At 41.4% G+C, this 500,267-nt stretch overlaps 49 protein-coding genes and 3 long non-coding RNA genes across 137 annotated transcripts in view; 26 read left to right on the top strand and 26 right to left on the bottom strand.

Moving 5' to 3' along the window:
• Positions 1–8,861: 8,861 nt before the first annotated feature.
• On the bottom strand, positions 8,862–11,334 carry LOC124425714 (beta-1,4-glucuronyltransferase 1-like). 2 transcript variants are annotated; one of them, XM_046966447.1, is made up of 4 exons: positions 10,615–11,334; positions 9,838–10,226; positions 9,500–9,677; positions 8,862–9,410 (listed from the first exon to the last, which is right to left on the bottom strand). In XM_046966447.1, the coding sequence occupies exons 1-4, from the start codon at positions 11,188–11,190 to the stop codon at positions 9,198–9,200; spliced, it is 1,356 nt and encodes a 451-aa protein (XP_046822403.1). In that variant the 5' UTR covers positions 11,191–11,334; the 3' UTR covers positions 8,862–9,197. The 2 variants fall into 2 exon arrangements, with proteins under 2 accessions (XP_046822403.1, XP_046822402.1); XM_046966446.1 differs by having other exon boundaries at positions 9,500–9,701.
• Positions 11,335–12,361: 1,027 nt separating this feature from the next.
• Positions 12,362–16,282, top strand: LOC124425712 (potassium channel subfamily K member 10-like). 2 transcript variants are annotated; one of them, XM_046966444.1, is made up of 5 exons: positions 12,362–12,877; positions 13,744–13,974; positions 14,297–14,629; positions 14,927–15,172; positions 15,347–16,282. In XM_046966444.1, exons 1-5 carry the CDS (start codon positions 12,496–12,498, stop codon positions 15,601–15,603), a joined length of 1,449 nt encoding a protein of 482 aa, XP_046822400.1. In that variant the 5' UTR covers positions 12,362–12,495; the 3' UTR covers positions 15,604–16,282. The 2 variants fall into 2 exon arrangements, with proteins under 2 accessions (XP_046822400.1, XP_046822401.1); XM_046966445.1 differs by lacking the exon at positions 13,744–13,974.
• Positions 16,283–16,518: 236 nt separating this feature from the next.
• Positions 16,519–20,203, bottom strand: LOC124425710 (protein tumorous imaginal discs, mitochondrial). Of its 4 annotated transcripts, XM_046966441.1 has the most exons (6): positions 19,993–20,203; positions 19,190–19,653; positions 18,794–19,057; positions 18,225–18,669; positions 17,576–17,687; positions 17,034–17,172 (listed from the first exon to the last, which is right to left on the bottom strand). In XM_046966441.1, exons 1-5 carry the CDS (start codon positions 20,186–20,188, stop codon positions 17,587–17,589), a joined length of 1,470 nt encoding a protein of 489 aa, XP_046822397.1. In that variant the 5' UTR covers positions 20,189–20,203; the 3' UTR covers positions 17,034–17,172; positions 17,576–17,586. The 4 variants fall into 4 exon arrangements, with proteins under 4 accessions (XP_046822396.1, XP_046822395.1, XP_046822397.1 ...); XM_046966440.1 differs by lacking the exon at positions 17,576–17,687 and having other exon boundaries at positions 16,519–17,151; XM_046966439.1 differs by lacking the exon at positions 17,576–17,687 and having other exon boundaries at positions 16,519–17,172.
• Positions 20,204–20,480: 277 nt separating this feature from the next.
• Positions 20,481–23,859, top strand: LOC124425715 (ceramide phosphoethanolamine synthase). Of its 2 annotated transcripts, XM_046966449.1 has the most exons (7): positions 20,481–20,995; positions 21,060–21,202; positions 21,327–21,671; positions 21,775–22,103; positions 22,187–22,330; positions 22,409–22,563; positions 22,737–23,859. In XM_046966449.1, exons 3-7 carry the CDS (start codon positions 21,366–21,368, stop codon positions 23,135–23,137), a joined length of 1,335 nt encoding a protein of 444 aa, XP_046822405.1. In that variant the 5' UTR covers positions 20,481–20,995; positions 21,060–21,202; positions 21,327–21,365; the 3' UTR covers positions 23,138–23,859. The 2 variants fall into 2 exon arrangements, with proteins under 2 accessions (XP_046822405.1, XP_046822404.1); XM_046966448.1 differs by lacking the exon at positions 21,060–21,202 and having other exon boundaries at positions 20,483–20,995.
• A 172-nt stretch (positions 23,860–24,031) lies between these two features.
• Positions 24,032–28,098, top strand: LOC124425711 (SET domain-containing protein SmydA-8-like). Its single transcript, XM_046966443.1, has 4 exons — positions 24,032–26,470; positions 26,674–27,051; positions 27,135–27,473; positions 27,609–28,098. Exons 1-4 carry the CDS (start codon positions 26,046–26,048, stop codon positions 27,922–27,924), a joined length of 1,458 nt encoding a protein of 485 aa, XP_046822399.1. The 5' UTR covers positions 24,032–26,045; the 3' UTR covers positions 27,925–28,098.
• Positions 28,099–28,189: 91 nt separating this feature from the next.
• LOC124425709 lies at positions 28,190–52,090 on the bottom strand. Of its 6 annotated transcripts, XM_046966435.1 has the most exons (11): positions 51,237–52,090; positions 47,684–49,938; positions 47,025–47,428; positions 44,339–46,209; positions 32,020–32,302; positions 30,020–30,150; positions 29,637–29,940; positions 29,273–29,519; positions 28,957–29,190; positions 28,650–28,805; positions 28,190–28,581 (listed from the first exon to the last, which is right to left on the bottom strand). In XM_046966435.1, exons 3-11 carry the CDS (start codon positions 47,213–47,215, stop codon positions 28,210–28,212), a joined length of 3,789 nt encoding a protein of 1,262 aa, XP_046822391.1. In that variant the 5' UTR covers positions 47,216–47,428; positions 47,684–49,938; positions 51,237–52,090; the 3' UTR covers positions 28,190–28,209. The 6 variants fall into 6 exon arrangements, with proteins under 6 accessions (XP_046822391.1, XP_046822393.1, XP_046822394.1 ...); XM_046966437.1 differs by lacking the exon at positions 47,684–49,938; XM_046966438.1 differs by lacking the exons at positions 47,684–49,938; positions 51,237–52,090 and adding an exon at positions 50,368–50,473.
• A 56,709-nt stretch (positions 52,091–108,799) lies between these two features.
• On the bottom strand, positions 108,800–110,630 carry LOC124425699 (programmed cell death protein 6). 2 transcript variants are annotated; one of them, XM_046966408.1, is made up of 4 exons: positions 110,321–110,630; positions 110,020–110,126; positions 109,426–109,733; positions 108,800–109,337 (listed from the first exon to the last, which is right to left on the bottom strand). In XM_046966408.1, the coding sequence occupies exons 1-4, from the start codon at positions 110,374–110,376 to the stop codon at positions 109,236–109,238; spliced, it is 573 nt and encodes a 190-aa protein (XP_046822364.1). In that variant the 5' UTR covers positions 110,377–110,630; the 3' UTR covers positions 108,800–109,235. The 2 variants fall into 2 exon arrangements, with proteins under 2 accessions (XP_046822364.1, XP_046822365.1); XM_046966409.1 differs by having other exon boundaries at positions 109,426–109,694; positions 110,321–110,629.
• A 301-nt stretch (positions 110,631–110,931) lies between these two features.
• On the bottom strand, positions 110,932–113,165 carry LOC124425698 (dolichyl-phosphate beta-glucosyltransferase). Of its 2 annotated transcripts, none has more exons than XM_046966406.1 (5): positions 112,465–113,165; positions 112,150–112,342; positions 111,852–112,048; positions 111,650–111,758; positions 110,932–111,535 (listed from the first exon to the last, which is right to left on the bottom strand). In XM_046966406.1, exons 1-5 carry the CDS (start codon positions 112,525–112,527, stop codon positions 111,093–111,095), a joined length of 1,005 nt encoding a protein of 334 aa, XP_046822362.1. In that variant the 5' UTR covers positions 112,528–113,165; the 3' UTR covers positions 110,932–111,092. The 2 variants fall into 2 exon arrangements, with proteins under 2 accessions (XP_046822362.1, XP_046822363.1); XM_046966407.1 differs by having other exon boundaries at positions 112,168–112,342; positions 112,465–113,160.
• A 283-nt stretch (positions 113,166–113,448) lies between these two features.
• LOC124425697 (integrin-linked protein kinase homolog pat-4) lies at positions 113,449–116,357 on the top strand. Of its 3 annotated transcripts, XM_046966405.1 has the most exons (8): positions 113,449–113,759; positions 113,843–113,900; positions 114,283–114,448; positions 114,534–114,726; positions 114,790–114,870; positions 114,949–115,409; positions 115,475–115,705; positions 115,772–116,357. In XM_046966405.1, the coding sequence occupies exons 2-8, from the start codon at positions 113,851–113,853 to the stop codon at positions 115,916–115,918; spliced, it is 1,329 nt and encodes a 442-aa protein (XP_046822361.1). In that variant the 5' UTR covers positions 113,449–113,759; positions 113,843–113,850; the 3' UTR covers positions 115,919–116,357. The 3 variants fall into 3 exon arrangements, with proteins under 3 accessions (XP_046822361.1, XP_046822358.1, XP_046822359.1); XM_046966402.1 differs by having other exon boundaries at positions 113,449–113,900; XM_046966403.1 differs by having other exon boundaries at positions 113,451–113,900; positions 114,967–115,409.
• Positions 116,358–116,648: 291 nt separating this feature from the next.
• On the top strand, positions 116,649–119,487 carry LOC124425696 (esterase FE4-like). The gene is made up of 8 exons (XM_046966401.1): positions 116,649–116,969; positions 117,324–117,612; positions 117,731–117,916; positions 118,034–118,236; positions 118,318–118,474; positions 118,587–118,937; positions 119,064–119,208; positions 119,306–119,487. The coding sequence occupies exons 1-8, from the start codon at positions 116,838–116,840 to the stop codon at positions 119,451–119,453; spliced, it is 1,611 nt and encodes a 536-aa protein (XP_046822357.1). The 5' UTR covers positions 116,649–116,837; the 3' UTR covers positions 119,454–119,487.
• On the bottom strand, positions 119,285–163,196 carry LOC124425695 (titin homolog). Of its 5 annotated transcripts, XM_046966396.1 has the most exons (47): positions 163,065–163,191; positions 162,159–162,300; positions 158,265–158,565; positions 157,560–157,740; positions 157,233–157,483; positions 157,031–157,175; positions 156,742–156,954; positions 156,451–156,633; positions 156,163–156,363; positions 155,908–156,044; positions 155,485–155,821; positions 155,061–155,351; positions 139,240–154,919; positions 138,796–139,150; positions 138,450–138,698; positions 138,225–138,365; positions 137,762–138,091; positions 137,481–137,653; positions 137,281–137,380; positions 135,290–135,453; positions 134,996–135,217; positions 134,653–134,906; positions 134,389–134,552; positions 134,028–134,298; positions 133,655–133,915; positions 133,423–133,555; positions 129,945–130,113; positions 129,750–129,798; positions 129,486–129,621; positions 129,232–129,388; positions 128,719–128,847; positions 128,217–128,564; positions 127,846–128,011; positions 127,623–127,776; positions 127,435–127,561; positions 127,132–127,332; positions 126,854–127,026; positions 126,032–126,742; positions 124,978–125,140; positions 123,026–123,373; positions 122,613–122,907; positions 122,390–122,531; positions 122,014–122,213; positions 121,775–121,927; positions 121,550–121,673; positions 120,372–121,119; positions 119,498–120,236 (listed from the first exon to the last, which is right to left on the bottom strand). In XM_046966396.1, the coding sequence occupies exons 1-47, from the start codon at positions 163,075–163,077 to the stop codon at positions 119,998–120,000; spliced, it is 25,824 nt and encodes an 8,607-aa protein (XP_046822352.1). In that variant the 5' UTR covers positions 163,078–163,191; the 3' UTR covers positions 119,498–119,997. The 5 variants fall into 5 exon arrangements, with proteins under 5 accessions (XP_046822354.1, XP_046822352.1, XP_046822353.1 ...); XM_046966398.1 differs by lacking the exons at positions 119,498–120,236; positions 120,372–121,119 and adding an exon at positions 119,285–119,352 and having other exon boundaries at positions 163,065–163,196; XM_046966397.1 differs by lacking the exons at positions 162,159–162,300; positions 163,065–163,191 and adding an exon at positions 160,451–160,587.
• An 897-nt stretch (positions 163,197–164,093) lies between these two features.
• Positions 164,094–171,368, bottom strand: LOC124425739 (titin homolog). The gene is made up of 10 exons (XM_046966530.1): positions 170,811–171,368; positions 169,426–169,805; positions 169,111–169,333; positions 168,727–169,014; positions 168,520–168,647; positions 168,250–168,422; positions 167,759–168,131; positions 167,235–167,661; positions 166,426–167,105; positions 164,094–166,179 (listed from the first exon to the last, which is right to left on the bottom strand). Exons 1-10 carry the CDS (start codon positions 170,893–170,895, stop codon positions 164,650–164,652), a joined length of 4,287 nt encoding a protein of 1,428 aa, XP_046822486.1. The 5' UTR covers positions 170,896–171,368; the 3' UTR covers positions 164,094–164,649.
• Positions 171,369–171,501: 133 nt separating this feature from the next.
• LOC124425746 (annexin B11-like) lies at positions 171,502–175,286 on the bottom strand. 9 transcript variants are annotated; one of them, XM_046966559.1, is made up of 10 exons: positions 174,657–175,137; positions 174,496–174,573; positions 174,176–174,239; positions 173,580–173,707; positions 173,244–173,420; positions 172,976–173,180; positions 172,739–172,891; positions 172,465–172,638; positions 172,166–172,347; positions 171,502–172,085 (listed from the first exon to the last, which is right to left on the bottom strand). In XM_046966559.1, exons 2-10 carry the CDS (start codon positions 174,511–174,513, stop codon positions 172,035–172,037), a joined length of 1,152 nt encoding a protein of 383 aa, XP_046822515.1. In that variant the 5' UTR covers positions 174,514–174,573; positions 174,657–175,137; the 3' UTR covers positions 171,502–172,034. The 9 variants fall into 9 exon arrangements, with proteins under 9 accessions (XP_046822515.1, XP_046822513.1, XP_046822514.1 ...); XM_046966557.1 differs by lacking the exon at positions 174,657–175,137 and adding an exon at positions 175,158–175,286 and having other exon boundaries at positions 173,580–174,239; XM_046966558.1 differs by having other exon boundaries at positions 173,580–174,239; positions 174,972–175,146.
• Positions 175,287–175,585: 299 nt separating this feature from the next.
• LOC124425741 lies at positions 175,586–228,922 on the bottom strand. 6 transcript variants are annotated; one of them, XM_046966540.1, is made up of 18 exons: positions 228,810–228,922; positions 227,229–227,568; positions 226,312–226,528; positions 215,396–215,558; positions 211,052–211,196; positions 198,862–199,026; positions 187,941–188,077; positions 187,247–187,535; positions 186,657–187,000; positions 186,062–186,214; positions 185,367–185,561; positions 184,832–185,220; positions 184,458–184,694; positions 184,038–184,217; positions 183,245–183,392; positions 182,321–182,590; positions 181,903–182,237; positions 175,586–181,794 (listed from the first exon to the last, which is right to left on the bottom strand). In XM_046966540.1, exons 5-18 carry the CDS (start codon positions 211,137–211,139, stop codon positions 181,455–181,457), a joined length of 3,270 nt encoding a protein of 1,089 aa, XP_046822496.1. In that variant the 5' UTR covers positions 211,140–211,196; positions 215,396–215,558; positions 226,312–226,528; positions 227,229–227,568; positions 228,810–228,922; the 3' UTR covers positions 175,586–181,454. The 6 variants fall into 6 exon arrangements, with proteins under 6 accessions (XP_046822496.1, XP_046822495.1, XP_046822494.1 ...); XM_046966539.1 differs by lacking the exon at positions 228,810–228,922 and adding an exon at positions 228,410–228,792; XM_046966538.1 differs by lacking the exon at positions 228,810–228,922 and adding an exon at positions 228,236–228,792.
• On the top strand, positions 188,084–246,117 carry LOC124425744 (spindle pole body component 110-like). Of its 3 annotated transcripts, none has more exons than XM_046966549.1 (10): positions 188,084–192,614; positions 192,684–192,795; positions 192,908–193,034; positions 193,131–193,275; positions 193,351–193,626; positions 193,710–193,872; positions 193,960–194,610; positions 194,703–194,891; positions 194,993–195,063; positions 242,121–246,117. In XM_046966549.1, exons 1-9 carry the CDS (start codon positions 192,570–192,572, stop codon positions 195,049–195,051), a joined length of 1,767 nt encoding a protein of 588 aa, XP_046822505.1. In that variant the 5' UTR covers positions 188,084–192,569; the 3' UTR covers positions 195,052–195,063; positions 242,121–246,117. The 3 variants fall into 3 exon arrangements, with proteins under 3 accessions (XP_046822505.1, XP_046822506.1, XP_046822504.1); XM_046966550.1 differs by having other exon boundaries at positions 194,993–195,059; XM_046966548.1 differs by lacking the exon at positions 242,121–246,117 and having other exon boundaries at positions 194,993–195,195.
• Positions 232,631–262,398, bottom strand: LOC124425748 (fringe glycosyltransferase). Its single transcript, XM_046966566.1, has 9 exons — positions 260,923–262,398; positions 260,471–260,719; positions 258,495–258,543; positions 257,475–257,577; positions 246,128–246,287; positions 238,426–238,511; positions 234,818–234,983; positions 234,357–234,442; positions 232,631–233,895 (listed from the first exon to the last, which is right to left on the bottom strand). The coding sequence occupies exons 1-9, from the start codon at positions 261,349–261,351 to the stop codon at positions 233,838–233,840; spliced, it is 1,386 nt and encodes a 461-aa protein (XP_046822522.1). The 5' UTR covers positions 261,352–262,398; the 3' UTR covers positions 232,631–233,837.
• A 134-nt stretch (positions 262,399–262,532) lies between these two features.
• LOC124425740 (lethal(3)malignant brain tumor-like protein 3) lies at positions 262,533–273,511 on the bottom strand. Of its 5 annotated transcripts, XM_046966532.1 has the most exons (18): positions 269,467–270,742; positions 269,154–269,352; positions 268,716–268,920; positions 267,834–268,128; positions 267,460–267,699; positions 266,757–267,370; positions 266,353–266,515; positions 266,111–266,282; positions 265,826–266,009; positions 265,544–265,742; positions 265,226–265,443; positions 264,900–265,128; positions 264,613–264,802; positions 264,430–264,551; positions 263,959–264,346; positions 263,770–263,844; positions 263,292–263,604; positions 262,533–263,117 (listed from the first exon to the last, which is right to left on the bottom strand). In XM_046966532.1, exons 2-18 carry the CDS (start codon positions 269,165–269,167, stop codon positions 262,992–262,994), a joined length of 3,747 nt encoding a protein of 1,248 aa, XP_046822488.1. In that variant the 5' UTR covers positions 269,168–269,352; positions 269,467–270,742; the 3' UTR covers positions 262,533–262,991. The 5 variants fall into 5 exon arrangements, with proteins under 5 accessions (XP_046822488.1, XP_046822487.1, XP_046822489.1 ...); XM_046966531.1 differs by lacking the exons at positions 269,154–269,352; positions 269,467–270,742 and adding an exon at positions 272,326–273,511; XM_046966533.1 differs by lacking the exons at positions 269,154–269,352; positions 269,467–270,742 and adding an exon at positions 272,142–273,511.
• LOC124425745 (protein-L-isoaspartate O-methyltransferase domain-containing protein 1-like) lies at positions 270,929–277,409 on the top strand. 3 transcript variants are annotated; one of them, XM_046966553.1, is made up of 5 exons: positions 270,929–271,349; positions 274,515–274,842; positions 274,911–275,045; positions 275,116–275,367; positions 275,452–277,409. In XM_046966553.1, exons 2-5 carry the CDS (start codon positions 274,536–274,538, stop codon positions 276,417–276,419), a joined length of 1,662 nt encoding a protein of 553 aa, XP_046822509.1. In that variant the 5' UTR covers positions 270,929–271,349; positions 274,515–274,535; the 3' UTR covers positions 276,420–277,409. The 3 variants fall into 3 exon arrangements, with proteins under 3 accessions (XP_046822509.1, XP_046822508.1, XP_046822507.1); XM_046966552.1 differs by lacking the exon at positions 270,929–271,349 and adding an exon at positions 273,709–273,975; XM_046966551.1 differs by lacking the exon at positions 270,929–271,349 and adding an exon at positions 273,709–273,948.
• Positions 277,410–277,459: 50 nt separating this feature from the next.
• LOC124425738 lies at positions 277,460–290,064 on the top strand. Of its 6 annotated transcripts, XM_046966525.1 has the most exons (22): positions 277,465–278,132; positions 278,270–278,901; positions 278,994–279,104; positions 279,227–279,318; positions 279,391–279,483; positions 279,590–279,693; positions 284,334–284,398; positions 284,643–284,802; positions 284,884–285,026; positions 285,112–285,316; positions 285,496–285,657; positions 285,734–286,015; positions 286,099–286,347; positions 286,469–286,644; positions 286,726–286,875; positions 286,987–287,269; positions 287,360–287,569; positions 287,665–287,815; positions 287,886–288,108; positions 288,385–288,514; positions 288,618–288,738; positions 288,851–290,064. In XM_046966525.1, exons 2-22 carry the CDS (start codon positions 278,357–278,359, stop codon positions 289,522–289,524), a joined length of 4,329 nt encoding a protein of 1,442 aa, XP_046822481.1. In that variant the 5' UTR covers positions 277,465–278,132; positions 278,270–278,356; the 3' UTR covers positions 289,525–290,064. The 6 variants fall into 6 exon arrangements, with proteins under 6 accessions (XP_046822485.1, XP_046822479.1, XP_046822480.1 ...); XM_046966523.1 differs by having other exon boundaries at positions 277,462–278,132; positions 286,469–286,875; XM_046966529.1 differs by lacking the exon at positions 288,851–290,064 and having other exon boundaries at positions 277,460–278,132; positions 286,469–286,875; positions 288,590–288,731.
• Positions 278,748–283,897, bottom strand: LOC124425754 (electron transfer flavoprotein beta subunit lysine methyltransferase-like). 3 transcript variants are annotated; one of them, XM_046966576.1, is made up of 5 exons: positions 283,767–283,897; positions 281,167–281,660; positions 279,855–280,082; positions 279,220–279,306; positions 278,834–278,888 (listed from the first exon to the last, which is right to left on the bottom strand). In XM_046966576.1, exons 1-4 carry the CDS (start codon positions 283,778–283,780, stop codon positions 279,293–279,295), a joined length of 750 nt encoding a protein of 249 aa, XP_046822532.1. In that variant the 5' UTR covers positions 283,781–283,897; the 3' UTR covers positions 278,834–278,888; positions 279,220–279,292. The 3 variants fall into 3 exon arrangements, 2 of the variants coding, with proteins under 2 accessions (XP_046822532.1, XP_046822531.1); XR_006942565.1 differs by lacking the exons at positions 281,167–281,660; positions 283,767–283,897 and adding an exon at positions 280,290–280,674 and having other exon boundaries at positions 278,748–278,888; XM_046966575.1 differs by lacking the exons at positions 278,834–278,888; positions 279,220–279,306 and having other exon boundaries at positions 279,558–280,082.
• LOC124425756 lies at positions 282,931–284,244 on the top strand. The gene is made up of 2 exons (XM_046966579.1): positions 282,931–283,309; positions 283,513–284,244. Exons 1-2 carry the CDS (start codon positions 283,233–283,235, stop codon positions 283,835–283,837), a joined length of 402 nt encoding a protein of 133 aa, XP_046822535.1. The 5' UTR covers positions 282,931–283,232; the 3' UTR covers positions 283,838–284,244.
• A 164-nt stretch (positions 290,065–290,228) lies between the features above and the next one.
• On the bottom strand, positions 290,229–298,584 carry LOC124425743 (nuclear receptor-binding protein homolog). 2 transcript variants are annotated; one of them, XM_046966547.1, is made up of 12 exons: positions 298,313–298,451; positions 298,068–298,249; positions 297,174–297,260; positions 296,318–296,542; positions 296,105–296,235; positions 295,897–295,991; positions 293,718–293,801; positions 293,311–293,598; positions 292,958–293,117; positions 292,685–292,871; positions 292,429–292,548; positions 290,229–292,208 (listed from the first exon to the last, which is right to left on the bottom strand). In XM_046966547.1, the coding sequence occupies exons 2-12, from the start codon at positions 298,119–298,121 to the stop codon at positions 291,903–291,905; spliced, it is 1,737 nt and encodes a 578-aa protein (XP_046822503.1). In that variant the 5' UTR covers positions 298,122–298,249; positions 298,313–298,451; the 3' UTR covers positions 290,229–291,902. The 2 variants fall into 2 exon arrangements, with proteins under 2 accessions (XP_046822503.1, XP_046822502.1); XM_046966546.1 differs by lacking the exon at positions 298,068–298,249 and having other exon boundaries at positions 298,313–298,584.
• A 1,081-nt stretch (positions 298,585–299,665) lies between these two features.
• LOC124425747 (TBC1 domain family member 20) lies at positions 299,666–302,199 on the top strand. The gene is made up of 5 exons (XM_046966564.1): positions 299,666–300,274; positions 300,607–300,850; positions 300,976–301,179; positions 301,384–301,603; positions 301,708–302,199. Exons 1-5 carry the CDS (start codon positions 299,839–299,841, stop codon positions 302,011–302,013), a joined length of 1,410 nt encoding a protein of 469 aa, XP_046822520.1. The 5' UTR covers positions 299,666–299,838; the 3' UTR covers positions 302,014–302,199.
• A 205-nt stretch (positions 302,200–302,404) lies between these two features.
• On the bottom strand, positions 302,405–306,131 carry LOC124425749 (phospholipase A2 group XV-like). 2 transcript variants are annotated; one of them, XM_046966567.1, is made up of 8 exons: positions 306,003–306,131; positions 305,110–305,671; positions 304,818–304,960; positions 304,501–304,735; positions 304,179–304,406; positions 303,883–304,054; positions 303,666–303,788; positions 302,405–303,579 (listed from the first exon to the last, which is right to left on the bottom strand). In XM_046966567.1, exons 2-8 carry the CDS (start codon positions 305,210–305,212, stop codon positions 303,360–303,362), a joined length of 1,224 nt encoding a protein of 407 aa, XP_046822523.1. In that variant the 5' UTR covers positions 305,213–305,671; positions 306,003–306,131; the 3' UTR covers positions 302,405–303,359. The 2 variants fall into 2 exon arrangements, with proteins under 2 accessions (XP_046822523.1, XP_046822524.1); XM_046966568.1 differs by lacking the exon at positions 304,179–304,406 and having other exon boundaries at positions 305,110–306,015.
• Positions 306,132–306,292: 161 nt separating this feature from the next.
• On the top strand, positions 306,293–307,144 carry LOC124425758 (heat shock factor-binding protein 1). Its single transcript, XM_046966581.1, has 3 exons — positions 306,293–306,434; positions 306,514–306,580; positions 306,884–307,144. The coding sequence occupies exons 1-3, from the start codon at positions 306,333–306,335 to the stop codon at positions 306,970–306,972; spliced, it is 258 nt and encodes an 85-aa protein (XP_046822537.1). The 5' UTR covers positions 306,293–306,332; the 3' UTR covers positions 306,973–307,144.
• Positions 307,145–307,460: 316 nt separating this feature from the next.
• On the bottom strand, positions 307,461–309,550 carry LOC124425751 (protein FAM92A-B). 2 transcript variants are annotated; one of them, XM_046966572.1, is made up of 8 exons: positions 309,160–309,550; positions 308,960–309,061; positions 308,714–308,842; positions 308,466–308,646; positions 308,145–308,381; positions 308,030–308,062; positions 307,745–307,909; positions 307,461–307,680 (listed from the first exon to the last, which is right to left on the bottom strand). In XM_046966572.1, exons 1-8 carry the CDS (start codon positions 309,189–309,191, stop codon positions 307,549–307,551), a joined length of 1,011 nt encoding a protein of 336 aa, XP_046822528.1. In that variant the 5' UTR covers positions 309,192–309,550; the 3' UTR covers positions 307,461–307,548. The 2 variants fall into 2 exon arrangements, with proteins under 2 accessions (XP_046822528.1, XP_046822529.1); XM_046966573.1 differs by having other exon boundaries at positions 308,145–308,369; positions 309,160–309,546.
• On the bottom strand, positions 309,189–311,540 carry LOC124425750 (secretion-regulating guanine nucleotide exchange factor). Of its 3 annotated transcripts, XM_046966571.1 has the most exons (6): positions 311,403–311,540; positions 310,412–310,991; positions 310,083–310,307; positions 309,847–309,993; positions 309,590–309,789; positions 309,189–309,444 (listed from the first exon to the last, which is right to left on the bottom strand). In XM_046966571.1, the coding sequence occupies exons 1-5, from the start codon at positions 311,427–311,429 to the stop codon at positions 309,617–309,619; spliced, it is 1,152 nt and encodes a 383-aa protein (XP_046822527.1). In that variant the 5' UTR covers positions 311,430–311,540; the 3' UTR covers positions 309,189–309,444; positions 309,590–309,616. The 3 variants fall into 3 exon arrangements, with proteins under 3 accessions (XP_046822527.1, XP_046822525.1, XP_046822526.1); XM_046966569.1 differs by having other exon boundaries at positions 309,590–309,993; XM_046966570.1 differs by lacking the exon at positions 311,403–311,540 and adding an exon at positions 311,072–311,212 and having other exon boundaries at positions 309,590–309,993.
• LOC124425757 (ubiquitin-fold modifier 1) lies at positions 311,487–313,923 on the top strand. The gene is made up of 4 exons (XM_046966580.1): positions 311,487–311,761; positions 311,943–311,999; positions 313,261–313,391; positions 313,461–313,923. Exons 1-4 carry the CDS (start codon positions 311,757–311,759, stop codon positions 313,529–313,531), a joined length of 264 nt encoding a protein of 87 aa, XP_046822536.1. The 5' UTR covers positions 311,487–311,756; the 3' UTR covers positions 313,532–313,923.
• LOC124425753 lies at positions 312,006–313,089 on the top strand. The gene has a single exon (XM_046966574.1). The coding sequence runs from the start codon at positions 312,082–312,084 to the stop codon at positions 313,036–313,038; it is 957 nt and encodes a 318-aa protein (XP_046822530.1). The 5' UTR covers positions 312,006–312,081; the 3' UTR covers positions 313,039–313,089.
• Positions 313,924–315,003: 1,080 nt separating the features above from the next.
• Positions 315,004–316,439, top strand: LOC124425755 (proteasome subunit beta type-7). The gene is made up of 4 exons (XM_046966578.1): positions 315,004–315,165; positions 315,385–315,564; positions 315,678–315,993; positions 316,083–316,439. The coding sequence occupies exons 1-4, from the start codon at positions 315,104–315,106 to the stop codon at positions 316,356–316,358; spliced, it is 834 nt and encodes a 277-aa protein (XP_046822534.1). The 5' UTR covers positions 315,004–315,103; the 3' UTR covers positions 316,359–316,439.
• Positions 316,440–316,540: 101 nt separating this feature from the next.
• LOC124425742 (villin-1) lies at positions 316,541–322,242 on the bottom strand. 2 transcript variants are annotated; one of them, XM_046966544.1, is made up of 9 exons: positions 322,110–322,242; positions 319,560–319,652; positions 319,253–319,372; positions 318,834–319,174; positions 318,004–318,769; positions 317,725–317,911; positions 317,406–317,654; positions 317,049–317,345; positions 316,541–316,950 (listed from the first exon to the last, which is right to left on the bottom strand). In XM_046966544.1, the coding sequence occupies exons 1-9, from the start codon at positions 322,164–322,166 to the stop codon at positions 316,625–316,627; spliced, it is 2,436 nt and encodes an 811-aa protein (XP_046822500.1). In that variant the 5' UTR covers positions 322,167–322,242; the 3' UTR covers positions 316,541–316,624. The 2 variants fall into 2 exon arrangements, with proteins under 2 accessions (XP_046822500.1, XP_046822499.1); XM_046966543.1 differs by having other exon boundaries at positions 316,541–316,974.
• On the top strand, positions 319,712–323,466 carry LOC124425759. Its single transcript, XR_006942566.1, has 3 exons — positions 319,712–320,394; positions 321,983–323,062; positions 323,367–323,466. It is a non-coding gene; the product is annotated as an uncharacterized LOC124425759 (long non-coding RNA).
• Positions 323,286–324,987, bottom strand: LOC124425760. Its single transcript, XR_006942567.1, has 2 exons — positions 324,721–324,987; positions 323,286–324,573 (listed from the first exon to the last, which is right to left on the bottom strand). It is a non-coding gene; the product is annotated as an uncharacterized LOC124425760 (long non-coding RNA).
• Positions 324,988–325,247: 260 nt separating this feature from the next.
• On the bottom strand, positions 325,248–326,950 carry LOC124425762 (elongation factor Ts, mitochondrial). Of its 3 annotated transcripts, none has more exons than XM_046966583.1 (4): positions 326,821–326,950; positions 326,241–326,396; positions 325,622–326,150; positions 325,248–325,530 (listed from the first exon to the last, which is right to left on the bottom strand). In XM_046966583.1, exons 1-4 carry the CDS (start codon positions 326,923–326,925, stop codon positions 325,307–325,309), a joined length of 1,014 nt encoding a protein of 337 aa, XP_046822539.1. In that variant the 5' UTR covers positions 326,926–326,950; the 3' UTR covers positions 325,248–325,306. The 3 variants fall into 3 exon arrangements, with proteins under 3 accessions (XP_046822539.1, XP_046822542.1, XP_046822541.1); XM_046966586.1 differs by lacking the exon at positions 326,821–326,950 and adding an exon at positions 326,654–326,799; XM_046966585.1 differs by lacking the exon at positions 326,821–326,950 and adding an exon at positions 326,598–326,774.
• A 1,644-nt stretch (positions 326,951–328,594) lies between these two features.
• LOC124425761 (dynein axonemal heavy chain 7) lies at positions 328,595–342,200 on the top strand. The gene is made up of 26 exons (XM_046966582.1): positions 328,595–329,468; positions 329,626–330,454; positions 330,557–330,937; positions 331,008–331,444; positions 331,541–331,656; positions 331,856–333,241; positions 333,326–333,523; positions 333,599–333,730; positions 333,826–334,881; positions 334,947–335,120; positions 335,186–335,358; positions 335,438–336,443; positions 336,562–336,750; positions 336,852–337,930; positions 338,095–338,286; positions 338,353–338,579; positions 338,647–339,017; positions 339,209–339,389; positions 339,499–339,797; positions 339,876–340,040; positions 340,141–340,381; positions 340,458–340,747; positions 341,036–341,273; positions 341,337–341,488; positions 341,564–341,845; positions 341,914–342,200. The coding sequence occupies exons 1-26, from the start codon at positions 329,231–329,233 to the stop codon at positions 342,118–342,120; spliced, it is 10,239 nt and encodes a 3,412-aa protein (XP_046822538.1). The 5' UTR covers positions 328,595–329,230; the 3' UTR covers positions 342,121–342,200.
• A 3,749-nt stretch (positions 342,201–345,949) lies between these two features.
• On the bottom strand, positions 345,950–353,795 carry LOC124425499. The gene is made up of 2 exons (XR_006942521.1): positions 352,300–353,795; positions 345,950–350,730 (listed from the first exon to the last, which is right to left on the bottom strand). It is a non-coding gene; the product is annotated as an uncharacterized LOC124425499 (long non-coding RNA).
• An 8,884-nt stretch (positions 353,796–362,679) lies between these two features.
• LOC124425360 (class E basic helix-loop-helix protein 23) lies at positions 362,680–366,287 on the top strand. 3 transcript variants are annotated; one of them, XM_046965614.1, is made up of 5 exons: positions 362,680–363,284; positions 363,396–363,567; positions 363,643–363,932; positions 364,001–364,224; positions 364,374–366,287. In XM_046965614.1, the coding sequence occupies exons 2-5, from the start codon at positions 363,427–363,429 to the stop codon at positions 364,601–364,603; spliced, it is 885 nt and encodes a 294-aa protein (XP_046821570.1). In that variant the 5' UTR covers positions 362,680–363,284; positions 363,396–363,426; the 3' UTR covers positions 364,604–366,287. The 3 variants fall into 3 exon arrangements, with proteins under 3 accessions (XP_046821570.1, XP_046821571.1, XP_046821569.1); XM_046965613.1 differs by having other exon boundaries at positions 362,681–363,284; positions 363,373–363,567; XM_046965615.1 differs by having other exon boundaries at positions 363,373–363,567; positions 364,001–364,516.
• On the top strand, positions 366,134–376,106 carry LOC124425357. The gene is made up of 9 exons (XM_046965607.1): positions 366,134–366,285; positions 371,526–371,852; positions 371,978–372,324; positions 372,468–373,051; positions 373,182–373,524; positions 373,586–373,951; positions 374,051–374,224; positions 374,320–374,533; positions 374,895–376,106. The coding sequence occupies exons 2-9, from the start codon at positions 371,541–371,543 to the stop codon at positions 375,291–375,293; spliced, it is 2,739 nt and encodes a 912-aa protein (XP_046821563.1). The 5' UTR covers positions 366,134–366,285; positions 371,526–371,540; the 3' UTR covers positions 375,294–376,106.
• A 262-nt stretch (positions 376,107–376,368) lies between these two features.
• Positions 376,369–379,327, top strand: LOC124425358 (probable hydroxyacid-oxoacid transhydrogenase, mitochondrial). 3 transcript variants are annotated; one of them, XM_046965610.1, is made up of 9 exons: positions 376,723–376,740; positions 376,856–376,967; positions 377,137–377,273; positions 377,360–377,623; positions 377,704–377,936; positions 378,011–378,244; positions 378,325–378,487; positions 378,612–378,893; positions 379,151–379,327. In XM_046965610.1, the coding sequence occupies exons 4-9, from the start codon at positions 377,360–377,362 to the stop codon at positions 379,232–379,234; spliced, it is 1,260 nt and encodes a 419-aa protein (XP_046821566.1). In that variant the 5' UTR covers positions 376,723–376,740; positions 376,856–376,967; positions 377,137–377,273; the 3' UTR covers positions 379,235–379,327. The 3 variants fall into 3 exon arrangements, with proteins under 3 accessions (XP_046821564.1, XP_046821565.1, XP_046821566.1); XM_046965608.1 differs by lacking the exon at positions 377,137–377,273 and having other exon boundaries at positions 376,369–376,740; XM_046965609.1 differs by lacking the exon at positions 377,137–377,273 and having other exon boundaries at positions 376,370–376,740; positions 376,856–376,887.
• LOC124425359 lies at positions 378,967–382,516 on the bottom strand. Its single transcript, XM_046965612.1, has 7 exons — positions 382,317–382,516; positions 382,007–382,209; positions 381,729–381,921; positions 381,558–381,652; positions 381,359–381,464; positions 381,080–381,210; positions 378,967–381,000 (listed from the first exon to the last, which is right to left on the bottom strand). The coding sequence occupies exons 1-7, from the start codon at positions 382,390–382,392 to the stop codon at positions 380,599–380,601; spliced, it is 1,206 nt and encodes a 401-aa protein (XP_046821568.1). The 5' UTR covers positions 382,393–382,516; the 3' UTR covers positions 378,967–380,598.
• Positions 382,517–383,257: 741 nt separating this feature from the next.
• Positions 383,258–385,151, top strand: LOC124425344 (glyceraldehyde-3-phosphate dehydrogenase 1-like). The gene is made up of 7 exons (XM_046965574.1): positions 383,258–383,374; positions 383,457–383,580; positions 383,742–383,857; positions 384,058–384,315; positions 384,410–384,570; positions 384,654–384,848; positions 384,953–385,151. The coding sequence occupies exons 1-7, from the start codon at positions 383,297–383,299 to the stop codon at positions 385,065–385,067; spliced, it is 1,047 nt and encodes a 348-aa protein (XP_046821530.1). The 5' UTR covers positions 383,258–383,296; the 3' UTR covers positions 385,068–385,151.
• Positions 385,152–385,307: 156 nt separating this feature from the next.
• LOC124425343 (glyceraldehyde-3-phosphate dehydrogenase 2-like) lies at positions 385,308–388,675 on the top strand. The gene is made up of 5 exons (XM_046965573.1): positions 385,308–385,443; positions 386,832–386,928; positions 386,998–387,237; positions 387,343–387,597; positions 387,692–388,675. The coding sequence occupies exons 2-5, from the start codon at positions 386,851–386,853 to the stop codon at positions 388,118–388,120; spliced, it is 1,002 nt and encodes a 333-aa protein (XP_046821529.1). The 5' UTR covers positions 385,308–385,443; positions 386,832–386,850; the 3' UTR covers positions 388,121–388,675.
• A 482-nt stretch (positions 388,676–389,157) lies between these two features.
• LOC124425342 (ralBP1-associated Eps domain-containing protein 1) lies at positions 389,158–393,400 on the bottom strand. The gene is made up of 5 exons (XM_046965572.1): positions 393,121–393,400; positions 391,498–392,776; positions 391,341–391,405; positions 390,838–391,045; positions 389,158–390,746 (listed from the first exon to the last, which is right to left on the bottom strand). Exons 1-5 carry the CDS (start codon positions 393,367–393,369, stop codon positions 390,562–390,564), a joined length of 1,986 nt encoding a protein of 661 aa, XP_046821528.1. The 5' UTR covers positions 393,370–393,400; the 3' UTR covers positions 389,158–390,561.
• On the bottom strand, positions 393,370–395,600 carry LOC124425607 (protein lethal(2)essential for life-like). Its single transcript, XM_046966160.1, has 2 exons — positions 394,004–395,600; positions 393,370–393,433 (listed from the first exon to the last, which is right to left on the bottom strand). The coding sequence occupies exons 1-2, from the start codon at positions 394,678–394,680 to the stop codon at positions 393,370–393,372; spliced, it is 741 nt and encodes a 246-aa protein (XP_046822116.1). The 5' UTR covers positions 394,681–395,600.
• A 2,080-nt stretch (positions 395,601–397,680) lies between these two features.
• On the top strand, positions 397,681–400,635 carry LOC124425680 (baculoviral IAP repeat-containing protein 3-like). 2 transcript variants are annotated; one of them, XM_046966352.1, is made up of 3 exons: positions 397,681–397,905; positions 399,176–400,079; positions 400,189–400,635. In XM_046966352.1, exons 2-3 carry the CDS (start codon positions 399,222–399,224, stop codon positions 400,516–400,518), a joined length of 1,188 nt encoding a protein of 395 aa, XP_046822308.1. In that variant the 5' UTR covers positions 397,681–397,905; positions 399,176–399,221; the 3' UTR covers positions 400,519–400,635. The 2 variants fall into 2 exon arrangements, with proteins under 2 accessions (XP_046822308.1, XP_046822309.1); XM_046966353.1 differs by lacking the exon at positions 397,681–397,905 and adding an exon at positions 398,466–398,663.
• An 829-nt stretch (positions 400,636–401,464) lies between these two features.
• LOC124425677 (protein Son) lies at positions 401,465–406,543 on the top strand. Of its 3 annotated transcripts, XM_046966341.1 has the most exons (12): positions 401,469–402,174; positions 402,299–402,640; positions 402,730–403,369; positions 403,448–403,494; positions 403,589–403,734; positions 403,836–403,944; positions 404,045–404,202; positions 404,318–404,428; positions 404,533–404,646; positions 405,829–406,057; positions 406,132–406,247; positions 406,346–406,543. In XM_046966341.1, exons 1-12 carry the CDS (start codon positions 401,841–401,843, stop codon positions 406,457–406,459), a joined length of 2,460 nt encoding a protein of 819 aa, XP_046822297.1. In that variant the 5' UTR covers positions 401,469–401,840; the 3' UTR covers positions 406,460–406,543. The 3 variants fall into 3 exon arrangements, with proteins under 3 accessions (XP_046822298.1, XP_046822299.1, XP_046822297.1); XM_046966343.1 differs by lacking the exons at positions 406,132–406,247; positions 406,346–406,543 and adding an exon at positions 405,416–405,479 and having other exon boundaries at positions 401,466–402,174; positions 405,829–405,962; XM_046966342.1 differs by lacking the exons at positions 406,132–406,247; positions 406,346–406,543 and having other exon boundaries at positions 401,465–402,174; positions 405,416–405,968.
• A 129-nt stretch (positions 406,544–406,672) lies between these two features.
• LOC124425678 (cell division cycle protein 23 homolog) lies at positions 406,673–413,091 on the top strand. Of its 6 annotated transcripts, XR_006942557.1 has the most exons (9): positions 406,673–407,537; positions 407,614–408,278; positions 408,391–408,570; positions 408,655–408,819; positions 408,903–409,149; positions 409,246–409,510; positions 409,601–409,710; positions 412,412–412,482; positions 412,800–413,091. XR_006942557.1 is itself a non-coding variant. In XM_046966346.1 (8 exons), coding segments are annotated over exons 1-8 (1,734 nt in total). In that variant the 5' UTR covers positions 406,673–407,436; the 3' UTR covers positions 412,413–413,091. The 6 variants fall into 6 exon arrangements, 3 of the variants coding, with proteins under 3 accessions (XP_046822302.1, XP_046822301.1, XP_046822300.1); XR_006942556.1 differs by lacking the exons at positions 412,412–412,482; positions 412,800–413,091 and adding an exon at positions 410,458–411,716 and having other exon boundaries at positions 409,601–410,053; XM_046966346.1 differs by having other exon boundaries at positions 412,412–413,091.
• Position 413,092: 1 nt separating this feature from the next.
• Positions 413,093–418,342, top strand: LOC124425609 (protein abrupt-like). The gene is made up of 6 exons (XM_046966161.1): positions 413,093–413,272; positions 413,695–414,033; positions 414,120–414,222; positions 415,588–415,962; positions 417,521–417,993; positions 418,139–418,342. Exons 1-6 carry the CDS (start codon positions 413,093–413,095, stop codon positions 418,340–418,342), a joined length of 1,674 nt encoding a protein of 557 aa, XP_046822117.1.
• A 2-nt stretch (positions 418,343–418,344) lies between these two features.
• On the top strand, positions 418,345–484,542 carry LOC124425681 (protein Wnt-6-like). Of its 3 annotated transcripts, none has more exons than XM_046966356.1 (5): positions 418,345–418,503; positions 471,795–472,015; positions 482,381–482,500; positions 482,735–482,934; positions 483,066–484,542. In XM_046966356.1, the coding sequence occupies exons 2-5, from the start codon at positions 471,811–471,813 to the stop codon at positions 483,525–483,527; spliced, it is 987 nt and encodes a 328-aa protein (XP_046822312.1). In that variant the 5' UTR covers positions 418,345–418,503; positions 471,795–471,810; the 3' UTR covers positions 483,528–484,542. The 3 variants fall into 3 exon arrangements, with proteins under 3 accessions (XP_046822312.1, XP_046822311.1, XP_046822310.1); XM_046966355.1 differs by lacking the exon at positions 418,345–418,503 and adding an exon at positions 453,916–462,616; XM_046966354.1 differs by lacking the exon at positions 418,345–418,503 and adding an exon at positions 471,614–471,705.
• On the bottom strand, positions 418,661–434,372 carry LOC124425675 (neither inactivation nor afterpotential protein C). 13 transcript variants are annotated; one of them, XM_046966331.1, is made up of 25 exons: positions 434,153–434,369; positions 429,923–430,188; positions 429,603–429,784; positions 428,276–428,380; positions 426,373–426,764; positions 426,196–426,286; positions 426,016–426,111; positions 425,753–425,938; positions 425,504–425,692; positions 425,239–425,438; positions 424,580–424,920; positions 424,256–424,466; positions 424,022–424,163; positions 423,489–423,953; positions 423,115–423,404; positions 422,757–423,016; positions 422,612–422,689; positions 422,357–422,535; positions 422,016–422,230; positions 421,479–421,579; positions 420,533–420,759; positions 420,248–420,459; positions 420,090–420,174; positions 419,669–420,008; positions 418,661–419,622 (listed from the first exon to the last, which is right to left on the bottom strand). In XM_046966331.1, the coding sequence occupies exons 2-24, from the start codon at positions 430,158–430,160 to the stop codon at positions 419,682–419,684; spliced, it is 4,812 nt and encodes a 1,603-aa protein (XP_046822287.1). In that variant the 5' UTR covers positions 430,161–430,188; positions 434,153–434,369; the 3' UTR covers positions 418,661–419,622; positions 419,669–419,681. The 13 variants fall into 13 exon arrangements, 11 of the variants coding, with proteins under 11 accessions (XP_046822287.1, XP_046822288.1, XP_046822285.1 ...); XM_046966332.1 differs by having other exon boundaries at positions 418,661–419,591; positions 419,634–420,008; XM_046966329.1 differs by having other exon boundaries at positions 418,661–420,008.
• Positions 434,629–480,924, bottom strand: LOC124425679 (protein Wnt-10b). Of its 4 annotated transcripts, XM_046966350.1 has the most exons (6): positions 480,367–480,924; positions 463,204–463,386; positions 444,555–445,159; positions 441,041–441,294; positions 437,882–438,165; positions 434,629–437,313 (listed from the first exon to the last, which is right to left on the bottom strand). In XM_046966350.1, the coding sequence occupies exons 3-6, from the start codon at positions 444,692–444,694 to the stop codon at positions 436,780–436,782; spliced, it is 1,212 nt and encodes a 403-aa protein (XP_046822306.1). In that variant the 5' UTR covers positions 444,695–445,159; positions 463,204–463,386; positions 480,367–480,924; the 3' UTR covers positions 434,629–436,779. The 4 variants fall into 4 exon arrangements, with proteins under 4 accessions (XP_046822306.1, XP_046822305.1, XP_046822304.1 ...); XM_046966349.1 differs by lacking the exons at positions 463,204–463,386; positions 480,367–480,924 and adding an exon at positions 445,344–445,900; XM_046966348.1 differs by lacking the exons at positions 463,204–463,386; positions 480,367–480,924 and having other exon boundaries at positions 444,555–445,900.
• Positions 484,543–494,184: 9,642 nt separating the features above from the next.
• Positions 494,185–500,267, bottom strand: part of LOC124425403 (protein wingless) — a 20,582-nt gene continuing 14,499 nt past the window's right edge. For both annotated transcript variants that reach the window (XM_046965692.1, XM_046965691.1), the window contains exons 3-4: positions 496,069–496,343; positions 494,185–495,626 (exon numbers count right to left, since the gene is read on the bottom strand). In XM_046965692.1, the coding sequence (XP_046821648.1) occupies positions 495,069–495,626; positions 496,069–496,343 (833 nt within the window). In that variant the 3' untranslated portion in view covers positions 494,185–495,068. The remainder of the gene's footprint in view (positions 495,627–496,068; positions 496,344–500,267) is intronic.

The following is a 500,267-nucleotide window of genomic DNA, read 5'->3' on the forward strand; positions in this document are numbered from 1 at the left end:
AATATGAGATACAAGAGAAAGCTGCAGAAAGACAAGAATATAGAAGCATCTCTACACGATGCTGAGACAACAACCCGCACAGAGGCCCACACCCATGTCCCCATCCCATGGGTCCCACCCGAGACTTATAAATCATAATTGATAATAGTAAATCAGTATGAAAAATATGAAATAGAAAAGAGAGCCCCAGAAAGAGAAGAAAAGAGAAGCAGCTATATAAGATGCTGAGACAGTAACCCGCACAGAGGCCCACACCCATGGGCCCCTTCCATGGGTCCCACCCGAGACTTATAAATCATAATTAATAATAGTAAATAAGAATGCAAAATATGAAATAGAAAGGAGAACTTCAGAAAGAGAATAAAAGAGAAGCAGCTCTATAAGATGCTGAGACAGCAACCCACACAGAGGCACACACCCATGGCTTCCAGCCGAGATATATATAGAGGATAATTAATGATAGTAAATAAGAAAAAATAGAAATGACAGTAATTATTCGAACGATAAAATGCTGAATTTAATTTAATTAAACATAAGAAAAATAAAGGATTAATTAAAAAGAAATGAAATATTCTGAACACAGATATAAATAAATATTATTCTCTCTGAAAGAAATATTATATTTATTAATCGATAATATATAATAATATATGTACGTGTTCTCTATAACGTTGCTAAGAATATCCTATAATTTAAATATTAATTAATTATTCCCTCACGTGTTCGCGATCCCACGACCTAGACCTAGCTGAAAAGAAATAAGGAAAGAAAAAAGAATTAATATATATGTAAATTAATTATACGGACGATAAAATGCTAAATTTAATTTGATTAAACTTAAGAAAAATAAACGATTAATATAAATAAATATTATTCTCTCTGAAAAAAATATTATTATATCTATTAATCGATAGTAAATGACAATACATGTATATGATTTTTATAACGTTGCTAAGAATATCTTATTGTTTAAATATTAATTAATTATACTTTACGTATATCGTACATTGTTTAAATGTTAAGATAATCCTATTTATTAATTATTCCTTCCCGTGTTCGCGTTCCCACAACTTAGAGCTAGCTGAAAAGAAATAAGGAAAACGAAAGAATAAGTATATATGTATATTAATTATACGAACGATAAAATTCTGAATTTAATTTAATTAAAGTTAATAGCTAAGAAAAAAAATATTAATGAAAAACTGATCTAAAGAAATATTATATTACTTTTACATTTCATAGATATGTGATTTTAATATAGAACTCGATTTTATTAAAATAAAATTATGAATTTAATTGAACTTTAGAAAAGAAAAAATGTGCTAAATTTATCAATCGACTTTAACGTAAAATTTGATTTTATTAAACTAGAATCATAAATTCAATCAAGTTTTAAAAAACAGTTTAATATTAAAAAGGCATAAAATATGAAATAATCCTATTCGCGTACGCGTGGCAATGTCGGAATATTATTTACGGAAAGTTACTTCGTCTCAGTTTTTTAAATTTACACCCCTACACCCATCACCATAAGAGCATTTTGAGTGACAACATGGTAAAATTAAAATATTAACATAGTAAAACTAAGAGCCATTCTCAAAAGTTCCTAGTGAACCTTTGAAAATAACTCAATAGCCTAATAATTGTCCACATGTTGTCTTCGGCATATAGCCTCTTCTTTGCTTCGTTCCTCAACCTAATCGATTATCACTCTAAAACTGTAACGACAAAATTTGATTCCAAATTCTAAGATATGAAAGAAAACCCTAATACAACCATAACGAATCTGAAAACTTATTATTATCCTTTCGAAAGATACTTTTTCGCAGAGTGGGAGAAAATAGATATTAATTATAAAAAAATTAGAAATTAGATAATAGTATATTAATTGCTGAAAATCCTGAGCTAAAAAATAATTAATTTATCATCTAGGCTTACGGACTACGTCTCTTTGTTTTTTAGCAATCATTCTACTCGATTTTTCTCTTTCAAAACCAATGACTCTATCGAGACTTTTTTGTATCAATTTAAATCGATTAAATATTTAATTAATAATTATTTAAAAATATAAAGCAAACCCTTGGACGTTCCTTCTTACAAACGAATATTTTAATTATTGTAATAAAATCATCCATAGTTTCGTTTGTAATCCAGAGACTATCCATCGCGAGTGTCTTCTTACTCGTTCTTTATTAGAACGTATGAATATCGATTCTTTACATATTTCCGCACGAGTAAAATATTTAAAAATGTATTAAAATATTCAAAATCTCAAATAATTATAAACGCGTTTGAGCAAGAAGACCCTATCCTAATCTAATAAATAAATGAAAAACTAAGAAACCATTCACGAGTAAATCTCCGAAGAAATTTACTCGTGGTCACTCAATGCTCTTCTACTAATTAATTACAACCAATCACCCGTGCCGATTCGGACCTTTCGTCCTCGACATGATTGAGTGATTGGAGGGACTTAAAAATTCACTCACTACTTAAGAAGTTCTGCGATGGCTCCAAAACACTCGTTCAGGTCGAAATTGAGAAGGGACGATCCGTATGTGGTTGAAAACTAGGTAGGTCGACATCAAAGTTCATCAAGAATATCTTCAATGATGCACTGACTCTACATCGCGATAGTTATTTTTTAACGAACGGTCACTGAATTTAATTCGCGAAACTCTACTGACTTTATAAATACAGCCTATGCGACTGTTAAAAAATTAATAAAGTTGCGAACAAACACTGACTCTAACGACTGCATTGCACGCAGACGTTGCAAAAACTTTTGTTTTTTAAATCGCGGAACACGAACGAACAAACACTGCTTCTACTTTGAAATATTCATATTTAAGCAAAACAAGATAACATCGTTGGTTCCCGAGCGATTGCAATGACGTACTGAAAAACAAAATAAAAACAAAATTAATAATATCATGGTTATAATAAGAAACAGTATAAATTATTGAAGAAATGTAAGATATAAAAATATATTTACCTTAAGATTCGTTGACACTTGCAGCGAAGGCACACTGAGACATTTTAGATGCTTAATCCTCAAAAGACAAAGGAGAAATGATTCGGTAATCGGGATTTCGAAATTTCAATGTTTAAATAAATATACAATTGTTTAAATATTAGGCAACTACTCCGAAATTAAAATTTTTAAGTACTAGAAGTTTAAATAAAAATTATTTTAAGTCCCGCGCGCGATTCAGACTTTTTAATGTTTAAATAAATGAACTATTGTTTAAATATTACTTTATTCTATCCCGCGTGCTATAAAAATCGTTTAGATAATTATAAAATTACCGAAAATATTAATTTATAAGTTTTAGCGTTTAGAAAAGAGAATCACGAAGTGCACACGTCGGAGTGCAAGAGCAAACTAATTCGCGAACTGTCAAAGTCGTGAAAAAGTGCGTTTATGTTTATCTTACCAGAGATAACCGCTCCGAAATTAAAATTTTTAAGTACAAGAAGTATATATTAGAATTATTTTAACTCACCCGCGCGATTCAGAATTTTTATTGTTTAAATAAACGAACTATTGTTTAAATATTACTCTATTCTATCCCGCGTGGTATAAAAACCGTATTAATAATTATAAAATTACCGAAAATATTAATTTATAAGTTTTAGCGTTTAGAAAAGAGAATCACGAAGTGCACACGTCGGAGTGCAAGAGCAAACTAAGTCGCGAACTGTCAAAGTCGTGAAAAAGTGCGTTTATGTTTATCTTACCAGAGAAAACCGCTACGAAATTAAAATTTTTAAGTACAAGAAGTTTATATTCAAATTACTTTAAGTCCAACGCGCGATTCAGAATTTTTATTGTTTAAATAAACGAACTATTGTTTAAATATTACTCTATTCTATCCCGCGTGCTATGTAAACCGTATAAATAATTATAAAATTATGGAAAATATTAATTTATAAGTTTTAGCGTTTAGAAAATGGAATCTCGAAGTGCACACGTCGGAGTGCAAGAGCAAACTAAGTCGCGAGCTGTCAAAGTCGTGTAAAAGTGCGTTTATGTTTATGTCACAAGAGAAAACCGCTCCGAAATTAAAATTTTTAAGTACTAGAAGTTTTTATTATTATTATTTTAACTCACCCGCGCGATTCAGACTTTTTATTGTTTAAATAAATGAACTGTTGTTTAAACATTACTCTATTCTATCCCGCGTGCTATGAAAACCGTATAAATAATAATAAAATTATCGAAAATATTAATTTATAAGTTTTAGAGTTTAGAAAAGAGAATCACGAAGTGCACACGTCGGAGTGCAAGAGCAAACTAAGTCGCGAGCTGTCAAAGTCGTGTAAAAGTGCGTTTATGTTTATAATACCAGAGATAACCGCTCCGAAATTAAAATTTTTAATTACAAGAAGATTATGTTAAAATTATTTTAAGTCTCGCGCGCGATTCAGACTTTTTATTGTTTAAATAAATGAACTATTGTTTAAATAATACCCTATTCTATCCCGCGTGCTATGAAAACCTTATAAATAATTATAAAATTATCGAAAATATTAATTTATAAGTTTCAGCGTTTAGAAAAGAGAATCACGAAGTAAACACGTCGGAGTGCAAAAGCAAACTAAGTCGCGAACGGTCAAAGTCGTGATAAAGTGCGTTTATGTTTATATTACCAAAGAAAACCGCTCCGAAATTAAAATTTATAAGTACTAGAATTTTCTATTAAAATTATTTTAAGTCCCAAGCGCGACTCAGACTTTTTATTGTTTAAATAAATGAACTATTGTTCAAATATTACTCTATTCTATCCCGCGTGATATAAAAACCGTATAAATAATTATAAAATATCGAAAATATTAATTTATAAGTTTTAGCGTTTAGAAATGAGAATCACGAAGTACACATGTCGGAGTGCAAGAGAAAACTAAGTCGCGAACGGTCAAAGTCGGTAATAAAGTGCGTTTATGTTTATAATACTAGAGATAACCGCTCCGAAATTAAAATTTTTAAGTACTAGAAGTTTATATCAGAATTATTTTAAGTCACGCGCGCGCTTCAGACTTTTTATTGTTTAAATAAATGAACTATTGTTTAAATATTACTCTATTCTATCCCGCGAGCTATAAAAACCGTGTAGATAATTATAAAATTACCGAAAATATTAATTTACAATCTTTAGCGTTTAGAAAATGGAATCTCGAAGTGCACACGTCGGAGTGCAAGAGCAAACTAAGTCGCAAGCTGTCAAAGTCGTGTAAAAGTGCGTTTATGTTTATGTCACAAGAGAAATCCGCTCCGAAAATAAAATTTTTAAGTACTAGAAGTTTATATTAGAATTATTTTAATTCACCCGCGCGATTCAGACTTTTTATTGTTTAAATAAATGAACTATTGTTTAAACATTACTCTATTCTATCCCGCGTGCTATGAAAACCGTATAAATTATTATAAAATTACCGAAATTATTAATTTATAAGTTTTAGCGTTTAGAAAAGAGAATCACGAAGTGCACACGTCGGAGTGCAAGAGCAAACTAAGTCGCGAGCTGTCAAAGTCGTGAAAAAGTGCGTTTATGTTTATCTTACCAGAGAAAACCGCTACGAAATTAAAATTTTTAAGTACAAGAAGTTTATATTCAAATTACTTTAAGTCCCACGCGCGATTCAGAATTTTTATTGTTTAAATAAACGAACTATTGTTTAAATATTACTCTATTCTATCCCGCGTGCTATAAAAACCGTATAAATAATTATAAAATTATCGAAAATATTAATATAATAATTTTAGCGTTTAGAAAAGAGAATCACGAAGTGCACACGTCGGAGTGCAAGAGCAAACTAATTCGCGAACTGTCAAAGTCGTGAAAAAGTGCGTTTATGTTTATGTCACAAGAGAAAACCGCTCCGAAATAAAATTTTTAAAATAATAGAAATTTATATTAAAATTATTTTAAGTCCCGCGCGCGATTCAGACTTTTTATTGTTTAAATAAATGAACTATTGTTTAAACATTACTCTATTCTATCCCGCGTGTTATAAAAACCGTATAAATAATTATAAAATTATCGAAAATATTAATTTATAAGTTTTAGCGTTTAGAAAAGAGAATCACGAAGTGCACACGTCGGAGTGCAAGAGCTAACTAAGTCGCGAACTGTCAATGTCGTGAATAAGTGCGTTTATGTTTATGTCACAAGAGAAAACCGCTCCGAAATTAAAATATTTAAGTACTCAAAGTTTATATTAAAATTATTTTAAGTCCCGCGCGCGATTCAGACTTTTCAATGTTTAAATAAATAAACTATTGTTTAAATCATACTCTATTCTATCCCGCGTGCTATAAAAACCGTATAAATAATTATAAAATTACCGAAAATATTAATTTATAAGTTCTAACGTTTAGAAAAGAGAATCACGATGTGCACAGGTCAGATTACAAGAGAAAACTAACCGTGTAACGCTTCAAATTTAAGAAAAAGCACGTTTATTTTTATATTGCGCTAGCTTAACTATCACTAGATGAAAATTGTTAATATTGTCATTTTAAATTAAAATTGTTTTTAATTTTTCCCGCAATTCCTTCTTTATAATGTTTAGTCGAATCTACTATTGTTTAAATATTAATTTATTCTCTTCCGCGTACATTGTAGATTGTTTAAATATATGAACAATTATTGAAAATATTAATTAAAAATTTTTTGTGTTTACAATGGGACTAAAATTATTATTTATTAAAGTAGGAGAGTTTTATATTAAAATTATTATAAGTTTCTTGCTCTTTCCCGTCTTTTTAATATTTAAACTAATGTACTATTGTTAAATATTAGGTTGTTCTATTCTATATATTCCATTATGGACGGTTCTTAAGAGCTATACGATCTTTAAATATGATGTACAATCACTTAAATTTTTCATTATCGCATTTCACGTTAATTGTACATTGTACATTGTTTAGATAATGATCCTATCTGTAAAATGATTAAATGTAGCCGTACGGAGATAGTGCATTTCAACATTTACTCCTCGGTGTACGAAAAGATACTGACGTGGTAACTCCCATTGTCCTGCCAAAGGTCCTTCTTGTTGACATTAAACGATCGACGCATCCTGAAAGAAAACTATTCCAAATCCAACGCGTCAGAAGAAGAGCATATAATATTATATCGAATATTTACCATTGTTTAAATATTCATTTAGATTTCTTTTTACAATATTTATGTTTCGAGCTACGTAATGTTTAAATTCTAATTAGTTATAATCCGCGTATGTTTCAAATTGTTTAAAAAATTCTAAAATTAACGAAATAATGATTTATTTAAGTTTAACTATAACTGGGGAAAGAGAAAATTTCGATGATTATCCTTCGGAAGTCAAAAGAAAACTGTTTCGATATTCGTCAATGTTCGTTAGTTTTTATCGATATCACGTGGAGCCAACAACTCCGAGATCATTAATTGAAATGAATTTAATATTAATTCAAAATTATTTTATATTTTATGCGTGTTAGGAGCAATATAATATTAATGCGAATGCACTATCATTTAAATACTAATCCATTGTATCCCTTATATTCATTATATCGTATTATTTAAATAATTATAAAATTATAGAAAGTATGAATTATTTAAATTTCTTTTCGTATTTTTGGAGTTATATCTCCATAGCTGTCCAATTTGTAATTGATTAAATTTCTTAGTTTGAGCTAACATAGTATAATAGTTTAGATCATTTTTAAATTCTTCATAGCATGGCTTTTGATGTTACTATATTTTCGTATGATAGATCGAAAAATTGCATACTTCGCAGGGTGGGATTTGCAAAGGCGCTTGCGCGTATTTAGTCTTCCCGCTATTGGTGATCCCGCCATTTGGAATTATTTCGTTGTATCAGTCGCAACAGATCTTCCTCTTCTCGTTAATTAGTACATTCTTTTTTAACGTACATCTTTATATCAATCGATTTCCACGCATGTATGTTTACAAGTCGTTGCACCGTCTTGTTTAAAAGATATCCACGTTAATAATATCGGCGTTTTGGCTTCTCCTTTGAAAGTACGACGTATATACTTATTCTTCGAATTTTCCACCTTTATTTTCGCTCGAATGTCGATACTTTTCTCGTCTTTTAACCATGCTCATATTAATAATTCTTCGTTAATTACTCGTGTACTATTTTATTTCGTCGTATATACTTGACGATTGTAAAACCACCGAAAGTTTTTTTAACTATTTATAAGTTTTTTATAACTTTACGAAAGAGAGAGTTTCAATGTCGCAGTACAAAAGGAAACTTTAGTCGGTAATGGCGCCATAGTTATCGAAAGGGCAATTATAAAAACAAAAAGCTATCGCGATTCGTGCGTCGTTTATACATATACATGCATGCATATATATATAATTCGAAGAATTTATGATATTATGATTATAAAAAAGCAAATGTAAAGGATGAAAGGACGATCGAGAACCTTGACACGATTCCTTCCTGTTCTATCTTACTGAAGCGTTATGCAATAGTCTTCGTTCGCACATACACTTTTCCAGACGTGTGCAGACATGTTCTCGCTTCGTTAATTACGGTCCGTCCAACTTCCCCTTTATATTATATTATAAATATAATATAAAGATAAGTATAGGATAAAGATAAATTTTTATTGAGCGCGCCATTGGAAATATAAGAGGAGTCGAATGCGAAACTAATGTGGATTAGGCATACGTAAGACTAAGTATACGATGCAAGGACACTAACGCGTGATTCGATGTTTCATTTCGTTTCCCAATTCCCGCAACAAGTTTCTGTTTCTTTCAGATAAAAATAGGAAAGAAAAAAAGTTAAAAAAGAAAAATACCGCGCGTCCACTAATCGTGTATAGGAAAGTTTGTTTCTTACATTTTTAAATACGTTTTATCCCTGTACGGGCAATAATCGAATGATACAAAGGATATTTTATTGGATAGAATTTATGATCTTATCATGATGCAGATACACATAACGTTTTATTTATCAGCTATTGTTAATGTATTCTTAATAGTTGTTCATTATTTCAGGATATCATTGATTTATTGCGTATATTATTCCTATCTAATTGATCCGAGATAAAATACTTTTCAACGCGCGCTATATAAAGACAGATGTAACGTTATGATCGACGATGTATCGCAAACGTTAAAAAATATCTCATTGTTAAATATTTCATTTGTAAAATGAATATCTCGATGCAATCACTGGGTGCATTTACGATTCGTTGGATATTGCGCGAGCAATCTCTTAACGACTCGTTGATAAAGTTTTGCATTTTTTTTTTCATGAGGACGCAAAAATTCCTGTCTCGCTGCACTAATAATCTGTGGTTTGCGCTTAATTCCAGGTGTATGTACTAAAAAGGCACCGTCGAGTACGACTAGGCGATAATTTAAGAGACACATCTCGAACATCTGAAAGGGAAAGAAAAAAGAAAGAAAAATAATATCGTTTATTATACGTCAGGATTAATCCACATCATTGGAATACATTTAATAAATACCTGAGCCATTTTGTCCTGTTTACCTTCCCAAGACATATTTTCTGTATAAAGCGGATCTTCTCGCATGCCTATGAAAACGGGCTCCCATCTATGATGCGGATACTCTCTACGGGTTATGATGAGAGGCCTGACCTTCCCTGGATCTGTCCTTACCATCCATCTGGTTAAGCCCGGAAATCTTTGGCAATGCGGGCACAGGAATCTAATGTAGATGATATTATAATAACGCGATACGCGCAGGATATACGGGAAAATTAAAATAACTAGATATTTATTGCGAGTATATCGTATTTACAATGCGATATGATATCAGCGATAACAATTATTCGCTTTCGTACCTATGAAAGTAAACAGCCAAGCCAGCTTTAGCCGCAGAGAGGAGTTCCCTTTTATTCGATGGGGGCTGCTCATTCGCATCGATTTCGAAAACTGGTAGAACAAAGACGACACCAAGTTTAGGCGGTCTACCATGGACCATAGATAAAAAGCCAGAGGCTAATCTCTCGCTAGGTAGCAGTTCAATGTCGGACACGAGAACGCGAGCGGTATTAGCCGACGTTCTAGCCACGTTTCTGGCAACATTAATAGGATACGTCATGCCGCTCTTCCATCTTTCGGTCTCCGTTTCTCGCCATTGTAAATCCGACGCTGTACAATCGGCTTGCTCTTGATACGGTCGACCGAGCGAGGGTACTCTTCCCGCAGGAAATATTAAATGGACGGATACCTATTGAAAAATGAAATTGACATGATTTCATTAAATATTCGCTTTATAGGCTGATTAATGGCCGCAGCCGGGCCTAAAATTGCATGCTAATTGACACCACCTGCGTGCATTCGTTCGGGTTGCGTCTGATTGAATTGTTAAAGCACGATTCGATTGGTATAGAGATACACCTGGATCGTCTAGCATGTACCGCGATAGTTGGTACAGTTTCTAACGAAGGAAAGTGCCACACGTCACGATATTATTTTCTCGATAGCTGCGTCTACTTTGGGAGTATAATCTATGGGAGTCGTGCTTGTGACAACTAGAAATGGGACATGGTCGGAGGCGTAAAAATGGAGTAATGGGAAACTAGGCGACGAGGCGGATAGGCAGGACCAAAGGAAACCTTGGACATGGCTGTTTCACATCGACAAGCACGATCGAGCAGAGCGACGGCCAGGCCGGCGTCGAGGCCGGGCGCGAAAACGGCCAGGCTCAATGGTCCCTCCCACCTGCGGGCGAGTTCGACGATGCCGTAAACTTGGTCGGCCGTCGCGTGAGTGCATAGAGTTATCGGCGGTGCATCCTCTCTGTCGACGTCTCTGCCACGTAAAACGTAGGGCAGTACTCTATACGGACTCTTCTCGCCGATCTCCGGTGTCCAGCTTATCTTGGAGGAAGGATATGAGAGGGAATGCGGTAAGCCATAATACCAGATGCAAGAACTTCCATTTCCAGATGACCGGTCGGCCATGTATGCGCCAGCGATATACGCGGACGTTCCGCCTTGAACATTTTCTCGATAATTCAATGATTGCGCCCGATTTTTCCTAACGGACAATGAATAGGATTGCTCTTTCGAGTTCTCGATTGAGAGTAAATGAAGACGATAACCGCGATCGAGCAATAATCGACAAACGAAAAGTAAAAAGAACGCTAGAGTCAGCCACACGACAATTGACCTTCGTGGAGGACCGCGCATGACTCTCTACAATCCTCCGCGCGTCTTCTTTTGACTCACGGTCAGAAAAATCGCGATGGAAAGCGCAACATCTCATATTACGAGAAGGATGTGTCCATAGAGCCTCCGTTGCGTTCACTACTCTACGTTAACCGTAAAGGTCAGAGCCACTCTATTGCGGATCGATCGATTCCGACGGGCGCAGCCGTATTATTCGTTTTGCGCCGCCGCCGCCGCCGCCGCCGCCGCCGCCGCCGCCGCCGCTGCTGTTACTACTGCTTTATTTTGGAAAAGTTCATCGTACGATTGTTACATCTTTTATAAAGATATTTCGCGCCTCAATGCGAATGAGAATCGCATAGCCTAGTACGAGAACGTGCAACCTATTTGTTGACAGAGAACTATACCTGTTATTGCGTCTGTGACAATAATTACATCCTAAAAATTATCATTCTAATGTCATTTACATGCGGATCAGGTTTCTTTCTCGAAGTCGCTTAATTCCGTAAAATTAATGACGACCGTTATAAGTGTTAGGTACGGTCGACGTTGTTTAACGCAGTCGACATCGATCCAAGGTTGTACTCTAATTTTAGTGGGCCAACCAGCGGGAGAGTCGACACGCTATCGCCCCTTTCACGGACGCGAAATGCTACGCGCCAAATTGCATAGAAATTCAATTTTATTGACTATCAAGCAGATAGTCAATTTGAAGACAGTAGTTAACGCGAATCGTTCGTAGCCGCGAACGAAAGCTTCCTCCGTTGATCTTATTATATATATATATATATAGATACGATATTGGAGTATATAATTAATCCGACTTAGTGCTCGGCCAGAAAGTTAAACTGCTCTATTTAAAACAAGTTTATCAGTGTAGCGTATAAACTAGGATGAAGCTAAATAGACGTTAGAATTCCCTATGCGTTTGCTAATCCATCCGTCGGCGTTGCTTCGGCGATTGGTGATTGTATTAGCGAATAGGGAGTATCACGAGCAGGTAATTACCTTATAGTTCAATTAATGCTTGCCAAACCTAGATCGATATCATAAAGATTCAGAGGTTTACTCTGTCTATCGTACGTATGTGTATCGTCAAAGAGAGGACGAAAGAGAGAGTGAGACAAGGAACAGATAATAACGAATTTCCTACGAAAGACGTTTCCGCGTGCGTTTAATCGATCGAAAAAAAAAGTAAGGGCGCCTCTTCGTCCCATTAATGGGATTAATTGATCCGAAAGATTAGCGCGAAAGTTTCGTTCGACAGGTGGTCGAAAGAGCTGGATCACGATCGCGGCGCGTCTATCGCTTTTCATACTCTTTCCGATGGACGTTCCCCTTTTCCCGGCACCGCCGGTCTTTGGTGGCGCCGCGACGTCCATCAATGACGTCTGTGAAGTCGCCTCGTCCGACGTGGTGACGCACCGGAAAGGAGAACGACATGCAGCAGCCGTCACAGGGAATGCTGCTTCATCTTTGGAATTTGGAAAAACTCCCGTTGTTCGCGGGAAAGGACATCGTCGTAACCTTGTTCATCCGAAAAGAACAACGATTACGAAGAAGGAGGCAAGTCGACGTCACGTTATCACAGAATTTCGCGTAAGAATGACCGAGCCTCGAGGTAAGAACGAAGACGAAGAGGACGATGACGATGACGACGACGACAACGAAGACGACGACGACGACGACGTTATTACTTGCGCCGATGGTAAGTATCTCGATTGATTTATATATAGCTTTTTTTATATTTTCCAAGCTATTCATAAGCTAAATCGAAAATAAAACAAAATTCTGATGGTTGGATTTAAAATTAATCGCTATTATGAGACAAGAAGAATGATTATTCTCGTTACTACTTCGTCAGGTGCTATTAACGGAGACGTCAATATTGCAAACTATAAGGAGATATGCGTGCATTTATATTATTTTATAAGATAAAAAGAAAAAAAGGAAAAAAGAAAAGAAACGCTTCCTTCAAGATAATTCCCATCGTATCTGACAATATTGCGTCCGGATTGTGTCCATTAATTTTTGCAATTTCGTCAAATTTCGTTAAAATAATTCTATTCAACTAAGAATTTATTTTATCCGACAAACTGCAATAATACTTATCACATAGCTCTCCTACGTCGAAAGAATCGATAAAGTATGTCAGCGTAACTAATCGCGTAAACTATACCAGCATGTATACGCATATGTTACATAGATGTATGCAAATATATGGGAAATTATCTCTTTAAAAAAATATTTCTCCTCGATACGCGCATAATTGTGTAGATAGATATATTCTTTCTAAGCTTTGCAATAGTTTAGTTTTACAAGCTCAAAGCGTAAATTTGATTTCATTTGAATCCCGTGCGTTACTTTATAATATCTAAATGCGACGTAACATTTAATGTAAACATTTGCAAATTCAGAAAATCTAACAATCCTATATAGGATTAACTCGTAAACCAGGTTATTCGATCGTTATAAGAACGTTCGTTATAACGAACGAGCGTAATAATTACTCTTTGAAAGGTTCTTTCTTACATCTTTACATGTACACGCATAACATTTTCTTTGTGAATATAGCTTCGACCGTAACATCGGAAGTTCCGTCTTGGTTACAAAACAGCGTGCATCGCAATAAAGCAACGAGATCTGTAGCGCTACAAACGGCAATAAGGATACCTTTACGGCTAAGATTCTTACCGTCTCTCGCGGATATCATCGAGGAAAATGATCCTGCGTCTGCCAGTTCCAAATCATCCATCATTTGGAAGCATATAAGATTTCTGGGACGCCTGTCGCTCTCTCAATTCGGTAGGATAAGCAATTGTTCCCAATTTTATGGATTCGAATTTGATGAAAAAAAGAGCACAATCATGTCAACTATAACTACTGAATAGTACTATTTTACAATTGTTTTCGCGTATCGATCGCTTTGGGGGAGGGAGGGAGGGGGGGAGGGAGAGAGAGAGAGAGAGAGAGAGAGAGAGAGAGAGAGAGAGAGAGAGGAGGTTGCAAAAGTCAGAAATAAAATATAAACTACTCGTCTAGTAGTAAGGCGCGTGTCCACGCGTAAAATAAAAAAGTTCAATTTTCTTTTATCGAAATAAACGATAAGCATTGAAATCGTCTTTAGGACTCGTCTGGTTATTGAGCATATGGACAATAGCAGGAGCCGCAGCCTTTTGCGCAACGGAAGGACCGCGCGAGCGTGAACAGGTCGTAGAATTGAAGGATATGCAGAAGGATCTGGCGGTCGGCTTAGCCACCGAATTACGCCAGCTACGTACGAAGAAAGAGGAAGATATGGAGCCCGTATGGAGTAACAAGGTGCGTCAGTATGTTGCAAAACACGAGCAACTTCTTCTCGCAGCTGTAAACTCTGGATATGGCGAAGCCAACGACGGTGGTCAACTTTGGACCTTCCCCGGTTGCGTGCTCTTCGCTGTATCGCTTATCACCACTCTGGGTGAGCTGTCAGCTTCTCTTAAATCTTGTCCGGTGCTCTCGTTAGATGCTCGCATAACGGCAATGATAACGTTCTATAGCATTCATTTTTCATTACCCATTCGCAACTACGTTTAAATACATGCTTCTAATTGATTCTCCTACCGCCCAAACAAATATCTCCCACCAAAGACAATAAGGACACGTAAGTAATATAAAACATTAATTTTTCATCGATTTTAACGAGACTTACCGTTTAACTTAACGTTTAAATCGAGACGTAGGATGCACTTCTTTTGAGGCATCGATTTTCTCATAGGTTTTGGAGCACCGGTACCTCGGACGAATGCTGGCCGTACCGTAGCGATTGTATTTGCAGCCATTGGCATACCAGCACATTTTCTTCTAATAATAAACGTCGGTATTTTGCTAGCAGTCCGATTGCAAAAGTATGCCATTAGGAAAACGTCCAATAAGAAGGACTTACAACAGGATCCCGCGGATATTTGTTGTTCACCGGCAACAGTACCTAAGTGGGTCAAACTCGTTCCCTTTGTTTGTATCGGTAAGTGCACAAGTAGAAACTTTAAAATCTAACTAATGCCAATCGATCCTTATAATATGCCCATCGAGAAATATCAAGCATACATATACATACCTATATCTATATATAATCGTTAACGTATAAGAGCCCTTTAAAGCGGCTTCCTTTTTCTTTTTCCATATAACGAACGCACAGGTGGTTATTACATCCTCGGGATTTTATGTTTCGGCATAGCCAGATCAAGACCATTAGCGACGAGCGTCTTATTCCCTTTAGATTTCACAGCGGCAGGTGGTCTTTCGACGACGCACGGTTATGTGCGTGTATTTTATGCCATATACTTGGAAGGTGCCGTCATTATAGCAGCCGTAGCAGTTGCCGTTCTTAGAGTATCGGCCACTCAAAGTTTGACCAATATCGGTGTAAGATATGGTTTACTAACTGAGGCCTGATCAATGGAAAAGTATATTCCCTTTGATCGAATATATTTGCGCGTATCAGACACGAAATATATCCTTGACGATTCTATAAGAATTCCTTTTGATTGTCTCTATTTCTCGAGAACCAAAGGATGGATACACATCATTAGACTCGTACACGATGACTCGTTGATCCTTAATTTATTAACAAAAACGAACATATTTAATTTATTTGTACTTTGCAAGTATAATCCAAGTTAATAAAATCTTCATTTCTACGTCATTACTTTTGAGAATAGCTCCATATGATTCAAAAATTTTATTGCTAATTTTCTTATGAAAAATGTTCATTGGTTCTACGTAGAAATGTTAATCGAAACAAACGCGCGCATCAATTTCGCGAATCCTTTCCTTTCACATCGCAAGTTTCTATTGATTTCTATTTGATATTGGTTGACAGTACGACGGACTAAAATTATATTCCTTGACATGGACTATCTATCTATCTATCTATCTATGTATACATACACACACACACATATGTATATATGCATGCATGCATGTACGTGTAGATAAAATCGTACGATCGTTGAAAGAAAAAGAGAGTACAAAAAAGAGATTATATAGTATACAATTATTATAGTATATCTTTTGTACAATTTTTATTGCACAAGTTCGTGTGACAATAAAGTAGTACTGAAATCCAATGAAATTAACCTCGACTTTATCGCTGCACCCAGAAAATCCAAAGTTTCCACGTAAATTTCCTATTCTCGAATAATCCAATATAATGCTTCCATTCCATATGACGTATGAATACGTTTACATTCTACTTGATACCCTATCACAATTGAAATCTATCCCTCTCAAAACGGAAGGATATTAATCGGATTCGAGGAGGAACAGTGGATCAATTTCAAAGGACTCGACCACTCAACACGGACATGCTTACTCATTCATATGTAGCGCCAACTTGCCATATTTATTATATCAATAATACACGTACATGACTGTGAACAGCCAACGATTCTTATGCCGCCACGCTCATTGTATCACATAATCAATTGAAAATTAATCATTTTGATAAAACATAATTAAGAATTCAAAATATATTCAATCTAACGAATGTAACGTTTAATGTGAAACATTCTATGGTAGGTATTCACAGCGTGAGTGTAATATCAGATACTCGTTAATTATAAAAAAAAAAAAAAAAAAAAAAAAAAGAAAAGAAAACAAAAATGTACTACAAATGTAGATATAATGTTGCAATTCGCTATTACGTGAATATCGATAATGTATTAAGTCGACAACTCTTTTATTAATTGATAACATTTATAAGAAACTTATCACCTTACATAGCACTACCATTACGAGCCTCTTGTTTCCTTATATCGTTACTATCTTCGTTTCTTCTATCGTTATTTTCGGCATTAACGTCTGAATTAATATTAACTGACATCACGTTCCCTTGCTCTTTATCACCCGGGTGTTGAGGCACAGAAGCTGAAGATTTATTGTTGCAAATAGATTCGTCCCCATCTAAAGCCACTCGTATGGATTCTACCAGATCTAGTGGCCCTACAAAAGATTGTTTTGTTCCTGTGGAAAAAAAAAACACACACACACACACACATACACGCATATACCTTTTTAATTTGTACATACACTTTGTTAACTTATTATTCATGCAATAATTAAAAAGTCACGATGTCAAAATAAAAAAAAAAAAAAAAAAAAAAAAGTGCAACTTAAAGTATAATAAGTAGATCTTTTCTTAACGCCGATTTACTAAACGCGAGATATCTATGAATGTGACCAATACGACATCCTCGAAACGTTCCATGTATGTCATATGTTTTTCTCAAGAATAATTATAATATTAAGTTGATAAAAAATTGCGCAATTATCTATATTACAAATGCAATTAAGATTGTTTCTCAAATATGCGTTATACGATGTACAATGCTCCAGGGTATTCGTTTTTGATACACAATTAACTTACCCAAAATGATTTTATCCAAAGATAGCTTTTTTAATTTTGTTAAGTAGGCCATTGCTTTGATCATTTTCTATGTTCTGCCACGCTTGAGTTTGCTTCTTTGGACCTGTAGAGCCTAGAGAAGAAATAGTTTTAAATGGAGGCTACGATTGTTCATGTCGAAACCAACATTTCGAAAAAGAAAGAAAAGAAAAATAATCTCAATGTGAATACCTGATCTCGATGTTTGAAAAACAAAAAAAAAAAAAAAAGAAAAAAAGTTGAGAAAATTTCAAACCGCAAAACGTCAATGAAACGCATATGTCACATTTATCATAGAATTTATTCGATTAGCAAAGACAGGTACAATTAAAAAGAAAACTCAAGCGATGCACAGGTCTAACTGGTCCTACGTGACACTCAAACGTTCTATAGTCAGAATATTTGAGCCAGAATATGAGATTACGTGAAAGATCAATAAGCAAAGTGATTATTATTATTATTATTATTATTATTATTATTATTATAATTCAAGAGCGAATTAATTATTTCATAATCATAATCTATGTATCATCGAAACATGAAATAGATGGAAACGTTCGAATAATTAGGAATTAAATTTTGTCGCTTAATCTTTTTTTAGGATATCATGATTTTTTATATCTATCCTTACCGTCTGTTTTATAAGTTATGCCATATATACTGCCTGGTGTGTCGGATTCAAGTTCTGCGTATGCTTGAAGTAAAGCTTTTTGTTTTTTCGTTAAATTTGTTGGTACGGTTATCTTAATATTTACGTAATGATCGCCATAACCATATCCGTTTACTTTCCTCAAACCTTTGCCTGTTAGGCGTATTTTGGTATGCGAATTGGTAGCCGGACGGATCTGTACTGTTTGATCCTCATAGACACCTTCTATCCTTATTGTACCACCCAGTACAGCTTGTGACAATGATATTTCGGCGTCGGTATGCACATCGGGTCCGTCTCTGCGAAAGTACTTAGATTTTTCCACGCGGAATGTTATAAATACTTCTTTATTACCAACAGCCAAGCGTACTGTTTGACCATCCTCTACACCAGCCGGTACTGGTACAGTTACTTTTTTGGATTGCACCTTTAGCAAAAGATCGCACAATTACAACAAGATCTTTCTCTCGCGTGTAAACATGCAAAGAATGCGTTATATTGAAATATTATAAAATGTTAGAAGATAAGTTTGAAGGACAAGTATACGCTACCGTTTGTCCTTTCCCTTCGCACTCTATGCAAGGATATTTTATGTATATCCTGGTACCATTGCAATAGCGACAAGTTGAGCGCATTACGAAAGGCCCTGTGCTAATTGTTTCCATTCCAGTGCCATTACATGGTTGACACCTGGTAGCCTTCGTTCCTGGCTCACACCGGGAACCAGCACATTTTGTACATGTATCTATCACGTTTAATTCAATATCTTTATTTACGCCTCTGGCAGCTTGCGAGAATGTTAGATTCATTATTACCTATATATATGTGTGTGTGTGTGTGTGTGCGTGCGTGCGTGTAAGAAAGAAAAATATTAGTTATTTCGAAATAAAATAACATTTACTTTTTACAAGTAGAATGTTACGATGAAATATAGAAGAAATTGGTACCTCCTGTGACGCTCCAAAACCATATTTTGATTCTGCAAAATCTTCAAAATCGCCAAACATGCCACTTTGGAAGCCAGCATCTCCAAAAATTTTTCTAAATAATTCCTCTGGATTAACCGTCGACCTAAAGTGCCACTGCTGTTGAAAATCCTTAGCGCTTTGCCCGCCTCCTTGACCCATTCCCATCTGTTCCGAGGTTGCACCCCACGTATCATATTCTTTTCTTTTAGCATCGTCGCTCAATACCTCATAAGCTTCAGAAACTTCTTGAAACTTTCTACTCGAATCCGGATCGCCCTTATTCGTATCAGGATGATACTTTTTTGCAAGCTGGTAATAAGCTTTCTTTATATCCTTTCCAGAGGCATTCCTCGATACGCCCAAAATTTCGTAATAGTTACGTTTTAAAACTTTATGCGTCGTATGTATTGTTCTGCACTGCTGTACAAGATGCTCTATATTACCTACATATAGAAAATGCATTGAAAGTTAAGAGAGTAATTAATGTTATTATTATTAAATAAATGTTATTATTAAGAGGTTAATGGGCGACGGGTAGTCATGATATTTAGACAGTGCGCGAGGTTATGTTCGACTTTTGCCGCACAGGATGTTAATTCTCAAAAATTGATCTCAAAAATTGATCGAATAGAAAAGGATATGTGCGCTAGCATCTTGAATAACTTAATGTTAATTCGTTCGTTTATCCAGAAACAATGATAAGTGATAATATTCGAGAGGATAAAAAATGATGTAATCCTAGGATCCTTCGTAGGACGGATATAATTGTACATATACGTTACGTTTTCCCATTTTCTTATTATTCCAAGTATCGACATCGATTGCCAAGGTCGCAGCATATCGCTGACATCCATTGCATCGTTGTAAAGTGCTGCACGATAATTTATGAAGTTTATTACAACTAATTAAACTGATATATTTTGGCCTAAAAATTATCGCGAGTCCTTTGCCGGCCGCCATGTTGTATGAAAGACGCATGGCTCCCTTTTCGTATCACGTGAGATACGTGTTTTACAGGCGTTAAGCAGACGACGTCGTCGATATTTAGATTTTATACGTTGCTTTTATACGTTCTAACTATTTTTTGCTTTCTCGACGTTTGCACCACTGAATTGATGAGAGGACCCCATCGTTAGGCATTCGTATTCGTCCTCTCTACTCTGGGGAGTTTCTCGTCGCGCACTCTGTTATCGCGCCGCATTAATGTAATAGGAGATAGGTCCATCTATGAGCATAATAATGTCCATGGTGGTACTTACGACACCAACAGAGTTCAAATCAGGAAGTATAATATAACGAAATAGATAATATAGAGATATCATGATATCGGGATTCGACATAAACGATTTGATTGTAGGAAGAAACGTTTTAACGTTCGTATTCCGATGTCAAAATTTTCCATCAAAAATTTTTTCCAATATTAAGTACTAAATATGTCCTTTTAACGAGTTATGTTGATTTATGTCGATCAAGAGCATCGCTTTACCATAGGGATATACGTTTAAATTATTATATTCGTAATTTATGAGCGTCTAGAGATAGAGATAGGTTATGATAAAACATTTCCCCGCTATGTATTCGCTAAGATACGAAGATACGATAAATGAATCTTCAAATCGAATTCGGAGCACTCGATTACATTCGAATCGATGGTATTCCTTTGTATAAATTGTTTACAAATAAAATGTCACCGTATGAACACTTCTGACAATATGTACGTTAAGGCATACACGAAAACATTGTGATAACGAGACCGAGAAGTTCCAAGGCAACAGTAGTTACATGGTGAGTGATTGTTCCACAAAATAGGTTAGTTGTTAATTCTCTGAATTAAGTTTTTTGTGTACAGGCGTAACGTGTACGTACAGAGAATTATCTGATTAATGCACAAGTATATAACTACATCGATACATGCGTATAGAATTCCTTATTTATGATTCGTAATTCAAAGTTCAATATTATAAGTGCAGATAGATCAATCTGTCGTTTCAGGTATTAGTTTTTCTTTATTGGACCACCATGTAACTGAATGCGCGATGCATATAATTACTCTTTAATAAGCAAATACGCTTTTTTCGCGATAATATCAAATAACGCAATATTCCCTTCTCCGTAGAGAAAAGAAACTTTTAAAGGACATTCGATGTGATAAACGATGCCTACGAAGAATGTGGTAGTTGATTGGACAACCAACGACGTTGGTGTTTGGCTTGCAGAAAATGGACATTTAAGTTTTTCCTCATTATTTAAGAAGCACGACATAGACGGAAAGGTACTTCTAACGTTAAAAGAGGAAGATTTAAAATCCGTAGCCATACAGGCGAATAAAACTATAGGAGACTTAAAAAGATTGTGTATCAGTATTAAACAATTACAAAGAGACAACGTCGCGATGCTGTTCGAGTTGGGATGCGTCGATTTGTTCACCGCGCCGCACTTTTACGGCCATAACAAACACGAAGTCAGTAATATAGTTTTACTCTAATTCTAATCCAAGACTTAAAAATTAATTATTATTAACGAACCTGTCGTATATTATAAATATTATATTTGATTAATTACAGATGCCCAGCGCTGGTACAAATAACGAAGGTTCCATAGAGAATGAATTTTATTCAGCTTCTGTGTCGGAAGACGGGCACGCGTCTCACTTGCCGCCTGAAATATGGAAAACCTTTATTAGTTTGGCATATTTATTTATTGTTACTTGGATTACTGCCTTTGTGATGGTAATAGTGCACGATCGAGTGCCAGATATGAAAAAGTATCCACCTTTGCCTGATATATTTTTGGACAACGTTCCTCATATACCCTGGGCATTCGACATGTGCGAAGTTACTGGCACTATACTTTTTGCCATTTGGCTCATTGTTCTTATTTTCCATAAGTATAGGTAATGATATAAGGCGTAAGAATTTTGTCGATATTTGTCCAATTCAATTTCTCATCAATTTTTACTCTCTATCACCTTCGTAGATTTATCTTATTACGGAGATTTTTCGCCCTCTTTGGTACAGTCTTCTTATTGCGATGCGTTACAATGCTGATTACATCTCTCTCTGTACCTGGCGCACATTTGCAATGTCAACCGCGTAAGATGCCAGACGAAGGTTGGACTAGGTGCGAAGTGTTATTATAAACTAGACGATCAAACTAGACGATCTTAATTAATGCATTTCAATAATGTTCCTTATCCAGTTCTGCATATGTGGAATTATATAATAAGATCGCAATGGCTTACGTTATCTGGCGTGGTGCCGGTATGTCAATACAAGGTGTTAGAACTTGCGGCGACTACATGTTTAGCGGCCACACGGTCACATTGACCATGCTGAATTTTTTTATCACTGAATGTGAGTATGAATTCGAATTTGAAATCGGCTATAATAAGAGAAAAAGAAATGAGAGATTTAGAAAAGGATTCGTTTTCTTTTTTAATGTTTCTTTTCCTTTTTTCTCTTTTTCTTTTCTTCTTTTCTTTTCTTTTCTTTTCTTTTCTTTTCTTTTCTTTTCTTTTCTTTTCCAGATACCCCAAGACAGCTCTACTTCCTTCACACCTTTACATGGATGCTTAATATGTTCGGTATCTTTTTTATATTGGCCGCCCACGAACATTATTCCATCGATGTGTTTGTAGCGTTTTATATAACTTCTCGATTATTTTTATATTATCATACCTTGGCCAATAATCAAGCACTGATGCAACGTGACTCAAACAGAACTAGAATTTGGTTTCCACTTTTTAGTTTTTTCGAATCGTCCGTCGATGGGATCGTACCGAACGAATATGAGTCCCCGTCGTTAATCATTTATAATCTAGTATGTAGAGGGAAAGATGTTTGCAACTTTCTACGATCGTTTATCTACTTTCGTAAGCCGCGGAGCAACGTAAATGGTAATATAAACAGCACAAGGAAGGAACGCTAATATAAATATTTCAATGTTTTACAAATTGGTTATTGTCGTTTTCGAAATTTGTCAATATGAAATCAAATGGAAATGTTTAATTTCGATGATATTAATAACTGAAGGATGTTTTATATTTTATCAAATTGATAAAGTTGAATGCACCGATTTTTCTAAACTTGTAAATATTCTTAAAGTGCTAATCACATCTAAAAGGCATTCCTTTTAATTAATACTATTAACGTGTTACCTTATATTATTTCGAAATTTAGAATGGAGCATTCGCTATTCTATCACTTATATATTGAATAATGCTTTTTATTTGATAGCTTTGTTTATTTTTTCATCAAATAAGAGTACAATTTATGGGAAAAATGCTTCATTTTAGAAGCTCCTAATTTTACAAATAAATTCTATGAAAATATTGTAGTACAGAAGAAGGCTTAGTAAGAATGAGTGCACAATTTGATATTAATGAACTAACAATTCTTCCCTATATTAATTAATTCGATAAGTTTTTCCTGTAATGAAAGCCAAAAAATTCATATGGGCGACTAACCCATTCGTTTGTCTCATTATCTGTTGGAAAAGAAAGAATGAAAAGCAAAAAAAGAAAATAACGTAATTAACATAAGGACAATGTATTAGTGTGAAATGCGGAGTGGGGATAAATAACGGGATTGTACAAAGTACCGATACTATAATAGAGTTTATACGCATAGATTGTTTTATACGAAAGGAGAGAATTGTGCGATAGTGACAATTATATATGTATATATGTATGTATGTACGTGTCTCTACGTATGTATATGTATACTTTTATTCCGTAACGTAAATCGGTATCAAGAATGGTAATATATGTATATATATATATATATATATATATATATATATATATATATATATATATATATATATATATATAATTGATTAATTATCATTTATAGGAAATTTAGGATATAAAGGTAGAACCGGTAGTAAATCGAACGAAACTGGTGTTAGCTATCCTGATCTATTGATAGATAAAAAGAATAAAACTTGAACTAAATGATATCGCGTCGATATATTTTTTTACGTTTTAAAGAGAAAAAAGAAAAATAAACCAATTTTGTTGTTTAATTAAAGCAAATAACGTCTGCTCGTTAAATAATTTGACCACTTTCTATCCGTTTTAGAAAGTAATCGGAATGGCAGGCTGTCTTATTTGGGCCTAATCGTAGCTTTTGTACCGATACAGATTCATTACGATATGCGAGTTACGATAGTTGACCAATCTTATTAAAAACTCATTTGTATAAACGTGACATACAAGGCATACAAGTACACACACAGAGAGAGAGAGAGAGAGAGATTTGTACGCAATTATGCGATAATCCGAATATAGGGGTTAATCAAAGAGGCTATTCGCAAAGGAAAATAACATTGTATATTTAAGTTTTGCTATCGAATCACGCACGAAACGGAGGAACATGCTTGTACATTAATATAAACATATATGTAGATATTTAATATATCGTTAATTACGTATATATGTATTAATAGGATTAAAGGTATAGTAAATGGCGCATCAGAAATAGGAGCGCGAGTTTTGACGGATGTAATGCCAACTTTTTTATTTATTAAATAGCTCGTTATTTTTTGTATAAAAGTTATATCGATACAAAAAGGACTGAAATAATTCATCGTATATATTATTCATCGTTATCATCGTTGATCTGAGCTTTATTTAAACTTACATACATGCAACGTTAAATTCATATTAATAAAAAATGTATACTTATATGTCCCACGATCAGTTTTGTATGGGTATATACATATATATGTATATATATATATATATATTCGTGAAAGCGAAGGGAACGTAAATACCAAAGTACTTTGTTAAACTATTATTTTATCGTTTCGAAAAAGAAAGAGAAATATATCAACGACGCGTAGTACGTGTGTCGCCGCAAACATTATAAAATAGGATTGGTTCGTGGGAAATATAGCAATATCTATGTATAATGTACGTATATAGCTATCAGCCGTGAAAATGCATTATTCGAATTTCACAGGGTGCGCCTGCGAACCATGGATATTTTCTTTCTTCCTTTCTTCTTCTCTTTCTTTTTCTTTTTTCAAATGAAAAATGCGTGTATATACGTACTAAACATAGATACATAATTTTCTATAAATAATTTCAATGCAAGATCATAGAGAATTGAAGTGAGATTTTCTTGTTCTTATAATAACGATATTTTAACAACAACAACAGCAACAACCACAGCAGCAACAACAACAACAATAACGGTTTTAACGATATTATAATAACAACATTTTCACGATATCGGCGAGTTAGATTTTATAACGTTGTCGAATGTTGGAATAAAGACTACTTTTCAAGAATCTTCTCCCGATCTTATTCCATTGCAATCCGGAATTGGAATTATTCGAGAAGCCATTGAGGAAGAAAGGATGGACGCTTTGTAAATCCTATATTACCTATGATATTAATAAGTACATCTCGGATAAATCGACGTTTATACGACGAATATTAGATACGACTACGATAGCTAAATGGTAATATTATATCGGTTTAGTAGTTACAACTAAAATAGTTCGCGCTCGTAGATATCTATAATTAAACGTTGGAGGTGACGTTATAGGACGGTGCTATTCACAGTGGGTCTAGTTTGATATTTCTTACCGAGCATGTTGGTTTCATACGCGCGCTTCTCTATAAACGTTTCGCCGGGGAAAAAGTGAAAAGATAAATTGAAGGGTATATTATAGATAGGTGTATTAGATAGGTATATTAGATCGGCGATAGTTAGAGATAGAACTGGGAGTAAATCCATCATTTGCATCGCGTGTGTACGCGTGCGTATGCGATTCCTTTAAGATCGTTCCTTTAATTATCGCCAATTCGTCGATTCGGAGTAACCCTATGGGGGAAAATCTGGATATGGGAGAATGTCCGGTGTGCGGTAAGCAGGCTCGGCTGAAGTGCAGCGGCTGCAAGAGGAGCTTTTATTGCGGGAAGGAACACCAAAGGGAAGATTGGCCGTTGCACAAATCAATCTGCCATGCCTGGGAGATCGAGGAAAGCAAAGAATTGGGAAGATACTTGATCGCAAGGAGGGATTTAAAGAGCGGTGAGCCGATCATTTCGGAAGTGCCACTCGTTTGGGGAGCCGCACCTCATACGTCTTACAGGGTGTGCGTCGGTTGCGGTCAACGTTGCGAGGACGTCGAAACGAGATGTGCCAAGTGCTTCTGGCCTTCCTGTTCTACGGACTGCAAGGCTCTCCTGGCTAAGGACGGCCACGAGTTGGAATGTGCCCTTCTTGCAAAAACCAGAATCTTTCCCAGGTGAAGAAAAACGGCTTTGACGTGGCTACCGGTAACGTTATCCGTTAAGAATACAACCGCGTATATAACCGCCTATAACGTATATTATATACCAGCTATATATACGATAGTATATTAAAGTACCGTTAGTATCGGTCGATCGATCTTCCTCTTCTTTCGTTTCTCTTTTTCCGTCGCCGTATTTCCCCGTCGTCTTTTTCTAGATGCGACGTTTTGCTAGCGATAAGGATGCTGATACTTTGGAAGACAAACTCGAAGCGTTGGAAATTATTGGAAAAGCTACAGAGTCACGAGGATTCTCGCGGTCCTGGGACCGATGCTTACGAGGAGGTGGAAGAGATAACGAATCATCTTAGAGCCCTTATCGCGGTCGATCCTTCTTGCGCTAAGATATTGCCTAAAATTTGTGGGCTAATCGACGTGAACGGGCTCGAAACATTACCGCCGGAAGGTTCCGTCGCCATTTATCGCACGACATGCCTTTTGGAACACCGTTGCTTACCAAACACTCGGCATTTCTTCGCATTGGACGAGAATGGTAGACCGATCGTAAACGTGCTGGCCGTTACCTCGATTAAAAAGTAGGTAAAAAGTAGGTTGATGGGATTTAATGAAAGATCCGATATAGATTCCTTATACGACCGCGATTACATCATTTTTCAAGGGGCGAACATTTGAGTACGTGCTATACTCACGCACTTTGGTCTACGAGAGCGAGGAGGCGACATTTGCTCGCGACCAAATATTTTTCTTGTTCCTGCGAACGATGCGCCGATCCAACGGAACTCGGAACGCATCTTGGCACTCTGAGATGTCCTTACAACGACGGCGGATTCATTCTTCCGAGGGATCCGTTGGACTTTGAAACGGAATGGTCCTGCGATACGTGTAAAAATACTCTTCGGTCCTCGGAGGTCGGTCAATTAATGGACAGGCTCGAGGAAGAAGTCGAAGAGGCAATGAGGACCCCAAACAAGGCCGTACTTTCCGATCTTCTTTCTCGGTGAGTGCTTCTTCCTCGCTTCCTGTTTAACACCAGGAGTAGGAGGAGGAGACAGCGGAGAAACCAAAAGAATTCTCCTTTTTCTTCCTCTACAATCACGTAATACGTGACGTACGATCATATCCATATTTTCAGACTTCGCGCTCTTCTACATCCGGGCCATCAACATTGCATATCTATCGGGCATTCTTTGATACAATTATTACCGTCGAACGATCGACAAAAATTCGACCTTTGCAATCTTATAATGAATACCGTCGCCGTCGTAGATCCATACTGCGAACGATTGACACTCTACGCGGCAATTACTTTACGAGAACTCGCCGACTGTCCAGGACAAGACAAGAAAGGACATTTGTCGAAAGCCATGACTTTGTTGATGTCAGAGCCTGCGAAAAGTCCTGGCGGTAAATTATTACGACTGATAAAGTCCGAATTAGAATATCTTTGATCCTATTGTATTGATGTAATTGTCCCCTACGTGCGTAGGGTCCTAAAATATTATATTAGATTGGAAGGAAAACGCAAAGAAAAAAGTGAAAGAGATCAGGCGGAATATTATGAATCAATATGAATTTTACATTATATTTTATTTTATGGATAAACTTACATATATACGTTCAAATAGAATCCCTCAAATTAAATCCAAAATCGTTATCCTAAAGCTCTGAATGTGAGAATGATTTAATAATCGTTAAACGTATCAAAAACGGCAAGTAGACGACTATTAGAATTGTCATGGACGCAGACAGGTACGTTTCGTGCGTACCCCTAACAGAGGATACGACAAGGATCGACCTTTGAGCTGGGCCGTGATTTGCAAAAGATATGCCTTCCCGGGTTGCAATCTTTTGAGGGTAAACGGAAGGGCTCTGTCTTTCGGCGTGCTCCCTCTTTCTTCGCAGACCTCGAACGTATACTCGGATCGACGACGACGATGGAGACCGCACTGATCGGGTACGCTAGTAAAGCTGGCCAATGACGTAGAATCTTTCAATTCTCTCACGAGAATGCAATATTTCGCGGCACCGGCAGGCTCTACACCTATTGTCACCTCGTCGCAACTTCTCAATGAGCGATACTCGCGCGGCGTACTTCTCGACGGTACCTAACGGAATAATGTAAACTATTAAATTTTGTACATATCTATGTTGGATGGGAAATCGTATCGTCTACCTGCGGATAAATCGTCGAAGATTCCTGCGTAACGAGTACTTTGATTGCCGAGACTCTCGCTAATTCCTGCGGTGTAGCCGATATCCGTAGAATATAAGCTTTCCCCGTGGGCAGTAGAGGTACTCGCAGAGACGCATATCCCACCACTTCTTTTTCCTATAAATTTCCTATAAATTGTAAAATCGAACGCACATAGAGAGGGGGGGGAGGGGGAGAGAGAGAGAGAGAGAGAGAGAGAGAGAGAGAGACGCATCACCCAGAAGGAAAGAGAGAAAAAGATGCATCGATACATATTCGGATGGATTACCCGCAGTATTCCTGGAGCACTTAGTTTGGCCTTGACTATTCCACCGCCGCAAGGAAGAATGTGGAAGACACTCGATGCGTTTTCCGCTGGGCGATAACGGAAATTGACGAAACCATCGGTTTTTCTCAAACTCACCGTGGCGTAACGTCCCGTATGTAACATCAACTCCGGCGTTTTTCGAAATCGTATGGCATCGGTGGCGAGTTTATTCGAAACGTTGTTACGCATGTTAACCTGCAAACGAAAAAAAGTAATAATAATATCGTAAGTATCAACTAGTTATCTTCGGTATTATCGTCGCTTTCCCCGAACCAACCACATATAGAGTAAAGTTGTACGTAGTGTCGAACTTCATTCTGTGAAGAGTCAACTTGGTCTGTCGTACGCAATGAACCCCTTCCGGGACACCCCGATATTGATGCTCTCTGTTGCTCGAGGAACTTCCCTTGCCGGTATACGAATGAACGATGAGAAAGTTTTGCGCGGCGCAAAGCGTCGAAGGATGTGCTTGAGTTCCCGACGTAACGGCCAAACAATAGTTGGATAGGTGCGGATCTACGTGGCTACGAGGAAATAAAGACTAAACTCAATGCTCTAAAGTAAAGGTAAACGATCCTACGGTCGTTTGTCCATCTCTAACGATTCTCTCTTTGGGGTTAAGTCTATCGAAGTTCTCTTACCTTTTGTTCCAAGATATGGTTAGCCGACGTTTGCTTCTTCTCTGTTGAAATCTTAAGGAACGCTGACGATTCTCCTTTTCATTCGCATAAAATCCTGACAGATGATTCAAGGCGTTGGACGTTGCGTACAAGAGTACGGTGCTCGGATCTGATTTTTCGATTTTCTTACCCCGCAATGATTTGATTTCGAACCAATATAAACCAGCGCGCGTTCGCGCTATCGTAAAGTTCTGATCCTCTGCTCCTTCGTACGTAAACAAAGGCGATCCTGGTTTTAGTGTCTTCACCGGCCATCGAGACTGATCTACTTGTCAATGTAGTGACGCGTGTAAATGAAGGAAAAAAATTATGAATGACTATACTTTTAACTAATTCGAACTCACATTTTGCTCCTTCCAGTTCTCGATCATTTTCAGGTGGCTCCACGTAACTGACCGTCCATGATATCGGACCGCTGCAGGGACTGACGAGCAAGGTGAGAGGTGGACCTTCTCGCGGGTTCAGATAATAAAACCTACAATAATATTATCTAGATACAGTATAAACTAATCTTGTTCCAGGTAGAAGTTAGTATCGAACATGTAGGTATCGAAGGAAAATGAGAAGGATCGTAAAAAAAAAAAAGGATAGACACACGTGCGTTCAGCTGCGGTCGATACTGCGAAGCACGTAACGTATATAAAATAGGTAAAACGCGAATGTTGCTATATTTAGTCAGTTCGTTTGATCACGTAGTTCGTACGGTCAACGGCAACGGCAACGGCACCGGCACCGGCAACGGCAACGGCACGCTCGGATCACATCGGTTAAGTTTACGGCTCGACGATGCCAGCCTTCTCTTTCACCCTTTCCATCCTCCGGCCTGCACGCGCGTCGGATGGGCGTCGGGACGTTGTCGCCACCGCACGTGCTCGCACGCGCTCGCACGCGCTCGCAAGCTCTCTCTCTCTCTCTCTCTCTCTCTCTCTCTCTCTCTCTCTCTCTCTCTCTCTCTCTCTCTCTCTCTCCCTCCCTCCCTCCCTCCCCCCACGGCCCCTCCCCCGCCTCTTCCACGCATTCCCCTCGCTTGCTAAGCGGAGTTGCCTCTGCCGTTGCCAGTGAGACGGCTATTGTAAAATTAGCGTCGGGACACAATGCCGGCGTCGCGGCGTCTGGGGTCGCGGCAGCCACGACCCCCGTGATCTAAATTCGGCCACCGTAGCCGCGGGACCTTCCAATTGATTCTGTCATTCGACTTCGTTCAAGGACCGCGAACGTCTCACGTCTTTCCTATCCACGTCTGATCAACAGATCAACGAGAGAGATCGAACCGATACAATTTGTAATCCCTTCGAAATTTTACTTCCCTTGTAGAAAAATATAATATACACATATTATATATTATTGCTTTCTTCGAAAAATTTATTTCGTATGTAGGTTTACGTTTTGCCGAGAAGTCTTGGAAAAAATCCTTAGATATATACCAGCGCGGCAGTGCCGTCGTAGCCGCTTTTCGTGGAAACCATCCGATAGTAGAACTTTTATGGTGCGTATCGTCGCGACGCGAACATAACTACTTCTCCCTTCACGGATCGCGACAATTTGCTCTCCTCGAATAGGGCCTCTACCCGAGAGAAGAGACTAACCGCTGTCGTTTAAACAGACACACCCTCTTAAGAATCTGATTGCTAAATCGATCCTTCCTTTTTACGTGCTTTCGTTTACGCGTGAACAAATAATTACACTCCAAGATCCGTCCTCTCTCTCCTCTCTCTCTCTCTCTCTCTCTCTCTCTCTCGTGATCTCTCTGATCGAGTAACATGCGCAAAGAATAATATTACCACGAAGAACGTGGAAAGGATTTATTTCCCTAAGATACGTGCGATCATATTCCAAAACCACCTGATATCGAGCCAGGCTTCTTTCCGTTCGCGGTTAAAAGTCCATTAGTTGAATTAAACGCAACCCTCGCGTATGTTAAAGAGAATAAACAAAGATAGATACTTTATGTCGGCAATAATGAAACGAACAACAAATTATATTATATGTATTTATGGTAATTCTGTTCTTGTATGTGAAATATATTACTAACTGATTCGTGAGACGAAGGAGTAAACGTTGGAAAGTTTATGCGCGTGCCAACGTGCTACGTAAGTGCAGAAAGTTCGATTATAACGAATATTAATTTTTTTGCTTTTTTCGTTCCGCACGGGAGAAAAATAATCGCAATCCGTTCTATCGTTCTCCTTGCTTCCTCCTCTCTTTGTTTCGCAAGAAAAACAAAGGCAAGACGATATAATAAGGAGAATGAATTCGATCACCGAAGCTAAATCAAAATATTCGTATTCGAAAATGGGCCTTATTTCTAATCTACCATTGTATGTATAAAACGTGAAATGCTCACTGCGACACATTGCCCGGTCGAAGGGTAGCAGGTATCTGGTACTCGGGGTGCAACACGCCGGTCCTGTTGAATTCTTGCGCGCGCGTCGGTCTCTCGGCGCCAAAGGGTCTCGGACTGCCTACTGTTCTGCGAGTCTGGTAGAACTGCTCCTCTTGTTCCTGCTCCTGCTCCTGCTGCTGCTGCTGCTGCTGCTGCTGCTGCTGCTGCTGTTGCTGTTGCTGTGGTTGAAAGAATTTCTCGCAAAAGGCGCATCCGGTGCAATAAGACGCACAAAGCGACGCGACTAAGAGAAGAAAGAGGAGTCGCGGACGGTAAGACGACATCGTGACTATTGAGAACAGGACGGTGTCAAAGGATTTTATAAAAGGAAGGAGGAAGATCGGGGAGAAGTAGGAATAGTGTCGCGAAGATAGGAGAAGAGGATGGGGAGTCAAAGGGAGAATAGCGTCGGCGTCGACGACGACGACGACGACGACGACGACGACGACGACGACGACGACGACGACGACGGCGACGACGACGACGACGACGACGACGACGACGACGACGACGACGACGACGACGACGACGACGGCGGCGGCGGCGACGACGACGACGACGACGACGACGACGACGACGACGACATCCGTCGTCCAGTGGCGAACGAGTTCGACTGTGTGTCGAGCGGTAGACGGCAGAGACGACAGCAGGCTGCCAGCAGAGCTGCCACTGGAGCTGCCGCTTAGGAAAGCACGCCGAGACGAAACGAAATAACCCCTCTTCGTTTCCTATACAGTCGACGACTTCATGTTCGCCCCATCTTCTAGAAGGAACCCTCATCCTCCTCTCCCCACTCTTTACCGCCACCACCAGTACGTCCCTCATTCGACTCCCTTCTCCCATCCCGCCCTTATGCTTTCTTCCTTCGTTTTTTCCTCCCCCAACTGACCTTTGCAACAAGCTTCATGGCCTTTTTTACCTTTCGTGTACTAAAGTCCTTCTTTTCTGATACTTTTAACAAAACAATGCTGTCGTTATCATCTTTGACATCCTTTGACGTTGCCCTGAATATTATTTCTTTCGTCATGCAAATCGAATATATCTCGATATATTCGATAGGCGATCCTTTAATATAAATTCAAGGTTAATATTTGATGAAATACTTGTGGAAAATGTTAAAAGTATCGCGATTCTCGGTACAACGATAGCACACACGCGTATACTGTATATGCCACGCGATAGCCCTTTCGAGATAGAAAAAAGCTAATTATTGGCACGTAAGGTAGTCAGTAACGTCCGCTGCATAAGGTAAAGCAAGGCGGATGGACGTCACCACGGACGTCAAACGGCCTTCCTGTTTCATGCGGCGCGAGGAAAGAAGAAGCCGATATGGCGCGAAGATCGCGTAGAAAGGGAAGTTAGTATACGGTAAGGCGCGTTGTATCATGGACCAACGATGGGACGATGATGACAGCAGGTCTGGCGGGTGGCAGGCCAATAAATCATGGCCTGCAGTGTGGGAACCTCCGACTATATGCTCCACGTGTGCAGGATACACCATCGGTAAAACCATACTCCCGAAGCGAATCTCGCTACGCGCCCATCCGTCTGCGCACACCCGAGACGCGGCTTCGATGTGTGCGCATCACGCGCGCGCGATTTTACTTCTCCGATTCTCTTATCCGTATTCTTCTACATCTTCTTTATTGAGACGGTTATATATGAGAAACTAAATAGAAATATTATTACGGTTTTCGATTCGAAACCATGGGCGGACGATAAAGAACGTTTTTCTTCTTTGTTCGTCGCTTTGTTGTCCAAGGTGCAAAGATATAAAATGGGAACATAGGGTAGGGAAAGCGCATGTTTTCGGAACGGATGACTGCAGAAAGAGCGTTTGTTTCTTCCCTCGGTTGAACGTCGGCGCCTCGAATGTCGGCTCCGATGATCCATCGGGTATCGAGTTTACACCCGTCTCTCTCTCTCTCTCTCTCTCTCTCTCTCGAATAGCCTCGTCTTTCTCTCTCCCTCTTTAGTTCACGTCACGCGAAGACCTACTCCGTTTTACCTCTTTGCCACCTTGCGATACTGACCCTGCCTTCTTCGAGAGCGACACCTTCCAAGTGTTACGCGGTCCAAGTGTCACCGTATAGCCGAAAGCAAGAAATTTTCAGCCGTCCACGAAAGCGAGCTGTCCCTCTCGGCTACTCCGATGTCGCGCCGGCAACTTGAGATCTTCTTCGAAGAGTGTAGATCGAGCGCGTACACGTACTTACTCCAAGTAAATCGTCGCGAGCTTTCATCTTCTTCCTCGTTATGCGCGATGTCGGTGCCCTGCGAAAGCAAGAAAATTCGTCGAGAATTCGTAAATTTAATATCGCGACCGGATATTATGTACCTATTTTCGATACTTTACCTATCACATTTTTGGAGAAAAGACTTTTTGTAGATATGTCCGCAAGTTAAAAATAATAAAATCGATACATAGATACGTAGCTACGAACGTACACGATGAATCTTCGTCGTTGGCTCTCTTCTCCCCCCTCCTGGAATTCTGATCTTTTGGTTGAACCGGCATATTACTTATTTATTAGGACCGTACCCGGGTGGTCCGCGACATGACGGAATCGATTACGCGAGTTCGCGGAACTGGCCTTCCGCTCGAACCCCTTTGGAATTATGCTTCCACTCCTTCGAATTCGGCGTTCCTCAACCTCCTTCTATGTTGTCGCTCTTCTTCGTTTCCCCGTCTCTCCCCTTTCCCCTTTCGCTCCCTCCCCGCCCCAATCTCTCCCTCCTCCCTCCTCCTCCTCCTCTCTCTCTCTCTCTCCCTCTCCCCTTTCTTTCCTCGCTTCTTCTTCCAAATCGCTCCTTCTTTTTTGTTTGCACGCTTTTCGTCTCTCCCTCTCCCTCTCCCTCTCTCTCTCTCTCTCTCTTTACCGTTCTAGCTCTATCCCTTGCATCGTCCATCTTCTTCTCCTTACCTTTCTGCTTATTATGTAATCAGAATAACAATAATTGCTTCGGAACTGCTTCGACTGCTCATCAATCCGTGTGACAGCTGGTTGCCCGCGGCTACGTATAGGCTACGATCATTTGCCGCTTTCCCAAGATCTCTCTGCGAGTACGATTTTAGGGATGAGAACAAAGAATATGTTTGTGTTGCTATCGATTTCGATATTATCACTTCAATTCTCGATAATTGTCTCATTTTTCGGATAATTTTCTCGTCTATTCTTTGACTATTAAATCTAAGTAATCGATCGGTCATTCTAACCAGAGTGAGACCGGCTAACTATATATAATATCGATATACGATATACGTATATTGCTAGACGTATATACACGTATTTCGATGCGTCGATCAAAGCATTGGCTTTTATCGCGAGTTACGATGGCGGCCCCTTCGAAACGGGCGGCGATCCTTTCAGTCGCGAGAAAGATGCATCAAGGCACACAATAAGAAGGTTCAGGAAATAATAAATATCATTAGTTGCAATTGTATGTACAGTTTTTATTTGGGTTAATATAGTAATTCTCCATATCAGGGCAGGCAAATACGATTGGGTCATCTTATGCGTTAACGTTCCGATGCCTCGTACGAGAGCGTACGTCAGTTCAAAGAGCGAACATGGGGGGTACAAAGGTAGCTAGCCTCGTCCTAGCCTCGTGATTGCGCATTCACACTCTTCTAAGATAAGTACTGCATTTGTTTCTTCTTTAATCTCCCCGTAAATACTCTTGTCTAATTTAATTACGTACGTAATAATTCGATTAATTAATAAATCCGTAATAAATCCGTATAAACGTTTGAATCGTGTGCGTGAGTGAACTAGTGGCGCCGATGTCTGTCGTAGACATCGACTAGGAAGTCTCTGTAGTAACCAGCGGTAAACGTATCACAAGTTATGTAGCAAGTTTATTTATTCGTCATCGGAATGCGAACGTTCGATGCTCGAGGTAAGTGCCTTTTCCTTTTCCTCCTCTTTTTCTCTCTCTCTCTCTCTCTCTCTCTCTCTCATTCTCTCGCGCGCTCTCTCTCTCTCTCTCTCTCTCTCGCTCTCGCTCTCGCTCTCTCTGCCTTTCTATGCTGACGACTTTAAATTTTGCAGATGAGAAAGACGAATTGGACGACGGCATTTTTTACTACAATGTTCTTCTCTTTCTCTCGAGCTCGCAAGTTCAAAAGTGCGAGGATAATGTTAATAAAACGCACGCACATACGTCGAACCTCGAACGCTCGTCTTTATTGTATGTAGTATATAGCATAACACAACGTCGCGACGCTTGTCGTCTCTTCTTCGTTCATTAATGACTCGTTGATGGGACGACGCACATTCCCTACGTTCGCTGTGATCGCTTAGATAATCGTTATTGTATATCAAACTTTATAAACTGTAATATAATGTAAACCTGTAAAAAATATACTGGGTGGCGGCGGCTCTGTATAATATAATAAGTAGTATTATAGTTGTTATGGTACAATTGTAATTAGTATAAATATATCATTATGTTATATATTGCGACGTATGTTTTCATTTCTTCGGTTTTTTTCTTTTTCCTTCGTCGACCGATTCTCTCTTTTCCACCTTTTTCGTTCGCTCTCTCTCCCCCTTCCCACCCACCCACCCACCCACCCACCAACCCCCCCCCCCATCCCTCTCTCTCTCTCTCTCTCTCTCTCTTCATTTCACACATGCGCGCACTTACACACACAATCTCTCTCTTTCTCTCCAATTTTCTTTAACTTCCTTTCCTATCCTTTGAAAATTTCTGGTAAACGTTGTTAAGCTATGCCCATCTCTTAGTCAATCTCCCTCACATCGAAGAGTACGATAGATTCCCGTTAGTACAGCAAAGACGCTCGTATACGATTTACAAAAACTGATTCTCTATTCCGTACATCGTCATTGGAAAAAAAGTTTCGTTGATTAGAAAAAATTGAAATTCATTGAAATATTTATTTAAAAAGTAAAAAAATGCGCGCGTACTCGTAACAACATTATAATAATCATACAATATTACATTATAATAATATTACAATCCAGACGCAACCTAATCGTTTCCCATGAAAATGTAAAGACATTGAAAGAAACGCGCGATCTTTACTATACCATACGATTAAAACTATAACGTCTCTTCGTTATTAAATTATCGTGCGCTCAAGGCGAGGCTAGGGCGATTTAGGAACTACATGACAGCACAACCGATGCAAGTAACTATTTCATCTGTATGTTTTCTCTCTTTCATAAATGAATCGAAAGTGAAGAAAGTACGGACCCGAAGATTTCTATATCTTGGCGCGGACAATTATTGATGGTTATAGATCGATAGATTCGAGTTTCATTTTATACAGTCCATTTTCTACGTTCCTTTAATTTGTCTCAAATTCTTTGGTAAATTTAAAAAGATCTTTGGTAAATGTAAAATATGATAATTATTAAATATAAAAATAAATGACATTATCAAAAGTAATAAGAATAGATTTCAAAACGATTCGCTTTGATGGCTCATAGCGTATGTTTTAAGAAGATGCGATCGATAATGTAGAACAAACTCCCGACGTATACCGACGGTCGGTACGTGTTATCGATTAGAAGGATATGGGAGGAACTGTTTTCTGCCATCTTCCGATTGCATCGCGTACATGCTGGCGCGTGAACAAATGTAACATTGATAACAAATATTCATCATTTATTTCGCTCGCTTGAACGTGTCACGCCGCAATGGAGAAACCTCGTGTCTGCAAATTCTACACTTTTTTCAATTTCTTACTGTTCCAAGGTTGTATCCGAAGAAGAATGCTCGTAATGCACAATTATCGATATATATATATATATATATATATATATATATTACATATATATAACGTATATATGTATGTATACATGTATATATCTGTGTGTGTATATATATTATATATATGTATGTATATATCTGTGTATATATATATATATATACATGTATATATTTACATATGTATGTATTTATATATTCGTATATATGCATTTATGTGTGTCTATATATATAAATATACATATATATATATATATATATATATATATATATATATATATGTGTATGTGTGTGTATATATATCTATATATATGTGCATATATAAACATGTATATATATCCATATATATATACATATTATATACAACATATATACCTATACATACATATATATATGTACATATACATATATGTACATATATAAACATGTATATATATCCATATATATATACATATTATATACAACATATATACCTATACATACATATATATATATATGTACATATATAAACATGTATATATATCCATATATATATACACATTATATACAACATATATACCTATACATACATATATATATATGTACATTTATAAACATGTATATATATCCATATATATATACATATTATATACAACATACATACCTATACATATATATATATATATATATATATATGTACATATATAAACATGTATATATATCCATATATATATACATGTTATATACAACATACATACCTATACATACATATAGATATATATATAAATGTACATATATCCATATATATATACACATTATATATAACATACAAATTTATATGTATATATGTATATATATATGTGTATATATATCCATATATATATACACATAAGTATATATACACACTTCATATATATCATACAAATCTATATATACGTATATATATGTATATACATATGTATATATACCTATATATATACACATTATATATAAGATACAAATCTATATATACGTATATATATGCATATACATATGTATATATATATACCTATATATATATACATATTATATATAACATACAAATCTATATATACGTATATATATATATATGTATATATACTTATATATACACATATTTATATATATATATGCGTATATATATATATATATATATACACATATGTATATATTACGCATAAATAATCGATTGCGCATTTTTCGGTCCTATTTACACGTGTAATATTACATAAATTGAAAATAATGTCTTCAGAGGCATCTCATCCTTTCTTTCTTCTTTCGGTTCTTGCTATCTCTCTTTCTCTCTCTTTCTCTCTTTCTCTCTCTTTCTCTCTCTCTCTTTCTTTCTCTCTCTCTCTCTCTCTCTCTCCTTCTCTCATACACACTCACTTTCATTCCTTCTTTTTCTTTAATCTTCTCTCTTACAATCGCTCGTTCGTTCGCGCTAATGCTTTCAACAAGAAAGAAAATACTTTCTCAGTTTTACTTCATATTTATCGAATAATCATACTATTTCACCCCTCATACTGTAGGAACTTAAAGACGGTGACTTCGTGTTGCGCGGAGTCCCAGAGAAAATAAAACCTTTTTATCTGTCGTTTTATATCTGTCAATAATAACGGCCGGCTTACATACATGTAAACATACACGTGTATCGCTTTCTATAAATACACGTATGTGTATACATATATAGATATCTAATTGGTAATGATCGTGTAATTAATAATAACGCGTATATAATTACGCGTGTCGACGAGACCGTCGCTTGGCAATATCATGGGTGCGCGTAGACCTTGCGATAATGACCATAAGAGAACGATAATAGCGACGATAACATACATTTTTAGCGTTACTAAATGCTAGTAAAAAAGGTGTTTTTCGTTCGCACGATGGACAAATAGAGATGATTTAAAAAGTCGATATTATCGATCCAACATTGGCTCTTTCCCAAAACGGATGATTCTTAATGGACTCTTTACGTAGGTATCTTTTTTTTCTAGCGATTCGCACCACTTCTTATTTTTTATAATTTTTTTCTTATTTTTTTTTTTTTTTGTTTTTTTAATTCTTTATATGTTTATTATTTTTTTTTTACTTTTTTTTTTTTTTTTTTTTTTTTTTTTTTTTTTTTTTTTCTAATATTAATGCACGCTCGCTTGGTCCATCGTGTGATCGTTTTTAACAAAATAGCAAATGATCGATGATCGCTCGATCTCGCTAATTAAACCAACTGGAATTGGTGCATGCGTAAGCTATAGAATTATAAGAAAATCAACTATGCGACAGTAGCAACGAAAAGATATGTCGTGGTAGTTTCGTTTCTTTCTTTCTACAAGATAGACGACGGTCCTATTTGCCGATCCGTTATGATAGCAAAGGTGCTAATTGTATACAAAAATTGTATAATACGAACAATGATAATCCTTGGCATCGATAGCCGATATTTAATTAGTTATAGATACGAACAATGACAGTGGCGGAGACAATAGTGATAATGACGGTGATGATAAAAATGATGAAGATAATAATGAAAATAATAGTAATAGTAATGTGATAATAATAATAATAATAATAATAATAATAATAATAATAATAATAATAATAATAATAATGATAATGATAATAATGATAATAATGATAATAATAATAAATTGAAATAAAAAGGATTAAGAATCGAAAAAGATTAAAAAAGGAAAAAATATAATAATAATGGTAATAATATAGTAATACCGAATAATCGTGTGACCACGATGGTGAAGAGATAACAAGGATGAATAAAAATAACGATAGCGATAAAAGTAATAATGATAATAGCGTGGTATAAACGCTGAAATGATATTAATAACGAGCCATTAAGATCCGTGTTTTTAACATTCGAATACGATCTTTCATAATCATCTATATTAGGTTTTATACACGTTCAAATTATTCGTCTCTCTCTCTCTCTCTCTCTCTCTCTCTCTCTCTCTCTCTCTCTCTCTCTCTCTCTCTCTCTCTCTCTTTCTTTCTCTCTCTCTTTCTCCCTTCTTTTCGTTTTTAATACCTTTCCTTCAATAATCGATTGTAATAGAAATTATTAACACAACCAAGTGCTTCCCACTCGCATCGTGTCAATATTTACGAATACGCATAAATGTATAGAGTTAATTAACATTTGACCAACATTTCTCTCTATATGAGAGAATGCATCTCTTATATTAAATTAAATAACCGATTGGTATGAATGTAACATGCAAAATTCACAGTGACACGATAACGACGAAGATAATCCATGATCTATAGGTTTCCTCGTACTTTGTCTAGCACCGTCACTTATTTTCGTCTAATTGTGACTTCCGCTTTTCGTTTAATTGTAATGATATTTTGGAACAGAGAGAGAGAGAGAGAGAGAGAGAGAGAGAGAGAGCGAGAGAGGGAGAGAGAGAGAGAGGGAGAGAGGGAGAGAGAGAGAGGGAGAGAGAAAGAGAAGGAGAGAGAACTGCGACGAGACGTGTGTATCTTATGATCGGCGAATGGCCGGAACTCGTTCTTATTTCTTTCTCTAGAAGACTTATAACGAAATAGGCAAAAGTTTCAAAGATTATCTACCTTATATACTGATATTTCATTAATTGCAAAATAATACTGAAGTCTGCACAAGGTGCCTATCACATATGTCTATTTAGTAAATGAAATGCATTTACATGCATTTTCGTCGATCGCACGGCTAATTTGATCGCTTTTTATATCATACGTAAAATCCTCTCTCTCTCTCCCTCTCTCTCTCTCTCGCTCTCTCGTTCATTCACTCATTAGCTCTCTCTCTCTCTCTCCCTCTCTCTCTCTCTTTTTCTCTCTCGCTCTCTCGTTCATTCACTCATTAGTTCTCTCTCGTTCATTCACTCGCTAGCTCTCTCTCTCTCTCTCTCTCTCTCTCTCGCTCACACTCTCTCGCTCTTTCCCCCTTCTATCTGTTCGCTCTTACCAGCCCGTTGAGTGTCCTTTTTATTAACAGAGTGAATAAAAAATCGTTAAAACCATTTTCGTCAAGACTGTACCGTCATGGTTCGTTTTGTATCAAAAAAGAGGAAAAATGTTTGTTAAATTGTCGTTCGAAGAAGTCAAATTCGTCCAGGATTAACGAAGTTTATGTCAAAATAGACAAAGGATACGATCGATCGTGAAGCATTCGACGACGACTCGTTAAATAATAACGCGTATACAGAAATTACGATGTTGGAAAATATGCGGAAGTAACATATCGAACCCACGGTACAGGTCGTCGAACTAGTTGTAATCTCTTTTGACACACCCTGTGTATATATATATATATATATATATATAATATATATATCATTAATAATCAATAATATCAGTTTGTCGTGTACAGGCTATTTGGAGCTGATAGCCTGTGGTCTCTAATTGTATTTATTCGAACCCTTCTTGTCGTATTCGAATATATTTCCTTCCTTATTACCTTCTACTTAAGATATTTCTTTTTTTTTGGTTTTTTTTTTTTAATAATATATGCATCTTGCCCTCGCTTCGCGTAGCAAGGTTTGACGTAACGAATTTTTATCATTCTTTCCTGTCGCTCTCGAGCAATTTTTTTGTGTATTTCTCTTTCTTTAGTACTTTAATGAAATAATCGTATGTATTATAGCTTTATGTAATTATTTTTAACCTTTACACTTTAATATGTAAGTTCTTTTTTATCTATCGTAGATTTGTCAGTGGCTATCCCTGATGCGTTAGTTACCCTGCGCTTCCGTCTGGTTGTCGAAATATTGTTGCGAGATTGTGGTCTACGATTAAAATTCGTCGTTTCTTTCGTCGAAATTCGCACCATTCGAAAAATGAGCTTGGCGCTTCTAACGGCCACATAAAATTTTCTCATTTTATCATTGTATCAGCGAGAGAAGAGTTGTGAGTTACGCATCTTTTCTCTTCCGTTCGTCGAACTTACTTCCCGAACGACGCCTTGATCAATCTTAAACCGCTCAAATCGAATTTTCTGTGGAACGTTTATCGCGATAAAACAACGAAACGATAACATCATTAGGTCGATTTAATATCGGAATAATAACGATTAATGGAAAAACTAGATAGAAAAGGAATGATCAGCGTGTCAAAGCGCACATAAATATCTGTATAAGTATCTGTTCATTGGACCGATCCCTGAACGTTATGCTCGTTGAAAGAATAGGTGTAAAAGTAGCGTGATTGAAGTTAAAAGTTGTAGAAAATTTACTTTTTCGTCCCGACTTGTCGGAATCAAAATTCACATCGTACGGATGTTGTATTATTGAAGCAGCGAACGCGAAAGCGGAGAAAACCTATTATTTTAAGGAACGTATCGATGTTAATAATTTTTGTTGTTTTTGTCTTTTTTAACGAGAAAACGAGAAAAGATTTGATAATAGTGATATTTCCTTTCGCATTGAAATTTAATTGAAAAAGCACACTTCGAACTTTCCTTGACGATTATCATGATCGATCGAATTAAATGAAATTATATCAGATATGCTAATGCGAGTTTAATTTACAAAAAGGATAGCGTAGATGTGGAGTTTAAACGTCGAATGAACGGGCAAAGATGGCCGATGTAAAAGACACGAGAAACGAGAATATGATTCGAGCAGGGAGAACGTTCGGTCGAATCAATGATTCGGGGGTTCGCGAGCATCGGTCGTCGGTCCATTCAGTCTTGCAGAAGATATAACTTTCGTCTCGGATAAACTCGAATGTTTCACGTATAAATATATGATCGCGCGAAAACGTAGATGTCTTAAAGAACGAGGCAACGAAGGAAGGGCATCGAAATCCTTTCTCGGATGATCAAACGTCCGTGATTCTTAAAGGAAGATAACAATTACGATCGATATAAGGTATGTGTCCAGTCTTTTTCAGCATTTTCCTTCCTCCCTTCTGCTCGCTCGCACGCGCTTTCTCTCTCTCGCTCCCTCCCTCTGACCCCCCCTCGCTCCCTCCCTCTCCCTCTCTCTCTCTCTCTCTCTCTCTCTCTCTCTCTTTGTCTGTCTGTCTGTCTGTCTGTTTGTCTTCCTCTCCCTTCCCCCCCTCCCCGCCCTCCTCATTTTCTCCTACCGTTTTCATCTCCACTAATCCGAGCCATTTTGTTGAAGCAACGCCGGTGCCGACTGCGAAGGCTGCGGTTGCAGCGACTCGTGATGATAATGATGATGGTGATGATGACGGTGACGATGGTGATGATGGTCTACCGGCGAGGGCGTCCGACTACTATGAGACGAGCCGTGTTCCGGAGCGTTCGAAGCCGTGGCAACGGCAGCAGCTGCAGCGGCGGCAGCAGCGGCGGCGGCGGCTGCGGCAGCCGCTGCTGCGGTACCAGAACTTCCCGCGGTGGTACCATTTCCAGTGGTACCGGTACCACCGCTGTTGCTTCCGCTGGCATTGCTGTTACCACCACCGGGATTCGGAGGAGGCTCGAAAGCTTTTTGTTCGCTCGGGGTTAGAAGATGTATCATATTAACTGGCACGGGGAACGGAGAGGTGGTAAAATCCGGGAAAAAACTTTGAGAAAGGTTCGTACCGAGGAGCGAGTGATGAGGAAAGCCACTGTCGTCGGCCGGATGGGGTGGAAGACCGGCGAGAGGATGGCTCAGCTGCGCCGGTGGTTGTTGAACGGCTTTGACATTGTTGTTTAAAGAATTCATGACTACGTCGCCGGTCGTAGCGCCGGTGCAATCTCTTCTCAATTGCTCCAACTTCAAGCTCTTTCCGTATTTACCGCGCACGTACATCAACAAACTGTTGTATGGTATGCCGAATATTCGGCTTGCCTGAGACGTCGTCATCTTCTTGTTCCAAACGTGTTGTAGCGCTTCGGTAAGTTCGGCATTAGTCCAAGATCTCGGTGGGCCGCCCCGGGGTGCGCTGTGTTGACCCTTTGGTCTTCCAACCGGCAGACCACGTCCTCCTTGATCCGACCATCTTCTCGGTGCGTCGCCGTCGGTTCTATGCTTTTTCTTCTTACCGGAAGGATGAGTCGTCAAGGTGGCCGGTCCGAACAATCCGTGTAACTGTTCCGGTTTAAAACTTTCGTGGAGATCCGCTAAGAGGGATCCCCTATCGATGGCGGTACCGTGAGGAAAGAGTCCACCGCTCAAAGACGCAACGCTGTCGAGGGGAAACATCGCCGCGATCGAGCCACGTCTAGACGTCAGCGATGATTCTTGTTGTTGTTGTTGCTGTTGCTGCTGCTGCTGTTGTTGTTGATAGGCGTGCGTGTTTCTAGCGGAACCAAGAGGACTGTCGTCCCGCGAATGATGAGTTTGCGTTGGCGGCGGTGGCAGCTGACTTTGCGGGTGATTCTGAGGAAGCCACTGGGCCGCCAATTGACCCAAACTCGTCAGATACTCGCTGTGATGATGCGGCGGTGTCAACGACAACGCCGACATACCAGGTATACTGACAACGGCAGCGGCTGCCGCCGATGGGATGTCTTGGGGTGAACCATCGAGATGGAGAAGACTCGTACCGGTAAGGGGAGACCCTCGCGGACTACTCGCTGCCTCGCTACTTTCTGTCTTCACTTGATGCAGCTGCTGGCTGTGATGTTGTTGTTGTTGTTGTTGTTGTTGTTGTTGTTGCTGTTGCTGCTGCTGCTGCTGCTGCTCTTGGGCTATCGGCGAGACTGTTCTCTTTATCGACAAATTCTCAGCCATTTCCTCCTGTTGTTGTTGTTGCTGCTGGTGCTGGTGCTGCTGCAGCTGATTCGTAGCATTCGACGATGCCTGTGGATGGTGTTGACTCTGTTGCTGATTATTGGTCAGATTCAAAGAGGAAAACGGTGGGCTCAGACTCGGCGGTGGATGCGGCCTGCTCAAGTCTTGCGGTACCAATTCCCCGGATCTTCGGCGTGGTCTTGCCTGTTTCCGACGCGGCATAAGAGGGGAACTGCAGGCTTCCCTTAGCTCCCGTATGCCAAAGCTCAGATGAGCCATGTGCGGTAATCTATCGCGATGGTCCCTCGAAGAATGGAAGATCGTTCTTATAGGCGTCGTGATCGTTTCTCTGATCGATGCCCGTGCTGCCGCCGCCGCAGCCGCCGCCGCTGTCGCGGCCGCTGCCGCGGCTGCTGCTGCTGCGATCTCCGACGCATTATCGTCGTCCTCCTGAGTATCCTGCCTAGTTTCCTCGGGCGTGGATGGCTCGCCGAGAAGAAGATCGGCCACTGGTGTGTCCGGCGGTGATGCCGGCCTCGGTTCCGACGAAGCCAGTCCCCGGACCTGCAGACTCTCGGCCGCTCTCATCAGTCCTGCCAATTCTTCTCGACCGACTCGCACTTCCCCGCGATACATAAAGTCGATTAATGCCGCGACTTCGTGACCGGGGAAATCCTTCAGTACGATCACCGGATGCTTGCACGGATGTTCCGCAAATATTCTCTCGAAGAAGGGGCTAAAACGTTAACGCTTTCTTCGATATAGAGGTAATAAAAAAAAAAAAAAAAAAGAAAAAAAAATGGGAGTCGGATAGGAGGCTTAGTTATTTTAATCAAAGATAATGCTACGTAAAGAAACTACGAGACCTATCTCGATATAGAAAATGTAATTTTTGTCAAAAATCTGTTTTTCTCTCTCCATCCTTACCTCTCTCTCTTTCTCTCTCTCTCTCTCTCTCTCTCTCTGCCCCCTCCCTTCCTCTTTCGGCCCCCACGGTAACTTTATCGCTTATTTTTCTTTTCTTGAGGTTATCTTAGCGGTAACGCGACTACGCGGGCGAGCGCAGACGAGTAAGTAAAATATATCGAGAGGTAAATTTTGTCAAAAAAAATATAAGAGAAAGGGTAAGGTAAAAGACAAGCAAAAAGCCGTAAAATACGTATATAATACGAGGAAAGAGAGAAAGAAGCGAGTTTCGCACTTTTCTCTCTGCAAGAAACGCTCTTTTCTCGTCGCACGCTCGAAGGCGCGCGACGAGACGCGCTTTTTCGGCCCTCCGATAAAATCGATCGAAGCCGTTTAATCGATTACCTAAGGAAATGTACGAGGTAAGAAAATCGCGATCCTCGTAAAAAGGAATGATGTAACGGTCGAACGTAGATGCAAGGTTAAATAAGATTGGTAAGTTTCGCCGTATCGCGTCCGAGGTTGAGAGGGAGGGGGGGATGGAGGGTAACGCAAGGAAATAATAATAATAATAATAATAATAATAATAATAATAATAATAATAATAATAATAATAATAATAATGGGTAATTGAAAAATTCTGACCTGCAAGCACTGAGAACGACCTTGTGCGCCCTGAGACTAGTTTCGGCGCAAACCAGCGTCACGTCGACGAGTATCTCCGCGTGCAAAAGCGCCTCGAAGGACTGTAATATGTGATTTTGATGATTATTCCATCGAAGGGAATAGTGCGACTGCAAAGCCATCCCATCGGGACTCGCCGCGGTGCTCGACATTTTCTCAACGGCCTCCCTGCCGTTAGCGGAGCCACCCTGGCCCGCCGCCTCGTTCTCCTTCGTTCCTTCCGATGACAGGATCGTTTCCTTCTTCCATGCACCCACGTACGCCCCGCGGCCGCGAACTACACGTAAACGAGCACCCCGTATTTGTTTTCTTCTTTACTTCCTCCTTCTGCGTTTAGCGGTACGTTCTGCCACCGACTCCGGCAACTGCGAAAGAAAGTCAAAGCACACATCAAGCACCGCCGTCCTGGTTGGACAATCGATTGGATCGAACGACCGAACATTTTACGAAATGTTCCGGACCGAATTAATCCGAGGGAACATTCGACGTGTAACTACGTTCGCGGCTCACAAATTTTCATCCCTCTTTGTTCGTTGTCGTTGTGGGGATATTCATCGTCGATCTCTCTTTCTCGCGTACGAGATTATCGGAATGGTAATAAAGAAATAATAGGTACCTACGTATAATTATACGTATCTTCGTTTCGACTATTCTTGCGATTCTTGCCGCATTAATCTCGGATATTCTCAGGTAGTCGGGTAGCGCACGACGAAAGTGAAAAGGAAGAAGAAGAAGAAGAAGAAGAAGAAGAAGAAGAAGAAGAAGAAGAAGAAGTAAATGAAAGAAAATGGGAGAAAAAGCGTTACACCGTCGAGCATACGGGTCTTAATATATTTACGCTTTCTAATATTTCGATAAACTGTTAAATGTTTTACCTAAAATCTCGTGCCGCAAGAGTACGCGTACGAATAGAAAAGTCGTCGTCAACGAATCGTCATGCTTTATCTGCGATCGTGAACGAGAGAGGATATCGCGATTCGTGCGACGCATCTGATAAGAAGTTTGATATTACGAGGACCGCGTCGAATAGGAATCGCGATAACGAAACGTTTCAATATGCGTAAACGCTTCTACGTGGGAAAGTGGGTGTTCCTTTAACTTTGTTTTTTTTTTTCTTTATTTTTTCAAACAACTTCCAAAGGACAACAGCGAAAGATCTTTCCGCCTATGTCAGGATGAACGAATAAATATAAATACGCGTGATAGAATCAATGCGATCAATGTATTTCTATAGGCATGTTTATATACACGCGCTTCTTCTAACGCGAGGTATCGAGGAGGCAAGAAAATTAAAAATAACATAGAGAGACAATGTAAAAGCTATAATTGATCGACGTTAAAAGAAATATGTATCGTCGATTAGTAGTGTACAGTGGATTTCTCGTTTGGCGAGTTTCTTCGAACGTTCTTTATCGTACTTTACGCGTTAAAAACCTTTCCGTATCGACGGATTTTTAGATAGTTTTAATTTTTTCCTAAAATTGTGACTTTCGTCGCGAAAGAAACGATCGATATTTCCAATTGGATTTCTTCACAAGAAAAAAAAAAAAAAAAAGAAAGAAAAAACGTACAAAAGTATACCGGTCCGATCATCGCGGGAGACGCTCTTCTCCGTAGACAGATTAACAAATCAATTTTCAAAGTCTGCTTAACGGAACCGTTTAAACGACCATTAGTCGAACCGATTACTCCTTTTCCAATTTCGACACGATACCACAGACACTTGCTTTTTTGTTGTTTTTTTCTTTTTACGCAAAGGAAGAACACTGCTTTTCGACACTGTTCGCGTTTAACGACGTTTAACTGCGAATCCTTATGGGATTATTAATTGCATTTTATCTTCTGTAATCGTTGAATTCCCACAAACGTCCTCTGTTGTCCTCTCGATCTAACAGTTTCCATATTCGAAGGATTTTTCCTACGTTGTTGCGGCACGAGCTGGACAATCCGCTCTTACGGACTTACGAATGCATTCGAACGAAATTCTATTGTACTTTACGTCTGTTTTCTCGCGGTCAAACTCAAAGATGTTCGGAGAAGAGAAAGAAATGTCGATCGCCTCGACTAGGATAATAGAAACGATCTAAGGCACTGCCGCGTGATTCGACGAACGATCGTGTGTCGTATGTTAGGGCCGATGGTACGCGATTTGAACCAGTGAGAGGGGGAGAGAGAGAGAGAGAGAGAGAGAGAGAGAGAGAGGTACGAGGCAGAGAGACGAAGAGAGAACGAGAGATCACCGATCGATCTTCTTCGCGCGTGACTCCGTGGATCATATCGCATTCGATGTAAACACACGCGTAAACACATAAAGATCGAAACAATTCTCGAACGAACTATCGATTCTTCCTCTCCATGAATTTTTTCCACCGAAAATCATTTTGCACTCCTTTACCTCTTCTTTCGGCGTAACTCGCGTTTGTTTGTCAATCGTATTATCAAACACTGATCAAGATTATCGGGAGACACGTTGGCGGGAAAACCAAAAGCGTCGCGGTGGGCCACCCGCGTGGTTCGTCTTTTCTCCTCGTGCTTTCTCTCGGGATATAGTACAGGGGGTGCAGGTGGAACAGAGAAAACGAGAGAGCGAGAGAGAGAGAGAGAGAGAGAGAGAACGCGCGACTAGGGATGGAAAGAGGGGAGCGAGATGGTGAGCGAGTGAGCGAGCGAGCGCGCGCCCAAGAGATAGATAGATAGATGGATAGATAGATAGATAGATAGAGAGAGAGAGAGATAGAGAGAGAGAGAGAGAGAGAGAGAGAGAGAGAGAGAGAGAGAGAGTGGAGGGCAGGCTGGGAAGATGGGTACCGCGCGGCGCCCGAAACGATCAGCTGATTCTTCGATGTCACCCCGCACAACTCTAAATTTATTTCCGCTGGAGGATGAAAACACAAAACAGCGAAGGAAAATTAGTCGTATCCTTAATTTTCACTTGGCAATGGAGTTGAGGCGAGATGCGTCGAAGTCGTCGATTTTCACTTCTTGCGAAAGGAGGATCAACACACAGGGCGAAATCGCGCGCGTAGTCCGAGTATATTCGCGACGAAATATAAGAAATCGAGGGTTAAAAGTGTAGGAATAGGTTAAAGAATATGGTCGAACGTTCGTTCGAAAGAATGGACACGAGCGAGTAGCGGCAAACTCGAAACGGTAGGCCAAGGCGTACCGTTATCGAAGAAAGCTCGCTCAGCGATTTCTCAGCCGTAGGACGGTGGGGCTGGTCAGATATACGGATGAGGATCTGCTGGGATGAGGAGGGGTAGGGGTTACCGAGAGAGGTTGTAACGTTTAAGAGAAAACTGACCGTATCGTGTGGAACGCGTGTGCGGCACAGCGGCGTCGGCGACGGCCGGTGAGTGAATGCGCCGTGACGTTAAGCGCCCCTCCTAAGATTCCCCCCTCCCCCGTTCCCCCCCTTTCTTCCCTACCCACACGCTCCTTAAACCTCTGCTCTGCCCCTTCCCGCGATCCGTCCTCTCCTTTCGAAGCACACTCGCTTTCTCTCGTTCCTGCTCTCGTGCTCATGCTCGTGCTCTCCCTCTTCGCGTCTACCACTACTTCTCGCTCTCTCGCGAGAAGCGCGTCTTTCCCGCGCGTCTCGCGATACTCGGCCCCCCCCCTCCTCCTCCTACTCCTCCTCCTCCTCCTCCTTAGGCCACCCCCGCCCCTCTGGCCCCGCACTACCCCGCCCTCTGCTCTTTCGCCCTCGTGCTTTTCTTCCTCTTTCCCCTATCGCGGCCTTTCCCCTCGGCCCCCTACCGAGCTTCTCCGTTCGTTCGTTCTCTTCTACCACCGCGCGGAGGCTTTACCGCCCTCCGCGCAAACTTACCCACCACTACCAATCTCGACTGGTATTATCATTAGGAGGACCGCGTCCACCGCTACCTACCACCTTCGTGTACCTTCCCTCGCGGCCCTCTTTCTTATCGCGATCGCGATCGCGATCGACTCTCTCTTCCGATCGACGACCCCCAAGCAAGTATTATTGCCTCCTGGCAAGGGGCCAAGTATTACGTACGAACGAAACTCCCGCGTATACGCGGCTAATCCTCCGCGCGCTCGGAATCGGATTCCGGTATCGGTTCTATCGCGGTAAACATTTTTCTCGGTGATAACTTAACGGAGAGTTAAATGGCCGAGAGTCGTTGGCCGAGAGCCGCCAAAGATACGTACGTTCAGAGGGATGCGTTCCCCGTCCCCCACTTCTTCGCTTCGCTTCGCTTCGTTTCGCTTTCCTTTCCTTTCCCGTTGTTTCTTTCGACGCACACCGTATATATTTTTCCTCTTATTCTTTTTTTCTTCCTTTATCCTTTTCTTCCAACTACACACAATGCACTAAACGAAGAAATCCGATTGATCGATACCGGCGACGTTCGCGTTTAACGCGTTATCGATCTTGGTAATACGCGTCGATGTGGAAAGGGATAACGAGTAAGAACTAGAAATAAGTGTGAACGGTAAGAAGAATGAAAGGATATCGGATCGATGGGAAGAGGATGCCAAGGCGGAGAAGAGAAGCAATACGATCGAAAACATAAGGATCGTTCGAAGCTGTCAGATGGACCGTAACGTTGTTCTTTCCTGGTTCTCATCGTACGACCTCGGTATACGAACAAGGTAAAACTCATACATGGATGAAACGTTTTTTCTCTCGCTATATCACACGTGCAGACGCGAGCGCGCGCGCGCGCGCGCTTTGCTGCACCGTCGCTTTATAACCGCGCGGACTTTAGGCGAAAAAGCGCGCGCCAACGATCCGTGGCTCAAAGGCGACCCGCTGCCGAGCAGGGGGGGCCTCCTTCTCGGTAAATAGAGTTAGCATTTGCGAACTCTCGTCGCGTGGAACTCTCGTACGCGTGAGCCCGTGCGCGCGTGATCCGTGCGTTAACACTCGTGCGTGCGCGGCCTGCGCGACACACGGCGTGCGTAGTCCACCTTTCGACAGGCGGCCCGACTCTTCGAGCAGTCGCGTTGTGACTGCCTCTTCGGACTTGCCACTGAAAGTGGAGAACGGGACGAAGAGTCCCACCTCCTCGTGCCACCTCCAACCGGGTGGGTACCAGCCCATCGGACCCTCCTTCTCCTTTCCTGTCCGACGTATCGCTCCTTCTACGCGCCACCATTCTTCCGTCTCTACCTCGATTCTCGAACCGTACCACCGAACCTTAGCCGTGCGTTAGACCGACGTCCCCACCGGCTGAACCCCCATGCCCTCTCCCCCTCCTCTCTCTCTCTCTCTCTCTCTCTCTCTCTCTCTCTCTCTCTCTCTCTCTCTCTCTATTCTCCTTCCCTTTGCTGCTCCATCCAAGATCTCGCTCTTTATCCCTCGGCTCGAGAGTACTGGCACGGAGTCATTGTCGTTTACGTACTACCTGGGAGGATATTTACCTGTCCGGTTTGACCCTAGGATGGTCTCGGTACTTTCACCTCGACTTGGAAATATCCTTGTCTTTAGGTTCCTAATGTAGGTAGAGAGAGAGAGAGAGAGAGAGGGAGAGAGAGAGAGAGAGTTGTAGGACGGTCGACACCTGCTCGAAACCTATGCACCGAAATGCATACATATATAAATACTTTTTCGACATAATAGCTAAGATTTTCCTTACTTTTACCGTATCCGCTCCGAACCATTTATCATCTTACTTTTACCGAGAAACACACGTTGTCGCGTTGTCAAAGTTTCTACGTCGTAAATCTTTTTTACTTTACTGCTGTACAAATAACAAAAAGTTTTTCGTTGCATATGGTATAACGTGCACGGAGACCCACATCGGTTATTCCATAGCAGAGAGAGAGAGAGAGGGAGTCGATGGTCAGTCCGACGTTAGGATAGAGAGATATAGATAATTACGCAAAGAGATTTTTCGTTAAGGATTCCTTTAAGAAGCCTTAAGAAGAGAAAGTCTATACTATCCAATTGGGTAGTCGCATATGTATAGAGTGTGCTTGGTCGAAATCTATAGGAAGGTACCATGAGGTAAAATCACCAATGACTTTTTCAGGAATTCTCTCGTGGAAGCTCTCGTTCGCGGGTAAGAGGTTTCCGCGCACGAGGATCGGAGAGTAAATGGATGGCGCCGTCGCCGTCGCCGTCGCCGGCGCCACCACGGAGCAACGACGGCGACGGCGACGGCAACGGCGACGCCGCTACTTGCGCGCCGTGACGCTCGGGTGGCGCCCGAGCACGCGTCACGAGGCGCTAGAAAAGCGAAGGTGCCCACGGATGTATTTTTTAATTATTGATTTTAATGACGAGGAGAGCCGCGCCAACGCCATCTTGGATGCTGGGCGGAGTAAGGAGCGCCGCGGCGGTTCCCCCGTCCCTCCCTATCCTCTCCTCTCCTCACCTCTTCCCCTCGTACCGTCATTCTCGTTCTTCTCGAGCTGATTCTCCCTCCCTCCCTCCCTCCCTCTCTCTCTCTCCTCCTCCTCCACCTTTCGCTCTTTTCTCTTTACGCGCGGGGCTCTTTCGTTCGCGCTCTTGCCCTCTGTCCCTCTCCCTTCCCTGCTCTGGCCCTACTCCTTCCAACGCCACCTTCTTTTACTCCTTCTCTCACTACTACCATTAATACTACTACTACTTTTACATACTTCTATTCCCCTACCCCGTTCTCCTTCGACTCTGGGTAACCCCCTTGTGTTCGTCCAACCCTCCTTTCCTCTTCTCTAATATCGAAAGATAGACGAATGATGATTAAGAAAACGTTGCTGGGTGAGAGTTACGAAGATGACTCGAAACACCCTCATCTTCCTTTCTTCCTTGAGATCTTCGTATTGCCGGCGAAAATAAAACCACTATGTGGAAGTGACGACGGTGCGTAATAATTACGTACACTGATAAAGAATGAACTCGTGCTGACGGATAGGAGGGCGAGCGAGCGAGCGAGTGAGCGAGAGAGAGAGAGAGAGAGAGAGAGAGGAATCGCGGCAAAACTTATATCATACGTATTATTGTTGACGCGAAGCGTTTTCCATAGACCTTTACCTAAATGTAATAGATATTCTTTTTCAAACTTGTCTTTCTCATATACACGCTCGACCGTATTTAATTACTTTCTTTCAAGAGAAAATATCTATGTACGTACACTTGGACGACTCGACGACTTGACCGCTAAGTTGCTTTATCTTATCGTACGACTCTTTCCTCGAACCTTCGTCCGAGCTTCGTCCAAGCTTCGTCCCACTTCAAACTCGAGCCGCACACGATTGTGCGTGTTTCGCTACCTCCTGGAAAGTTCATTCCGAGTATGTAGAAATAGTGCATGCCCGCTTAGCGAGAATGCTAAATATAAAGGGCAGAAGCGCTTTTTCTCGAGTCTCAACATTTTTCTAATTAAGATAATGTATTTACATAAGCTCGGATAAACAAAACCGAATTCGAAAGCGAGCTGCACATCTTTTACGTTAAACGCAATGACCGGATGGAAGGGCGATAGAAAAGCCGAGCAAGGAAAAGTGTACGTAGGTGTAGGTAGAAACGCAAAGGGAAGTACGAGATGTTGCAATGAATAGCAAAGACGAGAGAGAGAGAGAGAGAGAGAGAGAGAGAGAGAGAGAGAGAGAAGAAAGAGTATGTTGGGATGAAACGAAACAAAGAAACGGTACCAAAAGGAATACGGTAGGTAAGGTATTCTCGAAACACAGCCCAATTCCTCCTCGGTTCCTTGCGAACCGAGGCTGCCTTGCTCGCTTTCTTCCCTTTTACGATCAGGATAACGAATCAACCAACTTTCTTCCTTGTATCATCCATGCGGTATCCGACTGCGTGCTCTTATAGGCGTCGAGCCTTGATAAGCGTCGAGACAGGAAAACGCGGAGAGAAAACGATGGCGTACGACGACGTAAAGAAAAGAGAGGATGGTCGTCGATGGGACGGAGTCGGTGGAAGAGAATGAGTACCCAAGTACGAAAAGAAGACAAAGAAAGGCGGAGAGCGAGAGAGAGAGAGAGAGAGAGAAACAGTCGAGAAGCAAAGAAGCAGAAGAAGGAGAGCGGAAGAAGGAGAGAAGGAAGCGCGAGCAGGAGGAGACGAAGAAGAAGCAAGAAGAAGGAGAAAAGACGAAGCAGGGTGGTTTTAGCACTGTGTGCTGCTAGAGAGAGGGACAATGAGAGTGGGAGAGAGAGAGAGAGAGGTGGCGGAGGTGGAATTAATGCACGCACCGGGCCACGTACCCAAACCCTTACAGAGCTGCCAGCCTACTTCGTTATACGACAAGTATAAGAGGAGAGCACAGAGACTTTTATTGATCGCCTGGCAAAAACTCAGGAACCCTCATTTCGTCCTCCGTACCCCCGACTCCCTTTTACCAAGCGACTTTCTACCCCCTTTTCTCACCAACCCCGCGCGAGCCCTTCGACCAAAACGTAACGTCAACTGGCAGCATAGTCAAGGTCGCTTTTGTTATCGACATCGACGTCGACGTCGACGTCGACGTCGAAAGGCATACATAATGTCTAATATTTTTCGAATATCTTTATTTCGAGTCAAAGTCGAGAAAGTTTTTACTATCTGACGGCCGGCAATCCCGTAGATCCCCGATTGACACCGGTACGAATCTAAAGTATCGTTGAACCCGATCGATTAGCTCGTTCAAAATCGAGTGGATGAAAAGAATGATTTTGATTTTGGGGAATATCGAGGATCGAGTATCGATAACGACCATGGTACGATCCACCGTCAAAATATTATTCCTAGGATTCGCTATTAAGCCAAAGTGAAAAAGAAGAAACGTAGTAGAAACTTTTGTAGTCTTTCAAAAATATATCATGACAAAAAGTTCACTACCCCGTTGAACCTACGTATACCTACGTTAATACGTACCAGCGTACGTATGTATGCATTTTATGCACGTCTTATTATAGTATCTCAGCAGAATAAATCTTTTGAAAGATTTTCAGGTTGCGAAGCGTCGCGGTGGTACCTTTGGTCTGGTTCTCTTTATACTCTTCAACAATTAAGTCTTTGTTTAACATAGAAAAATCAAGTCGCATTGTATGACGAACTCATTTCTTTTTCGACAACGGTTTGCTCCTCTAAGCCGTATCTATGGACGCATCTACGGACGTATCTACGGAGCGTATCCATGCTTTCGTATCGGTACTTTTGCAGCTTAAAAACATACAAGTACCGTCGAGTCCAGAGGAAAATGTACTCTCACGATGGTGCGGCTTGTGTGCGCAAGGGACAGGGTAGCGTACCGGCTCGGAGGATAGAGAGGGTGAGAAACGGTGAACGGGTGAGATGTGTTTGTTCCACACGAGCTATTGTCCGCCAAGACTACCTTTCCATTGTTTGTTACAGTCTCGCCCTCTCTCTCTCTCTCTCTCTCTCTCTCTCTCTCTCTCTCTCTCTCTCTCTCTCTCTCTCTCTCTCTTTCAACAACAGCCTCCCCCTATCATTCGGTATCTTACATCGCGCTCCGTACTATGTATCGCCTTAGAGGCGAATATTCGAATATTCTTCCTCTTTTTTCCTTCTTCTTCTTCTTTCTTCCTTCCTTCCTTCCTTCCTTCCTTCCTTTTTATTTTCACGTCTTTCTTACGAAAATATCTCCTCTTTTTTCAAGTCTTCGACGGACCGATGTTTCTCGGAACTATAGTAAATCTCACGCGGGCGAATCGAATTTGTTCGGGTTCGAGAATATTACGATGGGGAAAAACTTTCTGTCGGAAGGTTAATCGAGACGGTACAGGGATTTGACGTTATTTCATCGTCCTTTAAGAAAAATATCGGATACCATTTATCAGAGCATCTAACGCGCCGGAATCGTTTTCTCATTTTCCATCGAATAGTACGAATACCTACACGTGAGAAAATGAATAATTTAGATTGTCTCGGAGGAAACGAAAGATTAGACTCGTCATTTTCAACGTCTTATAATATCTAATGATTAAAGTCTCCTGCAGGGAAATATAGTCGAGCGGTCAACGCGACGATATTAGAAGATATTCGGTGTCTACGAGGAGAAGAGAGATGAACGATATATCAGGAACGAAAGGAACAAAAAAAAAGCGAGAGGAAGGTGGATGAGAGTATGAGGATGGTGCAGAAGCACAGGGTGGCACAACCTCCTGGAAATATTCTAATAAGCAAAATTTTCGCTTTTGTATTTAAGAAAAGGGAAAGAAGTGGTACGGCGCGCGAGTGAGAAGGAACGACAAGGGGCTCGCGACGGAAGAAAGAAATGCGGCGCAGCAACCCTACCCGTACTTGGTGTTAGTCGCGATGGTAATGGTGGTAGCTAGCGATGCCGCTTTTCAAGGGGTTGGAGCGAGATGAACAAGTGGAAGGTGGTTGAAGGAGGAAGCAAAAGTAGAAGAAGCAGAAGAAGAAGAAGAAGAAGGAGAGGTGGAGGAAAAGTAGTAGTAGTAGTAGTAGTAGTAGTAGTAGTAGTAGTAGTAGTAGTAGTAGTAGTAGTAGGTGGGGAAGGAGGAAGAGGTAGATGAGAAGGAGGTGGTCGTATTGTCTCAAGGGGATGGTTGCTCGTGGTGCGGTGCGGATTGAGGGGACACCGTGTGCGCGGGAAGAAGACAACCGTTCGTAGGGTGGTTTCCTATACTCGGCACTGTCCTGGTGGTGGAAGGAACGAAACGGCAGAAGAAGCGGAAGAAGGAGACGAAGAAACGCTGGCGGAAGAAAGAGAAAAGAAGGGATAGGTGAGAGGAGAGTAGGGGTGGTAGAGGGTGGTCGAGGAGAGGGCAGAAACGTAAAGGGGGTAAGACGCTGCATGAAGGGTTGGAAATGTAGATAGAATTTCTTCATTTCGCGTCCTTCGCGCCCCTCTCTTCAGCCCCGCGTCGACCACCGCGCGATCTCACCCCTTCTCTCTTCCTCGTACTCTTCCTCCCCCTCCTCCTACTCGTCGTTCTCATCCTCATCCTCGTTGTCGTCGTCGTCGTCGTCGTCGTAGTCGTCGTCGTCGTAGTCGTCGTCGTAGTCGTCGTCGTCGTAGTCGTCGTCGTCGTCGTAGTCGTCGTCGTCGTAGTCGTCGTCCTTCTCCTCGTCCACGTCGTCCTCGTCGTCTTTTCCTCCGTTTTCCCCAACCTTCTCGAGCTTCTTTCCACGCCGTCCTCTGCCCACCCACACAGCAAGCCGAACACCCTCGCCAACCCCCGACCCTGCCCTCTCATTTCACCCATCCCCGCCATTCTTTCTCTTAAGACTCCGCGGCAGAGGAATCGTTAAAATCTGGCCGTACCCTCGGTACCCACTCCACCCTTCACCGTCAAGCCCGCTCGCGCGCAACTCCTCTTCATCTTTTTTCTCTCCCACCCTTTTTCTCTCTCTCTTCTCTCTCTCTCTCTCTCGCTCGTTCACTCGTTCGTTCGTTCTCTCGCTCGCTCGCTCGCTCGCGCGTTCGTTCGTTCGTTCGTTCGTTCGTTCGTTCGCTCGCTCAACGTCCCCCGACTCCTTTTGCTTCCTTTGCCTCTCGTTGGAACAACCACCGGCAGCACTCCTTTCCCCCTTCTGCATCCCCCGACGTACAGTCACCAACCCTTGAATGCCGCTCACTCACTACTTACTTTCGCGGGTGGGTGGGAGGAGGTGGGCCACCCGGTAGGCCCCGCGCGCGCGGGAGGGTAGCGTTTGGCTATTAATCGAATGGGTAAGCGCGCTCGAGGGCCCCACCGCGCTCGAGTCCTTCGTTTTTTCCCCATTCGTTTCTGCTCGAGTAGTATTACGTCGATTAATTAATATTACATGATAGCCTACACTTTCTCAATCTCTCATCTATCGTTAGTGTTTTCGGAATGAAACCTTTCGTAGATATGGAAAAATTTCTTTTAAAGCGTAGAATTAACGTTATCGAAGAGAAAAATCGATATAATCTCAATCTCATCTTGTTGGTCGTTTATGATACATTTTCTTTACGTTAGTGAAGTATCAGTAGGTCAGGATTAAATTATGTTCATTGTCGATCGCGTTTTATTAAATATATATATATATGTGTATAAATATATATATATATATATATGTGTATATATATATATATATATATATATATATATGTTCGCGATGATTGTAAATCTTATCAAAACTGTCGTCCGCTGATAAAGGCTTCTAGAAAGTTTTCGAACAAGTATAAGTTTCGTTACGAAGGGAAATATTATTGCGCGCACAAACGCGCGCTAATTCATGCATCGCTATTAATTACTCGTCTTCTGTTAATTGACCTAACGATTATACTTTGAGTACACTTTTAATATTTTCTAAGAGATCATTCATTAATATATACTTGTTATAATCGTTCTTGAAAACGCGACGATAATAATACCGAATGCGTGATCGGCGAACGTAGGGAAAGAAATTGGTCCAAATTCGAAGATGGTTTTAAGGTCAAAGATAATCGTGTCGCAGATACCCTTATTTTCGGTTTCTCTATTCTACCATCCTCGCCTTACACACCTTTGAATTGTTCTACTCGCTCATCGCGTTCCTTCCCCTTTCTCTCTCTCTCTCTCTCTCTCTCTCTCTCTCTCGCGCCCGCGTTCGCTCTCTCTTCCTTCTCCCCTACCCGGTCTCACTCTCACTCTCACTCTATCCCTTGGTGCGAGCACCTAGAAAGTTTCCAACCAATATTCTAGGGTTAGCGTTTCGAGTATCGATAATCTTTGTCACTTAAATGTCGATGAAAAGATTTAAGAAGAGACAGATATCGAAGGACGAGAAAAAAATTAATTACAATTTATTTCTCTTATCGTACGTCGTTGGATTTTCTTTATCATTTACTTACATTTCTTTATATTACGCTGTGTGCGGGCGTGTAGAGAATCTTCTCCTACCTACGGATGCGCGTCCTGATCTTCTTTTGTTTAAGTTTTAACAAAGGCAATTTTACATCGAAAAAATTTCAGAACGCTCGTCATCGTTTGCATTCGCGAATGTTCGCTACGTCTACCCCATCTGTCGCGTTTATCGCGAGAGAAAGGAGGCTGGAAAAAAAGTTGTAGGGGATCGAGGATGGTAAACCTCCGGCTTGCGCGAAAAATATGTAAAGTATTGATTGCATTTTATAATTACTTGGAGACGGTCGTCTTAGCTACCCTACCTACTCTCGCGCCACCCTCCATTTCCGTCCACCCTCATCCACGACGTTCTCTCACCCTCCGAAAGGAGCCTTCGCCGGCGAAGGTTGTCTTTTTTTCTTTCCTTTCCTCCTTTGGCTAACCTTCGATCTTCCTTTTCCTTTCCTTCTCTTTTTTACTTTCTTCTTTCTTCCTTCATTTTTCCTTTTTCCTTTTACTTTTGCCGTATCTTAAGGGCCTCTCGCATACGACGTCTCTTCACGTGGGTTTCGAGTCTTCGACTCGAAGAACAGTAGACTTTAATTACCAATAGTAAAATATGTCGATGAGATATCTAAAGCGGGATAACAGGCGAAGGTGTTTGCGCCGGCGAAAAGAGTAATAGAGAGTAATAGAGAGAATAGATATGAGTTCTTTTTTTACCGGTCGTTGCATCATTTAATCCTGCCAAAAGAACGTTAAGGGGGACGTTAATTAGAGGAAAGGAGGGAAGTGGATTAAGGAAAAAAGTCGAATGGAAAAGTCTTTCCTCTTACGATTCGATCGCGGAGGATGCGGTAGGCGCGTGCACGCGTTCAGTGCCGGCAGTGCCGGCAGTGCCAGCAGTGCCGACCGGCACCATCGCTCGCTCGTTCGCTCGCTCGCTCGCTCGCTCGTTCGCTCGCCGTTTGCTATCTTTAGCTATCTTTTGGCTATCGTCTTGTGTAGCGAGACCGGCACCACCGGCACCACCGGCATCGACGGCACTATCAGCGGCAAAGAGTAGTAGCCCGCTCGGCTGGCGGAGGTAGGTGGTGAAGCGGCTGGTAGAAACGCACGTAAGGGTTTTCTCGGTTTCTTACGGCAAAGGAGTGGGAGTTTGTGTCGGAAGAGGGTTGAGGAGACCGGTGGGCGGGAGGGAGGGAGGGAGGGGGTCGGAAGGGAAGAAGCGATGGTCGGGGGTAGAGCGGTTCTGCCTAGAAGTTGCGCCCAGCATTTTAATCGATTTCATTTGCGCGCATGTGAGCGAGTGAGCTCGACCGAGAGCAAGAGAGAGAGAGGAACGGCGAGGGGGAGAGAGAGACAGAGAGAGAGCGAGAGAGAGAGAGAGAAAAAGACGGGTTCGCGCGGTGGTGCCTCGCGCGCGCGAGAGAGAGAAAGAGCCGCGCGGCTGAAACGGGGAGGGGAGGGGGGACGAGCGGGCCGGTAAAGCGGGAAAGACGGAGATCGAGAAAGAGAACCGAAAGGGAGAGCGAGAGGTACCCGCTGCTGCCGAAGAAGGCGAGAGCACGAGAGGCCGAGAGGGACGGAAGAAGCGCGGCTCCTCCGGTATATAAACCTTTCTTTGTTTTGCTTTGCTTGCGTCATTAGGGGTTGGGGATGGATGAGAAAGCGGAGGAGGTGGAGGAGGTAGAGCTCGAGGAAGAAGTGGAAATGGTAGTGGAGGCAACAGCGACGTCGAGGGACGGAGGAAAACTCTGTGAGAGAGGGCGTGGTTCTTCTGCAATCTACATATAGGCATCCGTGCAGACGACCTTAGTTACGTGTACTATATACCTACCTACCTACGTACGTGCGTGTCTGCGGGGACATGCACGAGAAGGCTGCCAGAGGGGTGAAAGAGACGGAGATAGCAAAAGAGAACGCGTGCTTTCCGTACGTGCATGCTCTAACTCTCTTCGTTCTCGAGTTTCGAGTTCGTCACTGGCGTCTCCGTCGGTGCAGGCGTCGGCATCGAGTCGCCTCGTCTCGCCTCGCCTCGCCTCGCCTCGCCTCGCCTCGCCTCGCCTCGCTTCGCCTAGACTAGCCTAGCCTAGCTTTGCCTTACCTTACCTCGCTTCTCTCTACTAATAATTCTCACGATGGGCCGACACACGTTCGAGTTAAAACTTTGCGATATGTCTTGCAGTAACGGGAGCCCGCGTCAAGCGGTCTCAAACACAACGACGACCACCACAGTCGTCATAGTCGCAAAGACCGATCCGATCATATCTTATTTTCTAAAAATTAAATACGCACAATCTATTCGCACTCTATTTGAAAGATTTATCTCTTCGTACTTTAGAAGTTGAGATATTTCATTGAAACTTTCACCTTCATCAAAGACGAATGGACGTTATAACTTTGTATCCATCGTGTCGATGATAGTACGAAATAAAAGGAATAATAGTTATTAACGGTAATCTCGAGTCGAAAATCGAATCGAAGAGTAGCAATCAGCTGACGCAAAAGTTCGCCACGTGTCCCTTTGGAAGATCAGACGGTAGCTTCGTCCACGTGGTGACCGGTGGTCGCAACGTGGATCTCCCTCGAAGCAGAGAGAGAGAGAGAGAGAGAGAGAGAGAGAGAGAGAGAGAGAGAGAGAGAGAGAGAGGGAGAGATAGGAAAAAGTAGGAAGGGGGAAAGAAAGTTAGCGAGAGAGAGAGAGAGAGAGAGAAAGAGAGGGAGGAAGTAGTGGGGGTGGACAAGCAACTCGGAGATTTTATTGGCGTGGTATGGTCCACTACGTGGTCAGCTGGCGTCGGCGCGCGATGAACGGCGGCGGCGGCGGCGGCGGCGGCAGCAGCGACGGTAAGCGGAGGCTTAACGCGCGCGATTTTCCTCGGGGCCGAGGTGCAGGTGCCGGCGCGCGTTGGCGGCGTCGGAGGTGGCGTCGGAGGTGGCGTCGGAGGTGGCGTCGTATGGTAGAGAGGGGTCGAGGCGAGGCGAGGCGAGGCGAGGCGAGACGAGGCTTTCTCGAGAGGGTGCCTCGACCACCACGTGGCTGAGCACGTGGTCTTTACACTCCACCGAGAGTACCATTCTCTTCTCGCGCTTTCTCTTTCCACGTCACGACTCACGACCTCCTCTCCTTTCGCGACGATTTTGCTTCCTACGCTCGATGAGAGACACATGTTGCCGCGCGTGCAAACGTCTACGCGACCAGAGTACTTTCTGCGTTTCGAGGAAATCGAATCCTTTTCCCTTACCACAAAATATTATCGATTGAAACCTCTCGATATCGAAATCCTTGAAGGAAGTGTTACTTTCTCTCGAAGAAAGAAGCACGTATATCGATTGAATTTAAACGGATAAAAGGAGAAAAATATAAATGAACGTAGAAGAAAGTCCTCTTTAGATTTTGACTTTCGATATTAGGACTCTTCGCAGGAAGCTCGCGTGTTGGGAGACACGCGTACGTGCTACGTACGGAACCGATTTCGTATAAGAACGAGATCATGACAGTCACGAGAGGGTGGAGAGGGTGATAAAGACGAGGGGTGAGTTGGTACACGATATGTCATGCCGTGCCTGGTTCGCCTCCACCTTCCTCGAGGCAGCCTTCGTTCCCTCGATGGTCGGCAAACTCCTCACCCCTCCTCGCCCTCGTCGCATCCACCGTCGCACATCGATCCGCCTTAATGAGTGGAAAGAATAAGACAGCTTCCCCTCCTGCCGAGAGCCGAGTTTCGCCCTCCCTTACGACGACGACGACGACGACGACGACGACGACGACGACGACGACGACGTCGTCGTCGTTGCCGCCGCCGCCGTCACTACCGTTGTCGTGTATACGAAAAGAAGGGGTCGCTGAAATCGGAAACAAGAAAGAAAGAGAGAGAGAGAGAGAGAGAAAGAGAGAGAATCGGGGGGAAGGGGAGAAAGAGAAAGAAGTAATGGGTGAAGAGGAGATGGATAGAGACGGAGAGCGTATACGTATAATACGCGCGTCTACTTGGACCTGTGTTGTGCATGCTTTGTCTGTATGGGAGTCTCTTCGTGGGCGCGCGCATTCGAACGTGTAGGAGGAGGAGGAGGAGGAGGAGGAGGAGACCGAAGAAGACGAAGAAGAACGAGAAGAAGAGAGAAAGGGGAAACGAGAAGAGTTTCGAGAGGTGAGGAGGTGATGGAGATAAAGGAGGGGTGGTAATGCTCCCGTTGTTTCGCTCGCAAGGATGGCATGCACGCACCTCCGATACCCTCTCTCTCCGACCGATTCCGACTCTCCCCCTTAGAGTCGGAACCACCTTCTTCTCCGTACCTTGCTTCCCTCTTAACTCCGAAGGAATGTTAATTCCCGGCGCTTTAATTCTTACGAATATTTCCCTCGTGCCCGAGGACGATCGGGGTGGAAAAGACGAGAGGCGAAGAAGGAATAGGGGACGAGAATTGGAAGAAGCAAGAGGAGGAGAAGTGAAAAGAGTAGGAGAAGAAGAAACGTATTCTCCCTCTCTTTTCGACCGTACCACTCGTATTTCCCTCTCTTTTTTCCTTTCTTCCTTTCTTCGATCTCGATATCAGCGGTAGAAGAACGCCCGCGTGATCCTATGAGATCGCTGCGTATTATTCAATACGATTTTGCTTCGGACGATGACGAAATACGTCATGCATCTCGTTTAAAGATCTATCTATAACGACGATCGTTTCCTTTTCAAACAGGAAACAAAAGTTTTAGTCGCCGTGCGATTCATAAACGAGCATAAAATAAATTTTATTTTATGCCCGTCCACGTTCAGAAAGATTTTAATATTAAATTTTGTATCTTGCACGATCTCGAATACTACGAATGCACGACTCCCGAAAGGGGGGGGGGGGCTGTCATGCGGCAGTGAGCGAGCGAACGTGCGAAGGATAGAGAGAGAGAGAGAGAGAGAGAGAGAGAGAGAGAGAGAGAGAGAGAGAGAGAGAGCAAGGGAAAACTTTGTTGGCTTGATCCAAAGTCTAACTACGTTCGATAAATTCGTTCGAGGCCGTAAAATAAAACGGATCGATTTCGACTAATTGCAAGAGATACGCGATTAACTTAGTCGTACGTTCGCACATTTAGTTCACTTCTTCTCTCCCTTCGCCATTGAAATAGACCTATCCGAGCAGTTAGTTCGCATTGAAATCATGGAGGTAAAGGTTTCTACAATATGGACGAGACGATACGCAGACGTAGATCTACGTATGGCGTCAGGTGAATCGCGACGATACGCCGCGACTTTTAGACATAAACAAACGGAAAAGAAACAATCGAGAGCAACGATAGGATAGGGTCGGGGCTATAATATCTCGATCGAAAAGATATCCTGCAATGATGTTCGTGGGTCTACGCTAACCGCGCGAGGAAGGAGAGATGGCAAGCACGAGCGCAAAGATCAAGCAGGATCGTGCGACCCGGACCCCTTCGACCTGCCTCGCGAACGAACGAGAGAAAAGGAAGATGCGAAGAAACGACCGAGTGGCCCCGAGTCGCCCTCGACTCTTTGCATCCGGCGCGCATCTGCTCTCCTCGTCTCTTACACCCTCCCGTCCGTCGCACCGAGCCGCGAGCGCTCTTCCCCCCCGTACCCGCCGTGCTCACGTGGCAGAGATGCGATCCACGCCTGTGATGCAACTTGGATCGTGTTACCTCACCGCTGTGCCCCGCTGCTGCTGCCGTCGAATCATCTTGGCATAGGCTCGCGCCACCTCGGCCGACAACACATCGGCCGATGCCTCCACCTCCTCTCTACGTCCAACCCTATCGACTTGTACGATTGAGGAACGAAAACTCAATATACTCAATAGTCGCTTAAAACATTTCGATCGTTCCCGTTTTTGTTTTTGTTTTTTGTTTTTTCTTTTTTTTTCTTACTACTTCTTTGATCTCACTCAAGTTAGGGGTATTACAATATGTTGATGCGTCTCAAGAGGGAGTCGGCGATACGCTTCCTCTCATTCTCTCGATGCCATAACACTCGATCTTATTCCTAGCTTTTCCTCGAGTACAGAGATTAGGGAGCGCGCGCGCGCGCGCGCAGGTGTATTTTACTTAGCGTCCATCTGGAGAGAGGGATAGCCTGAATTAAGATGGCGTCGTGTTTACTTCGTTAAGGAGTTAATTACTCCTAGAGTCTCCGAGTCCTACCGCTCTCGAAGGAGACGATGGACGTGGGAGAGACGGTAGAATTTGATGTACATAGATGAATGCGGAGAAACGCAGGACTAAAGAAGGAAAATCTTTCTCCCTCGTTACCCCTATTCGCTCACTTCCCCGTTACATCTTTCCTCCTTCCTCTCGCCTTCTTAGATATCCGCCGTTCTTTCTAGTTTTTACCTTATTTCGAGCGAGCGAGCGAGCGAGCGAGCGCACGACGTTGCCTTGACGTTACCGGGCGTCGTCGCGGAAGAAGGTCGCGAGACTTAAGTGCCTTGCCGCTCGGTAAATCCGATCGAGGCCTTTCCGCGAAATCTATTTATCTATTTACCCTGGCCTAGAGGTAATAAGGTGATATTAAAATAAGTAGGTAGGCACCGACGGAGAGTTAACTTTCGTAGCGAACCTCGGAGCGGAGTGATTTGCGACTCTAGCTCGCAACGAGATTAACTGACTCGAACGAACGACGATTTTGAATTTTAAAGTAACATTGAAGTTTTCTATAAGCCGGTAGGTACAATCTTTCTCTTACGATCGAGAGGGAGAGAGAGAGACAGTACCGTCGACTGCAATTTCAAAAAATGCGCTCCTATTCCGAACGCTACAAACAAGGAAGTACTTACCTAGGAACGTATTCGAGATAAAGAGAAATAACGCGGCATCTTTTCCGTTTGAACGGGGAAACGCGCGGGGAATTAAGAAAAGTGGCGAGCTAGAGGCGCCGCGCCGAGAAGGAAACGTCGATCCGGCTCCGGTTCTGGCTCCGGCTCTGTGAGAGAGGGCGTAGACGCGCACTAGGCACTTCTAGCTTCCATCAGCAAAGTAATTAATTTTTAATGTACTTTGCCTGCTTATTTCTTTCGTATCATGGCTTTTTTCCCCCGTCCGCCTCCGAGAAGCGGGTACAGGGGGTCGACGGTTATGAATTTCTAATGAGATTCCGCGGGAGATCTGCGAGAGATTAGCGTAGCTGGAAGGTGCGGTGAAGGTGCGCCGGAGGTAAAAGTGTGTACATTGCATGTCTAAGGTAAGCAGAGGTCGCTAAGAGGACGAAGCGAGTCACGGATAAAGAGGAGATGATATCGTCCAAGCGCCTCGCTATTTTCAGTCTTTTCTCGGATTTTCGTGCTACGCGCAGGTACGAAGGACGCGCGTTCAAACCACGCTTGGTTGACAGCTATCCGCCGTATATATATATATATACATAGGTATATATGTGTGTGTGTGTGTGTATACATATACGTGCTCCTAGACGTACATATGCATATACACACACACATATATATATATATATATATATATATAGAGAGAGAGAGAGAGAGATGGCTTTACGCTCTTAGTTACTAAGGTATATCGCAGCTGGACGCTTTAAGTACGTGAGAGGTAATACCGTATGACCATAATGGACAAGAATTCTCAGACTACACGAGTTCTACCCAAAAAGACGAAGGAATGGTCAGGTGTTTGTCTCTCGTACGTCGCACCACACGTTGTCTCACGGACACCCCTCGAAGACGGACTTTAGCCGACGGATGGCCGGCGAATACAGGACGGATGAGCGACGGACACGTCGGACTGGCTTTGCTCCTTTCCTTTTCTTTCAACATTTTTTGCTTTACCTGCTTGCCACTCTAATCTTTGACCGACACCCTTTGCAATCCCAGCCACATTAGAAGACTGAATTTTAGAAAGGAAACACGCCTCTTACCTTCCTTCCTTCCTTCTTCCTTCCGTCCTTCCTCTCATATCTTGTACCTTTACGAGTACTTTTCTATCCTCGCATTGTCCTCTCCAAACTTTTCTCTTTTATCGGCTAATTTTCGTTCTTCCAACGTGCAACGTCGTCGCAGCGGTCAGCTGCACGAACGCGAAATGACCATGACCACGGCTACGACCGTTCCTAAGTATCGCCGAACCTTTTTTTCTTTACCTGTCTTTACCTGTTCCATTGTAACGCCGTCCTTCAACCGTATACCATAAATCGTCGTCATAGTCCTCTTTTTGGCTATCTTTCGATCTCATACCTGGCTGCATACATATGTATGCATTCATATGTACCGTGCATGCATATGCGCGTACGTAGTCCGTAGGATATTTTCCCGTCGACTTCGTTTCGATAGCGTCGAACGCTCGCAAAGCAAAAGTCTCGAAAAGCAACGATCCCTATTTTCTTCGTGATCTCCGCTTTCTTTTTTATTCGACCTTTTACGAGCTGTACTATTCGGCGGCGCGTCCTGCTTCGAGAGACTGACCTTTGGAAGTTTGCCAAGGAACTTTGAGTCTACGATTTCGTTCGAACTACGTTCGAACGTAGAAAATTTCCTAGACGATGTCGAGTCAATTATTCAAGAATGTATAAACCGTTGAACCAATTTTCAAAGATACTACGGATAAGAAACGAAAGGCACGCGTGCGAGCGAGTACTTGCGTAAAATTAGTGCGTTAAAATCTAATGGAAAAAAGTGTCAGTAGAGAGGAAACAAGTAAAAACGGAAAGAGAGAGGGGAGAGGGGAAAGATGAGAGGAGAGAATAAGGAAAGGAAATAATGAGTTTCCAACGGCAAGAATCGATTTCTCATCGAGAGCATGTCGCAATACATTATTCAAATATTTACCAAATACTCGTCAGTATTACGGACGCAATTACCGCGATCGAGAATAAAGGCGGCAGGTAGGTAGCGTCTTGGCGCGTCATCGCTCCTTCCTCCTCGGTTGCGTCCTTTTGCGCTCCCTCCAACTTCCGTGCGCCAATACGCGCGCCTTTTTCACGATTCAGCAATTCCATTTTGCCGTTCGGCCTTGCCGATCGGTTCGCCTTCGAGGAACGCGTAAACCCTTGCTTTCGTGCGCTTATGCGTTTATCCTGCTTTATCTACAATTTCTTTTCTTTCCTTTTCTTTTCTTTTCTCTCCGTCCTCTTGCCCCTTTCTCTCCCCCCCCCCTCTCTCTCTCTCTCTTACTCTTTGCCTCGGCAGTTCATCCCACGTAGAAGCAGGTAGCCGCTAACTATGTCTCGTAGGTGTAGCCCGCAGGTGCACCTACACGACGGCGAGTAACTATGTACTCGCGTCCCTTCCTTCTCTCGGTGTAACCGTTGCGAGACAAAAGCGTAACCACGATGTTCTAAACTCTTTGTCCTTCGTCCGTTGTCGTCCCTTGGCACAACCAAGCATTCTAATACCCATGATCTTACGCTGTTGCGCTCCTTTGCCAGCACCGCTAGCGATAGCGGCTCGTGCATATGCGAACGCAACGAAGAAGATGCGAAACGAGGAAAGGGAAGGGGAGAAGAGCTCTCTCTCTCTCTCTCTCTCTCTCCCTGTCTGTCTGTCTATCTCTCGGGATGCAGGATAGGTAGCGTAAAATAGGTGCGGAGGGGCAATAATTATGAGACATAAAGTGACGAGAAGAGCGCGCGATGATCGTTCGAAGAATCGGCCGAGGCGTGCGAGAGAGAAAAGACGACGAACGTGCACGCACAATTCCGAGAAGAGGAGAGGAGAGGAGAGGAGACCCTAACTAAAACTATGGTACTTTTCTCCGAAGGTCCGAGGGCCAGCTGCCAGTTAATTCTAATTACGGACACTACGACGACCAAGTGTAGGTGGACGAGTCGCGAAAAGACCTTTTCGATTACGGCAGGGTCAAAGGTTATGACGTAGGACAATAAGAGGGAATAATAACTCGCGAAAAATCGAAACGACGAGAGAGAGAGAGAGAGAGAGAGAGAGAGAGAGGTTAACTGTTGCTCTTTAAAGTTTCGTAGAAAGTTAGCTCGATCGGTAGAATTTTAAAACGGACCTTTTTTTCGACATCCTCCCAAAGAAGAGACTCGTGCGTGTTCACAAAACTTAATCCGCTTTAGGTACTTACTTAGCTAGAAGGACTCGCAAGGTCCTTCGCAAGGTGCGTATTTTTGGCTAGAAGAAGAGATAAGATGACAGGTAACGCTGTAAAACGACGTACCGTTTCTCGGAAGAATGCCCTTCGATACAATAGAGTTTTGTACTGGCGGATTTAAACGAGCAACGGCCTGTCGATAACTAGGTACGCCGACGAAAGTGTACTAGGTGAAAGTGCCTATATACATATGTATGCCTATGTACCTCCTACACATACATGTACCCCCTATATTTACATACTTCCTCTACGTACGTAATATATTTACTAACGTTCCTAGGCTTGCGTCATAATTGCGTTTAAGCGTTACGTAACCGGAATACGTTATCGTTTCCAACTATGTATTCGAGCGGTTCGAGCTCTTTCGATCGGCCTAAAGCATCATATAGCGATCGACCTGTCGTCGCGATGCTTAAACGACACGTCATTGCGTGGCTCCTCGAACTTTACTATCCTTCGAAGAATATAGTATAATATCCCTAGGAGGATCATGAATGAGACGAGCTCGCGCGCACCCCAACGCGCGTCGAACCGCGTTGAATGAGTTTAACTATTCCTACGTAGCGCGTTTCGCGAAGGAAACTGATTCCGCCGCTAGAGAGACTCCAGGTATCTATGAATGAAGACTAAAATAGCTGATGCCAGGAAGCGATGCTATAATAAATATCTCGTCTACCGAATCCCGCCAGTTCCCCTCTTATCCGCGCTGCTCCCATCATCCTCCCCTTCCCGCCCTCCTGTGTTCTTCTATTCTCTCTTACGTTAGATTCGCTCTTCCTCGGTCACCGCTCCCCCTTTTCTCCGCTTCCCGCTCCACGTTTACCCGTCGCTCCGATCTGTGCGGCTGCCTTCTTACAACCCAGAACCTTCTTAATAATGCAGTCCAGTCGCTTCCGCGGTTAACTCGGATAAGCTAATCGCTCATTTTCAGTCTGGGGCTCTTTCGCGATATTCCCGTACGCGACGTATCTAAGCACGACGCTTACGTACGTTTACGAGAATGGACCGATACGTTTGCAAGCGACTCGTCCCCGAACGCAACGACCGTTTCTCCTCAAATGTCCAACGATGAAGTTTTTCATTTTATTCTCGTTATCGTAGAGATGTGTGTGTGTATATATATATATATATATATATATACATATATATATATATATACATATATATATATATATGTGTCTTTATGAAAAACCTTTTACCGACGAAATCATCGACGAGCTCTCTTTTCCTGAAATTTTGCAATTTTTCTCACTCGCAAGGAAAGCAAGCGCTTGCGAGTTCTTCCAAGCGATATCGAGGAAGGAATCTAACGAGGAATCGAACTAACCGATTGCTCTCGTTTTAACGTCGTTCGAGTTACGACGAGCGACGCGACCGACAACAACGTGTACTTTCAAACTCGCGAGAAAGACGGACTTGGAATCGTTCGATGATTCGAGTCAGCATACTGCCAGTTGCCAAGCGAATTTACCGGGCGGCTCGGGTCGCGGGACGGCGAAGATCCGGGGCTATAGTTCCATCGTTAAGGAGTAGTCGGGGTGGTCGTGGGCTGGATAGGGAGATGGTTTACGGTCCATACACAGAAGGAGCTAGGCACTAGCACGTATAAGCATGGAACGTGTGGGGTATTGACTAGCCGGCTGGTCCCGGCAAGGGTTGCGGCTAAGGCAAGGAGCGAGCGGTACGACAGAAGGAGGTGAGAGAGGGAGAGAGAAAGACGGACACAAAGACAGAGAAAGACGGAGAGAGAGAGACAGACAGACAGAGAGAGAGAGAGAGAGAGAGAGAGAGAGAGAGAGAGGGAGAACGCGAAGGAGAACGGGATAGTTAAGGAAGGAAGGAAGGAAGGAAGGAAGGAAGGAAGGGAAGAGGAGGGAGGGAACGGCGAGCTCTCATTGCCAAAGGTGGTTCTAGGACGTGGAAGGAGTGCGAGGGGATAGGGTGGACTACCTAAGACTGATATGGATTGTAGATTATTCTGGACCTCGGGGTGCGGCTTGGCCAAGGGTTAGTATCTCAGAACCCTTGGCGTTCACCTCCACCTCCGGCGCTCTCGCTTCTCTCCGTCTTCTTCTTCGTACTCTATCTTCTCCTTCGCGTACGGCGTTACCAAACCTCTCTCTCTCTCTCTCTCCCTCTCTCTCTCTCTCTCTCTCTCTCTCTTCCTCTCACTCACCTCCTTTCTGCATCCATCGTGCGCTTTCTGGTCACTGCCTCTCCTCCTAGTCCGTTCTATAAAGTTGGTCCGTTCCAACGCGTCTAGGCCTGCGGCCGATTACATGCCTTACTCCGTAATCCAATGTTTCGTGAATTTCGCGTTTCGTGTTTCGCGATTCACCCTTCGTTCGCGTTTCGAGCCGTATTACTTGTCGACGATCCACCGACAGATCGTTTGCCTCGACTACCTAGCGAGCTAGCATCCTTCTCTTTCAAACTCTCCTCTAAGTTTTGCTCTCGAGTTTAGAACAAAACGAATAGCTCTCTGTGTTGCGTTATGCACTACCACGGAGCCGAAATAAACGTTTCCGATCTCTTTTACTCTTTACGGTATTTAGCGGCCGAAAAAGCATATGGGGAATATTAGCGTAGACGCGAATGTATAAGAAAAGGCGAAACGGCCGTTTACCTCGGAGTTGACTTTCCCTTACCAATCGGACGACTTTCCGTATCCTTTTTCCGTGGGTTTTGAGAGGTAGCCGTGCGTTGTTAATGACTGTTAATGACAGTTGTTACGGCTCGGTCGGCGACTATTAGTTTCTCGTGTACCTGGTACGCCGCGGCACACGCTCCGTAATTACGCGTACCTTACATCGACCGTCGTGAGTTCTGCAACGTAAAACAGGCACGTTGTTGTTCAATGTTATCTTCGAAGAGACAAAACCGTTTCGACACTCGTAACGCGCAACTCTCTTCCACACGGTTCAAAGACGCTTTTAAAAAGCTCGCACGATGGATGAATACGTGTAAACGTAGAGGATACCTATGCGCGATAATCGTTCGTAACCGTTGAAATTGCGTCTGTTTTTTCCTTTTCTTTCTTTTCTCTTTTCTTTTCTTTTCTTTTCTTTTCTTTTCTTTTCTTTTTTCCTTTCGTTCTTTCGGTTATTCTTTCTCTTTTTCGCAAACGAGAGAAAGAATCCGAGACGCGTGGAAACGTCGAAGGAGAGGAAAGGACGAGGAGAAACAGAGATGGAAATTGTCGTTGCTTTAACCATCGGTCGAGAACTCCGGCGCTTCTCGCGCCGTTCTCACTCTCACGGGGCAATCTTTCACATTCTACGCATACTTGCGCCCACCCGAGCCATTCTGCCGGATAGGTAGTATAACCGAGTCTCGCGTTGCCGTAGGAGAGCCTTGGCAGTTTCGCGGAAGCAACAAGCTGTTTATGGCTGCACCTTGCACTCCCTTCCTTCCCCCCTGCTGCCGTTGATCCTCGCGCGGTGCGCTACCAACCGTGCCATCTCCTTTCCTCTTTAAAAGGGACGGCCGAACGAGATGGGACGAAGTATGAAAGAGTGAGCGAGACCGAGAGTTGGTTGGTAGGGAAGCGACGAGCAGAGAACTATTCTCCAGGGAGAAACCTTCGCTAGGAGCGAAGAGCGTGCCAAGTGCCTGTTTACATCAATTTTATCGACGATTTCTGAACACCGACAAAAACGACGGGACAGATTTCGGCGTATTCATTTTCTAAAATACGACTACAATTAGTAGCTCGATGGATATTCTCCATTTGTAGAGTTTTCTTTCTATTCTATACGAGATGAAAAACAAAAAAAAAAGCGTAAGACGGAAGAGTTTGATAGGTGCATGCAAACTCTTGCCGTCTCTCTTCGGGCATGTCCGCGCTCCGCGCGCTAAGGAAGGACGTGTCCACGGCATACGGAAGAAGAATGGGAGGAGAATGAGAGTGTGCCAGAGAGAGAGAGAGAGAGAGAGAGAGAGAGAGAGAGAGAGAGAGAGAGAGACGGAGGTGGCGAGAGGGTGATCGTGCGCATACACAAAGACGTTGCATCCCTCTATCCGACGAGAGCCCCTCTGTCGCTTTCTCGCTGCAGTATAGATGGAGAAAGACTCGGTTGCTGGACGTGTGTTGGGCAGGCGAACGCGAAGATGGTCGTGCCACGTAACGTTGCCGGGGTGGTAAAGACAGCCTGAGAAAGAGAGGGTGGCCGCCGAATCGAAAGGAGAAGACGGGAGAAGCCGTGTAGTAGACTCGCGTACACGCGCCTTCCTTCGTTGAGCGGGATAGAGAGAGAGCGTGCGCGCGCGCGCGCCTCTACAATAGAGAAACGGAGAAGGAGACGGCCTTCGGAAGACGGCAGGGGGCCAAGGGAGTAACATGCTAAGAGAGAACAGAAAGGAAGAGCGAAAGTACGAGAGAGACGGAGAGCACGGAGGGAGTACCGTTAATTCCCCGATACAATGCTCATATCACCTTCCCCTCTCCCTGACCACCCCACCGCACCGCAATCTTCTCCGCGCACCCTTCGCTCTTCTCGCCCTCGACGACCCCTCGCACCACTCCGCATCCCTCGAACCTCTACCCCGACGACCCCCGCCTTCCTCCAACGAGCCTTCGCCTCGCGGACGTTCCTTGTCTTACTGGCAAACTTAATCGATATTTCACAGTTTCTTACCCCCTCTCCACAACCGCCACCCCCTCTCTCTCTCTCTCTCTCTCCCTCACTCTCCGCTCATTCCCTATCTCTCTTTCCTTCTTACTCTCCTTCGCAACCCGACCATACGATCCTTCTCCCTCCCCCTCCTTCCCTCTCTCTCCCTCGCTCTCTGTCTTTCACCGATCTTCGTGTCCGGCCGCAGAAGGTGGAAATACAGAAGGAGGAAAGAGAGAGAGAGAGAGAGGGAGAGAGGGAGAGAGGGAGAGAGAGAGAGAGAGAGAACGAGCGAGTAGCATCTTCCTTCCCTCCAATCGCACTTCCGAGAGCAACATGGGGCAGCGGAACATCGCGCTGCCGGTGGAAGGAACTAGGTGCGCGGCTTGCAAATATCTATCTGCATATTGTATTACACGTCACAATAATGTAAATTTGTCCTTTAAAAATCTCTTTGTTAATAAATTATTATCGGAAATTGACATCTACATACGTATACTCTTTATACTTTATTCCAATGTTTTATCAACGTTGGGATATGTTTGAAAATATCTTCGTTTAAACTTTTGATCGTTATTTTAGAGACGATAAAAAACAAATGCATGATCGATTAGATAACGTTTCGTCGAATAAATGATATAATGAAATGAAACAAGAAGCTAACATGGATAAATAGTCGGGAAAAGGTAGTCATTTGAACCGGATTAAAATAGGGCAAAGAACATTATTCCGAAAGATCGAAAAAAGAGTTTAACGTTAAAAGTCGAGTCGTAACTGCGTAACAGTCGATTCGCGGAACTATCGCACGAATTGCGGCAAGGCAAAGTCGTCGAAACGTTAAGAAGCTGGGACGGAATGGAAAGTAAGAAGAACCGAGCTGATAGATAGCCGCATACGGTATCCCGTAACAGAGGAGAGAGATCCGTTACTGTCAAACAGTGGCGGACGTCGTTGCTACCTCTTCCTCCGAGCACCTCGTACACGTGAATCAATAGCATTAACCCATTCCACCCTATCAAAGGAGGAGGCGTTAGAAGGAGAAGGATGAGGAAGACGGGGGACGAGGGGCAAGATCGATTGGGAGGTAAAAGGGGGTTGAAAAGGGGTGGTGAAGCGGTCGGTCGATCGGTCGGTCGGTCGGTCGGTCGGTCGGTCGGTCGGTCGGTCGGTCGTTCGACCGTCTGGATGGGTAGCAATAGTAACAATCCTGAGGTATTTAGCCGCTCGCCCCCAGGACACCGAGGGAGCCAAGATACCGCCAAGACCGTCCACCTACTCTGCGCCATCCATCCCATCCCGCGCTATCCCTTTCTTCTCTCCTCTGCCATCTCTCTTCGTCTTCTCCACATCCACCCCTTCGCCGCGAACGTATTCTAGTGTTTCTCATACGTATTCTAGTGTTTCTCATACGTATTCGCTCGGCTACTATGTATAATCAGACGCGAATATACGCTCGTAAACGCGTCCACGCTGGCTGATCGGACCAAGAAAGCTAGGCCAGGGGATATATACGATCGGTACTTTCGAATTCGATTAATATTTTCTTTATCGATCCTTTTCTCTTATACTTACCGCCTCCTTTTCGTTAAAAGTGGCAAGAAAAAACATGGTTTGCTATTAAAAAATTCCACCTCCTTGCATTATTTCGATATTGGCACTCCTACCAGTCGGAGATGAGAGCGAATCGAGAGATTCCTACCCTGCGCGTTTAATTCTATGATTTAAAGATGGAAACCATATTGAGTTAAATAATTCGACCGCAATCTCGTTTATCCGCAGACAAATTTCATTTTCAGAAATGACCTCAAAATATGTTACGCGGACCTAATGCTATTAAAGATAATTACGACAGATTTCTCAAACAATTACACGATTATGCATCGAGTCGAGCGTCAAATCAAATTTCTCGATCCACGTCAAAACGTTCGTCGAAAAGTAAATCGTTGGATTTAATAAGTCTATAATAAAAATTTGTCGACGATTAAGGTATCTTAGTAGATATGTATTATCGAGATTCGGATGGTCGTTCGACGTATTATTCGCCTATATTCGAAAATATTCGAGAATTGATCTGATCCGATCCGATACGTGCCCTTTCTCGCTTTGGTCTTATGCCAGGAAAGGATCGATTTAGGATCGATTGATGCGATCGATAAATAACGTTGTCGTCGTCGTCGTTATTATCATCCAATCGCCTGGTCCAACGGGTGTTTCGTTCGGCGGGTGTGCGATACGAAAAATTCGATGAATATAATGTGAAATCGAAAAGTAGGCATCATCGATATCCAGACGATAATAGTCGTCGAGCGACGTGAATTGCTGATGCATGACACAGACCGCAGTCCACATCCGGCATCGTTCACCGGCATCTACCACGTACAATAGTTACTACGAATACGGTATACGGTAAGCAGAGTTCTCTCATCTTTCGATGATCATCGCAGGTGGACTCGGGCTAAGACCCGTTATGTTAGGAAACTCGTTGCTGGCGCGATGTCATTCGAAATATTGATCGGTCGTTAATTATACCGTACGTTTTCGTATGGATTATATGATATGGATGGATCCGCGTTAGCAGTTAGATTGGTTGTCCTCGAATGGACAGATCCGAATGGAGGATCCATTCGAGAAGGGAAAAGAGGGAAAAGTTTTTCGATCGTTTCTCGGAAGCGAGAATGGAGATACCCATCTCTCTCCCCCCCCCTCTCTCTCTCTCTCTCTCTCTCTCTCTCTCTCTCTCTCTGTTGAGAGAACGGTAGGATAGTTTTGGAAGACGTGGTATATAAGCACTATATACCCTATAATCGCGCAAGGAGGAGAAGCGAAAAAACGATTCGTGTCATACTCGAGTGGCTTGCTCGAGCTAAATGTTCGGTGCGCATTACTGCGCTCTAGTGAGTTCCGGCTTGGCTCCACTTCCTCGGAACAACTAACGCCGCGGTTAAATCTAAAAGCGACAGGCCGCTCCTACGGACTCGTTCGTCTCCGTCGCATCGTTTCGCTCGACGATTTTCTCCGAGCGGACCGTGCACTTCCACAGATCGCTGCTCGCGTTAATGCCATTCTTCTCTCGAAATATGTTTCTTATATTTTCATATCAGTCAAACCAGCGAGAAGGAAAACTCGCGGAAACTCCCGAAAACTTTCGGATCGATTCGCGGTCGATCACACAGACAGTCGATTGCCTGCGATCCTCTCTTACGATTTCCAAAATCCTTTTCTCGCGTTTCTCTCTAAGTTCACATCTTACGTTTGCCTGGAGAAGACAATGCCTCTGACGTACGACGAGCTTGAGAAGAAAGAAAAAAAGAAAAAAAAAACAAGAGAAAAGCATCGATTAACTATCAACTGAATCGTCTCGATAGTACCGCGTTTTCGCGTAAGCGTCGTCTATTTAACTGTTTCTCCAACTCGGCAAGTAAGTACTTACCTGTCTTAAAAAAGAAAAGGGAAGAAGAGAAAAAGTAGGTATTTTCGAGGACGCCTGAGTTGATTCACGAAGAGAGAAACGAAGACGACAGAGCGAAGCTTAAACCGCTTTTAAGTGGAGTCTACTTGCCACGATCGACCAGAATTCTGTCTTTCCCTCCTTTTCCACCTGATATTCGATTTACCTCACCCTCGTCGACGAGTCACCCTTTCGAGAGCGAGACTCGGATTCCACGAGTATGGGACTACGAGTTAATGTCGAGTAGCGTATAGGTCTAAATTCTTAACGGATCTTTTCGACGATAGAAGCATAAGTCCTTTCTTTCTTTCATCTTAATACTTCATTTTTTTCTTATTCTCTATATAGCGATACATAGCGATAAATAGCGATAAACACCATTGATCTTCGATCAATCTTGGAAGGGCCGTCGTCCGATCGACCCTTCAAAGATTGATCGATAAGAATATCTACGAGTTGCGTCGAAGCTTCGCCAAGGTGTATCTTGTTTTTCGTTTACGTAACTCTCACGTGTATCGCGACGTAAGTGACCGAGAACGAGATGCGAGGCGAGGGTGACATTGTGCTCGAAGTAAGTTTGCGATACTTTGCGTACTTTGGAAGGCGACGAAGCTCTCCTCGGGCTACGTCGGTACTCGTTGCGTGTGCTCGTTGCGAGGGCTTAGAGACCAAAGGGGGGGGGGGGTTGGCGAGGGACGAGGGATAAAGGCTAGGACGAGGGCGAGAGCGAGGGCGAGGGCGAGGGCGAGGGCGAGGGCGAGGGCGAGGGCGATGGCGATGGCGAGCGCGAGCGCACGTGCTGTAGACGTATGCGTGCGCGAGCTTCCGGGGGTGAGTTGGAAATGTAGAGTAGGAACAGTGGGAGGAGAGAGCTCGACGAGGGCCGCTCGAGGGGCGCTCGAGGGAGGTAGTAGCTTGGCATGAGAAGCGTTCATCAGCCCCGAGGTTTTAAATAGAAGGCGAGGAAGGGAACTAAGGAAGAAACCACCCCGTCTCTACCCTACCAGTGACGGATTGATTAAAAATCTAAGGGGCGAAAATAACATCGGGCTCTTCTTTCTCCGCTAACATAGGAATCGCAATGCGGATCGCGAGTCGCGTTTCGATGCTCTCTTCTTTTTTCCTCTACACGGAGGGATGACGAATAATCGAATTAACTCGGAGAAGGAAGATACCTCTCCCGATTGGGAGCAGATAGTTTATAAAAATGGTATTGGCGATCGATCGAAGGATCGAACTTGGATCTCGTCGAATTTCACTTACCTACTTAGCCGCTAGGTAACTAGAACTATTGTCGCTACGGCGAACTTTGATCTTCGTCGTTTGGATTGCATTCAAACTTCGATCGTCACTAAAAACGCTACTACTTTTGCGATTATAATAATTATCGATATGGGGAATATTTCCTTTAGGAAATAAACGATGCCAATGGTACGATGTAAATACATCGAAAGGAAGAAAGTAAGGCGGGCGCAATTCTTAAGTCGGCCCTGAGTTCGAGCGTAGCGTCGCCTTACGCATCAGCTATGTGTAGTTTTAAATAGTCCTCCTCGTCGGCGGAGGCACTCGGGGATGGGATGGCTCTTCTCTTTCCCACGTTCGCGTTGGAAGGAGCGCTTGATGCGGAGGCGAGCTAGGCAAAGACCGCGCGCGCGAGCGAGCGAGCGAGCGAGCGAACGAACGAGCGAGCGAAAGAAGGAGACAGGACTCTGGCGAGAGACACGGAAAAAGGACGGAAGAAGATAGATAGACGAGTGTGACGGAGCGAGTCGGAGGTGGAGTAAGGAGATGGTAGGGGGCGGGAGAAAAAGAGAAAGAGAGAAACGGGAAGACGGAGATAGATAGATGGATGGATAGAGAGAGAGAGAGAGAGAGAGAGAGAGAGAGAGAGAGAGAGAGAGAGAGAGAGCAGACGACGGGGGCCGTCGGAGATAAGACGCAAACGAACCCCCCTTTCGCGTGTCTCGATCGATAGCTCCACGCGGAAAATTCGAAAGTAAGATGCAATTAAACAGCGAGCGAGGGTAAGCAAGAAAAGGGGTGAGTTTTCCAACCCCGTAGGCTCTCTCCCTCCCCCCACGACCCCGCTTCTCCGTTAGCCCTCTCGACTCCGCTCTCTTCTTCTCCTCCGTACCGCGGCACCTTTCTCTTTCTCCTTTCTCCACTTCTTCCGCTTCTTCTTTTTCTTCTTCTTCTTCTTCTTCTTCCTCTACTTCTTCTTCTTCTTCTTCTTCTTCTTCTTCTTCCTCCTACTCGTCTTCTTCCTCGTCTTCTTCCAGCGGTACTTCTTCAGCTTCTCCTCTTCTGTTCCACTACTACCTCTTTATTTCTTCTCTTCCTCTTAACAGCGCGCGCGCCTCTTTCCTCTTTCATTGGGAGCGCGTTCCTCCCGTTTCGTCGCGTCCCTCTCATTTTCCCTCGCTCTCCACGTCCATGCACGCTTCGGTCGGCGTCGTCGGGCCGAAGGGAAGCAACCCTTTTTCTCAACCCCCTCTAGTATTTATATTGAGCGTCTTAAAGCATCTCCTCCTCCAGCTCCAGCCGCTCCTCCTCCCGCTTTTCTTCCTTTACCACCTCGCCATCAGCCTTCCGCTCTCCTCCCCGCTGGAGCCGTCGACTCGCGCTCACCCCCCTCCCCCCGCGTCCCACACCCCCTGTTACCTCTCGCTACCATGCTCTCGCTCTGCTATTCCATCGGCTCGCCTCTTGCCTCGATTCGCTTCGCTTCGCTTCCTACCCTCGGCCCCGTACCTCGACCACCCACCCACCGTCATACCCCTTCCTCTTCCTCTTCCTCTATGCTCCTTCGTTACTTCTTCTTTTTCCTCTTCGTCCTCCGCGCATACCCGCGTGACGTCATTTTAAATACTCTTTTAGAGGAAGGGCGGCTACCGCTGGTCGTTGGATATAAGGGTATTGGTATTCGCACTGCCTCTCCTCTCGGAGAGGTAGGCACGGCCATCTCCTTTTATCCTCCTCCCTCCTTCCTTCTAACGCTTTTCCGACTTTCTTATCCGAGACGAGTTGCGTCTTGTATAAGTCTTTCGCCTTATCCTACGTTTCAACGCGAAATACGAATTAACGTACTAACGTCGTTGTTCGTTAGGATAGGACTATATGCCGGATCCGAGTCTATGTCCGCTATGCGTCAGGAACGTCTCTCGCATACGAAATTCACAGCTTACCTTACCTTTTCATTTTGTCTTCCTTTTCGAAGACATCTCTTTCCATGCCGCCCGAGAATTATAAATCCGAGAATTGTGACACAAATTATCCCCTTTTTCCCCTCTTTTCGCATCTTTTCCTAAACTAAATCTAGAACATGAATTTATGATGGATACAACTCGTTCGCCATCTTTCGAAACAAGGAAAGAATTCTCCCGAGATCCGATAGAAATAACGATCGATGAGAACGTTAAAGAGCCGTTACGTTTTACGACGTTTCGCTTTGCGGTCGATCTTTTTCAACTGTAAAGTAAGAAGAGTGAAAGAAAAAAAAAAAAAGAGTAAAAGCTACACCTAACACTTAGCTTAGTAGAGAGAAATTTTAGAGGATGTACCGGTATGGCGCGAGGAGGGTAAGGGAAGAAGGAAACGTTGTCGCGTAAAGAAAAAGAAGAGCAGGGAGGGCGGGGGCGGGATAAAAAGATCGATACGAAGGGAGCACCGGTATCGAATAAACGTAAAAGAAAGGGGGAAAAAAATAAAATGTAGATCGTCCGAGAGACCGCTCCCACATCAATCATCTTTCACAGTTTCATAGTAGAAAGTATCGGTTAGAGCGCAAATCGTTCCATCGGACCGGGTCAGTCGCGCTTGTGCAACGAGTCAACGAGTCGAGAGACCTCGTGAATCGGGATCTTTGGGTGCATATCGATCCTCGACTAGAGTCGGGTCGATGCTAAGCCGGTGTCGTGTTCGTGCTCGACTTGTGCTCGTGCTCGTGCTCCCGCTCGTGCTCGTGCTCGTGCTAGGGCCGTCGTCCTAGGAGCATGCTAGGCCCGTATACGACCATAAGTCGGTACTAGGCTGATGCTGTCGACGAAGCTCTCTACGTACGTAAGAGCGCTTACGAGCGCCTAAGATCGAGCACAACAGCGTATAACCGCTCTCGTTGACTCAACGGATCAATTTGATGCAAATCACTCGTTTGCGATATACGCTTGCCCCCGCTAGGCGCACTCCACCTTCTCCTCCTACTTCTCCTCCATCCTCCTTCTCCTCCTCCATCTCCTCTCTTTCTCTTTCTTATTCTTCCGTCCATTGGCTTTTCTAATGCCAGGGACCACGCGGCACGATGATTTCGTCGTCGTCGTCGTCGTCGTCGTCGTCGTCGTCGTCGCCGTCGTCGTCGCCGCCGCCGCCGCCGCCGCCACTATCCGCTATCCAGCAACGTTTCGTCCCGCGCCTATTCTCATGCAGAAACGTTTGAAAATTAGCGAATGAGACGATTAGCGAGGATTGCGCAAACTCAAAGAGTAGTAGAATCACGAGGTGAGTGTGGGAATCCTGTCGGACGTCTCGAGCACGATCGTCATTTCCATTTTTTATTATCGTCTTTCCCCGATAACGGCTGCATACGATTGTCGAGGTATCACGTTTTCTCGTAATAACAGGACACAAAGAGAAACGTTGAGGAATACTCTTTGTTAATTCGTCGATCAACGGCGCATCGATCCTTGTCTACTTCTCGGACAAGAGTTTAGAAATGGAAGCTCGGAAAAAGGAATGTATATCTCTCCTCTCGATGAAACCGAGCGGCCTCCTCTATATCGGCGGAACGAGTCTCGAGAGCGAAGGTAATTCTCACCTGCTCGGACGTGTTCGCGAGCGGTCGCGAGAAAAAGCAGAAAGCAGCGTCCTGACGGAAGAAATGAGTCCGCGGATAGGATGCCGATCGAAAGTCGGTCGCGTACGATGCGAATCCAAACAGAGCCACGACTACACGCGAGGAGTCGATCTTCGGTGGTCATGGCGCGGAACAGCGCTCGATGGAGCGGAACTACCAGTCACCTGCTCGCTTCCGGCACGCCGCTATGCTCCTTCTTCTCTCCCTCCTCTCCTCGCTCCTCTGACCTCCTCCTCGACGGCGAACCACGAGAGCCCGACGATTTCATGGATATTCTTTACCGTTCTTATCCTTCTTCCTCTCCTCTAGCTCGTCGAGGGTTCCCCCGCGCGTCCTTCCGTCTCTTTCCCAGCTAATATATAGATACGCGTATTCGTATACACTCGTACAATCTACGATCTTAACTTACGGAAGAATTATTCGCGAGGGACCGCTACGTTTCCCTTTCCTACAGGGTGTACCTTCTTTAAACTGAAACGAAACTGGAAATGGCCAAACGGATATTATAGTTTTGGTATATTTGTTCTACGTCGCGAAACGTTTCGTTTGCGACGTTCGTCAAGGAAGGAAGTCAAGGATCGGACCCCTTCAAGGACTCACGTTTCCCGATCATACGTTATCGTGCCGTTCGTAGCCCTAGCTTCTATACTTCTTTGTCCATCGATAATCAAAACGCGTCTCGTCACGGTACTCTCCCTCCCAAGCTATTCTCGCCGTTTGCTCCTCCGATCACAAGATTCGTTCCTGCGTATATCCTACATTCGACAGAGTATCGACATAGTTTGAAAGAGACACCCAGTAGATGTGTACACGTCCATCGGTGGTCACACCGCTTCGAGCGCTCCACGCCTGGGAACGCCGAGCATGACTAAGCGCTCCGGTTGCTTCGAATCTCGTACTGGACGACCAGATCGGCCGATCGGCCGATCGGCCGTGAATGTGGCTCGATCGGTGTGCACGGCGCGGCGCGGTGAGGTAAGCTGAATCGCGACCGACGCGATCGCTCGCCCGTCCGCCGGTCGATCGCGTCGGTCGGGCGATCGCGTCGGTCGGTCGGCCGGCCGGTTAATCGGAACACACACACTCTCGGAACAAACTCTGTTCGCCCGTGCGCGAACCAAGAAAAGCGCAAGGAGGAAACAAAGAGAGAGAGAGAGAGAGAGAGAGAGAGAGAGAGAGAGAGAGAGAGAGAGAGAGAGGGAACAAACGTTGATACTTTGGCCATGGATACCGTGATGACCGCGAATGTGGTGCCCGCGATGATGGCTTCGCAGGGTATCCAGAACACTTGGACAGCTTTTTATGCACCTGCAACTCTATTTGATCGATCGTTCGAACTTACGTTCTCGCACAAATTCTCTTATCTTTAGATGGGTCGATAGGAAAAGAAAAAAGCCCATTTGATATCTTCCTTTTCCAATAATAAATAGGTTTTACACGTAGTTTACTGATATATACCAACATAATAAATAGGTATTCCTCGAGTTTTTCCTTGTTTCACGCATTATCGCGATAACGTTTGAGAGCGCTTCTAAGACGTAGTCGATTCATCTTTCTGATTCACGCGCATCCGTGACCTCCTCGTTTAACGCGATAATAACGACGTTACAAGAACACGGTTATCGTTAGCCGTGCGAAACGTTATATTATTTTTATGCGCCGAGCTCTAGTCGTTCATTCAGAAAGTCTCGTTTAAGAATATCCTAGATCCGCGGTGCGGAATTTCAAAAATAAGCATTTGCATTATGGAACGCGTTTAATGAGATTAACATCGATTCGGAGTCATCTATAGTTACGAAACTGGGGATTAACGTTATGACATTATGGACATCCTGCGAATAAGTAATATTCTCAGGCAGGATCTTTCTCTCAGGAGATTTTAAGAGTAAATAAAATTCGATGCGATCGCGCGGTTTCGCCTCGATAAAAAAACTTTTGAATATTATGGCTAGCGTTAAACTACATCGTCGAATTAAAACTGAAGGAATAATGCTGTCGAATCCTTGATAAAATTTGAAAGAAAGAGAATTTTCGTCGAACATATTCCGCCTAGGAGAACATTATAATTCCGTTCACTTCGCAAACGTGCGTAGAGCTTATTGTTGTTAGTCAGAGAAGTGCGAGAGTCGATCGAGTCCTCGCTCCTGTCGTTCCCTCCCTCCGTAGGTATACTTCCTTCGAACCGATGCCCTGGGTTCGAGAGGCTAAGGGGCCTATTACGCGGCCATAAAACCCATAGGCCAGCCTTCGAGCACTGCCATCCCGTACACATCCCGTGTGGAAGCGAAGGCTCGCAAAAAACACGACATTGTTCTTCGACTGGCCAACGACATTCGACCGTCTTCGCGCATTCACCTTTCTCCTGCATTGAAATATATACCAAATAGATATCTGAAATGTGAAAAACATTTTCCATAGTATCGTCCTTTAGTTCGGACGTCTACGTAAAAGTAGTTTGCTAAATTTGCTTCTTTATTTCTTTTTCGTTCCCTTTCGTAGAGAAACGAAGTAGGTGGGACTAAGAAGAAATCGGAGCTACTCGAACGCGTGAGCCTCGAGGACGAATCTTTCCTCGAGGAGCGGAAGAAGAGAGAAAAAGAAAGAAGATAGGCCGAGTAGAAGGAGGAGAACGTTCGAGGATAACAATGCGAGCGATGGAGAAGTCGGCCGAAGCTCAACCGGAAACGGAGTCAATGACTTCGGAGTCGAGCCTCCGTCGGCGGTCCATACGATAGGTGACAAGGGTGGGGGAGTTCTCGCGGCCGACCGACCGACGAGCACGAGAGAGATAGAGACGACTCAATTACCTATGTGGCCAAAGCGAGCGCTAGCACTTTACCTCGAAATCAGCCCCAAAAAGGTCAAAGGAAATGAAACTTCAAAGCTGCGATCTCGAAGGAATCCGAATCGAAAGATGGAAATAATCTTTTCTTACCGCGATTCGGAGCGTTCTAATCGTTCACCGTGCTTCCCGCGCCCTCCGCGCAACCGATATAGATATTCGATACGTAGGTACTTCTATCTTCTATCTAGTATAGACTGCTTTTTTACTCTTCACGCTTTTTTTACTTAGATTCCCCTGGTAGTCGAAGGAGAGAAGAAGCTAACGCGATAGTATCCATCCTGCTTCCCACACTCGGCTCGCACGACCCTGCATTAACTTTGTTCGTAGCCTGGACCGGACCAAGATGCGAGACTGATGCGTGTCCGACAAAGAGAGAAGCGCGGGAGGAGAATGAGATCGAGACAGGAGCTCTCCCTCCCTCCCTCCCTCCCTCCCTCTCTCTCTCTCTATCTCTCTCTCTCTCTCTCCCTCTCTCGCAGTAGCGAGCCCGAGTGTATTACTACGAGAATCGATCGACTTCCTTTTTCTTATCGCGCCTTCTCTTCTTCTCCTTCTTTCTTTTTTGCTTTTTGTCCAAGTTTCATTTTCGCAACCGAGAACTTTTCTGTTCTCATCCACTGGATGTCATTGTACTTACTCCTCGACTAGCTCGATTAACATATTTCGTGAGAGACGTCATCGATGAATTTCAAGCATCTTTTTCGATTATTTGCACGCTTCGTGCATCGTAATCGTAATTACGAGTAATTTCCAAGGTGCTTTCCCGAGAGCTACGCCGATTCTTTTCACTTTGTAAGGCGTTCCGGCAATGCGAGTCTTCTCTATCGCGACTTGCGGACGGCACGACTCAAATTTTCCGACCCTTTAACTCCTTAATGCGGAAAGCTTCGATTTCCTTCTTCCTTTGATCTTCACGCGGGTACTTACTTGACCCCGAGGATCGGCTCGATCGAACACTAACATCTATGGTACCGATAACCGCGAAAGCCTGGTTAGGTCGAGACGTTCCTATGCCAAGTTGGAAAGATTGCCACTAGCTTAATGATGATTTTTTTTTATCTACCTATAGCTGTACAAGAAAGCTAAGGGAAACCTTAGGAGATAAGAAATTAACTCGAACCACCCTTACTTCGGCTTTCCTCGAGACATCTTTCGAGTTTCAACGAATGCGAACAAGTACGTGTAGGTGTATCGTCTTGGAATATATCCCTTTTAAAAGAAAAAAAGGAAAAAAGAAGACGACGAAGGCCTTTCCTTCGGCGCTTACATTTCTCTCACCCACCCTCCGCCGCCCCCATTGATCTTGCTCGACGAAGAAAAGTGAAAAAGGATAAAAACGTTGAAGAAGGGAAAGTAGAGGGCATCGGTACGATTCTGAGTCAAGGAGCAAAGAGAACGAAGGTAGAAGAAAAGGGACGGACGAGGACCAAAGCGTACGCGGTTAAATTGTTATGACATAATTAGAGACGATCCAAGTGGTGTTGGCGGTGATGGTGGCGTTGATGGAGAGACAAGGGCTAGGGCTAAGGCGCGGGCGGGAGCGAGGGCGAGGACGAGGGCGAGACCGAGGGCGCGGACGAGGGAAGGGGAAGAACAGGGACGAGGCAAAGTATAGACGGAGAAAGAAGAGGAGAAATAGCGAGAAGCGAAGAACTCAAACTGGAACCGGCTGAAACTGCCGCCGCGGCTTCCACAAACCATTCATTCTTGGCTCGGCCGTGGTTACCATTTGACCGGTTCATTCAAGGATTTAAGACTTTTCCTAGAGCTCGGCCCGTGTACCCTTTGCTTCCTTCTCTCTTTTTTCTTCATCCTCGAGATCTGCTGTGCCCCCAGCGTTTCTCCCCTCTCCGCTCTTCCAATTCTTTTCTTTCTCCCATTGCCGAGACTCATTTTCTTTTACGCGAAATCCCTTCGAGCGAACGCCTTCAGAGATATCGCGTTGCTTCGATCGTTGAAAAATTTGCGAATCGAGTTTTGGACAACTATCGACAAAAGATTGGAAAGAAAAAAAAAAAGAAAAACGATAAATGCCATCGTAAGCGATTATATCGTAACAGTGCGTAAACAATTTTTTGACGCGTTTAACAAACTTTCTGATATGCAGTAATCGCATAGCGAGTGGCAATGTACGACAAATCGAATCAGATCCGAGAAAGCGTATGCGTAGAATAGCTAGATATAGGTAGGCGGATAGGTAGATAGTTAGGGGCGAGAGGCAAACGAAAAGGAGATGCCGAAGGGAAAAGAGGATCTCGAAGGGAGAAAGGAGGGGAACGATGAAAGGAGCGCGTGTAGTTACGCGTCACGCACTCACACATAACTGCTCACGCATTTATTAGCCCTCCTCCTCGTAGAACATACGCGAGTCCCTGGACGAAACAACCTTTGTCAGAGTCCTTATCGTTGTAATTCGTTTAAAAGAAGAAGAACTACATGGGCGACCGTGATGTTCTCTCTCTCTCTCTCTCTCTCTCTCTCTCTCTCTCCCCCACTCCCTCATATCTCTTTCTCCTGCTATCCAAAGTCATGCTACATGGGCACAAATGTGTTGTTGTTGCTTCGTATGGACAGCTTATAGAGTAGACGCAGGCAGCACCTCGATACGATTCCAACGGCTTACAGGCGCTTCGTGACGCGCTTTATATATTTTTTCCTCGAATGATCGATCAAGGCCGATAAGCCTGTTCAATTAGCGTGGTGCCTTTGTACGCAAAGCCGTCCATCTGAATTTCTTTATCGCGATGAGGTCAAATCGAGCGAAAGTTGTTCGGACTGTGTAAAGTTTCGTTCGTTATAAAAGGAAAGGGAAAAAAAAGAAAAGAGGGAAAGAAAAAAAAAGAAAAAAACGCGTGGACACATTCTTTTTCTCTAGTCGTAGACGCGAATAGAAAAAGAAAGATCGTGCAAAGGTGTATAGTGTTTCTACGAGATGGTAGAACGCGTACAGAGATGAAAGAAGATGAACGAAAGGAACTCCGTTGTCTCTGATGCGTTAAATTAAAGTTTAACTCGGAAGCAGCTGATGTTAGCGTCGGCGATGGCTTCGAAATGAAATTCGTGATTCCCTATTTCTCCATCCGCGCGCTCGCTTCTTTCAAAGTAATCGTTTGATGGAACAGCAGTAGCAGCAGCAGCAGCAGCAGCAGCAGCAGCAGCAGATGCAAAGAAACGTTCCTACTTTCTTCGACGAGCGATAGAAAGGTGAGCGAAATGTTTCGACTATCGTTAGGAGCGTTAAATGACATTCGTTAAGGATCGCATCGCAAGCTATTAGAGACACAACGCAACCGTTGTCATTTCGGTCTCAACGTAGATGAGTAGATACGTAGATCGTCGTTGTAAAATACTGGCGTTCCGATCGCGGCACGATTTTCTCGACACCGCAAACGGATTCCTCGAGCTGTAACCACGGGGCGGCATTGCTTCCGCATTAATCTGCTACTTTAATAATAAAATTTACATTCTAGCGGGCAAAGAACGTTTCTTTCCTATGTGTTAGGCGCCCTCGGAAAACGTCGGCAGCCCTAGTCAAGCACGAACGCACTTACAACCCTTTCTTAACTTGAATCTAAATAAAGGTTGAGATTCTCTCATTCTCTCTCTCTCTCTCTCCCACCCTCCCACTCTCTCTCCCTCTCCTCCCTCTCTCTCTCTCTCTCTCTCTCTCTCTCTCTCTCTCTCTCTCTCTCTCTCTCTCTCTCTCTCTGTCCGTTTCTCACTGCGACGATCTGTCTCCGTCTATCCAGCAGAGACGCGAGGCAACGTAGGCGGCGTTTCTCTCTTACCGGATTGGAAACTACATCTCTCGTCTCTCTTCGGCGCGTTTGCTTTACAAGCTTTTTTCTTCTGGCTCCCTTGTCGCCTCTCTCGCTCCGCCAACCGAGTTCGGTTTACTCCTTCTCCTCCGACTCTGCGCATCGCCCTCTTCTTCATCCCCCGTTTCCTCGCCGCGCACCCCTTCGTCATCCTCCTTTAGCTCGTTCTCGCTTCAGCTCACGCTAGCTCTCCGGTAACGAGAGGAGAAACACCCTCGCTACTTTTAATCGACCCGCGCTTTCTTCTGCTTATACATACCTACTCGACCCTCCCTTCCTCTACTTCCACCTCTGTCTCCACCACCGCCTTTACCTTCGCCACCACCTCTTACCACCCTCCTCATCTCCATCCTCCTTCTTGCAGCTTCGACCATCGGCGGACCACCCCCTCGACTCCGCGTCCTCTTACTTCTCATCTTTACCACCAACATCGTATATAAGTACCCAAGGGCGTTGTCTTTCGCTGGACCGCGCGCTATTTCGACTCGTCTTTGCTACCTTTGAATCTTGTCTCTCGACAAGATCGTATATATATATCTATAAGATACGTCTTTCGACTCGTAAATCTCGAATATTTAAGCAATTAGAGACAACGTTATTTCGATGTAGACAAAGAAGATCGAGAACGCAGGTGCGGGACAATACGGAGCTTGCTGCGGAGCTTGCTACGTAGTCGGTCCTGTACGTAAGAATAGTTGCACGGTTTATGACCGATTACCATGGAAGTCGTAACGTCTCGTATGCCTGCTCGCTCGCTCGCTCTCCCTCTCCCACCCTCCCCGCCTCCCATCTCTCTCTCTCTCTCTCTCTCTCTCTCTCTCTCTCTCTCTCTCTCTCTCTCTCTCTGTTCGGTCTCTCTTTCGCTAGCGAAGAAACGAGAGAGAGCGAGCGCGCGTGCCTCGGGATCGTGAGGATACATCGGCTTGCGCACCGTGCGGCTTCGTACACTTCAAATACACTGCGAGTCAGTCAGTTAACTCCAAGTCAGACCTTTCACTTCGTGGTCCAGAGAGCACGGTATGGTGCACACGATGGTTCCCACAAGTGGGGGCCTTTGCCGACCGATGCTACAGTTTCTTTCTTCTTTCCGTGGAAGCGACCGGTCCAAGGGAGAGGGTAAAGGAAGTTCTCCTCGGGCATCTTTCATGGATTCACCTCGTCTACGGAGAATCGTTCGCATGCCTTCCAACTAGCTAACTTTACCCTCGAAATTTCCCTGTATAATAGCGTTAGACAAAAAAATATATCTCAGACGCCTGAAGAGGAGACGCGCATACACAGGTTATCTAGATCCTAAAGTATCCTAGAGTATATTAATACGTCGATCCATTGTTAGAAATTGACACCGAGCTTCGATAGAAATAATAAAAATTGCATTCGCGATATACTCTAGGTTTAACGCTTGTTGTTTTGTAACGAAGATATACGCGCACGCCTTGCCGTTTGTACGGTTCTCGCAAAAACGTAATTGGTAGGCACCGAAGCTGTGATTATTCGAGTAGAATTTCACGGAATGGAGTTAAATGGGTTTGAGGAACAAACAATTTGCACGAGGCAACACCGACTGATTGCTCATAAACTCGTGTAAGCGCAAAGTATCGGTGGATGTTTGTTCTCGACCGTACACGGTACTACGATCCTCGCGATACGTTCGTCCTTTATTCTTCGAACGCGGTATGTCCGAACTATTCTATGTATAATACTCGATGTACGTCGTCGAATTAAAATATAAAGAATATTATTTCGGCGGAAGCGACGAGAATCGAATGGACGGGACGAATTTTTCTCGAGTGAGAAAAAAGGACATTGGTATCTATTTATCCGTTGCGCGAGAAACGAGGACGAAGATGCGAGGATGAGGGAGACAGAGAGGGAACGAAGAAGAGATGAACGAAGAGAGGTGAAGAGAGGAGAAAAGAGGTCTGTCGCGCATTGAAGTCTCCGAAACGGGAGGATGCTATCTGGAAGAGTAACACGAACGAAAGGAGGAACGAACGAACTAACGTAGCAGGTCGAAGGAACGTACAGGTCGGACGAGTATGAAGCTGAGAATGAGCAGAAGAAGAAGAAGAAAAGAGGAGGAGGAGGAGGAGGAGGAGGAGGAGGAGGAGGAAGAAGAAGAAGAAGAAGAAGAAGAAGAAGATAAAGGAGTCGGTGGTACGAAGGGAGCAGAACGGTGTAGAACGGAGCAAAGTCGAGTGCACAAAGCCATTGACCCGTAGCACGAAGGGGTAAGCTGTGGGTTCGAGTCCATGCAAGATCCTATGTAGGATCCATGTAGGATATAACGCCAACACGCATATTTTCCTCCATCTATGTACGTATACACGCCCACATTAGCATGTAGGATACGTACCACATATCCGAGTATCTATAATATATAGATATTTCTATATGAGTATAACGTACATACGTAATGTTCACATACCTGTAGAGATATTACGGTACAGATAGATAGAGTGCGATTAAGAAATCCGTGACGGGCATTGTGTTTGCTCGCTCTCATGACGCCAACGTCTGACCCGTTAGACTGAACGTAGCTGACTCCGTGTTCTCCGAGTCGAGCGAACTTGGCCAAGTTGTCGGGCCAAGATCGTAGAAAATACAAGGATGTACGTGTAACGTCTTTGAAAAGGGACACCATCGACAGACAACTATCTATCCTGCCTCCGACAAAAGTGGGATCCTCCAATTTTCGCTTTCCAAGAATACTTGACGTTGGTCGGACGATATTTTGAAAAACGTCCTCTGTTATCTTGTCTTGCTAAGTTGTAAACGTGTAAAATGAATGAACTAAAATGGAGGCGCGACTATCGGAGAGACGGGGCAAGTGGAGGAGCAAGAGCAAAAAGAGTTGGAATAAGCGTAACGTCGAGCGAGGTAACTCGTTGAAAGAATGGAAGGAGAAGAGAAGTCGTTCGAGGTAGAAATACCAGAGCACATACGAGAAGGAAGATTATTGTGTAGCGGGCGAGGGCAGGGCATGACCCTGGGCAGCCACGGAGATCGGCCACCACGGGTACCATCGTCCGTGCGTGTACACACATACACACACACACACACACACACACGCACGCACACACAAGTGCGCCGATGCGCCCGTACGCTCGTTCTCAGTCCGACACAACACATCGGCCGATCGCGATGTAACGCTATGACGCTATAAGACGAACGCGCACGTTTTACCGAACGAGTGAGCGAGCTCTTGCAACGAAATAAAATACGATCTTGACCTCTGCCGATTCGCTCGCGTACGTACGTACGTACGTACGTACGTACGTACGTACGATCGCAAACATCCTTTTTTTTTTTCCTTTACCTTAACTACTACTTTGCCAAGTAGTTTTTTCGATCGTAGAAAAAGAAGCAGGAAAGAAGCGCGAAGTAAGCCAGTTAGAAGGAAGAGACAAAGAAGAAGGGGATGGAGAAGGAGAAGAAGAAGAAGAAAATGAAGAAGAATAAAAGGCAGAAAGAAAGAAAAAGGAGAAGAGGAAGTTTTGCGGATCGAGCTAAATGGCACCGCCAAGAGCGAGGAAGAAGGGACTCGAGAAAGATACTCGAGGATTCGCTCTAAGGTTTCAAACGAAAAGCAGTTAGACCGTCACGCGTTGTGGTTTCGCAGATTCGCGATGCCGCGCGTTCGCGATGCCACGCTGAAATTGAGGAGATTCGAGGTGTACCCTCTAGTCGCTTCGCGTACCTTAGCCGCAGTGGCAGATATTCTTCTCTCCTCTCTCTCTCTCTCTCTCTCTCTCTCTCGCTCTCTCTCGAGACGAGATGAAGCGCATTGAAGAAAAGAGAAAGGTGTAGAGAGTAGAGTACGCGCAGGTAAAGTAGGAGGAATAGTTGAAGCATCGCGAGGCGAGAGGAGACACGGGCGCCAGTTCGAGAGACACACAGGTGGGCGTGGCGCCTATCCCTACGCCGCACACCGGGTCGCCACGATATGAAATTATATACGTCGCTCGGTTAACTCTCTCTCTCTCTCTTTCTGCCTCTCTCTCATTCTCTCGTCACTTTTCTCTGGTTCGTCCTTTGTCTACCTTTTCGCGGTGTTCGCGTACGGCCGCATTCATGGAACATGGACGGACAAGTCCGTCCATAGTAGCGTAGGGCCAAACTCAGAGGACTGCAGTCGGCACCGCTACGAATACGAATAAATAAGAAAAGCCCCCTTGCACGCTTGTTCCGTCACGAGCTGCGGTCGACAGGATGAACGCCGCCGTCTCATCTCGCGGCGGCCAATCAGCCTCGTAATCACTGAGCTCTCCCGAACGCTTCGTCTCCCGAACGCCGCTGACTCGAGCCGCCTTTCCTGATACCAAGCGTCGACGCGATTTATGCGACTTGACGCGACTCGACCCGTCCACCTCAAAGAGGCTAACATTTTAAGAGAGTAAATCCTTTATCGAACGAGCGATCTTACCTAATTGCGACGGACTCGTTCGATAATGGAAACTTTTCAATTATCCGTAGGTGCCTCAACGACGAAACCTTCGTATCTTTACCCGGACATGACTTTCTTTGAATTTTATCACGGATTTATTTTTCCTTCCAAGGATAATTATCAATTAACCACCAACCGTACGCACATGCGTTACTCGGATATACGACGATATCCGTGAAGGAGCGAGCATCCTCCTCGTACTCGGAATGCCATACGATCTTTAAGAGGAAGACGACAATTAACTCACCGCGCCCCTATATTTATCGGTCTCTTCGTTGTGGGTGTTTAGACCGCAACTATCGGTTGTATGCCATGTTACCTTTGTTATACTGACGGCTACTCGTGTGACAAGAGGTGTAGTTCGAAAGCGGAAAAAGCGACAGAAAGAAGAAAAAGAAGAAAGTGGAAGAAGGCCGTCAAAGTGTGCGATTTACGATACATTTGACGATGGATTTAGGGGAAAAACGGCGACATGCATACTTCTACACGGTAGGATACATGGACATTAAGAAGCACAGGTGAAAGGATATTGAAATAGAATCACGCCCTCGAGACAGATCGTACTACGTTCCATCTAGGGATTCTTTCACGGTACGGAGGTAGTACTCGTACGTGCCGGCCAGCTCTCCGAGCTTGACTTTTCTCTCTCTCTCTCTCTCTCTCTCTCTCTCTCTCTCTCTCTCTCTCACGATCGCGTTCTTCCATGGCATCGCATGATTCGCTTTGCTTAGCACCTATCGCTACGTTCCATCCTTTGCATATCATGTTGCACGCACGCACACACCCCGGCTACGTGTATTATATGAATACGTATGGCCGTTAGTAAAGGATCATTCGTCAAATTATTGTCCCCTATTATTTCTCATACCGAGCATAATAATGAAAACAAATGAGAAAAAGTAGAAGAAATTGGTAAAAGTTGGATTTTCATCGTCGAGTCATCGTTTTATTATCCTTCGACGGATTCTTCAGGTGGAACGGAAGCTGCGAACCGCTGCAGATTCGAGGATACCTCGAGTAATTTGAATCGGAGGATACGCGTAGGTACCTACCATCGGTACGGTGCAGATGTGCATCGAGATACGCATTTACTTGCGGTTGAACGCAGTGGTCGCTACAAATTCTCCTTCAATTTGTGATGTTACAGATGAAGATCTCGTGTTACCCCTTGTATCCCATCTTGCTCGTCTTTCGTCTTTCACGGAAGGCTCGGAGATACGTCTTCTCTTTTCATTCTTCTTCCATAGATAATCTCATTGCCGCGCGATAAGATTCTTCTTATTCTTCTCTTTGTCTCGAGACTCTTATTTAATTTCAATAGACGTACGTTCACCGAGATATCGAAAGTAAAAGAAACGAAGGAAAGAAAAGGAATTGGAAGATGGGAATTGGATTGATCGAATCGGACGAACCGTGTCCGAGTATTTCAGTATGCCACCATGTGGTCGTTTAACAGGTACCTCTGCGTGAACGTTTTAACCGTATATATTCGGGCATAGACACGCGGCTATTGGCGCGGAACTGTCGTCGTAGCGTCGCGTGCGCACTCGAGAAACGAGTAGGAAGAATCGTCGCAAGTGCTCGTCGGTTCGTTTTCAAAACTGTTAAGAAGGGATTAATGACAAATCGTTTAGGACGCATCCTTCGCGCGAACCTAAAGGTGTAAAGTTACTCGAGCCGACTCTCCTCTATAACAGATAAGAGGATCGTTTAGCTAAGCCGCTCCTTCTTGCCGTTGGTTCTCCTCGTAGCATCGCGACGCCCGCATACGCGAGCGAGAGCGGGAGCGCGAGCACGTGGTATCCGAATGAAATCAGTGGTGAGCTTATGCGAAATAAATATTAGGGGTAGACGATCCGTCCGGATAAGACGGAGGAAGGAAGAAAGGGAAGAACGACGGGGAGCGAGCTCGGAGGAGTCGAGTGAGAGCGACCGAGCGAGCGAGCGAGAGAGAGAGAGAGAGAGGCCCTTAGGTCGTGCCCGCGAGAGATACAAATGATATCAAGTCGAAAACCTGCTCCGAGCCACCTTGCCTTCTAGTTATAAGCGGCGCGCATGCTTCGTATGCGGTCTCCACGCGGAGGTGCTATGGTACGAGCATTCTCGCTCGTAAAAGGAAATGATACTTTGACGAAGGATAGGATGAATCTAGTCGCGGGGGAGTCGAGTTTGTCTTCCCTCTTTGATTTTTATCTCTTCGATGTGGACGGATTTAAGTTAATGGAATGAACGAAGATGCCTACTTCTAAACGTCTGCCTATGTCCCGTCGTCTATTATACATTCCCTTTCTGGTTTCTATTCTCTTTCAAAGACGGAAGTAGCGATGGAAGCTTTCCCGCGTCAATCCGATTCGACGCGAAATATTGCCTACGGACAAATAATGGATATATTGCTTCGAAATAATAGATTACCGAGTACAACCGACGGTAATTCCTTTCGCGGTTATACCAGCTAGCTACTACGTACAGTTTGCTCGGCACATTAGCCGATTCGTACTTAATTTATTTCTCTCTCTCTCTCTATATATATATATATATATAACTATATATATATATATTTATATATATATTTATATATATATATATATATATATATATATTTGTCTTCCTTTTAGAAGCGCGATACCTGCCCGCTTATGTAGCCTAACCAACTAATACCAAATAATCGTTTGTCCGTGGAAACTCTTGTGATTTGATCCAAAGTATTCGGATTGTTAGAGTACACGCTCGCGCGCGCGCGCGCAAATCTGGACCCCACGCTGATCCGGCATCAGAATTTTTTTGCCCCGTCCAAGGGAAGGCTATGCCGCGCCGTACCGCGCGGCGCACAACGGTAATGATGGATTCGAACGAGCATCCACCTACTAAGATCAAACCACTAAAAGTTCTTCAAAGTTTTCTTTTTCCCCGTATTGGTTTTTCAATCCTATCAAAGAGTTGACTCGCCATTTTTGTAATGGTTAAACTTGGGGTCTTGGAAAATTAAGGATAAAAAAGCAAAAAAAAAAAAAAAGAAAAAAAGAAAGAAAAATCTAAATCTAACTACTGGGAGGCTCGCACAAACTGTAAATGGTTCCACTTTATGAAATTCCATTTTATGGTATCTCGACGGAGCCGAGGTCTTCGATCTGATGCTACGAGCCGAAGCAACAGGTGTGACGCTTTAGCCTTGACGTCACAACCTTTGGAAGCTGCGGTAATACGTTCCTTGCTGGGATAAATCTTTCCAAGATCCATCTTTTATTCGCTTTGCTTCTAACATATCTTCTTTTATATTACGTACAACGTACGTTGGCATTAGTTGTGTGTGCGCATTTCAAATACGTAAGAATACGTCGAACGATGTCGTTGATGATGCACGGAAAAAAATGATTGTTAACTAAAATCGATTATTTATGACAACTTTATTATCATAATATCGGTGAAGATTTGAATGAATTTGCGAGATATCGGGAACCCATCGCTATGACCACGGCTGGGGATCGTTTAAACGGCAGACAAACCACTCACGCGGTGCAGCGGACCGCGAAATCGACGCTCACATATGAACTGGGAACGAAGAATTCTCTCTCTCTCTCTCTCTCTCTCTCCCTCCCTCCTTTCTTCTCTTTTCACTTCTTTATCTCGTCGTTTAAAGGAAGAAAGACAGAGAGAGAGAGAGAGAGAGAGAGAGAGGGAGAGGGAGAGCGATCTTTCTCCGGCTTCCTTTTCTTTCCGCCACTTTCGTAGGCAGTTTCTTGCGTTTCTCGCGCGTCTCCTTAGCACTCTGCACTCATCTTCCACGGCGTAATTCTTAGTCGTCAAGGTCGAGGACTAAAGTAAATTCCTTGCCCTTAGAACGCGTCGCGTTCGTAGTTCGTACCTGATCGGGAAAATAGAAGCCCGAGGATAGAGAGATAAGCAGTGCGCCTTCGAATTAACCCTCGATGGTTCTGCCCCGAACAGAAGGGATCGGTGAGTAAGAGAAGGAAAAGGAGAAGGAAAAAGAGGAAGAAGAAGAAGAAGAAGAAATGAAAGGAGAAACAATAAGAGACGGGAGACAAAGAGAGGAGATCTTAATGTATGCCTACCGAGAGAAACTATAAAAATCAATACCTCAAATTACTGTAGGCAGTACTTAATTTTCTTGAAGCAAGCGCAGACCAGCCACGGAGACTACTAGTAGCACTCCTCTCTCTCTCTCTCTCTCTCTTTCTCTCTCTCGCTCTCTCTCTCTCTCGGTCTCTCTCTCTCTCGCTCGCTCTCGGCTCCCCGCTTTCCTCTGCCTACCCTCTCTCGTTACGAAACTCTTCCATCGGTATGGAATCGACCAACGAGACGAATTTCGCCTCTGCATTCACGTGCATTTACTTCCACCGGGTCCTGCAATTACCCGCTGGAAGCATTTATAAATTTTAAAGGGGAAAAGTCCGGGATTAAAAACGCTCGACGGACCTCGAGCTCCACTACTTTTTTTTATCCCCCTTCTTCTTTCTTCTTCTGTGTGTATTTTTTTCTTCTTCTTTTTTTTTTCTCTTTTTCTCCTTATTTTTTGTATTTTTTATTTTTCCTTGTAATTTCAACTCACTGTAATTCCTTTCGGCTATGAGGTAAACAACGGTACTGACGGAAGTCGTGACGGAATTATTTAAAAAGCGACAGAAAGGAAGGGGCTTTCCGTCGACCTTCGTAAACTATTATCGCGAGACCCGTAGACCGGTAATTAAGATACTCCCAGCACCTCCACTATACTTTTTCCTTTTAGGAGAAAGCTTTTCTCGTCTATGAATTGCACGATAACGAAGAAAGGTTGTCGCTCCGCGAACCGATCTAAGCTGCGTACCAAGCCGCGACTATTTTCTCTTCGTTGCTTCTCAAAAAGAGATTTAATAATTTTCGTCGTTTCGATTATTGTGCCTCACGAGAGAAGAAAATATTATCCTCCCGTTCTTTCCTCGCTCGACTATCCTCGATGTGACCTCGACTCTACGCTCGCGAAAGTGCTATGGAACGTTCGATTGATCGAATCGATGCTCTCCTCCTTCGATACTTGTGCCCGTTTTTACGTCGCGCCGTCGTCGTCGTCGTCGTCTGAAACGTAATATTTAACGTACGACTTTCGCGACTCGACACCTTAATGCTAATTAATTACACCGATGAAAAAGAAAATGAGATCTCGTATGCCTTTACCCTCCGGCAGCAAGCAAGATTACGACTCGACTCCGGCGGAAGGGTTGTAGCCTCGACGCTTGATTTTATTGCCCAACCCCCTCTTAATCCCCTCCCTCCCTCCGTCTATCGGTCTCTCTCTCTCTCCCGCTGTGCGTTCATTCCCTGTCTGGAGAATCCCCTCCACTCTCTTCCTCCCCCTTTCCTTTTCGCCGTGGCGATCTCAACCACCGGCAGTAGAAAAGTTTTCTCTTGGTATCCGGTTATGTCCTGCGTTTTATATGTGTTTAAGGTCAACTGACCCGCGCAAGTATCGCCGAGAGGGAAAGGTCCTTCCTTTAGGTTACTGCTAGGTCAACGCCGCTTGACCCTGAACTTTTTCGCATCACCACGAACTCTTTCATTGTTTCCGTTCTACGAGAGACGTATACATCGATGCATCGACCTTTTATCAAATTTTCCAAAGTTAAGGGATCCTCCATAAGGGTAGAACCTTCCATAAGGGTAATTAGAATAAATGAAAATATCCCCGACGTACGTATGTACCTACCTATAGCCCAGAGACTTTGATACAAGACGAGCAAGCGAGCCTCGCTCTTTAATGAGTTTCCTTGATCAAGGCTACGTCAAGCGCACATAGAGGCGCCCTATTGTTGGACAAGACAAGTTTCTTCCCGATGTAATCCCAATGGTAATTCGCGCGACTCCGCGGACCGTAAAAGCGGTCCTTTTCAAATTGCAATCCTTTTCGAGCTTCGACTTTGCCGATTAATATCGACGAATCAAGGATGATATATATCTCTTGGCATCGTTTGATTCGAGTCGTCGGAATTTTTTACTACTTCTAAGACTTTTTCCACTGCCTCTCTCTCTCTCTCTCTCTCTCCCTCTCCCTCTTGTACACAACGGCATAATAAAAGTACTTACGCGCTATTTTAGCCATTCGGGTTTGCGTCCGGGTTTCCACCGGGATGGATAGATTGCAGAATAACAGGAGGATGGGAGACGAGAGTAGGAGACGAGGGTAGGTGACGAGGGTCGAGACGATGGTCTCAAGAGAAAAGAGAGAAGAAGGAGGAGGAAGCGTGTCGGCCTGGCCGGCTGATAAATTGATAGTGGACGCGCGGCACGCGTCTTCCACGGAACAACCAATGTAGAACCTTGCTTTGTTTTTTTTTTTTTTTTTTCTTTTTTTTTTATCATCTTCCCGATTCATCCGCGCAAACTAAAAATCGCTATGTCGCCGTCGCCGGCGTTATTAGCGTTCGCAGTTTTTTCTCAATCAACGGTCGAAACGCGCGAGCGTGTAAAACGCTTTGGTTCGGTCCGACCCAAGTGGGATAAATGGTCGCGAAAAGATAAGTCAAGCACAAACGAGGGACACGAGTTCCGTTTTAATCACCACGAATCCAAGTTTATTAAAATTCCTGAGGAATTTTCATGGTTGAATGAAGACGGTGGCGACTGCGATGGACCGAGTAAGCTCGAACGGCGCAAGTAATGGCGAAAAAGGGGAACGAGTTTCATTCATTTCGATAGGCGAGAGGAGAGGAGAGAATATGGGAGGCGATCCCTCGCCGTCGGATAGAATATTGGCAAAACTAAAAACGTTAATTTATTCGATGGTAGTACGATGGGAGGCACGGTAGGCAGCGCGCGCGCGTTTCACCCCATCTAGAAGAGGACGAACTAAAACTACGGAGGACGAAGTAGAAGACGAAAAGAAGAAGGAAAGGACGATGAGGATATAAGAAGGAGTAACGGAAAAGAGAGGAAGAAGCAAAGGAAGAAAGGGAGCGGGAGGGAGTCGCCCTCTCTCGAGCTTGAACGGCTGAGCCTCGAGGAAAAGGGGTCCTTCGGGGGTGGTAGCCTCTTCGAAGGGATAGACGAGTCAAACGAAAGCCGCCGGCAGTTTTTCCAACGGTGGCCGAACTCTTGAGTTTCGCAAGTTTTTTCTCTGATTTTTCTAATTAATTATCGGTATTGATTGGCTCTCGATTTGACTCCAGAACTCCTTTAGCCATGGACCAGACGAAGCGGGGAGAGATGGAAAATGGCTGCCCGGTGTGGAATAGCGAGCTTGAAATAAAAAAGAAGGGAGACGAATCCCGAGCGAATTATCCGTCTTCGATCTACCTCCAGTCGTGATTAAAGAGTGGTTTTATTTTAACGAATAAAACCGAGATTTGAATATCCAACCGACGGGCGATTATACCTACACGTTTGCTCCTGCACCAAGAATGCTAGGTCACAAAGCAAATTAAGTCGGCAGCATTTATTCCTTTGGTGCGTTTTATATATTCCTTTTTATCCTCGATCCCTACCCCTCTTCTCATAATTACTTCCACAATTCTATAGCGTTATGAAAGCGTTCAAATGCCGATCAAGTTTAGTCTCATTTTCCATTCGCACCGACATCATTATACCCCAAACGGACTCCCATCCTGGCACACGTCTATTTACGATAATAAATTTCGCATAGAACAAAAATAGAATTGAACACTTTGCGCTTCGACTTGGTCACTCTTTCCCTCAGTTTTTCTACTTTTTTTTCTTTTTTTTTTTTCCCCCCCCCCCAAAAAGACGGGTTGCGTAAGGAGGAAAGAAAGAACGAGAGCCTGTCTTCCGTAATGCCTCTCTCTCTCTCTCTCTCTCTCTCTCTCTCCCATCGGGTTCGAGCGAGTGGCTGAATCAAGGGTGAAGCGCGCGCTAGTCATAGGAACGAGAATGTGATCGAAGCACACGAAGGGGAAACGACTTGTGGTCGCGTGTCTCGAGATAGAGTTAGCAGGCCGTAGGTAGAGTACGGTCGTTTGGTCGTTCGGTCGGTCGGTCGGTCGGTCGGTCGGTCGGTCGGTCGGTCGGTCGGTCGGTCGGTCGGTCGGTCGGTCGGTCGGTCGTGCCATCTAATCGTAGCGTCTAACCGCTTCTCTCTCATCGCCACCCACCTTAAAGCTCCGTTTCAAAGGGTAAGTCGACTTGGCGAACGCGAGCTTTCTTCGAAGGAGTAACGAAGGAAAGCTCTCGCGTTTTCTTACTTCCGTCGCTTAGATCGACGTTGCTACGCGTCTATGTGTTGCAGGTAAGTACGTGTGGAATAGTAAAGTTACGCGCTCGCGCAACCCATAGAAACGTCTCTCTACCGGGATAAGAAAGACAAAGAGGAGGCGCGCCAACGGAGTTACAAGCATCGCTCGCATCCTCCCCTCGTTCCTTTTACCAACGCGCCTGGCAGTTCCTTTATTTCGAGCGCGTCTCTCGATCGCGACTTTGCCTTTATCAGCTATGTTCGTGGTGTTTCGTCCTATGTCCCGTTGCGCCTTTCGTCGCGTATCTTGAAAAATATCTTGAAAATAAGTCGATCCTCCTTTCGGTACTCGTATCCACCGTAGACTTACCACCGTAGTCCATTCGCGGATCAAAGACCTAGCAGTAATTTTATTCCAATAATATTATTCGATTCGAGATTCGTGTTCCTACTTATATATCCGGACGACGAGAAATAGAGGGAGGTATACATCGCAGATATTATCTCATCGTAGATAAATGTATGATCGATAATATATATATAATGTTTATCGCTAAGCGAGAAAGACCCTTCGAAGAATGACACCCGTTAAATGATGTAGCCAGAGCCATAGCAAGGGCTGTGGTAGAAGTACCGTGGGAGGAGAATATCGTGTAGTAGGAGTCTCTCTATCGGACAAGGCACGTAAGGAACTCGGATACAGGCGTGCGAGTGTACGCTCACGTACGCTCACGTACGATCTAGCACGTAGACGCGTACTCGTCCACGCGCGCTCGACTCGAAACGCATACTCTCCTCGGCAAAATCTCACGACGAATACACACATGTGCGAGAAGCACAATAATTACTATGGATAGTAAGGAACGGTTCCCCGCGGGGTAGCTTGGCCGGCAATCGATACGCACACACGCGCGTTCTCGTCGTAAACGTGAAACGCGAGCACGCACACGCGATCGCTCTCGCACACCATTGCAAGGTTTACATAAGTGAAGTTCCTTGGCCACCACCACCATCACCACCACCACCACTACCACCACCCTCGGTCGGCACCTCTTATATAGTCCCCCCTTTACCCGCCGTTCTATCGCGGCCGCGCACAACCTCCTACTCTCTTCCTCCTGCTTTCTGCCCAAGCGTTTCTAATTTGCATTCCCCTCCGTTGGCACTCCTCGCCAGCGACGATCTCAGTCCTCCGCCGTTCACCCTCCCGCGCACGTCCACCCTCTGTTCTCGTCCTCCTCCTCCTCCTCCTCCTTACCCTACCCTAGCCGCTGCTTCTCCACTTGCCACGCCACCCACCCCAACGGCCAGCAAGTCCGTTGTCCGTCTTGCGAGATTTCACGCACACGCACACGCACACGCGTGCATCCTTCCCGTCCCAAAAAGCAGAGATGGCGGAGGTGGCAGGAGACAGAGACAAAGAGACCACCCTTAACTTTGGCCCACGGACGACGAGTAAGGACGGCTAGCCTGACGAGTAGGACGAAAGAAGAGAAACCTCGAGAGGAGCGACGAGGATGGGGCTCCTGGGCTGCCAAGGCAGTTAGCTCGGGGAACTAGCTCTACCTTCTTAATACCTTTCCGTCGGGTTCTATCCATACGTCCGTCCGTTCGTTCCTGTTTCTCTTCTCTACTTCCCTCGTTCGCTCCTTCCAAAGACGTTCGCTCTCTAGCCGGCCAACCCAGCTCTTCCTAACCGCTCTCGCCTTAGCTCCTTCACCGTCCTAACCCACCCACAGCACAGTTGTCTTCGCTCCCTTACCCCTTCGTTACATCCCTCGTTATCGTTAAAGCCGCCGGACCTTCCGAGTCTCCGCGATGTCTTCGCGAGGTTCGGAATATTCATAAATATCTCTATATTTACGAACGTTTACCTCTAACATCTATATCTACGAGATAAAGCGTAAATATAGACATTAGTTTTAAAAACTCCTTAAAGGGGCTGGATCGACGACGAGCGAATAATACCGCGATCGAAAGCACGTGTCTTATTGCGAACGTCTTATTTCAAACGCGTTAGTACCTTGTACATACACTTGGCCCTCTTCTATCATGAAAACTAAATGAAAACTAAATGAAAACTAAATGAAGTCTCGATTAATAATGTATAATATTTAACGCTCGTTATAGGAACTAATTGGACGTTATTAACATCTCGAAAACATCTAAAGCTTTTTCTTTATTCCCATTAAAGGAATGCTAAATCTCTGTACAAAAGTAATGTCCCTCTAAAGGGAAATCGTTAAGCGATCTATGTATCTCTAGGTATCGAAACTGTTTCGGAACGCATTTCGTACAAATGTTTATTATCGTAGAAAATTATACATATATGTGTATATATATATATATATATATATATATATATATATATATATATATTAAAGAAAAGTTGAAAATGTGCCCAATAGGTGTTACTTGCGCATTGATATATAACGTTATAACGTATACGATAATATGCGCGATTCACGACGGATTGCGTCGTTTCTTCTACGTTATGCTAAATCGTTGTTAAAATCGATCAAGAAAACAGAGTGCATCGGCGTCGAAAAGACGCATATCGTATCGGGGAAAAGAAATGTAAGGAGGACGAGGTGGAAAAGAAGAAGAGGAAGAAGAAAAAAAAGTCTTTTCCATTGATTAAAGCCGAACGTCGCACACGAGCGTAGTCGACGATACGACAGGCAATGCTTCGGCGAGGACAATGGCGGCAATGAAGATAAAGAAAGGGTCGGAGCAGGCATAATTCCGAGTACGTTAAGAGATTCGACCGACTGACGGATCTGTCAGGGATGGATGGCAGTAAGGGTTACGAGCATCGCTCATCAGTAGCGGCCATATTGCCTCCCGGTACCCCATCCCATACTGAGGAGTGCGAGCCCTGATAATTCCCCAACCCCTTCTGTATGTGTGTCTGTCTCTCTCTCTCTCTCTCTCTCTCTCTCTCTCTCTCTCTCTCTCTTTTTCTCTTTCCTTTTCTCTTTCTCTTTCTTATTCTCCCTCGGTCCATTCCTTTCCTTCTCGTAAAGCCGGTCTTCTCGCTCGCACTTCGTGCATCCCCTAACTCACCTCCTCCGCTTTTTCCTCCTCCTCCTCCTCCTCCTCTTACCCTGTGTCTTAGTCTTACTGCTTTCTTCTCCTTTTCTCCCTTCTTCCAGCAACGCTTCTTCTTCTTATTTGAACCCCCAGCGCGCAGTGCCCGGGCTGCTTAATGAGAACCTCCACCTCCTCGTACCGCCACTACCACCACCATCGCCACCAACGCCGCCGCCGCCGCCGCCGCCGCCACCACCACCACCACCACCACCACCACTACCACCACTACCACCTTAGACGACGCCGTTCACTCTCTTCTCCTTCGTATCACCCCCGCAAACCCTTGAGTATCCTCGCGACGACCCCTCCAACCCTCTCGCGCTTTCCTTGCTTGCCTGCCTGCCTGCCTGCTTGCCTGCCTGCCTGCCTGCTTGCCTGCCTGCCTGCCTGCCTGCCTGCCTGCCTTCCTGCCTGCCTGCCTGCCTGCCCGTTCTCTAACTGTTCCATCTCTTTCTCTCTCCCTCTCTCTCTCTCTCTCTCTCTTACTCGTTCGAAGCAGTAACGCGGGGTTCAACTCCCGACGTCGAGCTACGACCCCTACACGCGCGGCCAAGCTGCCACACACGCGAGACGTTTTAGACTTTTAATATTGATTACGCTGGAAGATGAACGCTTCGTCTTTCCTGGGGGTAGAAATCTTGAAATTCGGCTAAACTCCTTCGATTCTGACCGTCGCATCGAAAGTTTTTCTCTTCGATCCTTTCGATTTATCCAAAACTAGAGATAATAACCAACATCGGGCTTATTTACTTCGGTATTGTTATTGAATGAGAAAAGAGTATTTATTTTGTTCGAATGGATGACGCATACGTCAACTTTGCGACAACTAAATAAAAGGGATTAAAGCGGGATAACCGAGTTTCAGGACTTTCCTCTTTCGAATTTTATTAATCTTTATTCTTTTTAGAATTATATCGCGTTAAAGGGCTTTTGCGGGTAGTTGAACCACCAATCAGGGCTTCGATCTTATTCGTATATTTTGACCATTGATTTGATCAGAAAGAAAGGGCGAATTGGGTCACATGTAAATGAAAGTTATATATCTTCGAGCACCCCACGAGTTTGATTCTTTTTATATGGTATCCCCCACGAATACACTTTCGCCGCACGAAAGAGTATTCGGACGATCGTTACTCGCGTAAAACGATTATTTCGACGAATTTATACCTATGTGCATCGTGACGACCGTAAACTTTCTTTAACAACGTCTCATTGGCAAAACAAAAAGTAGACGTACAAAAGTCCAAACTTTTTGATATATCCTTTTTTCCTGGGCTCTCCCCGTTACAAAGCTATTATCTGAAAATAGACTAACGAAATCTCTGCTCATTACGCATTTACCGTGCTTGGTCTTTAATGGGTTAATGCACTGGCACATTCTGTTACGATCGATTTTCTATATAGAGTTATAACGATTCGCTTCATCGTTATTCGACGAATTTACTTGCTTACAAAATGTCTGTACTAAGAAAAACATCGTTGTACGTAAAACTTTGGGAGAATGATTTAAAAGCTTAGTCCATCCGATCGGAATGTTTTAGGATCGGTTGGACGTGGCACAAAAGAAATTGTGCATTTGCAGAATATTTTTAAGAAGGAATTTTTAACGATTGAAAGCGTAATTGTTGAAGCGTTAATAACGAATAAGGGAATTGGATCGAGACGCGTATCCCAGTAAGTCTGACTCTTGTCGAATACACTTGAAAAAGCGAGTCTAATGTCTAACGTTTTTTGGCGAGAATAGGAGGATCGAAAGTAAGAGAAAGGCAACATGGTAAGAAAGGGGAGCAGAGGGGGAGGGGTGGGGGTGGGGGGTTAGTCGAGCTTAAAGGGCGTCAGGAAAGAAAGAAGGAGAGTGAATGAGCGAGCGGATGGGAGAAGGAAAGAAAGAAAGAAAGAAAGAAAGAGAGTAGACGAAGGAAGAAGGTGGAGAAGGTGGGAGAGGAGGATGGGGCGAAGGGAAAGTGTGGAGAAGAAGGGAGCGCGAGAGGGCGGTGGGTCGTTATTTTTGTGCCTGCTTCGTCTTTAATTTCTCCCCTCCCCTCGGCAGGCGCGGATGGCCGCGGCGCGAAAGAGCCAAGCAGAGCCGAGCCGCGCGGCTGGATGGTTGGATGGTCGGGTGGGTGGCTGGATGGTGGTGTGCGCGGTTGTCTTAGTTCGTATGCATATCTCAGTGGCTCACATATTGATTCAGGGCGTCATTACGCGTCTTAGCTCGGCCCACTCCCACTACCGCCTGCCTGCCTGCCTGCCTGCCTAAACCACCCCCGAGAGCTCCTCCACCTCCGGCAGCCTCCCGCGTGGTGGTTCGGACCACCGAGCAACTATCCACCCCGCGCGCAAACCTTTGCTACCCTTCGCTTGGAAGAATCTTCTTGCGGACCGCTCCTCTTCCCCTTCTTCTCCTCTACGACCCTCTCTCTCTCTCCTCCTTAAGGAATAAGACACGCGAGCTTCTCTCTCCTCTCTTCTTTTTCCTTTCCTTTTCGCTGTTGGATTCGAGGCCACGCAGAGTCTATCTAAGCTAGTGAGCTAGTCGCGGCTTCCAGGCACCCTTCTCGACTCACGTGCGGCTGCACATGAGCTACATATATAACTTTCCTCCATTCTGTCGGACCTTCCTTTCTTTTCAAAGTTCATACAGAGTCGAGAGAAAGTTATTTAAGAAGATCAATTTACCTATCCTACATCTTGTCATCGTAGATTCGCCAAATCTTACTTCGAGTCGAAAAAAAAGGTTTGATCGTTCCGATCGTTAGAAACTCGATTTATTTGCTTACCTCGCTGCGAACTAATCGTCGAGTGTATCTATATACATATACGCGTTTTAAAACTAAAACCAATAACGCTCGAAAAAGTTTTCTTTTTCTTCCAACTTACAAGTAAAAGGAACATACCATGTCCGTTTATCGAGTTTGCGATATGAAACAACGAGTAAGACAAAAATATCAGAGGATCATGTCTCATGACTGTTACAATCTGCTTGCTCCGCTAACGTAATGACAATAGAAATTAAATAACAATGAAAGAAATTTATTTGGAATATGCCGAAGGTGGCGCGAAATCACTTTTGGCTCACGTTATTTGCCACCTTGTATCGTCTATGTTTTTTTTTTTTTGCTTTTTTTTAACATCTACGCATTCTTGCAATATCTATGTTTTGTATTATTTACGTAGAATCTAAATAACATTTTGTCACATAATGCTCCCTATCAATGGCCCTTTTAGCACTTATTTTGTTAAAAACGCATTCAACGGTGAGCGATTTGAACAGGTACTCTCTTCTTTACATTTTATGTTTCTAAGATAAATTATACACCTACAGTGCCATCTTACGATCGACCATCTAAAACCAATAGACAATATCTCTGAGATAATTTTATCGACCCAGGCCATAACTAGTATCCTACTATGAAAGCGTTATGATGGAAAGATTACGACACGGGGCAGTAATAAATTATTTATTCCCCCAAAGAAATATCAAAATTAGCAGTTTCGCTGAAATTACTGCATTCTAGCAACGAGCGTTCTAGTTTATCGGCAAATTGTTAAGGACAATAATGTATTACCAACGATCGGTACTGTCTGATCGGGTCCCCTTTCTCCAATATAACTTTAGGACTGACTTTTAGGAATTAGTCATGAAATGAATTATAACGGAATATATTTTTAAAGAAATATATATTTCATAATTACTTATCACATATAAGTAAGCAATTATTTTGAGTAATAGAAAAGTATGGAAATATATCTTCTATTGTGTTTTATCGTTTAACCATAAACATAATAAAAAGATTTGTGGGATGGCTCATTAAGACATCATAATGATTATACAACGTATTAAAAATAATAAATAATAATAATAATAATAATAATAAATGAATATAACGGCCCCAAATACATAAGCCGTGTATTATAGGATTATATAGATACAGAATATGCAATCTTTAGACTAACCTAAGAATGTCGATAGCTTGGACGTCTCCTTAAAACACGTGGAAATAGAATTTTATTTATTTGGCAAAAAATTTAATATTATTATATTATACTTATAACCATTGAACGGTAAGATGCGTAATCTCTACGACATTTGCATCCGTTCATATCTTCAAATTAAATACCATACCCAAAAATTGTTCGTAATGAATTGTAATGATGCCGTCAAAATCGGTATCTAATTGCCGAAAGGCTGCAGTTAAGGTCTGTAATGAGACGATGATAAATCGTTATTGAACTTATCCAAGGCGAATTGATAAAATTCGTCATTTTATTAATAAATTGAACTCTTACGTGTAAGACGACGCAGCACTGTATAAAATCATCAAAGTATATAGTACCTCTGCCTGCTCTGTCGTATTTACGTATAAGATTATTAATCGTTTGATCCGACAAGCGATATCCAAAGTGCGTAAGAGCAATCTTTAATTCATTGTGATCTATGTTACCGCTGTTATCGCGATCAAACGATTTAAAGCAATTTTGCCAATCGGTGACATATTTCCAAAGAGCACCGAATTCCTCGAAGCTGACCGTTCCTGTCTGATTTTTATCGAACATACCTGAAGAAGTAGGACCATTTTTGTCAATGTCAAACATACCTGTGTCAACAGAACAAATGAAAAGCTATAACGCTCTTATGACAAAGGATCATGCAAAGAGACACAACAATGTAAAAGATTGCATTATCGTGAGGGTCTTGGGGGACGTGAGGGAACTCTCAAATTACGTTTTCTACGATGCTTGAGAAATGAACTTTTCTTTGTACAAATGTACAAAATGTGAATAATTAGAGAAGAGATAGTACGTGCCAGGAGGTTACATCTAAGTCTACATTGCTTGCATGATCGTTTGTTGTAAATACGTGCGCGTATAACAAGCTCTCACCGATCATCAACCGGACGGTTTCTGGATTAAATGGAGTCCAGGTACCGTTTGAGAGCGCCTGTTGCAATTCATCGGTAGTAATTGAACCAGAACCATCCTTGTCCACCCTGTAAATGAATTTGTTCGACCGTTAAATCGAAAGATACGTCAGATTGATACTCATCTATCACGAGGCCAAATTTCAAACAAATTTCCAACCTATAAAAATGAGAGCTTAGGTCTTAATTATTTCTTAAAGAGTATTATCACTTTTATTGACTATGATATTTTCGTTGCATACGTGACACAAGTTCATAACTACCTATTAAAGACATCCCACAAAAATTCTCTACTGGGCATCGGCGATATGAAAGACATAACTGGCTTGTATTAGTATACAAGCTTGTCAAAAAGTTGATAATAACAAGTAATGATAATAGATCCTTAATCGCGAGATCCTTAACCGAGACGAGAGATAGATAGTCGTCGACAATTCTTCTCGTAGAGAATATTAAGAAAGAAATGAAATTCAACGGAATCGTTGAATTGTCGTCTACGTTGTTTCTTCGCGCACGCAATGTTACGGCAAGTTTTTAATATCACACTTCTCTCTTTCCACGTCATTCATTTTACCCGATTACTCACTGGGCGTGCGTAACAATTATCCAATCGGGAGAGATTTGACAAAAGTATATGTCTCTTGCGATTGGACGATTACTATTGCCATATTTTATCACGATATATCTCTAGGACGAAAATATATTTCATTTTCAAATTCCTCATACGTTGTGACGCACTCGTTTACTTCGATTTTCTTCGCCATTGTTTACAAGATTATATACACGTAATATCAATGAATCCCTTATCAAAGTAAATATCATGAATAGCATTATCGTTAGGAAGGATAAGAGGACCTTTATACGTACGAAACAATACATTTTACAATTATTTATTAGTACACTCTCTTGTAAAAAAAATCGCAATGAATTAAAAGTTTCCAGTTGGAGGGCATTGTAAATGCACGCGCACGAATATTAGGGGCCACTCATAACCTCAAACCATTCCTTTTGTCAGCTTGAAAATAGTGCTTTCCGTTAATTTTCCTTAATATCGTCAATTTTCCATGCACCGATTTTATACCTGAGCCAAATTAAAACTAAATCTTTGCCCATTTGTAGCCAACTCCAAAATGGTACTATCTTTGATCCTTCTATTTCTGTCCAATTTACTGCAACTTCGGTCACAGGGATATTAAAATGTTTTGCGATATAAAGCATTTCGACGTCGAATGCCCAACGTTCGACGTGTAAACTTTGAAAAATGCTCCTTGCAGACTCTCTTGTTAGTAATTTGAAACCGCATTGCGTATCTCTAATACCTCTTACGCACAAGAGCCAAACTAAAAAATGAAATGCGTGCATAAGAAATAGTCGAAAGAAAGAGCGTTTGGCGGTTTCCTCCTTCTCTAAGTGAGCTCTCGATCCACAAATTACGGCATGCGATAATGCTACCTCCTCTGGCTTAGACAAATAATCAACTGTAAGTTAGATTAGAAATAAGGTTTTAATGCTGCCAATGTTGATGTGAGAAAGGACTCTTTTAATTTTTCCTCTGAGTTAGATGAAAAATTTTCTAAATCCGTTCAACTTACATCCCAATGTGTTTCTTAAACTGTCGTTTAACTTTTCTAGATCAGCAAATCTAGTAGCCCCGTCGGCATCTGCGAACAACAACGCGCTACCTCTTGAGCTCAGCATACCCTGAGAGTAACGAAATGACGTTTATGCGCTATACAAGTAATACAAGCTTATGGAGTAATACGTGCTCGCTAAAAGGAACTACTTTATACTGACCAGCCTAACGGCACCACCCTTACCCCTATTTTTAACAAGAGCCAGTACTCTGACAGTATCGTATTTGGAAGCATAACCTTGAGCAACTTCTACAGTTCTGTCTGTACTTCCGTCGCTAACTATTATTACCTCGTAACTGTGGCCGGATCTTTTCAATTGTTCCAAATATTTTAAACATTCGTCCAACATTGGCGACACTAAAACAATACAAATAATATGTCAATTACTAATCATAATCTCTCATTACAACCATGTTCAATATGAACAACCATGTCGTTGAGCCATTCCTTATTATTACAAATATTATAATCTTTACGTCTTTCCTCCTCGTTGTAAGCAGGTACAATAACACTTAGATTTATGCTCCAGTCATTGTATAACGAAGGAAAATCTTGATACTCCTTCCTTTTGTGATCGAAAAAGACCTTTTCCTTTTTGTCTCGCCATAATTTTGGATAAGGTTGCGTTGTTATATGCAATATTATACAGAACTACGGCATATACGATACGACATAATTTAAGGTAATTTAGTTTGGTTCTTATTTCCTAATAATAATTACATCAACAATTTGTAACGATTACAAAGGACGAGGGTTATAACCTCTAAACGTACCACGACGACGACGAATGCTGCTATTAAGAAAATATATAAAAATAAGTTTTCAATTAATCCCATAGCAGCATCGAGGAATGACTCAAATCTACGATATAAAACTATAGAAAATAATATATTCGATTTAAACTCTAAAGTGTCACACTGTGAACGATCAAGTGCGAAAAGCCTAGATAAGAGAACAGCCGATCATCATCGGTTGGGTATACAGTAAGGTTTCCTTTTTCTAACGACATCTAGACACGTCTAGACGAATCACAGTGCTAATGCCATGCTAACCAATCGCCGAGCAGCGACTAAATAAATATAACCCATTTCAAGCAGCCATTGGCTAGATATTATTATCGAAATTTCTCCAAATATATAATGAAAATGTTTTCTTCGTTTTCACATATACATGATATCTTGTTGTTCCCCACGTGGAAGTTCCTGCTTCTGGAGGCCCAAAGTTAAATTAATATAAACGTATCTATTAAAATTCTCTTACTAGTAAAGAATCAACGATATTGATACGATAATTGCCCCGATCGTTTTTATTTACGTTCCCATTTGCAACTTGGTGTGTTTACATTGTGACGGAACTCTACGCTCGATGTTTACCGTTTCATCGCTCAATGCTCTCTGTCGATTGGTCCGCGATTAAGAAAGAACAGCGTGCAACAACGGTCTTGCGAACTTCTTATATTTCTTTTCATCCATCGAAATATTAGTTTAAAAGATTACTTGGTAATTATTATCAGCAAATTAATAATCGCTAACCCGTTTATAGATCAAAAATAAAACTTTAGCAGGAAGATTTAGAGTATAATAATAATACACACACAAATATATATATATATATCGCCGGATTCGTAGCCGCGTATTTACATCGTTGGCGTAACAATGTTAAATAAAATCTGAGTGACGTAAAGGGAAACCGATACAAGAAAACCCCCACCACCATAGATGAATGTACGTATATAAATAAAGTATATTATACAATATATGGTTAGCGTATATGGTCCTACGGTCTAATACGCTGGGTGCGTTCTCAGAGAAATGTTAAGGGCTTTAGATCGTCACAATTTTCAAAGAAAATATCGTCCTAAAGAAAATCAAAGTGTCAAATTAATTAATTACTGACTGTGGGCATTGATCTTGTAAATATTTTCTCATAAATACGGTGCACAGTGCGAACTCTGAATACACACACACATATTATATGTAGATGTGTGTGTCAGTGAAGTAAACATGATTATATATAGTATATGAGACGGTTATGAGTTTGTAACACACAACTGGAGGCTGCCACTCCCGTACGGTATTATTTATAGAATTTCTTTGCTTTTTATCGATAAAGAGAATAAAATGGAAGATATATTTCAATGGTGTCGCGAAGGAAATGCCATGCAAGTTCGCGTTTGGTTGGACGACACTGAACATGACATGAATCAAGGGTAAATATCTACTTCCATTTTTGGAAAAATCTTCACCACTGTCGCGAGCGTTGTGTCGTTTCCGTATGTAATTTCGACTTTTTATCGCTAATTTCTCTGCTTCAACTTTTATTATATTAACGCTTTCAATGGCATTCGTCGTGCGCGCGCGCGCGCGCGCGCGCGTGTGTGTGTGTATATACACACAGCAGACTCAGCACACACGCACACGTTGGGATCTTTAACAGTCGTCTATATTAAACGATAGGAATTATACGTGTATATGGATATATATTATTCGCAATAAGAACAGTACTAGATTATTTATTATATGATACGAATGATGATAATTAATTACCGCCAGTAGCATTACCATAAATATGATTCATCGTTCTATGTATAGAGATGACCATGGATTTAGCCCGCTTCACTGGTGCTGTAAAGAAGGCCACCTCAAATTGGCAGAGCTGCTAGTTAGTAGAGGAGCACGCATCAATGCTACTAACAGAGGAGACGACACGCCGCTTCACCTTGCCTCCGCTCATGGACATAAGGAAATTGTTCAGTTGGTAAAATAGATGGATTATAATAATAAAAACTCTTGAAAGGTATAACAGTTGCGTAGTGGCAATAATACATTCCTCCTTTTAACAGTTGTTGCGAAATAAGGCGGATGTAAATGTTACCAACGAGCATGGAAATACCGCCCTTCATTATGCGTGCTTTTGGGGGGACCAAGCTGTCTCGGAAGAGTTAGTGGCTGCCGGTGCCTTGGTATCAATAGCTAATAAAGATGGCGATACTCCTCTTGATAAAGCCAGAGGACATTTGGCAAAAAGATTACACGGTAAGCCGTTTTATTATATGTGCACTTGTAGTAAATTTCTATTTAAAGTTCTCTTTCCATTAGACATGGCGGTGGAGCACGGGCAAGACTTAAAAAAAATTCAATTTAAGGATCAAAGTTGGCTGGGATTAAAAACTAGGAGTAGTAAGATTCTTCTTCTTCTTCTTCTTCTTCTTCTTATTATTATTATTATTATTATTACTTTTGAAAGGACAGACGCAGAAAATATTACTCTTGCAGGAGATGCCACTCTATCCAGACACAAAGGTATCAACATGGCGGATCTTGCCTTGCATACTCATTTGGCGAGTACTCCAAGCGGAGAAACTTGGAGAGGACGTTGGCAAAATAACGATATCGTAGCAAAAATTTTAAATGTGCGCGAGTGTACAGCGCGTATATCCAGGGATTTCAATGAAGAGTTTCCTAAACTTCGAATATTTTCTCATCCAAATGTTCTTCCCGTTCTCGGATGTGTCAATCAGCCACCACAATTAGCGACGGTTTCACAGTACATGGCTAGAGGAAGTTTGCATAGGCTTTTACATGGAGGTACTGGCGTCGTCGTTGACACGGCGCGTGCTCTTAGATTAGCTCTCGACGTAGCAAGAGCTATGGCCTTTCTTCATGGATTAGAAAGACAAAATAGATGCAGGTTTCAGCTGAACAGCAAACACATTATGGTAAACGATAAATGACCCAATGCGCCATTTACATTAGCATTTCAATCTACGCGCCCTTTTTCTAGATCGACGAAGATTTAACCGCTCGAGTTAATATGGCAGATTCGAAATTCTCTTTCCAAGAGGTTGGACGCATATATGAACCAGCGTGGATGTCTCCGGAAGCTCTTAGCAAAAGACCCTCTGATATCAATTTGGAAGCTAGCGATATGTGGAGCTTCGCTGTTCTTTTGTGGGAACTTGCTACGAGAGAAGTGCCCTTTGCCGACCTCTCACCCATGGAATGTGGAATGAAGGTGAATGCCTTAATATTATCCATTTATCCATAAATTGTTATATTGACGTTTATATATTATTTGCAGATAGCGTTGGAAGAACTGCGCGTTAGCATACCACCGGGAATCTCTCCGCATCTTGCCAAATTAATAAGAATTTGCATGAACGAAGATCCAGGGAAACGTCCGTCGTTCGACATGGTCGTACCAATTCTTGATAAAATGAAACGTTAACGATGAAGAACATTGAACCTTCGAAAAAATATCATTTCTATTGTCAAATCATTCCTGATAAAAGCCTATGGAATTAAAACAATTGAAGAATTTCTCTTGCTATTCTTTAAAATACTTGCAATATTGTTTCGAATAATTACAAGGATATAACATATTTTATATTACTTTATAGAAATTAAAATGCTACACGTGTCTCGAAAATGTAAACTATCTTAAGTGTCTTGGTTTTATAGCCGTATTGTTATCGAATGTATAATATGATATGTGCCACACACACATGTAATTAAGATCTTTACGAACGTTGAGAAGACTACTAGCCGATATTTTAATACTTAATTACTAACATCTGATGATATTTTTCTAAAACAATATTATATTCAGTTCAAGTTTGTCCTACGCATTAAACGATTAAACAACGATTAAAAACTTTTGCATGTTCTATTGGTAAATATTCATTTACCTTGCTTATACGTAACCGTAATGGATAATAAACTGCGTCCATTATTTTACACGACTTATGCGTACCGTGCGAAGAAAAGGTCGTGTAAGAAATTGAAAAAAGAAAAAAAAACAAACAAACAAACAAACAAACAAAATAAAGTTTGATATATTCAATCTAGGCATGACTTGCATTAATATCTTCTTGTAATTATTTTTTATCAATTTGTGTGCCTTCTTACAAACGCATAAACATAATAAAATTGAAAAAAAACGTATTTAATGCGATTAGATATATTATAAATTACGTAATATATTCCTATTCGGAGTTGCGTAGTTATCTCAGATAAGATAATATTCATACACAAATAACTATATAGATACAAACGTATATAAAAGATTATTTCCAGTTACTTGTAACATCAGTTGGATGAAAATCGGGCTTATTTAACAGGTGTGCGGTCGAACGCGATTGAAAAATATGTCGGTTGTAGTAAGCGTTAAGCAGGGTAAATTGGAAGGTTCCTTGTGCGAAAGCGTTTTAGGAACGTCTTATTTTAGTTTCAAGGGAATACCTTTTGCCGCACCTCCTCTTGGACCGTTACGATTTAAGGTATTTAACGAACGAAACGAGAAAATTTCTCTCTCTGTGTAAGCTATCATAAGAACGCAATCGCATCATTTTTACAAGTCATTATCGAAACCAAGGTCGATAACGTTCGTGCACGTATTAAAATTAATTAGAGATTAGAATATGATTATTAGTAATGATATTATTATATGATTATTGTTATTAGTTCTGTAGATTGCCATTTGGACATTTTTCCTTTTTCGAGTATTCTTCAACGACGCGAATAATTATTATCGCGTTATTATAAAGTTATGCTCGATTCATTTTCGACAGCATCGTTCGCAAGCGCCCAATGTTTCTTCATTTGCGAATTTCATTCTTGATTTTGGGTTAAAGGATCCTGAACCACCTGCTTCATGGACCGGGCTGAGAGATGCTCGGAATATCAAGGTGAATTGTTGCGTGCAGCCGAACGAACTGTCCCGTACCGATATTATCGGTAATGAGGATTCACTTTATCTTAATGTTTACACAAATTCATTGATGGGAAGTAAAGCTGTTATGGTTTATATTCATGGGGGCGGATTTATATTCGGTTCTGGCATCGAACAAGTCATTAGACCGGATTACTTTATGAACAAGGACATCGTTCTCGTTACTACCAATTATAGACTAGGGGTTCTAGGTGAGGAACATTTTTACGAATATCTTTCTGGATTTTATTGAAAAATAATCGGAATAGAGACAAGTTTTTCTAAGAGAAGTTAGTCTTTCTAAGACTTGTGTTTGCCCATTTTCAAAAGGATTTTTAAATTTGGACGACGAGGTCGCGCCTGGTAATCAAGGGTTAAAGGACCAAGTGGCAGCATTAAAGTGGGTTCAGGAAAACATAGAGAATTTCGGAGGAAATGCCAAAAATGTAACGATATTTGGGATTAGCGCCGGTGGTGCGTCCGTTCATTGTTTAACACTGTCGCCCATGGCGAAAGGTACCAAAGATACACATTTAATGATAATAAAGATATAAATATGGACATAGACGAGTACTTAAAGAATAATTTGCATTTTCGCTTTGAAGGTAAACTTTTTTTATTATTCAATTTTAGGTCTTTTTCACAAGGCGATATATCAAAGCGGAGCGGTAACGTGTCCTTGGGCCATAGGAATGAGTAAGCCAGAAAATTGCTTTAAACTCGCATCGATCCTTGGCTTCGAGGATTCGAGGGATCCTAAAGAAGTCGTTGAATTTCTCCGAACAGTTCCGGCCTCGCAACTTATAGAGGCACAGTTCAAAATTCTTACATCCTCGGTATGTCTTAAGCGTCTCGTTTCTTCTCCACTTACTTCGAATTAATTTAATGAATTTAACTTAATAAAATCATCTTCCCAGGAAACGATTATCGAAAATTTGCCGGTTGGACCTGTCATTGACGTCAAATCGAAAAATCCATTTCTACCACGTCCGATAAAGGAATGCTTGAAAGACGACGCTGATATACCAATTATGCTCGGTTATACGAGTAATGAATTTATAATGTTCTTAAAAAGTAAGAAAATTTGCAAATTCTCACCTAACTTTCTTTATCCACATTCCTTTCTCGTCGTCTTACGAAGATTTGGAACGATGACGAAATCTATCTCAATTCTTACGATTTTTAGATACCAACGAGGAAGGCTTGAAAATAATTGACAAAATGCTGAAGAATTATATTGGGAAATTGGCCATATCAAAGGAGCCCGAAAAGGTTGATCGGTTGTTGAAAGACGTGAAAAATTATTACTTCGGTAGCGACGAACCGTTAACCAAGGAATCTATTCCGTCTTTGATAAGTCTTTTGAGCGATATATATTTTTGTTGTCCGATCAATATGATAGCCAACGATCGAAGAAAGAGAGAGTGTGCGCCAACTTATTTATATAAATTTTCCTATATCGGCGATGAAATCACCATTACTCGTTTGTTACAAGCAATTCTACCCAAGTCAGATAATTTGGATTACTATCCAAAGGGTATGTAAGGCTATCATTGCTCCAAATCATTGCTCCTTTCCATCCTCATTTCTACGTAGAAAGGCAAACTTGTCAGTATCGTATTGCAGTAAGTATTCGAGTAATATGGAAATATTTTATCTTCAGGAGCTTCTCACGCCGACGAAGAATGTTATCTCTTTTATCTGCCATTATGTAAAGCTAAGAATCCTTTACCTCCGGCGGTAGGAACCAAGGATAGGAATATGATCGAACGACTTACATACTTGTGGACCAATTTTGCGAAAACTGGGTAAAATTTTTTCATCCATGATTCTTAACCGCCACATCTTACCTCGGATATCTTCCATTTGATATTATTTATTTTCTTCTTTTTTTTTTTTTTTTAGCGATCCAACATCATCATTGAACGAATATGTCGATACTCCCTGGACACCTGTAAGCAAGGATAACTTTACTTGCTTTGACATAAACGATCGTCTTACAAATTGTCCAGTCAAGGATGATTTAACAAACATTTATCAAAAAAATGCTTAAAGAATGAAAAATAAACTAACGATATGAGTACGTACTTTGACGTCTTTTCTTTCCCATAACGTGTTGTAATTGTATTTCTGTCTTACTCTTTTATTTCATATTTTATCATTTTATCGTCGGATCGTTGTAAAATTATAATATATTTAGGTATCTCTAATTCTCTTTATACAAGAAGGCGATATATGTATATGTGTGTGCGTGTGCGTGTGCGCGTGTGTGTGTGCATATACACACACACCGATTATAACAACACTTGAATCAATTTTATTTCTCGCTAAAAGTATCTACACTAATATTAGAGACACGATAGCTCTTCCATTGTTCCCTCTTCTCGAAGAAACTGGACTAATATCTTAAGAAAATTCTTATTCGCATAACACTTGTATTCGATTATAATTGTGTGTTTGTGCGTGCGTGTGTAAGTAGACGATGAAATGAAAAAATTAAATACAGTGCCGTCAATTGTCGAAAAAAGTTCATATATCTCATCGATAAAAAAAAAAAAAAAAGAAAGAAAAAAAAGGAGACAACTACAAAAGTCTTCTTATTTATTCCAAAAGGCAAAAACTCTTTGTATCCTCTCGTTGTGCGGTTTACCACCAGTGGCCATCGTTGTTGCCGGATAGGCGCGATGTACAATATGAATTTGAGAGGGTGCCGATGATTTTAAGGATTCTGCCTCCTGTTCAAACATCTTTGCTGTACGACTGACGTTCCCCGTAGGAACGAATTTTTCTCGATTCCGAGCAACGATCATCCTTGCATCCTGATTTTTATTGGCATCTAACGAACGAAATAGTAAATATTATAGATATTTGGTTAAAATTGAAATTCGCTTTATATCGCGTATAAATAATGTGAAGAAAAGAAAGGCGATAAAACGAAGAAAGCAATATAATTGTTAGAATAATTACACACCTTCTTGGACGGGATTAGTCTCACGCGAAGCTTTAATTTTTAGGTTTTTACTTTGCGAGGTAGCTTCGGTACTCCCTGTATCGTCTCTCGAAGATTTCGAACTAGTCTCGTTGTCCGTTTCCTCCTCGATGATCGAAACGATTCCCAACTCGTCTAATTGCAATGACGAAGTAGCTAAATTCGAACTGCAATCGGCGATTCCGGAATCACGTGAGTCACCTCGAAACACTCGTCGTTGATTTTGAAATCTACTAGATACGGAATCTATGTCGATTCCCGATGATTTCCTTTCTACATTCGTCAAGTCTTGTTCCCCGATATTCTCATGATTTTCTTCCACCGCCAGTTCGCTTTCTCTCGTACTTTCCAAATATATGTTATCGATCGCAGATGACATTTCCTCGTCCTCGTCCTCGTCTTTATACACTTTACCGTCCGATTCTTCTTCCAATGAAATATTTACTTCCGTTTTGTAACAAAACGAGTACAGGCTAGTTTTTCGTCTGGAACTCCCCTCGAGTTCGAACGAACAATTCGAATTATCATCTTCTAGATCGGTCATCGTATCATTCTTATCGTTTCCTTCCGTACACGCCGAAGACTCGAAAAATTTGTCTCCTTCATTAATAACGCACTTATCCGTATTGTTGGTCGAATCGTACGTCTCCGTCGTCCTCGTTGGACTTTTCCTACTGTTCGCCGAAAGAATCGCCATTCTTCCTAGCGCACGAATGGCATTTCCTGTTTTCTATTCGAACAAACGAAAGCGTGCACACACAGGCGCGCGCCCGCGCATACATATACGCACACTCGTTCAATTAAATAAAAAAGCGCGAGAGGAAGAAATCGAGATATATTATGTAGCTCGCTATTTTAAATCGCAACATTCAGCTTGCCTTTATGCACGCTATCATCCGTCAAATTTATTTCTCTCTACGACAATGAATCGTCAACAATCGTGTGTGCAGAAAAACAAGCTTCTTCGATTTTCAATAGAGCATGCACATGCTGGCAAATCTTTCAATATTTAACATTAATCGATCTTCAAAGTGAAGATGTCACATAAGATCGATCGTATTATCCGTGATAGTTGGAGGGTTGCGTGGTGGGGGCGGGCGGGAGAGAAAGAAGAAAGAATTAGCAAAAGTCGAATGTCGAATATAAAAAATAATATTTACCTGCCACTTTCTACGTACGATAAATTTCTTTAACTTGTCCGTTGGTAATGCCACTCTGCTCATACTTTCAGCATGTTGTGCCATCCACGGGTGTTCCAGACATTGCCTTGACGACATGCGCGATCTAAGAGAGGAAAAATATCAATATTATTAGTATTACTTTTCCAATCTAAACTTTTTACATGACAGATGGTATTGTACTTTACGATAGACATCGTTACTTACTCTTTTCGTTTAACGAGTAAACCAGTGATAAAGTCTTTAGCGTTATTCGAAATAGCATCGAAAGCTTCATCGTCCAAATCATAATCGGCTCTCGTTATATTCGCGAACGTCTCGGCATCGTTGTCACCCATAAAAGGCGATAGTCCCGTTAATCTGAATTTCCAAAGATATATTTGACGGAGCACGCTCCATTATTCCAAATATTACGTACGTCGCTCATATCTTTCGTAGAAACTTACAGTACATAACAGATAACGCCGACGCTCCACATATCCGACTCGGTCCCAATTGGTTCGTAACTTATGATCTCAGGTGGTATGAACTCTGGCGTACCGAACAAAACTCTTATCGGTGTGTCCGGTTTAAGGGTTTGGGCTAATCCAAAATCGATGAGCTTGATTTTATGGGAAGTACGCGTTCGGCACATTATGTTTTCTGGCTGTAAAGGCAGCAAAGAAACTTTTGACAGCTAACGTTTGTTCTTCTCCCTTAAGATCGAACTCGACGAAATCATCAACGATAGAATAGTTCCATGTAATAATAATAGGAGAGTGTAAGAAAGAGAAATATTCTCTTTTCTTTTTTTCTTTTTTTTTTTTCTTTTTTTTTCCTTACCTTCAGGTCTAAATGGACGACATTATTTTGATGCATGTACTCGACGCCCTCGCAAATTTGTCTCATAAAAAGCATGCTGTCCCGTTCGGTCAGAGTAAAATCATCCGCCACAACTCGTTCGAAAAGCTCGCCACCGGAAATGCTGTTTTGAGACGGGCAACAGATGGCGGAATGAGGAAAGATAAATGCGAAGAGAAAAACTCGATTAAAAGCAAATACATACTATTCAGTGATCATTATAATTTCTCGGGGGCCTTCGAAGGCGGCTGCTAGAAGTAGAAGCTTCGGATGTCTGAGCATATTCATAATATTTATTTCCTCGCGAACTTGTTCGCGATCCTTGCTCTTGATCGTTCTAACGAATTTCGCGGCGAAACTTTCATTCGATGACTTTTCGACGACCCTTTTAACGACGCCATAGCGGCCTTTACCGAGCTCCTCGAAGACGTCGTATCTATCGACGAATAATTGCGAGTCCTCCGCATGAACCGTGCGAGCTTCGAAAGCTGCTACAAATTCTACGATGGCCAGACCAGATAAATAATAAATCCCAAATAAATGATTGGACATACGTATGTTACGAATGAGAGAGAAAAAATGAAGAAAACGTTCCATTTGTGTAATACTTTTAATTACCTTCCTCTTCCTCGTTCTGTAAAATCGTTTCTCCTTCCCGAGGTATCCTAACGAGTTCCGATTGGGCACTGGGTTCACCGACCCCATGAATATTTTCCCCCCTGACCCTGAAACGGTAACTTTCACCAGGGACGATTTCAGAATTCTTTGACGATGCGAGCACCGTATGACTAAGAGAATGACAGGATTCAGCGATGACCGTCCAGGAGTTTTCTTCTCGTCTATTCATCTCGATCGTATAACCGGTTATCGTACAACCACCGTCGTAAGCCGGTGATCTCCAAGCAATCGTTACCGAATTCTTCGAACGCGTTACACTTGGAATACCCGTCGGTGGATCCGGTGGTCCTGTCGTTAAAATAATACAAATAATACAAATTATTTTCAAATAGATTAAATCGCGTCGTGTCGTCTGACTTAGCACTCGCGACGTTTCAAACTTCATGCAATTTAGTCGGGCGCATAAAAGATTGCGATAACAGGAGCGACAGTTTCACTTCGTACGCTACACATTTACTTGACAAACTTTCTATTTCGGTGCTATGTCATAACAAGAGAGAGCATCTACGTCGTATATTACCCAATTCCATGGTGGTGTCTTCGTAGATCAAAGCGATCGAACTTGAAATAACGTCGACGTGCCATTTAGCCAAAGTAAAGTAAGAAAAATCGAGAAATGCGTCTCATTGTGTCAATGCGATAACTATCGACTGGCCTAGCAGATAGCGTTATAGAAGTGTTCGATGTGAATGGGTGGTATACGACGTTTCTCTCGAGGAAAAAAGAAGGACGATGGAGTGGGGATAGGGGAAGGGAGAACGAATGAAACCACGAGAGAGAGAGAGAGAGAGAGAGAGAGAGAGAGAGAGGAAGAAGCGGACTGGTGCGACTTCGTCTTGAAAATGGTAGAGAAATAATTGCGCGAGCCGTCATGTGAGATTGTCGTCCGCTTTGTACGCGAGAAAAGGAACTAGACCGTGTAAAGCAAAGCAAAGCGAAGCAAAAAAAAATTGTTCACACACGCGAAACAATGCTCGCGAGTTACACGTCTCGGAACATCTAATCTTTTTCCTAATTCTCGAATCATATCGATTCTCCACGCTCTAACGAGCTACATCTTTCTTATCTCGTCACTTACATATGTTACTTTGATCCAACTCGTTTTTTCATTTTTATCTCAAGAAGAGAAGTACATAGAGATATTCGCAATGCGTGTCTGTTTTATGATAAACAAAATCTCTCGATCGAAGAAAAATTATAAAACACATCGCATCAAAAAATCTTCTCGTAGATACGTTAAAAATACGTAGAACGTAAACGCAGAGATAAATATTTTTCTCGGGAATTAATTTAGAAAAATCTCTGACGTAATATTTGCGAGAATATTTGTAAGAAAAAGGAATCGGAGCACGTATCATCTTTAACGCGCAAACGATCGATTCTTGCGACTTGAAATCATAGTTTGCCCCGCATGACCTCTAAATACGATTGCTTTAAATAAACACACACGAACTTTCCGATAATGTGTGCGTTATGTTATATCGTTACGGCAGGGCAATTAGATAGGAATGATGTAAGATCCGTTTCTTTCGAATTTCTGTAAACATTCGCGAGCGCGAGTGCTTACGGAGAGCTCCATATAGAGAACGAACGCCTCGCTCGATAACATTCATTGTCAAATTTCTCTGTAATATTTATACATGCGATCGAGATTATTCTATATATTTAATATGAATTGCGATCGGCAATTATTGGAAATATTTGAAAGTCTTAAGATAAGTTCGTTTGATCGGCCATTTGAAAGCCGAAAGATCGACAGCGCAGGAAAGTTTCTCGTTAATCGTTAGAAACAATTTTATTTTCCCATATCTACGGGCATACGTATACGTATAATGTAGCTACGTATGTATCCTACATTATGCGTGAGAAAATGCAATAAAAGTTAAAATTACCTTCAACGGCGAGACTAAAAAATTGTCGATCCCGTGCTAATAAATTTTCCACCGACACTTCGTACTTTCCAGCATTATCCGCCGTTATATTGTCCAACGTTAAATGAGAGACACCAGCACCGTAGGTAATTCCAATTTTTTCCTCGGACGTTAACTCTCGACCCTTGAACGATATAGAAACATTAGTTTATTGAATATATTGACAGCAATCGATACTTGCTTTCTAATATATTGCCGTTAGAGTATGGGAATGGCTCATTTTACAGAGATTGTAATAGGTGCGATAAAGATCTAAAAGAATGCGTGCTCAAGGTTTAAGAGAAGACGCATGTTTTGTCAACGATCGCGAGAATACTGCTTCGTACAGTTTCGTACGTTGCGACGCGATGCGACGGAGCGAGTCAACGCGTCGCATTGGTTTCTATAACAAAATAGAGAAAGAGGGGAGATCTCTCGAATATCGCTCGTCGTAAGGTGACCGGACCTTTAATATTCATTTCGAGCACACATATAAGGCCACTGACATAGTTCCTCATAAATTCCAATTAAAATTAATAAGCCGCATTAAACGTAACGAAACTTTCTACGTATCTATTATGTATGTGTAGGTAGACATGTGGAGTAGAAGCATTTATTTGTGCAAAATACGTAATGCGTACGTACTTGCACAAGAAATATGAAAAGAAAGTATTTGGGGATTCGACGTTCTCTCATTTATCGCGTTAAAGATTCCATCGGAATTCTTCGACCGAAGAATATCTTCGACCGAACGTCGAAGATAAGACCAGTGGAATGGACAATTGATCCAACGCCAGCAAATTACATTTACAGAAATATTCATTGTGATGAATTCGGGGCATAAATGGACGTATGTTTCTAAGCGTCGTCGATAAGCTACCTGTTACCTAAGCGGCGACAATGTCATAGCGACTCAAGGAAATTGCAAATATATTCAAACGTCATACCAATTCATTCCTATTAACGATTACAGATATATTAGCTAGTAATGTTACTTTGAACAACGTTCTTAAGAGCGTAGCGAATTCTTACTTACCGCGCGAAACCATTTGACCAATGGCTCGGGATGGCCACGATAGGTAATCCTGAGAACGAGCTTGTTACCTCTGAAGACTTTTACGTCGTTGGGGGCTTTAACGATCATAGCCGCTACAAATTTGTCCAATTTGTTGGACGATTCGTCATCGGGCTCTTTAGATTCGTTATCCGTTCTCGATGTTAATAGAGATCGTTCTGTGCACGTAAATGGTATTATATCTGTCTCATTCGATTTGTCTTTCTTCGTCTTCGAGATATGCAGATCCGTCGGAGGAACGGCATTTTTCTTCTTCGGCAATGGAGAGAGCCGTTGGGGGCTCGACGATTTCTTTCTTAAAGGAAGCGAGGACGATCTCGTGCGTTTGAATTTTTCTTCCTTTTGACAGGAGCCATTCGTCGAAACTAAATGCTGTTCCTTCTTGGATCTTCTAAATGAGCTCGAAAGAGTCTGAAAGAGTTTGGAATCGGGCGTACGATTAAATAACGATGGAGACGGTGATTTTTCACGGTTATAAGATATCTTTTGTTCTTTCTTCGAATTCGAAGTGCGGCCCTCGGAGATACACGAAATTCGGTTCAATTGCAGTTCCGTCGTACAGCAGATCGATGGACCATTTCCAAGGACAGAAGCTGTACAACGAATTTCACCCGCGTCTCGCGAGGAGACGTCGCGTATCTTCAAAATGCTGACATTTTCGTCTACCTCGATCTGCGCAATATAATAATACTCTTGTTTAAAATCTCTTGGGCAGCTCTCTCTCTCTCTCTCTCTCTCTCCCTCTCTCTTGTCGTTAATTATTCCATAAAGTTCGGTACGTACCTTGCATCTAGCGTTATCCCTGACGTCTTTTCCATTAACGGTCCAAAAAAAGTCCATTGACTTTTCGCACTGTACTCGTGCACAGAAACACGCGGTCTCGCCCTTCGAGACGATTTGAGTTAGCGGCGTTTTGGTAAACCGTGGCGCGAGATTAGGATATATAGCCTTATAATCTGTTCAACGAATAAACATCGAATCATTACGCTTCCCCTATCTTGGGGAATTTTTATACTCGATACGATGGATAGGTATATAGGTATATGAAAGATAACGAATACCTTGAACAGCAAGGAGACCGCTACAGGACGTTTCTCCGAATTCGTTTCGAACGACGCAAGCGTAATCTCCGGCGTCTCGTGGATGGACATCGCAGAGTCTTAGGGCGATTCCTCCATCGCTATGCGAAACGTAATTATGACGATCGTCGTCGGGTATCTCGCGTTTATCTTTCGACCAATTGATCGAGAACGGGGGAGTACCTGTGAGAATAAATCCACGCGAGTCTTATCCATCCGGAGAGAAAAAGCAGCATAAAGTAGAAGAAGAAGAAGAAGAAGAAGAAGAAAGATATCAAGTTTTACCAGCTAGTCTGGCACGAAGTTCATATGAATTTCCTTCCATAACGATGGACTCTTTGGGAAGCGATTGCAAGAATGTCGGTGGTTCTTTGTCCAAAGTTGAAGAATCGTGTGGATCGAGTACGGTTATCTGTGAAAGGCGAAGGAGAGAAAGAACGAGAAGCTAATCTTTTGAGGTCATAAATATTTACCTGACAAGTGTTCCTCGCTGAGCCAAGGACGTTCGTTGCCACGCAGGCATATTCGCCCGAGTCGCTCGCTTTTACTTTCGTAATTTCGATTTTCGCGGTTTTACCGTCAAAGTGTCTCTTTATTCTATTCGAACGAGGCAAAGGTCGTCCATTCCTAAAACGCAAACAGACGTTTCGTCTCGATTCGCATAGTCACTCGTACGTGACGTATTAAAGATATTACCTATACCAGGTTGGCGTTGGACTAGGGATCCCTCTTAGGCCACATTGCAGGCGCAAACGGCCGTCCGTTCTCGTAGTCGTATCGAGAAGACTTCGAGAAAAGGAAGGATGAATCCTCGGAGAGGCACTTCTAGTTCTTATAGTTCGCCCGTAAGATCCATGCCGATCTATTCAAAATAATTGTCTTATTTATTAAATATTTTTCTTTACCTCCTTTGTTTTTTTTTCTCTCTTTTTCTTCTTTTACGTCCACGCTAATCAATATTATGAATATTTGAGAAGATAAATATAATTATGTAAGAAGCTTTTAGAAACGGTTATCTAATCGTGGTATTACAAACGTAGCCGGGAATGCGTCAGAGTTACGCTTACTTATCACTTCGAGTCGAGCACTAGCCTCGATTCTACCAAAATCGTTTTCCAAGGTAACTCTGTAAAGGCCAGCATCCTCTTGCGTAACCTCCCCGATCTCTAGGACCTTCACGTCGTCCTTTTCTACGATGGAAATTCTCGTGGTCGGCGTGACAACGATTCCATTTTTGTCCCACTTCAGCCAGGGCGTTGGATGACCGACGACGGCACATTGGAAACGCACGGTTTCACCTTCTTCGACCACTCGATTGTGCGGTACGGAGTAAAATTTCGGTGGACTGATCTTTGGTCGTTTTATCGTTGAACCGCGTCGTGCCGGAAATTGAGGAGACCTGAGTTCGCGGCCGTCTAATCGGGAGAAAATTATTGCCATTCGATTAAATATCACCGAATGAAATCTTCGAAAGAGTCTCATGCACTTAATATTTTCAATTTCTTTTTGCTGAATCGCGCGGTTAATGTTAGATTGAAGGGGGGAAAAAGTTCAGTCTTGAAAACTCACGGGAAACTGCAGGAGACAAACTTCTTATAGGCGTAGATCGTGGAGTTGATCGAGGCGTTGATCCTGCCGATAGTAGGCCGACCGGTCGTGTTAATCTTTCGCTCAGTACGTTTTCTTTGCCCTCGGGAACTGCGGGGATTGACCAATTGCCAAAGAAGAAAGATTTAACGTAAACGTATATTCAACTCTTCAACTCTTTGATCGAACAAAGGATTGATTATTATTTTGAACGCGCACGTTTCTAATATAAGTAACTTGATATTCGCGCAATTTATTAGCAAATGCACGTGAGCAAATGCAAGGGGGAGAATGCTCGGACCACGGAGGCGCGTTTTGATTACGCTTTATAACTCAACGTTACCTATAACAACTTTTTTGACGTTTCAACTTCTCTCGAAAGGAATCGTTCCTCTTTCTATTTATATTTTGATTTACATTAACGATTGCGAAAATTCGTAAGGATAAAAATGTGATGTAAAACGAAGGTAAACTTTTTTTTTAACGTTAAATTACCATCAACGACGAGACAAGCCGACGTGAATGCCTTCCCAAGTTCGTTGTAAGCGACACACGTGTACTCTCCCTCGTCCTCGGGATATACGTGTTGGATGCTTAGCCGTGCTACTTCGCCATCGAATTCACTCGTAAAATCGTTACCCATCGTTATTATCTAAAAATGACCATTATTAACTTTGCCATTTCTACGTTTATACGATATTTCGAGAAACGCTATATTGTAGGTAGAAGAATTACACGCGTTGCGTTACCTTTCCACCCTTCTCCCAACGAACGTTGGGTTGTTCGGGCGTGGCAAGAAATTTACACTCCAAAGTGACAGCGTCACCGTCGCAACATCTTATATCTCTGAGTTCCCTCGTTACCATAGGCAAGGTGAGCACCTTCCTGCGAATAATCCGATAAAGACGTAAGCGAGATGTAACTTGGAGTACATTTTCAAAACTACGAGCTGTGCGAGTAGAAAGAAAAAAAGAAAGAAAAATTGGAAATTCGTCTAACGATAGAATACCAACCCGTGCGTAATCGGCGACTTCTTCATCTTCGTCGTTTCCTTACCTTGACCTGCAAAAGGATATGTGAATTCATATAATTATAAATTATGATAAATAGGTAACATAACGGGTTAATCCATTTAGTTGATCTTAAACATTGATAATAAATATGATGTATGTAGGTGTATATAAATCAATATATAGAATTTCTCTCACCTTTAGCATATATTTGCAAAGAAATTATGGCTTTCGCTTCTCCATGACAATTTCGAGCGATCACCGAATACGTTCCGGTAAAGTCGAGCTTCGCGTGAGGTATTTCCAGTCTGTATTGAGGACCGTTATCCACCAATCGAAAATGAGGCGCGTCCCTATAATAATCGGGCTGCAAATGCGACATAGCTATTATAGTATATTAGAACGTTGTATGTATCTCCTCGTTGTGTTAGGTAATATTATTTCACAATCCATTACAATAATATACATACTTAAGAGAAGAAGTAATGAATCGTTGTAAAAAATTATCCCCAAAGAAAAGATCGGTCGTACGTATGTGTATGTATTTCGCTCGTAGATACGTATGCGCGCACGTCGTTCGAACGTTAACGAAAAAGAGAAGCGTTACGTCGAAAGACGAATACTCGCCTGACCTCGAGCATCGACCTCGACCTAGATACCAACGCGTTTCCGCGATTCCCACGCCTACGCTCGAAAATAAAAAAAAAAAGAAAAATGTTTTAATAAAGTTACTCCATTCGTATTATATAAAACATACGAGTACGTATAATTCGACGACCTTTAATTGTCAAAGGTACACGGGGTTAAAACTCAGCGTGAGATGTTTAAAGAGAGAAAAAAAAAAAAAAAAAAAAGAAAAAGAGACGACAGTAGTCCTCTCGTTGGAACTCTAGTCCATATAGGGAGCGAAAGTCGATCGGATCGTTCGAGACTGATCTTGTTATGCCTATGACACAGACACAAGTGCCAACAAGTGAATATTTATTTCTTTCCCATTGCTAATCGCCTTTCTCTTAGTTTTATCCAGGGTTCATATAAATCCTCACAATTGTAATCGTAATACGTGTATAAACGCATAAAGTTGTTATACCCATAACTATCTAGATAAACTCACCCTTATGACATTATAAATATAATTTGTTGAAATACGAAATGGAGATAGAATGGAAAAATATCGATGGATTACGCGATAATGCTCCTTCGGTACGAAAAGTGTATCGATCGATCCGTATCTCATTGCGATAAATGAAGTTTTCAAGTTTTCTAAGGCGAGCTGTTTCTTGACATAATGGACCTTCCGAGACCCATCCGTCTTTCACCTGTCTATCGTGCACCAACGTGACGCGCTTCGCCTACGATGAAATTTATGCGTACGACACTTCCCGTTACGGAAGAGAGACGCCGTAAACTGGTTGGTGCAAGGACTCTCTATAGGGTATTACATGTATATCGGTGCGAGATCGGTGCAAGAAACTTGACTTTGTGCCCTTCCATCGGATCAAATCAATTTTTCCGGATATTCTCTGCCATATATCGTACAATTCGTCAGGATAGTATATTTTAATACTATATCGATTAAGAGGAGCCCTCCTTTCGTCTTATCCCTAACAGAAACAATTCAATCTTGAACGTTACAATTTGACGATCTTAATATAAATAATTATAAGTAATTTATAATAGTTGTTAAGAGTGGCGATTAAAAAACGAGTCGATCTTTTTCTTTTAACGTTCGCAGCGTTAACGTAGTCGTTAGCTAAAAAGGAATGCTCGCTGAACCTATGTATGTATTTGGTGGCTTGGCTCGATGCGTCGCACGTTCTTGCAGTTACTACGCGAGAGATTAACTCGCGAGACTCGGCCAAGTTTTCCTCGAAGTATATAGATTCGTTCTCGAGGAATTTCCTTAAGAGAGACGATGAAAAGGCCTGAGAATGAGAATGACTCATTACGACTGGAAACTCGTACGTTAGGACGAGTTTCCTAAACGTTCAGTGCTCTTCTTTTTAATCGTCACCGTTCTTGTAATAATTACATTATTTCTATAAAAAAAGAGTTAACAATGACAAAATTATCAACAAATTGCCTGCGGATTTTCAGATCAGATTTTAAGTATCTTTTAGAGAAAATTTTCTTATCCATCGATAATACCTATGGATATTATTATATATAGTATTATATTTATTTATGTACCTACGTGCTTTGGAAATAGGATACTTTGTCATTTTGAAGCCGCACATGCACATCAACTTGAGATTTATAGCTCACATTTCTTTTCACGAAATTCCATATGGAAAAGAATCATCCTTCCGAATAAAGAAGACGATAACGTACGATAAATTTCTACTCACTTTTCTCACTTTTTCAATGACAAAGAATACGTTTTTATAATCGAGACAAATGTCAATTCGCTAAAATATTTACGAGAGAGAGAGAGAGAGAGGGACAGGGGGATAGAGGAAGAGAGAGAGAGAGAGAGAAAGAGAGCGACGTACATATGCGCTCGTCGTACGACGACGATCGACAGTAGGCTATTCATTGGCCAAAGTTAAACACCGACTGTTTTACCGTTCGTACTTCGCGGTACCGATCCATCGGCGAAGAAAGCCAACTTGGATGACGAAAAGTGGGGACGATGCCTTCTAGGTAACTAACTAAGTATTTACACTCTTCTCGATTATGCAGATATTCGTTTGACGTAAATACTTTGATGCTTCGACGTTTCCTTCCTTCCTTCCTTCCTTCCTTTCCCTTCGTGCCTTTTCCTTCCGGTCTTTCTCTCGAGGATGAGGATAATCGTATATCATACGACACGATTCTCGATACTTCGATCGTGTCGAAAGAATCGTCAGAACGCAACGCAACGAAGGAGAGTTCGCGTAACAAAGGGAACGACGAAAGCGCACAAACGTTAGAATGAAATTTATTGTAACCAAGTCCTACGTCACGGATAATACTTTCGATATGCCTGATTTGTATTCTCCTTGACTTTTTATTAACGTTAACGCCCACGTACGCCTATCCATTTCTGTATCTCTTCGTTGAAGAAGAAATAAAAATCATTGTGGAAGGCTTTCCAATGAAAAAAAAAAAAAAGAAAAGAAAAAAGAAAAGAAAAAAGAAAGAAAAATCTTGGACGGAACATTAGGATTACATTGAAATTCCATTACCCATTTCATATTTCTAGACGAGGAACAAGAGGAGGAGAAATCCTTTATAATTGTCAAGGGAGCACTTTTCGGCTTCTCGGAGTTTGCATCGAGCTTGCTTCCTCTTTCGTTGAATAATAAATTTCTCTTCTTCTTCGTTCCATCTTTGGGCTCCTCGTTTAACCTAACGTAGCACGTACTGTTACCTTTTAAAGAGGCGACGCGAAATAAATGCCGTTTTCCCCAACGCGACGCATATAATACCTGACCCACTATGGGCATAATGCGGTATGTAACACTATCATTTCTTTCTTGCTGTCACCTTGACCTACATCCGTGATCGATGCAGCATTAGGGACACGTCATTTTCTGGGATTGCAAAATGAATTTTGCAATTACTCCCCGTACTTGCATATCCAACTTGTAAATCCAGCTCCTTCAATTAGCTATCTTGTAACGCTTTCATTGTAAAGACATTCTAATTGCAAGCACGGATCCCTTTATTTACGAAGTGTAAATGAAATAATTACCTTGAGAAAATCGCGCAACCAGATAACTTCCGGTTTAGGATCACCAACGACCTCGCAAAGTATAATGACCGTATCTCCTTCGAGGGCCTCGGTTGATAAAGGTTTCGTAACGAATAGCGGCTCCTTCGAATATCTGCGAAACGAAAGGACAGAGAGATAAGTAAGTTAAGTTTTCTCAGTGATCAAACGTAGAGACGCAAAGATATTAAAATTAAATATATTCTTTACGTACGGCACATCGGGAGAAGCAATGGTCACCGTTGGCAATCCTTCGATAAGAGATTCAATTTGCTTGTCGTTCGCTTCGTCGCTTCCGACGATAACGTTGACTCTCGTTGATGTCTCAGCACGGCCAACTTCGTTGACGGCTGTACAACTGTAAACACCAGCGTCCCTGCTCGTAACTTTGGCCAAAGATAATTCGACTGTACCGTCGTGGCTCAAGGTCATGATAGTTCTTCTACTAGGTCGAAGACGCAATCCATCGCGGTGCCTGATAAGAGGAAACACGAAAAAAAGAAAGCAAACTCGAGAGTTTCTTAATAAATTCGAATTTTTCTTTGTTTTTCTAAATAAAGTGCGGTAATCGATTTTTGTTCGCTCACCATACTACACCCACGCTAGGATAAGCCTCGATCTGAGCTGACATTCGTAATTCGTCATTTAATCTTACAGCATAGACTGCATCCAGGCCATAAAGAAATTCAGGGGCAACGTAAGCACGAATTCCTTTATCGACTACGAGGATGGATCGACAGGACACCGAACCGTGGATATTTTTTGCCGTCACCATGTAACATCCGGAGTCCTCGAGCGTCGAATGAATTATCTCTAGAGTATGAAAGTTGGAATCGTCGTCCCAAAAGACGTGACGTTCTGGAAAGAAAGAAGAAAAAGAAAAAAAAAAAAAAGAAAAAATGATTATATCTATTAGTCGTTATTCAATTTTCCAGCTTAGTCTCTTACCGTCTTGAATAATTTCAACGGCGTTTTTAAACCAAGTTATCTCGGGAGCAGGATAACCCATAATTTGGCACGTTAAGCGTACGGGATAGGTAACCTGAACCCGTCTATCTCGTAATCTCATGGCGAACTGCGGTGGCCTTTCTTCTCGCTCATCTCCCAAAATTCTAACGTAAGAGAAAATAATTGCCTTTCTCGCTATTCTCTTTTTCCTTATTCTAATACGGAAATTGTTTATTAAATAAAACGAACTTGTATTAATAATACCTAGATCTAAGTTTTTCATCCGCTTCGATGATCTTCGGATCGGTAACGACGAGTACTCTAGCGAAAGATGACACTTTACCAACTTTATTCGATGCCTCGCAAATATATCTGCCTGAATCATCTTCCTTTATCGTATCTATGGTAAGAGAGGACCTTAAACCTCTCCTACCGATGGAATATCGCGAATCGTTGTTAGGATCAATCTCGGCCGTTTCGCGATACCATTTGATATTTATATTTGGTTCTCCACGAATCTATAATTTTTAATAACGATCGATATGACAATGAAATGAAACGAAAGAACGTATAGTAGATATTTTATATTTCTTAAGATAAGTCCCACCTCGCATTCCAATTTGATGGTCGAGCCCTCAAGAGCCTTCAATTGGCCAGGGAGAATTTTGATGAATTCTGGAAGATCAACGACTTGGCTGACCGTGAAGGAATTCGACGTCGTCACGGATTCGCCCCATCCATATCGATTTCGCGGGGTTACGCGAAATCTGTATTCTCCGCCTGGACGAAGATTGAACGCATCTATGGCGTTTATCGGTGTGATGCCCAGCTGATATGCAAAGTGAGAAATAATAAAATAAGAGGCATCGACTAAAGTAAATTATTTGACATTAAACTATACCTCGACCCAACGAGCACCACCGTCCCCACCCATCAACCATGCGTCAACCTTATAGGCGATGACCGGAGCTGGTCCTCTCCTCTCGGCCTTGCCCCAACTCAAGGACAACCAATTTCTTCCACCATCGACGACAACTGGCTCGCTGCTGATTGGTCCAGGGACATCTGGTGGCGTGAAAATATTTGTAAATCAGCGTGCTTTTTCGAAGAACAATTTCTCTCTCTCTCTCTCTCGATCTACCTCGTTGTCCGAATAAATATTCTATAAAATCGCTGATCAAACTATCCTCGCTAGTCAAAGATCGTTTCAAACGAGAGCTCGGTAATTCGAGGTCATCGTTCAACGCGATTTCTTTATCTTGATTCCTCATTCTTCTTACTTTAATATCATCTCTAAATTTCTACGTTAAACGTAAAAATATGGTTTTATTTCTTTTCAACTAAATACTTCGATATTTTTCTGGGTGAAGTACACGATTTATACGTATTCTTTGGGAAAAAAAGTAGGGCAGAGACGAGACGATCCGCGTCTCGATGCCGACTGAATTTCGAATTTGTGGAGATACAGAGAAGTAGGAGGTGGTAAGGAAATAGGTAAGGGAGGTAAACGAAAATAACCCAACGGGAGGTGTTCCTCAAATTGTGTATGTAGGTGGTCGTATCAGTTTAATATTTCTCAAAAACATTTAGTAACATCCTGAAACGTCTTCCTAAAGATTTACATTCCTGTCGTAATTTCCCTTTATCGTTGTAAAATTTTAATAACGGCATCGTTCCTGTAAATTATTTTTTAGTCAGTAACAGCCCGTTTAATCGACAGCCATGATATATATTACATCTACACTTGAGCTGCCTGTGGTTGCTTAATCGCTGGCCTTTGCTACTCAAAGCTTATATAGCTTCTCAAAAGAGATATGTACTTTATAAAAGACTTTTCTCCCGCCGAATGTATCGAGACAACAAATGTACAATTATATTTATAAAGGTAATCCTTAATCAACATTCGGATATTTTCAAAGCGTACCGTAAATGGACCACCTCCTGATCAAAGATTCTGAAGTCATTCCAACATCCAATGTCAGTAATTCTGCTCGTCCTTCGTGATAAATCAGTCACGCCGCCGTTATTTGTCGGTGCTAGAGATATATGTAAACGCGCGTATGTAGGTACATATTTACGATATTTAATAGTTTTTATATAGTTAAAGATTTGAACAGTCGTTGCACTTGGCATCGGTCCAGTGTCGTATGGAAGTATATAATAGATCTGGCCTGGTCTCTACTTTTCTATTAAACACTTCTTTTCTCATTTTTTAATAGACAAACTTTAAACTCGTATATCATTATAGTACTCGTATATTATTCGATCGATAATCTCCGGGAAAATATATTCTTCCCTTGTAGATACCGATAATGGTATTATGCGCGTGAAGATTGTAGAGCGTAAATAAAATCTCGATCTTTGTTCGTGAAACTGTAATTAGTTAGTTGCTTTTAAGGTAGCGTTTAGTTCCCTTTTACTTCTTACTTCTTTTTCTAATCAGTTCAAAGACTGATAGTACAATATGTTGTATATATAAGCAGTCAACTTAAATATCTACGTCATTTTGCAAAACACTTTAGCCCAGGGACTACTTGGAATAAAGCCAAACGACCCTGGGCCAAGTGTACTAACAAGTGTACACGCTGTAATCGCTGTTAGCGTCGTCGCATCGCTCTACTCTAATTATAATTACTCGATTATTCATCGGTTTGATCATTGTTATTATCAGCCATTTTACTTTTACTGTATATGCTTTTAGCGTCCGTGGTTAAAGAAGTTAACGCAATAAAACGTATCGTATTAGCATAAAGTCATCATCAGTGTTATTAAATTATTTTGATTTGACGGAAGTGTATATATATATATATATATATATATATATATATATATATATATATATATATATATATTAGAAATGAGTATTTTGTAGTAAAAATATATAGAACTTACCTTTAACGTAAGACAATTCATCCTCGTTTTGAATGCTTCCTGCGTCAGAGCGACCCCAGTCGCCGGGTAACGGTGTTAGAGATCTCGCTCTTTGCTTAATCTAATCATCAAGAATTTCTTAATCGTCGATCATTTCTTTTATCGCCTATTTATCGTCTATTTAATTTTATTCGTAATTAAATCGCGCACGATTTACCCACCCAGATCGAGAAGAAACTCCTATCGCATCCATATCGATTCTTCACCAAAATGCAATAAGTACCTTCGTCGGATGGTATCGCTCTTTTCAAAGTCAATCTAACGTAGTCATCGATACCTTCTTTGTACGATCGCGGACCATCCGTAATATCTTTTATACCTTTCATCCATGTTACTAAGATAAGAGAACATTTATATTAGAATTTATATCATTATGATGTAAAAATAAGGAAGGGACTTTGGAATTAGTTGGGTAACGTCTAATGCCATTTGTTATTGTTACCTCGAGGTTTCGGAACACCGGTGATCCTGAAAGATACACTGACGTCTTCCCCGATAGCCACAGCGATTGATTTTTCCGAAGGTCTAGAGACGAACATTGCCGGTTTTCCACCATCGATCGCCCCAGGTGATATTATTTCGATCGTAGCAGCTGTATCAACGTATCCGTAAGCGTTCACCGCTCTGCAGATGTAGGTACCTCTTTCAGATTCGGTCGCTTCAGGGACAATCAGAGTATGTACGCCAGATTCTGCGAAGGTCTTTGCTTTTGATATTGAAATCGGTTCTTTTCGTTCTCCGTGCAACCATCTAACTTCCGGCGCTGGCATTCCTGTTAGCAAGGAAGGAGATTCAGAAAATGAAAGTCTCTTTTCCTCCCATCAACTCTACACCTTGCTATCCCATACATTAGCATCGCAACGACTAGACGTTAAGACGTTAAAAATGTCTTTTAATAATTCTACCTTTGACTTCGACTTGAAGAGCAATAGTACCACCGGTAGGTACACTGTGGTCGCTTAAGAAATTCGAAAAGCGTGGCCTCCTCGACACTTCGACGACGTCGTCGATCCGGCCACGTTTACGAGCAGATCTCTGATCTCGTCCTTAAAAAGTGATAAATTGTCTTTGCGTTAATATTTCTGATTTGCCAACGTAGATCAATAAAATAGATTCTACAAAATGCCAACCTTCAAAGTGTACAATATGCGACATTTCAGTGGATTGCATTTCGTTCGTTGCCCTGCAAACGTAACGTCCACTGTCCGAAGTATCGGGATTCGATATTTCCAATCGATGAATACCATCGTCCAAATACTTTCGAGTATATCTACCATCGTCGAGAACTTTTCCATCCTTCAACCAGGAAATCGTAGGGCATGGATATCCACGGACTCGACATTCTAACACCAATTCGTGATTAGAATGCCGATATGTGTCTGAAGCGAATTAGAATACAATATTTATATATTTCTTTCGCTGGCATATGACAAAACGGCTATTATTATTCGAAGGAAAAGGGATCGTTTGTTGTACCTTTGATGGATTTCGTAAATGTCGGCGGTGATAATGGTTGCACAAAGTCTCTGTAGACTTTTAAAGTTGACTCGGTCGACGCGGATCCGTGAATATTTTCAGCGATACAGGTATATACGCCGGAGTCCTCAACGTGAGCTTCCTTCAATTCAAAATAAGCCATGCCATTGTCGAATCGTGTTTGATATTTATTCGACGTAGGAGATAATTCTTGGCCATCCTTTCTCCAGTAAACGCGTGGTTCGGGGTTTCCCAAAACGGTGCACGTTAATCTCGTTCTCATACCTTCGCCCACCGTTCTGTTTGTAAGTCGTGTACAGAACGACGGTTTCTTTCCTTTATCTCGCATGATACTCTGTCCGTAACGAAATATATTATTATTATTAAAGTAAACAAGTAAATATTTGAAATAAAACGAATAGGTACGTATATGATAATACTTACATCAAAACTAATCGTATCGAGATCATCATACTCGATGTGAGAAGGAATCTTTATTCTACCACATCTAGGAGGCTTACTCGATGAGCTATAAGAAATGGTAGAATCGGTGTCGCCCATGTAATACTCGTCGTATTTTAACAAGCTGATCGACCTTGCTCTGTTGATGCGTTCTTCTCTTCGTCTTCTTGTTCCATAATAAGACCCAATGTCGTACAGAGATCTGTTTAACGAGCTCTCGTGTAATTTGTAGTCCATGTAATCGTCGATGCTTCTTCTACCAGAGGAAGCAAGAGATTCTCGCCAACTGTACGATCTGGATGAGTCCGAAAGAGTCGAGTCTAATTGTAACTCAGAATCAACGCGATAAGATCTGCTTCTTCGATCGGGAGAGATTCTCGATAATCTGCTACTCCTACTTCTTACGTCGTCTAAGCTTTTCAAAAATCTATCAGATTCGTTCTCCCTTAGTCTCGACCAATTCTCATCCCTCGCCCTATCTCGTCGTCTTTTATTTATCGCGGATAATTCCTCCTCGTGTCTCCGTCTCAATCGATTCTCTTCCTCCTTGAGCAATCTCGCACTTTCCTCGCGTCTAGCTTGTCTCTCCTTATCCCTTCTATTCGTTCTTTCTTCCTCTTCCTTTCTCATACGTCCAAAATCTTCCTTTCTCTGTCGTTCTTCGGCTCTTTTACGTTCCAAACGTTCCATCTCTTGCATCTTTAATCTTTCTTCTCGATCCTTTCTACTTTGCTCCGCTTCTTCCTTCCTTTTCCTTCGCTCCTCTTCCGATCTTAATCTTTCAGCTTCTTCTCTTCGTAACATCTCTTCCTCTTCGGCCATTCTACGTTCCTTACGTTTCCGCCTTCTCTCATCTTCTCCACTTTCCATTATTTTTTCTTCCTCATCATTCATTCCGTGTTCCAATCTCATCCGTTCATCCTTCGACTTCATCTTACCTTCGCCCTCTATTTGCCTTTCTATCTGCTTCATTTCCACCTTCTTTCTCTCTTCCTCCCCATGAATCAGCTCATTTTCATCATCTTTCTTTTTACGTTCTACCTCCTCGTTATTCAGTTTTTCACCTTCCTCCTTCTTTCCACGCTCCTTCTCCTTGAGCTTCAGTTTCTCAGCTTCTTCCTTCTTTTTCCGTTTCTCTTCTGCGAGTTTCAATTTCTCATCATCTTCTTTCTTTTTACGTTCTTCTTCTTCTTCAAGTTTCTGTTTCTCAACTTCCTCCTTCTTCTTACGCTCTTCCTCTTCGAGTTTCAGCTTCTCAGCTTCTTCCTTCTTCTTACGTTCCACATCCTCGAGTTTCAGCTTCTCAGCATCCTCCTTCTTCTTACGCTCTTCCTCTTCGAGTTTCAGTTTTTCAGCTTCTTCCTTCTTTCTACGTTCCTCCTCCTCGAGTTTCAGTTTCTCCACTTCCTCCTTCTTCTTACGCTCTTCCTCTTCGAATTTCAGCTTCTCAGCTTCCTCCTTCTTCTTACGCTCTTCCTCTTCGAGTTTCAGCTTCTCAGCTTCCTCCTTCTTCTTACGTTCCACATCCTCGAGTTTCAGCTTCTCAGCATCCTCCTTCTTCTTACGCTCTTCCTCTTCGAGTTTCAGTTTTTCAGCTTCTTCCTTCTTTCTACGTTCCTCCTCCTCGAGTTTCAGTTTCTCCACTTCCTCCTTCTTCTTACGCTCTTCCTCTTCGAATTTCAGCTTCTCAGCTTCCTCCTTCTTCTTACGCTCTTCCTCTTCGAGTTTCAGCTTCTCAGCATCCTCCTTCTTCTTACGTTCCTCTTCCTCGAGTTTCAGCTTCTCAGCTTCCTCCTTCTTCTTACGTTCCTCATCCTCGAGTTTCAGCTTCTCAGCTTCCTCCTTCTTCTTACGCTCTTCCTCTTCGAGTTTCAGTTTTTCAGCTTCTTCCTTCTTTCTACGTTCCTCCTCCTCGAGTTTCAGTTTCTCAACTTCCTCCTTCTTCTTACGTTCCTCTTCCTCGAGTTTAAGCTTCTCAGCTTCCTCCTTCTTCTTACGTTCCTCTTCCTCGAGTTTCAGCTTCTCAGCTTCCTCCTTCTTCTTACGCTCTTCCTCTTCGAGTTTCAGCTTCTCAGCTTCCTCCTTCTTCTTACGCTCTTCCTCTTCGAGTTTCAGTTTTTCAGCTTCCTCCTTCTTCTTACGCTCTTCCTCTTCGAGTTTCAGCTTCTCAGCTTCCTCTTTCTTCTTACGCTCTTCCTCTTCGAGTTTCAGTTTTTCAGCTTCCTCCTTCTTCTTACGTTCCTCTTCCTCGAGTTTCAGCTTCTCAGCTTCCTCCTTCTTCTTACGCTCTTCCTCTTCGAATTTCAGCTTCTCAGCTTCCTCCTTCTTCTTACGATCTTCCTCTTCGAGTTTCAGCTTCTCAGCTTCCTCCTTCTTCTTCCGTTCCTCTTCCTCGAGTTTCAGCTTCTCAGCTTCCTCCTTCTTCTTACGTTCCTCATCCTCGAGTTTCAGTTTCTCAGCTTCCTCCTTCTTCTTACGCTCTTCCTCTTCGAGTTTCAGCTTCTCAGCTTTCTCCTTCTTCTTACGTTCCTCTTCCTCGAGTTTCAGTTTTTCAGCTTCTTCCTTCTTTCTACGTTCCTCCTCCTCGAGTTTTAGTTTCTCCACTTCCTCCTTCTTCTTACGTTCCTCTTCCTCGAGTTTCAGCTTCTCAGCTTCCTCCTTCTTCTTACGTTCCTCTTCCTCGAGTTTCAGCTTCTCAGCTTCCTCCTTCTTCTTACTCTCTTCTTTTACGAGTTTCAGTTTTTCAGATTCTTCCTTATTTTTACGCTCTTCTTCCTCGAGTTTCAGCTTCTCAGCTTCTTCCTTCTTCTTACGCTCTTCTTCTACGAGTTTCAGCTTCTCAGATTCTTCCTTCTTTTTACGCTCTTCTTCCTCGAGTTTCAGTTTTTCAGCTTCTTCCTTCTTCTTACGTTCCTCATCCTCGAGTTTCAGCTTCTCAGCTTCCTCCTTCTTTTTACGCTCTTCTTCTTCGAGTTTCACTTTTTCAGCCTCTTCGTTCTTTTTACGTTCCTCCTCCTCGTGTTTCAGTTTCTCAGCTTCTTCCATCTTTCTACGTTCCTCCTCCTCCTCCACGAGTTTCAGTTTCTCAGCTTCCTCTTTCTTTTTACGTTCCTCATCCTCGAGTTTCAGCTTCTCAGCCTCCTCCTTCTTCTTACGCTCTTCTTCTGCGAGTTTCAATTTTTCAGCCTCCTCGTTCTTTTTACGTTCCTCCTCCTCAAGTTTCAGTTTCTCAGCTTCCTCTTTCTTTTTACGTTCCTCATCCTCGAGTTTCAGTTTTTCAGCTTCCTCCTTCTTCTTACGTTCCTCCTCCTCGAGTTTCAGTTTCTCAGCTTCGTCCTCCTCCTTCTTACGTTCCTCATCCTCGAGTTTCTGCTTCTCAGCTTCCTCCTTCTTTTTACGCTCTTCTTCTTCGAGTTTCAATTTTTCAGCCTCCTCGTTCTTTTTACGTTCCTCCTCCTCGAGTTTCAGTTTTTCAGCTTCTTCCTTCTTTCTACGTTTCTCCTCCTCCTTCTCGAGTTTCAGTTTCTCAGCTTCCTCTTTCTGTTTACGGTCTTTTTCTTCGAGTTTCAATTTCTCAGCTTCCTCTTTCTTTTTACGGTCTTCTTCTTCGAGTTTCTGCTTCTCAGCTTCCTCCTTCTTCTTACTCTCTTCCTCTTCGAGTTTCAGTTTCTCAGCTTCTTCCTTTTTCTTACGCTCTTCTTCTTCGAGTTTCAGCTTCTCAGCTTCCTCTTTCTGTATACGGTCTTTTTCTTCGAGTTTCAATTTCTCAGCTTCCTCTTTCTTTTTACGGTCTTCTTCTTCGAGTTTCTGCTTCTCAGCTTCCTCCTTCTTCTTACTCTCTTCCTCTTCGAGTTTCAGTTTCTCAGCTTCTTCCTTTTTCTTACGCTCTTCTTCTTCGAGTTTTAGCTTCTCAGCTTCTTCCTTCTTTCTACGTTTCTCCTCCTCCTCCTCGAGTTTCAGTTTCTCAGCTTCCTCTTTCTTTTTACGTTCCTCCTCCTCGAGTTTCAGTTTCTCAGCTTCCTCTTTCTTTTTACGTTCCTCATCCTCGAGTTTCAGTTTCTCAGCTTCCTCCTTCTTCTTACGTTCCTCCTCCTCGAGTTTCAGTTTCTCAGCTTCCTCTTTCTTTTTACGGTCTTCTTCATCGAGTTTCAATTTCTCAGTCTCCTCTTTCTTCTTACGCTCTTCTTCTTCGAGTTTCAGTTTCTCTGCTTCTTCCTTTTTCTTACGTTCTTCTTCTTCGAGTTTCAGTTTCTCAGCTTCTTCCTTCTTCTTACGTTCCTCCTCCTCGTGCTTCAATTTCTCAGCCTCCTCTTTCTTCTTACGTTCCTCCTCCTCGAGTTTCAGTTTCTCAGTTTCTTCCTTCTTCTTGCGTTCCTCCTCCTGGAGTTTCAATTTTTCAGCCTCCTCGTTCTTCTTACGTTCTTCTTCTTCAAGTTTCAGTTTCTCAGCTTCCTCTTTCTTTAATCGTTCCTCTTCTTGGAGTTTCTGTTCCTCACCTTCCTCCTTCTTCTTACGTTCAACTTCCTGGAGTTTCAGTTTGTCAGCTTCCTCCTTTTTCTTACGTTCCTCTTCCTCGAGTTGTAGTTTCTCATCATCTTCCTTCTTTTTACGTTCTTCTTCTTCAAGTATCCGTTTCTCAGCTTCCTCTTTCTTTAATAGTTCCTCCTTTTGGAGTTTCAGTTTTTCAGCTTCTTCCCTCTTTTTACCATCCTCTTCCGCGAGTTTCAGTTTTTCGTTCTCCTCTTTTCTTTTACGCTCATCTTCCGCGACTTTCACTTTCTCAGTTTCTTCTTTGTTCGCGCGTTCTTCTTCCTCGCACTTCTGTTTCTCAATTTCCTGCCTTTGTTCACGTTCTTCCTTTTGACGTTCGCATTTCTCAGTTTCGTCTTTTTTTAGATTGTCTTCCGGCTCCTCTTTTTCCCGTGGTTGTTCCTCACTTTCGGTATCTTTTATTTTATCGTCTTTTTGTTCGTCCGTGTCATTTTGCTGACTCGATTCTATCCCAAGGTCAATCATCCAAAGAATTTCTCCGGATAATAATTTATCACGCAAATCGTTGATACTATTATGCAGATTACGGAGGGGCTTTTCTAGTGTCTCTAAATGTTCGCTCGTCACATCCTCTTTCTTCATTCCTTTTATGGACGTAATAGTATCGTTCAACGTATCGAAATGTTGAGATAACGGTTGAAGGATCGTCTGATGCTCGCGATTATCTGTAAATTGTGGATCTGATTGATACTGCTTTCTAACGAAAGCAATGGATTCATGGATTTTACTTAGAGAAGCCATTATCGGTCCCTTTTCGAGCATACCTTCTTCTTGTATTTTCACCATATATTTTTTCAAATCTTGAAGAGTCTCGTTGAACACTTTTAATTTTTCGCATTCAGTGCTTCTGTCGATATTAGCTCGTCCAATTTGATCTCGTATCTTATGCTCTACGCTCTCAACGGACTCGTTAATACCTACGATGGCGTCTATTAGCTTGATCGATAGTTTTGTCATTTCTATAGATGGTAACGTATGCCGATGAACTTCCGTTGGATTTTCTTGATCCGTTGATATCGTTTCTAAAGTTGCACGAAGATTTATTAATGGTTTTTCCAAGTTTCGAAGATACTCGGTCGGGCTATCCTCCACCTTTAAAATGGACCGTTTTAATTCGACTAACGGCAATCTCAAGGCACATATGACGGTTTTATCAACTTCCGAGCCATATAATGGATCGGCAAGTGGTTTATCAATCGCCTGTTCCTCCACGATAGAGATGCATCTCTCCAAATTTGAAAGAGACTCGACGATTACTTCGATGTTTGCTTCCTCTTGGCCGATATTTATGTTGGGTTCGTCTCGTAGAAGAGAAAAGCTGACGGAAACGGCTTTGAGCGGCTCGAGGAGCGTCTTCAATGCTTGATATTCGATCCGACGTTCAAGGGGCATCATTTCCTCTCGAACGTTCGATATCATAGATATAATACCTTCGACCGGTTCTATCAACTTATCAATGATAATTCGGTCCTGCGTGGTAATTTTACTCGGTTCGTTCACTTTGACCGTGTCCGCTTGAATGGCGGTGACACGTTCACAAATTTCGCCTATCGACTTTTCCATTTCTTGCAACGTCGCGACCGCCACGCATTCCTTCGTCGTCCAGTTGGCTTTAGACAATTCTTGAGGCAAGGGCTCAACGTCCGGCGATATAACTCGTTCTTCCAGGACCATAATGCACCTTTGAAGATCGAGCAAAGGTTCGGCCAATACACTCAACAATGCCAATTCATTCTCAAAGGGACGTTCCTCCTGCAAGGTTTCAATGGGCACTTGATCCTGAATGATCGCGATCGAATTGCAAACTTCTTCGAGAGGCTGTATGAGAGGATCGATCGACATCGTCGGACCTCCATCTTCGCCGAATGCTTTCTCTCTCGCCGATTCAATAGCCAGTTTTTCCTCGATTATCATAGCGGCGACGTTTCTCAGTTCCAACAATGGCTTCGCGATGGACTTCATCAAGGTAGGATCCTCTTTCGGGATCATAGGCGACGTCGTCTCGGTCGTCCTTCGTTCTTCGACGATCAATGCCAAGAATTCTCGCAATTCCTCGAGCGGCTTCGCAAGAGTCCTCAGGATCGCGTCCTCTTCCTCGGAAAAGGGAGAAACAGCCTCGGTGGGACTTTCAACGGTGCCTTGGTCTATCGTCATCGCTCGCGTTACCTTCACAGGAGGAGACTCGTCTTCCGCTACGACCGCCCATGTTTTCAACGAAGATGCACCTTCGGACATCGTGTCGGCCGCAGTCTCGAAGATCGCTCGTTGTTCATCAATCACGGCGATTCTTTCTGCCAATTCGTACAAGGACTTCGCAAATGTCTCCAACGCATTTAGGTTTTCCATATCCGATAGTTCGTGCAAATTGTGCTCGGACGCCATCTCTTCAACTTTCTGTATGGCCGCTATGGAGGCCCTTAATTCGACCAACGGCTTGGCCATCGTTCGCACCAACTGCGATATATTTTCATCGCTCTTAGGCGCGCTCTCTGTTCCTCCTTCTAACGTTACTTGCTCTTGTATAGTCGCCAAACTTTTGTCCATTTCTTCGAGTATCGGTGAAAGGGACAATATTTCCGCGCTTTCCTCGCTTTCCGGGAGATCGGCCGTTTCCTCAATGATCGCTCGTTCTCTCTGCGTAGCAGCAACGAATATCTTTTCCAATCGTTGCAACGGATCGACGAGTGTACTCAACAGACTTACGGGCTTCGTCTCTTCCGTGCCTTTTAATTCCTCGGCTTCGTAAATTTTACCTTGTTCGATCGTTGCTATAGATTCTTGCAGAAGGCGAACCGGTGTTATAACATCCTCGAGCATCGCTACGTTTTCCTTTAACGGCGTCGTTTTACCGGATACTGCATCAAGCGCTACTAAGACTTTCGGTTCGAGAAATATAACGGTACAGTCTCTCTTAACTTCCTCTACGGCCTTTGCCAAATTTTGCAGAACCGAGATCGGGACGTTTTCGATGTACGAAAGCCGTTCGTTGGCATCTTTTACGCCGATCGACGAACGACGAACTATCGCTATGTACGTTTCGAGATCTTCCAGAGATTCGACAGCCTTTCGCATTAACGAGAGACTTTTGCTATCCTCGATCGAAGACAATTTCTTCTGACCGATCGCAAGGCATTCTTGGGTACAATGTACGAACGTTTTCAAGTCTTCTAATGTCGTCGTTACGGACGATGATTCTTTAAACGGAACGTCTAATCGTTCATCAAGAATGGAGAAAAATGTATTTTCCAATTGTTCCAACGGTTCGATCCATTTCGTTAATGCGAATGCAATTCCAGTCTCCTCCAAAGTACCCGTATCTTCGATCTCTGACTTTGCTAAATCCATGATTGCTTCTCGCAACTCCTGAACGGGTGGCGTCGTCCGCACGTATTTCGCACATTCGACGTCCTCATTATCTTTCGACGGAACATGACTTTGATCCTCTTCGATCACTTTTTGCGATTCGACGTTCCTATCTAAGAGCTGTCGCAACGTCGCAGTTGAAGTTTGTAATTTTTTCAGAGATAACTCCACCGGGATCGCAATCTCCAAAGGGATCGAGGCGCACGTTATTCCTTCTTCGATCGTGGCTATTGATTTTTCTAATTCCTCGAAAACCGATGTGACGTTTGCTCGTTGCGACGGCCCTTCTTCTGCGCTTTCATCCCGCGCAATTGTGGTCTCCAACTGTCGCAGTGACTCTTCCAACTCTTCCAAAGGATGGACCAACAACGCCACTTGTCCTTCCTTCATTCGAGAAAGAGATCCTCGTAATTCCTGGATCGGTCCGATGACATTCTCGATGTATTTAACGTATATACTTTGGATCGAGATCGAGAGAGGTTCTTTTTGCTCGATCGTAACGGCTGCGCGTTGTTCCTGAATATCTTGTTTAGCTTCTAGAAACATTGTTCTTTCGTTGCCTACGTCTTTCGCTTCGACGATCACCGGTCGTTGCACGGTCACGATCGTAGCAAGCGTCGACGATTTTTCTACCTCGTCGATTGGCGTACGAGCATCTTCGTCTTCTCTGACTTTCTCCAGAGTTTCTACAGTTTCGCGTATTATCTCTTCCTTCGTTGGGGCATCATTTCGTTGGGCCTCCTCCTCCTTCGGACTTGGTTGTATATTGCCAAAGAGCATTTCCGCGGATGGTTCCGTTTCGTTTGCTCCTTCGATTTCGGCCGGTTTCGCGATCGTTACCAATTTCGCATCGTTATCGATAGAGCAAACGGTTTCTTTAAGAATGGAAATGATCCCGACGAGATCCCCCATTGCCATTGATAATCCCTTCCTTTCCTCCGTCGTTAATCTCGATATTCCTTCGACTTGCAGTACCGCCGAAAATGATTTCTCTATCGACTCCAAAGGGTTCGCGAGATTTCTCAGGGCTAGGAGCGATTTTTCTTTGAGTTCGGGTACAAGATGTTCCTGCGTCAAAATAAGAATACTAGCCGTAGCTCGTTCCATAGTATCCACGGAATTGATTATATTTGAAAATAGATCTTCGGAGTTGGAGTATGCGGAAAATGCGGGCGAGCAACGTATGGAAACGCTCGTCGCTCGTAAATCATTCAGTATCTGTATCAAAGCCGTTAACTCTCGTATTTTTCTATTTTCTTCCTCGGACTTAACGGTCAGCGGTTCCTTCTTCGCCGAATTTATAAATTTGGTCAACTCTTTCATCGGCGTTTCTAGCGTTCTCATGGTCGTGACTATTCGTTTGATTATTTCCGCATTTCTATCGACTTGTACGCTCTCAGGCATTTCTGCGAATTCCTTTTCTACACGTTCAATAGCTTTCGTCGTTTCGGCGCCAGCGTTTATCACGTTACTCGTTCGTTCGTCCGGCTTAACGTCCTTTCGCGTTAACGCATTTTCCCCTAAAGATCGTGATTCGCTCGAATTTCGAGAAATCGATTCCTTCGTCGGCATTTCTCCGTTCGACGTATCTCGTCGGGGCGTATCCAAGCCGGCCGGTAAAGTTTCTTCAACGACCTTCATTGCACTTTCTACTTCCTCTTTAGTTATTTGAACGATCTCGTCGACAACGACAGTTTTCGGTTTCGGACTCTTCGATATTGACTCTTGTCCGTTCTTCGACCGATGTTCGACCGATTTCTCGGATATTTCCGAAGAAATTTCTTTAGCCTCTTCGCTCGGAACTTTCTCAAACGTCCGAATTTCACCGGAATCATCTGCTTCGACTATCTCTTTAGTTTTTCGTTCCAATTTCATTTCATGACTCTCCCCTTCCCTCGGTCCTGCCGCCAATCGATTTTCATCCTTTACTTCTACCGTAATCGCTCCGTCGCGTCCTTTTTCAAACTTTTCATCTATCCGCTCTTCGAGCGTCAACTTTGTCCCCGATTCATCGTTCTCCTTAATAACGCTTTTGTCGACATTAATCCCACTTGTCTCTTCTTGTTTCTCCGGTTGAAGTAATTGCTGAGATTTTGCTCCTCGCTCGATTCCTTCGTCAGGCAAACTCATACGGGATACCGTCCCCGACTGCGATTCGTTTCCAACATCTTCCTCCTGCTTAGATCTCTCGATATCTTTGACCTTATTATCTCCTACCCTCTTTTTCCCTTCGCCCTTCTCAGGCCGATCTTCCGTCTTCGCTGGAATTCTTTCCCCCTCTGGCGCGCTCTCGTCCGCTTCCGCAATCGTCGTTCCGACAATTTCTTCCTCGTATTCCTTGTCCATCGTCGATTCTATCATCGGGTCCGTCTCTTTTCTACCAACCGTCATATCGCGTATGCCCTTTATGGAAGTTTTAACGTTCTCTAAAACCTCCAAGGCAGCGGAAAAAGTCTCTACGATGGAGGAACCTTCCGACGCGCCCTCGCCGATCAAGTCCGCTCGATGAGAGGACAATGAACGTGCCAGATCGGCGATCGAATCGGCCAAATTTTCAAGCAATCCTAAGGAGGCGCTTGTAAATGGCGGCATTAGGCCGTTCTCTATGCTCTCCTTCAGAGCACCGAGCGCCGATCGGAGCTGATTCGTCGGATATAAAAATCCTTCGACGATGACTTCTTCGTCGACGTACTGATCGGAAGTCTGAGAAAATTGAGATCGGGACAAAGATATTTGTTTCTTAAGAGGCTCCAATGATTTCGCGATAATCCCCTGAGGCGATTTTTCCGTTCCTTCCTCCAGAGCATCGATCGTATCTCCCAATCGATTCAACGATCCGATGAAACAATTCTGAAAATGTATGCTCGTGGTGCTCGGTCTTGGCGCGTAATCTGCCCTTTCCACCTGACTTCGAACGGACAGAATGGCATCGTTCAACGATATCAACGATACCTCGAAAAAGGCATCGTCCTCGATGGTTTTTATTTTTTCAAGAATATCGCATATTTCGAGCCGAAGTTCCTCGAGGGCTTTCAAAATGACGTTTTTCCTTTCATCGAGCAACGCTGCCACCGGAACTAAACTTTTTCGGCTACTTTTAACCACCGAGAGACAACTGAGAAACTCTACCAACGGGCCGGTCATCTTGCCGCTCATCTCCTTTATTACCTCCTTACGTTGATCGGGGATTCGAGTTTGGTGGGAGCTCGTATTAACGGCTCGTAGTAACGAATCTATCGGTTCTACGAGAATTTTCGCAACGTCTTTTTCCAATGTCTCCTCGGGTATCGTTTCGAGGCCTCTCATTTGTTCCTGAATACTTTCCAGCGGTTTCGATATGTCCCGGAGATATCCCAAAATCTCTTTCCTCGAGCTTACTTCTTTCATAGCAATGGGTATCCTAGCTTTCGTCTCTTCCAATACGCGAATAAGTTGCTCGAACTTCTCCCTCGAACGATCGTTACCACTTATTTCCATACTTGGTTGCAAAATATATAACTCTGTGTCTTCTAATGGCCGTTTAAGACGATTCAAAATCGAAAGCTCCGCGACATCTAATTCCTCGGACGTATTAAGAGCTTCCTCGATCATAATCAAAGGTTTTAATAAATGATTGATCATCGAAAGTGGTTCGCCCGTAACAATCTCGTCGCACCTGGGAAGACCTTGTTCATCGTAATCGGACAAGGCCATTCGTACCGTCGAGATCATCTTGCAAAATTCTTCAAGGGCAGTGCTCAATTTTGTTTGCGGAATCGTCATTATTCCTGTCGTAGGCTCCTCCAAATCCTCGATAATACCGGTAACTTCCAATTGAACGTTTTCAAGCATCTTAGATAGCGAAGATATAAAGTTCTTCGTAATTATGTCGTCCTTCGGTCGCACTTCCCAGGCCGCACTTCGATCACTTTTCTCTTCATCGGGCTCGGTCCTAGCCTTATTAGCCGACTCTTCCATCTCGACGATACCATCGGTTTCCCGAGTCACGTTCAACGTTTCCTCCTCGTTATTATTATCTTCCAACGTCTGGACAACCTGCCGTAGCTCCCTTTTATAAAGGGCTTCCTTGATGGAAATAGGTATCTGATTCTCTATCTCTTCGACGATATCAAAAATCAAACGAAGCGATTCCTCGGCCGCGTGATCCTCCAAAACGCGCGTTACGGTCTTCAAAAGGTACTTCATTGGTCGACTCAACGTTTCCAGAGCAGAAAGATCTTCAGGCTCGTGGTACATTGCGATCGCATTTTTCAATCGCAACAAAGGTTCCCGTAGTTCGGCCAGCGCCTCGATCAGGCTCCGATCGCTCGGTGGCTCCGAATAAGACGTTTCTATGGCGATTCTCGTAACGTCTCGTTTAAGTTCGTCGACCGATGAGCTTAAACCGGACGCTTCTGTACTGTCCTGCTCGTAGGACGTAGACGACAGCCAACCTCTTATGGGATCTAACGAACGACTTATGGTATCGGCCAGTAACCTCGACGATGCCTTATCCTCGCGGCTTATCGTCGATTTACCCTTTCTCTTTGAAGTTTCTTTGGCAATTAAGGTTACGTCTTTTTCTATTTCCTCCAACAGCTCTAACAAGGGAATAATTTCTATCGACGACTTGGCAGCCTTCGCGATATCTTCCATCAGTCTTTTCAATCTACCGATGGGACTTATCAAATCGTTCAATATCACTTCTTCCTCGGGCTTGTGATCTTCGGTCAACAATGCCCGTTGCAAAATCAACAAAGGCTTTCCCAATCTCGTCACCTCCTTCGCTATCTTCTCGTTGTCCTTTGGTGTTGCCATGGTAGCGATTGCTACGGCAGAACCCGCGACATTCTCCCGCAATGCCTCGATGGAATCGGCCAATAACGACGAAACCGTGATTTCTCTTTGCTTCTCGAGGACCGACGTCAGAGAATAATTAATGCTACCCAATTTTTCGTCAACATTGAGATCTTCCAATTGGCGATCGTAAATAGTTCCCATTGCGATTTCCTCGGGCACCTTCGGTATTATCACCTGAATTCCCTTCAATATCTCCAAGATATTTTTCGCTTTCGTTTTTATCGATTTGACGGTGACGTTCGACGGCGAAGGAGCAATTAAAATCATCGTAATAGCGTCTTGCAATCTTACAATCGACGTCGATAATCTTTCCTTCAACATGCCCATTCCCGCCAAAGCGCTTTCGTCCTTCGACGCTAGCATAACTCGAAGATCCAACAGTGGCTCCTTGACGTCCGCCAGACTATGAAACATTTCGCTTTCCTTCGAGGACATAGCCGCGTGCGCCGCATCGGATATACATTGTCTTAGATCTGTCAAGATCGACGAAAAATCATGCGTCATGAGTATTCGTTCTTGAACGGTGCCACCGTTTACGGCCGACCTGATATCCTCCAAGTCCTGAATGGCTGCGCTCAGAGACGTCTGTATCTCTATCAACGGATCAAGAAGTTTTTCCGACAACGTTGCCGCCTCCCGAGCCGACGACGATCGCGTCTTTTCGCTTTCTCGATTTATATCGTGTCCTTGAACAATGTCGTCGATATTCGAGCATATCGATAGGATCGGTTGCACGACGGACGAGAGACTTAATAGCGATCTCGCGGCGACGGTCAATCGACTTACGGACGGAGCTAAAAGTTTCAAGACGTTGGCCGAATCTTTGATGGTCGACGCGTCCGTTAAGGCATCTCGCAGAACATTCAATTGTTCTTCCATACCGAGCAACGTTTCGACGGCATTTACTTCCTTTCCCTTTAGACATAACTTTTCATACGTACCCTTAATTTCATCGAAAACGGCCGCGAATCGAGGATCCAACGAGCCGGATATCGTCTCGTAAATTTCAAGAGCTTCCCGAAGAGCCAATCGCGCATCCCCAAATACGTACTCGCTTTCTTCGAGATAGCTATTGTCCGATCTTAACGCATCGTATTCCTCTGTTTTCTCTTCTATCCTTACTTTCTCTTGAAGATCGAGAATTTCCGCGAGTGCATCGTTCACGGACTCTCTTAAAGAGATTATTACGTCGGCACGACGTTCCATAATAACGTCACCCTTACTTTCATAAGTTTCTAACGCGACAGTCAACGTATCCAGCTTGGCCTTTAATTCCTGAGTAGGCTGCAATAGCCGATTGGTTAGCCGAGAAACTCCGTCGTTTGAACGTCGTTCGAGGCTCGATTCCGTCCAATTAATCGCTCCGACAGTCTCCTCGATGGATCTCGACAGAGACTCTACGAGGACCGTATCCACCGTCTCTATCGTACCCGTCATTGGATTTATCGAAACATCCTGCAAGAATAAGTTCAACGTGTTTACGAGCTTATCTAAAAACGATAGCAACTTGACCGGTTCTCTTTTCTCCTTGGAAAGGCTCTTCAAGCTTTCGTCCAGTCGTGAAACGGCACGGGACATTCGAAGAAAAGACACCGGTTTTTCGCCTTTCGCTTTGCCAGTCAATTCGTACTCGATCTTGGTGAGACCCATCAGAATCTCGTCGACCGGATCTGTCAAGGACTCTAGAATCGCTATTACGTCCTGTCTTTGGTCTTTGAAGCTTCGCTGACGATCTATCAATTCGATTCCACGAAGAAGTTCTTCGGTTGGTCCACCGATACCTTCCAACAGAGATATCCTTATCGTTTGATCCAACGACCTGTCCTCCGTATTTTTCAAAGCTTTAGCTTCTATCGAAGATACTTCCTCGCAAAGGGTCTGAATTGGCTTTACGATTCCCTCCGAAACGACGTCTCTCGATCGTTCCTCGCTTTCGAGCTCTAAAAATTTATCGTAACGATCTATGTCGACTAAAGAATCGCGAATCGCGAGGACGGGTTCTGTCAATCTTTTAATTTTATTTAAAATACGTTCTTTATTGTTTTTCGACAGCGACTTGTCCTCGGATTCTATCGTTGAGACTTTTTCGGTGTCGTTTATCTTGCCAAACGAATCCTCGATCGATTCGATACGCCGACAAACTTCATCCTTTTTATCCAATACCTTCTCCTCCTCCTCCTCCTCCTCCTTCCTCTTCTTCTTCTTCCTCTTCTTCTTCTGCTCCCCCTCGCCCTCCTTGCCACCGTCGAGATCGGCCATAATCGATGACGCGGACTCTTCCGACATACTTTTTTCCTTCTTTACTTTTCTCTTTAGCGAATGCCTCTTCTCCTTTGCCTCGAGATCGTCACTGCTGAAAGGCGTTTTATCGCCGCCAATGATCTCCTCGTTTTCTCGAATCGCTGATTTATTTTGTTTATTTTGTTCGGAAATAGAAAGTCGCGCGGACGACAGGGCGTCGGCGAAGGTGGTACTGTGATCGCTGTCGTCCAATCTTTCCGAGGAGAGCGGTGATATCGGTCGATCGTCGTCTTTTCGTGCGCTGTGAAAACTCTCCGATTCGTATCTCTGACTTCTCTCCTCGCTCTTCTCTTCGCTTTTAGACGAGGACCGGCTCGTAGATTTCTTTCTTGGCGGTCTCATCGGCGGCTTCTCTTCGCCTTCCCAGGTATATCTGGCCGATCTCTTCAACGACAAAGATTCCTCGTCCGGAGAAGAAAAGACCCGAGTCTGATCGTCCATGATCGAGACATCCTCGAAATCCGCTTCCGTCCTTAGATCGTCGCCATCCTCGGCGCTGACGAAATAATCCGGTGAAACGTCGATCACTACAGCCTCCATTAAAAGATTACCGGAGGTCGAGCTCTCCTTAACGAATCTCATTGGTGGCAATTCGATAACGTTGTGCTCTAAAAATTATTCCAATCTTATCTTTTACTTTCCAACGGTTTACCGTTTGGCTTATTGTCTTTCATTCTTTCTTTAGGTTTACATCGCGCTAAAAAATGTGAGATAACCATTGTTATGGCATTATCATAAAAATTGCTTACCCGTGACGTGCTCGGACAATTGATCGGCATACATCTCGACGATCTGGAGGGCTTCTTCCTCCGTAAGATCGGGAGTTTCGTAAAGGCTCACCGAGACCTCTTTACCGTCGAAACTGAAAGAAACTTCGCCTCTGTCGTCGAAAGTGATGGAACGATCGGTTTGCGGGGTATCGTACAATTGAGACGTCCTCTCTTCGTGAATCGTCGAGAGTGACAAATTTCTTGCCAGTTCGTGACCGTTCGCCGACAATTGCACGTCTTCCTTCGTATCCTTCCGAGCACTGATTTTGTCTGAAAAAGTTACAAGCATGGCGATACTACTAGCTACTGTAATAAATCAGCTATTACTGCGATACCGCATTAATTAATAGTGTAATACGGGCATTCGGATTGTGGACAATGATCTTGAAGATTTTAGGATTACCTTCGAAACCTAAAAGGGAGGCAGAACTGCTGACTTTACCCATACAATTGATAGCTTCGCACGTGTAAGTACCCAGACAGCAGGTGCCATCCTGGCCCGTAATTATTCTATGTATATCGCCTGGCTTCAATTCCATGCCATCTTTGTACCACTTTAGAATCGGTTGGGGCACGCCGATCACTTTGCACTCCAAATTAACGGCGCCCTCTTCGGACAGTATTGCCCGCAAACTTTCCAAGAATTTGGGCTTTTTGTAATGCTTAGGAATGATTAATTTCAGAAAACAGGAAGTAACGCTGTGCCCATAATCGTTGGCAGCCACGCATTTCCATTCGGCCTAAAGAGATTACGGCGATTGATCAAAGGGTATCGTATAAATCGTATAAGATCATCGTAAAATTAATGAGATCGATTAAAAATTACTTGATCGGAAATTTCAAGTTGGCGAACTTCGAGATGGCACGTGCCAAGATTCTCCTTAATAGTACGGAATTTGTCACCTTCGATCACCTCCACGTCGTCTCTGTACCACGATAGAATTGGTTCCGGCGAAATGCTCACTGAAATATTACAAGTAATTTTACGCAGAGAAATCACACGTTCGATCGTTTAATCGTACGATCGACGGTACGATAACGTTTAATAACACGTTAATAAAATGAAAAAAAATTGTCCAACCCTGCACCGTAAATCGAAATAATTCTTCGTTGATCTTTGCCTCGCAACTCCTTAAACCTCTGACGAACTTTGGTGGCTTATCGGAAGTCAAAAGTTGAAGACGTTCTTCCTCGTTCAGCTGATTTTGAATGTCTTCGATCGTCAACTCCGCGGTACTCTTTGCCTCGCCCATGCAATTCCTTGCGATGCAGCAATAAGAACCTGTCGCGAACAAGTACACATCGTTTCCGCTTATCGTCTACGTTCGATAATCTTTGTAAGTACGAAGTATGTAATATCAATCGAAACCTAAAGAGTTGGTCCCTGTTAATTGGTAAACGTCTCCTGGTTTTAATTCCTGTCCGTCCTTGAACCACCTCAACAAGGGAGTTGGAAAACCCACGACCTTGCATTCGAAGGACACCAATCCTTCCTCCGTAAGAACCGCCTTCAAGCTTTCCATGAAACGCGGTTTCCTGTAGTTCTTTGGAACTTTATCACGAGGAAAAGTAAGAGAAGAAAAGTAATTTAAACGATAGAAATCGTTCTGGCCTTCGACAGATACATCATTCCAAGTATATATCATTTCGAGTTACTCACTGATCACAGCGACATGACACGTCGTAAATTGTTTAACATTTTCTGCGCTCGTTGCGACGCACTTCCATTCGCCCTCGTCCATGGCTTCGATCAATTTCACTTCTATCGAATAACCACCCAGACCGTCCTCCATCACGTGATACTTTTCGTTTGGTTCTATGCGACCTTCTTGATTGTACCACGTTATCGATTTTGGCCATGGCGGTACGTGAACTGCGTATTCGTTGAGAAACCCGTACGTAATCGTCAAGTCGCAAGTGGATATCTAAAGTAAGTGGTCTAATCTTACCTTGACAGGAGAGTGTTACGGAATCGCCGATTCTACAACATTCGTCCCGAAGTATTCGTTTGAATACCGGCGGAGGACCTGTACTCGTTAACGTGTCCGCTGGCTTTAACGAACCCTCTCGGCTACCTTTACCAACGACGTGTACCTGGATCGAAAAATAGCATACGTTTTATCGTACATTTATATTAGAAATATATTTCACCTTTGAAGAGGAATATGCCGTGCCCATGCAATTGTCAGCCTCGCAGGTGTAAATTCCCAATGAAGTAGGATCGTCAGGGTTTGCCGTTAAAGCGAAAACATCGCCGGCCTTGATCTCCTTGTTGTCTTTGAACCATCTCAATACCGGGGTTGGTACGCCAACGACTTTGCATTCCAGCGATACGGTTCCCGTTTCCGTTAACAGAGCCCGAAGTTCTTCCACGAATTCTGGCCTCTTGTAGGCTTTCGGCACTGCACGAGAATACATGAACGAACGGTAACGAATTGTTTTGCGAATTTTATATAATGCTTATCGCTGACGCATTACCAATGACGCTGAGATGCGACGTGCACGATGATCTGCCACTTTGATTTTCCGCCATGCAAGTCCAATTACCTTGATCTTCGACTTTTACCGGTGCAACATCGACGCAGTAAAAGTTACCCTCGTGTACAAAGGAAAATCTCGATCCAGCTTGAATAGGTAGATCGTTTCTGTGCCAAGTTACCTAAAGTTATCGCGTTAAACGCTATCAAACATATCTTTTCTTTCGTTCTGTTATGTTTTTAATGCAAAAGGAAAAAAGAAAAAAAAAAGAAAAAGGAATCTTTGTAATATAAAAAAGTAGAAAAGTAAGTTATAAAATAGAGAGGCAGGAAGGAATGCGCGTCGGTCTTTGGCGTGGTGCAAGTACGTGCGCGTAATAATATACGGTAGCGGCCGAGTGGTAGTAATACGAGGCGCTCAAGAATACGTAACAATTTTCGTCCCCTCGTCTTCTGTCGTCACTAGCTCGGGTCATGGACCTCTGCTATCCCATTCGATTCGTGTTTCCCGTTTCGTCTGCTAGTAAAAGACTAAGAAGTACGAGCCGAAATCTCGGAAACCAATGATAATTCGGTCACGTGTCAATTGCTTTAATTCCCTCCTTCCGGGTTGAATGTCCGGATTTTTAAAACAATTGCGGATTTGAAATGATGACACGAAAAAAATCGTCTTTGTCCGATAAGATAAGTCCGATAGTCAATTTACCTTCGGATTCGTCGAGCTTCGAATTTCTACGAGGAATCTCGTTCTGGTGCCAACTTTGACCGCGAGGTCCGTCAATCTTCGAAGAAAAATCGGTGGTTCGCCTTCCTCGTAACTGGGCTCGTCAACGCGCAGATGAATTCTCCGGGTTGATCCTTTCTCAAAGGGTTGTCCGATTCTCGTCGCTACCAAAGCATATTGGCCAGTGTCATCCTTTTGCGACTGTTTCAACGTTAGTTGCACGATATTGCCTCTCATTTGCAGCTTATACCGATTCGGTGGCATCGGTCGATCGCCGCGGATTCTACGAAATAGGGAAGAAAAAAAGAAGCGTAAGTAAATAAAATCAAGTATATATATATATATATATATATATATATATATATATATATATATATATATAAATAAGCAATCGTAAAGAATTCCTTGAGAGTTCATTCATCGGGCCATCAGAAGAACTTTGCGCAAGATACGCAAACTCGTCTCTTTTCGTATTATTGAACATTTTCATTCGTTGCAATGATAAATCGGCCGTTAGCGAGTCGCGTCATTAGCGGATATTTAAAAATCATGAGAATCCGCCTTCCCTAACGAAGAAAAAAAGAAAAAAAAGAAGAGATAGATTGGCATAGCATAGGTAAGACACGTGGTTTCTTATATCAGCGATGAAAATACTGCGGCACACTAACGTAATATTGTATCTGGTATTTAAACTTCCGCTCTGGTGCAAATGAATAAACAGTTTGGAAATGTTATGGTTCGGCTCATTCCATTGGCAATGGTTCTAATTCGAAAGCATCTCAATGCTCATACCTCAAATTCAGGCGAAAGAAAGAGATCGATTAAAAATACTCACGAGATAAATTTAAATTCGTCAATTACGTTCGAGAGGAAATATTTCTTAATTAGTCAACCGACTAAAGTTTCTCGACGGAGAGTTCGATGATCTCTGAATCGACGAAGGGTAGTAACGCATACGACCTTGACATTGCAAATGAAAGCAATGGAATTTTGACGTCTTGTCAGGGAGAAAGAAAGAAAAAGAATGGTCCCGAAATTACGATCCTTTGCGAATAAATAACTCGTTCGATGCGTTACTCGCCGATAATCCTTGAACGGCCCTTGTTATTGAAATCTTATAATTAGCAGCTGTCTAAAGGAGAACGGTAAATAAAGTGCATCGGTATTCGATCGAAGCAAAGCGTGCCTTTGACACGTTTCAAACGACGCCGGCCTCGAAACCGGTCGTTATTTTAAGATTAACGAATTAGTCTTGTCATCGAGCTCTTCGAAAGGAAGGATTGACGAAAGAGCTAGAAGAGATAAAAAACGAAAGAAAAGAAAATCGTTTATCGCTCGAAGAATCGTATAACTGCGTGCGATAAATGCTCAATAATCTTTTGCGTCAGGATTGCGAACTATTGCACCACATATTTTCAACGATGGTATTTCTAAATCACCGATGGATTTTATTCGGGCAAAATTATCTCGCCTCGATAAATTTGAGAAAATCGATCGATACGAGTTATCGGCGATAGGTAGCAATAATCGATGATAATAATGATCGAGTTGAAGTGTTTTAAATGTACGCGTGGTTCGATCATTTTTCGTTGTTGCTCGCTTAAAGAGATGACAAAAATAGGGCAGTAGAGCAATGCCAAGACGAGGTGCGTTGGACCGTTTATATGTTTGTAATACGTTACTCTGATGTAGACCGCTAGGGAATTTTTATTTAAAAACGAATAGAATAGCGTTCGAACGATTTTATTCGATGAAAATGAACGATCAGTTCGGTATCGTATCATATGCGCGATCGTTTAAGAATCATTACGAGACAATACCTAATCTAGTGACCAAACTCTAAACGTCTACCCGACGTCATAGTCATATCATATACTTCTCTAGAGTGAAAGAATTCCGATATTCGATCGTATAATACTTAATAGGTAAGAAGAAATATATTCCCCGTGCCGTTTGACGTGCATTTTGCGCGGGCGTGTATTTATGTAAGTACTTGGCAGAACGCAAACTCAGAACGCAAAAACGATTTTACACTCGTGATCGCGTTTCGATCATAGCCGTAATCTTTGAGTGGTAAACAACGACATAATTAAATATTTAATCTCGTGTGATTTATTAGGTGTTTATTTTGTGTCTCGTTCATGCAATAAGTCATGCGATTATCATACCGGTATCCCGAGCCATCGGAGGAAGTTCCTCTGACAGGTTTGCCATTACCATCGGCGCACTTACAACAATCGCTTCCCATTATCGAACATAGATTCGATCAGTTTTTAAATGAAAGCGCACCAAATTCATCCATCGAATTTAATATATTCACGGTTTCAACTCGTAAGACGCGCGAGAAACACTAATTGACAATATAACATCGTCGAAAGGATAGCTCTTCCTCGAGACATCTCTATAGACATCCTTTTCTATTTAAAACGCGATTTCGATGATAGTCTCTAGAAAGCCTACGGGCATTCATCGATATTTCGATCGACACGACTACACTCTGCTCCGCGAGTGTCATCGACATTTATATGGAGATCGTATGTTTTCGAAAAATTTAAGATCGAACGCGTCGAAATTTACAAATTCACAAATTTATGAGCGTAATGTTACGCGTAGATCGAATAAAGAGGGGAAGAGGAGGATAATCGAAGTAAAGTTGGGAGAAGGGTGAAATCGAGCGGAGGAGGGTGGCGCCGATCGCCGAGCGATCGAGCTATCGAGATATTTGTCGACGTAAGTCGTTAAATATCGACGACAACGTTAATTTAGATTATCGAAGGGTGTATTAACGATTTTCCTTATTCCGCTCGACGCTCGTCGATCGTCGCGACGCTCCCTCGAAAGACTGATAGCGAGTTGGCAGCCGCGGATAGTCTCTACCCGATTTTCCACCTCCACGATTGCTTCCTTTTTGATTATATAGACTAGAGTAGGAGACTAGACGAATAGGTTTAGAGCGCCTCTTCCGTCATTTCGCGAAAATCTCGAGCTCGGTCGAATTTAGCTCGTGCCAAGTCGAAAGCGACATAATGGTGGGACGGTTACAATTAGAAAGGAAGAAAGAAATACAGACAAACGGATAGAAAGGGAAAAGCGAACGAATGAAGTAACAAAAATAGACGGTCAGAATGAATAGAGGGGGAGACTAAATAAAAAGAAAAACAAAGAAAAAAATTAGGAAAAGAAACATAAAATGACATCATCGAATCACCATTAAATTTTCCCTCCACGGAGACGCGATGCTCCGATCACGATGAGAGAGTGAGAGAGAGAAAGACGCACAGCGAGATCGCGTGCGAATGGTCAGGGACCAAGATTCTTTTCATTCAACTTTTCCGATCGTCGCCACCTAATCTTCGATGGCCAAATCGAAGGCACGCGATGCGGCGATCGTTCATCCGGTCACCCTTCTCGTCTTATTTAAGCTACGAGGCTGGATGAGATCATAACTCTGTGTTCTAGAAATAGGCGAAACGAAAAGTGAATACCGGAGTGAAATTCTTTGCCGTCTCGCAATTAGACAAAACTAGGATTTAGCGCAATTAGAGGAAAACTCGATACCCCCGGTGTCGGAGCAAGGAGATACCGCCGAGATCTACGACCCTGGCATTGGAACGCTACCGCGAATATACGAGTATGTATAGTATATATGCAAAAGTATATAGTATATATATGCAAAAGTGTCGTTTCTAGGATCGTACGACGAATATAATTCCGTTCTTTGCGAAAATTAAACACGCGACGGACAAAAATAAACCGCGTTTGATCCTTGGCACGTTTCAAGGTTTTACATTAGAAATTAGGGCCAATAGTCCAGAATGAACGATAACGCGTAATCGCAGGAGATACCATTGGAATATAATAGACATTGGCTCTTACAACTCCAGTTGCAAATCGTCCGTATCGTCCGTAGATCTCAGTTTCAATTGAACGACGATATCCTCGCCGGCGCGACCTTGCACCGCCAGGATTCGATCTTCCTCCTCCCATCGTGGTGCTATTTGGATTTTAGATGTACCATCTGAAAAGGAAAAAAAGAAAGAATGCCAATTATTGAAAAACATTTTACGCAAGAATCTTCTTGATATTTCTTGCGTTTGTCGTACGATCGGATGAATCGACCAAAGATAATGCGCTCTCGGTATTGCTTTGAGGAAATTCATTATTCGAGAACTACCTGATATTTTAAGACTCACGTGGTCCGCAAAATAGTCTACGTGTGGCAGTATCTACGTGCAAAACTGTAGCATAAATATAGATACGTAGAGAGAAAGCACGATAAAAAGAGGAAGAGGGGGGGGGGGAGAGAGAGAGAGAGAGAGAAGGGGAGAGAGAGAGAATAAAGCGAGACGTTCTCCAAATTTTACGGCCGTATCTTTCGCGAGAAGATGATTTTCTTTCCCGAAATTTCACGGCTGCGCGATCCTCTGCCGCGGAATTTTAGTCGTGAACACCGACGGCACGCAAACCGAGCCTGTAAATAAATACATCGAACTTTCGATAGCGATCGTCGTTCACGATTATTCGTCTTTCTCGCAAATTTTCATTGGCTACCGGTATACTGTATGATTTAACGGAAAAAGCTCGCATTTATTTACAATCAGATATTCGTCTATAGATCATTGCCGGGTAAAATTAGATATGCTTGTGTTTTGTAAATTATTCCAAGCATTCCGGCGAAGCGTGACATCCAAGTGAATTTTTCCGACTATCTTGGCGCAAGAAGCGTCAATATTCTTGTCGCGCAATGTCAGAAAGATCAGAAAGAACTTTTACAGATCTTACCTGTTAGAGTCATTACGTTGAGCGTTACGAGGACCGGCTCGTCCTCGCATTGACATCACTCGTTTATCGCGGAGGAACTACCTGTCCTCGGTCTCTCGGTCGAGTCGAACCACCGGCGCACCACCACCGCCACTAGCAGCATCGGCAACGGCAGAGCAACAGCAACAGCAGTAGTCTCTCTTCTTCTCCTCTTGCACCGAACGTCTGCTGACCCGAGACACGCAGCACGCCACGAAATTCAACGGCAGGAGACCCTGCTCCGATCTAAAATCGGAGACAGTACTCTCGGCTTCGTCGTTTTAACGAAACGCGCACATGCGCCGTACGTGGATCCCGCATTTCTCTGATGTAACTTGCCAGTGGCGGCGCGGTCGCGGCCTTTCCTCCTTTCCCTAATATCAACGCAACATTTTCCTTCTTTTTCTCTTTAAACTTTGCCTATATCCGTATCGCTTCGCTCTCCTACTCTCCGGGCTTTAGCACTTTCCCCGTTCGAAAATGCATATCACGGGACGGCCCGTTTACGTAGACGTCCTTTCAAAAATCCTTTCCATGTCGCCCATAGCTGCTACATAATTATTACACGCCAATCGCTTGAAATATTTATTATCCTTTATTTCTAACCAATTATAATATATAAATTATTCGGTTCCGACCGAGAGATCGTTTTGGTAGCAAAAAAAAAAAAAGAAAAAAAAGAAAAAGAAACAACTCTCGTCGCGACGCAACCCAATGGCAACGTAGGAGTATTATTTCGGATCCCCAAATGTCCATAACAATTTTAGAATGTTCAGACATGCCGCTATTGGAGTTCGTTCTCAACGCGAATGACCGGGCGAATTATTGGATACCCAAAAGGAAGAAGTTAAGAAGACGTGAGATTTTTATAGACTCTTGCTCGGCACAATTTTCTATCTGCTCGGCAGATAGAAAAGAGAAAAGAAAAAGTAATTACATCGTATCAAAGATTTTCCTTCCAGGAACATTCGTTTGATCGAAAAGATTGGCGCTGGTTGAAAATAACGAAAGTAACGTACGTACACGTTTATTGAAATTTTAAATAGACAATAAGAATATTAAGAATGAACAACGATGATCGTGGCATCGGCGAAAGATAAAGATATAATGTCGTAATAATAAAACGACTTTTTGTTTTATAAATTACATATATTTTCTTAGGTAGTAATAATTTTTATATACTCTTACCTAGGTATTTCCTCATAAAGCATACAAATAAGATATAATTTCGTGACAAAATGACGCGTTCGTCTCTTCCGTCTGTTCCTTTAAACGACCGCAAAGTCGAAAGTTGGACTAGAGAGCGAAATAGGACCGATTAACGCGTATAAAATAGAGACTATCGTTCGCGCGATGTAAACTGAAAGATAATAAAGATTTGTTAGACGGACATATTAGAGAAAGAGAGAAACAATGATTAATACGAAGGAGCTCTCCATTAGGTACGTAAAAAATACTCTTCTACCGCGCCACCTTTCATTCGATTTATAGGATAAACAATCCATCCCCTACCAAGAAATAAACGAAATGATCCTACGATCCGCGATATCGCGAACATTCTAATTGGTCAGTGCTTGCGTTTGGAGGACCACCAACGTCCCGATATACGCTCGCGAATGCCTTCTTGGATACGCCTGTAAAGAAGAAGGGCGATAAAGGGTATCGCCATAGTCTCCTTCTTGAAGAGATAAACGTAAACGGCGGCCATCAGAAGCGTCAGGTCGGTTATATAATTGACCGTAGACTTTACCGTCTTCCGAGCTTGAAGCGCAAGACGTTTGTCATTGGCACGATCGGTCGAAGACGAGTCCGGATAATATTTATCGATATCCGATCGAGTTCTATTCTGAGCTCTGTATTTTTTGCTCTCCAATGCCCTTTGCAAACGTTCGATCTTAAGTTCGGCCGGTGTAGTTGCCCTTTGCCTGTCTCGCGAGCTCGATCTCGAGGTACCTTTTGTATTTCGTGAGCTTCGATCGACGGATCTCTCTCTAGCGAATGCTCGTTCCTCCGACGTTGTCCTCGATCCTGCTCGATCGCTTCTTTCTCGTGACGGATCGCGTACTCGGCTTTTCGAAGACGATCTCGAATTAGTGCCTCTTTCGACGGAAACGTTCCTCGATCTAGAACTTGGCGATCTTGTTCTCGAAGAAGCTCTGCTCTCTCTCCTCTCTTTGACCAGCCTCGTGTCTCTAGAAGGGGTCGTGCCACGCGATCCAACGCTATTCTTTCTTCTACCGATCGCTTCGCCACCGGACGATGCTTCTTCGTTCCCTCGAATCTGTTTGCTCGTCACAATATCGGATACTTTGTTCTTACTCGGTCCTTCGTTTCTTCGATACTCCGAGAAGGAGCCTCGTCTCGAGGTACTCTCCTCCTGAATCCTCGTACTATGGCTCGACGAATGTTCACGTACGATCTCGGTGTAATGACTGACGACTGCCATTCTTGCTTCGACGTCGGCTTCGTTCGAAGTCTCCTCTTCGGGCGTTGCCGAACGCATTTTAGCTTGTATTCTGCGATTCTTAGCCGCTTCTCCGGCCGATAAAACGCTATCGGTATCTGATTCCGACATGACGCCGGGTTTCATCGTATCGTAATACTCGCTAGTATCAGCCAAATTAAGTTCCCTCGGATTCGACGCTTCCTCTTGTCTAACGGGTGGTACTTTTCTTATCGGTTTGTCAGGTGGTACGGCTTTGCCAAATTCGTTCGTTCGTAGATTACCATCTTCCTTGGGTTTCTTCAGGATCGACTTCGGTTGAACGTTCGTAGGTGACAAGGGTGGTTGAATCCAAATCGATGGAACCGTCGAATCATTCGCGATCGAAGCCTCGAAGCCGTATTCGGTAAAATGTGGCTTGTCAAAGCTATCGAAGTGCGGGATTGGTCTACCTCTCGGATGATACGTATCTTCCTCTTCCATAACTTGTCTCGACAAAATTCTTTGCTTCAAATTTTTCAAATCTTCGCTATCGGCGCTGCTCATTTCTTCGGACGATTCTTCCGACGTCTCGACACTTTCCTCCTCCTCCTCCTCCTCCTCTTTCTCTTCCTGCACTCGCTCGTCCTTTTGATCTTGCTTATCCGACGCGACCTATATATATATATATATATATATATATATATATATATATATATATATATACATATATATGGACACACACAGATGTTACATTAGATTAATAAAAATACCTTGTTACTTTTTATACTATGGATGACTTTGAAAAAGCACGACGACTTTGCGAAAAGCATTCGTTCGAAAGTTCGTCGATTCGTTTCAAAGTCACGCCGTATTGTTTTATCGACATTAGCGATAAAACAGACTCTGAAATCGACACACCTCTTGAAACGGAGAAATCGTCCGATTGGTGGAATCAACTCCCGAGTCGACTCCCAAGCCTATCGATTTCTCTACCAAAGTTTCCTCGAGCAAAGGCACGTTGGTTTCGTGCCATCTGCGCAGACGTTCAGCTCCCTCCTCGTCGCTGCTCCTCCTCCAAGGTCTTGCAGTTATGGTCTCTTCGACGGTAGGTAGATTAGGATCGGATCTAGCCTCGACGTCCGGTAACAGCAACGGCGAAAGAAGCTTCATAGGTTTGTAAACCCCCTCGACCTGACCCTCGCTTAATCTTCTGCGAGTTTTCTTAGCTTGCCAAGAGGAGATCAGACTTTGTACTGCTCCATCACCAGAATTGGATAGCTTTCTTCGAAGAGCCGAGGACGTTTTCACGGTTTTCCAAGCTCCTCCCATTTCCAAGTCCTGTCTCACGATGGAAGCCAGTTCTCCGGTTTTTCTCTCCAATGCTTCCTTTCTCTTCGCGCTTTCCGACTCTTTCGCAGCTTCCATGGCTTTATAGAAACGTTCCATGGCACGTTCGTGTAACATTTCCGTAGAGCTTACCGCCTCGCGCATTATCTCTATCACTTCGTGTTCTCTACTGAACAATTCGGGAAGAGACAGAGACATTGGCGGCGGTACCAAATCCTTCTCGTCTTCTAACACCTCCGTCGTACCTCCTCCTAAAAGAACACATCAATGTATATCCAATGTATATACGGGGATAACCGTTAAATCAAGTTAAACGGTTCAATAGATTAAGATTTCGATGTTATTCGAATTAACAGGTTTATTCCGTTAAAAATGTTAACCTGTCAAATCCAATCCTTTATTATCATCCTTGTTCTCGGCTTCATCCTTCGGATATAGGACCAACATGAATTCTGAACTATCGTGCAATATGTCGTTGTTCTCTCTAGGCGATGCCGCCAATTGCATCGCATCGGCGTCATCGGTCAAACCATTTTGCTTCTTCAAAATTGATATAGGCCGGAGAAGCGGGGAGCGCGACCCATTACTCTTTTCCTCGAGATTCTCTCGAGTTAGAGACAACGAAAGGGGGGACAAACTTCTTTCTCTCGACAGTGACGAAGGACGACCGATCGAATCGATCCTAGGCGATGCTGAGATCGTCGTCGCTATGTTGTCGTAGGACGTCGGTGACGTTGGTCTTTTCTTCGTTTCAACGGCAACTGAAACTGTCGGGGACGTTGCTCTTTTTTTAATCTCCGAGCCTTCCTAAATAATAATCAATAATGCGATGACACGTACTACGAGTAATCAGACGCGATCAAATATATTTATTTATCTTGATAACAATCGTAATCGACGATACCTGCAATTCGTTGTTAATTTTCCCAGAGGTAACATCCTGTCGTATCGTACGACTCTCCGATCGATTTTCGTATTTGGAATGATCTCTCGATCTAGCCGGTGGTACAGGCGGTACGGTTCTTTCAACGTGTATCGTGGTGTCTGGACCGAAGGTGACTCTACTGTCGACTCTCGATGATCTTTCCATCGACAATCTTTGTGCCGACGAGGATCGTCCTCCGAAAGGAGATTGCCCGTTTGTCCCTGCTTCTTCTCTCGTAAGGCTTCTGCTCCTCGGAGCTGGCTCGATGAAACTAACCTCGCGTTTATCGCCACGCGACCGACTGATCTCTCTTTGGCTCTGAGACTTTCCAGTTAATTGCGGCGACGTTGCCCTAATTCGCACCCGACAATTTCGTTATTTCAATTGTTTTTCGTTAAACGATCCCGAACGATGATCGATTTAACGCTGATCGACCATCCTATCGGACATTCGATTCGTTCGGTTCCTACCCTTTATTTAAATCTGGAATGAAGATGATGTCGCTTTCTTCGCTCGGATCGCTCACCCCATATGGATTCTCGGCTTTTACCCGAAATCTGTATTCCGAGCCTTCGAGCAATTCGGTCAGCGTTGCTGCGGTCTGACGGCTCGTGGTTGCTTTCAACCATACCTCCCAACCGATCTAAGATCGCACGTATGTGTGTCATTGTTGAATTATTTCAAAAACGAGGAAACAGAGAATGAGTAAATACTAAACGAGTCGCAGGCCGTTTCCTTACTCTATAATATTCGACGATGTAAGTACCGATCTTACAACCACCATCGTCCTCCGGTTCTTTCCAAGATAGCGTGACGGATCTGCCCAAAGTCATCGTGACGTTTACCTTTCCAGGTGCAGCTGGTCGATCTATGAGGAAAACAATAGGAAAACTTTGAGAAAAGTCCTGAGAGAAGATCCAGCAACTTTTTTCATAGCGTAAACCAACCTGTAACGGTAACGAGAAAGGAGGATGAATCCTCGCCAAGTTTGTTTCTAGCCTTTACCGTGTACTCCCCTCTGTCGAATCGCTTTGCGTCTGGTATTTTTAAAACCGATTCTCCGTCCATAGTTTCGAATATATGCCGCGTGTCCTGAGAAAGAGGTTCTCCATCGTGAAACCAAGCGACCGTAGGTGGTGGTCTTCCAGCTAAAGATACCTTCAATCTGATAGTTTCGTCCTGTTCGAAAAGGAGACCGTCCTCGTACTGCCTCGGTAGTCGTATCTTTGGAAACGCTGAGAGTATGCGAGATAAATCACGATGCGTCCCATTTTTAATCATAAAGCGCGTCTTACAAAAGCTTGATTCGTCACCTTCGATAACCCACTAACCTTCGAGAATCAGTCTGGCCTTGGTACTAACGTGGCCAGCTCTATTCGTTGCGGTACACTTGATTTCACCCTCGTCGTTGAGAGCTGTCTGATGAATAAGTAATACACTTTTTCCATTTTCCGTTAAGATCCTCGTTCGTCTACTGCTAAAAATTTCAAAGCCGTCCTTGAACCAAGAAATCTTCGGCAAGGGAGTTCCCGTAAATCTCACTACGAATTCCGCCTAAAAATATATTTTACTTTCCATGGGGAGAAGTTCGTGGACATTTGTATGCCTCCAAAGGACGGAGTTACTTTTAACAGAATGCAACACACCTGTTCGTTCTCCAAGGCGATCAAATCGCCGAGTTCGAGGTCGAACAGGGGGGCTGACGCAGCGGCTCGTTGCAACGTTACCGTCAAGGGATCCGACAGTTCGCTAGGAGCCGACAGACCCACCGCGTTCTGTGCTCTGACCCTGAACTGGTAACGCCATCCTGGCTCAAGACCGCTCAACGTTAGTTCCGGAAAAGTGCAGAGCCCGGGCTTGCTACGCACCCAATGAGCCGAACCCATTCGCCGATGTTCAACCAAATAACCTACGATGGCCGATCCGCCGTTACTGGGCGATCGTTCCCAACGTATTCCAACGACGTCCGGTTGCGTATCGTCCGTTCCTGGTATAAGAATTGGCTTGCCCGGAGGTGCTGGCAATCCTGACAATAAATCGTACGTGCGTTTATTCTATAATTTTCAACTGACAACTATCAAGTAATAATAAATTAACGATTAACGAACAGAAATTTTTCATGGGATCTAAACGTGCGATCCCTAAACGTGGTCGAACCCAACGCTTCATTAATGAAAAGTATGAAAATGTTTGAAAATTAATGCAAAGTTTCGGAGAGAAAAGGAGGATCGTCCGCGCATGCCAGAACGATGCTTACGTGCTTGTCGCGTAGAATAGCCGATCTCTAACACAGGTTTGCACGTGGCGTTCCTAAAATAAAATGTGAAACGTTTGGCAAGCCGAGGGTCGCTAGACCACCGCCTAGCTTATGCGAGAGGAGCTAAACCGACATCGAACACCAACACGTTCCGTCTACGATCCTCTCCTACAGCATAGTTCTCGCGTATCGATTTCTATACTGATCTAATGCTATTCTCGTTACGATTATCTGACCTCAATCGTTTGCCTCGTTATAGCGACCTTGTGTAAATCGATTCTTTTATTTCTTTCTTATCGTTTCCTGAGAATATTCCAAATTGGCATTAAATCTTGGAATTTCTAGTATGTGCTTGATGGCTCTTCAAAAGCTACGATTGCACAATAATCGAATACGAAGCGATACGTCAAGTCGACCTTATATATTCGTACTCGCCCCATGCGTTAGACGGATAGCTACCCATCGTTAAAATAAACATCCTCGAATCACGCTAGTTAATTTTAGATCCTCGAAAGATTTCATGATAAATAAATAGACAATAGCCGATCGAATCTTGAGGCCCACGAATGGGAAATTTACTTGCACGGGCACAAAAAAGAAAAAAAAAAAAGAAAGAAAGAAAAAAAGAAAGAAAAGATAAAGAAGAGAAAACAACTTTCTTTATAACTTTCCACTCTAGTCCTGTTATATCAATTGACACGAGCAATCAGCCAGTTTGAAAAGTTGATGGAACGAACGAGTCCGTTGATCGCTTGCTGAAATGTACGGGTCTACCTGGTCCATCCCAACGTGGTCTTTTGGACGAGCTCGCTAGAGAGATGCTCTTGGAATAGTGTCTCTTTGTAGTTGCGTTCCCCATGATCGTACTTCCTCTTCTTTTTCCGCGTCGAGCGTGGCTCGACGAGCGCGCTTTTTCTGGCCAGGGTTTCGAACTTTTCCCGGCGTTATCGGTGCTAAAAGCTCGATGCTCAAAGATCACGATCGGAAGAGACGATAGAATTAACGCTCGCTTCCGCGTTCATCGAACGGCGAAGGAAGGAAGATAAGAGGGCGCCTACCGGAGGATTCGAAAGATGAAAAAAAAAATAAGGAGCCCGCTCCGTCCTTCGATCTTGACCGAATCGAAGATAGATAGATAGATGGAGAAAGAAAGAGACATGGAGTGAGGGACAGTCACAGAGGGAGGGGGAGAGAGAGAGAGAGAGAGAGAGAGAGAGAATGGGTGAAAGAGACTCAGCTCGATATAGCTTGAGGCTCGGTGCGGCACTGCCGGACCTCCTCGTAATCGACGATCGTGGCGACGCCAGAATCTTTCGACTTCTTCCACGTCTATCTTTATTCCGTTCCTACACCTCCCCTTCTTTTCTCTCTTTCCCTTTAATTCTTCTTTCTCCCCGATTTTCCACGACTTTTCTCGCATCTAATACACTTGTTGATATATTTTCATCGATTGAAACTTTCATCGTATATTAAGGCCATTTTTATTTGTTATAATATATGTCTTCTTTTACAATTCATTTACATAATAAACGTACATATTATGTAAATGCTATATGTATATATATATATATATATATATAAAACAGAGAATATACCTGCACGTATTATGTAAATATAAAATATATGCATACGTATATGTATAAGTATATATAAAATAATAATGTTCGTAGGATATTTCTTTCTTCTTCTTCGCACGAGTAGTTTTATAAAAATAAAATATTAATAATCAATATTACAGATCCAATTCGACAAACAAGCAAGATCTATGACTTTTTGTAAAGATTCATTAGGAAAATTGGCATAGCTTGTAACTTTAACGTATAAGAATATTATCACTTTTCGTATTCTTTTATAGATTAATGCGCATAGGAACATCACGTTCATTTCAATTTTGTACAAATATTATAAATATTTGGAGAAAGCCGAAATATATTTGTGAAACTTTGTAATTGGTAAATACGAAAAGTTTAACTAATCTATTTCCATGGAATTGGAGATTTAGGACACAAGAGCTAAGAGACATTTCTTGTAATGTCCAGAACAATCACCCTGCAACAGTAATAAAAATTAAACATTTTTATGTAAGATACGTAAAAAAAAAAAAGAAAAAAATTAAAAAGATTACTAACGGATATGAAATCCTCTAGTGATTCATTATACTCTTCCTTAAAGGCTTCTTTTATTTCTCCCATGTCAACCTCGGAACGCGTGACGACCAATCTGATGAGACGAGTGTCGTCCGTTCCCAATCCTTTCATACTTTTGTACAGTTGTTCGGCAAAAAAGGCAGCTCTGTTGTTCACACATTTTACTATTTCGAATAATAATAATAATACATAGGTTGTCATTAAAAATATAAAGAAATATAAAGAAAAAAAGAAAAGAATATTTAAGAATGATGAAATAAATGGTTATTAAAAATACGTACCAATAGCAAGGAGACCTTTTTTAATGTCCCCTGAAAATTCATTTTCTATAGCAGTTTCTATAGTATGACCAGTTATACCTTCATACTCTCGGAAAATTTGTTTCAGTTGTGGTACATTTCTCTGAACGAGGATCGCGTTAAACATCGATTCGTCAGTTCCAAATCGGAGTTCGCCTATATGCAACGAAGGCACGTTTAAACTCTAGTTTGATCATTTCAAGAAGAAAAAACAATGTTTACTCTAATCCATTGATATTGGCAAAAGTTCACATACCAGCTTGTAGAAGAACTTTTGCATCTTCCATTGCACTAGCTGGGTCTACGTCGAATGATTCATCTCTATTGGCACAGCACAATGAGACCATTAAACGTTTGAAATTTCCAGACGTATCCGATCTTAAATCATCTTCTAAATTTCTACAGTACACTAGAAATTAATATTAATATTCGATGAATACTCAAAGGAATAACACAATTGAAGGTATGAAGATGACTATAAGAAATAACTTACTAGCTTCGTAAGCTTCTTTGATAACACGTATTTCATGATTCGACATTGTACATAATATTTCAATAAGCACGCATTCGTCCGTACCGATACCAGACATGGCATCGTGTAGTTCTTTGGCATAGAATTGCGGTAGTGGCATCATCATAGCAAGAATTAATTTCTCAAAGTTTCCAGACAATTCCGATTTCAAATCCTTTATCATATCCTAAGAAATAAGGCACGTTAAATCACCATAAATTATATTCAGATTATTTATATATTAACTTACTTTTCCATAAAGCGTTTTAAATTGAGATGCAATTTCTTGTCGCTGCAAGTTACTTCGATTGGCAAGAACATTGATAATGGCCTTTTCATCCGTACCAAATCCTTTCATAGCCTTTCTTATAACTTCCGCGTCAGCTCTGGCGTCAAAGCCATTATAAGGTACCACCGTGGGTGACAACTGAAATACAAAGATACGCATGGATAAGAGAACTTTGTACCATGCAACGATAAATGAAATGAGAAAGAAGAAAGAGCAAAAGCCGTTGCATTCAATGTCATTTGATCCATTATACCCTATATTTGTCACGCATATCCTGATAAACAATATCAATCTCACCTTACTCGCATTGCAGCTCCGGGGGGCTGGGGCAACACGACCGGAAGCCAAATGCGAATTAGCGCCATAAGGGGAGTATGAATTTCCTAACCCCTGCCCCCCGTGATAGCTGCCACCAGGGTATGGTGCTGAATTAGATGACAATGGCATATTAGGATTCGACAAAGAAGACGAATTTCTATCTCCGAAGCAATGTGCATTTTGTTCACGCGGAAGATTAGGGTAAACAGAATTTCGTTGTTGTTGCCGATAAGAAGAAGATTCGGGCATAGAAGAAGACGGCGGATAAGACGTTGCCTGAGAAGGATATACATTCGGTTGCTGCTGAGGAGGATAGGGCATTTGTTGGTGCTGAGAAGAAGGATAGGGCATTTGTTGGTGCTGAGAAGAAGGATAGGGCATCTGTTGCGGGAACTGAGAGGAACTCATAGCGCTTGATACATTAGCCGGACTCGAATGACTTGGTTGCACTGGATAAGGTGAAGAAGCGTATGGAGAATAGGGTTGAGGCATGCCAAATGAAATTGGAGCTGCGTTTGGAAAGCCTATGTTAGTGGTTTGCGAATATGGCGGAGCACCGGGGGCAGAGGGTGTACCAGGTGGAGCCCCAAACGACGTCGGCGGTGGTCCACGTCCTGGAAACTGGATCACTGGTGGTCCCTTCGATAACGGTTACAGATATATTTTATATAACTGCTGGATATATTTTATAATAACAATGTCATGCATAAAATCAAGAATTATAAAGGCAGAGTGAAATGTTTTATTCTTCATCTATGTAAAACTGTATAATTCTTGCCCATTGACGGAGCTGATCCGTGTTGATTAATTTCAAAGAAAAAGAAACAAATGATACGTCTGGTGCAAAAACGCAAGAGAAAATTAATTGGAAAATCCAACGAACGAATACACTCACTTGATATCCGTAGCTCATCTTGTTCTGTTTCTTTTTGTCCGACTTTCCTCGATTCAAGCGGTCGGTTCAGCGGATGATCTGTCGGGTAAAGGACAAAAAAAAAAGATAACGGTAAATGAACGGTTAAACGGATGATCCTGTCGAAACGAACGGTATTGTACACTTGTCAGAATAATCCTGATAAGAGGCAGAAAGGGAGACGAGTCGGTCTTTCCACTAAAGTCCCCTTCCTTTGGAGAAAAACGCAGCTATGTTTGGTAACGCCCAACGATTAACCGTCACGTTTCTCTCAATGATGTTATTAAACACTCTCTAGCAAAGTAAATTTCTTCAATATACATTTATACTACGCGTAAATCACTTTTGGAGGGTCTACTGCGTTACTTCCATTGAATCGCTTTGGCACGTAAATCACAAATATGAAGGAAAATCGATTCATACGGGAAGAAAATACCTCGAAATAATGACTAACCTACCGCGTCGAAGCAAGAAGACAACCGTTATACAATCCTACGTCAGAGGAATTCTCGGAAGGAAATGTAGTAGCTAGCGTGGAGTGGGGGGAAAAGCGGAATTGCTCACAGTTGTGCAATTACTATTTCAAATTATTATTTCTAATCGTAAGTAAACGAGATACAATAAAAATCCTCTTGTTTATTTACATAGGAACGAAACCCTGAACGTTGTTGTTACTCGTATCGATCGTCGATACGTCGATGTACCGACGCGACGTCGTGAAAGTCAATTTCACATATCGATTCTACCATTCAGGTACTTAACCTTGAATGAACTGTCTTAACTGAAAACATTGCTCTCTGACGCATTCGATGTATCTCGTTGGATTAACATTATAACAAAAATGAGGAGAAGGTTATGTAGCAAACGTTTGTAAATGTTTTAATTAACTTGATTCAATATTTTAGACTAGATCGAAAGAGGGAGGTTATATTTTTCTTTTTTTTTCCTTTTTTCTTTCCTTTTTTTTCCTTTTTTTTTCCTTTTCTTTTCCATGGAAAAATTGAAGATGAAACGAGAACGGACGGCAGGGCGGTCGGGACATGAGCGTTTGGCGAGTGAGAGACGATAGACGCAATCTTCAAAATAATTTATTAAAAATGTCGCATATTCGATATACGAATTGGTAATTAGTAACGGTATAATTAATAACTGTGTATGCACATTGTACGTATATGCATATACGAGCATGTCTTTGGTGTATTTACTAATTTCATTATATATAACTGCTCAGTGATTGCTCGGTTAGAATTCTTTGTTATCGATAGAAGGAATGATCGTGGTACAATATGTCGTATGTAGAGTACGTCGAGATCAGGTGGTACGATGTCGCTTCTTTGAACGAGAAAGTCCAAGAAATATTCCTATCTTTTGGGATCATGGGGAAAATTAAATTTGTGAATCATTCGTAGGATCGAGACGGTGGCGTCATCGTCGCTGTACGATGACGATCGAACAGCGCGAATCGTGTCACCTGATCCTCGAGCCCGTTTCTAGGTTATACATACATATGCTAAGAAACATTCGTGTGTGTGGTGTGTGTGTGTGTGTGTGCATACGAGGAGTGCTGCTCTCTCTCTCTCTCTCTCTGTGTGTGCTTGCGTGTGGCTTAGTATCGCAAATGTATGTGTGTGTGTGTGTGTGTGTATATATATGCGTGTCAGTTTATTGTCAGGTTTCTTGCTGACCTTGATTTTCGCCGTACTAATCGAGCGTCCATCGAAAGAGACCTTCATGCTTGAGTGTTTTTATTTCGTTTTATTTTCTTTTTTGTTTTCTTTTCTTGTTTTTCTCTTTTTTTTTGTTTTTTCCTTTTTCGTTTTACTTTTTTACTTTTCTAATTTTCCCTTACTGTCAGTGCACAAGCATGCACTAAAAACAATACGTTTCGCTGCTAAGAGATAATAATATAAATTACTGCTGCGAAAGTTTCGAGAGTATAATTTGGTCTTTCTTAGAATAATATTTAATAATTGTCTTCGTGCCATACCGAAGAAGTTCAAGAATACGATCGAATACGCCCGTCGATTATTTTCTTACTTACACTCACATGCTTTTCATTCTTTCCTTTTCTTTATTAAATGGGCATTTATATAATCGATCAAATGATTTCATTATTTTGCGATACATGCAAGTATTTATCAAACGAGACGACAAATCGTTGGATTTGGAATGGCGAGGTCATTCGCCTTCGAATCTTTTCCAAAGTATCTCGTCCTAGCACGAATAGTTTATAGGATTAACATAAGCATAAACGCTCGATAACATATATATACAAACGTAGAAGGCGAGTTCGGTTAACGTGAAAATTGAAGTTCTTGGTAAAAAGAAAAAAAAAAAAAAGATAGGAAAAAAAACAAAAACGATTGGACTAATCGAATTTGTGCCAAATCGTGTGTTTTGTACATCGTCGCTAACGTCGATAGAGAAATTCATAATTACGATAAGCGGACACGAAGATTCGCGTAAGATCGATGATTCGAAATAATAAGCGTTTTTCGGCAGTCTTTGAGAGACGATCTTTGAACCCATAAAAGTTCTGTGCGACTATATAAACCTTTAATAGAGAGTCAGTCGGTGAGCTCTAAACTGAATTTACGAAATTAAATTAAGGTAGAGAGAGACGATAATATAAATCAATTTATAATTGTGAAACGCGCGCATTACTATTCGTCTCGGTAGCACGATGTCCATTTTTTCATCCTCTATACATATGTACACGCTCGTACGTATATACATACATACATATACATGCATATGTATGTGTACATATAATTTCCTACTTTTGTCTTCAAAAACGAAACGAACTTGCGCTAATCGTATAGCTACTCGTTCATCTTTTATTCGATTTTCTCAGGAGAGAATATCGAGTAAGACATTTTATTTCAGACCTGAAACATCAACGACCTAAGTGCGATCGATTATTTCCAAAAACGTGACGTTTCATTTATATCGTTGCAAAAATCTTCTAAAACAATATCTCATTCGATTCCACTCGGCCAGTTTACCGATATTACCGTAACATTCGTCGATACGCGAGACAAAAGAACATTTTCCTTCGCTGCCACATTTAAACGATCCAACAATAAACGCGTTTCTGGATATGGTTCACATCGTGATAATAACGACTATTCGTCTACGTGATTATTATTATTATTATTATTATTATTATTATTATTATTATTAGTATTATTAGTATTATCATTATTTAATATTATTATTTTTATTTCATTTTTATTTGTATTTTATTGTTGTTATTATTATTATAATAATTTAATATTTGTATTATGCGGCTTACACTCGGCTTTTCTAGAGCATTTAAAATTCTTACGGACTAGAAGAAAACTATTTACAACAGAGGAGCTTCGTGAAATCCCGAATCCTTCCGAATCCTCCCGGGATCGGGGGGCGAATAGTTCGTCGAGGAGCAATGAAAAAGCGAGAGGACAGGATTACAAAAGTGATAATAGAATTGAAATTGGAAAAAATGATTATCGAGTGTCGTACGTGGCATCGTTCGCGCTCGATAAGGTATAATCGAAATGCATTGCAATGTGCGTTGCAGTGCATCGAAAAAGGAAGAGGGACCGAAGGCGAAAGGGTAAAAAGAACGTCCTAACGAAGTTTCCCTTGTTACCGAGTGACGAGAGCGCTCGTCGCATCAAGTTTTGCGCTCGAATGACCGTTGTTCCTCGTTGTTTCGGGTTGCTGTGCGCTCGTGTACGATCGATACACGCGAGGTTCTTCAGCGAGTTCGCGAACGACCCTCCACTTACAAGTTGACGCGTTTTCGCCTCTCTCTCCCACCCTCTATTTTTTTTTTCTTCTTTTGTTCCACTTCAAAGAACGTTACGTTCTCGAATGAACTCGATATTATCGTTTTCGAAAAATTATCCTCCTCAACTATAATGCTTATCTTTGATCAAATCATAATCTAAATATCGTTATTCGCGTCTGTCTCGGATGATAATTTGACAAAAAAGCGAAATATCTTTCCGACAATGCGATGCTTATTCTAAAATTATTTTGTGCCTTCTGTAAGTATTAACGAGTATGTAAATCATATCTCCCGTTGCAATTGTCGCGAATAAGAACACAAGAAGGCCGATGTTGGAATACGGTATTGGAATACCTCATCATACTCGTATATCGAACGGTTTGTGCTGCTTTCTTCGGCCGATGCGGAGCTTTCAAGCTCCTAAGTACGATAGAAAGAACAAAGGCATAATAACGCGCGCGTGCACGCAAATTATCGTGCTCGAGCGACCCTGTTTTTTCGTTAGTTAATTATGCTCGTTCGTCGCGACGTCTCGAAAAGAACATGTAAACAACGTTGGTATGCGAGTACATCGTCGGCGCACGACACACGTTTCACCGTTTGAAATAAAAAATCTTTTTTTTCTTTTTGAACGATTTAAAAACATTTTCTTTTGTTCTTCTTCCTACCGAGCAAATTTTTCGCACTCTTCGTAGGTTCGTCGTTCGGACCGGAAGAACACGTATCGCTGATTATTACAAAAATGGACTCCATTGATTTTTCTCGGTTTGAATATCGATGGATTTTTACTAAAAAAATTTCTCTGTACGTACATACATACGTGTTGAGTACGAATGGCAGTTTGGAGGATCACATTTTCGTTGATATTTCACGATAGAAAAAAAAAGAAAAAAAAAAAACAAAAATGCACATTGACGTTGAAGTAAATGTCTCGAAATACCATCAGTCTTATGTTCTCTGAATTGTTATTGATAAAATAAATAGATAGATCTGCGTAAGTTTCGTTAATTAATCTTTAGCGGGTTTAACGAATTTAGCTTAACCAAACGAAGAAGAAGAAGAAGAAGCTATAAGTATAAGATTTAAAAAATAATAGGCGCGCGCGTACCGATTTCTTTTGGCCGAAAACGATACTTACTACCCGACCAGTAGTAATGATCAATATCGTAGGATTGTCCTCTTTCAACGTGTCGTGGAGGGTCGTTTTTTTTTCTTTTTTCTTTCTTAGCGTCGTAACGCGACCCTTCGCCAATTAACTTTTACTTATAGTTAATCAAGAAAAGAATGGCGGTGATTTTGGCTAGCTGAAAATACGTATAATATATGTTGTATATTTGACGGATAATTTCGAATCGATCGCAGCCGCTATCTCATTCGCTCGAATTCGCTGTTTTGTTTTCTCTTTATCGTATTTTTTGTTTTGTTTCTTTTTGCGCGTCTTTCCTTTTTCCCTCCCGAAGAATTCGCGTTTCTCTCTTCACCTCGAAATTCGTAGTACTTATCGATTAGTAGTGAAGCGGCACGGTGCCGTTCTCCGTTGCGTTGCGTTGCATTGCTACAAATATCTGCCAGTGAAATAAATAAAATAATTCGCGACGCCGATGTTCGCGAACGGAGGCAAACGCGTGCACGTGTGTAGCATTTTTAACCGTTATATAAATAGGTCAATAATCAATTATTTACAATTATGAACATGGTGTACAAGCCGTGACATCGACGCCGATGCCATTTTTTTCGAATTTTCGAAAAATTCTTCATTTAGCTGTTTTCTTTTTTTTTTTTTTTCCATCGACGTCGCATCATCGGACGTAACAATAATTTCGAAGCACAGCTTCGAGGAAAACAGCATCGTATATATTTATCACATCATTTCAAACTACGCGATTTCTACCAACCGCATCGTCCAGCCCCTCGAATCGAAAGTCACGTCGCTTAAAATCGATTAGTAATCGAATAAGATTAATTCGCTCTCTCTCTCTCTCTCTCTCTCTCTCTCTCACACACACACACTTTTTTATAGATACTTTTTGTAGTTTGTAGTTTGGTCGATATCCCTAGACAAAGTACATTTTCATCCCCTTAAGTTCTCTTTTTTTCTCTTTGCATTTTATTCCAGAATCGACGAAGGGCCAGCTAGATTTCTTTTTCTCTTTAATTTTACGTTAAACGAGTCAAGTGCTCGATGCCTCGGATCATTCTCGAATTACTTCTTCTTCGAATATATGTATCTAGGATCGAGACGGGAGTATCGATGAACCTTTGAGGTATTAAATAAAGAATGAATGGGATCTGTAATTGAATTCAGAACTGATCATTTTCTTATTTCGTTATCGTAGGAAACACCAAGGAAGGAAACAATTGGCGATATCGAAAAGTTATCGATACTCGTAAGGTCCTAGATACGCGAAAATCTATACTACCATAACGGTGCGATATTACTAGGATTTTATTACTTATTGTCCTCGTTAAAACAGTTCGGTCATTCATCGCGGCTTGTTCTCCGTGGTGTAACGTAAACAGGATTTTAGTCTAAAGTTCGTACCTTTCTCTCTCTCTCTCTCTCTCTCTCTCTATCTCACGTTTACTCAAGCCGGAACGACGTTGTAAAAGTTTGAGAAACCCGATGCTCTTTGAATCTCGTTCCAAGTTGACAGAGAGGGAGGTATACATTTGGTATTCTTTCCTCCTTCCTTCGAGTACATCAATTTTGTCGTATCTTTGAAGACATCTAAACGTTTACGGGACACGAGCCTTTGCGCACGGAGGAAAAAGAAATACGCGAGATCCGTTCTGTCAAAGAGTTTCGATCGCTATCCGAGCCAACGAGCAGTCGACCGTCGTCGTCGTCGTCGTCGTCGTCGTCGTCGTCGTCGTCGTCGTTTACTTTTGAAAGTCAGTTCGCTCAGTTCGTTCAATTCGTTAATCGTAAAGCAAGATAGAGTTCTGCGCGTTACGCCACACCGAGGCAGTTCAAAGAGTCGTACGTTCAAAAGGAAAAACAGCGTATAAGCTGTTCCGAAGGAAGACTCCTTGAAAGCTTTACCGACGATGACAAAGGCATTGACATCAAACAGATGGCGGAGGAGGCGTTGGCGAAAAATGATGGCGATTGTCACACGGTGGTAACGCGGTCGACCTCGACGTATCGCACAGAACTGTCGCTGTGTCAGCAGATCACTTCTTTTCCCTCGATTATCGCCGTCTCCGAAGATATGCTCTTCAATCGGTGCTGAGATATCGAGCGACTGGTCCGTTGCCGACAAATTCGCCATATAACGATGAAGATAACTACGAGGATCGTTAGAATAGCCAAAACTCCGAGGGCAAAATGTAAAGGTGGCAATCGAAGGAGCATCGAGCAATGCTTCAAAGCCTCGTCGTAGCCCGAAGGACAATGGGATACTCCGTCGCACCAAAGGGAAGCGTTTATGCACGCGTCCAATTCCGGACATCGTTGGACGCAGTCCCGGGCCATTTGTAGTCCGGCCGTAGACGTCGTCGCCGGCCTAAACCGATTAAAAACATTTTTCTCTCATCGCATACGATGCGACGCCGTAGACAGAATCAAGAAATGAAAAGTAAAAGTAGGTAGATAGGTTTATCGACGTTATTACCTTCTGGTAAGTTCGAGCCACGTGACGCCGTAAGCTTCCGGCTCGCTGATCAAAAACTCCACGGCGATCGTTCTAACGGGATCTCGGCCAGGTACCGGGATGAAATTAGGGCTACCGACGGACCAGCCATCGCTGAAAATTTCTACGACCTGTTCCCTAGAATCTTCCATCGGTTTCGGACATACCGATGCACGAATGTTTCCTCCGGCGTGCAAAACTATACGATTTTTCGTCCCGCACTTGATACGATTCGTCATGATCGAACCGTGCGTTTTCACATAGAGATATTGTCCTGGAGCCGGGTCGATCAGCCAAGGATGCTTCTCGCAGTTTCTCTGAAAATCATTTGCATAATGATAAAGCTCAAGTGTCGATCGAACTATATAGCTCGAGTGAAACGTAAGGAAAAAGTAGGTACCTCGTCCTCGTCGATGAGCGGCCATCTGTATTTGATCACCCCCGAAGGCCCTCTCACTCTGCGCTTTTGTAAACACGGCGACGTTTTGACAAACTCCCAAGTACCCTCGAAGAAGATGTTGTTGTAGTCGTCCAGGGCGTTCATAGACGTTACCGTCAGGTGTACCTCGACGATGTTCGAGCTGGACTTGATGTTCATAGGGAGAGAACGATTCGAGCAAAAGCAATCGCGTTGAACGGCCGGTGCGTTAGGCCATGGGAGATCGAGCACCTGCGAGCGTCAGATACTTATTACGTATTACGTAATATTCGTAAGATGGTTCGATTAAACGACGAAACGATCGGGGTTATAGGAAAAATCCTCTCTAATCTCTCTTTGTTTTTATCGTCTTGGCACGTGGTTACGCGGATTAACTCCCTGATTATTCGAAAATCGAGATCTCGTATGATCGAATATCAATTTTTCTTTTGAATCTATCGACGACGAGATGTCAATCGAAAAGAGATCGATTTTGTTATCGAACCTCGTACCAAAACTTCTTTGAAGCTCACTCCGCTTTGATAACATTTATGAGATTCGGTAGTCATGCTTCTATCCATTTTACGGCCGAGAGAAGATCGGGAAACTTTGTTCGTCCGTCGATCAAGTTCGACGTTAGTTATTACAAATCTTAACCGCTTCACTGCACTCCGTACCGAGCACGGTCCCATTCAGGATATTATTCGTCGATATAAATAGGAGAATACGATCCGTCGGGTTCTTGTCTTTTGAATATCTTCTTTTCTTCGTATTTTCTTCTATCGCGTACTCCGTCGCGCATCGATCGCGAGACAATTTTTCTTTTCTGTTTTTTACTCTCTCTCTCTCTCTCTCTCTCTCTTATAGCCGGTTCGCGAAGGTTAGCGTGCACGCGTTTGTACTTACTTTGAGGGAGAAGTTATCGGATCCGATGCAAAGAAGACGATTAAAATCGGAAGAGGAGACGCTGCGACAGGTCCGGTTTCCATTGAGAAGTCTGTTGAACCTCAGCTTGACGACCTCGTCGTGTTCACCCTCGAACCGGTACACGCAACTGCAAAATCCGTTCCAGGCTGCACTTTCAGCGACTTAATCGAATTTACATGCTTCATCGGTTACCCAAAGGAACGGACTTTGGATCGATAACTGCAGGAAGATTACGAGAGGAGCATCGCCGACGTCATGAATGTACGTTAATAGTTAAACGAGCCAAGCGATTTTGATCGAGCCACATTTATCGATCCTTCTTATCCATTCGAATCATTATATTTCCCTAACTATGGCGATATTGACAGAGTTTCTTTAATCCGTTCTTGTTTCTTCTAAAAGAGGAAAAGCCGGTGCGCGTTCGCGTTCATCGAATTTGCTGCGCCGTACGAAAACGATAAGCTTTTGCTATCGTAGCTAAGCAAAGCTTGAGCTACGCAATCGGAAAAGACGGTATACGGATAGAAGCGGATTGGTCGTTCGTGGTCCTACCTGCGATTCGTTTTACGGCCCTCATAAATCTTCAAGATCGCGATCGTAAGAGATATTTTATGAGCTTCTGGGTTAGAACCCACGGATATGTTTTGCAAGCGTCGATAAACCGGCTACTAGTTTTACTATATACTACTACTCGTTGCCGTTAATATCGTGATAAATCGTGTTGGCGCATTAGTTCTTCGATTTCTTTGACCGTTGCTAATAAAGAACTTACCTAAGATTTTTCGATCCACCACGACCGTAGAGAAAGATATCGCGAGGTCCTTGAAATCTACGATCTGGATAAGTGTCTCGATTTCGGCTGTAAAAGGCACGCGAGCACGGTCCACTGCCGTAAGCTTCGCCATCCTGATGGAGATCGACGAACTCGTAGAGAGCTCGAAAGTTGACGGGCCTTAAAGAGAAACGTTGAACGCCACGTTATTATGATAAAAGACTTGGCCGATGAAATAGGGCCGGGGATGCTTTCCGGTGGAAAAGATTAACTAGACCGTGTGATGCATCCTCGTGCCTTGTTACTTTTATTCTCTCTCTTTCTCTCTCCCTCTTCCATGGAACGGTTGAGCGCACCATTTCGCGGTATTACGACGTATGAAAAATAACGTCGGTATAAAAATAATGATTATAGACTTGCCTGAGAGCCGTAGACTCGATCATGCGCATCTCTATGGTCAAGCTGTTGCCGGATGATACGAAGCTTTCTCCGAGGGAGCAAGGACGGCTGACGTTTTGAAGAATCGCGTGATCGCAAGTTCTTGGAACCTTGTCCTTGCAATATCTGGCAAGGAGAGTCGTGTTGTTTGCGGGACGTGCGACAACTTGCGAGGTCGCTTCTCCGAGTCTCTCTATGTACCTTTGACGTTCCTTCTCGCTAAAGAGATTCCAATGAAGCGAACACATACGTATGTAATTACGGTGTTTGTTTAGAAAAGTAAAATGGACAAATACGAGTCTGCTTTGTATCTATTAAATTGGAACCTAGATTTAGAGATAACGTTGAACACTTACCAAGCTTCGTTGCATTCCCCAAGAGGCATCATTTCTCCGTCCCAAACCATCAGAGTCGTCGAACAATCCTCGTCGGTGCCGGCAGAAGCGGTGATGCCAACGTGAAACTTTAAAATCGACAACCAAACGCGGAACTGCGGTTGCGGTGGAACCGGCGCCGGTCTCCGCCATACCGTACCGGGCCGTTGCTCTGGGAATTTGGGTAAAGGACGCGGAGGCGTGGGACTGGGCAAAGTGGGTCCGGCGCCGCGTAAATGATAGAGGCAGCTACTGTTTCTCGGTAGAGAATGACGGGGAGACTCCAGCACCCCTCCGCTATTACCTTTCAACCAAAACTCGCAGCGCTTGTTCTTCGCGTACGTCGGTGAATCGGCGTCGACAAATTTCACCTGAGAAATACGTACTCTCTGTCATAGGAAACGAGTACATTTTCAAAAGTTACTTTTTCTTTTCTCTCTCTCTCTCTCTCTCTCTCTCTCTCTCTCTCTCTCTCTATCTCTGTCTCTATCTCTCTTTTCCTACTTAATAAATCTACCTGGACTTCCAATTGGAATCCGTGAAGGGAACGTTGCGGCGTCGAATGTAGAAAGGTACCGTAAGGAGACGTCGTGAACTCCACGAGAATTTCTGGTCCGCTGCTCGTTGCCTCGGGCACTGGTTCTCCGCCACCGCAGAATTTTAGTATCACCGGATCCCTTGTGGTATAACCGTCGTAGACGGTCACGTAATCCTGCCAAATATGAAATTCTCATCTTGATACACCGTATCTTATCTGTCGATATAAGTTCTACGAGGAAAAAGAGTTTGTTTGAAAATCGAAAGGGACGTTGCAGCATCCGCGCATCGTCTACGATGCGATCCCTAGAGCCGTACAATTTTTCCTTCCCCGTACCGTATATGTGTCTCGCACACTTTTTATTATTTTTCATTTTCTTTTTTTTTGTTTTTTTTTTTTTCATAAAACATTGTTTCCTTAGGAAGAAACCGTCTGTACGTTAGGCGTATAAAATGGTTTTATTTCCTTTTGGAGCGAGGTAAGAAAAAGAAATTAGGGATTTGAAAAAGGAGGATTCCTATGTAAAGTAGAGCGTTCCTTCCTTCTCCGTAGGACGGTCACGTAGTATCGTTCTCCATCTCCGCTTCCACTTTCATGTTGATTCCACGAGAGTATCAACTCCTTCCACGAATTTATAACGTTTAATCCAATTTTCGCGGCTCCGTTTTACGTACCTGTATGACGTCGCAATCTTGCCAGAGATGGAGCTCGCGTGGCGGTGACTCGCCTTGCGTCGCTGGTCTAGATCTTACGGCAACCAATTGACCTCTTGGCTGTCCGACCGAAATTAACGCGTATTTCCCCGGCGGTACCTCGTGCTGCCTTACCTGCCCAACAACGAAAAACGTTCCAATGAAGCGAATGCAAATCTACCACTTGAGAATTCTAGCTATATTTTATCGCGTAATCTAGAACACTCGCTCTTTGTTCAATGTAAAAGAGCTTTTGTCGTGGTTGCATGGGAACGTGCGACGAATCAAGAATTACATCCGCCTGGATGTACGTAGGTGCGATTGGATATCGCAAGTGTGAAAAGCATTCGTTTACTTTCTAATATTACTTGAAATTGCCCGCTTATGATACCCAACGAAAAGTTCAACCAAGTCGATGCCAACTTTTACGGTTTTCTGTATCAAAGGACTCGGCAGATAGATACCTATCTGGGTTAGGTATATGTTACTTTCCGGTGGACACGTTTTATCCCGATAGGAATATTTCATGTCGAGCTTCTCTCGCTCGCTCTCTCGGTTGAGCTTTAGATGGACTTACCGCGTAGTAACAGGTGAGATTACGAGGATAAAGTCCAGGAAAGTTTGGGGATTGCAGTCTGCACTTCTTCTGGTCGCAATCGCTGAATATTCTCGAGCAGTAAGTTCCAGAGATGAGATCACCGAGATATTGTTCCGAGGTTGATTTCGTTGGTGTTACCGGATGTTGCTCGACCATAAGCATAGCCATCGAAGTATTAGTATATTCGACGGTCGGCTTGTCCTCGGTATTCACCGCAGTCGTCGTAGTCGTCGACGTCATCCTCGACGTCGTCGTCGTCGTCATCGTCGTCGTCGTCGTCGTCGTCGTCGTCCTCGTCGTCATCGTCGTTACTTGCGTCATTCCTGACCACATGGTATAGCCATTTTAATGTAATTCCTTTAATGTTATCCCCATTTAGAAAGTTAGGTCATTTTAATCGTTACGATCGCGATTACGAAGGCAATTTTATTTAAATAATTTCAATATTTGAGAAACAGAGTTTATTCGAAAATGAGTTATCCTTTTTTCAATCAGATGGCTGAATTGGACGTAGAAAATAGGAGGAAGAGCGGAAGGGCTTAGAATATTTAGAGTTTCATTTCACGTACCTACGAAAGGATTCCCGTAGCGCACAACGGCGTCGGATTTTCTGATCATCTTGTACGCCATCCGAAAATCGAAATTGAATGCCTTCTGATCCTTGCTGAGTCGTAGAAGTTTCAGAGTTATGGAGACGCTGGACGTTTCGCTGTAGTAAATGGCTGGATCCCTCGTCGTACCACACCAAAGTCCTCCTACATCGGGACGTTCCACTTCGGAGATTTGCAAAGATCCGTCTGGACATCCTTCCGCGGTGAACGAAACGAATTTGCCAAGGGTGAAGCTGTCAAAGTTGAGCTGCGAGAACGTAAGAAATAGGAAATTTCAATGATAAGGTATACGCGATTCTACTGGTTATTAAAAAATTCCTTAAATTTGATTACCACCTAATATATAAAAGTACGTTTATTCTAGCACGACGTTGCTTCATTGGCTAACGCTCAATTTCGATCGACGAAGCGAATTCGCTGACGCGAACGTGAGTTATGCACCGTAGCGTACTCGAATAGTTGCGGTACTTTGATACGCTTGCTTTAACAAACGCGAAAGTTTGTCCTTTCATTTAGGTATGTACCTAACCTATCAGGAATTATCTTAAATCGACGCTTCGCCCTCTAACGCTCTCCATTTTCTCGTCGGTATACCATCCGTGAACGAGCTGAATACGATCGATCTTACGTTTGATATCGGTCAATTCATTACCTGTATGATATCACCGAGATCGCCGCCGGGCGCGGTAAAGGTAAGCTTGCAAATGTAAGGCACCTTGTCTTCCTTCGGCCGATGCAATTCCAAACCGTAAGTCTTTCCTACGTCGCCAAAGTACGTTTTGTTGCAGGCTGAAACAAAAAGGATCTCAACTTCAACGTCGACGTTAGATCGGCACCCATTAGGAGAAATTATATTATTATTTCGTTAACGTCGAAATAAAAATTTCCTCCGGTGAGTGGCCGGCGTTATTTATACGTTTAAACTGATTAGAAATGAAAAAAAAAAAGATTGAAATTTTTGCTCTCGCTCGATAGGATTACTTGTCTCTATCGAATTGAATTGAATTTTGCATCGACTTTGTACGAAGGCTTTCGTATCGACTACCCAATGAATTTATAACGTAAGTAAACGCATTGGTAACTTTATTCCGGCACTCTGTAAGATTGGATACGGCTGTGCTCGAGGGTATACTTTTCGTCCATTATACGTATATTATAGTTTCTTTTCTTTTCCGACGGAAAGAACGAACCGATTAATCCGTCGGTTTATTCAGTTATGCCGAGCTTGAGAATTTTACTTTATCAATGGTTGAAGATCGATGCGATCGATTCGCACTAGGTGTTAGGGATCGCCGATCGAGCACGATTAAGCTAATAGCCCTTAGAGTTGGAGAGCGTGCGCGTGGCAGCATAGCCAAGAGAATTCACGTTTTGTTCGCGATCGATGTAATCTGCGGTTCGGCTTTTCACAGGATGCCAGACGAATAGAGAGAGAAACACACATTCTCGATGATCGAGTTGCTTTGGCTTCGGCCATCGTACTCCTACGATCGCGTCGCGTCGCGTCGTTGAGGGACTTCGCAGGTTCATAGCCGACGCGTTTTGAAAATAGACCTTTCTACGACGCATTTTGAAAGACGACTTCCTTCCCTCGTCGACGAGTACACAAAAACCGATCGCTTAGATCACTCGAGCTTCGAAACATCTCGTTCCAAAGAAGTGATCGATTTATCAAAGAGAATATTTGAGAAAATAAAACGAGCCACGACGAGTATCAGGTAGCTCTACCAGTACTTGCGTAGTGAAAACTATGCTGGGCACGAATCGCGAGGACACGGTTTGAACGGACAACAGCTCACAATGGGGTATTTCTAATCAACGAGCTAATTCTGACTCCTAATTAGAAGTAGGCTTTGTTAATCGGCTACTGGCCGTTCCATCGAATCTATCGTTCCTATCTACGATCGCCTTTCCAATTTCAACTATCTATCGATCGATCGATCGATCGATCGATTCTGCCTCTCTAATCAACCGTAACGTTCGTTCGAGCGTCCTTCCAAGCACGCTCGGAATAATGATCCTACGGGAGTGTATGAGGTACGATACTAACGAACGATTGTAACAAATTTACTTGCGATCGTGCGGTCGAGTGCATCTTCTACGATAAATCTTGAAAATTTCGAGCTCCTCGTACTATTCTTAAGGGATATTTCTCAAAGGATAGACGAGAAATGCGTAATAAATCGTAAATGTCCGTCTCATTGAATCATGAGAGATATGGATCGCCGTAGACGGAGAGTTTGCGTTTCAAGAGAGACGGTTCGATGTGCTTGACTAATGGCCGGTGTCCACCACTCGCAAGTTCGTTCAAACGTTAAGATTTCGAAAAGGTAAGGAGCGATAACGCTCGGGGTATCACATTTTATTTATCTGTCCGATATTTGCATTTTCTCTCTTTTTAATATTTAGCATAAATAAAGGCTCAATAACGTATTCGTGCTGCAGAAAGTCCATGCAATGAAGATTTCAGAGTGGATAGGCTCTTTTGTGTTGAAAGTCGTAGCGGTTATGTCTCTGACGCGTCGCCGAGGGCGTGTAAATGTGGAAAACGAAACTCACAAAAGGGAGGGAGAAGCAGAGAGAGAGAGAGAGAGAAAAGACAAATTCCGACGGGTGTAGTCGGTAGCATTCGAGAATCGTCGTTACTGCCGTAAGTCATGTCTTTCCTTCGTGTTGTCTCTGGGTTATTTGCTTCTTCCCTCCTTTCGACTCGCTCTCTCTCTCTCTCTCTCTCTCTCTCGTGCCGCGGCTCGAGGAACAACAGGATACGTCCGAGCGAAGGATTTTTATTGCTCGCCGCAGGCTCCTCGTCGTCGCTTGCGACTAAACGTATCGATCCTGCTTTGTCCGTATTTGGAAAAAAAGCTACGCGTCTATGCATCTACATATATTCCTATCTACGTACGAACGCGGCATGTATGCATATGTACTGCGAGTGGATCGACTCGAATCGACTATTTGTAAAGGCTCGAAACGCGAAGGTTATAAAAGTATAAAAATGAAATATGGCACTCGTATAGGTATTTCAGGATGCGAGAAATGGAAGCTCCACGTTATCGTTAACGTGGGGCCTGATCGATTAATTGAGGCCAATTCAAAATGGACAAACGGAATGGAATATTTCTGTTCAACTTGTAGTACATTTTAGTCCATTGCCGTTTCATCTTGAAGCCCTACTATAAATAATTTTCTACGAGAGCTTTCACCGATAAATATTCGACGTAAAGCGACGCGCGCACTCCCATACTGAAAGGAACACCATCGATGAACGCAAAAAGGTTACTCCGTATGTACGGGACAGTTAAAGGGTAGGTATTTGCCGATGGAAATGGCATTCACGTGGGTTACCTTGAAGGTTTATTTATTTAAGAATTTACAGTGCGCGGTCGTTGGTTTTTGAAATTTATCGCAGAAACGAAGATAGAGAAGGAAGATAATGACTCAGAAGCGTTACATCATCCTGTTTCCTTCTATAAAAGTACATTGACTTTTATTTCTTATCTTTTGGACAGAGCGACACTCGTTATTTACACCGTGTTTGAACGGTACCGTATACACGTTTCTTTCCTTCGTTGTAAACGTTTCGTCCGAAGCGATTAAAATGTAGTTAAAATGTCGCGCGAAACCAAGAAACTCGCATAAATGCGGATGCGATTATAACGAACGAACGAACGAACGAACGAACGAACGAACGAACGAACGAATTTTCGAAGTGGTATCCTACAATTTAAATCGTTATGTTTCCGATAGAACCGAGTAACGTAACACGATAATGGTACAGCAAAAGTACTAAAAGTACTACTGCTGTGTGTACGAGTAAATTCATCTAGCTCGACTTTAAATAGAAGCTTGGTCGTAATAGCCAAAGGTGAATGGAAGGAAAGGCTTGCGTAAAACTTTTTCTTTTGGTATTTCTTTTCGTTTCCTACCAGCGAACAACAACTGGAAATGGTAACGTTTGCTTTGGCGCAATCGCGACGCGTGCAATTTGCAGGAAGGGAGGAGGATGACAAGGACGTCGAGCGCTGCTCCTCGGCATTGCTTTTCAACGGTGCGTAGACAGCCTGACGAAGAAAGCGTCGGTGAGAGCGAACGAATATCCTTTTCAATGGGGCCGACGAGTGCCCACAGGCCTCTCTCATTCTCTTTTTCTCCTCTTCGCTCGCCATCCCCTTACATTTGCTTTTTTTCCTTTTTTACCTTTTACTTTATCCTCCATATACCCTTGCTCTTCTTTCCTCTCGTTGCTCGTTCTCACCCACGTGACTCTCCACGATGCTCGCGAGATATTCCTTCGCCACACTTTTTCTCTATACTCTGCCCTTTTTGCCTCCCCCTCTTTCCCCATCTTTACCGTCAACGAGAACCATCTACAACGTATCGTTCCGTGCTCGGTATGTGGGTCATGAGGAATGAACCCCTATATACGCGAAAAAAAGACGATCATTCGAGAGGGAGAGAGAGGACGAGCGAATATATTTCTACGCATAAGGAATTGAAACTGACGCTATTTTATGCGAGTACGATAATTCTCGATAGTAGCAGTAAGCGCGTTCACAGGAGAAAGAGTTTAAAGATGTTGTAGAATTTTTAATGCGCCGAATAATGCGAATAATACGCTCATCCGCAAGAGATTATCTCTCGGAACTCGTACTACCGAAGGGAGATTACGTTTGTAGCCGGTTGCTACCGTACTCGTCTCTCCCATTCTCCTACGATGCGTACGATAAAATTGATAAAATAACTGAGAAAAGGCGAGCTAAATCTGGAGGCTTACTGCGTAATCGCCTTTACCTTTTAAATATTCCAAGTTCGACGCTTTTATGTACTTTTTAGATTCTCCTTATAATCTCGTGTGTGCACTTTGTTAATATTATCGGACAATGATAATACTCGAGGCGACGTTAAAATTTAGGACATAAGCGTAGGAATAAAAAAATATCGATAATTGTCGGGCGTAAACAACGGTGTCGGTAAGAAATGTTAGAAAACGCGTCAAAGAGAATTTCGAGATACCGACGGAGCCGAGCGAGCGATACTACGTGTTTCAAGTTGTACTTAAAAACTTGAGATTGAAGGATCGTTTCTCATTTATTTGCGCCACGCGAGAACAAAGGCGCAAAGCCAGCGGGTAAATTCAATCCAACATTTTATGCCACCGTATTCTGCATTCGAAAGAAATCGCAATTTTTTCCCTAAATTCTATTTTCGTCCTGGTGGTGGTTTTCTTTTTCTTCGCAAATCGCTTAATGGCTCGTCGTAGTCGCTCGCGTCCTGATGAATGACACAACTAAACACAATGGCAACAGGAAATAATCGCGATAAGGTAATGAATGAAAGATTCGTACGATCCTCCTTGTTATGATACGATCCTTGAATCGAATCGTTCGGCTAGATTACAAGTACCATGGACGAGGAAGGAATACCTTACGACGATCCACGCTTCGTCGAAATTCTGGAAGCTTGCCTGCACGTGGAAATTGCCGCCTATAAAGAATCATACGGCAGTAAGAAATAATTTTACTTCTTTCGAGAGAGCACATTATCGTCCCCGATCGTCGAGTCAGGCGCATAAAACTTAGGTGAAATATATAACGACGATAGCGATTCTTTTCGCAGAAACTCAGGCTGAAATAAGGAAGATAAAAAGAAACGTTCTAATGAAGCTAGAGAAGAGAAAGGAGCTTAAGAAAAAGATAGAAGATGCGGAAGATGTAATATCGATGTCGAACGTTACTTTAAGAAGGTAGGTACTTGCCATTGATACTCGCTAACGGTGATAAACGCGAGAGTGGAAAAAAGGACGGGTTCTTAGATGGATTTCTTACGACTCCGTTGTCAGATTGCGGGAAGATGTGAGAGAAACGAAACAAAGGATCGAACTGATCGAAGCGAATGCCGACGATCGTTCGAAATTAATGTCGTACGAGATGCAACGTTATCGAGAGATTCTAGATGAATACAAGAAAACTTGGCAATCCTATCACGTAAGTAAACAACCGATCGTATTCTTGCGTACTTAATTTCATTTTCTTTCCCTTTCTCCTTTTTATCAATGACAGACCGAATACGAGGATTTTCCGTTGGCTAAGAAACGAAAGGAAAGGGAGACCGAGCTGAAGAAGGTTTGCATCGAGAAAATGGTATTGGAATTTAAGTTGAACGAGTTGAAGATAAAATGCGAGCAAAAGAAGAAGATCGATGAAATAAGGACGAGGTTAAAAATAATAGAATTAGCTAAAGCGATGGTAAATAACGAGAAATTGGAGCGAAAATTGGTTGACCTGAGGAACGAAATCGATCATTGCAAGCGGCAACTGCATTCGAGGGAACTAGAGGTCTTTCCACGATCCCAGCCGCATTCAAATTTTCATTTCGCGGCATGCGTTATTTTTTTCTTTTTTTCTTCCTTCTGTCGTAGTTAAAGTCATTGCAAAGACGAGAAGAGGAGGATAGGAAGGAACGAGCGATGAAACTGTTGGAGATGCCACCGCCGAAAATAAATTTGTCACGGGTACGATTAAATTATTCGCGCAAGTGGCAAGATTTAGAGATAAGAAAAAAAATGCCACCCGTCGATTCCGGTAATTGGACTTTGGCCCTAATAATATTATAACTTTCGCGACTTTTAACTCCCTAAAGGCTATATAAGAATAATTCATATTTCGTAGATTCGATGTCGGTTAACACGATCGCCTTGGAGGAGATGTGTATAAGCGACGATATTACCGCCGAAGATACGGGCAACAAGGATCTTGCCATTTCTATTTCGATGGACGATCGAAAACGATCGACGAACAACCTTTTCTTCGACTATGAAATAAAGGAAAAGGGAACGCGCGATCCAAAGAGTACGGAAAATTTTGCGGTAGCAACGTCTTTGCAAAAGACGCAGAGCAAAATGTTAGCGTCCTTTTCGAGCAACGCGGAATCAATCGCCAAACAGACGAGCTTCAAAGGAAAAGACGAACAGAAACGATCTACGATGCCGGTGGACGCGGAAGAAGAATGTGCTATTAATTACGAGGAAAATCGATTTCCGAACGATCTGTGCCAGCCGAAAAGGATGAAATTTGTTCGAAACGACGAAAAGGACGGTGAACATATAGATATCGAATTGTCGCAAACGTCGAAAAGGTCCACTCGCTATCCGCGAATCACAAAGATCGAGAAAGTGCAATACGGTGTGACGTCTTTGACGAAACGCAAAAATGTACTACTCGACGCCTCGAAATCGTTCCTTTCTTCGAATAACTTCGATTATGAGACGAACGCGAGTCGTGCGACATCCTTCATGTTAAACGAAGCGCTTATGATCAAAGGTATTCGGCTAATTTATATTTTCCTTTTGATAATTGACTAATTGTCATATAGTTATATTCCAAAATCGTGAAAATTAAATTATTTCCTTTAGATTTAAACGATTCGAAATCGGCCCAGCCTTCCATGTACGACGACAATTCGAGGAACTTTGAATTGTCCGATTGTGCGAATGCTTCGAATATACCCGATATAGATATAAATATGGAATCCGTCGATGTGAATTGCGAGAAAATCGATCGCCAGGAAGACGAGAAAGAAGCGTCGCCGCAAGTCACTCCTCGTAAGTACAATGTATCATTAGGTCGTCGATCGAGCCGACACTATTAGACTATATACTATATACATGTGTCTGTGTGTGTGTGTAATTATCTTTTTCCGTAGGTTTCAACTTCTCCGATCTGCTCAAACTGAAAACCGATAATAATTTTCGTATCTTTTGAAGTACCCAGTAAGTAAGTATTCCCGTTTGAGTTTCATAAAGCCATTAGTTTTTGACAACGGTTCGAACGAGATTTAACTCGTTACGTTCAATTAATGGACAAGACCAGCAAATGTAAAAGATATAAAAGAACGTTCATTAAGTACGAGCCATAGTTTTATTTTACTCGAGGAAACCTTTTATTTTACAACCATCCCGTAATATTGATATCGTTCGCAATTTTACTCGTATCGTTATAAAGTTAGTTAACGATATCGAATAACATTGGAGCAAAGCATTATGATCGCGTAGCGAGCTAACCAAAGAGTCCCTGTGCGAGAACCGACCGTATTAAATTTCACGCATCGCACAGCACCGAGTAACGCGATATATCTTATGTAAACTTTGATATAACTCGATGTACAAACGATACGTATTTTAGGACACGTTCGCTACTCGTCCTAATATAAAGATCGTTCGAAATCGATGTCAACTGGCGATAGATATTAATTAATGGGACCGTTTCTTTCTTTCTTTGTTTGTTTGTTTGTTTGTTTGCTTGTTTGTTTGTTTTTCCTCTTTTTTGGCTGGACTCGAAATAACGCTTCGTTAAACGTGGAAAAGATCGATTCGTTGTAAAGACACGTGAGCCAAGGAACATAGGCGAACGAACCATTTTCCTCTTATTTCTCTTTTTTTCTTTTCCCTTTTCTTTCTCACAGAAGCTAGTAGTACGACACTGACAGAGGCGAGCGAGCAAGTTCTTTTGAGCGATGTTCCACGAGTCGGAAGCGATCGATTTAATCGAGTCGATGAAACCGTTGGATGCCAGTGCTATCCTTATCGAAGGGAAAACGCGAAGCGAGCCTTTTTTTTTTCTTTCTTTCTTTCTTTCTTATCTTACCTCTATCGGCCGCAAAATCTCTCGGTACTCCATTACCCCACCCTCCCCTGCCCCCTTCGATCATAACAGATAGACCGTATTACGGATAGACCAAATTTCACGGCGAATTTATGCGGAAAGTACATTTGTCCCCAGTGCAAGAACAACTTGCGAATCATCGCATAGTATTTAGCTTTCGCATTTTCGAGTAGAGTCCCGTTCGGACATTAGCTCCCGTAACGAAAGCTGACCGTGTTACACACCGTCCGGTTGAGATTTCTGTTAAAGCACTGGAGTAAACCGTCCGTTGGAAAGTTAGCGAATGCCGCGGCGATTAAAATATAGCATACGTACGTAGTGCCGGAGGATGATATTCCAGGCAGCGTAGCATAAAGTTTGCGGCAATATCCGAAGGTTAGCCCCCGGCAATGTCTCTGGAAAACGTGACGTTATCTCTGCGCGTCGCAGCGCGTAAACAATTTCTGAACCTTTCTGAAATATTCAAATAACGTAGTCGAGCGTGACGAATGCCTCTCGTAACGAGGAAGATATTAGCGGCGTGTAGATTTTTCGAAAAGACCCTAAACTCGATCCAATTGGATTACGCGACGTAACGTAAGATCTCTGCTATAATTTAAGTTAATTGCAGGGTACACTGCAGACGTGTATTCCCACTCGGGGAACAATCCGCTTTCGCATTCGGGTGTAACATAACGAACATCCTAGGGAAAGCCTGCGGATTAAGCCTGGTACGGGCGACGTTGCCGACGGCCTTTGCCGTATTCGTTGCATTCGGTCCTCGAAAGTCTCGCCTCGAGTGCTATACTCGAATGTATATACTTCACCGGCACGTTTTATTGCCCGCTCCTGCTGCTTTCTATATCGCAAGCGAGCTGCTTAGGACTCTTGGTCCCTCGACTCATGAATTTTCCTTCGAAATCCTTCCTACAAGGCGTCCTCTAGCGTGCGAAAACGTTTTCTAAATGACGATCGTTACCACCGGTACCGGCACCTTCCTCGCGTTCCATTATGTCCGCCATTATCGAGAAATTACCCACCGCGAGAGAGAGAGAGAGAGAGAGAGAGAGAGAGAGAGCTGTCTCGGTTATATGAACTTTTTCATCGGGGAATATTGCCTCATTTCTAAAGCTACTAAACTCCCTTACATACTACGTACCTGTTATCAGCTAACCTATTATTATTAGTAAAATCTCTTTCTACGAGTTTACGTTTACGACGAAAAGGACGTTGATTGAGTTTAGATCGGAGATTAAGTTTCGCAAAGTTTTAGAAATCCTTCGAACGACGGATATTGGCGCATCGAGCATTGTTAACGACAGACATTGTTTAACGTTGCGCCTATGGTTATAAAAAGGTGAGGAGATACGAGGCAAAAGGCAAGAGACAGACGAAAAGACGATGAATGGCCTCGGCCAAACCGGGCCATTTTATCACGATCTGTCGATAACACGGGCACTCGAGCAAAGAAAACGTCCATCGTCTTTTACAAATAGGTCGATTCCGTGCTTAGGACGGTCCGGTCCAGAAAGGTGGAACGAGATTAAGAGCGTCGCGAGCAATAGAGAACAAAAAATTCGTCATATTTCTGCTGCGCAAGTTTTCTTTCCTTCGAAAAGCCCTCCAAACTATTGTAATACGATTTTTGTAACATTCATTTTTTTCTTAATTATGGCCGTAGATATGGCGCAAAAAATATTATTCGCTCGACGAATCGATTCTGTCCTTTCGGACAGCCAACAGTTTCTACTTCGTAGGCGAGAGCACAACAATCCCATTAGCATCGTCGGTGCATTACTATTAGGGACGCGTCGCTCGTCCAGAAACCGCGAGCGGAGGTTAAATCGCGTGGAACCTCGTTTCACAACGGCCTGCAGATTCGAATTATTTACGGTAAATGGTAGAACGATGTTAACGAACGAATTCGCTTTGTTCGATCGCATCTGTACGGAACGAGCAGGATGAGAAACGGCAAAGTTAAATGGAAAAACTCATTCGGTCAAGTTACTCGAATAAGGAAATCTTAACGCGCGAGGCCATCATTATATCGAAATCCCTAGATCCATGCTAGTCCCGTATTTAATAAACCCGAAATTCTTCTTTCGATCGGGGAAGAGCGAGGAGGTAGAGGAATATCGAAATGCGATACGTAAAAGCATTATTGCCGATATTAAATGCATTCGCGGCAATTGCGGCTTTGTAATAAATAGCGAATAAAAAGAAGCTCCTGTAAATTTCTAGAAGATCGTCGATTTCGTTCCGTTGGAATTTATATCGGTTCAAAGCCGCGAATCATTAATGGAATTCTCATTAATTCGGACGAAAACGGCAAATCCGGCAGTTCCGTAGCAAAATTCACGAATTGCCATTCGTTAATAATCACTATCATTGTCATTATCGTTATCGTCGAAATTGAAACTTTGGTATCGTATAGCCGCGAATTTACGAATTTACGGTGTAAAATTAAGACCGATGGGAATATGATAGAATCATTAAAAAGATAGACCTTTTACACCTTTCGCGGAAGTATAATCTTGTTGTCTTGCCAGTGAAGGTGGTTAAACGAAGACGATAAATATACGTCGTCTACCGATAAATACGCAAACCGATTACTTTCGTTTGTTCGATCGTTTGCGTAAACAACGGGAAAGTTCCCGGTTTAGGCTTTAGACGACGTTCCTTCTATCTTACTCTTGAAAATGAACGCTCGAACGTAATATGAAGGAACGCGAAGGGGTACTTGTGCGCCCTTGGAAAATCGATGAACGCATGAATATTAAAGCGTTCGCATTGACGTGGGCGCGTTAGCATAAATCGATACCTTCGCATAATGTACCGTCTTTTTGTTTTATTTTACGAAAGGACGAAGGAAAAGACGGTGGTCATATTTTCGATATTAAGCCAGGATGATCTGTCGAAAGTATTACTCACGCGAACATTGACGGACTTCGTCGCTTCCGTCTCCGCAGTCGTCGACGACATTGCAAACCTTGTTCAACGCGACGCAATGGCCGTTGTTGCATTGAAATTCGCTTCGCCGGCAGGAAAGGACCGCCGTCGCCATTAGAAAGCAGGAACAAATCAGCCGCTGCACGTCTGAAAGGAAAATACGATATGTGTGACAATTTTCTCCAACGTAGATAAGATTTCAGTTTAGCGCCGTCGGAGTTTGACGGGATATTCTAATAGCCGACTAACTAAGCTCTTGGCTTACGCGTTCGATGCCAAAGCGTTTCGGTTTCGAACGAGAGCATTACCGCATTGTTCGAATCCACAAGTGGATACTCCACCTTTTATTTCGTCCGCGACCTCGCGCGACAAGAGCCGTTTCTTTACAATCGTCGTACCAGCCTCTAGACGTTACGTTCGCAGGAAAAAAAAGAAATTACACGACCTCGTTTAGACCTCGTTTCCTACTTTCTCGACTGCCCTTCGACGTCAAACTCCTCTCTCTCTCTCTCTCACTCTCTTTGGGGATTATCGTTTCGACCGGAACGGGTACTTCGTGAAAACCGTATTAAGTGTCCCTCTTGGCCGTTGCTTTCTATCAATCGTTTCGCAATTCTCGTTGGTGGCTCGGCTCGATACGATGCGATCGAGCATTGCGATGGATCTTTTTGATCGTCTATAATAATCTTCCGATTAAATAAACGGCATATAGCAGATGAAACGCGTGTTGACAGAAGAAGCGAATCAGTTGACCAGGCTCCCTTTGCCATGGATTATATCGAGCTCGGATTCGTATCGCGTTAACGCACGGCGCCGATAAATTCGACGTAGCCGTTATTAGCATGACCGGTAATAAGTCACGAGACGAACGGTAATAAGCGGTGTCGCGTATGCCATTCAACTCTGAAACGTCGATGCTCGTTCCGTTCTATCGGACTCTCTCTCTCTCTCTCTCTCTCTCTCTCTCTCTCTCTCTTTGTTGGCTCGCCATTTAGTAAGCCGGTTACATATTGAAATAAATCTGAACCCAACCGCGTTCGTTTCTCCTTCATTGTTAGTTACTCTACTCTCATTTTATTCTACGATATTCCAATATCGCGTTCCATCGACGATGAGCGCTATCTTCTCTCTCCGCGAGGATATAGGCCTGGAACGTTGTTTAAAGCTGCCATCATAGCTGCAACGAGAAGAATCAACTTTCTCTTTTTCCCATCCTTCCTGGGCTCCCTCGTTCGTCGATCGATTAATTGCACCATCCGTTAATTGCCCGTTCGTTTGCCGAACGCACCGACCATCGATACGAGATAGCGAGCACGACGAAAATCGAGTCGACCTTGTCGCAGAGGAACCGGGTTTTTTGCCAAACGCGATTTACCGTAACGCCTGATAAACAAATAGGAGGAAGAGGAAATTGGCCTTTCACGACGTACGTCTATATCGTCTATATCGTCGTAATAGTACGAAGGGAGAGAAAAAGACAAATGGGTCAGCACTCCGACCGATTCCATTTAAAGTTGCGACTCGACTCGCATATATATATATATATATATATATATATATATATATATATATATATATAAATATCCTGCTCCGATGTATTCGTACGAATGTAAGAATCGGCCGGCTGCTAGCGACAACGGCCCCTCCCCCGCCTCCCTTATTTCCCAGAAGACTCTGTTTGCTCTCGAAGGCGCGAGGAAGAAGGAAGGAGAAAAAATAAATACAAATATTATACGAACCGAGTACGAGCCAATATTTGTTGTGTTTTTTCGTTGAGAGACGAGTACTAGGAAAGTTGGCCTTTGAGAAAAATTTTTTTCGTCTCTTTTATCAAGGACACAAAAGCATATACTACACACATAGCGTATACTACAGAGGTTTGGATTTACGACCATCGAGAAACTTGGTGTCGACTTTGCGTTCTCGACGTTTCTTCGCTCCTTTTTCTGCTTCTTTTTTCTTTCTCCGCGACTCTCTCCAATCCAGAAGAAGAGGTACCAGAAGAGGTACCAGAAGAGGTACTACAAGTTTTCTATCCCCAAAGTATCGGGAATCGTCCACCGGGCCGTCACTGGTAGAAATTCCTTTTCTTCCTTTTGCCCTCTCGACTTGGCGCCTCTTTGCGCTTATCCGCGACGAAGAAATATCTTTTTTGTTAAGAAAAGTATCGAGCTGCGCGTATATTCCGCGAAGAAATTCGATTGAAAGCAACTCGTGAATATATCATTTGCTATATCCAGGAACGTCCTTATACATAGATACATGTGTTTCTATCATCGTTCGACGATGCAAGAGATCTTGAATAAAAAATTGCTATTGGTTGCTCGATTTGGTCTATTCAGGGAAATGAAATTTTTTCATTGTTCCCGAAATGTCAAAGGTCGACTCGACGCGAAACTCTAGCTAGTCAGCAGAGTTTATCGGAGAGCTACCGTAATTGCTTGGAAAGTCCGAGCATTCCGGTATCTAAGGATAAGGAGGCAAAGTAACGGAGAAAGAGGAAGATGGATGGATGGATGGAAAGAGAGCAAGAGCAAATTCTCGATTGGAAAGCTCGTCGTTGGAATATCCGGAGGCGTCGGACCGAACTCGAGTACTCGCAAGTATTACGTGGATATCGATTGCAACTACGGACTGTCCTTCTCGGCTTACGATGAAATTGTTCTGTCAGCGATGTACCAGTCAAATCTCTCTCTCTCTCTCTCTCTCTCTCGTCTTATCCGTTATTTCTTGGGCTTTCAAACGTCGCTTATTGCTACACCGAATTACGATAAAAATATTTACCAATCTTTCGAAAAGCGTACAAGACCTTTCGTCGTAACGTTGCATTTAACTCGTCTCTTGCTTCTTTATTATTATTTTCTTTCCCTTACCTTTTCTTCGCTTTATAGGTAACAAAAGTAAAAGAGCAAAATGTGCGCGAACAATAAAAGTCTCCGGAGCGAAAGCTCGAAAAGGTAACGGGTCTTTTAAAGTTGGGAATATTTCTTCCTCTTTCTCTCTCTCTCTCTCTCTCTCTCTCTCTCTCTCTCTCTCTCGTTTTCCTCTGGTTCGCAGATTTCGCTGAAGAATAATCATTTTCGCAGTCGTGGCAACCGCATCGGTTCTTCGAAAAGAAAGCTCGTGTCGAGCGATAATGACTTTCTGAAACAGCTTTCCTCTGCCTTTCGCATAGACTTTCCCATCGCAAACGAGAGGAATCCCCGTAGAGAGTTCGATATAATGAGGCACGTTCCACGTTTCTCTTCGTTTCCATTCTTCAAAGTTATCAAGTACTTTGCTGATTTATTACGAGTCTAGTGCAAAGCGATAGAAACAATGATAAGAAGAGTATCGAGTAAACCGGAGGTACGATTAATGATGCATTTCATTGTTTGTTTCGCGTTCGTGAAAAATACGTCCTAGGAGAACGAGCCCGTTGATAAAATCATTTTATTAACAAGTTTGGCAAAGTAGCATGGAGGATTCTATGGAAGTTGCGCGTAATATTTCCGAGTCTCGAAATTCTTGAAATGTAAAAGCTGTTTCCCGTTCGAGGATAACGTTTAAACTTACGAGTTTGTAAGTTTGCCCGTTCTTATCGATTCTTGTTGCCTATGGATTTATCAATTCGAATTAAAAGTCCAAATTAACGTTTACTATTAGAAAAGAAAATAGGAAGGAAAAAAGAGAAAGACAAATTAATTATATAAAACGTATATTCGAAAATGAGGTTTATTATCCGTCAGTTTCGACAGACGTTGTCAAGACTCCCCATTGTTCCGAACCCTTTAGACGCAACCCTTTCGGACGATAGCTTTTATCCCCGTACTACGAGCCAAACGGTAGAGCCTATTAATTCGAAATAATCTCATTATTTTCGAAAGCCTCGCGTTATTTCGCAAGAGCATCGATGAATTTTATTACGATCGATGAACAAAATCGGCTTTTCGCCCCGAAAGAGAATAGAAGACAGAAGCGTGATAATAGTAAGAATTTCATTAACCAGGTATGACATTTGTAGATAAAAATAATTGTTCCGGCATCACGGTTATATCTCGTGATTTCAGTTCTGGCAGAAAGCCACGTTGTCCCTGGCACAGACTGAAAATCGGTCGTGGATTAAGGTCTTGGTTAAAAAATCTACTGCACTCGGCTAATTAAAGAAAAATCTATAATTTAGCTGCCCGGAATATCGTTACTAGCTCGCCGACGTATCAAACGTTTTTCAAACTAATTTGAACACTCTTTAAAGGTACTAAATGTTCGGCTCGAAAGTCGATACTTACTATCTTTCGATACGTACAAATGTAAAATCGAGAAAAAGGGAATAGAAACGAATTCCTTCTCCCTCTTTTCCCATCTATTTACCCCGCCCGGGCTAGTTTTCATTTCCTCGCGTGGTTGCGCCTAACGAAGTGGATGCAAGGATAATAAAATTCCAAGATGTCGACGAGATGTCATTAGAATCACCGGCGACGACGGTGCCTCGAGAGCGACAAGAGCGAACGACAAGGGTATGGCTTAGACGGAAAGGAAGGAAAGCGAGCGATAAAAGGGGCTGAGGGGGGGGGGGAGAATGGAAAGGAAAGAGGAAGAGTCGAGAGGAGTCTCATTAATAATGCAAGTAGGGGCTCGATGTCGGCCGACGTCGAGACACATTTTGTAATTATTTTTCCCGATTTGAAAGATAAAAGAAAGCTTAAGGCTCGTTCTATCGATTTTTTGGCCAAAAGAAAATGCGAAAGGTTTGCTTTACTTCGCTACTATTAATCATTTCGATTGGAATAAGAGAGCGTAAGTTCGACTAATGAATATCTTTCGCTTCTGGTGAGAAAATCATAAGCGGTGGCGGCGGAAAAGTGAAATGCGGCTTATCGTCGAGGTTGCGTCGCTGCCCCCTCGTTACGGATCGCTGCCGGTAACAAGCAATTTATTCCACGTGTCTGCCTTCGAGCCATCGCGATTCGTTTCTAGTCTCTAGAGGGGAGAGTACCCTTGCGACTACTCTATGTTGCCTGTTACATTCGCATAATACGGCGACGTGCCGTTGTGATTCAATGACTGTTCGTCCTAACGAACTTGCGATTACCAATTCTTCTTTCTTTCTTTCTTTCTTTCTTTCTTTTCTCGACGAAGATAAAATTGTTACACGTTGAACGAGTAATAATTAGAAAAAGATTGGATTATTGACATTGATTATATTTATAAGACGACGATCGTTTAGAAAATCATTATGAGTCGTCGATGGCAAACGGGAACAGCCGGAAATTGCTTTCGGAAGTCGCGTTCGAAGACCCACAATCTCCAGATCGTACCGAACTCTCTCGAACGGGCTCTTGCATATCGTCTCTCTCTCTCTCTCTCTCTCTGCCCTTTAGCGCGTGCGCGCAAGCACGAGCACCGTGAAAACGTGTTTTCATGCGGTAAATCGAGCGAATGTAAACACCCGTATAATGAAGTACGCTCGCGAAAATTTGCCATGCGCGAACGAGAGACGGCTGAGCTTATTGGCTTATTCGGCGGGCAAAATATCTTCTATCTTAAATTTTCGATAGAGTAACGGACGGTGAACGAACAGCCCTATCTCGTGCGTAAATCCGTATTCTCTTTCGTCGGCTTTGAGAGCCGATAAGTCCTTGATATCTCGATTCGCGAGAAAGACGAGAGAAGAAAGTTTTTCGTTCGTTCGTTCGTTCGAATCTTCTCTATCTCGAATTGGCGATCTCGTCCGTTCCATTTGGCCGGACGCGACGTTCGACGTATTTGCGTTGTTGTGCGCGCGTATCGGCTCCACATGAGAAAAAGGCTGGGGAGGGGAGGGGAGGTACCTGTACGATTCTAAATCTCGATTAATCCTATCGCCAGCGATATGTTCTTTCGGTAAAATCGCTATCGGCTTTACGGCTATTGGCTTTACGTTCATTCGAGTTTACGCGAATGATTTGAAAACAAATTGTACCGAAGAATAATACATCGGCCAACGCAATTGCACTTCTCTTCCTTCGAGCCCGCTTTGTGCGACTAAAGAAGAAGTTAACGAGACTCGTATACCACTTGGGCTCGCGCGTCGCTTCGCCCCAAAATCACGTCAGATGGTTCGTGATTTTCCTTTCCCAATATCGGCCGATAAATCGTTTCGAAATTGGAAGAGAACTCGAAGAAAGAGCGACGAAAGCGAAGGAAAAAGTTTCGATGCAATCTCGCAACGCTTTCGTCTCGTCCTTTTCCCAAGAACTTGGATTTATCGACGCATCGGCTCTGATCTTCAACGGTGAGCTTTTATCACTTCCATTTTCTCTTTTATCCTTTTTCTTCTTCCATCAAAGGTTCTTTCGTTCTTTCGACAAAAAAGATCGACCGCTCATAGGATGATCATTCTTTACTCGTCGAGTTTACCGGTCTGCCTACTTTCAACGTAACGATTCGACATTCGCGTTAATTCCTTTTCGAAATAGTCGATACATTCCCAACGTTTTTATTTTCACATTTTATGGCTTCATTTATTTTCCGGCAAGATTTGAAGAGGCGCCCAACGATCGCTTCTCGCTCTCGCACAGAGGCTCCATGGATGTAGCTTAGAAAAAAAAATTTCACGTGAAAAAGCGCTCTGCGTATATTCAGCCGTGAAAGGGTACATTTTTCCGATCACGCGTATATGCTGGGTCGCGAATTATATATATCGGTAGAGCGGAGAGAGAGAGAGAGAGAGAGGGAGAGAGAGAAAATGGGGAATGAAAAAAGAATAGGAGAAAAAAGACAACTACGGCGAGATAATACGAAAATTCCTACTAAACCTGATCCTCCCTCTCTCTTTGGATCCTACTCCTTTTAAAGCGGAATATCGGAATCGTTAATGGATTCTTCTGGCGTCAACTTTTCATCGTTGCAACCAATGCGATCGGTAGCTAATTAAAGTTCCTCCAATTACGCTCTTGATGCCTTCAAACAGATCGACGAAATATTCGATCAATGTCTTTTATCTTTTTAGCATTTCTCGTTTGTTCGCAACTTAGATCAGTATATGAGTTGCACGAGAGATTCCGCGTTGGCCTACGTGAAAATTCTTTAGCGTACCGGTGGAATCGTTAACCGTCGATTTTACTGGAAAAAGAAAAAAAAACAAAAAAATTGATGAGAGACGGGATTGGCGGTGATGGCGAATGGAGTAAAAGGAGAGAAAAAGTGCGAGAAGTAGGTCGGAAGTCCGTGGTAAACGCTTGGCTTCAGCTTTCTTACTTTTCTTCGGAGTTTAGGGAGGGGAGGGAGGGAGAGTCTGAGAGAGAGAGAGAGAGAGAGAGAGAGAGAGAGAGAGAGAGAGAGAGAGAGAGTAAAGCCTAAGGGTCTCGGAGGTTCGAGCAGTGTCTAAAAATAAGTAAATCGATAAGACGATATTACGTAGCTTCCTCTCGGATATACCTTTTAAGAAGAATAATGGTGCAAAGAAGGTAGAGAAGACGAGAAGATTCGTAGGCGAAAGGGTGACAATACGGAAAAGTCACTCCCTCTCTCTCTCACTCTTTTTAGCTTTTTTTCTTTGATTGATCAATCGAACGAGAGCGTGTTGCGGACGGTTCGTTGCACTCGATATCCGGAGAAAATACGAAGGAACCTCGAGACTCAAGAGACGGCCGAATAAAGTCAAGTTATTTGTTTACGACGAGCAATATCCCAGAGTTTGTCCCTAGTCGAGTTTATCTATAAAATGTCGCTATGTCGAGCAGCATCGAGTTCCGATCAATCGATATTCTAAAACGATCGATTATCTACCGCGAAATACCGTCTAACGAACTCGCAGAGGAAAGAGAAGAGAGGGAACGAAACGAGCGATTAAGCGATTAATGTAATCGGCCCGTCTGCCGTGGTTTTCGGATCGTTTTGCTTGTGCGAACCTGCGGCGAATAATTGAACGGTTCGACTGTGGCGGACAGAGCGGTGTGCGTCCGAACGAAGGCACCACGATTTTCCAAGTCGCGTTCCGAAAAACGACGAGGTACGAGATAATTAATCACGACGATCCTACCGTACCAACTCCTCCAAAACTCACGCGCGCGAGCTCTCTTCGGCCTTCCAAAGAGATCGTTATTCCAGCGCAAAATAGGGTAAGGGGGGGGGGGTTAGGGAGAAGGTTTGGTTATAAAATCGAATGCGATTAGACATTCTAAGGCGAGACGCGAGACATATGTCATTTTCGAGTTTGAACCGTCCAACGGGGTCCCCTCGTTGGCACTGAAAAATTCATTCCCTCGCTGTGAATACAAATGGAGCCATTAAGATTCAAAGTGGACGCGCGCACACGCACGCATCGCCTCGGTAAGACCGCTCGGCGGACAATTTGCGGACAGTTGCTTTTCTCTTTTTTTCTTTCAAACGCGAAATTAACAACCTTAAGAAACGAGCCGCGTTAGTTTGCATAAATATTATTTTGCACAAATTGAAATCAACGCGTAGATATTATTTCGCCGTGGACGTCATTTAGGTGCGTGTAAAACCTTATGTAAAACGTAGAACGAATTAATAGGTATCATTGGATCCGAGCAAAGCCGCAAGTTTGCCGGTATTCGCGCGAGATAATAGAGGGTAATGCAGGTGAGTATAATCGATTAATGCATTTGGCAACGCGACCGCGTTCATTGCGTCCTCCTATATCTCGTCAGCGTGAGAGAGGAGAGAAGGGATAGGAAGTAAAATGTAATTACCGAAAGCGATACTTCGATGATACGTTCCGTTTAAATGGCAGGCGTTATCGTGCATTTATCAAACGTTATTGATTGAAACTAAAGGATTCTCTCGGTTGGATATCGAAGAAAGGATTGTTAAGTCTTATCGTTAGACAACGAGTACTTGTAAATAATTATTAAAGCGAGTAAGCAAGCGCTCGATCAACGTCAAAGTCGCTTTAATCGCTTTACGATTAATCGAGAGATTAATAGCTGCGTTCGAGCGCGTAACTTCGTTTCGGGTTTTGCAGGTACACGTGGATCGCTGCGCGGGGTGGTCGGGATAACGCGCTGTGGGATGCACTCGCGTGTAATTGATTTATGTAGGTTGGAAGCTCGGTCGCGTGTACAAGACAGTACGAAATCCTATTCGAGAGCAGCGGGAGTCTAGGAGAGCGCTAGACGTCCGCGGCTAGTACGAGTGCTCCCATCTATCCTACTCGATTTATCTCCTCGACATTCCGATCTCTCTACTCGTCCTTATTCATTAACATCGTCCACCCTTCCGACGTGGATCGCTTAACGAGCAAGAGAATGTATTCTATCCGCGATACGATATAACGCGACTCGATACCTTCCTGTTGACCAACCAATTTCGAGTGCTCCATCGGTATAGCTCGATATAAAACTCTCGGAAAGCTGCCAGAATCAAAGCCGGTACTATCACCAACTCTCCGATGCTTCGCCAAGTAGCATTTGTCATTGTAATTTAACTCCAATGACGCTCGCCGTCCGTTCGATCGGTATTCCAATCAAATCCTCTCTATGACGATCTACGCGGGGAGAAAAAAAAATAGAACAAAAAGAAAACAAACAAAAACGCAAAGCAAATATTTCTTCTCGCCCAGTTCGCGCTCTGGCTTTGGTTTTAGACGCGGACTCATTAATCACGAGAATGCCCTGTCTCTGTGTTATTAATTATCACGGCGAATGCCGAGAGACACGACTTTTATCGGAATCGCATTAAACGTTGCGTTAACTTTATTCCTCCTCTGCCTCTACTAGCCGCTTTTCCATCTCCATTCTAATTTATAATAGTACCGATGGAAGAGCGGCAAATGCGCTTAGATCGAAGCTTCGCCACGTGAAAGATGAGATTTGGCTGCAAATGAGAGACGCTTGTCTCTGGAGTATGAGTTTTACATAATTAATCGATACGTTTTCTCTCTCTCTCTCTCTCTCTCTCTCTCTCGCTCGCTCGCTCGCTCTGTGTACGACCGAATTTCGTTCAACGCCACCAACTTTATACGATCGCATAGAGATTTCTTCTTCTTTTTCTTCTCTATAATATAGAAACATAATCTTTGAGTACTCGAAATGATCGAAATATCTTTGAACAATTGTTATAACGTCGATGATAACGCTTTCTGCACCGATTCCTTTTGATGTCTTTCCTATAGATTCTTTTATCGGATATTACGACAGAGGGATTAAACTTATAAACGACGAGTCGTTAATAATAAATGCGACAAGCTCTTCTCTTTACTCACGAACGAAACTGTCATTATTATTCGGCTGAAAAAATAAAAATATATGCGCAGAGTGAGAGAGAGAGAGATGGAGGAAAACGAATTACTCCAGGGTAAAAGGAGACTTTTGTTAATGTTTCTCACGGGTGACGTACTGACGTCTGACTGATTGTATCTTTTGTCGTCTATCGCACCCCAGAAGCTTCGAGAGGCTTAATTGGAATAATTATGGCGGTGTCACGGACTCGCTTCTCTCTCTCTCTCTCTCCGTCTTTTTCTCTGTTTCCTTTTCCCTGATTTTCCCCTTCCACCGCGATTTACACGGGAGGTCGAACGCGAAAGCATGCCCGTTATTCGAAGCAGAAATAAGTAATTGGATCCGATTTAGTGCGTTCGTTCATCCAAGAGTCTCTCTCCATGGCCCGTCAGAAATTCGTTCAACTTGGGCGTATTTAAACGAGACGCATGATATTTGCACGTTTCTATCGTATCGTATGATATGTTATTTTCTTTTCTTTTTATTTTCTTTTTTTTTTTTTGTTTACTTTCAGAGTGTTACCTAGGAAAAATTAAAAAAAAATCAACGGACAATGGGCGTTCTATGAATTTTCTCGTTGGCAACCATTCGGTAATTTGAAAGCTCTTTAGATAATTAAAAGCTCGATCGTTCGTCCTCGTGAAAGAAAAAGAACAGTCCTTTTAGAGAGAAAGCCACTTAATAGAATATACGCGTGTACGAGCATGGATGAGCTTGGGAGGAAAAAGGAAAAAAGGGAGAAAAGAAAGAACTCGCGGTCTGCCGCGAGTTTCTTCTTTAATTTTTTCCAAGTAGCACACTGTAAAAGCCGAGGAGAAAGAGACGAAAGAGGAGAAAGAGCAAAAGGGAGGTAAGAAGGGCCGAAGCCAGACGATTTATAGCCTTGAAACTCGTTTCAATATCTTCTCCCTTAGCCGAGGACCTTTTTCTTTTCGTACTTTCTTTTCGTAGCCCCCCCCCTCCCCAACACCTACCCCTGCTAAACTGAAACTTTTGCCAATAAATAGGAGAAAAGTACGACGTAAGTAGTGCGAGGCTCGTATCGCTCGTTAGTGCAAAGTTCGAACGTTCGATTAAAATAATTAACCGAGAAAATCTCGTTTCGTTCTCACGTATTACGAGCTAGCACGAGGCTCTGTTTTTTCTTCTTTAGAAAAAAAACGAAAAAAAAAGAAAAGGAAAAGAAAAGAAAAGAAGATCAACGTCCTTCGACGACGATTCTCTTCGTCGCTTAAATGCGCGAATCGTTTTCTTCGTCACATTTATATGTAGACTCAGGAAGGACCGAGAGAGGACTCGCGTGCACAGCTTCAAACTCATTTCCGTCTCATTTTTCTTTCTTTCTTTGCATTATCCATATCCTGACATTGTGCTCCGCGACTACGCGACTATCGCGACTACGATGATGCTCTCTTTCGCCTCTTTTTCGCGATTACATCCGTCGTCCGTTCGATTTTTATTCGCGATTTCTTTCGCTTTTCTGTGAAAAAAAAATCACCATGAAACTTTCCTTCGTAGGTACGGTGTTATTTTGAATAATGTCAAGGTGCAATATTGATTTTCATCGTTGGCATCGTTAAAGCGGCAAAACGTTACTTTTCTGCCGTCATATTTTTCATCGGAACGTAATTCAGGAATATCCAGGCGTTGCGTTTTAAAGTAAACGCTCGCTCGCTCGCTTAATACTGGAAACGGGAAGAAAAAAGGTTTTCCTTCGCAACGTTTTTCGATGGTCCGACCGGGCTTTATGATTTATTACGACTGCACCACGGTTTTACCTCGGAATTGGATTATTTCGATCGAAACTCCAGGGGCCGGAGTTGCCGCTTAGCCAGGACGGTACGCGTGGATTTGTTTGTTCCCGTAATAGCCCTTTGCGACGAATGCGGTCGCTCTTTCCATTCTAAAGGGAAACACGTAGCCACGGACGTCGAGCTTCGTTAAGTCGAGAAGGTAAGATAACTTACTTGTTATTTTAATGGCTACTTGGATCAAGAGCGACCAGGCTCTTCTACCACGGTCGGATTCTCTTCGATTGAACGAGGAATGAGTCATTCTCCGTAAGAACTATTCCGTGTGGTTGGAGAAAATATTCTTCCATTTGTTGCTTTTCTGCGGTAAGTAAGAGAAAGAAGAGCAGCATTTTCTTAAACCGCTCGTACGGAGAGAGAAAGAGAGAGAGAGAGGGGGGGGGGAGGGCGAGGGAGAGGATGGGGTCACGAAACAGGCAGGGACACGCGCCGAGGGTGGAATACAAAAGCTACCGCGCGCGCGGAAACCTCCAGGCGGATCAATATACCAGGCAGCAATGGTAGAAAGGAAAGAGCGAGCGAGCGAACGAGCGAGGATGTGTGTCTTTCGGTTGCGTGTGTGCCCTTTCAAAACGACATCTCTGGGTTAAGCGCCATGCCAAGGGCTATCCCGAAGGAGAGTCAATCGCGAGTTAGCCGGTGAGTTAGCCGGCGAGTTAGCCCGGCCGGTCCTAAATTAAATCGCGCGTCGCGCGATCTTTAGGGCCTGCCTCCCACCCCCTCTACAGATATCCAATTTGGAATCGCTAATCTCGAAGATGAATTCGAAATATAAAAAGTATCGAGTAGATCGGTAACGTAGTTAAGCCGAGTAATAACTTTGTCGTCGGGTAGTTTCCTGATACATTCGAAAGGTAGATAGATGCGTAACCGAATTAGGAAAGTTGCCGCGAGAGTTATGATCGAATCGAGCTAGCACGAGCAACGAATACATCTGCATCCTTTTGTTCCGCCGTTCTCTAAATCGTTGCGGTTGTTTCGATCGGATACGAAGAAACGCGTTACACAACAGGTACACAACTTTTAATCGTTTCAACGAGTTTATCAAATAAAATACTGCGAACGAAATTAACCGGATCTACGTAGATACACTATTTTAATTAATCGTATTCTTGAAGAAAGAATATCCTTAAGACACGATGAAAATGTTATTGGGTTTAAATTAAAACGCGATCTCTTTCTCATGAATTTACTTCAAAGTTCTTTCTCGAATTCTCCGATAATGCAAAAATATTATTATCGGTTCGATATTTCGGAGGTATTTACGTAAGAGAGTAATCTCTTCGGGAAAAGAGACTCTGAGATAGAGATTCGTGTTACCTTTACGCAAGTAAATTAGTTTGAAGAAACTCTGAATCCGTGGGCAACGGATAGGTAAAGCTTTCGAGGCAAAGAGAGAAACCGTATTTTCCTGCACGAGAGAGCGCTTAAACGGACCGCACGGGCTGCGAAAGAAGGAACGAGGAAGGATGGGAAGGTCCTTGGTGCATCGCTAAACGTTTTCCAGCGGGAATACATGCACGTAAAATACGTTCCCGAAATAGTCTCCTCTTGGCTTTGCCAAAAAGCTCGCGAAAACTTTTCTACGATTCCCAGCAGACCGTTTTCCTCGCTCGATCGTTCGTTTCCTTCGTTCCGCGTTTCGGAGATACGACGAAAATCATTCAAATCCGCAAACCACGCGGCTATCCATTATTTTTCCTCGTGGATATTCGTTTTACGAAAGAAAAAAAAAAAAAAAGGAACCAAAAAAAAGAAAGAGAAAAAAGGAAAAGAGAGCAAAGAAAACTCCTTTAAAGAACATTTTTGCTCGTTAACGCCGACAAGAAAGCCATTGATCAATTTTCAATGGGCTAAGAATATGTTTTTACAGGGTCTTGTCCCATCAGCCTCGTTCCATTCGCCTATATACACTTTGTTTCTTTGTACATTGGACGATAATAATGGACGCGAGAACGTATATTTCGCGAACGAAAGAAAAGTAAGGGAACTGCCGGAATCGAAAAACTCAATTCTACTACGGAGGAGAGAAATTCTCTATGGAGGAGAGAAAAAAATGAATGAACAATGTCGCCGTACCGACGCGCCGCGGCGACGCGGCGCTAATGACTTAATACGACTCCAAGAAACGTCACTTTTTTCGCATTGCAAATGCATCGGCATTTTGCAACGACGAATACCAACGCGATAGAGGAAAATCGTTAACCGCGGTAAGCTCGACCTCGCGTTTTACATACGTTCGCATTTTCCTCGGGTAGCCCGCTTTAAGGACTATTTTTCCCTATATTATCGGATATTGGATCGAATCGTAACACCTTTTGCCCATTATTTCATCTGCCAAAAAAGCGTCTCCCCAAAGTACCGACCGATTCATCGAGATGGACGAGTCGCGATAGGACCCTTTGAAAGAAGTAAACAGGCTTCCTTCCGACGAGACAACGTTCCCGACAATGTCCTCGAATCTTTTGTTATTTCCCCGACTTTTCAGATAGTCGCAACGTTAACGGACCGACGAACTCCCGATCCCGATAAAAGCGTCCTTTCGAATCTTTCTATTTTCGTCCTCGTAAACATAAAAAAGGACGATCGACTAAACTCGCATCTCGTAAATTCTTTCCTCCTCTCTGCGGAGGTTTCCGCCTATATTAAATGACGAACGAATACGAGGAGGAAAGTTTGTTCTCGATAATAGATCGCTCTACGTAGCTTGATCCAAGCTGCCATTGGCCAAGATGGAGAACTCGTACACTTTCTATAACACAATTTGCTAGTTTACCCATCTACTTGTCAACATTTTCGGTAAATATTTAATACACAGCCGGTCTATGGGTTCTGAAAATATATACACGATCGATATCACATTGCGTCGCGTGAAAGCTACTTCCAGTTTTATCGCTTTTACACGCAAGACCGAGCGAAAAAAGGCCAGATCACGTGACAGAAGGAAGAAAGTCCAACGACGGCCGAGTATAATGATCGTAACTACTCGGGGTAACTGCGCTGCTCGTAAAAGAGTATGGATTCGTCTGGCAACGAGAGCTCTGCCAACTACGGCCGAGCATTAGCGGTTGCCTGTCTGACCATATTCACGCCCCTGCTACTTGCACCTATTCGATACTTCCAAAATTATTATTATTGTTATTATCGATCGCGTAGCCCGCCAAAAAATATGCAAAACGATATATATATATATATATATATATATATATATATATATATATATATATATAAACGTAGTGTATTCCATCGGAGGTTGCGTAGAACGCATGATACGCTCGTAACGTGCTACGCGCGAATCTATACCGTGCTGCTCGGGCACGTAAGGAACGTAACGTCTCGCCTTGGCTCCTGATCGTAGCCGTACGGTTTTAACCGTAAAACCAACGTCATTGCGCGTTCTTAGAACCGATCGAACGGAGGCAGTGCCGATCGATCGATAAGCGCATGGAATACCGCGAGTTCGTACGCGAGCGCAAATACCGATCGATCTATCCGTCTATCGAGGGTATGCACGAGAAACTATTTAACGATCATCTAAGATTTCGCGAGGTATCGGTAGCTTCTTTGTCCCTTGATAAATATCGATGGAAGGCAAAAACGGAGGAAAGTAATAATAAATAGTTCGACGTTGAAAACAAAGTCGGGGAAGAAATAGAAATTTTCTAGCTTTTCCTTGCAAAGCTTCCCCGAGGACAAATAAAAGGACAAGGGAAAACAAAGAGCAGAAGGAAGTATTGCGAGGGGAAACATTAGAGAAGGTTTAACGCGGCCGACGCGATTTGCCGAAGGAAAAAGTTTCTCTCGATTCGTTTGCAGTCGATTTTCCCTTTTGGAATCTTTCGCCAAGAATTTGAACGATCGATTCAACTCCATTGCAGTCCTCGGTGTTCGTTATGCGCTTCCTGCCATCGTGAAAAGGAACGCATATACCACTGCATAGAACTTTCTCGAACGATCGAGAAGCGGCCATGCGACTTTTCCCTTAGACTGTCGCTCGGAGATATACAACCGTGTTTGCCCGATTACGCTCTTAAACTTTCGACCTTTCTATTTTTCTATATCCTAGTCGATTTATCGCTTTGCTTCTCCGACTTTAAGACGACGCTGGGACTCGGCAGGATGCCGGGACCATCAAAATCGGACGTGACGAGGATCCATACCGATTGAAATTCGGTTTAAGAGCATGCGCCTGCAACCCTGCGGATGGAGATTTTCCGAGTGTGCTCGTAAACGCGCGGCTTTGAGAGGAGTGCCGAGAGAGAGAGAGAGGGAGAGAGAGGGAGAGAGGATAAAACGGTGCCACGGCGACACGACGACCTAGATACGGGCCGTTGTACTAGCGCAACCAGCGCACCCTCTGTCCTAGCTGCGTCCTCGTTCGCGACACAGGCCCGCAACGTCAAAGAAAAATATCCTCCTTCCGATTCCATGCGAAAAGGTAAGAGGGGGGGGGGGGGAGAGAGAGAGAGAGAGCAAGAAGGAAAGGAAAAGAACGCCTACCAGACACGTCGCGTCCGTGAAAACCGACAACTCGTGACGTCTACGACTCCTTCCTCTTCTTCTTCTTCTTCTTCTGCTTCTTCTTCTTCTTCTTCCTCTTCCTCTTCTTCTTCTTCTTCTTCTTCTTTATTATTGAGGATTTTCAGGACGCGCCTTTCTCAACCTGTAATAGGAAAGAAAACGAATCGTCGGTGGAACGAAGGGTGGAAGGGCAAGGTGGACGGGAACGAAATCTTCTTCCCTTTCTTTCAACGAAAAGGGTATTTTTCTACGAGAGTCGAAGCGAGAGAAAGAGAATGAGAAAGAGAAAGAGCCGCAACGTCGACGTTTCTACGGGATATATTACGATCTTTCGATTCTATGGAGGATCGAGCGGCGCATCCGCTATTTTCCGCTAGATTCGAATAAGCGACTGGGGATTTATCGTTGCCCATCGAGTCGCACGAAACCCCTCCTGGCAACGATTATTAAAAGCCATCGAGGACGGTAATTGAAAGTGTCGATGATTAAACGATTCCACGAATTCGCTGGGTATCGCTGCTCGACGATCGGCATATCGAAGATCGGTGACGTGGCTCGGATATCGATCCTATTATGAATGTTACACCAATACTTTTAACCAATACCGCGACCTAATTGCGAAGCTGCGAATGGCGATTATGCCCCTACGGGTTACTACGCCTAACTCGTCGTCTAAGAATTAAGAGGAGAGAGGAGATTTGCATAAAGACTAGGATAAATAGAGCAAATTCAAAGGGCTTCGCCCGGGGCAAAAGTTGGCCGTGCAACTCGGTAGGTGAGCTAGCTCCGAGGTGCAACGCCGAGAAGGATATCTCGAATTATTATTCAGTTCCTGCGTGGAGTCCGAAAGGATAGAGGATAGGATAGGATAGGAAAGGAACTTTATCGAACTTATAATGACTTTAAGCCGCTCGGCTCGCCGACTCTCCTTGTTATTGATCGAAGTAAATACGTCATTTGCATTAATTCGCCGCGATAAAAGTCTGACGGGCGTGAATTCGCGTCGATCTTTCTCGCTTTTCGCTCCTTCCCCGTTTTTGCTCGCTCGTCGATGAGGAGAAAAGTGGAAGAAAGGGAAAGATAAAAATGCAAACAAACAAGAACGACAGCGTACAAAAGCGTATCGTCGTCGAACGACATTATACGCTTATACGTCATGAATATATTACATGATCAGACGTCAGGAAATGACGCGCCTTTAAAATTTATCCGAGAAAGGATAAATAGATCGATTAGTTCGACGTCTGTCTTTTCCTTTGGTAAGAAAAACTAAATATTCGATAAATATTTCGCGGGTAATAATTTGTTTAAATTAAAATTGCGCTCGATTCGGCTCAATTAGGACGAGCTACGTCGTACGACAGTTTCCTCCTTCCAGGCTATGATAAATGTACCCTGGCGCAATAATTAATGAGACAGAAACTTTGATTATTACAAGGTAGGAGACATTAGCGTTCCATTTGTCTAGTTGACGCTCGCATCGCGCTCTCGAACGCGACGATCGAAATGCTGACAGATTTTAGAACGATATGTGTTTTATATCGTTTTCTAATGTACGCGTTATATTAATTTCTAATGCGTTTCAATGCGCGTGCCTTCTCGCGCGTCGATTCGATATCGGCCGATCGTTCGGAAAAAAGTTTCGTAGAAAACGAGGGAGATCGCGAAAGGGGGGATCGAAAGGCTAGCCCCGATAAGTAGCCCCGAACGATACGTTCTGGGATGTGAAAAGTAAGTAGGACGACGACTCCTCTCGTAGATCTTCTTGGAACAATTCCTCGCGAAACTACGATTTCCTTTCAGAGCAAGAACAAGTCGACAAGATTTTCCACGCTTTCAACGGGCCTCGTAAAGTTTCTCGATGACGGCCGATGCGCTCTTCCACGTTTCTTTCTTTTCCTAACTCTATGAAAAAAAGATAACTATAAAGTAAACGATCGTGTTTCAGCGGCTCTAGGTTCGATTATTACAAGAACGTCTTCAAACGCTTGAAACGTTTGGAAACTATCAAGGAAACGGATAAACGAGAGAGAGAGAGAGAGGGGGGGGGGTGGGCTAGGGGTGGGAGGAGGGAAGAAAAACAGAAATAAAATTCGAGCCGACACTACTCTTTGGCGATAAAGGCAGGTGGGCCAAAAGTGTCTTTACGAAAAGCCCGTCGAAGCGAAACATTATCCCGGATGAGCTCGAAAGAAAGCGCGTCTTCTCAATCTGTACAAACTGTTTCTTCCGTTCCAACAAACTTTTCTTCCTCTTGATCTCGCCTTCGTCCTTCCGATTTTCAAAGAAATTTCCGGACAGAAACGAATGGAAGAAACAAGTCCGTGAGTAGAAATCCGAGATAAACGATGATCGGAAAAGGCCCGGAAAGATTTCTCCTAAGATACGCTCGTTCTTTTTGTTTTTTCTTTCCTTCCCTCTGGCCCCGCGTGAATTTTTGTCTCGAAAACTCTCGGAAACTTTTCTAGCCCGATCATTCGTGTCCTGTCTTCGCCACCTTTTTCGTCCCATTATTCACGCGCCTAACAAGTGTTGTATCGTTCGTGACGATCGACGAATCGAACGATAAAGGAGAAGGAAGAAAGTAGGTTCGATCGTGTCGTTGTTTCATAGAAACATTCATCGAAATGAAAAAGAAAAGAAAGACGTTCGACTGGCCAAACGTTTCCTTGGCTTGGTAAAATAAAACTCTGCTGTGAGAGAGCTATGCTTCGAAGCTCGCTAGAGTTCACCAACCTTCGGGCAATATCTTTCATCTCGACTAGCTCTCCTATCGACTATTCGTCTCCTTCTATTCAGCTGCTCTGCCGTCGGTGATTGCGATCCCTCGATGATCAGCTTTCTTCTCCTTGCCCTTCTCCTTGCCCTTATCGTCCTCTTTTATTCGTCAAACTCGTCCATCGTGCACGCAACTCGTTTTTTATCGTTATTTAAAATCGAGAACATCTCGTGAAACTTTGTTATCGCAAATATCTACGTACTTAGGAATATGAATCGAATCAAATCAAATTCACGATTACAGTTACGAACTTTGGAACAATGATCAAGAGTTTAGAATCGCGTATCCAAAGTTTCCGAGTAGCTCTCGATAAGAGCCCCTTTATCCGTAAGAGAGAAAATTTAATAATATATATTGCAATATTAAAACCATGTAGATCGGGTTAAAGAAACAAATGGAATAAAGGAAAAATTTCCTTTCCTGGGCGAAATCCAAGGTAAAAATGTAAGAAAATATGAGAAAAAGAAAAAGGAGAGAGAGTACGTAAGTAGATGCCTTCGCATCTCGACCTTTTCTCCTAATTCCATTTTACGTGCCGTTGCCCGACGATTCTGGCGGCAACGCCGGTCCCAAGCTTCGAGACACGCTGCCCCTGAAAACGAATGAGTAGCGAGGAAAAGGAAAGAGTACTTGAAGTAAAGAGAAAAGAAACGTCTTGTGGCTTAACCGAACTTTAATTAAAATTCGAGGCGATCTTGTAAGAGATCGTAAAACGGCAACGAGGAAAGACAAGGGGGAAAAGGGTATTCGGAACAAACGGACAAAGAATCGAGCCCTTTTAACGATCTTCATCTGAATTAGCCCTCTCTTAACTTTTTTCTTTTGCAACATTTTCTCTCTCTCTCTCTCTCTCTCTCTCTCTCAGCAGTTTCTTTGTCGGCCGCCCTCTGTCGTGCCCACGTCGGATCATGCATCTTAAGGATAATACTTGGGGGGCGGGAAAAAAAGGAAATTCTTCCCCTATTCTCAATGGCTGAAAATGTTAAGAGTTAATGACATTACCGTCTACGATATTATCTTTATTTTGTAAAATTATTTCCAACGCTCCTTGTCGTCCACGGTTTTGCTCGCATCTTTTTTATGTCGTTGCCTGACTCGCTTTGAATATCGCAATGACGACGGCAGCGACGAGTGTAATTAAAATGCTGCCATGAGAGACCTTATTAAGGCGCGTATTAAAAGACACGGCAAACGTTTCGTTTCTCTCTCTTTTTCGCATTTAATCGAGCGATCATACTCGTGAGTTGACTCGCGAGTAGCTAACTCGCTATCCTCCACCGAATTCGTTTGAACGGTGTGATAAAATCAACGAATTTTTACGGTCCTCGATAGTCGGACAAAGTTTGGTTTTATCGCAAAAAATTGTATGAAACTAAATCGATCGGCAAGAACGTCATTTTCCCATCCCTTCCTTCCGTCCTTCGTCTCTCTCTCTCTCTCTCTCTCTCTCTCTCTCTCTCTCTCTCTCTCTCTCTCTCGGGCAGACCTTTTCTACCCTCGACCAGAACTTCCGTACGTTGGAAAATCATGGCTCGAATAAAAGTTGTTCTTAACAAAGGGACGCTGACGTAGCCGTTATCGAAGGTGCACGGCCGAACAGTCAGCTAACTCTCGATCCTCCTCTCCTCGTTGAACCGTTCGAAGGCTTTAGCTAGCTAGTCGTGACCGATCTCCCTCGCTCGTTATCTAAACCTTCGTTCGCAAATTTCGTTTGCTCCGATCGCGCATCTATGATTAGCGATTGTAATGAATTAGTCGAGGAGATTCGTCGAGTAAGACGAATCGAGATGAAAACGCTCGATCGACGTTATCCTATAGAGATATAGGAATACTTGTGAGAAGAATTTATATCTTTCGGCATTCGCACGCGAGAACGTTATCAATGTTCTAGTTACCGAAGAAGAACGAGGAGAATCGTTTCTTTGGAGAAAGTTGAAATCTCCAAAGGCCTCGTTCGCCGTCGCATAGAAAAGAAAATTCGATTATTTTTGGCGTATCGATAGCCAACGACGTGTTTGAACTATCCCCTGAGATCCTCCACGTAGGAGCCGTTTTTCTGTTTTTTTTTTTCTTTTTTTTTTCTTTTTTTTTCTTTACTTTCGAGCGGTAGGTTTAAAACAAAGAATAATTAAATAAGAATCTGCGACACGGTCGAGGAAGAAAGAAAGAAAGAAAAACGAAAAGGGAACAAAAGAAAAAAAAACGTGCGATCGATTTTTATCCATCCTATGGCTCCTGGTATCGAGGTCGTCGGATGGATTCGCTGTAATAAATTTAGTCCAGCCTCTCCTCTATACGGTTCGGTTCTCCTGGAGACTCGTTCACGCTCGAACTAGTCGGAACAGTCGATACGTCGGGCAACGGTATGCCCGTCGTTCTCAGGCATCCCTGCCATGCCAACGCACGTTCGAAGCTAACCTAGAAAAGGGATCGTTCGGTCGACTACCGACGTCCTCGGTCAACGAGCGGCTCTCTCGATTAGATCGCAGGCCACCCCTAATACCACCCTACTTCAACGTTTACCGTCCGATAACGCTATCTTCGCCGATCCTGCGTGCGTTGGATTTACGAGCACGTTCCCCCGATATTACGTTACCTGCACGAATCGTAGGGGCTGTTAGCTCGTTTATTAGACTCCTGGGTGCAATCCTCCTTGAATAAGCGCTTGAATAAGCGCCGACCTGTGACACAGGATTCCGAAACTTTTCATCAGCCCCGAGGAGCTAAAGAAGCTCCTAATTGATATTCTCCTTTTTTATTTACTTTTTTTTTTTTTTTTGTATCCTTTCCGTGCGTATATATAGGACATACGAGTCGAAACTCTCGACTTTTAATTCCATTATTTCGCTCGATTATTTATTCGAGAATAAAAGTGAATGCTCCTGATCGACGGACGAGGTAGACAATAATATTTAACGAGCGTGACAATCGATAAACTTTGTTGAGCTTACGCACAGACGACCACCTATAAAGAACTACGATGATGCGGGACTCTGCCCCAGAGAGAGAGAAGGTCCGTTCTCGATTGGCGAATCGCACGTAGACGATATTTATTGGACGAGTAAACAGAGAGACGCAACGCCGACGGGAATCGTGTATACATCGATACTCGTCGAATACCGAAATACTCGAGCGATTTCTTTTCGAAAAATATATCCATATATATCGTTTTTACTTGGTGACTTAAAAAAATGGAGTAACAACGAGATGAACGATTCTTAGAACAAATTCCAAGCTGGTAGATGCAAGTCTTTGAAATGCGCCACTTATGCGTTTGACGTTTCTTCGTTCGTCGATCGATAACGCTTACAAAGGGGTCCGCTCCAACGAAAGGGCCGTTTCGAGAAATTCAGAAGGAGAAGGTATGCGTCCGGAGAACGACGAACGATACTCGTTTCAAAGCGAGAGCGTTTGTGGAAGTTACAAAAGCGCGTTTTTCGCGCAAACGACCGATCGATCCTTTGTAGTGGCTCGTTTCTCGTAAACGGATATATAGGTATGCGTACGAGACGCGATAGCGTTACACGTATAAACGTATTTTTCCTCCCCTTTCAAAGGGAGACGCGGAGAGAGAGAGAGAGAGAGAGAGAGAGAGAGAGAGAGAGAGAGAGAGAGGGAGAGGGAGAAAGAGGGGAATAAAATAATACCGCAGCAATATCGATGATTTCGAATCGATGATCTTGCGGATGATCTTGATCGGTTTCTCGATCGGCGAAAGGTCCGAAGCGAGGCGTCCGAACCGCCGACCAAAGCTCTACCACCGAAACAGTGGTTGATTCTCGAACAGACCGCAGGACCTACCGCATATCCCAACGAAACATCCTTTATCGATCGTAGGAGCACGCCTACGATATTTAAACAAACGTATCAGATCGATCAAGGAGAGTGTCTTCTTTTGGGTGGATTAGGAAAATGACTTTAAAAAGAATGTAAAAAAGGAAGAGAGAGAGGCTTAGATAGGAATAAAAAGGAAGGAAGAGCGGAGTATGAGAGACTGTAGGTGTAGGAGACTAAACCGGTAACCGATAACGGCGCTCGGCTGAGTCTCGAGCAAACACCTCTACACTAGACGGCTTCTATTCCTCCGTGTTGTATCCCGGCGAGGTTGTTCCTCGCGTCGGAAAGGCGGTTGAACGCGTTCAACCTCATGACTTATGGATCCGAGCTTATACACTCGAGCGATCGACTCGCTTTACTACGTGCTCGCAAAGACACCTCTCCTACTATTTCTCCTACTATTCGCTCTACACGTCGACGTTGCCGTCCGTCCGCCGTCTCTGGTACCGTCTTTTCTGCTAACCCGCCCCCCCTCCCGCCGTTACCTCGTCGAACGAACTAACGCTAGCTAAGCGCGACACCTATTTTGTTTGTCGACCTACATAAGTAAACAGCCCCTATTTGTCGACGCGACTATTGCTCCCTCCGACCGCAGCCAATTTGTTCCGCAGAAGAATGCTTTCTCCCTCTCTCAACGTTTCCCCGGTCGACAAACCGCTTCGTCGAGCAGCGAAAATTCCTACCTCGCGATCTTAAAATATCGTCTTAACACCATTTCGATCTCTTCGAGTCGAGTCGAGTCGAGTCGAATAAAAGCCTTAAAACGTTCGAAGCCCGATTTCTCTCGAACGAGCCCAAAAAATTCAAACCTTTTTTTTTAATTTTTTATAATTTTCCCCAAAATCTCCTTTAATAAGTTATCGTTCCGCGCGAAGCTCTTTTTCAAGGAAACTTCCATTAGATGCACGTAAAAATGATTGTAAAGGAGGGAGCTATTTACGATTACGATACGATTCGCATTCGTTTCCGACATTCGACGAATGTCATGCGGCGTGCATTCCCAACGGCAATTCCCGACGGAACGCAATTGCGATAGATAGTTTGTTTTTTCCTCTCTTTACGAATAAACGACCGCGACATTGATACGCCTATCGGTCCGCTCGTTTCGCCGCGAGATTAAAAAGGTACTATCACGTTGACCATCAACGTCTGGATTGCGTCCAGATTCATCGATCTGTTTTGTCCGACGGATAATCGACGCATTGATTACACGGCCTAAAGAACATAAAGAAAGATCGAACCAAAGAATTGCATCGATAGCCTTTGAAATCTCGAGAGGCAATCCGCCTGTCGCAAGATTCGTCTCTCGCATCTACTTTTTATCTATTTGCTTTTCCCGTCTTTGCCCTTTGTCAATTTTTTGCTCTTCTTCTCTATTTTATTTTTTTTTTTTTTTTTTTCCATGGTACTTCTCTCTCTCTAGTACCTTTTTTACTTTTCTCATCCGTGCTCGTCTTACTTTCCCACTTACATACTTTCCAGGTTGGTCCACGTCAACCCTTCTTTTTCTCCATTTCTTTCCTTTCATCGGAGCGCTCTTCTCCCTCTTCGTAATAGAGCCAACGTTCTTCAAACCGCAAAGAAAACTTTTCTTCGAGCAACTATTTTCTTTATGCTCTTCCACCAACTTATCCATCTACCCGTGTAGATACGCATCGTTGCTCTTATTCGCGAAAAACTATCTATAAAGTAAAACTCTGCCAGCGCAGTTTGAGAATGGACTTTAATAAACGTCTTCGGACTGGTTCGGCCACATCTATCGAACTAAAGAACTATAGTCGAGGGCCGTTCGATTTTCCAAAAGCTCGAAAGAGCTTTGTTAAAAATAACTCAAATACGTCCTTTACGTATCTTTTTCTTTCGCGCGAGTAAGCGCGATTGATTATCCAGCCGTTAGCGAATCCGTTCTATGCGAGATCGGTCTTTATCACCGATCCTCTCGACGAGACGACGATTTTTTTCGTAAAAATTTGGATCGCTACCATAGACTTTTTTTTAAAGACCCCATTAACGAGAGCACAACTAGTTTAGCGAGGGTAAGCGTATAGGATGTACTTAGGAAGAACTAGGAGAAGGAAATGCGATCGAAAAATTTCGTTAATGGAAATATTCTATTGTTGGCGCCCAACTTTGATCAAAGTAGAAAGCTTATCGTATTTGAAGCGTCGATTATCGTACGTTTCTAAATAAAATGATTCCGGATCGAAAATAATTAATAAAGAAAGTTGGTGCGTGCGCCAGCCACGGTGATTAGCTTTAACGGTGCGATAATAGTTGAAAACTGGGCCGAAAGAGGTTACGCTTAATCGCGTTAAAATCCCTTAGACACCGTCGGCCAGTTTCCTTTCGCCCCGAACAAGAAGAAGAAGCAGAAGCAGAAGAAGAAGAAGAAGAAGAAGAAGAAAGGGCTTGAGGAGACATTGAATCGTTTTTTCCCTCTAAAATAAATGCTCGAAAGGATTCGAAGCGCTCGAAAATCTCAAAAATCTTGTTAACTCGCGTGTTAAAGGTACCGACCCTTTCGACCGTCGACGACATTTACAATGTCGTCGAGAGGGAGAAGTAGACGGTCTCAAGTACTCGTAGTACAGAATAATGCGGCGCTAATTACCCTCTCCGATTTCTCCCTATTCCAATTCTATTTGTTTTTAACCAATCGTAACAAACGCCTGGAGCGTTACATTTTTCGTTAATATTTCCGAATAATAGCACGCGAATAATCGTGAGGAACGAAAGGGAAACTTGTATTCGTCGTAACCATTGTTTGGGGATAGAAAAGAACGACGGGAAAAAATGTAATGGATTGGAAGAGAACCATTATAAATAATAGAAAACTGGTTCAAGTGATAATACCGTGGAAACTCGATGGAAAAACGTCGACGCAAAAAATGAACCCTATAAAGGTAGTTTTAACGAGGATTCATCGGCTTCGAAATTGTGATCGATGAACGAAAGGGGATTATTTCGTACTAATCGCAACCAGGATAATTATGATTTATCGCGAAAGACCGATATTTAAGGCCGGTATTTGAAAGGGAAAAAGAAAGGACAATTAGAGAATTCGGTCGAAAAGGTGAGGAATAAAAAGAGAGAAGGTGGAGCGAGAGAAGAAAGGACATTCGCGAATTCGTACACGGCCGTTCTTTTTCCACTTAAATATCGCCGTCGTCCATTAAGGTCGACGAGACAAATATTTGCGTAGAGTACGACCACGCCGACACTGGCGCCGGCCTCGAGTCGTGCCGAAACGCGCGACCCGCTACCAAGGAAACGTAATTAAAGTGTAGGACGAGCAACGGGACTACACTTTTATATCGCTCTCGCAAACGTAGAAAGAATTTTTCCACCTTTTTTCCGGACGCCTGCATCACCTTCCCTCTCGTTTTTCTAGTTCCATTTCGCCGTACGATATGCGCAGTGTTCGCGAATGAAGAAAAGAAAGAAGAAAAAGAAAAAAAAAGAAAAAAATCGGTACTAAGGAAGAAGGTGATAGTATCGCGACGCGTTGTCTTCTTCGTACAATTTCTTAATGGACCCGTCGACGCTTCTATGACCGAAGACGCAAGGTAAAGAGATTGAAAGGAACTCTTACGATACACCAAATCGTAAAAAATTTCTTTAAAATCTCACATATATCTGATTCTCTCTTTATATATAGAGTAATATAATCGAAATAATAATTAAGGTAATCCCAGATCGATCGGAAAAAGAAGAAAAGAAAAAGAAAACGATCGACTGAGAAATGTTTTCCACGAGGCTTTGGGTAAACGAGGGAAGCTCCATTTTTCAGCGATAGATCCTTCGTACGGGAAGCTCCGCCGTGTACAGCAGCAGCTCGTCCACATTGTTCGTCCCTTTGTGGAGAACGGCTCACGAGTTCGCTCTCGTTTTCAATTAATAACGCGCGACATAACTGCGAATCGACAGGCTAATAGAGCGAGAGCTCCGTTCGATGTTGCAGCTTACGCCTTGATTAATGACGTATGATAAATTGAAGACTGGTTTATGCGCTACGTAATTAGCGTCGGTTTGCGTCGGTTTGCGTCGGTTTGCGTCGGTCCGATAGAACAGGAAACGAAGAAAAATCGTTTCGATCGTTTAAATCGTTCGTGGTAATCCCGAAGAGAGAAATCCAACGTTGGAATTCCTATAATCGCGCAATAATATATCGTTACAGTTTCGTAGCCGTGTGAACGGTGATTGGACGGTATGCTTGACTATTTTTAGTTAAGCCTCACGGAGCCGTGCGATATGGGAATAAACAAATGAACGCACTCACCCTTCATGCCGAGTACTTGCACCCTCTTCCGATCGAGGACACTCTCTGGCTCTTCCGCGTTATTTGCGCGCCACTCGATGCGCAAGCCCCGAAAGAGAGTTTCGCGAGGTTATCAACGCTTCTAATTTTATTTCCAGCATGAAAAAGCGAGGGCCGACGTGTGAGAGCCGCGGCGGACTCTTCGCTAGCCGGGAGCTTCAGGAGCGTCGTCCGAACACTGAAAAACGCCAGGAACCAGTGAGAAAGGATTAGCTAGGATGTCTATCAGAGATAATTTTCTCCTATCGATTTCTACGCAACCGAGCGTTCTGCGCTTCGCGATATGAAAAATGGAAAACTCATAAAAATTATTCTTTTATACCGTTTTATACCGTGCGCGAAGTGAAAAAGTTTAGTCGGCTCGTAAATTCGATTGGCGGTTCGTTCTTCGATTCTTATAGAGGGAGCGTCAAAGAGCGTCCCTTCCAGGACATAGAAACGAACGAATATAAAGAGCAAGGACGTGACGAGAGAAGGAACTCGAATCTCGGTGCTTAGAATGTAAAGCGACGCCGAAGGACCGATCTTTAAACGTTCTTTAAACGTACGAGGCAAACTTTACGAGGAGCCAGAAAACATCTCGAATATCGATTCCTCGTCGATCGCCAAACGAAAATATTATCTTTACGGTTACAACCGTGTTTTTCCGTTAAAGTGCGAAAGGCGCGATTCACCGAAATTCCCTCGGAGCAAAACGAATTCTTCTCTTTCTTCTCGAGAATATCGCGATATTATTTTTTTTCAACTGACAATGAACGCGTCGAAAGATAATAAAAGATTGAAATGATTTTCGAATCTTCCGCAAAAGATCTGTCCAACTGGGGAAAATGAAAAAAGGAAAAGGAAAAAGTAAAAGAAAACGAATGAGCTTCAAGTACCTGGAATACCGACAAATTTGCAGACGCAACCTTCCGCAATATCGTTATACCGAAGAAGAGACGGAGGAGCCGTGCTCCGACGAATCTCGGCACGAACTGACATTTCGTTATCGAAACCTCTTAACGAACGTCAAACTCTTTCCTCCCTCTTCCTCTTCCTCTGGTGCTTCTTCTTTCCCTCCTATTCTTCTCTTTGAATTTTCCCTTTTCTTCGCACTTCTCTCCTCTTAACCCACGATCACTCAATTATCTTTGAGACTCGCTTATCTTGGAGTCCGCGAATACGATATAGAGGCATTCTTCTTTGGATTGGTCGTTATCCTTTCCCGATGTCGCCTACCTAAAGACATCGTTCTACTTGGAGAAAGGGTCTCGAACGGAATGGATAAAAAGAGGGAAAGCTCGCGATAAAAAATGCGCGCCAACATGCGAAGAAGGATCGTTTTCGAAAGGGTCCAGGAGAAAATGGTATTTTTCCCTAGGGGAAATAGAGAAGAAGAGAAAAAGAAAAAAGAAAGAAACATCGTCGTTCGTCCAAAAGTATATCGCTTCCCTAGGGGGAGAAAGTCTGTTATTTTTTTCCTAAGCCGTTCGAACGTCTTTCGAGTCGATCGATGAAGAGAACGCTCTCCATCTTGAGAAAATGTTTCCGAACGCGTGTCACGCGTACTTCAAACTTTCTTCCTTTCTTTTAAGTTGAATTACGTTAAAAGAACTCGTGGACGAACTCGTCGTCGAGATCAATTCGAGGTTACTCTAGGAGAGAGTCCAATATAGAAATTCTTGTAATAGCTCGAACGATGAAATAAAAAGTGACGCGAATGCGTTAGAACCGAGATGCGAGAAATGATCTGGCGCGGATGAAAAGTATCCTTGATTTCGCATAACGAAGGTCAGCAAAGAAAAGAGCACGCTTGACCTGGTTACGGAATCGCGAACGAGCGACCCGGCGGTCCATCGAACGACAAATGCCAGGGATACAGCCACCGATACACGCGTATACCTACGTTCCGATTAAATGCGAATCACTTGTCTACGGATCGATTTATAAATTAAAAGAGAGAAGAATAGAAACTAAAGAAAGATATATTTTCTCAGGGGTTATCATTTTCGCAGCTGTTAAAGGAAACGTCGTATCGTCGATAAGAAATGCTCATGTTTGAAAGTGACGATTCTCGTACCCAATTAAAGAAAAGAAAGATACGACTGCGCTCAAAGAGGAGGAAACGAATAAAAGTAAAGCCAAAAATTAAAGAGGAGAGAAAAAAAGAAGCGTGGCGGGAATTGATTTATAATAAAAATCGTTCGTTCGGTCGGTCGGTCGGTCGGTCGGTCGGTCGGTCGGTCGGTCGGTTCGCGCACGAGGGATTGACCCAGTTTTAAAGCGAGGACGAGGGATGGCCCGGAAAATGGCGCGGCGCCGTTAACGACGTTTCCACGTCGACGTCGCGGTTCGCACTGATAAACCCTCGGCACGCTATTCGGCAGCTCTCGCGTTTCCCCTGTCGTCCACGTCTCTCTCTCTCTCTCTCTCTCTCTCTCTCTCTCTCGTGCTTCTCCTCCGTTCGCAGAAATCCCCACCAGAGAGGTATCGGTCGAAGCATCGCGACTAGCACGCATCACCGACATACACCGACACGACGTTCCGTTCCTAGCTCCGTGTCCCCACAAGCTCGCAGTACCCTGCAGTCACGACGACCACCACTACCAGCAGCAGCAGCAGCAGCAGCAGCAAGACCACCTCTACAACCACCAGCGGCAGCCCCCGAGCGCGTCCTTGGATTGCGTCCGCCCCTCCATATCGATCAGTGCGCGCAGACTACACCATCCGAGGACCCACCACCATCGCCGCTGCCGCCGCCGCCGTGGCGCGCTCAACGAGAACGCACAATCGAATCCGTTGAGCGCGCGAGCCCAAAGATGTTACCTACTCTTTTCCTCTATATCTTTCTTCCCGTTTGACGGCAAACTCCACTAGGGAACAATATAGAAAAAATTATCGAAAACCCTGCCTTTCGTTATGAACGAAACGTAAATTACGCGCGCTTCTCCTCAATTGACTAATCGAGGACTCGATAACGATACGCGCATGCGCCGAGAACGATAAACACTTGGCTTTCTCGAAAGCCTTTATCATCGCTTAAATAAGCTGCGAAGGCGCAGCTATCGGCGATAGGCACGTTTATTATACGATTAAAAGGAATAACACGATTCATTGTAGTAGAGGCTGCCCGCGGAATTTGAAAATATCGTACAAAGTTATTGCTCCTCGACCCTTTTATAACGACCGACGTAGATATATATCGACTATCGACCATCGAATGAGTAACGGCGAAGGAAAAGTTCCTCGGGAAAGATCTCCTCCCCCTCTCTCTCTCTCTCTCTCGGGATTATTATTCCCGGAGGAGCGCGAGCGTGAGGCGCCGAGAAGAGAAAGAAACGAGGCAACCGTCGGGCCATTGTCCGTAGTCCCTCGCCCAGGATCGTTTCGACGCTCCAGAAATTCGACGGCCTGATTAGAGGCCGTGACAAAAATCCTCGTGATTGCGAATTGATGTGCGAGTAGATTTGCGAGTCGATTTGCGACTCGATTTGCTACCAGATTTGCGAGCGATAACGAAACGTGTACACTCCTTGAAAATTCCATTTGAGAAAATTTCGAAGGCGTGAGGAGAAATACTCGAGATCCGTCGAAGATCCGTAATGATCCGGTTCCCGTACACGTACGCTGTAATTCCACGAGATGTGACGAAGAAAGGCTACGCGAGCTCTCTTTCTACCTAATGAAAACGTTTGCCGTGGCGTTGAATATTCAGGACGTCTCTTTGAACGAAAACGTTCTCGCCTATTCCGTCGCGAATTTAACTCGTTCGTCTTCCTTCGCACGCTCCGCATCGCGGAATGAGATTCTCCGAGGTTTGCCTCCTCTTACCTAACTACCACGTACGTGTAGTCTAACTAGTTAGACCTGCGTCGCTTACCTGAAATCGCCTGTAAATTCGAACTCGACTTGTCATCGAGAGAACGATGACAGGAGCCATCCATTAGCCACATAGACGCGACGCCTTCGATCGCTCTATCGAATAAAAGGACTTTTCGTCCTTAACGAATTTTCTTCGTTAGGCGTAACGAGTAACGCGAAAAGTACACGTTATATTATCTTGCCCTCGAAAGGCGACTTGTACAATATGCTAATATGATACCGAAAATAGAAAAGAGAGAGGGAGGGAGGGAGGGAGGGAGGGAGTGGTACGACGAAACTCGTTAGAGTGCGAATATCCAGTATTATGACGTGGACAAGGAGGAGAGATATCGTATTCGGGAGAAAGAGGGAGGCTCGGTTTTGGGGGCGAAGCAGCCTCAGAGAAAGGGTCGAGATAGGAACGAAACCGGGTCTTGCGAGCGTCGTTCCGACCTACATACGATTCTCTGCCTCCCCGGCTCTCTCTCTCTCTCTCTCTCTCTCTGCTCTTCGTTTCCAGTGCCGGACCAACGTCCAAAATTCGAACGCTCCAATAAGATCTTACGGTAGAGCGAAAAGGAATTCTTAAATTTTCCTTTCTGCCGCGATTGACGACTAGGATCTACGAAAGAGAAAGCTTCTCGATGAATCGTCTAGAGAAATGTTATTACATGTCGAATGTGTGTAATTAATTAATAGCTGTGTGCCGTTCGCTTTGAGTTACAAGGAACATTCGAATTCGAATGTTCTAGGGTGCTCGCCGTTTGCGACACGATGTTGCTCTTACGTCACGCCATTCGCCATCCTCCTCTGCCTTTCTTACGTCATTCAACGAACCAGATCGTATCTCGCGACTTTTCTCCTCAATGGAATCTTCGGGAAGAAAAATCATTTCTTTATAATTTCGCGACGATCGAAGAAATTCCATAGTTTCCCTAATAATTGGATGATCCAAAAATAGTAAAAATCAAATTCCTGTCGCACGGACGGCGAGGATTCTTCTTTTTTCTTCTCGCTGTCTTCTCGCTATTCGGAATAACCGCGGTATTCGCGGTCCGGCTCGTAATTTCGAACGGCACTAGGCTTGCCCGTCGATATTGAGAAAACGTCAAATGGAACGAACGAACGTCGGTTATTAAATTTCAATGTTACAGCTCGGTGGCAAGACTTTCTAGGCGTTGACTCCAACGGTAAAGTTCTTTTTTCTCCTCTTTTCTATGGTACGTTCCTACGGAACGTCATCGATATTTCATTTTCCGAGTTCTTCCTCCTTCGAACGAAAATAAAGAAATAAGTTTAATCGTTTTCATTAAATAAATATTTATGATTTTATTTTCCCTTAAGATCGAGGGCGATCTATAAATATTAGTCGTAAAAAAGAAGTTTCCACGAGGGAAAGGAGAGATGTCTCTAATGAAGATATGCGCGCGTCAAATACCCGCAGGAAAAGTTTTCTATCGTAGTCGATCTTTGGAATAACGAATGGACATTGCTCTTCGGGAGTAAAGGGGTGAAAGTCGTTTGGCGAAAAGTACCGTAAACATCTTACTTCGCAAAACTTTACTCGTACTTTTTCTCGAAAAAAGGTACGAAAGATGCCTAGATAAGTCTAAACTAGAATTTTTAAAGTACGGTCCCGTACGATTGCCAATTGAGAATCTTTATATGCGTCACGGGATATGAAATATATTTTCTACATCCGACATGCGAATATTCAATTCCTCTCGCTTCAACCCCAATAACGGACTATCTCCTTTTCCGTCCATTTCATCCGTCGCGCAGTGTCGCCGTTGAACGTTTCTCAAAACGACATTTCGCCCGTAAGAACAATTTTTTCAAAATGCATCCGATTAATCTTTAAATCAGACAAATTTTACATTTATTCTTAATGGTCGACTATACGGTTAATTTATCCACCGTTGATAAATGAATCCATCCTTAATCATTTCTATGATACATAATATTGGGATCGCATTTTAAAGTTGCGTCGCAAGCCGTTCGTTTAACTCAGAGATATAATAGTTTTATCGTTCTATCGAGTAATCCATTTCTAAACAAGACGTATACTAAATTCCTACAAAGGTAAGTTGTAAAACGTACTTTATCGTCTATGGGTAATCACTGCCTATTACCAAAAGCGATAAAAATCACATCTCGAGCGATAGCGAATCGCGTTTTAGATTTACGCTCGCGTATCGCTTTAAATATAGCGAATAACGGTATTGATACTTTTATCTCGGAAACAGGTTCCGACTTTATCGACTGTCAATACGGTTGCTCAATAGATGGAGAGAGCGTAGATTTCCGAAGGTAACTCTTCGACCAATCAATTCTGCGCTATTTTTCTTTTTTCCTTTGGGTATCGCGTCGTACTTGGAAAATAAGAATCAACCGGAAAAGGAAAATCTACAAAGGTCATCTATGAAAACGACAAAGCATATTAGATTTATGTACAGCTTATATAAAACATCATTGCGCAACGTAGTTGTATCTTACATTTCGTGTTTCCAGCACCACCATAAATTTTCTACTACGTATACAACAGGCCGACCTGATTTCATCTTATACGAATCACGTTTCGTAAGAATTTTATATTTCGATCAGCTTGCGTTAGGTGCAAATAAATTAGAAAATATCCGGAACAGGAAATGACAATGGTGGAAAGAAAAAAGAAAAGAAAAAACAAAAAAGAAACGAAGAAGAAAAAGCTTTTGAACTTTTGGTCCCGATTATAAGTGACTGCTATTAGAGATAATACAAATTGCCATAATTCGCACAAATATTGCACACCGTACGCTCGTCGCTTCGAAGTCCCGTCAAAAAGTAACATATATGTCGCAGAGGAATCTGTATTAAGGACGTCGCTCTATCGATTCTTACTCGTTATGTATCACTTTTGTAATATATTCGCGCGTGCAGGCGTCAACGATTAGCAAACTTCTCATCGCGATGGACTAGCGTAAAATAATTTCGTTTCTCGGTCGCGAGAAACGCGCACGTCATTTGCCGCCTCTTTTATGATTATGTACAACGTGTTATTTCTCGATTCATACGTTTTAAATACATCTTTCTCGCTTTCTTAACGTAAGATATGTAACTTCCTTACACACACACACACACACACACACACACAGATATATATATATATATATTCGATAATTTTAACTCTCGCGAAAGAGATTGATTATCGTATTATACAATTTTACAATTTGCTATTCCAAACTTATCTTATGAAACGTCGATATCCTTAATATTTTTCTTAAAAAGAACAAACCAAAAATTCACTAAAGTTTACCATTAAATGCTTAAAGCGAGTCTAGAAAGAATTAAAGGACTAATTACATTCTTACCATAATTACTATCTGTGCAAATGAGCTGACGAAACTGATGTACAAATTGTTCAAATATTTCCAGAATTAAAGGCATCTTCTTTATCTATATGAAATATTACGAACGGCAAGAAATACAAGGAAGTAAGGGGATATCTTATCGCCTTAATTTCGTTATCGGCTCGTGTACCGATCGATGGAAAAAGGTCCGAGCGATTCGAGATCGGATTTGATTCAGAAAATACGCATTCTCGTTAACGAATTTCCTTCCACGTTTCTTCTTTCGTTCATTAGCGACTCTCGTCGTCCCTGATATCATCACCTGTGCGGACAATTCGGTAGATGTGGGAAGAGATGACAATGGATAGATTTGAATCTGAAATGGAAAGATAAAGAAAATCTTTTATTTGACAAAAATAAAGGGCTCACAAGTTTGTAGGATAACGTTGCTAGTGGAAGGAAATAACGGCATAAAAGTTTTAAATAGCGTAATTATTATAAAGTCAATTAAAAGTTGTAAAAGTAGCAGCGGCCTCATGCGCAATCTCATCTTTATGCCGTTACCTTTCCTTCTACCACTTTCTCTCTCTCTCTCTCTCTCTCTCTCTCTCTCTCTCTCTCTTTCTTCGCATATTTCTACATTCACCGACGCACTCGGTCCTCCTCGCAAACGCGGACGCGCCAATTATACAAGTAATTGAAGCTTTTACGAGAGAACCTTACGGAACGAACCGAGAAACGTCGCTTCTCTCGCCTATTACACTCCGTCATCTTTATTCTCCTAGCACCGGAGTTTAGACAATTCTAATGAAAAAAGATTAATAACGAAAGACTTACCTTCTTGGATCCTCCTTCGTATCGAACCCATCGATTTTAAGAATATTCCATTCATCTCGTGCGCCTTTCGAATAACTGAAAGATACCTACGATAAAAAAAAAAAGTGACAATTTCTTAATTCACGTTAGAAACCGTAAATAAAAGAGTACGCGCGAACGTCGAACGAAAAATACATGAGCAAGGCATTCGGGAGGAATCAAATATTTGTGTCATCCAAGCGAATCGAACGTAGAGCCGAGTGGCTTCCGTTTTCACGGTTAACCGAGCATGAAAAGTAGAAACGTAAATAGCAGGTAGTATGTAAATTTGTCGTTGTTGCGCGAGGTGCCTTGGGAGATCTAAATTTTGTACTCCAATTATGTGTATATATATATACTACTTTTGCATTCCTGAGTTTCTCAATCACGAACGAAGGAATTCCATTCGAGCGCGTTTTCCTTATTCCTTCGGAGAAAATTACCTGCTCGTGAAAGGTGTCCTTGTTGAGGAACTTCATCGGTTCCAAATGCGAATGAAATTGCTCGATCACCGTCAGCTGCTTCTTCAAAAGGTACTCGATGATATATCCCATGGTTACGTCATCGGGAAGCCTGATCCTATCGCCTACGGTGATGAACTTTCCGCCTCTGCGAAGGAAAAATTAATAATATCAATAAAGTGTATCTTGCTTTTCTCCGACTCGTCAATGCGCCGAGGGGGAAAAAATTGGTCCTTAATTTGGCAAGATTCCAACCATATAGCGGATTAAGTTCTTCGATGCACCTGCTATTTATTCGTTCATCTCCCCAGTCAACGCGTCGCCGCGGCTCGCGAGAAACTGGTTGGAGAAAAAGTTTGCGGCTCTTTACGGCATACATATATATATATATATATGTGTGTGTGCGTATACATATATATACATATATTTAAGCACATAGATTCCCGATATTTGCTCGATGAAAAGCAAGAGTTTGTTTGTCGGTTCGTTGGTGAACTCGAGCTCGAGACGAGACGAGACGAGACGGATACTGGACGGCAGGGCATAAATCGTCCCAATTAGAGGGCCCAACCTGCGGTAGTCGCAAAGTTCATCGAACCGGTCTATATATCGGCCACACCACCTTAGAATCGCGAGACAGCGGATTGGCTCTCATCAAAGGAAAACCGCTGAGAGGAAGAGAAATTCGAATAAGAGGTATTCGAGAATGAACAAAGTCATCGTTGAAAAGAGAAGAATAAATAAGGTATGATCGTTTGGCAAAGCGGAAAAATTGTAGTTTGACCGCGAAGGACGGAGCGGTAGCGCGCGCGAACGCGAGCGAGTTCCTTGACCGGTTATAAAGGAAGAGAGGGAGAAGAGAGGCGCAAGTAGTCAGGTTGGCGCAGGTGCAGTCGAGTAGGTAAAACAAGATAACGGCGATATAGAGGAAGGAGCAGCGAGTTCCCGAATGGGAGCCATTGGAGAGTACGGCGTCCTCGGAGCAACGACGGACGTCGAATGGCACCGCGCACGGAAAAGAAACAGTAGGTTCGGCAGGCGTACTCATTAGCGAATACCATCGGTGGATTCTCCATTCCATTCTGACCAGGCGGTCGTGGCTCTTTTTAATTGGCCAGATTAGTCCCGAAATCGCGTACCCTTTTCTCCACCCTTTTATCTCACTCCCCCTCCTGGCCGGCCTCGTCCTTTCGGAACCGCCGACACGGAATATCGTCCTCGTTAAAATACCTGCCTCGACGAAAACGAAATTTTCGAGGGTTAAGCGAGCCGGAAAGAAAGGAAGAAAGGGGACTTCTCGCCGATGGGGTTTACGTCGTCGTCGCGCACGGACCGAGGGAGGACCTCGGCTTTTCGTCTTGTTTCAGTGTTAAATAACGACCGACGACGGACGCGTCACCGAACGAAATATTTCACTTGGACGGATTCCCTCGAAATTCTTCGTTAATAAGCTCGCCCGAAAAGGATTCCTAAAATAGAGGCTCTCGAGGATCCTCTCTCTCTCTCTCTCTCTATCGTCCTTAGTTTGCGCCAAATATTACTCCTTTTGATCTACGATCGTAAGAGATACTCCGTAGGAGGCAAAAGAAGATGAATTTCACTTTGCTGATCCGTTGCAAACTTCTTCTCCTCGTTCGAATAAATGAGATAGCTTTACCACTGTATATTACATTATTATATTATTTGGTGTTGGATTCGCCGCCGACATTAATGATACACCATGACGAATCCTGAAAAATTGCTCGGATTGCACATTCGGTATAGATCGAAGAGGTATAGATCGAAAGGAAAAGAAGAATGGGTGGCGAACGTAGCTATAGGGGAATGCCCAAATTGGTTTGACGAGGTTCGTTGGATGCCGATAGGCGCGCAAGCAGGAATCACTGGCGATCGCCGGAGAGGAATCCAATTAAGCGAGCAATAATGGAATCGAAGAGAGTTTGGGGCTAAGCTTCGTCGAATCACCTCGGCTTCTTCCCTTCCTCTCTCTCTCTCTCTCTCGAAAACGTATACGCATACACGAGACAACATAGTTGAAATTTCCGGCCCGGGCATGGAATTCGCAAAACGCGCAGCGAATATGGGAACATAATGCATAATGCATAAACATAAGCGCAACGAGGAGAAGGAAAAAGTTAGTCTCGCTGCGGTCTTATCGTAGACCAAGCTCGTGCGCGCGCAATCGTAAACTCGTGGGTGGCAATCGTACGTCGCTCGTCTCGACGCTATCGTCGCGAGAAGGAGAAAGAGGAGAGAGAGAGAAAGAGCCGTCTCTTCGTTCGTTCCTAATTAAGCGGCCGGTTCTCGATCACGAGAACTGTCCATTATTCCTTATCCCGTGTGTCGTATATTCTTTGTGCGCCGATTGACGCCCGGTAAATTCGTCCCGGAGATTCGTCGAATCTCTCGATCTCGATGCAAACAAGAACCACGGCATTTCGCGATGCGGGAAGTATTGGAGAATATCAAACTCCCGGACGATTACTATCGGAATTTGCTAAAATAGACGCTCTTTATTCGATGACATTAAAAAGATCGACGTTGAACGTCCAGATCGGCGAGTTCGATGTCAATGTCGAAGACTCGACGACAAAGACGTTGGCGTTGGAATGATCACGGTCGATCATGGGCTCTCGGTGATATCGATGCGAGACACGTCCTTTGGAAAATCAATGAGCGGAACGTCTGCCGACGACGGGCGCCATTCTCCTACGCAGACGATCGAACGAACGACGGATAATTTACATTTCTGGTAGAGGATCCACAAACGTATCTACGCTCTGTCACAAAGATCTTATATATTTTATATATATATATATATATATATATATATATATATATATATATATATATAAAATGTAATCGGCAGAAAGCGAGTAGCGGAAAGTTAACTCTCCGGAAGTTGGTTCCCGCTGGAATTTCTCAAAGGGTGGTCGCCTCGAGTCTCGCGTAAAGACCCTAACTCGAAATAAGGAGGGGAAAGGGAAGAGAAGAACGAAAAGATTCGTAGGCAGCTCCGTGACGAAGCATTTCCGCGAGCGTAATCGCTGGCTATTACGACTCGGAAGGACGAAAGCTGAGAGGAACGAGGAGAGAGAACGGGAGAAAGGAAATAGAGAAGAAAAATAATAAAATAGAGAGGAAAAAATGAAATAAACGAGAAAGATCGAGTTGGTATCGCGTGTTACACGCACTCGATCGCCTTTCGAAATATTTCTCTCGCGCGTTTATTATCTCAAACGAAATATTACGAAATAGAAACGATTAATCGAAATATAGAGAAACATTGAGATATAGAACAATATGTATTTTCTTTTTCCTTCGGTCAAGCACCTTTTGACATCGTTAATAACGATAAAGAGCTCGAGGTGATTGGTTGGAAGAAACGAGCAAAGACAAACAGTCGACCACCGTGCGCCGTAAATAATGATTTACGATCGGTACGTTAAAGCGAACCCTTCCTCGACCTTCCGTTCTCGAGAATCATCGTTGGTTCGACGGTAGGCTGTGTGCCGTGACCTAAACGTCGCGTCATAGAATCTAACGTGAAGCAAAAAGTTATCTCGTTGATACGAAATAAATGGACTCACCCAGCGAGCGGCGTCATTTTGAGGGCTAGTGCTCTGCTGATGCAAAATCCAGCTCCGCCCGTAGCGAACCAGAATCTGACCTTTTGCTGGAACATAGAGAAATAAAGTGAGTACGATCGAAGGCTTCGATAGGATCGATCTCGTAGAAAAGTCTAGACCAGGTAGGTATCTCTATCGAGGATGGTAGTAACGATCGTTTCGCTTTTGCTCGATCCAGCTATATCGATCCGGATATATCGATGGCTCCGATCGATCGACCTTAATCGCGTCACGTCGCGTTCCCTTCTACGACAAATCGTACGTCGATGATTCTTTCCGAGATATCGAGAGATCATCGATTTTTCACTTTCTCCTCTCGACGATCAATTTTCTATCGGTCATCCAATTTCCATCTTTCGAACGAGCTGTCGTAGCCCGAAGGCCTTTAAACGGCGTCGTCTCGCTAATCCCAAAGAACGGTACTTTTCATCGATCGCGAAAGATAGCGGCAAGGTCGAGGATGGAGGAGGGGAGGCGGAAGAAAAAAAACAAAACTCGCTTCCGATCGACTTCTTCCCGCTGACCTGGAAAGTCGAATACACTGCCCCCTCTCTCTCTCTTTCTCTCTCTTGATCTGCACGAACCGCACGAACCGATTAACAAACGAATCCACGAGCCAGCGAAGAGAAGGAGGAAGAGAAACGAACGTTTCGAGAGAGTTACGAGCGTTGAGCCGATTTCCGAAGGATCGCCATCGTTGCTTGCCGGCCATTACGGCTGGACTTGTAGGAGCGATACCATCTCTTTCAATATCTCTCGCTCGCTCGCTCGCTCGCTCACTTTCCTAGCCTGGGTGTGGTACGTGCACCAACACGATACGTAGCGTGCCCGCTAGCAAGCAGCCTTCCGTCCCTTCCTATATCTCGACTTATACGTGTATGATCGTAAGGTCAAGTAACGAGAGGCTATCGTGGACCGTTACCGTTATAAGTCTAACCACATCCTTCTTTTTTTCTTCTTCTCTCTTCTGTTCTTTCCTAGCCAAGTAGGTCTGCGCTTTCTTCCTCCTGATTCGATAATAATCGCTCGACGTGAGTAAGCGGACTGATGGTGAAACTAAATAAGATGAATTTTAGGGCAAAGTATATAGAGAAAAGAAATGAGGATGGAAGAGCGACACGCGCGCAGTAGACGACGCGGTAGTTGTATCGCATTCCCAAGGAGGAAAGGACGGGACCTCACGGACGCATTAGATATACAAGAAGGATAGGAAAGGTAGATAGAATCGGGCCGCTTTTACAAGGGGGCGCGGAGTCAGCTCTTTGTTTACTCTCCTCGGCTCCGGTGCATTTGAATAACACAAGGTCGCGCGCTCTTCTTCGATCGGCGCGAATCTTCGTCGATAGCCATGCACGCGCTTACGTATCCGCGTGTATTTACATTTTCTATTCTATCTTTGACTGTACACATTTGCTCGTCCGCGAACCACTCACAAAATTATTCTAATCACGTGCGAGAAACGCGTAAGAATTGCTTGGAAAAAAAATCGAAAAGAGAACCCACCGATCGCTGATCTCTAACGATCCGCATTGTTTATTACGTTCTATCGATATATAATCATGGTTATTAGGAAAACGAGCGAGGCAGCCGGTCGCGGTATAGAATGGCGATTCGAACGAGCGAGTAATAATAAAGCGGGAGTTAAAGGCGGTCGTTATTAACGTATAATAATTACGGGTGAGAGGCGGGTTCGCTCGTTCGCGCGTGCTCGAACACGGGCGATCGAAGAAAATCACGTTGTTGCTGTACGTGTGTCTACACGCCGCTAGTACGGCGGTGCGCCGCGAACAAAAGGAGAGAAGATGGAAAAAAAAAAAAAAAAAAAAAAAGGAAATCTCGCTCGATTTAGCCTGTGAGAATAGAGAGATGGGAACGATCCGATAATTTCTTGGCGTGGGGTGCTCGCGCGCGCTTCTAATCCTCATTTAAAAGGGAAAAAAAAAAAATAGATCCAAGATGGAAAGTCTTGGGAAAAATGATTTCTCTTTACCACTACGTAAATAGCATCTTTCTATGAGATTATCTATACCTACCTATGCGTATTGATAAAAACACATAGGTATAATAAAAAAATCTTTGAGAGAGGAAGTAAGAAAGGCTTGGCTCGTGGTAAAACGTCGATCCTCCGTTGTTGGCGCGAGAGAAAGATGGTGCCAGGAGATATAGGATAGATAGATAGAGGGAGGGAGAGAGAAGCGACCGGCTATAATAATATGGAAGTAAATGGAGGTAGCGTACGTGAGCAAGTAGGAACCGTAGCATCCGTTTCTCTATCCTCTCCACCTTAGCCGAAGGCAAAGCAAGGAGGAGAAGAGGATACGCATCTAGAGTCGACGTGCTCGTGGAGGCCGTCATGGGTCACGAGCGAGTCTCCCTCCTTCGCAGCCCTCTTTTACTCTTTCCCCCTACCCCATCCCACATATGATACTAATAAAGTATCGCGCGAGACTACTTTTTTCTTTCTGGTACAACGACCCTCGAAGAAAATTGCAAAGCCATCGAGAAGCATGAGCCGAGATTCTTATTTTTTTTCTTTTTTTTTTTTTTTTTTTTTTTTCTTTTTCTTCCGCTTGGTCGACGTACTCGCGTACTTACGGTCGTCACGGGTCACGCGAACACACCCATTGTAATTCCGCTCGTTTCTACGAACAATGCCAGCGGTGAACGCAATTACGAAAGGCTTCGTTAACGTTAAAATCGTCTTAGTTGGCTGCTCTTTATTAAAACGTCCGGTCCCTTATGCGAAGTTCCGATGCAACGTGAAAAGCTAATAGAAGCTAAGAGTCAACGATCTATATAACAAAGAGATTTTCAAAAACGAAATAGAAGGTCGATGTAACAGGCCTTTATTCGCTCTCATCGGTATCGTGTTACGCGCGTAACTTAACCTTATCGACATTCGAGATAGGTAATTGCACCGATGACAGGTGCGCGTTTTACCTTTGGATCGTTGACTCTTTTGGGCGAGTCAACTGCCCCATTATTCGTCGTTTACATATTACGTCGATCCTTATGCTTTCGATTATCCTTTAGGATGTAAGAAATAATAATAACGGTAAGTAAAAAAATGATCGTCATCGTAAATGATATTGATTTTCTGGTAGAGTAAATACGAAAATGCAACGACCGAGAGGGAATCGACTTCACGGACGTCTGCACCCCGCGAACAATTCCCACGTTCGTAACGCGTTCTGCCTCCCCTACACCCTTTTATTTCCTGCTTTCCGGAAGGACTAGACGAGGAGGAGACGAGTAGTCGCACGGTATTCTTTCTTTCGATTCTAGAACTCCCTTGGGAGATCTTCTCAGGACTGCCTCCGGTCGCCTTGTTAAAATTAAAAATCGATCCACAAAAATTTTCTCCTCTCTTACAAGAGCTCCTCTATCGGCAAAGCTCTATGGCAAAGGAAAAGACGAGGAGGAGGACGAAGGGGAGAACGACGAGAAGAAATTAAATCGGCATTCCGTGGAACGCCTCGTAATTACACGGAATCGCACGGTGCGCTCGATTTAATTATCTTAACGCAATTAGCCGCATAGAGGGAAGCCTCTCGGCGTGTACTCGGCGCATTCCCCGTTAATTTCTCCTCGCTTTCTTTTTATTATTATTATTATTATTATTATTATTATTACTATTATTATTAACATTTTTTCAGGTGGCGCCTGATGCTGCCAATCGTCTCGCCCTGTTCCGCCGTACGACCGCACAGTCTGCGAACGAATTCCACCACGTACAATTTTCATCTCGAAAGGAAGAAAGACAAATTTTGTCCATTATCATCGCTGTTTAAAAGTCTTAATACGTGCTCAAACCTTAATACGTGCAACGACACAAAGGGACTGCCGAAAAGACGAGAAAAGAGGAACGATCCATCGAGGATGGGTTGCGCCTTTTCGTAACGTGTACGATGATTACCATGAAGCTCTTCCCTTCTCTTTCAGCTACTTCGTTCTATTCTTCTTCGAACTCTTCTCCATCGATCCATATTACTCTTCGTTCAGAAACCGCAACGATCGTAAGGGCAAAGGGACGAACGAGCGAAAGGAGATTCGAGACTCGTTGTTTTTCTTTCGAGAAAGCCACAGAAACGCCAGTCTCATGGAATAATAATAATTCCGCTTTCACGTCAGCGAAATGACTTTGTGACATGAGAAAAGGGACGGAAGAAATGAAAAAGATGAAAAAGATAAGGAAGAGGTGGGGGAGAGAAAGAGAGAGAGAGGTAGCAAACATGGAATGCACGACATGTGTCACACATCCGCGTGTACGCACGAGTGCCTTAGAGTTACGCGGATACAGGGTGCGATTTTCTGATCGCATCGTAAGAGGTGTTGTATACTCGAAAGAAATCGTTTTATTCTTGCGATTTTAGAAACGAGAGGCGTCTCGTACTAAATACTATTACCGAGTAAAGTCCGAACGTAACGTTCGAACTCTACCTCTCGTAAGTTTCTTACGATGTCCGACGAATATCGTCGTTCCGCGTGACCGCCTACTCTGCGGTTTTTCATTAGTTCAAGCGGAAGGGCGCCATAAATGGAACGAGCATCGTATAGCCGACGTTGTGGCTATTATCTTCTTCTATCGAAACATATTCTTCATTACCAGAACATTGACGACATTAATCGACAATTTTTCACAAATTCTCTTCCTCTACACGAATTTTCATGTTTTAAATCTCGAAGATGAAAGCGAAATGTCGAACTTTCCCCCCGCCCTCTCTCTCTCTCTCTCTCTCTGTCCATTAGACGAATGGTAGCCGATAATTATCGGCAGCGATCCGGGCCGCGGATTCGATAAATGACTTTAATAAAACGCGTCGTATTTCAAAAGATTGTCAGACCTTCTTCTTCTACGTTCTCGAATGATTAATGCGACCACTACCGAGCCGCGGGCTTACCTTACCGCCTTCCTGCTGTGGCCACCTACCGTTCCTCCTTTCCTTTTTCCTCTCTCTCTCTCTCTCTTTCTCTCTCTCTCTCTCTCTCTTATATCCTTTCACGTTGGAGCTCCGTATCTTTGGCGTCTCGCTTCTCTTCCACCTCGCCTCTCTCTTTTTCTTCCTTTTCGCGACCTCTCGAGATGAACAGACCCAAGCACGGAAGATGCAACGCGCTCGCGACTAGTCGAGGACACGCCCAAGACGACGCAAACGCAAACTCCAATACGAGTAAAACGGCAAACTTTTGTAAGCAAGATACAGTTTAATGTTATCCCGGCTTATCGAAATGGTCAAACTTTCTATATCTTTCATAAAATTTAAGCAGATTCCATTGAAAAAAGAAAAACTCGAGCGACTTGAAGGATCGTTATAAGATAAAAAACATCGTAGATCGACTATACCGATATATCAACGTCCTAAAGAAAAAGAGAGAGAGAGAGAGAGAGAGAGAGAGCAGAAACGAGGAAAGACCGAGCAAGGACTATGTCGATTCTTCAGAGCCAATTTGCTTTCTAAACCAAGCGAAACGTCGAGTAGACCATTATTATCCGAAGAGCTCTGGTACATATCGCCTAACGGCCATAAACGCACATGTACTCGTAGCTGCATATATACATGTATATATATATATGCAAGGAAAAGACAAGACTCTGGCTAACGTTAAAAGGGACGCATGTTGCCGACGAGCATCGAGCCGTATCGAACGTTAGAAACGCCTAACGCGTTCTCTTCTCTTTTCTTGCTCCTCGATCCCCACAGAGACAGCACGCGTAAGCGTAGGTAGATACATTTTCCTGCTTATATTGCTAGTCGTAAGTTTCTACTTTACGGTTCATTGGCAGCTTATTTCTAAACTGAAATGGTCTAAAAAGCAAAGCGACCATTTCGTCAATTACCGGCCATCGATTCTTCGTTGAATATATATAGTCATTGGTATCCTCCTCCTTCTCTTTTATTTCTCAATGCTGTCCGACTATTACGTTCGCGAGTTTTCTCTCTCACTCTTTCGTCGGTGGGTCTCAGGGTTCACCCTTTCACCCGGGGCGTGGTGCCCGTTGTATACGTATCTCGGTGGTGTCCAAGGTAAAAGAGATCAAGGATCAATTCCGGTTCATTCGTACGCGGATCAACGTAGAACATGATCCGCGTAGAAAAACTAAAGAGTGAATTATCGTCGAAAGTCGACGATAATTAATGACTATCGAACGTCAAAAGGACGCTACCGTTTTAATTTTAGATAGACGCAAGAGTTCTCGCTTCGTGTTTCTCCAGCGAGCGGGAGCACGCGCGAGTAGTCCTTTCACCCGCTAGAAAGGTACTACGATAAACCGCAGCGACGCCGTTTGCGGTTGCACCACCTTCCGAAAGAATGCAAACTAACGACGTACACGTTACGTAGAAAAGCTTTAAGCAGAGTTAATTATCCCTACTGTTGTAGCATCATCTTACGTTTTCTTTGCGAATAAACCTATAGGTATTTTCAAAGGTACGCGCGCACGCACGCACCTTGAGCCACTTCTGCCGTTGCGGCGGCCTTGCCTAAAAAAAAGGAATAAATAAAAGAGATATTAAAGGATCGTTCAAATTTGTCGAATCGAACGATCAATTTTGGGCGTGGCAAAGAGCAAAGAAGAAATCGTAAAAACGAGTATAACCGGCAGGTATATTCTTGCGCGCGCTCTAACGCGTGCTCTACTATATGCATACGTGGTATATGCAGTCGTGGAACCCGTGCGCACGTACGTACCACCCTGTTATATACCGTCTTCTATATCTACCTCCACGCCAAGTCTCGAGATTTCTCGAGCAAATATAATATACGAGTACGTGCAGCCCGCAGGGAGTACCGTCGTCGACGAAGGAAGACCATAATCTCGCTCGTCGGAAGATGGTACCACACCCATGGGGGGTCGCGGGAGATGCCAGACCGGCTACTTCTACATCTTGCCGAGCGTTAGCGGACTCGAGAGAGGCTGCTAAACTAAACGGCCAACGAACCAACGACGAGAAACGAATGATTTTCCGAACGAATCGCCAATCTGTCACGTTTTCGTCTTTTATGTATATATATATATATATATATATATTTATTTATTTCTCCTTTAAAAGCATGATCGACCGTACGTCGAGTGTCAAATATAACGGAAAGCGATAAATCAGCGAGCATGCATACGTATGTAAATACATCGATCGGCATTAAGACGGAAATCGAGTTTTGCGTAAGATTATGTCGCGCGCTAAGTGGGTTACCCTAGGCGTCATCGATAGTCACGATTTACGGGCACGAACGTATGCGAACAATTTCGCGCAACGATACTGGTTCGACCGGTAACTCTCGTAACGAGGCTGAATGAAGAGAGGCCGTAAGAGGAGAAAAATACGAAAAGGGAAAGAGGTGTGGGGCTGCTACGTCGATAATAGAAAAATAAAGATATTTCTCCAAGGTTGTGACAACAAATAATTTGTTTACATACTTACATTACTCGATTCGTATAGGAGACTCGTTTCTAAACGATTAATGTCGAATAACGTTTCGTAAGTCGTCTTGATTGCGTAATCATTTCTAATAATAAAGTAGCGATGGCAACGACGATAGGAATGACGATAGGATTCGTAAGATATACTACGATTTGTGATAGACGAAATCGATGTCGTTATCAAAAATGTAAGAAGCCTGTTATTAAGGGATACGAAAGAAAGAGAGAATATCTCAAAGTTACCGGTCGTTTCGATGGCTCTGGTCCCTGCCTGATGATTTCCAAAGGGGCTGGTATCGAAGGCCTACCAAGATACCAATCCTCCCGTGGGTTGTAATTGTCCAGGAGCTTCAGAAGGCGTGGTACGTTCACGTAATTATCGTCATCGAAGTGGCAGAACCACCTGGAACGTACAACCGAAAGTGAGGTAAGTTTAAGTTCGCGTCGAAAACACCAATTTCTGTATACAACATAGGGAAGGTATAATAAACTGATCGATTCTTCGGTAGATAACGCGACGAACAGAGATAGATACATATGCATATTTATAACTATTTATAGAGTGAATTAAATTTAAGGTAGAGGAACAATTTCGATCAGTATATAAATAATATGATTGAGTAAATCAACATTGAATTTCGTTTGATATCAAGCCAAGCGAATAATTCGCGGAAAGAGAAAGGAATAGTTCGGAGCTGTGTCGTTAAGCTCCTCCGAAAGAAACTCGTTCCGGCGATCGAGTAACGAGCCGACAAATTGACGGCGAGGCCGGGTCAAACCGAATGAGTCGTGGGTGTGGTGCGTCGTTAATTATCAGTGTAAACGAGCATTTAGCTCGCGGTAGAGCAACTGAAAACCGGATGCGCAAATTCGAGTTACCTACCTCTCCTTCTTTTTCCTTTTCTTCTTCCACGAACTCGACACAACGAATTTCATTTTCGAACAAAACAATTAACTTGTTCCAAAAATTAAATAACAATTGTCGGATAAAAATATTCTTGCGCGCGAATACTTTGACGTAAAAAACATGGAGAAAGTCTCGTTTTGAGATTCGTTTACGATATTGTATTTAACCTTTTTCGTACGTATCGTACGTAAAGGCGTCGCGAAGCCTTCTCTAGACATCTCCTCTGGGTAAGATCGCACCTCTCGACCACGCAATCCGATCGTGCGTGGATTATTAAAGAAGCGTCCGTCTCGTAAAAACGTCTACATGCGGCTACGTGCAGCCACATGGATTCCTTCTGGTATATTCTCGCAGGTGTATCCGCTCGTTATCGCTTGACTAGAATATTTTTCTTCTTCCATGTACACCATTTCTAAAACGGCCTCTGGACGGACCGTTTTAGAAATGAAATTTCTCGTAAATACATTCGCGAAATTGACCAAGGGACTGAAAGAAATGACATCGGACGCAACCCTATACGCGATCGCTCTCGAGACACAAGCCCTCTCGTTCGATAGGATTAACGATGCTCCATAGTTACCGTGGGAAGTCGCGCGACCGACCCTCTTCTAAGGCACACCGCGACCCTTCCATCACGCTCCGAAACACGTGGCGCTTTTCCACACGCGAGCGACACGCGTGTCTTTCGAGTTGAGCATCGCAGAAGACTGAAGAGGATCTAACGAAACGAATCCTTTGTTTATATTTCTCCTTGTTCTATATTTGTCCGTGCGTTCTCCTTACCGACTATGTAAATACATAAATACGATGTAAATACTCTTCGGGTATTTACGTTTCTTATACGATATCGATTAGCCCATCGATCGAGTCCGTATGTAAATTATTCATATAACGAATCTAACCTATATCCGCCATTAAAAGAAAGATTGACTCGATCACTTTTGTCATTTTTAAAATGGCAAAATGGTGAGTAAGCGCACTTTCCTGGGACTCGCGTTAACGCAACGACTAAAATCAATTTACCAGGGGAGAAACGATGTGTTTCGGTGCTGCGATGTGAAAAAGGGTCACGAGGGTAGCTGTCGTACTCGATTGTGGGAAACCTTCCTAACTTGATTCCCATCCGAAGGGTCGTACTGGAGTTAATCTCGACGCGATATTATTCCGGAGATCAACATTGGCTTCAGTGAAATCCAAACAAACGTTATATTTACGTATTTCAGAATTTTCTTCCGTCGTTGAATAATGTCCATGTTCGATTACTTTTCTTTAAGATTTAAAGGATTAAATGGGGGAAAAGAAAAAAGAAATAAATGGAAAATATAGAATACGATGTTGGCAGAAAATGTCGCCGTTCGGAACGATGCTCTTTCCCCCCCCCCTCTCTCTCTCTCTCTCTCACTTTCCACATCGATATTCTTACACGCGCTTGTATGTTTCCTGCGCACTCGTCTTCTTCCTCTTGAGGAAAAAACGACACGGGAACCGTCGATAATCACGGCTCGTTTACCTTTACAAGTCGAATACGCGCCGGATGTGCAACAGGTGAAATTACACGTCGAGAAAATTGCCGATCGTCGATCTCTTTCAGTCCGCCCTCCCACGTCACGTAAATACGAGAGAGAGAGAGAGAGAGAGAGAGAGAGAGAGAGAGAGAGAGAGAGAGAGAGAGAGAGAGAGACGTTGTCGTGCTCGACAACGTACAGAGATTGACCTCGATCGTGTGTCTGGATGGTACGATCGCGTTTCTATCGATTTGCTACGAGATCGACAAATCGATCGTTAACGTTTTATGCATAGAGAAGCTATCGTAAAGGCCAAGATCGTTTTCGAAGCGAGTCAACGTACGATACATACATGTACGAGAATCGAGGAGTTAACGAGCAACTCGTATGGCGCGAGCTTACCACGCCCGTTTTTATTAACTACGGGCACTACGACAACTATGGCACTACACGGCACTATGGCACACGCCAGCCCTGACCTTTTCCGCCCGAGGCACGCTCTCTACTACCTCTCGTCCTCTTTCACTTTTTTTTTCTTTGATCGCACAACGAAAGTAGACAAAAAATTCACCGAGCAGCCGAGAATACGAGATAAATTGGATCTTGGACAGGTGCGCTCGTACACCTTATATCCTACCGTCTAACTAATTTACAACCAGTTTTCATTAGGTATTCCTATATTTATTTTCAAAACGCGAAGAAGCCTCGTTAGAGCATACGCTCGATATCGCGAAATCTCGCTGGCAGACGTCGCGATCGGTATGCGATTTGAACCGTTATCCGTTCGTTGGATAAAGAAAAAAGAAAATTTCTATTCGTAGGCAAGCGAAATGAAAAGGAAGATGCACGAAAGAAGAGTGTAAAGATGCGATTGGCTATCGGATAGCAATATTTTTGCTCGATAAGAAAAGTAGTTAAGCGCTCGCAAATGGTCCGAGCGCTCGTTTTCCACGGAGTCGCGTCGGTGCCGCCTCGATAGTTCCATAATTAGCAATCTCGCTCGTAACGTCGATAACGTTCTTCCTCGCTCGCATGCACGCGCGCGCGCACGCACATACATACATACATACATACATACGTACGCTCCTTAGAAAATCGTTTGCTCGATCCTTTATTAGCGCGAATAAATATCTGAATTTTTGTTGTTCCAATCGAACGTATCGTTAATACGTCAAGACTAAAAGTCGTACTATATATGAAAAAGAAAGGAAATGAATATTGTTCCATGTTCGAGCGACTAATACCGATGTAACTCTTTCGAGGAGATAAAAACTTGCGATCGCTTTGATATACGCTTCACGTAGGAACGACATAAAGGATAAAATTGTGTCCGCGCGAAAGATGGCCGACGTTGGGATAATCGATGTCATTGCGTGAAATTAATCACCGCGATTGGACGCTCGCGATCAAAGGCACATAAAAGCCGATATATTCGAGATTCGTGCGATAGATCGTAACGTGTTACAAACTTTAACTCGTGCAAAATATATAGGTTTTTACACTTTTAGAATTTCTCGTTAAACTCGATTCAATTTGGAACATAGAAGAGACGTTTATCGGTGCTGAAGCAGCAGGAAGGGAAAAAAGAGAGAGCCCCTGCAAAAATATCGAATGTCGCTGGACGTCCAACTTCTGGACACTCGATACACCGCGTTATACGGCGGTAAAGAGAAAAAGAGGTACACGCACTGACCGCAAGATTTTCTTTCTTCGACACCGTGAAGATATGATTACGCTTACGAATACGATAGCGGCGATAGCGACGAAATTTTATTTTCATCCTTTATCCAAGCGTCCAAGCGCGTACAAAGGAACGTCTTTATCTTCTCAACGTTGATCGGTGAATAATGGAAATACGGTAGAGCGCAGTGCATTATGTTAAATAAAAGACTGACAGGAGGAGAGAGAAAATAAAAAAAAAAGAAGACGAGTTTGTAATATTTTCGAGTGTTATCGACTTTTTAAACGTACGTATTGTATATATACCGGTGAACGTCTCGCCGGATGTAGCAATGAACGGGCGCAGTGAGAGCCAACGAGCCATTTCCGGGGCCTCCTGCTGCAGAATATTACATTGATAACAAAAATTGCCTTCCAAGTGTTCGCGATGGCTAACGCAAGACGGTGCCTAGTAGTCTCTTCTTCGTCTCTTTCTTTAGCGAGAGCATGCCGATATAATAACTACGGTGGGACGAACGTTTAACAACGTCAAACTGCATTTTAATGATACGTCTAATCTCTAATACCTATCCATTTTCTACGAGAGACATTAGACTCTTGACGACGAGGTAGTGTCTCCAATCGAAAACGCATAGAATCGAGTTCATTAAGAAAGATCAAAAGTCGTACACCGCCTATCCATCGTTTCGTTGAGCCCATCCATAGACGCATTATCCGTTTTAAAAGATCGAGCCGAGAGCCAACGAAGAACGTCGCGTTCGAACGTCAGCGACATAAATTCTTAGAAAATCATTTGTCTGCTTTTTATTCGGTCGATCCACTCGAGGGGCAACACATGCTCGGCTCATCGAAGAAACGACTATACGACGAGATGGAAACGTCTTAACAAACGTAAAGACCAAATTTATTAACGGTCTCGCTCTAATCGTATATACGTGCGATTCGAAAAAAAATCTTCTTGTTCTTTGAAAATAATCGAAAATAAAACGCCAAGTGCCTATGGAATGACCCTATTCAGACGGCCATAGCTCGAGGCTTTCTGGATCATCGTATCTCGGTTGAACGGTGCGCATCGGTCCACGTCCCGTGAAACAAATCAAAGGGTCCAAAAGACGGAGTGGGAGAAAAAGGGTTTGCGTGTGCCTGGTGTTCGTGAACCGCGAAAAGAAGAAGAGGAGAGGAGAGGAGAGGAGAGGAGAGCAGAGCAGAGCAGAGCAGAGCAGAGAAGAGAAGAGAAAGGCCGCGCTAGTTCAAGAAAGAGAGAGAGAGAGAAAGAGAGAGAGAGAGAGAGAGAGAGAGAGAGAGAGAGAAAGCGCACATTGAAACGCGTCATTCGATCACGAACCTGGTATCAGGTGCAAACCAGTTTCGATATACATATAAGAGAGCAGTAGAAACGTACTGCAAACTTTGGCATCGGCAGCTCGACATCACCGAGCTCGGTACTGGCCTCTCGACGAATGAGATTCTGCAAATGGCGACACGCACTCTGCTCTTGTTCTCCAACGAAGATACGGAGCTTCCAAAGCATTTAACTCGGAACGCGAGTCCACGCATCGACGTAAATAAATCTATCAGAGTTTCAACAGCTCTCTCTCCTTCGATTCTTTTGCCGTCGAAGCGAGAGCTTTTTCCTTTAATCGATTAAAGAGATTTTTCAAACGATCATCAATCGAATCGTCCATTGTAGATAGAGATCGTGATTGAGACAAGATCGCAATTAGTCCGGTTTGCTTTGATACAAGAAACATCTCGAATAAGAGAAAAACGTTTGAGCATTCGTGTGTCCACGTAAAGGCACATTCTTCCACGAAAGCAACGCGTGCATGTTCGCCTTCCTCGAAACGTGTCTCGATTTCTCAATCGACTTTGCCTGTCCGTACAAAAATCGCTTCTTGTTCCATCGTCCATCCATCCCTATTCCGTCGTGTTCTCTTTACGAAAAGCCCTTTTCAACTTACAACTCGGACAAACGAACGAACCCAACGATTGATGTCAAACGAAAACAAGATTTAGCCAGAAGAGGAAGTCAAACGACGCTACGTGACACGTTACGCGACGCGTTCGTAGCGTTGAACGAGCTCGATTAATTTCGATATGACCTCAGCCAATCACGTGGCTCGATCTCTCGAGGGTACAGCGCAGTCTAATTCGATCGTGACTATTTTGCCACATTTTATCGAGACGCAAGACAATTCTTACGAATCGCTTTGATTTTTAACGCGTTTCTCATCGTCCACGAGTTTTATTCTATTACATTATAAAGGTCTAACGGACGAAATTATCATATATCTATAAGGCTAAAGAGAAGAAATAAAAAAAAAAAAAAAAAAAAAAAAGAAAGAGGAATTTTTTTCCTAGTGATCGTATCTCGTTCCGTACGAAGAGGAGAGCAAGTAAAAAAATGAGTGAAAAAAGGAGATAACCAAATAACCAAATTCGAATCACGCAGAGAGAAAGGACGGTAACGCGATGGCAGCGAGCGCGATACATCTGCCAAAACGTCCGAGACGGGATTACAGAAGATTTTTCGTTTCGAGTGGGCATACCGAGATTAAAGCGCACACGCTCGTCCCCTCTTCTCCTTCTTCGTCCTGTTACCCGAAAGATCGAGGTGAACGAGCCTGAAGCATGCATACACGACCTGTCTCGACAACGAGATATCTCTCCGAGGACCGTGATTACCCACGGCCCTCGAACGTCTCGCGCGTCGAGAATCTTGAAAAATTCGCTTTCGGCTCGAACGATCTATAACGATTAAAATGAATCTCGCGAAGGACGATACCTACCGGAATTGGACCGGAATACAGACCGATAAATTCTTTCCTACGTAATACGTATCCTTAATGGTTCCTAAATATAGGATTCGAAGGTTTCATATAATTATCATGCGATATTATCATGCGCAAAATGAATCGAAATTGTAGAATAATTGTTTACCCTTCCATATCCTATATCCAACATCCTATATATCCTTAATATTATCGTCTCTCGTGTGGCGCGCCTTTCATCTTGGACATCGCACGAAGAGGTCTTACGAAGACCGCAGGGTCTAGGGATGGGAGGTAAAAGCGAAAGAAGAGGAGGATGCAAGGAGTGAAAAGAGAGAAAGAAAAAGCAAATGGGAGAGGGAGGGAGAGAGAGAAGAGGAGCAAGTAACGAAGGAGGGTCCTATCGTCGTCCCTAAACGCTTATTATGCGGCATTACTGGTAGCCTCGTACATGCACACATATAATACGCAGTCACGCGAGCGTTAACCGTTGCGAGGAACTCCGTACCAAGAGAGCGGAGCAAGTTTTTTGCACGTGCTCCTCTCTCTCCCTCTTTTCCTCTCTCCCCACCCTTGTCCTTTCCTGGGCGATCTCTATCGTGCGGTGTCGTAATTGCCGCACCTGAGGACCATCCGTTGTCGTTGATTATCGTCGAGGAACTCGCGCGAGGATATACGCAGGAACGATGAACGATAAGAAAAAAGAACAAAAAGACACAAACAAACAAAACAAAAGAAAACAAAGAGTGTATGTTTTCTTTTTCACCGATTCGTCAAAGAGCAAGAATGAGCTTTAGCGTATTATTTCAAACGAAGTAAGTTTATCGAAATATTTGACTCGCGTTTGTACTGCGTCTATAAGCTTTCGGATATATGCGCGCATGGTTGAAAGGCGATAGAATAGGCGACGCGCCTTTCTCGCAAAGGAATGTCTCGGTTTTGTTTGAACGACGCGATAAATACGTTACCGTGCAAATTGAGCGGCCAGGAAACGCGATAAGAGCAGAACCTAAACCCGTCATCCGATATGATTATTTAGTCGAAAGACGAGTTGAGTCGAGGAGAGAAACTTTGAAATAAATGACACGGCAGAATATCTACTCGCTACTTATCTCCCTCTCTTTTGGATATCTCGTTCGAATCTTTCGTGAAAGTTTCGCCGTTGGTCAAATTTACGAGCGGCACTTAAACTCGAAGAAACAAGTCCCGGTGGCATCGCTCGTTAAGAAAGGACTAATTGGGCCGAATAAGAGGCAGACGATTCTCGGATTACGTATTCGATGCGCTGCTTGCTTCTTCGATGAGATACGATTATTTTTTATTATGGTGTTCTCGACGGCGAGTAACAATGAATCTTTGGAAAAATATGAAAAACGACTCCAATAGGCGACATAAAGAATTGTTGTTAAAGCGATTTAAAAGACGGTAGACCTTGAAATTCCATAAATCTTTCTTTCATTCGTTATCGGTAGCGGAAATCCTTGCGTCCGCGTGTAAAACGATCGTATAATTGGACGAAGCGAGGTGTGAAATCGTCGGCGATTATTTAAACGGACGATGCGCCTCTGCGGAGCAACCAGTACCGCAGGAATTTCGCGCTTCAACGAAAACCAATGCCCGATATCGTCGGCAACGGTTAATTCGCCGATCGCGAAAATTACTTCACGGATTAGAAATTAGCTTCTTCAAAGCGAAACCGCCGTGAACGAAAAGGAAAGAATTCCGTTCGTATCGGTGACGATGTATCGCGATAAATAGAACAATGCGAACAGATAATACGTTATGAAAGCGAGATATCAAGAACGAAGACAAAGGAGCCCGCATCCGATATACGAGAGACTCTCTTCTTCTTCTACTTTTCATAGGTACTATATCGCCTTATGCGTCGAAAGAAAGTGCGTCGTAGGCTTTTATGTCACTTTTAGAGATGGACGTGAAATGAAATTTCCTTTTCTGTACGAATATCCGATGAAATATTTCCTATTTTCTAGTCGATTTTTCCGTCACACGCGCATATATATATATATATATATATATATGTGTGTGTGTGTGTGTGTGTGTGCGCGAAGAAATGCCGTGTTTCTCATAACGATCGCTCGTCAACTAGCTGCCCGTTAGTTTGTCCAAGCTGTTCGACGTTCGAATAGTATACGTATCTTTAGCAATGGGAACGCGACCAATGTGAGAAATAATTAAATAGATGAAACGATAAATCGCAGATGACAAGGAACATCTATAAACTTAGATATATGGATCTACGTTAAAGAGGACAGAAACGTTCGGCGCAAGGCCGATGCTTTTATCGACACGACTAACTGGCGTTAAAAGAAAAATAAATTCGAAAAAGCGGTACCTTGAAAAAAGGAAAAAAAAAGTCAGGAGCCTCGTCGAGGACCCATAATAATTGCTTCGCGTTGACGACGGACCATTAAACGTGTTTTTCTAACGTTCATTTTTCCTAGAGAGAAGTGAAAAAATAAGAGAAGGAGAGATAATATTTTTAGGGCCGCATACTTTGACCTGCTCGATGAGTCTCTCTCTCACTCTCTATTTCTCCTATCTAAACACAAATCTCAAAGATAACGTTTCGTTTGTAAAGAAAAGTGAAAAACGTACGACTACTAGAAATAGGATCGAGTAAATACATAATGATATATCTCAGGGAATATGACTCGATGCGCATGCCGTAAAATGTTTCAAAGACGTCATAATCTCAACATTTGGAATGATTTTCTAAGAGAACGTTTGACTTGCGATGTTAGGTTTGAATCCGTTTATAGAAAAGCATAACTCGAAGTCGGATCCCATTCGTATTTCTCAATTTATTATTCTCGAGTTAGTTTCCCGTGAACACCTGCGCGCGATTTCTACGCGCGTTCTACATACGCTACGATATCGAGTCCATCGGCTACGAGTTAAAACGAAGAGAGAATACCAAAGAATAAGAGCTCGAGACTGCCGAGAGATAAGAGGCAAGAGAAATTATAACGATGCTATCGGGATTCCGTTTGCACGCTGCATACCGCGAAACTCGGCGTAGCTAATGCGCTCGACGCGAAGCAAAGAACATCCGAGACGCTTCGTTGCATCGAATAATATCCTTTTTCCGGCCTCTCTCATCTCCTACGCTCGACGCGAACTTGTTCAATTTTTACCATTGTTAAGGATAACTTTAACAAGAGACAAAAGATCCTGTGTTATTGTACGAATCGAGAAAAAATACTCAATTAATATATTATTACGTATAATGAAAAGGAATAAAAAAAAAAGTAGGAAAAGAACGATAACTCTCGTTGGATAATTGAACGTAGTTCGCGGTCCGGCGGCGAGCAAAGGGGACTATACCGATCGACGTAGCAAGAGCAAACAATTAGGCGGAGCCTCACGGTCGAGCGTCGAGATAAGTATCTTCCTGTCGGGCCAGGAGATCTCACGTGCTTCGTAAATCCTATAGATGTACAGCTATATAAAGAAGCGTTTAATGCGGCTACGCCGATAATGGGACCCATCTATCTACCTGTCCGCGTAATCTGGCAGTTGCATCTCTCTCTCTCTCTCCCCCCCCCCCCCCCACATGGAATCCTCATCCTCCTCGCGATCGTCATCTTTTCGCTTTCTCTTCTTCTCCCTATCGATCCCCGATGAGACGAGAAAGAGAGAAAGATAATAGAATAGAATTTACGTTCAGCTACAAACACATGAAATAAAGTACTCATGCGGTAGTAATGAAACAGAACGAGTCTGCCATTATATTATTAGATTATCCGCAAAGGTAAAAGAAGCCAGAGTGTGTTAGGTGGCACGTCGCAAGTTTGAATCATATCGGTTCGGATAATGGACGAAACGGTATCTACTCGAGATATAACGAAGAGAGTATCGATAATAGCCTGTATCGATGTCGAAGATACGATCCAAAAAGGACGATTCCTTTCGTTCCAACGTCGATAATACCGAATGTCCAATGTTCCTCTTCTCTCTTCCTCCGCGAACGGATAAATCTCGAGTGCGAGATAGAACGTAGAAAAGTTATTGCCCTGCGGCTAAAGTTCGATCGAGCAAAAGAAACTCGAAGAAACGAGAGAAGAATGGGGAAGTGCACTTGAAAATGCACTTAAAAAAGGAAAAGAGAAAGAAAAGAAAGAAAAAGGAAACGAGCCATGGTCTTTTAGATTTCTCTACGAGATCTTCGCAACCGTAACCGTATGTATTATCTAAGAGCAGGTTGGCGAGTACAACAAGATTTATCTCTACGAGGATAAGTAGAATAATTAATTCGTATTAGCCTATTAAAGCTATGCGGTACGCGTGCTCCGATCCGCTCTGGCGATGAATACGATCGACGACGATATTGACGCTCGAATTGGCTCGATTACGCGCTAATCTGCTTTTCTGTTAATCATTTCTACCTGTCGAATGGCGGTCGAATATTTTTCACTTTGGCACGCGTATTAGGTGCGGACGGTATCTCATATTCATCGACTTGTACGTACTAATACAAGTAATATCTGGTTGAATCGATAAAACGTGTAAGCTCGATTAGAGTATGCGAGTAAATGAACAGGAAATAACGATTAGCGTCAACGACATCCAGTTAATCTTCCTACGCAGGACGACAACACGGCAAATGAAAAACGTTCGATGATAGGCGTTAGTAATCGAATTAATTGGACGCGTTTTATGCACAAACAAGCGTCGAGCTCATCGATCGCTTGAAATGGTTTACTTACTTTCGACCGCTATCGAGAAATCTGTCAAACTCGACGGACATCTTGCAGCAAAGGGCTCGTCTATTGTGAGAGGACGAACACTTGGTGTCGATCATGTGGCCGTCTGAAATCATAGATTTTAAATTCAAGAGAATCCGTGATGCTTTTGGTGAAGGGGGGAAAAAAGAAATTAGGTAAGCTTATATTTGAAAACGACGAACGGAAGAACCGGACGAAAAATGTAATTGGAAGGAGTAATGAGGCAAACGCTTAAAGGATCATGGTGCGCGTGCCGAGGTCAAATGTCGGACGATCCCCGAGGGCTCGCGTGCTTCTTCTTCCTTCTCCGATCCAATCACGACCTACCTTTGATTCTCTAGCACGTCATTATGAAAAAATGCACAAACGATCCTATAGGGCCTTGTTTTCAAGCGCTGAGTCAAACATTCGAATATCATAAATATATATGTAAAATAAAAGTAAATCTCTCTCTCTCAAACTATTTAAGATCGCGATTGTTTCCAACGACGATCGAGAACTCTTGAAATTTTCTACGTCTTCCTTAGGAGGCTCGCGGCTTCTCTTCTCTTGTATCTTTCCTCTCGCCTCACCACCTCCTCCTCCTCCTCCTCCTCTTCGTCATCCATAGTCGCGTATCTGGCCTGAGGCTGCACTTACAGAATGCACGCAATGCCGGAACACGTCGCATTCACACATGCCGCTGGCCCGTCTATATCGCTTTAGCAAAATTTCTTCTCTCTTTCTTTTTTTTTTTCTACCCTCCGGTTTCCATTTTACCATGGACACCGCGCATCCTTCTTCGCACTTTCGATACCGCTCCCTCGCATACCAACGAATTTGAACGTGCAAACGACCTAAACGTCGACGGAGAGTGTATCCCGAACGATGTCACGGCAAACACAGAACACGATTCTAAAGTTAATATCGTCGAAGCCATTGTTTTTCCCATACGTTTTTCCCTTCGATCGATTTGAAGACAAGCTACCATTGCGATAAAAATTACTCGAAGTGAATACTCACTCGTTTGATTCTGAAAGTATGGATCCTCTCGATCGGTGAAAAACCATGTCTGTAACAAAGCAAAAAACAATATTTCTCTCGTTATATTATTCTTCGCTCCGAGACTTTGTTTTTCTTTTTTTTTTTTTCTTCGAGTTCGCGTCCTTACGATTACTACGAGAGAAACGTAAGATGAGTACACGTGTTAAAATGGACGCCTATTTTTAGTTCGAGCTCCCGTGGAGGGGCAGGCAGAGAGAGAGAGAGAGAGAGAGAGAGAAGGAGGGAAGGAGGAAGGGAGAGAGAGGCGCTGACAAACAGACAGTAAAAGACGGAAGGCTGATGGTTCTCTAGAGGTCTAGGACATCCGACCAATTACGTGAGAGAAAAAGAGAGGGAAAAACGCATCGTCGAGCAGACAGTTAAAATTTGGTCGACGATTTTCCTCGCTGGCGCCAATCGAGTTTAAACTAATTCGTCCGAAAGTATACCAACCAAGTATACCAACCAAGTATACCAACCGAGCGAAGAGAAGCGAGGAATAGTGCACAGCAAAGTGCACGTTGCCGATCGTTTCTTCGTCGCGCATCAAGTGGCAGCCTTAAGCTGGCTGTTACCTCGAATTTCACTCGAGCTCCTCGGATTCCATTCGACTGCGGCCCATATTTATATACAGGGTGAACCGTACAACTCGAACCGCCTTTACATAGTTTTACCGACTTGCTCTGTGCGGCCAAAATTTAATGGGGAAAAACGAAAGAAACAAAAGTTTCTGCGCGTTCTATCTACGTTAGTATTATAAATAACTCTTTTAGTTAGAAGAGTTACGGTAGGAAAATTTGTCGCGTTATCAGTCGTAATGAGCGGGGCACTTTTCTAGTTGAAGAGGCGACGACGAATCTCATATTACGTTCTCGCGTTACGCGCTAAACGAAGGCTCTAATAGCAAAGACGATTCGAAGCAACCGAACCGTTCTCAAAGTTCGTCTCATTAAGAGCATGAAAGACAATTAAACGCGTCCTTGGTAAGCATTTAACAAAACTAGACTTCTTTTCTGTGGTATACGTTGAAATAATTAGAATTAGTAGGCCTTTTAACGCAAAAAAAAAAAAAAAAACGTAGACACGTCGAAGATAGAATTTTCAACGTAATTCTCGTAAACGTATAATAATAACGAAAACCTTCAACGGTGTACAAGAGCTGGTAAATACAATAGACGTAATTCGTGGTAGAAAGGAAGGAAATAAGAAGACAGGGAAAAGGGCGTTTCGTTTCTTTCTCTCTCTCTCTCTCTCTCTCTCTCTCTCTCTCTCTCTCTCTCTCTCTCGTTGAGGATCTATGCGAGCTCTACCTCTCTAGGCAAGCTATCTCTAATGTTTTTCGCCCGTAAATCTCTCGAAAGCGTTCTCTCCCTTTCTCTTCGTTGTAGGATGTAAGAAGGGCTCGCGCCTGCCATCTCTCTAGGGTTAAGGACTATTCTAGGAAACGGCATGTAGCGGTAGAAAGCAAAGAGAAGCATTTACAATACGCGCAATTAGCCGTTCCGAGATAATATCGGCAAGTTCGTTCTTGCGTCGATTCTCGAGAAAGAAATCCCTCGCGTTTGACGCTCTCTTTCGTCCTTGCGTTCGTCCTTAATCGTTTACCTTATCGTTATTAACGATAGGTAAGGCAAATAAATACATAGTAATGAAATACGTGATCCGTTCAGAAGGCGGACGAACGTGTAAAAAGAGAGTTAGCCCAAAGAAAACGGACTCGTGGGAAAATGAAATTTTCGTTGGCGAGACGAACGACAATTCCGCTCTTGTCCGCGTCTCCTCGAATCTGCGAATACGCTCGAGTAAGCGCGAGTACGCGCACAAAGTAACATCTATTCCGTGCCGAATATAATCGCGAGAAGAGACAAATTCCCAGGCTCTAAATACGTAAACGATAAACGCACTTGGCTCCGTTCATAACGCGTCCGTCAACGTTGCAAGGCAACGACACGTACCTGATCCTTGGCAAATTGAAACCATGTGCCGATGATGGCCGGTAAACGAGAACGATGATAGTGCTTGGTAGTTTTAACGCTGATAAACACGTCATCCAGATTCGTCGAGAAGGGTACCATCGTGGCCGTAGCAAGCGGTGGTGTCATAGCCGATCCTCCTTCGCCGATTACGATCCTTCTAGACGCCGCCGATACTTCGACCAACGGTTCGTTTCTACCATTAACCTCGCTGCTCATCTCTTCGATCCACTGCAAAGAACAAAACAATGGGAGCATTGATTGCTATCGAATCGAATCGAAATGTTACTGCGCCGTGCGCTTCGTTCGTTAGCTTTTTGCATTCTCTTTTTTTTTGTTTTAGCACCTCGTCTTTACCTTTCTACAAAAGGGATCTCGAGGAGAATATCTCGAGCGATAATAAAAGACAAAAGAATGATCGATCGTGTCCTAACCTGACGAGGTGCCACTGCCTGATATAGGAGAATGGTGACATAGGCGGTAGCAAGTACGAGGGCCAAAGCCTGCAGGCCTCGTCTCGTTGGCACGGCACGAGGCATCCTCGCATCAACGATATGGCTTTTGCGCACCTCGTACTTGGAAGAATAACGAGCTTGCGAGGAACCACCGGCGCCCTCACCACCCCCGTCACCGGCTACCTCCAAGCTCCCTTTTTCCTCGGCCCCCTGCTGCTTCGCCGGCTCCCCCTCGGCCCCCTCCTCCTCGCCCTCCTCCTCCTCCTCCTCCTCCTCCTCCTCCTCCTCCACCACCACCAACACTTCGACGATGCTCCTCCTTCGGTCCCTCGCGTCGTTCCTCAACGACAAACACCAGCCCGCATGACGCTCCTCCTTTCGTCCCGTCGACGAAAGCACGCAGGACATAACACACTTTGAAAAAGATCACCTCTTCCTCTCTTTCTATCTTCCACCTTTGTCGTCCTCGTCCTCGCCGTGAGACTTCCCATTATCTTATCTTGTCACCGCCATCTCCTCTTTCGCTGCTTCGAAGGTACCACCGACGACGTTTTCTTTTCCTTTTCTTTCTCTCTCTCTCTCTCTATCTCTCTAAAAATACCGGCGCAACAGTTTGGAAGTGAAACCATTCGATCAATCTGCGTCTACATTTCGATCGAACTTGACCAATTTTTACTACTCGATCGGCGTCTTTTGGCTCATGTTAAAAGCAATAAATATACAACGATATACACTTTCTCTTATTTCCTCCTTCCTCCGTTAATATTTCGTCGAGATAAGCGCATTGCGTCTTTTCGTGCGAACCTCGGGAACGATCGCAAATAATAATAAAATTCGAAAGAGACGACGATATACCGAACGCAAGAATCGATCGCGTGTACGTTCGTTCACGCGGACGACGAGTCCTCGACTGAAACACATGGACGGACGGCCGTCCGTCCCCGTGGCTACGCCGTAAACATCCCCTTGCCTGCCACTTGCCGGCCGGCTCGCCGTCGCCACGGGGGAGGGGGTAACATTGGAGGGGCAGAGGCGCGCGACCGCAACGCTATTATAACAACCTGCCGAGCGTTAATCGTGCAAATGATTACGCGTATCCTCCCCACAATCGGTATACCGATTTTTAACAAATTTCCATAATTTTAATTTTTATATCGTAGCAGCCTTGTACCACGAAAAATGATGGACAATAATAGCAATAACGAGTGATAACTTAAATACGCCATTATTACATCGTTTTCCTTTAATATCTTATGATATACGCTTATGAGCGCAAACGATCGTTCGTTAAGAATTCGGTAATCGATTTTAATTCATCGATAGACATATATCGTTCACGTTATAAAAAAAAAAAAAAAAAAACATCATATCTAGTAACGTTGTACTAGGCATGATACCACAAGGTCGATAGTGGTGCCATCGAACGGTCGAGCTTCGAACAAAATGCACAATTGTTCTGCCGTATCTTTCGAACGATTGCCGATAACATAGCACTCTGTTATGCACAATTTCGAAGAAGACTTAAATGTAACGAGAGAAGAAAAAAAAATGGGACCATTATAACTGGAAATCAGAAAAATAAGAATCAATGATTTAAACAGTCTCTTTCTTATTACAATAATTAATTATTAAGATGATTATATTTACATTTGTACATGATCGAATTCACTTGATAATATACGAAAAAATTATAATGGACAATTGTAAGTACGTGTCATGCGTAGATATCTGAACTATATTATAATGACTCGATGCGATCATCGATCCAAATCGCAAGAGTAAAATTTTTCCCATCGCACGATTGATATTTGACCTTTCGTATAATTTGTAAAAAAAATTAATTCGAAATTTGAAATAAATATATACCAATTACAAAGAAAATCACGAACCTAAGAAATTTCCGTTCCCTTAGAAATTTCTGACAACCTCATTAATAAATAATTAATTTCATTTTAATAACAACTTTTCCCCTTAAACTTTATTTCTCCTCTTCTCTTGTGGGAAATACTTTCGTCGTCGTTTCGTTGATTTTCTTTTCAACAAAATATTCACGTGGCCCTCCGACGTAATAAAACTATACTGTTATAAAGCTTTATTGCTGGTCCTAAGCGTAAACCTAATAGCGATACTAAATCTTCTTGCGTGAGCATTAAAAATGCTTCTCCGTCAATATTCTACAAAAAAAAAAAAAAAAAGAAAAGAAAAAAAAAGAAAGAAAAAAAATTAAAAAAAAAGAGAGAAAAAAAGAAGAAGAAAAGAAAAAAGAAAGGAAAATACAAATACATTTCAGTAAAAATAAGAATTAAACGGAGTTTAGAGTCGTTCATAAGATATTTGATAAAACTTACGTGTTTCCTGAAAATATTACCGATTTCCTTGCAATTAGGTACGCTTTGTATAAACTTAATCACTTCTTCGTTGGACCAACGACGAGGATTTGTATTTTGCTTCGATACAACTCTATTTAAAGCGTTACTATGTTTTGCCCATATGTGCGGTGCATCTGGTAGCGGATTGTAACCAGGATTATAAACTGATTGATATAATTCTGTACGCAATTGTTTATCTGGCATATTGGCAGCATATGGAATGGCAGTCAGAACCGCGTCACTGTACGTCGAATTTGAAATATTATATAATGGATCATCGGAAATTGGCCGTCTACGAACAAAATGACGAATAATTTACCTTCACAGTATTATATATATATATATATATATATATATATATATATATATATATATATATATATATATATATATATATATACATTGACTTAGAGGATACTATAATGGATAATTTCGCACAACGTAATTTATAACGAACCTTTTCTTTCGTTTTCTCGAAATCTCATCGTCGTCCGTTTGTCCGTCACTGTGATGATTTTTCGACTTGCTCGATCTGTTCAAAAAAAAAAAAAAGAAAAAAAAACACATACGTACGACATAAGTACATATTCATGGCAATCGCATGAAGCACTCGTCTCGGAATCAAAAACGAACGCGAAATATTTACCTTTCAGAATTTTCCGACTTATCATTCTTATCAGATTCTCCATCCTCTTGTTTGACATCTTTTTCAGTCTTCAACAAACGTTCTTCGGAGGATGAAAGTTTCTCCATTTTTTCCGTCTTTTCCACTTTTTCAGACTTTTCAAACTTATCCGTTTTCAATTTATCAATCTTGTCGACTTTTAATTTTTCCTGTGATTCTTCGTCGAAATCGCAGGTCTCGTGTTTTATATTCAATCTATCGGACACTTGCCTAACTTTATGCAAATTTTGAGGTGAATATGGACAACCAGACGCTGAATTGTGGGTGGCAAATTTAGGACCCTTTACGTGTCCTATACCACGACACCCATATGTACCACATTCTGGCCTATCGTTTAAATTATCCGGTGCTGTTAGAACGACGAAGAATTATAATATAAATTTTAAGCTGCTATTCGACTAATTATTACGCTAAGAAAATTATTTATCTTACTTAATGGTGCTTCTAATGGATGTCCAGTTTTTAGACACCATCCCATCGGATGTATATCCGCAGAATCATCATCGATCCAATAAGCGTGATTTTCTGGCCATCCATCGAAACGTATTTTCAACCTAGAAACGTAAAGCATTGTATCAACGTTCCTTTCATCAAATAAACACATTTCATACTAACATGTGATCCTTCACATCCTCGACAGTGGCTACTCTAATAAGTTGAGGAACTCTTTTGTCCACTACTTCCAATTTCATACCGCGCTTAAATCCACAAGGTGGTCGTTGTTTAAAAGCTCTAGCTGGTGCTGCCATTGAATGAGTTTCTCTTAAATAAGTGTCCCATGTAAAGGACTTCGGATCTTTATAATCTACAAACAAAATATCGCTTGCTCATTACTTTGCATTATCTTTATCGCGGATAAGCTCGAAAAAACATACGAGTGTGTATACGTTATGGATACGTACTGTTGGGCGGAGTAAGACTATGGCCATTATGATGACACCATCCGACGGGATGAATGTACGGGGAGCTCGCATCCGCCCAATAATCATATACCTCGTCCCAGGAATCAAAATGAACTAAAATCCGGGAATCCATTAAACACGCTATACTAGCTACGCAAACTAAAGACGAGTGTTTACGATCGACTGCTTCCAGCTTCATACCCACGCGAAATCCAGTTGGAAAAACGGACTAAAATCCATTGAAGTATTTTTATTAGTACGTTTTGCGTTTCGACTATTCCAAGAACAAGGAAACAAGAGAAAAAAAAAAAACTGATGATACTTACGCTTTTATTGGAAAATACATTTTTTGGAACTGCAGGAGCTTTACAAATTTTAAGATAGGCGTTCCAATTGAAATTATTGGGTACATAACCCTTTGGCGGATCCAATCGATGTCCATTTTTCTCGGACCATCCAACTGGAAAGATATCCATGCTATCCGCGTTCACCCAAAAATCATAATTCTCTGGATAACCATCGAAATGCAAACGTATCCTATATCCTGCAAAAATGACGTAAGATCGATTAAATTATATCGACTGGAGAAAATTGAAAAGTAAAAATGAAATCGTTCTTCGATTAAAAACGCGTTGATCACTTGCCTACAACTTCGACTACCGTAAGGACGCAATAGCGGGATGGATGTTCAGGATCTATTCCCTCTAACTTCATTCCGACTTTAAAATTATTTTTGCCATATGGAAATGGATCCTTAAATAGTTTAACGGGTGCAGGCTTGGCTTTACAATGTTCGAGATATTTAGGCCAAGAGAAACCAAGTTTCCCAGTTTGCCACGGAAACTATGTATGAAAAATGATCAAATGATTAAAACCCGACGATTTAGCGCAAAAGGAAATCCTTTATTTAATATGCTTTATCTTACCTTAGATTCGGAGGAATCTATTCCCTGACATTCGTCGTCTATCCCTCCGATGGTGTCCTTAGTATCCTCATCCGTCTCAGACTTTACTTTCTCCTGCAATTTTTCATCAAATTTTTCTTCCGTTTCTTTTGCTTGCTGTTGTTCTTGTAACAATCTTTTTCGTTTTCGCTTTACGCGCAAATCTCTAAAAAAAAAAAACACACACACACACACACATACAGGAAAAATCAAAGGAATAACGTTCAATGTATGAAAAGAAAAAAAATAAGCCGACCTAACACATACTTTAAATCTTTCTCTTTTCGCATTGAAGGCTGCTTCTTAGATTCTATTATCTCCGTGCACGAGGGACTGCAAGAGATTGGACTTTCAAATTCTGCAGCTAGGCCATAACAACCACAGCCCTCGCAGTGATAGACGGTATCGGCGGACACGGCTCTAGTTTTCCGATCTTCGGCTGTTCAACGATTTAATCGTTTGGTAAATTGTATCTATCACTGTAATAAGATCCCTTTTCTCCTACTTACCTTTTTTCTCGCTAATTGCGTTGTTGGTCATAACGAGACTGGATTTGGAAGAATTCTGCATTAGGCATACGTTTTCCTTATCCCCAATATTTCCATCTTTACTCTGCTTACTTGTTTCATCCTCTTCGACGACTTCCATAATTCCAAATTCATTCATACAAAACTGCAGACACGACAAGTACACATTATGTGTATATATATATATATATATATATATATGTATGTATATTATATCGAAAGTTAAGATTGAAATTTGACAAAGCCTAGGATTGACTTAATAGTTCATACTAAAGTCAGTAATAAAATGATTTTTCTTTCGCCATTTCGCACAGATATTTTTTCAACGAATGGAAAGTAGATTGGAAATGAGGTAAATTCGTTACCGTTTCGTTTCTATGAATTACCTTTAATGTACTTCCTGGTAAGGTACCTACGCCATCTTTCCAATCTAATGCTTTGGCAGCATCAAAATTGGAATCATTTTGCTGAGAAACATTGAAGTGATCCTTCATATCTTCGTGATTAATTTTCATTTCGTTTTTATTCTCCGACATAGGCTCAACTGTACAACTCGTAGGGGTTTTAATTATTTCTATTTTTATGTCATCGTCTACGCTCGTATTTAATTTCATTGATTTGTCTTCGCTAGGAATTACTTTAATCAAAGTAATGTCATCATCGTTTTGCACCTTTTTATCTTTATCCTGTTCAGACTCAGGACTACTCAGCGAATAAGTAACATCAGCCATAGTCTCTTGTGAAGGTTTTTGTTTCTTTAATCGCTTTTCACTAGAACCTCTTAAAATATTACTTATTGTTTTTTTTCTTTTTTCCGGCATCGTAGTATCGTCCTTTTTAGGTATAGGCGTAATAACCGCCGAATCCGGATTTTCCGTAATCTTTATACTATCTGTAGAATTATTGTTTCCTTTATTCGCACTTAATAAACTCATTTTTGCTATTGGATGCAATGGTGGAGGATGTGTAGTTGAGTTTGTTGTTTTGGATTCCCTTAAAACTGATATATGAAATAAAATGAAAGGGTATTAATTTTTCCTTTATTCCATCATTGCCAGTATTATCACTGTATATGTGGGAATTTGTTACCTGTAATCGTTCCCTTACTGTCTGTACTGATTTGGCCGTTATTGATCTTCAAATTAAACATGCTCGATTTGGCAGGTCCACTTTGTTGGGGAATGCTAACAGGTAATAACAAATTCGTCATATGTTTAGGTGGTTGACTTTGCGAGCCAGCAGTCGTACTTGTCGATGTCTGTGCCAATTGCGATATAACTGGGGCGATAACTAGCTTTGGCTTAGTTATTTGAGTAGTCGTTAAGGCTCCTGTTTTAACAAAGTTCAAATTACATCCTTCCCCACAATTCACTCAGCTAATTCTTACAGAGAAATAAACATTTATAAAACTTTGATAGCGCTTACGGTATATAAAACTGTGACAATATTAAATAAATAATTACCTGCTGGGATTACAACAGATTCGCGCGATTTATTTGGCTTAATAAGAGTCCCAAGGTATGCAAACGTATGCTTTCCCGATTGAGGATTCGTCTGATTACCCTGAGAAGTATTCAAGGGTACTATCTGTGCGGTAGACGTATTTGATTTTCTAAGTAATATGTGTTTCTGTCCTTGCGCAGCATTTGTTGTATTAACTGTATTAACTGGACGATGAATTACAATGTGTTGCTTATTTTGAGAAGTGGTAACCTGACCTGGCCCCTGTATAAATACTTTATTTTGTCCGGTAACAATCTGAAATATATTAAAAATTGCGTGTCAAAGATATTATATTCTTAAAGATATTACATAGCCCATATCATATCCTTATATCAGAGAATTTTAATATTAATACAATTTTAATATTAAAATATCTCTTATGAGTAGTAACTCAACTATACAGGAAGCGCAAAATGAGAGAAATTATTCGATTAATAGCTGCATTCTTCTCCTTTCAATTTATTCAACAAACAACTAAATCAATATTTACTGCGGTGAGAAGCTAGCTTTCCTATAGGCATGGAAATTAAAATAAGACTTCAAAGTCTGCCATGCTTATGCGAGCTTGCGTATTAATATATTTTCACAATTTATTAATTTCTATTGTTTTTTATATTGCAAAAATGTAATAGAGTCACAAGAAGCATTCTAGACGCAATAGATATATATATATATATATACACATATATATATATGCAATTTGCAGAGGTCTACGAATTAAACGAGTAACACTCATTGCGTTGGTTTACTTATGTAATAAAACAAATTAAAATACTAAAGCTGAAATAATAAAATGATAATTTTTAATGAAATATAAATTAATATGAGGTGTAAAAAATTACCTGATTATTGACAGGATTAATAATGGCAGCAAGTTGAGTAGCAGTTGGTGAAACAAGCGTCTGATTTGCAGCTGTTGTCTGGCCAGAACGCATTTTGCCCTGTTGAATGTATAATAGAGGCATAACTGGAGTAGTAGAATCGTCCAATTGCGATTCTGTTATACTATTATCATCTATGTCGTCAACTACTATTTCTTCGTCCATTCTGTAAACAACGGAAAATGCATAAAAAAAATGTTACAAACGGACAGATCTTTCATGGATAAGAAGCATTTTTATATATACATATATACATATATACATATATATATATATATATACATATACATATATATATGTACATACATATATATATATATATATTTTTATATATATTTATATATATGTATGTTGATCAGATTTAGAATCCACTATTAACATGTATATTATATTAATCACCTTAAATATTTCATTGTTAATCATGTTTGGTAATGAGAAAATGATAGTCAAGCGATGGACACAAATTACCAATAAAAGTTTCTAGAGAAACAAGGAGAATTAATAACACCCTCTCATTGATATTAATCGTTTACTCGTCCAATAATTATTTATAGACACGTCTTCGGGCACGAAATAGTTAAGAAAAACAGGAAAATGACTGTAGAAATGAGATTGAATAATTAAAAAGTAAAATAAAATAAAATAACAATTAAAATTGATAGCATGCGTACTGCATGCGTATTGCATGGCATGTATTGCAAATGTGGCATACCTCCTAATAAGTCGTTCCTATAAGGAAATTCAATTTTTCCTAGTTACATAATTTTCCAATTAATTGCGTTAGAACGGATATGTAATAAGTTTCGTATTTTTAAGGAGTAACTATAGTTAAACTGCACTCTGCACTTAATTCACAAAATCGTTCTTCCGACAATATTACATGACTGGGCGTCGGATCTAGCAAGTAAAGCAATTTGAAACACGCGCCCCCAGTTATTATTGCCGAGAGCACAGTTACGTTTCTTTCACACTTTGAAATATCGCAAATATTTAAAAAATAAATTTTCTTCCCGTGTCTGCGGTGATACTTATAAACCGCGATTAACGTACCACCGTGATTCCTGCGCCAAGTATGCCTTCATTCAAATACTTTTGCAAATCGTCCGTCGCGTATCATGAGCGAGTCTCAACAGTACAGCCCGCACGTACGTATGCACGACGCACACTTTTCACTGGTATAACGAAAGAACGAAAGGACCGACTGAGAGATATCCCTTCGCGACAAAAAATCTTATCTTTCTAAAATGATTTTTTCTCTGGATAGAATCGAGAAGGAAGTTATCGCACAAACCACGGTTTTTAACGAAAACCCCGCACCTATCTTTTAAGCATTCGAGCTTTGGTCCTCTCTACGCTACAGCGCTATATCCTCATAGGCTCGAAGCATAGTAGCAACGGCGCGGCAAGCCATGCGAACCTAACCTATCGCGACGCAAATAAGGTATGACGCTCCGACGGTAATAACCAATCGAACAACTTTTCTAACTCCTCCTCATCCTCTACTCCCACCTCTTCCCTGACCAACGCACACCACATATATTTACTGCAAGTGAAAGCAATTTTCAAGTAAAGTTCTGAATCCATTTGCTCGATGATCGATGATCGACAACGGCTCCTCCACAATTCGATAATCTCGTCGATATTATTAAATATTTGATAATTCCCTTGGACCGATTAGAAGACAGGACGACATTTTCAAATATACCTTATGCCATAAATTCATTATTCTTTTTCCACGAATCTATCCGGACGCATTTCCACTTGTTATTCGACTCGCTCTATTCGATATTGAACATTTTTTCTCTTCCTTCATTTATTCGAATAACAAAGCATAATAAATAAGTTGGAAAAATTATGCTTGTCCGATCTAAATCATATATCCAATCTATTTGTTCGAAATCATTACTAGATCCAGTTATTATCTCGTAGTTATCAATGAATTGTTACAAATTAACGAGACGATCCGTTTCTTGACATACTGCACTTTTACAACAACTTTATGTTAGTACATACGTATCCGTCCATTCCTATAAAAATAATTCATGAAATAATACATTTTAACAATATATTTATAAAGCGATGTAAACGAATATAAACAGACGTAACATTTCTTATCGACGTGACTCGATTGGTTAACCATACCCTACGTTTATCGAAAAAAAAAATTCTACTTTCTTCGAGTTCTCGTGCCTTTAAGAAGCTTCTCTGTCAATGTATAGCAGATTCTAACGATCAATATTTTCCTTCGAAACCTATAATCACACTACGAGTAAATTCTCTTCGAGTAAATAAAAAAAATCGAGCTTGTGAAGATGATTTATAAGTATCGATGAAATTTATATTTTCTATGCGGCGAACTTTTCTCTAATAACCTCCAAAATGTGCGTTCGGCATCATGAATAAGAATGCATCTATCGATTATGAGGAACACGCTGTAACCCCTATCGATAGTTGAGAATATCGCATGCACGTGACTATATATTATTCCATTTTAACGATTTCAAGTAAAAATAACATATATTAAGATGTGACACAACGATCGAGTTACTTTTGAAAATGTAAAAACGCAGAACAATCGAGATAAGTCAAATCGAGGTAAGAAAAGTATCGAAAAGTACTATTGCGGAATGGTACAATTTAATACGATAAACATAATATATATGTGTACACGTACGTACACGCACATGACGCACGCACGCACGCACGCACGCACGCACGCACGCACGCACGCACGCACGCACGCACGCACGACGCACGCACGCACTTACGCACGCATGCACGTACACACGTGTGCACATGCATGCCATCACGGACACACATGCACGCACGTATGCACGTGTGCATATATGTGTGTATATATATATATATATATATATATATATATATATTTATACATCTTAGCCGCCTTAGCAAAAAATAAATTCTTTAATCACGCTATATCGTTAAAAATGTTACAATTCGTGAAAAGAAGAAACATTCATACATTTTCACGCGAATTAAAGAAAATTTCTTTAAGTCTACATATTTTATGTATATATATATATATATACATACATGTGATATAACAAACTTGTGATTTATTAGAAATGAAATGTTCGATAAGTCATTAATGAATAATCGATTGCAATAGTTGCAATGTTGTAAACTCATGGTTACGATCGTGCATGCATGGACGCTGTTGAAAACAAAAAATAGGTGCAAACACAAAGTACTATCGTTAAAGATGCAGAACGTGATAATAAGAAAATAATACTAGCAAACACGAGCATGCATGCTTTCTTTTTTTCCTCGTTATACGATAGTTTAATAATTATTTGTACTTTACAAAGCTCAATGTGCAAAGTTACGCTAAGCTTTATACACGCATGTACATACATATATACTTACGAGAGTAAACGAATGTTGACCTAACGAATCCAGCCGAAAATTTAACGTTGTATTTGACAATGCTTACGTTTCACTTAATTTCAATGAACTCGACTGAATGCTCGATATCTCATAATCATAGAGCAACGTTTTACACTATAACGACACGTTACAGATGTAAGAAATTATATGATTATAAACTCACGTTTTAAAGTTGTCAGTCGCCATCATCTGAGAGAAGGAACGATATTATTTCGAAAGCGCATGCGCATCAACCCATGTTGCTTCTGCTACGAAGGTTCGTTCACATTTGTACGAGTTACCATCCACGGAGATGTAAAACAACAAGATCATTTGTCTGTATTTTATTTTTCTCTAAATATCTGTCAAATCCTGACATGTATTACCTTAATTAGAATTTTATTCGAGCAAAATAAACTGATCTACAATTCGTTCCCATTAAAAGTATCTTCGTCTTTTGCCAACTTTTTATAAGATCATCGACTGACGTTCAAGATCCATGCATTGATATATAACATTTTGAAAAAAAAGAAAAAAGAAAAAAGAAAAAAAAAACAAGGAAAAAAAGAAAAGAAGAAAAAAGAAAACAAAAAATTGAAATTAGAAACAAAATCACATGTATTACCTTCAATGAATACGTACTATAATATTATATCGATTTTCCTTTTGTTATTCTAGCGTTGTAAAAGTCAATAAAAGTAAAGAGGAACTTTTGTCAAGTATATTATCTCTCTATATCGACACGAATCCGATAAAAATTGTGTACGCGCGCGATTGAAACAATCCTGGTAGTATTTTATTTTATAAAGAAAAGGAAAAAAAAGAGAGAGAGAAAAAATACACCCAGATATGTAGATATGTACAGTATATAAATATCGACCTTCAAATGCGTGCGCTTTTCAAATTTATCGAGCGTCACCGACGCATCGTATATGCACTGTGTATAACCAAACTACGTATCGAAGTGATAAAGAAGATGAGCGAATTAATTTCAAAGATTTTAATGAGTCGAGAACGAAAATAATAAGGATATGACGGCGTTAAAAGGACGGGCGAATGTATTTGAATGATTTTCGATTGATACATATGTATATCGAATCGACTCGTTTACCGTTCCTCGCACGTCGCTAATAACTTTCTCTCTCTCTCTCTCTCTCTCTCTCCGTCTCTCATCTAGCACGGTTTACGCCTGCGCTTGACAATGCACGCTTCTAATAGGCCGATTAACACGAATGCAATCACTAAATTATAAGAGAGATTTTGAAAAATTCTCTATAAATGCTGATTATTCAAAAGGAATAGGACAAAATGCAAGGATTTTCCTTTTTGCATTTTCTTTTGGATTCTTTTCTAAGAAAAACAAGAGAAAATAGAAAAAAGAAAAAGAAATAGATTTGAGAGAGTAATATTTGACAGATCGTCATTTGGTCTCTCTTTTTCTTTCTCTCCCTCCTTCTCTCTTCCCCTCCTTCTCTCTCTTCCTCTCCCTCTCTCTCCCTCTCTCTCCCTCTCTATCTCTCTGAAGAGACAGAAAGCGCGCAATGGCGTAGCCAGTATATATTTTCTTCTATCAGCTGATGGACTTGATGCACCTTTCGCTTATCAAAACAGAGAAAAGTCGTGCATTAGTATATCCCAATGTGCCAGAATGATACCGCGTCGTGTCATATAATATAATACATAGTACACTCGTAATAATATGTTAACGTTTAGACTTATACGACCGTCTAAGTTTTGATTTTTTCCGGAATAACAACGTCGACTCCATTATTCCTTCGTCATTGAATTGTATTCTCACTTGGCAAGGGTAAGCTTGGACGAAATTACGTTAGATGTACGTTTGTTCTTTAACAACGGATATAACGTTGTCTTTTTTACGATATATTCCCTTCAAACATTTTTTATTTTTCCACCTTGCGATAGAAAAAGTTCCATCTCTCTTTTTTCGTTAAATCGTTAAAATACATAGTCCAACAGTTGCTTCCCTTACCATATTACTATCATTACGTCGATTGGTAAAAAAAGAATAAATTTAGAACTCTATTAGCTTTGAATGCTGCGACCTACATTCCATAACATTTAGTTATACATTTAATATTCTTTCTAAGCGTGACTTAAAGACAACACTACATTACATTTTTATCGGTTCAATATACTTTAATTTGCAAGGCTATTTTTAAAGATAACTTCTCAATGCATATATATGTGAAATATATTCATCCTTGTGTAATTTTCTTGGAAAGCTAATATCTTTATTATTCATAAGTTTATCCCTTCATGGAAATATACTTTATAAGCTGTCTTATAGCATTTTATAGGATATATATTGTAATAAATTTATGATTAATAAATAACATGATCTTTGTTAAACAGAAAACTCATTGTTTTATCAAGATGGGAAGCGCAGTTAGTAGTGGACAAAACAATGACGAATTGGTAGATAATTTAATGAAATCTGGTTACATAAGAACAAAGAAAGTTGAACAGGTATTCAGAGCCGTTGATCGTGCTGATTACTTCTTAACGTCGCATCGGGAAAGCGCGTACAAGGACCTTGCTTGGAAACATGGCAATATCCATTTATCGGCTCCATGCGTGTACAGCTTGGTGATAGAAGGTCTTTCCTTGGAGCCTGGATTGAGTTTTTTGAATCTTGGATCAGGAACTGGATATCTTAGTACAATGGCAGGACTAATACTGAGTAAGAAAATAACTATTATCACAACAAATTTTCATTGAACATTCAACGCATCATTGTACTTTTCTTAGGTCAATATGGGACAAATCATGGTATAGAATTACACGAGGATTGTTTAAAATATGCCTATGAGCGTTTAGAAGAATTTAAACAAAAATCTTTAGCTTTGGATGAATTTGACTTCTGCGAGCCTTCATTTGTACAAGGTAATATAGAAAAATAATGATTAAGATTAACAACTGATTAAGATGGCTAAAACTATTTTATGCTTAATAGGAAACTGTTTAAGCATTGTACCTGGCAGACAGTACGATAGGGTGTATTGTGGCGCAGCTTGCCCGGAAACCCATGAGGCACTTATCAAACAGTACGTTAGAGTTGGAGGAATCCTAGTGATGCCTTTCAAAGATCATTTACTCAGAATTCAAAGAGTAGACGAAAATACTTGGACGCATCATACGATGCTACCCGTATCTTTTGCTCCTTTAATCGTGCCTACGTCCGAGGAACAAAATGTATTCCATTTACGTAAGTAAATCGATCGCGTTTAATCGACGTAAAGAAAAATAATAAAGGAAAATGAGGAATAACGCTAAAAGTAATATTTTTTAGCGGAATGCGATCCATTATCTTTACAAGAATTATGTCGTGATAAAATCAGACATAGACTGAGGGAAAATGTCTGGCGACAACATACGGAATTGGAGACCAGAAAACCTATACTGCCGAGACAACAAAGATCTAGTCTACCTCAACGTACCTTGAAACGTTTTGTAATACCTATTTTCGAAGAATCGGACGAAGCTCTTTTCGACGAAGATGAGGAATTTGCAGGAAGAGCTCGTTTATTGCTCAACGTAGATACTCATCCCGGAGAGGCTATTACAACGACCTTACAATTGGTAAGAGCCGTCATACAGCCGCATCAAGGTGAAAATAGGCAACATTGGCAGGAAGCAAATGACGACGACAGCGATGGACAATATATTGTCGCTTCCGTTGATCTGCATCACGACAATAGCGAAGAAAGAAAAGAAAACGATAGCGAGGCGTTACTTACTGAAGCAGGAAGAGCTAATACCAGTGAAAATAATATCGATTCGAGCTGCGATCTATCGGAAATGCAAAATCAATCCTGTCAGACCATAGAACACCGTTCGTCTTTGTCAGAAGTATATACAAATATGAGCGAAAGCGATAGCGAACCAGAACAAGAGACATCTTTTACTCAACGTAAGAAAATAGCGAAGCGCGAAAAAACTGATAGCGGCATCGTTGAGGATGCTAATTTGACCAACGACGATGGTAGTTCTAGTTCAAATACGAGCCAATCAGATTCTAAGAATACCGACGATTTAAATTCTATGGAAGTCGATTTATCCGATATCACTATCAATAAGTCCATGAAGAATATGTACAAGTCTTATCCCGATCCTGCGGAAAACATTCCAAACGAGAATGTAATATTTGGACATTATGTAGATGGCAATGCTTTTTCGACGTACATGAAAGAAAAGATACATCAATTACCATTGCCCTTTTCATTAAAGTTGTACATAAACTACAATCGACATCTGTAATATATACATAGGAAAGTGATTAGACTTAATCGTTACTCTTTAATTTAAATATTCTAATAAATGCATAACTTCTTATATTACGCAGTACTCCATCGTTTTTCACAGCTGTTCTCCAGCTACAGCAGCTGAACTTCGTATGTTACTAAAATATCTTTGTAAACTAATTTTACGAAGTGTTACAAGTGATACTTGGCGGCCAAAATGTTCTTTTATTTAAAGTACGTCAACTTTTCATTTTTTCATTTTTCTGTTCTGTTGTCAACATCGTCGAAAAACAAAAAAGGGGGATAGTTGTTAGATATTAATCTTGTACGGTGAATTATTTTCGAGATTAATATATATATACATATATATATATATATATATATATCACTGTAAATTTTCTCACGATACTCTACAATTTTCATTATTAATATCGTAGAGAAGATTTCTGCAAGTGAAAAAGCAACGATCAACGGTGAGATTGCATTGTCATTGATATTGTTCTACTGATCGAATATAATTAAAGTGGCAAAAATGACTGCCTTATCGTATGAGCGTGTATGCGTCTATTTACATGTATGTACATATCTCTTTACCAGATTATTAAAGCCCGTTTCATGTGAGATTCTTTGACAAAAGAAAAATCAAATTCTATACAAATTTTCGAAGGGTTGTGATAAACATTGAATTGAAGAATGCGTAAGGACTTTTTTTTAATCGACGTAGATTAAACGACCGACACATCGTACCACACGCTACTTAGGATAAGAAATACACAGAAATGTACAAAATGCAAAATATAGCGGACGAAGAATTCAAATATACATATTTATCAAACTTCCCGACGATAAAGTTTAGCCGACAATGAGTGTTGAAATCGAAATAGCATCTATTAATTAATTTCGTATGGTAATGAAAAATTCATAAACGATAATCAAGATAATAAGTTTTTAGTTTAAAGACTATCATAGAGTTTCTAATTATACAAATAAATACTATTTAGTAATAGCTTGGTCTCATTCAATTACCTCGACACTCTGTATTATTCGTAAAATCTATTTATTGGTCGTGCATATTTTTTGGTACAAGGTATTTAATTAAAAAGAGATGTAACGTCGATCGAGCAATACATTTCGAGAAATTAAAACTAAATACATTCATAATATGGGCTCTTATTGGAATCCTCGTGTTTCAGAAAAACTCGCTATTCAACTCATTCGAAATATATGCGAGTGGTGAGGGTGAAAAGAGGGATGCTTGGTCGGGGAGAGCTTGCGCACGGAAAGCTCAGAGATACGGAAGGGACTAACGCCCAGCTACCCTGTAAATTGTGACTTCTTGTTCGTGGCTCGTATCAAACGAATCATCATCAAATTCAAAAACTCTAAATTCGTTTCCACCTTTATTTCTGCTTTATTTCTACATTATTTTGTGAAAGCTCATTGTTTTCCGTAGAAAGTCTTTTGATACGCCATCGGGATAACGTTCATCTTCCTCAGCTACGAGACGAGTTATATTCCTACACTTTCATGTTTTTTTACGTAGGACTTTTTGAAAAGGGGAAAAGGAAGAATCAGTATCGTTGTCGATAGAGCTCGCATCTCTCTTTTAAGTGTAAGACAAAGTGTGAATCTAATGACGAGAAAACTCGAAATACTTTCGGATTTGAAAGTGTAAAAGCTGAAAAAGTTGTCTACGAGAAAGTGTATCTAGCAATATTTATACTCCATGGTAACGTTCGATTACTACCTACATACGTGATTTAATAAAAGGTGTTTTAATAAGGAGAGAAAAAAAATAAAATGCTATACACACACTCACACGCACATATTTATGCATATATGTACATTGGAATTTATTTCTTTCAGGGCGAAATCCGATATCGTTCGATATTTGTCATTACAAAAGAGGCTAGCAAAATTTGACTAAAAAATATATTGAGATTGATCAAGAAGATGAAATCATATCTCCTCCTTTTCTTTTATCTCTGTTCATCGAGTATAATAGGAGTGTCAGTTGCAAATGTAGATTGCAATTATCATCTGACCGCTCCAAAAGGAATCATAGAAACACCAAATTTTCCTAAAGCTTTTCCAGTACCCATAACGTGTCGATGGGTGATCGATGTTTCTGACATAACTTCGACGAATAGTTCGATAGTCGTCTATATGACGCAGCTTTATGTTTATAAAGGTCTCAAATTGACCGAGTACGCGTATTACGAGTCAGAAACGACGAATTATGGCGCGAGTTTGGTGCAAGAAGTAACGGAGGGCAACGTTTTCGTGCATCGTTGGTTCAGAACTTTTCGCCCATTTCTCGTCTTAGAATTCGAACTTGATCGACTCGAAGGAAACCATGTGCGTGTTTTGGACGATCTTCTGGACGTATATGGTTTTAACGTCACATACCAAATGACCGAGGAAGAACCAAATCCAAATGCTTGTTCCGTCAGTGAATGTTCTTTCACTGGAAATTGTCTTTTATCTGCAGATTATACGTATGTTCACTTAATCTTATTTTCAATATTTTTCAAAATAAATTGAAATATTTTATATATGTATTTCATTGTCGTTGTTTTTCTAATCACAGAACTTTTACATGCGAATGCTTTTCTGGCTTTAACGGAGAAAAATGCGACGAAGGACCGCTTTGTTTTGACGAGCAACAAAACTCTATTTGTCAAAATGGTGGCAATTGCAAGTATGAATAAAAAAGAAAAATATATATATATATTATTATATATATGTATATGTTACACGTATATACATATAAAAATGCAAATCATCTTTGTACATATTAAAGGACTTGTACATACGTTATAGACATCTCGGGGCGAAAGCGGTACACTGTGATTGCCTCTCCGGTTACGTTGGACGAAATTGTGAAATTCAACTTCTTGAAACTATGAATACAGGTAAATTAATATCTTTTTTTAAACATGTTTCCCATGGATACATCTAACTTCGATAAAACGATTTATTTGTAGAATGCGGAGGTGAACATTGCATAATACAATGTCCTTATCACGAGGAGGAACAACGACCGTGTGCTTGCAAAAATGGAACGAAAATATACAACAGTAAGCAGATTCATTCTTTTTTTTTTTTTTTTTTTTTTTTTTTTTAGTAAGATGTAATAGAAATATTAAAGATATCTGCACACACTTTTGTTACATATATTTTCAGATCGATCGAGATACGAGTGCAGAATAAAACTATCGAACATTACTTCTCTTCGCACAGGATCGATAGCTCAGCATGGAAGTTTGGAATCTTTTCTTGCAAAACAGGTAAGTTTAAAGTTAAACATACTTTTACGTAATTATTTACTATTTAAGGAGCTACTTAACGAATTGCCACACGCAAACTTCATGATAACCATTATTTTCCTTCCGTGTGTTTTCCGGCAATTTATATCGGCATAAAAGTTTAAGATATTTCTTTAAGTTACTTGTAAGGCCGTGCCTTCCAGGATCGCCAAGAAATATTCGTGTTCCTTTCTTGGATGCATCCAACAGCCACGGAATTAAAGTTTCGGCCAATTCTTCTTCGTAAAGTAGATCTCCGATAAAAATAACGTCGTACGTCTCTTTAAGTGGTTCATTCAATAGATTTTTCCACGATACTTGAACATCCACGTCGTTTAATGTAGCATTCATGAGAGTGGCTATACAGGCAACTAAAAGAAAACAAAGAAGTCAGTCGATCTATTCATTCACGCGCATAAAAGTTACGTTTATTCGTCCCTGTCTTGGGTTTTGAAATATCGTATATATATATACGATATATATATATGATCTGCGTTATTACGTAAATAACAATTTAGCGTGTAAGAGGTAGAAAATACAGTTATTTCGAGTTTGGTATGCATAAAGATTCGCAATACCGGGAATGGACCAGCTGACGGTTTCACTGACGCACGAGACTCCGTCTTCTGGCCTCTCGTTAAATGGGGAAAAGCCCAATAATGTGGTGCGCAACCGGTCGATCCAAGAATCTTTCGAATGTAGGCGAAATCTTAAAATGAAAATCTCTCATGGAATTTAGAGAAAATGATTTTTCATCTCGGGATAAGGAAGCTTCCATAAGGAAAGTAAATTCTTATGAAACATAGTCTCTCTCACTCAAATAAAAGAAAACAAGTTAATGAACTTCCGAAAAATCGTGCAACACAGGCTCGGTTGAGAACAACTCGCGCTAGAATTGGTTTCATCTTTCTTTAGAAACGACTACAAGGAAAAAAACGAGACTTTTATCGCATATAAACAAGATACATACATATAGCCACGTTGATTGTGAATCACTCCTCGAGGAATTCTTTATTATCCGTGTCTATGCCTGATGCTGACGTCGATCAAGTATTTTTAATAGATATTTCCATCGAACCATCCACAGACTCGTTCTATTATTGTCTCGAATTGATGCTGAATTTCTTAATAATTTAAATATTCGTTTTCCCCTTTTACGTAAATGCGTAACAAGTAACGAGATAACGTTTAACATTAAATGCCTGATACAATTCTCAATAGAAAACTTTTTAGATCGCTTCGGTCCACTTTGCCAAATGTATTTGAATGTATACCAGAATTCTTGGATAATGTTTCTCGGTTAATTCTTCTCTCTCTCTCTCTCTCTCTCTCTCTCTCTTTGTCTTACTACCACAACGTTTTCACGTGATGCGTGAGTAAGGAATCAATAAAGCGGATATTGAGCGAATCTCTTATATACATCTATAAATATATTGAAAAGATAATTTGACAAACCTTTATCAATGTCATTTGCCACAACATTACGAATACCAAGAAGTTTCGTTGCTATAGCCGTAGCACCGCAACCACTTCCAAGATCCAAAACTTTAATATCCTTAGAACGTATGAATATATCTCTTTGTTTTTGGAATATGAACTTAACCAGGCCCTGTCCACCCGGCCAGTATATAGACCAAAATGGATTGGTAAAAGTTTGTTTTTCCACTTGATCGAATTCCTTTTTTACTTTATCAAATGGATCGTGATAGAGAGAACATCTTGGTGTTAGAAGAAAAAGCTTTAAATCAGGTGTCATGTGATCGTTAGTGATTTCCGTGTATTTTAAAATAGTGTCTACGATTTTGGCTCGTTCAGCGATATCTCGATCGAGATTTTCCCAATTCCTATTCCTAATAGTTTCGATTAGAAGACTTGCTGGTAATTTTTTCGACATCGACCGTTTAATCAAAGTAAACGATGTCATTACACCTCTTCCCATCCTTCGGATCCTGAAAATTGAATTTATTATGATACGAATTGTTTAAAAAAATGGCACACATCGAGTATCACATTGGATACAAAGAAACGAGTTATGTAATAGAACGGAGCGAAAAAAAAATTGGCAGTCTTGTTTTATGCATCGTCACTCTGTCTCGCTTTCATGCGGTTGATGAGCTCTAGACGCGTTGGGATTCCCGCCAGTTCTAAATATGCTCCTGCATAATTAAGCTTCGTATATCTATAGGTTGCGTGTAAAATTAAAGTAGAACGAAAGTGTAGCGATCGTATGTAAAATCCATGTGGCTCGACCTTACGCGTCCGTTAGGAAATAAAAAGTATGCGATAGACTTTAGATCTGCAAAGATTATCGAAAATTTATCGAGAAGCTTATCTCGCATATAACATACTGCGCTAACTATGGTAACTATTGATAATACTTTACGCGTTTGGGAAGGGACTAAAAGTATGCGTTTTCATTATGTACGCATATAGGCTTCATATGTATGTCATTGAGAGACGAGACAAGGAAGAAAAAAATGACGAAACGAGGAAGTTTTCATCATCTTTCTCGATATTTATCTTTGTACACATATGCTATCCTCGATAGATGTCGATGATAATGGGTGTGTTGTTATCGATTACACGCATACTCGAACGAAATGCTCAACGACGACGACGACGACGACGACGACGACGACGACGATTTACTGCGTAGCGTATTGTACTCGTGTATCCTATGTACAGAATTAATATATTGACCGTCCCTCCCGGTTGTCGAACGCGATTCATATCCTTCAACATGACGAAATTTGCCTTCCTATAGGCCAATTTTTTCTTCCAACTTTTGAGATCGAGAGAAACGCGAGATATGATAAATACGCAGGCAGATAAAATCTCTTTTTTTTTTTTTTTTTTTTTTTTTTTTGGCAGAACCTAGATTCAAATATGACTCTTGTCAAAAAGCATGTAACAAGTGTAATAGGTTTAAGAGCTTTCGACGAAATTTAAATTGGAGATTTTCTTTTTCCTTTCCCTCTCTCGAATCGAGCAAGGGGGAAAAACGTTCGTTACATATGTATATCTTGTCCGTTCCTTTTTCCTTTGGGATTTATCGATAAACCATCGCGCCGTCGTGTTGTATGTACAAAGGGGGCACGGCTTATCTGGAATATCCGTGGAAACATTACACGGTTCTCCACCGTAACGAAGGAGAGATAAAAGGAGGGGGAGTAAACGATTTATAAAGGCGCGAGACGCGATTGCACAGCGATCATTCTTTACGCGGAAAGAAGCACGAGAGGGCGTACACGATTGAATTCGCGTTCATCAGATAAGTTCTCCTTTCGATGTGTATGTTCGCGCGAGTGCGATAGATAAGCAAACTATTGCACAACATTGCGTTTACCGCACGACTGGTGGACATCAAAATATTTGGAACGTTTTCGAGTACTAGGAAGGAAAAAAAAAATAGTGGACCGAGTCTGTGACAAGTCGACGGCCGAAGAAATAAGAAATATATTCCAAAGGAGTTCAGTGAAGTGTTACGAAGAAGTTACAAATCGGGGAGGATAGAATCGGCTATGATCGACGTGGAAAAACTTACCGATATGAGCTGTCAAGGACTACAATCTTTTTCGTTGAGCACGATGGCGGAAAGGTAATTATGCAAATTCACGTGATAGCGCGCAAACAAAAATTCAAATATCTAAAACTGATATATTAGTTCGAATCTTTGCCGGAATTTGTTTGTTCCGTTAAATCTCTCTAGTTTGTTTTTCTTATTCTTTCGTGACGGATTAAACGGACGAAATCGGAGAAAAATTGGTATTATCAAGGGGGAAAAAAAAACCCGTGTTTCAGCGCAAAGCCAACGTGGAACATGGAGTCTCGAAATTGCAAGTGTTCACGGCGAAGCAACATAACCTGCGGCATGCTCCCGACTCTACGTGTCCTGGCATCTCGAGAATGCAACGATCAAGGCAGTATCTGTATGGTACCGCTCGACGTCAAGATGGATGCTGCTAGTCATCTCCAAATGATTTTACTCGAGGCTTACTGCCGTGAAATTGGAATAAGAGTATCGAGAGTACCGCTACATACGCTGCAAAACTTACTGGGTCCAGGACATTCGGATCTCTCTTGCGTTCTCATTGACGAACCTTATTCCACGGATCCACCTGAATGAGGCGAAAGGGTCCAGTCTCTCTTCAGATACGATATTGAAAATTGAACATTGAAAATACGTCAAAAGACGGGTGAATACACACTTACGTGCGCTTGAATCGGCGCGGGAGAAATAACCATCGAGCTACGACGATGTTTTTTTTTTTTTTCTTTTTTCTTTTTGGCGATTGATTCTCGTGCCTTCGGATTGGTCGATTCTTCTACGCAGAAAACGCATGACCTACATCTTTACAGCGAATCGCTTTCACGTTTACGTCATCTTCTTACGTGACTTCGCTCTATAATGTAACGAACGTCTATGGATTATCGATATGATTATATTTTTTCTATTATATGGTACAATTCATATTGATTTGTACAATCGATTGTTATAAAAGGAAATAAAAATATGATAAAGTTATGATTAGATTTGACACGGACTATTTCTTACATTTCCAACTTTCCTTACCTTTTAATATTACGAACAAGTTTCATTCATTGCGTTTATTCCTTCGCAGCTAACCAAGTATTTGAAGAGTTCAAATATATCTTCCATGGAGGACTTAAAGATCCTAAGCGTGACGTGAGTAGGTATATTAAAGAAAAAAAAGTCTTAAGTAACTACAAAATATTGTACATCACAACTGACAAATATTACCCGTCGTTTGAATTTCGCCCGCCAATCGCGTATCAATGCATTTATCGCCATATTAACGTTTGACTGACCAATGGCATAGCGTCGCGCCCGTTCCCGCGACCCCCTCACCGGCCACCCGGCCCTGGCTACGTTTCCCAGCGGCAAACCGTAAATTCGCTTTTTAATGCAGGCCTACGTCGGAGATAACTTTTCAATTTTTTGGCAATTCGGACGATGGCGACAAAATTCGAGAATCGCTGAATCGTCTGGTCCAACGACGGCGTCTCAGCGAGATAGCTCTCGAATCTACGCACTTTACATTTCAACAAAAGCCCGCGCTCAGATTGCAGGTATGAAAAGTTGTAAAATGAAACTGACGAATTAATTCGAGGAGGATCGTACGAGGATCAATAGAGATCAAATTTTTCTAGATTTTACGTTTGGACCGATCGAACGAGCACGAGGTTCATTTAGGCGATGAGATCAGTCTTCATTGCGTCGCCCAAGGAAGTTACGGTATTCATTTCATTTGGTACAAAGATAATATGCTGGTAAACGTGAGCAAAGCAAATAGGTAATTTCGTAATAATTCGTATCGTCATTTCGTTCTACTCTTCAACGGATTATTTATCGATTTATTTATTCTCATGTTCATCCAGAGGAATTCGACACGAGGATCTTCCTAACGGCGGATTGGATATACACACGTCGATATTAAAAATCGATAAGGCGACTACGTTGGACGCTGGTCAATATACGTGCCAAGCTATCGATCGTGGTGTACAACAATGTAAAAGTCTTTACGTACAAGTGAAAAATGAACCGGATGTAAAGGTTACGCCGATGAGTACTACCGTGGAAAAGGTAAAAATCCCTTCAAGTATGATTGATCGAAAAGAAAATATTCCCGAAGCGTCGAATATGCCGAATGAGTTTTCTATAAATCAATCACTTTTGTATTTTTTTGTTTTGTTTTGTAAACTCTTTCATTGTTAAACGTTATCTTAGCAGTCATCATAAAATAGAGAATATATGGATTCCAGGGTAGTAATATACAACTGACATGCACTACGCCCAATATGCATAGTACAGGTATAGGATTCGGTTGGACGAAGAATCGAGCGTTACTTAAGTTGGAACCAGGTAGTGAAATTTGGGAGGACCTTTATCCAGATGGTAGCATTTTAAAAATTACGAACGTTCAGGTAGAAACGTCCATTTAAAATAATAAAACCCTCATAATTCATCCTGAGATTTATATTGACAATAAAATAATTTTAGAAATCGGCTATATATACATGCAATGTGGCACACCGGTCGATGTCCGTACGAGTAGAATTAACGAATCGAACTTTGGTACCGACGTGCTCTAAAGAAAAATCCTGGGCTCTTCAATGGCCCGACACAGCTCCCGGCTCGGAAGCTTTGCTCGAATGTCCACGACGTTTCGTCGGTCCTAAAGTATCGAGACTTTGCTCGATGAAGGATGCGACCACTCCCGAATGGTTGATGCCAGACTTTTCCGATTGTCTTTACGAGCCATTGCTTCGTCCTTACGATAGAGTCAGTCTCGACTATTGATATTATAGATTCAAATTCTCTTGATAATTCTATCTCCTTTATTTTCTCTCTTTCATCGCTCGTAGTTCCGGAGCTTGACGCTGGGCTATCAAAACACAACAGGCTCGGAAACGATAATTGCCTTTTGGAATGTACTACGATCGCGCGAATTGTCGCTTTATCCGAACGAAGCTGATCGTATTTTAAGCATACTCGTCGAAATCGAACGTTACCAACGTACCATCGATCCGTCCGATTTGCATCGCTCTGCCGAAGCTCTGACGCGTATCGTGAATCGCATATTGAACGAGGAAAATTCCATTTTAAGTCCTCAAGTAAGGACTTCAAGGATTACTACTACTACTACTACCATTATTATTGTTCTTATTATTATTATACCATAGGTATTATGTTTACTTATATTATGATGATCTGCTTCTAAAACTCATTTTGTAGAGATTATGGATATTACTGCAAATAGCCGAAAAAAATCTAATGCACTGGTCGAAAAAATTGAATCAAGGCTGCGTTCACTTGTCTCTGTCATCAATGGTCGTCGATATTCAACCCTTACAATCTTACAGCGGTGACAGCTTCATGCACTCTCTTCAAATCCCAACAAACGATTACACGTATTTCTCAAACACGTATCTTTTCAAAAAGAACCATACGGAAAACTGTATTGACGCGATACATGTATTCTGTTATTACAGCTATCCTGATTGGTACAACGACAATATTGCTATACGTCTATGGAAAAAGAGATTCAGAGATGGCAAAAGCAATAGTACGTACAAAGGAATCGTCATTGTTTATAAAAACGTTTCTAGCTTCCTTCCAAACGTATACGTCAAAGAGCTTGAGTAAGTATATACGCGTACACACTTATATATATATGTGTCCAGATAAATGGAACAAAACAAATCGTATTACAATCGCGTTAGTAATTTAATGAAATTACTTGTGAATTTTAGCGACGGTACAGACCTAGAGTATTGGATTAATTCGCATGCGATTACTGTAACCGTGCCTTCCTTCAAATCTGACAAACACAATAAAGTTGTGATCGATCTGCATATGAAACAATTACGGAATCATTCTGGGGCTTGGAATGTTTCTTGTGGACTTATGGATTACTCAGGTACCTGGAATCTTAATGGTTGCACAGCAAATACATTTCCAGGGGATGTTACGATTTATTGTTCGTGTTCTAATACCGGTACCGTTGCTCTTTTCTTGACCGCTAGGGCTGTAAGGGTAATTATCCATAGAACGTTATAAAACATTTCAGGTAGATAAATCTGTCATTTTCGAGAAACCATTTGCACCAAGAGTTTCTTTTTTCAGGTAGTATTAGCAAAAAAGGAACAAACAACTTTTATCGTGACACTTGGCTGTGGAAGTTGTCTGGTTCAATGTTCGCTATCGTTGTTAATTCTTGGCATATATTGGTGGAAAAATCGGAGCTGGTTAAATTTTTTGAAAGTACAGTGTTGCGGTGCTCTGATCGGCGCAATGGCCCTGTTCATTTATGCGATACGCGGCAATCTCTCTGATGTATGGAAAAACCAATGTATTTTAATGTCCCATGTTTAATCCTTATCTACTTATTTCTGCTTACCTGACAGCTTTGCATTGTATTTTTTCTACAGAGTAACTACTCTCTCGTTGCAATAGGATTGGAAGCATTTCTTCTTGTTGGCATGTCGGCTCCGATATCCGAGGCTCTCATAATATATTCTCAACTTGTTCATATACGATCGAATCAGCATCTTCAACCCACAGTCATCGCTGTTATTACAGGTATAGGATACATTGTTAATGTATAAGACCGGGATATAAAAAAGATTTTTGAACGACAAGTTTTATATAGGGGTACCAATTTTGGCTGTACTAGCCACCGAGCTTACTCACAAAAGTACCGGTTGGCGACACGAATCTTGGTGGTTGATTTATGGAAGCGGAGTATACAATATATTCGTAACTTGTGCGACCGTAATGTTTTTCGTATTTATGATACTCTATATGGGTGTCCTTCATAAGGCTCATGCACTCATAGAGGAAAATGTTATGAAGAAAGAAACAATAGAGTCGAGGTAAGAACCACGCTAGATTTAATTTTCAATAAAAGTAAAAGTTGCAGTAAAATTTCAGGTAAAAGACTTTCATCATTTATTGTTCTTTACAAAGCTTATCTTGTATTGTACCGTTTATATCTCTAAGATTGGGTTTTTTGGGTTTTAGAATTCTTTCTTTTGGGACAATTGATTGAACTTATGTCAGTCATTCGACGTATAATAATTTCTATTGAAACTTATGTGCCTTGAAGAATTTTACTGTATCATAAAGAGCAAAAAAAATTCTTTTTACAGAACGCGATTATTGCATCGTGCCGCTGTAATTATATGTGGCATTATTGCCACGGAAGCGTCCTCGATCTTCTACATTAATTCAACCTCAATAATTTATCATTATGTCTTCGCATCATTATCTTCCGTTCTAGTAAGTATATAATAAATTTTAAATAACGTATATTATTACTTGTAGAAATTTCAAATGACGATATATAACAAGTAGTAAAATACAATATTGAATTTATATGCAGGGTTTCATCATAATAATAGCATACGTTGTTAGCAGCGAGATCAATTTACTTAGACCAATATTACGAAAACTTAAATGGAAATTGGAAACGAGCAACGAACGAATTTCAGAGCCGATTAAAGGTATAAAATGTTTGATGTCGATATGTCTGACGAATGAATGAATGAACGAGTGATGAGCGAGTGAAAGAACAAATACATGAATGAAATAAAATGAACGTCATTTTATGCTTAGTATGTTCAAAAATCGAGGCAGAAATGCAAAACGATGCCATACCACCACCTCCGTCGTCGATCTTGGCCGAACCCTACATAGAAACTCGAGGAATAGCAGCTGGTAGCATAGACATGCGAGAATTTACTACCGAGACCTCTTCTTATTCGAAATCTTCGACATCCGTTGCCGGCAGGTACTTGCCTGAGATTCGAATCGATCGACCGGACGACATCAATCTTGAAAACTATAATACTAGCCCGCGAAAGTATCAAGAAGCATTCGATACAGCTTTTGCTAAGCGAACTTCTCAATGTCTAGCCGAGTCTTACGGTGTTACAGATCGTAATGCTTTTCGAGATTTTTCTATTCATCAAAACGTTCCGTCGGAATGCTCAGGCAAACTTCTTTGCAGCGCCGACATAGAATCACGTTTAAGTGCAATGCCAGACGTAACGTTGGCGGTGAAAACGGATGTAGAACATTTGACGGGCGTTGAATTGAAAACGAGAGAACACGTGAACGTTATTCCCGATATTGCTAATACAACGGAACGTAAACAGCCCGACGGCGAGGAAAAAATGCCCGAAATTCGAATTACAAGTTGCGAGACTACGACTTCCGGCATGCTGGATCGTATCTCGCATGATCTCGATTATCTTTTAAATCGGACTCACACCAAAGAAGAAGTATAATAGACTTTGCAGGATTTTTTTTAAATAAACATTCTCGTAAATTTTCTTATCGTCTCGCGTTATGATAGCGCGCGCTATTACTTCCGACTTATTGGAAGTTCATTATATATTTGAAATCGAGCACGTACATTTTTCTAAAATTCTTGTGCCGATTATTGTAACGATACTTTGATGACGATGAAACAATAATGCTTGCCGCTTAAATTTAATTTCTTTAGCGTTTTTATGCGTAGTTATTAGATTCTAAGTGTACATTTGATTTTTTACAAAAGCATAAGTCGTAGAGAAACTCCATACGACGTTGTTGCACAATGTATAATGATTTTATTTCTGAAAGAAAAGACGTCGTGAAATTTGTATTATAAAAAATAAAAAGGAAGAAAAAAAAAAAAAGAAAGAAAAGAAAAGCGCGCTTAAGGTCATACTCGAGATCAGAGTAGCCTTTCATCGTGATACTCCATCCATACATCAGTTTTCTATAAGTAACGCGATAATTCTCTTTAACTGTAAAGATCTAAGGAATAAATCTTTATAGCACAATTGTTCGCTCAAAGTGATTACAAATCGCCCATCCATAATAATGTTTGATGAAATATATACATATATTACTTTAGTCAGATATATTTTAAAAAAAGAGAAACATAGAAACGTAAAAAGTAAAATTATTATATAAATGTAAGTTAATATAGTTCGTAACACAACAATTCGGAATTACAGTATTTATTTCACCATTGTCATCGTACAGTCCGGTCATAATATCCACGCTTCAGTCATCGTACTTTTTTCATTTTTTATAATTCGAATTACAAAGCTATACATTGATTTTAATTTCGATAATCTACTTACATATTTAAAGTCAAAATTTATGTTGTTGGTAAGATTACCACTAATGGTTAGTCATTTGCAAAGTGAGATGTGTCACTGAAATCGATTTTAATGAGGTATGAAATTGCAGCAATATGTTTTTGCCAAGCACATATTTGTGTTACAAATGCAAAAGACATAACAAGGTCGGTGTTAGTTTGTTAGCACTCAAATATACCTATATGACTAGTTTTCTGTTTCAACAGATTTTCTTAAAAATATAAATTATTTACAAGGATTTCAGCTAATTTTATCGAGATTTAATAACGTTGGTTTAATCACATCAATAATACCCAAGTATAACAGGGCCGTGGCATCCTTTTGTTTCTTATGAAAATCAAATTAGGCATATCCATTCGACAAAATTGAATACAATAAAAAGGAACACGCACGTGCGCACGCCAAGCGCCACACCATACCACACCATATCACACCATACTACAACACCACACCATACTATACCATATCATAGCATACCATACCATACCATACCATACCATACCATACCATACCAACTATAACATACCACATCATATCATACCATATCATATCATCCCGTCCCCACTAAATCTTCGTAAAAAATTAAATTCAATATCAGAAAATAGCAAAAATTACAAAAACGTTGTGTGTTGCATCATTTAAAAGAGCAATTATTATATCGTGATATAAATCATTGGCGCGATATTATTATTTATCGATCCGGAATGTATAATAGATTAAGTAATTTTTTTTTATATTAAATGCTATTAGCTTTTTTTATTAGCACCATAATGATCATTATTTAATCTTGAACAGTTAAAAAATTTTTAATATAAAAGCATATAAGTAAATAGTGCTGATTCATCATAATGAGCTGTTTTCTCTTACTATACAAGATATTTGATGGCACAACGCTTATTCGTACATGTATGATACAATAAAGCATTATTCGTGTACATTTAAAATGTAATGGCCATTTCTTTTATATTTATATCACAAAATTTCATTTTACATTCGTTAATTTAAAATTTGCAAATAAAAATAATATAATAATCCCAACTATATATCTGTCCATATCGTTCGTAACGAAGATCGTTGCTACTTTATTAAACATTCACGTGGTTGTGTATAAAGTAGTAACACTTAAATCGAACTTCTATTGCAACGAATACGAGAGAAAGGCATGTTTCAAAAAACATATTTTCGTGATTTCCTCGATAAAAAAAAAACATCCCTTTAAAAGCAAACTATGCTTGCAGTGACCTTATTTCCAGTAATTAAAAACAAGGCTTAAAACTTTTAAAAATGTTAAAAGTTTGGATTGTTAGTACTTGACTGTCATGAAATGCTTTGCACAAGCGTACCTATTCGTTCATACTAGAATTGCGATTAGCTTAGTGATGTAGCCACGGCGCCTCTTCTCCTATACTTTCAATCTCTTCTTCTCTTTACTTAAATATAAAAATACATAGCCAGTCTATACATAGAGCGTGCAAAGTGGCACAGTGAACTGATTTACCAGACGTCCTGGATGGTTAACTACCACTTTCGGTAATCGTTGGTGGTTCTACTTCATCATGACTCTTATTCGTTTTATTACTTGACACAGAGAGACCTGAGATTTTTGGCAGCAAATTAATTGCATTATCACTGTTGGATGTTGTAGCATTGCACACAGAATTATCAAAGTGCTGTAAACAGGAAAATTCTGGACCAGGCAGCAACAAAGTAGTCTGTGTTGGAAGATTGGTTAACGATACCATCCCTGGCATCATCATTTGCTTATTGAAACAACTTCTCAATGCTTCTTCAATTAAATTGGCTATTTTATCGCGATCATTCTGAAACATTGTTAATTTCTTTCAAATCGGTTCAGGCTTCATTTTATCTAATTTCATTATCCCTTGTTTTTAGTTCGTCTTTTAATATAGCATACATACATACGTACATACGTACATACGTACATACGTACATACGTACATACATACATATATATATACACAACGCGCGCGCATGCACCCACGTACAAACATATTATATTAAAACTTGGCAAATACATACTTCGTTAATAAATCCAAAGTGTACAAGTTCCTGTGCAAGAATCAATGAAGTATCTGATTGAGTCACAGGGCACGTCAGCTGCCTATTCATTTTATCATCCATTCGTAACAATATTGTCATCTAAAAAGTATACAGAAATATTTTCTAAAATAATGTCCTCCATTTATAGAAAGATTTTTTAACGTATGTGTAAATAAAACAAGACACATTTTTTTCTTTCTTTTCTTTTTCTTTCTTTTTTGTTTACATTACTTACAAGTAATTCACAACTTTCTTCTCTAGGTTTAACATTACACATCATATTAACTACTCTTCGTGATTCCACATCTACTGGTTCCGGTGTTACAGACTTAACAGATTCTGTTACTTCTGGAGATATAGCTCTAGGTCGAGCAGGTGGAGGCAACTTTGCCATAAATGCGGTTAAAGGATATATTCCATATCTGACAATGTAAATATAATATTTAAATTGGAAAACTAGAAAATGTATCGCAAAAAATTCATAGTAACTCAATGACCAAAATCTTACTTTACATCTTCAACAAATTTTTCTAACTTTTCTGTGACAGGTATGTCACTTAAGCGAATTTGTTGCACCGATCGACCTTGATATTTTATTTCTGCAACTACCGTATCTGGACCATACAGCCTTTGCAAGACTTCATCCGTTATCGTTTCTGAAATATTTGCTGTAAAAGAAAGGAGGGGGAAAAAAAAGGAGAAAAAAAAGGAAAAAAACAGAATATTATTAATAAAAAAAGTTTTTCATATCTAATGCTTAATTTTTATATGTGTTAGAAAAAACGGACTTAAAGGATACAACGCATCCAACATGTACGTTTACCTATACGATCAAATAAAGAAGGGTATTGTTAAGCTTACTGGCCGAGTTGACCAAGGCATGTGCCGCAAGAAGCTTTAGAGAATGTACTTCGAACAAAACCGGATGGAACAGTAGTTCTCTAGCGCTTGGCCTACATAAAGGATCCACTTCGAGACACTTGCGTATAAAATCTTTCTGTTGACTATCATCTAAAGATTCGATCGTTTTCCTGATGTTTTCATCAGTAACAATTGTTCCGCTATCACCATTCCCTTGAATTTCAAGTGCCGCCATTTCTAAAGCGCACATTCCAAAAGAATAAATATCAATAGCGGGTGTCACAGAATCTAGAAAAAGATTAAATACCTCGTGATGCATAGAAAACACAATAAGCTGTTTTTTTATATAAAATATATAAATATTTTCATTTTTTTTTTTTTGTTTTAATTATTTTAAAACAACTCACTTCCATATTCAGGAGCAACAAAATGCATATTTTTCATATTAGCTCTACAAGTCTTGACATGATGATGAATTGCATCAGGTGCCACTGAAATTATACAAACATTATTCTCAACTTTAAAATATCTATAAAATAAAATACGAAAATAGAGGAATGATACGATAATGTTGAAATTTTCAATGAGTAATGAGTTGAAAATATGATAAGGCAGCTTTTAAACAGAACCTGCAATTACATTTACAATGACATAATTACCTTGTTTTCGCTACAAGATATTGAAAAAATAATACACTTGCCTATTCTATTCTGTTTGCTTGCTGCCCATTTAATAAAAAAAACACTTAAGAAATTACCTTTAGAAAAATTGTGTATATAATAAAAAATTGTCCTAAGAGTAACTTGAGCCCTCATATAATTGATAGTATTTCACATGTATATACATAAGGGTGCTTCTACAAGGGAGGAGCAATTTTTCAATATTTCAGAAGCTTTAAAGAGCACGAAAACTTTTTACAATGAATAACATATTATACGTTTCCATAGTACATTTTAAACTGCTTATATATTCAAAGAGCCACTTTCATTGAACAAGGTCAAATTGAAGTGGAAAAGTTAAAATTCTTAGAGTAGTCTTAAAGGGATTATAAAATTAAGAAAAACACGACAAGAGAGAGTATTTATGTTGTATAATCGCAAAACACATGAGAGCAAATAGGAATTTTGTCCTTTTCTGCTATATGTGCTTAATAACTGAAAGAATGAAGAAAATAGTGCAATAAGGTGGCATTAAGATAATAAATTAAACATTGCACATTTAGTGAGACTACTTATAATAATAATATAGAAATAATGAAGTTTACCTCTCCATGCCTACATTACTTAGCTGGCAATAGTCGTTGATAATCTGGCAAATCTTTTATCTTCAAATTGTCCACCACGATAATATACACTGATCGAAGAACGTTGATGTCGATGCATATATCCTCTGGGTGAATGGAAGTACAATTGTACCTCCCCTCTCTCGAAGGCTTTGCTGTGTTTTTTTCATTATCTAGATTAGCCTATTTGCTACAATTAAAAATGAGGACTCAAGTTACTCCTAATATGAAAAGAAGTTTAAACACAATCTTTCTAATGGACTCATCTTACTACAATAATATACAATTATCAAAAAGTTACAGATTACCAAACCATTCATATCCGTTTTGTGACTACTCGGATCTAAACACGGTAACAACAAAAGTATTTGAGAGTATATACACTGTATGTATTGTATATAACAATACTGTTTTCTGACCAAGTTCAATCCTATATAGCCACAATTAATATTCAAACTTTAAGATTATAACTAAAATCTTCCTTTTCTATGTCCTAATCCATAATCCTAATATATGATATTTATGTATAACATAATTATAATATATAAATGTGTTACGGTCTTCTCTTCTCAAAATATTGTATAGCAAATATTGTTCAACAAAAAAGTTATTCAATTATTTTTCATTTTACTTCTCAATCTGCATATGATCGTCATTATTACCTTCTTTTTCTATATGCATACTAAGTTATGCACATAACTTTGCTAATATAAGATAATTATATACACACATATATATATATACATACATACATACATACATATATATATATATATATATATATATATATATATAAAAGTAAATTACTAATTAGGAAATCACCATCAATTATTGCATAAAAACATTAAAACAAAAATGTTAAAATTGCAGTGATGGTAAAATTAATATACATTCTTCCATAAGTTTATACATAACATACACAAATAAAATTTATAAAAATAAAATTTCAATTACTGCTTCATTGCATTGATGAGATAATTATAAATTTAATCCATGATAAATGCTGTAAATTTACATGCTATATAAAATAGGAAAGGGAAGTTAATTCCTCTGGCATTGTGTTTCAATGTGTTTCAATATTGAAGCACCATTCCTCTGTTACGCACATAAGTACTATGTGTATATGGTGTACTTATGAAATATTAAAATAGATACAAATGACTTGATGCTTAATATACAAATGCATCACACCAATCTTTGCTTCAGAACATTATTAATATAAATATAAAATGTGTTAAGATATATCTAAATATATTTTGTGATACCTGCATTAGAATCATTTTATATTTCTTTATAGTACCTACCTGAACCAATTTTTACAAGTCCATTATGTTGAATAAATATAGTATCGCACGTAAGATTTCCATGAATAATGGGAGGAGAACAGGAATGCAGATAACTAAAACATTTTATGTGGTAAATATATATATATATATATATATATATATATATATATATATATATATATATATCAAAGTAATTATATATTGAAATTTTCTTGTGCAATTTTACCTTAATGCAGAAAGTATTTGCGTACACCATCGTTTCCATGCTTGGAGAGGCAATTTTTTTACATTACGTTTGGTTCGTTTTAGGAACTGTTTCAAGGATCCAGATGACATATATTCTGTTATAAATATAACCTATAAAATGGATAAAAATGATTTGAAGCTTGTAAAATAACATTGTACACTCTTGTATACGGGCATAAATTTTACAACTTACTCGTGGTTTGTCATTATGGGTATCCGTCCAGTACCTATGAAATTTGACAATATTAGGGTGCTCCAATTGCGTGAGATTTTCAAAAACAAGTTGTATCTTTTCTTCTTGTGCTTTAAAGTTTTTCCTTTCTGAAAATTGTACCTCATTCCATACAACTTCTACACCTTCCTCTGTATCCATTGCTAAATAAGCACAGTCAATTCCTGGAACATCTTGTTGCTCTACCTGCACAGATACAATCAAATTTTATAAAAATAATAGAGAAAAAAAATATAAAGGTACCTAGTCAAAAAATTCTTTAAGACAAGGTTACATAGTTTGAAAGGAAAAATATATTTTTATGTCATTGTATCCTCCAAGTTCCCTTCATACTATGCAATTTTGTTTTTATAAGCTTTTGTTAACTTTTATAAAAAAGAAAGTAAAAGAATTTAAGTACAAATATTATATAACTCATCTCACCCTATACTACCCTACTCATCTTGTTATTTATGGGGGGGGGGGGATAATATTCTTTTTTAAGATCAAACATATACATAAAACATATTAATAAAACAAATTAATACATAAATTAAAATAAATTATATAACCCTGGCAGATAAATGTTATGTTCTTTAGCTAAGACTAAAATTAGGGATGTGTTATAACACATTATCGTAATCATCCATTTAAAGCTCAGTTAAAGCAATATTACTGCTAAGACAATTTCACGATAATATGCCATTACATAGATATGACTTTGTCAAGGCCACAGAGGGTCCAGAAAAAATAAAAGATTTACATGATTTACGCAAATAATATGGAGAAAAGAAAAACTCTAATATTTAAATTATTTATCTTGCTTATATTTATTTACCTCCATTTCAGTTGTTTCGTTTTCACTACCTCTGGTTGTACCAAAGCTAGTTCCTTCGGCTGATGTTGGTTTAGAACCTACATATACCTAAAATAGAAACATATATTTATTTACTTAATATAAAACAATTTTTATGTACATTAATATAGTTATTATTCAGATAACTGATTTAGTAATATTCATTTTATTATATTTTTATTTCAAACAAATATATATTTGCTCATAGAAGTAATAAGAATAAAATTATTATTAATTCATAATTAAACATATCTTCTTTTTCATCAGTATTCATATTTTGATATTCATATTTATTTTAAACTGGATATTTAAAAACAAGAGATACAAACATCAAAATAATTAAACACTATCTGCTAGCCAAACCTTATAAATGTATTTTTAGCAAAAAACATGAAATGGAACTGTTAATAAAAGATATATACATATGTGTGCCAAAATTTTCAATCAGGTTCTGTCTGATTTAAGATACTGTACAAACAAAATCCTAAGGACATTTTGGGGAATAATCTATTATTAACCAGTCTGTATACAAATATATGATGTACAAATATTATTTCCTAACAAGAAACTCAATTGTTTCAATAAAATTAGTTTTATGAATGTTTTACAATAGTAATTTTTATATCAGACATTTCTGTCTCTTATCTTGATATTCATTTAAAAATCTAAGAGATATAAGATATTACTTGATAAATGTCAGAATAATATTATTGGAAAACATTTATTATATACCAGTAAATAATGCAGAAATCTACGATAATATAAATGTAAGATGCAAAACAAAAGGAAGATTATCTCGTTTCCTTATTTATCTTTGTACCAAGTGATATATTAAAGATAAATTATATTTTATATTAGATAAATTTAAATATGTACCATGAATACCCTACTGTTAAGAAAACAGTAGCACAGAGAGACATCATATTGCATCACGTGTTTGCCTATTCCTTTACCTCGTTAGGATTTATCAAAACCACAGCATTATTCTTTCCTTGTAAATGCACAATGACTCGGGCAAATGAAAAAAGTAACAAGAAAGACGTGTAGCATGCGGCATCCTAAAGAAGTGCACGTAATTCCTCTATCAAGAGTATCGATGAAAAATATAATTACAAACATACCTCCTCCCGGCGTTTGAGCCACCGCCCACAGGGGCTCTCTTCCAGGATCTCGCTTTCATCCTCGGAGTCCTCACCACTTTCTCGCGGTGACTTATGATCTGGGTCCGTGCTGGAGCGACTCCCGGGCATCACACACGCAATTAGTAAAAGGAGTAGGACCGAACACAGCGCAACACGGCCAAACTCATTGGTAGTTTGAGGAATCTTCAGTCTTAAAGATTTGTAGGCCTAGTCGTCGTCTTCGTCGTCGTCGTCGTCGTCGTCGTCGTCGTCGTCGTCGTCGTCGCCGCTGTCGTCGTTCTCGTCCTTACTCTTGTCTTCGTCTTCGTTTTCGTAGTCGTCGTCGTCGTCGTCGTCGTCGTCGTCGTCGTCTTTAACTGTCTCGTCGTCGTCGCCGTCGTCGTCTTTGTAAACGTTGGTAGGTATTAACGATAAAAATATTAAGAAAAATAAGAGTCAGAGGAAATAGGCGCGCACGCACAGAAGTGGCACTCGTTGTGACACATGCAGGAACAGCCAGTCGTCTAAGAAGTCGAGCTCCGATATTTCTGATCTTACGCTGTTCCCTCAGCGGATTTATGCTTTTCAGTTTTCCTCAGTTCTTCAACGGTCCGCTGTACATCGCGCCAGTTGCTCACGAATCTCACTGTCAAAATAAAACCTCTGTTATGAACGAAATAACTGCGACGTGACACACACTTGAGTACTCATTTTCGTTCTGTCTTCGGTCACGTTCGCCCAGTATGGCGATCGCCGTATCGTGCGCCGCACCCCTTTCACAGCGACACCGACGCCATCTGTCGACAGTGACGATTTCTAAGTTTCCATTTTAGACCGGGAAAATTGTGCGTATTTATAACATTTATAACATTTTATTCTACATATAATATACATATATATATATATATATATATATATATGTGTGTGTGTATTAAATTTTTTTATATACATACACATGAATTATATAATTTCAAATAGTTCCAAAAGTAAGAAAAATATTACAAATGCTTTACGATCGACGTATTCAATATGCATTATTACCAAAAAGAAATGGGTTTTGAGCACAACCTAGGTATTATTTTATTACATTATACTAAATATAAATAAATTTAAGTACATTATATAGGACGATATAATGTAGGGATCTCTATTATATTTCGATATTCATGTGCCTGTGTATTAAAACTACACGGATTAAACATATAATATTTAAACACTTACAAAACTATGACTAAGTTTAAATCAAAGTCCAATTTAACCAATAAAAACAGAATAGATTTATGAAATTTCTTCTCTTTGTTGTAAACTGTACCATATCATAAAAACGACATTGTGCCGTAGAAATATGGTTGATTTGAAACAGTTGGATGACCAATGATTATCAATACCGATAACTACCGAACGGAAATTCCAATAAGTCAGAATAAAATAAATCAAGATATATCACTTAAAATCTATAATACCATGGAGTATAATAAAAACACGTAATGCTTTTACCATGATTTCTTGTGAAAATCGTACATAAGATGGAAACCGACGAGGAGGAGATAACCGTACTACCAGTAACGTCAAAGATGTCGGGTGCTATCGAGAGACATAACCAAAAAGTAAGACGAAGAAACGTCACCGATACAGTGAATCTTTCTCAAGATCATAAAAATGACTTAAATTTCACGGCCGAACGTATCCCACTCGTATTATTACCAGACTCGACTGAAGCTTGGTACGATGGTATTATACCAAGAATACCTGATACAGCGGATTTGACATCCTCCGGTAAACAAAATGGTGTGCTCGGTCAAGATAGTGATTCCTTTATGGATAATTCTTGTGTTGGTGTAGAAGAATTGACGAATCTAGAGCGTATGAAAATAAGTGTTATACGAAGTACTATCACGAAGCCGGATTTATCATTGGGAGACTTTAAACTACTTGGATCCAGTAATGAAGGATTTGTCACTGGTACTCGTTGTTAATAATCGTCTATTATTGTTAACAAGGAACCCTTATTTTGCTATCAGGAGAAAAATATCCTTAACATATTCATATTTGGCTTGATTCTTTTAATTTGCTATATCTATATTTCTATTGTAATGCAATAAATGATGAAAGAAAACAATGTAATTAGTTAGTCAATGTGTTAAAATATTAAGTCACGTAATAAAATAATTATTATTTGAAATATTTGGATTTTAGAAGCAATATTTGAATATTTAAAATAATAGTTCCTTCTTGGCAATAATAATATCATATATCTTATAATCAAGTTGCAAAATTATAAAGATGATCTATAGATGGTATACGAAGGGTACTTTGGCCAAAGATACTAAGATTGTCCATGGATGAAATTATACCTGTAGAAGGACTAAAAACAATATATACTAAAATTCCTAATGAAGTTTATCAGCAAATATTAAAAGATGTAGCACGAAGTGGAAGTCATATTTCTCCAACTGCGACGGAAAAAGAGACTGAACATTTCCAGGACCAATTAACGCAGATTATTTGTTGGGTTCTTCACAGGCATCCTGAATTAAAGTTAGTATTGTTGTTTGGAAGATTTAAAAAAAAACAACAAGATGTGATCATATATGACTGTGTGACATCCATTTTCTAATTAAATATTAATGAAAGTATAATAAAATAAAATAATGCATACTTAGTTACTACCAGGGCTATAATGATGTAGCTGCAACTATTTTACTTGTTATGGGCCTACAAGAAGGTTTATATGTGCTTGAAAGTATTTCTATGGAGTTTCTTGAAAGATTTATGGAAAAAACAATGGAAAAAGTTAATCAAGAACTCTTTTACATATTTGCGCTGTTAGAACGTGTTCACCCAACTCTTCTTGAACATCTAGAAAAGTTAGTTACTTATAATGTTCAAATATACAAGAAACTTATTGTCTACATATTTATAAGTGAACCTGTTAACTCGTATCTGGTTAAATTACTAAAATATATATCCATTAAATATAAATTTCTTTTGGAAAATAGGCAATAAGGTTATTGTATAATTTTAATAGTTTATATTTTGTATATTAAATGAAATATATTAATTGATTTCAGTGTAGAATTGTTTCCTCATTTTGCACTAGCTGAATATACAACATGGTATGCGCACAAATATGCAGAAAATAGGAAATTATTGCATAGATTATACGATTATTTTCTTAGCTGTCCACCTTTAATGCCACTTTATCTTAGTTCCGTAATTGTAGCACATCGGGCTACAGAAATATTTAATACTACACCCGATATGGGACATACCCACAAAGTTTTATGTACAGTGAGTATAATATTTGTAAATTAATATTTATAAATGATATTTTGTGGGAAGAATAATGGGTTATTCTTGACATAATAATAATAATGATGATTTTATGATTCTAGCTACCTGATAATTTGCCTTTTGAAACACTCCTTATTGATGCAAAAAATTTGTACCATCAGTATCCCCCAGAATCAATAAATAAGGATGTAAAAGATTATGATTGTAAGAGACGTTGCAAGGAGCAAGAATGGAAAGCAAAAGCAGAAGCAAGTCGCCAGGAAAGAGAAAGACAACGTCGACTTAAAATTGTTAAAGCAGCTCCAAGGATACCTTATCGCATTAGAAGTTACAAAACTATAACTGTTGTAACAATTTTAGCTCTTGGATTGTACGCATTTCTGAAATCTACATCAAGTCTTAACTGACATTAAATGTACTTTCCCCATCCGAAATTAAAATTGATATATAATTTATAAATGAAAATTACTGGTTCTGTAGTAAATGATAATTGGTGTAAAGTTCTGAATGTTGGTAAAGCTTGAGCAAAATTGCCTCAAAAAAAAAAAAAAAAAAAAAAAAAAAAAGAAAAAAAAACCAATTAAAATTTTAAACATTCCTAAGCTGCCTTTATGCTGTGTTCTTTGAAGGCGCTGACCAGAACTTTGTATGCACATGTTATAAAAGTCATCTGTAGATAGGTGCCTTTAGAAAATGGTAAACAATTCTTTTAAAAATACGACAAATTGTTAAGAAATAATGAACATACGAGTGTGCAATAAAACTTATTGTATAATATAAAGTGTGCGATATAATGTATAAATGGAACGAGTTCGCATACTTGCGTGTATTTATTCATTATGTAGATTGTATGCTTGACATTGTATGACAAATTGTATATACAAATACATACACACATACACAAATCTAAAATATAAAAGAAAATACTATACATGAAATCATATATAAAGATATTAGCATGATATATAACGAACATTAATAAAAATTTTTATTTTTCCAATATTATTATTAATTTCTATACCTTTCATATAATTTTCACAATTTGTAGTTATCAAAATATTGATCTAAAATACGTAATTGCTTTAGATGTATTGTAAGATAGATCAAGTGTAAATTGAAATTTATAGTGTACATAACGTATTGATAAAGGGAATATGTTTCTATGACTTATTGTTTTTATCACCTTTAACCTAGAATTTATATTATATTAACTAATATGAATATTTCTTTGTATATTACGTTCGTCTACTGTTTAACGTATGACTAATTATAATTATTTTTGATAGACTTATTAAAATATTGAAATTTAGAAATACACAAATTAAGAGAACAGAATGTATATATATATATATATATATATGTGTGTGTGGATATATATATATATGGCAAAATTTAATGAATGTTTATTATTTCAAGATTATCATTTATTAAATAATTCTAATAAATCATGACTTTTAGAGAGTAAAACTAATACCTGAGATAAATCCTTAAGAGTAATTGTAACTATTTACTTTGTTTATTTTATGCTACTTATTTTATATTTGAAAATATAGTTGCCGAAGATGCAGTAAGCATTTTAAACCATAAGGAAACTGTGCTTAAAAAGATAAAATTATTAACGTATAAAAATATTTTACAACAGACATGGACATATCTTTTGTTTGGCAGCAATTATTAAATATTATGTGATTTTTGCTTATAACATTTTCAGAATTAATTCCTAAATATTAATAAAGTTTTTATTTTCACTTTGTCAAATTGTTAAAACCGACTTAATGTATTCCAAAACACCCGCGTGTTTAAGAATAGTCATATGATTTATACCGGGAAAGGCTTGATAATAGACTTTTTGCTTTTGTTTCGTTTGCCAATGGAGACAACCTTCTAAGCTTCGTAAATTAACTGTACCATCACCATCTCCAGTAATTAATTGAGGACGTCCATCGATCGACGTACCTGGTTTATAATATAATCTGCAAACGTAAATATTAAGATTTAGATGTTATCGATATTTATACGTGTATACTTAAGTTTTCAACTATAGAAATGTTATGTATACCTCTCCAAAGTGTCTATTTGTTTTCCATATAAACAATGCATTACTACGCCTGGTGGAGTAAAGTTTAATTGATACTTTTCATTATCCTTGCGAAATTCCCATCCATTGGGAACATTTATATCTCTATAAAATATATAGTGATAATATTATAATAAGAAATATTGCAATTTTAATTTAAATTTAAGTTAAATGCATAATACTAATGTAAATATTTTACATGAGAAAATCTTGAAGATTAGTTAGCGTATAATTTTTATTCTCCGTTTCGACCAAAACTTCGTTTTCTTTCCAAAATAATTTTGAAGGTAAGAGCCATCCCAAACTTGGACTTGTAATTTGTTCATCTTTAAGAATACTTTCCCGTAATAGATACGCACCCAAATCGTCGCCTAGGAAATATTTTTTATGATCACATTGAATTTATGCTTAGAACAAATTATTGATATTGTGACAAAATATTATTAGTGCGAACGCGTGAAGTTTCTAAATGGAAAAATTTTTTGAAATATCTACCTATGGCAAATACTTTTATCGCTTTAACAGAACCTCCCCACACGCCTGCTAAAGTGATTAAAGAATTAATATATTTATTTTTCCATGTTTGAGTTTGACTTTGTAAAAATATAAGAGCCATGGGTCCACCCATACTATGAGCTATTAATGTTATCGGTATATTGTTGTTGATAGAATATGTTTCTTCTATTAATGATTTCAATTTAACAAAATATTCTCCATTTTCATCTGGGAAAAGAGACCTTCATTTTAATGAATAGAATAATAAGAAAAAAAGAATGAGAAAATATGGAAAGATGCTTATATAAATGAAATTACATACTGGGTCCTTTTCTAAAGTCATACGGAGCACCACGTAAAGAAATATTTCTAATATATCCTAAATCATCGACTAGCATACTTCCGATATCTTTAAAATATGCTCCTGGAGAAGCTTTACTTGGATCTAAATATTCGACGACAAAGGGATCTCCCCAGCCTGGTATTCGAATATCTACTCCATCTTGATTTCTCGTAGTTCTTGTCACATTGTCATATATCAATTTCATATTGTCGATCTGCAATAACAAATTTTATAAACTTTCTTGTTTGTCTGTTTTTAATTTCAATAGATTACGGAGTGTAATATCGTATGCGTACCCAACAATCTATGATCACTGGTACAAGTAATTCCAAGTTTAGCCAAATATTAAAATATTCTTTAGAAACTTTCTCGCAAAGATAATGTACTGTAGAAGTTTTATTGAGTTTAGCTTCAAGTTGACTACCTCCATCTCCTGGAACTAAATAAAATTATAATTAATATTGATTATTCTTTCAATTCACATTTCAAAAGCTTTGCGATGACTATGTATACAAACGAATAGAGTGGGAATGTGCAAAACGTAAATATATTAATGCTGATAAAATCCGAAGAAATAAAATTACTTACTTAAGATGATAGGAGATTTGTGTACCTTTCCGAAATTCCAAAGTTCGACGAATTGTACGAAAGAAAAGAAAACAACGAGTAGAAAAATAAGACTGGATCGCATTATTCGATCGATAAAGCTGATTGAAGAATCACTAAACGATTTCTCCTCTCGTCTTCTTCACTGCGATAAAAAATACCTCGACGAAAGGTATTCGTGTATTAACTGGCATAGAACAATAATGGAAGTGAACGTGAATGAACGTGACCGATTAACGTGTGATATAAATGTCAGAGCGTTTATGAGGGTTGCTTAAACTTTATCCAACTTTAGCCAGCTTTGTTCACATTACGATTACATATAGCTACGATAGTTCCGTCAGTCGCGCGTTAAAGTATCAGCTGATAATACGCATGCGATTTGACACGATAGCATGCGAGGGACTCTCGAGAAGTAATCTTGGAGGTGGGGAGAAGACAATAGAGTGCCACCTTCTTGGTGACCAGAGCCGATGGACTGATCATTTTGTTCTTTCTCACAAATACAATTTTCGTCGAAATTCTCGTTCCACTCGATTCTTACCTGATAAGAAATAAACAAAGAAACGTAATTTGTTTACCAAAAATATCAATAAAATATCGCTATGTACAATAGTATCCTAATGACAATATTATCGATAAGATAGTAATGTTTCTCATATCGTTTAGTTTTCGTGTAGTATGTAATATCGACAGTATGATGCATTTTTTTTTTTTAAATAAAAAACATGCAAACACGTTTAAAAACGTATGACTGTTATTCGTGATGACTAATTGTCATTTTAGAAATAAATTAAAAGAAATAAAGCATTTATACGTATACGTGTCTACTTTGTTAGAATTAATTAAAAAGAATAATAAATAAATGTAACAACTTTGTAAAATCATTCGATAGAGTGAAACACGTCGCGTGCCTTTAGGTATATTGTATATCTAGTAAATGGATGCTTGGTGGATGCTCCTCTTTCTCCTTCCTACAACTCAAATATGCATGTAGTTTGATCGATGGGTTTACATATGACTGGTCGTCGTGGTGTTCCTTTAAAACAAGAATAAAGCGTGCGTCGTTTCTTCGTTACGCGTGAAAAAATCGAACTAATAAAGTAATCTTTGTGTCGAACTGTGAGAAAAATCAGTTGAGCTGCGTCAGTACGTTGTACGTAGTACGTTGTTAACTATCTCAATTAACCAAGAATTAATCAAGAATGGCAGACGTTAAGCAAGAACATAATAAAACTGACGATGTGGATGCTTATGGAATGGGTAATAGTGCCGATCCAAAAAATATGCAAGAATTGACGCAATATGTAAGTTTATTTTCTAAATCCTCGAATGGCCAATCGACGATCTTTCCTCTACTATCTATCTAGAAATTCTTCTTTTTAGGTGCAGACCTTGCTACAAAATATGCAGGACAAATTTCAAGCGATATCCGATCAAATTACCGGAAGAAATATCCTTTCCTAAACTATCTTTGTATATTTTTCTTTTTTCTCACTATTTAACCTCTTCAGAATCGCAGCAAAGAGCGCGCTCGTATAGCTCGTACAACTTGACGCGCCAAATTCAAATATCAAATTCTCTCCGATAATGCTTTTTTGCCTTCTCATCTTCGTGTCATAAAATAAGCATCTTCAATGATTCTAAACAATGTAACAGTATCGACGAGCAGAAAGATATTCGCGGTTTGTTATACTTTTAAGATTTTTTTAATAAGACTTGTATTCTCTCATAAAGCATCCTTAATGAAACTTACTAGATGAAATGGGAAATAGAATAGACGATTTGGAGAAGAATATAGCTGATCTCATGACGCAAGCTGGAGTTGAAGGAGGTGAAAAATAATATGCTAATACATTTTTAAAAAAAAGTGGAGCGACATTTTTCGTCGAGTGATAATCATTAATAAAGGCGTCGTACCTCGTCACAAAGAGATAACATTTGTGTAATTATCAAAATTTATATATTTATTTATATTCATTTATTCGCAATACGAATAAACTTGCACTTTTTTGTACGCGAATGTATTTTATTGATTTACGTTATTTATAGCTATCGCAGCTATGACTATAGCTATTCTCAGGCAAAATCTTTCATGAAGTACGTTTTTCTTAACGCATAACATAATAAATATTAAACTTAAATCTATTCGTTACGTTATTCGTCATTATGAACATATAAACGTACCGACTAACGTATAACAATAGAAACATTGTGAAATACCAATTAAAAAGAATTTAGCGCTCGTCGACGATGCTAGAAGATCGTCTATACTTTAATGGCGAGGTTAAGGATTTCTGATACGCAGGAAGGGGAGGTACTATTCCGAGTACTACAATTCGTTTTCGTATATTATTTTTCGAATTCTTTGATATTTTTATCTAAAAGTGCATAAAAACAATTAGAAAAACTAATAAAAGCTCACATAGATTTGTGTCTAGTTCTCACTGGTTTTTCTTCAAACGATTCGGAATCTGTTTCTTCCGAACTGTTCGCATATTCTTCCACTTGTATGGATTCGGAAGAATTAGTGAAACCGGTTTTCAATGAGTCCTTCAAAAATGAAATTGATTATTTACAATGAAAAACGTAACCTCGGGGAATTTTATTCACTTACCGCCAGTTCTGACGTTCGATCGCGAGGAGACTTTTGCGGAATCATAGGAGAGGATGTAAATCGACTGGCCAAATTCGAAAGTGAATAAGCTTGTCGAAAAGACGTTCTTCCGACTGTATCCAATCTTGTAATAGAATCTGGTACACGCATAGTTTCTCGAAATTCCTGAAATATATTGGATTGAATTCTTGTAGATATAAAAAGGAAGATTATTTTCAATCAGAGAGACATAAAAGCGATCGCAAAAATATACGTGTGCGTATATAGAATTGAAAACGATTTTACCCCATTCATATCTCCTCGGGCACTTTGAAAGTCCTGCGTAGGAGAAATGTGAAACAATTTTGCTAATATACATTCGAGAGTATTAATCGAATTTACAAATATTTCTTGATCTTACTTCAAGATCTTTAGTCTCATTTATATCGGCAATGTCCTGGTACGCCTTAGTAAGAAGTTCAATGGCTTTTGTATGAAAACTCATTTCGATCGTAACAAAATCCAAAAGTACGTTCCTAAGGTCGTGCAATTTTCGTCGCTCGAAAGAATCGATTTGTTCTTCCAAACCTTTTATCACCCTAGAAACTTCAACGGCTGCTTTCATCAATTCCGATTCCGCTTGTGACTGATAACGCTTCTAAGGACTTTAATATAAGACAGATATATATGCAAAAGGAGATGGCACGAGCTCAAAAAGTTAGTATATTATGAAAAAGGATACGATCATCTGTCGATTTCTTGGATTTTTTTCTCTAATTTTATCCAGTTGCTTTCTCTTTGTAAGTTCTTTGTCGCGAGCTGAAAAAGTGTTCTTAACATCGTCGCGCGCGTGTTTGCAAATAGTTGCATACTGAGATAACGGTGCTACTACTTTTGCATCTAGCCTTTGAACTTGAGCATCTCTGAGAAAAATTTGTTTATTTCGAGTCTTGAAATGTTACTAATGAAATTACTCAGAACGAAATATACCTGTAATCGCCTATAGCGGATAATGTTGCGGACAAATTTAAAAGGCCATTACTTAAGGATCGATTTATTAATTCTGACTCGGCATAAGTATGTATCGTTTTAGCAACTTCGTCGTTTTTGTCTCGCAATCTAAAATGAAGCCTCTATGTATATATATATATATATATATATATAGAATGGTAACGTTGCATGACATAAGCAAAATAATCGATATCTTTCAAGTAAATAGGTGCGTATCGTACGAACCTTGCTGCCTTTCTGGTAAACGCCGCGAATATTGCGCATAACTCGGCAAAATGTTTTTCCACGCCTGTGATTCGATCGTGCACGAATTTTGCCTCCTGTTCGCTATCGGATTATAGAAAATAATTATATGAATATGTCGTTAAGGTCGGGAGATATGAATAAAAATGTTGAAGAAATTAATATTAATAAATAAACTGTACCAAATGCTACTCTGGGATCTTGCGCGCAACATTCTTGTAAGCGGCACCTTTTCAACTATCTTTGAAATGTCTTGTTTTTTAAATAATTCTTCGACACTACATAAAATGGTTATTTCATTCGTCCGCTCGTACGTAGTAACAGTTGTTTACTGACAGGTGATACTTTCTAGCAGCTGTATTCGCGTCACCCTCCTACGCTACCTTCGACCTAACTCCGTGAAATGTTTTTATATTTTCTTTATTTTATTCCTCCTTCACCATTGTACGATTCCATAATCATGCTCTCTATCAAATATACATCAATAAAATTTATTTATTCAATGAGCGTCATTTCAAAAATAACAATATATAATATAATGTTTACGTATTTGCGCGCATATATATATATATATATATATATATATATATATATATATATATATATACATACGTGTATTGTACTAGTAATACGAGTATGTCAACAATTTTCTTTTCTTATCACAGCGAACGAGTGTCCTGCACCGGTACCAATCAAGATTCCTTTTGAATGCAGCGGTAACGAAACGGGTTTTGGTAATAGTACATCGAAAATGTCCCCGGTTCCACAATTTCCATGCTCGTTCCAACCCCAGCATAATACAGTTTTTTCATCTGTATAAAATATCAAAGTCAATTTTATAAGATAAAATGGTATATATCTTTGATTACCAGTAAGAGCTAAATTGTGCTGTGAACCAATTGAAAGTTGATTTATTTTAGGTAAGTTTTCTATTAGATCTGGCTTCCAAAGTACAGCTCTTTTTTCTTGCCCTAATTGACCATAGGTATTTCTACCCCAAGCAAAGAGCCGATTATCTGCAACAACGCATAGAATAAAAGGCTAAACAATGCCAATGCTATTTTTACATTCTGTTAGTTTTGCTCAATTATCAAATAGCGGATACCGGTCAAAATAATCGTATGCGTCCATCCTGCGTGCGTCTCTATTGGCAGATTAAAATGCACATTTGTCAATTTTGTTGGCATAGAAATAGTTGAAAAAAGCTCATTATCAATACCCAATTGTCCATAATTATTTGCACCAAAGACATATACCTCTGCTTTGTCTGTGACTACCACGGTATGATGTTGTCCACATGAAACACTCATCGAATTTTTCAATTCTGGAACTTTTTATATAATTCTTTTATTTTACCTATTGCTCTCTTTTACTTTCTTTCTAAATATCACGACGAACATTAATATTGATACTGAAACTGAAAGTACATCTTACCATATGTAAAAGGATAATAGTTATGTTTGCTTTTCTTTTCTATGTCATCACTGAAATCGTTCTTAAGACCTAATTGTCCTTTGTTAGCTGCACCGCACACAAGAATTCGATGATCTTGAGTTATTACAGCGGTGTGCCTTAAGCCCATCGCAATTTGCTCAATATTTTCGCAAGGTATCGTTTCGATAGGTTCGTAAGAATGACGGAGCTCAAAAGGATCTATTCCTAATTGTCCAAAACCATTTGAACCCCACATATATAATTTTCCTTGGTTTGTCAATGCTGCCGAAGAATCCCATCCACAAGCGATGTCAATGATGATTTCATTTTCTAAAACTCCGCGTACTCTTTCGAAATTTAATTTATCTTCCTTTTCCGGTTGACCTAATTGTCCTTTGTTATTCCATCCGCAAGAATAAACGTGTCCATTTTTATCCAAAATCAATGAATGCCCAGCACCGCCAACGATCTTTCGAATATCTTCTGCTTTAAAGGAATACGACGATAAATCAATTTCTTGTGGAAGAACGCATTGTTCCGATCTTATACCATGTCCTAATTGTCCATGAGAATTAGCACCCTACGAGAAAAACAATTGATTACAATGAAAGTGCTATTTTGTTTTATTTTGTATTATACTTCTTTAACATTTAAATTTACCGCGTAGAGGACGCCACATATGTACATATGTATATACTTTTGCAGGATATACAATAGAAAGAGTAAAATTGATTCTGAGGAATATATCCAATCGTGACAGTTAATATTTCATATAAGATCCTAATTTTGTCCTATTAATCGTAATTATAGATATCATACAATATATTAAAATTCAATGAAGCTTATCCTTTTATTTTATTTCACGATTTCAGAATCAATTGCTCTTATCGTACGTACATTCACAATCGCACACGCGATATCATATTTCGCACTATCGTTCTTAGAGCAGGTATTATTTCTTTTGACATTAAAAAATAATTTTTTTATTTACCCACGATAATAGATGATACGTTGCCATTATTGAACTAGCGTTTGTTATGATATATGTGTAGATTGATTTTTCATTATCTTTAAATCTAACACTTGAAAATAATTAATACTTAAAAGAACGACATGACGATACATTTCATTCGTTCGAAACATGTGAAATCGATTATGTCGATTGCATATACAACCATAGATATAATATACTTATAGATTCGCCCTGCTGACTTTCTAACTCCGTAACGAGAGAAGCAAGATCTATCTGTAGAGGTTATATTAAGTTACGTTTTCGTTTGAGATTAACGTTGAAACATCATCAGCTGCTTTAATCTTAAAAAGAATTTTCTTTTATTAACGCACTATGACGTAAGTAGTATCGTAAAATATATCCTTACAACCTTTTGGAAATTCGTAAAATAATATGTGATAGTATATATCATTATCGTACTCTTATTTTGTAACATATGTTTTGTATTGTCTTTCTTTTGTATTTTCATTTTTAAATATCCATCATAAATACATAGTAATAAAATTTACTCCTTTACAGATCTAAAGTAACTTTTAAAATAACTCTAACTTCGGATCCAAAATTACCATTTAAAGTGTAAGTAATGTTATAAGTAGTAATCGCTTATATACAGAAGAGTGGAATTGTTATTATTAAAATATTTACAATTTTTATTGACATGTCAGAACTCTATTTTTCTCAAATATTGCATGTATTTGATAAATTTCTCGAATTATTGGAAAACTCGCATATAAGTACACAAGTCACCAAAGAGACTGTAAATAAAACTTTTGAATGTGCTAAGTTTATTGAGGCTACAGTAACTAAAGCATATAATGAAAAGATGGAAGATATATTGGAAAATTATCTTCGCCAGCATTGGGTTAAAGAAAAGAAAACTAAAATATATAAGTGCAACGATCTAAAGTGTGCTTGTGATAAATTATTAGAAATATACATGAAAGATACTTCCATTTCTACCACAATTATTGATGATTTTTTAAAATTGTACATTCAATCTTTTGGGATAGATAGATTGAATAACTTTTTGCTGTGTACACTGAGGAACTCTACATGTACAAATATGATATTAGAGTCTTTGGAAGATATAGGCTTGTCCATGTCTAAAATAGAAGATGAAGCTTTGATTATGTCATGGGAATATGATCTTGAAAATGGTCAGCAGATGGAGGTATCGCAAAAAATAACAAAAATATTAGAAGATGGCCATCTTTCCAGACTTATTCCCCTTTTTATAAATTTACATAATAAGAGCAAATTGAAGATGTTATTTATGAAGTGTTTGTCCTGTAAAGTCATTGAAAATGATGTATTATTTTGTTTGGCTTTAATAAATATTGAAGAGAAATCTTTTCTAAGCCTCCTAAAGGATAGTTCTGAATTTTGTATCAATTTTGTAGATACAATATTTTATTTTGGACGAAATATGTCAAAAATAAATAATGAATGGATATTAGATTCAACATTCAATTACAACGATTTACTTAAAATTATGCATAGATTATTAAATGGCCCTAATGTAGTTCATGAGATAGTACATAGTAGACTACAATTGGCTAAGATGCAACCAGATTGTACAGTATGGCATAGCATTGAGAAAGATATTGCACAATAATGATTTCTGTATAAATAAAATGTACAACAGTAAACATTTATTTGCAACAAATTTCGTCTTTGGGTTTTATAATATATTCTCGTATATTTATATTTGTTTGTGCTTAGTAATAAAATGTACACAAAAAAAGTGTGTATTTAATTTGTACATTGCAAGTATTCTGTCTAGGAAGCATATTACAATTATTTTGTATTATAGAGCTTTCTATATTTACGCTTCCAGACTTAGTGTACCAGAAACTACACCATTTACTGCTGTATTGAAATTTGCTGCTGAAGAATTTAAAGTGGCAGCAGCAACATCAGCTATTATAACTGATGATGGTATTGGTATTAATCCACAGCAAACTGCAGGCAAGTATTTAAAAAGAACAAAGATTTTCCAACATGCTTTATCTTCTGACAATAAATTTTTAATTATAGGTAACGTGTTTCTTAAACATGGCTCTGAACTAAGGTTGATTCCTAGAGATCGAGTTGGTGGAGCTAGGTGACTCAAAACGTCTAATCGTAATAGCGCCTCAATCTTTATACAAGAATTTAAATAATAACGAATTGAAATTAATTTTAATAAATCACATCTATATGAAAGTTTATGCAATGGTCGTAGCAACAAATTTTACGTATATAAAAGCATAGATATACAATAATCGAAACATTCCATCATATTATTCTTTGTAAGAACATATGCTAACCTATAAAAAAAAAATCACGATGTTACATCACATATTCCTGTTAAAACAAGACATAAGATTTAAACTAAATCAAATGATGATCATTATTTAATTCTAATGCAATTTGAGAATACGGAAAAGACTATGGGATTTTATCTGAATTAATGTAAATATAAGAATAGCCTAATCGAAATATAGAGAAATTAGCCTTATTTGGTTTAATAGCTATTTAACGTTATTAAACAAATCCAGTATTGTTTAAGTATTAATTAATTATACTTAATTAATAATAATAAACGTATATACTAAAAATTATTTAAATGTAGAGAAATGTTTTCTGATCTTAATACATAAGAACATTGCACAACATTTGTTTTTTGCTGTAGTACAATTAACTATTATTTAAACATTACTGTATTTGTTTAAATATTATATAGCTATTAACGTACCTAGAATATAAATTAATTTTAATCATTTTCATTGTTCGTTCCTTCTTCTAGAGAACAGTCGAATATTTCCAATGATTTTCCACTATTATCGAATCATATTTTATTTAAATAATGAATTTATTATTAAATACTTTTATAAATACAAATTTTGCAAAATATTATTTTTTCAATATATTTATAAGGAAAATATATAATGAATAAATATAAATTCGTTTATTATTCGATTTATTATTTATTTTTTGACGTGTGTAGTAGAAAATGGAGAGAAGATACGTATGTTTGGCAAGAGCTTATGATCTGTGGCAGAATTTTATTTTTATTAATTATTTAATTCAAACGTTTTTTAAATTTTCATTATCCCAATTAATAATGTATTTAATTAATATTTATTGAGGTGAGAAGTATTTAAGACGGCGCATTGCGTTTGCGTAGCAGGAATTGTTCAACTGTTTGACACTGCGCCATATTTATTCGTTAAGCTAAAATATTTACTGCTTGAGACAGTATCTCGTAAAAATAAAATAGTTTGTATACAGGCTTTATTTAAACCGTGTTAGCCATAAGACATTTTTCTACATAATAATAATGATATTTACAGGTACGATGGATTTATCAAAAATTATTAAAAATTATTTCCTTCATTCTTCAATTTCCTCATTAGATAAAAAAAATTATTATACTTTGTTATTTAAATGCATTATTATTTATAAGTCAAGACTAGCTATAGAATATGTTTAGTTAATAAGATGTGACTGATTTTATAAAATCATTGGCGTATCAGATATCCATAGATTTCATATAATTGATGAAAACGTTTATTATTGTGTTTAAATTACGGTAGCGATACTAGCGATCCTGTCGACAATACATGAATTTAACTAGTTGTTCCGAATTTTGCTTACTGTTTGATTTGACTTGAGTCGAGATCGTTTTATCGTACATTATGTCTACTGTCCTTGTACCCGAAATTCCTGCTCCAGGATTTTCTTTCGATCTCTGTCAGCGGTAAGGAAATAATATTTCAAATAACAAATTGTCAGCCAAATTTGCCGTAAATGTTTATTTCACAGCATACATAACCTTAATTTGAATAATATTGCTGTGTCATTTTAAACGCTTTGCTCTTTATAAAACATAAGAACACTTTTTTTATGCATTTACTTATTATCTTTATTTTTTTATTGAATAGATTTAATTTGTAACGTCGAATATTTATTTTTGCAGGAATAAGTTTTTATTAAAGAAAGGATTTAAGGCTCCGTCCGCTATTAAGACAGGTACTACTATTGCAGGAGTTGTTTTCAAAGATGGAGTTGTTCTTGGGGGTGATACACGTGCCACCGAAGATTCTATTGTGGCAGATAAAAATTCTAGAAAAATTCACTACCTTGCTCAGAACATGTAGTAAGTAAACTGTTACAATCATTATTAAAATTATCAATTGTTAAATAGAATATATATCTTCAGTTTTAAATTAATTAAGATGCAATAATGAAATAATCATTGTATTGATTCAGCTGTTGCGGAGCAGGAACTGCAGCGGATAATGAGATGACTTGTCAAATGATTGCTAGTCAATTGGAATTACATCGTTTAAACACTGGTCGTATTGTACCCGTTTGCACTGCCAATTCAATGTTCAAACAATTTTTGTTTCGGCATCAAGGTCATATTGGTGTAGCTTTGGTGTTAGGTGGTGTTGATTTAGACGGTCCACATTTGTATGCTATTTTTCCTCATGGATCTAGTGAAAAATATATGTTCACCAGTATGGGCTCGGGATCATTAGCTGCAATGGCTGTACTTGAAAGTAGATGGAAGCCTGACCTGACGGTATACAATTTGTTTTTCTTAACCAAAACTCAAAATTTTCAACTTGTATCTTAAAATACTTTTATCTTAAATATTAATATATTTAATAGGAGGAAGAAGCCAAAGGGTTGGTTGCAGATGCTATTCGAGCGGGTGTTTTCAATGACTTAGCATCTGGCTCAAATGTAGATTTGTGCGTTATACGCAAAGGATCTGTCGATTATCTGCGTCCTTATGATATAGCCAATGTAAAAGGAGAACGTCAAGCGTCTTATAGATATAAAAAGGGAACTACTGCGATTCTTACTAAAACTGTGCGTCCTATAATTATAGAAGAAGAAACAGTTCGTGTAGTGGAAGCTGAACCAATGGATACTTCTTCTTGAAGATAGAGTCTGCTCTTAATTTAATATTAAATTGATAAAATTTGTGAATTTTCCTTAATAAAATCTTACATATATAATATATATATATATATATATATATCTTCATAGGTGAGGAATTTTTTAGGTTTCTTTGTTTTATTTTTAGAAACCATCGCGAAAATACATATTTGAAGTCCAAATAGTAAAGTAAGATTAACGCATTTATTTTAATGAATTTATAATAAAATGTGCACATGGGAAATTGAAGTTTGAAATTTTCGCAGTGATTAGAAGAGTCCTGCTGACTGCTTCAACCTCTGCCTCTTCCAGGCAGGAAGTTTCTCAAATTCGGCAGGCTCCATTTTAAATATCGCTATAAAATTATCAAAGGTAAGGTGCATTTCTTTCCGTGCAACATCAACACCAGTTGGCAAATTTTCAGCGTCGTTTTTCAATACCGATAACGGATATTTAATAAAATTATCAAATTCCGTTGTTACTTTTCCGGTTGTCTGTATCTTAATAGACAATTCTTTCTCTTGTAGAGAGCTGCATATTATTTCAAAAGATTTATAATCTCGTAGTAGGTTATGATTCCAATTTTCGAAAAGTCCTATAAAAGTTGGTGGTTCCATCCCTTTTAGAAATGTAAGCAACTTCTATTATTACAAATTTAATATTAACTTTAATAGAAATGACGATATACCATACCTTGCTTAATTATAGAAATCGTTGTATTACGGTCTCTCCCTGCCGGATGGCTGTACAAGAATATCATTGCATCTTCTACACACTCTTTCAAAGATTTTGTTGCTGATAGTTTGCCTAACCAAATCCAAATCATATTTCCAGCATCCAGTAACCACGTAGCCTCCGGAATAAGTGAACTTTGTCCAAAGCCAAGAACTTCTTCGCCAACAAAAATATTACCCTCCGTTTGACATCGAAAGAGATGTTTCTCCTGTTCCTCTTCGCTTTCAGCAACCTCTGTGCCATACGTTCCACGACCTTAAAGGAAAAGAATATCAATACGAGTAATTTAAACACCTATTAAATTAAGATCTTTACCTCCCAGCTCTGCCCAGAATTCGTTGCCTTCTTTACTCTCTAAAACGAGTGGTGCATTTTTCGGTGCAAGACGTCGAGAAGCTTGTCTGGCATCACCGGTACTTCTAGCACCACACCAGACAACTGGATTAGATGAGAATAGTATGAAAACACCGCTAGAATCTAAACTACTGGATCTCGCTGGACGTTCAACAGCTTTCGACGTGTATGGCGTCGATCCGAATACCCTTACAAGATATTTTTCTGGCGCTGAAACGAGAACAGTTAAATATTGAAGTTTACGGATGTTTCCGTTGCTGACATTCTAGACGATGCTTACGAAAATCACGATGACGTCCAGCAAGTATCTTCAATGTGCCATTATATATTTGCAACATATGTGGTGGCTCTCTGCCCTGAGAAGCTTTTATCAGTTGACCAGACTCCTCTTCAGCTATGCGACAAGCCATATCCAAAGCAGCCTCTCTGTCAAATTTTATAGTATGAACACCTTCCCAACAGTATACCTTTAGAAAAGATAACATTATATGTTTCTGGGGAAGTAAGATCTTCTATGTGTTGAAAAAGAAATCAGAGAGAAAGAGAGAGAGATACGCACTATCGTTCTGCACCTACGACCCTGGCCATATTTATATCTCATAACGTAACATGCTTCGGCATAATAAATTGCTCTGTCAACGACTTCAATCATACCCTCCTTCTGATTAACTCTCCATAGAGTTTTCTCACCAGAACCATCATCAATCAATTGACATTCGGCTGCCATTCTGGGTCTCTCGTTCATGTAATCGGGTTCAAAAGTAGGTGGCAATGTTAATGGTCTCATCTTAGAGGGTTCCCATCCTCTCAACAGAGCCTTCATTTCGATTGGTTCATAACCTTGGATGGCTCTAGCAACTGGTATCGTCGCACTATAATTCTTCTTCTTTACGAAGCCACGAGCGTTTCGGACAGCTTCTAGCTTTTCTCGAGTGTTAACGTCTCGTCCTACCCAGGCCCAAACACCAGTCTCTCCACGATCTATCAGATATACGGATCCAGAAGTGAGATCGGTACGTAAGATCGGACCGGACTTAAGTTCAGCAACTTTATATTTTCCAGATTGTTCGCAGCATTTATAGAGTTTTACAGGAGCAGGTATGTTGATTCGATGAAGACGGTCTGGTGCCACTGTTCTACAGGAAGGATCTAGGACGGTAGCAAAAAGGTGCCTGTCTCCTTTTGGAAGGGTCTGTTCGTAGCCATCCTCGACGATAATCACTCGAACGTCGTTATTATTCTCTTTCCTTTCTTCTAAAATAGCTGCCGCGTGTCTCTTATGTAACGGATCGGCAGACGATCCGAGCCACAGAAATACTGTACCTCTGTATAGTAAAAAAATGGAATCATAAATTCAGTTGTAATGCCATACAATACGATTATAAATACCTTGAATGAACATCTATTAGAATCACATCTTTGGAGGTGAAATTTTCCCAACGAACTTTGTCTAGTTCGATCAAAATCGGTATTGTAATACCGGAAACCCTGTGCATCGTACAAGTCGGTGTCTCGAAATGAAGATTCTCTATGACGAGCCTTTGCCGGAAATACGAAAGAAATCTAGGACTTTCACGTTCTTGAGCCTCCCTCGATAGAATTGTCGCTGAAACCTGTGAATCTAATTCGGCTGCACGTAAGGCTGCGGCACCGGAAATCGTAGCATCGCAACTGGATCCAATCCAAAAATGGATGGCACGTATCGAAGATACTCCTTTTAAATCCTTTATCTAATCGAAACGATTAAAATCCGCGTGATATTTTATAAGTTATTAACAATAAGTTGCACGATTATTTTATTCAATTACCGGCATTCCAGGATACGGCAGAGGACCATCTTTGGAAGATACTGCATAAATAATATAGGCTGATTCCGTTAGGAAAAATCCTATGTTATTTGTTGAAACAGCTGTGGCACGTAAACCTTGCTGTAGACAAAAATGATATTTAAATTTATCATCCAATTTTTCCTCCTTTTCTTTTTTCTTTTTTTTTTTTTTTTCCTTTTTTCTTTTTGGTAAGGAATTGTCGATCGTTGCAATGAAGATTTATAAAATTTACACTTTACAGATTCGGCATAGAAAAGATGTTTAAAAGCGATTAAAATAAAAATACCTCAATTTTCCAGACTCGGAAAGTACTGCTATCCTTTGGTACGTTCTTGAAGATATCACCAGTAGAATCGTCGGAACGGCAACTTCTCTCATCCTGCACGAACATATTTGATAGATCCGGATAAACCACAATGGCATTTGACATATTTTACAAGGATTATGGTGAAAGTTCTTCGTGAAACGAGTCGAATGAAGAGGAAACGGCCGATTTTTTAAGCGATACAACGAAGCGAGGCGAAGTACAGGAAGTTGAATTGTTCACCCTAACTATAATTAGTAACGGTATGTTTAGGAAAGCGTGATATTAACCGGTCAACAATCGGTACCAAACATTTAGTGTTTTGCCTATCGTTATCAGCAACAAGATTTTATGCATTCGAAGTGTTAGAACGTTTCCTATCGGAGAAAATTCGCGATAAATCGACTTTATTTCGAATAAACGTGCTATTTCGTTGATTGTAGTTAGTTTATTATTAAAACATCGATAATATACGCGCGTAGTTTTTAAAAATCATTCTGGGTTAATGAATTGAGCTTTCTTTCCAGATAAATTTTCAAATTCGTTAATTAATTGATAATATTTGTTCTGAAATTTCCAAGAAGATTTTTGAAAGACATTAAGAACGACAAGACTTGTCATACGAATTAAGAAGTGTACGAATCTTTCCCTACAATCTAGCAATACTCTTTCTAACTCTCGTTGAATATTCGTGCATTTCGCAACGCGGAGAAACGCGGACCGGTATCCGTATACTACGATCGCTGTCAGAAAACTGGGGTATGAGAACTCACGAGAGCGAGATCCTCTAGTTAGGATCCAACGAGTACGTTCTCAGGTAATCCATATGATCGTGTTCGTACGTGATTATATGTCCTGTCTCGTGTTTGTATCTGCCTTTTCTAAGATCATTATGCATATAGGTCTACGTCTATGTACAGGACGTTCCTAAAATCTTTCATCAATTTATTGATAAAGATGATCGTATATAAGAATATTTATAAAAATAATTTTTAATTTCAAACATATTATTCGTAAAAAGTCTTTGACATTTTTACGTTAAATAAATCTTACTTAATGTAAATTTTTTTAATGCTTTAAATACGTCTAATATATCTAATAAGATTGTAAAATTTCGATTTTTTGTTCGACGGCATGTTCGAAGGATTGTAAATTTAGAGAGAAACATTTTTAGGGCTTATCTTTAGTTTCATAAAATTTTGTAGGAACACTCTGTATATCTGTACAATCTACATAATTTAAGTGACATCGAACGCATTCTCCACTTGACGCACGAATTGGTACTCGCACGCACACGCAGTTAGTTCGTCGCCTTTGATTTCCTGTGTACTCGAAGTTTTCATTCATACCAACGTGTTATATGCATTTCCGCGAGAGAGCACGTGCTCTTATACAACTGTTGCTAACGATTAGTTGGCGTTATTTTACTTATTGAATGGATGCGTTTAGATTTTAATGCTCGTACCGGTATTTCTACTTATTTACTACGACCTGTAGTGATAAATCGTTATCGTCGTTAGTTGAAGGATTCGAAATCTTGTCGTATTTCTTTAATTAACTCTTCTACAAGTTTGATCTTTATTAACGCGACAGATGCTCGATGAATGTGCCGTTGCGAGCGCTTGACACACATGCATTGTACCTTACATCCGCTTGTGTAAACTTTTTAGAATTATCATTGCGTTTTGCACGACCGACATTTTTGCATTTTTCGTCCTACAGATGCAGAAAATATATTCAGATTCTAAAGAAAATCAAAAGGATATCAAGGAAGGAATAATCTAACACGCGATTAAAATAGTTACTCAACGTAACATTAATTTGTAACATCATTATATTTGCATCTACTATTATACATGCATACTTACATATGTAATACTTGCATATATAAGTATATATACTTATGGACTTAAATGACTGCCGCTTAAGCATCGTTCGCGACAATCATTTCTGGCAGGAAATAACGGCCATGTTCTACGTACGCCTACTACATCGTTTGCGTAGTCTTCGTCTTCTTCTTTGGCATCGAGTTACGCGAAAACATAGAAATTCGTGTTCTCTCGAGCACGACGGATTTAACGCGCATCCTTTCTTTCGCAACAACACGCAGCTACGTCGGTGAAAAGATAATTTTCTTTTTTTCTTTTCTTTCTACCCGAGATAGAAAGGCACAATTCTCTTTTAGCCTTTATAATAATTTATTCTTCGTGTAAAAACAAAATATATTTAACACCGCACGAAGGAGAAAGCACCGTCGAAAATTGAAAGATTGTTCATTTGGATGTAGAATATAACGTGCCCGTAGAAATGTTCAGTTTCTTATCTGATTATTCGTATGCTTTAACTGATTCCTCTTTGTTTAAGCTCAGATAATAATCATAGAATCCTTTCTTAATATGTTGCAGATTCGCTATCAAGTCGAAAAGAAATGAATAGAGAGAAATAGGCGAAGTCGAAAAAGGGAAGAAGCAAAAGGGCAAAGCCATGGTCGTCTCTTTGTAAACGAATAATGGATCATTATTTCTAACTCACCCATTTATTGTTAGAGAAATCCATTTTTATTCCTTTGTCGTCACGTCCTTGTGCCATTTAATTTTAAGGTAGAGCCGTTTAATGTTATTTTTTTGGTGAAAAATCGAAGAATGATTGTTTAAAGGCGCTAAGAAGGATAACGTGATAGCTCTCACGCGAAACGACGCTTAACTGTACGCGGAACAACTGATACTGCACATTCGTGGCTAAAAAAGAAACCATACCGGTACGGACTCGTCCGGAAGTGGGTCCGGAACTCTGATCGGCCAGCCGTAACACACGGGTAACTTGGTGAATACACGCAGAACCATGCGGGCATAGCCTCGACGGCGTTGGTGCATTCATTTCATCTCAACTCACCTGAACGTACCTGTTCGACTTTACTCACGATTATCTTATTCAAAGTCACGATCAAAAGCCCTTTTAATGATGAATTAGAATTACTGTTTACATTTCGTCTATATTTACATAATGAACATTTATAATGATTTTTTTCGGAATTAAATAACTATATACTAATAAGAAATTTTATAACCCTTGAACATAGGCAACTTTATCTTACATACATGTCTGTAGGAATGGTTTGCCTACCACTTGGGGATAAAGAATTTTTTCTTATTACGCTGTTCTTCGTCTCCATTTTTATCATGATTCACGCTTACGTCTAGACGTAATAATCCTTGACCGATTTTGATGAACAGGGTCTCATTTTAAAGATAAAGATTTAAACGAAGAGACGATTTATTATAATTATCGAAAATGCTTTATTTTCCTTCAAAAGAGTCTTATTAAAAAATGTTGTTCTTTCTAGAACAGTTCATGCATAAAAATAAAGCTTCTTCAAAAATTCGAAACAGCGGTCATCTTCACGTTTAATAGAGTAGATTTTAAAGTAGAGTCACCGTCAGTTCATGGGTCTCCAGATGCAGCAATCTCCACGTGGTGAGATCTAGGTCGGTACTACTTGTGATATATCGAAATTAAATTCGATGCAAGTACTACCGGGAGAATGGCTATATATTTCGGAGCGTTTTCATTGCGCTATTTCTTTTTGTGCTTTTCTCTATAGCAGTAGTCCACTTTATATTATATTATTACCATTACTATAATAATAATAAATAATACAATAATATATACAATAAGAATAACGACAAGAAAATGAAAAGATAGAAGAAATGCATATATATATTTATTTTATATAAAATAATTTTCGATGTATAAATATTCGACATAATCTTATTTCTTTTTTTGTTGCAGATTTATAGATTAGTTATTGCATGTAACAATTACATTTATTATTCATTATGCATTTATATCGTAAAATAAATGCATACCGACGCTGCATCGTATCGCACATGAATCACTGTAACAGGCACGATATCATCAAATAAGGATATAAATACGAGCGGGTGAAAGGTATGAGTTACTAACACTAATTCACACTAACCCGATTGTTATGTTGCACTTAAAAAAGATATAAATTACACAAGTTTATACATTGATACGCTAGAGATACGGTAGAGACAGTGTGTTCCAGCTTACGTTTGTAGTTCACTTGCGCGCTGAAGTCACATACGCACACACACACACACACACACCTCAAGCGAAAGGTGATGAACAATCAATGATGATAACGTTCGCAAGCTACATTATCGACAAAATATAAAGTTTTGCTGATCTAGGTAGGTGCGATTAATTAATATTCGCATAAATAATTACAATAAATAGATATGGATCGCGTTTCTAATTTCATTCGGTTTTCTAAAACAAAGGAAAGATCTTTGAGCGATTTTGTTGGTCGATTAATCATTCCTCGAAGTTGAATATAAAAAAGAAGAAAAAACAGTAGAATTGCGTTATGGACCCTGTTAAGAAGAACATTTAGCGAGAAAATAGTGAGAAACCATCTTGGTCCATTTGGATAGGAAGAAATGTAGGGTTTCATAATCGAACGGCGTACAAAGTAAGGTCCGATGGACTGGCAAAACGAGGAAAACGACTACTTCGATGGTATTTCGACACGTTAATGCTACGCTATGACAAATTTTTAACGCGCATCTATTTCTTCGCGAACAGTAGACAATTTTTCTTGGAACGAGAGTAACTTTTTATCCAGAACGAAAAGTGAAGTGAGTTTGGCCGGTAACCTTGGTCGCAGCGTTTCTTCCAAAGAAGTACAGGTTCGATCAATCGAAAATCCTCATCTTTCAGTTATAAATTCAGATAAGTTTGACAAATTGCCTTCTTCGATGATAGGTCAGCTTCATTAATTGCAAAGAATCGAAAAGTTTTACGTCTGCTTTTGAACAACTGAACTTAGATGTTAATTCTAAAGATAGTACGGAATTAGTTCAAAGAACGTGCGATGTACAGACTGATCCTCTATATGATCACGAAACTGAAAATATGATCACAGGCTTTCAAACTAGAGAGATCCCATCCTTTCGTTTGGTCATTCAGGGTCCTGAAATTTTAAAATTTCAGGCAATGTCGTTATATACATTAAGAATTTTTTTGTTCTCTCAATTGGTAATTTATACGTATATAATTTGATAACAGGGTACAAAATATGCATCAAAAGATATCGCACGTTACTGGAAGAAAGACTCACGAATGTGGCTTTGGAAGTCCGGACAGCGTGCGAATAATCAACAACAGCCAGAACATTCTATGCATCTATGTATATCGGAGCAGAATTTCAAAAGATTTCAATGAAGAAGAAATTTAAATTTATAGTACTTTTTCCATGAGAATTACCTGATAAAAATCATAATTTATATATATATATATACATATTTTTTTTTTCATATTTATTTATACTCGCAGAAATAATGATGATTTATTTAACAAAGATCTTGCTTATTAATATATACCATATATTTTAATATGCCTTTAATAAAGCGTTTTATAATATTTATAAATTTGTTCGATTCAAAAACATAAAATAACGAGTTTTCATACGTTAGTTATATATACATCTACGATTTGATCCATTTTTTAATAAGTTTAGGTAAAAGCTTTTTTTTGATAAAGTAAAAACTCTAACTGTTATTTCAAACTTTTGAGATCAAACAGATTCGTAAAAAGTATATTATTTGATATGGAAAAGCAATTGAAGCGCGATCGACTGTAGAAATATTTGTAAATTATGAAAAATTTATATTGAAGAATTTACTTTTTATCATTTGATTTTAATATTAACCACAAACTTCGACAGAATCTAACAACTTATTTCCATTTAGTTTTTCGCCTATTTCGAATCTTGCAAAATCTAAGACTTCTACTTGTGCATCCTTTAGAACTTGTTGTACCGAAAGACTAGGATCCAATAGAAATTCCTGATATATTAAACAGATTTCATTATCCATATCGATGTTTGGCTGATCCACTGTATTATTTCCTACTTTGATTGGATTCATACCTGTTAAGACAAAAAAAAAAAAAAAAAAAAGAATATGTATTTACTATTAATAGATATTTACTTTAATCGTCTACGAAAAATGTCTACGAACCAATGATGTGTTGACAAAGTTGAGTTCCAAGTATCATTTTATCCTCTTTACCTTTGACAGCTATTAATGCTCCGTATCTTCCAAAAGATACAGGTATAGGATTCATAGGAGCTGGATGCGTACCTCCGAATACTACTGCATCACCCTGTACTCGCATACATAGAGCTCGCCTTAAAGTTATATTTTCACCGATAGTACCTATAGTTAAGGCAGAATGATCGGCTAAAGTCTTTCCATCGTTCGCAGGTAATGCTTTTAAAGCATCCGTGTCCAATGAAAATCTCTCGACTTCGTTATTACTATTTAATGTCCTTGCATGGCACAATGTTGCTGCCAATACAATTTCTGCTAGTCCATGAAACTTTTTGTTTCTCGCAACAAAATCTGTTTCACAGTTTATTTCTACGAGTGCACCATAATTTTTTTCTACGATCACTGCGATCAGACCTTGAGTAGTACATCTACCTTGGAGTTTTGCTGCTTGAATCCATCCGTGCTGCTGAGCTTGCTCTTTCAGCCATACTTCTGCCTACAGTAAGGAAAAACTAAAAAATTCTGTTGTAAGGTAATAAAATCAGAAACTACCAAAGTATTTTATATTTCTTACGGATTATAATACCTTTGCAATATCATTGGAATTTAATTCTAATGCCTTTTTGCAATTTGCAAAAGTATATCCAGTTTTCTTCCTTAGTTTTGCTAGAAGCGACTTATTTGAGGTTTGCCATAGCAAACTGTTTGTATGAACGAATCGAACTATGCGGCTAGAAATCATCTGAAATTGCCAAATATTAAGTATTAACGAGTAAATGAAAGATAAGAAAAGTCAGGTGGTATTTAAGTAACTTAACCTATAAAATCTCTTAAGATATTTAGGAGGTAACGAAAAGTCCATTTTATGAAATAATGAAATGATCCAAAGCTAAATCGTAAATTTATAAATCCGAAAAGACTAATTAATCTATGACTTTCTTACGGATCAATGATTTTCGTTGCTTGGAAACTAAAATCAATTGAAGTCGTTGCTTCTACCTGTATTCAATATCGAGTTCGTATAGAGGAGAAATATTCTAAATAGAAATAAAGAACGATCATTTTCAAAAGATCATCATGCAACACCTGCGAAAGACTATTAGAGGATCGTAATTCTTTAACAAACGATAAATTAAAATTTATTTGGATAAAGACGCTCACCGTACCTTGTCCGTGATAAAAGTAAGAGCATAGGCAACGCCATCGAGACAATAAGTGTACAAAGTTCGAACTAAAGTTACCAATCGTACGTATGTTTGAAATAAAATCATTTAATTAGAATGATTTAAACGTTATTGCATTTTCTCTCGTGAATAATTGTTGGTCGGAATAAAATATGAAGAAAATGGATTGCAAGTGCTCGATTAAAAGTATCGATCAAATTCGAGATACGAAAGTGCAAAAGAGAGAATCCACCGAGTTTTTTAAAATGTCTAGATTGATGGATAGCAAAGTAGAACCGTTATTCCATTTACCGAAAGAATTGATCGATTGTACGAAATTCAAAAAGAAAAAAACTGAACAAACCAACGTACGAAAGACATCGTACACGATGCGTCGACTTAAAAGGGAAAAGTTTCGTCGGTAAGTCGATAAAATTCTATAGGATCAAATGTTGTTTTCGCAATAGAATCGTTTGTTCATAGATATTTAGTCGGTTTAATAATGAAACCGGAATTATCGGAAATGAATGAGGATTTACAGATTGACAAAAGTATGAATAAATATTATTATTATATCCATTACGGTGCCGATACGACTCAGATCGCGCGAATTCAAGAGGATGTTTTGAATAAAATATTGGGCCTAGTTCCGCGTAAATTGCTCAACAGATTCGTCGATTACACGAATAAATTGTTGATGGAAATAGAAGAAGATTTTTCGATGAATATAAAGAGGGCCGTATTAGAATCAACATTGTTGTATCCTTACGATGAAAATCTGCGTTACAAGGTTTTCAGATAAATTTAATGAAAATTGATCATTCATGTCTCGCGCTGCGAGGGAAGCATTAATGTTGAAAATTGCTGACGATGATTGTATTGTAGGATGAAACCCCAATGGTTCGAGTCGATACTCAATATATCGAACGATACAGATATATTCTGGAAAAGAGCATACATTTAATAAATCCATGCATGAGAATGACTTTAGAACAATGGATTGTCGATTACGAGTACGTAATTACGGATTTGCTTCCACTTATCTGATACATCCACATCTATTTTTCAGGACATTTCGCTTGTTTGACTCGAAAGTCATTGCCTCGCATAAGGAGAGTTGGGATTTAATAGATTTTCAGAATTTAATTTTTCGACAAATCGCTAAGGCGAAGCGCAATTTGTACAAGTCTTGGTACATTGGTATACAAGATATATATCTCGAGGTAAAATAACGTCGATTTCTTTCATTATATAATATATAATGATTTTTTTTTTTTTTTTATTCAAATATAATTCCAAAACTCATTTCTCTAGAATAATAGGAAGAATTTCGTGCCTAGTCCTTTGCAACGTAAGCGCTTTAAAAGATTTTTCGATTGCACTGCAACGTTGATGGAGTCTCAACTGTTGGAAGTGTGCGAGAAAACCCTTCAGGATTTTATGAAATACATCGTTACGTGCGCGGTAAGTACATCCTTTAAACTTTCAACGAGGTTTATATAAAGAACTATCGTTTATTACGAAATACTATCCTAAAATTTTCCTTTATTTAACAGCCTTCCACTTCTAGTTTTAAAATAAATTTAGTAATAAAATCGAGGAACTTGGTATTCGAACCGGCGTTCGAACAATTTAAAGAAACGTTTTGCAATATTTTAGACAATTTTTGCGAGGCAGTGCAAAATTTCGAAAGACTCGAAACTCAACTTTATCTCGACTGGGGTGGTCCGCAAACATTTCTTAAGGTATTCAAGAGACAGATAGAGAGAGAGAGAGAGAGGGGGAGGGACTGTTATTTTATCTAGAAATCGCTATAATTTTTTATTCTTCTAGCCGAACATATCAAAGACTATGATCGAAGAATCGAAAAAAGAAATTTGCGATTTGATTGAAAGATTAAGGCTTCTTCCGGAAGAATATTTAGTGAAACTGAACGAGTAATTAATATAATAATATACGTTTCTCTTTAAAAATAGATCTTCTAATCTTTCGATATCGCAGGTATATGTATCTTTACGACGATCAAGAAAAGGAAGCTGTAAATCTTTTTCTGGCAGATCAAATGAATACTTTAAAAAATTACGAAGAGAAGATTGAATTCTATCACAAACTTGCAATAAATATACCGTTAGAAATAGAAAAGACCATATTCGAAGAATTTTTTGAAATCTCTCTCAAGACATTCATCGAACTTTTAGTTAATGAAGTTAATGATTTCAAAGACGCACTAATTAATCATTTAGTTACTATATATCAGACTATCGGGGAAAAGTATGTCCTTCATTTAATGTATAATATATGTTTTAAAAAATATCGATTGGAAAGGTTCTAATATTTATAATTTAGCATTATAGAAGAATATAAGACAATAACGGATAATATTTTGAGTCAACCAGCAAACACTTCCATTTTAATGGAGTTAATTGCTTATGTAAGAAAAATTGAGGATATCACGCTGACGAATTTAGAAGATAAACTGCAGACCATAATGGATCACATTCTTCTTCTTTCGAATTATCACTTATTGACGAAAGAAGAAATAAATAGGAATAACACTGCCTTCCAATGGTATCATAAGATTCCCGAGATTCTAGAGGATAATCGATCGATGGTTGAGAATAAGATTAAAGAATTTCAAGACGCTCTTAAAGGTGCGCTTTTAATTTTCTTTCAAGTTTTCATGATAATCTTCATGATCTAAACTCGTACTTAATACAGGATAGTCACATTTTTCTTGTAAAACTCCGAATAAAAGGATAGAATTCGCGTTAATTTTTAATGCAATTTTCGTTATATCCTTTCGAACAGTTAGATATCAAAAATTTAAAGAAGAATTGGAAGCTTATGCCGAACAGGTGGAAGACGTACAATATTGGGGAGACATCGATGAGGTGTTCCGATATCAAAAGAAGGCTCAGACCTTGGAGAATAAGTTGATCGCCGCTATGGAAAAGATCGACAAATTCAACGAGGAAGAGACATCCTTTGGTTGGGAGATAACTCAATATCCGCTTCGTAAAAAAATTGCTGATCGATTAGCACCTTTTAAAAAACTCTTCGATACTACTTGCGAATATCTTATCAAATATGACCAATGGATAAAATCCATGATCGGTAGTTACGAACCAGAAATTATTAACGACGAAGTTGACCAAGCTTATAGATCGATTTATAAGCTGGAAAAAAGTTTTCTAGAGCCTGAATCTAGAAATTTAGCTGCTACGGTACTCGAAAGAATAGAAGATTTTAAAGATCGTATGCCTGTAATCTTGACACTCGGTAATCCTGGATTAAAGGCCCGTCATTGGATTCAAATTTCGAACATTATTGATATTCCTATAAAATTTGATGCCGATCTAACACTTGAAAAAATACTTGATATGCATTTGGACAGATATATTGATCAGTTTGAAGATATATCCGAGGGTGCCACCAAGGAGAACAATTTAGAGAGGGCTATGGATAAGATGGAAAAAGAATGGTTAGATTTGGCTTTTACTATTAATCCTTATAAGGACACTGGCACGTATGTGCTTGCAAGTGTTGACGAGATACAATTGTTACTCGATGATCATATCATGAAAGCGATTACTATTAGAAATTCGCCACAAATCAAACCCTTTGAGCCACGAATTCTGTACGTTCGATCTTTTATCTACTGTTTTTATAAATTTTAAATAAAATCGGACGCGATGAAAGGAGACGTGTATAATTTCATAATTTTCTTTATTTCTAACAGGAAATGGTTACACAAGCTACATTTATTAGAAGATATTTTGGATCAGTGGTTGAAAGTTCAATCCATCTGGATGTATTTAGAACCGATCTTCTCATCTCCCGATATTCAGCAGCAAATGCCGGAGGAAGGCCGAAAATTTTCAGCAGTTGACAAAACATGGCGTGATATAATGAAAACTGTCGAAGTCGATCCTCGCGTATTAACCGTCATTGAAATAGATAAAATGTTGGAAAGGTTGAAGAAAAGTTTTGTCTTCCTCGAATTAATTCAGAAAGGTCTTAATGATTATTTAGAGAAGAAAAGATTATTCTTTCCCCGATTTTTCTTCTTGTCGAATGACGAGTTATTAGAAATACTTTCGGAGACCAAAGACCCTATGAGGTAAGTATTTTCGCTTACACGATCGGATATTTGTCATATAACGCTGAAATATATTGATAATATGATATAGAGTTCAGCCACATTTGAAGAAATGTTTCGAAGGAATAGCCAAATTAAAGTTTAACGAAGAACTCGATGTACTAGCAATGATATCATCCCAAGACGAAGAGGTACTTTTAATAAATACGATATCAACTACGGCAGCAAGAGGCCAAGTCGAGAAATGGTTGATCGAACTGGAAAGATTAATGCGACAAAGCATACGGCAAGTCGTAAAAGATGCGCTAGATGCTTATTTCATAAAGGAAAGAGTGGCATGGGTTTTAGATTGGCCTGGGCAAACCATTCTCTGTGTTGGACAAATGTATTGGACTCAACAAATCGAAGAAGGGATGTTACGTGGCGTTGACGGCCTACGTGATTATTTCAATCAAAGTCAAACAGAATTAAATGACATCATATCGATAATAAGAGGGAAGCTACCGAAGCAGAATCGTATTTCATTAGGTAATCAAATGGATTCGATATTTAATGCACAATAATATTTTTGATTTTTATGAAAATTTTATCGTTTTTGATATATCGATATTTCTTAAATATTAGAAGCTTTGGTTACAATGGATGTTCATGGGAAGGACGTGCTAGAAAGTCTCTGTCAGGAGGAAGTAACGAAAAACAGTGATTTTAGGTGGCTTTGTCAACTTCGTTATTATTGGCTGGTAAATAGGATATCGATGAATATCCGAATATGCTTATTTAGATCGACATACACACACACACACACACACACACACACACACACACACACACACACACACGCATGTATGTATGTATGCATGTATGCACGTTCGCATGCATGTATGTATAACGCATAACATATATATCGATATATATATGTTGAAAATTCTCTTCAATTAGGACGAAAACATGTGGGCTTATATGATAAATTCGTATATTGCATATGGTTACGAATATCTCGGAAACACATCGAGATTAGTGATAACACCATTGACCGATCGATGTTATCGTACACTGTTTGGTGCTTTGAGCCTTCATTTGGGTGGCGCACCCGAGGGACCAGCAGGAACGGGAAAAACTGAAACCACAAAGGATCTAGCAAAGGCAATGGCCAAGCAGTGCGTTGTCTTCAATTGTTCGGAGGGTCTCGATTATTTAGCACTTGGTAAATTCTTCAAAGGTATTGCTTCTTGCGGTGCTTGGTCTTGCTTCGACGAGTTCAATCGCATCGATCTCGAAGTACTTTCGGTCGTTGCGCAACAAATCTTAACGATACAACGTGCTGTCAATGCCGGGGCCGAAAAGATTATTTTCGAGGGAACGGAGATCTTTATAGATCCTACCTGTGCTATCTTCATCACGATGAATCCTGGGTACGCTGGAAGATCGGAATTACCGGATAACTTGAAAGCTCTCTTCCGACCGGTTGCCATGATGGTACCCGATTACGCGCTCATAGCCGAGAATACTCTTTATTCTTATGGTTTCTATAATGGAAGACCTCTCGCGGTTAAGATCGTTACAGCTTACAAGCTTTGCTCCGAGCAACTTAGTAGCCAACATCATTACGATTACGGTATGAGAGCCGTTAAGTCAGTTCTAATTGCTGCTGGAAATTTAAAATTGCGATATCCCGAGGAATCAGAAGATATATTAATATTGAGGAGTATCTTGGACGTTAATCTGCCAAAGTTCCTCGTTCACGATCTTCCACTTTTCGAAGGAATAGCTTCGGATCTATTCCCTGGCATTGTGCTACCTACTCCAGATTACACGCATATCAACCAGTGCACTAGAGACGCCTGTCAGGCAGCAAATATTCAATGTACGGATTTATTTCTCGGAAAAATACAACAGATCTACGAGATGATGATCGTTCGACATGGGTTCATGGTCGTTGGTTTACCTTTTGGTGGAAAGACTACCGCTTACAGGATGTTGGCCGATTGCCTGGGTTTGCTCGAGGATCGTGGACTGATGGATGAGCATCGAGTGGAGATTACCGTCATCAATCCTAAGGCTATCACGATGGGTCAACTCTATGGTCAGTTTGACCCTGCCTCTCACGAGTGGAGCGATGGAGTGCTCGCTGTTAGTTATAGGGCATTTGCGGTTTCTACTAACGAGAACAGAAAGTGGTTGGTATTTGACGGACCCGTAGACGCGTTGTGGATCGAAAATATGAATACCGTACTGGACGATAACAAAAAGCTCTGTCTCACTTCGGGAGAAATTATCCAGTTGGCGCCCACGACGAATTTGATTTTTGAACCCATGGATTTGGAGGTACTCAAGATGACACCATCTATTCGACGCTTTTACATTAAATATCTTTAATATTAAAATCTGTCAATTCTCATTATTTCTCAGGTCGCCTCTCCGGCTACTGTATCGAGATGTGGTATGATATATATGGAACCGATAAGTCTTGGCTGGAGACCGCTATTAACTTCTTGGCTAAACACGCTTCCTCCTTCGATCAATGAACACGTCAAAAATCACCTGGAGCAAATGTACATGAGATTCTGTCCACCTCTTTTACATTTAATACGTCGTTGCGGAGCTAAGGTAGATAATGTATCAAGAGATTTTCATTCTTGTACCCGATCGATTCTCTGTACCCGATCTCTTTTTCGTAATTAGGAAATGATCATTATGCCAGACGCTAATCTCACGAGATCGGTTATGCATTTTTTTGATTGTTTCATGGACGATTTTTACGATGAAAATTATATTCGTACGTTATCGGATTTGGATGTTAGAGCTCAGGTGGAGGTAATCTTTTCATATTCATATTGGCGCACATTGAGCCACGTTGATCATGAAGATAGGAAGAATATTACTTCATCGTATCGTCTGTCCTATCATAGGGTTGCTTCTTATTTTCTTGTATCTGGGCGATGGGCGGAACGCTGATGGTAAATTATCGAGAATGGTTCAATATACTCTTTAGAGCGCTTTTAGCTACCGAATTTGCAATTGACGTCAGAGAACGATTTTCTATAACCGATGAAATTCCTGATTTAAAAAAGCCCTATGTCTCTGCTATGCCAATAATCGGATTGGTTTACGATTATAAATTTGTAAAAGAAGGTAAAGGAAAGTGGAAGCCTTGGCTGGATGATTTGCAAGATGTTCCACCAATACCGCAAGATATACCAGTGAATCAAATAATTGTCTCGACTGTCGAGACAATACGATATTTTCATATTTTCCGATATTTAATATGTCACCATAAACCTGTGCTTCTGGTTGGCCCGACTGGTACAGGAAAGTCGGTGTACATTATGGATTTTCTTCTGAAGAGAAATAATTCTGAGATATTCAAGCCGCTCTTTGCAATATTCTCGGCACAAACGACGGCCAATCAGACGCAAGATATTATTATGAGTAAATTAGATAGAAGGAAGAAAGGCGTGTACGGGGCCACACCCGGTTCTTACTGCGTCGTTTTCGTCGATGACATTTCTATGCCGCAAAAGGAAGAATATGGTGCTCAGCCACCCATCGAATTGCTTCGACAATTATTAGATCATTCGACTTGGTATGATCTGCAGGAAGTTGTACCGATCAAGCTGATGGATATTCAATTAATTTGCGCTATGGGACCACCGGCGACCGGTCTCGATGTTACGCCGAGATTCAAGAGGCACTTTGTTACATTAGCCATATCTGAGTTCGATGACGAGGTCATGGTGATGATCTTCAGTAAAATAATGTCCTGGCATTTGAAAGGCCAAGATTTTTCACCTCTTTTCGATCCTTGCGTCGATTATATCGTTAATGCTACATTAAATATTTACAAAAAAACTAGACAATATCTTCTACCTATACCTGCCAAATCTCATTATCTGTTCAATTTGCGTGATTTTTCAAGAGTCATTCAAGGCATCTTGCTTTCCACTCCCGAGTCGATTTCTACCCTCGTAAGTGACAACGAATCTCAATGATTTATTTAATACTTTCTAATCGCACGACGACGTAATCGCAGGCTGGAATGAAACGTTTGTGGGTTCACGAAGTCCTTCGCGTTTACGGAGATCGTCTTGTGGACGACATGGACATTCGATGGTTGGTCGAAGAAATAAAGAAAACAGTGAGAGATTACATGGACGATAACATGGAACACCTTTTCAATGATCTGCTTGAAGGATCTGAAACTGAAGTAAGATATCTAATATTTAAATTGTTTTCACATTTCTAATTTAATTTTCCTTTATGGATTATCAGATAACGGAATTGCAACTACGGAATTTAGTTTATTGCGATTTTCAAGATCCAATGGCTGATAAAAAATTATACGTAGAGGTGGATGACTGGGATAAACTTGCTTTTATAGTAGATGATTATCTAACAGAATATAACGAGTTATCAAGGACACCAATGAATCTGGTTCTCTTTAGGTTCGAAATCTTTCTACGTTACGTAAGATCGTAAGCGTCACGTATTATCTCTACGTATGATGATTTCCTTTCTTTTCAGATTTGCGATAGAACATCTTTCAAAGATTTGCCGAGTAATGATGCAGCCCCGAAGTCATGCAATGCTCATTGGCGTCGGTGGTTCCGGTCGGCAATCGTTAACGAGGCTAGCCGTTCACATTTCGGATTATGACCTCTTTCAAGTAGAAATGTCTCAACAGTATGGCCTTCACGAATGGCACGAGGACTTGAAGACTATTTTGAAGAGAAGTGCTGCGAGCGATCTGCATACCGCATTTCTCTTTATGGACACTCAGATTAAAGAGGAAATTTTCTTGGAGGATGTCAGCAACTTGTTAAATTCCGGTGAAGTTCCGAATCTTTTTGCTCTCGACGAGAAATCGGAGATATGTGAGAATATGCGACAAATCGATAGGCAGAGAGACAAATCGGTACAAACCGATGGCAGTCCCGTAGCTCTCTTCAACTTTTTTGTACAGACAGTTCGTGAACATTTGCACGTGGTTGTGACGATGTCACCGATCGGTGACAACTTTCGTATAAGAATTCGTAAATTTCCTGCTTTAGTCAACTGTTGTACGATCGATTGGTTTCAACCTTGGCCGGAGGATGCACTTCTCGCGGTGGCTACCAAATTTTTAAGGGATATAGAAATGCCGATCGAAGAACGCGACGCTTGCATCGAAATGTGTCAATTCTTTCATACGTCAACGCAGGAACTCTCGAAGGAATTTTTAAGGAAGGCCAGGAGATATAATTACGTCACGCCCACCTCGTACCTCGAATTAATTAACACGTTCAAAGATCTTCTAGGGAAGAAAAGGAGAGAAATTTTCGAAAGTAAAAGAAGATACGAAGCGGGTCTTGGAAAATTAGACAATACACATAAGCAGGTAGAGAAGATGCAAGAGATACTGGTAGCTTTGCAACCGAAATTAATAGTTGCTGCGAAAGATGTCGAAGCGATGTTTCGCGACGTGCAAAATGAGAGCGAAGAAGTTAGCGCGATGGAACAAATCGTCAAAGTAGACGAACAAGCTGCTTTGGTAAATTCATATTGAACATCTTTTTATGCTAGATATTGCCTTTGTTTACGCATAAATGTTTTTTGTCATCCGTCCTAATGCGATTTTCCGTTCACGTCTGTTGTTTCAAATAACGCAGGTGGTTGCTGGAGAAGCAGATGCGATACGTGCGGAATGCGATGCCGATTTGCAAGAAGTTATGCCGATATTAAATGCAGCGAATGCCGCTCTGAACACCCTCACTTCTCAGGATATTCAGATCGTTAAATCTATGAAACGTCCTCCTGCCGGTGTAAGGCTAGTCATGGAGGCCGTTTGCATATTAAAGGTCATCCGCAATATATATATATATATATTTTTTTTTTTTTTTCCTTTTATCGAGTAGTACTTTAATACGCGATATTGAATAAGAAAAAGGATATATTATAGGACATCAAGCCAGATAGAGTTCATACGCCAGAAGGAATCGTAGAAGATTATTGGAAGGCCTCTCTTCGAATTTTAGGGGATATGAAATTTCTAGAATCGCTTTTACTTTATGACAAAGACAATGTCCCAGAGAAAATAATGACGAAGATACGTACGACTATTTTGACAAATCCGGATTTCGATCCTGAAAGGGTTAGACACGTTTCTACGGCTTGCGAGGGTCTCTGTAGATGGGTTATCGCCTTGTCCGAATATGACAAGGTTGCTAAAGTCGTCGCGCCTAAAAGGGAAGCGTTGGCTCAAGCGGAAGGTGACTATGCGGTTGCTATGGAACAATTGAACATTAAGAGGAGTCAATTGCAAGAGGTGCAAGAAAGACTGACCAACCTGGAAAAGCTTTTGGCTCAAAGAGAGGCCGAATACAAAGCCATGACCGATGAAGTTCTCGACTGCGAAGAAAAGCTCAGAAGAGCAAAAGAATTGATCGGTGGTTTAGGAGGAGAATATACAAGATGGTCTGACACTGCTAAGGCCTTGGGAGAACGTTACTATTCATTAACCGGTGACATTCTTATTGGATCCGGTATTGTAGCCTACTTGGGTGTTTTTACGACGCAATACCGACAGAAACAAATTGAAAACTGGGTACAAATTTGTATAGATCTCCATGTGATTTGCACGGAAGACTATCAATTGACTCAAGTCCTTGGCGATCCTGTCCTGATCAGATCATGGAATATTTTTGGTCTTCCAAGTGATCTCTTTTCGATCGATAATGCAATAATCGTAACGAACGCTCGACGATGGCCTCTCATGATCGATCCTCAGAGTCAAGCGAACAAGTGGGTGAAGAATATGGAGAAGGCATCTAATATTAATGTTATTAAATTGGATCAATCGGATTATATGAGAGTTCTTGAGAACGCTATACAGTTCGGTCAACCTGTGTTACTGGAGAACATTGGCGAAGAATTGGATGCCGCTCTGGAACCTCTTTTATTGAAGCAGACTTTTAAATCTGGCGGTGAGATTTGCATTAAACTCGGGGACTCCATTATCGAGTATTCCGATAAATTCCGGTACGTTCGTGCAGCTATCTGCGAATTTACGATATTCTTTAGCAATAAAACTTTTGGATAGAAATCCGTGTAATTCGATCATTAAATTTCATTCTTCCATAGCGTCGGTTTATTAAGTTTTTCGATCTATTAGATACAAGTTGCTCATACATTTTTTCATACAGATTTTACATCACCACGAAATTACGCAACCCACATTATCTGCCTGAAGTAATAGTAAAAGTTACTTTATTGAATTTTATGATTACTCCAATTGGACTGGAAGATCAACTATTGGGTATTGTCGTTGCAAAAGAGAGGCCAGATTTGGAGTCAGAAAAGAATCAATTGATTATTCAGGGTGCAGCCAATAAAAAGTATGACAAATGGAAAGACAATATTATGTCGTAAATAACATGAAAAATCATTATTAATAATTGTAGAATGCTAAAGGAAATAGAAGACAAGATATTGGAAGTATTATCCGCGTCCGAGGAGAATATTCTCGAAGATGAAACAGCGATTCATATCCTCAGTTCTTCGAAAATACTTGCCGACGAGATTCAAGCTAAACAAGCGGTTGCCGAAGTCACCGAAAAGTCCATCGACGAAGCAAGATTGCAATACACGTCCATTGCCGTTTATAGTACCGTTCTCTTTTTTACGATCGGTAAGGCTTTTGTTCGATTTGTTCTCAGATCGTGAAACTAACGACAGAAAATACATGACATTCGCAGCGGTCTTGGCAAATATCGATCCGATGTATCAATATTCTTTGGTTTGGTTCGTCAATCTCTTTAAACATACTATCGAAAATACTCCAGTAGTTGAAGATATACAGCAACGATTGCAAGATCTCACCAAATTTTTCACTCGTTCACTCTATGTGAACATATGCCGGTCATTGTTTGAGAAAGATAAGCTTCTCTTCTCTCTACTTTTGGTGGTAAATCTATTGAACAAGAAAGGAGAGATATCGATGGCACAATGGATGTTTTTGCTAACAGGCGGTGTTGGTCTTGAAAACCCTTTCGAAAATCCTACCAAATGGCTTCCAACAAAGTCTTGGGATGAATTGTGTCGTCTGAGCGAAGTTACGGGTTTTCTGGTAAGAGCATACGTTTTTATCCTTTCGATTAAAAAATGACACGAAAAAATGGAACTGATGTTTAATTTTTTCTTATTCATTCATTTCTTTCTTTTTTGTTCGTTCGAATCAATATCGACTCGTCTATTATCGATTCGTAAATTTATTCTAAAGATATACGTATGCATATCCGCTAGTTTTTATATTGACAGAAAATCAAAGATGTTTTCGTCGAGAACATCGACGCTTGGAAGTCCATATTTGATGATAAAGAACCTGAAAAATTAATTTTTCCTACACCTTACGATAAACTCTCCATGTTCGAAAGAATGCTGGTGTTACGGTGTATACGACCAGACAAAGTTGTGCCTGCTGTACAAAATTTCGTGGAAGGTAACTTGAGAATTTAATTAAAAAAATATAAAAGTATTTGGATCTTTCGTGATGAAATATCGTTTACTTTTTCTTTCTTTTTTTTTTTCCTTTTTCCTTTTCCTTGTAGAAAAATTAGGACGAGAATTTATCGAGCCGCCACCATTCGATTTGATAGCTGCTTACGCGGATTCACATTCTTGTATACCCCTTATATTCGTCCTTACACCTGGTGCCGATCCTATGGCCATTTTATTGAAATTCGCCGATGATCAGGGCTTTGGAACTAATAGGCTTTTTTCCTTATCCCTCGGCCAAGGACAAGGTGTTATCGCTACAGAACTCATCGACGAGGGTACGAAAAATGGTACTTGGGTTGTTCTACAAAATTGTCACCTTGCTAAAAGTTTCATGCCACTTCTGGAGAAGGTAAACACGTCCTACTCGTTCTCATCTCATCCATGTATATTTTTTCGAAATACGAAATCAGCATGAAGATCTTTTTAGATTTGCGATAATTTCACTATCGAAACTGTGCATCCGGATTTTCGATTATGGCTGACTAGTTATCCAGTTGATCACTTTCCGGTTAGCATACTTCAAGATGGAGTTAAGATGACCAATGAACCTCCTAAAGGATTGCGTGCTAATATCACTAGGTCTTATTTACAAGTAACGTCGAAATTAAAAATATATTTTTCACGGTGTCGATAATTGATGCGACAATATTGTATTGATATTAAAATATGATTTTTTAACGAATGCATTCAAGGATCCCATATCCGAAGAAGAATTTTTCGAATCGTCGAAGCAAATCGAAAATTTTAAGAAACTTTTATTTTGCCTATGCTTCTTCCATGCGATTATACAGGAACGAAGAAAATTCGGTCCGATCGGTTGGAACAATCAATATGAATTTAATGAGACCGATCTCAGAATTAGTGCCCTGCAATTGAAAATTTTTTTGGATCAATACGAAGACGTTCAGTTCACTGCACTGAAATATTTGACAGGTATCGAAAGATAACGATTCAAACGAGTTGCTTTCAAGTATGATCGGAGGATATATGATTATTATTTATTTTCAAGGCGAATGTAATTATGGTGGACGTGTAACCGACGAATGGGATAGGAGAACGTTAACAACAATTTTACAGAAATATTATTGCGAGGAATCGGTAACAATAGAAAATTATTCTTTTGATGAAACTGGTATTTATTATGTGCCGCAAGTTGACAAGCACGAAGAATTTCTGGAATACATTAAATCGCTTCCCATGACTACCGCCCCTAGTATTTTCGGTATGAACGAGAATGCGGACATTATAAAGGATCAACAGGAAACACATTTGATGTTTACATCGCTCCTAACTACACAGGTATAACGCATAATAAAGAAATCGAACGTAAAAGTTTTATCGTAGTTTAGAATTCATTATAATTTTTCCTTGATGTGTTGCTACAGGAATCGGAAGAAGTAAAGGTAAGTTACGTATAATAAGCAAAATGAAACATGAAACGTATTAATTATACTTTTTTCATTGCGTACGTTAGATAAAGAAATTAAGGAGTAAGGTAAAATTAAGTATTAATAGATCTTAGAAACAATGTCGATGTTGTAATCGTTGAGTTGACGTTAATAAATGTTGTATGTTTTTTACGTGAAGGATACAGCAGAAACTGAAGTAGATACAGAAAAATTGCCAGACGATATTGTTTTCGCTGTCGCCAACGACATTTTGACAAAGCTACCTAACGATTTTAATCTCACGGATGCACTGGAAAAATATCCTACATTGTATGAAGAAAGCATGAATACGGTATTGGTTCAAGAAATGGGAAGATTCAACAAGCTGTTGCAAACGATTAGGAGCAGTGTCGTGAACGTTCAGAAAGCGATTAAAGGTATACGATGAATCGGTTTCGCGCTTCGATGACTCTTTCATAGTATCGTGAAATTGACCTTAGGTCTTCTGATCATGAACCCGGATCTTGAAGAGGTATATACGTCGATAATGATAGGAAAAATACCGGAAATATGGATGAGAAATTCTTATCCCTCATTGAAACCACTTGGCAGTTATATTCTCGATTTCTTAAAAAGATTGAATTTCCTTCAGGTGATCATCTGCATTCTATTTTACATATGTACTTACTTAAAACGATTTACATTGTTTCATCTATTCGACTAACAGACTTGGTACGAGGAAGGTGCCCCTATAACATTCTGGATCTCTGGATTTTACTTCACCCAAGCTTTTCTTACCGGTGCTCGACAAAATTATTCGAGAAAATACAAGATTCCTATAGATTTGTTAATATACGATTTCGAACCATTAAAAGGAACGATATTCGATATACCTCCTGACGATGGGGTTTATGTTTATGGATTATTTCTCGACGGGGCTCGTTTCAATATGACGACTATGAAATTAGACGAATCTTTGCCAAAAATTTTATACGAAAATGTACCTTACGTAAGTGATCTCGTTAAAACGCAAAGAACATTATTAGAATTATAGATATGATTCATGTGATGCTTTAGATATGGTTCATCCCGAAGACGAAGGATGAAATATCGGAGAGAAATACTTACGTCTGTCCAGTTTACAAGACAGCAGAAAGGAGGGGTGTACTTTCGACGACTGGACATTCGACGAACTTTGTAATCGCCGTATGGCTCCCGACGGAACTTTCATCAGAGCATTGGATTCTCAGAGGCGTTGCCATGCTATGCCAATTATCGCATTAATGGAAACGGAAAAGGGGATCACTAGGCTTCTATAATACACCCTCTCTCTCTCTCCCTCTCTCTCTCTCTCTCTCTCTCTCTCTCTCTCTCTCTCTCTCTATCTTTTTAATAAGTGCGCGCGCGTGTGTGTAGAGAGTAAAAAAGAAAGAAAGAGAGAGAGGGAGAGAGAGAGAGAGAGAAACGAAACAAAAAGAAGAGGATTGAAGGCCTTGAAAAAAGCCTTCAATTTTGTTTACACTTCATTCATGCACAATCACGTAGACGTAACGTTGACCGGCTCTAACGACGAAGAGAATTCACGCGTAAGGGTGTACCCGAAGCGACGATATGGATTTTATCGACAATTAAAAATAGCCTTTGCTGCTTCACACTTGACGTCCTTCGATCGAAACATCGTGCCTTTCTTTTCTCGCTACCTTCTTAAGAACAACTACTTATATTCTTCTATACCATTTTTTTATTTATTCATTCATTTATTATAAAAAATAGTACATTTCCGAAGAAGTATGCGTTTCGCGATTATTGCTAATACATAATGCTTCTCGGAAATATCGAATATGACGATTGGAAAATATTGGAGGAAATTCGTATTTTTCAATACGCACGGGCAGCTTCCGATGAAAATATTGCAAAAAGTAATGCGTTGGTGAGACGATATCTCTATCCTTCTCTTCATCTCTTTCCCTACATTCGAAAGAGGATATTCGAGCTCTCGTTGCAACATCAAAGCTATCGTTCGAAGGAGACGAATCGAGCGCGCGAATCGAACTGCTTTCCATCGTATAAACTCAACATTTTCATGCAAGCTGCATCCAACTAAATCCAGCCGTGCCCGTTCGACGAATAAACTCGCACACGGGCTTAACTTATCCCTGATATGTGGAGAACTCATCGAACTCGACTCACTATTCACATAGGAACAAAACGAAGCTTTGTTCGATCGGTCGACGTAGCAGCGCTATCCACGAATTATATGTTAAAACCTACAATCGATACTGAAATCTTTCACTCGTTCCAATTCACAAAATCCGAACTTACTCTCGGTTAAGAAAAGCGATGGACGTTCGATTGATGGATCAAATGGAAAAAGCTCGATTCAATTTCATCCACCGAATTCGTCCTTTTCGATTAGTTCTCACCTCTAGGACTATACTTTTTCCTTTCTCCCATATCGTAAATCTTTTTAGGACGGTCGATCCGCGCTAAAGACTTTTACTGTGAAAAATCACTAACGTGATCACTCGTTGGTTCTCATGAACTATCGAAAGGATATAAAATTTGAAGGAAACGTAGGGGTTTATCTTTATACAAAAGAAGAGAGAGGAAAAGAAGAGAAGAGAAGAGAAGAAGAAAGAGATTCTTTTGATATCAATCTCAATAAACATAAATTGATCATAATTAAGCTTGATATTCTATCCACTATAATGACTAAAACTCGACTTGTGGATTAAATTTTCATCAAAATGATATTTCATGCAAAATACGACATTTATCAAAGGAATACATCATGTTGAAATTAAAATTCATCTATATTCCATATCCACGAAACCTATCAAATTAAATATTAAATATTGTAACGACTCGACTCACGATCGCGTTCGATTTATCGAAACAATGATCACCTTGCTTTTTCAGGTAAAGCGTGAATTCCTATGCAAATCGTTATCGTAAATATTGCAAGGGGATATCAAGAGGGCAAAGGCAGGTGCAGGAGAGATTTCGAAGGCGAGGCGACGTATACATACAACGTCCATGAGATGAGAGAGAGAGAGAGAGAGAGAGAGAGAGAGAGAGAGTGAGTGAGATAGAAGTGCCGCGGGCGTCGTGGCAGCATCGAGGTTGAGGAAAAGTGGGTGGCACGTATGTGTATGTGTGTGTGTGTGTGTTACCTCGGTGGCGGCACCCTGTCTACCCGGACCGAGATCGCCGGAGGCTCGTTGCCTAGCGACCCCGTATTGATCTCTCCCCGTATCTCGGCTTTTCCCCTTTCTCGCACGTTTCTCTCTCTCTCTCTCTCTCTCTCTCTCTATCTATCTATCTCTCATACTCCAGCTTCTTCCCTCTTTCTCGTCCCCGTCTCGTTAATCTTCGTCCTTTCTCCTACGTCCCTTCTACAAAACGATATTCCATCATTCTTTCCTTTCGTCCCAACCCCTTCCACATGATTTTTTCTTGCCTCTCGTCCTTCTCGATGAATTTTTGCATAGACTTTCAGATGGCTAGCTTGCCTATGAATGTCTTTGTACCTACATATATTAATGTTAGGATAGACGACTAGTTCTGTTGCAGGCCGATTGAAATAGGCGAATATAAAGTCCAAAGAAAAAAATTTGATTATCGATAATTATAGTAATTCGTACTTCTATCGACAGTATATGCGAAATGGGAGGAAAAATGGAAAAGTATAGATAAGGTATTGTGCGATTAAAATTGGAAATACCTTTGACCGTCTACTTTAAGATAATTTAATAATTAACATTGTCTACATGTTCAAGAAACAAAGACTTCGTAGATCGTCCTATTCATCAAGATTTTCTTGTTGGCAGTCTTGATCTGTGAAATCTTTATTCATTTTTAATACCCTATTAAAATCGGTCTGTATATCCATGAACATATGTATTCATACAATTAGTCAAGAAGCTTAAATCAAATTTCAGATCAAGAGATTTTGCGAAAGGCATTAGAAGATGCACTCTTATGTAAATGATGAGTTCCTTGTTCATTGTTCAATCATACCGTGTCTCGATCGAGTTTCTCCAATATAGAGTATCTGAGAAGAGGAGATAATTTGCAATCAGTACGAATCCTAAACGGGGCGTGTCAGGTCATGGAATATATCACACGAATGAAAGTTAGTTCCTGATCCGATGATGCAAAAGATGAGAGAGTAGAGAAAGGAAGGAATTGAATGAACAAGGGTAGCTTCGAAAACTCACACCTAGAGCTTTCGACCCTTCAGCCTTCTTCAAGCTTCCTCGTTCGTGCAGCTACCAACCTCCGTCCCTCCTCTTCTCCTCTGCTCTTCTTATTGGCAAAGTGACCTTCATCTGAATTTCTTTGTCGCACCTACATTTACCCCTTTGAACCATCGCCAGCAGACAAGATGAAGAAGGGGTAAAACGAATGGAAGGGATTAGAAACAACGAACGAGGCATGCTTTTACTTTTTCCGCCTTATATTTGACGAAATTGTCTGTTTGCTTCTGACAGAAGGGTAGGGTTCTACTCTTTCTCTCTCTCTCTCTCTCCCTCTCTCTCTCTCTCTCTCTCTCTCTCTGTCTCTCTTGTTTAATACATACTTTCCGTATTTTTATTCAAGGATTCATTTCCTCCCGATTTCCGGATTGTTAGGAGTATGATGAATTTACGTAGATGATATTATGATTGGCCAAACGAAAGTTCATCGATTACTTCGATCAAATCGTTGATACAGATGGATTAGCAAACAGAGATTGCATCAATTTTTACGAGAACGAGACAGAAAATATACTCATTAATTTTTATTAAAAATATTTTTCTCAATTATATTATAATCTGCTATTTTGTTCATATCAAGGAAAAATGAAAAATAACTTAAGAACGTGATTGGTTTGACCTTTCTTACGCAAATTCAAGTCTTTGTTATTTTTTTACTCGAACTTTGTCTTTTTTTTACTCGTTTTTCGTAGAAGTAAAACAATTAATATTTTATGAAAAAAACTAGATTCAGGCTCAGACTATTTTATAATAATTAGTTAATATGAGATGGATATTAACAATTATTACTAGGTGAGTATTATATGCATGGATTAATTTTGGAGGGTACGATTGGTCGATCGAGTATACGTCAATTATTAATATTGATCGTTTATTAAAATAAGTTGATTATCTTTACAATATCACATTAATTTCCAATCATACATATTAATTAATATCATTTTAAGCAAAGTATTGATATGTCGCAAAAATATTAATTATTACATACCGCTGTTAATCGAACAAAGCATAATATTTAAAGAAACAATATATCTATTTTCGTATCTTCAAGATTTTTAATAAAAAAGAACAATAATAAGAGGCACACGGAAAGTGTATCAGCGCAGTATAGAGAGAACGATTGTTGAAAAATAAGTAGGACATAAAGGAAAAGACAATGGTCGAGTATCGTCATGGAATAATGGATGAAATTACGCAAAATATGTCGGATAAAAAAGCAGGAAAAGAAATTAATTTAAGAATGAAAAAGATGAGATTGAGGAGGCTAGACGAGAATGACCATGATCGTGACTGTGGTAGGCATCGACGTCATGTAGAGTTGGGCTGCGACTGGCTGCGAGAATATATGTAACACACCAACCGGCGTTGGTAGCAGTGATGTTGCCAGTGATGGTAATTTCAACAGCAATAGTAACAGCAACAGTAACAGTAGCAGTAGTAACGATAATAGTAACAGTAGAAGTAGTAGTAGTAGTAGTAGCAGCAGTAGTATTAGTAATAGCAATAGTAGTAGTAGTGATGATAGTGGTGGTAGTAGCAGTAGTAGTAATATGCTTGGTCCAGGATGGATGCTGTGAGTAGGGGGAGGTTGCCAAGCAACGTCCGTCCAACCCTAAGCTCTCCCCACTTCTCTCATTTCGTGCTCGACGACTCGGTCGATACAACCGGCCGTTTTCGTCGTACACCCGGGAATTCCCCAATTTCCATTACGGGGGTTCGTACTTTAAGTCCGACCTCCATCCCCTTTTTCTCTCTTCCATCCTACACTCATGTCCGATGGGACACTTAAAACGATTGCGAGCTCGCCTCTTTTCTAGCTCTCTTTTCTTCTACTTCTTTTCTACTTTTTCTTCGTAATCTTCTGTTTCTTTTTCTTTCCCTTCGTTCTCGTCGTTCTCCAATACCATCAATGACTCTGCCACCAATGGAGTAGTTCTAGCAGTTACTATCAAAGTGCCACTCCGTGCCAGGAGATACGCATTATCCTTAAAAAAAAAAAAAATAATAGGAGAGGCTGTGTTACTCTCTCGAGAGAAGAGATACGGGGTGGGATCTCTTCCACCGTCAATTCACTTCTTTCTTTCATAAGAAAAACGGATAAGATTCTTCTAACTCTTATTTTTTCCTCGTCCGCGAAACGTACTTACGTTCGATCGTTGTCGAATAGATAATGCATTTTTATATTATAGAAATGCGCTAAAAGACGACGTAATATTTTTACCTACGATTATATTATAGAAAACGTAATTGCAAGTTTCGTTCGTTACATGATTCGTCATAATTTAGAATGGAATTTAATAAGGACAAACAAATATAATGATACAGATATATGACAATCTATTAAAAGAAAAAGAAATGAGTTAAGATATATGAAAAATGTCCACTCACCTTTCCAACTTTTCTTTCTTTCCGACATTTCTTTAATGTTTTCTGCATAATTTGTGAATCGGTAAGAAATAAAGAGAATGAAGATAAAGATATTTACGGATAGAACGAAGAAGGACGAACGGCGAATAGTGAGTACTGACCTCGCTTAACGGGAAGAAGGAAGAAAAGGATATGGCAATGAATCGGCGTGTTCTCGACGAGAACCTTCGAGCTTTCTTCCAAGTCACTAACATTGACAAGGCTTCTTCGAGGCGACACACCAATTGGACAGAGACAATGTTGATTTTGGTCCGCTCTTGGCATTCACCGCGTGCCTTATGAATTTTGAAAAGTTGGCACATGGAAGCCCGCAGTGAACGCAAGGAGCACAGACTCACGAATCTTCTCTCTTTTTTATTTTTTTTTTCACTCGGCTTTCGATCATGCTGACGTCGAAGATGCACTCTTGTCTTAAACTTGTCCGAAGGATCGCACAGAGACATGTTCCTAAAAAGTACACTCGAAAAAGAAAAACGTCAATATATCAATCGGATTAAGTTATTCGTTCGACATTATCCCGACGAGTATCGCAATGTTTTTCGATGCTTTCCGAATTCGATAGATTTCTTCGATCTTTGCAATTCCAGATAACAACACGAATCACGTTCGTATAATCTCATTCTAACGGCGGTATAATCTCATTCAACGAATTATTTTCAAAGTTACACCTTACTTACTTTCACACCGATTCCCAACGATAACAATTACGAACACGATTCGAGATAACCCACCAGTTTTATTTTATTTTATTTTATTTATTCTTCGCGGATAATTGAATTCGATCTCGAAGCACGTAATTTTCACGAAAATGACAGCGAACTAAAAACGCGCACTTCTCCACTCTCGACACTCCGAAGCGATCGTTTCGTTGACGTTATATCGAAGTTCCGCACGACACATTGATTCTTTCCGTGACAAGCGAGCGAATCGACAAATTTACGCGCGCGCGTGCAATCTTAGAGTAATTAATATAACAGAGATAGAGAAGTAGGTGAAACACAATGAAAAGTAGAAAAAAGAATTATAAAACAATGTAAAGAGAAAGAGAGAGAAGAGAGAGAGAGAGAGAGAGAGAGAGAGAGAGAGAGAGAGAGAGAGAGAGAGGAACGGGGGAGAGAGAGAGAGAGAGAGAGAGAAAGAGAAAGCTACGTTTTACGATGAGCGTCGCAATGTGAACTGAGCTTGATGAGCGGTCGATCTATACTATGCAACGATATCGTACACGCTCACCCTTGTGGACCCATGATCAGGGGTGTAGCGATGACATTGGAGGGGATGGGGGTCGTCGGTCCCACCATAACTTATTGCTTATTTCGCGGAGGGTGTTCGACCCCGTGCTATCCTGGCCCGGGGTTTAGGGGTGATTTGAGAAAGGGAAGGAGATGTGGAGAGAGAAAGAAGAGGGTGGGAGCAGCTGACGTTGGGGTTCTATTGTCTGTAGATATTCGCATAATCAAGAAGTCCACCCTCCTCTACAGTTTTCAGACGATCTAAAAAAGGAACATATGGGATACCATAACTAATATTGCCGATGACTCTGATCGATGATTTCGAGTTCGACATAGGTTATCTATGCTTTTCAATTGTATTAAATCAAAAACAAACACATAAGGGGGCGGTAGGATTTTTATAAAAAAAAATCTTTATGACCGTAATAGACAATAATATAAAAATGATTCGATCGGTGTCAAAAACAAATAAATCAAAATATCTTTTTCTTTGATACGAAAGGGATGAATCTTTTAAAGGGATCCGAGAAGAAAGATCGGTTCAAAACGTAGAATCTACTCGAAAACAACGTATTTCAACTGAAAAGTTAATTCGGAAAAAGAGGGGGTGAGAGAGAGGGAGAGGGAGAGAAACGGAATGAGAAGGACGGTGGTGGCAATGACGTTGGAAGGGATGAGTAGAGTGGATGGGCTCCACGACACAAAGGAACATTCCCTCGACGGGCCGGAACTTCGTCTGCCCAGAACTGTGGGTCACGGTTACTTCTAGGAGGCGTTACGTCCATCGATTTAAACTCTCGTCTGTTCTACCCTTCACCCCATACCACTCCAGTTCTAGTCTCAGCCCCAGCCCCAGTCCCTCTCCCGCTCACCCTTCCCCTCTCTGGGCGAACGTTCGACTCTCATACAAGCAGGAGATAGGAAGAATTTAATATTGAGTTATTTAAATACCTCTGAAATGGTATCGATATTGGTAATATCGACGTCCCTCGAATTTTTAAGAAATTTCATACTCGCATGGACTATGACTATAAAGAAAAAAATATGTTCAATTCCTCAGGGAGAGCTTTGGATTAATTAATTTTTATTACATTAATTTTTATAACAATAATAAAGAAATAAAAATATTTAATCGAATGTGATGAAATGAGGATAATTATAAGAATTAAATTTTGAATAATGAAACCTATTATTTTTCTTAGACTTATTCGAAACGATATCGATAATTCAAAAAAATTTTCGTTAACAGATCGCATTTTCGTTCACGAAACTTGATATGCTTTTCCATTGAACGAGAGAAACTTCCTTTTGGATGGAAATTTCCTGTTTGTATGACGGAATCATCGGTATTGCAATGATTAAAACGCGTTTTTAATTTATTTAGGAATTTAAACGTCTCTTATATAAGATTAGACAGTAAGTTGTAAAAGGGAGAAAGGGATCGATATCTAGAATTTATCTTCAAGAAAATGAAAAAGATGACGCGTAATTCGAATACCAAAGTCACGATATTAATTTCGTATCGAAGGGTAAGCTATAATATTATTAAATAAACCAAGAGGAAGAGAGAAAGAGAGAGACAGAGACAGAGAGAGAGAGAGAGGGGGGGGAGAGGGGGGGAGAGAGAAGTGGGCAAGAAATTACCTCACTCTTTTCACTTAAAGTCAAGTAGGTGTCGAAGACGTCGTAACCAATCCTTACAAGACAAACGAATTGAATGGATTTGCCCTTTCGCGTCCTGCTCCGAGATTCTCGTGACGTAATCGAGCACGTGTACTCCGTCATGTACCCTTCCCAGGTGGGGTCGAAAACGTCACGGATACCAACCCCCTCCCCTTCTCTCTTCTTCGGTCTTCTCTCCTCTCCTCTCCTCTCCTCACTTCAGGAAGACACGCCCTCTCCATCGATCCTGTTGAACCCTCCTTCATTCATGAGAACTCTGGTACCAGGGCGACGAACCGCATGGTTCTACCTGGTATCTGGAACAAACGGACGATTTTCCTTGAGAGCTAGGCTAAAGGCCGGTCTTCGTGTCCTCATCGAGCACCACGGCGCGCCAAGACGTTCGGTTAGTGCTTCGTTAATCGGATCTCTTAACGTAGGTCAGCATTTTTATTCTTACACTTCAATTATCTTTTTAAGCAATTATTAAATAATAGTACTTTAGATAAATGATATTTATTTCTTACCTAAGGTATTATTCAACGTGGAATTTTTATAGATCATTCGATATTGTTTGACTAATCATCCCAGTTCGATTCTATTTTTTCGGAGCTTTTTTCAACTAGTAACGATTGATTATTGTCGCGTATAGTTCGAACGTTCAACACACCGGTTATAAATAGGAGCTCGCTCGAGAAACCCTCGTCCGAGCTCGTCAGCTGATCACATATTGACAGTTCGATAAGTTGCCTCGAATGCACCGTTCAATCGTCGAAACTGCTATTCGTACAATTAGTCGCGCCTAGGTGGACGAAGAGTGAAACGTTATTAAAGCTTACTGGAATTAAAAGAGTTGTTAGAAAAATGATATTAAAATGAATTAAAGCCAGAGCTAAGGAAGAACGTCATATAAGGAAGAATCGTAAATGCCTTTGCTCGACTCTCCGAAGTAGAAGAACAATAATGATCGAAGATTCGATTCAGTTTACTCTTGGAAGTCAATAGCTTCGTGACAGAAAATTACGAAAATGGTAATTAGGAAGGTAACGGCGACGTGACGACTATGCGGCTTATTCATACTTCGTAGCCATGGCGATCCTGCACTACTGATAAAACAACAGTACACACTGTAATGTGCTTACGCGGAATAGGGGGAAAACACGTTGCTTACCGGGTGTCACGAAAATCGGGACACATTGTGCGACAGACGGCATTAAAGTGAAGCGCCAAACGGAAATCTTTCCTTCGAATCATTGAGCTTTACTACTTAACTTAAACGAACTTAAACGAACGAATCGAGTGTTCGATGGCAATTCTAACTGCGTTTCAATTAGAAGGATAACGCGTTAATTAGGTGAAATATAATTACGAATAAATACAATGTTTTTCTATAAATCGAGAAAAGTTCCGATAGCTTGATGACATATGGTCGTTTCACGTACATGAATCGTTTTGCTAGAACCTCGTATCTGGCCATATGGTGCGTTATCTTAGATTCGAACCAAAATTAACAATACGTAAAAATATTTGTACGATAGTAACACGTTAGACGGAGTAGGATTAAGACGGCGCAGGATCGATAAAAGGATAAGTGTTCGAATAATACTATTCCGATTCAAATTTTTGCCGAAATTTTAATAAAAAAATAAAGAAAAAAACACAACTTCTTCGCACGATCATATTCCCCAATCGAATTTGACGTACGAGACACGTAAAGATAATGATATTGATAAAAGTAACACTATTTTTGTGTGGTACCATCGCGTTCACGTCTCACGATCGACCGTCGCTTACGTTCTTCCTTAACAATGGATCCTATTTCGGGAGAAATGAAAATCTCTATGGATTCTGCAACGCGAACTGAACGACCTTGATGAACGATTTACCTTAAGAAAGATCTCCTCTGATGAATTCTTCGATGATCTTCATTATTTGTACGCAGTCGATGATTTCTTTTTTCTCGATCACCTTTCGAATAAAACGTAAATCAGGACTTGGAGGAATGAAGGAAGGAAGGAGAGAAAAAGAGAGAGAGAGAGAGAGAGAGAGAGAGGGGATAAAATAAAAAGAAAGAGGGATAAAATATAAATCTTCTCGCGAAACGTCTTCTTCATTTTTTCTCTTGTTAATGTTAATTTTCAATGGATATTATCCGATCGACTGGCCGATCTCTTCTTCTTAGACTTGTCAAATTCTTGAAATTTGTATGTTCCTTTGGTCCGACGATTGCAGCAACGATGAGAGAGATAAAAAGAGAGAGAGAGAGAGAGAGAGAGAGAGAGAGAGAGAGATAGAGAGAGAAATAAATAAATAGAAGGAGAGATAGATAGATAGATAAATAGGCGAAAAAGAGAAAGAAAGAGAAAGCGTAGGAATCGAAAGAACCGAGACGTTTGTGCGAGCGGCGAGCACGAGAAGCAACGGAAGCAGAAGAAGGTCCAGACTCAACGACGATGACGACGAGGTGCCGATGAAGAAGAGAAGAGGAAGAAGAAGATGAAGAAGGGGGCGCAGCAGGATGCGCCGTTTTGCGTAGCGAGCGGTGTTGTTGGTTTGATGGTCGCGGGACCACTGCGCCCTCTCCGTCTTTGCCCACCTAGCCCTGCCCCTCGATATCAACCCCCGAGACCCCGCAACGGCCGAAGGATCGACTTGTCTCCCTTCTCCTCTGCGCTGCTTTCTCTCTCTGACACAGGCGCAACACGCGTCCACACACACGCGCACACCACCAGATTCTCTTTCTCTCTTTCTCGCTCGCACTTTACCCCCACCAAAGCGATCGCGTAGCAGCTTACCCTCTTACTCTTCCCTCGCGAGAGAATGCTGGCCTCGAACTCCACTACGGTTCTCTCCTATGTTCATCCGAAAACGTTTCTGGTGGGGGATTGCTGTTGCTACCACCCCTCTCGCGCATTTTCCGCGACAGTTCGGGAATGGCGATGCTGTGCGACTGTTTGCGAGAGAAGCGCAAGCGTCACCCAGAAAATCAAGCCCCTCGTGTGTTCTTTCTCCCTCTTTTACCCTCTTTCTCCCTCTCACCCTCTCTCTCTTTCTCTCTCTCTCTCTCTCTCTCTCTTTCACACACACTAATAGTCCTCGTATCCCGAGCCACTTCAGGATTTCTCCCCTTCTATTTCCTCCTCCTTCTTCTCATCCTTCTTCTTCTTCGTCTTCTTCCTCTTCTCTCTTTGTTTCAGCTTCGCCTCCCTCTGTTTATCGTACGTTCGTCTTCGTCAGGTGAATACGAACCTACAAATTTACCTATCTTCGTTCAAGGGCGTGCAATCTCTCTCTCTCTCTCCCTCTCTCTCTCTCTCTCTCTCTTTCCCTCTCTGTCCAACAAGCAACCTTTGCGTTGGACATCTCTCTCTTTCTCTTTCAAATGATTCCTCCCTTCCTTCCTATCAATTCTATTCGTTTGATTTTCCCCCTCTCTTTTTTTCTATCTTTATCTATATTATCGATATTATTTATAAAAAAAGAAGGATCGATAAAAAAGGAAATTACTAAAAATGTCATAAAGTTCATCAGTAAAAAAAAGTACGAAGAAAATAATTTTGTTACTTTGTATTTTAATTCTTTTAAGTTCTTTTTTGTTCTAATTGGACTTTAGTACACAATAAATATTCTTTCGTCTTCTATCAACTCGATATTCCTTTTTCTTATATTCTTCGATAGATATCCTCATTTCAACCCCCGGGTTACCCAGAAACGAAATTCCTTTCGCCATTCTACTCGTGTCCTCCGTTCGTCTTCGAATTCTGGCCGCGTACTTGACGCTCTTCGGATACAAGATCTTCGACGATGAGTATTTCGATGGAGAAACAGAGATGATAAATTTATTTCTGTTCGATACACCTCGTTCGAATGCCATCGTGATCCTGCTCAACTAACGAAAATAGCAATGATAAAAGATAATACTCGATTCTTTCTTTTTGTTCTCTGAGGACAATCGATTCAATTCCATACGATTACGAGGAGAATTCTTTATGTTTCAATTTTCTTTTTTTTTTTCTCTTCTTTTTTTTCTTTTTTCTTTACGAGAACATACAACAATACGAAATATTCTGAATATAATAATCTTTTCGTTCGAAGCACGGACTTCTATTTATGAACGCTATACTGGCTCGAATCGCGAGTATACAACGGATCGTAGAGTTTCGGTATACGAGCCCATTATCCACATTTGATACGCGTACGTTATATGTCGTACGTGGTTTACCGGTAACAATGTAGGTACACTTTGTAGTGTGTTCTTGTGGGTATTCATAGGGTATAGGAACATAAATTTCCATGCGAAATCAAATTTTGGCATAGTTGTATCGAGTATGCGGTCAAAATTTGTCCCTTTGATTTTGCATTAGAAAATTAAATACTTTCACTTCCATCGATAAGCATTTAAAATGAATTTTCTCAAAGGATTTCTTAAACAATTGGAAAATTCTTTGAAAAATACGTTGTTAACTTGACGTTCACTTACGGTTCGCCGAGCGTAAAGCTTGATTATAACTTTACGGAAGTAGGAAGCAGGAAGTAGGTAGTGTAAAAAATGACGATGGAGCAAAAACACCGTACTTGAGATCCCATGGGACAACTTCTGGCTTGTTGAGTCTCCTCAGTGTTATAAATATGTATTAGAGGATTGAAGAACGTCTCGCACGGAGCAACTCCGCTCCATCTCTCGTATAAGAGGCAATTCGTACGAAGATTACATTTGTGGGTACAATGTTAAATGTGACGTATAAAATATAAACTTATAAAAGAATAATGAAGAAATATATTTTACTATTTTTCTTAGCTCGAATAATGAGCTATCTTTTGTGGTAATTTTTATGATAGAAAAAATGATAGACAAAACTTGGGTAGCATAAAATTGCGATGTGGAGATCAGTAAACACTAATTACGTAAGCGAAGTGAGCGTCTAATAGCCACCTGCTGTTAGATGACCGGAATCCCTGTGGCTCCAGCAGAGAGACGAGGGAAAGAGAAGAGAGGGAGAGAGAGAGGGAGAGAGAGAGAGCCAACAGGATTTGTGTATCCAGGGGATAAACACTTTGACGGTAGGACAACAAACGTATCCTTCGGATGTGACTGGTACCAGCTAGAGTTATCCGCGTGCCATCAAACAGGAAATTAATTGCGGTAGCTCTCGAGTATTCTCTTACGTAGCTTCCGCTACTAATCGTAAAGTTTCGAAAATAAAACTTTCAATATTTTTTCTCATCCATCTAACGAGATCGAAAATGCCCAGTAAAAACAATATTTTTCACTGTAAGATTTCACGAAAAATGAATGCTGTTCGGTAATGAGCGGGCCACCGATTCGTGACCGCTGGCAGCGATCCAAGCGAGCTGCACCTAGCATCAAAAGGATTATTTTGTATGTTTAAATTAAATTGCCGGAAGCAAGGACTCGTTGTCGTGGTTGGCTTGGCAGAGGTGACGATTGCCATGTCGAAAAGGGAATTGGCTCCGAGGTTTTGGGCAATTCCGAACGATCACGAAATTCTCCTTTTGTCCCGCTATTGGATTTTTTCCCTACTAAACCAGCGATCGCTATTCGATACAAATCTTCTTCTTTTCGATCGAAAAAATTCCATTCTGATCGATATTACGAATTTTGATAATTACAATAACGAGAAATTTACAGGAAAGACGAATCTTTTTGAACATGTGAATGAAACGAAAAAACTGTTGATAAAGAGTACACATCGTGTGGGTCGATAGAATTCGGGCCATGGCCTCCTTGAAAGCCCTGGATCCCCACGACGGAAATGGACTAGACTTTCGTAGATGTGGCTGCGTGCTACGAAAATGATGTAGGGGAAGGAGGAAGAAACAAGGAGGAGTCTGTAGGGAAAGACGACGATAGCGAGTGTATCGGGGTAAAAGAGAACCGAAGGGATGCTAGCGAGTAGGAAAGGAGGTAGAGAGGGTAAGAGGGAGATAAGAACTACGAGTCATCCGATAGAAAAGAGATCAGAGGGAAAAACCAAGAGAGAAACAATAAAATAGGGGGGAAGAGAAGAATAGCAGGACGGTGAGTGTGACGGAGTTAAGAAGGAAAAAAGAGAGCATCAGAATTTGAGGTGGTAAAAGGATGGAAGATATCAAGAGGAAGAAAGATGAGAAGAGCGAGAGCGAGAGCGAGAGCGAGAGAGAGAGAGAGAGCGAGAGAGAATGGGGTTGAGGAGGAAGGAAGAGGAGAACGGTGGAATAGAGGGGTAGTGAAGAGCACGAGCTAGTAAATAGAGGGATGAGAAGAGAAAGAGAAGTACGATCCAACAAACGATGGAAAGAGAGAAAGAGAGCGGGATGCTGGGGTCGCTAGGCAACCCCCATGAGCCGGGAGAGGTACACCCTTATTGCCTTTCCAATTTTGGTGGTTCCCATGCACCTATCCCCACTCATTCCGCGAGCGATACCGACTGTCAAGGCTGCATTTGGAGCTCGACATTCGGACGAATCGATAAAATTCTAACCTGCGTGTCCATTGTACTTTCGAAACCATCGCTAAAATGATATTGTTGTTTCCGTTAACTATACGATTAAAAATCCTTGATAAAAAGTATGTTTGATTCGTTAACGATATTTTTTCCTTTGATCGTAGAAAATTTATTCGATAGTTAAAATATTTGATTTTCAAAAATCGTAACTTTATTTTCATTAAAAAAAGAATATAGATCGACGATGACCGAACCTTTGTTACTTACATCTCACTGAAAGCATTTCTTTCGGTCAAAGTACATTGGCACGAGGGAGCAGGGCCAAAAGTGAGAAAGAATGAATACGGAAAAAGAGAAAACGAGCGTGGATGAGATCGTCGAGTTTGTTCCGAGGGTGAAAATCCGTCGAGACTTCTGGCGTCACACAGTCTAGCATGCTCACTCGTGGGACGGCGACCTCGTGATTGCTCGCAAGAGAGGGGAAGAAAGATAAAATTTTGGATCAGCTGTAGGTTTTCTCTACTACTGGCTAGAACGACCGACAACCTTCCCTTTACCGAATCGCCGGGGAATGGATCCCTACTTATCGTTTCATCATGCCGCTAACTAAAGAAAAACACTCGAGAAAAGTGATTACGTTCGATCGTCTACGATTCGTTACTTTATCTCTTTAGGCTGATATTCTAAGCGGTTTATATTATAGGCTCTTTTAAGGAGTACATAAAGGAGTACTTTGTAAACAATCGTATAAGAGTTTCACTTTGAGTTTTATCCATTGAATTGAATTTTCTAAAACTAAGATAGACGTTACAATTTTATTAGATTTAAACATATTTATTATTATTCAATTTGATTTGCATCTTTCTTAATTTCCACAGTTATTGCGAAGGAAGCTTTATTTGTAACAATGAGAAGTTATCTCCTTCCTTCTCTTGCAACGTCATATACATACGTAATACCGATAAGAAACATCCTTGATAATGAGCTTCCGAGAGGGCGAGGTCACAGAGAATAGCCGTTCTTCAATATCGGGTTTCATTCCGTCTAAACATCCCTGATATCCCGTAGTTTAATTTGATTCTCGAAAACATCCTCGATCTCTGCGCGTTTCTCATTACTCTCTCTCTCTCTCTCTCTCTCTCTCTCTCTCTCTCTCTCTCTCTCTCTCTCTCGCTCGCTCTTTCTTTTTCTGACGAGTTTGCGCGAGCATCTCGTTGGCGTCGAAAAGAAATTCACCAACACCGCTATACACTTTATAACGGAATAGCAGTCGTCTCGTTTTAGAATGTGGGGATTTAATTAAACGACGAAAATCAGAAAATAAGGAGATGGGTAAAAAAAGAGAAAGAAGACGAAGAGATAGAAGACGCGAGGTTTCATAACGAGAACGCAAGAAGAAAAGAGAAGAGAAAAGAGAAGAGAAAATAGAAGAAGGCAAAAAGGGGATGGTTCGGAGGGTGGTGGAGCCCTTTCGTTCGTTTCGCACCCATCCATCGATCGATAATGCGATCCGGCAAGGGTGCATCGAACGAATCGGAGAAATAAGGGCTGCTTTCTCCGATGTTGGCTGGTGCTTCTCTAGCAGGAGTCTGGGAGAAGGGGACCAACTTTTCTCTCTCTCTCTCTCTCTCTCTCTCTGTTTTTCTCGACTCCACCCTCACCTGTCGGTTAACACGGACTAGGAAGGTGGAGTATATGCGGCAACGGGCCATCCAGCGCCGGCACCAGCAGCAAGGTTACTCACTTTCCCCGTGCGTACTACCGATTCCTGCGTGAGTACTCGCGCGCGAGCGCACACTCACACAGTAGGATCACACTTAGTTGTATGTACGCCTGCCTACTACCATACCTACCGATTACTTGCGAGGATACGTGAGAGAGAAAGGGAAAGAGAGTAAGTGTAAGGCTGTGTTAGAAAGAGAGGGAGAGTAAATGAGCGTGAGTAAGAGAGAAAGAGAGTAGTTCGCGTTCCAACGAGAGGAGACGCGAAAAGCTCGTTCCATAGACACCACCACTGGAAGCAGTGATGAGAAAGGGAGAGAACGGCCGCGGTGGCTGTCGGCTACGGTGGTAGCGATAACCATAGAGGGGTCGCAGATCGATGGAGCAGTGACGTCACAGGGTGCGGGAAGCTGCGTCTCCATGGTGACCGCCAACAGACCCGGCCGCTCTCCTCTCTATCTTTCGCTCTTTCTCGCTCTCTCTCTCTCTCTCTCTCTCTCTCTCTCTCGCTCTCTCTATGTTTCTCTCCCTCTCTTTTTCTATCTCTTTTTCTCTCTCTTTCTATGGACCGTCCAACGGGCTTGAAATTTTATTAAATTTCATTTCTGCCCGCTACATCTCTCCGTTTCTTTTCCTCTCTCCCCCCCTCCACTCTCTCTTTCCTCTCTCTCTCTCGGTCTTTCTCGCTACCGACTCTTCTTTCCTTCCCTCACGTCTCTTTGTCCTTTCGAGCTTCTCGTTCCACCTCTCTTTCTGTTTTCTCTATCTTTGTCTCTCGTTTTCTCCTTCTCTTCCTACCTTTACACGATAAGCTCGTGCTCGCTCGCTCTTGTATTCTCGCTTCTCCACCTCCCGGTTACTCGTCCCTTTCCATGGCGCTTTTACGCACGAGAAGAATGCACGTTCTGCTGTTACACCGAGCAAAAAAAGGAAAACAAGAATACGAGCGCGACTATAACGACGAAAAGGTATAGAGAATATATATTTGGCATTAATTAGTAATTCTCCCGTTTTACGTCGTAGCCATTTTCCGATTTTGTCGATGGACGATATTGCGAATGTCAAGTCGTTTTCCCTTTCCATATGACAACGATCGATCTCTCTAATGTTAGGTCGGATCAGTTATTGACACTCGTACTAGCAAGATACGCTATGTCGATTATAAATAACGACGTTGTCACGATCGACGATCCAATTTGAAGTTTATTTAAATTGTGTCATATTCGAGAAATAAATGAAAATAGATGATATAAAGTATGAAAATATTATCTCATAGAGATATCTACAGACAGCGAAGGAAAAATTTTGATAAAAAAATTTGATAAAAAAAAAAAAAAAAAAGGAGAAAAAACACGTAATTAAAGCAACAAAGAGAAGATGGGTTATCAGCCTGGTATCATCGATTAAAGCTTCCAACATCCGTTACGATCTTCCATCCTTTTCTCGGAAAGTTGGATCGCCCGTTCTTCGTTCGTTCCCTTTTTCTTATCGTTGTTCTATCGAACGGAATATCAGCTCTTTTAAAAAAAGATGCTCCCAACTCACGGGACATTTTTTTAAATTAAAAAGAACGATCGATCATACTCTAAAGCTTTTGTAAATCTATTTTGCATCTTACCGTAATATCATGTTTAAATTTGTAGAATATGTTTATTAACGCAACGAAAAGGATTTTAATATGCGGTCTCGAATGAAAATATCGATATTAGCGAATAAATTTATAGGAAGGGAAGAATTTATAGAAAAGAAGAAATTCGATAGAATCCATTGGATATGATATTAATACGTCGTCGATCGAGAGAAACTTTGGTAAACGGGATAAAAGTAAAATCCACACGATCGAATTTACATGATACTCGTACATCGAGATACGACCTAACGCTTAATGCCCAACCAAGAATAACTCTTAAACAATAATCCTGAATGTATTTAAAATATCTTTAAAGGCCGTTCATATGACTAATATTATAACACGTTAGATTCTTGACTAATTATATCCACGATGATTTCGACAGTGACCCATCGAGAATGTCGTTATAATTTTTGCGATCACTGTACCTAGACCTCGCTTCGTGGGCAGAACGTTGAAGGGAGTACAGGAAGATTCAAGAGAGAGAGAGAGAGAGAGGGGGGGGGCGGGAGTGGAGAGAGAAAAGCACTTAGAATGAAAAAGGAAAGAGCATACACGCGTAGACTCGCACTAAAGTGAGAAAAAGTGAGGAAGAAAGGTAGACAGTGAAAGAGAGAAAAATAGAGGGGTCTGTGGCTGGGCTTGGTGGAGGAATATAAGGGTGAGAGCGAGAGAGAAAGAGAGCTGTTGCCGTTCGGTGAGTTGCCCGGTGAGGGGGTGTGTTTGGTCCGGGAACTCACGGTGATGCTGTATTGATCCGAGTGCACGAGCGGAGCTAAAGTAAGCCGAGGCTGGCAGAGCGTTGCCTTGGCAACTCCGTCCCTCATCCCTCAGGACTTTCCAGCGGTCGGACCAACCCTTCGTACCGAAAACCACCCCCGAACCACCCTTCTCTCTCTTTCTCTCACACTCTCTCGTTTCGTTATCTTCTCTTCTTTCCATCTTTCCCAACGCTTTATCAACGACTCTCTCTCCTACATAGGTCGATCTAGAGGTGTTAAACGCAAAGCGTACGCAAAAGACACGCATACTATCCAAGAAAAATCACACCCACACCTATACGCACAAGTCATGCACAAACGCGTTATATACTTTTTCCAGAATTGCCCCTTCCAGAATCCTTCGATACGCAGTTTTTCTTTTGGTTTTGCGGAAATAATCTCGTCTCCAGGAGGAAGAGAGAAAGAGGGAGATAGAGAGAGAGAGAGAGAGAGAGAGAGAGAGAGAGAGGAAACACGATAAGCCAACCCCTACTTGGTCGTCCTACGTGAAGGCTAGCAGTCTCCACCTTCGCGTTTAGGTACGCGACGTTGCTCGCGGTTCTTCTCCTCCCACATGGGCCACCACGCCGTCGTACCCTGTGTGTTACGTTACAATTGGCTTCGAGCAGCTCTCTCTCTCTCTCTTTTCTTTACCCTTAATCCAGCCCTTTTTTCTTTCCCTGCCTTCCTCACGATTATTCGGCCACCTCTTCTTTTGATATAATGACGAAAATCTTATAAACGATCGTTGTCGTGTTGTGGAACAAGCAAGAGATAAAGTTTCACGAAATTTTAAATTATGTTCTCTTGAGCTTCTTCGTGATTAAAATGACTGATAAAGAATAGTTTCTTGAGTACTACTTGAATTCTAATAAAATTGATGATGCTGATAAGGTAAAAATAGAATTGTAAAAAAGTATTGCTCTGCAACAAGGAAATATCATAGAACGTACTCGTTGCGAATGACGAACCCTCGACCGTCTCGTACGCGACAGATGCAACGAGCAATATGGCTTGGTTTAATGCGAGACCCGTCGACGGTTTTGATTCCAACATTATTATGCCGACGAGGCGATCAGGTATAACGCAGAACGGAATGCGTCAGCTGTCGATCCGTTCGTCGTCCTCGTTACAACTGTCTTCTCTTCTAGCCCTACATCGTTCCTGCAAATTGATATGTCATGTTACAGCACCTCGTTCTATATCCTGTTTCCCAATATTAAATATCTTTACGAACTATCTGTAACTCGAGTAACTTTGATAATTCCTTCGATAAAATCAAAAGATTTCACAAAGGATTAAAATTTAAAGTTCAATGATAAGTATCGACTTATTGCGATTTTACGTCGAACCTGACTCGACGGGTTATTTTTCATCGTACGAATCTAATAACTTTTATATCTTTGATCCTATGAAAATGTTGAGGCGTCAATGCTCTACGTAAGAAATTTAATTGGAAACTTGTTTCGAAGGAAAGAACAAAATGTATCGATTTTTGGAAACTTCTCTTTCGAAATTAAAAGGCGGGAATCCTTTGGATCGAATTTTTTTTTCCATCCATGTATCCAAAGGGTAAATGTGACAGATGTTTCGCGACCTTGAAAGTTGCACAAACATACGACAGAGTTCGCCAGGTATTGGTCCAGTGCAGCATCTTCCGACTCTGATTCTCTCTTCAGGAGAATCGACGAACTAAAACGGGGTAGTTTTGGATGCAATCTCTGCGCAGGACGTTCCAAACAATAAACGCGTGCGTGCTCGCGGAAACGATATCGCTACATTTACGCAGAATAATTTCGTTAAAAAAGAAAATTATCCTATCGAAAATTATCCCTTTGGAGAATCGTAATGGAAAAAGGGATCGTACGATTTCATAGATAAAAATAGAAATTAAATAAAATCGAGAGAGAGAGAGAGAGAGAGAGAGAGAGAGAGAGAGAGAGAAGGATATTTTTATTGAGGATCCAAGCAGGGCTGTCGCGTGTCCTTCGACGAAAATAAAATGGCAGTGATTTGGGCCGTTGATTACAGTCGATATGAGTGACATTATCATAAAAGGACATGATAATCTAAAAGAATATTTTTAAGAGGTTCCATCCTACGTTTTATTTTCTAGAAGAGAGAGAAAGAGAGAGGAAGAGAGAGAGAGAGAGATATATATATATAGAAAGTAAAGATATCATTTTGCGCTAAGATGGCTTACTACGCTCTCGTACGGAAAAAATGTTGCTGACTTTCTTCTCGTGATATAAGAAGAGTTCGAGGATCCTGCGCGGTTGCACATGACGGGAAGGCGAAAAGAAAAATAGTCGGTAAGTATAATAGTATTTTATCGATCACGTCAGGTCGCGTTTCAATGATTCGTTAATTGTGTTAAATTATACGAATGTGAATTTGTAGATAAAAATATTCATCAATTCAAGATCGAGGAAAGTCTCGGGGCTCTTCGGAGAGATGAGGTCGTACGACGGGGAGAGTAGTTCGACCGAGGACGATGACCGTAGAGAAAGTATACCTTCCGAAGCTCATTTACAGCAAGGATCCTGGCAACGTTCTGCGTCTCATCCAACCTGGGCTTGGGAACATCGTGCTGCTGTAAGTTGAGAAGAGTTGAAGACACTCGTTTAATACATTTTATGCATTCTTGTCTGATGCATCGACGTTTAACAGCATCCATTGGCTCCACCGTCGGCAGCATCCCTCGAGTCTATGTACTCCACACCGGGAGTATCTCATCCGAGTGTTTCTGGCCCACCAACGAGTTACTCGACCACCGAACATCCAGCGTCGGCGGCAGCAGCTGCAGCGGCGGCAGCAGCGGCTGCGGCTGCGGCGGCTGCTCCAGGACGAAGGACTCCTTTGGGGGCCGTAGGTCTTGGTGGATTTTATTTTCAACAGCAACCACAACCACACGCTTCGTCGAGCGCTTTGTCCGACGAAAATAGGCCCGATCACGAGAGGTAACGAAACGAGAGACTTCTTTTTCCATGGTTTTTTACTTTTTCTTTTTTTTTTTTTTTTACTATAGACCAGGAGCATCCAGACTCAATTGTCCGCCAAAATCAAAGACCACTCGTCAAGGGAAAAGCGTTCGATTGAATATAAATGCGAGAGAACGCAGAAGAATGCACGATTTGAACGACGCTCTGGATGAACTTCGTTCGGTCATTCCATATGCTCATAGTCCGTCCGTAAGGAAACTTTCAAAAATCGCCACCCTTCTCCTGGCGAAAAATTATATTCTGATGCAGGGTAATACTTTTCCAATCGATCAAAAACAAATGACATTTATTATATTAATTTACTGTACATACGTATGACGAAAGCGATAATGAGAGACGATTTATATATTTCCTTTTTGATAACCAAGATGCGAGACCAAATGAATATGGAAATTTTAGGAAACGCGTTAGAAGAGTTAAGAAGAGTAATAGCCGTCTTGCAATCACCCCATGCTCATACCACAGCTTTACCACCTACGCCTGTCTCCTACGATCTTCTTCAAGGATTCCCTGGGAAATTGTTTCAAGGCGTACAGGAAATGCAAGGACTTCCTGCGGGTGATCCACAAGTTGTAACGTCAGGCGGCCCACCGACCGACGCTACCGTTGCCAGTGGAGAATCGAATTAATATTTTTTTAAAATTTTCCTCGACTCTTTCATAGACATATTTCATACATTGATAGGTGCGATCATTGGTCGAACGAGACAAAATTCTATATATAAATTAGATTTCGTTTTGATATATCGAAATGATCTTTCGACTCGCGCGAACAAGTTGATCTCTTAATAGAAATATAAATTGAAAAAGTAGCAACTATATAATATAATGTAAGGATTAAGCGAACGAAAGTATTAGATGATAAGTTTTAATCCGTTGGACGAGTAACTCTAACGTAAAATCTCGCAAGAGAAGATTTATAATTTCTCTTCGATTTCGATTTAGATAAGCGCAGGTAATTTTTCAACGATATTCCTTCAAAAATTGTTAAAGAATAATCGAGAGCACATCGAGGGTTGGGTCATACTATCGTTGATAGCCTTAAGACGAAAGTTAGCGAAAGTATTAATAATTAAGAATAAGAAGTATTTTCTAGTCAAAAGGAAAACACTTAATCGAGCAATAAGATGACGTGCGTGATTTAGTCTTTCTTGTTAAGGGACAAAAGTCATGCAGGACGATAAACGAAACTTTAAAGTCCAGCCTGCAACACGATAGTCAATATAGGATGTGATATATGTCGAGGTATTCCAGTCATAGAGTACATAAAGATATTAAATATTCATATACATACATACATATATATATATATATAAAAATGCATAAATATATTTAATAATTTAAAGGAGCAATCAGTTTACAGCTTATTTATATACGCAATATATTTACTAAGAATTTATTGCATATATTGTGCCAAAGGATGAATCTTTTTATTAATATCGTAAAATTAGCGAGCAAAAAAAAATCCTTGTCTGCGAATTTGTTATAGAAATCTTCATTAAACGGCGTAATAAAGGTATAAAATAAAAGAGTTTTATATGTACGAGATAACTTCGCAAAGATCTATCGGTAAAATGAGAAAATCTCTAAAATATAAGAAAATCTCTACCTTATCGACGCATCTGTCGATGCAGCGTAACGTAGTTCGAACGTCTGGTCGCAAGTGGCGCAATAACGAACAGAGAATTTCTACGTTATTTCTTAGGAAGAAGAGTAAACCATTGCACCTGGCAAAATGTGATGACCTTTTCGTGATGTTGCAGTTAAGTAGATTGGCACGAATCGAACGTAAAAACAGTTGAGCTCGGTCAATGCGTATCTTTTGATAGTCGATAGATGTAGATCAAACTCGAAGAGAGGAAAAACGAAGATACGTGTCGCGCAACGACAAATATCCACGCCCACGTCAAAATTCTCGCAGAAAAGAAAACAATCAACGGGAAGTAAATTTTTCAAGTGGTCTCGCGCGAGCATTTCAAACGTTTCAAGTGTTTCACCGTCAGAGGACTCTGCGCTACTTACCTGTCACCTGAATTTTTACCTGTGGCTCTTTCGCTTTTGACCAATCGGACGTTCGACCCTGGGCCCTGCCGTCCCCCACTCCTCGACCTACTGCAGCCGTCCCCAAGCACGAAGCTATACGTAGTTCAGAAATTCCTGCACCGTAAGCGCGAAACGATCGTCCCATTATAGCGTTCCCACGCTTCCTCTTCTTCGATCGTGATCCGTGTAAAGTGTGAATCTTTTGGAGGAGAAAAAAAGAAAAAGGAAAAATAGAAGGAAACGTCCTTCGAGTGGATCGGGGAAAAAAAGGTGAGTCGAAATAGAACGTGGCTAGATATAAAAATCATGGGGCTTAGTAGGTTGAGGACCGATCGAGAAATCGATTGTGGTTGGTCAGATCGGTAGAGGTCGTTTCTTCGAAATGGCCTCGGCCGACCCCGAGGACTACGTTCCTTCCTTGGCGACGCCAAGAAAGGATATTTTTACGGCTAGGAAATAACCAGGGCACCTACTGACGCGTCCCTTATCTTATCGTTTCAATTCGTACGCCCTTCTTTTTCGAACAATCTTTCCAATTTCTTATCTTATACAAGGTGTCCTCCTTGTATGCTCAATCATTTTTCCTTTTTATTCTTTTATCCCAACGTTTCCTAACGATTTCACAGGGAAGTCTAGACAAATCATTTGAATAATAGCATCGCGTCGTTGATACGTTTACCCCGGTAAATCGATTCGTCGATATTCGGAAAGAAAGGAATGTGGGTGAAAATCCACAAATGATTTTGCGTCGACACAAAAGTACGCATCATCGACGCCGATGCGGCCAGTCGAATGGTACGGCGGATAAGAAGCTATTAATATATTTTTGCGTCAACGATGGAATTTGTAGCGCGATCAAATTTTATCTTTTGTCTGTATGTGATTTTCAAAACAGACGTTTACACTTTTTCTTTTTTCCGCACCCCCCCCCCCCCCCCCCGCCGCCATTGCTCGACTTTTAATACCGATAAAAAATAATAATACTCCAATATTGCAAAAGGATGTGAAATCCGTGCCTTATCGAGAGACAACACGATATAGAAATCGCGCAGCGTTGCAGGTTTTCACTTCTTCTTTTTTCCTTCCTTCCATTCTTGGTTGATCGATGACAAAACGTTTATAAATATTTTCATTACCATTTCCTCGAACTAATTTTCCTGTTGCCGTGATTAAATTATCGAATGTTCCCCGATATTTCTCCTTCATCCAATAAAGATATAGGATAAAAATGTTCCTAGTCGAGGAATAACAAACAACGAGTGAGACACAAGGTTCGGTTATTCGCCAAGGTGTCGATCGTCGATACTCTCTAACGAGACACTCTTCGATTATCAATTGTTACACACGTGACAACTCGATCACGCGAATAGCTCTTGCATTATTATACGCGAGCATGCTACAGGATCGCGAGTGAGCGTAGTAATAATAAAAACGTTTTAATGCCTAGTACGAAGACGTAAATAACGCCTAAGATATAGAAAGGACATCTTCTGACATTTAGTAAATTTGTCTCGATAAAAAGCTAGTATACTTGTTTCTATCAAAAATAAATATTAATATCTTCGTAGAATAAATCTATTTCTGACTCGGCAATGTTCTTTCATGATTTTTCATCGCCTTATATGCCTTGTCATCGTTCTCGCTGGCAAAACGATTATTTCACGCACGTGGTACACGAAAGGGGATATACGATTCGCGTCCTTAAAATCGACGCTTTATTTGCGCTATTTATTTTATTGACGTCAGCGTCACAATACGTTTTAAGATAAATTCCTTGCCCTTAGATGGACACTATCGAGTTGATTACGCAATAGCAAGGTCAGTGTCCAGAGAGCGTTGATCTATTTTTAAGCGTGGAAAGAGCGCAGTCAAAGTTCCTCCTGCAACTCAACACAACCGGGATTGAGATTGCGAAATCGGTCGAGCTCGCGAGGAATGACGGTCAAGGTGTCGTCGTCATAAACCTTCCATTGTATGTACCATCGTACAAAATTTATCATCGTCCGTTCAGTATGTATACGTAATTGTCGCGTAAAAATAAATAATTATACTTAGTCGAGACTAGAGAAATTGTTCGAAAACGAATAATATCATTATCTCTTTCCACAACAAAATTGGGGTATTATTTCTAATAATTCCTTTTCGTTTCGTTCGATAGAAAAGAAGATATTTTCAAGTGTTTCGATCGTTTCCGAGCAGCTCGTCACGTCGTGTATCGGCTTGCGAGTCAAACTCAGACAGTCGGCGCCAACCGAGCGACTGTGTTTTCCTTTAAAGCGAAAGAATTCCAAAGGCCTCGAGTGACAGTGGCCACTGTATTTCCTTTCTTCTTTTCTGTATCTCTCCGCCGTATAGTATATACTCCTCTTAGGTCGTTACCTGACCTTTCCATCTTTCTAGAGACCTCGAAGTTTTTTTCTTTTTTCCTCTCTTTTTCTCAATTTTGAAACTCCATTCGGAAGCTTTCGAAAGATAATTATTTTCTTCGCGTTCTTTTCGAGGCTAGACGATTTTCTTTCAATCTCGGAGATGATCAAAATCGGTGATGATCATCGAGCTTGGCTCTCTTGAACGTTTGGGAGGGAATGAATACGGAGTGGAAGAGCCGGTTCTTCGCGAGTTGAACATTGAATCGCGCATTCCGCCACTATTACTCTATTGTTGAGTTCGTCGTCGAGACTGGAAGAGACATACGGATCATAGAAATTAATGCGAGACCGTAACTCGTTGACCAGCCTCAAGATGCCATACCTAAATTACGATCTACGTAACGTTTATTTATACGAGGATCGCAATACGATCCTCGTATTTGTATTCTAGTCTCTAATATTCGTTAACATTGTCATTGATTATCGAGTAAACATTACATAAATCGTATACATCTACAATTTCGCTCTTAAACTAACGATAGCTCTTTTACGTAATATGTATTTCGTTTATAATCCTCGCCGTCTATCGTTTGAAAATTAATAAGAAATCGTATTCGATCCGATGGAAAAAAATATTTTTTTCCAACGAAATGGAAACTTTAATACGCAAACGCGTAGTTAAAAATGCTGATTATGTTTCGTTAAGCGAACGGCCAACGTAATTTTAAACGCGATAGCGCTTCAACGGGGAAGGTAATTGGTAAAGCGATCTACGAGTGCCAAAGTCCATCGACGATTCTCTTTCGCTTCTTGCCAAGGAAAGGAGCTGTTGCTGCGTCGGCATCTGAGACAAAGCAAATATGTTCTTCTTGGAAGGTGGAACGAGAGATGCAAATATATGTGCGCCGATAAGGAATGAGCCGATAAGAAAAGTTAGAACGCATTTTCTTAAAGAAGAGAGCGGTAGCAAGAGACATTTTCTTTCGAAACGCAATATCGGGACTACAATGCACTATCGGATAACATTTTATTTTATTAATTTATCTATATGCACTTTATCTTTTCACGTCAAATGGAAAAGATTCTTCGCTTTTCTTTAGAACGAAACGTATGCATAAAGTCTCGTTAAGGTTAAACGCGCCCTGTCACTTAATTGCAAACATCTCGACGGTAGCAGAACGTTACGTAAATGCCAATTACGATGTAAAAATATTTATGAGACGAAACGAGAGCGACGATGTAACGAGCGTTAGCTCGTTCGAGAAGGGATCGAAGAATAACTCTTTCCTGATATTCAACGAGTATTATTCTTTCCTATTCGTTCTCAACCGGTTGAAAAAGCTGTCGACCTCTCGCCATTCCATTCGCCATTCAAACCAACGTTACAACGACTGAGAAATAGATACCGAGGATCATCGACACACAGCTCCTGTGTGAAAAGAACGAAGGCGATTCGTCATTCGAGACGTTACGTTTCGCAAGTTTGCCTCGACCACGATCATTCTCTATCGTTCCAACGTTAAGACAGCCAGTTAATATGGCTTATCTCGAGATTCGAACCGAATATGATTCGACCGAGGTGTTTTAAGTAGAGACTCTCTTCGCTTAGTTTCGAAAAACTATATCGTTGCGGAAGATTTTTACAGAGGCACCTTTGGATCGAAAGAGGGCGGGGGAGAGAGAGAGAGAGAGAGGATGAGCTCTCGGAGAAGAGACCACCTGTGCTCGCGGTCAACGCCGCGACACAGGGGTAACTTTACCTGCTCGCAGGACTTGTGGAACTGTCGAGATTTTTGAAGATCCGAACAAAGGGTCCAGCTGCTCTCGGTCGACCCTATATTCTTGATACCACCTCTGCTTCTACCTACCTTTTCCGTCTCCGTCTATGGCTTCCTACAGTTATTTACCGACTTTTTATCTTCAAATACTTTTCTACCTGTCAACAACTTCTTCTTTATTCAAACGGTTTAAAAATAACAAAATAAATTGAATGTTTATCAAGTATTTTTCCTCGCTTTCGTTATTCCGATTAAAATGAGAACCACGATTGATAAAGGATAAACGAATAAGCTCGATCGCGATGCACCTAAAATCGTGTTATCTAACTCGATAAAGAGTGATCATTGATATCAATTTCAATCGTGTTTGTCGATTCGCGTTGTTGAACGTTTCTTAAATCGTCGAAAAAACGTGAAAGCGTTCCCACAAAACGGATGAAATTTCATCGATACCACGGTACACGTATCACCTGTATTTATTCATTCTTTTTTGTTTTTTTTTCTTTTTTCTTTTTTTAAAAAAAGCATCAAATAAATTATCGCCATATTGCTTAACGACGAGCGCTAGACAGATAACATCTTATCGAGACCATTCTTTAGCGTATTATCAGTTTCTTATTATTGTTATTATTTTTTCTTTTCCCTCTTTATGTGCTCGGACGTACGCAATAGTCACATCGTTTATACTTTCCCAAGAGACATTCTAGTATTTTTCACGTAACAAAATCAACTTTTATCTTATCTCCTTTGGCAAACGCAATTTAAGATTGTATGATCTCTTAAAAAAAAAAAAAATAAGACACGGAGAAGAAGTGGAAATATGAAAAGTTTAACAAGCTTTGCTTCCTCCGATCGACGCTAGTACGTAGTTAATATGAAATCGATCGTGCGTAAAAAAAAAAAAAAGAAAAGAGGAAAAAAAGGATAGCCTTTCTTCGTGGTAATTCGAAGCTTCGATCCTTCTTCGGGGTGCTTCTTCCCATAGTCTTCCATTTCTTTCTTTTCTACTCCTTTCTCGCGTTACTAAGAAAAAGAGAAAAAAGAAAAGAAAAAAAAAGAGAGATGCTACACTTCCTGCATAGCATCTTGCGTTCGATGATAGGATTATCCTGTAAATCATGCTGTAAATCAAACCGATTAATTTAAACGGATTCATAAAGTATATACCATAAAATACGTAAAATCATGATTTTATACTTGAGCTCACCAGGAAGTTGTTATTATCGATGTTTCTTATCGTAGCTTCGAGATAACTCGGTGGGTGGCTTTTTCTCTTAAACAATGAGTCCAATGTTCTTGCACGCATAAAACGTACAATTAATATATTTTAATTTGTTTTAATGGATTTTCTTTTTTCTTCGCAGGATACGAAACAAAATGAAAATCCCAGCAGCTCTGCTGCTGAGCATTCTGTGCTTGTTCTTGTCGACAAGAAGAACGAGCGCAGCTTTGGCATCGAACTCGAATCTGCCTAATCAACTCATTCGAGAAGATAGTTTTGCGCCGAATGAATCGTCGAATGTTAAATATGACGCTTCGACGACCGTACCAGACGGAGTGGACAAGAAAGTCATATTATCGGAATACGTGAAACCATTCGACAATCCAAAAACAGCACTTCTTCAGGAGATTCGTACTTTGGACGAGAATACAAATGATCGTCAAACTAATGATCCCGTTCTTCCAAACGTTCGTAATTATCTTTAATATAAATTCATAAGAATAATGAGATTAATTCGAAATATATCTTCATCTATACAGATATACGTATGCATGTATAGATTATGAATATACATTAAATTTTATAATTATAGGCTCAGGTAAAGCTGAAAAAGGCAACATCCTCGCCAACAAAATCTATCAACGTGAATGCAAAGGAGAAAATAAATGGTTCGGAAACGAAAAATCCCGTTTTCAATAAGTTATTAGAAGCCGAAGATATGGAATACGTTGGAAATTACAATGGTCAGAATTCTGACGATAAGAACGATAACAGTGACGAAGCCGAAAACACGGACAGCGAATATATCGACGATTACAACGAAGACGATGATATCGACGATGATCTCGAGGAAGACGACGATGACGACGACGATGACTCGACCAATTGCCCCAAACATTGCAAATGTATGGGACATTACATCGCTTCGGTAACGGCAACGTATGTTTCATGTTATTCGTTTATCTAGCGATAAGTAATTATCGGGAAATGCTCGTAAGGATTTTTCTTCATTTATATTAAAATTTCACAATGCACACTCTGTTCGTTCCAAAGAGAATAAATATTTCTTTTTTTAAACGCAGGTGTACCAAACTCGTTGAACAACAATCTTCTGATCCTATCATAGGCGGTTTGCGATTAGAAAATGTCGGTGAGGTTCGTCTTGGTCCGCACGCATTAAAATCCCGTGGGCTGCAACAGTTGGGAAATATAAAGATCACGGACACTCGTATCGTCTATATCGATCGTACGGCCTTTGACGGTATCTCGTTCCTTTTCTCCGTCAATCTTACAAGGAACGCGCTTCAGGACATTCATCCCCAAACCTTCCAGAATAATTCGCAGCTGAGTCTATTGACCATTTCCGGAAATCCCTTGAGATACGGTCAATATTTCAAAGGGACGAAACATTATCTCTTCGACGCACCTACCGTCACCGAGCTCGTTTTTTCTAACAACGGTTTACCAAAATTGCCACGTACGGCTTTTCAAAAGATGCAGAGCTTGGAGTACATCAATCTAAGTAGAAACAGACTGAAGGAAATCGAAAAGACCCTTTTTGATCCGTTGAACAATTTGCTCGAGGTGGACTTGTCCAATAACTTGTTGAACGAAATCCCAATCGAGCTCTTCAATAACAATTCCTTGGAGACTCTTCGTGTCTCTGGTAAGCTTATCGTATCGAAACTACGCCGCTCGATTTAATCTATTACCAGAAGAGTTAATAGTTTTTTTTTTTTTTTTTTTCCCCTTTTTTCTCTTTGATAAAACGTGTTGATTTTCTTTGTTCGTTTTAGGAAACAATTTATCAACTCTAGCTAATATAAGAGCTTCGGAATTGACAACGTTGGAGGCAGCCAGAAACAAAATTAAGGTTATAGCGAAAGACGACTTATCGGGTGTACCACTTTTGGAACAATTCATTGTTAGTTCGAATGGAATGAAAAGAATACATCAACATGCGTTCATGAATCTCGACCAATTAACGTATCTCGATGTCAGCGATAACAAGTTGACTTCTTGGTCCGAACATCATCTCAGGACTAATGCAAGATTGCAGGTCTTGTTAATGAACAATAATCCTGACTTAGGAAGCTTGCCTGTTTTCAAAATTACTGGTTACGAATACAACACGTACAGGTGATTGTCATTGTCTCTGAAATATTATTTGCTTCTTCACTAATAGCCTTATCATTTTTAGCACTTATCGTTTGGAATGTTCGAATTGTGGTTTGGAACGATTGGAGCCTCAAACATTCGACGACATGCCGGCTTTAACCAAACTGAATTTATCCAAAAATCGTCTTACCGGTTTACCTAACGATCTTTTCAAGTTCCTATTTTCTCTTCAAGAGCTTGACCTTTCAGAGAACCTAATAGCAACCTTAGAACCAAATATGTTCCGTGGTGCTGTCACCTTGATGAAAATTAATCTCTCTGGTAATCCCTTAGTAACTTTGCAAGTTGCTCCATTTCTGCTGACGCCTTCGCTTAACAAGCTCGACGTGAGCAAATGCGAGTTGGAAAGAGTCTGGAGCGAGGCTAGAGTTCCTTTGAAGAAACTTCGGTAAAAATCTCGAAATATTATACTTAAATTTTTAAACGAAGATAAGAAATGAGAAAGTCCAAAGATTTAACATATTAAATTTATATTGCGAATCGTTAGATTCTTATCGGTTAGCGGTAACTTACTGCGACGAATCACTTTGGAAGAACTGAAGGCCATGCCGAAACTTTCAGCCTTGGATTTGTCGCATAATCCCTTGGACTGCGACGAAGATTTTAATACGGCTGTCGAATGGTTAACCGCTCACGGTATTACACCCATCGAGATACGCACGTGAGATAGAAGCATTCTATATTTACTGATTCCTCGATCGTTCCTTTTTTTCTTTCTTTCTTTCTTTCTTATGTTTGTTTAATCGTTTTCGACAGGCACAGTATTTATGGCGATAACATGGATTACTCTGACGCGGAAGGCATCACGCAGTGGAAAGATTTAGCGAAAATCGTTTGCGATGGTGTCGAGGATGGACCACCGTCTAGAATGATACCTACCCCAATAAAGTCAAAAGTCATCTTCCCGAGATTACTCAGTGACGTAGAGAACACGAATTCTCTTTTAAGCGGAGATCTCGAAGACAACGAGGTAAGTCGAATCAGTTATTTTTTTGTTTTTTTTTTTTTTTTTTTTCTCTAGAATAATTATTTTCTTATATGGCACCTAAAGACAAGCATCACTTCATACTTCATTAGAGCTTACGAGCGCCACCCGTCAACGAAAGATATCCTTTACCCTTTTCATCTTAAGGATTTTGTTATCCTTGGGAACAAATTTCTTACTGATAAGTGATATTTACCGAATATTACCGACCAAGTATAAAAATTAATGCATATATTTTGCATGCGCGATTAACGCCTTTCAATACCTTTTCAAAACTGTAATTGAATTAATTCAAATCGCTAATTTCAAAAGCACCTTCCATTTTTTACGTCTATTCTTTCTTCAGGATTTAAAAGCATTCGATCATTTCACACAATCGGACGATGACGACAGAGCATGGGAGGAGAATCAATATACAGAATATGGAGATTATATGATGGAAGCATCAAGTTATCGACCATGGTACAGTAATGCACTTTGGCCTATACTAACTGTCATCGTGGTGACGTTAATAATCCTTTTATTGGTTGCTCATGTGGCTATCACTGTGGCGAAACGTCGCGGTCGTAGTCCAGTCATCAGACCACCGATGATCCTTCGTCAAGGTCTCGTCGATAACAAAAATTGTGGTTTGGTTTACAAGCCTCTTCAAGAAGAAATTGCAACTCCTCATATGCCTAAAAGAGGTAGCTTTTACTCGAGCAGTACCTTCCATTATGACAAGATCGTACCCGAGAGCGTATAAACGTATTAATATTCGTTTAAATAAAAGGACTAATTGAAAGTCAATTGATAAATCGATAAATGTGAAATAATCCAATCGATAGGATGAACATGAAAAAGGGTGGTATGTTTTTATGAATTTATTAGCGTTTTTATTAGATATTACAAGTATTTTACTGATCGAATTATTTTATCCGTTCGTCGAAGACGAACCTCTTCCGTAAGAAAATACAAATGAAAATGATTTCGCGATACCACGAAGAATCGCGAATTTTTTTAGTGCCTTTAAGCATTTGTGCTTTCGAAATTTTTATTATCGAGTAATTACGTAAAAGAAGCAATCGATCAATCGTATAATTGAACGAACATTCGTATCCTTAAGAGATAGACGATGGTTTTTGCCTTTTAAGAGTACAAAGGCAATCGAATAAATCGATGGGAAAAATGCAAGTACAAGATATGTTTGGGAAGACGGTGTCCACGATTAATTAATTATACATGTACATTTAATTAATAGCGCATACTAGTTACTTTCGATGTGGCCAGTGTATCATAAGAGAGTGCAAGAATGAGAAAAATAAAAATTATAATGCAAGCTCGAATTCGAAACGCTGCCATAGTAATATATGCCAACTGTATGTTTTTTTTAAAAGTTCGCAGTTTTTTGATCACTTTAATAAAAACTGTTTTACAAGTAACGAAAGAAAAACTGCTCTTTCGTAGTACGATATTAAGACTAACATCTTATAGAACGAATGGGTACACTTTTATGTGCGCTACTATATTCTGTAAATAATATATAACGTTTTAATAAAAATTGAAATAAATTAAAAAATAATCAAAGTAATTTTTCCCTTCTAGTTTTTACACAAATCACTGGTAGATTATTTAATGAATGATCTTGAATTGATATTTAATATGCGTACAAGAATATTTACATATTCAATGTGCAATGACGTAAGCTCGTATCAATAAAAAAAACTGAATCGAGCTACAAAACTGAGTCTTGTTACAATTCTAAAGTATTTAGTTTCTAAAAGTATGTAAACACGTAGAAGCGTGACAATTTATCTAAAACTGAATAATCTTTAACAAAACAACATTATTGACACGTCCCTGAACGCGTCTTACGCAAGCTAGATTATTGGAATTACAAATGATAGGCAAATAACAGAGAAGGCAATAAGCAGGTCGAACAGCAGTCGTCGTAAAGTCGTCTGAGCGAAGAGAAATACGTTCCAAGTGATTCTCCGTTATTCTAATTTTTCTCCTTCTCTTTTTCCGTGATTTCTCCTGTTGTTTTTTTTTTTTTTTTTTTAATTTTTATTTTTATTTATTTATTTACTTTCCCCCTCCCCCCCCAAGAATTAATTCATCTCACGGGTTAGTCTTATAGTTTTTCCGTGATTTTGAAAAATGCTTCCCAGAAGGCGAGTCGTCGAGCTGCTCCAAGTTATTTCGTCTCAATCGTAAGTTATTTTTTTTGCGTCGCATTAGTCTTTTTACTAATCATTCGAAATATATTTCAATAAAAGAATTCGAAATAAAGTGATTATTAAAAAATTATTATTTTGACGTAATTAGATGCAGATGTCCAGCCCATGGAAATCCAGGAGGTATTACGCCAATAATCGAACAGAGTAAAGTCCGTAGCACTATAGCCAATTCGATTCCGTTAAAAGAATATGCGTTCGAGGTAAAGTTTAAGAGTCTACAATTGTAATCTGTTTGTTTCATTGAATCAATTTCTTTGCTGATAGCTACGGGATAGTTGATCGATCATGTCATGTAGGAGTAAGAAACGAGTGTTTCAAGTGCAAGTAAAAAGCCTTCCAATGTCTCTAAATAACGTTTGTTTTGTATAGTCAATCCGTGAAAACAGAATGAGAGAGATAAGAAGAGTCTTTGATGTTATCTACGATTCAGATGACCCACTATAACAGTATCGGCATGAGCCAAACGATGCTCCTTGTGTATACCGATTGTTTCATTGACGTTCGAAGTAAACATGTGTTAATGATATAGTATTAATGTTTGATCGTATGATCTTCTTTCTTTTTCTCGATAACATTCAAATATTCGTTTCAGATGGCTTGCTCGACTGTTCGTTATGGCATCGGAGTTACAAAAGAATTGGGACACGATATCCAGAATTTAGGTGCGAAGAAAATTTGTTTAATGACCGATCCAAATTTAATCAATCTTCAACCAGTGAAATCTGCGATCGATAGCTTAGCTAAGCAAGGAATTGAGTTTGAAGTTTACGATAAGGTACGAGTGGAACCTACGGAAGAGAGTCTTCAGGATTCGATAGAATTCGCAAAACGTGGAAAGTTCGATGCCTTTGTTGCGGTAATTATACATCATTTATCGTGGTGCTTATAAAGAAGTTGATAAAATAAATATTTAAATATTGTAATCATTGATAACAGGTCGGAGGTGGATCAGTGATGGATACGTGCAAAGCTGCAAATCTTTATAGCAGTGATCCCAATGCTGATTTCTTGGATTATGTTAATGCACCAATAGGAAAAGGAAAACCAATTTTAGTCAATTTGAAAGCGCTCATTGCTGTACCAACGACTACGGGTACAGGTTCAGAAACTACCGGTGTTTCTATCTTCGATTATCGACCTCTTAAGGCCAAAACTGGAATTGCAAACAGGCAAGAAGCTAATATTATAAATGAATTTGTTCGGTGATTAATTATTATATTTGTTGTACTTTTTCTTCAAACAGAGCTCTGAGACCTACCTTGGGCCTTATCGATCCGAAGCATACATTGAGTTTACCACAAAGAGTTTGTGCTTATTCTGGCTTCGATGTACTTTGTCATGCTTTGGAATCGTTTACAGCAATACCATACACGGAAAGGACACCATGTCCTTCCAATCCGATTCTGCGACCAGCTTATCAAGGTAGCAATCCTATTAGCGATGTATGGGCAAGATATGCACTGCGAGTAATGCGCAAGTAAGTATTAAATATCTTTCTTTCTTAAACCCCCCCCCCCCGCCCCTATCCATATTCTTATCGTATATATTATATTATAGGTATTTTGAGAGAGCAGTATATAGAGAAGACGACCTCGAAGCTAGAAGCAATATGCATCTAGCCAGTACCATGGCTGGTGTTGGTTTTGGAAACGCTGGTGTCCACCTTTGTCATGGTCTTTCTTATCCCATAAGCGGTAACGTTCGTAATTTTCAACCCGAGGTAAGCTCGTAGGTATTGCTTATTTAACATGTGATCATTTCATTCTGCGAAAAATTTACTAATTAATGAAATTCCGCAAAATAAAATTACGGCACATCGAAATTATATATCATTTTATTATCAGGGATATAGCAAGGATCATCCTATCGTACCTCACGGTCTCTCCGTTGTTATCTCAGCGCCAGCTGTTTTCTCATTCACCGGTAGTGCTTGTCCAGAAAGACACCTAGAGGCCGCAGAATTATTAGGAACGGACATTAAGGGAGCAAAACGAGCGGACGCTGGAAAGATTTTAGCTGATACCGTAAGAAAATATATGCATATAATGAAGGTAGAAAATGGTTTGACAGAACTTGGCTTCGAGAAAGAAGATATTCCTATTCTGGTGCAAGGAACTTTACCTCAGGTAAAAGTCACGTTCAATGTTTATTTTTATCTATTAAAATTCAATGAGGAAAATTAAATAGATAGTTTGGAAATGTTTTGAAAGTATGAGTGATTTATTGGTCACCATACTTATGTGGCAACATATATAACAATTTCGAAGATTAATACATTCGTTGCATCGTTCACATCACAAGTTATCCTTTACAATTTTTAATCTTTATTCGTAATCTCTAAACAATCATTTTCTTTTTTTTTTTTTCTTTTTTTTTTTTATAGCATCGGATTACAAAATTAGCGCCACGTGAACAATCAGAAGAGGATCTAACGAAATTGTTCGAAAATTCATTCACAATTTATTAAACACGGATGCCTTCTCAATATCGTACATCATATTTTCGTAATTTTATACATTGTTAATAAATTGTCACGAATAAAAAAGAAACCATTTTTGCAGACGATGGCAATTATTGTTCCTTTTCATATATGTTTCTTATTCGATTAAATAGGATATAATTATAAAATTAATTCTTATTATTATAATCCAATTATCTGCCTGTTGTACAATCGATACGATATTACATAATTGACACTGTAAGCTTGAATATATTTACAGTATTTATAATAGTACAATTAAAAGTATTACTATAAATATTTAAATTGGAAAAACATTAGAAATATCCTCAATACGATAATCTTACTTATTAATAATAAAACGGAATGAAAAAAGTGCCTTGATTTTCTTCGTTCCATTAATAAATATTTTCTTGAAAAATGTTTACTTTTATAATATACATACATACATAAACAACTTATTTATATATAAATCTATTCATAACTGCAACATATTGTTTCATACCTTACATATACCATTTACTTATAATTAATAATATTAGAATTTGATTTTAAAAAACTTAAATGTTTAATTATATATACATATTTTATTATCATGAAACGAATAACGGTGGACGGAGAACGTGCCAAAAAATTGAAAAATTCTAAATCGGTATTAATATGCACGATTTGAACGATAATTATTTAAATATTGAATAAAAAAATTCTTACGAATACTTCACGAACAATATACATGAGGGTCAATGGATTAAAAAATTTAAAGAATTAGTACATTTTTATGAGTGTATCAGTCTTATAAGAATGTCGCAAACTTTTTAAATTTCTTAACGCCATTGGCAAATCAACTTTGTTGATAAAAAATTGATTTATCCTATGGTACATTGTTCGTTATTCGAACTTATGATGAATTTTTAAATTAGCAAAGCTAATTTTTAATTTAATCTATAAGATGTCTTAGATTTTCAAACCGCATTATGCAATAAATCCAATGAAAATGGCCATTTTTATCTATAACACTCAATATATCATTTTTCACTCATAAATACTTTCACATCCGATTCTAACAATAATAATAATAATAATAATAATTAGCTATTGATAATATATAAAATAAAAATAAAGAGAGAGAGAGAGAGAAAGGAGACAGATTAATTGACATACAAAACAACACATTTGTGGTTCGATTGTATCGATCACTGACGTTTCGAGCGTCTGATGATCCTTAAAAAGCGACCCGTTACAAGGATAAGGACGTCGAGACAGTCGAAACTTTGACAGATGATCTTATATATATATATATATATAGGACAAATTGCTATTGACATCGATTTTAAACACACATAAATAAATAAATAAATAACGAGAAGAGAAGCTCACAGTTCGTCGGTTAACAGTCCCATCGCACGTTTTCGTCCATGTTTGTTCCAAAGAACGTGAGGATGCTTACAACCAGATACCATACGTGCATTTAATTGGAACCATTCGTATTGCGTGGTATACGTTTCATTCGTGAAACCCTCGAAAAAATCTATTATCCGATAAGAATTTTTCTCGATGTAACTTTCAAAATTGCTATGTTCTTTGTAATTTAAACCGCGGATCCAATTGTTGAAGGAATAAAGGGCTCTTGCCTTATTAACGTGTCCATGCAAGGATAAGTTTGCCAATGGTGGAATCGTGCAAATTTTTATTGCTGAATTCGAGAAGGCAAATTTATATCTTAATATTTTCAATAAATATTCCATACTCTTGATTAAATCGTCGAAAGAAGCACCCTGATAAATTTAATAACAACGTTATCCGACTTATTTGTCATCTTATTATTACAAAATTGTATTGTAAAAGGTTACCTACGTTATAAATATCAACAGCTCCCAACATAATAATAATTTGATTGGAAATACATTCCACGTCTTTTAATCTTTTGATACAATCATTTATCGTTTGTCCCGATATGCATAAACCGCAACGGAGAGCCATATCTCCTATAAAAAAATGACATATTCTTTAAAATTAATTTCTTCTTTGCAATATTCTTTGATTGACGTTTTCTTTCATATATCATTAATAAATTGTTACGAATATAAGGGATACTTTTGTAAAAGATCAAGCAAATGAGAAAGAATTAATTACCTATGTAGCGCCATACTGGTAGACCAAGATTTCGTATGACCAATTGAAGAAAAAAATCGTCTCCTATAAGCTGATGACGGAGAAGAATAGGCTCGTAAATAGTTTTCTAAAAAAACAAAATAGTTCCTTGATAATATTTCATTTTCATTTATCATATATAGAAGAGAGAGAAAAAGAGAGAGTAACCATTGATACGAACCTCAATTTGTGAATTACATTTTTCGATGACTACAATATTGTTGTTTTCACTGTCATATACTTCATAGGACAAACATTTGTTATCTCTTGTACTCTCTGTAACATATAGGGAATGCATTTACAAATTTCTTTTATAGTGATATTCGAATTATAATGTAAAAATATATATTACCGTAATTAGAAGAATTTAAATTTAAATTCTGAATTTTAAATTCTTTCCGCCGTTTGTAATATTTTATATTATCACTGAACCAAACTTTGTTTCTATCTTCATATTGTTCGTCTTTACTCGTATTTGTATCATTATGATTAATGTTATTATAGCAACTTGAAGGATACGTTGTAAATCGTTTGTAATACTTTGACTATAAAAATACACGTAGAGCGAATGTACAATAAATATTAAAAGGGATTAAATATCTATTTTATCATAATGATTCATTAACTTACGTTAGTTGCCTTGTAATCTTCCTTTTGTTTCTTAATTAAATCAACAATGTGTTTAATTTTGGGATCGTTTACAATTAACGTTTCTTCCCCATTTAATTTTTTAATAGTCTTCAATCCGTCTACTTTGCTTAATAAACTTCGCAAACTAGAAAATCCTAATCTTGTATAAGGAATTGGTTCTCCAACGATCTTCTCGAATTCATCTGTAAGCAAAAACGTATATATAAAATTAATATAAACGTAGTTAAAGTTTCGATTTTGTACAAGTTGAGTAAGTATTCTAGTGTTAAATGAACACTTCGATACTTACTATTTAAAGATCTAATTGGTATACCCCCTTTTTTGGAAATTAAACATGACTTAATTAGCGCGATAGTTTCTTCCATTTTTGAAAATATACTTTTAAAATATTGATATATTATATGTCATGATCTCTTGTAATGATTGATTATTTAATGGCACAGGAATTAAAACCTTATCGTTCAACGACGGAGGGAAGACTAAATCTTAAGCTCTACGAGAAATCTTCTTAATCCTTAAGACAAACTTCGGACAAATTCAAACGTTCTCGATTCGTAGAATCGAGAAGAGAATACTTATAAAAACTATCTCTCGTGATTCGTAAACATTTTCTTTGAGCTATTAACTAGAATTAGCTATGAATAATGAATTAGAATTTATCTATTTCGAAAACTTTTGGTTACGATTAAAATCCAAATAAATTTATTTTTAAATAAACTATAATAACTACGTTAGTTAGATCGTTTTTTAGGTCTTACAAAGGCGTATGTACGAATTTAGCTAAATAACGTGTACCGACAACTTTGATCGTTCCTTTTACATTTTCAACAATTTATAATTAGCCGAAAGACGCACACGTGTTTGAACACGTGCAGAAAAGCTACACTATGTTCAAGACTTATGGGATGCATTCCTCGAATACCAGACGATCTCGAAAATTCGTCTTCTGAAAACAGTCGAAATCGTGAAGACAGTATATGAAGGACAAAAAAAAAAAGTAAAAATTAATAAAAATAATATAATTATAATTAACGTATTACATTTTATCGATATTATTAATATTTTTAATTTTAATTCATTTCTTCGTTACTAATCGATTAATTGTTCATGAATGTTTTTCGTTCAACAAATCGATTCATCGAAATTATTTTTATTGCACATAAATTCGTATTATTTACTTATCAATTATTCCGACATTTATGAAAATTATTAAAATTGTAAGTAGTCGAAGACACATACGTTGTTTCTCCTCGTTCAAACAACAAAATTATGGCTGTCGTAGGGATAAATGGATTTGGAAGGATAGGAAGAATGTGCTTTCGAGCCTGTCTTGAGAAAAATGTCGAAGTAATCACAACATCTTATCGTTAATTAAATCGTTCGATCTCGCCCATAAGCTTATTATAATTTTAGATATGAAAACTTACAGGTGAGCCTAATTAATGATCCCTATATTACGACCGACTATATGATATATCTTTTTAAATACGACTCTACTCATGGATCGTTTCCTAAAACTATATTATGCGAAAATGGATGTATAATTATAGATGGTTAGAATAGTAATATATTTGAATGATGCTAAATTACTAGCTATATATGTAGACACTATACATACATACATATATATATAAATTACATACATATATATACATACATACATACATACATATATATATGTATATATAGAAGAAATATGTTTGCCTTAATTTAGATAAAAAAATTGTCACGTCACAGGAGAAAAATCCGTCGAAAATTCGATGGAAGGAAAACAATGTAACATACGTAATAGAAGCTACAGGAGTATTTACAACTTTGGAGAAGGCAAGCGTAAGTATAATCGTACAAAAAATTATTTTGTGTCATGACCGATACACAATCAAAAGTACTACGAAGTACTACGAAGTACTACCAAGTACTACCGAGATATAGGTACATATAATGTTTACATGTTTTTATATAATTTCTTATTCGGAAGAATGTATTGTATAATTATAAATTGTATAATTATATTGTCTAATTCTAATTAGTTGCATAACGATGGGGGCGCAAAAAAGGTGATAATTACAGCACCTTCGATCGATGCACCCATGTACGTATACGGAGTTAATCATAAATGTTACGATCCAAAAAAGGGCAACGTAGTATCGGCAGCTTCTTGCACGACGAATTGTGCAGCTCCTATCATTAAAATTATGAACGATAATTTCGAGGTACTCGAAGCAATGATATCCAGTGTGCACGCTGTAACAGCTACCCAGAAAACGGTAGACGGGCCGATAAATAAGGTGCTGTGTAAAAGACAGAGATCCTTTTTAACTTTAGTACAAATAATTCGTTACATTTATTACCTATAACTATTATTTTACTTTGACTCTTCAGTTATGGAGAGATGGAAGAGGAGCTTTGCAAAATATCATACCAACATCTACGGGAGCGGCCAAGTCATTGGCAAAAATTATTCCCTCTCTCAAAGATAAAGTATCGGCGATAGCTTTTAGAGTACCAACATCTAATGTCTCGTTATGTGATATGACATTTAGGTAAATTGTCATCGATGCAATCCGTTTAGAAATTTACATGAATAAATTCTGTTCGACCTTAAAGATCCGAGATCTTTTTCTAGAATCAATAAGCCAACAACGTATGACGAAATAAAAGCAATGATGAGAAAGGAGTCCGAAGGAGAATTGAAAGACGTGCTAGGCTACACGGAGGACGATTGTGTTTCCTCCGATTTTAATCACACCATTTACTCCTGTGTCTTCGACGCAAAGGCCGGCATTCCTCAAACGAGTACATTTATCAAAATTATCGCATGGTTGGTCAATTTTATTAAAAACACTTATATAATATGTACTTCGATGTAGATATTGGTATATCTTAATTAATTCTCTTTTTTTTTTTTTTGTGTGTGTTTTTTAGGTACGACAACGAATACGGTTACGCACATCGTATCGTTGATTTAATCGTATATATGTACGATGTTGATTCTGGCAAGATTTCACCCATAGAAAGTGTCACTGAAGATAAAGAATAATCGTGTAAAAGCATAATACAAAAAAGGCATATATTGTTTTACGTCTTTCGTATCGTTATATTTTATTGTATATACTTGTTACAACGTATTTAAATGATACATATTTCAATGATAAAAAAAAAAGAAAAAGAATTAAAAAGAATTTTTAAGAAAATTTCTCTCGATCACATGTTTGAACTTCGCGGTTATATCGAAGGTCGATAGTTGAGATGTCACGTGAATCCGAGAATGGCCGAAAATAAACGAAGCTGGACGAACCGGTAGAAGAACTTACGGCGCACACGCCAGGAATGTACATCGGTTATATTACCGTTTTCTGCCCTTCAAATGACACTGCTTCTGTGGTAACCGTAGTGTACGGGTCTTTTCATTGAAGGTGAGTAAATTAAATAATTACCATTATCCTACGGCCCTTGGTTTTAAGCGTCGCATTGCATTTTCTAAACGTTCGATTCTCATTTTTCTCGATATCTTTTTCGGTGATTCGATAATTTATTTTTTCATGGGAAAATTCATTTTGCCGGCGTCCATTGTCTACCATGACCGATCTCGCGTTCATGGAAGAGAAACGCGAACGGCGGAAGACGGTTCATCCATTGATACGCATCTTCTTTTATTCCCCTTGTATTTGCATGATGCCGTGAACTCGTGCACGTACGACACGTATCGGCTTACACGTAGACACATACGTACATATTTTGTCACTTGATAGATGACGTTAAAAGAAGTAATGACGATTATGAGCAGATAAAAATTATTTCATTAAAAATTGACGAATATTCGACGAGAAATAGGATCGACGTTTCGTTCCTGACGCGTAAGATCTTGTAGAATAAAAATACGTTCCGTAGTAATCCCGTTTCTAATTCAACATATTTACGCTAGCCTGTAGTCTTTTTCGTCAAATTCTTTTTTCTTCGTTCCATAAAAATAGATATTATTCTTTCGTTTCTACATTAAATTTTAACTTGGTCAACGTAGGCGCGTCCTGTCTCATCTCAACGAAGTATTATATATGTGTGTATATAAAGAGGTAATCAATATTTCTATAAATCGGCACAAACTTTTGCAAGAGATAAAGAATATCTTGGAGGTTATGTATCAGAATTTTTATATTACGGCAATGCTCTTTCGAGAAATAAAATAATCAACAAATTTGACATACGAGATACTTTTTGACATATTCTCTGTAAATAACGTGACTTATTGACACATTACGTCAGTCCAGAATGCGATTGCACTATTGCATATTATTATGTAAATATGAATGATGCATCGGTTCGATGAAATGATGCTATTTCCGATTAATCCATAAACAAGGTCGCGTTCATCGGTCGTCAAGGGCACGCTCGGAAATTCGATCCCTTTTCTTTAACCTTGTTCAACCTTCAAAGCGCAGCGTCCGATATTTCATCTCTCTCGATATAATTTTTTTTCTTAAACTCCTATTGCAACTCTCATCTTTGCTTTTTACATTATCGGTCACACATTCTAAAATAATTTTTTCGTTCCTTGATATTCTAACAATAATACGTAATCATTTAATTTAATCGAAAAGTCATGATTATAAAAAATTTCAGAACGAATTCGCAACAAGAATGATGTAGTACTAATCGATGATATTTTCTCATTTAAATCCTTTATGAGATGTTTCAAAAAATTAACCTCAATTTGCGCAGTTAACGTAGTTACTGCCCTTCTCTTAATATTACATACGACGATGTCGTACGATTAATGAGAATCGTTTGCTCATTCATTTTCCAGTATTAGCAAAGAAGACAACATGAGCAAAATCGGTATCAACGGATTTGGTCGTATCGGCCGTCTCGTTCTTAGAGCATCACTTGAGCGTGGTGGTCAGGTACGTAAAACAATATTAAAATATCGAAGGTATATGTTTATGGAAACAAAAAAATGGTAATACTAATAGGTTGTCGCCATCAATGACCCCTTCATTGGCCTGGATTACATGGTATACATGTTCAAGTATGACTCCACTCACGGAAAATTCAAAGGTGAAGTTAAGGCCGAGAATGGTTGCCTCGTTGTTAACGGCAACAAGATCGCTGTTTTCAGCGAACGCGATCCAAAAGCCATTCCATGGTCCAAGGCTGGTGCCGAATACGTAGTCGAATCGACTGGAGTTTTCACCACCATAGAAAAAGCCTCCGTATGTGCAATATATATATATATATATATATATTTTTTTTTTTCCTTTAAAACTATATCCGATTTAAATTCTATTATCGTTTTATTTTTGTTGTTGTTTGAACAGGCTCACTTGGATGGTGGTGCCAAGAAAGTTATTATCTCGGCACCATCTGCCGATGCACCGATGTTCGTCGTTGGTGTCAATCTCGATGCTTACGATCCAAGCAATAAAATCGTCTCCAACGCTTCTTGCACGACCAATTGCTTGGCTCCTCTTGCTAAAGTTATTCACGACAACTTTGAAATCGTGGAAGGTCTTATGACTACCGTTCACGCTATCACGGCAACCCAAAAAACGGTCGATGGACCTTCTGGAAAGGTATATACACCTTCCTTCTTCTTCTCTTTGATATAAATATAAAGGTTTCCATTTTTGGAGAAGTACGTCTTCTAACGAGTATCTTTTTTATCAGCTGTGGCGTGATGGACGTGGTGCTGCGCAAAACATCATCCCTGCCGCAACAGGTGCTGCCAAAGCAGTTGGTAAAGTAATTCCAGCTTTGAACGGGAAACTCACTGGTATGGCCTTCCGTGTACCGGTACATAACGTCTCTGTCGTTGACTTGACCGTACGACTAGGCAAACCAGCCACGTACGATGACATCAAGGCTAAGGTTAAGGAAGCCGCAGAAGGCCCTCTCAAGGGTATTCTTGGCTACACGGAGGACGATGTTGTCTCCTCCGACTTTATCGGCGACAATCACTCTAGCATCTTCGATGCCAAAGCCGGTATTCCATTGAACAATAACTTTGTCAAGCTGATTTCGTGGTACGACAACGAGTTCGGTTATTCCAGCCGTGTGATCGATCTCATAAAGTACATGCAGTCAAAGGACAATTAAGCTCGCCTCGAGCTTCCTTTGTCCAAACATATAATACTGGCGTCGTTTCTCTCGTACGATCGCTTCTCTGCTGTTAATGAAAAACTCATACGGTAATTGTTATTAACGGTCACAGTAGTTCTTCAGAGAAGTTTCAGAAGCAACAGGAGTTATTTCGTCGGTTTCCCGTAAGATTTGTCTCGTCGCACAGGAAACAGTAGAACGATGAGATGTTTTTAGGTGGTCATTTGTCGCGAATAAAAGTACAAAAAAAAAAAGAAATAGAGCTGGCTCTAAAGTTTATCCTGTCGTTATTTAGAAATTAAAAGGAGCCGCGTATTTTATTCGTAAACAATTATAAAATCACCCTATCTGAGAAATGTATCTCGTATTGGTATGATAAAAGCACACGTAACATATCCTTTTTCACGACTCCTTCCTTCTGCCTTTTTTTTCTCTCCATTTTATCTTGCATCATCGAATATATCACATCGTTCGTGATTTCCTCTTGAAGTCATTAATAATTATTTTTCATTCTCGCATTGAAACGAATAAAAGATTGTTACGAAAGTGAAACACGTTTCGTTTATTCTTTCTGCTGACCTTTCTTTAGCTTCGAACATTATTTCGACAGATTATTTATAAAGCATGGTTAAAACTTGCAATAATCAATTTAACATAAATAATTTTTAGTTGAATTGAACTTGACTTTATCTATAAATAAACATTTATCGAGTTTTCATATGATTGTCTAACCAATTAAATGTAGCGTCTGAAGACATACGTCTTATACTTACTCGATTGCTTTTGCAAACACCACATCTATCGGTAAGAAATTTATTTTATAATTATATTTACAGAGAAATTTATTTTCAATTTAGCAATCAAATTTGGTGAGAACATAGTGGTGTGATCTTTTACAGAAATTTGTTAATATATAAGCTTTAATATCGACTAGAGTGAAGCAAACAACATAAAATGCAATAAACGATTTAACTGTACAATAATATCATGAAGATCAAGGAAAATATCTCGCTTGGATTTGTAGGATAGTAAAATATTGCATTATATGGCACAAAGATAATAACATTTCTTGTAACTTCATAAAGAATTGTACAAGGTGGATAGAGAACATTATAATTAATTTCTTTTTTGTTTTCCTCGTATTAACAACAATAAAATCGATTATTTTATTTCGCCATTTAATTTCCATTCTCGTAATAGACGACTTTTAAAGAATGAATAGAAAAATTAATATACTCTGTATAATCCGATCACGGGCATTGTGTTTTGTTTTGCGATCGGATCATTTCTTTAATTATTCTGTTCCTGCAGATTCTCTTTTCGTTAAAGTTTTTCTCTCTCTCACTCTCTCTCTCTCTCTCTCTCTCTCTCTCCTCTTTGTCTAATTCTGTCTAATGCCTAAAATACTTATATAATACAATAGCTATCACGAAGTAAAACACGATTTAGTAAGACTTTTCTTAGTATATCAATACTAAGCTATACCTCATGCAGTGAAAAATTTGATTGTACAGCGATACGAAAATACAAGTTGACTTTGTTGTTAAAAATGTACAAACGTGATCGTTAATACTCTTCGCATAAGGTCCCCTGCGCATTCTCAAATTTAAGTTTATCATTAGAGGTTTTACCATTTGACGTGTCTACCATTTCAGTCTATTACCGTAAATTTAAATAAAGATAGAAAACGATTTGTTGGACGCAGACAAGTTTCTATGCGAAGACAATGACTACGCTTGTACGCGTTTATCATACGTCTTTTTTAATGAATATCTAGTTTTGCAGTGTACAATAAATGTAAAGCTAAGACTATTACATCGTCTTTTAATAAATAATTTCTTGTTTGGAGATATCCGTCAATATACAAAGATCATTTGATAATTTTGGGGATCGACAGATATTTTCAAATAAAAATGACTGACGATTTGCAACACTAAAACTTTAGTGGATGTAATAACAAAGCCAATAAATAGCTTTTACATCCACGGTACAAAGAAGGAATAGTTTTCATAGGATTCCATTGAAAAAAAAAAAAAAAAAAAAAAAAAAAGAGACGCCCACCTAAATATAATCAAGAACTTGACGTCTTAGTTATCGATGCGTAAACATTATAAAAATGTATATATATGTGTATGTATGTATGTGTATATGTATATATATATATATATATATATCTCTTTGCACTGTAGGATCCTGCAACGACAGGAAATAGTAACTCCAATTATTGTAGAAAAAGCGGAACTACCGCAACATGATTTTTGTTCGAGCCTTTATCTTTCATTCGCACAATTGACTTTGACAGATATACATATAATTATACCGTCGAAAGAAGATCAATTCTAGACTAGGTACGACATATTAAATACATGAGTTTACATTGAAGAATGGAAAACGGTACTTCGAATGTATGTACGAGAAAGAAGGACGAGATGGAAGGATCAGACCAAAAGCATGAGTTTCGCACGAAGATTTATACGTTCTTGAAGAGCGCTGGCTAATTCACGCGTCAATTCTTCACAAACTAGTCGAAGTTCTGCATTCTTTTCTCGCAATTCTTGCAAAGTTAATTTCTTACCATCTTCAGGATCATCTTTCGCAGAATCTTCTTCTCCAAGTTCTCGTTCTAATATAATTAATAATATCATTGAATATATTTTTACTCTACTATTAATTCTAATAAAACTATTATTTCCATTAAAATATCTATCTCTTACTTGGACTGGGTTTCCTATAAATATGAAATGCACCACAGACACCCGTAAATTGTTGAGACTGCGGAATACTATTCTCCAACGAGGGATTTTCAGGTAATTCATTCTTTGGAGAAAAATGCGAAAAATCAGCTACAAAACCTTGACTTTCGCTTAGCGTCCTTTGTCCCTCCCCTTCGCTTCTTTGGCCAACCAATTTTCGAGGTGAAGTCTGCGGCAGATACGAACGATAAATTTTCTTAAAAAATTACGTTCCTAATTTGCTTACCAGGTCGTCCGCGTTAAAGTAATGTTGATAAATGTAAAATAAAATTGTAGAACTTAAAGATGTTCATATATATATATGTGTGTGTGTGTGTGTGTATATATATATATATATATACACATATATATATTGAAAATAAGATCGATTAACATATATCGAAATAACAAAGCAAACTATTATAAACGACTGATTAATGTAATCACAAACGAAGACATATAATTTAATAGATGGAGTAACTTACGATTCCTGGTGAAATTCTTGGCGGTACGAGCGGAGGTGCTCCGAGAAAACTTTGACCGTTTTTCCCTACAAGAACGTGCACACATTTTGAGCAGTGATAGATTTGCTTTCTCAGCTGCGAATGAAAAGTATCGCAGTATACCGGTAGCAACATGTACCTAATTTATTAAGATCAAGACTAGAACTTCGTGCGTGTGTTCTATAAGGCCTAGGAGGTGGCGGAGGTGGTGGTTCCTTCTTTGGAGTTACTATGATAGCATCTTCGGCCGATTGTGGTGGTTTTTTAACAACAAGCGGTCGCTGTACCAAAGATGCAGGAGAATGTTGCAAATCGTCTTCACCTAACGTGGTACAACTGCTATTGCTACCATTGGCCCCAGAAGCCAGAATAGCTGCCTCTGGCGTTAAACGAAGAGCTACCGGATGTAAAATTTTTGGATCTCGCTCGACGGCAGATTTTTGAAAATCAAAATTAACTAACTGTAACCCAGGACTCGTGAGAGAGGTAGTTGTGCCGGTCGGCGAGTCAACGAATTTTGTCCATTCCTTGTTCTTATCTCTCATATTTACTGAATTAGGCGGACTGCTTTGGCACTTTGTCGTCGATGAAACTGGCGGCGGTGCATTTGTAGTTTGCATAACTAATGGAATTGACAAGGACGGAGGTAAAACATCGGGAAGTGGTACATGATTTCTTCTGAGGACAACTAGATGCATAGCTACATAAAATTCTTGTAAACTCAAGGCTCCATCTCTGGTAACATCCGCTAGCTGCCAAATACGTCTCAGTTCTGCTACAGGAAGTCTAGACTTTTCGAAAAATGTTCGAGCTACCGGTCCGGCTAGGAGTCCTTCTGGATCAGACTGCAGTTGCGCAAATTGAGCAGCGTAATAGTCACGCTGCTCGTCGCTGATAATCCACACCTCTTCCGGAGGAAAGCCCGAACAATCTCCTTCTCCTTCACCTTCGTCGCTGCTGTGACGTTCCGAGCTCTCCTCTTCTGTACCTAACAATTGTCTCTGCTCTTCGGACATAAGAAGACCTTGCCAGCCGCCAGAAACAGTATCCAATATTGTATCGCCACCCAACATTCCATCGTTTCGTTCTTGAATAACGCTATTGGTCGGTGTTGGAGAATCCGTACTTCCGCCGGTTTCTCTAGGAGATTCTGCTTCGCTTTCACTTTCCGTAGTACTTTCAGGTACATGACATCTACTTTTTATACCTCTCGTAGAATCCGTACTTCTTCTACCATCCTCGTCTCCAGAAGTTGGCCATGTAAATCTTGGTAGAGTTATAATATCTAAAGCAGCTGTTACCATATCTCTACAGACATCCAGTCCTGCTTGATGGGCTGCCACCAGTTTAAGGACCGCATAAAACTGCTTTTTACCTATATGAGTTGTGCCTTTGATCCCAACGCAGATGTCTAGTATCTGAATAAAATGAGAAAAACAAAATGACAAATTTGTCGAAACAGTTAACTGCATCAGAAGCTTGTAGGTATATATATGTTTATGTGTATATATATATATATATATATATATATATATATATATATATATGTATATATATATATATGTGTGAAACAGTTGGAGTCCATAATTAATGAATCATGAATATATAATTTTGGACTATCAAGCACGGATAGACCTAACCTTCTGTACTTATAGTACGAAAAAGATGTATTGAAATGTTAGAAAAATTAAAGAATCATTTAATATTTTGCCTTGAGATAAGAAAAATGAAATTTGAAAAGTAAATAAAATAAAAGGCTCACCTTCACCGTGACGTCTCGCGGCAAATTCGCAGAGCATAAAAGCTCGGCAACTTTAACGACCGATACGCTGTCGCTGTCAGCGTTTTCACAGCAATATATAAAAATATCGCCATAATAGCGATGCTCGGTTGCTGTCAGATGAAGGTTCACCATCGTAATCGAATCCCAATCCATCTTGGCAGCGTAACGCAAAACTCCTTCCTTGCTTCTCACCAGGGGCTGGAAACTCCTCCTGTTTTTTGAAGCCATTCAGTTAGTTCCGGGGAAATGAACTTGGCTAGGTGGCAGTACCGTCGAAAGTGTCAAGATGACGCTGGACAACAATAATAAAAGTTCTATATTTCTTTGCCAATAGTAATGATCAACGATACGATTATCTTGTAACGCGTGCCGTGAAAAAAAAAATTATCCCGAAGAATTTCTTTTTATTAAATAGATTTTAATAAGAGCAGAAATTTTACCTGTACAAAAATATAATTAGAACGTAGTGCATTGTCATAGGGAATTTTAAGAATCAATAGTGGATACACCTTTGAATGGTGTACTCTGCTTGAAAAAGTATTCGATTATTTTTATGATACGAATATCTATCAAGGAGGAGGATATTGAAAAAAGCCAAAGGAACTGTGCAACGAAGTTAATAAAGTTTGTTTATTTAGTATTACTATCATTTACAAATAGAAAGATTATGAAAAAAGAAACATTTTAAAGTAATGATAGATGAGAAACATTAATATAATGATGAATGTGTTAAAAAAAAAAAAAAAAAAAGAAAAAAAAAAAAAAAAAAAAAATTGAAAAAAAAGAAACGAAAGAAGGAAGAATTGAAAACAAATTGAATTTTTATTTCTTTTCCTCCTTCTTTTGTTCTTCCTTCTTTAGCTCTTCTTTCTTTGGCTCTTCTTTCTTTGGCTCTTCCTTCTTTGGCTCTTCCTTCTTTGGCTCTTCCTTCTTCATCTCTTCCTTCTTTATCTCTTCCTTCTCTTTTTTCTTTTCTGTTTCTTTCTCTCGAAGAACCGGCTTTCCAGTTTGTTCAATCTTTATCGAACGTTCGGTCTGCTCTTTTAACATCTTATTCTTTCTCGGTGCGGAGATACTCAGGATACCGTCGGACGATAAACTACAGGATACTTGATCTATGTCGCATTGCTCAGGGATCAAATATTTCCTAGTAAATTGTCTCGAAATCCAACCGTGTTCGTCCTGTTTCTCATCGTGCTTGGCTTCGACGACGACGCATTTGTCGACGATCTTAGTGTTTATTTCTTCGGGTTTGAACTGTTGTACGTCCAAAATCACTTGGAACTTATCTTTGTCAGCCTTTACCGTCGACGTACCGTCCTTCTCATTTTTACGCAACAATTCACCCCATGGTCTATAATATAATAAAGGATTTCTTAGTTTCCTATCTCGACTTGGCATTAGATATAATTGTTCCAAGGGAATTGGACTAATTAGCTGTTCGGGATAAAGTCCGAGTCCAAAATTTTGATCGAAGAGACGATGAGGACGATCCAAATCCTCCCACCAATCGGAGAAAATTAATGGTACCAGAGACATCGTATATTTGCTTTTTCAAAGATGCACCAAATTTGATTCTTAGCTTTTAAACAAAGTCTTTTTTCTGTGGGTCACTTTCTTTATTTCTTTCGAGCGACCGCTAGTAACTGCCTGCCGCACCGTTCTTTCCACTTCATTTATACGGCGAGCCGGCCGGCAAAGTATTTGTATACCAACGTCGAATTGGTCGAAACCTATCGACGGGGGGAAGGAAACGAGACGGACGGAGTCTGCCAAAGGAATATATATTCTTAAATGATGCGCCGCGCATTTTCGAGAAGATTCATGCTATTATTTTTCGTCGTACTGTAGAAGTATAGCCGTAAATCTTATCGCAAATAAAAATCTTGGAAAATTCTCGTACGAATAAATAGAAATAAAGAGAAATTCTAATGGAGACAGTATCATGTTTCCCTTCTTGTTTTCGTAATCTACGTAAATCTTAAATCTCGCAGCGTAAGAATTATGTATCGATATAAATCGATATTCGTTTCGAGAGTTATGTTTCCTTCCAAAAATATTGTCCTCTTTTTACATTGGCAACGATAAAAGTAAATAAAAAAGATTTTGTCATTTGTTGGATTTGTTTGCACTCGGATGAAATGAGTTAAGCATAGGGAGTACGAAAATGGTAAAGGTTTCGTGTTCTATGGTATAGTATGCGTTGCTATCAAATGCGCGACCATTCTATTCTCGTCCTACTCGACAAAATCGATCTTACTCGATGCTTCTATGCGTGCACGTATATAAGTTCGTTCTTCGTGTTGGCAGCAAACTCGTATACCAACGTAAGCGTATTTTTCGATGCAGGTCGATGTGCCGAGAAGGCACTTTTACATTAGGAACTGTTCGCCAAAAGCCAAAGTTCGCTGAAATAGAAAGAAACTAACGACACTCGAGATGCGATAATAAGAAGAAAAGGAAAAGGAAATATCCTTTTAATTTATATTATATATAACGAAAGAATATAAAACTTTATTTCTCAATTATTCTATATATATACGAACGAGTATAAAACTTATAGATTATATTTTAAAAAGCATAACGATGTCAATTATTTGTCAGTTTTCTATACTTCTTTTATAATTCAAGATAGAAACTTGGAAGACTGCAAGTCTGATTTGATGACGTTGTCCATTACTTTAGTTATATTTAGATCGGAAAGATCATTTCAACGGTTGATTTATTTCGTGGGAAGAGACGTAAGAAAACGCGTGGAAGAAAAGGATTAATTAATTTCTGAATATGTCAACATTGAGTTTTTTCGATAACGTACAATATGTGTACGTCAACAATAAGTTTACATTTTCATTGATCGCGAATTATATCACTCGCCGAATTAAATCATATATGCCAATATTTAAATTTCTTTCATAATTTAATATAAAATTTTTAATTAACCATTTCAAATATCAATCGAGATAATATATTTACATCTTATGAATTATATTTATTTCGATAATTAAATTATCGAATCTTTATCCAAATTTTCTTCTACCTTACCAGCAGTACATATAATAGTATAAAAATAACGCAGGCACAATGCACAGTTCGTATCACTTATCGATAATAATGGTTCCTTAGAATAGAGATAACACGTACAATAATATCTATTTTTACTAATTACAAATTACTTCAATATGATCATTCTGGTATTTCTAAAGATGCAACGTGGACAATGCTATTGAATCAATAGAGTGATAAATAGATAACGATTATTATGAGGCCGATAGCAATATGGCAACGATAATTTCAACGTTTTAATGACGTTCAACAAAAACAAAAACACGTTTAATAAAAAACGTAAAAAAATAAATAAACATCAACTCAATCAATACTTTTTCTATGGTCTCAAACGGACACTTTGCATATCTTTAAATAGCTTAGTTATAATCGCTATGCCAATGGGTTTTTTTAAAGAGCATATATGCAAATGAAAAAATTCAAATTGTAAAAGGTCATTTAATTAATTTTGCAAGTGAAATTTGATAGAATTTGAGAAAGTCGTTCAAAATATTTTATATATGTTTTTAGGTTTATTTATTGATTATATGATAAAAGTGCTTTATCTCTATTATACATTTTATTTCATCCCATTGATAAGTAAGACTTTAAAACAGTTTGCAATCTTGAAGATATAATACATTTTCGATAGTAGACGCGTGTGTAACTTCGTCCAAGTTCTTTGTTTAATGGTAAATATCAAATAATAGTATTCTTAAGCATTTCTAGAATAAGTAATTTATACAATGTTTCATTTGTACTTTTCAATAGTCATCTTTGTCTTTTTCTTTTTCATTAGATTTATATTATAAAGACCGTAACGAGATTTTTTTTACTATAGAATAATGTTTTTAAGATTTAATACAATCGGAATCACGAAAAAAAAAGTAAAACCACTTTTCACAACTTTTTTATCTGGTGATAAAATTGATAAAATTGATGAAAACGGAAGACATTTTGAGATTTTATTTCTATTACATGCGTGCTTAAAATATCATTAAAGTCGATTAACGTTTTTATAAGATGGAAATGGTTAAAAATTATGAAAATCACAATTTTCGTCGTTTTCACGGATTTCGACGTCTGTCGCTTATTTTCACACCAACTGTCAAGTGTAAACATAAACTGTGCTATAAAGACAGACAATTTGTTCTATTCAGTTTTGCTTATTTCTGTAAATCATATAACATAGATTAGGAAACAAATAATCGACACATCTGTTATTCATGCATTTTCTATCTATTGTAAAAAGTTATTAGTATATTGTGAATTATTTATTGGAGGGATAAATATTTTCAGAGATATATAAACAAAAAAAATCACTAGAAAGTACATGTCGATTTTTATAATCATTGAGGTACAAATGAAACGATAAAAATCCTAAGAGAAACGTACTTAAAATACAATCGTATTATTTTTACAGATTTTATATATATATATATAATATATATATATATATAATATATATATATATATATATATAATATATATATATATATATAATTATTAATGGAAGACGACCAATATATATCTTCAGGAATTAATCTAAATATTTACTGAATTCACCTCTTATAAACATTCAAAAATTTGAGGTGGTAATACTGATTCCGTTCAAAGAATAAATTTACAGAGCCCTCTGTAAAATCGACTTTCATTAAACGTAAACAATTTGCTTGTAAAAAATTCATATATTATTACTGTTTCATCTTGGTTATAATTCAGGTGAGTTGAATAATATGATTATTTTATTTTATCTTTTTCCGTTTGATGAAACTTTTTGTTCCGAGAGATTAATGATAATAAATACCGTACTTAAAGCACTTTATCTAAGATACCACCGAGATTATGATTTTTTTTACGTTTGATATATTTTATCACGAGGCTTTTCTAAATTCTTTTTCTCTTTATCTTTTTATCTTTTTATTTTCTTTTTTTTTTTTTCTTTTTATTTATATTTCTTTTATCCATAAGTATCTTTTTTCAGAATTGTCAGATAAAGATTAAAAAAAGTAGAAGATTCATAATGTTTTTTTCACTTAATTCGTTGTACGAAGGTTACACACTTCCTCTTGATTTCTGTTTGTATAATCTATATATAGTTCTCTTACTCGACTACACGAATATGAGATGTCACTGTACATTACATTCATCTCTCTCTCTCTCTCTCTCTATGTATATATATATATATATATATATATATATATATATATATATATATATATATATATAAAATAATGTACGACATCCAGATAAATCGGCTTTACATAGTATTCTCCTGGAACTCGATGACACGCACGTGTATATATATATATTATTTGTTTTCCAATTCTTTGAAGTTTCGGTGTAATAATCTATGTGTAGTATAAAATAATTGAAAGGAATCCAAGTGACATCATGATCATGAGAATGAGAATGAATTGCTTTGTTTGCAATATATTAAAATCGTTTGCGTTAAGAATTTAAGACTGGATAAATGGAAGGTATTGCGATTGCATTCTATTTTCCCGAATTGATGTGCAATACAAATTGATAGATTGTTTTGAATATATACTTATATTGATAGATGATAATGAAAAGGGATATTTTTTTTTTTAATATTTCACCACCGATTCGATACGACAAATAATCTATGTATATTACCTTGTCAAAGAAGGCACACCTTAATTTCTTAGATTTTTTTTTTATCGAATAAGATTAATTTTATCGACTTTGTTATCCGACTATTGCTTCATATCACCCTAAATACGATATTTTTTATCTTTCGAGAAAATGATAATCTGTTATTAAAATACATTCGTATGTAGATCCGGCAATAGTTCATCTATCGTAGATTTTATACTTTAATATAGATTTAGTAAAGAAAATATATCTTACGTAACCAAACAAGTTTATTTTCTTTAGAATGTTGACGTTTGCTTTATATTATCATTTATATTTAACGTTTATAGAAATGTTTTATTTATTTATCGATTTTTTTTTCTTTTCTTTATAGATTTAACAGTACTTGAATTACAACAAAAACAAAATCAATTACAAGAATGACAGATATCATCCAACAAAATAGTTATTCAAACTGTTTAGAACACTTTAAGAAACCAGGAAATTTACCACCACCATCACCACGTTTCATAGAAACAATTCATGAAGTTAATAATTTAGATTATAGGTTTGAATCTGCCAGATTAAAAAGCTTTAAAAAGTGGCCCGTTTTATTTGTAAATCCTAGAACTCTGGCAGCGGCAGGCTTTTATTACGTGGGTGTAAGTGATCGAGTACATTGTTTCGAATGTCAGATAGAATTATATAATTGGGAACAAGGAGATATTCCTATGGTTGATCATGAACGTTCTTCACCAAGTTGTCGCTTTGTAAGAAATATTCCATGCGGTAACGTACCTATCGGTACTGATCCTGCTTTGGTAAATTTACCAAGCCCTCGTAGCCAAGATGTTTGTGGAATATATAATCTAGAAAGTCAATCAAAGTTCGATAAAGAAAAAAATAAGTTAAGTTCTTTAGGAATTGAAAGGCCAAGATCACCAGTATATTCAAAATATGCCAGCATAGAATCTAGAATAAGGAGCTTTGATACGTGGCCAAAATCTTTGTCACCAGACAAGAACCAATTGGCAGAAGCTGGATTTTTTTATACCGGAAAAGAAGACCAAACAGTGTGCTTCCACTGTGGAGGTGGATTAAAAGATTGGAAACCGGAGGATGATCCATGGGAGCAACACGCCAAGTGGTTTTCAAAATGTTATTATCTTTTAATGGCTAAAGGAAAAGATTATGTGAATGCAGCGACGGGACAATATGTAACATCATCATCGTCGTCATCATCATCATCATCAGCATCAGCATCAGCATCAGCATCAGCATCAGCATCATCCAATGAGGTAATTCAATTTTTGTCTCTTTTGTTTGCTACTATCTTGTTTGCTTTTATATGTACACATGTAGGTACATTATATATGTTTATTTTGACAAAATTTATATTTTACATAGGTAACTTTAAATATTAAACTGCTCCCTTTCATCGAGAAGATTGAAAAAAAACCACTAAAGGAAGTATCTAAATCAGAGGAACTTGAGAATAATCCCAAGTCCGAAAACAATGATATAAAAAGCTCGAGTTCTAATTCATCCAACTCTATGACAGAAAAGAAATATGAGAAAGATGGAAGATTATGCAAAATCTGTTACAATGCAGAAATGAGTATAGTATTTTTACCTTGCAAACATATGATTTCATGCCTTAATTGCGCATCTCTTTTATCGCAATGTCCTATTTGTCGAAAACCAATAGATTTAGTAGTAATAGCAATCTTATCTTAAAAAGTATTATTAATATACATTATACAATAACTATTAATCAGATAGAAGAACTCATATACAAGAGTATTTCTAATTGTTCATATCTATATTATATTAAAGTTTTATATAAAAGAAAAATAATGTGTATTCTTTTATTTTCTTATAAAATATTAAAAATGTATTTCATATTTTCTGTAAATAAAATTTTAATACGAATGACGAACTTTATTTGGATTGGATAAAAATAGCAGGAGTTTTTAGAAAATTATACGCACTTGATAGAGCATATATTAACGTATTTGGGATCGATGATATACCTCTACGTCATTTTAAAATCTTTAACCTAAAGCCGGTAACGTAGTCTTGCGCCATTTCAAAATCCTCTAGCTAAGGAGCGCTAACGTCGTCTTATGTCATTTCATCCATTTAAAATGGAAGAATAATCCGTATAAAATCCCGTAGATTTATCGATACAAAAATTCTTACATTTTATCACATTGCAAAATCATAATTTAAAAGTTTGAGTACAAGATCGAATCTCAAATCGAATCCCAGATCGTGAATTTGGTCTCGAAATAATAACAACTCGAAATAATAACAACTAAATATATTATGTGTTGAGAAACTTTTGGGTTTCCGGCTCTTATCAGAAGATAACTACATCTCTAATGTTACGTATTTCAATAAATGGTTAAGTAACATTATCTTTATTCTTTATCAAAGTCCAATCTATCCATCAAAATATTATTATTTATATTAAATCAAGAATCTCTAGTTGAGAGATAAATGTACATTCGCCAAGATAAATATTATACTATATCTTTTTTATAACGCGAAATTATTTGATATTACGTCGAGAGCAGTCCGTTATTTGTATCCATATTATTTAATTAAAAAAAAGAAGAACTGTTTTACTCTCGATTTTTACTTCGATAGATCGTAGCAAGAATCAGTGTCGCCTCCTATCGGTTAATTTTAATGGTTGTATACACGAATATATATGTACTTATAAACGAGCAAAATGATACAAGTACGATATTAGCAGTATCAAGATAGTGATGTGTATGATTAAAATACGTCAGCTAATGATCTCTCATTTGAATAATTATTCTAATGGATTATATTTTATGTGAATACATATTTAAAGAATTAGAAGCCGATAGTGGAATTGATTAGAATTATAATAATTAAAATAATTCATATATTGCTTTACATAACCAATAAAGAGTTTACTTATATCGCTGTGTAATTATATCAATAATAGGAGTGACTCGAAAAAGAATTTCTTCTGATTTCTTTGCATTTCCATCTTTGTGATATAAATTAATCGTGACAATGTAATAATGGCTGATTTATTTGACATAGCGAATATAATTACAAGCGTAGGCGTTGGTGCCGTCAAAATTAAATCGGAACCGGGCTTGCCGGAAAAATCATCGAATGAAATTTTGACAGAACTTTTCAGTACCTTCGATGCAGACGAGGGAATAGTATCACCAGAGAATAGTGATCAACAAGTTCCAGATGCAATTGTTAAAGCGGAGAAAAAGGAAAAAGCACAAATGGAGAAAAGAAAAAAAAAGGGGAAGAAGAAGCATAAACATAAGGAAAAAAAGCATAAAAAAAGATCTAAACACAGTTCTTCGGACAGTAACAATAGTGATGTAGAAAGTACTGGTAAATTAGAATTTATATAAATTTTGTTCTTATTATCAATGTTAAGGTTTTAAAAGAATTATATATATATATATATATATATATATATATATATATATGTATGTATAAAATTATGTATTTTTAGTTAGTAAGAAAAGGAAGAAACATAGGAAAAAGTCTAAGCGCAAGCATGAATCACATTCAAGCAAATCATCAGAATCTGATGAACCTAAACCCAAAATTGCAAAGGTTGATACTAATATTTCCCTTACCGAAGAAGAAAATATTAGAGTTGATGTCTCAGATAAAGAGCATATTAATGATGTACAATTGAGAGAAGTAGGATTGATAAAGGAAGAGACCGTATCTACAAACGCATCTACAATCCATGGTAAAGAAGATAGAGATTTTGAAAGTCCTAAATTACCACCTATTCCAAAAAAAATAGATGACGAATTTGAAGAATCGGTATTACCAAAAATTCTTGGTTTGTTGATGTTCTTTTTTCTACCTAATATCTTATAACATGGATAGTTCATAGTTATATGTATGATAATATTTTATCTTTGTATATAGATAAACCAAAACAGTCTGTGCAAGGAAAAATCATTATAAAGGATCTTAAAAATAGTATTGTTTATAATGAAACTGTAAAGGAAATAGAGAATAAGGAAAAGGCAAAAGCTGCGCGTATGGAGGATGGTGAATTAACAGACAGCAGTAATAATAATAGAACACCGACATTAAGTCCTACACCACCACCGTGTAATTCATTTAGATCTCCCACATTGAGTCCTGATGATACGCTTAAATCTGAATTGTCAGGTCCCTTGAAATCTAGGAATGATCTTAGATTAATTTTAAGGGAAAAAGAAAAGAAAAGACTGGAAGTAACAGGGAAGTCAAGAAATTACAGTGATAAGGATCGCAAGGATATGAAAATATATAATAAAGTTAAAAACAAAAATAGCAAACGTAGTCGAAGTTGCCATTCACAAGAGAGAAATAGATCAGATTCTCAAACACGTTCCCATCGTAGTAGGAGTAGAGATAGAGATAAACATTCTGATAGAAATAAGGAAAGACGTGATAGAGATAGAAGCTTTGAACGACGAGATTTGGGAAGAAGTAGGGAAAGGAAGAGGCACAAAAGTCGTAGTAGAGACAGGAGTAGGGAGAAGTATATACGGGGACGAAGTAGGAGTAAAGAAAGAAAGTTAGTATTTTAATTATTATATGAATCATATATTCTTGTCAATCATATGTCTTGAAAAAATATTTTTCTTTTTACCAGAGAGCGTATCGAAATTGACAAAAAAAAGCTTCTGGATGAACTTACAGGTTTATATTTTTATTAAAGAAAAATTTTATTTCTCAATATTTTGCTCGCCCCTTTGACAAAGGAAATTCTACACACATCTTTTATTGCTTATAGATTTTTGTAAATCATTGTCAAAATCTGAAGCATTAGGAGAATTATCTAATCTCTCTTCTGAAGAAGATGGAAGCGAGTCTGAAAAAGGTTTTCATCATCCATTTCTTCTCAAAGAAAGGCCAAGTCCTATCGTTATGAATATCCGAGTACGTCTTGTTTATAAAATCCTAAAATCTAAAAAAGGTTTTCAATTAATGGCATAGATTTGTAAATATTATTTCATTTTGTGTTAATTTTTTGCTTTTAGAATGCAAAGCAATTGCCAACAAAAACATTTCAAGAAAAGACAGCCGAATCTTCGAATCAACTGCGTCTACAATTTCCTGTATCTAGTGGTCAGCATCATAGAAAAACTGGTGAGTTTACTAAATGTTGTTCCTATTGTTCTTGAAATAACAATCATGATCTTCACCAATACTCTAATATTATTATCGTTCTTTTTAAAAATTAATAAAGAAAGCGAATGGATCCCCGTGACACCAAAAAAACCAGAACAAAAGAAACCATTTGTACCAGCATCTGTATCAACTGAACCAATAGTGCCTAAGCCATGTTCCGTACAATCAATACAATCTATACAGCCAGTAGTTTTTCCACGAACATCTATGGCAGGAGTATTACATTTTTTTATACTTGGAAAAAAAAAAAAAAAAAAAAAAAAAAGAAAAAAATTAATTACTCTTTTCTATTTTACAAATTGTGTTACTTTTGATTTCTTTATCATTGCAGTCAGTTGACATTGGATCCATAGTGTCACAGAGATTAGCTGCAATGAGAAAGCTGAGAGAAAATCCGAACGATGTTGGTGCTTTAAATGAAATGTATAGAGCACAAAATGAGGTATTCAATATTTTTTCTATTGATTTCGAGTATCAGTTACGTATATGTGCATATCATCTCTATACGAATTTTTACGTTTTACATTTTTCCCCCCCTTTATATAGATGAGGACCTGGGCAGAAAGTAAACAAATGCCAGGCCAGTTTACTGGTAGTACAGGTGCCAAAGTGCTCTCACCTGCTGAGCTTACCTCAGGTTATCAAGCATGGGCTCATAAGGTAACTGTATTGTAGTAACTAGGGCTCGTATTGTATGAGTGTATGATACACATTTTGTTTCTTACATAAGATACAACATATGGGCCTTTATTATAATTCTTTTTTTATCCTTTTATATTAAAAATGTAACATGCCCATAGGATGAATCTTGCTAGATTAAGTAAATTTTTCTTCTTCTGATAATAGCAAATCTAAGTAATAGAAGACTAAATTGAAAACTTGGCTACATATGATTTCAAATATTGGAGAACTTTCATTATTATATCACATCAGTCATCATATCATACATAGGGCTTGTTACTTTTTTACTTATACACTGATTGATATTGCCTGTAACAAGTTTTCAGGTACAGTCTTAGCTAAGATCAATAAAGTAAGTCATTATTGATCTGATGACTGTGATGTAGGCACAGACCACTTCTTAAGTAGGGGTGGACTCTGTGTCTGCAGGAACACAAGAGAATCATTATTTCTCTAAATATTTTAATAGGTAAATAAAAAAAAAAAAAAAAAAAAAAATAAAAAAAAAGGAGAGAGAGAAAGAGAGAAAGAGAGAGAGAGAGAGAGAGAAAAAAAATCTTTCCAAATAATAAATATAAGAAAAATTGTGCGATTATTAATAGTTACTTCGACTTGTGATCTCTTGTGAGATTATTGCTAACTATCATCAGCTTTATACCATAGGATCCAGAAACTTTAATCATTTTGTTTTAACGATAAAGCTGCGATATTTAGCATTAGTCTGCATCCACCTGAGGGTTTGTTACAGGCACATAGCTACCTCACAGAAGACATAACGTCAGCAGCCTGATGTCCGATTTTTAATTTTATTGGTAAGTATGCTTGCCCAAAAAAAGTTATAAAATTTAGGATTAAATAATAAGTAAATATTATTTAATAAAAAATATTGATGTGAATATTTACATGTATATACACGTATTCTAATTATTTTTAATTATATTGAGCTACAGACATATAAAGGTTTGGTCATGGTTGGGTATAACACACACAATTGATTTTTGTATTGATTTTACATTCATTTTGAGAATAACGAATTATTATAAAAATCATATTACTCTGTGAACTTAAAAAGATATATATTAATGTATATTCAAAATTGATTTACTTATCTTCTTATTAATTATGATAATACTTAAGTGTTTCACAAAAGAAATTATTTAGGATCAATTAGTGTCTGCACAACCTGTATCTGGTGGTATGGGAATGGCTTTATTACAAAAGATGGGATGGCGACCAGGTGAGGGTTTGGGTAAAAATAAGGAAGGTACATTGGAACCATTACAGCTAGAAGTGAAATTAGATAAAAGAGGTCTTATTTCGGAACAAGACATTGGACAAAAGACAAATAAAACGGCAAAACCAATAGTACCGGCTATTAAAACGTTAGAAGGTATAAAAATGATTTTTCATCCATTATAATATTTATAATTTAAATATTTCATGATAATCGGTAATTGTATAAAGGAAAGCATCCAGTATCATTACTTGGAGAGTATTGTTCGAAAAGAAAACTTGGTGCTCCTGTCTATGAATTATGCTTCGAGTGTGGCCCAGATCATAGAAAAAACTTTCTCTTTAAAGTATGTCTTATATATATATATATATATATATTTTCTATTTGACAATTGTTGTTAATAAATTTTCAAAATTATATAAGTATGCCATTATATTTTTACAGGTAAAAGTAAATGGTATTGAATATAAACCAAGCGTTGCTAGTCCTAACAAGAAGCAAGCTAAAGCAGAAGCTGCACAAATATGTTTACAAACCTTGGGTTTGTTATCTTCTTAGATTATTTTCTTTCGGTATTGCACATTGTATAAATTATTTAATCTAATGTAAGCTTACATTAAACTATACAATTTATTCAATGTATATGTGTTTTGTAATGCATCTTCTTCTAATTACAACTTATACATCATTATAACTGTTTTCTAATGATCTCTTTTCCAAGTATTATGAAACATGTATACTGTACGAAATGAAATCTTAAAATCTATGATCTAAATGCTAAATACTAAATATATTTTTAAATTTGGCTCGTATGGAAATGGTTAAGAAATAATTATACTGTAGATTGCTCTACAGGGACATTACTCAATCTAGGAAGAATCATCTTTCTTGAATTTTTAAAAAAGGCTTTTTAAACATTTTTTTTTGTGCATGAAGTTTTGTGCATTCTCGAGAAATACTATTCTTTAATACGATTTTTTTTTCAAAGAAAATAAAGCTCTTTAGGTATGTCCTAGATTAAATGAGACTTTATTCATAAAAATTTTCTATCGAGAATTACGCGTGATCTTACGGATAGCCTAAATCATTATAAAACCAGGGATAGTGAACAGTTTTAAATTCGTTTTAACTATTCGTATTAAGTTTAAGTAGAAACAGAAAATATAAAAAATTCTTTTCGATTAATCTATTCTTCAGAGAAATGTATAATCTGACGTATGATTTCTTTTTGCTTTTGTCATACAATATATATTATAATATTTGTACTATATACAAAACATCTCATTCGTTACAAACTAACAAGATTGTTAGATTTTGCGTGAAAGTAATATATTGTAATATGGGAAAGTTCGTACACGATGCTGTAAACGGACAATGTGAAGAGTGTTACTTTATTGCATTTGTAGTTCATATTTTGTCCATATCTGTCGCTGAAGTCGCATACGTTAAAAACGAAAAGTGATGAACGGGCTTTTATTATTCTAAAATTGACTATGAATTATCGTATGTGATGATTTTGAGAAAATTTATTATAAATGGATGATCTCGTGAAATTTAATATTAAAGAGGTTAAGTGTGACTTGTTACCTGCTATAAATGAATGTACTCAACGTGGTTTATTACATACTACAAAATGGTATACAAAATGATTGTTGGATTGTATTTTAAGAAAAAAACAAAAAAGTCAGTATAATCATCCCTTAACATTTTAGGCTGGCGGAATTGAATTATTCTTTAAAAGATGTCAAATTAGATCTACACGATGTGACCACGGATGATATTGGTTTGACGGAATCGAGCGAGGAAGATGACACGTATATCTTAGCTAAAACTTATTTCGATTTAAAAGAGTACGACCGGGCAGCCTATTTTACAGAAAAATGTACAACTTCGAAAGCCAGGTTTCTGTATTTGTATTCTCGTTACTTATCAGGAGAAAAAAAGAAAATAGATGACATGACGGATATACCACCAGACCCTATGAGAAATGACAGTTTAAAATTACTCTGTGCTGATTTAAGAAAAGATCATTTGGCCGGAAAATTAGACGGCTTTTGTTTATATTTATTTGGGGTGACTCTGAAAAAACTCCAGCTTACCAGAGAGGCAACCGAAGTTTTAGTTGAATCGACTCACAAGCAGCCGATGCACTGGGGTACTTGGTTGGAACTAGCTGCATTAATTACGGATAGGGAAAAATTAGAAAGTTTGCGACTTCCAAATCACTGGATGAAACACTTCTTTATGGCTCACATGTATTTAGAGTTACAACTTATTGACGAGGGTTTAGCTATGTATTGCGAATTACAGTCAATGGGTTTTGAAAAGAATGCATACGTACTTGCTCAAACTGCTATTGCCGTTCATTACAGGAGAGGTAACTTAATTTTTTTTTTCTTTTTCTTTTCTTTTTTTTTTATTTTACATTTGAGTAACAGTAAGATCCAATATTATATAATAATATTCCTTTATTCTCTATATATTTTCAGATGTTGATAATGCTATAAAAACATTTAAACACATAATAAAAGAAGATCCATATTGTCTCGATAATATGGATACATATTCAAATTTACTTTATGTAAAAGAAATGAAAGTAGAATTAGCATATTTAGCTCATAGAGCCACAGAAATAGATAAATATCGATTGGAAACGTGTTGTATAGTGGGTAAGTAATAATATCTACTAGAATTTTGAATAAATTAATCTTTTGACGTTGGAAAATGCGTTACATAGTCTCATTTATCTCCAGGAAATTATTACAGTTTAAGAGCAGATCATCAAAAGGCAGTGATGTATTTCCATAGAGCATTGAAACTTAATCCACAATACCTATCTGCTTGGACGTTACTCGGCCATGAATTTATGGAGATGAAAAATACTAATGGTGCGATTCATAGTTATCGCCAAGCCATCGGTACGTTTTATAGATATGACATCATTTTATTAGGTCGCTCATGACGTTAATTGTCGGATGAATTTATTTTGTATTTTATATAGAAGTTAATAGAAGGGATTATAGAGCATGGTATGGTTTGGGTCAAACTTATGAAATTTTGAAGATGCCTTCTTACGGTTTGTATTATTACAAACAGGCACAACTTTTGAGACCTCATGATAGTCGAATGGTTCTTGCATTGGGCGAGGCATATGAAAAACAAGATAAAATTCAAGATGCGCTCAAGTGTTATTACAAAGCGTGCAATGTAGGGGATATCGAGGGAGTCGCTTTGATAAAGTTAGCCAAGTATGTATTACTTATCTTTTTTTTTCTTTTTCTTTTTCTTTTTTTTTTTTTTTTTTTTTAGAGTAACTTTTTTCTCGAAATTATTTCTAATTTTAGCCTTTATGAAAAGTTGGGTGAACACGATCATGCGGCTGCAGCTTATACAGATTTTGTAATGGACGAATTTAGAAATGCCGATAGAACCGAATTGAGTCACGCTTACAAGTATCTAACGCAATATCACCTGAAACGAGAACAATTGGATCGGGCAAACCATTATGCACAGAAATGTCTACAATTCGATGAAACTAAAGAAGAAGCTAAGGGACTTTTAAGAACGATTGCACAGAAAAGAGCGAAAGTTGAAGAGAGTTCAATGGTGGTAAGGATAAACATTATTTCAACGATTTTATTTTATAATCTTGTTGTTAAACGAGTATAGCTTAAAATTCCTTTTCTCACATCTTTATAGGTAGAAGACATGAATGAGACGGATCCGGTAATCGAACAAGGCGCTAGGACAGATGCTACACCGGGAAATCAATTGTCACCAATGAATTTATCCTTCACACCTACTCCATAGTAACAAAAACTAAAATAATTATTTTTACGTTTTCATAAAATTTTTTGATCGTTGTTATATCATAAATTTCTTTCATACCTTTTCTTTTATTTTTTTTATTTTTTTTTTTTTAAGCAATTGTCAATCATATTTTTTCACGCATACATATATTTTTTTTTAGGTTTTTCAGTTTCAGGCCGAATAATTTCCATCGTCTTCCCATGTTTTTCCATCCTGTTAGATCATCCCTAATCTCATTATAGCAAGCCAGTATCGTCCCTATGATTCTCGTTATCTCTAATGTTTCTTCAACTATCAAGGAGGAAAAGCTTATTCTAAAACTGGTCATGCAGGAAGATGGAGGTAGATATAAAGAATTCCTCAGGCGAATCATTTGCTTTTTGTTCATCGAATTTTTCTATTCATTATTTGATAGTCGGAAATCTTTACATTATTGACAATGGATATTCTCCAAATCTTCAGGCCACGATCTATTTCCAAAGTTTCAGAAATTGTTATTTCTCCCATCTTTCACAGTTTTCTTTCTCTCCGATCGTTTCTTTCCCAACATTTTATTTGTATCTCATATCTTTCATTAATAGGTAAACTTTTCATTGCGAATATACAACGATCCAATAAATCTAGCATGTTTTTTTTGTGTCATCAAGTGTGAAGGAATTATTATTCGCATTGTTGAACGATGATTGTGCCGAGGCCGGTATGGCTTTACAATAAAACTTTGACGTTTCTCTCTTTTCTTGTTGCAGTGGTGATCGGATTACCAGGGAAGAATTATTGTCGGCACTCGTTGTAGTGCTCGTTTTTCGATAATAGACATTAATTCCAAATTAGAAAAATGTTTAAATTAATATATAGAATGTGTCTCGTAGCTTCGGGGATCGGCGGTGAATTGTGTGCATGAAAACAACAACAATAAAAATTCATCATTCGCGAGAATATTAAATAAGGTTTCCGAAAAATCCTTATAATACTTAGAAAAAAGGAGAAATTTGCTATAACTCGAAAAAAAAATGTTAAATGAAGCATACGTTTACAGGAGCTTTTTGTATTATTTTAGTATACAGAATTCACCGCTGAAGTAATTTCTCGAAGCTAAGGGATAACTTGTATTTAAATGGATTAGAATTTTTTTTATTTACAAAGGGTGCTTCGATCACTGGGCGCCCGAGATTTTTTCGAGAAATAACTTTTTTTCTGAATACTTTATTCACTTCGCATCGACATTACTATTTTCGTTTTCATTTTTTCTCATTAAAATTAGTTATGTGCACGTTAGAAGTAAAAACGCGTATTCGGTGTTACGACAAATGAGAAATAGCAAGAAATATCTTCGTGCATTCCTTATATAGTAGTACTACACCATACTGCTACTTATTAAGGGGAGAATTTTGAATAAAGAATCTTCGATAATAAACATATCCTTCGATTTTGAGAAGGAATGAATATAATTCGGAATAACCGGATATATTATAAATCTTAGAAAGACTTTTTTATACAACACTTGTACGCTATAAATTATCTTTGGATCAATTATCTTCGAATGTTGTATTTTTATTTCTATTTGGATTTCTTCCAAGATGATAAATTTCATGCATAATATTGTCATTTTAGCTGCATTAATGGTGCACTTTTAAGTTGCACTTTTAAATTATCAAGAGAATTTCTCTTTTCATAATACATTATTGAAGTATTATTTTATAAGTGCGATGTTTGTATTTATGTTATATAGTTATACATTACGCTTAACTATACTTAATTGATAAAATGAAATGAAACTTAAAAAGTATATAAGTTGGAACATTATAAAAGAAAAATTCGTTGAAACGTTTGACTTTCATTATGCGCCATTAATGTACCTAAGGTATGACAATAACATCTGTTTTATATTATTTATTGCTTATTCCTTTAATAAATTTTTAAATATTACTATACATTCGAAAAATGTTGAAAAATATGTTGAAAAATTGGCTTTCGACATTTAAGTTCTACATACATAATAGAATACGGGGAATGTTTATGAATTATATCTTTTTTTTTTTTCTTTTGTTTCTTCATATTTGTCCTTTTGTTTCATTTCTACGTTTGTTCTTTTCGTATCAAAATGAAAAACAATTAGAGCCACACCTTATATCCATAAACTAATATAATATGTAATATAAAAAAAAGAAACGCATTGCTGTTAAGCTCATTATCCTTTTTGATTACTATACCACCTTCAATTTGATATATTCCATTTAATATAATAATTAAATTATCTGAATAAAATAATATAATTTATAACCCGTAAATTATTTGAGAAATTTTACTTCGAAATGCTTTGTTGGAATACGTTCGATAAACGTACGCGTTCAAAGTTCGCGTGATGATGATTATCATCGATCCGTTTTTCGTTCCAGTCGCGTAGTCGTTGAGCTTCAACCAACGATGGCAAACGAACAATGTTTTTTTTTTTCTTTTTCACATCGATAGACTTTTATACAGAGTTCAATCTAATTTATTGCAAATTTAATGTACATATTATTTCTCTGAATATAATATATTTTGTTATATATATATATATATATTTTTTTTTTAACCCGAATTTTGATGGATAATGTTTCTTTAAGAGTAAATGTAATTTTTCCTCTTCTTTCTTTCGCGTAGCCACGCGTTGAACGCGAAGCAAGGTGGAATCTTAACGATTATGGAACTCTGTTATAGGCATGGACGCACGCAAGCATGCACCGCACGCGAGCCAGTATGCGGCAAGCACACAGCACGGAGGCAACCAGGTAGCACGCACGCATGCACGCACGCATGCACGCACGCACGCACGACGTACGTATGCATGCATGCATGCATGCATGCATGCACGCACGCACGCACGCACTCGCTCACGCAAGACTTTTGCTCGATCTTGCTCAGTCAGACTCTTCGAAGAAAAATATATTCTTATAAATTGGTAAACGAGCGTAACGAATAATGAAAACGATCGATAACGACGAAACGAACGATATGTGGTATTTTGTAAGAGATCGAGAAAATAATTTGATTTATTCGATCAGGCAATAGATCTATTTTAATTCTTTCATTTGATTCTATTTTAAAGCGGAAAATACGAGGAATGTGTGTATGGTCGATGAGAGAGAGAGAGAGAGAGAGAGAGAGAGAGCCAGAGAGAAAGGCTCCGGGAGTTTTGAATTTGGCGCGGTTCCGTTAGTCGCACGGCAGCCATATTGACTGTATACTCCCGAGCAACTTGGACGATGTTTGTGCGTACCTGGCACGATCGCTGCTCTCTCGCGTTCGCCGTTTTATTCGCCGTGTAAACGCTTTGGTATCAAGCGTCACTCGATCGGCCGGTCGTTCGAACGCTTTTCGATTTAGTTTATTTCTTTTGACATGTCAAGCCAAATATGCTTAAAGTGGAACAGCTTCCTGAACAATATCGCTACGAGCTTCGAGAGTCTTTGGGAGGAAGAAGGCCTGGTGGACGTGACACTTGCGAGTGACGGACAGTGTCTCACAGCCCACAAAGTGATACTTTCTGCCAGTAGTCCTTTCTTCAAGAAAGTCTTCCAGGTAAGAGATCTTTATTGATTTTTCAAGATTTAATATGAGTTAAGAAGAAATCCTTCTTTCGTCATTCTCCTTTCCTTCCCATTGCCTCGATCAATTCTATTTACCTTTTTTCTTGTCAATCACTTTAAACGTTTGACAGCTGCCATTCGTATTTCCTGATGCTTTTCAAGGAAAATTACTTATTACCTTTTGACACGATTCTCTCTTCGAAACGTTGCTTTCTCGAATTGTCTCTGTAGTGATAATAAATATTTAATTTTCAAGTATAACCTTTTGTTTGTTTCTTTTTTTTTCTTTTTTTTTTTTCTTTTTTCTAGGCTAATCCATGCCAGCATCCAGTCATAATATTGCAAGATGTACGTTTTAGCGAACTCGAGGCATTACTCATATTTATATATAAAGGAGAGGTTAATATCGAACAGAAAAATTTGCCTGCTTTGTTGAAAGCAGCTGAAACATTGCAAATACGTGGCTTGTCGGGAGGAGATATTTTTGCTAAGGATCAGTATAAGAGGTTGGCAGAATTGGAACAGGCTGTAGCCGAAGAGGATATACCTGTTGTTAAGGAAGAAGCACCTAAAAAGAAACAAAAAATTTGTAAACAACATAACAATTCTATTTTGGAGAAGGCTTTAACTCCAAGAATATCGCAATCTGAGAATACCAGTGAATCGAATGAAAGCGAACAAAGTGGGAAGGACACTGATCATGGGTCATCCGATGCATTGTCCAATCCTGTGTTTCATCGTTTAGAAATGAAAGTTAGTTTATTTGCCATGCACCTTTGATAATATCTATGACAGTTAATGTATAGAATAAGATTAAGAAATAAATTAAAATATTATAGATAGAACCATTGGAGATGATGCCCGAAGACTTACAAAAACGAACATCAACGGATAAAGATCCAGTGGAAAGATTGGACACTGGACAAGTGGACGGTATGCAAGGTCAGTTAACAAAATATTTACTCACTTCACATTTGTACTTCTATACTTGTATATTAGCATATAATTCTTTTTCTTCTACTTGTTTCAAGTTATTATTTTTATATTATTATTTTCCTTACGTGTTGTACGTCTGTCAGATAAATTCATTTATGCATTCTACACAAAAGATTTCCTTTTTTTAAACTTGTACGTTGGATCATTTATTAGATATTGGTGATGTTTTAGACATCGAATTAAAGCCAGGAATGATATCTAGTCACTATAGTTCACATTTTTATGTCTTATCGATTATTCGTAGAGAAAGAAAATACGGGTTCAAAAGCGCATTACATATTCTTTTTTTTTCTTTTTCTTTCTTTCTTTCTTTTTTTTTTTTTTACACCTGCGTTTTTGTCATTTGCATAATCGGAATTTCTTTTTTGATACAATAGATCGGGATGTGAAATTAACGTAACGAAATATTTACTCGTGCAGTTTTCAACTTGTACTTTAGGAAATATGTACAGTTTTAATACGTAGAACTCGGAAGTGCAGAGAAACATTGAAACCATTATAAATGTTTAGCGAAATTCAATAACTTTCCACGATATAAGCGACACTCGCTATATTTATTTATTTATTACGCGTACTTGAGAATCGTCTACCGGCAGCTATTAGGTACCAAAGGCATTTTCTTTGGTACCAAATTCGATGCTCGCCAGAATTTTTAGTTTGCTTTTATCGTAATTTTTGTTTCGCTCGATTGGCGATTCGCATTTATTTTTCGTTGTTACGCCATGAGGATGTTGAGAAAAAGAAGGAACGAGAGAGCGCACGAATGAGAGAAAGGGCGATTGCGTGTTGAAGGAGTGAGAGGGAGAAAGAAAGTGTCGTGTATATCGGTAGATGCACGAGGTGATGCGTGCATGGAGGAGAGAAAGAGAGCGAAAGAGTAAGGTGAAAGGGCAATTGTACGAGAGCTGGATAAGATGTCGTTAAAGGAGATAGAAAAGATAGTTATTTTCTTGAAATGATGTGCCTGCTATATAATCAACGTATTACATCGTACAGAAAACATTAGAAGCCGATTCTATCCAGCTCTGCGTAAGTACGCGCGTGCGATCGATCGTTTCACCGATCACGATTCTTGATTCCTCTTTTACGTACGATCCCGATCCAGATATCCAAATATCCAAGGAATATCGTGTGAAACGAAAGTCGAATGTACGCGCTTATACATGTTTGTTTGTTTGTTTGTTTGTTTGTTTGTTTGTTTGTTTGTTTGTTTGTGCGTGCGTGCCTGCGTGCGTAAGCGCGCGTCTCTGTAAGCGTGTCGTTTGCGGGGAGAGCCGTGTCTAAAGCGCGCTGTGCTGATGTGTGTGGCAGGGTCTGGGAACAGTCCTGCTGAAGACATTTCCGGTATATCTGGATTATCCGGCCTAACTGGATTCTCGGACGTGAAGCCGCTGCTTTACTCGTATCAGCAACTACCTTACGCCGATCTACTACCGAGCCCGGACATTATCTCAACGTGGGCGTCCTCTCGTCCGATGGATCATCTAGCTTGCGATCTCATGAAGATTCTCTTTACTCCTGAAGAGAGGATACTCTGCAACGTCAATGGTAAAATGGGAAAGCAGCAATTCGATAGCAACAAGATACACCTGATAAGGGAGGTTTTGCTTCACTTTAGCGGCATCGCGCCAAACAGCATCGAGTGGGAGGAAGTTTGGAAGAATTGCGTAACAAAGATCGACACTAGTAATAGGGGCTTGAAAAGGTATCTCTTTCAGAGGCGTTCCGTTTACACGCAATGACTAGGGCGTTTCAAGTCAGGGGTCAAACGGAAACGTTTCCACTGGCTGGAATAGGCCGTTTTCGATCTGCCGTCGCCCCATAATTCGCTCCCCCCCCTCCCCCATTTCGACCTCAACTTCCTCCCCGTTTTTTCGCTTCTAGCTTTGTCGTATTCTCGATTGAAATCCACGATAGAACGAAGCGCGCGAAAACGGCTGCGACGAAGGAGGCTAGGATTTTGATTCGAGCAATCAAATATTAGACGCGTAAATGTTGAATAGAGAATTGGCGATAGATTCGTCATGAATAGAAATCGTTCGGGGTGACAGGTTAAACGTTAGAAAAAGGAAGAAGGTGATCGCGAATCACTCATTCTCTTCTCCTGCTTCTTAGGTTTACGTGTTTATCCTCCTACAGGCGAGGAGACATCGATCGTTCTTGACTTTTTTTTTCTCTTTTTATTTCCTTTTTTTTTTTTTCTTCTTTTTTTTTTCTATCATTATTACTCTAGCATCGTGTACGAACCCTTTGTTTTCCTATCGTGCGGCCGCGTTACACGACATTCCTTCTTCTTAATCTATTTATTTATACGGTGTTCACGCAATCGCAAGTACGCACTATCGCCGTAGACGGCGCACGATATCAAACTCGGTTTAGCTCGCAGGCACGCGAGGATGCATCGCGGAGACGATACGAGTACGTCGCCGCGACACACAAATGCAAGGCGCGCACGCACACACGGCTAAGGTAGATAGATAGAGAGAGAGAGAGAGAGAGAGAGAGAGAGTATGTGTGTGAGAGAGAGAGAGAGAGAGAGAGAGAGAAACACTATACGACACGAGACGCGCGCGCGTGAGCAAGCGTGCCGGCCGTGCTAGAGACGCGTGCGTGATCGTGTCGCGCACGGCGACATTATCGGCTATTTTACCGTGTATACTTAAACAAGGAAAAGAACTCGTAGCTCTTACGATGAGACTAGTAATTTAAGACATGCTTGTAGAATATTTAAAAGCGGAAAGCGCGTCGTTACGGCGCCCAACTATTAGGGTACGTACATACATAGACGATAGGTCCGCTCGTTGGTTCGTTCCTTTTTTCATTTTATTTATCCAACAGCCTTGATCACTTTTTCCTCCTTTTCCTTTCCTTTCCTTTCCTTTCCTTTCCTTTATCTTATTTTTTGGACGGATTCGTTTACGAGATCAGATTTGTAATAGACCGATAATAAAGTTTGATATGAATGTACGGACGAACCGTCGAACGAACCGATCGTTATTTAAAGCGATATTATTGTAGACAAGACACACGATTGGTCGCAAATAAACCTATTTTACATTTTTAGCGGTTTACTTCTTCTCCGAATTATATTCCGTCCTTTTTATCGTATCCCGTCTATTTCATTTATTTCCGAAAGGATAAAACGCAGTGCTCGATCCGGACGAACGTCAAAGACGAGGAGTGAATGACAGGGAGGGAAAAGCTAAGCGATATGATTTCAATCGTCTACGGCGATTAATTGTAGGGTCTTCGAAGCCGGCCGTGACGATAATCGCGGAAGCACAGGAAAGTTCGAGTTTTCGAGTCTCCGAAAGAATTCCGGAGGAGAGTCGAGGTCGGAAAGGTTCAAAGGATGGAAAGGACGGATCTCTTTGGTCGACCGTACAAAATCAAGGAGAATCTGGGCTCCTCGAGCTGGAACGTCCTCCCAAGGAAGAAGCGACGATAGAAGCAACGACAGAAACGACGACAGATACCTCCTCGTGCTTTTCGTTGGAGCACGTCGCTGGTGGAGGATCCCGTTCGAGTTTCTCTCCTGCCTTCCCTTCGTCCAGTGGTTCGGAGTTTTCAGAGGAGACCGTCAAAGGAGGTCCCGCATATCCGCCTTTTCCCTGTCCCTTTTGCGATCGTGCCTACACCAGCTGGGGCTTTCGAAGAAGACACATCAAAGCCGTTCATACTGTATCGCCATCCCTTCATTGCAAGTGGTGTTTACAGGTTCGTTCGTTATCGTTCGTTGTGCTGAAAAAAGAAAAAGAAAAGAAAAAAAAAAAAAAAAAAGAAAAGAAAAGAAAACAAATGCCAAGACGATCGAGATTGAGTTTAACGATCTTACACTTATATTCCTTCCTTTTTCCTTTAGGTTTTACCTACGCATGCCGCTTGGAGACGGCACGTTATATCCGCGCACAACCTGTCGGCGAATGACGCCCACAACGGTCTATTGATCTTAGAAGAGGCGCATATGGTCCTGCAGATAGCTCGACCAACAAGATTGGATACCCTGGTGAACATTATCAAGCAAAGTTCCCAACAAAACGATAATTCTCAGCTTGAGAAAGATTGAAACTTTTCTTTCAAGGATTCTACCTACACGTTTCTATTGACATGCAGCTGCAGATAGAAGAGTAGAAAAAACTCATAAACGAAGCAGCTCACCTTTATAAATCACCGTTACCGTTCCTTCCTACAATGCTGTTTGTCACAATTAGCGACTTAATGATCCAGGTATATAAGTTCTTTTCATTTCTCTAAATTTTTGTGCAAACGAGTATATATCCCTTTTATTTAGGAACAAAAAAATCTTTTCTGTGCCGAATATGGGATTTCTCTAATTATCGTGTCGTTAAGATGCCAACAAAATTAGCTTTAATGCCATTGTAAATGTGGTTATTCCTTCCTCGTATTTATTGCACTATATTTAGGAAATTATAGCGACAACATCTCTCTATCTCGCTCTCTGTCTCTCTCTCTTCCGGTAACCATTATCACGTATAACATCCTAAACGTAATTTTATTTTAATTATACAGATTTTATAATAAAATTTATATTTTATTTAACATAGGTAATCTTGTAAAAGGGTTACGATAATGGGACTCATACGTAGTTTTCTTTTTTTTTTTTTCTTATATGTTTTAAATTGTTTATTTATTTTTATATTTTATTTATTTATTTTTTTTTTTTTTTTTATAATAATTGTACATTATCCGTATCTTATTACTGTTTATATTTCGTTGCAAGCGATACTTGTATAGTCGATAAGATTAATCATAGCTCATATAAATTGCTATAATTTATCGAGGAATTGCGCTCGAATGTGGGACGTATGAAGTGCGCTTTTTTCGTGGCTTCGTGCAATCAGTCCCGTTGACAAATCAAAATATGCGTCTCGTTAAATATTTTCGGAGATCGCGGAAAAGGAGACAAATACATTCTTTAAGTTACGTGAGAGAATGAGACATGCGAGACACACAATGTGCCATTATCCATTAGATTATGAAGGAATTTGGTGATGAAGGAAAAGCAATCGGAAATTCGAAAATTTTATCGAAATATATTCTCTTCTTACCATATGCCGTGTCGCTAATCACTCAGAACGTATTCAAACACTGAGAGGCGCTTTGTTTCAAAGGAAATATTGTACGTCGGACAGAAGATATTTTCGATCTTCTAGGAGAAATCTATGTAGCTCATTTCAAGATATTCGTAACAACTATTACATCAAAAAATTGTGACCGTTGGTTTATCAAAAAGTTTCGGTAAAATATACATATGTACAAGAATATATTCTAAGTAATTAGCGACGCGTTTTCTTTCTCTCTCTCTCTCTCTCTCTCTCTCTCTCTCTCTCTCTCTCTCTCTCTCTCTCTCTCTCTCTCTCTCTCTCTCTCTTTCTCTCATAAATTTAGAGTTCGGAAACGTAGCCTTCGACGACGATTCCAGGAGCTAGTTCGGTAGTAACGCTCTCGGAGACGTCGCCGGCATCGTTGCGATCTCCACCAGCAGACCAGGCACCTTCTCTACCGTACTTCTCCGACATTCTTATCATTTCGTTGGGACTCCATTCGGAGGAGTCTCTCCGGCTTCCGCCGCTTCTGTAAACGACGTTGGATTCGTAGTGTTCCTCGCGACTGATCGGATGCCCGTATGGAGAGGGCGAAGGAGCGTAACTATCATAAACGCTGGTACGTTTCATCGAGGCACGTTGATGCGGAGTTTTCCTTAGCATCGCCTGTGCGAAAGACCGTCAATCGTATCGATGAATATTTCTATTATTTACACGTAATTCGAGCTATCTTTCATTTTCGTTTACCTGAAAATTGAATGGTGGTTGATCCTCGCCGTCGTCGTTGCTGTGCTTACGACCCAGCATTTGCAGCTCATGTATCGGATTCACACTGAAAAATATAGTTATCACGTAGGTTGATGTAGGTATCGAGTCGACGGACAATTGGCAAGTTACGAACGAACCGATTGCTTGCGACGGCGCTGGTATTCCGATTAACTTTGTCATCGAATTCCCAATCGTTTCCGCTGTCGAAATTATTTCTAGCTCGAGCCTCCGAGTTGGGAACGTCGTAGCTGCGACTCGGCGGGACTGGTGACACTTGGCCGAACGGTGGAATAGGAGGAGGCGGTGCATTCTTCTTAGAGCGTATTGACCCAGTATTCTCGTAATTATTCTAATTACGGTATATTCAATGCTGAGATAATAATAAAATTATTACGCGAGAATAGAATCAATGTGGAACTTACTGAGTGAGGATTATGAGCGTTAGAAGATCGTGCGGGACTATGGTCGATCGCGGGTAGCTGGGATTCGACATTGCCGGCTTTGGCCCGGTTCGAATCTTCCGGTGGACATCGGACCGGGACATTCGGGTCCCTGGAAAACGGAGTGTTGATCAAACTCTGTCCCTCGCTGCCCGACGGGTCTTGTTGCGCCACGTGATGTGGCGAGTTCGTCGTTTGAACCTCGACGTCTGAAAAATGCAGAGAGATCGGATCGAGAATGAGTTCCCCTCGAGCGAGTCATTCCGACGAGACCGCTATTTACTCTTTCCTCTTTTTATTATTTCTTCCTCGATGCACGAAGATCGTTTCACTCTCTTTTCTTTGCTTTTCAAAGGGCCCGAGGCTATCTATATAAGATATCGAACGGTAGACCGATCGGAAGAAGATCGTATTGCGCGACCGTATTGCGCCTCCCTTATCATTTCAATTCGTTCCGTCTTAGAACGTTCTTATAGCAAGGGAGGATGAGTATTTGTGCGACGCTTGGCTGGTCGTGAGCGCGAACGCACGAGATGGAGGGAGCGCGATCGATCGATCGAATTTATCGCGAAACGAAAGGAAATTTTGCTTTAAAAATGATTACCTGCTGATTTACCTATTTCTTCCAATGTTAGTTTTCTCAATGTATTGGCTAATCGATAATACATACGGCGAGTCGATGATACGAATTAAAACGATGAACAGTTTTGCAAACAGAGAAGGCTCTTACTCAATGGTTGACTTAATTTTGTTTAGCGATTGGCTGCTTTTACTGTAATATTCCTTTCTTCAGAAGAATGAATCAGAGCGTGAACGAGGTGAAAGTAGTTTGCGCTTCGTGCTCGAAGGTGCTTCGTGGAAAGAGGACGAAGTGACGGGTGATCCGAGCTTTTCGATCGCGCGGCCGGAGAGATGGAACGAAAAGCACCTCTGGTACGAACGTTGCTGTTGGGCCAAGGCACCGTTTGTCTCCTTAATGGCGCGTCCCAGGGCTCGTGCTCGTCGTCAGACACCGAGGTCGACATGGATCTGCAGAACGTATTTCTCAATTGACGCCAAAGCTCACCGTCAAAGCTCACCGTCAAAGCTCAGACGACACTTATCTTCGATAGAGACATACGTCATACAACGAAGGAGATGTACGTGCGACAAAGATCAGAGAAGAGACTAGGACATGACACAGACAAACACAGGGCTATGGGCGTAAAAGGCAAGCGTAAAGAACGAAAGCTGGAGCGTGTCGTTTGCCGATCGCAAAAACGTTCGCGATGCAGGAGCTCTCTCTCTCTCTCTCTCTCTCTCTCTCTCTCAAATCTTCATTTAAATCTATATTTTCTATATTTTCCTTTAATAGACTTCGTACGTAATAGTTATCTATCGAAAGCCCTGTTTCGACGACAGTTTTTGCATACTCGGGAATAGGACTAGGATGGAAAGCAGAAAATACTTTACTGTAGACACTCACCCTGCGCTCTTCTTTTTCCCCGTGGGATTGTTCATATAACTCGTATCGAAGTATGGCATATCGTGATAAATGTCGAAGGGTAGCTTGTGAACTTGGGGTGGTTTCATCTGGCCTAAGTATGTGGATGCTTTAATGCCAGGGTCGATTTTATCTAAGGGTACTCGTTCATTCGTCGCTTCCAGCGTCCCCGCTATCGCTTGATTGAACAGGTGTACCTAAAAAGAGTAGAAAGGTATATCCTAGAGATAGATATATTGTTTTCCTTTTTTCTCTTTTTTTTTCCTTCTTTTTTTCTTTTCCTCGGAGACGACTCGCCGGAGAATCTCTTGAGAGAGACTCACTTGTTGCGAAAATTGCACGAGGTCTTGATAGCGGGCTGCACGGTAACGTAGGAGGACTTGGAATATGCTCTTCGACCTCCATTTGCTGCTGTAGAATTTGATGAAGTCCTTCGTCTCCTGTTCCATATCCCCCTTCAGCAACGGAGTCATTTCCTTCCTCACTATGTGGCCCCTGTATGCTGTTGCAGGATCGTCAGATTTTCGATTTGACAATCGAAATCTCGACAAATCGAGAGTTTTGTCTCTTTCCCTTACCTTTCTGTATCATCAGCGCTGCTTCCTCTTGCGTCATATCCATCGACGGCTCCTTCTTCCTTATCGACACTTTCTTCACTGAAACAATACCGATTAGAATCGCGCGAGAAATATCGTCCTTACTTTCGGCGTCAGCTTTACCTACCAACTTGTTTCTTCAGGTTGATGACTTTGCTCGCAATGTTCTTGCGCGCCAAGAACGCTCTCATCATGCATTGTACCTTGACGATTTTCTTCACTTGGGTCTCGTACAATCGCGATAAATATTCCTCGTTGTAATACTTTAGAAATACTTTAGTTTTCCCGATGATCCATCCTTCCATTTTTAATCTTACTAAAAGCAGTCGACAATTGTCCTTAGTTATCTCTACGTTCTCGTCAAAGTCAAAGGCCAAAAATTTGTATCTGCGGGAAATGACAACCGTTATCACATAATTTTCTACCTATATATCTACTCGTCTTTTTATTGGATATAGAGAAAAAGGATAAAACGAAGGAAGAACCTTCGAAGGAATTCCTGAAAGGTTATTCTGTATGGGTAGCCTCGTTGTCTAGCCTTGGCGGTGTCTAATACGGCCAATGCTCTGATTTGTTGCCTGACTACGTCGCGATAAAAACCTTGTGGTATACCCTCGAGATCGGCACGAATGCATCTGACGAAGTGTATACCACCGTTTCCACCGCCCACCAGGAGGCTCTTCAAAATTTCGAGACTGGTGGATCGAAATGTCGCCGCGCAGGTTCTCATCTTGCGAGTTTGCGAATATTGTCCCTTCGAAGCAGTGTTGTATTTCTAGGGACAAAATGGAAAGGGGAAAAGCGTCTCATTAACTACGGCTTGATTTTCGAAGGTTATCTCGAATTTTTATTTTTTTACCCTAAGTTTTATATTCTCTTGTATGATAGCTCCCCATTTACTTTTCGGCATTTTCTTCTCCTCCTCTGTTTTCTGTTTATCCACCACTATCGTAAGATTACCAGCTTTCGTTAGCTTGTTCGTGAACATATCTTTGACGACATCGAAAGAGGAATGTCTCAGTGTTTCGATCATCTCCGGCGGAACAAAGTCGCGATTTTTCTCGGAGATCTCGCTCGCGTCGTAAACGAGTTTCCCGGTGTAATGGGCTATGGTAAATTCGTGCGAGCTTATTTGTTTTATATGTGTCCCTTGTATTTCTTGTTTTATCTTTTCGAAAATATATTGAACGTCCTGGAGTTGTCTCGATGCGTCGTCTATAATGCGAAACAATCCATTGTCCTTTTCCATCAGCCGATCGATCGCGTCCTTGTTGTCGTAGAAATGGAATTTTTGTACCTTTATATCCTCTTCTTCTTGCTCTTGCTGCAAAATTTACGATTAAGATGAATCGCTCTGAATATTAGATCCTGAAATATTTCAATATCTCTCACCATTTCCCATGCGAATATTCGTTGATTGTAATGGCATTGCATCTGTTCGTTGGTGGTATTCACGAACAATTGTTCGATGCGATTCACCGCGAAACACTCGAAACCAAAGAGATCGAGCACGCTTATGGAGTACTTGTCACCGCTGAAAACGTAACGAGGCATGAGCGAGCGCGCAAGAACGAAAGAGAGATCGAGATTTTAAAGGCGGGTAAGTAATACGTGAGTGAGTCTTACAAAAGAGTACGAGTCACCGTGAATTTGAGGTTCATCATGTTAATGAGCCAATCGACGAATCGTTGATAAATCGTATTCGCCAAGACGTCCCTTGCCTCTCTTGCCTCCTCGCACGTATGCTTTTTGCGAATGGCCGCTCCTTTTCTAATTAGGCAATAGTTGATCAAAGCCCAAGAAAACTTTTTTTGATCCAGACCGAGCAATTCCGCGACTGAAATTTCCACGTGGAAACAAAGAGGTGTTATGGAAAAAAAAAGGAAAAAAAAAAAGAAAAAATAAGGAATTAATCGGTGCAGCGAAGTAATCGGTGTTACGTCTCGTTACCTTTGTTTGCCGTTTCATTGCTATCCATTTCGGCCTCACCGTTACTATCTTCGACGAATCTAATTTCTCCGAGTAACAAGATGGCCGCTAATATCTTCCACATCGTGTCAAAGTATTCCTCCATCTCCATGATTTTTAGATTCTCTTTCATAACTCCGAATCTAGTTACGTTTCCATCGGGATCGTTTCTTACTTTAAACGATCGCTTTCGTTCGTTTCCCTTTTCGCCGATTCGAAGATATCGCATTCTCCTTCCGCTTGGAAGATTGTATTGTCTTAATTTTCCAGCCGCGTCGAGGCCATCGTAAAAGTAATAAAATATATGAAAATTCGATTGATTCCTGCGAATTAAAATTACTCGTGAGAGGAGGTGCAGAGGTTTATACGCCTTCTTTATATGGGGCTTTGCGAATCGCGAACGGCTACGAATTATCTCGACGGCTACGAAGCCTGTGAAGTAGCAACCCTTTCTACCTTGAAAGTCGGCACGGTCACGGATAACAGGGGCAGTTGATTGAGCAGGCTTATAGGCTTATAGGGTCTTCCAATCGGAACGATTTTAACTCGTAAGTAGAATTATCAGAAAGTATTAAAATTATTTTTTACGACTGATTCGCAGCCGTCGAGATTCGTTAAAACGAATTCAAAGTAGAACTAACTTGTCGCGCGTCGAAACGCGCCACTTTTCCAATTGATAGAGCCAAAATATCGCTCCGGATGCTTTCCCGGAGGAACCGTACGTCGTTTGTGTCTGTAGCACGCATCTCGTCGAGTTTGGATTGAGAGGTGTCGCGGCGTTGCTAAATACATGAATCACCTTCAAAGCTTTCATCAATCTAGCTCCGGTGTCTTGCAAGCTCTGAGAATAAAAGTGAGAAACTTGGTAACGATGGTTTGTTATTTCTAGAAGAAATATGTACTCGCCTTTCCGAGGAACATGAGATGTTCGATGGCATGCAACATGTTGGTCGTTTTGCCCGAATTACTCTCGCCGGCGAACAAAATGTGTTGAGGTTCCTCGTTGTGAAGGACGTCTTGATAAGCGCTATCTGCGATGGAGTAAATGTGAGGTGCATTGTCGGAACGTGATTTGCATTGATACTTCGTATGATCCTGGAAGATATCGATGTTCGTTAGTTTAAGCGTGCGTTTGCGATCTTACGGATTCCTTACCTGAGCTCCGTAAATATCGTAATCCTCGTTGGGATTTAGTATGAGAAGAATGTCCCCGACGAACGTATGAAAGTGGCCCTGCTGTAGTCTCTCCTGCAACTCGTCCAAGATCGCGTCCTCCGTCAAAACTTCGAGGGCTGCAAGATCCTCGGTGAACATCGCTTCCGGCGGATTGGTTTGATGAGTCTAACGAGACGATACGTATTCGTTTCCTAGTTTTCTTTTTCTTTCTTCTTAATTTTTGCACGGTACATTGATCTTACCTTTAACAAATTTTTTCGAACGATCGCTTCCGGCTGCCTACCCGCTTTGCCCTTCTCCAAAACGTCCATAGCCAATGCTTTAATTTCTTGGGTCAGCTGTATGCGATCAAAACGAAGCGTAACTTTAATCATAAACATATAGATGATCGTTTGTAAGATGTTCGGAGAACAATGAATTACCAAATAATCGTTTTCCGGTAATTCTGCTAGGAAAGGATGTTCAATGATTTCGGCCATGAACGGTCTGTTGTCAGGATTTTTTTCTAGACATCTGCGAATGAGCACGTTCTCATCGAGCATAACACGTAAGAGTGATCTAAATGGTTGGATAGACAAGAAGAAAGGAACATTACGTACTCCGAAATAAAGTCGTTAAAATTTTGCGACCAATTGGACTGTCTGTAGAGGGTCGGCGGTGGATTTCTTACGATTTGAAAGAGTGCGCGAGTAGGATGCATATCTTGAAAGGGTGGTCTGCCGTCTGCTAATTCTATCGCCATTATGCCGATCGCCCAGACGTCCACGCGACTTCCGTATCCGCTATCAGAGCCACCAGTCTTACTGGTCACTACTTCAGGCGCCATCCAATTCGGCGAGCCTATACAACTGTTTCTCCTACCAAGCTCGCCCTTTATCATCCTCGAAAGACCGAAATCTATCAGTCTGACTTCGCCCTCCTTCGTCAAAAGTACATTGCTGCCGCGAACGTCTCGGTGAATGACGTTGTTTTCGTGTAGATGTATCAACGCCTGAAAAACGTTCAAGTTTTACCGATTGCGCGTAGCAATGGATAAGATGGAGGAGAAGGACGCGGAGTGGAAGGATGGTGGCTTTTGGTACGCGGCATCTTTGGCGCCTCTCGAGAATCCTCTTTATAGATTTACTGCAAATTGAATGATCTATAATTTGCGGCCTGCCGTCTCTGGCTGCGTAACAAGCGATGCCAGGTTGAGAGAGAGAGAGAGAGAGAACTTGCGAGTTGGCATGCGCATGAAATCATTAATACCCGACTCATCGGCCGAAACCGATCTCTTACGTCGTAGAACGTTCCTTCAAGAGCATGCCTCTTTTTCTTTCAACCTCCCATCGCAAAATTTTGGATTTATCGAGGAAAGGAACATTTGGATATGACACGATGACGAGAGGAAAATAAAATATAATATAAATGAATTAAGATAAGCTAAGGCTCGACTCTTCTTTGCTCCTTCGCAACGAGCATTTCTTTTTTCGCTCATTGGGAAGTGAACGGAGCACCGCGGTACGCTTTCGCGGCCATTTGTTTCGCGTGTAATTTGCCGGCATTAAACGTCAGCGTGGTCTGATTTACCGTACGAGCGAGCCTGCTCGAATCGCTACCGTGCCGCGATGGAACGCGCGTACTCGCGATGTGGAAGGGTAAACGGGAGAAGGAGAAAAAGACCTCCCAAATACCGCTTTCGTTGCTTCCGAGTTGACGGAAGGACGCTTCGACGTGTAGCGGACACGGAGTACCTACGTAGTAACATAAATACTTAGGTTACTCGGCTTCGTTAAAAGGAGGAAACCATCGAGAGGTAAGACAAGGACCACACATAGAGCGTAAAACGATTCGAAACGGAAATGGGCGTTTACCTGTGGCGTGCCAGTCGTCCGTGTATCCTGCGACCTTACGTTTTTCCAAGCTTTTCACTTTTTTCCTCACGCTTCCTGCGCAAAGTATGACTTTAAGGGCCGTTCGTTTCGTACGAACGTTCTCTCGCCGCTGCTAATTATACCTCATAGGATCGTGTCATTGTAAATCCTTGCCCTCGGATCTTGCTCTCTATCAGCCGTTACCGCCAAATGATAGCCTCGAACGCGCGTTCTGAGATCTATGAGGTATTACTTTCATTTCTTTTTCTTTTTTTTTCTTTTCTTTTTTTTTTTTTTTTCTTTCCTTTTTTTCCAATAAAATTTTAGCCAGTAGCTCGAGAAACCCTTGAAAGTGCGGAGTGGGGAAGAGGAAGAGGAGTTCACGATGGTCTTAATCGATCGTAAGAGATTCAAAAGGAATTCAACCTTCTCTCGCGGATCAGGTATAGTAGGCACGACGCGAGGTGCTTAATTAGCGAGCTATTTCAGCCGTCTTATTTGCGATTTATATGCGTCAAGGTACGTGACCAAGGATCGATCGACTTAATATCTTTCGCTAGACGTTAGTTGAGTTTGCGAAAAGAACGTTTAGCGATCGTTCGGTCTCTACTAACGGATGATAAATATCGTTTTACTTTGTTCGCCTCACCTTGATTACCTCCTTAAGTATATAAGCTATGTGTTTCTCGCGCATCTTTTTGTTCGAAGCGATGAGACCTCTCACCAAGTCCATTACGGATCCGCCTTCGCAGAGCTAGAAAAACGACAAAAAGAAAAAAGAAAAATTGAAGAAAATCTTAGAATCGAGACACGTAGATAGGCATATATACCTATCTACGTACACGGAGAGTCCTTAATCTAATGCCCTTAAAGAAGAAATTACAACGGCAAGATGCAATTCGTAGTTCATTTAGATCGTGTCTCTATTCGAGTCCAAGGTCCCGAGAGTATACCGCGATTGAAATACCTTCGTAATTGCGGAAGCAATCTGAACCTAGAGACTCGAGATTAAAGTTTTTCTATTTATCGCGCGTTAATCGTTCCATCTTTCTCGTCTCTCCTCCCCTATCTCTCGTCCGGCCGATATTAAAAAAGAAAACAAACGAACGAAAAATAGATAAATAAAGTAAAACAAAAATTTTTTTTTTTTTGAAAATGCCGAAGAGACGGCGGGGGGATTTCGACGATTAATCGAGCGTTTCGCCGTGTCTTCGTTGCGATCCTTCGGGCGGTCAAGGGGCTTCGTAAAACGCGCTACGATATGAAATACAACCGGCGATAAATCCTTTCCACGTTGTCGTTCGCGCAAAGCGCATCTTTTTCTCTCGTTCCTCGGCCCTCCCCATCCCTTCTCGCTCTTAATCATCTTACCCTTTTTCCTCCTATTAGCGAGAGGCGTTTCCCTTTATTCGATCGAACATTTTGTCTTTGTTTAACTATCGTCTAGCTGTAGGATGATCGCGAGACTCGTTTCGCGCTTGGATATCGTCGATCGATCAACGAGCCGTGCGGCTCTTACGTCGAGCATCGTCGCTTTATCCGAGATAAGTAATAATATTTTGGGTTCGCCGTGGAGGTCCGCCCGTAAATTAGGGCCGCGACGTGCCAGGCCTCACCTGCGTACACGAACGAGTTTAATGATTGTTTAATGGCCACGCGTGTCGTAAATTATCCGTGTATTCGACCGTCTCAAATGCTTGAAATTGCCTTCTGCTCGAGGCACGGCCATATACGCGGCGAGCCCTCGCTTCTGGCCTCGTTTCTCTCCTTTCCTCCTCACCTTCTCGACCTCTCTCCGAGTGCCCCTTCTCTCGGCAGAGAGGGTGAGAGAGAGGAGAGAGAGAGAGAGAGAGAGAAAATTACGACGTTAGAGAGACTCGCCCCGAATTTCCTCGCGAGATCGCCGATAGGTAATGACGCGACTCCGACGAAATTTAACGAGTTACGAGGATGCAAATCGTGCAAGACCAACTCACCTCCATGACGAGCCATATTTTATCGTATTCCGTCTTCTTTCCCGATCTCCTTCGATAAATTCCATAAAAATCTGGAAGGTTAGGATGTCCCGCGAAATCTCGCAATACCCTGTATTCTTCGACGATCAAGGCCTGCGTCTCCGGCGTAAGCTTTTGTATCTTAATCGCCACTTTTTTGTTGCCTGCACAAAGGGATCATGTCGATGAGTAAAAATTCATTGTTCAAGGCGGACGGGACGAAGGAGAGAGAGAGAGAGAGAGAGAGAGAGAGAGAGAGAGAGAGAGAGAGAGAGAGAGAGAGAGGGAAAGAGTTTGCCTACCGGCTTGTTGGTCGATCGCCTCGTAAACGTCGCCGCAAACTCCAGAACCAATGACTTCTTTGAGAGCATATCTCTTTTCCGGGTCTTGCATGCTGTCCAATCGTTGAAGAGTACCATGATCACTCGTGTTCTTCTCGCGTATAACGAAATCGTCCTCTTCCTCCGGATCACGAGACTTCCCGGGGCGTCTCCCGGCACCGGCGGATCTTCCTCTTCCGTCGTAATCGTATTCGTCCATCGCGCGAACGATTCTCCGTCTATTTGACCTGAAACGAGCCCCATTCAGGGAATTGAATAGAGAGGGCAGATGGTCAGATCGCCTCTATCAAAAAGTAATTATCTCCTTTCGTATAAAAATATGTAAAATATTGGCAAAGAGTTCGCGATTCTCTTGAAGGAGTCGACGACGAAGCGATTTTCAGAGTGCACGTATTACGGCACTCGATGATTCGACGATGCGTAGAGGACCGTGTCGCATCGGCCGCCCTCGAGGATGACTCTTCGAACGTACTTGGAATATTTTTAAGAGACTTTGCCGCCATCGCCGCCACATCGACGACGACGACGACGACGACTGCGACTGCAACGAAGCTGGCTCGGCTTTCGCTGCGCTTCCATCACAAAGCCGAGTGCTAATTATATTCATTCTCGAGAGCCGCGTGAATGAGAGGTAATCGCTAATTAGTAGCTTGCCTTCCTCCCGAAAACTTCGACAACTTCAAGAAGCCAAGATGTCGGAGAACGAACGAAAGACAAGGAAAATGAGATTTCTTCTCCGTTGTTACTCGTCGTCGAAAAATATTAGTTATGCCGATTACAAAACGATTATATAATTACTCGAAACGGAATAATTAGAGTTTAGCGAAGAGCATTTTTTGCCATTCGTCGTCCGTTCGACGGTCGAATAAGGTCTAAATTCGTTTTCTCCCCTTTTTCCTTTCTCTCTCTCTCTCTCTCTCTCTCTCTCTCTCTGGCGAAACAGTTCTACGACGATGATGGTCATGCGGGGTACTTGTGGGGCTACGGAAACATCGTAGGTGGGTACATATCCCATTTATCGGATCTCGGGGATTACGTAAGATTATTTAACGTATATACGGATCCGCACGGCATACCTAGATAGAACTAATATACGGGTTTTATGATAAAGAATCGTAGCGATCGTTCGCACTTCGTCCTTCCACGAAGAATCGTTAATCAAGGATGCTTCTTACTTATCTTCCTACGTTATTCCTTTACGTCGTTACTCATTCGTTGTTTTTTCCTTTATCCTCCTCATATTTCTTTTTTTACCATTTTACGCTTCGCCTACAGACTCCTTTATCTCGTTTCTTCTTCAACGTTCCTCCGTCCGTTCTTCCACCGCGCAGTTGATAAGCTTCACCGGCACGAAAAGCTCTCTCCGCGAAAGCTCTCTAATCGGATCATCGTTGAAAGTCTCGAGTCTAGTTTCCAGTCGGCGATATTTCGCCAATGTCTTTCGACGTTGTGGTGTCACCCTCGAGGAAATGAATTCCTCCGTACAAGAGATCGATCGCCGCCGTGTCGACGAGTAACGAAGCTTTTCTCTCCTCTTCTCGTTGATCCATTTAAAAACCTCTCATTAGGTTCGCGCGCGAAACTTTCCCACAAAGCGTACTTGGACGACCTTCTCTCCAACCTTCTTACCCTTTTAAAGAGCGCGAGTTCTGGTCCCCCTCTTGGATGCGTACGCGCGCGACAGAGTGAGAAAGGGACGGGTAGAAAAGTCGGATGAGGATGGAAATGAGAAAGGAGAAAAAGAAGAGAGGGGACGAGTCGAGGCGAATAGCACGAAAAAGTTTTTCTGAAATCACGGGCCGAGTTGCGTCCTTTCCTCCCTCGACTCCACCTTCTCTCTTCTCTCCTCTTCTCCCTCATCCTCACCCTTCTCCTGCTGCTTCTTCTTCTTCTTCTTCTTCTTCTTTCGAAGTGGCGTGCAGTCGAGCATCAATAATTTAGCGCCCTGTCGTACCAATAAACTCGCGACGGTGGACAAAGCGACTAGCAAAAGCGACTGTGCGAGCGAGCGATCGACCGAGAGAGAGAGAGAGAGAGAGAGAGAGAGATAGTCGCCAGACTCGCTCGCTCGCACGATCAGCGTGCTTTTCTTACGGTCGTTCACATATAGTCAGTGCGACGCGTCTTTTCTTCGCCTCGTCCTCTCGCTCGTTCTCTCGCTCTATGTCTCTCTTTCCCTCTCCTCGATTACAAGCGGCAAGAAGCGGCATTACACGGGACACGCCGCGCCGACAAATCGACGGATTATGCTGGACGAGCGTCGAGCCACCGCGAATAAATGAATTGGCTAACGATGCTGACTTCCCTCTTTTCTCGCTTCTTTTTTCAAACTTGGAGTAGCCTCTTTCCCTCTCTCTCTCTCTCTCTCTCTCTCGGTCTTTCTCCCGATCGGTGCGAACGGTACGCGATCGAGAATATTTACAAGAATTCGCGGTAAACGGAGACGTTCTCCGACCTTTTATTTCTCCTACGAATTTCTTCTTCTTGTTATTTTTCTTCCAAATAACGATAATCAAAAGAAGGATGCCTCGTCGTCGTCGTCGTCGTCGTCGTCGTCGTCGTCGTCGTCGTCGTCGAAAGATGCTCAATTTCCGTAGGCGACTGTGGGAAAGTCGATATCTCGTGAAGCAAAAGGAATGTTGTTAGTCCCGCGAATCCCTGGGAAGAAGTGGCTGAGCCACGAAGATGTAATGGTAGGAGAGAAAGGATGAGAAAGACGGGGGTTTCGTTTTCGGGCGAGCTGTGGAGCCGAGTTCGTTCGAGCAACCGTTTAGTTTCGAACGCTTGAAAAGGGTTCGACGCTCCCTTCTCTGGGGTACGTCGATAGATAACCGGTGACAAGCGACTCCTTCCTCGTTCTCGGGAACGAACGACTCTCTACGTTATCATCGTCTACGTCGTCTCGTCGATTTCTAGTGGTACGAGTCTAGCGATAGGGAAACCGAAATGTTCCGAGGCGTCGCGGTCGCGTCGATAAGTGAGCGCGCGAGCGCGCGTGCGGTAACGCGCTCTCGAACTTGGAAAAAGAAAGGTTCGATACGTCCTTAAGGCGGTGACGAGAGAGTCGAACGTTTCTTGTCGCCACCACCTTGTCCATCTTCTTGTCTTTGCGTCGTCCGCCTTTTACAGACGGCCGGAGATCGATCCTTTCGGCAGATAACGCGTTCGCCTCTTCGGAATTCCACGGACGCGAAGGTGTCGCTCTTTTCGCGCGTTACGCGTTGCTTTCTCTCTTTCTCTCTCGCTCCGTCTGTCTCCCGCGCGCGCGCGCCGCAGATCGAAAAATCCTTCTCGCAGGTCCGATCGTACGTTATTTCCGTCGGAGGGCTTAATCGCTACCGGGAATCTCAGCTCGGTTCTTCTTCCTCGAAGCTCATGCAACATTTAACTTCCCCGTACGATCTCTCTTTGCCTCTCCTTTATCCTCCTCGAGTTTTGCCCGAACCTTCCGTTTCAGCTAGAACGTCTGACTTTGTTTTATCGTAGAAGAACCTCGCTCGCTTCTTTCAGCGAAGAAAAATTTTCACGCGAGGGGCACTGAAACGATCGAGAAATACGATGTGGCCGAAAGCGGAGGACTACTAGTCGTTGGTCGTTTTTGTTATCCACTTGTCCGCGAGCGTCGAGGGAAACGGTCGCGCGTACAGGCATCTCTTCCTTTTCGTTCGATTCACCACGTCTCGTCGCACGTCTCTTTTTCTACGCATCCTCACAAAATATTGCGGAACACGTGTTCCGGCACCTCGAAGACGAGTACCATGGAACGTAAAGAAGAGAAGGCAACTCGATCCTTTTCCCTTCGTTCGGTTCGTCGTATTTCTTCTTCTTCTTCTTCTTCTTCTCCTCCTCCTCCTCCTCCTCCTCCTCCTCCTCCTCTTCCTCCTTCTTCTTCCTTTTCTTCTCCTCTTTCTTATTGTCGTCGTGGACAAGAACGGCAAAAGGGAGATTCTTCGAACGTGACATTATCGACGACTCGAAATAAGACGCGAAACCTTAGCGCTTTGCTCGATCTACGGCCGAGAGGTTCGACGAAGGGAAAGGCCAGGACGAACGAAAATTTTGAAAAGACGTTGAAAGGTTGGTACGAAGAAACATTGCGAAAGGTGCGAAATGCAGTTAAGGGTAAAGCAGAAAGAAGGGGAAGCGAGAGTGGTCTCTTAACCGACTCGCGACTCGCGCTCGGCAACTCACCTCTAATTAAGACGTCTGGCAGGTCGCGTAAGCCCTACGGCGTCCGGCCTCGCAGTGCTCGCAGTAGAGCTCGACTACGACGACGTCGACTAGCACGGTCGGTCTTGGCGTTAGACCCGAAAGGGAGTCCCGACGAGCTTCCTAAAGAACGTCCCGACGAGCGCCCCAAACAGCACCCCAAACACAGCGCCATAAACAGCGGCCCCAAAGAGCGCCCCCAAAGACCGTACCGACGAGACGCACGCTGGAGTGCAAAAGGGGGAGAAGACTGGGGCTCGTACTCGGGAGAAGGGGCGCTTGGCTTCCATGATCCAATAACGCCGACTTAATTAACTAACTGCTAACTCGCAAGCTTGTTAGCTCATTGATTTCGTTCCCAGCGCATAGTCTCTACGTCGTTTGCGCCGTATAGATTAATTCTTTTTCTTTTGTGGACCGGATCTCGAACGGATCGTCGAATAGACTCTATCGTCGAAATTTCTCTCTATAATTTCCATTCCTTTCGTACTTCCCTACGATTCGATGGACAATAGCCGGAATATCTGGTAAGGTTAAGATAAGTCGGCGAATTTAGGATTACGAATTTGCCTGGCTATAGATGGCTTTAGAAACGCCAATCGAAGAAAGAAGCGAGGTACGATAGAGCTTCTCTTTCAGCAGGATCCTGCTGGTTCGTGGGAGGTAAAAATGTGCGTTCGCGACGCCGAGCATCGTGCTCGCGCTTCTAATCTCGTTGCTCGGATCGATGACTCCTTGAAAAAGATCTCTGGAGGGTCGCGATAAATTAATGCGCTTTATCGCGGCTTCTTCAGGGTCCTTGCGGTACGACGACGGTCAAAGGGAGCCGCTCGCGAGTTCGCCAGTTGAAATTAATGCGAATACGCGTCTCCGTTTCTCGGCTCTTCTTGCGACAAACTTTTTTTTACATTTTCATCGAACTACAGTAAGCGCATCAGTCCGCCTCCGCCGAGACTACTACCTTGATTACGGTCCGTTTCGGCGGACCACCAAGTCGCACGGCTTCTCGCGCGTGGAGGAGCTACTTACGAGCGAGCGAGCGAGCGAGCGAGCGAGAGAGAGAAAGAGAGAAAAATCGGCGCGTTGACATTGTCATTAGATCGTTTTTCTATCTAATCGTAATTGTGCTTCGATTAGAATCGGAAACGTCTCCAAGATACTCGTCTCCCGCGGCGAATAGAGAAAAAGAAGTAGGATCGTTCTCATCGCAAAGTCGGAATCTTGCTATCTCCGGGAAAGCCAAAAGGATCGTGGGAGGTTAATCATCGAGGAGCGACAAAGCTGCTTCTGATTCCCGTTGATCACGTAGAGAGAGAGAGAGAGAGAGAGAGAGAGAGAGAGAGAGAGAGAGAGAGAGAGAAGCGGACGAAACGCGAACCTTCCTCGTTTCTCTACTCCCCCCAGCCCCCACCCGTCAGCTTTGTTCGTTTATTCTCTCATACAAAATCAATAAGCTCTTCCTCCTTTCCGTTCCTCGCTTCAGCGAGCTTCTCTCTTTCACCACCCTTTTTATCTCCCCCACTTCTTTCTCCTTCTTCTTTCTCCTTCTTCGTTGGCCGGTGAAGCGAGCGATGCGCAAGACGAATCGTCGTCGATCGGACGATAAAGCTTGTACCGGTCACACTTCGTATTATTGGCGGCTAGAATCAAAGGACTAGATGCATCTACGCGCTCCGAGCCGCGCTTATACGCGAACGTCTCCTCCGCGAATAAACATTCTGCGGGCGTAGCTCGCGTTCTCGGCAAAAAGCGTCAGAATGGATCTCGAGTCGTCGCCGTCGTTGTTACCTCCTCCTCCTCCTCCTCCACCACCACCACCACCATCTTTTCCTTCGCCTTTTCTTCGACGACAGGTCATTGGGAAATGAAGACGATCGACGAAGACAAAGATGGCGAGTTACGCATCTTTTTCATACCTTTTTCGTAGGGAATAAAAAGGATTGGCACAGATTTTTGTAAGGCTGACTCGCGAGTTAATCCATTGGTCGATCAATAGGAAAGAACTATGCTTGTGGCCATCAACGGAAGAAATTAGAGCATTGGAAAAAGGCTTCAATTATAGGAGAAACAAACTGAAAGGGGTTCCATAAATGGGTTTACTATTCAGATACGTCGGTTACGAGGGATAAAGCAAATGAGCTAGATGAGAATTTACAGGAACTCTCTTTATTGTACGCGTATAATTAAATCGTATATAATGTATGTGGGCGTTCTTTCGCACGAACGCTTCGCGCATACGGCTTGATTCTAATAATACTGCGACGGAGGTTGTAGAGTGGGTTGGAAGTTAAAGTTAAATATTAATTAAATAGAACGTCGATATAAATAAATTAAGAGATTTCTTATAATCTACGATAATTTTTTTTCTTCTTTTTTTTCTGCTTTTCACTTTTTTTTCTTTTTTTTTTCTTTTCTTCCTTTTTTTTCTTTTTTTTTTCTTTTTTTTTCTTTTTTCTTTTTTTTCTTCTTCTTCATATCTAATATAATTCGCGACGAATTGTGTCGGGGTGGATCGCGGATCCGTTGTTAAATCGCATCGAACGATCTCTTTGAAAATCCGAAGGTAGTTTTGCGTGCAAAGTTCGCAACACGAGAACTCGGGTAGTGTTTCACTTGCAAACGGTGATCCACTCTTCGACGGTGCAATTCTGACACTGAACGTAGCAGCACCAATGAAACTTGCACCTGCACCTTTCGGTGCGCCTTTGCCTGACGACATTGTAACCTCTTCCGCAGCAAAGGCTGCCGCAACCGTCACCGGCCGAGCTCGTTTTGTTGCACCTACGTCCGGCCGTACCGGGTATGTCCGCGGCAGGATCCCTTTCGCAAAAGTTTGGCGACTTTTGATAATAAAAGAGCTGCTTCGCGAGATCTCGCGGTTTCCTTTTGCGTCCTGTTCCCCTCTCCCGGTGCTTCCTCTGTCTCTGACGGTCCGGTCTTCTCCTCCTCGAGCCTCTTGCTCTGGCCAACGGCGTGACGCTTCCGAGATTACTTTGCGCCACCAGGACGGCATTTCTGAAACGATCTTTGAGCGTCTTGCCGACTATTCGAAAGTCCGGCACCACCTTCCAGCACGTCTTGAGCTCGCACGAACCGGACATGCCGTGACACTTGCATCTCACTTGCATGTTGCTCGCTACCGACTGAAACACAAGTCAGGAGTTTCTGTAAAATGCGAGAAAGGACCGTACGCGAGCGACGGCATGACTCGTGAAAAAACGGCGAATCTAACTTGGTTTCTTTTAGACAAAGAGGTGTCGCGTACAAAACAGTTAATGAGTCTACGGCTGGGTGGTCCCGCCCGAGGCTTCGTCTTAATAACGTCGAGGGCCGAGAGCGAGCGTGGAGAGCACCACGAACGAGGAAAAGAGGAATAAGGAGAGAAGAAGCCCACCGTCCTCTTCTCTCTTCCTCCCTCCCCCCCCTCCCTCTCTCCTTTCTACGCTTTTTCTTCTTCTTATTCTTCTACTCCTCCTTCCTCTTTTTTCTCTCCATTCGTGCTCCCTACCCTCGCTTTGGCTTCTGTCATGGGCGGAGTTTGAACGCGGACCACTAAAAAGCTAAAAACTTTGAGGTTGGTGGAAGAGGTGGCGGCACGGCCACGTGATTTCGTTATAAGAAAAATCATTGATCGTCACAAGGACAAAGAAGAAAAGAAAAAAAAAAAAAAAAAGAAAGAAAAGAAAAAGAAAAAAAATAGTCTCGTCTTACCAAACGTCCCGCTTGGTTGTTGTGCAAGTTAACGGTAGACTGTATGTCGCCGGCCTTCTCGCGCGAGTCTAGGAACTGTCTCGAAAACTCCATGCCGTAATCGAGATTGTGAGAGCACCCGCCCCATTTCCATTGGGTGCCCCTTGCCTTGGCCGGCGGTTTTGCTTTGTAGCTGGACGGGTCGCATCCGCAGGAGAGGAGCCTTCCCATGCTGCAGGCGCGCGCCACGCTATGAGCCACTCCTGCTGCCGATATCGCGTAAGCGAAGGCCGTCTCTCTGTAACCTGCGATCGAGCTTGGTAATCATGGGTGCCAAACCTGTGTACATAAGTTGTGTGCCTTTCGGAAGATCGGAGGATTCTTGGAGGGTATCTCGTCCATGTCGCGTTAGCAAATTGCCGCTTGGAAAACAGCCAGGATAATATACGCGAAGCGTATATTCTCCTTTCTCGCGAGGGGAGTACGAGCTTCCGTAGAAGGAGTTACAAATGGCGATCGCGGACAGCCTTCCGAGACAACGGTTCGAAGCTAGATTATTCAGCCGTCCGTCAAAACGAAGCGTGCCCGTCCTACGTATGAGCGAGCTCGTCTCTTTTCGTTTCTCGAAACGGCACCTTTCGCTTCCCTTCATTAGCGATCCTTTCGAGGATAGATCCTGAGAAAGGGACAACGAGTGGAAGAGAGAGAGCGAGAGAGCGAGAGAGCGAGAGAGAGAGAGAGAGAGAGAGAGAGAGAGAGAGCAAGAAGCAGGGTGACGCGAGCGTGCAGCACCCTGGCTAGCCTCGGCAGCAGACGACGTTCGTTAAGCGATGCGACGTCGAGCGCAGTTTTTCTTCGGGCCCTCCCGCGTCCAAGGTCCTCCCGTCGTCGCGAGCTCTCCTCCTTGGAGTCGGATTGACGGACGGCCGACCGTCAAACCGCAGTGGTGGCTGTCAACTTACAAACGATACGACACACGAGCATTGCCTGCCTGCCCGAGCAAGATTCGAAGGGGCCTCCTCTCCTTCGACAATGCCCACATTACTCTACCCTTTCTCCTGCCTCGAGAAGTTACTCCGAAGCCCATGGATACCGGCCGGCCGACCGACCGGCATTTGCAGTATTCATGAGGACGAGATACCAAGGAGACGCGCTAAAGGCGCTCCTAAAAGGATTTGTGGCATTCGTTCTCGACACCCGATGAGGCACCACGCTGCTGCTACTCCGTCTCTACGCTCTCCTCCTCCTCCTCCTCCTCCTCCTCCTCCTCCTTCTTCGCGAAGACGATTCTTTCCTTTCTCCCTCACGAAGGGATGCGAACGAACGAGGATGCAAAAGATTCCAGAAAAGGAAAGAGATACGCGTTGCTCTCGAGTCTCTCCTTTCCTTCCAACGCTACCAGGTATTAATAATTCCGTTTGAGTCTTTCTTGAATCGCAAAGATTTCCAAGTGGCAAGTAGCGCGTAAGCTCGGACACGCTTCCCATCGAACCTTACCTTCTCTATATACGGATATTGGTAGGAACCGTTTTATAATCGTCCGAGTTGCGCGAGATCGTGGAGGTGCGCACCACGGGGACTCGCAATAAATTCTCCTGCGAGAAGCCGTGCGTCTCTCGTCGTGGACAGCGCGGCCGGAAGGACAACGGCAGGAGAGGAAAGCGAGTGGACCGAGAGAGAGAGAGAGAGTCTCTTTACTCTTTGCCTTCTAGATTCTGGGACACGGTGACGAATGGCAAGCCGATCCCCTTCGGCAAAGTTCGCGTCAGTCCCGAATCGCTAGTCTTAGATAACTCAATAGATACGGAGGATAAGGGAGTATGGGGGAGTGGAGTACGGGAGGTCCGGCTCAAAGGCTCGCCACGAAGAACGTCCTCGAGTACGGATCGAACCGGTGCAACGAGTTTCTTAATTAATGGCCTTGCGATAGATCTGCCTTTTATATGACGATCGCCTTAGAAGGGAGCTTTCTCGCGCAGGTGGCGCTCGTTTCTTGCGATTGGTCGCGACCCTCGTAAATTCTCGCGTTCGAAATGATTTTCTCTGAATTAATCGGATTATCCTGTCGCTTGTAAAAAAGGAGAAACTTTTCCGTTTGGAAGTTGACTCGAGATTTTCATCGACGAAAACTACTTGTGCGGGCTGTGCGTTCATTTCCGTTAAACGTTTCATCTCTTTTCTCTCTCTCTCTCTCTCTCTCTCTCTCTCTTTTTCTTCTTTTTTTTTTCTTTTTTTTTTTTTTACAAGAAAGGGAGGAAGGAAGGAAGGTAGAAACGAGAAAATAAGAATGAGAAAATAGAGAGAAGCGTGTCCGAGGGATTTAACGGCACGATGACCGGCTTCGAGACGTGCTCCCGGACTCGAAATTCGACACGCTGGATTTCTTGCCGACCGTCCGTTCTTCGAGCCGAGCTACGATATAGACTTTAAGAAGCAAAGATCGTTCGCAATGGCCGCAACTTGAAGTCCCGTTTACCTGGATTCGTGGAATTCGCTGCGCTTCGATTAATCGTAGGATAACCGGCACGAGCACGGGACGCACCCTGGATGACTCTATTCACGAGTTCTTCCTGTTTTCCACGATCATGGAAAGAGAGGGATCGCCGGAGAATTAGGTGAGAAATTCCGCGTTACTCTTTTCAAGGATGCGTTTATGTTATTTTTACGTAAGTACGGAGGAAAAAACGAGGGAATCGACACCTCGACGTAGCCGGTCGTAAGAAATCTTAGGGTCGATGGAAGTGGCGAGATAACGACAGCGCGAGCGAGCAGGCGAGGGGAAAGAAGGTTGGTCCGAGGGCCCTCCCGCTCGACGGAGCTCAAGCTTTCAGGTCAGGTGCGCCCGATGTCGCGCTCTCGCGCATTCGTCCGACACGATATATGTTTCCTCTTTCGGCGCACGTACGCGCCACGACGAATTTATATGTCACGCTGGTCCAGTGGCGAAGGCCCCCTCCAAACCTTCTTATGGAATTGGGACAGGTTTTCGACGCTGCCCTCGTTGCCTCCGTTAGCAACGAGGCAACGAGGAAGACGCGCAATCGTGATCTCATGATTTAATGAAATCTCGCGGCTCTCAATTTTTTTTGTTTTCTTCTCTTTTTTTCTTTTTACCTCGCTCGAAAAGCGTCTAAGAAGTTAAGATCGAAGGAGCTTATTACCTCAGGACGAGGTTATTACCTCTTTGTAGGAGGACGCTACTCTGTTGCGTTCTGCTGCTCGGGGTTAGAGAGGAACAGTTCCACCTGTGCCACATGAATTGATGCTGGCATTCTAATATCGCCATCTGTAGTCCCTTCAGAGCCGCTACCGTCACGTCCGGGTTTCTGTGGCAGAGTTCACGCTGCTCCTTCGTCAATCCAGGTATTCCGTTGCAAACGACGGCACTGCCGCTAACCCAATCGTCCACCGAATTGCTCATCAAACAACTGCCGCTGCAAACGAAGATGTAGATCTTTTTATTAACGGGACATTTTGAGATTTATCGCCTTCGTACTTTGCCAATTTCTTGGAATCGCGAGAAAGCCGATCTTCCCACGGACGCGTTCGATCGGTTTGAGTGATTTCGGTCGTACGGAATGTCCTGCCGCGGAGATTCCTCGTACGATCGCGGTATGCCGTGATCTCCTTCCTACCCACCCTTTCTCTCTCTCTCTCTCTCTCTCTCTCTCTCTCTCTCCTCTCATCAAGGCCCGTTCGACCTCTCGCTTTATCGGATTCTCGATCGCGAAGGTTGTGCTCGCTCCTGAATCTTTCGTCGATCGATGGGATTCTTGTGCGAGATAGGAAAATCTAAGAGAAAGTGCACGTATCCATGTCTTCCTCTCTCTCTCTCTCTCTCTCTCCCCCTCTCTCCCTCTCTCTCTAGGTTGAAATTAATTAATCGACCATCAGGCAGATGCCGTCGCTTAAGATAGCGCTCTAAGAGCACTTCTTCCAAGAGGCAAAGACCGTTATCGCGACGACGACGGTATTAGTGGCGGCGGTGATCGTGCAGGAAGAAGGAGCCATGGTTTGATCTGTTCTTTGAAAGCGTTACGCACCCTCTTGACCTCGGTCTCGTAAAATCATCGAAAGGAAAACAGACGGTATATAGTAGACGGTATGGTTAAAAGGGAATGATTGAAAAGTTGGAGAAACGTCCGAGAAGATGATTTCTCGCGGCAATCAGGTTGGTGGATTTGACGTGGGGGATAGGAGAAGAGTTATCCTTTCGTTTGGTTCGGTGCTTATCCGGCCGTAGAAATTAGCCGACGAGCTACTCCTAAAGTAAAAGCTGTGTATGGCACCCGTTGCGGAGCGAAGAAAAAGAGAAAAAGGAAGGATACGGGGATATGTCGAGGACGGGCACGGCACGCTAGTAGAGAGCTAAAAGAAGAAGGCGAGGAGGAAGAGAGGAGGAGACAAGGAGCTCGAGACAACTCGGTTTCTGCGGAGTGTGGGAAAGGATGGCGAAGGAGGGTGAGGCTTTTTAGGGTCGTCGAGGTTATTGAGGGCTCCCATTACCGGTACATCCTTGCCCCTACGCTATCTTTCGCGCTATTGATGATCTACCGAAAGCAGATTAATGATCTTAACTCGCTCAACAAATTGCCGAAGACACCGTACGGACGGTCGAGCCTATCAACGGATTCCTTTTGCTACCTCTCGACTTCTTCTCTCCTTCCGTTACCTCGGTCCCTTCGTCGCATCTCACTTCTCGCACAAGAAGCGAGACGCTGCTTAAGGAACTCGTCTTTGCGTTACCGTCATTCTCATAGAAATACCGTGCGCTCGTTGGCTCGATTCGAAAAGATAAAGAGACGAATCGAATTCATAGAATCGTGCCGCGATTTCGCCGCGTCGCAACGTTGAATAGGATAGGAGAAAAGGGATTCTTAACGCGCGAATCTTACTACCTCTTTCGATACTTCTTTTTCACCCCTCCCCTTCCCCATATGCCCCTTTTGCTCCCTTTATTTCACGTTCGCGACGGGATACGAGGAATAATCTTCCTCGTAGAAGGTCTTTGAAGAATCCAAAATGGCGTCGGTGGTGGTGCACGCGTTTTATTCGATCCGTCCCTCCCCCTTGTGCTCGCATCACGGTACAAGAGAAGAAGCCGCACCGCGGAATTTCGCGTTTAATGGGGCATGAGACAGGCGTGCTGTGCTTGCCGTGGCCGAAGAGAGAAAACTCGTTAGCGACGACTCGCGAGAACAACGGCCGGCTATCGGTTCGGTCTTTGCTATTCTCAACGACGAGGAACGTCGCGAAATTAGTTTGAGCTGAAGACTCGAGGAGGTAGGTAGGTAGGTAGGTAGGTAGATAGGGAGGGTGGGAAGGAAGGAAGGAGGCGGGAGAGTCAAGGATAAGGTTCGCGCGTGTCGTAGCGCGGAGAACGGACGGAGGACGCGCGTCGCGCGAACCAGTTTATCGACTATTATATCGTCGAGAACGTAATTCAATGCCCCGTAGCGAGTACATCGCGCATACATTGTGCGCGCACGTTCTCGCGTCCTGCACCGGACACACGAGTCGGTGCAATTATTTACGACGAGTCGGCCCAAGCAAGGGGATTCCGGCGAACGTGTATCGGACTCTCTCGATACCATAACGAGGAAGAGTTGCTCGCCTAGCGCCAAATAACTATGTCTCTGCGGCTCGGATATACTACGACCAGCGATTACTCTTACCGAGTTATATCGCCTTCGTATTGTAATAGGTTTAACGATCTACTATATATCATAGATGGAAGGATTTCGGAATCTCGGGGAAACTATTCGGAACAGCGTGACTACTTTTAAAACGTCGACGTCTTTATCGACGACGCTCGAGAATGATCGCGCGTCAGGAGCGTTAGATCGACGAAAGATCGATGTGGGAAAAGCCGACGAATCGATTTACGCTCTTTATCTATGTTCGAAATCTCGCTCGCCTTGATCGCCGATCGTCGACTCGATTTTAGAGACACCTGCGCCAATTTCGAGCGAAAGTACCTACAACTTACAATGTATTTCCATAATGAAAGGAGATCGAAGCCGAAATTTAAGAGCGCAATTTTGTACTGACGGCCTCCGGTGAAAGAACGAGTTCTCGAGCGATACCGATATTTATACTTTATAGCGTGGTCACGAATCGCTACTTATTTTGGAAGAATCGTATCCGTAAAAAAGAACCTTATTTTGCAAACGTCACGTATTCTTACGGCATTCCACTGGGACGAATTATACTTGTAAAACAGCGCTTACGCGCGGCGTAGTACGCCGTCGGAAGGTTCAAGCATCGGCGGATATAAAGCGATCGAGGGCTGATCGAGAGGCTTTAATAAAGTCGTAACGCAAGCTTGATTCGAAATTCGATACGTAAACGAGAGACAAGAAAGAGGATTTAATCTCTCTCTCTCTCTCTCTCTCTCTCTCTCTCTCTCTCTCTCTCTCTCTATGTTTGCGACGTGCGAACGAATAGCGATCGGTATCGCGCGCAGAAGCGTTAAATAAACAGAAACGACGAGGCAACGGCGGAGCAGCGGAGAGGCGCCAAAGTGCGCTCGGTAAAGACGTCGGCAAGACGAGACGAGAAGAGTCGTGGAGAGGCGAGGCGAGGCGAGGCGAGGCGAGGCGAGGCGAGGCGAGGCGAGGCGAGGCGAGAGGAGACGAGACGATACGAGTCGGTGGGCCACGTGGCTCGATTTAGCGATAAAGTCCTTACTCACCGACGATGCTCGAAGAGTAGGAGAAGAAGGGCTACGGTGCGGGCGATTCTAGCGGCGATTCGAGCGACGATTTTCCTCGCGATTCTAGCCGGAGGTCCTTCGTAGTAGGTACGGCCTGCTGCTGGTCGAGACGAAGGCATCCTGTCATCGCCCCGAGGACGTCTCTTTCTCTTTGCGCGCGCGTTTTGCCCACTTTAAAGAGAGAGAGTCGAGTGGGAGCCCTCGTCCAGGGGTGCACACCCCTAGCACCCGAACGGAAGGACCCCTCGATTTACCCTACCCCCTCTCCCTCGAACTCCGCTTCGCTCCGATACGGCTCCGAACGCTCTCTTACTCTTCTTAGCGCGCGCGGTGCCTGTGATCAGCAGCCTGGCACGCGTCGAGGACTCCTCCTCGCCCCGGGCACCGGCGCTTCTCCTTTGACGTTCTCTCCGATTCGAGAGCTCCTACTTTTCTCGAGGGTCGTTCCGAAAACTACCCTGCGACGATCGGCCGATTCTCCCCCTCTTTCTTCGAAAGCCTCTCTTCGATTTTTGCCTTCGAGCTTCGTACCCTTGCTCTTCGTAGCCTCCTCTTTGGTATCTCCGAGAGCTATTTCTCTATATCTTTGGATCAAAAATACTGTACTTGTGTTCCTTCCTGAAAGAATGGAATGGAAAGAGAAAGAGCAGGGAGAGAGAGGGGAGAGAGAGAGAGAGAGAGAGAAAAGAAGAACGAATGATCTAAAAGGGACAGGACGAGCAAGGATTTTAAATCAGCTCGAACTTTTGTCTAATGTGCCTCGCGTACGTTTCTTTGCGATCGAGCTTGGTCGCAGCTTGAAAACACCTTGACATTTCTTCGTTTTTCTACGGCGATGATAACTCTGACGTTGGCAACGTCGACGAAGGATACGTCCTAACGAAGACGGGAGGTAAGGTCCACCTGTTCGACGGTGGAAACAAGAACGAGCGTAGCAACATCCTTTTCCGCGAAATTTTTCCCAAAGTTTTCTCTTGGCCCGTCCTTTTTCCTCGTTCGTTCCACCCTTATTGGATGGGCCGAAAGTAGCCGGAAAAGCAATAGCACCTTCGGGCACGACCACCACCTCCACCACTACCACGACCAAGAAGAAGCACCACTCCGGAGCACGAGCACCTCCTCCTTTCTTTTCTTTCTTTCCTCTTTTTCTTCTTCTTTCCTCTTTCTCTTATTTTTCTTCTTCTTCTTCTTTAAACTTATTCTCGGAGCTTCTACGACGACCGTATTGCTCCGCACTTCCGGTATGCGTGCGCTCGCGGCGAAGTGTCAAGCTTAAATAAAAGAAAAGTCGCCCTCCGGCTCCCTCCCACACACTCCCTTCTTCCTCTTCTCTTCCTCCTTCTTCCCCTCCCTCTGCTTCCACCCCCACCTCCACCTCCTGCTCCTCCTTGATCTCTCTCTCTCTCTCTCTCTCTCTCACACACACACACACACACACTCGCTCTCTCTCGCTCTCGCTCTCGCTCTCTCTCTCTCTCTCTCTCTCTCTCTCTCTCTCTCCTACTCTTTCTGTCGTGGGCGCGCTCGCGCTTCGCCGCGCGTCTATCTCTCGGTTCGTTCGTGCAAACAGTCGAATGCAAACTTCCCGTCCGGCTTACTTAGCGAGGACGCTAACGATGACGACGACGACGACGACTGTGACGGTGACGACGACGACGACGACGACAACGACGACGACGACGACGACGACGAAGAAGACTATTACTACTACTACTACTTACGATGAGGCAAGGAGACATGCAACGAGAAAATAAATCGAATAAGTAAAAGTAGAAGTAGAGGAAGAAGAAGAGGAAGGGGAGGAGGGAGGTGGGGAAGAATAGATGGAGAAGGATCGAGAATAAAGGAGCTAGGAGATAAGGCAGAGGAGGGAAGGGGAAGGAAGAGGATCGTTAGGAGCGATACGCCGAGATTCGCGCACTCGTTATTCGCTTTTTTTCTCCGGATGCTGGCGTCGTCGGCGCTGTTGCAGCTCGGAGAGACGGAGATAATCTGAGGATCGGTGGCTCGCTCGAGAACGGCGCGCCACGCCGGCGACGAGAGAGTAGAAGAGCTGTCAGGATGATCGGCCCGTCTATGACGAACTCGGTGCGCACGGCCCCGCGTACCCTTTCTCGCCCACCCACCGTCCGTCCGTCCGTCCGTCCGTCCGTCCGTCTATCTATCCTTCTTGCAGGGAGAACGACGAGAGGGCTCTCGACTGTCGGAGGAACCAACGAACCCCCACCATCGGCGCCACCATCGGCGGCACCACCATCCGGAGCAGTACTAGCGGCGGCGCAACGCGTCGGCCACTACCCTCCGAAGCGCAGAGCCAAAGGGGCAGAGACCAAAGGCAACTCCGTCCAAGAGGGATCGAGAGCCTACGAGGAGAGGTTGCGCGCCCTTCTCGCGCCCTCCTCGCGCCCTTCTCCTCTTCTCATCATCTCGGATCAACTCGGGATCGACGTGTCTTAGCCCTCTCCCTTCCCTCCTCTCCCCCCCCCCTCCGTTTCTCTCTCCTTTCGTTTCGCATGGCTTATTTTCGATCGCGCAAGAGTATATCTTTGACTGGCGTTCGTTTTCGCTCCTCGGAAGTTAGCGTTTGCGATAAAGAGGGTGAAAAATGAAATAGGCGGGAAACGAGGGAGGAAGGAAGGAAGGAAGGAAGGAAGGAAGGAAGGAAGTTGGGCTCGGTCGATCACGTGACAGGACGAGTGGGAGGAGCGAATCTTCCCCTACCCAGCATCCCTCGGAGAGGAGTCGATCGACGTAATTGAGGCTTATCTTCCTTCCGTTAGCCTACCTTCCGCCTACTCACCCCCACCGTGCATCCCTTTCTTTCCTTTCTTTTCTTCTTTGCGTACTTCTCCGTGATTTCGCGGGAAATTCGAAAGTGACTGACTGACTTTCGAGCCACGTAACGTCCTTGCTAACAGGAACGGCATGGGGTGGGCAAGGCGGGGCGAGAAAGGAAAGGAGAGATGCTCGAACGAGTAGAATGCGGTTGCTTCTTTAAAGGGCCAAAGTAAAAGTTGACTTTTTGCTCGAGACGAATGAGATTCGCGCATCGACGAGCGGCAATGTTTGTAGAAAAGAGAATCCGGTTCTTCGTTCTCGGCGTTCGATCGCGATAAGACGCGAGGAGAAGAGTATACGGTACCTTTGCCCGTATCGCACGGCGATCCGTTAAAAGTTCGGGAAACGATTCAGGATCGCAAAAAGCCGATCCTCGATCTAAGCGTGGTAATCGATCGGACCCTTCATTTCGGTACGACGCGTTTTCACGGGGCATTAAGTGCCGAGAAACGCGGAAGAAACCGAACGAAAAAACGTGCCCGGCAAGAAGGACCGAACCCGAAGGACACGACGGTGTGAAAATCGTTGATAATCGCCGTTGAGAACTCGGCCGGCGCGTTCGACTCTTAATTGAGACGTCGCTCGTCGTCTAACAAGAAATCGGTAGAACGAACGGAAGAAGCAAACCGAGCCGAGGCGAACCATTTCTATTCTCCTCGTTCGCCTTGGCGCTAGCATAAGTTTTCTCTTTCCCGAATAAAGAGATAAACAGTAGAAAAATTGTCGATGGAAGAGAAACGGATCGATTAATTGGAAAAGTAGGCGCACGGTTATGAAAGCGGAGGAACCTCGCGGTGGGAACTTAATATCGTTGAAAGCGGGCGAATTCTCGTTGGGGTTACTGCTTGGAATGTTTTAATAATGTGCATTCCCCGTCTCGATCGATCCCGTCGAAAGGGGCCGAAGAGTATGCGGATACTTTGTTGGAGTAAAATCCGTCGATTGGTTAGGCGCATGGATAAAGATAAAGGATGACGATGCGCGCTTATAGTCCGTTCCTGACTAAGAGAATCGTCGAGTCCAATTGTCTAGTTTGCGATATACGATCCGCTCATTTTCCTCGCGAATCCAAAATCTGATCGCAATTTTGACGCAAAGGCCAACGACGAGGCGCATCTCCTGTGAAACAAAAAAAAAAAAAGTTAACTCTATTGTGAGCATTGCGTCGCGCAGGACACGTCGTCCTTCTTTTTCTTCTCTCGAAGCGACGCGACCGAAAGAGGATGGTCGTTTAGCCCCGGAACCGATCCGATCCGACTCCTTGTCCTTCTCCCTATCGTTTACGTTCTTTTCTTTCGATGTTTTTCGGGACACGATATCCGTTACAAAATAGCAACGGTCGATCGCACGATCGAGAGGAGATACGCGTTAGCTCTGGATCATCGGCGTCGTTTTCGCTAAAAGCCACTTGTCGATGTTCGCCCGAGCATGATCGATTTACTCGCTAAAAGTAGTCTTTCCGAATAATCTGCTTTCGGGGATCATAGATGTTCCGCCTGTTTACCGCGAACCATCGTTCGCTACCGACGGCCTACCGTCGGCCGACCGTTCTTCTTGTCAGCCTACTTTTCTCTACGTTTCTTTGCATCAAAAAGGAAGGAAGAAAAGAGAGGGGGGGGGGAGAGAGAGAGAGAGAGAGAGAGACAAAGGAGAAAGGAAAAAGAGAAAGGAGAAAAAAGGGAAGGATTTTCGCCGTTTTTTTCCGCTTGCGCGGTCACGCCTAGGAAATCTTTCAAAGACTTTTGAGAATTTTCTTTTACGCTAGATCCTCTTATCGGAGGAAATCGCGACTGGTAACGACGCAGACATATTTCTCTTCCCTTTTGAAACATAATTTTCTAATAAGATCCGTAAGCGTATTACCTTCGGACCCGTCGCAACGTATTCTTTTTATTTCCAATGAGACGGAAACGAGGCTCGAAAGTTGTACTTTTAGCGACTATATTACCATTGTATTATATTATCACTATGATCCAAGGTAACGTTCCCATAGATCGTGGATATTTTTGTGGAAAGGAACGTTCGTAGCAGGAGGAACGTCAGTGAGGGGTGGGGGGAGAGGAGGGAGATGGACAATGAGGACGATTCCGTGGACGTCGAGTGGAAGTTTAAAAGAGGTCGGCGAAAGGCCGAAGGGCCTAGGAGGCCACCGTGCTCGCCTATTATATGCCAACGCGGACCAGACGCAGCCATAGGGATTCGAAGAGTGGATTGCCTCGACCAACGGCAATCCGAATAAATAAAAAGGGAAAATAAGATATATGCGTGTGGGTGTGGCGGCGGGCGGGACCCGGGCTCATTGCCACCTCCGAAGCTGTCGGATCTCGCACTCCCCATCGATGTTGTAGTTATGGTGGTCCCGGGCCAACTTGGTCCTACGGCTTCGATCCTTTCGAACGCGACTCTCCTCCTCCATCTCTATCCCTTCTCCCCCAATTCTACCGATTCCTTTCGAATCCTCCTTTATTTCTCGCCGATGACGTTGAAGACCGTAAGGGATTCTATTTAAATGGGAAAACAATACGTACCTGTCCACCTACTATCGACGATCTTCAAAGTCATTGATTTGAAAATTGTCGCTGTTGTTGGTTGGTACGGCACCAACCACGCGGTCTTCCTGGTAGGTATGATTTAACACGGACGTTTTGCAGACTCGTCGACCACCAAGGACGGTCTCGCGCGCAATAGGTACTACCTATATTAATGTTATTCGACGTCAACGACAATTTGTATAACTCGCCGCGGAAACATCTTCCACGGTCACGAAGCTCCTTTTCTTTTCTCTTTCTTTCTCCTTTTCTTTTTCGTTCTTTTTTTCTTTTTTTTTCCCCTTTTTCGTTTCGTCTTTTTTTTCTCTCGACCGGTCGGTCGGTCTCCGTGATTATCCGTGGACGCGCGTATACCTCGAAAGTGCGATCAAAGGATGTATCTAGATCGTCTCGCGAACGGTTCAAGTTGACAAAGGGTCGTTCGAGGACAAGGGCGTACTCGCGAGTTTCGTACCTTTTCTCGCGAGTATTCGAAAATCCTCGAGGACCTTCGAGGGACTTTCGTTTCCTGCGCCGTTGCCTGACTTTTTCCTTTTGGATCGCGATGAGTATCTCGGAACCACCTACGAGAGTAGAGATTAGATCCGGTCGTGTATTCGTTGCCTTGGTCTTCGCGTACGTGTGCGTTCGCCTTCGAGCGGAGAAGCCTAATCGTCGTTGTACTACTCGCGGAGCCCGTCCGATTAGGATCTCAACACCCACGCCGTGCGGATGACGGTGCGTGTCATCGCTTAGAAGTGACTTCGAACGACTCTTTGCCGCGAGTGCTTTTCTTTTTCGAACTCGTATACGCTATAAGCTTGGCTCCTCTGACACGCGCGTTCGACATAGCGAGAGCGAGAGCGAGAGAGTTATCGTCGAGGGACAAACGGAAGGGGTCGATAAAATGCTTTTATTGGCTCGTTTGTTCACCGAGGTGGCGGTTTCTTTGTCACGACTAGTAACGATCCTTTTACTACCGGTTTCAACGATTAAGGATATCGTGACGTTTCGCGAATAAAGGAGAAGAAGAAAGGTAGATGGAGGGGATAGACGTAGGTGATTTACCGCTCGTAAACGATCGTAATCAACCGAAGAGAAGGTTCGTCGGTGTATCAAGCACTTTAGGGTGTCCAAGAATTACGGAGAGATATATATTACCATTACCTGATATATAATACCTATATTGTAAATACTTTATATCTTCTCTCCTGTCATTTTTTTCCTCGTGCAACTAAACCAGAGTCATCGCGATAACGTTCATTCGCAACGATTTACAGACGTATACGTATAGCTATAATGGTACGGCGACGAAAATCGATCGAACAAAGAAGTGTTAATTGCGTTATTACAAAGAAACAGATCGATCTCAGGTGGAAGGCCATCGAGGCGATCGTTCCGATCGCGATCTTATCGTCCTCAAAAGGGCCATTGTACGATTATTAAATAGGATGATGAGGCTCTATTCTATATCGGAGTTCTCTCCGTGGGTCGTCGTAGATCTCCTTGTGCGATCGAATACCGCGAGGAAGGATGTGTCTCCGTCCACGTACGGCGTCTATACCGATGCGCCGCCGCCGTCTCTCTCTCTCTCTCTCTCTCTCTCTCTCTCTATCTCGCCTTTACCTTTGGCATTCCTCCTTTCCGTTTGTCAGATTTGAACGTAAATCAACGAAAAGATCTCTTCCATTTGGATAATCGATGAAACATAAAGAAAAATTTAGACGAGGTGCATCCGATCGCATAGAGAACCGTCCGTAGACGTAGGCATGTATGCTCGCGCAGCACGTGCGAGAAACACGTGTCGTGGCTCTCCTCGTGATACGCTCGACCGAGGATGGTCAGACGGGCGAAGGGAGGACGCTCGAGGAGAACGGTAGAGAGGGGGAGCGGAGAGGAGGGAGAGTCCTTCTCGCGAGGATTCACCTCGTGGAGAATGAGGGGAAGAAGGAGGAAGATAAGGAGGTAGGGGCAGGAGGAGGAGAAGGAAGAGGTTTATTAACGTTTTGTTTATACTTCTCGATTAGAGCTAATCGATCCTACGGCGAAATGAGGCATAATATAGAGTCAAGCCGGCCTCGTAAATACTCATTTGCGCGGACAATCTTCTCTCCTTGGCTTTCCATCGCCGCCCAAGTCGAGCCGCGCTTCGTTACGCTTTATACGACGACGACGACGACGACGACGACGACGACGACGACGACGACGACGACGACGACGACGACGACGACGACGAGGAGGAGGAGGAGGATGGTATTTAACGAATTCGCGTGGGAATTAACGAATGCGTTAATTGGTTCGTTTAAATGGCCAAATAGATAAGGACCAGTACGGCTGTACCGCGTTATCTCTTTCCTTTTTCCTGATCTACGATACGCCATTTGCGGTAGGTGTCCGCACTTTGATTTCGAAACGAAGACCGGCACAGGAGGTTAGAAACGAGAAAAGGAGCGGGCGCGCGCCGTGTTAAAGGTCGACGTCGGAACGCGTCGATCCGCGAATCGATTAAGCGTCCTTAACTTATCCCAAGTACTTAGTTTTGTTTTTCTTTCTACGGCTATTAGAGATCTTAGGAAGATCTTAAGCAGATCTCCGATTCGTTTCGCTGCCAAGATGCTCGACCCTTTCCCACGCTACCGCATCCTATCCCGTAGTCTCCTCCTTTGGCTTCGTCGAACGCGTAGCGCGCGTCCGAGCACGAGCCGCGATCTATTCCTATCGATCGAATAATCTTCCTGATGCCCTTTAGATCGATAAATTATTTCGTATCGGGGAGATGGATTTTTACACGATTTCTCGATTTCATTTTGTTCTTAAGACTCGAATTCAAGGCTCGGCCTTCGATGGAAAGAAGAGACGAGGAGTACTTATGACAAAGCGTTTTCCGTGTGAACCCGATCCAATGCACCGTGTAATGCAACCTTAAAGCTTACAATGCAACAACGGCCACCTATGGGGTAAGGAGTCGTAAAAGATGTTTCTCATTGTTTCCTATCCTGTGGGAACCAATTTTCCTAAGATTTTGTTCAGATAAAGGATTTCGTGAATGAAACTAATCCCCGTATGCTAGCATCCTGCCACTTTTTTTCGGCCTCTCTTTCAATCCCTATCTCTCTCTCTCTCTCTCACTCATCCTCTTTTTTTTTCTTTTTTTCTTTCATTCTACGAGATGTCCGCCCTCTAAATCCATTCTCTCTCCCCTCTCCCCCCCCCTGCTCTCTCTCTCTCTCTCTCGCCTACTCGCGCGCTCACGATCTCCTCGAAATATCTCGAGGATGATCCTATCGAACAACTATCCTTTTCTTCCTTTCATCTTCTTCCTCTGGACGCGCGAGCAGCCTCCGTTTTTCTTCTTTTTAGGGTAGCATTATCTCATAATCGAGCGAATGATTCTGCCGTTCGACGGAATGGCACGGCCTACCGAGCAAACGTTCGAGTTCGTTAATGTTCAACCGTGAGAGTGGATCTAATGAATTTGATGACTCCTTTCTCCCTACTTTTCCTTCCTCCTAACCAAAGTATCTTCATCCTTTTTCTTCTCTTTCTATCCTCTCGTCTCGCTCTTGTTCCTCGATCCCCTACCACTTGGATCCCCCGTGCCTGGAGCTTATATATATTCGGCATCGCGTAAAACCCGATGTCTTTACGATCGTGGCAATAAATTGAATTGCCGGTGATGAGTGTTTTTAGTGGCTCGTGGAACTCGTGGAATTCGTCGTCGATTTCGTTTACATACACCTTCCTCTTGGTCCTATCTTTTGGCGAACTATGTCGATCGAGGACTCTTAAATTAGCTCAGATTCGAATATACCTATACCTACCTAGTAACGCGCGCGCGCGCGTGTGTGTGTATATATATATATATATATATATATATATATGTATACCTATACCTACTTATGTAGCTACTTTGTGAAAGCTTTTTTACAATATGTTCTCGAGTCGTTCGAAGTGGGATGAAAAATTTGCTGAAAAAGAGGAGTATAGATTCGAAAGAGGATGGATGACAGTAGTGGTGAGCGGCATGGCGAGGTGCGTGGCGAACGCCGAGCGGCTTCGTAATTAACAATCCATTTTGTATTCGGCTCACCTGATCGCGACGTGTGCGGTCCGTGACGTCATAATTCGGGGCCCCTTCGAGGCGTACCGCCCCCTTAATGCGGGCTCCGACACCTCGACTACGCGATGCAGCACGCACTTTTCTCTCTCTCTCTCTCTCTCTCTTTCTCTTTCTCTTTCTCTTTCTCTTCCTTCGTTTCTTTCTCTTCTCGCGTATTCCAGCGAGTCCTCGAGGGGCAAAAGAAGAGGAAGAAAAAGAAGAAGAAGAAGAAGAAGAAGAAGAGGAAGAAGAAGGAGAAGAAGAGGAGGAGGAGGAGAGACGAGGCAGAGGGATAGGAGCTTCCTCTAACCTCTTCTCGGTGCCTGAAGATGCCTGTGGATGCGGTATATACACCTCGAAGGCGGCCAAGGGGGATATAATGGCTTAGCCGGACTTCACACGATGCCGACCGGTACACCGGCCCGGAGGATGATACAGACCTCAGACGGCGAGAGAAAGAGAAAGAGAGAGAGAGAGAGACAGAGAGAGAGAGAGAGAGAGAGAGAGAGAGAGAGAAAGAGTGAGAGGTAAGACGAGGAACGTCGATATACACGTAGAGAGAAGAGAAAGAAGGAAAAGAGAAAGACGGAATAGGAACGGACCTCCGAGCAAGGTTCTCGAATCGCGGAAAGAATTGTAGCCATCCTTCGAAAACCTCTCTCTCTCTCTCTCTCTCGATCGATCGATCGATCGATCGATCGATTTAATCTTAAATCCTCTTAGATTTTCTCTCATGTATCCAAGTATCTACCAACTGAAAGTTTCTTGAAATTTCTATCGAGTCTCGCGGAGAAAACGAGTTTTCGCATTATTATTTACGCTAGATTACCGATATGTTTTTGAGAAGAGAGGAGAAAGAATGAGCAATAAGAAAGGAGAGGGCATGAGAGGCGATGCCGAGGCTGCTCTCGCGTGGAAGAGTCGGAGGGTGGATCCTGTTACTCGGCTTTGTACGAGGCGGCCCCGTCTGACGGTGCCAGGCCGCGGGGGCCTTATTTCAAGACCGTATCGAATCAGGCACGACAATCGCCCTAATATCCACACGAATGCCGTGCCATGCTGCACAGCACCGCACCGCACCACACCGCAGTGCACCGCACCATCGTACCGGGAGAACCTTCGAGGCGAGACGGAAAGAGCAAACCTCGTCTTTCTTCTCCTCTCTTCTCCTTCGAGTAAGAGATCCCTCTTCCTCCTATCGACGACTTCTTTACACCGTAAAATAAGGTTATTAGTCCCCATAATATACGATACCTTCGAAATACGCTATCCTTTTTTCTCTTCCCTTTGGCTTTGTACTTTTTTAGACAGAGTATCAAAAATATCGTAGAACGAACGAAGCCAATTTAGATTCTCTCAAATTTTTCTACCGGGGATGTTTGAAAAGGAAAAGAAAGAATCGTTTAGGAGAGTAATGGGGGCCACTCCGGTGGGCCCTCTCGCGACCCTTCTCGCGGTCCACGCGGCTCGTTTTACCTAACGCGAATAAGCGCGGTCGTTACGACGTTTGCGTTGGCATTTAATTGTTTGCCCTTTTCCTTTCGAAACCCGAACGTAGTTCCCTCTCTCTCTCGCTCTCTCTTCGTCTTTTCGAAGACCCTTTTTTTCTGTCCTCTTTTTCGTCATTCTTTCGTCGCCACCGAGATTACGGATGGATTATGTCGAGTAATAAAATAATTTTATTTTTGTTTGCGAAAGGTATTACGTGAGATTACAAATGTTTAGAGCTCTCACGGATCGAAAAGATCTAGTCCCTTTTAGTCGGCGCAAGGTACTTTTTTTTTTTTCTTTCTTTCCTTCTTTTCTCTTCTTTTTCTTGCGAATATTTTCCTTCTAAACGAGAACGGCCCCTCGAAATAAGTCTGTTCGTATTCTCGAATAAATACTTATCGCTTAAAGTTTTGCGTAGATATATTAAACTCTTTTATTAACGTTTCTTAATTTGACGTATCAACGCAAAGAGGGAGTCGAACGTAAGTTCTTTTAAAAGTTAGTATAAAACTGGTTTAAAACGTTATTTTATCTTAATTAGCGCGGTCTACGCTTTCTCTTTGATCGCGTTCGGCCCTCGCAAGACGGCCTCGACAGACTTTATAGGTTCCGGAAGAAAAGGTCGATGCGCATCGCGTTACGCCGAGACACGGCCGATAAACGGATTAACAACTTTGGATCTAATTGCTTGCTGGGAACCGATTGTAAAAGATATTTGGTCGGTCGGTTGGTTGGTCGGTTGGTCGGTTGGTTGGTCGGTTGGTCGGTTGGTCGATCGGTCGGTCGGTCGGTCGGTCGGTCGGTCGGCCAGTATTGCTGCCATCATCGCCGAGATTGGGATAGTACACGCCCATACGCATATATCCTATGTATATAGGCATTTTAATAATATAGAAATTAGAGGCGCACATAAGGTATCTTGGCAAGCTTATCTTTCCGTTCGTCGAGAAACCATCGGCTTTCAACCTGTCGCGAAGAAAGAACCTGCCTGTGTTTACTCACCTTTTCTTCGGAGTTCCAATCGCTTTACGGTCCTAATCGTTACTTCCGCATAGTACACCGCGATCGGCCCGCCCTTTCCTTCTCCTCGTCCCCAAACGCGTATCCTTATCGGTTTTGTTATCGCCACTAATGCCATACCGGCAATAGCTTTAGGAATTTTCAACGATATGACCGACTACCTTAGCTCGTTTTCTACGTTACGTAGACTCTTGGCTTCGACCGAGATACCTTTCTCAGGACCTTTTTTTTTTTTTTTTTTTTATTATTATTATTTTTATCGTAAATCCCGGCCGTTGGTTGTGACATTTTTTCGATTCCAATCGTTCTAGTCGTTATACGATCTTGTCTACGCACTTAGTCTTATCGTCGATCTATAAGTTCCGAATTACCAAACGTGAAAAGACGAAGTAGACAAAGAAGAAGTAGAAGAAGAGGAAGAGCAAGAGAGAGAGAGAGAGAGGGAGAGAGAGAGAGAGAGAGAGAGAGAGAGAGAGAAGAAAGGCGTTTGCTAAAATCGCTAAAATCGTTAAAAATGAAAAGGCAGAGATTTCGTCTTCTTTTCTCGAGCCCATCAGAAGCGGGTCTGAGTCCAGGGCGGCGTTATAATTTGAGGCGGTTTCAGGGAGGTCCCGGGCTTCGGTACCCGGGCTCACGAAGCCTGGGGCAGCAGCCGAGTTCAATGAAGTCATCAGCTAGCCCGGCCCGTGGCGGTCTGTTATTATACCGTGGTACCGCGCCACCGTACTCCTTTCGAATCTACCTCTCTGCCTCGACTTGGTGCTACCTCTGCCTCCACCTCCGTTCCTCTCGAGCACGCTTCTCTACGTAACTTTGACCGAATCAATTGATCGATTTAAAAGAAAGAAAAAAAAAGAAAAAAAAAACAAAAAAAACAAAAAAGAAAAAGAACGAGCGATAATCGAACTACTCGAATAGAGCTACTTGACTTTACTATCGCGACTATATCTTTATTGTGCTTTCTCTCGCACAATATTACGAGAGGTTAGCGAAGAGAGGAAAAAAGAAAAAAAGGAGAAATTAATAGCTTCGCTCTCGACAGTTGTTAACGTTTCGAATTATTCGATACATTTCTAGAGGATATCGAGTACTCGTATTTTCTCCATTTTTCTCGCTCACGAACCGTGCCGTAGGATAATAGCGCTATTTACAAGCACGACCCTCTCGTTTCGTTTTCTCCATTCCCATTGTAATATCACGCGTGTACGTTCTCCATATCGGCGGAGTCGCCGGAGAACGTGGAAGTCGTCGTAAAGTCGGCACGGTGCAATGCTAACTCGCATAATGCACCATACTCGGCTTGTCCTTTCGTCCTTTTCACGACGTATTCCGAGCGCACGGTCACCTTTCCCCTTTCGTTAACATCGTTCGCCGCTCCTAAGACGATCCATCTCGCTAAAAGCTGTGTGAACTTTATGAACCACGACGGAATCCGGCCGTTTCTCGACAACAACGACAACAACGACGCAGTCCGGTCGTAGCGTCGACGTAAAGTCGCGATCGTGTACCGTTCCTTCTTCTGTCTCGAAAAAAAGGACGAAGGGGCGACGGGACGACAGAGAGACGCAATAATACGTAGAGGAGAAACTTAAAGCGTACTTGGTACAGGTCGATGCAAAAAGGAACGTATCTTGATCGATGGAAAAAGTTGATAGAGACGACGTAACGCGAAAGGCCGTTATTTATCCACGGGAAACATTCTTCTCGTTCGGGATCTCCCTGTCGTAATCTGCTGCACCGTTTCATTTCACGAAGGCGAGTCCAAACGCTGCTGCTCGAGAGACACGCATGGGCTCGCACTTATGCAAGATCCTGTAAGATCGGGAATCGTGGCAGTAATAATCGAGAAAGAGAGGAGAAACGGCGACGACGCGCCGAGGACGACAAGTGGAGAACGCGAGGGGTCTAACTCGATCGGCTCGGCCGGTTAGCCTCCTTACCCTTTTCTTCGATTCTCGATCCGTTGGTATGGCGAAACATATCGACGTCTCCTATATGGTTGGATCTTATGGGAAATAGAAAGTAGCCACGCAGCGCGCGCGCGCGCGCGGTGTACCTACGTTTAGCCTACGTGAAATTTACGAGCGTACTGTCTCGTAATTACCATTGTGGAAACTCGCTAGAGAAAGACGAGTGCATCAGACGCGTAGCGAGCGAGCGAGCGAGCGAGCGAACGAACGAACGAACGAACGAACGAACGAACGAACGAACGAACGAACGAACGAACGGAGGAAGAAAGAAAGAGAATGCGCCGCCGTGTGAATCGTCTTAAGGCCAGCTCGTAACTGGCGTGTAATTGCAACGGCGCGTTTACTCGGGCATCCGTTTACTCACTTTGATCGCAAAAGCAAAATTGCGAATGTTCGAGAGAGAGAGAGAGAGAGAGAGGTTCGGGATCGGTTCGGATTTGCCGCGCTTATTAACCGTAGAAACGGCAGGCAAGCTTCTGCCCGTATTGCCGTAGAGCGTCGTCGCTTAGACCGATCGGTATCTCCCGTCGAATTAACGACGTTGCCTCCGTAATTTCGAAACCTCCGGAGAGGAGCATCGCCTTCGGATAATTGGGGAGAAATAGACGATAGTCCTCGCTGTTTTCTCGACCATCCGTGAAAATTGCACCACCGTATTTCGATATTCGCTACGGTTAAGAGCACCGTTACCTATGCCCATCCTTCTTCTTTCGCTTATTCCCCGAACAAAGTTCGAAACCTCCGAGAGAGACTCTCAATTTAGGTATTTTCGAGACGATCGGACGAGATCTTTTTCGGCGGGACAAAAAGTTTGACGTCTCGAACGAGTTTCTGTCTCCGATGTCTCTGGCCGGTTGGCTCCTCCGAGATAGCCTCTTTCGATGGAATGCATCGTCCGTTTACAACATCGACGATAGACGAATGCAAAATTCCTCGAGTATATCGTAAGGTGGATGACGAGAGGAGGCGTAATAAATCGAGGAAACGTCAAGACGAAAGGCCCGGTAGAAAAAGGGCTCCATCTTGGAGGAGCGTCGTTCTTTCTTCGTCGTGGGACCGATGACACGGCCTCGGTCCCAACCGGCAGGATTTTCGGCTACTCGGTCACGAGTTGCAGGCCGCGCTTCGCTTCGCGAGACGACGGCCTTGCCTCGCGAGATCCCTCGCAAAAAGCGCCGTCCCCCCTTCTTTCTGTTCGACCGTTCGTCCGCACGGACCCCTCCCCCAACCTCACCGTTCCTCTACGGCGTTCCTCCGTGGATTCGTAGCGGCGCAGGGTCAAGGAGATTCGAGAGGGAGGGAGGGAGCGAGCGAGCGAGCGAGAAAGACCCAAGGCGCGGCATATCATCGCGCTATTTCGCGGAGACGAGCAAAGTCGATAGCACACCGCGCGTTGTTGCGTCGTCGAGTCTGTCCGAAGCGCGTAGGTTCGGATAGTAGGAGGAGCGAAGAAGGCCGCGGCGGCGGTGGCTGCTGCAGGTTCGAGCAGGTTCTCAGGAATTCACGACTCATGCGGCGACCGGGTGTTCGAGTGAAACGTATAATGGCATTTAACGAAGAAGAATCGAGGTAGCAGATCCATCGAGCTCGCTCGAAATTGCTTGCTCAGGCTAATGTCGAAATGAGGGACGTCGATGTCGGGTATTGTTCCAACACCCTTCCCATTCCGTCTGTGGGACGCCGCGTGGGAACACGCCCGCTTTCTTCCTCCTTCCATTATCTCTCTTCCTTCTCGCGATGACCGATTCTCGTTGGATAGGTCGCAATTCGAAATTCCTAGCACGAACTAGACGAGAGTAACGGATGAGAGTAAACGCGCGTTAAGGAAAAAGTCACGGAGAGAAACTTTAAAAAGTATGTGGGAGAGGAGAGGAGAGGAGAGAAAAAGAGGGCTTAGGGATCTCGGAAAGAATGGTGTAGTGGGCTTGGAATAGTTCCATCTCCTCGTCTCTGAAAACTGGTCTGGCAAACTCTCTCGGACCAGGGAACGGAGAAGAGTCGGAGGAGCTGCATTCCCCGGTAATTAGTCTCACCCATAAATTACTGGCTATTCCGTGTTTCTGTCGGTCGCGAGTCGGCAATACGATTCGTCCATGGTATCCCTGTCGTATACCTCGTCATCCCTCTTACCGCTAAATTTCTCCTACGTCTCGCGGAATCGAGAAAGAGATCGAGAGCTTCGCCGCGATCCCGCGGTACGGTCGGTCGAGGTTTCCTCTCTCTCTCTCTCTCTCTCTCTCTCTCTCTCTCTCTCTCTCTCTCTCGGGGGGCGCCCGAAGAAAGGAACCCGCTGCTAAATGAGCTTTAATGCGGCCCCCCCGCTGGAACCTCCCTAGCCAGGACGACTCTCGACGAAACATATCTCTTATTCCTTATTCTCTTTCATCGTCGCTATTATCGCTTCTTTTTCTTTATGTACGCTTATAATCATATATACCACCACTTTTACCACGACCGCTTATTACCGTTGTCATTTTCTATTTTCTTCGTAGCCGCCCGATGATGAATTTAAAAAAGATAGATGGATTTTCTTCGATTGAAAGGGGAAATGAGTCTGACGAGTAATCGGCCTACTTTTTCCGTCAGTTAGATTTTGGCTATCGCAGAATCTTTTCTATTTTCGAAAAAAGGACATTGGGCTGATGTCGTCGAGAGGGGAAGAGATCGTGTGCGGTGCGCCGTGGTACGGTACGTGATTCGGTTGCGGCTCGACGCCGCCGCGCGGCGCTCACCTGCCTCTCTCTTCTTCGTAGCTCGGAACAGTCTCGCACCGAGAGCGATCGCGCGCTCCTCTCTCTCTCTCTCTCTCTCTCCCCCTCCCTCTCCCTCTCCCTCCCCCTCTCCCTCTCGCTCGTTCTTTTTTCCCTCTCTCCTTCCAGCGGTAAATGCGTCTTTCCATCTCCGTAAGAACACGTACGATGCACGTGCCGTCGTATCTGACCCGTTCCATCCTTTTGCCCGATTTTTCTTTCGATTCTTTATAAATTTTATTTCGAAAAGTGGCGGATTCTCTCTTACTCTCGATCGCGTTTTCGAAAAAAATCCAAACGTACGATCGGTTTCGTTGCCTCTCTTCTTCCGCACTGTTCTTCTTCTTCTGCGTCGTCGTGACGATGGTGGCCGTGGCGAGATGGTGGCGGCGTGTCTTCTGGGGAAGAAGGCTAGGAAGAAGAAGCGGAGGAGAAAGAAGAAGGAAGAGGAGGAGGAGGAGGAAGAAGTTGGACGAATGGTGGGGGCAACTCTTCTCTACTCCCCAGAACTCGGTTGGTGGGGGTAAGGCAACACTCAAAGATCGTGGTGACGTAGTTCTGGCAGGAACGCGACGCGTTTTTGTCCCCGCCGGAAGAAAAGACCGTTTTATTACGATCCGTTTTACTACGACTGCCTGCCTCTTCTCGCGCTCTTCGCGGTGGTGGCCGGTGTCTTTGGGAGAGCCAGAAACAGAGAGAGAGAAACAGAGCGAGAGAGAGAGAGAGAGAGAGAGAGAGAGAGAGAGAGCACGACGCAGAGGGAGGGTGCGAAGGAAGAGAAACGAGTCCTTCCTCGAGTAGGGTGGGGATACGGGAGGAGAGAGGGCAAGTGACTTCCACGAGACCGGAAGTCCAACTTCTTCCGGATCGTTCTCCGAATCGCGCGAATCGATCCTTCTCGCGATCCGGAAGATCCGCGTCTTCCGAACGGAGACGGATCGTTTCGTTCGCGGGGATAAACGAAAAGAGAGGGGGATCCCGTCATGAAGCTTTCGTCCTTTTCCGTCTCTCTCGACTTAGTAGTCTTTCCGTCCTTTCTATACTTCTTTTCGCCCGCGAAGTCAGAGAAAAGAGCATCGAAGCGACTTGCTGATTTCAACTCGAGAGCTTTCGTCGTCGTATGAAGAAAAAAAGAAAAAGTCACAAATAGAATTGGAAAGTTCGCCGAGGAGTGTTCGAGATCGCGTTCGACGGTGAAAGGTGCTCGCTATTCCTTCGAAGGGAATTGGTGCCCGCCAAAGAACCCAAGGAGTTTGAAAAGAGGGCCAGAGGGGACGGAGATGCGCCCCGTTCTCCTGGTGATCTGCCTCCTCCTCGTCACCCCGATTACCACCGGATCGTTTTGGTAAGTCCTTCCGTTTCTTTTCTGGGATAAAGATAAAGAAAAAAAAAAAAAAAAAGAAAAACAATCCTCCAAGAGAGGCTCGCGCGTCTCTCTGGTTCCCGTCGAGTATCGAAGAAGCTCTAACGACGACGTTAAAGTCGCTTAAGAGGAGTACTCTTTGATAAACGGGGTTATCGCGTTTCATTGTCAAACCGTTATCCATAAGGAAAGCGTTCGCGTTGACATCCGTGACGTTCGAAAGGCGAGAGATAAAGAGCTAAAGGTGTAAAACAGTACCAAGAGTGTCCTTAGCGCCGCGACACGTGACGACCATAAAAAGGAGGGTTCAAACAAACAACGCTCGTGTGTGTTACGGGCTTGGTATCTGGTAGCGTTTCCTACGCTTTACACGGAGAGTTAGGTATAAAGAAGAAAAAAGAACAAAAAAAAAAAAAAAAAGAAAAAGAGAAAAAACAAAGAAGAGAAAAAAGAGAGGAGAAAGAAGAAAGAAAAAAAGAGAAAAAGAAGAAAAAAGAAAGAAAGAAAGAAAGAAAGAAAGAAAAAAAGTAGGGAAACTCTTCTTTTCCTTCCTTTAAGTGGCCACTAACCTTGACGACTTAACGACAGACACAAGAGCTAGGCGCGATGCGACGAGTTTTGACTGGAATCTCGCTCTCGTAGACCCTTATCTTTTCTCGATCTTGCTTCGCTCCCTCTGCTGCTGCTCCCTCTTATGCGATTTACTTTCTCTCCTTTCTTCCGTCAAATTGTTCTACCTCGACGAATTTTCCCTACGAAAAATACGGCCCGTCAAATCCCAATAATCAAACCCAACTCACAAACTCGTGAAACGAACTCGTGAAAGGGCCTACTCCTATCTCGATTATAAAATTCTATTTACGATGTAATAACGTGAAAGATGATCGCCTTTAGCAACGGCGCATTGCTAAATGCTCGAGTTTTCAAGCGTGACATCTGGCTTATCAATTACCGACGCATTACGCTCGTGTAAAACGATTAACGGGGCAGTAAATCCTTTCTCGATTGCGCGTATCAACGAGATCTACGACCGTGAGACGATCGAAAGTAGATATTTATTCGTGGTCGTTGGTCGCGGTTCGCTTCCATCGGAACGTCAAAGATTTACGCCTTCGCCAATGAATTATTCATTAAGGTGATTTATCAACATACTTTGGTAGATTACTCGTTCCTTTTCGCTGCAAATTCTTCTTCTTTATTTAGCAAAGGTATGTCATTCGCAAATGGGGCAAATGGGGAAAAAAACATTAAAGAAAGGCGTATCGCGTTCTACGCCGTTCTCGCGTGATGGAAAGAGAGAAAGAGAGAGTCGTACGTTGGGAAACGTTAAATTACTCGGTAGCTCGGAGTAGACGCTGTGTACTCCACTTTGGTATGTAAATGTTTACACGACGATAGAACCTTATCGCGTAATTGCCACCCGGGAGGGAGAGAGAGAGAGAGAGAGAGAGAGAGAGAGGGAGAGAGAGAGAGATTTCAGCATGCGGAGATGAATTGTCATCTTCTGTCTCACGGCCCCCACGTCCGTGGTGAGTCCCCTTTCTTCCTCTCTCGAAAAGTTCATTCGAACGTTCCTGCTAATTTTTGATTAATAGTTTACGTCGTAAAGTAATGGGAAAGAATGTTCGCAGGAAGAAGAAGCAGGAGGATCGAGATCTTTCGAGTACGAAAGGAAGGTACGCGACCTTGAGTAGGTTCGTCGCGCGTCGCGCTCGTAAAGGGCGAAAGGTACTTCGAGGGGCCTTTAAAGGCCCCTCAAATATTGGTTTACGATTTAAAGGGGATTTCTGCGCTTCGTCGATGTGTTGTACAGCCGCACCTCGTTAACCGAGCCCGCTTCGCTTACCTGTTTCACTCGTCGCAATGTGCTCCTCGCCGTCGCAGCCGTCTCCGTCGCCGGTGCTTGTTTGATAAATATATTAGGAGGTCGACCGTTTGTTTTGATAACAGGTATTTAACGGTCGCCCGGGGAATTTTCTTTCACGTTACGACGCTCAAAGCCTATCTCTAAGGCGTATTTTCTCGTACGCGTACGCTTGAAAGATCCGTCGGAAGGTACGTCGGAAGGTTCCTAAGATTTTCACGATCGTATTTGCCTTCCCGAGAGTTTTGTCAATTTTTGCACTCGACGGGCACACTCGTCGAGGACTCGGGAGAGAAGGGGCAAGACGTCGAGATCGTAAATCGTAGATCGTCCGTCATCGAGTCGCAAGTAACGTCCTTCTCACGAGAACCGCGGGACGCGAGGGCCCGATTACTCCGATCGGAACCGGATTCTCTTTCGTCGATCGGCATTCTCCGCTTTTTTCGCGACGAATACTACCCCCTTTCTCTCTCTCTCTCTCTCTCTCTCTCTCTCTCTCTCTCTCTCTCACTCTATCTCGTTCACTCGCTAGCGCGTTCGAAAGGACAAGAGGGACGAAAGCGTAGAAAGACGTTCGGGAACGAAGGATCCCCTCGCGTGGACAAAGACGGCCAAGAGTGGAGGAGTAAAGAGGCAAAGAAGTGAGCGAGGATGGACAATGGTCTCGCTCAAAGCGTCACCCGTAAATCTCGTTGAGCGCGTATAATTTGTAAGTCGGCAGGTTTCTCTTCTCTTTCTTCCTCTCGACTTCGCGGATATTCCTTCTCTCTTTCCCTTTCTTTCTGCCCTTGCCCGTACGTTTCTCTTTCTCTCTCTCTACCTCCCCCTCCCCCCGCTCTCTCTCTCTCTCTCTCTCTTTCGCTCGCTCGCTTGCTCGGTGGTATCCGGAGAAACGCGAGGACACGGAGGACTGGGAATACACGAGCTTCGTTCCACGTTTCTTCCTTGCCTTCCTTTCAAGTCCTCCTCCTCCGCCTCTCGCTCTCTTCTCGTCCACTCGCAGCGTTTTTCTTGCCTCGATTTTACGGCGTTTAGCTCTCTTAGACGAGAATAAGAAAGAGAGAGAGAGAGAGAGAGAGAAAGAGCATAGTCGGTCTACTGGGAGCGATCTTTAAAGTGGCTTCGATTCTTCCCAAACGTTGTTTATAAAGAATTCATTTCAAAGTTCCAGACTCTTCTCTTTAGAAGACGGGAACAAACTTTCAAGCTCGAATCTCGTGGCTCTCTTTCGATTGGCCTTTGGTATCGTCTCACGGATACACTTACTTTCTCTTTTCTTCGAAAGACAAAAGGAACGACGAAGAATCGTAATAGCCGAGATTCGGTTGTCGACGAGCGATAAAGCGATAGCGTTCGGTCGAGCTCGCACTCGACAAGTCGGCCAATGAGCCGCGGTGGGCAGTCCGCGACTACGTTCTCGCTGGTTGGACAACTCGATGCTCCCCCTTCTCTCTCTCTCTCTCTCTCTCTCTCTCTCTCTCTCTCTTTCTTTTTTTATACCCTCTCACCTGCGCATCGTACTCTTTCTTTCGCGAGTTGATGCGCGCGCGATCGTAAAGAGAGAACGACGAGCCTTCCTCCTCCACCTCCTCCTCCTCCTCCTCCTTTTTCTCTTTCTCTTTCTCTTCTTTGGACGATCGATTTTCGTAAGAAAGACTTTTCTCTTCTCGCGTGTCATATTAAATATAGTGCACGAACCCTCGATCGTTCACGGTCACGTCGTCTACTCCCTTCGCCGCTCCATAAATATATCGTTTTCTCGCTCTTCTCTGCTCCTAGTCGAGAGAGAGAGAGAGAGAGAGAGAGAGAGAGAAAGAGAGAGTAACGAACGAGATTCTCCTCAAATCCCAATCCTTTACGCTTTCCGCAATAATGAGCGTCGAAGCGTTCCATCTCGTGCCGTCTCCTTTCTACGCGATACCGAGTATCGCCTACGAGCTCCTTACCTTTCGCGTTCTTTTAACTTTTATTCCTTACCTCGTGCGCTCTAGCACTTGACTTTCTCCGTGCTCTTTCTTTTTTCGGCCATTCTTTTCCTCTCGTTCTCTCACGAGCCACCACAATGGCTACGAATGATTTACCGGGAGTTAACCCCCTCGGGGTGACCAATCGGTCACGGTTTTGCCGCGCCAATGGTACGGTACTAATGCGACTTTATGCGAGGCGTGAGTTAGTGCTCGATGCTTTTTTTCAATTTTCTGCTTTCGGCCCTTCATTGCTCTCTCTCTCTCTCTCTCTCTCTCTCTCTCTCGCTAACGAAGAAATCTCTTCCCTCGTCTTGGTTCTCGTCTCGATTTTCTTTGCCAACGAGTACCGCGAGAAATATCGCAAAAGTGTACCACTCCGGTCATAGTGTAGAACATCCTGGTTTTAGGCGGGCTCGCTCGATAGGACCATCGATTTTCGTGGAATGTTTGGAGCATGAGGGATGAGAGAGAGAGAGAGAGAGAGAGAAGAATTTAAAATTGTTTCGACGGCGCGTGTATCGTACACCTGCTATGTATGGAATTTTAAGAACTCCACTTCTATCGTGGATTATCCTAATTTTATCGAGCTCCTTCCAATTATCGGTTTCATTATCGTTACGTGCCAGGAATAATTGTTCGGCTGGTACGAGAAAACACGCTCGATGAAGAGATTTTCATCCATCCCTCTCTGGTCCCTCTTTTTCATCGGTCGCCGTCGAGTACCTACCCGTCTCTCGTGTGCGCTCGAAATAAGCGGAAGGATTTATGGCCGAGCGCTTTGCCGCTCGCTACGCCGGATCGTCGTTTCTCGTAAGAACGACGTTCCGTTCTCCTTAGAGCGTAGAAGCGATTTCGAGTTTTCGCGAGTCGAGTCCGACGAGAAGAAGAAGTACGAGAAGAAGTACGAGAAGAGAAGGAGGAGGAAGAAGAAGAAGAAGAAAAAGGGATTCCTCGAGATTCCGAAAGAAACCAAGGAGCGAGCCGGGCGGGCCTGCCGTGGCCTGACCCTTGCCACCAATTTGTTCGAGACATTCCCGCCTCACCTCACCCTCCTCTTGTCGCACTCGCGTTTTTACGCCTCTCTCTCTCTCTCTCACTCTTTCTCTTTCGTTCTTTCTACCTTCTACTGACATTCCGTGAACGAACGACCGAGCGTTTTATACGTAACGAATGCTGCACCGCTCGGCATTTTCGATTCTTTCCTCTCGACGAAAAGAGAAAATACGAGAAAGTCGAGTATAGTCCCGGAGTGAGAGGAAGTCCAAAGTCACAACAGTTCTTGGTTGCTAAATACGTGCGCTTAATCTAAATCATTCTCTTGTTGCTTCCGACGGCGACGGCGGCGGCGGCGGCGGCGACGGCGACGCCGCCGCCGTCGCCGACGAAAAAAAGAAGAGCTGAGGGCACACGAGGAAGATCCATCGTCGTAAAGTGGCAGTGCCAAAACGAAGGTGCCTCGAGTTCTTCTTATTCGTTTACCTTTCGTCATCGTTGGCTACTCGTTATGTCGGTGGGTGGTAAACGTTCATCGTACGTTTGCCCTTTAATCGGGGAGAAAAAAGCTTTAAGATGAACGAAAGAAAGGCGGAGGTGAATACTCCGATCCAGCGTCCTTGATCGCAAGGTTCCCGACTTCCGTCGTCGTTTCTTCTTATCCTCGAGAGTCTCGTTCGTTGCGGCGGGAGATATTCGAAGAATTTCGCTGGACCAAACGACTCTTCCCTCTTTCCAGCCGCGGAAGGAGCGAAAGGGCCAGAGAGGGAGAGAGAGAGAGAGAGAGAGAGAGGGGGAGAGAGAGAGAGAGAGAGAGAAAGAGAGAAAAGTGCACATCCTTTCGGCCGAACCGAAGAGCAGGCGCAACGGATCCTTCTTTCTTTTTTTTCTCCTCTCTACTCTCTTCCTCTGGCCGTCGTCCCGGCTGTCCTCTCCTCTCTCGTGTTCATCGAGAGCACACACGCCGAGCTAGCGAGCGAGTAGCAGCAGCGGCAGCAGCTACGCTGCTCTCGTCACTGTCTATCCGAGCAGACAGCGTGGAGCTGCCTTCGAGCAAAGTGAGTGCGTCTAATGAGGCAATAAATAAGTCGGCCGCCCTAACCGGCCTCTCCACGCTTTTCGTTCGCGACGACGACGTATCCATCCCCGAGTTCCTTTTCTTGCCTCCACCGTCCACGACGCAAAGACGAGAGCTCGCTCTTATTCTCCTTCTTCTTCTTCTTCTTCTTCTTCTCCATCACCTACTACCACTCTACATTCTTTTTTTATCCATTCCTTTCCTTCCTCCTCTTTCGAAGGAGGGAATTATAACGCGAGAGACGATCGAGTAATATCATACTCGATTGTCGTTCGTTTAGATATCGAAGAAGTTTCGAACGAGCGAGCATCGCCTACGTTCTCGGAAGAGGTGCCTTCTGGCGCTGGTTTAAAGATACACAAGTGTTCGTCCAAGTCGATGGATAAATTTTGATAGCTTTATCGAGGGAAATGAAAGTCGAATTTCAAGGAAGAGGTAAAATGTTTCGACTCAAGCGTGAAACTTGGAAAACGTTTACCGGTAGGATCTTAAGAGTCTCACGGTCGTAAAAGCGAATCGTAAACGGCCTAATCGATTTCATAGGGAGAGTCGCGCACGTTCTGTATGCGCGGAGTAGGCAACTCGTCCAGACACTTTTCAGTCCCATTAAAGCTTTCCTCGCGTTTATTAATAGTACGCGCGTGGAGAAGCGCTGACATAACCAGGATGGTCGTCAAACGCGACGTGTTTGCGATAACGTCGTCATTTTATTATCCCTCCGTGAAAGGGATGTTAGCCACTACTCGGTTAAAGCGCCAAACCGTTTCCTTCGCGTTTACTCGAATCCCGAATCGCCTGGATCGCAAAGAGCTTTCGCTTGATTATGGGATAGGGGGGAAGGTAGAGAGAGGGAGAGAGACCCCTCTCGTCTCGTTCTTGGCATCGTTCTAGCGGCCGTCGAGTACGATACTGCTGGATTCCTATTCCTAGGCAGATTGATGCTCGGCGCGAAATAGTCCGCATAGACGATTCTAAGAAAGCGCGAGCGCGAGCAGCCGAGTCGCTAGATCACCGCCGGAAATATCGATGAGTCGAGAAAGATCTCGAGAGTGGAAAATTTTGCCGTTTTCCTAGTCGCGCGAATGCTATTCGACGTTCTTGCGCTCATGGTTATGGTCGTTGCTCGCGATAGGAATCCTCCTCCCAAATGACGATGTCACTCGGCCCCTTCTCTCACGTCGCATTTACGCGACTCGGCTCGACTCTGCTTGGCGTTCCTTCTACTTCTTCTTCTTCTTCTTCCTCCTCCTCCTCCTCCTTCTCTTCTTCTTCTTCTTCTTCTTCTTCTTCTTCTGCTTCTGCTTCGTCGTCGGCGTCGTCGTCGTCGTCGTCGTCGTCGTTGTCGTCGTCGTCTCCTTCTTCCTCCTCTGGTACGTACTCGTAGGGCTCTCGATATCTCGGGAGCGACCTCGAGACGAGCCGTGCCGCAACGCGAACACGAGCGAGCAACCGTCCTTAACGGAATTATTGCCATTAAGGTCGTTGCATTCCCGAGAGTCCGTCGTGTACGCGACCCGGCATCCTACCGACGCAGAACTAATGATCTTAATTAACGTTTCGTAACGAAGGTCGACTTCGAGAACGTCTCTTCTCTCTATCTTCTCTTTTCCAAAGAGGAGCATTATTTCTTCTCTTCTTCTTCTTCTTCTCTTTTCCTTTTTTCTTTCCTTCTTTCTTTCTTTCTCTTATCCTCCTTTCCACCTCACAATCTTTCTCTCTTTTTCGAGTTTCACTTTAAATACTCTTCTATTTTTCTTCTTCTTCTTCTTCTTCTTCTTCTTCATAACGCTATCGTTCCCCCGTAATCCCCGTATTCCCCCGGCCCCCCCCACAACTCCAGATTCTAGTCGTTACATTGCCCGTAATAAATACCCCGTAGTAATTGCTCGCGCTAATTTTTAATCATCGTAATGTCGTCGTACCGTTCGTCTTCGAGTCGATTCGAGTGTCCGCCCGATCGTTCACCTTGGTAATCGTCGTCCGGCATTCATTTCTTTTTCCCCCGTCGTCTTCTCTCTTCGCGATTCGCTCGCGCGTTTGCTTCGGCTCTCGCGATCGTTAACGGTGTCGACGTAGAACAGCAAAGGGACTTTGTCGTTTGAGATCGGAAAGAATTCTCCGGAGACGGAGAAGAAATTACGAGCGATAGGAATGCTCGTTTACCGGCGAGACTTTCGCGTTTTCTCCGAGAAGATCAAAATTATACGCAATGATCCTTCAACGATCGTGTCGTCTCGAAGAATCTTCCTTCTTGCTTCGCTTTTTTTGCCAACGCGAGTTCTTCGCGTCTTTAGGAACGAAACGAGAAAGCGTCGCGGTACCCACGGTCATCGCCGGTCGTTAATTACTTTTCTACTTTTTCCGACTACTTTTCGATCTAAGAACCATCATCGGACTCTCATCGGCAAGAACCTCGAAATCTTGCGTTTGCGCCCGGCCCTTGATAAATTCTTTGAATTTTCCAAGAGAGAGAGAGAGAGAGAGAGAACGAGAAGATTTCGAAGCTTAATCTCGAGCGCGTAACTCTATCTTTTTCTTCATCGGGCAGGAAAGATATGGCCAGGCTAAATAACCGGCAACTTAGCGAATGTCACGTCGAGGGATTTGTGGCTTCCGTAAATTATTCCGACTCTCGGCATCTTTCGTCTCTCTCTCTCTCTCTCTCTGCCGCTCACCAGCCGAACAAATAGCGCAAACTCTCTTCGCGTCTTTCAACGTTCGTAGCTCCTTTCGAAAATATATATCGTTCATCTCTCGTTCTCTTCACTTTATCTTCCTTATTTCTCCTCTTGCGGAATGCATTTATAATTTCGATCGCGATTTGTCAATGTAATCGCGACTATGCGCAAACATTGTGTACGTTCCTACGAATTCAGTCGGGACAGGGTGGAAAATTATTGTTCGAGGAAAATCACTCTTCACCGAGGACTCTCTTCCGCGTTAGCCACGAATTCTAGAATTTTTGTTTTCCTATTAATAAGAAGGAGATGAAAAAGCTTTGCTCTTACCATCGATCCTTATCGATAAACGTTTCGAAGATATATAAGAGTAAATAATCCGAGGACGGTCACGTCGTTTTTCAACCGAGCCGAATGTTTACATTCAAAGTCCGTGAACCGTCGTATCGCGGGTTACCAAACTATAAACAAACGATTACGATCATTCTAACGTAAGAGTTACGGCTCGTATGTTCTCGGAATGATTCGTCCTCGGTCGAAAGAAATAACTCGTTGAAAAAAATATCTTCTTTACTTTCAGGACGGTAGGAAGTCAGATGGTGATGGATCCGATGTTAGTTTGCAAGAAAACGAGAAGATTGAAAGGAAAGCTCGCCGACATTTGCCGAAAGGAGCCGTCCTTATTGAAGGAGATCGCAAAAGGCGTTCAAGTCGGTACGAGAGAATGTCAACACCAGTTTAGAAATCGCAGATGGAATTGTACGACGATACGGCGATCTCTGAGAAAAATTCTTTTACGCGGTAAGGCGATAAAGTAATGGTTATTACGGATTTGAGTATTTTGGATTAATTTGGGAAGGACGATACGAGATTAATTCGTAAGCAATAGCGGCACGTTCGTCGATCAAACTCGAGGATAAGAGAGGTGCTTTGGGAGGTGTGTGCCCGTAGTAGAAGCGGCATTTAATCGTAACGAATCGGCTTGGAGAAGGGCGAGTGTATAATCGACATCCGGTTCGGGCAATGTCGAAGAGGAGAAGCGCCCTGTAATCTGCCGGCAGTGTGTGTGCATTGTCGTGCGCGCCCACCTTTTTCGCTCCTGAAAGCGGTTGGGCCCCAAAGGGTCTCCGAAGGGCCACCGAGGAACCCTTTCTACCGCGGACCCACGACCTTGCGCTCCTCGTCACTCGCGATTATGTCCGTTTAAGTTTCGACACGGTCTCCTCCGCTCGATAGAAATTTTCTTTTTTTCCTTTTTTTCTTTCTTTCTTTCTTCTCTTCCATCTTTTTGTTTACTTTACGATCTTACGTTTTTATTGCTTCCCTCTTCCTTGGAACGTAGAATACAGTCGTAATTACTCGATCTCGATATCTAGCGAGAAGACGTAATAATGTTATGACGGGAAACGATATCGGATATAAAGTAAGTGTTATTCGTTCGAGCGAAGGTAATATTTAAGAAGAAAGATAAATACGCAACGTCTATCAGAGAGAGAGAGAGAGAGAGAGAGAGAGAGAGAGAAAAGACGTCGATAAGCTCGACAGATACTCTTCATGGTACGGCTGTCTGGAGGAGTCGTCTCTCTCTCTCTCTCTCTCTCTCTCTCTCTCTCTCTCTCTCTCTCTCTCTCTCTCTCTCTTTCCATTCCTGCTCGCTCGCTCGTTCAGTTAACCGTCGAATGTATTAATTCCGGGTGATCTGGCGGAACAACTAAATCGAAGACAGCGTGTTCGATAGGCCGTGCCGCTCTCCTAGGTACCCGCTATCAAGATCGTTGCCTTTTTGGTAGCCTGACAGATTGACACTGTCCGTCGGATATTAGTGGCAATATGTTCCCTTAATTAAAGGCCCTGACTGCCAACGACGATCGAGAAGGCCGCCGTTCGTTGTGCACCGTTCGCCAGTCGCCGGTCGCCGGTCGCCAGTCGAGGGAACCGAGTCGAGCTCCCTTCTCTCTTCGCTTCAGCGGACAACGGTCGCGTCCCGACTTATAGATCGAGCCTCGACGATCTCTATCGATCTCTATCGATATATCTTGAATTCGAGATACTCGAAAGTATAGAGGAACGAGCTTCCCTATCCATTATTATCATTATTATTTGGGACGCGCCTCCCGTTCTATCGAGGTATTGGTGCGGCCATGTGCGAGCGCGTGGAATTCACGTTGCCGGACGATCGATGATCGAATTAAGAGCGACTATCCCCGGCCCGTGGATCGGCATTCGAGCGACGATGACGAGGGATCCCGATTGAGATGTATCCGGACAAGTACATACCCCTCCTTCCCTACGACGATCTTACGACGTTTTCATATTTATTATTTTTATTTATTTCATCTTCTATACATGTGTGCGTGTGTGCCTGAGAGCGCGTGTGCGCATGTATGGAATCCTAGTATACCTGTATATCTCCGAATAAGGATCAAAGGAAAGATCTTCTCCTAGGTTCTAAACCTGTTCGCGCATTATTATGCGAACCGTGTACGTAGGTAATATGGAACGATTCGAATTAATTTAGCCTCGCTTAAGCCTCGATCGCGCGTGGAAATTTCTAGTTGTCGGCTTCGAGTTAAACGTAATTTAAATTATAGAAGTAACGATCTGCCGAGCAAGCGGTTACGAGGCGAACTACGTTAATTGGATAATAGGAGGATGGGAAGTAGGATCGTGACTCAATGTTATTATTGTTGTTCTAATAAAGTCGATGTTAGAAAAGTGTATAAGCTTTGGTAAATCGAGAAAAAAGGAGAATAAACGATTATTATTAATCGAATAGTAGGCGAATAGATTCATTACGATCGCCGGCTTCGATCGTTGGCTTCGATCACCGCCATATCGGATTATCGTTCATTGCGCATAACGATCTCGAATATAAGGCAAATTTTAATTCGAATCGAAGGAACGAACTCGAAGCACCGACCGACCACAGACGGCCGGAGAAACTAATTTGCGTTTTACCCTTCGCTTACGACCTTGCCTCACCCCATAAAGACGCTCGCCACGCCGTAAAGACGACAAAGTCCGATTATATGCTTCATTGGAAAATCGTAAAGTTCTCCGTGACGGGTCTTGGCTCCTCCGGCGAACCTATATCGTGCTCTCGAAATAATTTGCAACTTTCCCTCTAATGTGTATATTAGCCTTCCATTTACGACCGCTTAAACCTAAAGCCGCATAAATTATTTTAGTTTCGAATCTTTTTATACCACACGCGTGCTATCTCTCAAGCGTCGTTCTCGTCGTAAAAGTTTGTACTCGAAAGAAGTAGATGGCGATGGTACGTAAGTATCGGGTACGCAATTTGACTTTTCGAAAATCGTTCAAAGCGTTAATGCTTGTCGTGTCGAACAACAATCGTCTACCAGGCCATAGTAGCGGATATAGAAACCACAAAAAGGAGACAAGGCGAGGACAGCTCACCGTAGGAATCTCGAGAGGAAATATATATATACACATATATATATATATATATATATATATATATATATATATGTACATATATCTATGTAGGTCCCTTTCGAGTCGTCCGGTCTCTCTCTCTCTCTCTCTCTCTCTCTCTCTCTCGAACGCTATTCACGGAACAAATGGTGTCTCGCCACTGGAGCTAACCGTTAGTCCGCTCGGGACACGTCGGAAAAGAGACATAAACGTTTATCCTTTTCTCCATCCGCTCCTCTCTCGAACGGCCCTTAAAAGCACATAAATTTTATCCTCGCACTCTTTTCGACCTTCGTACCTAACCTTTCTCATTACGATGAATACCTATTCGATAACGTACGTCGTACGTGGCTACTTATTCAGATACCTATGTTATACAAACGTATCTATAGTCTCTAGATCGATACAAGCGCGCGATATCTTTTAAATATTTAAGTATCAGAATTTTCAAAGGATAACCATATCCAACGTATCTTCGATCTTAAATTGGTGCTTTAAGCTTCAAGCCGAAAGGCTTGAAACGATTAAACGTATCGACGAATTAATTACTCGCGTTGGCAGGTAGAAGAAGAAGAAGAAGAAGAAGAAGCTGCTGCGTCGAAGGAGAAAGATATCCGGACGTAGGGTGTCCTTTTCCCATAGCCCAAAATTCGGGCTATATATTAAAGCTCGATGTCGCGTTATCTATTCGTTTGGACAGAGAGAGAGAGAGAGAGAGAGAGAGAGAGAGAGAGAGAGAGAGCATTCCTAACGGGTGGATCGTAGAAAAAGCAGCGATGGAGAAGCACCCGCTAGCGGCGGCGCCTATCTTAATTCCCGATTGACGTTTATTTATCTGGCGACGTTTAATTTTTATGGGCGCGATCTGGCCCGATAGGTCAGAGTCTCTCAGGTAGCTCCTGCTGTGTGGTCCGGACGAAGACGGTACTGAAAACTGGTATAACATTCGTGGACGAGCAGCACCTCTTAATTGAGGGGTGCCGCGTGTCGCGATAAGACGAACACGGGCGTCAAAAACTCAGTGGAAAGGACTACCAAGAGAAAGGAAAGGAGGAAGGAATTTATCGTTGCTGTCGTCACGCTCTTCGTCTCACTCTCTCTCTCTCTCTCTCTCTCTCTCTCTCTCTCTTTCTCTCCCTCTCCTGGTCTTTGTCTCTTTGTATTTCAATGGAATGGACCGATACCGAGTATCTTTCAAAAATTCTCTCACCCTCTACTAAAACTTAAAGTTTTGTTGGGCTCGTAAAATCCAGTGCGTATCGACGATTTCCTGGTTGAAAACGATAATCGAGATCTTAGTTTTATAAAAGAGAAGAAAAAGAGAATCGAGAGATGAAAGTTCAACGATAATTAGCTTCTCTCTTCTTCCGTTTACGTAGATAACCGAATGAGGATTCGCTCGAGCCAGGAATCTTCCATCTTTTTTCTTAAATGTTTCTCAACTCTAACGAGGATGCTCACCTTGGCGCATCGATATAATCGAGCTCTGCTCCTTCCGACCGTTCACTTTCGAAAGATACATACCTACATGCGACTTCTTTCGAGAGAAGAATCTCCGCACACGAAATTGCGACGCAATGCGCTTTTTAACGAGTAGGAAATATTACGAGGAAAATCGGCAAAGTAAAAGTATTAAAGAACGAGAGATGGTAGGAGAATATTTCGCTTGTGGGAATAAAGAGAACGGTTTAGAGGTCGGTTTGGCTCGATGGCGGTGGTCCGGTCGGCGATATACGCCCGCGCCTAACCGTCGAGGAGGACGATCCCCCAGAAGAAGCGTGTTTATCGGTAATAGGACCGGTAAGCGGGAGCGCTGAACTAAATGGAATCGCCATTAAATCGAGGCTAATTATTTGGCAGTAGGCTCGCCGGCACGGGTGGTTCGTAAACACGTAGCTCCGAATATCTCACAGGTTCCCCGGTATCATCACCAAAAATCTTCCAGTAAATTCTATAACGTACGATACACGACCACTCCTTTTTCCTCTTATTTTTTCTTTTCTCTCTCTCTCTCTCTCTCTCTCTCTCTCTCTCTCTCTCTCTCTCTCTCTCTCTCTTCGATTTCGCCGAAAAAATTTTCGCTCCCAAGGAATTTGCTTCGAAAGGACTATATCGCGTTACAACGTATCGAACAAAACGGCTCGACGATTTCCACGTTTTACTCTTCCATCCGGTAGAGAGAATGCGGAGGACGATAATGAAAGGCTAAGGCGGATTTAGCGCCACGGCGCTAACCGTTTTGTCGCCTTAGCGATACTCGGTGCTAACTAATACGCTACGTACGCGTACATTTCCTTTCCTTTCTCTCTCTCTCTCTCTCTCTCTCTCTCTCTCTCTCTCTCTCTCTCTCTCTTCCGTTCTTTCTTTCTTTCTTTCTCTGCATCTCTGGAGAGCAGTCTTGGTAGTTTTATGGTTCGGATTGAAGAGTAGAAAAACTAACGGTACGAGAGGATCGGAACGCCATGCATCATTTTGTTACAAGCAATTTTGTACGGTACTGATTTTATGACCGAACGAAAAAGGAAAAGGAAACTCAACGATACTCATCGGTTCATCATCGTCGTTCATGGTCCTTTTTTTGTCACGTCCAACATCGTAAGGTAACCAATGGGATTCCTACAAATGAGTTATGAATTTAGGATATTTTTGTTTTTCGAAAGAGCTTAGTTCCGTTCAAATTCGCACGATCGAGGTACCCAGCTGTTTATAATATTTTGCGCAAACTCTTCGTTTATTTTTTGGTCAACAATAGAAACCCCTGCGGTTATTCGAGCTTTCTTACCGATAAACACGTTTCGACCTAAAGATATCCATTATATTAAAGTACCTTTCTCTTTTCCTTTCGTTCCTTCATAAATATAAATCTAATTCGTTAGGAAGAAGAAGGATATTTATTTCGAATATATACCTCGCGAAATTTTGTTAAACGAGAGGACGGAGGAACGAGGAGACATTGGTGTACTTTTAAAAAGGACTGTAGACAAAACGAGGAGTTGCCGGTGGCTCGCACAAAGAATTGACAGCGGCAAACAGTTTAGTGTCCCGTACGTTTATTGTATCTCGACTACCGTGCGTTTAACTGGCATGGCTAAGGTGGGCGCGCGAGGGAGAAAAAGGGAAAGGAGGAGGCTCGAAAGACGAAGGACCGGGACAGATCTGTTAGCCCGTTAGACTCGGAGGACTCTTCGCCGTTGACGTTTGAATGCTCTTTCTTCGAGGAGTAAAGGAGAGCGAAGGAGAGGGGACGAAATTCCCTCCGTTCTTTCTTTAGTCCACCACGGTCCTCGAATATCTTCCTTCGCCTTCTTCGTCTTTTAATATTTATCGGATTATTTAACGTGGAACAGAAAGAAATCTTAGATAGTAATAGAAATTAAGATTTTTTTTTTTTTAGAGCTAACTCGCGTCGATGGAACAAAGTAAAAGATTAGACCGAGTTTGTTCGCATTGAAGAAGCGTCCATTGAAAGCGGAGAGTTCCATTGAAATCGACGGACGTCTCGGTGACGCCGAGGAGGATCTATTACGCAGGAATCGGCGCATCGCGCGCGATAAATCGACGTGCTCGAGCAAACAAATCACCGCGGGAGAGGGATCGATACGATCGCCGATCGGGCTCCCTCTGTCTCTTTTCTCTCTCTCTCTCTCGCTCGCTCGCTCGCTCGCTCTCCTTCCTCGCCTCCGCGGGTTCTCCGGACGACGCGCGACATAATTCCTAGGCTGGCCGTGCACGAGGATTCCCGATCGCAAATTGCGGCCGCCTTACATAATACGTTCGATCGATTAATCGGCTCGTGATTTACGGAGGATTTCTTGGTGCGCAGGCGCGCCCGCATACGGAGTCGATCGGATTCCATAAATCAGGAGATCCCAATGGACCAAGAAGATATTATCCTCTGACGACAACGACGACTGCGACGATATTTCGAGATAAAAACTTGGATATTTTACATTTCATTTCTTTTTTTTTTTTTTCTTTTTCTTTTTTCTTTCGTCGAAGAGCTCGCGAATTAGCGCTCGGCAAACGGATCGCTTTGTTTCGAGAGCGCGCTCTCTCTTTCTCTCGGATGGAACGCGCATTCCTCGTTCCTTCTCCTTTAGCCTCTCGTTCGAAGAGGTAACGCATCGATAAAGGATGCACCGCGGATATTTATGCATATGTCAGCGCGTGCTTATTGCGATACACAGAGCGCCGAGGTAATCGCCGTGGATAACATCCAAGTTAGCGGCGAGTAGTCGCGAGTCGTCGCTATAATTTCTTTTCCGCCATAAATGGCGAGCGCGATCGTCGAGAAGATCGGCCGGCTAGCTACAAGGACGACCAAACCTTCTGACGTCTCTCGCTCGAAAGAACGATCGTAGATTTTCTTAGGGAACCTCGATAAAATGTTTCCTTCTCTCTCTCTCTCTACTTCTCCGCCTTCTGTTTCTACCACTTTTTTTCTTCTGCTTCTTCTTCTTCTTCTTCATCTTCTCCTTCTTTCTCTTCTTTTTGTTCGAAGCAAAAACGACAAACACAGAATACAGTATTGGAAAGGATTTAGAAATATGTGTCTATTCCAACGTCCGTTCCGTCTTTATATATGTAGCTGTTTATATTTTAACATTATCAAACTTGTTTTGTCTTTCGAATTTATTCCTATAGCTCAGGGTTCACGGGGTCATTTTTCCGCGTGTAGCAAGGTAGAATGCATGATTTTATAAAAAAACAAAACAACAAAAAAAAAAGCAAAACAAGAAAAAGAAAAGGAGATGAGAAGACTCGCAATTAAACACGGCGTAACTCTCGCTCGGAGGATAATGCCCCGGAATGTTGATAATTGGCCAAGCCGTCGGAACGAGTCGGAGGAAGGAGGAAGAAGAAGGGGCCGAAGATAGGGAGGCAGGAGGAACAGAGAGAACCCGCACCTGGCATAGAAAGAGATAGAGAGAGAGAGAGAGAGAGAGAGAGAGAGAGAGAGAGAGAGAGAGAGAGAGAGAGAGAGAGAGAGAGAGAAAGGCAATGCAAGATCATCGGCTCGCGATCCCTAGTGTCTAATTGATTCGAAGTGATTTATATTACCCGCTGCTCCTCTACACCTCGAGCATTCTCCGGGCTCTTTCCTTCTTCTTTTCTGCTCGAACCGTTCGCGAAGCGTAAGGAAGAGTAGGGATCCAGAGGAACAACGAGAAGAACGAGACGGACGTGCGTGTCGTGCGATCGACCGAATGGAAAAATCTCGATGGAACGAAACGACTTTCTTACGTTCTCGTGTATGGAACTCGCGCTCTTCCTTCGAGATGTTATGATAATTCAGGCATGTTCCTCCGGAATGGATGCTTCCCTCCTCTCTGATCATCGGCTTTTAGCTTTTCGACGATCGTAGGATAGGCCGAAAGGTGCACGAAGTGTTAATTCTTTTAAATTCCACCATCAAACTTTTTCTTTTCGTTAATTCGTCGACTTGCGAGTTTATCGAGGTGGGAGAGAGAAGGGAAAAATTGAGAGAAGAATTTCGTAAATGATCGAGAAATCGTGCAAACGGGAGGTCGCAAGGAGAGAGAACGGTTGCTTCCGTCATGTTAAAAGGCCGACGTGCTTGGGGATCGAGGTAGTCGAGAAGGAGTCGAGAGTGGAAGGTGGAGGAGGAGGAGGAAAGAGCGAGCGGGCCTTTCGCTCTCAAACCTCGATATCAGATCGCTCGTATAAAACTATCGTATCGTTTAAATACGCACTGAAAGGTGAGGCGATGCATCAGAAGATACGCGGGCGGTGGCAGCTTCCTTCGGCCTACGTCTTCGCTTCGTTCGCCCGTCCATCCGTCCGTCCGTCCGTCCGTCCGTCCGTCCGTCCGTCCGTACGTCCGTACGTCCGTCGATCCGCGCCGAAGATACCCGCCTGGAATCCATGGGAACCACGAAGAATCAGGCTTAACGCGTACGACTCTCCTTCTTGTCCCCTCTCTCCCTCTTCGCTTCCTCTGTTGGCCCGTTTCTCTCTCTCTCTCTCTCTCTCTCTCTCTCTCTCTCTCTCTCTATCTCTCTCGCACGAGGACGAGCACACATACGGTCAAGATAGAGCTCGTAGTGTACGTCAGGCCGATATCTCTTCGAACTCGAGCTCGCGGCCGATCATCCGCTCGTCACTTGAATCGACGATCGACGCTCGAGCTTCTGGACACACCTACGCGCGGAACAATCCTCGTCGAGATCGTTATCGACGTTCCCTCGATCCACGCCGCGAGATTTTGCTCCTCGCTCTTGCGTGAGAATCCTCGAGTAATGGCCGTGCGAGACGAGATCGATGAAAAGGGCAAGGGTATAGAGTTCTTTGCTGCGTGCCTTTTTACCACCGAGCGAGTCGGGAAAGAAAGAAGTGAGATAGAAAAGGGATCGACGCGGATCCATAAAAAGGTAGAAAAAAGGGAGTGGGCGTCGCGGAGATTCGCAAAAGCCCGGATGCTTATTGCTGTTATTCCTATAGGAAGGAACAGAGAGAGAGAGACAATGGGTAAGAAAAGGTTGGGAAGAGAACGGCGTCCCAACGAACGCCCACCGGTGGAGGCAAATGCGATCTGGGCCATTTAAAAAGGGGTGCAACTACTAGGAGCGCTTGCATTGTTCGCTTAATGATGGAGTGGAGACGTGACAGGTGAAACGGAATAGGATATTTCGTTAGGAGAGGACGCTCGTTCGTTCTCTGGTCCGTTCGCGTGGGAGCCGAGCGACTATCGCTCCCGAGACCTTCTCCGACATTGAACCTACCTCCGTGGCGAGCCACCCGCGTCACGGAACCACCTGAGAAATCGGCAACTCGATATCCGAATTCCCTGCGCACTCTGCTGGAAAGCTTCGAGGTCGAAGCGCCTCCGATTTGGGCACCCTTTATCGATCTACCGTCGTAATTAGTCCTATCGCGCGCGCGCGAAAGAACCATCCTCGAATACTCCGAGAGAGTATCCAGACATTCCGAGAATTTTTGCCGATTCGCCGAAGTTTCCTTCTTCCCATTCGTTTCGTCCCTTCTCCCTTCCAAGGAAATCCTAATTGGCCGAATATTCGTTAAAGGATTAGAAAATTCGGTCTGACGAGTAACGTGTCGCAAGACACGTACGCGTACCTACTACTGCATGTACTTTGCCATTTCTCTACGTAGAAGTAAGAAATATCGTTTCTCTCGATCTACGAGAGCCGTTTGTCCGGCATATTTCAAAGTTGGAAAGCGAGCTAATTAATCGATTCACCCCGCGAGATCGAGCGAGGGAGAACAAACTTAAGCAGGGTAGCGAATCTTTTCGTATGTGCTTCTCGAAGAACGACGCGTAATCCGATTTGTTTCTTGACCGATCCAAGATTCCGCGATCTTCTCCTCCTTCAACCTGTTTCTTCCGCTTGCAAGGAGCTCTCTTCTTGCTTCTCGAGCCCCCGTCCTCTTTTACTTTTATCTCACGGCATTCTCTTCGATCCCTCCTTGAGTATTCGCGCAGCCTTCTGACCGTTTTTTAAAGCTTCTTCGTCGCACGCACGCAGAGACACGCATGCACGCATGCACGCACGCACGCTCGCACGCACGCACGCACGCACAGACGCACACACGCACGCACTCAGGCACGCATGCATGCAGGGACACGCACGCATGCAGGGACACGCGTCTCTTCTTTCCGCTTCGATCAGTGATTTACGTCGAGGATTTCGCTCCCTTAACAAGAGTCCATTAATTGATTCTGGATTCCCCCCTCGATGCTTTCAGATACCAGGGAGACTGGCTTCGTGAACGCCATCACCGCCGCTGGAGTTACTTATGCGGTTACCAGGGCCTGTACCATGGGTGACCTTGTGGAATGTTCATGCGATAAGATGACGACGAAGGGTAAAAGCTTGTCCCACAGATAAAATTCCCTCCTCCTCTCCCTTATTCCCCGGTAAGGCGATTTATATTTCCTCGCGGGCTAAGCGCGCCCTCATGGTTCGATGCTTGCGCCTTCCCTCATTAGAGTTCTCTTCTGGGCTCGATCGAAACGTATCTTTCCTCGATTATCTCTTCTCGAATTTGTAGGTATAGCTAGTTTATCGAGATCGCAGCTCGAGCTCAGAAACGTTTCAGGCAATCGACTGGGCAAACTCGCGCTGACGGCGGACGTAAAGAAGAACCTTCTTACCGAGGGCGAATGGGAATGGGGCGGATGCGGGGACAACGTTAATTTTGGCTTTCGAAAGTCGAAGGATTTCATGGACGCGCCGTATAGAAAACGTAGCGACATCAAGACTCTGGTGAAGCTTCACAACAATGCCGCGGGACGTTTGGTAAGTGGACAGGGAGAAGGGGCTTGGGAAGGGCGGGTGGGGGGTGGGGGAGGGGGTAAAGGACGTTTGACTGGACGTTGGAGGATGGACGTTTGACGGGCACGTTTGACGAGGCGTTTGACGGCACACAGGCGGTGAGGAATTTCATGACGATCGAGTGCAAGTGCCACGGGCTGTCGGGCTCGTGCAGCGTGCGCACCTGCTGGCGAAAGATGCCGTCCTTTCGCGAGGTCGGCGATCGTCTGAAGGAGTCGTTCGACGGGGCGGCGAAGGTGATACCGAGCAACGACGGGCACAGCTTCATCACCGAGGGTCCGACCATCAAGCCACCCGGTAGATTCGATCTGATTTATAGCGAGGACTCGCCGGATTTCTGCAAGCCGAATCGGAAGACCGGATCTCTCGGTACTGTCGGCCGGCGATGCAATTCCTCCAGTCCTGGCGTCGAAGGTTGCGAGCTACTCTGTTGCGGCAGGGGCTACGACACGAGGATAGTCAAGGAGAAGGTCAATTGTCAGTGCAGGTTCAGATATTGTTGCGAGGTCACTTGCGAGACCTGTCTCGTAAAGACCACCGTCAACACTTGTCGTTGACCCTTTATACTCTTATAACGTTTTTACTCTTTTATTTTGCAAAAGTTTCGAGAACGTGCGCACCCCCTATATTTATACGCTCGATATTAATGTAAATGATATTAAAAAAAGAGGCGCGTTGCGAGCGACGCGTTGACTCGCGCTTCGTCTCATGTACCGATCGATTAACGTCCCCGTTTATATCCAAGCGTCTTGTGATTTATATTTTATCTTAGTACATACCATTTAAGTATAGAAAAGTATTCATGTACCGATGCCTATTCGATAAAACGTTAACGAGATGTAAATAGTAGCAAGGTTCTCACGGTCTCCTTAAGGATTAATTCTTAAGTATAATCGACGTTTCTCCTTGGTACCGTTGCAATTATTTTTAACAACATCGCCTTGCGATTAGTTTTATTATCGACGTAGACGGGAAGGTAACGTTCATTCTTTTTAGCTTACCATTAGCGTTAATGAAAGAGGTCGTTAATTTTTTCACTTAAAGCTTTCCGCGTATCTCCAGCGTTTCTTTTCCATAGGTATATGCTCACACTTACTCGACTCACTCGAGTTGTATATACCTACGCGCACACGCACACGCACACGCACACGCACACGCACACACACACATATGTATGTATGAATGCACACTTTTTCTCCTCTAAGTATATTATCACCTTGAGTTTAATATTTTGCTGAAATAATATAAGGACACTTATCCGTTTCAACCTTTATCAGTCGATTTACCTTTCTCCTTCTCAATCGGCGAGCGAAATAGATGGAGTCAATTTCTTTATCGCTCTTATCTCTTTTACTCTTGTACATAAGACTGATACAGTTCATGCATAACAGATTACGTTCACGCGCTTACGTAGTCGCTAATGTGACTCGTCGGCTATCAGCTATTACATGCGATACAAGCGATAGGTAAACTTTTTTTTTCTTTTTTCTTCCTCTTTAACTGGTGTACCGCGCATTTCAACACGATTGGACGAAGCGTAGATTAAAATACAGACGCATAGTTAAACTTTGATTTCGAATTTCAGACTTTATCCTGTTTTCCAACGAAACCATTCCATTGTCCATTTTTCGATAGTAAAGGTAAGTAAAATTTATTCAATTTCTAACGACGACTTATCTAATTAAATAACAATTTGCCTCTCAGATTTATTTTCCAGAATAAAGTGCTAATAGATTCGAAGAATAAATTAATAAAACGCACCGAATCGGAACGTAAAACAGAGCCCGTATGTTTTCGTCGACGTGTAGAACACGGGCTTTTAGGTGTAATTTAATTTTACGTACGAAAAGAAGTCGCAAAGGGGCAATAAAGAATTTCTGTCTAACATCTCCTATAAAATAGTTTTACTCGGAGCGAAAGAAGCGAGTCGATGGAGAGCGAGTGCGAGAGCGCGTGCGAGAGAGAAGAGGAGAGAACGAGAAAGGGAAGGAGGGGGCTGGGGCGGGGAAGATGGAATTTGGCGTAGCCATAAAGTCACGAGATATTCGAAACTCCCGTCGTATCGCAGCGTCCGTACTCTTGCAACCTTTCGAAGATAGCGGAAGCTGTAAAATGGCCAAAGGGATGATCTTTACAATCTGTTTACTTTTCTTCGTCTTCTTTTTGAAACGTTTCGACGATCCGATTAACGGACGTTTATTAGGCGCGAAAATTAGCGAGATTAAAAGCCGAACGCCGCGCCCGCTTTAAAAGCACCTCCGCTATTTATCTTGGTGCAGACGTTGGTACTCCTACGGAGGATACACCGAAGATGTAATACGAAGAGGGAGATGGCGGAGATAAGAGGGTACGGTATCGACGGTAAGAGTAATTTGAAAAATATCTCGCGGCGAGAGTGGACGGCGAGTAGACGGCGAGGAAAGATTCGTATCGAAGAAAAAAGTGCGTTGGCACCGGTCAATTTAATACGTGACGCGGTGCGGCACAGGGCGAAATGCACTTGCGTAAAAGTTTCTTAATAGAGAGGTCGACCTCTCGAAGGTACGAAGGTGGTGAGCCGCAATTAGCCCCACCACCGTGTCGAAGCGAGCGTCCGAAGCTCGATTAGTCCATGCTCGGGAGATTGGTCTGGCACTACTCGACTGGGTGGTCCAACCGGGCTAATTTTCGGCTGCCGTCGTGTGGTTCTCCTTCGTTGGAACGTTCAAGAGGAACCTCGTCGAAGGAGGAACGTTTAGGAGGAATCCTCACGGAAGAAGATGGCCACGTCGAAAGGAGTCTCGCTCTTGGTACCAAGGTACACCCGTGTCGCCATTTCACCTTCTCCCCGTTTTCTCCTCCCCCCTCTCTTTCTCTCTCTTTCGCTCGCTCGCTCCCAGAGATCCTCGAGGTCCTCCGAGTCGGGCGCGCGCGCGCGCGCGCGAGACGACGCGCTCGAGAGATGGAGCGACGCCGGAGGTGGTCGCTCGTTGGAACCAAGCGCGCTCGCTCGGACGCCAATATTAATTAAACGATCCCATAAGCGCCTAACAAACTGGCCGTACATTAGAGGCTTTATTGGCCTCCCCGAACAGGACGTTAAAATGTTCCAATCTTAATTAGGTAGGTGTTTACAGGAGGATAATTCCACGGGGCCGAAGCTGCCGAGTAGCAGCATTTCGGTCGCAACGCAACTCTCGACATCTTCTAGACTGTCCGAATCTCTTCTTTTTCCTCTCCTCGTAAATTTTGCGCGTTCGAAGCAGGCAGAAGCCGATAACTCGATAGAAGGATCGATTTTTTCGATCGATAGGCAAAAGAAGCCGCGCTAATTGGGAGAAAAATTGAGCCGCCTTTCTTTCGAAATTGCAGGTAGCGGCTACGCCACTGGCGAAGCTAGCTGGAGAAGGTCGTTGAAATCTTTACGGTTCTTCCAACTTCTTGGAATTTCGTCGCCACCGATATACTCGACTTGCGTAATTACCCCGCTCTCCTTCGACGTCCTCCTCTCGTTCCTCCTCTCGTTCGGTTGACCAACGGGAAGGAAGAAGAGGAGGAACGAAATTACGGACGTGTCGGTGCTCTCGCGTCGGTTCGGAGCGAAGTAATTTTCGTTTACTATGCGAGCCGATAAGGGTTCCACCGTGAACGCACGCAAATTAACCCTTTAAGCTCCCGACTTATGACAGTAGCGGAGAATTTACACGCGAGCAACCCAACTCGGAGAATGCACTTTTTCGCGTCGGTTGCGTACGAGACGATTGAAAGAGAGGAGAGATTCGAAGTCGAGAGAGAGAGAGAGAGAGAGAGAGAGAGAGAAAGAGACGAATCCGAAAGAGGGTTCGGCGCAGGACGATAAATATCTTTGCGCGTTCGCGTTGCACCGCGCACGACATTGTGGGCAATGCTCGTAAACCGGCATGTTGCTGCACCTTCCTCTCTCTCTCTCTCTCTCTCTCTCTCTCTCTCTCCTCTTCCACAGACCCCTGCCGAATTATAGGCGAGCCCGACCATGGCACCGACAACTTCATCCGCGGGGCGTCTCTGATTTATCCTTATTAATAAAACTTTAAAGTCCTGTTAACATGTGCCAACGCGAGTCGGGGACGAGCCGAGGACGAGCACGAGGACGAACCCTGGAACGAGCGGTGTCCGATTTCGAAGGGTGGGCGCGTGCGAGGAGAGAGAGAGAGAGATAGACGGCAAGAGAAAGAAAATAAGGCAGCCTCCCGCTCGACACCCATGCGCATCAAGAGGCTATAGCGATTTTGGGAGGCACGAGGGAGTCGCTCGCAGCGGGGCGCTCGCGATACCTTTTGCGGACTCGAGACATATCGAACATTATTAAAAGTACATAAACACCACGAGGTAAAAGCCGAGTTATGGCCTCGAGGGCTTGCTTGTGAATTAAAGAGATTACCGACGACGAAACGACCAAAGAGGAGAGCCGAAGATAAAGAGAGTCATCGAAGATGTTACCATGTTTCGCGCATATGTCTCTCTTTTCTTCTTCCTCGTAATTTTCTGAGAGAAAGTAGACGTTTTCTTGACCGATCGGAGAACTCGATTCCATATCGAGTTCTCCAATCCCAAAGCCTACACGAGCTCGTGCTGACGCAAAAAAAGCGACGGTATTAATCTCGTTGTTCTCCTGGCTCTTGTTCGAGTCGGCTCGTCGAGGGAGCCTCCTCGAGGACGGCCAGGGAGGTCGCCGCGTATGAAAATCCAACAAAAGGAAGACCAGACCGCAGCGTTGTCTCGCACTTGTCCCCTTGTCTTCTCGTTCGTGTCGGCCGTCCACCCACGATCTCGGGAATATGGATGCGAGCATTTAGCCGGCAGGACACGCTCCTCTCCCGGCCGACTAGGTACGTCGCTTTTACATGCGTGTCCACGATAACGCGACACGCCAACGACACGCTTACCTCCTAAGTACGAGCCTACGGGACGATTCGAGCACCACCCACGTCGTAGATCGCTCCACATATTTATACATGTATATATATATATATATGTATATATATATATATATATATATATATATATATATATATATAGATAGATAGATAGATAGCTAGATAGATATACGTGTGTCTATGTGTATAAGGAATAATAATTGTCATTCTTTTATTCGGACGCGCTCGCGAGTCGCGTGTCTTTGTCGTGCTATGCTCTGCCAGTTCAGGTGGCAGGGATGAGTCGCGTGTCGCGATCGGCCGTTAACGCGTCATTAACGATTTATTGCTACTCCGTGAGGATAGTTAAACGAGTTTTTCCCGTTTCTTTTTTTTTCTTTTTCCTTTTTCTTTTTTTTTCTTTTTCTTCAAAGCGCTTTAATAGTTCATTCATCGACGACGCGTCGTATGTATTATGAAGTTTATGCGTAATAAAGCATCGCTACAGTATCCTTGCGAAAACTGAAAGCAGGACCGTCAAACTTTTCCCAAAGAAAAAAAAGGTGAAAAGGTAATAGCTATGGTGTTGGCTCGAACGATGGAAGAGCATTAAATTATCGTTATTGATTCGTAATTATCGGGAAATAACTCAATAAAGGGCCTGTGGATTACGGTGCGGCCCATCAATAAAATATCAATTTCGATAATAGCCGTCTCGCTTGGTCGAGCACCGCTGCACGAACGAGAGGTAGAGAGAGAGAGAGAGAGAGAGAGAGAGAGAGAGAGAGAGGATAAAGAGAAGGGAACGGAAAGGGCCAGAGCCAAAGGGCGATTTTGACGCCTCTCTTTCGCAGCGGCCTTGCCGCGTAATTACGAATCTCGCGGAACGCGGCGGTGGGTCCGAACAGGGCCTAAAGCTCTCTTTCCCTTTCCTTCCCTCCGTTCCCTTTAGCTCTCCTCGAATCTTTTCTACGTTCGTCCTGTGGATTTTACGTAAGTCTCGTGGTAGCGATATCCGGTGACTGGACGAATCTGACTGGTCGATGAGAGGGATAAAAAATTGCTTGTACTCCTTCCTTCCTGGGTCTTCTACTCGAACGCTCTCCTCGAGATCGTCCTCTTTTGTTAGGCAAACGTCGGCGACCACCGACAATGCTCCCGCGATCGAGCGATTCGAATCGAGTCGTACTTCTCTCGTCGATTAGCTTTCGATCGAAGACGATTTCGTTGCTAACGAAGCGGAATGAAAGAGCTTATAGTCCGAACGGAAATCCCTCCTCGAGAGATCGACTCGATTGCGTCACGTTAATTAATCGATTTCATTTTCTCCTTGCCATCGTCGTTCGCCTCGCTCTTTAACGCGATGTAACAACGTTGCGAAACGTTTTTTTTCCTTTTCTTTTCCTTTTTTCTTTTCTTTCTTTCTTTCTTCTTTTTCTTTTTTTTTTTTTTCTTTTTCTTTTTCTTTCTTTTTTTGTAGACCATCGCGATCGGAAAAGAAAAAGTTTAACAAATTCCGTACGAATCGTGCGATGGTGCGTTCACCGTGAAAGCAACCATTAAATTTTTCATTCCTCGTTCCTTTCCGCTCGAATGGTAGCGGAGTATCTCGGAAAGAACGCAGCCAGAATTCCCAGGCACCAAGGGCGTCAGTCTGTGTACATTAATTACGGGCGTAATCTCTGGGTCCGAAGCATAAAGAGAGAAAGCGAAGGAAGCAACGGCAACAGCAACGGCAACGGCGATATGGGTGTTCTTACCCGGCCGATGGCTTCCTGGTGAGAGTTGCTACTCATGCCGCGTAATGCAGCCGAGCCACGTAATTTTTCCTTGCCCTTGTCGTCGCCCTCCTTCTTCTTCTTCTTCTTCTTCTTCTTCTTCTTCTTCCTTTTCTTCGAGTCGCTCCTTTTCATCGTTCTCTCCTTTCATCCTGCAAAGGCGCAAATTCGTAAGTTTCTCTCTTATCTAAAGAATGGCGTTAGCGTCAAAGTCGAGACGCTTTGTTCTCCGAAGGATCGAATTCTCTCCGTGAATCAAATAGTGAGAACAAAGAGATTGTGAATACCCCCTAAAGCCGCTGATCCAAGGAGAGTAGGTATATGCTAATTTACCAGGAATCGCTCTTCTTCTTTCTCGTACAACGTCGGACAGAAGAATGAGTCGAGTTCTCGAATGACCAGGTGGTCTCGTCTTTGCGCGCTGGTACGAGTACCTCCTTCCTCTTCCTCTTCGTCTTCTTCGCGAAGTTCCCTTCGCGACGTCGACGTGCTCCGAAATCCTTTGGAAATGGAACATTTCCAAAGACTAGTCGGCGTCTAGTCGGCGTAAAGGGAAAAAAGCTAAAAGGTCGTCCAGCGAAATCGAGTAAAAAATCGGACTAGCGATGATTCACGAAGACCACCGTAGACGATCGTGAACGCGCCGAGAAAGAGTCTTTGTTTTGACGCCTCGATGAATTCTGCTCGAGTGGACGCGAGATATTTCCAATATCGTAAAACCATTAATTATCGTAGTCTCTTGGTGTCGGCCGACCGGCCCACGAATCCTCCTTTGCTGGCTACTTAGGTGGCCGCCGGCGCCCGAATGATGTATTTTAGGCTTTTTGTTCGACATTAATAATAACGTCGCTCCTCTTCGGCGTTTGTGAAATAAGAGGATGTTGCTTCCTCTCCAGGTATACGTCTTTGATTCTCTATCGCTTTCTCTCCCCTTCCCCCTTCCCTCTACCTGCCATACTGTTAATCGTGTCTCGCTCTATTTGTTTATATCCCACTTTCACTCGACGCAGAGAAAATTGTCTCGTTCTTGCGTCTATTTCTTGTGACTAGAGTCAAAGGTTTTCGGAATTTTTGCTTTTCTTTCGTTCTTCTTTTTTTTTGTTCTTTTTTTTCTTTTTTTGTTTTGTTTTTTTTCGTTTTTTTTCCTTCCTTTTCTTCGGAAAAACCGTGTGTTATCTCGTAATACCCTTTCGTCGTACAGGTGTCGTAAAGCGCAACGATCGAATTGGATGCGGCCAGGAATAAGAGCGAATAAGGACAGGATAAGAAGGCGAAAAAGGAAGGAAGGGCCGAGCGTGTGTGTTTTTCGAATGAAAGGGAATCGGATCGTTGATTTTCCTGGCGGTACCTCAGTGATTCGTCACGGTGCTCGTGACGTTCCCCGCGACGTACCCATAATACGTCTTCCTATGCGACCACCCCTGTTACTCTCGCTCTCCTAAAATTAAGTCATTCATCCTGCGCGAGCACGGAAAAAAGTAATGAGCTTCTCGTAAGGGGGAACCATACGAAGGACTCTCGGTACCTTTGACGGTGGTGAGTCCATTTGGTCGCTTTCTTCCCGTGGGATTGACGCACGAGATCTTTCGAGGTGGTCTCTTATCGAGTTCTTTCCGAAGATTCGTCGGATAAGGCTAAGGCTTCGGACCTTGGACGTGTGCAGTCTCTTAGAAAAGGAATCTCGTGTCGTCGACGCGTGGAAACACGGTTCCAGGGAGTCCGCGATTTCGTACCCCTACGTTCCCACAGTCGAAGAGGACGCGGATTCCGCGAGAGATTCTCTTTGCTCGCACGCCCGTACGGAATATGGGGGGGAGGAGCTGGACCGACCTGAACCGAGCTTGGACCGAGCCGACCGTCGAGAGGATCGCGAGGGGCAGAGAGAAAGAGAGAGAGAGAGAGAGGAAGAGAGAGAGAGAGTGGTAAGGAGGATGAAGAAGAGGGAGAGAAGAACGTGGGCCCTTATAACATGCCAAAACACCGATAATTCGACGGTGTGGTCCCAAACGTCAGCCGATATTCTTTCCCACGGAGAAGCCGCGAGGAAGAGGGGAGAAAGAGTCAGAGAGAGAGAGAGAGAGAGAGAGAGAGAGAGAGAAGGTCCGCGCGAGGACAACCCGTAGAACCCGCCAAAAGAGATTCCTGCCATTCCGCCAGTGTATGTTCGACGACGGCCCACCTTCTCTCCTCAATCGCAAAAACGATAAATTAGTTGATTTACGCGCGCTCCTTTTTTTATCGGGGATAATTCTCATCCGAAGGACGGCCGAGTGCGCGCGTTCAAAAGACCTAGAGAGAGAGAGAGAGAGAGAGAGAGAGAGAGGGAGAAAGGGAGAGAAAAAGATGCTCTTGATCGTAGCCATCTTCCGCCTCGGTCACTTCGGCGACCGCCTCTTTTGCGTCCTTCCTCGTCATCGTCTTTTGCTTCTGCTTCTTCTTCTTCTTATCCTTTTCTCTCTTCCTCGTGGCCGAACGTCATTACGTAGCTTACCTTTTTCCACAAATTTTTTGTCCCTTCGATCGCTCGAGAATCCCTCGCAAATTAAAAATTCTCTTTTTTAAATTAACAACGAATATAATTGAGGGATCTTCTGAAAAAAGTTCGTTTCTTGAAAGATCCCTGCGGTTTGTGCTGTTTCGCGCGTACCGGCGATAGCGATCCGGTAAAGGCGACGAAAACATTTAGAGGTTATGAGAGGCCTCGGCACGATAAAATCAGGGCGGGCCAAAGAAAAGAGTGGACTGGTGCGGAAAGGAGGCACGGAAGAAGGCGCAGAACGACGCGCCGGATCGCACGCGGCGGGCATCCTTGATGGGACGGCAGACGCATTCGGAGTTGATCTCTCGTCGTGGGACGGCTCGATCGTCAACCCCCAGTCACGAATTTCGTATTCGTCCGGCATAATGGCACGAAGTGGTCCATCCGTGCCAGCGACAACTTCTCCAACATTTCTTTCCTTCGTTTTTTCCTTTTTTGTTATTTTTTCTTTTTTTTCCACTTTTTTCTTCTCTCTCTCTCTCTCTCTCTCTCTCTCTCTCTCTCTCTCTGTCTCAAAAACAAAAAAAAAGAAAAAAAATATGCAAACGAGACGTGTCTTCTTCCTTATTTCGTTATCCAACTCGTCGAGTTCGATCGATTCGAGATTAATCCCTAAGGTATCGTCGTAAAACGACGATATGAATGAAAATGTTGACAATGTTTTTTGTCGCAATATATCCGCGAGGAGGTAGGCAAGCGTAAAGGTTGGGACCCGATGTCGGGGATTGGCTCGAGGATGCGTGACGGTATGCGTAATAATAGTAAAACCGAATGAAAGGCATAGGGCGGTGTCGGCGTTGGTCTTTTGCTTTTTCGAGGGCGAGAGGACGCTGCTGGACGATGGTGGTGGTGGCGATGGTAGCAGCGATGGTAGCGACGATGGTAGCGAAGGGCTGCGCGTGTTCCGAGATCAAAGCAGCCGCCGTGAGAAGTGGCCCGACTGGCCGAGATTTTTGTCTTCTCCTGAATGCTCGATCTCTGGACGAGGCTCGTCTTTACCTCGGACTAGAACAGTCTCTCTTAGCTCGTGGCAAGAATTTGTTTTAGTATCGCGCCTTAGTCATGCCGACCCCTGCTAACAATTTCTGCGTTGGATAAGAATTAGCCCGACTTCCTCGAGTCTCGGAATGCACTTAGAGTTGGAAATACCAAACGGCAGGACCGACGGCCGTGTCCACGATCGAATCGGAGGTAGATACAACAACGGAGAAAGAATATCGTGCACGCGCAGTCTTTGGAGTTGAAACGATATTGAAATGGAGAAAAAGGATTAGAAAGGAAAAGGAAAAGTTTGTTGGTAAGAGTGTCGGAAGCATTAGCGTGGATCCCTGTTTGTACGCGGTCGGAATTCTTTTATCCCGAGCAAGGATTCCTGCGGGATTCCTTGGTCGTTATCATCGCGTGCAGTACGGGGCGAGGTGGGGAGGATCGCTGCGCGGCGAACGCTCGTGAGAGAGTAGCTGCCAGCGAACAGGCAAACAGAGAGAGAGAGAGAGAGAGAGAGAGAGAGAGAGAGAGAGAGAGGGAAAGAACGCGACGAGGAAAGAACGAGGAGAGAAAGAGGAGAGAGTCGAACCAGTCTCCACGGGTTAGGGGCCTCCCACGATATTCCTCGGAGGAATTATGAAGTCGTCCAGCTGGAGAACCAGTTGGCCATATTTCGCGTCGTTACATCGATGTGCGCGCATCGTGTAATGGGAAAATATTGAATGGTTCTACGACATTGCCCCGAGGGAGGGCCAAAGATCGAGAGAGGTTCGTAGATCTCGTCACGAAGATCCGCGATCTCGAAACATTCTCCGACTTCGAAAGCGCATATTTCGCTTTATCGAGTCCTTCTAGGAGAAGAATTTATCCGCTAGAAAGGAATTGAAATAAGTTAGGGGATTGTATAAATATAGAGATTGTACGTTTCATTTACATCGTTTATTCGTCGATATCTTTATTCGTATAAATTAGGATTAATAATAATAATAATTAATACATCTATTATGCACATTATTGAAATCACTATTTTCTCGATTGAAAGGTAAGAAGAAGAAAAGAAGAAGGAAAAAAAATATAGGCCAAAGTATTCGACACTGGTAATTATTTTCTTAAATTTAAGATCAAGAGAAGAGGATCCGCAAGAAATAACTTATCGACCGGTTTGGATTACGACCCTAAGGATTATTTACAATGGTAGCTTCACGCATATTTTATAATACTTTTTTAAAAACCTTTAGGATCGTATTCCGTCTATGTACAGACACGCACGCACGCACGCACGCACGCACACATACATACATACATACATACATACACGCAGCGTAGACGTACAGATAGACGCGTTCGGCTTTAGCGCGCGCGTCAATAAAGAATAAGAAAAGAAGGGGAATAGAGAGGTCGTTGAAAATAAATAAACGGATTGTTATTGTTTTCCTCGTAAAAGCTCGCGCAGGCATTCGGAATAACTTCGTCGTCCTTATCGTCTAATCTTTAATCCTGTATTTACAAACGAAACGCAACCGCGATCGTCGACATTTAATGTCTTCGATAAGATCGATCGCTCGAGAACGATCCTGGGCATTTGGAGTCAGTCTTTAATAGATCGCAAATAAATATATAGTTAAGAGTTTAGATCGTGTCGCGTAATACTGAGGAGAAGGCGGAGGAGAATGGAGGAGGAGGAGCCTCGACATCCGAGCTTCTCGAGAGACTCGGAATGTCCTTCGCCAGGAAGGAATCGGTCCTTTAGAGGGAAAGAGAGTAAGCTAAGAGAGATATTCTCTTTCTCGCGTATTCTTTTCTCGGCGTTTGCCCGGAAAGCGATAATTTCGTAATACGAAGAGCTCTCTCTCTCTCTCTCTCTCTCTCTCTGTCTCTCTCTCTCTCTCTCTCTCTCTCTCGCTCTCTCTCTGTTTCTCTTTACAAACACGTGTGTATCGTCTTCTTCCTCCAGCAGTGTTGACACTTGACTTCGCAACACCAGTGGAAGATACACGCGCACCTTTCCATCACCGTCACTTCCTGAGTCTTGTAACCTCTTCCGCAACACATGAGATCGCAACCGTCGACACCGATGCTCGTGTCGTTGCATTGTCTGCCGTGCGTACCAAGAATTCCGAGTTTTGGATTCTTCTCACAGAACGGCGGGGAAGGATCTAAATAGACGAGGTCCTCGGGCTCCGGTGGTTTGTGTTCAGGATTGTACGGTTTAAGTTGGAAATTGTAACGATGACGACGTCCAAGACCGTCTCGGTGCCCGTGAACCGAATTGCTCGCAGAGTTGCTCACGATGGCGTTGCTGTTGCCTCGTACTCGATCCGAATTGCTAACCATCACTCTGGACGCTCCGTCGAAGCGATCCTTCAAATTGTCGCCGACCACGCGAAAGTTGGGTAGTCTCATCCAGCAGGTCTTTACCGCGCAGGAACCGGACATGCCGTGGCACTTGCACTCTTGTCGCATCTCCGAGAATACGTGCTGCAACAGAACGAATCGTCGAGCCATCTCTCTCTCTCTCTCTCTCTCTCTCTCTAGGATGCGCGCGCGCGCGCGCGCTCACGCGCGGCTACTATCGCGCTGCGTTTCTCCTTGGAAGCGCGGCATTCCAAAGCGGTCAACGAAAAGGATATCGCGATATTCGAATAAAAGAAATGAGAAGGTGGGTGCGACTGAGAGGCAAGTCGGCACCGAAAGACTCGAAAACCCAAATGGATATTATAAGAGTTTCGATAAGGCACGCGCGGTAAATTTCGCACTGTTACGATAGGAATAAAGTCGTGGAGAATGTAGATAAATTCCACTTTCGCTAATTCACAGAAGCTTTCATTGACATAAAGTTAAGTCTTTATAGATTATCTCATTGGAATTAGAAAGTCCAAGAGTCCGGATTTAATTATCCATAGAAATAAGAGAGACTTACCGCTCGACCGGCCTCGTTGTTGTGGAGGTTCATTTTCTCCCGGAGATTTCGGCCGCGTTCTCCGGTATCGACGAACTCGCGGGAAAACTTGATGCCGTATCCGATGTTGTCCGAACACCCACCCCATTCCCAGTCTCGAACGGCAGAGGGTGCGCGCGATTGGTGGGTATAGTCGCATGAACACGACTGGATGCTGCCCTCGCTGCATGCTCTTGCGATGCTATGAGTCACAGCTGCGCTCATGATGGCGTAGATGAAGGCGGTCTCTCGGCATCCTGCGAATCGTGTAAAATCGTCCGTGTTCCTTGAATGATCTTCGCTTTTCCTATATTTTTCCGTCTTTTATCGGAGAGAGAAAGAGAGAGAGAGAGAGAGAGAGAAGGAGAAGAAGTAGGACAAAACTTTTGCCGGCACGTTTAGTCGCGTGGGAGTCGCGAGCGCCGATGTCGGCGAACGTCTCAATTCCCCGTAGGGGACTACCTGCACGAGAGGGCCGGTCGCAGGTGGAAGGAGCTGCGGGAGAAAAGGAGACGAAAGAGAGAGAGAGAGAGAGAGAGAGAGAGGAGGCAACGCGACCTTTACCCTGAGTGGGCTGACCCTCGAGCACCTCGACCTTATCTGCATAAGATACAAGCACCTGTTGCCAGCATATAAGATGCCGGCACCTTTGTGCCGCTGAAGACGTCTTGAGGAAGAGAGCGAGACTCTCTTCTCTCAACGGGTGGCCCAATGAACGATCGACCAAATCGTTCGATCTTCGGACGTAGGGGAATTATTGAAAATTACACCGAAACTCGCGTACGCGAGTTTCAGTGTAATCTCGCGAGAAACGACGAGAGCATCTTTTAAGAATATTCTGGCTGGTACATCGGCTATCATTAGCGGCACTCAACAGGAGGCTTTAAATTTTTCTCATACGTTTCGAGAGAGAGAGAGAGAGAGTGAGAGAGGGAGAGGGAGATATTACCTTCTCGATTCATCGTCGCATTTCAACTACACATCAACATTTTTGACTAACAACCGTACCTTTTGAGATAGGTGAAAAATAAGACGTCGAGTCTTTTTGAGTCGAATTTTTGAGCGCGAACATTGTCATTCGTCACGACTCAAGCGAACGGAAAGGTTGAGAAACGAATGACAGAAAAAAAAGGAAAGAATGGAAGAAAGAAAAAACGATTTTCCTTAATCCGCATGTAGAGAACGACAGTGAGGTCAAACGGAAGGAGGAAAGTCTTTTTCCAATGCAGTAGAAACGGTGATGCTACTTGTTGGGAAGTTTCTCCCTTATAAAAGATTTAGACCGTTCCAACAATGAGTTCTTCGAGAACGTCCCTTAAATTTGATTTGTTCCAGATATTATTCGTCATCATCTAGGACTGCCATGACCGAGAGGATTACGAAGAAAACTTTTTCATTCTCTTCATGCCGCTGGAGGGAATATGTCATTGGAAAGGATTCTAACGCCGAGAGCAAAAATGCGTTGCTTTTCTCGCCGAATGAAAGAAAAAAGAAGAGAAAGAAGAAAAAGAAGAAAAAAGGCGATGACTCTCGTACATTCATCGTTTACGATCTCGAATCTTTTGAAAAAGTCAGATAGGCACTACGTAGGTAATATTTGTTCGAGTATCAGTCATTACTAATCCTTGTCGTTGCGAACTCGAGCGCAAGGCTTATCGATCGGTCGATCCAACTTGGAGATTAAGAACGATCAGGCACGACGAATGAGATCACGAGTTAGGAGACGTTCGCGATTCGAGGAAACGCCCGATCATTCAAAGTTTTTCTTTTATTTTTTTCTTCTTCTTATTTCTTTTCTTTTTTTTTTTCTTTCTTTTTAACGCGCGTTCCGTCTTGAGCTCAGTTTTACGATTTTCAAACAATCAAATGACGGAGATAAGTCTCGAGGCAAGGCGAGAAATCGTTATCGGTCTGCTCCGACGAACGAAGAATCGCCGTATGAGAAAAGAAAGCATTGCTCGATGATTCCAAGAGTCGGTGCGCTGTTTGCGCTCGATGACTCGACGCGCACTTCCTCTCTCTCTCTCTCTCTCTTTTTCTCTCTCTCTCTCTTTTTCTCTCTCGCTCTCTACGTCTGTCTCGTACCGCTTACGAGATAAATATTAAATAGTCGAAGGTGAGCTTTATCGGTTCGTTCAAACATCGCGCCTTGGAATTGCGTCTACAGAGAACAACGAGTCGCGAAAATTGGCCGGACGCAATAGACTCGTTTTGACTCGCGGATCACGTTTTAGCAAGAAATCGTGGCGTGCCGTCGACACATGTAACACATCATAGGACACGATTTATAGCGACGCAAGGTCATCGCAAAAAAGACGATCCCTCGGCCATATAAGACGCAGCTTTGGTCTCGCGCGTCGCCCTACCGAAAGACGGGACACGTCCCTTCGAAAAGCGATTTAACGGATATCGGCGTCGGAGGCTTACCGAGCGATTAAACTCACTCTCTCTCTCTCTCTCTCTCTCTCCCTCTCTTTCTCTCTCTTTTCCGCGCGTGCGAAGGAGAAGAAGAAGAGGAAGAAGAAGAAGAATAAGAAGAAGAGGTAAGAGAGAGAGAGGGAGAGAGAGAGAGAGAGAAAGAGTGAGAAGAAGACCGAGGCAGGCAGTCGAGAGGACCTACCAATGCGGTAGGTGCCTCTTGGCGGCGGAATGATTACAGGCTACGGACGCACTCACTACCAGCTATAATATCGAGTACAAACTCGTTCAAAAGTATCGAGATTTCTTCTCTTTCTTTCTCTCTCTCTCTCTCTCTCTCTCTCTCTCTCTCTCTCTCTCAAAGATACGAAAAGCGGCGAAACGTAGCGTAATCCGGAAACGGCCGTTTAGTCCGTCGAATCGCGCGGATGTTCCATGAGATCCAGTTTTCGTGATGTTCCCCTCGCTCTCTCCCTCCTTTCGGCCGAGTCTCGAAATGCGTATGCGTGCGAGCATAAGCGCGGATCGCCGATAGCGATCTGCGCTTTCCCCTTGCTCGCGCTGGAACCTCTCGAGATCTAATCTAAAAGATTCGTTCGAGGACAAAGAGAGAAGAGAAGCGAAAAAAAGGGAATAGAGAGAGAGAGAGAGAGAGAGAGAGAGAAAGGAGAAAGAGAAAAAGAAACTGGTCCGTGTTCGCACGAAGCAACGTCGACGACAACGACGACTAAGGGTGAAAGGTCGAAGGCCTCGCAAAGCGGACGTTCCAGAGAAAAAGAGATGATTCGTCGTGGAGACGAAATACAAAACCGTCTTACCTGCCCGTTGTAAGAACGTCCAAGAAACTTTCATTTATCTCTAATATATCTTTGCAAAAGTATAGATACTTTTTCGTCTCGATCAAATTCATCGATAGAGAAGAACACGAATGGCAAGGGAGGAAGGCACGAGCCTCGAAGGCGCGCGCGCGCGCGCGAGAGAGAGAGAAAGAGAGAGAGAGAGAGATGCGCGGGGGGTCGAAAGAGGCGTGCCCTTCGTCCGAAGGCCCCGGGCACGTGCCCTCGCCGGGCCAGATGTATGTTTTGCAACCTGATAATGGACCTTCTCGTACCAGTTCTGGCTCCCCTGCGGCTCTTTTAGATCTCGTCGAGGCGATTGTAAGCCGAGCTTTTTCGCTCGAGCCGCTCCCACCCCATTATGTCGAATGTCCCCATATGGCCACTTAGTAAAACTAAAAGAAGCATGCGAATGAAAAAAAAAAAAAAAGAAAAAGAAAAGAAAAAATAAAAAAAAAATGAGATGGAAGAAGGGGGAGTGTGTACGTGAGAGAGAAAAAGATAGGAGATAGAGAACGCGAATCGTGATGAAAGACGAAGAACACTTTTAAATAGTACAGGAAGTAAGATCTCAAAGTCGCCAAGTATGTTACATAGAGCACGTGCGACTTTTCAAGAACGATTCGAACGATAGATCGAAAAGAAAGAAGGCGCGGGCGACGAAGGACGATACCTACCTACTTTCGTCTCTTTCTCTCTTTTTGTTTCTTTTTTTTCACGAGACGCACGCGAGCGCTCGCTATCCCTTCTTCTCTCTATCTTTCTCTGTCTCTCTCTCTCCCCCACTTCTCTCTCTCTCTCTCTCTCTCTCTCTCTCTCTCTCTCTCTCTCTCTCTCTCTCTCTCTCTCTATCTGCTCGAAACTCGTCTTCTGTAAATCTCTATCGGGAATACCGGTTGTCAGAGACGAGCATGGACAATGGACGGT

This window comes from Vespa crabro, chromosome 7 (genome assembly GCF_910589235.1).
Source record: "Vespa crabro chromosome 7, iyVesCrab1.2, whole genome shotgun sequence".
Classification (NCBI taxonomy): domain Eukaryota; kingdom Metazoa; phylum Arthropoda; class Insecta; order Hymenoptera; family Vespidae; genus Vespa; species Vespa crabro.

Excerpts from the sequence above, each read along its gene's own strand:
- LOC124425714 (XM_046966446.1), bottom strand. The coding sequence starts at position 11,190 with ATGCGCGGTCCTCCACGAAGGTCAATTGTCGTGTGGCTGACTCTAGCG. Across the intron at positions 10,227-10,614 it reads GTGAAACAGCCATGTCCAAG|GTATCCGTCCATTTAATATT; the intron begins GTTTCCTTTGGT and ends ATTTTTCAATAG. Across the intron at positions 9,702-9,837 it reads TTGGCTGTTTACTTTCATAG|ATTCCTGTGCCCGCATTGCC; the intron begins GTACGAAAGCGA and ends CATCTACATTAG.
- LOC124425712 (XM_046966444.1), top strand. The coding sequence starts at position 12,496 with ATGGACGTTCCCCTTTTCCCGGCACCGCCGGTCTTTGGTGGCGCCGCG. Across the intron at positions 14,630-14,926 it reads ATCGCTTATCACCACTCTGG|GTTTTGGAGCACCGGTACCT; the intron begins GTGAGCTGTCAG and ends ATTTTCTCATAG. Across the intron at positions 15,173-15,346 it reads CGTTCCCTTTGTTTGTATCG|GTGGTTATTACATCCTCGGG; the intron begins GTAAGTGCACAA and ends ACGAACGCACAG.
- LOC124425710 (XM_046966439.1), bottom strand. The coding sequence starts at position 20,188 with ATGCGTCTTTCATACAACATGGCGGCCGGCAAAGGACTCGCGATAATT. Across the intron at positions 19,654-19,992 it reads TAATAAGAAAATGGGAAAAC|GTAATATAGAGCATCTTGTA; the intron begins GTAACGTATATG and ends TTCTATATGTAG. Across the intron at positions 18,670-18,793 it reads GCGAAGGGAAAGGACAAACG|GTGCAATCCAAAAAAGTAAC; the intron begins GTAGCGTATACT and ends CTTTTGCTAAAG.
- LOC124425715 (XM_046966449.1), top strand. The coding sequence starts at position 21,366 with ATGCCTACGAAGAATGTGGTAGTTGATTGGACAACCAACGACGTTGGT. Across the intron at positions 21,672-21,774 it reads ACGGCCATAACAAACACGAA|ATGCCCAGCGCTGGTACAAA; the intron begins GTCAGTAATATA and ends GATTAATTACAG. Across the intron at positions 22,331-22,408 it reads CCAGACGAAGGTTGGACTAG|TTCTGCATATGTGGAATTAT; the intron begins GTGCGAAGTGTT and ends TTCCTTATCCAG.
- LOC124425711 (XM_046966443.1), top strand. The coding sequence starts at position 26,046 with ATGGGGGAAAATCTGGATATGGGAGAATGTCCGGTGTGCGGTAAGCAG. Across the intron at positions 27,052-27,134 it reads GCCGTTACCTCGATTAAAAA|GGGCGAACATTTGAGTACGT; the intron begins GTAGGTAAAAAG and ends TCATTTTTCAAG. Across the intron at positions 27,474-27,608 it reads CTTTCCGATCTTCTTTCTCG|ACTTCGCGCTCTTCTACATC; the intron begins GTGAGTGCTTCT and ends CCATATTTTCAG.
- LOC124425709 (XM_046966437.1), bottom strand. The coding sequence starts at position 47,215 with ATGTCGAGCACCGCGGCGAGTCCCGATGGGATGGCTTTGCAGTCGCAC. Across the intron at positions 29,941-30,019 it reads AGAACTGGAAGGAGCAAAAT|ATCAGTCTCGATGGCCGGTG; the intron begins GTGAGTTCGAAT and ends ATTGACAAGTAG. Across the intron at positions 29,520-29,636 it reads ACCATATCTTGGAACAAAAG|CCACGTAGATCCGCACCTAT; the intron begins GTAAGAGAACTT and ends ATTTCCTCGTAG.
- LOC124425699 (XM_046966408.1), bottom strand. The coding sequence starts at position 110,376 with ATGTCTTTCATATCGCCGATGCCCAGTAGAGAATTTTTGTGGGATGTC. Across the intron at positions 110,127-110,320 it reads TTGTGGGATGTCTTTAATAG|GGTGGACAAGGATGGTTCTG; the intron begins GTAGTTATGAAC and ends ATTCATTTACAG. Across the intron at positions 109,338-109,425 it reads AGTGCTGCGTCGTCTTACAC|ACCTTAACTGCAGCCTTTCG; the intron begins GTAAGAGTTCAA and ends GTCTCATTACAG.
- LOC124425698 (XM_046966406.1), bottom strand. The coding sequence starts at position 112,527 with ATGGGATTAATTGAAAACTTATTTTTATATATTTTCTTAATAGCAGCA. Across the intron at positions 112,343-112,464 it reads CAGCATTCGTCGTCGTCGTG|TTCTGTATAATATTGCATAT; the intron begins GTACGTTTAGAG and ends TATATGCCGTAG. Across the intron at positions 111,536-111,649 it reads TTTAAGAAACACATTGGGAT|TTGATTATTTGTCTAAGCCA; the intron begins GTAAGTTGAACG and ends TCTAACTTACAG.
- LOC124425697 (XM_046966402.1), top strand. The coding sequence starts at position 113,812 with ATGGAAGATATATTTCAATGGTGTCGCGAAGGAAATGCCATGCAAGTT. Across the intron at positions 114,449-114,533 it reads ATAAGGAAATTGTTCAGTTG|TTGTTGCGAAATAAGGCGGA; the intron begins GTAAAATAGATG and ends TCCTTTTAACAG. Across the intron at positions 115,410-115,474 it reads TGAACAGCAAACACATTATG|ATCGACGAAGATTTAACCGC; the intron begins GTAAACGATAAA and ends CCCTTTTTCTAG.
- LOC124425696 (XM_046966401.1), top strand. The coding sequence starts at position 116,838 with ATGTCGGTTGTAGTAAGCGTTAAGCAGGGTAAATTGGAAGGTTCCTTG. Across the intron at positions 118,237-118,317 it reads TCAAAATTCTTACATCCTCG|GAAACGATTATCGAAAATTT; the intron begins GTATGTCTTAAG and ends TCATCTTCCCAG. Across the intron at positions 119,209-119,305 it reads ACCAATTTTGCGAAAACTGG|CGATCCAACATCATCATTGA; the intron begins GTAAAATTTTTT and ends TTTTTTTTTTAG.
- LOC124425695 (XM_046966396.1), bottom strand. Across the intron at positions 135,454-137,280 it reads TGAATTGTCTTACGTTAAAG|ATGTCCCTGGACCAATCAGC; the intron begins GTAAGTTCTATA and ends TCACGCCACCAG. Across the intron at positions 122,532-122,612 it reads ATTATAATGATCACTGAATA|CATTTCCGGTGGCGAGCTTT; the intron begins GTATGTATTTGC and ends GTCTCAAAACAG.
- LOC124425739 (XM_046966530.1), bottom strand. The coding sequence starts at position 170,895 with ATGGGGAACGCAACTACAAAGAGACACTATTCCAAGAGCATCTCTCTA. Across the intron at positions 168,423-168,519 it reads ACATCGTCGAATATTATAGA|ATCGGTTGGGAGGTATGGTT; the intron begins GTAAGGAAACGG and ends GTGCGATCTTAG. Across the intron at positions 166,180-166,425 it reads CGATTTCTCCGTTTCAAGAG|GTCGCGTCGGATAAGCAAGA; the intron begins GTGTGTCGATTT and ends ATATATATATAG.
- LOC124425746 (XM_046966557.1), bottom strand. Across the intron at positions 172,892-172,975 it reads CAAAGAAGCTTACGAAGCTA|TGTACTGTAGAAATTTAGAA; the intron begins GTAAGTTATTTC and ends ATTAATTTCTAG. Across the intron at positions 172,639-172,738 it reads AAAAGTTCTTCTACAAGCTG|GCGAACTCCGATTTGGAACT; the intron begins GTATGTGAACTT and ends CGTTGCATATAG.
- LOC124425744 (XM_046966549.1), top strand. The coding sequence starts at position 192,570 with ATGACACAACTAAACACAATGGCAACAGGAAATAATCGCGATAAG. Across the intron at positions 192,615-192,683 it reads CAGGAAATAATCGCGATAAG|ATTACAAGTACCATGGACGA; the intron begins GTAATGAATGAA and ends TCGTTCGGCTAG. Across the intron at positions 194,611-194,702 it reads CGAAGCGCTTATGATCAAAG|ATTTAAACGATTCGAAATCG; the intron begins GTATTCGGCTAA and ends TATTTCCTTTAG.
- LOC124425741 (XM_046966540.1), bottom strand. The coding sequence starts at position 211,139 with ATGACTCATTCCTCGTTCAATCGAAGAGAATCCGACCGTGGTAGAAGA. Across the intron at positions 182,591-183,244 it reads CCGATAACTTCTCCCTCAAA|GTGCTCGATCTCCCATGGCC; the intron begins GTAAGTACAAAC and ends TGACGCTCGCAG. Across the intron at positions 182,238-182,320 it reads CGCTCATCGACGAGGACGAG|AGAAACTGCGAGAAGCATCC; the intron begins GTACCTACTTTT and ends AATGATTTTCAG.
- LOC124425748 (XM_046966566.1), bottom strand. The coding sequence starts at position 261,351 with ATGTCCTGCGTGCTTTCGTCGACGGGACGAAAGGAGGAGCGTCATGCG. Across the intron at positions 238,512-246,127 it reads CAGAGCCATCGAAACGACCG|CAAAAGGTCAGATTCTGGTT; the intron begins GTAACTTTGAGA and ends TCTATGTTCCAG. Across the intron at positions 234,984-238,425 it reads AAAATGACGCCGCTCGCTGG|AGGCGGAAAGTTCATCACCG; the intron begins GTGAGTCCATTT and ends TTTCCTTCGCAG.
- LOC124425740 (XM_046966531.1), bottom strand. The coding sequence starts at position 272,351 with ATGATGGCGACTGACAACTTTAAAAC. Across the intron at positions 268,921-272,325 it reads GCGACTGACAACTTTAAAAC|AATGGACGAAGAAATAGTAG; the intron begins GTGAGTTTATAA and ends CGTTGTTTACAG. Across the intron at positions 266,516-266,756 it reads TACCAGGAAGTACATTAAAG|TTTTGTATGAATGAATTTGG; the intron begins GTAATTCATAGA and ends TCGTGTCTGCAG.
- LOC124425745 (XM_046966553.1), top strand. The coding sequence starts at position 274,536 with ATGGGAAGCGCAGTTAGTAGTGGACAAAACAATGACGAATTGGTAGAT. Across the intron at positions 274,843-274,910 it reads AATGGCAGGACTAATACTGA|GTCAATATGGGACAAATCAT; the intron begins GTAAGAAAATAA and ends TACTTTTCTTAG. Across the intron at positions 275,046-275,115 it reads CGAGCCTTCATTTGTACAAG|GAAACTGTTTAAGCATTGTA; the intron begins GTAATATAGAAA and ends TATGCTTAATAG.
- LOC124425738 (XM_046966524.1), top strand. The coding sequence starts at position 278,357 with ATGAAATCATATCTCCTCCTTTTCTTTTATCTCTGTTCATCGAGTATA. Across the intron at positions 278,902-278,993 it reads CTTTTATCTGCAGATTATAC|AACTTTTACATGCGAATGCT; the intron begins GTATGTTCACTT and ends TTCTAATCACAG. Across the intron at positions 279,105-279,226 it reads CAAAATGGTGGCAATTGCAA|ACATCTCGGGGCGAAAGCGG; the intron begins GTATGAATAAAA and ends CATACGTTATAG.
- LOC124425756 (XM_046966579.1), top strand. The coding sequence starts at position 283,233 with ATGATCGACGTGGAAAAACTTACCGATATGAGCTGTCAAGGACTACAA. Across the intron at positions 283,310-283,512 it reads TTGAGCACGATGGCGGAAAG|CGCAAAGCCAACGTGGAACA; the intron begins GTAATTATGCAA and ends CCCGTGTTTCAG.
- LOC124425754 (XM_046966575.1), bottom strand. Across the intron at positions 280,083-281,166 it reads GGCAAATGACATTGATAAAG|TTGCCTGTATAGCCACTCTC; the intron begins GTTTGTCAAATT and ends GTTTTCTTTTAG.
- LOC124425743 (XM_046966546.1), bottom strand. The coding sequence starts at position 298,441 with ATGCCCGGGAGTCGCTCCAGCACGGACCCAGATCATAAGTCACCGCGA. Across the intron at positions 295,992-296,104 it reads CAAATACTTTCTGCATTAAG|TTATCTGCATTCCTGTTCTC; the intron begins GTAAAATTGCAC and ends AAAATGTTTTAG. Across the intron at positions 293,118-293,310 it reads TGCCTTGGTCAACTCGGCCA|CAAATATTTCAGAAACGATA; the intron begins GTAAGCTTAACA and ends TTTCTTTTACAG.
- LOC124425747 (XM_046966564.1), top strand. The coding sequence starts at position 299,839 with ATGGAAACCGACGAGGAGGAGATAACCGTACTACCAGTAACGTCAAAG. Across the intron at positions 300,275-300,606 it reads TAATGAAGGATTTGTCACTG|ATGGTATACGAAGGGTACTT; the intron begins GTACTCGTTGTT and ends GATGATCTATAG. Across the intron at positions 301,180-301,383 it reads CTTCTTGAACATCTAGAAAA|TGTAGAATTGTTTCCTCATT; the intron begins GTTAGTTACTTA and ends AATTGATTTCAG.
- LOC124425749 (XM_046966567.1), bottom strand. The coding sequence starts at position 305,212 with ATGCGATCCAGTCTTATTTTTCTACTCGTTGTTTTCTTTTCTTTCGTA. Across the intron at positions 304,736-304,817 it reads CAGTGATCATAGATTGTTGG|ATCGACAATATGAAATTGAT; the intron begins GTACGCATACGA and ends TTGTTATTGCAG. Across the intron at positions 303,789-303,882 it reads AATCTTCAAGATTTTCTCAT|AGATATAAATGTTCCCAATG; the intron begins GTAAAATATTTA and ends TATATTTTATAG.
- LOC124425758 (XM_046966581.1), top strand. The coding sequence starts at position 306,333 with ATGGCAGACGTTAAGCAAGAACATAATAAAACTGACGATGTGGATGCT. Across the intron at positions 306,435-306,513 it reads TGCAAGAATTGACGCAATAT|GTGCAGACCTTGCTACAAAA; the intron begins GTAAGTTTATTT and ends TCTTCTTTTTAG. Across the intron at positions 306,581-306,883 it reads CGATCAAATTACCGGAAGAA|TAGATGAAATGGGAAATAGA; the intron begins ATATCCTTTCCT and ends AATGAAACTTAC.
- LOC124425751 (XM_046966572.1), bottom strand. The coding sequence starts at position 309,191 with ATGTTGCGCGCAAGATCCCAGAGTAGCATTTG. Across the intron at positions 308,382-308,465 it reads CAAGAAATCGACAGATGATC|AAGCGTTATCAGTCACAAGC; the intron begins GTATCCTTTTTC and ends TAAAGTCCTTAG. Across the intron at positions 307,681-307,744 it reads ATCGAACGTCAGAACTGGCG|GACTCATTGAAAACCGGTTT; the intron begins GTAAGTGAATAA and ends TCATTTTTGAAG.
- LOC124425750 (XM_046966569.1), bottom strand. The coding sequence starts at position 311,429 with ATGGCAACGTATCATCTATTATCGTGG. Across the intron at positions 310,992-311,402 it reads CGTATCATCTATTATCGTGG|GGTGCTAATTCTCATGGACA; the intron begins GTAAATAAAAAA and ends TTTTTCTCGTAG. Across the intron at positions 310,308-310,411 it reads CTATTATCCTTTTACATATG|TTCCAGAATTGAAAAATTCG; the intron begins GTAAGATGTACT and ends TTATATAAAAAG.
- LOC124425757 (XM_046966580.1), top strand. Across the intron at positions 312,000-313,260 it reads CCAAAATTACCATTTAAAGT|ACTTAGTGTACCAGAAACTA; the intron begins GTAAGTAATGTT and ends TTACGCTTCCAG. Across the intron at positions 313,392-313,460 it reads TAATCCACAGCAAACTGCAG|GTAACGTGTTTCTTAAACAT; the intron begins GCAAGTATTTAA and ends TTTTAATTATAG.
- LOC124425753 (XM_046966574.1), top strand. The coding sequence starts at position 312,082 with ATGTCAGAACTCTATTTTTCTCAAATATTGCATGTATTTGATAAATTT.
- LOC124425755 (XM_046966578.1), top strand. The coding sequence starts at position 315,104 with ATGTCTACTGTCCTTGTACCCGAAATTCCTGCTCCAGGATTTTCTTTC. Across the intron at positions 315,166-315,384 it reads TCTTTCGATCTCTGTCAGCG|GAATAAGTTTTTATTAAAGA; the intron begins GTAAGGAAATAA and ends TTATTTTTGCAG. Across the intron at positions 315,565-315,677 it reads TACCTTGCTCAGAACATGTA|CTGTTGCGGAGCAGGAACTG; the intron begins GTAAGTAAACTG and ends GTATTGATTCAG.
- LOC124425742 (XM_046966543.1), bottom strand. The coding sequence starts at position 322,166 with ATGGCACAAGGACGTGACGACAAAGGAATAAAAATGGATTTCTCTAAC. Across the intron at positions 317,655-317,724 it reads TGGACGTCATCGTGATTTTC|CGCCAGAAAAATATCTTGTA; the intron begins GTAAGCATCGTC and ends TTCTCGTTTCAG. Across the intron at positions 316,975-317,048 it reads GATTTCTATAATTAAGCAAG|GGATGGAACCACCAACTTTT; the intron begins GTATGGTATATC and ends CATTTCTAAAAG.
- LOC124425762 (XM_046966583.1), bottom strand. The coding sequence starts at position 326,925 with ATGATTTTATTTCAAACATACGTACGATTGGTAACTTTAGTTCGAACT. Across the intron at positions 326,397-326,820 it reads TTACTTTTATCACGGACAAG|ATGATTTCTAGCCGCATAGT; the intron begins GTACGGTGAGCG and ends TGGCAATTTCAG. Across the intron at positions 325,531-325,621 it reads ACTTTGTCAACACATCATTG|GTATGAATCCAATCAAAGTA; the intron begins GTTCGTAGACAT and ends TTGTCTTAACAG.
- LOC124425761 (XM_046966582.1), top strand. The coding sequence starts at position 329,231 with ATGGAGTTAATTGCTTATGTAAGAAAAATTGAGGATATCACGCTGACG. Across the intron at positions 329,469-329,625 it reads ATTTCAAGACGCTCTTAAAG|TTAGATATCAAAAATTTAAA; the intron begins GTGCGCTTTTAA and ends CCTTTCGAACAG. Across the intron at positions 338,580-338,646 it reads CGTTCTCTTTTTTACGATCG|CGGTCTTGGCAAATATCGAT; the intron begins GTAAGGCTTTTG and ends TGACATTCGCAG.
- LOC124425360 (XM_046965614.1), top strand. The coding sequence starts at position 363,427 with ATGAGGTCGTACGACGGGGAGAGTAGTTCGACCGAGGACGATGACCGT. Across the intron at positions 363,933-364,000 it reads AATAGGCCCGATCACGAGAG|ACCAGGAGCATCCAGACTCA; the intron begins GTAACGAAACGA and ends TTTTTACTATAG. Across the intron at positions 364,225-364,373 it reads AAATTATATTCTGATGCAGG|GAAACGCGTTAGAAGAGTTA; the intron begins GTAATACTTTTC and ends TGGAAATTTTAG.
- LOC124425357 (XM_046965607.1), top strand. The coding sequence starts at position 371,541 with ATGAAAATCCCAGCAGCTCTGCTGCTGAGCATTCTGTGCTTGTTCTTG. Across the intron at positions 373,052-373,181 it reads GGAGACTCTTCGTGTCTCTG|GAAACAATTTATCAACTCTA; the intron begins GTAAGCTTATCG and ends TGTTCGTTTTAG. Across the intron at positions 374,225-374,319 it reads ACACCCATCGAGATACGCAC|GCACAGTATTTATGGCGATA; the intron begins GTGAGATAGAAG and ends CGTTTTCGACAG.
- LOC124425358 (XM_046965608.1), top strand. The coding sequence starts at position 376,688 with ATGCTTCCCAGAAGGCGAGTCGTCGAGCTGCTCCAAGTTATTTCGTCT. Across the intron at positions 376,741-376,855 it reads CAAGTTATTTCGTCTCAATC|ATGCAGATGTCCAGCCCATG; the intron begins GTAAGTTATTTT and ends TGACGTAATTAG. Across the intron at positions 378,245-378,324 it reads GCACTGCGAGTAATGCGCAA|GTATTTTGAGAGAGCAGTAT; the intron begins GTAAGTATTAAA and ends ATTATATTATAG.
- LOC124425359 (XM_046965612.1), bottom strand. The coding sequence starts at position 382,392 with ATGGAAGAAACTATCGCGCTAATTAAGTCATGTTTAATTTCCAAAAAA. Across the intron at positions 381,653-381,728 it reads TTTAAATTCTTCTAATTACG|AGAGTACAAGAGATAACAAA; the intron begins GTAATATATATT and ends TATATGTTACAG. Across the intron at positions 381,001-381,079 it reads GAGCTGTTGATATTTATAAC|GGTGCTTCTTTCGACGATTT; the intron begins GTAGGTAACCTT and ends TAAATTTATCAG.
- LOC124425344 (XM_046965574.1), top strand. The coding sequence starts at position 383,297 with ATGGCTGTCGTAGGGATAAATGGATTTGGAAGGATAGGAAGAATGTGC. Across the intron at positions 383,375-383,456 it reads GTCTTGAGAAAAATGTCGAA|GTGAGCCTAATTAATGATCC; the intron begins GTAATCACAACA and ends GAAAACTTACAG. Across the intron at positions 383,858-384,057 it reads CAACTTTGGAGAAGGCAAGC|TTGCATAACGATGGGGGCGC; the intron begins GTAAGTATAATC and ends AATTCTAATTAG.
- LOC124425343 (XM_046965573.1), top strand. The coding sequence starts at position 386,851 with ATGAGCAAAATCGGTATCAACGGATTTGGTCGTATCGGCCGTCTCGTT. Across the intron at positions 386,929-386,997 it reads CACTTGAGCGTGGTGGTCAG|GTTGTCGCCATCAATGACCC; the intron begins GTACGTAAAACA and ends TAATACTAATAG. Across the intron at positions 387,238-387,342 it reads CCACCATAGAAAAAGCCTCC|GCTCACTTGGATGGTGGTGC; the intron begins GTATGTGCAATA and ends TTGTTTGAACAG.
- LOC124425342 (XM_046965572.1), bottom strand. The coding sequence starts at position 393,369 with ATGGCTTCAAAAAACAGGAGGAGTTTCCAGCCCCTGGTGAGAAGCAAG. Across the intron at positions 391,046-391,340 it reads CAAGAATTTCACCAGGAATC|ACTTCACCTCGAAAATTGGT; the intron begins GTAAGTTACTCC and ends TATCTGCCGCAG. Across the intron at positions 390,747-390,837 it reads TTATAGGAAACCCAGTCCAA|AACGAGAACTTGGAGAAGAA; the intron begins GTAAGAGATAGA and ends TAATTATATTAG.
- LOC124425607 (XM_046966160.1), bottom strand. The coding sequence starts at position 394,680 with ATGTCTCTGGTACCATTAATTTTCTCCGATTGGTGGGAGGATTTGGAT. Across the intron at positions 393,434-394,003 it reads GAAGAGCCAAAGAAAGAAGA|CGTCATCTTGACACTTTCGA; the intron begins GCTAAAGAAGGA and ends ATTGTTGTCCAG.
- LOC124425680 (XM_046966352.1), top strand. The coding sequence starts at position 399,222 with ATGACAGATATCATCCAACAAAATAGTTATTCAAACTGTTTAGAACAC. Across the intron at positions 400,080-400,188 it reads CATCAGCATCATCCAATGAG|GTAACTTTAAATATTAAACT; the intron begins GTAATTCAATTT and ends TATTTTACATAG.
- LOC124425677 (XM_046966341.1), top strand. The coding sequence starts at position 401,841 with ATGGCTGATTTATTTGACATAGCGAATATAATTACAAGCGTAGGCGTT. Across the intron at positions 403,495-403,588 it reads GCTTCTGGATGAACTTACAG|ATTTTTGTAAATCATTGTCA; the intron begins GTTTATATTTTT and ends TATTGCTTATAG. Across the intron at positions 404,203-404,317 it reads CACGAACATCTATGGCAGGA|TCAGTTGACATTGGATCCAT; the intron begins GTATTACATTTT and ends TTATCATTGCAG.
- LOC124425678 (XM_046966344.1), top strand. The coding sequence starts at position 407,437 with ATGGATGATCTCGTGAAATTTAATATTAAAGAGGTTAAGTGTGACTTG. Across the intron at positions 407,538-407,613 it reads TTATTACATACTACAAAATG|GCTGGCGGAATTGAATTATT; the intron begins GTATACAAAATG and ends TTAACATTTTAG. Across the intron at positions 409,511-409,600 it reads TTGAAGAGAGTTCAATGGTG|GTAGAAGACATGAATGAGAC; the intron begins GTAAGGATAAAC and ends ACATCTTTATAG.
- LOC124425609 (XM_046966161.1), top strand. The coding sequence starts at position 413,093 with ATGTCAAGCCAAATATGCTTAAAGTGGAACAGCTTCCTGAACAATATC. Across the intron at positions 413,273-413,694 it reads TCTTCAAGAAAGTCTTCCAG|AAAAATTTGCCTGCTTTGTT; the intron begins GTAAGAGATCTT and ends AATATCGAACAG. Across the intron at positions 415,963-417,520 it reads CGTAACAAAGATCGACACTA|GGTCTTCGAAGCCGGCCGTG; the intron begins GTAATAGGGGCT and ends GATTAATTGTAG.
- LOC124425675 (XM_046966331.1), bottom strand. The coding sequence starts at position 430,160 with ATGGACGAATACGATTACGACGGAAGAGGAAGATCCGCCGGTGCCGGG. Across the intron at positions 424,164-424,255 it reads ACGGTGACTCGTACTCTTTT|CGGTGACAAGTACTCCATAA; the intron begins GTAAGACTCACT and ends TTACGTTTTCAG. Across the intron at positions 422,231-422,356 it reads TCGTGCAATTTTCGCAACAA|GTACACCTGTTCAATCAAGC; the intron begins GTGAGTCTCTCT and ends TACTCTTTTTAG.
- LOC124425679 (XM_046966350.1), bottom strand. The coding sequence starts at position 444,694 with ATGCCTTCGTCTCGACCAGCAGCAGGCCGTACCTACTACGAAGGACCT. Across the intron at positions 438,166-441,040 it reads TAGCGTCCTCCTACAAAGAG|GTTACAGAGAGACGGCCTTC; the intron begins GTAATAACCTCG and ends GCTCGATCGCAG. Across the intron at positions 437,314-437,881 it reads ACAACCAAGCGGGACGTTTG|TCGGTAGCGAGCAACATGCA; the intron begins GTAAGACGAGAC and ends CTTGTGTTTCAG.
- LOC124425681 (XM_046966354.1), top strand. The coding sequence starts at position 471,629 with ATGTTTACATTCAAAGTCCGTGAACCGTCGTATCGCGGGTTACCAAAC. Across the intron at positions 472,016-482,380 it reads GAGAAAAATTCTTTTACGCG|ATACCAGGGAGACTGGCTTC; the intron begins GTAAGGCGATAA and ends CGATGCTTTCAG. Across the intron at positions 482,935-483,065 it reads ACAATGCCGCGGGACGTTTG|GCGGTGAGGAATTTCATGAC; the intron begins GTAAGTGGACAG and ends GACGGCACACAG.